Source organism: Lepidochelys kempii, chromosome 10 (genome assembly GCF_965140265.1).
Source record: "Lepidochelys kempii isolate rLepKem1 chromosome 10, rLepKem1.hap2, whole genome shotgun sequence".
Lineage (NCBI taxonomy): Eukaryota > Metazoa > Chordata > Testudines > Cheloniidae > Lepidochelys > Lepidochelys kempii.
In genome coordinates, this window is record NC_133265.1 from 60,813,646 (window position 1) to 61,390,361 (window position 576,716).

At 40.5% G+C, this 576,716-nt stretch overlaps 1 protein-coding gene across 4 annotated transcripts; it reads right to left on the minus strand.

Moving 5' to 3' along the window:
- Window positions 1–22,069: 22,069 nt before the first annotated feature.
- UNC13C (unc-13 homolog C) lies at window positions 22,070–449,870 on the minus strand. Of its 4 annotated transcripts, none has more exons than XM_073303829.1 (33): window positions 449,166–449,870; window positions 430,781–434,004; window positions 389,767–389,789; window positions 389,157–389,221; window positions 342,653–342,731; window positions 323,901–323,972; window positions 315,544–315,763; window positions 301,944–302,171; window positions 297,065–297,206; window positions 267,554–267,723; window positions 265,170–265,285; window positions 262,906–263,069; window positions 248,409–248,559; window positions 242,542–242,610; window positions 241,521–241,610; window positions 238,874–239,002; window positions 212,597–212,730; window positions 186,153–186,238; window positions 153,823–153,949; window positions 151,447–151,543; window positions 150,230–150,373; window positions 147,289–147,366; window positions 139,847–139,924; window positions 139,357–139,386; window positions 118,816–118,904; window positions 115,695–115,844; window positions 106,680–106,803; window positions 103,237–103,293; window positions 97,257–97,337; window positions 83,692–83,839; window positions 58,668–58,760; window positions 57,824–57,983; window positions 22,070–22,511 (listed from the first exon to the last, which is right to left on the minus strand). In XM_073303829.1, the coding sequence occupies exons 2-33, from the start codon at window positions 433,737–433,739 to the stop codon at window positions 22,496–22,498; spliced, it is 6,369 nt and encodes a 2,122-aa protein (XP_073159930.1). In that variant the 5' UTR covers window positions 433,740–434,004; window positions 449,166–449,870; the 3' UTR covers window positions 22,070–22,495. The 4 variants fall into 4 exon arrangements, with proteins under 4 accessions (XP_073159930.1, XP_073159927.1, XP_073159928.1 ...); XM_073303826.1 differs by lacking the exon at window positions 22,070–22,511 and adding an exon at window positions 48,424–51,608; XM_073303828.1 differs by lacking the exon at window positions 22,070–22,511 and adding an exon at window positions 53,098–53,588.
- Window positions 449,871–576,716: the final 126,846 nt, after the last annotated feature.

Consider the following 576,716-nt stretch of genomic DNA (forward strand, 5'->3'; position numbering starts at 1 on the left):
TGAGTTACTACAGCGAATTCTTTCCTGGGTATCTGGCTGGTGAATCTTGCCCATATGCTCAGGGTTCAGCTGATTGCCATATTTGGGGTCAGGAATGAATTTTCTTCCAGGGCAGATTGGAAGAGGCCCTCAGGTTTTTTCGCTTTCCTCTGTAGCATGGGGCATGGGTCACTTGCTGGAGGATTCTCTGCACCTTGAAGTCTTTAAACCATGATTTGAGGACTTCAGTAGCTCAGACATAGGTGAGAGGTTTATTGCAGGAGTGGGTGGGTGAGAGTCTGTGGCCTGCATTGTGCAGGTCAGACTAGATGACCATAATGGTCCCTTCTGACCTTAATATCTATGAATCTTTGCAGGGTACTATACTCACATAATCTTATTTTCATAATTAGGAATCTATTTGTGTAAATGATTTCTTAATGGAAGGATTTAGCCTGAGAAGGAGCCTGTCCTAAATGTTAATGCAGTTCAGATAAGATACAAAAAATGAATTAAGCTTAAAGGATTAAACTGAAGCCAATGAAAGCAAGGAAATGTGGAGCTAAGGTTGCCCAAGTTCATTAATTCACACTGTTATGCTTCAGAATCTCAATTTAGTACGCAAAACAGTATGCTGCAACTGACCTTAAGGTAAGTATAGAGCAAAAGGGGTTCCCATTCTGGGAGGAAATCAGAAGGTCTATCTGATTTGTTTTAGGAACTTCAGGAATGCCAAGTCACCGTAGTATTTAGATAACCACAAAAATGATTTAAGGGCTGGATAAAGTGTCTTACTGTGAGAGACTCGGAGCTCAATCTCTTCAGTTTACTAAAAAGAATATTGGGAGGTGATTTGATTAGTGTCTTCACAGGGAGGAAATACTGGGTACTAACATGGACTCTTTAATCAGGAAAAAAGCAAAACAAAACTAATGGCTGAAGCCAGACCAGTTCAAATTGAAATTAGACACAATATTTAACAGGGGAGGCAGGGTTTAAATTCTCAGAGACTATTTCCAAGAGACCTCCTCCCCATTTGGGACTCTGGGCTTCAGCCCCGAGGTGGGGTGGGGTGCCGTGGTTTGGGGCTTCAGCCCTGCAGAGACGTGCTGGGGCTCCTGTGGGTTTGAAAATATTTACTGGAGATCTGCTTCAGATGGCTCCAACTGAATGTAAGCCCTGAGTCAAGGTTACTAACTATTGGAACAAATGACCAACGGTTCCTTCCCCATTTTGAACTCTAGGGTACAGATGTGGGGACCCGCATGAAAGACCCCCTAAGCTTATTCTTACCAGCTTAGGTTAAAAACTTCCCCAAGGTACAAACTTTGCATTGTCCTTGAACAGTATGCTGCCACCCCCAAATGTTTTAAACAAAGAACAGGGCAAGAGACCACTTAGAGACGTCTTCCCCCAAAATATCCCCCCAAGCCCTACACACCCCCTTTCCTGGGGAGGCTTGAGAATAATATCCTAACCAATTGGTTACAAAATCATCAAAGAGCCAAACCCCTAGATCTTGGAACAATGGAAAAATCAGTCAGGTTCTTAAAAGAAGGGTTTTATTAAAGAAAAAGAAAGGTAAAAATCATCTCTGTAAAATCAGGATGGAAAATACTTTATAGGGTATTCAGATTCAAAACACAGAGGATCCCCCTCTGGGCAAAACCGTAAAGTTACAGAAAACAGGAATAAACCTCCCTCTTAACACAGGGAAAATTCACATAAAACAAAAGATAAACTAAGCCTTGCCTGGCTTACCTATGCTGGTTGCAATATTGGAGACTTGGATTAGGATGAGTTGGAGAAGATGGATTTCTGTCTGCCCTCTCTCAATCCCAAGAGAGAACAACCACGTAAACAAAGAGCACAACAAAAGCCTTCCTCCCCCCCTAAGATTTGAAAGTATCTTGTCCCTTTATTGGTCCTTTGGGTCAGGTGCCAGCCAGGTTAGATGAGCTTCTTAACCCTTTACAGGTAACAAGAGGTTGCCCCTGGCCAGGAGGGATTTTATAGCACTATATACAGAAAGGTGGTTACCCTTCCCTTTATATTTATGACAGAAGTGGTGAATTCTCCATCTCTTGAGGTCTTCACATCAAGGCTGTATGCCATTCTGGAAGATGTGCTATAGCAATGCAAAAATTATTAGGCTCAGTACAGGGGTAACATAGTGAAATTGAACACTCTGTGAAATACAGGTCAGACTAGATGTTCTAATGGTTCCTTCTGGCCTTAGACTGAATGAATCTATGAATAGTGAAGCAAAGCAAAATAAGACAGGATGTTTCAAACATATATGAATCCCTTTTGCATTCCTGGGGCTCAGTTCTCTGTACTTGTGTGTGTTTTATAAATATATATATATAAAATCTATTTAATGTCTGTTGTACGTAGGGTGTCACAGTGGTCAGACTACAGCATGTTTTGAGCTCAAGGACATTCTCCACTTGTAGAATTTTCCACAGCCTGAGACCCATTACTGCAAATGCCCTGCCTCTGGCTCCCAATAGTCTGTCCGGGCATTTTTAGTTTCCATTTCTCTGAGAAGTACATTGGTCTCACAGGATCATGGATGGTGAGGCTAAAAATATAACTGGAAGATTCAATAAACAAGGTACATCTGTTGAAATGTTGTAAAACTGATGTACAGTATTTCTGCTTGCACAGCTCAATATACGAAACTGTTGAAAATCAAATTAATAGGATATTTCAGTGACTAGTTTGCTGACAGGCTACTGCTCGCGTTAATGATAGAATGCTACACTCTATAATGGCAAAACATTGCAGAGTAATACCCTTGTTGTGTACCTTGTGCAATTATTTATGCCAATGCAAATGAGAGTAAAGTGGCTGTAGAACTCTGAGCCAGAACAGGAGCCTTATACACCCTCTTTGCAATGGTGCTAATGACGATCCCAAGTGCAAGGCAAAAGAGTTGGGCCCTGCCTGTGCTTGCAATTCTGGATGCAGTTTGACAGTTTCAGTGGTGTGGTCATCATATATGCTGTATATGATGACAATGCTAATAACTTTATTTTGGACCAAGACAGAGTGTGTATTTCTCCTACACCCCAGTGTGTGTGTGTGACTGAATCCATATTTTTTGGATCAGATCCAATTCTATAGAAATTGCCACCCCACTTCTCCATGGCCCTGATTCTGTGGGTAGACCCCTGTGTGGACTCCTACTGACTTACAGCACTGGGGTCCAAAGAAGCACTTGAGGCATTGAACAAAATACAATGAAACTGGAATCCAGTGTACACTTCTGTAATTAAACACTGCTGTCTGTGCACTTTAGCCAAGAAAGCAAGTGAAGAGGAGGAAAGGGAGTTCTAGGGCCTGTACGTCCAGGGCCGGCTCTAGGTACTAGCTTAGGAAGCTGGTGCCTGGGGCGGCAAAGCAGAAGGGGCGGCACTTCGGCCGTTCTTGGGGCAGCGCTCCTCCCTCGGCAGCACTTTGGCAGCGGCACCTCGGTTTATTCTTTCTTCTTCGGCGGCCGCTTCTTCTTCTTCTTTTTTTTTTTTGCTTCGCTGCTTGGGGCCGCAAAAAAGATAGAGCCGGCCCTCTCATCTGTATCCACCTCTCTTTCCTCTCATTTGCCTCTCTACAGACAGACTGAGAATGTACCCTTGTGGTTCAGAAAACTAGCACCCTGTTCCCTAAATGCTCTGTCTGTCTTTTGTCTCAATTCATAGGAGCTAAATCCAGAGAGAGGGAAACAAAGGAAATGTTTGTGCCAGGAGTGGAGGGTTTAAAGGGAGTACGTCATCTAACTAGAGCTGACAGAAAAAGAAACGGTCTCGGATTACAAGTGTGAATACAAATATTCCATCATCTCTGAGTTTGGGGGAGTTCACAATGGACTTGGAGAATCTGTGATATATTACCAGGCGAGGGCAAGACTACTAGTACTCCAGAATTTCTACTCTTGCAGCCCAAAAGCAGACAATAGTAGCCAGGCATCCTCCTCTTAAGAATTGCATGAACATTGAGGTGGCATATGGTATTGAACCTTTAACAAGGTTTACTGCAGTCATTCATGCTCCTTAGATAATTGATATAGATGCATTCAAAATGAGGCTCTGGGTTGTATGGATTTGCCTATGCAAGTCCTTAGGGCTTTTTTTCTGGTGCAAAGTTGTATGTATTTGTAACTGAACTGAAGCATGGGCTTGCTCTGTTTGCACAGCTGTCAGTGAAAATCTGGCCTTCAATGTGTTTGTTCAATGTGTAACCTCTTAACAATAGCACATATAGGCCTTGTTTACACTAGGAAAAATATATGCAGATTTTTTTTTTTCAGTGGAGCTGATACCATGTTAGCAATAGTAAGAACATTTTGGGAAAAAAAAATTCCTGGCATAGATGGTGTCTTAATTAACATGGTTAAGTACAGTAAATTCAGAATGTCAATTGTCACATGCCATCCTTCTGTTTCTTACTTAAGAGATTGCCAGCATGCATTGGCTCATTATGTATGTTTTTTGGTACAGAAAGTGCTTTGTGCAACTGATCCTAAATCTAAACCCTTATGAAAACATTGGAATGCTGTGTTGTGATTAAAAGAAACCAATGTATGACCAAATAGCAGTTTATCTAATCAGAGGAAATGACAAGTGATTTTCTCAGTGCTCAGATCCAGAAGAAGAATTTCATGGTTAGATGCTGTGGTGATTGATGCCCTAACACCTAAAATAGATGGATATTGTAAGATAAACTTGTTTATCATTGAATATTTTGCAAAGTAAGGTCAGGAAAATAAATAAATTGTTTTCTCTAGTAACATTGTGACAAAATTCCTGCTCTACCTTGGTGGGTCTTGCGCTTATTGGCTGATTTGCTTGCCTTGGACACGAGTAGCCTCCTGCTGGGCAGCCGTGGCTTGTATCATTGCCCGCACTACCTCCTCCATTGTGGTGAAAAAAAAAAAAATAGACCCTCTTCCCCCCCTCCAAACACCCTCCTTCTTCCGCCGCACTGTGGACACCAGATCCCACTTCCGACACCGGTTGTGACAAAGTTCCTGCTCTGCCTTGGTGGGTCTTGCGCTTATTGGTGGATTTGCTCGCCTTGGAGCTTCACGGCAGCCCTCAGCTTGGCCGTTTTTCTGAACCCACAGTCCAGGTCGACTCCTCCTATGTCTGACCAGGAGTTGGGAGGATTTGGGGGGAACCCGGGCCTGCCCTCTACTCCGGGTTCCAGCCCAGGGCCCTGTGGAATGCAGCTGTCTAGAGTGCCTCCTGGAACAGTTGTGTGACAGCTACAACGCCCTGGGCTACTTCCCCATGGCCTCCTCTCAACACCTTCTTTATCCTCACCATAGGACCTTCCTCCTGGTGTCTGATAATGCTTGTACACCTCAGACCTCCAACAGTCTGCGTTCTCACTCTCAGCTCCTAGTGCCTCTTGCTCCCAGCTCCTGACATGCACACCACAAACTGAAGTGAGCTCCTTTTTAAAACCCAGGTGCCCTGATTAGCCTGCCTTAATTGATTCTAGCAGCTTCTTGATTGGCTGCAGGTGTTTTAATCAGCCTGTCTTAATTGTCTCCAGAAGGTTCCTGATTGTTCTGGAACCTTCCCTGTTACCTTACACAGAGAAAAGGGACCTATTTAGCCTGAGGCTAATTTATCTGCCTTCTATTACTCTACTATAGCCATCTGGCCCTACCCTGTCACAATTTGTATTTAGTGAAAAATATAAAATAGGTGTTTTTAGAATGTGTAGTGTATGTTTATATGTGCAGACGTGACTGTGACTTTTGCTTTTAAAGTGTAATCACGTTGACCGTTTGATTTTTGACGTGAGATCCATTAGGTATCACCCAAATTGTTCATGTGAGCACAATACGCTAACAAGCATGTGCTTGGCTCTCAGCATATATTACTACTTATAGTACACACTTCAGTAACGAATATATTTTGTTATGGTGGGAATTATCAAAGAGCACTGTTACACATTACAAGTGTGTATTGTGCATTTACAAGTCCTTTTTCTTAGTGTGCGAACACTGTTCATTCATTGAACAACTGCTGTATTGTTTTGTGGGAGAAGCTGTGGCAAACAGCAAGAGAGTTGCTCCCTGCTTTAATTTCCCTAACTGGAGTCAATTTTGGGAACTGAGTTGTTTCCTGGGAACTGGACATTGTTGTCCTTTTTCTGAAATAGCCCTGGCTGTTGACTTTCAGTTGACTTGCCCATACAAATTGTGGATTAGGTGCATTTGCAACTTTGATTATTTTGGACACAAATTAAGCATGCAATTACCTACACATTTTGTGTGTGCAGTTGCATGCCTAAATTATTTGAAAACCTGGTCCTGAATTTGCATTAAGTGAATGACAGGGCTCACAAGGCATGGCTGAAAGGGAAGCTATGGTGCAGTAGCTCCATGCAATCTGGAATAACAGCTTCTTAAAATGACATCGAAAGTCCTAATTATGGTCAGAGAGATTGTACAGTACCCAGTTATTTGAAAGAGTTTAACCTCATGATTTATAGATAAACCTTTGTTTGTTTGTTTTATCTCCTGTGTGGGAATGCAGTGGTTGACCTCAGAGACCAAAGAGCTCAAAACATCAAACAATTTAAAAAGCCTGTAATCACAGTGAAAGGGATTGTGACAAAGCCAGCAATTGTCATAAGAGATATTTGAGGATGCTCAGCTATAGAATTTAAAAACTACACTGTTGATCTGTCCTGAAACAGAGGGAAAGGAGAACCACAGTTTTAAAGCCAGAACGAAAAGTCTACCAATTGCACTTACTAGTCATATGAGGATCCATACTAGGTAGGATCTGCTGCTTCTACCCACAGCCAAGGTTTAAGAGTGAATTGTTGTCCCTTTCTCCTGGTGTAAATGGGGCAACTTAAGAGGTATCATAAATGCAAATTACGTGTCACTACTAAAGTCAGTGAGAGTTTTGCCATTGACTTCAATGAGCGCTATGCGAGTGAGTATGTGAATGTAAATGGGACATGTAGAGGGCTCGAGATCATGGTTGTAGCATGAGAAGCAACCAATATAAGTGTGAAATAAAGATGCACCTCATTTTCTTACAGTCTTCCGTTGAAATAGGTTGAACTGTACTGCTCTACTTTGGCATTTTAATTTAAGGTGTGGTAACAACCTGCAGTCACCAATTCTAGAGCTCTATGCTCCATGTAAACAGCTGTCTCACCTGCTAAACATAGTAGTTGATCAATTATAGAATAGAAGTAAAAATTATTGGTCCGAGTCCTGTCCCCAAGTACATTCCTTGCAACCTCATTGACTTCATTGGGAGTGTAGATCAGGGCAGGACTTGGCTTACTGCATTTCCTAACATTATCTGCTTAACCCAATCAGGTTTTCTATGATAAAATTCCTCATTTAAGTCCATCTGTTAATTTTCTGAAATAATCTGAGGTATTTTTATAAACTAGTCAGTTGTTTTTGTGATGATTCTATCAGTCTCAAATCCTTCTCTTCCTCTAATATATTCAGTAAATGCTTTTGTTTTAAAGGGCTTTCTTCAAATTATTTCAGTATCAGTTGCATGGTCATAGATTCCAAGGCCAGAAGGGAGCATTGAGAACATCTAGTCTGACCTCCTGAATAACACAGGCCATAGACCTTTGCACCAGATGTTTTGTTTTCCTGATGATCTCCATTGTTATAGCTAGTGTTCCTCTTAGCAGAGGTAATATTTACCCATCCTTAATTTTCTACTATTTATGTATGCAAACTGTGGATGCTTTGTCTCTAGCTCTATTTTATAGACATCTGGGTAATTCCTTTTGGTTTTTCCCCAGGTTGCCCCCTCTGTACTTATTTTTTGTCAGAGTGCTATAGAGGAAGATTTGTTGTCACACTGTCAGCATTTGTCTTTTCATTCTTTTTAGCTTATGTTTCCATTGAGAGTACACAGATTCATTTGGAATGATTGTTTTCTTTTATGGCCTTCATAATTTTCCCTAGTGTTGTGTCTTATTCATTATCTTCACATATATTTGGCTTCTTTGTTTTAGAAGGTATTTTACTTGGTGTCAAGACACTTTGCTGCATATTTTCCTCTGTACCTTTTATTGGTGCACACCTAAATTTCCTGTAAGCTGTGTGGCTGCGCAACAGTCTATCAAGGGCCACAGGGACCCGGACTGGACAGGCGCCTCTCCCCTGGCCCCGGCCTCAGCCTTGGAGCTGCTGCTGCCAGGGAGAGGCACCTCTCCCCCGGCCCCGGACTCGGTGCTGCTGCAGCTGGGGAGAGATGCCTCTCCCCCGGCTCCGGGCTGCTGCAGCGAGAGAGGGCTAGGGGGAATCCTTTCTCCCCCTCACAGCCCTGGGGCAGCCTGCATCCCAAGCCCCTCATCCCTGGCCACACCCCAGAGCTTGCACCCCCAGCTGGAGCCCTCACCCCCGCCCCACCTCAACCCTCTGCCCCAGCCCTGAGCCCTCTTCCACACCATGAACCCCTGATCCCCACCCCAGAGCCCTCACCCCTGCACTCCAACCCTCTGCCCCAACCCTGAGCCCCCTCGCACACTCCGAATCCCTCGGCCCCACCCTCATCACACATCACCTCCATACTGGTGTACATAACAAAATTCATTCCACACATGGAGGTAAAAAATTAGAGGGAACACTGGTGACACTTAGTTACTTCATAGCAGCACACTTAGGCTCTGGTTTTGTACTGTCTGTAGTATATTTTCCCACACAAGGCTAGGGCTTCCTGTCCCTTTGTGTTATTATGGAAACTGCATTAATTTTGGGAGATGAACTTTTATTCATTCCTGCTTTGTGTTTAGTTTTACACCCCAGCATCCTATGTCTTTTCCTGATATTTTTCCTGACCTGGAAGATGCCCTCAAAATTCAAGTGGCTGTTGTTGGTAGCATAGGTAGTGCACAAAGAATGGACCAGCCACTATGCATTTTATAATGCATAATACCTAGCACTTTCATGTAGTGCTTTTCTTCACTAGATCTGCAAATGCTTTACAAAAGAGGTCATTATCCCCATTTTATAGAGGGGAAACAGATACAAAGAGGTGAAGAAATTTGTCTAACGTTATCCAGCAGAGCAGTGGCACATTTTAGGCATCCCAGTCAAGTGTTCTATCCTCTAGACTTCCAGCTTTGCTTCCACTTTATGTACAAGTGATGAAGAAACCCGAAAAACTTCCCTGTGATAAGTATGATAAACCTTTTGTTTATTTCTTAAATGTCGAAATGGCAAACACCTTTATGAAGTGCATACTTGCAAATATGCTAGCTAAATGCAAACCTCCCAATATCATTGCTATGTAAGTAAAATACCAACCTGAAATCTAATAAACTTGCTAAACTAATTACTACTGTAAGAAACCATTGAAGAATAGAATATTTATGTTAATTGGAAATTAATCACTGGCTGTGCTCAAGTAACTCTCGCTATTCAAGAAGACAAGAAAATCATTTTTCCAAAATTATCATGTACAATCCACAATTTAAGCTAAAGGTCTTCTAAGAGTTGTTTAGTTTAAAAGACTGTTTGAAGAACTAAAATTTTTCATGTTAAGAGTAGGAGTGTGTGAATTTTTTGAAAACAGAATTTCACTACATGTTGAATTCTAATATAATTGAAGGGACCAGCTCAGGAAATGGACTGAGTAAAAAGAGAGAATCTCCTTGAAGTGAGAGTTTTGAGAATCTTCTGCCACAAAAACAAAGGAAATTTAACTGTTAAAGAATTACAATCATAATGCATATACACTTTAACAAATTACATTTCATAAGATGAAGAGGCTCCTAAGGTCAACCCATGAAGTTACTAAGCCAAAGAAAGAGAGATACCAACCAAGTTTGAATCTAAACAAACCTGAAAGACATCTGTTTTCCTATAATTTCATGGAAATAGAAAAGGGACGAGTATAAAAAACGGAAGTAAGCACCCCTTACACACTCATCCCTTCTGCCACCCTGCTTAACAGCAAGCACTCATCAACTCATCCTGTCAATCTCTGCAAACAAGCTTCTAAAGGCAGCTAAGAACACAGAAGAACTCAGAAGACTCCAGAAGAAACCAACCCAAGGAAAACCTCCCAAAGATTCAACATGGATTGGTGACAGAAAGTTAACTAAGACACTGCCAACAGATTACATTTAAACTTGTAAAGATTTTATAGGGATATGAAAATGCTGTTGTAACCTAAAATACTAACAGTTTCTCCTTATAAAACACCAAGTAGACCATGTATTCCTGAAGAGGAGACGAGGGCTAAACATTGTTAAAAAGAGAAACAGTAGGATTTAATTGGATTTAAAATGATTAATATTTGTAATTGGTCTGTCTTAAAACAGCTCCTTAAATGGCTTCTTTGAAGTAACTGATTTAAATATTTTATTTGATTTCATAGTGTTTAGTTAAGATTACTCACTGTGCCCAACTATAAATGGCTGGTTATTTATTAATAATCAACAGGATCCACCTGCTCTTAAACAAAATTATTTTGCACATTTATAAACATTCTTAATTAGCTAAATAGCTACTAAAGAATTGATTCACAATAATTTTGGGGAAACAATACCTTTGTCTCAATTTACCAAGAGAAAAGTGCTCCACCAAAGGGGGGTTCACTCTCCAGGGTGTAACCTCTGTTAGAAGCTCTCTACGAAGAGACATACAGAAGAGATGATAATGATGGATGGAACCAGGTTGTCATTTGTGTTTGATTGTTTGTGTTTTGTTTACAGCTTTCTTTTCTTTTCCTTTTAAACAATAAAATAGCCACGATGAGTGATTGTGATTATTTTGCCTGCTCTTGCTGGTGTCTCCTAAGGTATGTAAAAGAACCCCTGTGACCAAACTAGTGGGAGTCTTTTTTTTATTTGATTTCCCCGGATTTGGCAGCCAGAAGAACAATTAGTAAGAGCTAGTTTACCATTTCTTGTTTCTCTGGACTAAATATTTGTAGTAATTTTTAAAATAAAATTACTTGGAGTCCAACAATTTTACATTCGTTATTCAGAGTACTACAGACTGGCTAATAGAGGGATACTGTGGTTCATTCTGTCTTCCTCAATTTTTGCATGTGTAAAACAAGCACAGTAACATTTGCCTACCTGAGAAGGGGATGTGGGCTTTGAAACAGTGTGGGCGCTAAATATTATTACCATTCCTGAAATCGTGACTAGTAAACACTGGCTTACTGAATGTTTAGTCACAAATCTGTTGTTGCTGTCACTCCCAAGAGAAATATAAACTAAAAAACTGGCACCTCAAGTGCTGATGTCAGTGTGGACGCTGATGTTGTTACATCCCTTGAGTCGTGGGAGGATAGTTTGAGTAGCATTCCTGGGATGACACACATACCAATAGTGATGGTCAGATTATATGTAAAGGAACCTACTTGTAGTCTGCAAACTGTCCTTGTGTTCTGAGATACCTGCTTTTATTGTAATCATGTTTGTCTTATCTTTTCTTATAGGGGCTAATCAAAAGCCCATTTAAGTCAATGGATTCTGGATCAGGTCTATAACTGTTGGACAAAATACAGAAGGAAATGGCAAATTTTTAATTTAGCAAAGTTCAAGAGGGAAGTAAATGTTGCATAGGACATATATTCTCTCCCAGCATGGCGTAAATTTCACCCTAATTCCACATAGCTAGAAACAATGTAAAGAAAAAAATCCCAAGTGATTTCTAGCTCAATAAAAATGATCAATAACTCTTCTCTTCTCAGCTATTAAACCACTTTCAGATCCTGATTCTCTGGCAAAGGAAACCTGATTTTATTTTTATTTATTTATTTATATATATAGATATTACAAATGTGCAGAAAAATGTGGTCCAAATATGATTTAAAATTATATCATTTTAAAAGAGGGCAAAGGGGACTTTGACTCACCAGTCTTTGCCTTTATTTTTATGTTCTCTAATTCTTGTTTTAAGGCCTCTGAGTTTCTACCCATGTTCCTGCCTCAAGGACACTGGTTCACAGAGATCATCCCTCTATTGTACAGGTTATAAATCCCATTGTGAGTGTTTTCTTGCCTATAATTGGATGACAAAAGTAATCACATTGAGGAGTGAAATTACATTGGTCACTTATTCCTTTCAATAAGCCTTTTTTTCTTAATGGTCTACATATCGCAGGACATAAATCTGCTCTCACCAGACCGTTTCTAAAAGTAGATGCCTTCTAAAATCCATGTAGGAAATTCTTTCAAGACTGAGTTTAATTCAAGGTCAGTATCATTACTAGTCAAATAGCTGTTATCTGATTATACTTTTTAAAATGTATTTTAAGTACAGACTCGTTTTCAATGCACAAGGCAGAAATTTAACAAGGTTGGTGGGGTTTTTTTTGTTTTTTTAAATTTGTGCTTTAGAAACATTTGATTTTGAGTAACTTCTCTAGATTTCTCCAGAGCTGGTACTGTGTGTGTGTGTGTGTGTGTGTTTAGTTTGTAAAATATTTGAGTCAGGAACCATCTACTATTCTGTGTTTGAACAGTGCCTAGACCAGTGGGACCCTGATCATGATTGGTTCCTAGGTACTACTGTAATGAGCATTATCATTAACGTTTTAATCCCAGATAAATATCCCCCTTCCCCAACACAAAGCCTAAGTGTGGGGTGGGAGCACAGAATCCATCTCACCAACAACATAGGTCTGTGGTGTAACACTTTCACCGCTGCTCGTCTAACCTTGGAACTTGGTGTGATGTTGAACTCCATATGATTTTATGAAAATATGCTAATGAGTGTGAATATAATATAAGTGGAATATGCAAAAGGTCTCTTGTAAGGTATCATTACAAAGCGTCCGATGAAGTGAGCTGTAGCTGTAGCTCACAAAAGCTTATGCTTAAATGAATTTGTTAGTCTCTAAGGTGCCACAAGTACTCCTTTTCTTTTTGCGGATACAGACTAACATGGCTGCTACTCTGAAACAATACAAAGCTTATAATTTACTGAGTGTGGTCATCCTATTTGTATGAATGTATCATTCTTGTATCTGAAACTAGAAATATAAAATATAATGCTGTGGTCTTATTGTAATTATGCAAAGTGTGGGCCATTAGTGGTGGTTTGGAATCTTGATGGCTCCCATCAACTAAGACAATTGGTTGTAAATGGCTCTGTTTACTTGCAAGCCTTCCTGTGAGTCAGGCCAGGAAGAATGAAGACTTGGGGCCTCACAGGACATGTGACCATGTCACCCGGTACTGGAATCCATCTTAAACCTGATGCTTTTCCATTTAGAAGGAGGGGTGGGGACCCAGAGAGATACAAGATTCCCGCCTTGTGCCAAATCTATATAAGAGGGTGAAACAGAACAAAGGAGGCTCCAGTCATGAGAAATCCCCTAGTTACCACCTGAGCTGGAGCTAACAAGAACTGTACCAGATGAAAAGATTGGGCCCAGACTAGGAAGTAGTCTAGTCTGTGAAAGAAGCTTATTGGAACATCTCTGAGAGTGAGATTTACCTGCATTTAGTTCTCTACTGTATTAGGCTTAGACTTGCGTGTTTTTGTTTTATTTTGCTTGGTAATTTACTTTTTTCTGTCTGTTATTACTTGAAATCACTTAAATCTGACTTTTTACACCTAATAAAATAACTTTTGCTTATTAATTAACCCAGATTAAGTAATTCATACCTGAGGGAGCAAACAGCTGTGCATATCTCTCTATCAGTGTTATAGAGGGCAGACAATTTATGAGTTTACCTTGTATAAGCTTTATACAGAGTAAAATGGATTTATTTGGGGTTTGGACCCTATTGGGAGCTGGGTGTCTGGGTGCAGGAGACAGGAGTACCTGCTAAGTGGTTTTCAGTTAAAGCCTGCAGCTTTTGGGGACATGGTTTAGACCTGGGTCTGTGTTTGCAGCAGGCTAGCATGTCTGGCTCAACAAGACAGGGTTCTGAAGTCCCAAGCTGGCAGGGAAAACTGGCTCAGAGGTAGTTTTAGCACATCAGGTGGCAGTCCCAAGGGGGTCTCTGTGACCTAATCCATCACACTTGGATAGGGGTTGCTGCCCCTCCATGCCTTGTATGTGGGTTTCTCACCTTGCTGGAGTACTGAGGACTGGTGCAAAGCCTGGCTGTGGAGGGAATGTGGAGATGGCACCTAGTGGCTTCTCTACCCTTGTCGGCTATAGTGGGCTTTCCATGGAGCACTGGCTCCGTGAATTTAGGATAAACTAAGTTCATCTCAAGCAGGCACAGAACTAGAGAATAGATGTCTGGATCTCTGATGCATGGCTGGTGGAATGGGGAGATTCCAAGCTTCCCAAACATGCCCACTCTTAGACCACAAGCCTCCAAAGTTACCTTTTACTTTTCACTGGTGACAAGACAATGCCCTTGTGCTGAATTTGTTTGGGGATTTTTTGCTGGTCATTGAGCTTATTTCTTGGGTTGTTCTGATTATTCTATACTGTATGTAAAAATCAAATGGTACCCATGTTACCCAAGTACAATAGTATTTTGTAATTCCTAATTAACTGCTGCTCTGAAAGCAGACTTCTAGTTGAAAGCTTGTGGTGGTGGAAGAGAGAATGATAAAAGCCTCTGGAATTTCCTTACTTGCCTTGCTTTAGCTGTGGGAACACAAAGAGACATATTAAGGGCTTGATTTAGCATTAACTGAAAACAGTGGGAGGTTTCCATTAATTTCAGTGAGAGTAGGATCAGGCCTTAAATGCCACATCCTGATGGGTGCTGAACACCGAATCCATCTGACCTCTCAGGAGTTGGGCCAAACATTTTTGTTGTTGTTGTTTGTAGTTCTTCAATTCTCTCCCCCCCGCGCACCGTATTGTTAGCCATTGTATTGACCTATTCTAATTCTCCTCAGTCAATCACATCTTTCTGAGTAGTTTCCCGTTTTGCATGTGATGATTGTTTCAAATATCTCTTAACTGTCAAATTGAGTTTACGTGTGTGTAATTTCCTGGAGTCTGTTTTAAACAAGTAATGCCAGAATCTTTCCAAGTCAACCTTCCTCTTCTGTGTTGTTAAATATCCCTGTTTATGATTTCTAGGTCTCTCTCATGATTTTGGAGGAGTCTTGGCATTCAGTCGGGTTTCAGACATTGCTCTATAATCCATTCTGCTCCTTAATGTTCTACTTACAGAATTAATCCCATAGATTATTTGGCTAACTGTTGCAAATAACTGCATTTGCTGCAATTTCAGGATGTTTATAGTGTGACAGGGTCAGGCCAGATGGCTACAGGAGAGAGATAGAAGGCAGATATATTAGCCCCAGGTTAAGTAAGTCCCTTTTCCCTGGGTAAGGTAACAGGGAAGGTTCCAGGACAATCAGGAACATTTTGGAAACAATTAAGGCAGTCAGGCTGATTAGAACATCTGCAGCCAATCAAGAAGCAGCTAGAATCAATTAACACAGGCAGGCTAATCAGGGCACCTGGGTTTAAAAAGGAGCTCACTTCAGTTTGTGGTGTGCTTGCGAGGAGCTGGGAGCAAGAGGCGCAAGAAGCTGAGAGTGAGAAGACGTACTACTGGAAGACTGAGAAGTACAAGCATTATCAGACATCAGGAGGCAGGTCCTGTGGTGAGAATAAAGAAGGTGTTGGCAGGAGGCCATGGGGAAGTAGCCCAGGGAGTTGTAGCTGTCACGCAGCTGTTACAGGAGCCACTGGGCTGGAACCCAGAGTAGAGGGCGGGCCCGGGTTCCCCCCATCCCTCCAACTCCCTACTTGATACCGGAGGAGTTGAACTGGACTGTGGGTTCCACTAGAGAGGAAGGTCTCTGGCCTGTTTCCCAATCCACTAAGTGGATCAGCAGAGACTGCGGGATTGTTCTTCTTCCTTTCCCCATGCTGGCCAGCGATGAGGCTAATTGAGTGAATAGCAGATTTGAGCCACAAAAGTGGCCAAACTGAGGGCTGCCGTGAACCTCTGAGGTGAGAAAATCCTCCAATAAGCACAGGACCCACCAAGGCAGAGGAGGAACTTTGTCACAATAGATTATTTGAAGGAAAAAGAGACTGTTCATCTGGTAAATTATTCACTACAGATTATTCACTTAGCTCTACTTATAGAAACTTGTGTGACACTGACTTGTGTACATTCAAAGCTATAGCTTTCACCATATCCAGTTGATGGGAATATGAATGGTTATTAAATGTAAACTAATTTTTTGTTCTAATTTCTTCCGCTTGTAGAATATCCCCTCATCAGAAATGAAATTCTCTGCAGCAGAGAGAGAATGCACTGCAATTATATGAGCTATTAAACATTATAGAGCATATTTGGTAGGAGTTAAGCTCACTTTTGCTACTGACTCTAATTCATTTTAGTGGCACCTGTAATATTGAGCCTCCAATGTCAGACTGGTTAGGTGGAGAATGAGACTTTTAAAAACTCAATTTTATATTGGTCCAGTTACCATGGAAGCTGAATGTGACACCGGGGTTTCTATCCACAAATTGCATAGGAAAAGAAGAGTGCCCTTAAGAGTGTATTGATTTAAGATTGTCATCTGGGTACAGATTAGCATGTTGGTGCCAATCACTGCTGTTTGTCCCAGCTCCCCAGCACAATGTTCCACCTGGTTAGTGCTGCTGCATCTTGGATAGACTTGTTATTTAGGGAAATCCTCAGAGTCTGCAAACTGTTCAGCTGCAACCTGTTTCTGGGTTGACCCCATGTGATAAATTACTTACTTTTTTGTCACAATAAACCCAAAGCATACAAAATGCAGGATCCAAATATTCAAATTCAAACACTACTCCAGGACAAAGAGTGGGGAGGCCAACTAAAAATCACCCAGAGGACCAAATTAATCCTTGCTAGAATTCCCCTGAAGTAATTATTGAGAGAAGGAACATTTTGTCTTAACTCGGGGAGTAGAATAGGACAGGACAAGAAAATGAAAGTAGTTCTGCTTGCCAGTGAAATGCAGCACGTAGTGGTAACAGCTGGCTTGTGGCTTCGAGGCCACAGCCCTGAGGAGCTTGCACCAACTCCAAGTAAAATATCTCCCAATTCTGTTCCTATCACGTGCAGGGAGCACAGTCTGATCACAGATTGTTCCCCACAGGCAGTGCATGACCTTGCTGACACATTCTCACCATAGGAAGCAGGAGCAGAGTCCTTGTGCTCCCCAGAGGCTGCTGCTGTGCAAGGGCCCTGTGCAAGTGGTGGGGAGCTTCTTGCTTCTCCCTACATGGCTGTACACGGACTGCTCACAATCTCGACCTAAGGACCTCGTTTATGCTGACAGTACTAGGAGCACCAAATCTTTAATCTGCCTTATTGAACAAGTGATGGCAGTGTTTTTCCAGCAGTGGATGTTGCCATATCTCCACATGGTGAGGGGTGACGGTGGGGAGTTTCATGTATTTTTTAATTATGCTTTTAGAGATTTTCTGTTCACGTGCACTGGCTCACTGGGTTGTCTCACTTGAGAAATCCATTGCTGTTGCAACTGTTCAATAGCTGATTTTTACAAGACACGTGTGCCTGTGTTTTTGCACAACAGGCTCCAAGCCCCTTAGTGTCATTTCTAAAACAAACAGGAAGAAAGAATATATTGATATAAAACGTGTGAGAGTTCACTTGATAAACTGTAATGGCTCTGAAAGATCTGTCACATAATGGGTATAGTGGATAATTTCTTTGGAGAAGGGTGTGAGTGTACAGGGTCAATAGCTACATTACAAGGAACTGAAAAATGTTACAGATTCTTTTCCAAGTTATTTTGTCAGCTATATTTTTTACATTCTCCAAGACTCATTCTAGTGCGGGGAAGGGGTGGCGGGGACTATAGTTCAGGAGACCTGCTTTCTGTTTGTGGTTCTGCCACTGGCTGACTATGTGACCTTGGGCAGGACAAGTCATGTCACCTCTCTGTGCTTCCATTTCACCTCTCACCCTATTTAGACTGTAATCTCTATTGTAGCAGAGACTGTTGCTTATCTACTGCAGCTATCAGTGGTCTCTGGGGCTTATAAATACTCCTGAGATACTACTAAATAAAGTGATGAAAGATGGATTAATTCATGGTGTTATCACTTGGTCCTACCAAAGGGGAGAAGCTTTGAGTTATGGTCAAGGCACCACTAGAAGCTCCCTGATGGAGGCTGCCCCTGTGTTCCCTGGCATTGCTCCTTCCCCAGTTTCTCTGCTACACTGGCCAGTTCTGGGAGACCCAAGGAGAATGTCTTACACCACGCTAACCCACCTGGAGACTTTCTTGTAACTCTCTTTTGGGAGCTTGTGATTTCTCCATTGTTTAAAGCACAATGTCTTCACCAGCTAACTTTATTCTTTTGCATTTGGCAAATGTGTGCATGTTCATTTCAGTCAGTGGACCAGATCCTTGGTCCCCATATGGTTTCTTTGTAAACTGCTCTAACTGGGCAGGCCTGAAGCTGCTCTGGTTTATATCAAAGGCACCTGGCAGCCATAGCTAGAGATTGGGACCTGTGCCAAGCACAGCTTTTGCCATATCTGTTATTCTGGGCCACGATTTTGAGCCCTAAATCAAGTTAATAGTAAGACAGTATTTCAAACATAAATTAAAAAAAAGAAACATAGTTAATCTCTGGGCATTATATATAATAGGATCAAGATTTCTTTAACCTGTGTAAAACAGCACTTTGTAATAGATTATTTTACACATGAAACTTTTTAAAACACTTAATTATTTTTAAGCCATCAGACTGTGTTATTGGCTGAGGATCTGCATGCACTGAGCTGATCTCAGGACCAAGATATAGGGTCAGATTCTCCCGGCTGTAAATTAGCACAGTACCACTGAACATACATATATAATATGGATTAAAAATAGGCTAATTGATAGGTCTCAAAATGTAATTGAAAATGGGGAATTGTCATTGAGCAGATGTGTCCTGTAGGGATAGATTCTTGGCCTTAGCGACTCTCAGAGTTCCCTCCCCACTCTGAACTCTGGGGTACAGATGTAGGGACCCGCATGAAAGACCCCCTAAGCTTATTTCTACCAGCTTAGGTTAAAAACTTCCCCAAGGCACAAATTCTTCCTTGTCCTTGGACAGTACTGTTGCCACCACCAAGTGAGTTAGACAAAGATTCAGAAACAGGACCACTTGAAGTTCCTGTTTCCCCAAAATATGCCCACAAGCCCCTTCACCCCCTTTCCTGGGGAGGCTTGAGAATAATATACCAACCAAATAGGTAAACAAGGTGAGCACAGACCAGACCCTTGGGTTTTTAGGACACTAAAAACTAATCAGGTTCTTAAAAGCAGAACTTTATTGTAAAGAAAAAAGTAAAAGAAACACCTCCGTAAAATCAGGATGGAAGGTAATTTTACAGGGTAATAACATTTAAAACACAGAGGATTCCCCTCTAGGCAAAACTTCAAAGTTAAAAAAACCAGAATAAACCTCCCTCTTAGCATAGGGAAAATTCACAAGCTAAAACAAAAGATAAGCTAATGCATTTCCTTACTATTATTTACAATTTGTAATCTTAGATTCTTATTTCAAGTAGGGTTTTAGGAGATGTGTTTTACCTTCCCTGGTCTCTCTCTGTCCCGGAGAGAACAACAAACAAAGACAGCATAAACAAAACCTCCCCCCACAGATTTGAAAGGATCTTCTTCCCTTATTGGTCCTTTTTGTCAGGTGCCAACCAGATTATTTGAGCTTCTTAACCCCTTACAGGTAAAGGAGGGATTTTATGCTACCCTTAGCTGTATGGTTATGACAGTGACTAACATATTTATTTGGGCATAAGCTTTCTTCAGATGCATCTGATAAAGTGGGTTTTAGCCCATGAAAGCTTATGGCCAAATAAATTTGATAGTCTCTAAGATGCCACAAGTACTCCTCGTTCTTTTTGCTGATACAGACTAACACGGCTACCACTCTGAAACCTGATTCTTGGCCTTATTATTTAACATTTTTATCAATGACTTGGAAGAAAACAAAATCATCACTGATAAAGTTGGCAGATGACACAGAAATTGCGGGAGTAGTAAATAATGAAGAGGACATGTCACTGATGTTGAGTGATCTGGATCAATTGGTAAAATGGGCACAAGCAAACAATACACATTTTAATATGGTTAAATGTAAAGAGAAAAGAAGTAGGTTATGCTTACTGGATGGGGGACTCTTACCTGGGCAGCAGTGACTCTGAAAAAGATTTGGGGAATCATGGTGAATAATCAGCTGAACATAAGCTCCTAATGTGATGCTGTGGCCATAGGAGCGAATGTGATGCTGGGATGCAAATACAGGGGAATCTTGAGTAAGAGTAGAAGAAGTTATTTTACCTTTGTATATGCCACTGGAGTGACTGCTGCTGTAATACAGTATGTGTCCACTTCTGGTGTCCACAATTCAGGAAGAATGTTGATAAGTTGGAGAGGGTTCAGAGAAGAGCCACGAAAATGATTAAAGGATTGGAAAATATGTCTCTCAGTGACAGACTTAAAGAGTTCAATTTATTTATCTTAACAAAGAGAGGATTAAGGGATGACTTAATTACAGTCTATAAGTATCTATATGGGGAACAAATATTTAACAATGGGCTCTTCAGTCTATCAGAGAAAAGTATAACACAATCCAGTGGGTGGAAGTTGAAGCTAGACAAATTTAGAGAGGAAATAAGGTGTAATTTTTAACAGTGAGGGTAATTAATCATTGTAACAAATTACCAAGGGTTCTGGTTGATTCTCTATCACTGACCATTTTTAAATCTAGATTGGATGTTTTTCTAAAAGATCTGCTCTAGGAATCATTTTGGGAAGATCTATGGCCTGTGTTATGTAAGAGGTTAGACTAGTTGGTCCCTTCTGGCCTTGGTATCTATGAACCTATTAACTCAGTGGAGCTATGCAAATTTACGGCATCTGAGAATCTGGCCAATAATCCCTTGAAAAACCTTAAGATTTAACCAGCCCAGTATCAATACTATCCACTACTCTCACTTTGGGATGTCTACAAATTGTGGTTTAAAAGGCTGGGTTTAGGGAATAATTATATGGTCCTGTGAATCACAGTTTTCCCATTTTGGCCAGGAGAATGCTCAAGAGGCACCTGTAATTCAGTTAGAAGTGCCTACTGGAACCAAGTAATTATCATGGTTCACCCATCACAACAGAAACCAGGATGTTAAATGGTGCCAAGTGAAGCTAGAGAGAGTATCCAGAAGAGTTGGCAAGAATTAAGAAAAAGTTTCCAAACTTCAAAAAGTTAGCAATGTTTATTAGTTTTTATTGATTTCTTTCCCCCAGCAAGTAGGTACAAATATTTCTTGGGAGATGAGCAAGTCCAGACATTGCTGCAGACAAGCCTGAAAATGAAATGTCCCAGAAAAGACTTGCAGGATATTATTTTGGGTGGAAGCATTCCTTTATTCATGCAGTAGTTTATTACATAATATGGAATGAGCAAAGACTGAAAGGGTTAATCATATACTAAACACAGTAATTAGCACCTGTGTGAATAACACTGACTTGTACAAACAGGTGAATGCCTTGATATGTAATTTTTATGTACAATATCACAAAAAATATATTGGAGATTCTTCTGCCTTTGAAGGGCACAGCTGACTACATGATTTGGGAGAAGGGGTAGAGAACAGGGAAGTTTAAAGTTAATTTTAAACCTTTTAGCTCTCGCTAGTAACATAGGACTCCCCTCGCCTGGCTCCCATCCCAGCTCTACCATAGCTGTATGGAGCTATGTGCCTGGCTTGCAATCCCACTTTCCCTCCCCAGTCACACTGGGACCCTGCCCCCCCATGCCCTGCCCTGTGGTTTCAATCTGTCATCCCAGCCATATAGGAGAGCGTCAACTGGTTTCCATCCTGTTTTCTCTCTAGGTTCATAGGACCACCTAACACAGTGGCTCTCAACCTTTCCAGAATATGCCTTTCAGAAGTTTGATTTGTCTTGCATACTCCCAAGTTTCACCTCACTTAAAATCTACTTGAGGAAAATCAGACAAAAATACAGAAGTGCCACAGCACACTATTACTGAAAAAGTGCTGACTTTCTTATTTTTATCATGTAATTACAAAATAAATCAATTGGAATATAAATATTGGACTTACATTTCAGTATACCGTATATAGAGTAGTGTGAACCAGTCATCATCTGTATGAAATTTTAGTCTGTACTGACTTCGCTAATGTTTTTTATGATATAAAACCAGGCAAATATCTAGATGAGTTGATGTACCCCCGGAAGACCTCTGCGTACCCTCAGAGGCACGCATATCTCTGGTTGAGAATCACTGACCTAACACACTTGATTGCTGTACTTTTGATCTATGCAGTCACATAGCTGCCTCTCGTCTGCCTCCCCCAGTAAGATTTAAGCTTCTCTCCAGGGAGTCACTTCTTGTCCTCCAGGATATGGAAGCCTAGTGATTTGTGTTGGAAGTCTTGTTAGCTACCAGAGCTCCACCATGTAATCTTCTGTTTTGATGGACTCTACCCAGTCATTCTTTTCATGCTATTGTTATATGCAAATGATGTCCTCAGTTGTCCTTTCCTCAACCCCCAAAAGTGGAAGAAATCATGGCTTTTTCTTCCTCAAAAAAGGCAAAAGTTATAATTGTAAAAGCAAGGGAAAGTCATAGCACACAATATTTCAATCAAATTCATTTTCAATTGAACAAGTGTGAAATATCAGTAATCGTTTAAAAGCATATCATTGGAACAAATACAGCGAAACACACATATATGTATATATATCGGTGTTTTATTGACCAGACTGTGCCATTTAGAAATTCATATTATCAACAACGATCCCTTTAAGAAGCCTTGTGTGTACACCACTCTCCCCTTCTGGACAAATATCCCCTTCCCCTGCGGTATATCTTTCCTCACAGACCAAATGCAGAAATATGTTTATCTCCAGGCATGTAATGGGTGCTCAAGACACAGTGGTTTTTCATTAGCACTTATTTGTTTGGTGGATACTTTAGCAAGCCCCTCTCATTTTTGATGCAACTATCCCATAACTGACATTTGATTTCCTATGTCACTACCTTAGGCTTGGAGGCTTAAAGATCAGCTATCAGACAGTTGCTTTTTGCAGCACAACACTTCCTATGTAAGTGGGAAAATATCATTTAACAGAATGCCTGGAACATCACAGAGTGCAAAGGGACAAAAGTTGGAGCAGCCTCCTCAAGTATCAGAGTAGCTGTGTTAGCATACTGCTTATAACGGTAAGCGAGTATATATTCATATGTTCATATGCTCACTTACCGTTATAGTCTTTAACCATTAGCTATGAGTGATGCATTACTATTCAGACAGATTCAATTTGTTTCTTTATTAGTGTAAGTATATCTTCTCTAGGATGAATCGTACATACTGTTGCTGTCAAGAAACACCCTTTCATGGCTTGGGAAGCCGGCCTGGAAATAACTGATGTTCTCCTCTTCAAGTATCCTCAGTCCAGCAGCAGGATTTAGTGAATGTTCAACAACATTCCATGCAAGTGCCAATGTCTGCCCACTTGAATCCAATTGTAGGATCAGGTTGCTAATGTGTATTCAGAGGGCCTGATTCTATTTTTGTTGATTCAACGGGAGCGGAATTGGGAATGGTGCTATAAAAACAGGACTACACATCAAATTTTCTATAGTATTATTGATGTTTTCCATTGCAGGTACAGGGAATACTGCAAACACCATTGTAGAAGGAAATACTGTGATACTTAATTTAAATTTTGTTATGGCACCCACTGTACATTCACTTCCACTGATAACTTGATGACAAACTGGAGAGCAGTTAAACATAGTGGGATTGATTCTCGCTGCTGTATGCTGCTTTAGCAGTATAAATGGGCCTTAAAGGGTGTGTAAAAATAATGTTTCCATTTTATGGTGCTCAGCTTTGACTTTACACCACTCGAGTGGTGTAAATTGGCCTAATTACAAATGAGAGTCAGGCCCAGTATATTTAGAGAGTTTTGGTGACCTTAAATAAGCCAACCTAAATATAGGACCCAATTCCACACATGCACCACTTTCTGAAGTTCTTCTGATTTTGCAGGCAGCTTTGCAGGTTCCAGGCTATATATTATTGTACCTTACAAGCCCAAAAGTCTGAATATTTTCAGAGTCATCCAAAACTGAGAAAAAGGGGTTACTTGGCCCAGTATGGTTGCACTAAGTGGTTTGCATTGCAAGCAGGAGACTGGCCTTCAGTTTAACCAGGCATTTCATTTAATGAAAAGCTGGATGATCTGGGTTACACTGGACCAACTAAAAACCATGCCAGTTAGCTGTAAGTGTGTGTCATAAAAATAGGTTAATAAGATGCTTTGATGGTCAGATTCTACACCTTATTACCATCAGTACAAAGTTTGCTTCTCCTTTTGTTTTCTATCCAGCAATATCTTTACTGATAGTTTCGGAGCTATTTAATCAAGTATACCCAGCAGAGTAAATGCTGAAATGTTCAACAGCGTGCAAAGGTAGGGAGTATGCTCCCCCTGATTATAAATGATGAGGTTTCTAGAACCTGTCTACGTAGCTAGACTGGGATCCTTGGCAAAGGTAATGATGTCTCCCTTTATTTCCATATTATGGAAGTGTCATCATGATGACTAGACATCTGTCTAGTTATGCAACAATACTTGTGGTCCTAAGTTTTAGTGGTGGCATATGACACTTTCATTTTGTTATAAAATTAAGTAGTTTAGCTCTGTGCTTTAATGTTGTGGGGAATGTGAGGCGGTGGTGATTCTTCTAAACTGCCTTTTATGAAGAATGATATAATGCAGAAATTATGTGAACGGAATAGTCTGTAAAAGTGTTTTGATTACTAGGAGGAACTTGGAGTGCCTTGTCAGATATTAGTAAACATAGCGAACCTGAATACAGAAAGTATAGCACTTAGATTGTAAACACTTCGGGACAGGGACTGTCTGTTTGGTTTGTGTTTATAATGTACCTAGCACAGTGTGGCTAGGGCCTCTAGGTGCTTTCCCACAATACAAATAAATTAAATTAAATAAGAGGCCAAACATTTTACTTGATTTGACCAATTTCTAACTCTTCTTTTGCTGGAATTTTCCGATTAAAAAAAAATTAAAACCAAAATGATTGTCCAAAATTATTCTGTGACTGTTTGTTTAGTCTATGGCTTGTTGTTCAACCTTTGAGCTGTGCTAATTATTCGTGATTGACATAAGTACAATTGAAGTAAAAATTGGTTTAATATTTTCTCATATTTACTTGCATTTGAAATTATTTGCTCAATTCTCTTTCTGAAAAGATTGTTAGGCTTCAGGTCATTTGGAAGGAGTTTTGTTTTGAGTATTTGATAGCTTGTAATGTGGGCTGGGTTTTGATTGGACATGTAGGGGCTAGTCTACAGTGCTGCGCTACATTGACACAGCTGCCCTGGTGAAGATGCACTATGCCGACAGGAGAGCGCTCTCTCTCGTTGGCATAATTACTCCACCTCCATGAGAGGCAGAAGCTATGTCTGCGAGCGAGCGTCTCCCACCGACATAGTGCAGTGAGGACACTGCTTTAAGTTGATGTAACTTATGTCACTCAGGGGGGGTGGCTTTTTCACTCCCCTGAGAGACATAACTAACATCGACTTAAGTGGTAGTGTAGACAAGCCCTCGGTCACATGGTGTTATTTCTACTCTGAGTGGGTAAGTATATCTTTTTGAATCAGGTTTCCAGCATGAATCTGAGCACTTCTCATTTCAAATGTCACTTTCCATGAATGTTCTTTAAAATGTGCTGTTTGCGCATACATTTGTGCCAGGAAACTCACTTGCTATAATGCACATGGAATCTGAACATATATTCACATTTTTTTGCATTATTTACCCAGCTACGTTGTAGGACTGAAGTTGAAGCTACCCACATTAATCAAATGTTCTTTAGTTGAGCACAGTAAATATGACAAAGTCATGTTTTCCACGTCTGTTCATGCTCCTCCCCTTAGGTCCCAACCAGTTTATAAGAAGTGGGTATTCAGTGCAGGGTGGTGTGGTTTGTGGTAAATTGTTACTGCGTTTTGAGTGTCTGTCTGCAAATTTTGTTTCCATAGCAACTAGCATGCACTGCTAGTATGAGAATCTGGTAATAGTCCGGAGAGAAACCAAAAAAATGAATAGTTTATTATTCTTTTCTGTGAACTCCTGATGTAATTTTGTTAATTTAATTACGTTAAAGGCAGAGTCCCTCCAATAACATTTTATTTATGATTTTTAATAAATATCTCCTTTTTTCCTTGACTTTGCTCTTAATGATTAAGCAAAACAATTGACAGCACTCTGAGTACTTTTTCACTGGTTGACTTTTGATTTTAACTACCTGATCATATCCCTTTAAGTTTTGGGAAGACACTGTTCCAGTTTCCACTGTGTGACCTGAGTATTTTTAGCTATTAATATAATCTTTTATAGATTCATAGATATTTAGGTCAGAAGGGACCATTATGATCATCTAGTCTGACCTCCTGCACAATGCAGGCCACAGAATTTCACCCACCACTCCTAAAAAAGACCTCACACCTATATCTGTGCTATTGAAGTCCTCAAATTGTAGTTTGAAGACCTCAAGGAGCAGAGAATCCTCCAGCAAGTGACCCGTGCCCCATGCTACAGAGGAAGGCGAAAAACCTCCAGGGCCTTCCAATCTGCCCTGGAGGAAAATTCCTTCCCGACCCCAAATATGGCGATCAGCTAAACCCTGAGCATATGGGCAAGATTCATCAGCCAGATACTACAGAAAATTCTTTCCCGGGTAACTTGGATCTTACCCCATCTAAAAACCCATCACAGTCCATTGGGCCTATTTACCATGAATATTTAATTACCAAAACCATGTTATCCCATCATACCATCTCCTCCATAAACTTATCGAGTTTAATCTTAAAGCAAGATAGATCTTTTGCCCCCACTACTTCCCTCGGAAGGCTATTCCAAAACTTCACTCCTCTGATGGTTAGAAACCTTCGTCTAATTTCTAATCTAAATTTCCTAGTGGCCAGTTTATATCCATTTGTTCTTGTGTCCACATTGGTATTGAGTTTAAATAATTCCTCTCCCTCTCTGGTATTTATCCCTCTGATATATTTATAGAGAGCAATCATATCTCCCCTCAACCTTCTTTTAGTTAGGCTAAACAAGCCAAGCTCCCTGAGTCTCCTTTCATAAGACAAGTTTTCCATTCCTCGGATCATCCTAGTAGCCCTTCTCTGTACCTGTTCCAGTTTGAATTCATCCTTCTTAAACATGGGAGACCAGAACTGCACACAGTATTCCAGGTGAGGTCTCATCAGTGCCTTATATAACGGTACTAAAACCTCCTTATCCCTACTGGAAATACCTCTCCTGATGCATCCCAAGACGACATTAGCTTTTTTCACAGCCATATCACATTGGCAGCTCATAGTCAACCTATGATCAACCAATACTCCAAGGTCCTTTTCCTCCTCCGTTACTTCTAGTTGATGCGTCCCTAGCTTATAACTAAAATTCTTGTTATTAATCCCTAAATGCATGACCTTACACTTCTCACTATTAAATTTCATCCTATTCCTATTACTCCAGTTTACAAGGTCATCCAGATCCTCCTGTAGGGTATCCCTGTCCTTCTCTAAATTAGCAATACCTCCCAGCTTTGTATCATCTGCAAACTTTATTAGCACACTCCCACTTTTTGTGCCCAGGTCAGTAATAAAAAGATTAAATAAGATTGGTCCCAAAACTGATCCTTGAGGAACTCCACTGGTAACCTCCCTCCAACTTGACAGTTCACCTTTCAGTAGGACCCGTTGTAGTCTCCCCTTTAACCAATTCCCTATCCACCTTTCAATTTTCCTATTGATGCCCATCTTATCCAATTTAAATAATAATTCCCCATGTGGCACAGTATCAAACGCCTTACTAAAATCTAAATAAATTAGATCCACTGCATTTCCTTTATCTAAAAAATCTGTTACTCTCTCAAAGAAGGAAATCAGGTTGGTTTGGCACGATCTACCTTTTGTAAAACCATGTTGTATTTTGTCCCATTTACCATTGACTTCAATGTCCTTAACTACCTTCTCCTTCAAAATTTTTTCCAAGACCTTGCATACTACAGATGTCAAACTAACAGGCCTATAATTACTTGGATCACTTTTTTTCCCTTTCTTAAAAATAGGAACTATGTTAGCAATTCTCCAATCATATGGTACAACCCCTGAATTTACAGATTCATTAAAAATTCTTGCTAATGGGCTTGCAATTTCTTGTGCCAATTCTTTTAATATTCTTGGATGAAGATTATCTGGGCCCCCCGATTTAGCCCCATTAAGCTGTTTGAGTTTCGCTTCTACCTCAGATATGGTGATGTCTACCTCCATATCCTCATTCCCATTTATCATGCTACCATTATCCCTAAGATCCTCTTTAGTCTTATTAAAGACTGAGGCAAAGTATTTGTTTAGATATTGGGCCATGCCTAGATTATCCTTGACCTCCACTCCATCCTCAGTTTTTAGCGGTCCCACTTCTTCTTTCTTTGTTTTTTTCCTATTTATATGACTATAGAACCTTTTACTATTGGTTTTAATTCCCTTTGCAAGGTCCAACTCTACTTGACTTTTAGCCTGTCTCACTTTATCCCTACATATTCTGACCTCAATAAGGTAGCTTTCCTTACTGATCCCTCCCTTCTTCCACTCCCTATATGCTTTCTGCTTTTTCTTAATTACCTCTCTAAGATGCTTGCTCATCCAGCTTGGTCTACAACTCCTGCCTATGAATTTTTTCCCCTTTCTTGGGATGCAGGCTTCCGATAGCTTCTGCAGCTTTAATTTAAAATAATCCCAGGCCTCCTCTACCTTTAAACCCATAAATTCTTCAGTCCAATCCACTTCCCTAACTAATTTCCTTAATTTTTGAAAGTCAGCCCTTTTGAAATCAAAAACCCTAGTTGCAGATTTATTTTTGTTAATCCTTCCATTCAGTTTGAACTGAATTAGCTCATGATCACTTGAGCCAAGATTATCCCCTACAACCATTTCCTCTATGAGATCCTCATTACTCGCCAAGACCAGATCTAAAATGGCATCCCCTCTAGTCGGTTCAGCAACTACTTGTTGAAGGAATCCATCAGCTATCGCATCTAGGAAAATCTGAGCCCTATTATTATTACTAGCACTCATCCTCCAGTCTATATCTGGGAAGTTAAAGTCTCCCATGATCACACAGTTTCCATTAGTATTTACTTTATTAAAAACATTAAAAAGGGCTCTATCCATATCCAAATTAGATCCCGGTGGTCTATAGCACACCCCAAGCACTATCCTAGGGGAGGCTCTAATAGTTTTCTTCCCCAATTTAATTATTGCCCAGACAGACTCAGTCATATCCATTTCATCGCTTCTTATTTCTTTACATTCTATCTCATCATTGATATACAGTGCTACTCCACCACCTTTACCTTTATTTCGGTCTTTCCTAAACAGCACATACCCTTCAATACCTGTAGCCCAGTCATGACTACTATTCCACCAGGTCTCTGTTATACCTATAATATCTGGTTTCACTTCCTGCACCAGTAACTCTAGTTCCTCCATTTTGTTACCTAGGCTCCTTGCATTAGTGTACAAACATCTTAATTTTTGCTGTTTGGCCTCACTCACATTCTGTACCCTATTAGGCACGGTTATTTTACTACCAGTATAACCTATTAGACTTGTATCTACACTGCCCTTCCTCCTACCTACAGCTGTATCCACTCTTACTTCATTTTCTTTCCACTCTATGCTAAATTCTGGCGTGGAGATTACCTGGACATCTCCCAACCATCTCCCCCAAATTCCTAGTTTAAAGCTCTCTTAATCAGTTGTGCCAGCCTCCATCCTAGAAGTCTATTTCCTTCCCTACTCAGATGAAGTCCATCCCGAGAGAACTGTCCTCTATCCATGAATGCCTCCCAATGGCCATACATCCCAAAGCCCTCCTTATAGCACCACTGCCTAAGCCATCTATTGATAGTCATAATCTTGTCACACCTTTGTTGCCCTTCTCTAGGAACAGGCAAAATCCCACTAAAGATCACCTGAGCCTCAATTTCCTTAAGCGTCCTCCCCAGCCTAACATAGTCTCCCTTAATACTTTCCAGTGAGAATCTAGCCGTATCATTTGTTCCCACATGAAGGATAATTAGGGGATTCTTTCCCGCTCCCTTTAGAATCCTTTTTAACCTCAGGTCTACATCCCGTATCTTAGCACCTGGAAGACAGCACACCCTCCTATTTTCTGGATCAGCTCTGGTTACAGGCCTATCTATTCTTCTCAATAAAGAGTCCCCAATCACATAGACCTGCCTTTTCCTAGTGACGGTGCTATTCTCCAGTCTATCCCCTGTTCCCTCTGGCTGCAAGTTTTTTCCATTCCCATTCTCCCTTGTAATCCTTTTTAACCCATCCTGTATCCTCCTGGGGCTCATATTTGGTGTAATCTCCATTAACTCTTCCCCTTTTCCTATAGGACTAACCGCTCTTCTCTTCTTCCTTGCCCTGTCACCTTCAGTGACTACCTGCTGAGCCCCTTCTTCATTTTCCAACTCTGCAAACCTATTCTGAAGCTCTATTTCTCCTTCACTAGCCTGTCTTTTCCTCTGCCTAGTTCTTTTAGTCACATGCTTCCACTGACCACTTTCCTCACCCAGTCTCCCCTCAAAATTCCCTAGTCCTGCTTCCATCTGCAAGTCTGAGCTTTTCCCTTCAGATACCTCATGTCTTTGCTCCATAATCTGCTCAAACCCCTTCCTAAACTCTACCAGACTTTCCACCTGCATCTCCAAACCTCTGATCTTTTCCTCCATCAGCTCTATCAGACGGCATTTCATGCAGACAAAACTCTTACCAGGTGCCCCCTCCAGGATCATGTACATACCACAGCTTCCACATCCAGTCATCTTCATTGTGTCATCTGCTACATGGGTCACTCCCACTGCCACCTCTGAATCTGTCATAGCCTTCCCACCTAAATCCTGTTAATCTGGGAAACACAAACCACACCAAAACACCACCACCCACAGCAAAACCAAACCCCACACAAGCACCACAAGACAAACTCCGCTTTCAAACTCCCACTCAAACTCCCCTGTTTACAGCTCTGTTTGCTAGCTCCTGTGCCGCTGCCTGACTGGCTGCTACCTTTATAGGACCCCTAGTCAGTGAAGCCCCGCCCCCTAATCAGGGCTCAGCTTCTCTCCCAGCACAAAGCCCCTACAAGCCTCTACACATACAAATACTACCAATACAAAGCCAAACAAACACAAATACCTTCTCCTCCAACAGAACTCCCACTCAAACTCCCCTGTTTACAGCTCTGTTTGCTAGCTCCTGTGCTGCTGCAGTCTTCACACTTTTTTCTTGTTAAATTTATGGGTTTATTGAGTAGTTGTACATGAACAATTTCATGCCGTGTCTTTACTGGCCAGTTGAAAATAGTTTGGGGCCTAAACCAAATGGATAATGTGGTTCTGTTGCTATATATATGGAGGGGATTTTGTACCTTTAATTTTATCCCTGCTGTCGCTAATTAGTGCATTTTTCACAGAGAGATGTTCAGAAGTATTTTAAAACACAGGCTACTAAATATCACAGTCTTTACAAGTATTCCTCAAAAGTGTGGTATTAGTATGAGGAACTGTCTGTCTGCATAGCTTATTACTGCTTGCAGGCCTCTCACTTGAATTTTCTCATCTTTTCTGGAATAAATTGCCATTTTTGAGTTATTATTAACTTGTAAGTAAATCAGCATTGGAACAGATGAAACCTTTTGATTCTGGGAGCTTGTGTCGTTTGGAAGTTAGTTTATTTTTTAAAAAACTAGGTAATATTTGAAACAAAAGAATAAACTCTTTGACTGCAGCCCTACTTCATTGAGCAGTCATCTTGTTCAGTGTCCTACCACCAAACAGGGTTGATTCTGGTCAGTATTTAAATGGCAGAGCTTTCTTCTTCCTGCAGAAGAAAAATCTAGGGTATTGCATGACGTGATCTTGGTGATTCAGGTGGCACCCTCTCCTGTGAGTCATTGCTGAACCAGTGCCCTGGCAGAACGTTATGGAGTGCTGTGCTGTCAGAAACTTAGGTCAAGGTCTACTTTAGTCGTGTTTTGCCAGTATAGTTGTGCTGTTATACTGTCCAATCCTAGTGTAGAGGCAGCTGATGCCAGCAAATCTGTGCTTTTGTTGGCCTTGTTTATTTAAGCCCAGCCCCTACAAGTAAAATCACCTATGCCATCAAAAGCACAATTTTGTTGGTATAATTGTGTCTACAGTAGGGGTTTTTGCCAGCATAGCTATTTCAGTCAAGTCACACCTCATCACACCCATGACAAAAGTTGGTAGTGGGAACCTGGCCTTAATCTCTTAGGTGAAACATACATTTTAGGCCCTGATGTTTGCACATTTTAACTATGGGGACTGAATATTTTGTAATTATTATGTATCTTGCAATTTCCTTTTTTCAGTTTTGTTGTGTGCAATGCTTCGTATTCTAGAAAAGGTTTTTCCAGAGAATCTTATAAAGGAAAGGTTTAAAACAAGACACAGTCCAAAAAAACCCCCTGTCATTCAACTAACACACAAACTAGAGGTCACCAAACGAAATTAATAGGCAGCAGGTTTAAAACAAACTACAGGAAATATTTCTTCATGCAATGCACAGTCAACCTGTGGAACTCTTTGCCAGAGGATGTTGTGAAACCAAGACTATAACAGGGTTAAAAAAAGAACTAGATAAATTCATGGAGGATAGATCCATCAATGGCTGTTAGCCAGGATGGACAGGGATGGTGTCCCTAGCCTCTGTTCGCTAGAAGCTGGGAATGAGTGACACAGGGTGGATCACTTGATGATTACCTGGTTCTGTTCATTCTCTCTGGGGCACCTGGCAATGGCCACTGTTGGAAGACAGGCTACTGGGCTAGATGGACCTTCGGTCTGACCCAGTATGGTGGTTCTTATGTTCTTAAGATTCTCTTAGTACTTTTCAAAGGAATGGAAATGTTAGCTCTAGTATCCTTGCCAAATTCTAATTTAGATAATTGTATGTTTGTTTTGACTACCTGAATCCCTCTTCTGCTTTCAGTTGGATGCAGTATTCTTAATTTACTGTCTTGAATGAACTGTTTGCATATTGTTGCTATGTCCTGTTTAAACAACAAATGTGTTCTTCCCCTGAAGTGGCTGCATTTAAAGTAGTGTGGACAGGATTCCTATGTGTTTGTGTTTCTATAGTTTGCAAAACAGTTTGGGATCCTGTGGGGGAATAAAAGTTGATGCATAAATATAACATGTCATTTTAACTTTGTTTGACTATATACTTTTCCATGTAGAATTGTCCAGTATGCACAGTCTAAATCGCATAGTATCTGAACCTGATCCAAAGCCCGTGGGAGCCTTTTCATTGACTTGAGTAGAGTTTGGATTAGGCCCTCCTCTGATCAGGGAAAAAAACCCTCTTTTCCCGCATCTATGTATGCTTGACAGTTCCCTACTAAAATCAGTATAGTAACAAATATCCAACTTAGGGCCCTGTTCTGCTGTCATGCACATGTGACATGTAACTATAATGGTTTGCAATTTAAATGAGAGAAACATACAGACTGAAGCTGCTTCCTTTCACACATACAAATGCACTAGCCTTTCATCAGGATTATAACATGCAAATCAGTCTCATTTACTGATGGGGGGGCAGAATGGGCATCTGAGCAGGGAGCAAGCAAAAGGAATGGAGGGTCCCAAATAGCAAATTGTACAGTTTCTTCTTCCTATTAAAGAGTCAATGTTAAAAATTCAGATGCATGGGTTAGAGCTGTCTGTGGCCAGCTGTGATATTAGTGGAGAGCTTAAGACCACAATAATTATTGTATCTTTGATTAGTCATAACCATCACATCAAACCTCAGTCATGTTCTAGTTTATTACATCTGGTATTAATAAAGGAAGATCTTTTAATACAAGCCTCTTAAGGATTCTGTAATTACGTCAATTAAAAGGCAATGCTAACTTTGTGAAAGAATCATCTCAACTTAAAGGTAGCCAGAGATCTGGAAGGAAACTGCTATGTGAACCAATTTGCCATATGTCGTTGTTATAGGGTGAGCTGACATTTAGACTCCTTTCAGTGTCTCTCAAGTGTACCCCCTCGTGTGATAGCTCACTCTGGAACAGTGACACCATGCTTGGGCCATTCTACAGTCTTAGGCCAGAACTCCATTTATTTTAGTGAGAGTAGACGCATGCACTTAGGTAGGTCCAATTAAGAGAAATAATAATGGACACTAAGATGAAGTCAATTTCCCCCCTTTAATATGCAGAGGATTTATGGTGCCAATCAGTTCCCATTAACACTAATGAAAATTAGCCATGTAAATCTCCTGTTTATTGATTGTTGGGGGAACAAATCCCTACAGTTTTTAAAAGTTCCTTTAAATTATTTTTAATGTTAAGTGTAGAATACAGGCATTGGGTAGAGTTGTGGAACTGATGCTCTCTTTAAATGGAAATCAGAACAGACTGTTCAACGGAAAACAAAAATTATGAATGCACTTAAATATGTATATGGGGAATATGGATACTGATAACACATGTTGTTGTTTCAGAGCAGAGGTGTTTGGATAAACTTTTGATCCTATGTATGAGTAAATGAAATGACTTTTTATTAAAATAAATGGTAAATGAATGGAGATGGGTATTTGAAGGCATTGATTTGTATAAATAAATACATTACATGCTGTGCTAGAAATCTGTTGTTTTGGCTGTACATCAGTTAGGCTGTGAATAGGCTGCTTCCTGTTTTTTGGTGCTCATCTGCACAACAAACCTTTCAGATCACAATTTAGTACAGTATCACTGCTGGAAGTACTAGGGGATTTTCAAGTGAAGTGCTATTGCCTTAAATGTAATTGAAATAGATATTATGTCTAACTTTATTTTTTGGTCATTTTGTTTTAACGAGAATGACACGAAGGAAAGAAAATATTTCTAAAGAGGTGCCGGCTGTGCTCTGGTCATTCCACTGTAGTGAGCGTGGGCCGGTAGTGGCCGTGCATATATGCACTTCATGCAGAACTAAGCCCAGGCTGTAATAATGTTAATTGAAATGGTGATCTCAAGTCAGTTCAGGATATGTTATGTAATGTGGTTAGATGTAACAGAGAAAGCTAATGTGATCATAAGCACCAGCTTGATCCATTAATAAATAGGTTTATAAGAGGCCTCTTGGGTCCAACTTCTCCATAGTGTTATCACCAGCTGCAGGGGTCACTGGCTGCATAGATGATGCACCTTCGGGGGACTGAGCTCACTGCTATCTAGAGAGCCCATTATCCAGGTGACACAGTGGTATGAGTGGGACTGAATATTCCCTAACAGCACACACTGTACGTTAAATCCTTTTGCGAAGGCAGGTGTGAAGGAAACTCTCAACACTATTGTAGTCAGTCGGTCCAGGAGTCTAGTCACGAGTGCATCACATGTCACATGGATTAAATCTACAGTGTCAGATCAGTTTAGGTCTGTTTAATTTGTACACACTTATGTGTCTGAAACAGGCCATGTGGGACTGTGAGGGGAGCAAGCAAACAAGCTGACAGCTGATTACACCAATGGTAATTGGTGCTTTCCAAGATTGGGAAAGCTAAGCACTATAGATAAAATCCAGTAATACGAAGTGCATGGTCTTAAGGGCTAAGAATAAGAACATCAGCTTAAAGCTGGGGGCTCATCCACTGGAAGTGACAGAGGAGATGAAACCTCTGAGCATGTGGGTCAGTCACAGGATGACTGTGAGCCACCAATGGGATGTGTCTGTGAACAAGGCAAATGTGATTCAAGGATGTATCAAATGAGGCATTTCCAGTAGAAAGAGAGAAGTATTAACACCATTGTACAAGACACTGGTAAGCCCATATTTGGAATGCTGTGTATAATTCGGGTCACTGATGATCAAGAAAGATGAATTCAAACTGGAACAGATACAAAGAAGACCTACTAGGGTGACCAGGGGAGCAAGGGCCTATTTTAAGAGAGGAGACTGGAAGAGCTTGACTTGTTTAGTGTAACAAAAAGAAGGCTGAGAGGGGATATTATTGTTCTCTGTAAATACATTGGGAGGGGGTAAGTACCAGGGAGGGTGAAGAGTTATGTAAGCTAAAGGACAAAGTTGGGACAAGAACAAATGGATAAAACTGGCCATGAAGAAATTGAGACTGGAAATTAGAAGACTTCTAACCATCAGAGAGGGGAAGTTCTGGTAGTGTCCCAGTAGGAGTAGTGGGGGCCAAACACTTAGTTTTAAGAGAGAGAGAGCAGGACAGAGGTACAAGTGGGATTGTATGATGGGGTTTCGTATGATAGTAGTGGGTGCAGGGCTCAGCAGCCCTAGGCCTCACTTCCAGTGTGTCATAAATATAAAGGGAAGGGTAACCACCTTTCTGTATACAGTGCTATAAAATCCCTCCTGGCCAGAGGCAACATCCTGTTACCTGTAAAGGGTTAAGAAGCTCAGGTAACCTGGCTGGCACCTGACCCAAAATAACCAATGAGGGGACAAGATACTTTCAAATCTGGAGGGGGGGGAAAAGGCTTTTGTCTGTCTGTGTGATACCTTCGCTGGGAACAGATCAAGGATGCAAGCCCTCCAACTCCTGTAAAGTTAGTAAGGAATCTAGCTAGAAAATGCATTAGGTTTTCTTTGTTTTGGCTTGTGAAATTCGCTGTGCTGGAGGAAATGTGTATTCCTGTTTTTGTGTCTTTCTGTAACTTAAGGTTTTGCCTAGAGGGATTCTCTCTGTTTTGAATCTGACTGCCTGTAAGATTATCTTCCATTCTGATCTTACAGAATTGTTCTCTTATCTTTTTTTGTTCTTCTAATGAAGTTCTGTTTTTTAAGAATCTGATTGGGTTTTTTGGGTCTTAAAAATCCAAGGCTGGTTTGTGCTCATCTTGTTTATTCTCAAGCCTCCCCAGGAAAGGGGGTTTAAGGGCTTAGGGGGATATTTTAGGGAAATAGGAACTTCAAGTGGTCCTTTCCCTGATTGTTTGTTAAATCAGTTGGTGGTGGCAGCGTTTACCTAATCCAAGGGCAAAGAGTTTGTGCTTTGGGGAAGTTTTAACCTAAGGTGGTAGAAATAAGCTTAGGGGGTCTTTCAAGCAGGTCCCCACATCTTTACCCTAGAGTTCAGAGTGGGGAGGGAACCCTGACACAGTTCATGACCAATGTTACAAAAACTTGTGCTTCAGGGTTTCACCTGGCCAATGGCAGTATCAGGAAGGGCTTTTCCTCCCATCACCTTTCCCCAATATATTCTGCTTTTTTTTAATCTCCTTCCTCTGAAGCTCCAGGGCCAAATTCTACATTCGGTTATACAGTTGTAAATCAGAGTCACTTCAGAGCTAATTCCAGGTCAATGGAGTTTCTCTGACTTTGGCATAACCAAGAGTAGAATTTGGGGTTAATCTAGACTTACATATCCAAACTATTTCAGTTCTTGGGTTATGCATATGACAGAATGCAGAGGAAAGTTAGTTGAGAAAGCAAACATCCGCCCATTCCTTAGTACAAGTATGGCCTCTCAGAATCTTTATGGTTCACCACTCATTTGGTAGACAACTGTTTAAGGGCCATAGACGAGGGATGGGCAAACTTTTTGGCTCAAGGGCCACATCTGGGAATAGAAATTGTATTGGGCTATGAATGCTCACAAAATTGGGGTTGGGGTGCGGGCTCCGGGGTGGGGCCAGAAATGAGGAGTTCAGGGTGTGGGAGGGGGATCAGGGCTGGAGAAGGGGGTTGGGGTGCGGGAAGGGGTGCAGGCTGTGGCTGGGGGTGCAGGCTCTGGGGTGGAGCTGGGGATGAGGGGTTTGGGGTGTAGGAGGGTGCTCCTGGCTGGGATCAAGGGGTTTGGAGGGCAGGAGGGGGATCAGGGCTGGGGCAGGGGCCCAGGGGTGCAGGTTCCAGGTGGCGTTTACCTCAAGCGGCTCCTGGAAGCTGTGGCATGTCCCTTCTCCAGCTCCTATGTGAAGGCGTGGCCAGGCGGCTCTGCACGCTACCCTGCCAACGGGCACAACCCCTGCAGCTCCCAATGGAGCACCGGAGGGGGCCATTGGAGCACATAGGAGCTGGAGGGGGGGCCATGCCACGGCTTCCAGGAACCGCGTGGAATGGCCCCCGACCCTGCGCCCCAGCTGGAACACCAGAATGGAACAAGCCCCAGACCCCACTCCCCAGCAGGAGCTCGAGGGCTGGCTTAAAATGGCTGGCGGGCTGTAGTTTGCCCTCCCCTGCCTTTGACAGTTACTCCATAAAGTCCCACTGGAATCAGCTGAATTCACAGAGAAATTAGGTTGTGCAAGGAGTGCTTAAATAGCCTTATATTGAGTTGCCTTGATATGACTCTTACTTTAGATATGTCGTATCAAATAACACGTGTAATAACTAAAGCCTCAAAGCAGTAGAAATATTTTCACACACACACACATTGTGCACTGCATCCTTTAAACCAACAGTACCTATCATTTCATTTTACAAATACTGTCAGCAAATACAGATCCAGAGTGGTCTGCCAGAACTTTAAACATTTTTGAAATTCTTGAAAGCATAGCAGCTGCTACAAGACTAACACTAAATGGTCCTTGGTTTTACATCTCATTCAAATGAAAGCAACTTTTGACAGCATATTGCCGCCTAACACTGTGCCAGGTCACTAGGGCTGGCCGTGCCAGGTCACTAGGGCTGGCCTTACCATGAGGCGAACTGAGGCGGCCGCCTCAGGTGCCAGACTGTGGGGGTAGGGGGGGGCACCACTAGGACCCAGAGTGTAGAAAATTTTCTGCTGCTGGTGCATATGTATTCTCTCTGTTCTAGATGCACAGAGATGGTGGAGTGCTGTGCTGGAGGAAGGAGGGCACAAGAGACATAACAGGCAGGCAGGAGAAAAGGTGAGAGGGAATAACAGAAAGCAGCAGGAGTTGCAAGGAGAGAGAGGAGAAGGAGCTTCTTATGTACCTCTCTAGCACCCCCAGGAGCCTGACTGACTAACACCAGCTTCTCAGGGAGCTTCCTGTTTCCTGCTGCTTCCCTGAACCCACTTGAGGAGAACAGGCAGTCAATGGAAGTAGTAGGAGCCGGTTAGGCCCTTAAGACGCTGACATCTTCCCTTGCTCAGGCCCTGCTACCAGCCTGCTTATTTGTCCCCTTCAGTTGAGTGTTGAGAGTCAATATAGCTGGCACAGAACAGCAGTCATGAGTGAAAGAAGAAAATGCCCCTCTGGGACAGCAGTCGGAAAAAGAAAGAAAGCAAAGGAAGCTTTTATATCTAAGCAGGAAGGAGCTCTCCTGAGATACCTAGACACACATGTTCACAGTGAGCCTTCCGGCCCCAGTGAGGATGTGAGTGGTGAAGAGATGCCTGATCTTCCAGTTAGTCAGAGTGCAGGTGACCTGGCAGCTACTGCAGCATCCATATCTCCATCTCAAATGGATGTAACCATGCACGCTCCTGAAGAAAAGTGTAGATCAGAGAAGAGTGGTGGAGGCGCAAGAAACAGCTGCTGCTGAGTTTAGTTCCTTAAGTCTAGATGATCCAGGACTGTGGACCCACTTGAACAGTAGCCTGAGGGACCTCCTTGTCCTGCATGGGCCACAGCAAGTGAAAAACTTCATGTTCCCCAAAGACAATGAAAATAGAAGTTTCCATCCAACACATTACTGGTGTGAAATCCCCAATGGTGACACAGTGGAGAGGCCGTGCTTATGTACTCAAAAACCCAGAATGCTGCCTACTGTTTTTGTTGCAAACTCTTCCAGTCTAATAGTCTATCCCAGAGGTGAGCAAACTATGGCCTGCGGGCCACATCCGGCCCGCGGGACACTCCTGCCCAGCCCCTGAGCTCCTGCCCCGGGGGGCTCAGCTCTGGCCCCTCCCCTGCTGTTGCCCCTCCCTCGCAGCCTCAGTGTGCTCCGTCGCCGGCGCAATGCTCTGGGTGGCAGAGTTGTGAGCTCCTGGGGCAGCGCAGCTGCAGAACCCAGCCTGACCTGGTGTTCAGTGCTGTGCGGTGGCGGCGACGTGGCCCGGCTCCAGGCAGGTGGCGCGGCTGTAGTGTTGCCAGCCACCGGTGCTCCAGGCAGTGCAGTAAGGAGGCAGGAAGCGGGAAGGGGTGGGAGTTTGGGGTGGTGGTCAGAGGGCAGGGGTGTGGATAGGGGTTGGGGTAGGAACAGGAGGGTTGAATGGGGGCAGGGGTCCCAGTGAGTCAGTCAGGAAGGAGGGAGGGTTGGATGGGGCAGCAGGGGGCAGTCAGGGGCAGGGGTTCTGGGGGCAGTCAGGGGACACGGAGTGGGGTGGTGTCAATGGGGCAGGGGTCCCGGGGGGGCCGATAGGAAGTTGGGGCCGGGCCATGACCCCCCACCCCCCAACTGGCCCTCCATACAATTTCCAAAACCTGATGCGGCCCTCAGGCCAAAAAGTTTGCCCACCCCTATTCTAGCCACATTGGGTCGACAGGAACAAAGGCCTGGAAAAATCTGGCTAGAAATCTGACATGCCATGAGAAGGCAGCAAATCATCAGAGAGCATTCCATAGGTGGAAAGAACTTGAGATGAGACTAAGGTTAAAGGCCACCATAGATGATCAGCATCAAGAGAAGATTGCATCAGAGTCTCTTTACTGGCAAAATGTTCTGAAAAGGCTCATGGTCATTGTGAGAATGCTTGCAACCCAAAACCTAGCACTGCGTGGCACTTCAGATCAGCTTTATGTGCCAAACAATGGAAACTTCCTTAAAATTGTGGAGCTGATGGCTAAGTTTGATGCTGTACTCCAGGAGCATCTAAGAAGAGTCACCACCCAAGAAATGTACACACACCACTACCTTGGAAAAACAATTCAAAATGAGATCATACAGTTACTGGCAACAAAAGTCAAACAGGAGATTGTGGCAGATCTGAAGTCAGCAAAATATTACTCTGTTATTCTGGACTGCACACCTGACATCAGCCATACGGAACAAATGACTTTAATGGTGCGTTTTGTAACAACAACAGAACCCAGTGAAAATGTCCCTGCAATGGTGATTGTCAGAGAGCATTTTCTAGAATTTATTGACAGTGATGATACTACAGGAGCTGGTATGACAAATGTGCTTCTTAAAAAGCTGGAAGATATGGGAATTGCGATAGCTGACGTAAGAGACCAGGGCTACGATAATGGTGCCAACATGAGAGAAAAGAACAGAGGAGTGCAGCCATAGATCCAAGAGTTAAAGCTCGAGCTTTGTTTGTCTCATGCAGTTCTCATTCATTGAACTTGGTGGTCAGCAATGCAGCATCAGCTTCTAGTGAGTGTGCTGAATTTTTTAATGTAATCCAAAGCATCAGTGTATTTTTTTTCTGCATCAACTCATCGATGGCAAATTTTGAAGCAACATCTGGGAACACTGGGAACATCTGACACTGAAACCACTGAGTGCCACACGATGGGAAAGTTGAGTGGAGGTGATAAAGCCTGTCAAACACCAAATTGGGAAGATAGATGATGCCATAGTTGCCATTATGGAGGATAATGCTATGACAGGAACTGTTCATGGGAGAACAGTGGCAGAGGGAAATGGAATCACCAGAAATATACATAACTTAAAATTTCTGTGTGGCTTAGTGTTGTGGCATGACATACTGTTTGAAATAAATGTTGTAAGCAAGAAACTCCAAGGTGTTGACCTTGATATATCTGGAGCAATGGAACAACTGGACAAAGCAAAGTCATACCTACAGTCTTACCGGTCAGATGAGGGATTTCAAAACGTTCTGAAGAGTGCACAGAAGTTGGCAGAGGAACTTCACACTGAAGCTATTTTCCCACCCATTCAAGAATACAAGAGTCAACAAAGAAGACGACATTTTGATTACGAGGCACTGGATAATCCCATAAGCAACCCCAAACAACAATTCAAAGTTGAATTTTTTAACCAGGTTCTAGATTGTGCAATACAATCAGTTGAATGTTTCATGCAACTCAAGGAACACAGCAATATATTTGGGACATTGTATGATATTCCAAAACTCCTCACTGTACTTGAAGACCTACAACAGCAATGCAGGGCACTAGAGACAGTGTTGACACATGATGACATGCGTGATATTGATGCAAGTGATTTAGGTGATGAACTGAAAGCCCTTTCAAGATACATTTCAGCAGGATCAACTCCAAAGGCTGTTCTGGAATATATGTGCACAAATAAGATGACCACCCTCTTTCCAAATGCTTTTGTTGCTCTGCGCATACTTCTAACACTTCCTGTAACAGTTGCCAGTGGAGAACGCAGCTTTTCCAAACTGGAGTTAATAAAAACACATCTATGCTCCACAATGACACAGGAAAGGCTGGTCGGCCTTGGAACCATCTCAGTAGAGCATGAGCTGGCCCAGACTGTGGACCTTCAGGAAACAGTGCAGATCTTTGCAACCAAGAAGGCACGGAAAGCACCACTTTGATTATTGAAACAGATAAAAATGCCAGTGTTTACTATGCAGACAAGAAAAGTTCCATTTGCTGTTCAGGCGTTTGAAAGTTAAGTGTTACTTAAAATTTTTGAACAAAGTATTTTAAGTTGTCAGTTCTCCTTTATTGGGGTAGGTAGCAGAGCAGTACCATGAGAGGAGTAGAACAGGAAGAAGGCAGAATTGAGACCTTTCAAAGTTTTGGCCCAAGTGAGGGGGAATGGGGGCGTCATTTGAGCTCCCCGCCTCAGGTGCCAAAATGTTGTGGGCCAGCCCTGTAGGTCACTGGTACAGTACTAACTCGGGGGAATAATGCCCCTTGGATTAACCATCATGGACCACAACAATAACAATTCTGTCCTTTAGTGAGTTTTCAAATAACTTATTTATGAGATGATAGACTTCTTTACAGCCAAACCTCCTTGGGCTGTCTGTATAGTTTTATCAACTTGCAAATGACTTATTTGAAAACTACTAAAAAGATGAAACCGTTGTGCCTTGGGTTACATAATTTATCTATACCATGGATGTGGAAAAATAAAGTTAAAATATATGGGGAAAGCATGCTCTCTGGTAAATCCCTGCCCTCAATTTCTCACCATCCTACAAAAATCAAGATACTGGTTTCCTTCTATGGGAAGATATTAATCATCTTTGTACACACTGGCCGTCCATCCATCAACAATGACAAGATACAATTTGGCATTTGTTCATCATACTTAAACCTATTTAAAAATGTTTTATTTACAATTCACTGTACCAGCAAATATACTTAATAGACTTGAGCTGTCTCATGAGAGTAAAAGCAATAGTTAATTCAAATTGGAACTAATGGGAGTTCACTCTGGCATCATTAGTACTAATATTTGTTTTTATACTGTTGTCAATTGCTACTCTGAACATTCAGATGGGGGAACTTAATTTTCTATTATCTCCGTTATGAAAAGGCTGCAGAGCTACTACAGAAGTTAGAGCGAAAAGTGCCTGAAGCACAATATTTAGCTGTGGCAGGTGTTCCTTACATTTAGGGGAAAGCCATGGAGGTAGGGGCAAGGTGAATGACTTTCAATTACAGCACAGTCCATGCGTTAATCTCGCCATGAATAGTTACTTCAGTTGATAATTCATCACTCGCCTTTGAGAGCTAAAAATTGAGCTAAGGAGAGACTAGATGAGAGCTGGAGTGGCACACATCTTCCCACTTAAATGCTATGCCCATTACAGTCTAAAAAAGATGACCTCAGTAAATTTGCTGCAATGGAATGACAGGAAATCACAGAACTTGTTAAAATCCTGTCTGAGTCAAGGGTATGACTGAGCCCGAGAGAAAGAAAGTTCAGAAATTTTTCTTAAACTGTGTATCTTGATTTATGTATCACCTTTCTTAGTCAGTCAGTTAGCTCTCTATAGCAGTGAGCAAAGAGACAAAGGTAGATGCCACATATTTCCATAGTAATTCTATTTGGAGTTAATTTTCTCCTGCCTGTATGAAGAGGCCTGAGGGAGGAAACTATTAGTTAGCTGCATGATGAAATGTGTTATTAAACTGGAGTTATTTACTGATCTGCAGCTTAGCATCTACTCCCAGACTGAACTGAAATAGCTAGACCCAGATTCTGTCCTTTGCTACCTGTACAGCCGCACTGAATCATTGGGGCTCCATGAGGGTAACTGAGGAAAGAATGTTATAGAATCATAGAAATGTAGGACTGGAATGGACCTTGAGAGGTCATCTAGTCCAGTCCCCACCACTCAAGGTAGGACTAGTATTATCTAGATCATCCCTGACCGGTGTTTGCGTACCCTGGTCTTACAAATCTCCAATGATGGAGATTCTACAACCTCCCTAGGCAATTTATTCCAGTGCTTAACTACCCCGACAAGAAATTTTTCTTACTGTCCAACCTAAACTGCTCTTGCTGCAATTTAAGCCCATTGCTTCTTGTCCAATCCTCAGAGGTTAACGAGAATATTTTTTCTCCATTCTCCTTGTAAAAACCTTTTATGTACTTGAAAATTATTATCATGTCCCATCTCAGTCTTCTCTTCTCCAGACTAAACAAACCCAATTTTTTTCTATCTATCTTCCCTCGTAGGTCATATTTTCTAGACCTTTAACCATTTTTGTTCCTCTTCTCTGGACTTTATTCAATTTGTCCACCTATTTCCTGAAATGTGGTGCCCAGACCTGGGCACAATACCCCAGTTGAGGCCTAATCAGTGCAGAGTTGAGTGGAAGAATTACTTCTCATGTCTTGTTTACAACACTCCTGCTAATACATCCCAGAATGATGTTTGCTTATTTATTTATTTTTTAATTTATTTTTTAAATTTTTTGCAACAGTGTTACACTGTTGACTCATATTTAGCTTGTGATCCACTATGACCCCCCAGATCCCGTTTTGCAGTACTCCTTCCTAGGCCCTCATTTTGTATGTCTGCAAACTGATTGTTCCTTCCTACATGGAGTACTTTGCATTTGTCCTCATTGAATTTCATCCTGTTTACTTCATTTCTCCAGTTTCTCCAGACCATTTTGAATTTTAATCCTAACCTGCTAAGACCATGCAATCCCCTCCCAGCTTGGAATCATGGGCAAACTTTGTAAGTGTACTCTCTATGCCATTATTTATACCATTGATAAAGATACTGAACAAAACCAGACTCAGAACTGATCCCTGCGGGGCCCCATTTGATACGCCTTTGCAGCTTTACTTTGACCCACTGATAACTACTCTTTGGGAACAGTTTTCCAACCAATTATGCACCCACCTTACAGTAGCTCAATCTAGGTTGTATTTCCCCCAGTTGGTTTATGAGAAGGTCATGCAAGACAGTATCAAAAGCCTTACTAAAGTCAAGATATACCACACCTACCACTTCCCCCCTCCCAATCCACAAGCCTTGTTACCTTGTCAAAGGAAGTTATTAGGTTGGTTTGATTTAATTTGTTCTTGACAAATCCATGCTGACTGTTACTCATCACCTTATTATCTTCTAGGTGTCTTCAAATTGATTGCTTAATTATTTGTTCCATTATCTTTCCATGTACTGAAGTTAAGCTCACAGGGCTGTAAATCCCCAAGTGGTCCTTAGTCTCCTTTTTATAGATTGGCACTATATTTGCCCTTTTCCAGTCCTCTGGAATCCCCCTGCCCTCTTCCATTAGGTTATAAAATGTTTAAATAGCACTGTGTATTTACTCAGTGCTTTACAAACACATTCCCTGCCCCATAAGCTTACAATCTTCTGGTCCATCCTGTAAACTCTTAATCATAAGGGTAGTCTCATTTACCTCAATGGAACTACTTGTGTGAGTAAAGGGTTTGTGAGTTTGTCCTAAATAAAACCAAACCAAACATTCCCAGGGGCACACAGACAACAGTTTGAAAGAGTTAGGGTGTGAGCATAATTGGAAAACAGTAGGCAGGAGGAATTACCACAACGACATGGCTCCAAAATTTCAAATCAAATTAAAATACAAATCAGTGCTCTCAGGCTTTAGCAAGCTTACAGTTTCATGATTTTTTTTCCCCTTTTGGAAGTGCAAAGATGTGGTATTGAATAAACATTTCAGTTTAACTGTATGAGAGTGCTTAATTTATGATCTAATATTAAATTTTGATGGAGTTCAGTTTTGAGACTGAAATAAACAACTCTGTGGACCAAATTTTGCTCTCAGTCTTTGTCTTCAGAGATGTGCAGGTGTGTCTGAGAGCCATGACTGTCCAGCTCTCCAGATTCCTGGTTAGATGGGTGTATCGTATTTTGTGTTTTCTGTCATTTCCCAGATACTCAGCAATTCAGGTAGTTATAGTAGTTCCAACACTATCCCCATTGGAGTACGTATAATTTCACAGAATGCAGTAGATATGTATGTGTGTGGGGGACAGTATGGCTAGAATATGTACTGGTAATGATCATTCACCTGTAATTTTCCAACTTTTTAATCTCCAATGCACTGTCAAATTTATAATTCAATTCAGTTATTCAGTGCATCAGTTCCGGTTCAGCAAATTATGACCTTTACGAGCATTCCCTCTTTAGTTGCTTTACTAAAAGCCCTGCATATGAGGATACAGCATTCATGCATTAGGAGGGATTGTGATGTGTATTTTCAGAGAAGTTGTCTGATTTTCTTTCTATCAGCCTTATAGCTGAACTGTTGCCTTAATATATATAAATATCTTTCTTCTCTAGCTGATCCACAACTGAACAAGATGCTACACAACAACTGACAAAGAGTTTTATGATAGGCGCAGATAACTTACTCCTGACTTGAATGGATACTGTGGGGGAGAGTAGGGGGAAAAGGGAGAAGAGACTATTTTCTGCAGTCTTCATAAAGGATTTATTGATTCTTCTGAGCCTCCAGAAGAATTCTCTGTAACTAAGATTCAACAAAACAGCTCTTAAAGTGTGCTTTTATTGTCTCTGATATTTTTGAAGGGACTTTTAATGCCATTGTGTGTGCTATATAGGAGATTCTAATCTCATAGGTGTAATTTCTGATTTTCACACACAAGACAACAAGATCAGACAACACATGGATATTAATGTCTAGGAGAATTAGAAATAAGTTTTCAGGTAATTTCAGAGTTAAATGCTGACAACTGCGTCTCTTGCTGCTGGCCCTATCCACACATTTATTTTTGATGGAAATTCCATCATCCTAAAAGATTATACTAATAAGCCATAAGATCCATATGGTTCATTTGACAGATCTCTCTGTCAAGAGGCGTGGAAATCAGGGGTTCATAGTCCCACAGAAAGGACTGGCAGTGTAGTACGAGTGCTGCACTGTTAAAGGCGGTGTCATTTAGATGTGATATACTGAGATCCTTTCTGGTGTTTATCCAGGTGGAAGATGACACCCAGGGCACTTTTGAAAAAGCAGAGGTTAACCATGGTGTCTTTGGTCACATTTTCTCTCTCAATAAAATTGTGGTAGATTAGCAATTTCAGAGTCCATAATGGATGCTGGGTTTGGCTACACAGCTGGTTTTGTCAGTATTTAACCTATTGAATTATTACTACCTGTTTTGGCATATGGTAAATATAAAATGGATTTATTAAAACCAACTTCTATTATGTTATGTTTTGGGGCTCTGTTTTCTGTTGGTGAGCTGTATCGCTTTAGAAATATTACTTTATTATGACCTCTCTTGTCCCACTCAGGTAAAGTGTCTGTTCATGTGTTTGTGACCTCTGGACTAGAATATTACACTAACTTGTTCTGTGGTCTCTCCCTGGGGTTACAGTACAAAATGCAGATGCTATAGACATATATGGCAACAGCCATAGCTCATATTCATGCCAAACCACACTTGTCCAAAATTTTTCTTCAGTCTTGAAGGCTTTATGCTTGCATCCTATAAAATTCAATACAAAATTTAAAACCACTCTGTTTAACCCTTGAAGCACTTCTGTAACTCAGTCCAACATGTTTAAATATGCCATTAGCTCCTTAAGTGCTGTCACATTGCAGACCACTGTCAATGTGGATCTCCTGGCTACTCCAGATACATGTCATATGGGTTGAGAAATTTCCATAAAATGGTTATTTCTTGCGGCTTAGAAATTCTTTCCTTTCTTAAATTGGTGGTGGTGGTAATAGGGGGGGTCTCCTGCAAGTTTTAAATTAAATTATATTCAATCGATGCATATTGTAATATCTTAAAAACCAATATGAAATGAATACGGTTTAAATTGTTTTGCATTGGTTCTGCTATCAGTGAGAAATTAAACCAAAGAAACAGTTAATAGAAACCCATTCATCAATGGTGTTTTTTTTCACAAGAGTCAGAAAAATGAACTAATATATAAATGCAAATTAGTTTTTTAAATAATGAAATGTTTACTTTTTGGAAGCCAAATATATCAGTCTTTTAGCTTAGTCAGAATCGATAATTTATGCCACAGAAAATGTTTGACTTCAAGTTATATACACTGAGGAATAGCATTTTATTTTGCAGTTTGATCAATAGTTAAATATCATTTTTATAACAGAGCTCTGTAATGTACGGATAATACATTTTCCACCTCAATCCGTCATAAGACAAACCTTGATACAGTAAGTAAATATTTCTTTGTTAAAAATAAGGAAACATGAAGGTACATCATAAACTCTTCACACTTGTAGTTTACAAAGTTTGTGGTTTTGGTTACTACACTGTCAGATGATTTTTGGTGTGCAAAACTAACAAATTGCTCCTTGCGAGCAGCAGTGATATGTTTTTTGGAAACTTCAATACTTATCCCTTTATAGGTAGTTCTGAATTATAAACATTTACGTTATTTGATAACTTATTAATCCATTATACAGCAAAATGTACAACATTTTACAACATAATATACAACAATCAGAAAAAAATACAACAAACACGCTTTAGGTAAACAAACAGGAAACCCATTTTCCCTGTAGAATCCAGCCTTTCCTGTTTAACTTCAGGAGCCATAGTGGAATGCAGTAAAAAATGTCAGTAGATGAATCGTGTATGGACCTCTGCCTTTTATCTAGAGGTAATGTCTCACTCTCTGATGTTCTCCTTTTCTATCTGAGATTGAGTCTATTCATGTCCTATCATATTAAATCTTGTTGATTGCTAATGGGTTTTGGGAGCACTACTGTAAGGCAATTTGACTTTCACCTTAACTGTATGAATCACTTAAGTGTCAGCCAGGGTTCCCACACTGAGCTATACCTTTTAAAAGAATAGCTATTTAAATACATAGAGAAATATGACTTATTATGTACTTCCAAAGGGCCACATGAATTATACTACAACGGATGTATAATATGAGCTCAATTCACACCTGATGTGTATCTTCGATGAAATTAATAGAGCTACTCCAGGGATCAGTTTGCTCCCAAACATTTAAGTGTAAGTACATTTAAAACACCAGTGAGATTAGTTTTAATGGGAATAGGGCATCCAAACCCCATAGGCAGCTTTGCAAATCTCAGCCAGGGTCTGCAACCTTCATTTAGTAGGCATTAATACTTGAATCCTCAGAAATGTCTGAAGTAGACTTCAATGACCGATCTAATTAAATACATTTGACATTCAATGGCTCCTTTAGCTAAAAGGGTTTCTGGCAAATGGCAAAAAATGGGATTTTTGTAACCAATGAAAACATCTTTCCTAAATAAATATTCTGCAAAGTATAGACACAAACAGGGTAACAGTTGATAAATGGTCAGCTCCTTTCCCCCCTCTCTGTGATCTTAGTTAAGTACAGCAAACTTTCTTGAGAGACTACACAATTTCTCTAAAATTCGAGCTCTGTTTCTTGCCTGAAAGAGTGTTTTCACCAAGAAGATTTAAAAATATTGCAACAATCCATGAAAATCTCTTGAAAGGAAATTCTGGAAAGATTTACCTACATGAGGTCACACATACCTCATCAGTAAACTGGAATCAAGTCCACCAATGTTGTTTCTGCCCCTAAACAATGAAAGTACCAAACCGATAGTTGAAACCAAAGCCAATGGAAAGTGTGTGTGTGTGCGTGAGCCAGAACATTACATTAGATATAGTATGAGTGCATTAAGAGCCTGATTTATTATAATTTTGCATGTATTGTTCACATATGAAACCTTATTTTTACAAGAGATGCAAATGTTTAAGGAATGTTAGAGACACTAGTATCCATACTTTGACATAGTGTAATGCAACACTGCCCCCACTCAATTGGCTCACAGTGCAATTTAGGCCTACAGGCACATAAATAATGTCAATTGCAAAACTAGAAGCAGTTTCTTTCATACTTTATTTTACAATTTCTCACTAAATATTTACAGGACATGGATTTTGCTTCAGTGCAATACATAGTAATGTTGCATAAGTACAAACTGTTGAACTTTTCTAAAACAAAAGAAATAAAGCACTTAACTGATATTACAGCTAAGTATGTAAAGCAACATTTATAACTTTCAGAGTGAAAACGCTAACAGCATCATTACTTTTCATAAATGACTTCTAGAAACAAACCACACAGCAGCTTTACATCTTCCCAACGATTAACTCTTATACAGTACTGCATCATTTAAAAAAATGAATTTTTTGTAAAGCATGTATACTCTGCTGTCTTTTTCTACAGATATCAACTTACCTTTTTATACAAATATGATGTAGCCTTGGCAGTTTTGAAGAACAAAGTTATCTCAAGATATCTAACATCAGTAACAAACTCTGATAAGAGTAGCTTCTTGAGAACTTGCGTTAACAGTATTTCTTCACAGTGATATTTATGAAAGGTTGGAAAAAGGTCAGCATAAAATATTTCCACCCTTTTCAGTTTGTATGCAAAAATCATTACTTTATATCAGTAATTATAAAATTACAAACACTTTCTAGAAGTAACTGCATCTATAGTTATGATAGAAAAAGTTATTGGTAAGATACCTAAAATGAGGTTAGCATAAAATGATTATGAAATTGGATAAAATTCTTTATAATTATAAGGGAAGTAACTCAATCCAGACATGTAGAAGCAACTCACAGTAATTTAACAGAGACAACTAATTAATCAACTCAAAAGAATAACCATTCATTAATAAATGTGAAGGAGTTGCAATGAGATGAACTCAACTTTTTAAAATATAACATTAATAATTTACTCTTAATCTTGATTTTGGCACTTCATTGTAACAATTACTTTTCCAAAGACCAAAATATGTATAAAAGGTGTACAGCGCCTCAACATACCTTGCAAATATAGTACTTAAGTACTGGCAAACACTGAAACAGAGTTAATTAAACATTCCCACTGATTTGCACATGCATGCACTATTCAGACAACAACATTGTATCGATGTTCTTGACGGTGACACCTTTGCATTATTTGTGATTCAGGCAGTTTCTTCAACAGATCTTGTTTCTGATTTAAGTCTCACAAATTCTTTAGCAACTTCATCATTGGTCCTCTGAGAAAGTATTCTAAGGATTGTCAACCCAGTGTCATCCATAAAGATATTTTTCAGCAGAGGATACCAGGATGCGCAGCTACCTTTCTCTGCAGTATTCTGTAGCTGGATAACTGTCATTCCTACAATGCGATCTTCCCTGGCAAAGCAGTAATCTTTCACAGAGAGGTGAAGCTCATAGGCTCTCAGCCCTTCTTCGTTACTCAGAATGCTGTGTGGTTTAAAAGGATGAGTTTTGAAAAAGGATTTTAGTTTAATTCCCCCAAAGGGTTAACATGGCTTAGAAACCTTTTAAAAAAATTAATATTCACTTCAGAGATAGTTCTACATCTGCAAACAGAATATTATTGATATATAAACTGTATATTGATCCTGGAAGGTGCTGAGTGAGCGCCCTCCGTTTCCATTGACTTGAATGGAAGTTGAAAGCATTCAGCAACTTCCTCAACATTTGGCATAATCAGACCCTCTGTTCCCTTTCTCCAGAAATATTGCAGATGATCAATATTTTAATCACAGTTGTTTAAGCATCGATTGACCAATTATGCTTTTTTTACCCCAAACAGAACTATTTAAACTGCTGTAAAACTACAATTCAGAGGAATGCAGAACAGTATCTCACATGTCTTTAAGGCACAACTAACCTTTATTTAGGCTCTTTCCCCTCTGTCCAGCTAAAAACTTTTTTGGAGTTCTAGTATATCTTTGATCTGTTTTCCCTACTCTATTAATTTTGAATTTAATGTTGGGGCAAATGGTTTTTATATGACAATTATAGGGGGCAAATGGTTTTTATATGACAATTATAGGGGAGGCGTTCCACTCCGAGGTGTCTGTTTTCTAAATGTTACTTCTATAGTAATGTGATATATCCTTGATGTATTCAGTATGAAATTGTGTATCAGTATTTGCTATTGAGCTTCTACCCCGATTGAAAATTTTATATATATCTGATTCAGTGTATGGGTGCCAGCTGTTTTCCAGGAGTAAAGAACTGACTAGCAATATTTAACAGTTACATACAAAAAACATGTAAGCCTGATGATGATCTACCTAGGACACTTTTTCAACACAACATAAACAACTGTGATGACCTTTTTCAATCAGAAAATGAAAAATGTTTCTTTAGTCTGAGTCACGTATTCATTTATAAACAAAATAATTCCTACAATTTACTATTCTTGTTATATTACATAATAGCACACTTGTTTCCTTTCTAGGAGCCAAGTTCTGGTCCCTTCCCTTCCACCCCAATAAATGGGCAATGGACAAAGCAGTGGGAATCAGTGAGGTTGGAATGTGTCACAAGCCATGGAGCAGTTTTGGAGCCTTTAGATGTTCCCTCACTATGCCCTTAAAACCTTCCTGTGGACTAGGATCAGGGAAAATCAATAAAGTTCTATGGTGACAAGTGGATCTATCCTCTATGTAGCTCTCTGCGTTCTGGTCCCTGCCCTGGCTTTGCTTCAAGGCCTTCCATGCCCCCCTAGCTGACTGAAGGATTTTGTCTTACAATACTTTTTTGCTATACTTTTACTCACAACTCTGTGAGGTGCAGCCTCTGAATAGAGCAGCTTTCTAACCAAAAAATATTTAGCTTCCAAGAACAGCATTATACCCTCAGAACACATAATTACTGTACTAACAAACCACCTTTTTATTTTAATGGTTGTATTATAATGGCTTTCATTTTTATGATCTAAGCGGAGACTGAATGCTGCATGGAAACCATTGGCAGAGACAAATTATAGCTTAGATATTACAGGCAGTGCCTAGAGCTAGAGTGTCCAGTATTTACGTCAGAATCTCAGATTTCGTTTATAATCGTGAGTTTCTAGTTCTTGTGGCCACAAAGAAAAGGATGAGAATGTGACCTGAGTGTAACAATACTGTGATATCCGCAGACAGTCTGGAACAATAGCTCTGAAAGGGATGAACGGTGTCCCATGCCTCTCTGTGGAGGGCTAGCCCCACAACCTACTGCCTGGGAGTCTTGCCAACACTGCCTCAGCCGAAGAGTTTCTGTGCGTGGCTGACACCACTCACCTGAACAGAGCCACCGTAGCTGTTGGGTTGAGTACTGGGAGCTCTTTCCTAGCACTCATGCCTCTCGAAGAAGAGTGAGTCCCCCACTGCTGCTCTTCGAATGGGGGTGGGAGAGAAGTGACCCCAACCCGCCATCCTTGCCTCTCTAGGAAGAGAGAGGCACCTCAGCGCTGGCACTCCAAATAGGCGTGGGCCCATGCTGGTGAGGGGGACATGCGGGCGGGCTCTGAATTGCCTTAATCCAGCCCTGCTGGTTGTTTTCGGTTTCCACAAGTGTGACAAACCAAGGGTAGGGGGATCAGTTGGCCAATGTTTGCTTGGGACGAACCTAAACCGTCGCAAAACCAGCTGGTTTTGTAATCATTGATCCCACTTCTCCAAACCCAGAACAGGCATTTTCCCTATTTGCACTGTGTGCGCTTGGGGACATCAGTCAAAAAAAAAATAGAGAAGGGGCTGGGTGGCCCAAAAAGGCTTTTGAAGCAGCAAAATGACAGAAAAATGTTTCCGTACTGACTGCTGCTGAATTTGCGTGTGGATAGGCATCCTGCTCTCCTGAAAATGTGTCCCATAGACACATGCTGGGGCAGTGGGCCTGTTGACTGGTCCCTCAAAGAAACAGGAGGGGTGGGGTGGACTAGCTCTCATCTCTGAAAGAAGGGAAGAGGCCAGCTGATTGTACCGCCATAGACAGTAGGAGGGCATGTCACTAGGCCTCACACAGATGTCAACCTAAAGAAAGAAGGGATCCTAGGGTCTGTTGCTGAAGGCGTGAGGGAGCCCCCTGCTTCCTGAGAGTTGAGGGGATTCTTAGACCTGCCTGGGTCTGATCAAAGTCTTCTATGAATTTCAACTTTGCATTGAAACTCAGTGTCAGTTAAGCCTGGTTTCAGGTCTCAATCTGAAAGGTTCACAGCAGCCCTAAGATTATGTGCTGTTTGATCATAATTTCCAGTCAAATGGCTGTATAGTTTGGTTTCCACTGTGTAAAAAACAAAACAAAAACGGGAGGGAGGGCATTTAGCTTGGGAAAGTAATGGCTAAAATGTCATCTATTGCTGTCATCATGATGCTAATTTATTTTTAAGCAGCTTTTCTTTCTGCAGCCTCGATTTGGTTGTCAGGCTTACATTCTGTTTTAGCTACTGTGACTGCAGTAGGTACTTTCCCCAGATAATGAAAAAGAAATTGGTAGGTTTGTAATTCTCATATAAATTTATAATAACAATGCATTTCTAGCACCTTTCATTTAAGGCATTTTACAAGTACTCATTAAGTTCCACAAAAGGCCCTTCAGAGTGTTAAGGGTGAAATTCATGCCGACGTAGGGGTCCAAACAAAGCCCTATGAACCACTTAAGAACTGCGTTGAATGGTGTGCAGCACCTGCAATGGGGTTAATTTCACTCCAAGTGCTGGTGGCTAGTTGCAGTCAAATATAAATATACTTATGGTTGGGCCAAACCAACTGGAGAAACCTGCCAGTTATGACACTGCACTGGCAAGAACAATAATGTGCATTGCTACTGTTCCTATAATACTGTCCTGGATGCTTTTACTGCAGGAAAGCATATCATTAGTATTCACCCTGCAGCACACAATAATCCCCTTGTAGGATAGGCAGAGCTGTAAGCCTCCAGGACTGTATATATGTGGAGCTTTGTTTCATGAAACTCATTGCATATTTTGAGTTATAGCTGCAATATTTCACTCATTCTGAGGCACATAAAACAAGTACACAGGGCAGGTTATCACTGGAGGAAGAAGATTTACATGATTATTTCCTTTGATTTAAAAATGAAACATAGTGCTAGGCAGTCTAGAATCCTCTTGACTCTAATGATATGCTGCTATGCTGTAATCCAAATAGAACATAGTTTAGGCTTTAATCACTCAAAAAACCTGTATTATTCTAACAGTCTAGCATTAAAAAAGATTTAGAAAGAAGGCATAACTTGAAAATGTCTTTCAGCTCCATAAAAAAAAATCCAGCCACCCACCTCTGGAAGAAGTTATTTGGTAAATAATTTTGTGGCATGAAACAGAATGGGAATACTTCTTAACATTGATTTCTGCTTTGCCACTATTTTATTATGAATGGTAGCAGCAGAGATATTAACTATGGGTTGAGCTATTCCATGTTGAAGTCAATGAAAAGGCTCAGTAAGACTTCAGAGGGCATTGGATCAGGCCTACGTTAGACTGGTGAATAGTTCAAAGGTTTTGCATGAATAGATTTTTACTACCAGAAAAATTATTGTAGATCCTTTCAATTTCTTTCATGCTTAAAGTTAACCTGCTGATTGCTATTGGATGTAGGAGACAGAGATGTGGAAAACATAGGCCCCTGTACTGCTCAGTATCCTGTACCTGACAGATCCATTTGTTACACTGCTGTTATTAAAGCAAAAGGCTTGTAAAGCGTGCGATTAAAAAGCAGCCTAAACTCACCTTCTCTAATGTTACTGCAAGTGCTCCCTCTAGTAGTGATGATTTCCTCTTACTTATTATGTAACTAATCTTACAAAGTAAAGACAGATCCAGTGAAGATAGGTATTTGAGGGTGGATGGGTGTCTACCAATTTGGAGATTAAGCTACTTATAATGAATGAAAAACACTAAATATATTGACAGGTTTCAGAGTAACAGCCGTGTTAGTCTGTATTCGCAAAAAGAAAAGGAGTACTTGTGGCACCTTAGAGACTAACCAATTTATTTGAGCATGAGCTTTCGTGAGCTACAGCTCACTTCATCGGATGCATACCGTGGAATATATTGACTACTTGATGCTCATCCAGTCTGGTGCTAATTGTATTTAGTTGTTCCCATCTTACCCAGCTTTAGATCCTTAAGATTGTCCTACTGCATTATGTGATTCTCAGTAGTTGAAACAAACATAGACACTGTGCTTTTAAAAATAAAATTTTAGGAAAATAATTGTTGGCAATTGCCATTAAGGATGTTTCAGTCTTCTAAAGGTATGCCTGTACTTCATGTGTCCCCATAACCCTGGAGTTGTAGGAAAAGGGAACATTTGTTCTGAATACATTTCTCTTGTAAACAGACCACTGCTTTTGTTCACATTTATCTCTGTGCAAACACATCAAATAAATGAGAAGAATAATTTGTCACAAAGGGACACATTATATATCCCTCTTTCTAAAGTGTGGCTTAACCTGTGAGGACACTTGCCAGTTCTAAGATGTTCACCACCATCAGATTGGTAGACTGTTAAGGGATGTCTGAGGAGGTTATAGCGGTAGGAGGAGGGAAGGTTGCTGCCCTTGGAGTTGGGGTCAAGTAGGGATTCTTGCTAACAGAATGAATTCTGACTGGCTTTCCTCAGCCTGCCTTCCTAGCTGATATTTCTAAAATGGCCTTTGAAGCCAGGAACCAGCACTGTTGAAGCAGTGGGGGCACAGGTGTAGTGGAGCCAGAATGCATTCCAGCACTTTTACACCGCATGCTGGAGGTCAAGTTGCATAGAGCACACCATTTTGTACAGCAAAATTGTGTCCTCACAGTGTGACCTTGCACATCTGCATGAGGTCACACCAGTGGGAGCACTCCAGTAGTGTACGGCCCATTCAGGACTATACCACTGAGCTGGGTCAGTGGGAATCACTGGCATAGAGCCTCAAGCAGCTTCATGGTCAGATGTAGGGCTGATGGTCAGCAGAAGCCAAGAAAGTGAAACTCCCAGCACATGGAGGCAGAGTGTGGTCTTTCAGCGCTTGGGAAATGGGCAGGCTATAAGAGAGGTCTTAATCTAGAAAAAGGAGGATGATGTAGAGAGCAGGTAAAAGGAATTTGGATAAGATAAGAAATTTAGATCCCTAAATCAAACAAAAAGGTTCTTTAGCTTCTGGGGATTAAGTAAAAGTGGTTATTAATAGCAATTATCATTTTACATCTTCAGACTTTTACAAACATTTAAGGCCCAGATTTATAGAAATGTATGTACAACTGGCATTAGCAATTTAGGTAACTGCACATGCAAATGACCAATTAGGTATCTAACTTCTCATCTGTGCGTGCAAATGAATGTGCATTTCTAACTAATAATCCCCACAATTTCCAGAATGTCCTTAATTCCAAATCCACTTGTCTTCCATGTTTCAGAAACTGGAACTTCAAAAAGGAGTGTTACAGGCCCAAAACACAAAGATCAAAATTCATCCCTGCGTAAGACAAGGCTATAACCCAGACTTTCGAACAAGCTGTACATCGAAAGAACCCTAGTTTTGAAATCATGTCTATACTTATGGTCTGTGAAATATGCAGTCTTGGACTGTAGCATTTTCAGTTCTCACAGCTTTTGCTGAAAAATTAATTGTAACAATTCATATAAAATGGACAGCTAAAAGAAAAGAAGACTTACAATTGGAATGTTTCATTGTATTTTGGTGACCAGGTGTTGCTCTTTGTCTTGGTGCCATGTTTTCTCCTCTTGTCACTCAGGTTAGGACCCAATATACAGACTTCCACAAATGGCCGGAACATAGCTGTTGTTTGCCAGTTTAGGTTATTAATTGCTACAACTAAAGAGAACAACGGGAATTAGATATGCATTTAGAATCCCAATGCAAAATATTAGTAAATATCCTTGCTTAAATATGTAGTAAGGCTTAGTGTAGCCAATGAGAAGTCACAGGAGGACGACCTGAGATTTTCCTGGTAGAAAACCTACACTCCACAAACCAGCAATAGCTTGTCTGCTTCCCACTGAAGTTCCTGTTTGAACTAGAGTATGTAAAAACATCCAATCTTGATTTTAAAATTATCAGTGATGGAGAATCCACCACAACCCATGGTAAATTGTCCCAGGGGTTAATTACCCTCACTGTTAAAAATGTACAGCATACTTCCATCCTGAATTTGTCTATCTTCTACTTCCAGCCATCAGATCTTGTTAGACTTTTGTGAGAGACCATCATTCAATATTTGTTCCCATTTCCAAATATTTGTTCCCCATATATGAACTTATAAACTGTGATCAAGTCAATTCTTAACCTTCTCTTTGTTAAGTTAAATAAATCGAGCATGTTTTCCAATCTTTTAATCATTCTCATGGCTCTTCTCTGAACCCTCTCCAATTTATTGACATCCTTCTTGAACTGTGGACACAAGACCGGGAAACAGTATTACAGTAGTGGTTGCATCAGTGCCAACTACAGAGGTAAAATAACTACCCTACTACTTAAGAGTCCCTATTTGAAACTTACCTTTTACAGTGACTCTATGTTCTCCAGTTCCAGGATGTGTAAAGACATCCACCTGCACAGAGATCTCACCTACTGCATTATTGGTAGAATGACCTGCAGAAGCAAACAGTAGTTTAATACTGCTGACTCCTCAACAGCTCAGTGGAAAATAGACAGTACACGAATGTTACAACAAGAAGCAGGTGAACAAAGAACTTTATATTAATGTAAGGTGAATAGTATGTTTTCTCATATCTCACCATATTTTCTTTTCTTAACCATCTGGAATATATTTGATGCCTGGATAAGGTGAGGTGATAGCTTTATAAGTGATTTTACCACAGTTGCACCTTGTGACCACAAACATCTGCTTCCCGTGTATATTCTTAGTAGGACTGGGAGAACCTCTCATTAGGAACCTTAAATTCAGCCTGTGATTCAAAAAGTTGGTGCCAACATGAAACTTGGTTGTTTTGCTGAGTTCTGTATGTATATATTTGCAAAACTGCTCGTGTATTATTTAAGGTGCATCTTAATATGAAGTCAAATAAAGACAAATGTCTTTGTCTGTGGGCTGGATTGTAACAATACAATTTGCATAGGAAGGTGCACTGTACAGTTGCACTGCTCTAGGATTACACAAGGGAATGAATTGTGATTTAGGTAGTCATAATGTGACCCTTAGTTAATCTGGGGCAACCATTTACTACACACAGATTTGGTGGGGTTGAGGATGCAGAATTAAGACTCCATCTACTCCTTACTTGACCACCCCATCCCTGTTCAACCATTCCCCTTCCACCTGCATGAGCAGGGAAGCAACAGGCCCCCAGAAAAGCTGCTTTCCCACTGCCTGCGAGCCACAAACACAAGTAATCCATGCAGGGTTTAAGTGGATGCCTTACCCTCCTGCTCGGATTCATTGGGCAAGTGACAATCTTGCCCTAAATTAAAGATCTCAACCAATGTGTTTGCCCTGTTTTTCCTTTCCCCTACCCTAAAATGCTTTTCTAGACTTCTTCATCTCAATGGCTTCCTTGAAATGTGATTCTACAGTGATGCTTATTGGTCGGGTTGGAATAATTCATAGTTACATTCTCTTCTCTGGCTCAGCGTTGCAAGGACAATTAAATACCCTTATCCCATGGGTTACTGCGTCGAAGAACAAGCTTCTTTTCTGACATATTAAGATGTGGGAACTTGCTACTCAATTTACTTGATCGGAAACCTTGAGAAAACAGAACACTCTATTTGCCAGCTGCTAAGTGAGTTGGGCCACAATGCTGTCAAGAGTTCACTTGTTAAAAATCATAATCAGAAATCACAGAGTTTTAATTAAAAAAAACAACAAAAACTGTTTTAATGTCTTAAGCAGTAGAGACATAGCTGCCACTTCTGAATCTCAGGGTGCTCACACAAATGTTGCTTCTAGATATGGTCCAATATCAACCAGATGGTGTAGACCATTTTATGACATGTGTAAATAGGCAATTTGTTACTCAGCGGGTTTTAGTGACAAGAAGTTTAGCTTCAGTGGCAGCCATTACACATTGCAGTGCAGTTTGATAATTCCACAGAGAAATCTTTACTATCTTAAGTACCTAATTAAACTACTGACTTATCTAGTTCACAATAAATGAAAAGTAAATAATGCAAGTTACTTCATCTTTCATCAAGTAGTATTAATAACATGTTAGAGTAGTAATAAAATAGTTCAAGAACAAGTGAATATCCAAACTCAAAAAAATTACTAACCAGTTTCAACAGCTTCCACCACTACTGAGTTTCTCTATCGTATAAAACCAGCCTTTAGCAATAAGAAAGGAAACTGTTATATGCTAGAAGTGATGTATTTCAATCTGATTTTTCCTTCTGAGGGAAACAAAGTGTTCTCTAACCCATTCATCACTGTCCAGCCTTTATTTATTAGCAATGCCACTCAGTTTCTGCTTCCTGGAATAACAATTTTTAGCTGAACACAAAATTGTATGTAAAATATTCTGTCAAGAAAAATAACATTTAAAACACAGCTGCCATGACCACTACTCTTCGAGGACCAGATTCTGCCTATTTGCCTGTTTTGAGTAGTACATGTGTATTCCTCTTTATTTCAGTGGGGCTACTTAAAGACCTTGTCTTAATTATGAAAAAAGGTGCGTTCTTAACTCGTGTACTTAGGCTTTAACTTGACCTGCTAACTTTTGTGGAAACTAAAAACTACCTTAGCTTACTTGAGATAAAATCCTAGTGAAGATAACTTGTTAGCTAACTTGAGCTAAGAACATACCTATTTTTCTGTAGTGAAGACAAGTGCATAAAGTAAAGAACTATTCAAAAGGCAGAATCTGGCTAAGCATTACTATTGTCTAGTTAGTGAAGTTCTTCAGGTCAGAAAAGCTCTTCCACCAACAGAAGTAGGTCCAATTTCCAATTAAAGACATTACCGTACCCACCCGTGGCTCTCACATTTGCAGAAATCAGGAATGTTTGGTGCACAAGTCTCCAAAAAAAAAGGGGGGGGGGAAAGAGGGTTACATTAGCAACAGATATTATTTGCAAGGAAAAATTTGAAGTCTCTGCTAGACCTGATCAAGGTTTTTGCCTCATATAAGAGACAAAATGCATGTGACCCTAGTTCAAATTGGGACAAAATCTGCTCTCGGTTACTGAAGTGGAAACCCACACTAGCTCCATTGAATTTAACTCCAGTGAAGTTCTTCATAATTTACTTCAGCTAACCTGAGAGCAAAATGTGGCTTACAGTTTCTTACGGCTGTCAACCTAAGCAAGATATTCCTATCATGAATTACTCAATAGAGTACTTTTCCCTACAAGCTTTATTTGCCCTGTTTGTGGCCATTAATATAGAAGAACCCTTTAAAGGGTACTGTAAGTTTTGCGTACACCTAGCACATTACCTATAATAGGGTGTGCTGGAGGCATAAAAGAAATCTCATACTATATTTAAAAATGCTCATGATGAGTATGTTCTGATTGTATCGCAACAAATAAAATGTAAAATCAGCGCTCTGGGGCATGGGTAGATTCCACTGGTAGCTAAGCAACTATAAGGCTTTTCAATATGAAGTCCATTAGTATGTTTGTAGCGCTTTTGATGAGATGAATTGCAGTGTTAAAGAAGGGAAAATGCTATCATGCTCTGCAAGGCTATTTGCTGTCAGGAGAACTGATCTATTATATGGCTTAGGGTAAAAGCACCTTCCTCTAGACTAATCTGAATTGCTAAGAGTGTCGTACTGTGGAGGCTGTTTCTGATGTGACCAGTGGAATCTACCCAGGCCCCAGAGCTCTGATTTTACATTTTATTTGTTGAGATACAATCAGAACATTAAAAAGCACCTATCTGTTAAAAATGCAGTCACTCTATTGTAAAGCAACAAAAAATTCTCCACGAAACTGGAAAGGGACAAGGAAAAACTTACGCCCAGCCACAGATGCCAGACTGCTCCATGCACTCATCCCTTCTCAAAAGCCTGGGAAGAGAGATGCATGCTCTGCATGGCAGCAGATATGATGGCCACTTATGGAGAGTACCCTGCCAAGATCTTCCTTTTTTTTTTTTTAAAGTAAGGAATCTCCTGCTTTAGGAGTGTCTGTTGATTACATGTAGACTGTTGCACTGGGATAGAGGCACGGCAATCTCTGAAAGGTCCCACGCCCATCAGAGGTCAAAACTATGTGTTGCATTCCACCCTGAATCCAACTGGCAGCCAGTGGAGATCTCAAAACACTGGTGTCATGTGTTCACAATGAGAAACTCTACTTAACAAACAGGCCATCTCATTCTACTCCACTTTGAGTTTGAGTTGAATTAAGCATTGTAGAGCACACATTGCAATAATTTAATCTTGAGGGGACAACTGCATAGACCGCAGTAATTAGGTCTGCATCTGAAAGAAACAGTTGCAACCTCTTGGCTACGTGCAGATTAAAAAATAGGATTGCTGGTTGTTGCTGTTATATGACCATCTAGCAATGACTTGTATGAATGATGGCTGCACAACAGTGTCTTTTATAGAAGTTGGCAAGGTGACTCCTCTATAAGGGAGTCTCCATCAACAATGGACCCAATTCTTCTCCTGCTGACTTTCCCCAGTCAGGAAGGACATGTGTCCAAAGTGCCATGGGAAGGAGGGAAATGCAATGCAGACTTCCCAGCATCTGTAGTGCTTCAGTGACTGTCACTGGCATAAACTCCACCAGAGGAGACCTAGCACATGTACCCTCCAGAAATCACGCTGCATCCGTAGAAGCAGAGACTTAAGTCCATATTTCCTTAATTTTTTTTCTCCAAAGTAGAAATTTCAATATAATGGGCAAGACCTGTACCAGCCACTGACTGGAAAGCAGCTTGCTTTAACTAGATTGTCCACTACTCAAAACAATATCGCTGATTGATTGACACTATTCAGTGCTATGAAGGCGGCAAATCAATCGTCTCTGCCTCTTGCTTAGCTATGGTAGAAGCGTTTCAATAATCTTTAGGATGGAATTGATCAGATTTTGCACCCTACTTCATCCACCAGCACTCTAGTCATCTTTCCTCTCATTTCAGTTGTGACAGGTCTTTTACAAATCAAGGAGACCTGTCTTGACAAATCTAGGGGCTAGGATATCTAAGGGCACTTCATTGATAGCTGAATATAAAGGATCATTGCCAGTCCTACAAAGTCATTGATAGAGTTGGGGGAACAAGTATTCATCTTCAGAGCCCTCCGGAATGGGTTTCTATTAGGCTCTGGAAGTGGACGCTCAAAACAGATGCCATATTCCTATCTCGGATCATAGGAGCTAATGGTGTAACATTGCTAGTTGCCCCACCTCCCGTCACAATCCGATCACTGGATCAAGAAAGTGGCTAGCTGAGTTGAGCCAGCAACAGCCTGGGTTAGCCCCATAATCCTCGTGGTGGCCATGGAATTCTGAGGTGTCTCAAAAGTCCTCATCACCTCTGTCTAGATGCTTGTTGAAAACTAAAACAGAATTATCCAACTGTTAAGTGCAAAAGATGTTTAAGTCACTTAAATAAGTGCAGACATGTGTATTAGTGCATTTGTATGGAAAAGGGTTCATTGTCTCAACTGAGTTACTTAATGCTGAAAAGCTCAGGTTTGTCACCTCAGGGGAGGTTTGGAAGCTAACAGCTAGGGCTGGATTGAAAAAAGTTTAGACTAGCAGAAATAAAAGGGACTCAGAGAAAATGAGGTAGCATAAATTACACCTGAATGTCAGACAGTTTCATATATTAGAAAATAACTTTTTTCCTAAAATTATTGGATTATTTCAGTTGTGGTAGTATTATGCTGTTTATAGCAGCTTCCCACTTATCTTCACCTATCTCCTCTTAAAATGTCCATGTATGTATGTATTTTATATATGTATGTCATAATGAAATTCAATGTTAGAAGAAAATGGAATTTCACTAATCTCCTGTATTTTTATTTTTGCACATGATAAATGTACATGTTGTCTTGGCTCCCTAGGGGAATACTTTCTGCATGAAGGCGACTGGGAGAGAACACTGAACCACAAAGGCGCAATTCCAGCTGAACACAAGGAGCGAGTTATACAGTATAGTTACCTTGAGAACTGACCGACCAATCAAGAGGACACATCCCTGACTGATCAGCACTACTGTGCACAGTTCTCTTTTATGTGATAAATAGACACATAGCTTGAACTGTCTGGTTCTCCTTGAAAATATCCCAGACTGTGCAAGACAATAATAAGAGCAAAGAGGACAGGTCAGACTGTATATCTCCCACCCATAGAGAGCACTTTAACACAAGTAAATTGGCACAATGGGTTGGCACCATCATAATCTAGAAGCTGTGAAGCAGGAGGAGCAAGTAATACATGGTGCAATATATTTATTTTTAAGAAGTCCTTTTAACACACAATTTCACTGGGGAGGCTGTCATAGATTAAAAAGAAGGGTTTTTAGAGAGGACATTACTCAATGATGCAGAGAGGCGGTTGATCATTTGAAATAGCAGGAGTGGCACATTTGAGAGAGAGCCATTCCCTTTGTGCTCTGGAAGCCTTGCCAGGCAATCTGAGAAATGGGAATAGTAGAATGACAATATTATTAAAATCCAAAAAATGGTGTCACTGAAAAGCTGGCAATGTCATGATACAGAAAGTTGGACAGCATGTTTAAAACATGTTTAAAAAAAAACCAAAAACACCTTCTCTAGTTCTGCGTGTGTGACTTTCAAGTAATTCGGCTTTAACTTTTTTTTTTTAAGATGATGTTTCAACTGCAGAGTCTACTTGTGGCCATGTGCTAAGAGTTGTGCGCTACTTCCCAGTCTCAGACATTGGCAAATATAATAGATATATGCCCCCCTTTTGACACTCTTTGCAGTAATGTATAAGTATATTCTATGCCACTCTAATGGACTACTGTGTACTACAGGTCCAGTATATAGAGGAATGATAGGTTTCAAATATTTCCAGGCAGATGCATGTTAAAAATTTCATTGATATGATTACTTATTTATAATGACATTGCATTTTTATGGAGGTGTATAATTACGGTTTGCAGTAAAAATTTCCAGATACACAGTGGTTACCCTTTAAAACTTGCCAATTTCCATATACATCTAGGTCTTATATTTCTAAAACTCCATGTAGACAAAAGCTCAGTCATCAGTTACATATACACAACGCCTAATCCATGCATTCAAGCTGGTGTTGTGTGTGTGTAAAGAGGTATGGACGTGCAAATCACTAGGGTTTCCAATCATGTAATTTCACACACCTGAGTCTGAAAAATTCCTGCCTAAATAACATTCCCTATTTGGGGTATTTTCAGCATAAACACAAGAAAATTCAGTTCCTGCTGCAATTCCTTAGGTAATCATATCTATTTGGCTAAGGCAAAACTTACAAGCTTTTGAGGGTTATTACGGTATCACTCAATTTATTTATAACGAATTTTTTTACCTTGAAATACATTTTTCAAGACCAATATTGTAGTGGTCCACCTTAGCTTGTTGTCTCTAAAAATCAATATAGCAGTATACAGCAAATTTTTAGCTACTAATAAAAATCCCCAAACTTGGAAATGGAACAGACATGGTCAAATTCTCTATTGGTGTAAATGGGTTAAATTCCATGGAAGTCAGTGGTGGTGCTCCCTTTTACACCGACAGAGAATCTGTCCTTGTCCTCAGCAGTGTAGGTCTTCCTCTCAAAAAGGCATGCATATTTTCATAGCTCTATGCCTATGGCACGATGTTTCAATATGGTCATGTAATCAGTTGTTAAGATATCACTTCACATTATGGAATGCAGACTGTGACCATCCTACGTTTTGGTGGCCAGTCCTCCCCTTTGAAACTGCTTCAAGCTCATTAGTGTCATCATGTTATATTGCTGGTAATTCCAAGGAAAAATTCTTAAACCTTGAGGCTTTCCTCAAATTTCTACATCTCTGGCACTGTGAAAAATGAAAATGAGTAATAAAACTTGAGACTGAAAGAGACTGAGGATGCTGATTCCCTTTGTATTGCATAGGAGTCTGACGTTTTGCATGGGGGGGGGAAATAATGGAACATTTTTATTTTTCTTCTAGTGGAGACTTATCCTTGTCATTTCCTCCACAATAATTACAACCTTAATTAACAGCAGGTGTGATCATCCTAACTTTTGTTTTCTTTTTTTCATTTTTTATCCTGACTTTTTCATTCTGAATCCCAGAAAAAGTTGATGGGTTAATGATTTGTGTCTAATCTACATTATTGGTATGTCTAGACACTATTCTAACCATGTAGATGTGCAGCAACAGCAGGCCTCTTCTTATAGCTGCGCCTTTACAAGGTCAATGACAGAGATATTCCTGTTTTCCGGTTGTCCCTGGGAACCTTGCCACTTTTTCACAAACTTGCACTGCATTGGTAAGATTGCAGGACATGTTTGGAAGATCGTGACCTTTTGTTAAAAACGAATCATAGCAAGTGCCTAGGGTGGGACAAAATTTGCCTGGACCATACCCAAGTTGTAGAATGGCCACTGAGCGGTAGGGATATAATGATGTCCTATATAGAGATTTGTGCAGCACGCTTAAGGAGCACAGAGCTCTTTAATATGCACAATGCCAAATATAAAGGCAGAACTGTCAAAGCATAAAGGTATGACGTTGCTCCAGAAGACATTTATAGGATTCCAACAGGGGCTTTTTTTGGTCTGTTGTGACCTTCATAACAAGTAGGGTTGCCAGAGCCAGCACCCCAAAGCCCCTCCTGCACCCCAACCACCTGCCCCAGCCCTGAGCCCCCTCCCCCACCCAAACTCCCTCCCAGAGCCTGCACTCCAACCCCCTGCCCCAGCCCAGTGAAAGTGAGTGAGTGAGTGAGTGTAGGGGGAGAGCAAAAGATGGAGGGAGGGGGGGCTGGAGTGAGCTGGGGGCAGGACCTCGGAAAAGGGGTGGGGGCAGGGCAAGGGTGTTTGGGTTTGTGCGATTAGCCAGTTGGCAATCCTAAGAACAAGACTCCCCTGGACCATCTTTTTCAAAATAATGTTTCACTATGAAACACAATAACTTTACACGTATCCAAAACTCATGTTAATGACACTTGTGGCACTAATTTACTGCTATGGCTCTATTTAGGTTCATCAAGAAGGGCTGGTGGGCCTCTACACATTCATCAGGAAACCGCTCACTTAGGTTCATTAGATTGACAAATGTACTTACATTCATTGGGGGAAAACCAGTGTTGGTTTGGTGGGGGGTAAGAGCAATAGTAAGATTTGAGGGTGAGGTTGCACCTAAGGCTTGCAAGGAATGAGCCTCATAATGCTCTGGGAAGGGTCCCTGATGAGTCCAGAAAAATCACAGGTGGTTTATGTTGAAGAGGTGGGGAAGGGGATTACCAATTGGTAATTTAAAGCTCACAAAGGGGGTCATTAGAGCCTTCATAGATTTTTAAGACCAGAAAAAAGACCAATTAAATCATCTAGTCTGACTGTATTACATAAGCTATAGCATTTCAACCAGTTACCCCCCACATATTGGGCTCAATAATGTATTTGACTAAAGTTTATCTTGCAGAAGGGCACCCAGTACTAGTATTTCATACAGTCTAATCTGAAACCTGCCAAATGATGGGACTTCCATCCTTCCCCAGGGAGGTTATTCACAGGTCTCACTGTTAGAAAGATACCCCCTACCCCAAATCTACCCTAAATTCTCCTTTTCTTAATTTCATCCTATTATTCCCAGTTACACCCTTCTAATTATGTTAAATAATTTCTTTTCTTCCTTGTTGTTTTCATCCGTAAAATATTTGTAGACTGTTATATTTCTTCCTCAGTCATGCTCAGTCAATACTTAACTCTTTTCTTCTTTCCTTGTAAATTAAGTCCCTGATGCCTCCTGTTTTTATCCCTCTTCACTAAACTCCCTCTAGTTTCTTAATAATTTCTTGGTGATGAGGTGACCAGCCCTGAAGAGAATATTTCAGGTGTGGTCACACCAGAGCTCCCAGTCCATTTCTCCTCTCCCTGAATCTCCATGGTTTGCATGATCATTCATGTGCATTTTTCGATGCTGAATGTCATTTTGTTGTTTTCTGCATTTACAGTTACATGTTAGCATTTAGTTTTAAGAAATTTAGTTCCAAGCAATTAAAAGACATGGCCTTTTTGAACTCAAGTTCAATTCTCTTGAACTTGGGGTCAAGAGAATTTATAAATAAAGAGCTTTCAGAGAAAACAAAACTATTCATGGGTGCGCCCACTCACATCTACAGAACGTATACATATCAATGGAGTGGAGAGCTGACCTGATTTTAGGAAGTTAGGATCCCCTGACCAGCCCACAAAATGTCTGAGAGAGCTACTGCAGTCTGCTCCCAGATATATGTTCTTGTTTGTGCCAGAGAGACTTCTGTACTACACATAATAACTTTATAATCTATTATTTGTTAGGAAGACTGTACAGTGATGGTCAAAGCCCACTGAAAGCTATTAATCTATTGTCAAAAGCCCTGCAATATAATTTACATTTTTTATCAGCCATCATTGAGAGTAGCAGGGTTGGTAAAGCACTCAGTTGAATTTTCTGTTCATCCCATTATTCTTCTGTACATTTATCCACCCACCCACGCTTCATTAAAATTAGCTGTAGGGAAGGATGAATGGACAAAACAGGCCCTAGGACACAGAGGAAAAAAAATGAATTAGATATTATCATAGAATTGTAGGACTGGAAGGGACCTCAAGAGGTCTTCTAGTCCAATTCCTTGCACTCATGGAAGAACTAACTATTCTCTAGACCAGGGATCGGCAACGTTTGGCATGCGGCCCGCCAGGGAAAGCCTTAGAGATTATTGACTTGGCGTATCTGCTGGCTTCCTGTGCTGGGAGCCTTAGGCTACAGCCTGCTGCCAGTCCAGCCCTGCCTGAGGGCTAGAGCCCTAGACTGTTAATTGCTGTCAGCCCTACTGCGGGGCTGCAAGCTAGAGACTATGCAGGGTGCTGCGCCGCCCGGGGGCAGGGACAAAGGCCCCAAATTGTTGTTGTGCATTTGTCTGTCAGACGGGCCCAGAGCTCTAGACTGCTTGACCCCACCAGTGCGACCTGAGGCCGAGGACTAAACCCCAAGACAACGAGGCAGAGTGGCCTCCCTCCCCACTGGAGAGCACGGGAGCACTAGAACTTGGTGGAGAATGCAGGCATCGTGCCCTCCCCTGAGGTAAGGGAATGAACCAATGCCAGTGTGAGACAGACCCACTCCACCCTTCGTCAGTGAGAAGAGGAGGGAGGACAAGAAATTGATTAAATGGCTTGCCAAGAGCCAGCTGCACCAGCAACAACAGCTGCTGCAACATCTCGACAGTCAGCAACAGCAACTGATTCGAGAATTGGGGCCTCAAAACTGGGAGCAGTAACAACAGTGCTTGCAGCAGTGTGCGGCACTTCTGCTGACCCCAGGGGTCTCCAACCCTAGGGGTGCGGCAGGACCTGCTGACCCCCAGTGCCGGTGCGCTTGACAAAGATGGGCCAAAAGGATGACCCTGAAACCTTCCTAATTACATTTGAGAGGGTCACCTAAGTGGTCCCTGGTGCAATGGGCCACTCTATTAGCTCCGTATTTGATGGGCCCAGCCCAGGCCGCCTATAGGGTGCTCACAGTAGGGGAAGCCCAGGACTATGGGTGGTTGAAGGCTACAATCTTTGATGCCCTTGAGATCACACTGCAGAAGTTCTGGGAGAAGAGCTACCCTTACGGGTCCTGACTGACGGCGGTAGCCCAGCAGCTGAAGGAGGCGTGCTGGCAGTAGCTACAGCCCAAACAGCATAGGAGGCCCAAGTCGCTGAACAAGTCATGCTTGAACAGTTCATGCATATCCTTCCAGCCCGTGGAAGAACCCGGGTCCTTCGCCACCAGCCGGTGACCCTTCGTGCGGTCGTGTCCCTTATGGAAGACTTTTTGGCTGCAGAGACTACTGTAGGGCCAGGGACTCGCCCTGTGACCGTGATGACAGTCCACTCCTGGGAAGAGAAGACCCAGGACAAAAGGAGCAAACCCTGACCCGGCCCAAAACACCCTGAGGGATGGGAGGTCGGCAAGCCCCAATGGTTACGCCCTGGCACGGGGACTACCTGAGGACATATCTGGCATGGGGAAGCCCCAGGTTGCAGGCATGCCGCACCCTCGCCCACCTCTACGGACAGGCCCTGACACTCCGAAATCGGCCCTTGCTTCACCTGCAGCCAATTCAGGCATCTTCAATGAGAGTGTCCTGTTTTGGACTGCAGTTTTGGACAGATCTGTTCCAGGGAGGCCAGGGCCTGTAAACAGCCCTTGGGTAAGCTGACAGTCCCCCTTGCCGTGAACGGAGTTCCAGTCTCCACTCTCATTGATTTGAGGTGTGGGCAGACTCTTATCTGCCAGGATCTCGCACTGCCTCCCGATCTGCCACTGGTCAGGATTCAGATCCAGTGCATCCACGGAGATGTGAGGCCTTACCCCAAGGCCCAGGTCATCCTGACCATGAACGGGGAGAGACGGACCATGATGGTTGGGCTAGCACCAAGGCTGGCGTACCCCGTCATCTTGGTTTGTGACTGGAAGGGGTTCACGGAGGTCCTGTGGGCAACAACCGCACGGGGCCCACATTCTGAAATAGCCCTCAAAGGGAAACCCATTGAGGAAGCCAACTGGGTCTCAGAGGACCCTGACAGGGAGGACCGATAGGCCAGTGACCCTAACTCTGACCTCCTGGAGGAAGAAGTGGAGCCCAGACAACCCGATCAGGAAGAGACCCTAAATTAGCGGGCCAACTTCAGCTGGGACCAACAGGAGGATCCCTCCCTCAGTCGGGCCTCGAACAGCTGGCTTGCATTAATGGGACCTGGGCAGAGCCCCACTGGGCAATGGTGTACACCCATTTTGAGTTGACCAGTGATTGCCTTTACTGGATCACCCGTGACCCTCAAACCCATGAAATCTGAGCTCAGCTTCTGGTACTTTGGTGCCACCAATGTTCAGTTTGCATCATGGGCAAGTCTTGCAACTTGCCCAGGATGTCCCAGCGGCTGGACACTTGGGCCCTGAGAAAAGCCTAGCATGAGTTCTGGCCTGATTCTTCTGGCCCAGAGTGCACAGGGAAGTAAAAGACTTTTGTGACTCCTGCCCTGAGTGCCAATGAGCAGCCCCAAAGGGAGTACCAAGGGTGCCCCTCATTCCATTGCCAGTGGTTGGCACTCCATTTGAGAGGATTGCCATGAATCTTGTGGGGGCCGCTGCTGAAGAGTGTCACACGGTTCCAATACATCCTGGTGGTCCTAGATTATGCTATTCAGTTTCCAGAAGCGGTTCCACTTCGAAACATCACCGCCCAGATGATAGCCGCAGAGCTCTTGAAAATCTGTGTCCAGGTAGGCCTTCCCCGGGAAGTCCAAATGGACCAAGGCACCAACTTCACATCGAAGCTCCTTCGCCAAGTCTGTAGCTACTGGGAATAAAAAAGTTGCAGGTCTCCGTTTACCACCCAGAGATGGACAGGCTGGTGGAACACTTTAAGTGGACACTGAAGGAAAGGTTGCGGAAGTTCCTCCCGAAAGAACTTCGCCAGTGGGACCAACTTATCCCACCCCTGTTACTGGCCATCCGGGAAGTCTCCCAGTCTTTGACCAAGTTCTCCCCCTTTGAGCTATTATATGGCCAGCAACTGAGAGGGCTACTAGACCTTATGTGGGAGAACTGGCAGCAAACACTGTCTCCATCACAGGGCCTCCTACAATATCTTCTGGAGCGGTTAACCCAGACGGAGGATCTGGCAAAGGAAAACCTACAGAGTGTGCAGAAGGCGCAAGAGTGAACTATAATAAGGGAGCCCAGGGCAGGACCTTTGCGCCCCGTGAAAGGGTCACCTATGAAATGTTCCAAGATGACCAAACCCCGCCCCCCCGACAGGTCTACCTTGTCAATTTGTTAAAGGCATGGCAGGAGCGTGAGGGGCTGTTAATCACTCCACCCCCACCACCCAGAGCCAGACCTCGGACCCGAACCTCCTAGCCCCACCAACTCAGAGGAGCCACAGCTGATCAAGGAACAACTGAGGCAGTCTAGAAGCCTGTTGGAAGTCCTTCCCTAAAACCTTCATGGCGAGGCCAGGGCAAACCATGCTTGTTCAACATAGGATATTGATGAACCTAGGAGAAGTCATCTGAGAGACCACGAGGCTGTTGCCACGCCACACCCATGAAGTAGTGGAGAAGGAGATCCAGACCATGCTGGAGCTCAGCATAATCGAGAAGTCACAAAGCAACTGGCGCAGCCCCATCGTCCTGGTCCCAAAGCCAGATGGAACTCTTAGGTTCTGCATTGATTTTTGGAGAGTCAAAAACATCTTGAAATTCGATGCATACCCAATGCCATGGATCAATGAGCTACTAGACCACCTAGGTGATGCCCAATACATCAGTACTCTGGCTCTCACAAAGGGGTACCGCCAAATTCCCCTGGACCCGAGTTCCTGGGAGAAGATCGCCTTTGCCACCCAACTGGATTGTACGAATTTACCTGGATGTCTTTTGGTTTCCATGGGCCCTGACTACCTTCCAGCATCTGATGGACTGGGTCCTACAGCCCCACAGTGCCTACACCACAGCTTACCTCGATGACGTGGTGATTTATAGCAGCCACTGGGAAGACCATCTCAACCAGGTGGCTGCCGTCCTCAGAGCCTTACGTGATGTTGGCCTGATTGCTAATCCCAAGAAGTGTAAAATTGGCTGGCAGGAAACCACCTATTTGGGGTACACCCTTGGGCGAGGCCAAGTACAACCCCTGGTAGGGAAGGTCCAGGCACTGCAGGCTACTCAACCCCTACCACAAAGAGGTGCGACAATTTCTTGGGCTAGCAGGCTACTATCGCTGCTTTGTCCCTGACTTTGCCTCAAGTGCAGCACCGCTGACAGAGCTCCTGAAGAAGGACAGCCCCCGACGTGTGTGTTGGACCGATGCATGCAGACAGGTCTTCCAAATCCTCAAAGACCACCTGTGCTGAGAGCCTGTGCTCTTAATCAGGAATTTCTGTTACAGACCGATGCATTGGCGGTGAGTCTGGGAGCTGTCCTCTCCCAGGAGGTAAATGGAGATGAGAACCACATATTATATATCAGCCACAAGTTGTTCCCCCCAAGAACGGAACTATTCGGTTGTCGAGAAGGAAGCTCTGATAGTCAAGTGGACCATGGACGCCCTGAGATACTATCATCTAGGGGCTCCCTTTGTACTGGTGACCGACTAAGCCCCCCTGAAGTGGCTGAAGACTGTTAAGGAAATGAACCCCTGACTAATGTGCTGGTATCTGGCCCTGCAGCCCTACGCCTTCACAGTACGTGACCAAGCAGCTAAAGACCATACCAATGTGGACTTCTTCTCTTGGTTGGGGGAATGGGACGTTGCCATCTCCGGGTCCTTGGAGACGGACTTGAGGGGTGTATGTGTGTGTAGTGTGGCAGAGTGGCCTCCCTCCGGACTGGAGAGTGAAGGAGCACTACACTCGCATTGGTGGGTGGAGCCGAACCCACCCGGTCCCCCTCACCGGAAGTACTAGGGTGGGGGCAGGAAGTATAAAAGGAAGGATCTGCAGCTTAGTTGGGCGAGAGCCAGCAGAGGAGACAGATGCCTCTGCCCTGTGGCAGCACCTGGGAGCTGAACCTGTGCTCAGCTGCACCCTGCCCCCAGAGGAGATGGACCCAGAAGAGGAGTTACAGGGACTACTGTTGGCTGTGTATCCCGAGGAGCCTGAGGATGGGTGCAAACCCTGGGGAGGTAGGAAGTGGCCCGGGGCAGCCAACGACAGGCCGGCTACAGGGCTGACCACGTCTAAGTGGGCGTGTTGTGGCTGGATCCCTGCCAACCCACTGGCAGACCACGCCGCCACTGTTAAGGCCCTGGGCTGGGACACAGCTGCCCTGCCCAAAGGGCTAGAGTTTATTGACTCGGCATATCTGCTGGCTGCCTTTGCTGGGAGGCTTAGGCTACAGCCTGCTGCCAGCCCAGCCCTGGAATAGTATAGCATGTAAAAGCTCCATATTGATGCTAGACATTTTTGAAATATAAAAAAGCTCAACTACATTTTACCATGGTATTTATCTTTGTCATTGTATCTGGTGTATTTTGTTTTCATGGAGGTACATATGCTCTGTTTACCAATTTAAATAAAGAAAAACTCCACTGATTTTTAATGGGGGTGTTCTGGATTTATGCTGCTGTTAACTTAGGGCAGAATTCTCTGAGTGGGGAATAGTGGAAATACTGTGATCAATTTGACAAAGTTTACATTTTAATAGCATCCACTGTAATGTAATTACTGATTATTATGGAAAGGGTCAGAAGACAGAATGAAATGTGCAAAATTGTTATAGAGGTAGTACACTAGATCAATCATAAGCTAGATTTTCAACTGACCTAGCCAATTTGGCCTTTGATTTCAAAGGCTTTATCTTGACTAGGAAAAGTGCTAGAGTTTAGGTTAACTTCAGCTATAACATGCGAGTCAAGCTTGAACCTAAACTCTCTATCTTTTTTCTACTATAGATGCAGGGTAACACCTTCTCGCTTGATTTAGCTGATCAAGTGTGTAGCCTAGGCTCCCACAGAAGCATGTATTAGCTAAGCCCAACCTAAACTTGCCCACTTTTCCTACTCAAGACAAAAGAAAAGGGAACAAAATTGGGACCTTTGTGACTATATGGGGTCTTAATTTCCATAGACTTGCACTTTGGTAAAGGGATTGTAATATACTACAGGATTCTGATTTGCACAAATGGAAATGGTTACACAAGATGCAAGGCTGTGGCCACTCTGGTCTTAAAATCTGGATTTTTAAACTACGTTCAAGATTTTTCAAATGTTAGGTTTTTTTCTAGATGAATTTACACTTCTAAAGAATGCTAAAATCAGCCTGTTTGACAGCACTATTACAGCTGCTAACAGCTTTGAACTCTAATATATGGTGGATTAAAGATAAAGAGAGGCTTGTGTTCCAGAGGAATAATATTCCTATATGCTGCTGTATGGAAATATAAAGTAACTTAAACATTCTCAGGTTAAGCGTTGAATTTCAGCCTGGCACTAAAAGTAAAACTAACTTTCATTATCAGCTTATAATTACTTGTCTGTAAAATTCCAGTGTATTGCTTACTACCAGTGAAAGTGACTTTACATGTCTCAAACAATTGATTACCAGAATTAAATGCAATGGTGTTTTTTGTTTTGTTTTTGCAAAAGAGAATATTGCTCAACTAGTTTCAAATGCGTGGGTTGAAATAAACAGCTTAAATGCTTGTACGTTTTCTACTTGAAATAAAATCCCAGTATTTGTATTGCTGAGTGTCTTAAGAAAAGTACCTTTGCCCCTACCAGCATATAAACATAGGCTGGATATTTTCCTACATATTTTAAAGCAGAAATGACAACTCCAATAGCATTCAGCTTCCAAGCTGGTGGGAAAAGGGGCAAGGCTGGGACAGTACAGCGGCATGGTCAAAAAGAATTTCACTGTCCCCTTGTATGAAACAGAAAAATAGTATTAAAGCTAGTGTTCACGCTGAGTTTGGCATGTCCATTCTGTGTGAACATTTTGATCCTGTCCACTAGTTACAGTATGATATTGCAGCCAGGATTCTTGGCTTAGCATTCACTTACACTGCTGGGCTTGTAGACTTGTTAGCAATATGCCTAGTGAACCAACGAATTGAACTTACAGTATCCACCACCATTTTAGTGGTAAAATTGTAAAACACATAAAATTGGCCTTTGTTTAAAAACACAGCTGGTTTATGCACATCATTCCGTCATTTAATTATTGCTTAAGCACTTGTCTGTTGGGAAAACAATCCTGGTGTGCTGCAGAGCCTTGAAGTAGAAAATCCATCATAAATTTATGGTACAGTTTATTAACTTTATCTATCTTGACTCTGTCATAATTTACTTTTAAAGTGCCTGTACTCAATTACAGTTTTTCCTTGATTGTTATTTCAAATAAATCACAAAACCGATTAGCCTTTACATATTTATTATATAAAAACCTATTAAAATGTTAATGTTGCCTCCCATTAAGTCAAGCACTCAGAAAGTTAGGAACTGCTAGAATTAAGGTTACCTCTGTAACTTTCATTTGGTTTCATTGCACAATCTAGACTGTTAATGGTATACCGAAGAGGGCAAAATTAAGGCTCCAATTCAGGAAATCATCACTATTCAACACTGATACAATAGGCATCAATGAACTGGAATAAATAAATCTTTCTGATGTGGGTATTATGAAATTTAGGCAAAATGTAAATAGAACAAAATTCTGCCTTCAGTTCCTCCAGCATCATTCTAAACTAATTATGGTAAATGGGCAGAATTTCCCCTTAAACTGTTGGCTTCTAAAAAACATGTCTGATTTTTATTCACTTTTAGTTTTGTGATAATTTTTCTCTCTGATGTTACAAAGTGCATATTAAGTGGGCCGTGTTCTAATCTTAGACAAGCAGATACTGCTCCTGCTGAAGTCACAGGATCTGTCCCTAGGGGTAATTAGAGTGAGCCAAATGCCCCTTGCCATGTTTTACCAAAGATTTCCCAGCACCATGACACCTTAAAAATGATATTTAAAGCTGTACGCAGAACGACTAAGTAGGAACATTCTAAAAAACCCGCTTTCAACCAGATTTTGGACTGGTGTGATTTTGTTTTACTGATAATGTTATAGCAGTACAGCCCCGTATCAATACAGTTTTATACAGATGTAAAGATATAGCTTATTTCCCATCCTGTCAGGGAATAAGCTGTACCTGTATAAGCCCTTTCATACTGGTGGATCTATATCCATGCTGTGGGGACTGTACCACAGTCACCGAGCTGGAATAGTTCTAACACTGTAACGTGTGCATGTAGGAACAGTCTAAGCCTTTTAAAATGAAGAAACAGGGAAGAAAAGATAGCTCTGGTCTGGCTGTGTCCAATTGTTTTTTAATTAAAATGACATTTAAACTGATTGTGCCTATGAAACAACAGCTTGTACAGCTTTGAGAGCCCTTCATTTTCCTATTTATCGAAATGGCAAATGAGTACATAGTGCCAGCCTTCTCTGCCCTTGTCTCACTCATTTTGACTCTGCAAGGTCTCTAGAGGAAACTGTAGACGTACTGCACTGTAACTAGAGATGGGGGGAAAAATGCTGGCTGCAGTGTCTAACTCCTTCTCTCTAATGTGTTGAGTTAATCTAACAATGAAATGCCAAAAGCCATTCCCAAGCCTGCACCTTTATTTCTCTCAGTAGAAAGAGGGTTTCACTGCTGTCTGACCTGCTCATTGTAAACAGTGACAGCATCTGACTAACAAACACGCAGTTTGTGTATAAACCAACATTAAAGCAAAAAAAAAAGAGAAGACTAAGGGAAAAATACTCCTTTAACCCAGGCTCTATAAGCAGATCTGGGCATGGGGAGCAGAACACCACTCAACATCGATGAAGAATTTTCCCTGCAGTGCCCCTCTCCATCCATGGAACTTCTGCAGCAGCTGAGAATCTTGGCTCAAAAGCTTTCCTCTCCTGTGTCAGAGAAGGAGAAAGGAACACGGCTTTGGAGACACTCTGGAGATCTGCTACAAGGAGGGGTCTGGAAGTCTGAAGCTGGAAAAAGGGTTGACTAGGCATTGGTGTCAAGGATTAAGAGTTGAACAGAGGGAAGTGAGATCCAGAGTTTAAACAGGGTCTGAAACTTAAATGATCATGGCAAGAGAGGACTTCCACATCTCTAATTTGAACAGTCACCTTCCCTCAAACATGGAGGTAGAACCAGGGATGAGTATTAGCACTATTTGACCTCTCCACTGAATAGCAGTCAGGTGGCACTGCTGTCCCTGAAAGCACGTTTTGCAAGTGATGTGACTGTCTCAGTCATGCTGCCTGGATCACATGGTTATAATGTCACAATCAGGAGTGCAGCTATGTAGTAACGTATTTCTGAGAGTAATAATGAATACAATTATTTTTTATGTTTTCTTGCTCTCTTCAGTTAAGCTTTGGTTCAGGCTCATAAGTTACTTTGCAAATTGTAGCTTGAACAATTTGAAGACCAGGACTCATTTGCTGAAGAAATTGGCAAATCATTACAAATAAGGATCAAGTGAGTGAATTTTATAATCTATTTGCAGACAAGAGCCAAGAGAAAACAGACAAAATGTAAGGTTCTGTTATTGAGACATCCAGTTGCTTCTCATTTCTATCAATATTTAGAATTCACAGGCAGGTCAGGTTTCTCATTGAACATACAGTCAAGGATCGACAACCTATCCTGAAGGACGACCCATCACTCTCACAAATCTTGGGAGACAGGCCAGTCCTTGCCTGCAAACAACCCCCCAACCTGAAGCAAATACTTACCAGCAACCACACAACAGAACCACTAACCCAGGAACCTATCCTTGCAACAAAGCCCGTTGCCAACTGTGCCCACATATCTATTCAGGGGACACCATCACAGGGCCTAATCACATCAGCCACACTATCAGAGGCTCGTTCACCTGCACATCTACCAATGTGATATATGCCATCATGTGCCAGCAATGCCCCTCTGCCACGTACATTGGTCAAACTGGACAGTCTCTACGTAAAAGAATAAATGGACACAAATCAGATGTCAAGAATTTTAACATTCATAAACCAGTCAGAGAACACTTCAATCTCTCTGGTCACTCGATTGCTGACCTAAAAGTGGCTATTCTTCAACAAAAAACTCCAAAACCAGACTCCAACGAGAGACTGCTGAATTGGAATTAATTTGCAAATTGGATACAATTAACTTAGGCTTGAATAGAGACTGGGAGTGATTGAGTCATTACACAAAGTAAAACTATTTCCCCCCCCCCCTTCCTCAGACGTTCTTGTTAACTGCTGGAAATGGCCCACCTTGATTATCACTACAAAAGGTTTTCTCCCCCTCCCCCACTCTCCTGCTGGTAATAGCTCATCTTAAGTGATCACTCTCCTTACAGTGTGCATGATAAACACCAATTTTTTCATGTTCTGTGTGTATATAAATCTCCTCACTGTATTTTCCACTGAATGCATCCGATGAAGTGAACTGTAGCTCACGAAAGCTTATGCTCAAATAAATTGGTTAGTCTCTAAGGTGCCACAAGTACTCCTTTTCTTTTTGCGAATATAGACTAACACGGCTTCTACTCTGAAACCAGTAAAATCATGTTAAGTTTAAGATTTTTTATAAAATCTGTGTATATTTTGCAAATATGAGTAATTTTATAGGTCTTTATGTCTCTATATACTTGAAATTTAATCCTGAAAAATCTATTCTGCATTCTTATTGTGTGTTTGGACAATTTGTAACTTTTAGTATGAAAAAGTTTGCAGAGGTTGATCTGCTCCATTGAAAATGATTTTGCAAAAGATTAGATACAAACAATTTGTTTTTTAATGTGGATTTTTTTTTTACTATATTTGGAACCTACACTCTCACTTTAAGTAAGAATGACCAAGGTAATAAAAATCACTAAAAGGGTAAGTCTCAAATTTTATAAGGGAAAATCAGATTTTATCAGCAAGAGTGAGCTTAAAAAAAATAAATCAATTTCAATTAAAACAACTGATCACTAAATTTACAAGTAGCTGCTCATTCATTTATTAGTAAAGAAAATAATATAGAGCATAAATTACAAAACTGGAGGTTGATATTCTAAAAAGTAGAACCCTATTGCTCATACAATTTGTGTGCACATTTGTCTTTATTTGCACATGTATTATCCTAATTGCTTAGTTATCTAATTATTTCTGAATGCAAATTCCTGCTTTGCATAAACATTCATTATAACTGCATGCCAGCAGCACAGCCACAGTTGGGAGAGACCGGGAATGAGAATAAATGAGTCCTTGCTTTCTTAAGTAAGTGGGACATCAACAGTAAAACGTTAGGAGATATATTACCCTAGCCCTTATCCCCTGGTGGAACTTATGCTAACAAAAGTGTGCAACTACAGGCGAACTAATGTGTGCACAGCAATGCACACAGACCTCAAGCTTCTGTTCATGAAAATCAGGCCCTTCAGGTTTGTGGCTTGAAAACTGTAAATGATATTTATTTAATAACTACAACCTGTGTCATTTTCTCTCTTATGCACATTTTCATTATAACGTAGGGAAAAACAAAGCGTATATTAGAATTAGTAATTACTCATCTTCTGCCTAAATCTATATTGTATTATCTTATGAGAGGGGAAAATATCTTCCTTATATATGAGAGTTTTAAGCATTTTTCTGAGGCATGAATTATTAATGAAGGCCCTTAATGTAATGGAGTAGCTGCTCAAGAAAATCATGCCTTACAATGAATCTTGAGCGCAAGTTGCAAAATTCATGTTGCGTGCCAGGTTTTTAAATTGTAAGTAAAAATTGCACTTCAAAAGTAAAAGTAATTACCTTCCAGGTTAATGTTCAACTAAAACTCTTCTTACCCTCATGAGATGGAGCAAGATAATAATTATAGATCAGCAAATTGTATTTCTGCTCAAAGACAGTAAGTGATGGACAGAGCCATTGTTAAAAGGCCCCTCACATCTGGTGAAATCTAGCACTGATTTTCAGTTTGCAGAAGTAACTCTGTCATATGGAATTTTAATGTATGTTTTATAGCTTTCAGTACAATGGATTGTCAATTCCTAATAGGCGATAGCAGCCTTTGAAAGTAGCAGGAACTCTTGTGGAGCTCTTTCATTGTTTGAAAATGTCCTCTCAAGTACTTGCAAAAAGAACAGGAGTACTAGTGGCACCTTAGAGACTAACCAGTTTTTTGAGCATAAGCTTTCATGAGCTACAGCTCACTTCATCGGATGCTTATGCTCAAATAAATTGGTTAGTCTCTAAGGTGCCACTAGTACTCCTTTTCTTTTTGCGAATACAGACTAACACGCTGCTACTCTGAAACCTCTCAAGTACTTGTTACTCTTCACTGGATAGAACCATACCTTAAACAGAGAGGGAGTGATTTTAATTCACACTAAGGTCACTTTAAACTCCTGTAGCAGTGTAAAACAAAGTGCTAGAGCAGTGTAACCTAGCTCATAACATGCCTAAACTCTTACGCTGTTCTCTGACAGTCAGTATTAGAGATTTGACATGGAGATGTTTAAAAATGATCTGACATGATTTTAGCTTGTCATGGTTAAAAATCATTACAAGGGAAAGAAAAAATGCCTTTCTCTCTGAAAGCCACCCAGCTATTACGGGTGGTGGACGTGGCAGAAAAATCTACATAAAAATGGGGAACCACGTGTAAGCCTTGCCCTGCTCCTGTGTAAGTCAATCATAAATTCCCATTGTTTTCAGTGGGAGCCCATTTGGGCCAAAGACAGAGGCAGGCCCTGCCCACGCTCTTTACCTCTGGATCTGAAATTGCCCAGGTCCAAGGTTTTGGTTGAGGCGTCTTGCAAATGGTGGTAGATCCCTTTCAGTAGACGACTGCTCTTCTCAGGGGAGGCCAGGAACGGGGATAGTAGGGTACTGACTAGTCAGGGCTGAAGCGTGCACTCTATGGAAAAGTCAGCACGTGTGTCAGACTGTGAAATCACTAGGTTATGTGCAAGAGCAACCCTTTGTTATTCTCAGGTTCATAGAAAATAGTATGTAGCAGACCCTATTTGAGAGGCGTTTAATCCTTAGCTCTTAGCGTTGTGAATCTCTATAGCTGCCAAAATAGGATGTATTGGGTCCCTCCCCCCAGTAATAGTATACACAATGGCAGGGGTTCCCAAACTGGGGGTTGGGACCCCTCAGGGGGTCACAAGGTTATTACATGGGGGTCACGAGCTGTCAACCTCCACCCCAAACTCCGCTTTGCCTCCAGCATTTATAATGGTGTTAAATTTAAAACACTTTTTAATATATTTATAAGGGGGGGGTCACACTCAGAGGCTTGCTATGTGAAAAGGGTACACCAGTACAGAAGTTTCAGAACCATTGCACTATGGGCTAAGTTGTGTAGCCTTTACTTCTGCTGGTGAGCATTCAGAGTTTAAGGTCAGAAGGGACCACCAGATGATGTGGTTTAATTTCCTATATATCACAGGCCTCCAGGATCCACACATTAAACCCAGCCACCAAAGTGAAACCAAAGTATTACAGCCCACAGGAGCCTAGACTATTATGTGCCACAGACAGAGACGAGGGAGAACTGAGGTGCACCACTGCCTGAGGCCCCTGCAATGGAAGGGAAATGAAGTGAAATAGATATCCTGGCAACTGACCCTCACACACTCATTGCAGAGGAAGGCAACCCCCCTCCAAAGTCACTGCTGGTCGGACCTGGCAGAAAATTCCTTCCTGACCTCACACAGGGCAATCAGTTAGACCTTGAGCGTGTGAGCAAGAACCAGACAGCCAAGTACCTGCTGCCATCTCAGAGCACTGTCCCTTCCCCATCCTGTGTTCAGTCCCTAGCCATGGCCATCTCTGATGCTTCAGAGGAAAGAGACCATCTCCTCCAGGATACATAATGGGGAATCCCTGCCTCACCCCTACAGGGAGCTGGCTGATGCCCTGAAGCATGAGCTTTCAGGAACATAAAACAAACTGAAAGTGAGTCCCCACCTCCCCCCATCACAAGCAACCCCATCATCCAATTGCACCTACAAGTTTCTCCAGCTCTCTCTGAAAGCTAATTAAGTTGTTTGCTCCCACAACTCTTACTGGGAGGCTGTTCCAAAACCATACCCCTCTGATGACTGGAAACCTTCTTGTAATTTCCCGTGCAGGGTTACAGCATTTCTACCATGTAACTCATAACACCCTCCTCCCTGCAAGGAGAACAGAAGGTGCCTTCTCTTTGGCCAGTTCTTTAGCCACATTACAATTCTTGTAGTGATCCACAGACATCTTTGATGACACTGATTTCAATAGGACTATGCATGTGAGTAAGCACTTACCCACATGAGTCAAGGTTGAATACCTAGCTTTGTCAATGTGTATGCATAACTTTAGGGTCAGAGCTTCAGCTAGTGTAAACGAGTTACCTGCACTGACTTGCTGATGTATACCAGCTGAGGACTTGGCCCATAGTGTAATCTCACTATGCATATTACCAGGTCACAAGATCACAAGTGATCATTACAAGATCGCTTGAGTGTATACAGCTCCTTGTATTGTTTGCCTAGCTAGATATGTATGTACCATAGAATCTATTATCCACCTGGGTTTACTTATTGTTGAGATTGAATTTTTATTACCATTGCATAAACATGGCTTATATTAACATGGGCAGATTCTGCCAGCGTGACTTGCACGGAACAGTGCTTTACTCTGAATAGACAAACTGAAATTAGTTGGACTGTTTGGTGAGTAAGATACTTAACATGAAGTGCCGCCTTAAGACCATAATCATTACAACTTCATAATATGTTTTGACAGTTATAATTAGCATCTATCGATAGCAAAATATGTGTTTAAAATATTAAAATAATCTTTGCTACATTTCCAGCCCCACTGAACAAGTCACTTACTTTGAGAAGTCTGAGTCGCTATAAATTTCTTTATCAAGGCATCAGTAGTTTGCGTATAAAGGCTAAGAGCATATCTCAGAGACTGTAGATCTGGGCTCTTCTCCAAGAAATTCTTTTTCAGCCCATTTCCTCCAGCATGAAAGTATTGCTAAAAAAGAAAAACATAGGTAAGGCATTGAGAGAAGTAAATTATCTGATAAAAGTCTCTAGGTAAGACCTGATGTTTATATAGCAATATCTAAAATAAAACTGCTTAAAATTTACAATTTGTATCTTTGGGGATAGTTGTTATTGTCCACATTACAGTTTTTGTGTGGATTTCCCCCCTCTCAAACAAAACACTTAAGTGTTCTTTTAATCCCTCTTAAAATGTATATAACTCAAAAATAGTTAAATGTGTGGGGTTTTTATGTTCATGTAGTTACACCTCAAAACTAGGGTTTACAGTGCAACTACAGGAACAAATTTCTTTTGACAGCATGTTTGGTGTGGTAGAAATCTGTCCAAGTGTAATACTAAGACACTGTTTGGCAAAAAGGTGTAATTTATGGTGGGAATCCTTGGATTGGATATGGTGACAAATTTAAAGAATAGCTAGAGCTCCAGTGGAGGATTAGGATTGCTTTCTAGTCTTCCAGTCTTATTCTACTCTGTAAAATTGGCATTGTGAGTTTCCATGGTTATTGTCTACAATGTCACAGCAAACCTGGTGTCTGAACTTTGTGACTTTGTCGTCACGCACAACTATTTCAGATTTCAGGACAATTTATACCTTCAAGTCAGCAGTACTGCTATGGGTACCTGCGTGGCCCCACAGTATGCCAACATTTTTATGGCTGATTTAGAACAACGCTTCCTCAGCTCTCGTCCCCTAGTGCCCCTACTCTACTTGTGCTATATTGATGACATCTTCATCATCTGGACCCATGGGAAGGAGGCCCTTGAGGAATTCCACCCGGATTTCAACAATTTCCACCCCACCATCAGCCTCAGCCTGGACCAGTCCACATAAGAGATCCACTTCCTAGACACTACAGTGCAAATAAGTGATGGTCACATAAACACCACCCTATACCAGAAACCTACTGACCGCTATACTTACCTACATGCCTCCAGCTTCCATCCAGATGACATCACACGATCCATTGTCTACCACCAAAACCTCAGATACAACTGCATTTGCTCCAATCCCTCAGACAGAGACAAACACCTACAGGATCTCTATCAAGCATTCTTAAAACTACAATACCCACCTGGGAAAGTGAAAAAACAGATTGGCAGAGCCAGAAAGGTACCCAGAAGTCACCTACTACAGGACAGGCCCAACAAAGAAAGTAAAAGAACACCACTAGCCATCACCTACAAGTCAAATCTCTCCAGCGCATCGTTAAGGATCTACAACCTATCCTGAAGGACGATCCCTCACTCTCACAGACCTTGGGAGACAGGCCTGTCCTTGCTTAGAGACAGCCCCTCAACCTGAAGCAAATACTCGCCAGCAACTACACATTACACAACAAAAACACTAACCCAGGAACCTATCCCTGCAACAAACCCCGTTGCCAACTCTGTCCGCATATCTATTCAAGAGACACCTCCATAGGACCTAACGACATCAGCCACAGCATCAGGGGCTCATTCACCTGCACATGTACCAATGTGATATATGCCATCATGTGCCAGCAATGCCCCTCCGCCATATATATTGGCCAAACAGGACAGTCTCTATGCAAAAGAATAAATGGACTCAAATCAGACATCAAGAATTGTAACGTTCAAAAACCAGTAGGAGAGCACTTCAATCTCCCTGGACGCTCAATAACAGACTTAAAAGTGGCCATTCTCCAACAAAAAAACTTTCAAAAACAGACTTCAATGAGAAACTGCAGAACTGGAATTAATTTGCAAACTTGACACCATCAAATTAGGCCTGAGTAAAGACTGGGAGTGGCTGGGTCACTACAAAAAGTAATGACAGGTTTCAGAGGAACAGCCGTGTTAGTCTGTATTCGCAAAAAGAAAAGGAGTACTTGTGGCACCTTAGAGACTAACCAATTTATTTGAGCATGAGCTTTCGTGAGCTACAGCTCACTTCATCAGATGTTTACCGTGGAAACTGCAGCAGACTTTATATACACACAGAAATCATGAAACAATACCTCCTCCCACCCCACTGTCCTGCTGAAAAAGTAATTTTCCCTCTGTTGATACTCACACCTTCTTGTCAACTGTTGGGAATGGGTCACATCCACCCTCGTTAGCACTCTAAAAAGTAATTTTCCCTCTGTTGATATTCACCCCTTCTTGTCAGCTGTTGGGAATAGGCTACATCTACCCTATCTGAATTGGCCTCATTAGCACTGACTCCCCACTTGGTAAGGTAACTCTGATTTTTTCATACGCACTAATATATATACCTGCCTATGGTATTTTTCACTCCATGCATCTGATGAAGTGGGTTTTAGCCTACAAAAGCTTATGCCCAAATAAATTTGTTAGTCTCTAAGGTGCCACAAGGACTCCTCAATGTTTTTTGTCTCTTAGGGCTAGACTGTGACCAGCCCTAATGTGGCCATGCAGGGAAGTAAAACCCCACCCCTATGTACAGTGTTAGGGCTACCCATTACATCTGGGGTATGGAAAGAGGGGATGGGGGAGGAGGGGATGAGCACAGTAAAAATTCCCCCTAAAGTAGAGTAAGCTGCATCCCAAAAAGGGGAAATAACTTACTGTCACTTCCAGCTCAAAAGACAGGGGCAGAAGATGAACTGTGACGCTGAGTCACAGTTCCTTTCTGATTCTCCTCCTGGGGTGGTGCAGCTTCGTACCACCTCCAAGCAGGGCTGTGCCCAAAGGCTCAATCTTAAATCACTCTGAGTATATATCAAATATACCATTTGCAAGTAAAAAGATTTTCTTTCTTAATTGCCATCCTTGCTTTAATTCCAAAAAGCCTGGGTTTGAAAACTGAAGCAGGATTCTCTCCTCCTTGCACATAACACCAATACTGAAGGCCCTCTGTGATACCTCTGCTAATCAGTCTCATCCCCAGGGGTTCTTCTGATAGCTTCACAAAGGTTGGCGTGGGCGGGCCATAAGGGGACTATAAGGTAAGACATGAATGTTCTAGAGCAGTGACTCTCGATCTTTCCAGACTACTGTACCCCTTTCAGGAGTCTGATTTGTTTTGCGTACCCCCAAGTTTAATCTCACTTGAAAACTACTTGTTTACAAAATCAGACAAAAATACAGAAGTGTCACAACACACTATTACTGCAATATTGCTTGCTTTCTCGTTTATACCAGATAAGAAAATTAATCGGAATATAAATATTGTACGTACATTTCAGTGTATAGTATATAGAGTAGTATAAACAAGCCATTGTATGAAACCTGTTGTGAAACTAGGCAAATACCTAGCTGAGTTAATGTACCCCCTGGTTGAGAACCACTTTTCTAGAGCTGAAGAAGGCCACCAAACAAGGAGCTGTCTCCAAAGTGTAACCCAGGACAATGATTTGCAGAGTAAAGGAAAGTTGGATGATGTTGGAAACCACCCTCAGCCTATGGAGAAGAGATGTAAATGCTGTACAACGTCAACACCAGTTTGCAGAAGCTTTTTGGCTTTCTTCATGTTCTAGGAATCAAGGTCCACATAGATAGTTCTCATGCAACAGTTAATTAGAAGGAAAACAAAGAAGAAATTAGTGTTTAGGAGGATATTGGGGCTACTTGAAGGCAGCTTGAGACACCATATGCACTCTAGGATATAGATCTAGAGTTAGACATCCTTTCTGCACCAGTGTTGGTTGAGGAATACAGCCCATTGCTGTGTTCTAGTTCATATGGCTCAGCAGAACTGTAGTATCTATCTGTGGCAAAATAGATAAGCAAACCGCAGCATGTTGGCTACCAGTTCATCCACACATCTGCTGAGGCTTAAGGTCAATGGAAAAGTTGCTTTATATGTGCTTTGATCATCTATGCTACTTTTTTCAACAGGGCAGTAGTTTCAAGTTAGCATTGCAGGTGAAGTTTGGCAATTATGCAGAAAATTTTCTTTCTGAGACCAAAAAGCAGAGGCTTGCTTGTATTTAGCCATGTTCAAAGGATCAGCATGAAAGGATGCAGCTGGAGCTACATGTATCATTCCATGATGGATGTAGGGGTAAACAGAAGAGTGGAGTGGCTAGGGGCCCTGGCTGGCAATTCTCTCAGATGCTCTCTGGGAATAACAGGCTTGGTTTCCTTGTAGTTTGTTTCATGGAATAGTATGGGACTGTCGACCTTATGAATCTGCTTTAAAAGTCAACCGACACCACGTGTTCCACTAACAGCGGTACACCCATGCTGTACCCAGGAGCAATGTAGTAATGCTACCTCCACTACCCTAATTTTATGAAGAATTCAATGGAAGTGTGTAATCATGTGAATTCCCAATTGTGACAGGGTCGGACCAGATGACTAAAGGAGAGTAACAGAAGGCAGATATATTAGCCCCAGGTTAAGTAGGTCCCTTTTCCCTGGGTAAGGAAACAGGGAAGGTTCCAGAACAATCAGGAACCTTCTGGAGACAATTAAGACAGACAGGCTGATTAAAACACCTGCAGCCAATCAAGAAGCTGCTAGAATCAATTAAGGCAGGCTAATCAGGGCACCTGGGTTTAAAAAGGAGCTCACTTCAGTTTGTGGTGCGTGTGTGAGGAGCTGGGAGCAAGAGGTACTAGGAGCTGAGAGTGAGAATGTGGACTGTTGGAGGACTGATGAGCACAAGCATTATGAGACACCAGGAGGAAGATCCTATGGTGAGAATAAAGAAGTTATTGGGAGGAGGCCATGGGGAAGTAGCACAGGGAGTTGTAGCTGTCGCACAGCTGTTCCAGGAGGCACTCTAGACAGCTGCATTCCACAGGGCCCTGGGCTGGAACCCGGAGTAGAGGGCGGGCCCGGGTTCCCCCCAAACCTCCCAACTCCTGGTCAGACACAGGAGGAGTTGACCTGGACTGTGGGTTCCCGAAAATGGCCAAATTGAGGGCTCCTGTGAAGCTCCGAGGTGAGCAAATTCACCAATAAGCGCAAGACACACCAAGGTAGAGGAGGAACTTTGTCACACAATACATTAATTAGTAGCACACTTCTCAACTTCCTTTGTCTGGGATGTTTTAAAGTGTATGTATGTTTCCATCACACTTTTTAATCAATTTATCAATGAGCCCTAAAAATTGCTAATGATATTTCTTCATACCAAAATCACCCACTCTTCTTATCCTAGGTGCTAAAGCACAGCATTGAAACTTAGTTTAAGTAAAAAGCAAACAAAAGCATTCCTAGAAAGAACCCTACCCCATGTGATTCTGAACATGCATTTTTGCTTGTAAATGTTAGATTTGAATTTAGAAAGCAGACATGCAACAAAATGTAGCGAAGTAGTCAATATATGGGACATCTCTTTTCCTAGACCTTTACAAGAAACGTCACCAATTTTCCCTTTCACAAAGTTTATTAATCACAGAAAGGGGAGCGAGCAAGAAGAGGGCTACAAGAGGTATTATAAAAAACAATTCACAGAGTATTGGAATGGAAATACATATATAGGAAAAGAGAGATCTGTTGTAAAACTGCAGCTAGAGAAAAGTTATTGGGGGTGGTGGGACGGAGAACAAAACTCAGGGGGAAACTGCATCATGGGAGGAAAAGAACATAATAGAAAAGGGATGATAAAGGTAGCACTGGAGACAATCATTTATAACAAGGTTTTAGATGTGTTGGGAAATAGATATACAGTTGTTGCACTTAAAATGGTTCATCTCTTTGGAAAGCAATTCCAGGACAAAGGGCTTTCCTGGCCACCTCTTACCTCAGCTGCAGGAAGCAGTTTGGTGTAGGGGGCCACAACAATGGTTATACTCCCTCTGATGATCCCCTTATGCAGGGCCAGTCCTCCCAGGGCTGGCTATGCTGACTTTAGGGTAGCTTTGTTGTACTGGAGTAGCACAAAACTATCCTATCACAACAAAATAACTGGTCTCTCAACTAATGAAGCCTCGCAGCACCCATCTGTAAAGTGTAAAAAACCTGCTTTACAGAGGCAGTGAGAAGTTACACGATTTGTCCTAGCTCACACAAAAAGCCAGGGCCAGAACTGAGACAATCACTTAGAATTTGACTCCCAGAACTGTTACCTGGCTTTGGGAGGTACAGCAGTTATCTTTTATCTATTGCAGACTTTACAGAAGTCCTATTCTGGGATCTAAACTCCTCCTAAATTGCAGTTACTATTTAGCTTTCCATTTTTATAGGAGACACAGTTGATTTGAAATAGCCTATAAACTGAAGTTTCATATTGACATAGAATGCAGAGTACATTCAGATTAAACCATGATCGCCACTAAATGCCTTCAAACCCGCCCCCGCAACATGAATAAATTTTGTTTGCTAGTGTTTCTGCATTGTAGATTGCCTACATTTTTTATATTGCTTGGGAGGACCAAAAACTAGAGCAGAATAAGGATTAGCAGTGAATAGATTTTCCAACCTGGTTCCACTGGCTTATTGAAACTGATTTTCTTATAATATTCCCAAGGTAGGCTTTTAAAAATGTTTCTCTCTATGCTACATTATTTTTAGAGACAGTAGATGATATGGTGCCAAACCAATCTGCAGCTGGCCATCAGTCTCTTCTAGGGATGAACAGGGCTTCACTGGCTTATATAAATCACAAGCTGTATGTCCAGCAAAGCATTTCCCCTGGATGGCATGAACATCTGGAAATCAAGCCCATCTTTATTTCCATAAGGTAAGTGTTTGGAATGCAAACCTGATTCTCATTGTGTGTGAGGAAGGCACAAATATGGATAATAAAGAACTATACAGTTTATTTGAACCAGGTGAGCCATTTTTCCTAATACTAAACATATCTGTCAAGGTTGCTACAGACAATACACCATATGGAGAGTGATAATATGCTATATTTAAGATGAATGGTCATTTTTCAGTGTGGTGTTCTTCCAAGTGGTAACACAAACATAATATATTAAATGCTAATTGCAGGTTGTTTGGTGAATTCATTTTTTAGCTCTAAAAAGAATCAATAAATGGGAGTGTGAGAATAGTCTGTATAAAAATACCCCAATTGTTTTTAAAGTTATATAAATCCACACATGACTATTATCAACAAAACACAACAAACATGGGCAAACAGAAAAAAAACGACAAATGCCAATGAATTCCTGGACTTCTATGCTAACACCCCCCTCCCCCCAAATTGCATCAGCAATCTCAAGTTCCTCTCACTTGCACTTGTTTGCCTTTCAGTAAGGTATATATTCTCCCATGTCACCTGAAATTCTTCATTTTTGCTATTCATCTTATAAATTAGGTGTCTTAATGAAGCAATTTCTGCCATGTCATGTTTAAAAGTGGGACACAAGAGCTTTTCTATCTTCTAATGACAAATCTCTTGGCACAACCAAGGGCAATTGCATTCCATTTTGGAAAAGACATTGTGATTCTGTTGACAGAAAAATCATGTCCGCAAATACAGTTTTGACTCAGTGGATAACTTAAGGTGCCATGCTATTTCAGTAACATCTGACACATGATCATGCAACAAAACCATTATTTTACTCCAGTTTATGAAATAAGTTCGCAATGATCAGAATACTGGATTAATACTTCCTAACTTTTGATAGCTACTGCAAGTTCCGTTGAATTAGCAGGATACTGAGGCAGAATTCATACAAGGGGAAGAACTTCACATGTTCTGCCAATTTATTATAGGTCCCAGGATCTTTGAAATGTCATTAATGACTTTCATCAAGTGAGATAAGGGTACCACTGGGTTACTTAGCATTAAAATATTATCCCCACAGCCTTTTGTAGTACTCCTCTTGCTACAATGCTAGAACCTTCCAAATATTTTGTGATTGCTTCCACAAGAGGTTCCAAATCCATTATAAACAATATAGATGACAATAGGCAGCACTGTCTGGCACCTCTTCCATGTGCGAAGAGGTGAGACGTTAGTTTGTTAAACAAGATGAATACACTGGTCCTGAATATCTCTTCTTTGTTAAACCATTTAGTATATAAAATAGATGTAGCCATTCCATCCTCCCACAGGTCTTCTCTGCATCCAGAGATTTAGGGGCAGAACCTCAGCTGATGTAAATGGACTTCAGTGGAGCTTGGCAACTTACATCACTGAGAATCTGGCCCATGGTGACAATAGGGAGGAGTGAGTCATGAGTGCTCTGTGCTATATATAATAAAGTCCGAATGTTTCCAGTGACTTCCTTCCTTTCACAAGCCTACCTAGGAGGATTGTATAAAAGTGGCTAATGTCATCCCTGTGCTAAGATCGTGGTACAGCTATTTACTTCTGCATTTAAAAGTGATATAGGTTGTGGTGGATAGTTCAGACACGCTAGTACGTTCCTAGCCCACTAAGAAAATCACAGCTCTGGTGAGATGAGCTGTGCCCCTTTTTCTTAGCTTCTAAGAAAACAAACTTTACTATCAAGGCTCGCAGCTCTCAACCCATCCTCCCCTAGGGATTCAGGTGCATTTCAGTGCTTTACCGTCATTTAAATTTTTCACATTATCCCACTTTATATCTAGTAATATCTGAATACTGGGCTTGGTTAAAGACACACAAGAGAATGATACAGTGGATAAGATTCTATGTTGTGCCTCTTATTACTCGCAGCCCAGGTGGAAAGGTGGTTTGAGTCAGCTTTGTGCCCTCCAAGTCTTTGACTGTTCACAGGGCTGGGGAAATTTAGACTGGACCCGGGGCCTGTCTAAGTTAGGGCTGCCTTCCTGTGCAGAGCCACCAAGAATCTCCATATCATGCTGTTCCCTCTTACCCCCTGGCACACTCCTTACACTGGCGCTTGTGAAGGGGTCCTTAAAGGCAGCCTTACTTCTGTCTTGTGCAGTGCCTGCACCAGAAGCCATGGCACACAGGGGCTAGAGTACGGGGTGGTGGTCTCATCCAATATGTATTAAAGAGGAGGGTGAGTTGTAGCCCATAGGGCTAACCTGCTAGCTTGCTCTATCATATCCTGTCTTTATTTACTGGTTTGAATGATTTTATTCTCTTTGGCTTATATTTTTGTACTGAATAACTTAACTTCAGTAGACATTACTTCATTATATTTGGCTGTAACGCAAGGAACCTACAGGCTTGTAGCCTTAGCTAAAGCAAGTTAGCATGAGTGTTGGCATAGATAAAAGGCTTTCCGGTTACCCTTTAGGGAACTGAATGTGTTTACCAACAATTTTTGGGACCTGCTGGTAACCGCAAGGACAAGGAAGTAACAATTCAGGCCAAAGTAACAGGTTTTGAGAATGAGATAATTGGCATTAATATGAGTGAATATGCTATTGATATGTATGAATACACGAGCCTGTAGAGAAAGTGTATCCTAAGATTCTGTGGGTGAGAAAATTAAATTTGGGCATGGAAGTTTGGGCATGAGATGAATATTCAGGAGATTGCAAGACCTTATAGGAGGGCAAACCCACCATGTTGGGGGAGTGCTCTTTCTAACTAGTTCCCTTTTGTTCTTTTTGTCTAGCTTTTAGCTTAGCTTTTTCAGGGTAACTTAGCCACTCAACATTTGACCCTTCTCTCCATCATCAATCTCGGCAGTGAGGAACCTGGACCATCAGACTCCTTTAGCATGCCAGAGATGAGGCTGGTCTCTCATCACCAGATCCCCAAGGAAGGGTATGAGTATGCTAGTCTAAGTAGCTTTTGTAAGGAATGATACCGCACGTACCCCCTGACCTGCATTATTTCTTTTTGATTTTGTGGTCTGGAGCTTTGATAACTTTTCCCTTTATTTTAATAAAAATCTCTAAGCCTTGGCTTTGTTGTCCACATAACTGTTCTTGCCAGGGGTCCTTGCAAAATATTGAACTCTCTACATTTAATTCTGTGTAGCCTGATTTCAGGACAAGAACCTGATTATCTTCTGGTCAGATCATTGGTGAGCCTGTAATAATATACAACCCTCTAAAAATCAGGTTAACAGAGTCAAGAGTATTGGATATGAATGTGGAAGATCAAATAGGGCATTGGTAAGTTATCTAGATTCTCTTTTTAAAAACTGGAATAGAATAATTAATTTTCATGCAGTAGAGAGAGAATAATTAAACTGCAGCTGTACTCTGAATTGACTTGAAAAGTGGCATCATGGGGTTCAAAGATTATTGTGTCTCAGTCACTCCCAGATCAAATATGCTTAATTTACAAGATGTTTTCTCTAACTGCCAACTCTGAAAACTCAAATGAAAAGTCAAGCTGGCTTCTTTTTGGACTCTGACATCTTCAATAATCAAGATTCTGGCGGGACCACTTAGTTAATAATTATGCCAGTGATACAAGGGTAAGAACACAAACAGGTTCACTGCCTTATAGTTCTGTTAGCTCTGGGAGGGTAATAAAAGGAAGAGTAATACTAGAGGGTCACACACGTCATTGCTTCTGTAGGGTGAGCTCATTGCACACACTAAAAGCACCACATATTCCTCCATTCTCTCTGCATCACCTTCCCACCCCCCGCTATTTCAGACTCCCTACAATCCCCTCACTTGTGCCAGGGTATCCGTGTGCCCCCTCTACCACGTTCCAGGGGCTCTGTTTCTCCCCACTGTTCCCCTCCCTGCTTACCATTGTCTCCCATGTGTGGGGCTCCCCAGACCAGGGGGCTTTTACCTGCTCCCCTGACCATTCTTATTTCATTTCTTTCTATCTGGGAGATAAATCATTCAGTGCCATCATTTTAAACTGTATGAGGATGATAGGCAGACCTGAAATGGGGGTATTGTTATGTTGGAAGGCATTAATAGCTTTCATAACTTTTTTTGATCTACTGACAGTTGCAGAGGTAGCTGAAGCTGCTGGATCTGTTAACCAGATGTTGATGCGCTTTGTGTCCTCCATTTCTACCGTCTATTTTTCTGATTTTCACAAAAATTAATAGGGTTCGGCACCTTGATGCCTAGAACCAGGGCGGGCTTTAGTCCAATTCCGCTGATTCGGGCCCCGCCCCGGCGCCTTTTTAATTTTTACTCACCCGGCGGCGCTCCGGGTCTTCGGTGGCAAGTCCTTCAGTGCTGCCAAAGACCCGGGGCCAGTGAAGGACCCGCCGCCAAAGTGTCGCCGAAGACCAGGAGTGCCACTGAATCAGGCCCCACTCTTCCTAAAGCCGGCCCTGCCTAGACCGTTTCCTTAACGTTCCAATTGATTGGATATGGCATTCAAACATCACCACATTATATACTGACAGACAGAAATACCATCAATTGAGTGTTAGGCCTTGCTTTGCTTGATCAACAAGATTTTTGTCACACAAGTCAGCAAATATACATGCAGAGGTCAGATCTGTTGAGAAAGACACTGCCATTTTACATAGAATAGTCTCTTTTCTGACCACAACCACATTTTAATCCAGCAGTTAACTCAGTTACCTGTTTGTAAAATAAAGATTACGGGTGAAAGTAGGCCAGTACGGGCGGGTATGGCATACCAGTAAGAAGTGGCTGCCGTACCAGCCCGTATGAAGCCAACGTTAAAGAACTACTGCGGCTGCACTTTAATGTAGTTGCCCCTTTTGCCCCCCTGGGCTGCCGACGTTGGGGGGCAAAGGGGCAGCTGCCCCAGGGCTGGCGATTTAAAAGGGCCCGGGGCTCCTGACCACCGCTGCTGCTACCGTGGCAGCAGCTGGAGCCCCGGGCCCTTTAAATCACCGCCACAGCCTTGGGCAGTGCAGGCCAGGCAGCTTGGATGGGCTGGCTGGGGGAGGCTGAACCCCACAGCCCTGCCCCTTCCGCCCATGGCCCCATCTCTTTCGCCTGAGGCCCCTCCCCTTCCTGGGGCCTGAAGCTGGGCCCCTGTACCAGTAAGTGCTTAATGTTACTTTCACCCCTGGATAACAATATTAGTTTCTACTTGGGAGGGGGTTGGGGGTCTTTAATGTTTGTAAAGCATTCTGAGACCCTCTTCTGGAAGGTATACTAAAAGTGCAAAGTACTCTGTCCTTTGCCAGTGAAATAAGTTCTACTTCTGTTAATATTGTGGTTGCTAAAATGGAGGGATTGGATAGAATCATTCTACAGGAAAAATAGCCTTTTTGTGCACAATATTTTGGTTACCATAAAAAACTCCACTTGTAAAGCATTTACTGTAACAGTCAGATTTTGCTAAAATAATTATCTTGTCGATTGTGGTGTTGGAGACACTGGGGCATGGCCACTAGGTAACTCGAGGGGATGGAAGACCACGAGTGTCGATGAAGCCCCCTCGCACTAGGCCCAGGTGTCCTTGGCCCCCCCCCCCCCTGCCTGGAGGCACTCGCAGAGCTCTGCGTACTAGGCCCAAGTGTCCTTGGCCCCCCCACCTGGAGGCACACACAGCACTTATGCTGAGAATCTGCAACAATATGTTGCAGAGTCAGACTGCCTGAAACTAAGCAAGGCCAAACGGGAGATATGGAAGAACAATGCTAAATAAAGCAGCTTTATGTATAGTTTAACAAATGATGCAGAGAACCAGGGAACTAGCTGGGAACTGGATTGGCTGGCTATATGGATACTTGGGGCAGCTTGCTATTGGATAAGTATGCTGGGAAAAAGGATGTATAAAAGCCTGTGTAACTTCCTGCTCTGTTGTGCAGGATTTGAGATTTTATTCTCCTTGTACCTTTTTGCAGCTGCAAATAAACTTTTCTGCTTCTCCACCCCGTTGTGATTATTGGGTGTAGCACACCGGGTAACGAACCAACTCAAGCTGTTGTTCAGCCTCTCGGCACTGGGTGCCGGCAACAGCGGAAACGCACAAAATTAATTGATTCAGTTGTGTTCTTAACAGCTGCCTGACAAATGTGATTGGTTTCACTGAAAAGGGGCCACTGTATAGAATAATTAAAAGGCATCTTTGAAAGAAATCCAATAATGTACAGGTGGCAGTTAATTAGAGGGTGAATACAAAAGTAGAGAGACAAATTTAATTGGACATTTGTGGATAAAATAGTACGTTGTACAACAGAAAAATGCCTTGACTTCCAACAGGCTGTGAAGTGTTTTCCTTTCTCATATACGTTTGCAGGACCGTGGGTAGACTGCGCCAGTGAGGCCCAACCTGGCTTTGAGGAAGATAGACAGGCCATGCTACAGCACACGGAGAGCTCAACCTATTTGACTCATCCAGACTAACTCCAGGCCTCCATGGGAAGATAATAAAGAGCTAAAGCTTGGCTACCACTTTAATGGATGCAGTGCATTCTCTGCCTGCAGTTGGCCAGCTCTGGGTGGGTGGGTGGGGCCTGGGAACCAAAGCTTTGTGTTCAGCCCACCTTGGAGAGCCTAGCACCACCCTGCATGATGTCTGTGCTCCCCAAGCACATTGTGACAGGAGGGCAAGGATCTTTATGACCCTGTCACACCATTGTACACTCACACAGGGCCAGCTAGAATCTAGCTCATACCGCGAACAATTCAATCATATATTTGCTCATTCAGACACACAATATAGGCTCACAGGACATATACAGCTGTACCTTAATTGTAGCTAGTGCTACCTCCATTGTTGCACATTGCCTCAATGTCAAACTTCTAGCTTCCTCTCGAGTGACATGGTCCTGAAAAGCATGGTAATATCGTAGCTGTTATAAGGAAAAGCAAGTCTTGCTGCTTCTCTTGCCTTTTTAAAAAACATCTACATTTGGCAAGGATGCATTCACCCTTCGACTTGTTTTTTAAAATAAATTACAACGCAAAGCTATTCCATTGTTTGTTGAAAATGAGAATTGAAAAGAAAAACTGAAATTTAATGCTAGGGTATCTGTAAAGTGGTTTCCAATTATTTTGAAAAGACAAGTTGTTTCTCTGTTCTGTAAAGGAAATTGATTAAATGTTATAAATGTGATGAATACTCATGGATGCCATTAAAATTCCATGTTTTACTAATGAAATTTGACTGTAAATTGGTGTTTGGCAGAAGCCCAAACTTAAACAAAAGTCTGATTGGAAGGAAAGTTAAGTAAAGGCAAAAAGAGGTTTGTATTCTTGAAAAATATTTTGTGAAATCAACAGCTCATTATTTACTTAGGCTGTATTTTAATTGCTGTATCAGATTGGGCTGTTATTCAAAGAAACACAAATTGCCACATTTCTACAAAACTCAAATGCCAGTATTGGTATTGGCTAGAAACTGACTGGCATAAAAACCAAACTCAGAAGCTTTTTTATCATGTTAGCATTTCATGTCCTACACAGTTGAGAAACAGAAAACTGCTTCTTTCTTAAGCTGTTCAAAACTGGTGTAGAGAGGAAAAACAATCAACCTTTTGGAAACCATTGGCAAAAGTCTGCCCTTTTGCTTTATCCCACATAGAAAGATGTTTTATTTGTACTACAGCTGGCATGGCTGTAAAAGCTCATTGTCATTTTACATGTAATATTCCTGGAGGTAGCTGAATGTGTAAAGAATCAATCATTGGAATTCCTTTGGAAGAGGAAGATTTACCTGCATATTGAGAATACAAAGAATGGGTTCAGTGCTACATTCCTGTTCTTTTATCTCTGCTTTAACTTCTCTGATAAAGATAATGTTTCTGTGCCCAAGAATACCACCATACCATGGCAAGTTGGTACAGAGTGGAGAACATCAATAAAACAAATGTAAAATCATGTAAAAAATGAAGAGTCTAGACGTTTTTAGATATTGTAGGCTAATTTGCTAATGTAATACACTGATTTGGGTGGAATCTGTGGCAGTACAGTAAGGACTAGGTTATGTCTTTTGACTGGGATTTTCCCAACTTGCCAAAATGACTTAGGAATAGAAATCCCTTTGAAAGTGTTCACTGCTAGAGCTGGTTGATTTTTTTTTCATGGAAAATGCCATTATTGTGAAAACTGAAATATTTAATAAAACTATGTTAACAAAATTCCCATGAGAAAAAAATCTATTTCTGAAAATTTTGAAATTTAGTTTTAGATTCTCAATTTAATTTTGAATTTGATCTTTTTTCATTTTTAAATGATATTGTTTATGACATGTCAGTAATCCTAATATACATTACTTTTACTGACATGCCATAACATAACAATACAGTTGAAATAGGCTAATTTTATTTTTAAAATCCGTGGCAATCTGTTTCTTTGCAATGCAACAGGAGACACTTTGATCTAAAAAAGATGTTTCAATCAGTCCTAAAGTAGCAGCTGCCCTTAATCATTTTTAAAATACAGTAAAAATAGAACATCAACTATTATGCACTGCTCCTGCAGACAGATCATGAAATAACATAAGCATTAAAACATATAAAAATGAAAAACCCTATAAAATAAAATTCAAAATTTCAAAATGAGAATTTTCCAAAACATACATTTTTCAGAATTTCCATTTTTCAGGAAATTTTGAAAATATTTATTTTCATTTTCAATCAGAACAAAAACAATTGTCAAAATTTTCCCACAAAAAGGAAATTCAGAGTTTCGACCAGCTCTACTCATGAGTCACTCAGTCCCTTTGTCCCTCAACAAGTACTATGGGGGTGAGGAAGGACAGTGCTGCAGCCTGGCAGCACACACCAGTGAGGCAGGTACAGCTTGCTCCCCCAACGGTCTGTACTGGGACCAGTGGTGTTCAACATATTCATAAATGATCTGGAAAATGGAGAAACAGTGAGGTGGCAAAGTTTGTAGCTGATACAAAATTAATCAAGATAGTTAAGTCCAAATCTGGCTGTGAGGAGTTACAAAGGGATCTCAGAAAACTGGGTCACTGGGCAACAAAATGGCAGATGAAATTCAATGGCGATAAATGCAAAGTGATGCACATTGGAAAACATAATCCCAACTATACATAGGACATGATGGGGGTCTAATCTAGGTGTTATCACTCAAGAAAGAGATCTTGGAATCATTGTGAAAAATTCTCTGAAAAGAGCTGCTCAATATGCAGTGGCTGTCAAAAAAAAGCTGACAGAAAATATCGTAGTACCACTATATAAATCCATGGATGGTTTGCCCACGTCTTGAATACTGTGTGGAACTCTGGTAACACCCTTCTCAAAAAAAGATACATTAGAATTGGAAAAAGTACAAAGAAGAGCAACAAAAATGATGAGGGCTATGGAACAGCTTCCATATGAAGGAATGATTAAAAAGGCTGGGACTGTTCAGCTTAAAAAAAAAGAGACAACTAAGGGGGGCTATGAGAGAGGTCTATAAAATCATGAATAGGGTGGAGAAAGTGAATACGGAAGTGTGATTTACACCCTTCACAGAACACATAAACTCAATGAAATTATTAGGCAGCAGGTTTAAAACAAAGAATGTGCGTTTTCACACAACACACAGTCAACCTGTGGAACTTGTTGCCAGGGGATGTTATGAAGGCCAAAACTATAACTGGGTTCAAACGTATAATTAGCTACATTCATGGAGAATAGCTATTAGCCAAGATGGTCAGGGATGCAATCCTAAGATGTGGGTGTCCCTAAACTTCTGACTGCCAGAAGCTGGGACTGGAGAACAGGACATGAATCTCTCTATAATTACTTTGTTCTGTTCATTCCCTCTGAAGCATCTGGCACTAGCCACTTTTGGAGGATACTGGGCTAGATGGGCCATTGGTTTGACCCAGTATGGCCGTTCTTATATTCTTTGAGTTGGCCAGATTTAGTGGCCAGCATAGAGGTGTATATGGGCCATGATACTGGTATCAAGCACCTTGTATCCATGGGATCACTGTGAGGGAGTAGTGACTGAACTCCCAAGTCATATTCACAGAAGCACAAAAGGTGGGAAAAGGGTTTCTTGTGTCCTTTGCCCCTTGAGCATCCTTGCAGGGAGCAGTGTCACAATTTGACCTTGTGTTTTAAAAAAAAAGGTCAATTTATTTTGCTTTGCATGTTTTTGTTGGGATGAAGCATCGCAGCTGCTGTGACAGCCTCTGTTTAATAACTACTTACAGGGAACTTTTTATTCTGTTTGTACTTGAGCAGGAGTAATAGCAAAGAATGTTGGGTACATTATATATTGTGCAGAGGGTACTATAAATACAAGTGAGACTAAAACTATAGGGTTTGGGACTATTTAGAAAAGCTGGATGAGCACAAGTTCTTGGGGCCAGATGCGCTGCATCCGAGCATGCTAAAGGAGTTGGCGGATGTGATTGCAGAGCCATTGGCCATTATCTTTGAAAACTCGGGGAGGTCCCGGACAACTGGAAAAAGGCTAATGTAGTGCCCATCTTTAAAAAAGGGAAGGAGGAGCATCCGGGGAACTACAAGCCAGTCAGCCTCACTTCAGTCCCTGAAAAAATCATGGAGCAGGTCCTCAAGGAATCAATTCTGAAGCATTTAGAGGAAAGTGATCAGGAACAGTCAGCATGGATTCACCAAGGGCAAGCCTGTTTAATCTAATTGCCTTCTATGATGAGATAACTGGCTCTGTGGATGAGAAGAAAGCAGTGGATGTGTTGTTCCTTGACTTTAGCAAAGCTTTTGACATGGTCTCCCACAATATTCTTGCCAGCAAGTTAAAGAAGTATGGGCTGGATGAATGGACTATAAGGTGGATAGAAAGCTGGCTAGATTGTCGGGCTCAATGGGTAGTGATCAATGGCTTCATGTCTAGTTGGCAGCCGATATCAAGTGAAGTGCCCCAAGGGTCGGTCCTGGGGCCAGTTTTGTTCAATATCTTCATAAATGATCTGGAGGATGGCGTGGATTGCACCCTCAGCAAGTTTGCAGATGACACTCTACTGGGAGGAGCGGTAGATACACTGGAGGGTAGGGATAGGATACAGAGGGCCCTAGACAAATTAGAGGATTGGGCCAAATGATATCTGATGAGGTTCAACAAGGGCAAGTGCAGAGTCCTGGACTTAGGACAGAAGAATCCCATGCACCACTACAAACTAGGGACCGAATGGCTCGGCAGCAGTTCTGCAGAAAAGGGGTTACAGTGGACGAGAAGCTGGATATGAGTCAACAGTTGCCAAGAAGTCCAATGGCATTTTGGGATGTATAAGTAGGGGCATTGCCAGCAGATCGAGGGACGTGATCGTTCCCCTCTATTTGACATTGGTGAGGCTTCATCTGGAGTACTGTGTCCAGTTTTGGGCCCCACGCTACAAGAAGGATGTGGAAAAATTGGAAAGAGTCCAGCGGAGGGCAACAAAAATGATTAGGGGACTGGAACACATGACTTATGAGGAGAGGCTGAGGGAACTGGGATTGTTTAGTCTGCGGAAGAGAAGAATGAGGGGGGATTTGATAGCTGCTTTCAACTACCTGAAAGGGGGTTCCAAAGAGGATGGCTCTAGACTGTTCTCAGTGGTAGCGGATGACAGAACAAGGTGTAATCGTCTCAAGTTGCAGTGGGGGAGGTTTAGGTTGGATATTAGGAGAAACTTTTTCACTAGGAGGGTGGTGAAACACTGGAATGCGTTACCGAGGGAGGTGGTGGAATCTCCTTCCGTAGAAGTTTTTAAGGTCAGGCTTGACAAAGCCCTGGCTGGGATGATTTAGTTGGGGATTGGTCCTGCTTTGAGCAGGGGGTTGGACTAGATGACCTCCTGAGGTCCCTTCCAATCCTGATATTCTATGATTCTATGGTTCATTCCTGTGACACTATTTTCTACGTACGCTGTTATATGTGAGTACAATATTATGTATGTGGTAACACATACACATGTTTTTGTGCACATTTCAGGAGGGTTTATATGCTGATGTCAAAACTGTGCTGATTGTTTACAAATTAATTATTTTTTTTATATTCACTGCCAATCTTTGAGACCCAATCCTTTTTCCATTAGCCAGAGCTGCTTGTCAATACTAGAAATGAACCATGAAGACATAACACCAATTACTGCCGATGGAAGCAGAGTGCTCTAGAATTTTAATGTAGAAGAGAGTAAGCACAGAGCATACCATTATATTCTTTGTAGACAATCAGCTGGACAAATTTACAAGTGGTCATGTACTATTTTTATTTTCCCTGAAGCTGGTCCCAGGAGGAAGCCAGATGTTCTAATGTAATGGTCCACAATTTCTATTCAAGACTAATTCTGCAGCAAACCATGGAGTAGGATAATTTTATGTTAATAATAGACAGTTACAGTGAAGATCTGTGTATGATACACAGGAACATACACTAAGAATTGCCATGCTGGAATAGATCCATGTAGCCCTGTAACTTCAGGCCAATGCTGCACTGACAGAGGCCAATGATAAATGCTTCAGGAGAAGGTTTAAAATACCCATATTACACCTGGTCGCTTGTGCAATATGGAGATCGGAGGAATATTTTCCTGACAGCAACTAGTGATCAGCGCAATGCATATGCAGAAACAGAATGTGAAACCATTACTCATTTTGCCGAGCAGTTACTCACACAAGCTGTCCCTTGATTTCAATGGGCCAGTTATGACAGTAAGCACAAGTGAGGAGAAGAGGGTAAGCACACCGTTTATCCACTCTTTCCTTACAGTAGGACATATGTAGATTTATTTAACCTACTTACCTTCAGCTTCGACAATTGTCCAAGATCTTTAGCGGCACTAAATATCATCTGGGGCCCCTATCAACAAACAAAATTGAAACTGAAGATACAGAATTTTCAACATCACTACAGAGCTTTTGCTTTTTATCTCAACATCATTACTATTGTTAAATAGCTGCCCATTTTTTGAAGAAAAGGCCTTTATCACATTGGTTATCTTCAGTATTCTGCAGATCAAAAGTTAAATAAAACCTTCAATTCCAATTAAGTCATATTTTGATGCAGTTGACAAAGCAAAATATTTGGAAATATATAGGTCAGTGTGGAGGAAAGTGGTCCCAATCCTGCAGAACCTGAGAAACACAACTCCGATTGACTTCTATGAAATATTCACTTGTGTAAAGTCCAAGCATCTCTATATTGAACCAGAAACATTGTGTTGAAATATATTTGAATGGCATATATGTAGACAAAACAATATTTTGTAATAATCAAATCCTGGCAAGATGCAGAAGGTTTATGTTACCCCTTTATGTTAAACAACCATCTGCTTCGAATCCTTCTATAATGCACTGTAAACATTTGTTGCAGCACAATTACCCCAAGAACTGTAATTACCAACGGTTTTTGGCAGCTTAACAAGGAGTGGTTCTAGATGACTGGCTTCCATTAAAGCCAACTGACAGAAATCAGCTAAACTTAAATGGGACAATAGAATGGTTTTTCATCAATCTTTCCAGAAGATCTCAATTTTCAAAACTGGTCTTTGTGTTTCTGTGTATCCCCACTAATGAAATTTTACTTTCAAATCTATAAACTTAGCTTAAATTCTCACTGCTTATTGGCAGCCAGAATGGTAAGAGAAAAATTCTGCATATTGTAAAACAAGTTCTGTTTCAGCGTGTCTGTGCTTGTACCCTCTGGCAAGGGAAGTGGTATTCACATCTCTGTAAAGGGAAGAAACTTCCTTGAAGTATCCTATTGTTGATGGGGGGTGGGGGCGGGGGAGCGATAGCTCAGTGGTTTGAGCATTGGTCTGCTAAACCCAGGGTTGTGAGTTCAATCCTTGAGGGGGCCATTTAGGGATGTGGGGCAAAAATTGAGGATTGGTCCTGCTTTGAGCAGGGGGTTGGACTAGATGACCTCCTGAGGTCCCTTTCAATCCTGATATTCTATGATTTAATTACAAATAAGATTAGCAAAAAATGAAACCAGCCTGTGGCTATGCACCTTATCCATCATACTGTGTATCACTTTAGGGAAGTTACATTTTGGAAGTTAACAGATGGTGAGGCACTGTACACACCTGTTGTGCTGTGATCATATTTAAAAACTGGTCCATTGTTCTTTTGTAACTAATTTTTACCTCCCTTGACCACTACGGATCATATATGTTCTATTTTATCTCTCTGCTTCTATTATGCTCCTGCTAAACAAGGCTTGAAAAATATACTAGACAGCTACTAGTCAGGAGGCAATGTTAAAGGTGCGTGTGAGGGGTATTTCAAACCAATGAGGTTCTGGGGCCCAGCACAATCCAACCCTGCTGTTTAGAAGGACGCTGAAGTTGGACTTCTATCCAGGTCTGTCCCTGTCCATTTTGGCCTCTGGCTAGTTGATGATAAATGAGAAGCCTCCACACTCATCTGGCTCCTGGAAAGGAGAAGGTGCACACTCTCACTGGACCCTAACTGCCATCCAAAAGCCTCATGACAATTGGGTGGGAGATGAGGCAGAAGAGGGTCCTCAGGTTCTATCCCACCTCCTCCCATCCTGGCTTCTGCCTGAACTGGGCAGGTCTTTTCACCAGAGCTTAACCAAATAGCAATGTGACATGACTTTTGTCAGTTTTCCCACTGACTACAGGGTTACAATAAGCAGCTGTAAAATTGACCAGGCTCTTGTTGGCCTCATACAGTCTGTGATTAGACGTGGTCAAGGGTTTTCTGAGGGAACAGAATTTGCCCAAACTGAGATTTTCCAGGGGGTCAGTGGCTCTGGGACAGACCCACGATGTGGACTGCTCTACGGTCCAGTATTATTTAACTGCAGTCTAGTTTAATAATACTTTCACTGCATACGTACAAACCCCTTCTTTTATTTGTCTATAGTATGTCGCAATACTTTACAAAATTTTAATTGTTGCTATTGGAAAGTGATGATTAATTATGTCATCAGTGAGAGATTTGGACTTTGTTATATTTGCTAGCTGTGCAAGAGAAAAGGTTACATTTATTCAAGAGAATTTTTCATTAGGATTTGAGCTCGTCCCTGCTGCATAGTGTTCTAATAGATATAATTTACATTTGAAACCCAATAAATATTATAAATGTCATCTGCAGCTCTGTGATTGCAATTGCTTCAGTTCTTACTTTTGGCTCCCTGGCAGTGTTTTTAGCTGTTTTAATAACAAAACAATATATACAGTAACATCGTCTCTGGACACACTGTAACAATATAATGATTAACTTGTAACAAAAGACAGCAGACTCATTAAATGCAAGATTAACCCCCCTACGCGTACACCCCCCCACCAAACAAAAATAATATTTCTGTATTACACTACCTCTTCTCCCCCCCCAAAAATCTCACAAGTCTGAGGTAATTGTTTTACTGCTTTCTCATAAAGGTATACCCAGAATTTGACAGACCCCCCTACACCAGTACTGTAAGTACAGTATCCCTAGATGGCATCCCCAATTGAGGATCATGTCAGGCTACCCTCACTACTGCTTTAGGTAGCACAACAACCTCCTCCAGCTGTACCATGTTCCCCGCTTCCTGTCATCCTGGTAATGCAACCCCTCCCCTGCCGTCAAAGAGGACCTCTCTATGTCTGGTTAACAAATCTAGAGCCAGACTGTGGCTTTGAGTCATTGGCTGGGAAGTGGCTGCATTTTGGGGTGGTGATGAGGCATCATATAGCAGGAGGCTTTTGGGGAAGGGCATGCAAGGCCTGCTCTCACTCTGCATCCCCATCTCTTAGCCTCCTGGGAAGGCTAGCATCTGTGCTGAAATAGTACAGTGATTGAATGCTCACTGTGGCTGGCTGCTTGTGTTCTCTCTTGTTCTTGCACACCTACAAAGGGCGAGCCATCATCTGGCTGTTAATTTTCACCACAGGCAATAAAGTCATCACAAATAACATTTTAAAACATGCTCTATGAAAGTGATCCTGCCTTTTACATTGCACCCCGCCTTGATGAAATGCACTGCAAGAATGCCCCAATCTAGGATGGGCAGGCAGTTTGCCCAATAGTGAGGACTTGCAAAACAGCTACTGAAGATCTGCTCCAGCTTTTCTGCTGAAAAAGTGCCCAGCAAGCTGCATGTAGTGACCAAGTTCCTCTTTGGGGGGAATTTTCTGGAAGGAAGTTTTAAAAAACTGCTACCAGGCGTCTGATTAAGCAAGGTGATTATTGCAAACGTTTTTAATGTGTGTGAATCATGGCTTTGACACTTACGGTTTGGTCTGTCAATGGTGGAAGCACGATTTGTTTTTCTATTTTGTTCAGGACTGATTTCCACAGCTCTTTCAAAACCCGTTTCAGAACTGTCTTCTCACAGAATTTTGCAGAGAGACTTAAACTGGAATAAAGTAAAACACAGGCTGGTCTCCAAATCTAGCATTAAAACATCAAAGGCTCTGAATTAACATAAATTCAGATTAACTGCTACCTTGTGTTAGAGTTTCTCTGAACCACTACACCAATAATGCCTTTTAGAGATCAGTGTTATTTCACAGCATTCTTCACATGGATTTTTGAACTTTTCAAATCTTGTCTTCTAGATTAGGAACAAACGTTCCATGTAAACATCTAGCAACCCTTTTACCATGCTTCTGCTTAATGTATCCAACAGCACCGTATTTATTGAAAATGAAACATAACGTTTGAACTATAAAGTTATGCTCAAATGATTGGTATAGTTAAAAAAACTTAAAGGGTTTTTGTGAAATTAGTTTCTGCTTAAAAAGAAAAAGCTCCTTTGTCATCCTATATTGCATCTATGCAGTTAAAACTGCTTGTGATATGAGACACAAATGTAGAGCAGATGCCTTGAAACACTTACAGTTATGCATACACATTTCTTTTAAAGTCAATGGGACTACTGAGTAGTAGGAATAGGCTCCGTAATAAGTGTTTGGAGGACCACTTTCCCATCACATGTTTATTCGGATCTAAGAGGGTGTTCATGAAACATGCTATATGTGGAATTAAGCACCTTTTACTGCAGTACACACACGAGAAAATCTTCTGTTTATTCTTTAAAAAAACTGCAATTTGTAAATACGTATCTGGGGAGTCTTATAATATTATGTAAGTTTTGTTCATGTAAATGAGCATATAACAGAGGATGTACAAATCACATCATAGGTATGTATATGTACCGATTAATCTTTCTATTATCTGTTATAAGTATGCATATGAAAAGTGATAGTAACAGAGAAATAATCACAGCAGAAGGCACATACATTTACAAGGCAGGTGATACTCCTTAGAAGCATTTTTATCTCAGTTCCTTGTTTTGTATATATGTTTGTTTGGATTACATTTACATTTAAATATACATCTAAATTTTACAAAAATGGTGTCTCTTTGGCAAGTATTTAAAACCTCTTTTAAAAAATTAAATTTGTATTTGTTTATATTTCAAGAAAGGTGTGTTAGGTACCTTCAATATATATTGATTTGTGGTTTGATTCAATAGAAGAGTGAATCAAATGGGGCATTCCATTCTTACCATTCAAGGACAGATCATGTGTGTTTGTGAAGATTTTTGGCCTTTGTCTTCTTACAGACGTAAAAGAGAATCATGTTCCTCATGTCAAAGGAAGTTAAGACTAAGACGGTCTATGCTTCCAGCAGCTTTACACACAGGACTAGATAGATGGTTAGAAATGAAAGGCTGACATATAGATACAGCTGCTGGAAAGCCTTCTCTCAGGGTTAGGAATCTGGCTTTTGTGTTGCAAAAACAGTCAGCTCCTATGATAGAGTAGAGTAGATTAAGGGAAAAGAATGGGTGCTTTCCACACTGCCAGTTACACTGAGCTGCAGTGCCAACTGACAAAGAGCCAAATAAACAGAGTGTACAGATTTCTCCCAGATTTTCCTCTGTACTCTATGGTGTATTTAATATATTACATGGAACCTACAGAAAGCAAACTAAAAACTCTTTCTATTTCCCTCTCTCCTCTTTGCAGCTCTTTTTTGGGCCCTTTTAGATCATATTCAACTTCTCCAGATGCACTTTCTGCTTCCCTAATATGGGCCTGCAATCTCAGTGGAAAAATAAGTCATTATTTCTTGGACCCTGTCCAAGAAGTAAGCTTCTGGGAAGAAATATTCACCAAAAACTCAATTGGGGTCTATTAGTTTTGGCGTTCTGGGAATCCACTTAAATCACTCACACTCCCCAAGCAGGAAACATGCTCATGTAAATTATATTTTCCAAGTACAAAGCAACAAGCACAAGTAAAAATGTCACAACTTTCTGAAAAGGAACACAGAAAAGCATACAAAAGGGATTGACTTTCAGAAGTGCTGAGATACTGCAATTGACTTTCATGGGATTTGAGAGTGCTCACAGTCTCTGAAAATATAGCCCATAAAATGTGACCTTTAGAAGCAACAGCAGTGTAAAATTATGTCCCAGAGAAAGAAGGAAAAAGGCGGTTACTTCCTGTAACAGGAGGTTCTTTGAGTGTGTGATCCCTATCTATAATCCACTGTGGGTTATGCATATGCCCTGAGCCTGAGAATTTGAAAGTAGTGTTCATTAATTTATGCATGCATCCTGGCTTACCTCGTGTCTCTTACTGAGGGGATAAAGGGCAGAGTGGACTGACTGCCTCTCCAGTTCCTTCTCTACTGCAAATCAGATAAGATCTAAAGCAGAAGGGAAGGAAGGTGGGTATTGGAATACAGACTGATGTCTTCAAAGAAAGAATATAGTCCAAGATGAGAGGAATATCTGTAGTTTCTCAGAGAACGCCTCTTTGATGTGCCCAGGAAGAAAAGTGCTTCCATTTAGCTAGGTACCATCTAGTAGAGTCCTTAGAGAGGATGTCTTGTACGGCTGTGGAGCATGAACGTTCTAAGGATGATGCCCATCCAAATACCAAGCTCTGAGGTGGAGTGGATGCAAATCAGGGTACTTGATCTTGCTGTTGCACAGGGTTAGAGCTTGGGAAATGTTGGGAGGATGATTAGTGGTCAGGATGCCATGTGTAGGAGATTGGGAAACTAAAACTGTCTGGGCCAGAAGGGGGCAATCAGGATGGCCGGTGCTCTGTCCTGACAGATTTTGCATAGAACTTGTGGCAGGAGTGGGAGCAGAGGGAAGGCATAGTTGAGCTGGTCCAACTAAGGAAGAGGCAGAGCATCACCCTGGGAGTGATGACCTAGGGCTCTTTTGGAGCAATATGTAGTTCATTTCTGTTTGCATGAGAAGTGAACAGATCCCTGATTGGGGTTCCCCAGAGACTGAAAATATTGTGCAGTACCCAAGCTCCCACTTGTGGTTGACTGAAAAATGTGTGCTGAGGGAGTCCGCAAGCACATTTTGCTTTCCCAGAAGATAGATGACCGATAGGGTGATTTGATTGTTGATACACCAGTTCCAGAGGCTGACTCCTACACACAAGGAGGCAGATCTCACTCCTCCCTGCTTGTAGGTGTAGAAGACAGTTGTAATGTTGTCTGATGTTATAAGGACACAGTGAGTGTGGATGAATGGAAGAAAGGACTCACATACTTTCCAAACTGCTCATAACTCCAGGATATTGACGTGCATTCTGGACCCTCAAGATATACAGGAACTTTTTGCTGTGTGGCTGTTAATGTGGGCTCCCCAAGCTAATAGGGATGTGTCTGTAATAATGGTCCTGTCCAGAGAGGTGGAGAGAAAAGGAGATGCCCATGCATACCTGACAAGGGTTTGTCCACCATAGCAGGGAAGACACTACCTTGGCCGAAACTGTTACCATGGAGTTCATGGAATGGTGGTTTGGGGAATATACTGACTGCAGTCACATTTAAAGGTTGGCATAGATGCATATGACCTAGGAGAGAGACAGACATATCTTGAAAGGTACTTGAGGGTTGCTTGTGATGCGAGCTATGATATTGTTCATGGTCTGGAATCTGTCCTTGGGCAGGTACACTCTTGCAGTGATAGAATTCAAGGTTGCCCTGATGAAGTCCAGAGATTATGTGGTGCGGGGGGTGAGAACAGATTTTTTGGCATTTACACTGACTCCCACTGAGGAGAGAAGGTGTAGCATTATGGAAGTTGATGCATAGGCATGCTGGCGGGATTTGGCAACAAGGAGCCAGTCATTGAGATAGGAAAAGACAATGAACCCACAACATCTGACATGGGCTGCTACTACTGAGACTATCTTGGTAAGGACTCTCTATTCTGAAGGGGAGTACTCTGTACTGAAAATGTTCGGTGCCTACCATGAATCCGAGGAATCATCTCTGAGTGGGATGAATGTCTATGTCATATTGAGAGCCATGAACCACGTGCCCTTTTCTAAAGACAGGATTATAGTGGCCAGCGTGACCATATGAAAACTGAGTTTGGGAATGAAGTGGTTGAGCTGGCAGAAGTTGGGACTGGTCTCCAACTGCCCTTCTTTTTGAGTAATAGGGGGTAAGCTGAATAAAGCCCTCTCCCTTGGTATTGAGGAAGGATGTGTTCTATCGCTCCTCACTGCAACAAGTAGTTCAACTCTTGTTTGAGAATACTCTTGTGAGAGTGGTCCCTGAAGGAGGATTTTAGAGGAGGTAGGGATGCAAACTGTATCCTATACCCAGAGTGGATGATGTTCAGCACTCACATGTCTGTTGTTATTCCATTCCAAGTGTTGAAAAAGAGTGCTAGACAACCCCCAAAAGGCTGGATGATGAGACCTTTCTCCCCAGCAGATCCAGGCATTTGCCTTATCAGTGGGAGTAGACCGGGGATATTGCTGTCTAGCACTTTCAGAAGTGGTCTGGATCAGCAGTGAGTTGCGGGTGGGGTGAGAAAACAAAAAATTCTGCTTCTTTCGCTGGCACATAATAACCTTCTCTGACCTTTTAGGGGTATGAATGCAGCTGACAGAGGTTTGACGAACTGTCCTAGCTTGCTCCAGTATGACTTCATTAATGGGGAGTGATATTCTCCTGGATTCGGATGTGTGGAGGATATCTAAGAATTTGTTCTGGGAGTCCTGGACTTCTTCAAGAAGAATCTGAAGTTCTCCAGCAACTCTGTGAAAAAGGTCTGAGAACTGCCTGAAGTCATCGGGGTTGTGTGGGGAGAATAGGAGTTACTGCATCCTCTGAAGATGAAGATGGTAGTCTTACTGGTAACAGTGGAACTGCTGGATCCAGAGAGTAATGTTCCTCCTCTTCTTCTATCAGCTCTCATGGCAGATCTGAGCATCCCCTTAGAGAGGAGACAAAGGGTGACTCCCTAGCAATTTGGATCAACTCTGCAGGGGGGTACTGATCCCCCCAGTATGGCCAGTAAGAAGGGGTCTGTAGGTGGTCATGGGGCCCCTATGGCATGGGGTACCAGCAGCTCAGAGTTAGATGAGGCAGAAGTTAGTCCTAAACAGGTGCAGATCTTTTGGGTGGTGGAGGATAGGTAGGATAAGAGAAGAAAGACTTCTCAGGTGGTCCGGAATCTCTGGATGAAGAGAAGGCTGATTCCAACTCCAGTGGTGGTATGCTTGATGTCACTGGAGGGGAGATGTATTCCGCCTATGGGATGGGTGATAAACTCCTTCCAGCAGTCTACTCCCTTGGTGGAGTTTTCTTCCTGGAGAAGGAGGGGATTCCAGATCCAGGAAAGCAAAAATGTCATGTAGGGTGGCAACGGATTCAGACCTCCCCAGTGAGAGGACCATCCACTTGTTTGAGTCACCAAAGCCAACGATGAGGGAGATGCCCGAAGTTAACAGTGATCAGATTTCATTGGTGCCAGTGGATCCTAGGGTTTGGGAGGTGCTGAGGATGATTGTACCAAAGGCATGTGGTCTGGTACTGATGCAGCCCAATACTTATGGGCTTTCTTATAATACCTCTGGTACCTAGGACATACTAAGCCCTCATGGGCCAAGGTGAATGGCTTACTTAGAGATGAATCAGACTTCTCTGAAGTGGATTTAGAGGAAGACTTAGTCACATGCTAATGAGAGTGCTTCCTGACGAGATCCCGCATGTGAGGGGTATATTCTCCCACACCAGAGTCAGAGCTTGCAGGCACACTCCTTGCTGAATTAGGATGATGTATGGGGGAGTGCCCTGGCTTTGGTCCAATTGGGGTCTCATGGTATTCTCCATGAGGTATTTGCAGAGACAAAGTTCCCACCTTTCTCGTGCACAGCTGGGGAATGATTGGCAGATACTGCACCTCGCTGCGTTGTGATCTTCCCCAAAGCAGAACAGGCAGCACTGGTAGTTGTCGCTGACCAAGAAGGATTTCATGTAGAAAGCATAGAGTTTGAAGCCCAGAGTCCTGGGCATAGTCCGGTACCTGAATGGGTTGCATGGTGGAGGGGGTCCCCCCAGGAGAGTAATCTAAACATTGAAGAACTATTTTCAGAGTAACAGCCGTGTTAGTCTGTATTCTCAAAAAGAAAAGGAGTACTTGTGGCACCTTAGAGACTAACCAATTTATTTGAGCATGAGCTTTCGTGAGCTACAGCTCACTTCATCGGATGCATATCGTGGAAACTGCAGCAGACTTTATATACACACAGAGAATATGAAACAATACCTCCTCCCACCCCACTGTCCTGCTGGTAATAGCTTATCTAAGGTGATCATCAAGTTGGGCCATTTCCAGCACAAATCCAGGTTTTCTCACCCTCCACCCCCCCCCACAAATTGTAAGCTATTACCAGCAGGACAGTGGGGTGGGAGGAGGTATTGTTTCATATTCTCTGTGTGTATATAAAGACTGCTGCAGTTTCCACGATATGCATCCGATGAAGTGAGCTGTAGCTCACGAAAGCTCATGCTCAAATAAATTGGTTAGTCTCTAAGGTGCCACAAGTACTCCTTTTCTTTTTACTGAAGAACTATATAATTCTAACTGTTAAAACTGTTTACAAACTAGATAATTCTTATTTTGTAGGACAAAGCCCAAGCTACAGACCCTGAAGGTTCCAACCAGGACTATGTGGTGGTGAGGAGGAACTGGAAGAGATGCTCGATCCACACAACCCTTTATTCCTTCGGTCAGAGACACAAGATGAGCCAGGATGCATGTGTAGACCAGCAGACGCTACTTTCAAAATCTCTGGCTTCCAGGCACATGGTGTGCATGTGTAACCCACAATGGAATACACTGGGGACTATCACTCGAAGAAGAAAGTCAATTATGAATTAGCCTTTGCCTTTGAGCATTACAGTCATAACACCAGAAAACCTTTCCATCCATTGAGCAATATTTCACAATTATTACCCTCAAAGCCAGGCATTAACCATGAGCACATATTAAAGATCAACATGCTGGTTCAGCAAAGTGTCTTGTCTAAACCAGGACACCTCCGATTATATAAAATGCCAGTTTGGTACAAATCCTCACATCAAGAAAAAAAACATGTAAAAGATTCATGTCTTAGGAAAAGACCTGATTGTGAAAAGGAATGTAAGGGGTTGTGTTTCAGAGCAATAGATCTAGGTGGTAAAGTAGGCTATACCCTGTTTTTTCAAAGAAGAACCTCCTCTTGTATTCTTAAAACTTTTGAAATGACAAACACCTTTGTGAAATGCAGACTTTCAACAATGTTAGTTAACTGCAAAGCTCCTAATATAATTCCTAATATCATTGCTATGTAAATGGTAAAATGCTTTATATACCAACCTGAAATCTAAGGACCTTGCTAAACTAATTACTAATACAAAAAGCCATTTCAGTATAGAATATTTCTAATAACGGGGAATTAATTAAATTGGCATGATCAAACAACTCTCTCAACCAATTCAGGAAGAGAAGAATCATCTCTCCAAAAATTGTTATGAAGAATAAACAACTTCTTTAATAACTATTTAGACTAAATACACTAAGAATTCCTGAATCTTGAAAAGATTTTGTTGTTTTGAGAACTAAAAACTTTTAAGTTTAAATTTAAAATTAAGTACACTAAATTTTAACTATAATTAAAAGAAGTGTTCAGAATTTCTGAAATCAGAATTTCATTTCCTGTCAAACACCAATAAAATTTAATGACTATCTCACATAATGGACTAAATAAAAAGAAAGTTAAAACTAACATTAAAAATGATCTGATGCTTTCTCCCCACAAAAACAACAACAAAAACAAAGGCAATTATAGAGTGTTGCATGCTTATTAGGCAGACTGCATGTTCAGGAGCTGAAGGTGTCACCTATGCCAACCCCCCAGGCCATGGAGCCAATGAAAGAATGGGAGCAACCAACTTTGAATCTATGCAAGTCTGAAAGAAGTGTGTTTTCATATAATTCCCCGGAAACAGGAAGGAGAAGGGTATTAAAAAACTCTGAAGTGAGCCCCCCCATTCCACCTCCTTCACCCAGCTGTCCTGCTCAAACAGCATGCCCTCCACAACACATTCTGCCCACCTGTACAAGCAAGCTACTACTGACAGATGAAAAAGAACAGAGAAGACTCAAGAGGAAACCAACACAGGAAAAACCTCCCCAATACTTCAACATGGATTGGTGAGAGAAAGTGAACTAAAACACTACCAAGGGATTAGAGTTAAAAAATCTTGTAATAATTTTGTTGAGTCATGGAAATGCTGTTGTAATTTAGGACAAACAGATTCTCCTGTTAATCACCAAATGGTTAGACCAGGGGTCGGCAACGTTTGGCACACGACCCATCAGGGTAATCCACTGGTGGGCTATGAGACATTTTGTTTATGTCGACCATCTGCAGGCATGACGCCCTGCAGCTCCCAGTGGCTGCGATTCACCGTTCCTGGCCAATGGAAGCTGTGGGAAGCGGCGTGGGCCACAGGGACGTGCTGGCTGCCGCTTCCCGCTGCTCCCATTGGCCAGGAATGGTGAACCGTGGCCACTGGGAGCTGCAGGGGGCTGTGCCTGTGGACGGTCAATGTAAATAAAAATTCTTGCGCCCCACCAGTGAATTACCCTGATAGGCTGCGTGCCAAAGGTTGCTGATCCCTGGGTTAGACTATGTATTCCTGGAAAGGAGATAGGGAGTAAACATTGATAAACAAAGAAAGAGTGGGATTTCAATGGATTAAGGTTCTTAATATTGGTCAATTGTCCTGATTTAAAATAGCTCCTTAAATGGCTTATTATAAGTAACTGATTTCATAAGATTTAGATTGCTTACTTTGCCCAACTATAAACTTTTTAGCTTATCCATGATATGCCAAACAGGACCTAATATTTTTAGTAATTTTTAACATAAAATTCCTTGGCATCCAGCGATTTAAAATTACTCCTTTTTACCCCACACTTACATTTTGTCCAGAAAATCCATGAGAGGTCGCAGCACAATCTCAGCATCGATAGCAGCATTGTTCTTATTGGCTGATACGTTTCCATTTCCTCTCATCTGATTTAGCTCAAAGCTCATCTGTCTCACACACTCCTCAATAACAAGCTGGAAACTAAAGAGAAAAAAAGAGAGCGGAGGAATTATAGGACAGAAGATGACTATTTACGTTCTGCTCCATCAACTTCATCAATGAACACAAAATTATTTGTGAGCAGATATGAAGCCCACATGCTTAAGGCACTGTATGCTTTAGAAATTGAAAATAACCATTTCTAAGGAGTTATAGTCCGTATAAGGCCAAACAATATACTTACCATTGCAGTTTGTGTTTTGCTTTCCTTTTACATTGTCCATATCCCTACAGGAGTCCTAGTAACTATTTTCTGATAGGAATTACACAATAAGAAGGTGAATCAGAGACTTTAACTGAGGTATTAAGATAGATATCAGTGTTAGCCAGCACAATTATTCCTGCTTTTAGTTTTGGTATGAGGGGATTACAGACACAAGTTCTATTTACATGTATTTTTAAAGGGGGTGTTGTCAAATATTCTCTCTTTTTGGTAAATTTTATATTCATTTGGTGTCAATATCCTCCTTGAAGATAGAAAATAACAAGACTTCTACCAATTTGTCCTAGTTGGCTAAACTGGACTTTTTCTTGTCATGAGTCATGTGCCAACACAGCAAAGTTTTGTTTACTATTTTGTAACTAGTTAAGAGAGTAAAAATATTTAGACTGCTTCATAAACCTTTACGCCAGATGCATTTTATGGGAATATTTGGCATTTTAAATTCAAAAGTGGGGACAGATTTTCTATTCTGAAGAACTGACTTCCACACAGCTGAAAAACTAGAGGAGATCAGGGACTGATAGGTCTGTATAAATTAGTTCTGTTTACAAGTGTGGGAGTGGAAGTTGTTCTCAATTCCCGACAAATTGAGTTTACTGATTCAGCTCATTTCTTGTTTTCCTAGAGGTTCAATTCTCTTCTGATATAGCAACATCTGCCTGACAGAAAATCTAGGAGTGACACAGGGGCAGTATGGCCATAGTGAGGACTTCAACTGGTACATTTAAGCAGTGCAAAACTGAGTATTCAGAGTCTGCATCTGAGAAGTAAACGTACCACAAGAGAAGTAAACGTACCACAAGTACCACAGGGGCAATAAATATGATAATCAATTCTAAACCCATTCATAGTCAAGTTGAATAGATAAGCCTGTCGCTAAAGAATCTACAAAAAACAATTAATAAAAGACCAAACAAGCTAAGTGAAAACAGACTGAAAAATCCCAGCTATTGTGCTTCACCACAAAAACCCAACACAAAAACCCACATGAACACATCTGATAGCCAAGAAGACAGAAGGCTTTTCTAGTGACATCTACTCAGAAACCAACTTTGAAATGAATAAAGGGGAGCCCCAAAACCAATGCATGGACAGTTCCAGTTCCTCCTCAGAATTCTTCTGGCTGCCAGTGGTGCTCTCAAAGCCACCTCTTTTCTCATTCAGATTATGCAGGGAGTGGGTGTCCCCTAGCACCCAAACTGCTGCATCTTGTTCAACCACAGTTAGTTGAGGCAATGTTCGCTGCTTGGCGTTATGGATAACTCCATCCTGAGCAAACTGCTGCCACACTTATTAGCTCAGCATGGCCACGTGGGCGGCCTCTAAAAGAATGAGAAGAGACTCAGAGGTGGCAGAAAGCCTCCTAGAGAAGTTTTACTTGGTTTTCTTCAGAGTAAGGCTATGAAGCTATCTGGGTGCCCTTGTGCTGATTTTTGGTTAGAGGGTGTCACAGGCACAAACTGTGGACAAATTTAAGAGAGAAGAAAGCACATGAGAAATGCACAAAGCCAAATTGGGGAAATTTTGACCAACTTTGGCAATGGGAATGAAGGCTGTTGGATGACTTGTGCTAATTCTCCTGGCTTTTCTGCAGAAGAGTGAAAAATATAGGCCCCTATGACCACTCGTTCTTATCTTAACAAAGTGGTAGATATTTTCTTTAAATTAAAAAACTATTTCACCCAGAAGATTATATCAATTTTAGGAAAAGTCAAACATGGGGCTTCATCTAGTTAATGGTGACCTTTTAAGACAGGGAGAGAAGAGACCACAGGGAGCTAGTACAGGTATTATCCACCATTTAATTCTTGGCTGACATTTCCCCTTCTTACTAAGTCACTTAATTTTCCCTATTATTTGGATTGTCTCAGCCTATTAATGATCTAAGGCAGCCATGATTCTCTCTCAATTATATTTATTAAAACCAAGTGCAGCATCCTTTTCCATAGTTAATGAAGCCACACACCGAAAAGGATAACAGTCTACACAGATTGTATGTCTATGGCATTAACTGTTACTGAGCAACTAAAACTTTCACCTACCTCCCACCATTGCAGATTACTGAACAAGAATTCCTGAATTCTTATATTCCTTTCCCGAGCAAAAGCAAAAACAGTCCTATTGTTTTTGCTTCCAATAGCAAGATTCAGCTATGTTGCTGTTATAATGCAAGCCGCATTCTGGCCAGCCACATGCACACTGATTCAAGAGTAAAACTCACTAGCTGATTCCCGCAGAACAGATACTGGCAGAGCAAATGACTCAAGAGGGCTTCACAGTGACCATTTGAAGAAAGGTAAATTCAGACAGGCTACCTGAGTGGGGCAGGCCACTGGACAAAGCTGTCAGTCTCAGGGAATCAAAACACACACAGTAAAAGAGAGGTTGAACATTGTATTAGTTACGAAAAAATTGAACCATTTTTATCTTCCAGATGCAGAAAGTAAAGTTTCCAGCTGTGTTCCTATAACCCATTCATGCCCACACACTAGTTTTAGTGTTATTTGGAGGTGAGAATACTGCTGTATTTTCCCAGACAGACAGAGACACACACATATACATGCAATGGATCTGGCTACATTGGAGCAAGCTGTATGTGAAAAGACAATCACCCAATGTAGTCAATGGATTGGCTCTTTGGCTATGCACATCTGCCTGGTTTGAGGCACAGTGGAGTCTTTTTAATGGTTGCCATCACTGTAGCACAAATTCTTTAAGTACATTTATTACCTTGCGCCATAGGCGATGCTGAGCTCATCCAGTACACTACTGAGTTTCACCTGAAGTTCTTTGAGAACAGCACTAGCGTCAGGATCCAGCTGGAAAGAGATTATGAGTAATGTTATTCTTCTGCATTCTTCTCACATGCAGTCTATTTCTCTGTTACAACTAATGTGTTAGGCATTCCGTACATTCATTGTACTACACTACTAGAAAACAAATATGGAAACACCAACTAGAATAGGAAATGTTCAGTTAGCCTTAATGTCCAATTATTGTAGCACTAACAGTGCAGAATAAATTGTTCAAACGAAATAAGAAAGAATTACCTTACAAGAAAACAAAAGAGTATCATTAATGGGACTGGTATAGAACAGTTTACAAGATTATTAGAATTTCAGAAATCCCCTCAGCAAAGGTGATATATGCTAGCGATAACAAGAGGATCACATATGAAAAGGCCGACGGTGCTTGTTTTAATAACCAATTGTTTTTATATTTTTTGTACATAATACTCTTTTGTAGGTGGCATTTTTAAAATTTACATTGAAGGTGTTTCCACAGTGTGTCCACTAATGCAGCTTGGAGTAGAACATCTGGCAATGAGGACGATGGCTTGAGGACCACCCATGCTGCTTCTATTTACAGGACAAGAGGAGGGGAAATCTATTAACCTTTATTCCTTCATTGTATTCCTTAAAGCCACTAAGACACACATTGGCCCAAAATAGCTTTCTCTCAAGCACAGAGCAATAAAACTCTGTGGGGGAATCAGGAAAAAGTGCTGTTGTATCTTTAATACAGGTTCTTTCTCACCTTAGGGTGAAGTGAGGGAGCAGGAAAGAGAATTAATTGTACATTTACATCTCTTCCCAGGTACAGGGCTAGGAATCCATGCACAGACATTTTACCTGTAATGCATTCTTTTTCAAATCTCTATCAGAAATCATTTTAAATAATACTCTGAGATTAAAGAAAAGAACACCTAGATTTTTGTCTCCTCGAATCTTGAAATTTAGAAGAAAAATAGTTTGTGACCATCATAGGATACGACTGATTAAAAGAATGTCAGCATAGTTCATTTTAATATGAATTAATAACTGACTTCCTCTTCTTTGGTTAGTCTACATTAGAATGTGATTGAATAGTCTTTAGTGATAATTGTCACATATTGCACCCAATCCTGAAGTAATTCCATATGCAGAAGTCCCAATGATTTCATAGGCAATGTTGCATTTGGAGGAAATACATATTCATGCTTGTCTGTATTTGTATTTATTTTTTGTTTTATTTATGAATGGGTTCGTTACTCTAGTTCCTGAGTGCTTCAGAACACCTTTGTAAAATAGGTAAGCATTATTATCTGTATTTTAGAGGTGGGGAACCTATGGTACAGTGCAGTTAGGTGTCTTAACCAAGATCACACAGGACAGCAGTGACAGAGCACAGACAACAACCCAGATTTGCTGACTCCTAGAACTGTGTTAACCAAAAGACTACTCACCCTCTTCTTATAGCGAACGGGTGCTCAAAGCCAATCAATCATGTTATCTCTATATTTATTTTTTACAAGCACAGAAAATCAGAGATAAAAAAAAATTGACAAAAATCTGAGATAGTGAAAGAGTGGGGTTACTATATAGGCCACAGTCCAGCAAAGTCTGCACTTAACTATGAACACCAATAGTCCCACTGAGTAGGGCCTCCGGGGGACTAATGTGCTTAAAGTTAAGAAATACATACACGGTATCAATTTGATAATACAGCCAAGGGAATGTAAACAACAAAGAAGTTTGTGAGCTCAAACCAAAACCCTAGAAGCAAACACCTCTGAAGCTTGGTGAAGTTCAAGTGGACCTAGATCCAAACTTTGCAGTTGGTCTTCCCTCTGTAATAGGCTGAGCCAAAAGTCTGGATGAGGAAACTTGGACTCAAACCTTGTGGCTTGAACCAATCTCAAACTTTTATAATCTGAGAAACTCATCAATGTTGCTCTGATATTTACCACTGGACTGTTCAGAGAGGTCTTTTACCTCTACTCTTCCTGTGGATGATGTTTTTCCCACAGTAAAACACAGTTTTACTGACAGTGCAAACTTCTTCCTTAATAAGTATGGCTGGTAAAAACAAACTAATCTTATTGAATAATTCATACTGGGAATCAATATTAGAGTTGGCTGAGTAATGCAAAGAATTTTCTGTGACTTGTTGCTCAATATATAGAAATGAACTTGATTAAGGCATTGCATCACCTTTGTTTTAACTTTTTACAAACATTTGAGTGATGGATCTATAACCACGGATAAAAGATTTTAAGCACTTGCAACTTGAATATTCACCTGGCCAATGGGAGCTGCGGGAGGCAGCGGCCAGCACGTCACTTCAGCCTGTGCTGCTTCCCACAGCTCCCATTGGCCAGGAAAGGAGAACTGCAGTCACTGGGAGCTGTGGGGGGTGGAGAGGCGGTGCCTGTGGACGGTCAACATAAACAAAATGTCTCTCGGCCTGCCAGTGGATTACCCTGATGGGCCGCGTGCCCAAGGTTGCCAACGCCTGTGACATATAGCAAATATTAAATCTGCATATGCATATAAGCATTCACATTGAATGTGGTATATTTTATATGGAACAGGATATACTAGGTAGGCAGGGTTTTGAAAACCCCTTGCCAGAACCCTGGTATGCAAACAAAAAAGTTAGAAAAACAGCTTATCCCCCTCTTTGCAGCTAAAATCACAAAGCCTAATGAAATTACTTTGAATGAGCGGTTGTTATGATAACCAATAATTACAGACAAATAAATGTAATGTACGTACTAAATTTATCTGGAACAGGACACTGGTTGGCCAAAATGGTTTTGCTGGTGCAACTGCTAACTTTTGACTCTGTACCAATCTTAGACTATTTAAAGAGTGTGTGCAAGTTTTAAAATTCTTAGCAGAAGTTCGTGCTTTCAAAGTGCAAGAAAAAGTTTGTGCAAAAACTTTGCAAAACTGGAGGTCATGGATAGAAAATCCAGCTTTCTGCATACTCACAGGCCATGCTTATCAGTGCAATGCCATTCAAAGGAGTGGAATATGAAGAGTTACACTCCTTGGTTGGATATATGTTATATATCTATAGGCATTTCAATGAGTTCAGGATTATAGGATTACTAAATTTGGAGGTACCATCAAATTATTTTAGTTTAATAACAGTGAATACTCCATGGGACAAAACAATAATCTAGGATGCAGCCAAGATGTGCATTTTTCACTCACTTTATCTCGGGCTCTTTGAATGCCAGTCAGGTCCCCAACATAAATTAGAGCGGCCCTCAGACAGATGGGATGCAAAATGACCCAGCCATGCTGCATTTACCCCAACCATGTCTACTGTTGTGTTCATGGGATTGTTGTGGATGTGGCTGTGGCCGAGCAGCCTCTTTGGGTTTGTCTACACAGCAAAGAAAAACCCGCGGCTGGCCTGTGCCAGCTGATTTGGGCTTGCAGGCCTTGGGCTATTTCATTGCTGTTTAGACTTCCGGACTTGGGCTGGAGCCTGGACTCTAGGACCCTGTGGGATAGGAGGGTCCCAGAGTTTGGGCTCCAGTAGGAGGCGGCAGTCTACACAGCAGTGAAACAGCCCCACAAACTGAGCCCAGTGAGCCCGAGTTAGCTGGCATGGGCCAACCATGGGTTTTTCTTTGCTGTGTAGACAATACCCTATGGCGCCACACTTTCAAAGGCTCCTCCTATGCACAGGGCTGATCCAGTGGCTGGCTAAGATGACTTTCAGGAAGTTTTGTACTGGGGGAGTGGTGTACAGCAGCCCAAGGTATATCAGCACATCAGGTCATTTATCTTTTATGGATATGTCAATCCATTTGTTTGTTAACATGCAAAGCATGTTTGTTAACATGCACAGCATCACTAAAAAACCAAAGTAACTTAAATAACAATGTTCAGTGGAAATGGGAAGCAATTACAGTGCATAACTGTCATTTCCTTAACTGTTCTAAAACACTCAAGTCCACAATGTGACTACATTTTGAGACAGTGGCACAATACTGACAATATAAAATCACAACAATCTTACAAGAGAGTTTTGTACTTATAAAAGGTCTATTATCTTTCCAGTACTTTCAACAAGTAGTACTGATGTGTGGTATATAACATTTGCTGTTTTTTAGGGAAGTTTTTATGTAGAGAATGTCCTCTAGCAAAGCCAGAGTGTTCTGAATTCATGGCATGGACAACCTGCACAGCTCGTGCTGGTTTGGCATTATAGGACACTCTACACAATGTAATAATAATACCTGGTTCACACAGAGCACTTTTCATCAGTCAGTGTCAGAGCACTTCACAAAGCCTGTGTCTCATTCTACAGAAACTGAAACAGAGGCATGGAGAGATGAAGCGACTTAGCCAAGGTAACACTAGTGGAGTGGTAGAACCAGGAATAGAACCCACGTCTGCTTAGTCCTAGTCCAGTGTTCTATACCCTAAACCACACTGTCTCCTAACAGAGCAGTAACCAATCAGGCAACTTCTTTGCTCATACACACTGTTTTGCAGATGATCCCATAAATGCCCAGGCATAGGCACTAAGATACTATAGGGAGCGGTGTGGGATAAGAACACAGACAGAGTTTTATAAAACCCATGCAAGTTTTTCTTGTACTAATGTTACTTGTACTAACATTTTAAGAAGATTGACTCCTACACTTTCAGAGTTGCATAGACTTCAGCTGCTATCAAATGATTGATTTCAAGGGTCAAAGTCATCTCTGGAGTAACTTTGTTCACCCCTGATGTCATCCTCCCTTGAGTTCAACAATCTGAGTGTAAGAAAACAATCAGAACTAAACACTAAAGTGAGGGAAGTGAGTGACTGAATCCTGGGCAGTTCTGAAATTTACAAGTTTGAATGCAGACAGGACTATAACAGCAAAACCTGGTGGATCGAACACCTTTTGATATAGATCATCCACCACATTCAGAGGATATTGGATAAGGAGTGGTGGATATCCAAATATCAGGTATCTGGTGTAGGTTTTTATTCTTTATCAGATGATGAAGTGTGAAGTGTGGTCTGATGTGCTGCTGACAGTTTCATGGAGATGGAAATGAAGTCTAATGATTATCCCCCTTTTAAGGAAAAGAGTAAATTATTGGTAGAACAGACTGTCAGAGAGAGAAACAAAATGACCAGTGAGCCTTAACTTTTCAAATCCATTTAAAAAATGGAACATGAGTGCATGACCCATTCATTCCCCAACTGCTTGGTTCCATTCACAGTCCTATGCAGTGTGTGGGCTGGATCCTGAAAGAAATCTGTAATCTGATTACTTGTTAAGTGTCGTGGCGTCATTACCATACACATTTTGTATCAGCCATGGGAATGGCTGTTAACAGGTTAACTTCAAACACTTTTTTTCTACCAATTCTTAATTTACATAATAGTCCCATCTTGATAAATATTTCTGCCTTGTTAACGCCTTCTTAAATAATAGTTATTTTTTACCCAAAACAGAACACAGTTACTTAAAATTAGTTGGCACATTAATTCAAGATTATTAAATATATCATTAGTGGTTGGACTATTTCTGAATGTTAAATATAGGCAGAATAAATTTGCAGAACAACTAAAAAATTCAAGAAATATTTGTACATCTTTATTTGATTTCAAGATACTACCCGCCTAAAACTGATACAAAATTTTAAAATGTCCAAAGCTTGGAAATGTGTCAAAGAGCCTGTGAATTCTGCATGGCTGCTTTCTACATAATGGGTTAGCTATTCCCATCTGAAATTTAACCTGAACCAACATGTGCTAGTAAGGAGACAACACTGTTAATTGTAAATTTGCTAGAGTTTGCACAGGAAAGTGCAGGATGCAGACAAAAGAAACATCACTGAACTGGTCCTGACTGAAAGAAATCCAGTCAGACTGCTTTAAGCGTGTGGTGGGAGAAAGTTTTTTGCTTTAAATACACTGAGCTTGTTAAGTTAGGAATTAGCTTGCATTTTACCTTTTATTTCTTTGTAACCAATTTTGACCTTTATGCCTCATTACTTATAATCACTTAAAATCTAGATTTCTGTAGTTAATAAACTTGTTTTATCTAAGCCAGTGTCTTTGAATTGAAGTGTTTGGGGAACTCCATTTGAGATAACAAGGTTTGTGCTATACAAGACACAAACTTCTGAAGGAAAGTCTGGGACTGTGATTTTGCTGGTGTTGCTTTGTAGTATAATGCAAGGGTGGTAGGCTGGCTGGCTGAAGCACTCTTGCAGTATATCTGGGGGTAACTGACATGCTGAACACTGTGTGTGAACAGACCAGGAGTGGCTGCTCTCACAGTGGAGCAGTGTAAAAGGCACCCCAGGTTAGAGAACCGAAAGGACATAGCTATTTAATAGCCCAGATTGTACCCTGGATAACGTGACAAGGTGCTAAAACAAACTATCCTACATATGTGGTTTCTTACATCTGCCTATTGTATTGATAAAAAAATTTGTGCTTCTGTTCCCATTCTCCTACCCCTTTTTTCCCACTGTGACAGATTAATCTTGTTTTGATTAGGGAGCATCTTTTATTTTTCAATACCCAGCTCGGTAGGCTAATTTGTATTTCTGCAATACAGATATGTATATTGTTCTGACAATTTTATGTTAATGGCTAGTGGCTGAGTGCCTATTTGTCTTTGTTTATGGAGCTCCCTGCCCTGTCATTCCCAACAGTCCTGCTTTGAATGTGGAGATTGTTGTTTTATTATAGGGTTTTCATTGCACCATTTGACAGGCAAACTGTCAAGGTTGAACACTCTTTCATGATGTAGACTTGAAGAGATTAACAGCTTTCAATTTTGTATAACATTAGTTTTGCTTTAACCAATACAAGGTTTTGTTTTCTGCTGAAAATTGTATCTGTCTTGTTGTGCCTTCCATGAGCTCAATAGGAAACTATTTTAACCTTGCTAGGAAACCACCGACAGTCTTTATTGCTTTGTTTCTTTGTATGTACTAGTTCAATAAGGCAAACTGGCCAGTAGAGTTTGTTCTTGGAATGTCTAGGGGATTCAGAATTCTAATTCGAGGGGAAACGTTTTAGTGACACTTCAAAAAGGAAAAAAGTTGAACATGAATGCACTTTCCTTCCAGAAATTCACTTGACAGGAAAACGTAACATTGAACACGGGCTATGCAGGCGAAGTATTTTATGCTTCACTTCATCACTGAGGGCAAAATCTTGAGTTCTTTATTCATTCCTTACTCCGGGTAAACTCCCTAAACTGAACAAGGACTTGACCTGAAATTCACCCCAAGGCCTAATTTAAGACCTTAATTCAGGATTTAAAGGTGACCTGCAAAGGGTTGTGTGAAAATTGGGCTTGTGCCCTTTCTTACTACTTTATGGTATATAAGGAGAACAGAACTGTTTAAAGTTGTTGGTTTTTTTTAATTGTTTGTGTTTTCTCTTAGAGATAATAGGAATGTCAAATCTGGTCTTCCCTGATTTTGCTAGAGAACCTGTAGGAGGTTTCAGTGATGTCTATAAGCTTAATACCGTTAATTGATGGGCTGAGCATGTGGACTCTCTAATAAACCCTTCCTTTATCCAAAACATTAATTAGTCTTTTAGGCTGAGTAGGTCTTATGAAAAACATTTTAAACAGATACTAAAAATCCTCTCCCCTCTCAATTGCTCAACTTTCTTTCTATTGGCTCTTGCAATGGCACCATTTCATTAGTTCTACAGTCATGAAGAATAATAATCTAATAATGTTCAGTCTTAATGGCATGTTTAGCATGTTTTTAGACATGAGAATGACTTGGCCATTTACAAGATTTGAAATGGACTGGTGACCATTTATCTAATAACCCTTGTGCATGGAAATCAACCTAACTTCTCCTAACATATAGCTATGGATACTAATAATTAGTTGCTTTTCACAATCTAGCTTTGAATGTTTAACAACATTACTGTTTAAATAATCTTTATCCCTAAGGAAAACACTCCAGTAGCAAATTACAGTACTTGAAGAATGTGCAACTAATAATCTACAGTGGAGATGCTCATTGTTGTTATTATTTGTAGTGCAGTACTGCCCAAAGGCCCCATTAATGGAAACTGCTAAGAGCACAGTTCCTAAATGTTATCATCTCAGGAGACAGCATCCATTTAAGCATGCACTTTGTGCATCACCACCATAGTTGTTTCATTTTCCCTCTTACTGGGTATGTCTATATATTCTGTCTCCCAGGAGAATCTCCTTGGCCTATTTCCCGCCACACTTGGATGTAGCTCCACTTCAAAAATCTCAAGCATTCTAAGGGAGAACCATAAAAGTTAGAGGCCACATCAACCATTCCTGCAAGAAACTCATGAAAAAGGGACACAGGAGTCAGGAAAAGCTGTGGGTTTCCCATCACTTAGTTTTCAGAGAATCATTTCCGTCAGGTGAGAAGGTCTTTAAGGGGCACTGACTGGTTACTGGGAGGCCAAACAGGATCTGTAGCAAGACCTGATAACTTTAGAATCAGGGAGGGGCAAAAGAGGAGCTGGTACATCTGTACTAACCCCATCCAGAGGGTCATCTGCATGAGTTAATGCCTCTTTAGGTAATATGGACGCTGTAGGGGTGGGTGCTGTGGATGATCATAGAATCATAGAATATCAGGGTTGGAAGGGACCTCAGGAGGTCATCTAGTCCAACCCCCTGCTCAAAGCAGGACCAATCCCCAATTAAATCATCCCAGCCAGGGCTTTGTCAAGCCTGACCTTAAAAACTTCTAAGGAAGGAGATTCTACCACCTCCCTAGGTAACGCATTCCAGTGTTTCACCACCCTCCTAGTGAAAAAGTTTTTCCTAATATCCAACCTAAACCTCCCCCACTGCAACTTGAGACCATTACTCCTTGTCCTGTCCTCTTCTACCACTGAGAATAGTCTAGAACCATCCTGTCTGGAACCACCTCTCAGGTAGTTGAAAGCAGCTATCAAATCCCCCCTCATTCTTCTCTTCTGCAGACTAAACAATCCCAGTTCCCTCAGCCTCAACTCATAAGTCATGTGTTCCAGACCCCTAATCATTTTTGTTGCCCTTCGCTGGACTCTCTCCAATTTATCCACATCCTTCTTGTAGTGTGGGGCCCAAAACTGGACACAGTACTCCAGATGAGGCCTCACCAACGTCGAATAGAGGGGAACGATCATGTCCCTCGATCTGCTCGCTAAGTCCCTACTTATACATCCCAAAATGCCATTGGCCTTCTTGGCAACAAGGGCACACTGTTGACTCATATCCAGCTTCTCGTCCACTGTCACCCCTAGGTCCTTTTCCGCAGAACTGCTGCCTAGCCATTCGGTCCCTAGTCTGTAGCTGTGCATTGGGTTCTTCCGTCCTAAGTGCAGGACCCTGCACTTATCCTTATTGAACCTCATCAGATTTCTTTTGGCCCAATCCTCCAATTTGTCTAGGTCCCTCTGTATCCTATCCCTGCCCTCCAGCGTATCTACCACTCCTCCCAGTTTAGTATCATCTGCAAATTTGCTGAGAGTGCAATCCACACCATCCTCCAGATCATTTATGAAGACATTGAACAAAACCGGCCCCAGGACCAACCTCTGGGGCACTCCACTTGACACCGGCTGCCAACTAGACACGGAGCCATTGATCACTACCTGTTGAGCCCGACAATCTAGCCAACTTTCTACCCACCTTATAGTGCATTCATCCAGCCCATACTTTAACTTGCTGACAAGAATACTGTGGGAGACCGTGTCAAAAGCTTTGCTAAAGTCAAGAAACAATACATCCACTGCTTTCCCTTCATCCACAGAACCAGTAATCTCATCATAGAAGGCGATTAGATTAGTCAGGCATGACCTTCCCTTGGTGAATCCATGCTGACTGTTCCTGATCACTTTCCTCTCATGTAAGTGCTTCAGGATTGATTTCTTGAGGACCTGCTCCATGATTTTTCCGGGGACTGAGGTGAGGCTGACTGGCCTGTAGTTTCCAGGATCCTCCTTCTTCCCTTTTTTAAAGATTGGCACTACATTAGCCCTTTTCCAGTCATCTGGGACTTCCCCCGTTCGCCATGAGTTTTCAAAGATAATGGCCAATGGCTCTGCAATCACAGCCGCCAATTCCTTTAGCACTCTCGGATGCAACTCGTCCGGCCCCATGGACTTGTGCACGTCCAGCTTTTCTAAATAGTCCCTAACCACCTCTTTCTCCACAGAGGGCTGGCCATCTACTCCCCATGTTGTGATGCCCAGTGCAGCAGTCTGGGAGCTGTCCTTGTTAGTGAAGACAGAGGCAAAAAAAGCATTGAGCACATTAGCTTTTTCCACTTCCTCTGTCACTAGGTTGCCTCCCTCATTCAGTAAGGGGCCCACACTTTCCTTGGCTTTCTTCTTGTTGCCAACATAGCTGAAGAAACCCTTCTTGTTACTCTTGACATCTCTCGCTAGCTGCAACTCCAGGTGCGATTTGGCCTTCCTGATTTCATTCCTACATGCCCGAGCAATATTTTTATACTCTTCCCTGGTCATATGTCCAACCTTCCACTTCTTGTGAGCTTCTTTTTTATGTTTAAGATCCGCTAGGATTTCACCGTTAAGCCAAGCTGGTCGCCTGCCATATTTACTATTCTTTTGACTCATCGGGATGGTTTGTCCCTGTAACCTCAATAGGGATTCCTTGAAATACAGCCAGCTCTCCTGGACTCCTTTCCCCTTCATGTTAGTCCCCTAGGGGATCCTACCCATCCGTTCCCTGAGGGAGTCGAAGTCTGCTTTCCTGAAGTCCAGGGTCCGTATCCTGCTGCTTACCTTTCTTCCCTGTGTCAGGATCCTGAACTCAACCAACACATGGTCACTGCCTCCCAGATTCCCATCCACTTTTGCTTCCCCCACTAATTCTTCCCTGTTTGTGAGCAGCAGGTCAAGAAAAGCTCCCCCCCAGTTGGCTCGTCTAGCACTTGCACCAGGAAATTGTCCCCTACGCTTTCCAAAAACTTCCTGGATTGTCTATGCACCGCTGTATTGCTCTCCCAGCAGATATCAGGAAAATTAAAGTCACCCATGAGAACCAGGGCATGCGATCTAGTAGCTTCTGCGAGTTGCCGGAAGAAAGCCTCATCCACCTCATCCCCCTGGTCCGGAGGTCTACAGCAGACTCCCACCACTACATCACTCTTGTTGCTCACACTTCTAAACTTAATCCAGAGACACTCAGGTTTTTCTGCAGTTTTGTACCAGAGCTCTGAGCAGTCATACTGCTCCCTTACATACAGTGCTACTCCCCCACCTTTTCTGCCCTGCCTGTCCTTCCTGAACAGTTTATAACCATCCATGACAGTACTCCAGTCATGTGAGTTATCCCACCAAGTCTCTGTTATTCCAATCACGTCATAATTCCTTGATGGCTGGTCTCCTGTTCCACTCCCTTCCATATTAGCCCTGCCCCTAAAACAGCTCTAATGGAGGGAATTCTGTGGGGCTCCACAGAGAAGAGAATGATTCCTTGGAGACATGCGCCTTCCCTCTCTCCTCCAGGAGAGATCAGTTGAATCTCAGTTCCTTCTGTTCACAGTCTGGGCCAGAATTAATTATTATTATGGAGTCCATACTAAGTCAACACCCAAACCTTAGTGTGATCTACCACCATCACTCAGGGGTGTGAAAAAAAGATGTGTGCTAGACGGTTATAAATGTCTTCAAAACATATGTTTTTTTAGAACAGAACATATTTTTTAGGTAAACAGTTCTCTTGGGGCAGATCTAACCAGGCAAACTGAACAATGAAAGAATCCTGCTATACTGAAAGTGAAAACCATTTACTGTGCTGGCAAATGTAAACTCAGTTGTGGCTGTTTCTGCCCAAATTGCTGTTCCCGTTCCACCTTGCCCACATGTACTGAGAATGCATCTCAGTGCTTTCTTACAGACCAAAAGCTCTGAGCAGATAATAAACGTGTGACTTTTGAAAAGGTGAATTTGGACACATTCCCAGTACATGCAGTACATCTGCCTGTCTAATTTATGCCTCAGAAGATGAGCCTGAATAAGGCAGCAGTGAAGATGATGATTAAACAACTTGAGAGGAAGTTACTCTCCCCTTCTCTGAAAGAACTGTGGGTAAATTCTGGCCAGCCTTGAAAATACTAAATTAAACCAGTGAGCCAAAAATGCACATCTACATATTCCATTCCACAGCCCATATCAGCACCCAGTGACTCAGAAGACTTATTCTAACTGCTCTCTCTTCCTGCCGTCTTAGCAGATGGTCCCTTGGCAGTGGAACTAGCGTGGTTTCCAGTATATATGAATGGAGCCAGAAGGGCCCATGGTGCTTGCGCCTTCATGGGGAGGAATGCATGGATTCTTTGGTGCTTGCTTTTTTTGGGCAGAGGCCAGCATATTGAACATGGAGCACTTCTTCAGCCATTTCTCCTCTGCCCACCTGCTTATTTATTTGGATTGTTACTGGGCTGAGAACCTTGCCTGGGAAAATCTGTACATGCTTTTCTGCACTGGTGGAGCCACATCAGTGGTAGGAGCAGTGAAGGGCATAGCGTAGACAGGGCATTGCCATTATCAGCACCATGCGACATGGGCTACCACAACTTCTACCATGACTGGTACAGAAACATGTTTATGAAGTTACCCATGGATGGAAGACACATCCTAATAATTTGGCTCCCTTTTTCATATAATTGCAGTTTACATATGAACTAAACTAAGAGCAGTTCCATGAGGCCACTGCTGAACCCACACTTTGTATATCCAGTGGACTCAACTAGCCATTTAATACTAGCCTGACTCTATTACTTGTTCTGCATAAACTGAACGTTTGGGTAGTAAATGCAAACATTCTCCATTCCCAAACCCAGACTCTCTCATTCAGTACAGAAAGACGTACCTGAACACCATTACAGGGGCAGTAGGATAACAAACTTGCTTCACAAATGGGCAGGTTTTTTCCAAGCTATATTTGATAACACTGTGTACAGCTGAGCTGAGCTGAAGCTGTCTGGCAGTTCATTGCATTCATAATGAGCAACAAAAACATCTTGTTTCTCTAACGCAAATACAGCTGACTTATAAAATAAATTGTTAGGCCCCTGAGCTAGGCACCATTATTTGAATCAGCTCTCTCAGATAAAATATTTTTCTTTTCTAAAAGATTGCTTGATTTAAAAGCAATGATGGAAGAAAAACCTATTTTGATCACCTACCAAACGTACTTGTTCCCCTTACTTTGCGCGCACACGAGTATTTAGAGCAGGAATTAGGAACGTTATTAGGTTCTGAGAGTTACCTTGGTAAAGCCATTTTCTTTCTCTGGTAATTAGTGGACCAGCTAGTCTAAGCCCATAGAGACACAACATCATCAGTCAACGTATTAAAATTCTTGCACGGAACAACAACTTCAAAAAGCTTAGTGTTCCACTCTGACTATAATATGGGCCCAACCCTGCATGCCCTCTCTTGTAAGCATAACTCTTATTTACTTTAGTGGGTGCAGTACATGTGGAACATGAGTAATTTGTCACAGGCAGGGAAAAGTATATCATAGTAAGTAGAAGTATAAACAGAAACATTTAGTTCTAGAGTCTTTAATTCCACTTGTCCTGGAAGGAAGTTTTTTTTTTTAAAAAACAAGAAGGCAGTGAACTTTAATGGAATTCATCCCACAAGGCAGTGGTCATTTTAAAGCTGCAGCATTGAGTTTAGTAAATTGAATTTGGGCTGTCTGAATGTTGGCACCATAAAAACATATCCCATTTCAATGTACAATTCTGGATTTATTTCAGTGCATCCATCTCCTCTAGGGATACCATTTTAAAAGCTCCAAATGAAGTGTGAGTAACACGACTCACTTTGTGCAGCTGAAATCTCCTGTGGATATGTCGATCCTGCAATTGGAGGTGTGACTGCAGCTAGTTTAGGCACACTCATGCTAGCTTTAGCTAGCATGGCTGAAAATAGCAGTAAAGATGCAGCAGGGCAGGCTTCCACATGGGCTGTGCAAGCCCACCTGGAACCCAGGGTACACACTCACATCCACAGCCGACAACAGGGTCTGTGCCACATCATCACTCCAATTTTTAGCTATGCTAGTTAGAGTCAAGCTCACAATCATGCCTCCAATTACAGTGTATTCAGGTTGAAATTCACCCCTGTGCAGAGGGCTAGCATATGTGTATAGGCTATCCACTTGGTGCTGAGGGCACTTTTTGGGCCTTGGCATGGACTGGATTTCACACACAATGAACTGAAAATATACCTCAAAGGTAAATCTCCTAAAGGTTGCCCTTACTGAGTATAAGAGGTTTATATAAATAGACATCTCTTCCACAAACTTCCAAAATAGGATTTTTAATGTGTTAAAGAACTTTAGTTCTCTAGCTTATAGAAATTTTAATTTTCTCCTCCTCAGCTGTGGAATCTATTTACAACTCTACAGTAATAAACATTCCTTTAAATGCCCTATGTATTCTAGTTTCTGTACTTAGCAGGTTAATTGGAGCATTACTGAATGCCTCACTCTATTTTGGACTTGCCAATGTGGGAAAAGCCTTTGTGTCCACAGAACTTTCAGTGCTATAGTCTCATTAAGCATTTTCTTTTTGTTTATTACATTTATACTTTACTTCCTTTCTGTGTTTTTCTTTAATGCGGCTCCAACTGCAGAAAATCATACTAGTAACGTGAACAGTAGTGTTTCTTTTTGTTAATATCACTGACAGAAGCGGTTTGGGGTAGCGCAAATCTAAATTTGTTTCTTTCAGAGATTACAGCTCTCACCATTCACTATATTTAACAGGTCCATCCATCTTTATAGTGAGGAAGGAACACATGCTCCATGCCAGTATCACCCAACAATAGCCAAACTAGTCCCCTTCATTCTTCATCCAAATGAGTAATACAACATAAACAGAGAGGAGTACACTATAATTTTTCTATTCTTATCAATTTCTTTTCTCTCTTTGGATGAAATGCACCTATGCACATTCTTAGCCCCCAGCTGTGCAAGGAGAGCCAACCATGCGGGCAGGTGTCTATCTGCATGGTTTTCTTTGCATGTTCAGGTCCCACTTACATCCTCAAAATGGATGTTAAGTGGGACTTAGTGGTGCATGGGGTTTGAGGTGACAAAGGGGTGAGTTCTGGAATACAGAGCAGTGTTTCTGAACTGGTAGGTAATGACCCATGGGGGGTTACAAACTAATCAGGGACTGGGGTTTGCTAGGCATTGGACATTTTATTACAATTTAAAGCAAAGAAAATCTCACTACCCCGGTGCCCTTACCCTTCAAGGTCAAGTACTCTCTATCATCCACTGGAAACACAGACACAAATAAATTATATAGGGTTATTTTTACTCTTATGTTTATAGTTGCACTTTTTTTTTAACTTCAGCTGAGGCAATGCCAACCCAAAAATATGAAAAATACAGACATAGAGTACATCCCTCCATCTTAACACTCACATCTTATATGTGGGAAGTGGGAAACTGAATCTGAATCCCCCTGGACTTTGTGGAAGTTCAGATCAGTGTCCAAACTTCTTAGCAATGAGGGATGTAAGTTGTACAGATAGTAAACAATACATGGCAGATGTTAGTCACTTCACTCAATGTACTACAGGATAAGTACAAGAAAGAATCCGAATAGAACAGAACAGAATGACAAGTCATTATTAATCTTGTTTTGCATTTACTTCAGTGGGAGTTTTCCTGATTAAGCACTGAATAAAAACTGAGTAAGGGATATTTGTCCTATTTTATTTAAATATGTTAAAAATAAAGAATAAATATCACTGTAACACTCAGTGCCGTAACTAGGCATTCTAGTGCCCAGGGCAAGCAAATATATTTGCGCCCCCTAGTTTTTTCTCCCGCCACCATGGCTTTGCGCCCTGGTAACACTATGAACGTATTTTAAGCCATCTTCTCTTGCACATTAAGTTGTATGCAAAATAATACAAGACAAGTATATTTTTAAGGACTGTCATCATGTTTATTTCATTCATGCAGTATCACAGGTAAATCTACACATGTTCCTATAAAAGAGTAACCCCCAGGCAATTCCTTAGCCAAAACTTGGCCCAAACAATTTACTTTTAATAATGAAAACACCACAGTTCTAAGTCGAATGATGATTAATGGTTTACCATTGAATGTGTTATGTTCCTGTCTGATATGTGTTTTGTCTAACAGTCTGTATTTTTCTTTGTGATATAACATTAATGATAACTCATTTTATCCCAAATCAGGGCTTGCAGATCCTTGCTGAGTTTCAAGGAAACAAGATTTAGAAGCAGCACTGTAACTTAAATTGGACTTTTCTGCTCTATTCAAATATTTATCTAGGCTATGAGAGCATTGATACGGCAATTAATTTCTCAGTGTGTCAACCCTCATTTCTCATTTACTATATAACTTAATATTCAAGTAATAGAGATGGGGGTTCATAACTTACACAGACTATTTTCAGTGTTTTATGGTGTTTGAGACTAGTAACGCTATCAGAAACATAGAGGAGTTCTATAGAGAAATAATCTTACTGGTGCAATTCAAACACGAGTAAAATGGATGAATCCTATATAAAGTAGTGTAATAGGAAATAAACATTGTTAGGTGGGCGAGCGTACTTTGTGAGTGCATTTGTTTTCAAGATGAGTAGTACAGGATGACTTAGGAGACCAGTAATAGAATTTTGGAGTCTTTCGGATTTAGGTCACTGGGTCAGAATGGGAACTAGATTGCGATTGTTGTTACAACACTGTAAATCTGCAGTAACTCTAGATTTTAGGCTGCGATCAGAATCTGACGATGGGTTATTAGTTACAGAAAGTCACTGAGGTTCGAAGGCAATTTGGTGCCTGATATGAAATATGCTGTTAGTCTCAGTTCTTAGAGAAGAAATGCCAGACTGGATCAGACCTGAGGTCCATTTAGTCCAGTATTCTGTCTCTGATAGTGGCTAGAACCAGCTATTTCACAGAGTGGCTAGGACCAGGTATTTCACAGGAAGATGTAAGAATCTTACAATACATCTTCCCCACACATTAGGTCTCCTAATCCACTATCGTTAGCAACTGGTTTAGGCCCTGAAACATGAGGTTTAATATCCTGTTAATAATTTTGTTAGCATTAACTATTATAGCTCTGGATATTCTTCTTAGCCATATAAATATCCAATCCCCTTTGGAATCTTGCTAAATTCTTGGCCACAACACCACCAGGAGGCAATGAGCAGCACCGTCTAATTATGCATTATATAAAAATGTATATCCTTTTATTAGTTTGGATTTGCTACCTTTTAATTTCATTGACTGTCCTCTTGCTATTGTGGGAGAACAGAAGTTTCCTATCTACCTTCTCCAGACCATTCATTATTGAATATATTTTTATCATGATTTGTATAGTTTCTACGGTAACAATTTCAGTTTTTCCAACCTCCCTTCATATGCTTCCAATCATTCAGGCACTAATATGCATCCTTACTGGGCATCATGGACACCAGAGATTGAATGGCCATGGTGGTTCTCATCCACAGAGACAGGTTAGAGTCAAGGAATATCGGTGCAGCAGTATGGAGAAATTTATGCTAGTACTGTGGGTGTCCTGGGAATAGAGAACTTTGGAGTCCTGAAAGACTTTCACAAGTATTAAGTTCACTTAAAAATATAGTAAGTGAAATAAAATACTGTTATTTTATATATTATTTATTATTTGTATTACCACAATGCCTAAGAGACCTGGTCATGGATCAGCACCCTATTGTGTTAGGCACCTTGTAAATGGAACAAAATGACAGTTCTGTTCCAGATAGCTTAGAGGATAAGAGACAACAGATTGGCACAGACAGACCAACAGGGAACACATGCTGTACACACCTCTTGCATATCCATCTACTCCTGTAATGCAGTTTTTGATCTTTTTTAAAATCACATGAAACTTTCCGAGAAAAAGATAATATAATTTCTTAGGGAGTTCCCCCCCCCCATTTCAGACATGAGCCAATTTTGGAGGGAAAACAGGATAACTCTTAAGTCATAAAGGAATGAGGTTTAAAAAAATCCAGTTAGAAACATTTCAGCAATTGCTGTCTACAAACATTAATTATCAGGAGAAAAGAATGTAGCTCTCTGCCACTACTTACACTTCTCTACCCTTTTGTCCTCAACAGCTCCTCGTTCCCCTTCCAAATTCTTAGTCCCCTCTTACCAACACAAATCCATTCCACTTTTTCTTGTCCTCCTTCCCCTTCCCTCTGGTGATTTCTGCCCTCCCTTTTTGGACCATCCTTTTCATTTCTTGCAACTTTCCTTGTTACCACCTCCAGCCCTTCCATCCAAACCTGACACTCCATCCTACCCTCTTCCCGCTGGAATTCACACACTATCTCAAAAAAGATCATTGCCATCCACTACCTTTCCATATCTTGCTGTATCTATCTCCTGGCACAATGATTAGGTAAAGGGCTAGCGGGAATAGTTGGGATTGTTTTTTTTTTAAATAAACTGATTGTATGCTTATCTCCTTTATAAGATACTTCTCCCCTGAGATTTTTCTTTGGGGCAAGGACTGTGTCTAATGTCTCATTTGGAAAGCATCTACCCCATTCCGGGGAGCATCCTCATGCAGATGATAATAATGAACATCTGAGTGAACAGTGGATCCTGTGCATCTGATTTTTAATGTCAACACAGAGCTGCACAGTTAACCTATGGCTGCGTAATGAAGCAACAATACACAAATTAAACAATAATAATTCAGATAACACCCAGCAGATTTTTGTTTTCTAGTAAGAATCTGGCTGATACACTTTTAGCACCCTTTATAATGAAGCATTGACAAAAATATTGCAGCTCTTCATTTCCAACTCCTTAAATAGAGAGAAAAATCTCTTAAAATACGTAGAGATATGTAGAATCAGTAACAGCTATGAAATATGTAGAATTAGTAACAGCTATAAAGAGGTTGCTGCTTTAGGAGGAATATTAGAGATGTACTTGAGTGGGAACAGAACATTCACCATCCCTATTTGTTCATGGGAAATCGGAAGAGTTCCACTTTTACACAGCTGAGCTGATTACATTTTACTGCCCATTTAACAAAAAAGATACCAACAATAAATCCACAGTATTTCTATAAATGTTTGATGTGCCTCCCCGTCCTTCAGTTTTAGCCGGTACATCAGCCTACCATTGCTACTGTACATTGACTCTGATTTTATCAGATGCAAAAATTTGCAGAAATGTTTTTGATGCGGGACCCCTCAAAGCGCTAAATGAATGAATGGCAAATAATGTACTTTGGGCCTAATTCTAAAAGGTGATGAGTTTTCTTAATTATCACTGACTTCAGTATCATGGGAGGTACTCTGAAACTGGCAAGATTGGCTCCTTAAAATATTATGATTTATACAGTTCCTAAAGAGATGAAGTATTAATATACAGCTGGAAATTGATAAAAAAAACCCTGCATTTCATTCCAATTACGTATATGTAATTACCAATAACATGATCATTGCTAAGGCAATTGGATTTTGAGTACCTCACTCAAATCTTGAGGTCGTCTTTATTCAAGGAAGAAAACAAGTTTTACAAAGCAACTTCATTTTCACAGAGCAAATCATTATTTGAAGCTTGATTATTCGATCTGTAGCTTGGGATATGTCACATCATATTGTGTTAGTAACATCTTAAACAGATATGAAGCTTTTAAAGATAGCCTGCATGTTGCACAAAAGTTGCACATTTATACTGTAAATCATTTCTTTAGTGTTCTTTAAGAAGAATTAGATTTATGTCTTCAGACCTTTGTTTTAGCTAAAGAAACATATCACAATAAAATTAGAAGTGAAGAGCATTTTAAGGTTCACATTTGTCCGGGGTGGGTGGTGGGCATTGACTTCCCCTTTCATGTTATTCTAGCTAATAAAAATCAGGCTTTAAAATGTTTCTTGTATCAGTGTATAGTGATTCACACTGAACATAACGGTTTGAAAAAGAATACATTAATATCTATTTAATTAGTAACATCAACACTTTCCAGATGGAAGGTCTGTTCTGGGTGGAAGATCTGTAAACCTTACTTGTGTGACTAATCAATTACTTCAAAGGAGCTACTTGACAACCTGTTTCACCAAAGCACCTCTGTATGTGGTTATGTCCCATTAAAGTCAATGGGACTTAAAGACATGCTTAAAATTAAGCACATGCTTTTCTGCGTACGAATGATTGCTGGAATGCTGCTTGAGGGGATTAGAATTACTCATTTGAATGAGATTTGCAAGTTTGGGACTTTAGGTATTGAAAGTGCATTGAAAAGAATATATTTTACAACCTTCTTGTGATTTATGGAATACTTTACACTATTTGCATATTGAAAGATTTAATGCAGAGTGTAAACTGAGTGCCAAAGCATAGTAGTTAGCATTATAGGGAATTATTAAATGCAAACATGGAAATTAGTCGGAAACTGTTCTTAGCCTTAGGAAACATAGTCAGGTATAATAAAAGATGTTTACTATCACAAACCTCATAAGAGAATCGCTCTCCTTCTTTCTTCTGCTCAGTGGATTGCAAGTCAAAGGCATTGGACAAAGACATGACACATTACAGACAAAGCACAAGGCACATTTTCTACAGAATGTTGTAGATGCAAACAAAACAAACTGGTACATAAAAAAACAAAACAAAATATATACCAGTACGAACATTCAAATCAAGCGGGCACTACAGAATGCAATATAAAACATCCAATATTGGTTGAACTTTACAGATCATTAGCATGTTTCTATGAAAATGCATTACTTGTTTCCCCAGACATTCCCAGTGCATTATATAGTTCTCACATGGCATTGCTTTTAAATAAAATATTATATTTTTTCAAACTCTGTAATATGTCTTATTTTTACATTTTGATTTTCTTGGCAAGCAGAAGCAAAGGCTATGGATAGGTTGCGAACATACCGCTAATGATCTCTAAGTAGCTGTGCAGTGAACGCAGGGAATTAAAACCACCTACCTCTTTTCCTCCCATAGACTCAAACATTTTCTCAAGCTGGACTCGCAACTGCTGGATATTGTTCATCAAGATACAGGGCTATAAATAAAGTATAGCATGTGTTGTTATATGAACAAACAGATACAAACAAACTAAAACATAACAGTTGAGAATGGCCAAAAGGAAGAAGTATAAGTAAAGCGATTCAAGATTGCAATATCTGGTTCTTTTTTGCTGGAAATCCATCTTCCTATTCCAGCATAAAACTGATACATTTATGTACTACAATGAAGTTAACATTTGAGATCTCAGCATATGAATAAATCAGGCAATTCTATAACAAACTAAATTATTCCACAGGTGCACAATTTTGCATTCCTTTAAAAATGCTTTAATAATCTAAGCAATATTAGTCGCATAAACATGCCTTCATATTTTATTTTTAAAATACTATTGTTTAAACTTTTCACGTAAGCCATTGTCTTTTTTAAACTGTATGCCAAAGACTGAGGGAATCGCACTGCAAAAGATAGCAACTGCCAGATACAGAGATTAAATTAAACGGATTCTACTATGGAGGCTTTGTAAATTCGTATGGCTTTATTTACTACTTTGTAATATAAAAAAAATCTTGATAATAGAATTCTGTTTTGGCAGGATTACTGTTCCAGTGCATCTGCACATTACATTCAAATCTGCAAGAAATGAATTTCTATAATGCATCTATACTTAAACCTCACAAGAAGATGACGGGTGCTAACAGCAACCCACATACATTTAAAACCCTTTTAGTCTGTGATGCAGCTCACTGTTGGCTGAAACATGGTTTGAGTAGACTAGGGTTCAGAAGAGCATTTAAATAATTCAGCAGCCTACTCTATAAAATCTAAGGGAACTCAGGGTCAGAAAGAAAAAGGAAACTGGAGAATAAAATAGAAGATCCTTATTTAGTATTCTTAACCCTTTCATCACTCAGTCTCAATAAAGTACAGTAAATTTTAGCACACTGTCCTGAGATTCTCATCTCTCTTCCTCCCCCAACAAGTGACTTGACCTCATGTAACTACTGAACCATTCTCCCCATCCCCGCCCACAAGAGGCAGCCACCCTATCCCCTTTATGTCCTGCGCCTTTTTCTATCTGATATTGGTGCTGGATCCTTAAGGATTGGGTCAGAAAGAATGTGAAAGAGGGCACTCAGCACCAGTGAACTGGGGCATCTTGGATTACATTCCAGTGAAAAGACCCCACCCCCAATTAGTTCCCCATGGAAATAAACCTGCAAACCCTTGAAAACAGCCAGTTTCTATCGTGAAAAATGTTTATTACAGCAGTGCCAACCAAGTACGTAGCCCCTTTGTTCTAGGCAGTGCACAAACACAGAGTACTAGAGTCTGTCATATCTTAAGGTTAGGGTACTGCAGTGGTTGATATTTCCATAAAAGCATAAGCAAAGCAACAGTGTTTAAAAGGCTGTTGACATTTCCTGGAAAACTTGAGAAACATTAACATTAGAAACAATTCTGCTTATATATATCCTAGTTCAATGGTTCTTCAGCTGACATCTGTGGAGCACTTGTGTCCAGGGAGCTACATCTGTTTTAATGGGGAAGCATGCCCAATCAAAACAGTGGGTAACTAACTCTGCCATCCAAGAAATTCCAGTTACTTGTGCATCAGTCTTCAAAGGAGCTCCACTGCTCATATTGCTGAATGGGAACTAAAATTTGTGAAAGAACCTTTCATTGTTGGGCGCCCTTTGGTAAATATTTAACCATGATCAAATCTGCAGATTACACTGAAATTCAGGGGATATGGAGGATAGAACCCAAATACAAAATGAGCCAAAGAGAGATTGTATCTGATCTCTTCTATTACAACTAGAATTTAAAGGTAGGAAAGGATTAAAAGCAGTGGGTAAGTGGAAAAGGTTATGGGCAAGGAGGACAGTGAATAATAAGTATAGACAGAGAGCAATAAATACACAAATAAATAACTAAATATGCCTATGAAACAGGTAAATATACATATGAATTATATATCTATACACACATCTGCATTTCTATATAACATTGTACAACAGCTGTGTATGTGTATACATACAAAATTTTAAATAATGAAAATAAAGTTTGATGCTGGATGAGAATATTATAGAATCAATGGGTCTGGGTTCAAAATAATTAGAGAAATAACAGTTTGTCTTACTGCCTCTCTATTATTTCTTTTTCAGCATATTGTGTTTTTAGGATCCATTACTACCAGACATAGTGCTTACTACTGTGAGAACTCCCAGGCCACAAGACTTCAATGGGGAGTATTCATGGTAATACACATTATGGCTAGCAGTAAGTGTTTGCAGGTTCATGTCATTCGTTTATTCACTTTTGGGAGGGACCTACCTTATTGTATGCAAGAAAAGCACCCACTATGTTTTGGGTACTATAAATACATAGCCACAAAGCTCTAAAGTCGCTGCAGGGAAGGTGCGGGGCTGGGACTGAGCCAGGAGGTTGCCCACATCAGAGTCTCTCTCTTTTAAGAGCATATTTGAGAACCACTGGTCATCTTTGTATGTCATTTCTGACATTACCTCCATGAAAAAAGTATACTTGTTACCTACTGCTTAGTTGTATTCATCTTCTTTTTGACACATCATTATTGCTTGTTTTGGAAACAATCTGTGATGTCACTAACAGATGATTATGATTTCTGATGGGGAATACAGCACATGTATTTCTTTTAAACCAGGGGTTCTCAAACTTTTTTCTTCTGAGTCCACTCCAACATGCTATAAAAACTCTACGGCCCACCTGTGCCACAATAACTGGTTTTCTGCATATAAAACCAGGGCCAGCATTAGGGGGTAGCAAACAGGGCAGCTGCCTGGGGCCCCACGCCACAGGGGCTCCTGTGAAGCTACATTGCTCAGGCTTAGGCTTTAGCCCTGGGTGGCAGAGCTCAGGGCCCTCAGCTTCAGCCCCATGCAGTAGGGCTTCAGCTTTCTACCCTGGGACCCTGGATCCCAGCAAAGTTAATGCTGGCCCTGCTTGACGGCCCCCCTGAAACTTCCTCACGGCCCCCGACGGTGCCCCGGACTCCGGGTCGAGAGCCACTGTTCTAAACAACTGCCAGTGCTCTTGACAATAAAGGAAGAGAGAAGATAAATACATTGAACAAGTATCAGGTGAATTGTTCCTAATGAGACAGTTTTCAAAGTTTCCTCTGAGATCATAGTTGCTTATTAAGGGCCTGATCCTGCACCTGTTAATTCACTGGCAAAATTTGCATTGACTTCAATGAGAGTAGATCTGAGGCTCAAAAATGTTCCCAGTTTATTGCATATGTTGAACCTTAGAATTCTATTTATGGCACCTTAGAGGAATCAGACAGCCAAACAGAACAACACACAAAACTGAATACCAAGCACAATGCATAAAACTGAAATATGTTCATAAACAGTGACAGGCTGTGGGGAAATATGATGATACATTTAATAAAGAAGTACACACCATAGAAAATGTACAGCTATGTCTGTTTTTTATTTGAAAAGTTCCTGTAAATTTTATTGAATGGAATTAATAAAATGGTCCTAAAATAAATTTGATAACTTTGCACTTAACACAATCATAAAGCAGTATTTATTTAAATCTCTTCTAGCAAATGAAAAACAGGAGATGGCGTTTTAGTATAACTTGGGATCACCAAATCAAATGAAATCTCATCAATCTAGAAATATGAATTTCAAATAGATGATTTCTAGTAAAAATAAGTTATCTTTCTATAAAGTCATTTGTTGTAATCCTTTATGCCTTTTCTCCGTCACAAAGCCATAATGAGAACAACCTTATCCAAAGCCTTAGCAAAGATTAGCGTTCCAGGGTGACTTCAGAAATCAATCACTTCAATGATGAAAAAAATCCCATTGGAAAGACTAAGAGGCAACACAAACAGTGTGATTTGATGACCTAACATTAGGTATCAGAGTCCTAATTTGAAATGAACTGTAAGTACAATAAGAAAAGGAGTACTTGTGGCACCTTAGAGACTAACCAATTTGTTTGAGCATGAGCTTTCGTGAGCTACAGCTCACTTCATCGGATGCATGCCGTGGAAACTGCAGCAGACTTTATATATATGTATGGGGGTGGTGGGGGGGATGTGAGAAAACCTGGATTTGTGCTGGAAATGGCCCACCTTAATTATGCACATTGTAGGGAGAATGGTCACTTTGGATGAGCTATTACCAGCAGGATAGTGAGTTTGTGTGTGTGGTTTTTGGGAGGGGGGTGAGGGGGTGAGAGAACCTGGATTTGTGCAGGAAATGGCCCAACTTTATTATCATGCACATTGTGTAAAGATTTGTCACTTTGGATGGGCTATCACCAGCAGGAGAGTGAATTTGTGTGGGGGGGTGGAGGGTGAGAAAACCTGGATTTGTTCTGGAAATGGCCCACCTGATGATCACTTTAGATAAGCTATTACCAGCAGGACAGTGGGGTGGGAGGAGGTATTGTTTCAGATTCTCTGTGTATATATAAAGTCTGCTGCAGTTTCCACGGCATGCATCCGATGAAGTGAGCTGTAGCTCACGAAAGCTCATGCTCAAATAAATTGGTTAGTCTCTAAGGTGCCACAAGTACTCCTTTTCTTTTTGCGAATACAGACTAACACGGCTGTTACTCTGAAACCTGTAAGTACAATACTACAAATCTTAATTAACTTGCACACTACATGTAAAGTGCAATTGGCTATGGCAACATATTGGGCCAAACCCATATATAAACAACCGTCTGGAGCAGGTGGGCTGGATTACTGACAGATGCATGAGGGGGAAAAACAGGGGATGCATTCACTCCCACATCATGGGAGATACTCTGCCCCAAGGTATTTTCAGCTCAGTGGCTCCTGTGGGAGGTAGGGAGAATCCATGTAAAGACACACAACATTTGCATGTGTATATCTATATCTACACTGATTGCTTATTTCCGCTACTTATGGCAATAGCTCACAAGATGAAGAACCTTGACTGAACCATGAAAATGACCTGCTGGGCAAACTTATGACAACATGGTATTCTGGTATGTTGTGAACTGACTAGCTGCGTTTCTTGGCTGCCAAGCCTGGCTTGCTGCTTAGTGTCTTCTTTCTGATGTAAGCAAGATTTAAGCATTGCCAGATGCAAAATGTGTGGAAATCTCCTTATGTATGTCTTTTTCAATATGTTTTCGGTAGGGGCTCCAAAGATGAAGATATTTGAAGTAGAAAGGGAGTCTGAAATATGACACATCCATATAAATAAAATTCATTCCCTTGTAGAAATATTAATATAAAACCACTGCCTAAAGTTACAGGTTTCTAAACTCTCTCATTACTCTTAGTTTTATTTACTGACATGATATTAAATGTAATTGCATAGTAAGCAAAGAATATTTAAGTCTTTTTCCACCATACGTATCGCTATGGTTTGGTAGAAAAATTAATATTTCAAATGTTGTCTGTGGTGGTTAGAAGAGGAAGGAACCAAGGACTGTTGCTCTTTAGCTATTAGAGAAACAAGGTGGGTGAGGTAATATCTTTTATTGGACCAACTTCTGTTCGTGAGAGAGACAAGCTTTCAAGCTTACACCAAGCTCTTCTTCAGGTCTGGGAAATGTACACTGCGTACAGCTATTTAGCTATACCATATTTCTGATTTCTTTTGTTGTATATGCTGGTGACCTTTGGATTGTGATAATATCAAGCTCCGGTGACAACGAGGGCATATTATTTCCATTTTTCCATTTATTCATTTCCAATCTCAGTTCCAATCTCACCAACATAGTTCCTCCCCCAGTTCTATGTGTGAAAAAAATAATTTGTGCTCCAGTTTAGTTCTCAACTTTCATAAATCTATAAAAGCGTTCTGAACTTCTGGGTTTTTGAACAACAGCTTTTCATTTTCTCAAAATCTTTTACTTTAGCTTAGTTTAGGATAGTGGGCCCAGTCCTTCCAGAAGCCAAGATTCTCCTCCAAACACCCTTAAGTTGTCTGGACTCTAATGGGAGTTGATGTGCAAAGAACCTCACAGAATGCCCACCCCATTCAGGGACGGTTTGCTGGGATCAGCAACGGGTGAGACCATCCTTCTGTGCTCTGGGAGGATTTTCCTGTATTCTGAGTTTCATGTGGCTGCTCCCTATTTGTTCTTTGCCAGTCCCCTGCAGTACCAAATAGGACAATTTGTATGCTGTGGCTGGTGGCCAATAGCTCTGCTCCCTCTCTAGAAGGGACTGGGAGAGGGTTATTTACTGCAGGACTTTCCTGGTTCTCAGCATCATTTTGCTGAGCTGTCTCTTCCCCCGGCACTGGTTCCTGCACATCCTAGTTTGTTATTGCTATGACCAGGTGTCCTGTGGGCTTTCAATTTCACCTGACCACCTTTTAGGGGTTGAGAAAGGATTCTCCAGGACTACAGACTAGCCATTCAGTCTGGGATTTTCTATCTCCCCAGCACGGCCCAATCTTTTGAGGCTGGAGAACACTGTCCCTTTAACAGCTATGTATTTCTCCCAAACATTGCTGTTGGTCCAGGAACAATTAACATAATCCCATACCTGTGCATAAAGATGTGACAGGTAAAGGCCAGGTCCTGCAAATGACTTTGACTGGTTTGAACCTAAATATACGGACAGAATAAGGTACCTCTTGGGTTGCACATTAGTTACTCAAATGAGGACAAAGTAGTACATAGTTATGATATATGCCAACTCCTGCTGAAGTACTCATTGGGCAAGGCCCAGCAAGGCCTTTCCTGGGTGTATTGGTCTTGATGGCACAATAGTGACACCACACACTGGGTCAGTTTGCTGCAAGGGTGTTCCTTGGTTATGTTAAGTCGTTAATAATATTGTAACGCTTATTTAACTGCACTGTCTGTGTCTTATTTACTGCTGTGTCCATTGGGCTTGTCATGCAAGAATTCTCTGCAGCCAAGACAGCACATTAGTTTACCATTCTTTTTCACTACTGCATGGAGAAGGAGAAGATGGGTGGAGGTGAGGACGTGTCATATTACAGTCATTTATCATTTACTGGGATTTAGGAGAGAACAATATAGGATTCTGTCACACACAAAAACCTCCTTAATTTAGAGCTAAGGTTTTTGGGTGCAAATCTCCATCAACGTAATCACTTCAAATATAGGAAATCACCAGTTTCTTCCACACTTCTCTGTGCATAGTATTTCTCCTTCTAATATTAATTTCCCCTTTCTTCCACCAACCCTCATCAGTTGTTATATTACAATGTAAGTAATCAAGGAAAATAGGTTATCCTCTGGGAAAAAACCTCTCCCTTTTTCCATTCATTTTTTTGCAATAAAAATGATCATATTTCCAGTTAATATAATAAGACCTCTAAGTGCACTTTTTAAAGACAGAAATAATATCAGAAATAATATTAGTATTTTTTAAACTTTACTTACCAAAATTTCTTTATCACAGTATGAACTGAAGTCATTTGAAATAATTGCAGCATACTGAAGAAGCACTTTGTTGATAGTCTGGCGTGGAAAAGGAAATGTTTAATTGAGATACATAATCATGTAACAGTCTCTGAAGAATGGTAAGTAAAAATACAAAATAGTATTCAAGTGAAAGTAGAGGCTTGTTTTCAAAGCAGATAATATTTGTAAATGATAGAAAATTATCCTGGATTAAATTTACAAAATTTTAGTTTGCATTTGCTTAGAAAATTGGAAAGGTCACATTTTAAATCCCTTCACAATGGATAATGTTTCTTTTTTAATGGAATGTAATTTTCTATAACAGAAATACTTTGCATTTAGTTATACTGACATTGAGAAGTAAGAACATTGAGGGGCTCTAGTTTGTGCATTGTGCAACATGTACTAAGCAGAACATTAGTGATGCTCAAAATCCTCTAGGGTGACAACCTACAGATTAAAATGTAATGGAAAAATAAGAACCAAAGGAGCAATGTTTAAATATCAGCAATGTGAACGTAATCCTCAACAATCATGTGAATATGTACTTTGTTTACAGACTGAGAAAAGTGATGAAAGCACAGAATTATGTGTAAATACAAACTATTTCTTAGCCCTTGGCACTGTCATGGAATTTTAAAGCTTGCAAGACTGTGGCAATCCAAGTAGAAAGTTGGCCTTACACAATGTGTAAGCTTATCAAACAGCAGATCAATAAACCTAGAAAAAGCAGGTGGCTGATCCACCCCCAGCTGTTCAAACTTGCCTTCAAATATGATAGAGAAAATTACTTTTGGCCTTTACTTGAAGTATGATATTTCACTTGCACACAGCACCACATTTTCCAGATAGGTTTATTACAACTATAGTTAAGGCTCTATAACAAACCCTGCTTTTCAAGTATATCTACAGTGATCACCCTGTATTAGCAGTATTACCTCTACCTCCTTGTAGTTATTATTCTGGGAGCTAAGGGAAATACTGTAAATACTCAGGTGATATTATTTAATTATCTAAGGCAACTGGCAAGTCTTTAAGGGCGAACCCTGTAAACTCAGCTGTTAAATACCTGCAGAAGGTGAGAACTTGACATGCAAGGTCTCAGCAGTGGAGTCTATTTTCAAAGGAAAAAATGCTTAATCTTTGGCATTCAGAAAAATAAACTTGTTTATGGTCTAAAACTTGAGACTCAGCCATAGAACCCAGAAATAACCTTAGGTTAACAAACAAACAAACAATGGCAGGTGAATAGCACATGACGTAGTTTAACCACTTATGCTATTTTGAGAAACAAAATGAGCAAAATAATAATATCTGGCTCTTGCATAGTGCTTTTCATCAACAGATCTCAAAGTGCTTTACAAAGGAGACAACCATTATTATCCCATTTTAAAGATGGGGAAACTGAGGTACAAAGCGGTGAAATGACTTGCCCAAGGTCACCTAACAATGCAGTGGCAGCTGGATTTAGAATAGCATCTAAGTCTCCTGAATAGCACTTAAGTGTCCTGAATCCTGGTCCAGTTCTCTATCCACTAAGCCATGCTGCCTGCCTCCCCTTCCAAAGCAAAGCCTACAGCTGGGAGCTCTGGGGAGGAAAGACCTATGAGGATTCCCTCCTAGAGTTTCTCCCCCATCATACACTGCAAATAGGTCCCAGGACCCGCTCCCAAGCCCTGTAGATTCTGGAGGATCAGTTAGAAATGAGGGTCTTTGTCATAGCACTGGCTCTGGTCCCTGATGGCCTTGCTACCTGGCAATTCTATGGTATCTCTTTAACAAGTATAGAAGGTCATGTACTCTTCTGTACTGAGCTGATGATTGATGCTGTTGGGGTGGGGTAAGGTGGCTCAAAGTAAACTTTCCTCTCTCCAAACCTGGGGCTCTGGCTTTGGCCCTCCTGTCCCTACACATTCCTATCATGCATTCCCCATTCCTGACATTCCCCTTATATCAGAGGTTGGGGAAGTAAATGGTGTAAAGTCAGCTATGCCTGCTTTATGTCAGCTTAGGACATCCCCATTCTGGGGAATCTTTAGAAGCTCTTTTAGGCTGGTTAGGTCCCTTTAAGCTGCTCTGAAGATTCAAAAAGATCTTAGCAGGGGCCAAGGATCTGGTTCAAAATGTTGGAAGGATACTGTATAGCTAGAAATATTGTACAATAAAGTAAGTTAAGAAATCCTGGCTGATAGACCTTAAGCAGGGAGTATTTCTCACTGGTGAAATCTTAAAATGGAGAAAGAGAGGGCAGCACATAAGATCCCACAGAGAGCAGCACTTTTCAATGTATTCTTTAGCAATCCACAGAAAATGGAAATCGTTGATTTTAAGTGACATCAGAGAATGAGAGATGAACTGGCCGCACTGGGTCTTCAAGAAAAGCTCATAAATTCACCAAGCTTCCAAAACAGCCTAACAGAACAAACTATCCATCAGCAGGACCAACATGCCAATGAGGTGGCAGAGCAAGAAACAAAACAAACAAACTCTGGAGAGGCTTCAACCAACAATGCTTTGGTGCCAAAACTATGCAGAAGTAAGGCTCCAGATTTCTTCCAGTCATCTCAAAGACCTGACAGATCACTATATGTTTCACTGATGAATCCCTCTGAAATCTAAGTAGTGATTCAATGATTAACAAGAACACCAAAGTTGTCAAGACATTTGGTAACATATGCTTATATCTAGTTCTATTATAACTTGAAGTCCAGAGGAGATTAGAGTTCCTCAAACTGGGTGATCAATTAAGAGAAAATAAACTGGTCATTTCCCAAGAATAAAAACAAAATAACTTCTCTAAGGCTCCTGGTCTGCAACAGGGAATATGGGTTCTAAATAACATTAGAATGTTTTTAAGCACAATGACAACAGAACGTCGCTTTCTCTGAAACGTGGTCAAGATGCATTGGTTTTAATCTACCTTCGCAAATCTTCTCATTAAATGAGACAGTGCTTCAGGATTAGGACACTCCAGTTTCCTGATAATCTCGAAGCTTTGATTGAGTTGTGTGAAGACATCTACCACAGAGCAAGAGAAAAGGGCATGATCTGATGTTCGCTGGAACTAGAGGAGAATAAAGAGGGGGAGGGAACAAAAAACCCCATTAAAATGAGTTAACATTTGCAGATCCATGTTCTGACAATACAACAGTATTCACTGAATTTCTAACACTTCTAAAGCCATCCTAGAGCCAGAAAATGAAAATTTAAAAAAAATTGCTTTCACTTTTAAGGGCTGTAACACAGACAGTAATTTGATGTGTTCTTTTGTGCTCTTCTGGGAACAGAATGAAGCTTTACAAACTTCAGCAATAGTCCTGCACTGGGATCTGCTAGTGTAGATACTTATACTTGTATGGAGTCTCATTGGCTTCATTAACACTCCAAAGAATCTGTGCTACAGGGCTGCATTTCAGGACCAGGACATAAATATTTAGCCTTCTTTGGAGCTGTGCCACGAGTACCTGAATCTCTGCACAAAATATGTGGCATGGTATCCTGGTTCCACTGACGTCAACAGGAACACTCCAATTGGCTTCAACAGGGCCAGGATTTTACCCATGGTTTTTTTGGTCTGACAGCAATATAATCTTATGGAGTGTCGCTTGCAGCAAATGAGACTTGAATTTAATAACTTTAGATACTCCCCCTCCTAGCTGGAGAATGCTTTTACTATAGCAATATGGCATTGCTGTAGTGATATTTGTATCCTTGCACTGCATGAATAAACATGCGATAAAGATATTTTCCTATAAAAATATTCATCCAAACGGGTGCTCAGCTGAAAGGTCTGTATAAACCAATGCAGAAACTATAGAAAGGAACCTCTGAAGGCCTGACACCTCACAGATTAAACGTAGCAGCTGCTGGACAGTGCAAAGCAGCACTAAGCACTAGACTAGGGCAAGCAACTAAGTTCTACAACTGCAATTGGAAGTGGCACTTAGGTAGGTAAAAAATCATTCAGGAGTTGGAACCTGGCCGTGAGCATTGAAGGGTAAGTACTGGCCAGTAATGACTCTGCATAACGTGTGATATCTAATAAGGACACAGCATAAGGAGTGCCTATACTGTAGGGATATTGTAATACCAAATCTCTTTCCTGCAGTAATACAATTTTTTATAAAAAGGACTTACTCCATCTTTTTTGTCTCTTTCCAGTGCTCCATGAAGAAACTCCATTGAGACATCTTCATTTTCATCCAACCATTGAATGACAAAAGGCTCAAACCATCTAAAAATTACAACCATTGATGTTCCATGTTTGCCTTAAAATATTCATTTTATTCTGAATATACATAGAGTTATTGCTCTTTTATGACATTAAGGGACTTTAATATTGTGATTACATATAATATCAACCATTTGGATTTTGATCTGACTTCTAAACTGTCCTCATAATTGTTTCATTCATACATTATTGCATATGGTATGCTCTGGATTTGCATGTATAAACTCAGTTTTGGCATCTGCAAAAATGGAGTTTTGAAAGATGTCACACTCAGTATTAGAGTTGCAAATATGATCCTTTTATTTTGGCCAATTTTAATTATCAAATAGCATTACAATTTGTTATTTAACTGCTTTCACATCATAAGCATTAATTCTGCTAAAACATTAATTGCTATAAATGGGAATTGTATGTGCCTTTTGTGGAGAAGGGCTTGCCCCTTAGACAGTAACATTAAAATAAATACCAAATTTGTGTATATCTAGAGAACCAGCATATGGGCTGCATTAGTAGGAGCATTGCCAGCAGATCAAGGGAAGTGATTATTTCCCTCTATTCAGCACTGGTGAGGCCACATCTGGAGTATTGTGTCCAGTTTTGGACCCCCCACTACAGAGAGGATTTGGACAAATTGGAGAGAGTCCAGCGGAGGGCAACGAAAATGATTCAGGGGTTGGGGCACATGACTTACGAGGAGAGGATGAGGGAACTGGGCTTATTTAGTCTGCAGAAGAGAAGACTGAGGGGGGATTTGATAGCTGCTTTCAACTACCTGAAAGGGAGTTCCAAAGAGGATGGATCTAGACTGTTCCCAGGGGTGGCAGATGACAGAACAAGAAGCAATGGTCTCAAGTTGCAGTGGGGGAGGTCTAGGTTGGATATTAGGAAAAACTATTTCACTAGGAGGGTGGTGAAGCACTGGAATGGGTTACCTAGGGAGGTGGTGGAATCTCCATCTTTAGAGGTTTTTAAGGCCTGGCTTGACAAAGCACTGGCTGGGATGATTTAGTTGGGCTTGGTCCTTCTTTGAGCAGGGGATTGGACTAGATGACCTCCTGAGGTCCCTTCCAACCCTAATCTTCTATGATTCTATGAATATGTATATAAACATATGGGGCCCCATAATCCCCTCCCACAGTTGAAAGTATAGAAAGGAATTCTGAGCAAAGACAGCTTTAAAGGTTCTCTCCTAGAGTTCCTTTCTTATCAATTTATTGGGAGTTTCTCAATCCCACAGAATTGGCCATGAGATCTCCCTAGAAACCCTGTGGATCACCATGTAGCTCCTCGGGGAAGTGTAGGAGGCAAACAGTTCTAGCCCTGGGTGAGCCCTTCATCCTGGAAGCATTTTGAATCATACTACTAAGGGAGCTTTCAGGCTGTGGCTGCCCCTAAAGTCCTTGCAATGGGGGCTCTCAATAGCAAAGATAAAGAGGCTGTATTATCTTTTCTAAGGAATCTCTATGGGGCTGGAGGAGGATGATCTATTTCTCCTCTGTTTCCTCCCCAACCAAGCAGGATTGGGGACATCATGCACAGATCAAGGTGCATGTGCGTGTGAGCTTCTATTGTCTGATAATTAGAAAGTGTCTTTTATCAAGAATGATTCCACTGGTTTTTTGTTTTCTTAGCATACGTTTGGATTCTTACTAATAATGGGATGAGCTGGAGGTAGTTTTACTTTGGTAAAACCTCAGCTGTGGTATATTTTATTTGCCGTGTTGGATTTATGGTCTATGGAAACCAATGACAGACCCCAAACTTTCTGAGGCAAGTTATTGGAATTCTAAAAATCAGAAGACATAGGACCAAAAATGTGAAGTAACTGCAGCAAGAGAGAAGAAAAGAGAAGCAGCAGAAGAAAATTAGTCATATGGAATAAAACCTTTCATTGCTCTTATTGCCCATTAGTACTGTATCTTACTCCAGGTTTTGGAAAGAAATGACTATAATGACAAATAGCTAATACTGTTGCCATACCCACATTTTCTGCCATCCTCTGGCCTTAGGATTTTGCCATTTGTGAAACCCTTCTATTAAATACTATTGTTGAATAAACACATTAATCTGAAATGGTTAACAATTTTTAAAATATCTGGTATAACTTATTTTTGGGAATAAAGAATTAAGGGGAAAATGTGTGCAGAGTATAAAGAAAGGGTTATTAGTGCTGCTTAGCTTAAATGCACTCTGCTTTTAGTGTTATAATGGATAAATATTTAAAGAAAATAAAACTTAACAAGCAGAGCACAAACTCAGGGGAAATTCTCCCCACTACTTACAGAGAATACTCGGGCACTGCTTCCTGGAAGGCAGGGAGTTCTCGCACATACTCATTATAAAACCATTTCACTTTGAAGTGCAAATTCATATAATCTGTGCTCTTGCATAACCGCTGCTTTTCATGTTCTATAGAATAGAGAAAATAAAAACATTTCATAAACTTCTGATTGTAAATAACATTCTTGTGTCTCAATGCACTTTCTAACGTTAATAGCACTAGTGAAATAAATTATACAGTACTTGCATCTGAGGGCAAGTGGTCTAATTTCTCAGACAAACTCAGCACCCATAGTTTCAACTGTGGCTTCTCAGCATCCCTGGAAAATGTCAGGCCACAAATTATGTAAAACATTTTGAAGCCCCCCTATTTGTGAAGTAAAGAGAATACTTTCACAGAGTAAGCAGAATGCTGTAGTGTCTTGCAAAAGTGAAGAATGAAGATTCAATAAAAGAAGGAGAATATTCTAATAGTGTATATATCAAACTCTCTTCCCTTATTCTGATTCCTCTTAGAGTGGTATGAAGTGCACTGGAAAAGAAGATAGACAAAATATAAAAATATAGCCATGAGGTAAACAAATGAAAATAATAGCTAGCCATAACTATTGGAAAAGTCTGAAGAAGTGACTACTGTAGCTCTAAACAGATTACACTTATGGTGTGTACTTAAAAAGGAGTACTTGTGGCACCTTAGAGACTAACCGATTTATTTGAGCATAAGCTTTTGAGAGCTACAGCTCACTTCATCAGATGCATTCAGTGGAAAATACAGTGAAGAGATTTATATACACACAGAACATGACAAAATGGGTGTTACCATACTCACTGTAAGGAGAGTGATCACTTAAGATGAGCTATTACCAGCAGGAGAGAGGGGTAGCGGGAAGAAGACGACACCCCCACAACTCTTAATATATTTGATTTTTTTCATCCTCTGCACCACCAATTGAAGAGCCATTTTGATAGTGTTATTATTTAAAGTTTGGTGCCTCCACCTGCCTACATATTCCTATCCAGGGATGTAAGAGAGGGAAGTTTCTCCCAATACACAGAACAGCTAGAAGATGTATTTGACTCTGGTAGCAATTTTTGTCAGTATCTCAGTTGTGCAGAAATTATATTACAGTAGAGGAGTGGAATGGGGACACTGTTGCTTGTAAACTCCATTTACTTACAGCATTTCAATTTCATGAAAAACACAGGTAAAGTTGTGCCTTTCCAGGGATCACCTTACACTGGGCCCAGCAAGCAGGCTTTGCATGTGGCCATTTTCTATTTTTTTAAACCACATTCCAACTCTGTATTCAGATTTTGGAATAAAGGGCCTCTGTCTACAGATATTTTGGAAGTTTCAAAAATTCGGACACCTCCCCCTCCTTCCACCGTTTGAGGTAAATCAAAAAGTTTCACTTAGATTTTGAAGCTTTTTCATTTAAAATTTTTTAAAATAAAATTGAAGGAAAGTTCTAAATGAAAAGTGGTTTCAAACAGAAAATTCCAAATGTTTAGACTGAAACAATTAAGTGAAATGGATGCAAACTTGTGAAATGTTTTGGTTCACCTGAAACTGCATTTTTACTGTAAAAAAAAAAAATTTACCCAGCTCTACTTCCAACACCTGAGAATGTCACTACTTGATAGTTGCAAAAACTGTAATAATCCTAACTTTAGACATATGTAAAAGCTATTTTGAAGGCAATCCACTTTAGTAATAATGCTGATGTGTGGTCCACCTAAACAAGGGAATGCAAGAGAACACCAGGTGTGGGGGGGATGTGAAACTTTTTACTGTGGATGAAGGAACCATGAAATGCATTCCTTCAACTCCCACAAGCTGTGCACTGAAGGACTGTGCCATCAAACAAGGAGTCAGAGAATGAACAATTAGCTTATGGCAACTTCGTATATTGTCAAAATGTTTCCATTCCAAGGAATGGGTAAGAGCTTAAGATCATTACCGATATACTTCATGATGGATTTCATGTAAAATACTGACAAGCTGTAGTTATTAAAGGAAGGACAAGTTCCTTTTTATGAATAAAGCATGTACAAATTTCCTTTAAAAATAAACTCTGCAATTGCATAATATCCAAAGCTAGTACCTGTGTTCTGTTGCCTCAGGCAAACTAGCAAATCTCTGTGCCTACCAGCCCACAGTTTTCTGTCAATCGTATTTTGCTGTCCTAGACTACCACCCATAGCAGAGTGAGCCACTAGCAGTTACAAATCATCTAGTTATCCAGACAGTTCCCTATTTTTGCTCTACTTCTTTGCCACTGCAAAAATGTAGAAAACCTTAGAGTTTGATTTTTTTAAAACAAGCCAGAGAGAGAGAGATTTTTGTGTGTGACTTGACTTCATATTAACGTCCCTCCATACAGTTACCCAGCCAACACTTTAAAGATGAAAATAAAACAAACTAAAAAACGTTTCATTTGATGAATTGCAAAGACAGATTCAAACACAGACTCTTAACTGTTACTATGATTTCAGTGCTTATACTAACCCAACCATGATAAGCAAAATTGATGAGAATGTTAAGTGTTGGTTTCACACAGTCCAGTAGAGTTTAAATGATTCTTTAACATTTATTTAGTAGCCATATCTACTGCATATTTAATTTTGACAACTAAAATTCAAATCTCTCATTAAATTTACAAAATAAAACATTTAATTAGTTCCTTGAACTGCTGCATAATAATTTTGTATACAATTTCATCTCTGGAATGTAAATAAGCCTAACCTTCAGTGCTACGAATATTTTACCACAAGGATAAAAATGCTTCATAAAAATTATGTTGTCTAAAAACTATTTGTGAAGAGAACTCACTCCACCTTTTCTTGTATGTTCCCAAAGTTCCCTGAGGAAACTCACTGACACATCTTTGCACTAAGAAAACAATTTAAAAATGTATCTCAGTTTTTAAAAGGCATCATTGGCTCAATGAACGCTGGAAATGGAACAGCAGAAATCACCAGGAGCTCATCTCGCAATATGCAATAAAACAGTCAAAGGAAAGAAAGTCTTCAGATTCAGCAGGACAGATGCCTAGGGCACTAACAAATTCACGGTCCATTTTCGTCAATTTTACGGTTATAGGAGTTTAAAAATCATAAAATGTCATGATTTCAGCTATTTAAATCTGAAATTTCATGGTGGTGTAATTGTAATCCAAAAAGGATTTGCATGTGTGGGGAGGGGGAGGGGGTCCGCAAGGTTATTGTGGGGCGGGGGTCGTGGTACTGCTGCAGCAGCAGCAGAGCAGAAATACGGGTGGCATGGCATGGCATGGCATTACCACCCTTAGTTCTGCACTGCTGTTGATGGGGTGCTGCCTTTAGAGCTGGGCACCCGGCCAACAGCTGCCACTCTCTGGCCACCCAGCTCTGAAGTCAATGCAGAAGTTAGAGTGGCAATACTGCAATCCCCCTACAATAACCTTGCCACCCCCCTGCAACTCCCTTTTGGGTCAGGACCCCCAATTTGAGAAACATTGGTCCCTGCCCTGAAATCTGTATAGTGTAGGGTAAAAGCAGACAAAGGAGCAGATTTCATGGGGAGAGACCAGGTTTCACAGCCCGTGATGTGTTTTTCATGGCCATGAATTTGGTAGGGCCCTACAGATGCCAAATAAACACACTGGCATACACTGAAGGGAAGTGAGTCCCAGAGATGCCCTGCCTCTCCTTCTCTTGAAATTATACCAACAGATGGTCAGCTGTTCCATACTCACCAATCTTTGGTACTGTGATTAGATACAAACAGAAATGGGTCCAAGTCAAAAAGCATGGACATGGATCCAAACTTCCACAACATTTGTGTGTGTAGGTCCAGGGTGTTAATTGAGCCCATTATAGAGTAATGGCAGTAAAGTTTCAGACTAGGGGTCCAATTCATAAAGGTATTTAGGCATTTCAAATGCAAATAGGTACATAACCTGCTTTGTACACAATACTTAGGCACCTAACTGCCATTGAAACCTATTTTGATCTTTGGTACCTAAATACCTTTGTAAATCTGGTCCTAGATCTAAACTTCAACAAACTTCAAGATCTAGGCTCATTTTTCCATATACAACCAACAGACAGTCCCTTAGGTAGAAAATAAATCTACAGTTATTAAAATACTTTAAAGCTACCTTATGTCTTGAAAAATATACAAAAACTTTATTCAGCTTCATCTGTTCATAAAGGAATAATGCACCAAAAACATTCTTTCCCTGTCAAAATGAATAGATAAGCTTCTAAAATACAATTAAAGTAGTTTTCTTTGCAAATTATTTGATTGGGTCCTATGTGTATAAAAGCGTCCACTGCACCATTTCAATTATAAACAGTTACAGTGGAGAGCCTATTTTTTCATCTCACTACTGTTTGCTCCAATGGTGACTTCTGCTAAGTAACCTAATTAAACTCTCTTCTATTAACTGTACAGTAGCTTGAGTCTCAGGTTCTAAGTTAACATAATAAAAGCAGAAAAAAAACAGGAGAAATGCTGAGCTATTTTACAAATCTATTTTTTGCTAGAAGAAAAAAAACCATCAGAAGAATACAGAGTCCAAATTAAGATGTTTGTTTCTATTTTAGCCCTAGAACCTTGGGCAGTTTCAATAAGTACCATGTGAGATATCAAAAACTGATTGCAAAATGCACACAGTGAATTATTATATGAGAATTATACTGTAATGAATTTCAGTTAATGCCTGAGTACATCTATTGTACCTATCAAAGGACTGAAGATGTAGCTGCTAACACAGAGGCATCACATCACTTTAAGTAGAATACTGCCAGGATTCGATTAAGACAGACTGGAAGTCAGCACAGTCTGTTGGGCCTCTTGTGAATCTGGTCAGGATAGGCAGATAGTTTGGGGGAGGAAGAAGGTAGAAGAGGCCAGGAGACCTTGAGGAGAATTAGGGTCTTTTGCAGGCCTGCTAAAGGAAGGTTGGGTGGGATAAAGGCCTCTCAGTGGCAGTACATCTCATACATTCCAACTCCTTGTCTTTTGTCTTCAATGTCAAGGCCTTTTGTCTCCCACTACTCTGCTTGCCTGTGTATTCTCTCACACTGCCACCTGGGTATGGAAATGAACTCCCTGAGCCCATGTGCCATGCAACTGTGTTTATCCCCCAACCAAAAACTTTCCTGCTGCTCCCTATTTCTCAGACAACTTAATTAAAATAAAAGGGGAACTAGCACCATGTATACATTACACAAGCAATTAATCTCCTGACAGGTATTGTGCTAATTTAATTGTCCCTAATCCTTCTGTTTGCCTATGTTAAGGCTGCAGCATGTCCAATTTAGGGTTGGATTGTCTCTAGTATACAGTGTGTGGGAGAAGGCTTTATGTAGAGTCTAGAGAGCTGCAGAGAGTCCAGAGACAATCACAGACCCTGTGCAAGAGTGCTGAGACTCCCTCTGTGTATGCCAAAGATGAACATTGCCCAAAAGGAGACAGGGAAAGGTGGGGTTATGGCCTCTTTATGCTGTGCCCAGCCTACTTAGCAGGCCTGGTACACAGGTGGAGGCTGTGCCATTCTTAAAGATGATGCAGATTACACCCTATCTCAGGGCAACATGGAGTATATTTTGCATGATACTTCTCTGAGTTCTAATTGTGGTGGAGCACCTCGGCAGAGTCCCCTAAAGATAGGGCTGTGTCCATCTGGCACAATGCAGTTCTTGGATTTACAAACTACTCAGAGCAGGGACCTATCCTCTTTACTTTGTCTGTAAAGGGCCAAGCACACCTACCATCTGACCCTGTAGAAACAAGGGATAGTTATAATAATTGATTATTATGATTTGGCAGTCCAGCTGTTCAGAGACACTTGCATGCTCATCAACGTTTGAATGCTTATACAAAAATATTGGTGCCAATGTAAACTGACCCTCCAAGTCCAGAAATCTAAACCCTACTAGAATTTCACTGGAAAGCTGCCACCATCGTCAGCATAAGTAATGGCGGAAATGTTTGTATAGACACAGCACAGGTGTTTTCCCCACAGTGTCACCTATTCTGATCACAGCAGCTCTGGATGCCAGTGAAATAAAAACATCCATTCTTGTCTACCCTAGTACTCCCACCACTGCTCTCAACTTGTGCAGCAATGGTGAGAAATTTTCCCCAAAGTGCTAGTGAGACAGTCCTTTATGCTTTGTCTTCAACGTAATATTCTGGATGATGGAGCACCTTGTCAGTAGAGTTCTACTGGGCAAAACTAGTCGTCAGCATATTATGGTTGCCTTAATTGCTGACAAAGTTTCTACACTACCAGCAATGTTTAAATCCTTATCAAAGATTCTACACAAACCCCATACTCTATTCCCAAAATACAGGAATACAAAGAGACATTTCTGAACCTAATACCAATGTTCTCATTAAAGTTTTGTGTATTTGATGGCTCATTCACTCAAAACATTACTTAAAGTTTGTAGTGATACACAAGTCATACAGATTTTTGTTCTAGAGTTAGAAATGAGCTTTTTCTAACTCCAGACAATCTTTGTAATACCTTTCATTTATATTTAGTTATTGAAATTCAGACCTAAAATACAGTGCATTAGGAATAGGTACAACAGATCACTTTTGAATAATTGAAATTCTTTTTCTCTATTTTTTAACCTTAGAGGATACATTGTACACCAACATCACAAGATATGACTTGTAGTTAAGTTACATACAGTAGCACATTAACAGTCAGGCAGCCTAAATACTATCACACGTCCAGATATGAAGACACTTCCCAGGGCTTCCCAACATGACTATTTTATGTCAGTGTCCACAGTATATGCTACGATAAAAGTGAGAGACTGAGAGCCGGGGGCCCACAAGCCAGCCATGATGAAGATAGATGTCACAATAGTTGCACAGTATAATTCCTTCCAATATAGCTCAATCCTGCTCTGTAATATCCCCTCGTATAACACTGAGCCAGTCTTGAACTAAACCTGCCAACTGCAGTGTTTTTTATTTGCAGCCATGTTCATCATTAGGAATATCACGTTCATTTAATTTTTGAGTCAAGACAAATGGGGTCTCCAGCAGTGGAAGCCTAATGCTAATCACCTTTTTGTTTTGAAAGTGCTATGAAATGTTCCTAGTAGTACAGTGTATCTACCAAGCAATTTATTTGTTCACCGAGATGTGTAAGGGTGACATGCCCACTCCCATTAGAGCTAATGGCACATTATCCCCAGGTAACTCAATCCCCAGGTAACCCAGCTTTTCAGCTTGCAGGCCAAACACGGTATTTCAAAAAGGTCAAGTGGCCATATACAACATTTTGGGGCAGATTATCTGCCTTATTTTGCTCACATCCCTGCTGGGAATTCTCCTGGAGTGGGGGAGTCCCCACTGGGCATAGTGCTGGTATACCTGGCTCCTATAGCTCACTCCCTGCAGCCATTGGTGCATGCTGACTGGAGAACATTTTGCTCTGATGATCCCAGATTGGAGACCTCAGCCAGCTGGTGCAAATTAGAGCAACACCTAGGCTACCACTACCTAACCTTGTTGTTGTAAACAGCTGAAACATTTTTGCTGAAACATCCAAACAAAATTCAACCAGAGGCAGAGAGCAAGCATGGATAATTTCAGACCAAACAATTAAAGTTAAGCTAAATGACTGAAAACAAGGGCTTACAGTGGAAACTGTTAAGCAACCTAATCCAAACTTTGTTAGCAGGTCCATCTAAAATAAGGCCTTGTGAAAGCCATTTTCGGGGGGCGGGGGGGCAGAGGAGTTCTAAAACAGGCTTTCCTTTGGTTGAAAAACAATGGGATTAAATGATTTGCAATAGTTTGTGATCCCTCAAAGCAATAGTTTGAGAAAAGCCACAAAACCTTGAATTCAGTGAAGGCCATCTATCTCCATTGTGAGATCATTCAAAATATACACAATTAAGGAGAACGTTCAGTGCTCTTTAGATCAGCTCCTCCATTAAAAATTATCTGTCAATTTGTTGATCAGTGTTGTTTACTGTTGATATATGTTCCAGTAAGTTAACCAAGGTATCAGTTTCTTGAAAATATTTAAACTCATATATAGCCTCAAATGTATCTTTTTTTGCGTTCCACCCAATAAAATAGTATGAAATTATATAAGATTGACAATAGGTTAAACTTTTGTTTTGTTTTGTTGGTTTATAGCAAACTGGTATAGCTGATAACATTAAGAGACAACACTGAGTGGCAACAGAAATTCAAGTAACGTGGGACGATGCATTTAAAATCCCGCAGTATTTTCTGCTATTTCGTTGCTCACTGATTTATTTTCTGTGCATTGTTCCACTGCTGATAGCAACAATTCTAAATGGAGCGCGGGGCGCAGGGGTGGGGAGGGAGAAGACCATACAATGTCCTGCAGCACAGCCCTAGCACCACTGGATAAATAAGTCACACTGCTTATGATTGTCTTCTCATTATCAATCCACAAGCAAACAGCCCTAAGAGTGACCTTCTGAGATCACTTGTGTCCTTGCGTAGAAACTCAGTGCTAATGTTGTAATCATGATTCCAGCCCAGACACAGAGTGCTGGAAACCAAAGAGCAGTCACCTGAGTAACAAAAGCTCAAATTGCTACAGTAGCTTTATTAATGTCCTGAACTGTGGCAGTGCTTTTTTAAAAATCCCATCTGCTGAATGGCTCAGTTTTAACTTCGAAGTTTCAGTTTTTCCTTCCCATTTCCACCTAAATATTTTGAAATGTCACATTCTGCCTTCAGATTCTGATTGAGCACTAATGGCTTCAAAGTTAATACAATGCCTCCTTGATATATTTTACAAACTGTGATTTTATGTGACTCAAGGCACAGACACTAATTTTTGACTGAGCTGTCATTGCTATTTATCTTTACAAACTTTGAGTGGCTTTGCAAATAGCACCACAATGAAAATAAAGGGTAGTAGTACAGTAATGCAACACCCACATGCTTGGTGCATACTTATATAATTGGGGTTGTAAATGTGCTCAAGTATCACTATTCTTGTGTGATAATATTCGTACATTCAATCAAGGGAAGGACTGTAATATGAACAATAAAACTACTCTGAGAGTTGTGATTTCTCAAGCAAAACTGAGACACAGATTTAATGGTAAAAACACCAACTGTTTTGAAAATTACAAGTTTGATGAATTTTGCAGCATCTGTTGTACAAGTTTCTTTTTGCAGCTTTTGCAACAGCTGAAACAATGTTTAGACATGGCTGAATATTTATACAAGAGATGCCAGCTGGAGCCAATTTACTTTGGGACTAAAATTATCATGAGCATAAGGAAATAACTAAATCCTTGGGCTCAGCAGTGACGAGCCTTGTCCGGGTGCTAAAAAGTGGAAAAAGGTGCAAGGAGACATCCTCCTTGAGCCCCTGAGTAGGAGCCAGGCACATTCTTACTGGGAATTTCAGGCATTGCTTCCTGCTAGCTACCTGGAGAAGGTCCCAAACCCTCTTCTCTCTGTGTATCAGCTAGCAAGCTTTTGGATGTGAAGGACAGGTACACGAGGAAAGGGTGAAGGGAGTCCCCACTGGGCAAAGAGATGGCATACTTGACTCCTATACCTACCTCCCTGCAGCAATTAGTGCAGGGTGGCTGGAAAACCCTGCACTATGGCTATCCCCAGCTGACATTTTGTCCCTTGGAAACTACCGTCAGATGATACAAATTAGAATCCACCTCTTGGAACCTTCCTCTGCACCCCACCTCTGTTGGAGGCCAAGGCTTAAGCCCCACAATCTAGACTATTAACTATAGGGCATCTGCCAACCTCTAGAGAGTGGCATTATAGATACTATAAGTCAATTTATGGCCATTCCAGTATGAGTGGAAAAGGGAGCACAACAGCGGCTAGTGTGATGGTGAGCAATGTAAGAAACCCTAAGATAGGCAGTGTTCCCATAAGGTGCATGACTAGGTAAAGCTATTCTCCTGCTTGATTCATGCTGGAGGGAGGACACTGCAGGGAGCAGGGGTTGCACCTTTAGCCTGCTGCTCTGTATGCTCCCCTAGCTCCCAGGAGGCATTATGATCTCCATAGCATCATCTCCAAGCATCTCCAAGCATCAGCACTTGGGTGGTGCATGTCCTCCACCTGCCTTTCAGGACTCTGGCCCTGCAGAGGAATAATGGAGACCCTTCAGGATTTTTTTAAACGAATTTCTGTTCTTCGTTAGAAAGAGAATATCTTTGGAGCATTTTTAACATCTTTTCTTGCACTTTTAAGAAAATGGGGCAGGTTCTTCCAATTTCCGTGTCCTTCCTATCCATATTATACCACACCACTTACATCACACTGTATCTCTCATGCTGGAGAGCAGAGATGTCCATCACTGGCACATTTGTGTTTAGTCAGAGACCAGGAAATGCAATCCTTCATGAAACATACAGCAAAATGTCTCCAGAAGTGTACACTGTGCTGAGGAGTTGGAGCAGTGACAGACCAAAAAGCAGACAGTAAATCTTTAAATATTTCATCCGCAATATACCACAGTTATCCTGAAGTTATGGGTAGCTGATAATGTATTTCAGAATTAGCTTATTGAAGGCTTAAGGAAGAATCAGAATTCTTTCTAGGATCACAATGCCTTTTAGAAACTTAAAAAAAAAACCACTCAAAGGTAAAGCTCTACTCTAAGTGCAATAAAACTCCTGCTCTGCCTTGTTCACATTTCAAAGGCCTTCTACAATAAGAGTCAAGGGAAAATCAAATTATTTGTTTCTATCATCTTTTTTCCAAAGTATTCTGCTGAGATGCCCCTTCCACAGGATATTTACCATGAGGTATTTAAATATCGAGAATCTCCCAAGAAGTGGCAGCTCCTCATTTGAACTTCAGCCTAGGCAAACATTCTCCAAGCCCACACACCCAATGTTCATCCAGTTCTAACAGCAACAAATTACATGGTTGAACCTGACAACCTAAACGAATGGTGGAGTGACTGAAAAGGCCACGTTCTCTGAAACTGACCTTACCAATCAAGCAGAAAATGATCCTGCTCCTTGTGGCTTCTGAGCTGTTGTCTGTTCACAGGACATAATGCAGTTGCCAATCTAAGCCTGCACACTGCCATTTTATCACTGTAATAAATTCCCTCTCTACTCCACAGAAAAAAAAACCAAACCATCCAATCCTGATAAAGGCATTTGCCTGATAAAGGCAAAATTAAAGTTGAGCATTTTATCATAATAAATAAATAATAAAATGTGTTATTTTACTCTTCTCTTTGCACTATATACAATTGTGGACGAATTAGGCTAAGCTCTGCCCTGTAAAAGAAGAGGCACAAATCAAACCAGGAACTTTTTTTAGAGCTTTGGTTAACTCTCCCTTTCTGAACTTTGGAGGATGGTATCTCATCACACTATTGATGAGGTCTTCCCTGGTAGTCAGGTCCCAATGTCTACATTCTTCTTCCAGACTCATGACAGTGAACCCAGTACTCATACTTGCTGCTATTAGGATGAGGTCTATGAATACTCCCTGAAAGACACCTTCTCCTATGCAAAACGGAATGGAGACACCCTCCAAGAGGATTCCTATATATTGAAGGATGGGGAAAGCCCTTCCCGAAGCATCCTGTAACCAGACAAGAGAGGGAATCTTTTAAAAAGAAAAGCCACATCAAGTGCACTAATATATTTAAGTCTGTATACTACATGATCTCCCAACCATGGGCATGGTGACATTGTATTTGGCAAATAATCCAACAGGGCAAACTTCATCCCATTCTCCATGGCCATTGAGGAGCCTAGACCAGGCACTTCCACTGCAGAGAGGAGGTAGCAGGATTTGGGGAACACTTGCAGGTGGTCTATGCGTGGACTCTTTGGTTTCCCTGTGTGGTTGGGTTTGATGGGCAGAATAGGAGCATATCAGGAGAGGTGTTGGGGAAGGGCTGGTAGAACTGCTATGTAGCTCCATCAGACAATAGGGGCTCTGAAAAAGGGGGCGGCAGAAAGAGTGGGGATTGCAATAGTGACAGCAAAGCAGCACCATTGCCAATCCGCAGCCGGGGAAGGATTCATTGTCCTCCAGCCACAGCAGAAGAACTGCTGCACCTTGTCTGAAATGCAGATGTAACACAGTTCACAGCATTCTGTATTATGGCATATTGGAGTTTACATAGGTTGTAAGATCTTTGAGGCAGAGGCTGTTTTTTCATTGTGTGTGTACCCTCAGCGCTCAGTTCTCTGATTAGGGACCCTAGCCCCTACAACAATACAAATGATAATGACAATTCTAACAATCAAGTCTACCAGAAGGGCCTGATTTTCAGAGGAACTTAACAGACAAAACTGTAATTGAGATCAATGGGAGCTGTGGATACCCAGCTCCTCTGACAGCTGGGTCTATAGTTTGATTGAAGTTTTGGAAGAAGGTTGGGATGACTTCCATTTGTACTGGGTTTTTAAAAATACACACTTACTTACCCAACCCCACCAAAAACCCCATCCAAAATCCCAAGCAATGGCATGCACAGAACTGATAACAGATAAAGAATACAGAAATATTTTCAAAATGCTTCCTTGGGCTGTTTAATGTGATAATGGGGAAGTCTGAGCTATTGTACAGGCTCCAAACTGCAAGCTGGAAGAAAAGGTTTGCACCATTCTTTTAAGCATAGCGGGATGAAAGGCACAAATTATAGGTGTCTGAACATCCCATTAGTCCTGCGCACAACACTCCCATTGACTTTAGTGTGAGTTGCATGAGCAAGACTGACCGGATAATTGGGCCACAGGATTTTTGAGAACTGTGGGAAGAGCTTTTAGGATTCTTTTGCTGCTTTAAGCACATTCATGACAGAGACATCCCAGATATGGCATGCTATATGTTATATATCAAGTGATAATTTCTCCAGTATTAGCTTGCTGAGGAAAGAGTCTAGGGTTTTTTCAGCAGCCAATAGAGATTGCAATACAACTGTCAGTGTTCTGATCTTAATGAGTTTATATGTTGAAAGTGTTTGGGCTATGACACTGAAATAATGCCTTATTAAGCAGCTCTGTTCAGTGAGACATATGACACAAAGGAAATATTACATGAACTGTTTACTAAACGGGAACAAAACCCTATTTGCTGCAAAATTCAGCTCACCTCTATTTTAACTTTAAGGGAATTGATTTATTTAGAATGGAGTTTTAAACAAATACTAAGTGGCAGCATAGCTTTTGATATGCCTGAGTTGATAAAAATTAGAATATAAACTGAAACTCTGAGACCCTTTGTATAAGTCAGAGATTTAAAACCAAACAAGATTTTATGCAATCAATTTGATATTCTGTTCAGTTTCCCTATTATCTAGGCAAACTGAGACCCAGGATATTTTTCCACAACAGTATTCTAGCCACTGCTTTAGTAGCCAGTCACAAGTTAATTGCACGAAGGATCCCCTAACTGTCTGGTTCAAAAGAATACTTCAAATCTTCTTGAACAAAAAGCACGACAACAGTTATTTTTCTGTATAAATTCCCAAGATGACTAGAGACATTTTTCCTTTAATTCATGTGTATAAACATATATAAATATCAAACAAAAAAATAAAATTTGTCCAATTGCTTGTAACTCCAGCCTTTAAAATGCAAAAATAAAGTTTCAGAGATGAATAACAATGACAAAGCACATGTGATATGTATATCAAATTAATATACTTTGATAACAATCAGCTAGGGGACAAGTATTGATTGGAATGTCCATTGAGTAAATGCTACAGCACTATAGATTTCAGAGTAGCAGCCGTGTTAATCTGTATACGCAAAAAGAAAAGGAGTACTTGTGGCACCTTAGAGATTAACCAGTTTATTTGAGGATAAGCTTTCGTGAGCTACAGCTCACTTCATCGGATGCTTATGCGCAAATAAATTGGTTAGTCTCTAAGGTGCCACAAGTACTCCTTTTCTTTTTGTGAGTACTATAGATGTAGCTTGTCAAAACGGAAATGATCTATCTGGACTAAGGCTGAGCATAAGCTAGTTCAGTTTGGATTAATTGTGGGAAAAATCTGCCATCTAAATTAGGGCTGTCGATTAATCACAGTTAACTCAGGCAATTAACTCAGAAAAATTAATTGCTATTAATCGTATTGTTAAACAATCAAATACCAATTGAAATTTATTAAATATTTTTGGATTTTTATTACATTTTCAAATATATTGATTTCTATTACAACACAGAATACAAAGTGTACAGTGCTCACTTTATATTATTTTTACAAATATTTGCACTGTAAAAAACAAAAGAAATAGTGTTTTTCAATTCACCTCATACAAGTACTGTAGCACAATCTCTTTATCGTTAAAGTATAACTTAAAAATGTAGGTTTTTTTGTTTCATAACTGCACTCAAAAACAAAACAATGTAAAACTTTAGAGGCTACAAGTCCACTCAGTCCTACTTCTTGTTCAGCCAATCGCTAAGACAAACATGTTTGTTTACACTTATGGGAGATACTGCTGCCTGCTTCTTATTTACAATGTCACCTGAAAGTGAGAACAGGCATTCGCATGGCACTTTTGTAGCCGGCGTTGCAAGGTATTTACATGTCAGATATGATAAACATTCGTATGCTCCTTCATGCTTTGGAAACCATTCCAGAGGACATGTGTCCATGCTGATGATGCTCATTTTAAAAAAATAATGCATTAATTAGATTTGTGGCTGAACTCCTTGGGTTGTATGTATCCTGTATTTTTTATTAATTGTATGTATCCTGTTTTGTCTTACCCACATTCTGCCATATATTTCATGTTATGATGACCCAGCACACATTCGTTTTAAGAACACTTTCACTGCAGATTTGAAAAAACGCAAAGAAGGTACCAATGTGAGATTTATAAAAATAGCTACAGCACTCAACCCAAGGTTTAAGAATCTGAAGTGCCTTTCAAAATCTGAGAGGGATGAGGCGTGGAGCATGCTTTCAGAAGTCTTAAAAGAGCAACACTCTGATGCGGAAACTACAGAACCCGAACAACCAAAAAATAAAATCAACCTTCTGCTGGTGGCATCTGACTCAGCTGATGAAAATGAACATGCATCAGTCCACTCTGCTTTTGATCGTTATCGAGCAGAACCCATCATCAGCATGGACGCATGTCCTATGGAATGGTGGTTGAAGATGAAGGGACATATGAATCTTAGAGCATCTGGCACGTAAATATCTTGAGACCCCAGCTAGAAAAGTGCGATGAGAACACCTGTTTTCACTTTCAGCTGACATAGTAAACAAGAAGCAGGCAGCATTATCTCCTGCAAATGTGACCAAACTTGTTTGTCTGAGCAATTGGCCAAAGTAGGACTGAGTGGACTTGTAGGCTCAAAAGTTTTACATTGTTTTATTTTTGAATGCAGCTTTTTTGTACATAATTCTACATTTGTACATTCAACTTTCATGATAAAAAGATTGCTACAGTACTTGTATGAGGTGAATTGAAAAATACTATTTCTTTTGTTTTTTACAGTGCAAATATTTGTAATAAAAATAAATATTAAGTGAGGACTGTATACTTTGTATTCTGTGTTGTAATTGAAATCAATATATTTGAAAATGTAGAAAACATCCAAAAATATTTAAATAAATGGTATTCTATTATTGTTTAGCATCACGATTAATCGCGATTAATTTTTTTAATCACTTGACAGCCCTAATTTAAATTCATGCACTATGCTTAACTATATTGACATTGTTACAGATTTATTTGCACTCAGTTACTTATCCACTCTCAAGGGTATCAACTATACATATTCTGTCACTAAAAATGAAGGGCCTGCTTTTTTCAGAGCATTCTGCCTTATGCCTTGGGCTGTGATCTCATCAGATGATATTAGCTAAGCATGGCTCCGCAGGATCAGTGGTAGAATGGGAGACCCTAAAGAGGTGCTCCAAAGAATGATGCTGATTTAGCAGTTGGTGCTCCTCACCCTGAGTCAGTATGGAAGCAATGTCCCAGCATGGTGTTAAGGGGCAAACTGATCTAGAGCTGTTACTTTTTGCACAAGATATAAAAGCTAAGCTTCTGGGCCATGAAAGATCCTAAGGCATTTTCACTAGAGTAAGGAAGTTGGCTATAGTGCCTTAACCAAATTCCAATTTGGGTAATAACATTATGGCTACAGAATCTAAGCTTTCCCCTGCAGTTTCCATTACTTACAGTACTTTTTCTGAACTTTTCATCCTTACGTGGTGTGAAGTATTGACCTGCATTGTTAAATAACTTGGAATATAGAAAATGCCATACTAGGTCAGACCAGTGATCCATGTAGTCTGGTATCTTGTCTCCAATAATGGCTAGAATCAGCTCCTTCACAGAAAGTCCAAGAAACTCTGTGGTAGACAATTAGGGGATAATCTGCCATCACAGCAAATTTCCATGGGAAAATCACCATGTACCAAACAAGGCCTGAATGCATTTCAGGATTGAATGAAATGAGTCCTGTACACATAGAGGCAAATTCTGACCTTGTATAAATGAGTGCAAATACTGAAATAAAAAGTATTGCATCCCTGAAACCAGGCCTGAATTTAGAGCACAGTATTTGCAAAATGGTTCAAAAGAGTGATGTGCCTTAAGACACCATTAAAAGCAAGATTACATTGTTATAGGATTATAATACTACTAATAAAAGCAATATGGAGCAGAAGATCTTATTGTTACTCAATTAACTGCAGGTGGTTTTTCTTAAAAGATCATTTTCAATAAGAAGTTGATAGATCCTTCCACCTCTGGATGGATAAGGGATATTTCATATATACTGTAGTCCTAAACAGACTAGATGGACTTACAAACTAAAGCACCACAAGCATCCAGGAAAAGTATGTTTTTCTCTCTGTAATTTATAGCCCAAATATTTGAGTCATAGATTATTAAATTCATTGAAGCAATAGTATGTAGTCTACAAGAGTTTACTAATATTATTTATTTGTAATACAGTAGAGCCCATAGGCTCCAGCCAGGGTCTGGAACAATAAAGAAATAATAAAAAGGAGCTTTAAAAAGACAATCTGGACTGCTCGATGGATTAGTCACGGGTTCAAGTCTTGTTCTGGTCACTAGCAACTGAACATTATTAGCAACATCTGAATCTTGTTTAGTGACCTGTAGAAATCTATTGTCAGTCTCAATTCAGTTCCCAGTTTGTGCACAAGTTTCCCTATCACAAAATCCACAGCCACAATTGGCATTAACTGACATGGCTGTTGGCACATTAGCTGGCAAGGAGTATCTGCAGAGAAGCCAAGTACAGAAAAAGTCACACAGACTGAATTATGCTCTCACTCTTGGTCATCCAGGTACATGGAAGGGGAAAACTTGTAGTACTGCAGCTTGTTTGTATCACTTGATTCTATTGTTTGGATGAATAGAGGATTGCAGTCTCCAGGGATATCAATCGAGTTCACACAAAACCACAAAACTCTGCATTTGCCCTCTGGAAGGGGAGCTGAAGTGACTACACAGGAGTGTTCCTGTGCCCCCAGATCAGGGCTCAGTGCCAGCCTCAAACAAACAACAGTGGTGTCTGATACTACGGAGATACTCAGTTAGCAGGGCAATGAGCATTGTATAAATTTGTAGAGAGATATATATAGAGAGAGAGCAGTGGTTCCCAAACTTGGTCCGCCGCTTGTTCAGGGAAAGCCCCTGGTGGGCCAGGCCAGTTTGTTTACCTGCTGCGTCCACAGGTTCGGCCGATCGCAGCTCCCAGTGGCCGCGGTTCGCTGCTCCAGGCCAAAGGGAGCTGCTGGAAGTGGTGGCCAGTACGTCCCTTGGTCCGCGCCACTTCCCGCAGCCCACATTGGCTGGAGCAGCGAACTGTGGCCACTGGGAGCCACGATCGGCCGAACTTGCAGACGCGGCAGGTAAACAAACCGGCTCGGCCCGCCAGGAGCTTTCCCTGAACAAGTGGCGGAACAAGTTTGGGAATCACTGATAGAGAGAGAGAAAGAAAGAGGAAGGGACAACAAGAAGACAAGACAGGACAGATCCAAAATTTGGGACTAAGGAGATCACTTAGCCCCATCCTAATGGCATAGAGTAAAAGCAGAAGGACTTGGCTGCTGCCCAGTGCCCAGGCCCCAGATTGGAAGGCTGCATTTTGCCTTGACAACCACACACCCATCCTTCCCTCTGCCTCTGATAACTCAAGCTTTATGCAGGGGAAGTTTGATCTTTAAAAGAATGTTACTCCTTGACAGAAGTTTTGGAACCCCAGTAACAGTACTATATGTTTTATGGGCCAATCCATATCCACCTGAAGTCAATAGAAAAACTCTGATTGACTGTTAAATTAGTTGGATCAGGCCCTAGAGGAAGCAAAACACAATAAAACAATTCACAGTTGATTTAGTAAGAAAAATATTGCATTCCACAAGACACTTCATCCCAGTGTTTGTACTGTTTTCCTAAAGGCAATAGAAACCAGTGGCTATCATCTAAAATACAGGGCAGGACACAACTAATTAATAATTAAGTACAATTTAAACGTTCTCTTGATAATGTCAAATATTGCCCTTTCTGAGCCAGCCTGTCTCTTCAAGTCAGGATTAAAATTATGAATGTGAAATACTTATTTCTGTCATCACTGCCTTTCTAAGGTTCTAGACACTGCAGCTGAATTTGTAAGTGGGTTTGTAAGTTTCCCAAATACTTCCCAAAAATGTATTCTTCCCATCTTTCACAAGAAAGTTACACTTTGTAATAAAAACAGCAACAAGACTTTGCATTTCTATGGCAGTTTTCATCCAAACATCTTTGAACTCTTCACACATGTTAATGAATTAAGCCTCACAACAGCTGTCAGAACCAATTAAGTATTATGATCCCCATTTTTACAGATGGAGAAACAGAGGCACAGAAAGGTTGAATAACTTAGACTAAAGAAATTTGTATAAGAAACTAGTAAGGAAACTAGTTCTAATGCCCAGTACTGTATCATAATCACAAAAACATCTTTCCTCCCTAAATAGAGACTGAGGGCCAGATCTTTTGGCCTGCTTATGTGGCAAAGATCACTTTAAGGATCCTTCACACTCCCTTGATCCTTGGATATGACAGAAGCTGGTCTAGCCTCTGGCATATTTTAGAGCAGTATACTGTCTTCCAAGGAGGGGATATCTTCTGTTAAATTGGAACTTTAGGGCAGCAGAATACTGATTTTTCATAATATATTTTTCTTAATGCTGCAAGAGACCATATAAAAGGAATATGCAAACATGCTACAAATGATATAATGGCTTTTTTCTACAGAAGTATTTTGCATTTTCCACTGTGCTGTGTTTTTTTTCCTAGTTTTCTTGATACTATGAATTAAAAATAAAGCATTTGAAAAATAACCTCTTTTGCTGCAGATGAACTTTGACATCTTAACAACAATAATGCAATTGTGCTTCTAAAGCCCTTGTACACCCTACTGAAAATGTACCTCACTATCAATCTCATCAGATGGCCTCTTCATCAGGCATCAAATGCTGCCAGTACTGAAAAAAGCATGTCACTGGAAAGGCTGTCTTTAACTGTACATCAGACTGAAACCAACATGCATGGTTGCAAGACAAATACTAACCCAGTTCAGCATGACCTCACCCGGCTATTCAAATAAACAGAAAAAAAACTAAAACAATAAACAGGTCAAAAAGTTCAACTTCAGTATACCTTTTGCTCTTAAACATACATAGCTTTAGAGTGAAACTGTATGTGCTACAAAAGCTAAGCAAGTCAATGATATTCAAATAACATATTTGAACAAACAGTAAAAGACAAAATTCTGCCCTCAGATATGCCTGGTTTTCATTGACTTCAGTATGTGCTTTCAAGGGCAATATGTGTGATGCTCTTTTACTGTTAACAGCATTGTTGAGTTTTGTATGAATTGGCCATGGAAAGAATAAGAACATAGCATATGTTATACTGGAGCAGAACACTGGTCCATCATTTTTGATATCCTGTCTCTGGCAATGCCTGATTCTTTATGGCAAGGCACAAAGCCAAACCTTAGTGCACATAGCCAATTGTGCAATTATATTGTGGAGGAAATTTACTTATTGACATTTGATTATTCCTAACGTAGCTATGGGAAGGTACCTTCAGTGTGTCACTGGTTAAGTTTTAACTAGATAGGCAATTAATGCTAAATTATGAGCACCATGATAATACCCTCTTTCTGGGAATGCTCTTCTAAAGGCCCTTTTATATACACTTGTTACTCCAGAAGAAGTGACACTAGGAAAATGAATTTAGATACAGAGAATTCTGATATGTGTTCAATAGAACTTGGTATCCTACCAAATCATATCAGTAAGATCACTTAAGGCTGAAATCTGGCATCAACTCTAGGCTTATAAGAACTACTCTAAGAATGAGTCATTTAATGTAACTAATCTCTAAAATCTTGAAATGCACTTATTCAGTTTTTATTTTCATGGCAGAGGGATTTTAGGCATTTGAATGGAATTGCTTTTTAAAGTCATCCAACTTGGACTTTAAAACATGTTCAAAATTAATCTTTTAGGTTGAAGACCTGTTTTTACAACCCATGTTTGTTGAATAAAATTGTAGAGCGTATATACATATTTTAAAGATGTGAAACAAAGTCAGATGATCAGACATCAATGTAGAGTGTTTATCTGAACTGATATACTGGCAATTCTTTAAAACCAAACTCCCACTGTGTATATACTATGTATGATAAAATGTCTACACAAATTAACAGCAGCAGACATACGAATCCAAAGGGCATGAGTAGCTGGCTCAAAGCACTTTTTGAAGAGTTTATTGAATAGAAACTTACATGTGTACTGAAGTCATTATTTTGTATCAGAAGTAATGATCACTGTTGATATTTACATGTTATAAAAGGGGTATATGGAATAACCTATAAAAGGTAGCAAAGAACATAGATGTTGAAATGCAGACGAACCAAAAAGAATGAAAGAATTAAAGTGTAATCCATTCTCAATATGCCAGACTACTTTAATGGTTTATTTTAAAATATGCCTTTTCTAACTAATTGTCAACAATTGTTAACATATGTGTAACCTAATTTATTTGTCCTTTTGTATCTTAAAATTTGTTTAAGCAAAGTGACAGTTCTTAATAAGAAACTAAACATGCTGTTAATGCCTTTGAGTAAGTTATTGTTAACAAGTGTACTGGTACGTTGCCTAAGTGAATATGATCACTAATGAGACAGAAAGAAGGTACCATGCACTGACCTTCCCAATGCAGGCCAACAGGAAACCAAAGCCTGACAGAAGTCTTAAGGGAGACCACCGCATGTTCCCAGATACAGCAGAGAGGTCTCTTTTGCCTTTGATCTAATTATCTATGTCAGTGATACTCAGACTGAAGCTTGGAAGCCGCAAGTGGCTCTTTAATATGTCTCCTGCAGCTCATTCCAGCACAATATTACAACACTGTGTGATTCAATTATTAACCAAACTTAGTTTGGTTACCAATCAGAACCAATCAGAATGCTTTTAACCAATCAGAATGCTTTTACTATGTTATTAACAAACTTTAGAATACTTAGTAATTTTGCTGTGAGAATAATATACATATACATAAAATAGTAAATGAAACAATGAATTAACACTACTGGGTAACGTTGATTGCTAATTTGGCTTCTGAACCACTGAGGTCTGAGTATCACTGATCTATGTGGTGACAGAATGTGGAATTACAGCTCCTACCACCACAGGCTGTCAATCTGGACCCATTCTTAGTTTCTGCCAATAACACTTCTCTATTAGAGCCCAACATAGACCTATGAGTCACTTAATCAGAAGTAGCACAGAAGCCTGGGAACAAAGGATCAACAATGTCTGGGTGGACCCAAAAGGGGATGTTATCATTGTACATACTGCTTCTACTGTACCCTGGCAAGGCACTATCTATGTCATGCTAGACATATCATCATCTGCTAGCTGAACTCCAACACATCCAAAATGCTGCTGCTAGAACATCATCCGTTCCTGCCATTTCAGCCACATCATTCCTGTCACTGAACCCCTTTGTAAGTTTGCCTTGTCCTTCCTTTATCTCAAATTTCTCACCCTCGTCTTCAAGCCTCTGCACAACACACCCCCTGCCTCCACAGACCCAATTAAACTCTTCTTATCCCACCCTATACTGTTCTGTATTCACATCTCCTCTCCTGATTCCCTTCTCTTTCTCCTACCCTCAGTTGTGTGTCTTCTTGCCTAGTGAGTGTCCCTCTCTCATTGCTCAAACCCACTTCTTCTGTGAAGCCTTAGTCATGGGCCTTCTTGCAAGTAGGACTCCACACCTTCTTTTGTCTGACCTCTTCTGTGTTATCTTGATGTAAGCTTTTTGGGGCGGGTACCCTGTCTCTCCATGTGCTCTGTAAAGCACACAAAGCTACTATATAGAAATCCACGTAGGGCCTGATTTACAGCCATGCTGGGCGCCCCCCCATTTCATTTGATTTCAATGGAGGTGGTGTGTGATCAGCACCTGTATAAATCAGGTCCATAATAAGCATTGATAGCTGTTATTGTTATGCTGGACATTGGGCGAAACCTGTTGAAGTTGGTGGGATAAAAGTAAAAGCAGCTATCTATGGAGACAAGATCCTGTGGGGAAAATTGTGTGCGACCATGTAATTAAATCTGTATCATAATGCAGGAGCACAAGATGGATAAATTAAGATTGCAAGGGAGCTTTACTCCAATGAAATGTGTAAAATTAGGGCATAATGTTAATGGCATAGTACAGTAATCAAAGATAAAAGGAAAAGCCACAATTCTCTACCAAGTTGAGGTGTCTCATAAAATATGCAGGCGGTCTTGACTGCCCTGTGTTGGAGCATTTGGTCATTAGGAAACGTTTCATAATCTCTTAGAGCAATGTGTTGTAGTTCCTGCTGAATCTCACATTTTTTACTAGACTGATGCACATTTTGCACTAACTAATATAAATCTGTTGCTAGAAGAATGGGTTTCCTTAAAACTATAAATATTAACCTTTTCCAGGGATAGCACAGGTCTTCCACTACATTCCTAGCATGAGAACTTGGGGGTTGGCAACATTTTTGAGAGTAACCCCTTGTTGTCCCTCAGTCCTAACACTCCCTGCAGCTGGGAGCTTCTCTTCTGGGGTCTGAGAGAAAGCAGAAGTCCCAAAAGCCCTCTCCTGACTTCCCAAGATCATTTCCTTGGACCAAAATTTCTGTGGTCTCTGTACCATCAGAATGGGACCAAGACAAGCTGGGCAGACAGAAAATAACAGTCCAAACCTATTCCAAGGCTGAAAATAACAAAGAACTCCAGGCCCTTTTCCTTTCAAGGGTGTTTTGAAAGCCCCTTTCAGGCTGGAACAATGAACTATAGGCTTCCCCCAGAGCATAAAGAAACACATACCAAAAGTTTTCTGACAGCTCAAGTACCCATGGCTGTCTCCCCACTCCCAGCAGCCTATCGGCTGCCTTTCTCTTCCAGTAGACTGCCAATAGACTAACCAGCTAACCAGCTTCAGATGTTTTCCAACCCTGCCCAGCCCAGTCCCCAGTCCCCTTGGAAACAGATGCCATTGTACATCCTGTCACAGGATACATTTACCAGTTAGCAAGTTCGAGTCAGAGAAATCTCTTCTGATGCAAAATGTCCTTTTTCCTGTGCAGAGTTCAACATACCGCAAAGGACGAATGCAAAAAGTGTTCTTACTGTTTTGTTGTTTAAATTAGGTTAAGTCTGAGGATATATGAATATACAATAGAATGTTTTCTCACCAACAGAATGGAAATTTTGAGATAATAAAATCATGACAGGAAGATTTAATCAACTATATTTCTAAAAATTTAGTATTTTTGCACTTCCTGCATTAGCAAAGTGATCATTAGGAAGAAACGCTCATGTTAATTCATGCTGACTGCTACATTAAAATGTAATGTAGCTATGAATCTTTAAGATCAGCTTTTTCAAGAATATTCTAATTTGTTCAATCTCATTTCAGTTCACTGACTGCAGCCGAGGAGGAGTCTAGTTTTGCCTTAAGTTTATTTCAAGTCAGAGAATATTCTCTTCTTTTGTTCTTGCCAGAAAAAATGATGACCAATTACGTTATTTAGAAAAACAGGAAACAAAAGGCTTGTCAAACCAATATAAGTGGTTTCAGAAGTTAGATAATACAGACAGAACTTATTGTAATTGTATTATCTATTGTTTATACTTATAATGGATAAGTATGTGTATTGTGTGTGAGTGTGTGCCATGTATACATTTTTTTTCTGATAGAACTTAAGTCTGTTGCCATTCAGGGCACAGTGTAACACCCAGGTCTTTTCTTGGTCTATTCTTAACGGTATGGGTGAGAAGTTTATGATGATTTTATATTAGAGTCACTTATTTGTTTATTTGTCAATATAATTTCTTCAAATTTTGTAAAAAATATATGTGCACTTTGTATGGGAGGATTTGATAAATGGAGAACACAGGTGCAGAGATATGATATAAAAGATTTATCACACTGAGTTTGGAATAAGTTGATTCCAAATGAGTATTCATCTCCACTCTTTTCCAATGCTGCTGGGGCTTTTTGCCCTTGAGTGTTGTTTTATGGTGTTCAGTTTAATAATGTTTAGACCTTATGGCCACAACGTTTTAAAGGTATGGGATGCAAATTCCACAGGGCTAGATTGAGCCTTTGCCATGTCCCAGGAGTAGTCTCAGGGAAGAATTGCAACTCAGAGATACGTGATAGTGCGTAGCTTTGACATACTCGGGATGCTCCTTCGTTGCCCTTGTGGGAGGTATAATTTGCTACATCCCTTTTTCTTGTGTAGCATACTCCCCTCCCTCCTTGCACCAAGTTATCTCTGCTGGTACACTGGGATGATGGATCCAAGGGTATGCTAATTCCTCTCCCTCTCTACCCACTAGTTGTAGAAGGGGTTAATGGCCAGATGGAGCCTGATCTCCCACACCTTGCCCAAAGTGGTGATCTGGGCAAGGCATGCAGAGGGGAAATGGTTTACTGCTTTATTTCCTGTGTAGCAGCATTAGGGCAAGTGACACTCTTGTCCATAATGAGGCAATTTGCATTTAAAGTAAATGCACAAATGATTTTCCATTAATGCCTGTCTGTGTAAAAGCTAACAATAAAGTTTCATAACAAAATTAATATGCAGTGGTTAAAAAAGAGATTAAATAAGGCTAACACTTTAATAAGCAATGTTGGGGCAATACAGCATTACAATGAATGACAAATTAATCCTTTAAACCTAAATAATGAAATCAGGTGTCTACTGATGTATTTTGTTGTTTCAGGACATCTGGCAGCACCCATATACACAAATAATCAGAAATAAAGCAGCATTAACTTCTTAGGGATGCTGCATTCTAGTGATTTTATGGTACTGATAGTAGTAGATAATGATATGGTACAGCATTCAAAATGAAAGGAAATGTTTTTAAAAGTGATAAATGACATTTGTATCTGACTCTTGTCCCTCCTCTCCGATCCATACAAAACACAGCTGATACAATCATCTTCTTTGCTTGTCATGATGACTGTACCATATCCCCTCTCTAAATCCCCTCTTTCACCATACCAAATTCAAGTGTAATGACCCAATTTTCAAGACTTTTCAGAAATCTATCCCCCCTTCTTATCTATTCTTGTCTCTTATCACACCCCTCCCTGCCCTCTCTACTACCCTCATGACTCCTCTACTAAAGGTGTTTGTCAGAGATGGTCGGAAAAATTCAGCTCAACCATTTTTCGTCAGTATTTGATGATTTGTTGAAAGAAAAATGTTTCATGCAGATGCTTTGATTTCAGCAAAAGTCCGACACAACCCAGACAGGCTTTGAAACCTGCTGGTTTCCTGCCAGTGGGTATGACTGGCTCCTCAGTAGCTTGCTGTTGGACAGTCACAGATTCTGAACGCCAGGGCTTCCAGATTGCTGATGTGGGGCAGCCCTCCATGTGGACTGCCTGGGAATTGGGGCTGCATTCCCTTCTACAGAGAATTTCTAATATTTTTTTTCTGGCTTTTGTTCCAAATCAGAATGAAACCAAATTTTGAAATCCTCTACAAAACCTTTCTGTGCACAGCTCTAGTCTTTGTGCTTTCTCCCATGCTGCCCCTCACATTTGGAATGTCCTCCTTGAACTGCCCTGACCTTCAAATCCCTTCTTTAAATCCAATTGTGCCATGAAGTTGACAAAAATTATTCTGAGAAGCAGTATGAGAAAGGTGACTCTTCCTTATATGCTAGATTAATAGCGAACAAGGCAAACAGCAAATCTACATAAGTATTCGCAAATTGTGGATATCTGATTCTCTTCCTCTACCAAACTTTTCATACAGCTCATCATTTTGGACTGTAAGCTCTTCTGGGCAGATACTGTGTCTACTTCTGTATTTACAAGGCGCTTAGCACAATACTGCCCCAATACTGATTGGGGCTTCTGGGTGTTCCAGAAATATTAAATAATAATAATAATAATAGTAATTTGCAATTTCTCTAACAGACTAAATCATTTTGGATACCAGAACGGGGCTATTTTATTTAAAAGTAAAGGTAAAAGAATGTTTGGAAAATGTGCTTGAGGAGCAGAGCTGGATAAACAGGAGACATATGCATTGAAAATGTTTGCTAAGTTCAACTCTCTCACCATGTTTCGACCACTCTAGTCTTCAGGCAGTCCCTCATCCAGTCAGGGAGCAGAAACCATACCATGTGTGTTAGGTAACAAATCACACAGAGTAAGGGTGAAATTCTGGCCCCATTGAGATCAACGCCAAAATTCCCATTGACACCAGGGGCACAGGATTTCACTATGAATACACAATACTTTGAAAGCAATACTAGGTACAAAAAAATTGCCAAAACCCTATAGGCTCCAATATATTTGTAAAAACTACATGTCAAACAATGATGAATAATCAATACAGTGCTGAAAAACACAAGTGGGTCCACAGATAAAAATCATAGAATCATAGAATATCAGGGTTGGAAGGGACCTCAGGAGGTCATCTAGTCCAACCCCCTGCCAAAGCAGGACCGATCCCCAATTAAATCATCCCAGCCAGGGCTTTGTCAAGCCTGACCTTAAAAACTTCTAAGGAAGAAGATTCCACCACCTCCCTAGGTAACGCATTCCAGTGTTTCACCACCCTCCTAGTGAAAAAGTTTTTCCTAATATCCAACCTAAATCTCCCCCACGGCAACTTGAGACCATTACTCCTTGTTCTGTCATCTGCTACCACTGTGAATGTGTGAAGAAGGGGAAAAAAGGCCAAATCCAATTAATTAAATGTTTAGAAAGAAAAATTCAACCAGTTCTATAAATGAAAAAATTTCAAGGATCCCTACACCACAAAGAGAATTAGAACTGGCGTGGAATTAATTTGTTAATGCTTGCACAGCACTTTTCATATAATACAGGAGCTAAATATTGTTATTAATTTAAAAGGAAAAAAATAGGGTACACTGATTATTTAAATGCGAGATTGTAAAGCAGTCCTGTTTGTGAAGCATGCTGACTTAGTGCATTGTGTATGTGTTTTACTGCAAAGCTGATGTCACTTTTTCCAGTATGTCATGCCACCGCCTCCTATTCTCCCCCCACCCAATCCTTTTTTAAAATTATTATTATTTTGATGGCAGTGTGTGTCTGGACATATATAAAAAGGAAATGACTAGAAAAGAGAAATGTGTCAGGCCAATTTGATTTTTATCAATGCCAGAGATTCACTTGCAAATTATGTGGGATTATTATTATCTCCATCTTAGATGCCAAACCTCCCTCCCCCCCCAAACAAAAAACAAAAACCCCACAACTAAAACCCCAACTTTAGGGCAGAAAGATACGGTTGTGTTGTTGCTTATGGAGATTAATAGTAAATTGGATCACACAAAGGTTGAGCTGCTCTGGGCTCTAAATATGAACAGATGGTAGCCTACATTAATTTGGAAGGAAGGGCTGGCACACCAGAGTGCAATGCGTTTTAATGATGGACTCCATTGAAAATGGAGGGATCAAATGTGACTATACCTAAGGATCTACTCATAATCCCATTGGACTCAAGGCAAAAATCCTATTGGTTTCAATAAGAGCAAGATCAAATCCCCATCTTGTAACATATCCAAGGGAAAAAAGCCATGAGATTAAGAGCTGGAAAATATCAAGGATAGACCTACATCCTGCAGGGTTTGCCTATTAAGAAAGAGTGAACATTATTCCCTTCATGAATGGTTTAAATGTCCAGGTCTCTGCCATGGGATCTTTAATTAGCATAAGTACCCAGAACCCTGACTATCACTCTCCTCTGAAAGACAGTACCTCCAGCAACAAAGGGCACCGTAAAATCTCTGGGGGGTATTGGATCAGGATTGACTTGTGCCACCTAAGGAATCACCATTACCACTTCTTGCAGCACCTTGACGGTCTCTCTTCCAAGTCCCAATCCAGCCCAACCCTGTAAATTGTGAAGCTGACAAGATTACAGCTCAAAATGGCATCACAATAGACAGCTATTTTCACTATATCTATATTTATATATATAAAATCTCACAGTAGACAGTGATTTTCTTTTAGACAGAAAGCTAACATACACAGTATTTTAAATGTTCCAAAATGTTTGCTTCAAATTTGTATGTGTAAGGATTTCTTAAGATGCATGTAACTGGAATAAAACAGATTTCATTCTATTTTCTTCCTGAATCTGCCACGTTTTGCTCCAGTTATCAGTCTTCAATGGCAAATACTAATCCTTTAATACCTCATTGGATTGCTGGGCACAAACAACAAATATCACAGTACAGAAATATGGCATGCTGGCTACGATAAACCAGTGCTCTTTTGAGCATGTTCTACATGGCCACAGATATGACACTTTCTCTTTAGTATTCTCAGTAAAGTGCAACAATGTTTTCTTTGATCTCAGCTTAAAACATTAGTTCTCTTTCAATGCCTTATGAATTCCTTCGACAATTCAGAAGACCTTGTAATAAACTGTTGCTTGAATTCCATGTTTCTGTGCTTTACAACCAGGATACAAACAGCTGGCCTGGCCTAACTTGAAACCGTCCTCAGAGTGATTTGTAAGGTCTAATTAGAAAATAGAGTATGCTGTTGCAAGTTGTTGAATAGCTTTTGTAGTTCATAGGGCCAAAGCACTACTATTTAGTCAATTAATTTGTAATGGTGTGCTTGGGGGTGAATATACAGAGAGTACTATCATTATCTACATGTTAAAGGTTACAAGAGGAAATGGCTTTTGAAAAGACATGTTAATCCATGTGCTAAAGCTGGGACTCACTTTTGTCTAATATCTGTAGCATGTTAATAATATTCCATTATTGTCTTTCCATTCCATGAATCCTGTCTCTGCTTATGCACTCTCCACCACACAGAAACTGTTTTCACAGAGGAACCTCAAAGAACCTCATCTGACCAAATCTCACATCTTCTGCTTTGTCCTCATGTTCCTTAATTGCTCTGAAGTCTTTGATATCACTCATTACTCCCTCCTTCTCCAGTATGATTCCCAGCCCTCCACTGGCCTTCACAACCCTTGCCTCTAGATTTTCTCTGATTGCTCTTACAACAGCTTATCACACCAGGCCTGAACTTCTTGTCCTCTGCTTCAGTATCCTGCACAACTTCTTCCTGTCTGCATCTTAGGCTTCATTTCTTATGTCCTTCCTCATCTCCTTCAATCCACTACTAGTTACATCTTCACAACTGCTTTCATTGCCTTCTCTCAGACTCCTATCTTTTTACCTTCTTTCACTCAGCCTCCTATACAGATCAAGACTATCTGTTCCTAGGGCAACAGGCAGCATTTCCTCTCCACATTCAAATTTTTTCTGACTGATAATGCCCACAAACACGTGCCCATAACAGACAAATGTTTTCTCTATCCAACATGATATAAGAGGGAACACAAAACAATAAAACAACTCTTCCCTCAAAAACCTAGTTAATAGCTTTCTCTGGATCTCTCAGCCTTTTCTGACCTCCTTGTCTGTCTCTCTTTTTAAATCACATTATTACCATGAATATCTGGAGTGTATCATCAAAGGAGCTCTATCCTACAGATTATTACACTGGATCCTCTGGAGTAAATATCATGCAGTTCAATCCTCAAATATTGTTTTTTTTACCCAATAGGCCTACTATGTTTCTAAATAACTGCCTTATACTTATTTTCACTACTCACTGGAACAGCTCTTTAGCTACTACGGGGCCTGATTGAAACAAATGAGAGTTTTGCCTGCAAAAATACTGCAGGATATGGTTTATTATGGTTAGCTATGTTTACTGCTGAACAAATCCACACAACATTATCCTAAACAACTACTTAAAAAAGGGGAACTGGATGTGCATCAGAAGAGCTGCACTGAACATGGGATTTCTTCTCACTGCACTCAGGTTTAACAGGGTAGACAGTACTGATTGATTTATAATTGCTTCCTGTGACAGGCTGTCATTTCTTTTCTTTTTCCTTTTGGGGAGAAAGTTCATAGAATCATAGGACTGGAAGGGACCTCAATAGGTCATCTAGTCCTATCCTTTGCATGGAGGCAGGACTAAATAGTGTCTAGACTAGCGGTTCTCAAATGGGGGTCCACGAGGGTACTCCAAGGGGTCCGCAAGGCATGTCCGGGGCCGCTGGCCCCACTGATCAACTCCTCCCCCTCTCTCTGGGGGCCTCCTGCATGCTGCTGAACAGCTGTTCCACGACATGCAGGAGTCATTGGGAGGGAGGGGGAGGAGTGGGGAAGGGGCGGGCTCGGGGAGGGGGAAGAAAGAGGTGAGGAAGAGGAGGGGCAGGGATGGAGCGAGGGTGGTAAGAGGTGGGGCGGGGTGGGCCCTTGGGGGAATGGGTGGAGTGGGGGTGGGTCCTGGGGCTTAGTGGGGATGGAGCACCTCCAGGGAAAATTAGAAGCTGGCTTGGGGGTCCGAAATTTTTTTAAAATCAAAATACGGGTCCCCCGGCTGCTAAAGTTTGAGAACCCCTGGTCTAGACCATCCCTGACAGGTGTTTGTCTATCTTCTTCTTACAAACCTCCAGTGAAGGAGATTCCACAACTTCCTTAGGTAATTTGTTCCAGTACTTAATTACCAGTTCATCAAGGCTGCACAACAAATGGAGTCAAACAGTTTGTTTCACCAGGTATTATTGAACAGTATAAAAACAATTTTTCCCAATTGAATGTAGTTTTGACAGTCAGCCTTTTAGTACCGTACATCTAGTATGTATTTACCTACAAAGTTACTTTGGAAACCAATTCTTTGTTTCTTATGTAGAGACAAATTCTTTTTCCTTTCTCCCGTTGGTTGAATGGAGTTACCATTTCAATCTCTAACATGCTTAAATGAGGGCTGAAATTTGTAGAGTTCAGCTTGTGAAATAACAACAAGTCTCTGACAGTATGAAACAAATACACTAGAAACTCTGAAAACTACTGCTTACTTCTAGGTCTCTTCTAGCATCCTAATTAGCATAATAAATATATATCCAGGCTACAGGGACTTTTGTGCATAGTTTAGGAATATTGATTGATTTTCTTTTCCTGAGCAGACTGTATATATTTTTGAATTCTCTGCCTTTTCTTTTTTACTTAGTTCCTGTTATAAATATTGTTTTATAGGATTTTAATGCATTATCTTTGTTATAGAAAAAATATTTATGTTGTATTTACTTTTTCCTTGCCTAAACTTTTCCCTTCCTAAAGAATGTAGGGAAAACTATATTTGATTCTATTGCTGAGTTTGTTTGGTTTTACATTGAAGATGGAAATAATGAAATCTTTAAATAATAGAAAATAGGTATTGGTTATTTTAACTCATTTTCTCCATAACTTTATGCTTTAAAAATCTTTTGGGTTAAATTTTTATGGGTATGTTAACATTTTAAAGTAATATTTATAACAAGTCTTTGAATGTTTACAATTCCTTTCATTAAGGATGTTAGACACTAGTGATTTAAGACTTCAAATTTAGATAAGTAGTAGTATTTCCCTTTTACAATGGTGAAGTATTTCCCTTTTACTTGTCAAAGGTCTTTTCCTACCATTCCATCTTTCATGTCATATGCCCTTTCACCCATAATATTTGTTTTGACTCATTCTTCCATTCACAATTCCATGCTTATTTTCTGGCTGCCTTCTACACCTGGGGCTACCACCCTCCTCTTTTACAACCATGTGTCTGAGTCTCCATTTCACTAAACCAGAAAAAATATTATGAAAGTGAAAACTCTTAACACCTACAGACATTTGATGCCAGGTGTGATTTGTGTTGGAAACCAATCTGGGTGAGCTCTCTAGTCTAATGAATAGTTTGCACTAATTACCTTCCAGAGCATACTTCATATCCTGGGCAAACAGAGTCCACATGATTTCAGCACTGACTTTTCCCATGTTCAGCTCTTGAGGGAACCTGAAATCAATCACATTACATCAGTTCACCTGCTGCTAGAAATTAACTTAACTTGTACAGCAGAAATGCAAATATTTTTGTATAAAATCACACTGAAAGCATGCACTGCACTGTATTCTCCATTTTGTACAATTATGTTAACCATGTAGGAAGATTAGCCTTCAGATATGTGCTGCTGTAGAGTAACTGTAATAATGTTAGGGCCCTAATTCAATACTGAAGTATTTTCTGTACCAATTATATAACAATACACATTTATAAAAATGAAGTGAGGTCCATTGGTGTAAATCCCCTGATTTCCAATGAGTTATACCAGGGAGGGGATTGGACCATGGATTGCACTAGTGTTGCTAACTACTTGCAGCACTACTGGCAATCTGAAGACATAGAAGAAACAAGTAAAGTGCAGTAAGATCAGTGAAAAGACTGTACTGTTAGTTAAAGCTTTTACTACTCATCTCATGTTTAATATGCTCTTTGAAAATAGTCTGTTTATACAGTGGTTGCCATTACGAAGTCAATATTTGCATACATTTAAGTGCAAAGTAAGTAAGGAAAAAGAAAGGAAAAACTGTGCTACCTCAGTTACCATTGTGCAGTAGCTGTTGGCAAAATCTGACTTTTTAATGACAGCCACTGTATGTTTTGTACCAGGTTAAAAAAAGGGGTGTGCATGTGTGCGTAGATATGCTGCTCTTGTTCTGAATGTGGAACTCATATCAATATCACAAGGAGTTCAGGGAATGGAGCCAGGGCAATCCATGACCCAAAAATTAGAGATTTGGAAGTCCAGAACATAAACTTGACTTGATAAATAGGACTTTCTGTTAATGCTGAATGTAATGGAGTGTGTAGGTACATATGAGATTCACAGGAACATGCCAACTTTTCACCATAAAAACAACAATTATAGGCCAAATTCTATCACCTTTGTTAGGAACCACATTACACGAGTGATGGCCATAGGTAAACAAGGGGAATTTCTCAACATTTACTGCTACCATTCACTATCCTGAACATTCATTACACAACCTCACTGTACTCACAGAGAGAGAGAGAGCGAGAGCAAGACATACAGTGGTGACTGGCCTATGTAAACAAATTGTTTTCACTCATTTGTAATAGCACTGAGGAGCTGATTTATGGCTTTGCATTATTCTGTCATTCAATAAATTATGTTGCCACAAGAAAATAACCTTGTATATTCTACCAACTTGCTGTGCAGTCTCTACGTTCTGAGGAAGTGAGCTGTAGCTCACGAAAGCTTATGCTCTAATAAATTGGTTAGTCTCTAAGGTTCTTTATCCTGTTTATTAATGTACAATGATTCATACCAATTATAAATATCTTATACTGCAAAACCCATTACCCAGAAACAATGTATTAACAAGATTCATTACATAGGATCATGTTTGAGTAATAAGTAAAAATTATCTTCTGCTGCTAAATGTGCTTACACACATATAAATTACTATGGGTGAAAACTAACCCATTTAAATGGAGGTATTGTATGTTGCATATGATTTAACTCTATATTTTTCAAATACTCAGTTTACAGAGGAATGGATAGTCATTGTAAGAATGCCATTGGTAGACAAGTTCTGTGTAATTTACATTTTCTGAAAAGGGATGCAAAACTCAATCATTTTTCTACTCTCTTTTCCACCAATTATTGCAAAGGAAGTTAAAAACTTGGCTATATATTTTTCATTGTTTACATTTAGATAGACTTGTCAGAATTCATTTTTTAAAAAACAATTTCAATGGATATCAGTGATATTTGTTTTTAAGCATTTTTTCAATTTTGTTATTTATTTAAATTTTCACAGCTGTCGGAAGTTATGGAGATTAGACAATGCGGAGCTGTGAATAATTATTTAATGACAGTGGACACTGAGATTCAAAAAGTTAAAGCTTTATAACCATTAAAACACAAATTGTCAGAATCAGATGCCAAAGTTTTCAATTAGCATTTTTCTTACTTCACTTTTCTGTAAATTTTGGTTATCAATGGCAATATTTTTTCATTGGTGTGAGTGTGTACAGTGAAATTGATGTTTACTCACATTTACTGATAAAAAGCTAATCCTTCCAAATCTACATTCAAGATAAGTAGGTTGGATAAATATAACTGCAGTTAGCTACTGTTTTAATGTGTGTTCACCCCACACTTGCCCTGAAGCGTTTAGTGTAGACTAAGAAGGGGGCCAATTAACTAGACAGGCCACAGCTGAGAGGAATCAGGTGGTTTAAATAATCGTCTGACTGAATAATGAGGGAGCCCAGCTGAGGAAGAACAACTGGGCTATAAAGACAGGAAGTTGGCAGCAGAGATAGGCTGTAGGGAGGTAGTCTGTAGTTATTCAGGTGTGTTTGGGGCTACAAAAGCAAGTAGCCTAAAGTTACTCCCTGGGAGGATGGAGTTTTGAGGCTGGCAAACCCAGAGAACGTGGGAGTCAGAAGATTAGGAAAGTATCAGGGGAAAAGCCAATAAGGTTCAGCATAGACCAGACCTTAGCTGCTGATTAGAGGGTCCCTGAGCTGGAACCCGGAGTATAGGATAGGCCTGTGTTCCCCTACTGGCCATTGGGGAAATGGCACCAGATAGGCAATGTATGTGAAGACTGCCTGACTCCATTCATAAGAAGATCCTTTGATAAGCCAGAAGGGGAGGACATGTGACCTGACCGGAGGGCTAAGGCATAAACACAGAACTCTTGTCTCATTGAGAACCAGAAAGAGAAAGTGAAGCATGCGGTTGGTGAGAGGTGGAAAGAACGTGTCTGACCTGGAATCAGCTAATCCCCAGAGTGACCAGAAGGTGGAGCACTTGGGGTGAGCAGACTCCTGTGACACAACCCAAAAGTGCAGGGTTATAGAAAATCAATCATAAATACTGAATAATAGTTTGGAGGGGGATGGGCCAATCACTAAATAACTATGAAAGGCTGAAACCTAGCATAAATCTAAATTTCTGGAAAGATTTAGCTCAGAAGGAATCTTCCTCCTCACGTTGGTAACACTGGGCATCATACTAGGTAACTTGGGAGAGTGGAAGGCCACGAGTGCCAAGGAAGCCCCCCCCTGCGCTAGGCCCAAACAAACCAAAGCTTCTCCATTCCGTGAACTTTCTGTAATCCTTCCAGACTATGAGGAAGCTAGTATAAAAACAGAGACAGAAAGTTGCAAAAACAGTTTAGAGCAAACAGCCTGCTCTCAGAGACAGCCTTCAGACAGCTCTGGCCAGAGTAAGCGTATAGATAAGAAAGGAATGTTTTGCACTAGCTTTCTCCAACACAGGAACGGATACAACCAAATAAGGCAGGGCTTACATAATGCTAATGAGGAAACATCTAATTGGCCGCTTTGGCTGTATTATTGTACAGGGCAATAGGTAATTGGTTGTATATGCTTCTGTAGCTAAGTTGGGGAAAAAAGGTATAAATTGTATGATGTAATCTGCAGTCGGGGCTGCAGGATTTGAGACAGCTGTGTCTCCCTGGGCCTGTTTGTAGCTGCAAATAAATTCTCTGCTTCTCCACCCCATTGTGATTATTGGGTGACGCACACCAGGCAATGAACCCCTACTGTTGCTTGCCTTGGGCACTCTGTACCGGCAACACCAGCTCTCAGAATTCAGCATGGGCTCTCAGCAGGTCAAACAGTCTCAGCTGGCCAGGCTGTTCTCTTCACATATCAGACCTCTTTGGATCTTCCCATGCCGTTCTTGCTGGGGTGCTCCTGACCCAGTACATAAGATTTAAAGACAAGAGAAATGCCAGACTTGCTATTGGACACAGTGGAATTTCGGCAAAGATAGGCATGGAGGCTTGCAGGGTTATGAGAAGGGTCCTACCAAATTCATGGTCCATTTTGGTCAATTTCTCAGTCACAGGATTTTAAAATCCTATATGTCATGATTTCAGCTCTATAAATCTGAAATTTCATGGTGTTGTAATTGTAGGAGTCCTGACCAAAAAAAGGGGGGGGCAGGGACAGGACAAAGTTATTGTAGGGGAGTTATGGTACGGCTACCCTTACTTCTGTGCTGCTGATGGTGGCACTGTGACAGTACTGCCTTTAGAGCTGGGCAGCTGGAAAGCGGCAGCTGCTGGCTAGGAGCCCAGCTCTGAAGGTAGAGCCACCGCCAGCAGCAGCACAGAAGTAAGGATGTACAGTGTGGTATTTTCACCCTTACTCCTGTGCTGCTGCTGGCAGGGTGCTGCCCTCAGTCTGCAGCCACCACCCTCCAGCTGCCCAGCTCTGAAGGCAGTAGCGCAGACGGAAGGGAGGTGTGGTATGGTATTGCCACCCTTACTTCTGCGCTGTTGCTAGCGGGGTGCTGCCTTTCAGAGCTGGGTGCCTGGCCAACAGCCGCCACTCTCCGACCACCCAGCTCTGCAGGCAGTGCAGAAGTAAGGTTGGAAATCCCACAACCCCCCTAAAATAACCTTGCGGACTCCTGATTTGAGAAACGCTCGTCTGGGAAATCCTGTATGGTATAGGGTAAGAGCACACAAAAGACTAAATGTCATAGTCAATGACATGTTTTTCATGGCCATTAATTTGGTAGGGCCCTAATTATGAGGAATGGGATGGAAAGTGGGGCTCAAAAGGAAGCAGTCATGAGAATAATGGGAAGTTACTCCATCAAGATTCAAAGGCTCAGCCACACAGCTGGTTGTATTCATAGGGGAACAAGATTTAGATGAGATGGGGTAAGGTAAAGATAATACAGTACAAATGAGTAAAGGTCTAAGAGGGTTGAGCAGAGAGAGAGGGTGACAGATCAGTCAAGGATGTGACAGGTTTAAAGTAGAGGAAAGGATGAAGAAAACCTCAGAATGCCTGGATTATGTTTACCGAACATGAAAACTGGGTAAAATTTAATTAAACCACCAAATGTTTAAGTGATTACTATTGCCTAACAAACTCAGGAAAAGCAAAAACACTGTGATTTAAAGCCAACGATCCAGTATCCTGATGTTGTGGGGATTACAATCCTATCATATATGCTGCCATAACTTCAGTTAAATACTGAAAAGTGAGTTAAAGACAAAGGAACAACCTTACATGTTCTTTTGCTTTCCTGGGTTTAAGGCAGAGTTTTGAAGTTATTTTACAACAGCTTTTATGTTTACTTTCTGTATGCAGTATCATTATAGTTGCGATAAAATATTCAGCATTAGCAATATGTACCACACAGTGCACCTGAGATATCATAGTACGTTCTTCCATGTGCTATGGAAAATAATGGTCATATCCCTGATGCTAAAAGTGTGATAAAGGTTGGTAAAGCTAATTCGTTAATGGCAAAGTCTTATAAAGAGAAGAGGGAAAAACCTAACAGAGGTGTTATAATGGCACAATCTTCCTGAAGTTTAACACAATGTGAATGTAAGTATTAATTTTTCTTATTTATGTTGCAAAGGTTTGAAATCCATTTGCAAGGATGGTGTGTGGTATTTATTCTCTCTGTTGATATGCTCACCTATATGTTAAGGCTCTGAGCACATGATTATAATATGAGCTAGTATTTTTTACCATGAAATATCTTCATAGTCTGCCCGGTATTCAGGGGCCAAACTATTCCTTTGGATCCTGCCAATTTGTGCTGGAGGAAATTTGCTCTGGGCCCCAAGGTGGAAAGCTGTCTTGGGGGTGAACAAAGAAAGCAGTAGTTCAAACATCCCACAACCCCTCCTGGGTTTGGAGCTGCCTGATAAAATCCCAAAAGTGGGCAGGGTTTTTGTGCAGAAGGGAGAAGGGCCAGACAGTTTGGGAGATGTATTGACTGATTCAGTGAATCTCCTGGGTATTTTCCACTGGTCAGGTGCTCTTATAGATGGCATTTAAAGCAGGGTTTCTCATGTGGGATGGACTCTTCTCCGTCAGGAATAAAAATCTCCTTGGGCACAGCTGTTCTCACAGGTGGCAGGGTAGTATAATTTACACCCCCTGAATCTAGCTCCATATTTTTAATTCTGCATACACGTGCTCTTCCATCTTGCTGTAGTTTTGCAGAGTTAAGAACATCGGTATTATAATATGCACTAATTGGCTTCAATGGAACCATAATAGTAAAAAAAAAAAATTATGATGTAAATGTAAGTACAGATAATCCCATTGAAATCAATGAGGTTTTGAGCAGCGGTATTCCATTCACACTGCATCGTGTCTTTCATGTAAGATATAATGTGAGTGAAGCTGCTAAAATTTAAATTAAAATTAAAACTCTTACTGACATCTATGGGATTTGAGGCAGAGTATGTAAAAGTTCGTGGAATGTGACGAAATACTGATCCTTAAAAAGCAGCATTAGGAAAAATCTTTTATAGAGAATAGTCACTCTTCAGAATTTCAAAAAACAAGTTGGCAATTTCAGCCAATTTTTAGGAACGTGTGTTGAAATAATTGCTTGACAAGCCTTTAAAAGTTTTTCATTTAAGTGAGACCCCTTAAGATAGGGAGTGAAAAAATAAATTTTTGAGACTCAGAGAACTAATATTAGACGCAAGGAACCTTTTTCCCTAGATAAAATTGTATCTAAATTGAGAACGTATTTCTGAATGTTGAGCCTGTACAAATTATATGGTTGAAATTACTGAATCAATCAAAACAAGGATTAGCATAGAAACAGACCATTAAATAGGTAATAATTAATGTCATTATGGTCAGTATAAATATTTGACTAATGCTAACGGGGGAAGTTTCAGTACCCCAGTCATTTGTGACGTACTTTAAATGAACAATCATGAGACCATAAACTGCAGGCAAGGACTCTCAGTCAGGACAATGGGAAGTACATGAATGTCAATAGTAAACTGAGGCAATGTCTGTGGGGAAAAATTTTCAAATGCAGTCATTGGATCTGAATATCTCCACTTTTAGGAGCCTGAACAGGCATGATTTTCAAAGGGCCTGAGCATCCACAGCTTCCGCTAACTTCCATTCACAAAACCGAGTTTGGATTCCCTAAAATGAAGTTGTCCAATATCAACAAGTGATTTTAAAAATTTAGGCCACAGGCCCAACCCTGCTTCCAATGAAGGCAATGCAAAAAACTCTTACTGAGTTCAGTCAAGCCCTAATATGTTAAGAAACAGGACAAATTACATTATTCTTTAGTGCTGAACTTCGTTAACAAAAAAAAATACCTCTGGGTACCTATTTGACGTTTGGATTCATGTTCTTTGTAGTACTAAGGCAATTTAACATGAAACATAAGCTGTAGACTGTAAACCGTTCAATACATGTTTCTATGGTTGTTTGATATTACCCCTCTGCTGAGCAAACAGTGAACAAATATTTCACTGGCCTCAGGGATTCTGGTTCTTTTCATTCATTCACTTGTGTTGTGTGCAGTAATAGCTGTGGTAGCTTATTTGTTCATATACTGTATATTTCACAGCAAGCTTTCTTGTGGAAGGTGCACTGAAGTATTCTTAAATGGTCAGACAAAACCCAAATATAAACACAAAACCATCAGTATAAACATCCTGCCAAAGCTATCACATACACTGCATTCATGCAACAGAAAACAACTGAAGATACTAACATACTAAACTATTTTGACCTGTTTGACCAGTGGGGAGCCTAATGGAGCGAGTCAAACTTTTTGTTTTGATGGAACAGTTTTCTGTTGGAAAATATAGCTTCACCGAAAATTAAACATTTCGGTAGGACCATGTTAATTCTGGCAAAATTTTGAAGGGCAAAGGCTAAATGATTCATTTAGACTTCCTTGTTTGATTTTTGATTAAGTGGACAGGTTTCATTGTGGTAATGTCAAAACCTTTCATTTTGTCTATCATTTCATTTTGATTTACATTATACTATTTTAACATAGTGTATTCATATTTTATATTGAATTAATATTCTATATTTTACTATTGTCAAAAGGTTTCTATCTTATTCAAACAATGTTTTAACAATATCATAATGAAATTTGACATTTTCAAAATGAAACAATTTAACTTCTCTAAACCAGTGTTGACAAATTGAATTTTTCTTTTTGGAAATTTTGATTTGATTTTATTTATTTTTGCATATTCACTTCCTTAGGAGTATGTAGGGGCTCTGGTAATCCATCAATTCTGGAATAAAATATACTTGCAACTTCATTGGAAGAAAAGGGAGAACTCTGCCACTAGATAACTGGATATTTGTTGGGAGTCCCAGTCTCTCGTGTTGATAGGCCCAGCAGTACTAGTAATGGATGGTTATGATTTTCAGAGATATTCATTAAAATCTATTTTTGTGGGGCTTTTTTGTTCCATTTTGATTTGAATCTTGGTTTTAATGATCCCAACAACTAAAAGTGAAATTCTTTCAGTTACATTTTTGCCTAGTTTAGGTACCAAATTACTAAATCTGGTTCACTTAGGCTGGATTGAAGAAACTTTCCCAAAGGCTCACTGAAAAACCTGCAAACCTTTCAGCCAGTCTGGCTAAGGCTATGTCTACACTAGGGACCCTACAGCAGCACAGATGTACCGTTACTGTTGCACCGCTGTGAGGTCTCCTGTGTAGCCGCTCTATGCTGGCGGGAGAGAGCTCTCCTGCTGGCATAATGAAACCACCCCCAGTCAGAGTGGTAGCTCTGCTGACAAAAGACCGACTCCTGCTGACATAGTGCTGTGCACACCAGCACTTCTGTTGGCAAAACTTATGCCAGTCAGGGGGGTGTTTTTTCAGACCTCTGACAGACAAAAGTTTCACCAACAAACATACTACTGTAGACAGTCTGAAGTTTCATGTACCAATCTAAATGTGAACTAGTCACTGCTGGAATTATCATTGTCCCTTGATAGAGGAAAAACCTTCATCCTTTGTTACATTGGTACAAATGCATGTGGGGTGTATTTCTGATGGAGACACTCATGCTAAGAAGAAGACATCCATGTGACCATTATCTTACAGTATACTAGTACTGTGCTGTTCCTAATGCTTTCCAAGACACAAAATACTTTATAACAAGGAAACCTGAAATGATGTCCTTTTTTAACAGATTGATATAATGTGCATATAAAATGACAGACCCACGCCCCCTTTTATTGTTTGATTTTATGCAGTTGTTCCCTTATATAAATAAATTAGAAAAAGGAAATGGTCATACTAATATTCCATCCATATCTCAATGAATTCTCCATCACAAAGGCACATGAGTCTGAATCACTTTATACCACTGTAGAACTGTTTTTGTTTGTTTTTTCTACACTTTGTTCAAGTAAGGGGCCAGGAGAAAAACTCCATTGGAAGGAATGATTTGGATCTGCTGGATACCAGGGCCATCCCTGTTCAGCCCTGTGTTTTGCACCAGATCCTAGGCCCCTTGGACTCCTAGGCTCTCTGGCAGCATGCCATGCTCCCAGGGAATTTGCTGCTTGCTCCTGATTCAGGGGATCCTATCTAAGGTGGGTTCCACAGCATGGAAAGGGATCCATGGAAAAATTAAAGAATCCTGAGATGGATGGAGCCTCTATGGGCAGGTGGCAGGATGGTGTGTATAGTCAGAGCCGACAGCCCTCTCCACATATGAATCGCCTATCCAGTGGGAAAGAATCACCATCTTCAATCATCAGATATTTCTGCCAGACTATCTTTTTTAGCAGTAACTGCTAAAGTTAACTTTATTATTTATTTGCTACAGAGAATCAATTATTATTTGTTAGTGAATTGTAGTAAAAAAATAACATTACCTTTCAATTCTCAGGTACAGAGTGTACATGCTTCCAAAGAAGAAACCCTAAAGTGCTTGGTTTGGGGATTTAGACTAGATGTTTCCTTTTGGCATCCTTCCCTTTCTGGGATACTTTATATCAGGGATTGGCAACCTTTGGCACGCTGCTGGTGGGCCGGGACAGGTTGTTTACCTGACGTGTCTGCAGGTTCAGCCAATCGCAGCTTCCACGACCACAGTTTGCCGTCCCAGGCCAATGGGGTCTGCGGGAAGCAGTGCGGGCTGAGGGATGTGTTGGTCACTGCTTCCCGCAGCCCCCATTGGCCTGGAACAGCAAACTGCGGATGCTGCAGGTAAACAAATCGTCCTGGCCCGCCAGCAGATTTCCCTGACGGGCTGCATGCCAAAGGTTGCCAATCCCTGCTTCATATACTGGTTGAAAAAATGGAAACTTGCATCTATAGTGGAAAATCTATATTGGAAACTTGCATCAATTTTTCACACCCCTGAGAGAAAGAGAGCTGTGTCATCCCAGCCCCCCCGTGCACACAGTGCTAGGTTGATGGAAGAATTCTGTCGACCTAGCTACTGCCTCTCGGGGAGATGGATTAACTACAACAATGGGAGATCCCCTCGTGTTGCTATAGTGAGTGTCTACACTGAAGTGCTACAGCTGTGGTGCTGTAGCATTTTAAGTTTAGATGTAGCCTTAGTAACTGCTCTGCTTAAAGCTCCATTTTGTTTTCCCTTCTATGCAACTTCTTCCGTTTCCCCTTCTTTTCTCTCTGGGTGAACTGTAATTTATCATCTTTCCCCCCGTAAAGATCAAAGTTGAAGAAGAAGCAAAAATGAAGCACCAAGAAGGATAATAAAGAATTACTCAAAAAGAAAACCCAGTCTAATGAAGAGGTGAAAAAGACTAAAGGAAAAAAAACTGGACAGAGTAAAACTTTGTGAAGCAAATTAATCAAGGAAACCAGGAAACTGAAAGCACCTGCTACACTTAATGTGGTAGCAAATGCTACCCCAGGTTCCAATATAGAAAGACAAAGTTGAAATCTCTCAGCAAAATCAGCTTAAGCCATAAGCAAGACTCATATTGCAAATCCTGTTAATGTGCCATGTTCACCAATCTGATATCATAATTCTGGTTCATTCAATAGCTTCGAGCAAAGCTGTCCTTCAATTTTTCAAATAAGCTGGCAGTCTTTGTAATATGGATCTGTCCTCCACCTGCCACCTTGGATCATCTCCAATAAACAAACAAATCCATTCTCTCTGGTAATGCTGTGAAACAGAATGGTAGCTATAGTGTGGGGGCCTATTTAGAGACCAGTCCTGCTTTAGTGGGAACAGGATTAGGCACTTTTAATTGCTGAGATATATACACTATATTATATTGAAATGGTGCAAAAGCTAAGATGCTGATAATCATTTTGTCTGTTTGATTCAAAAATAAAGTACTTTGTGTTAGACATACAAAAGTCTACACCAAATAGCATTCAGGATTATGCATCCTACTGCTATAGCTGCCTTTAATGAGAGTGACCTATGGTATAAGATAGACTAATGGCCCAAAGGGGGGAAAATATGATTCAACAATCAATTCTGGCAATGAGCTGAAGGCTATGTACAGACAACTGGAATTGCCCATAGGTACAAGAAAATTAAATCAGTTGAAATGTGCACAGATGTCGAGGCCTGCTAGATGCTGCTTGTTGCTCTGGTACTCCAACAGTGGGAGCAATAATCAGCATGAAGTGTTCAAAGAACTGATTACGTAACAAAAAAGAAAAATGCCAAAAGAATAAAATAAAAACATATCAAGAGTAAATATCTAACTTAACTGTACTTCAGAGACATGAAAATAGAATTATCACGCTTTATCAAAGAGACACCTCATTTGCACGTTTGTGCCTGACTGGCAAATCGAAACGGGGTCTTAAAATCTGTATCTACAGGAGTGCTACATTGTCTTGAAATTTGATATGCCTCATGGGGGGGGGGGGTGTATGAGGTTCAGTCAGTGATCCAAATATGGGGCCTTTTGCCCAAGGCATTCCCTAGATACAACCACCCCCAAAACAGCTTTTCTTAAAATTGACGTGTTTTGGCAATGTTTTTCTGCACACAGACAGAGATCAAACCAGGGCTGAGATCATCACACCAGTGTCTCAGACACCGAAGAGTCATCCCAACAGAGTGCACCTTGCCCACTAGCCTTTTGGGGGAAATCCCATTACAACATTATTAGCTCTTTGGCTAATTAGCCAAAGACTTCAGTTCTCCTGTTTGAATCATAGAACATCAGGGTTGGAAGGGACCTCAGGAGGTCATCTAGTCCAACCCACTGCTCAAAGCAGGACCAATCTCCAACTAAATCATCCCAGCCAGGGCTTTGTCAAGCCTGACCTTAAAAATATCTAAGGAAGGAGATTCCACCACCTCCCTCGGTAACGCATTCCAGTGTTTCGCCACCCTCCTAGTGAAAAAGTTTTTCCTAATATCCAACCTAAACCTCCCCCACTGCAACTTGAGACCATTACTCCTTGTTCTGTCATCCGCTACCACTGAGAACAGTCTAGAGCCATCCTCTTTGGAACCCCCTTTCAGGTAGTTGAAAGCAGCTATCAAATCCCCCCTCATTCTTCTCTTCCGCAGACTAAACAATCCCAGCCTCTCCTCATAAGTCATGTGTTCCAGTCCCCTAATCACTTTTGTTGCCCTCCGCTGGACGCTTTCTAATTTTTCTACATCCTTCTTGTAGTGTGGGGCCCAAAACTGGACACAGTACTCCAGATGAGGCCTCACCAATGTCGAATAGAGGGGAACGATCACATCCCTTGATCTCCTGGCAATGCCCCTATATATACCTCCCAAAATGCCATTGGTCTTCTTGGCAACAAGGGCACACTGTTGACTCATATCCAGCTGCTCATCCACTGTAACCTCTAGGTCCTTTTCTGCGGAACTGCTGCCGAGCCATTCGGTCCCTAGTCTGTAGCAGTGCATGGGATTCTTCCGTCCTAAGTGCAGGACTCTGCACTTGTCCTTGTTGAACCTCATCAGATTTCTTTTGGCCCAATCCTCTAATTTGTCTAGGGCCCTCTGTATCCTATCCCTACCCTCCAGCGTATCTACCTCTCCTCCCAGTTTAGTGTCATCTGCAAACTTGCTGAGGGTGCAATCCACACCATCCTCCAGATCATTTATGAAGATATTGACAAAACCGGCCCAAGGACCGACCCTTGGGGCACTCCACTTGATACCGGCTGCCAACTAGACATGGAACCATTGATCATGACCCGTTGAGCCCGACAATCTAGCCAACTTTCTATCCACCTTATAGTCCATTCATCCAGCCCATACTTCTTTAACTTGCTGGCAAGAATACTGTGGGAGACAGTGTCAAAAGCTTTGCTAAAGTCAAGGAACAATACGTCCACTGCTTTCCCCTCATCCACAGAGCCAATTATCTTGTCATAGAAAGCAATTAGATTAGTCAGGCATGACTTGCCCTTGGTGAATCCATGCTGACTGTTCCTGATCACTTTCCTCTCCTCTAAGTGCTTCAGAATTGATTCCTTGAGGACCTGCTCCATGATTTTTCCAGGGACTGAGGTGAGGCTGACTGACCTGTAGTTCCCTGGATCCTCCTCCTTCCCTTTTTTAAATATGGGCACTGCATTAGCCTTTTTTCAGTCGTCCGGGACTTCCCCCATTCACCATGAGTTTTCAAAGATATTGGCCAATGGCTCTGCAATCACATCCGCCAACTCCTTTAGCACTCTCGGATGCAGCGCATCCGGCCCCATGGACTTGTGCATGCCAAACAGATTACACTGCGCATGTAAAGAGAATGTCACTCTAAGGGGGTTGGAAACTAGCTATGACTCACAGGGCCTGAATGGCTCAAGGGGAAATCTTACAGCCATTGAACCTGAGCAACAATGAGGCACTGTGAATTAAATCCCAACTCTAGGCAGAAATCTTAAATAACAATAAAAAAGGAGACCTCTTGCTACAATCTGCCGCTGTCAAAGTTTTGTTTCTTTATGTATTTTGGTGAAATAGAATCTGAATACAGCAGAATAATCAGAAGGCAAGGAAAGTATTTTTTTAAAAGAAAATAAATATTACATATACAAATGCTCACTGGGAGGGGAAGTGATTGCGGTGGAAGAGTAGGTGGCAATAGGGGAAGAGGGGTGTAGCAAGGGAAAGGGCAGTTATGGGGAGCAGGATAAATGGGGATGGGTGGTAGGAGAAGGGCTGAGGGTGTCAAGTGATGGAAGGAGGTGGGGGGGATGTGGAATGGGAGGGGAGAGGTCGGACACGGAGAAGAAGGGAATTAACTCTGTATTTCCTGGCTTTCAGTTGATCTTTGCTGACCTTGATGTTCTCAAAATCTGACACTGTTCTTTCATCTCTCCTGTTTTCAGAAGCAATGACAACTGTTGTATATTTAACCAAAATATTTTACTAGAAATAAATATAAAAGGAAGGTATTATTAAACTATAACAGTGATCCCCATTACAATGTCATATTTCCTGAAGGGTAACACTGGATTTAGATACATAATCTGATCTGTTTAAGAAACAAAATGGAAATCATAGTTGCACATTGGTAATTCAGGGCCCAGTTTTTGTGCAAATCACTTCACATCTCTGTTTTCCCATCTGTAAAATGGGGATAATGATACTTACCTCATTTATAAAGTGCTTTGAGACCTACTGATGACGAGCACCAAATAAAAGCAAGGTATTACTACTATTATTATATTTTCCCTTGAAAGACAGACTTTGATTTGGCTCTTTGTAATTCATTTGTGTTCACTTTTGTCAATATTTGGGAGCGCCTCAGAATCTTAAAGAAATAACATCTCTTGCATTGCTACTGAGTGTCTATTATTTCTAGAATGTATATGATGGATTGTGCATGAGGCTCCTTCCCAACCCCGCAAAGGTTTCCAGTTATAGATATCCAGCGTATCATAGCAAACAAAAAATATCTTTTTAACAAAAACCATCTTTCCTACATCACCAAAAAGTAGAAACCTCATGCAGAGAGTATGTTACACCAGGACTATTGATTAGTTTCCAAATAAAATTTGAAGTATTGGTTTTGACCTAGAAAGATCGAAATGATTTTAGGCCTGGACTATCATGGGGTAACATAATTTTGGCAATTAATCGATCTTTAACTATTCATTGTAAATAGGCCCAATGGCCTGTGATGGGATGTTAGATGGGGTGGGATCTGAGTTACTACAGAGAATTCTTTCCTGGGTATCTGGCTGGTGAATCTTGCCCACATGCTCAGGGTTCAGCTGATCACCATATTTGGGGACGGGAAGGAATTTTCCTCCAGGGCAGAGTGGAAGAGGCCCTGGGGGTTTTTCGCCTTTCTCTGCAGCATGGGGCACGGGTCACTTGCTGGAGGCTTCTTTGCACCTTGAAGTCTTTAAACCATGATTTGAGGACTTCAATAGCTCAGACATAGGTGAGAGGTTTATTGCAGGAGTGGGTGGGTGAGATTCTGTGGCCTGCATTGTGCAGGAGGTCAGACTAGATGATCATAATGGTCCCTTCTGACCTTAATGTCTATGAGTCTATCAGAGAAAACTCCTCTCCTTCTCCAGGTTATACAGCTCCACCTGTAATCAATGCTGGATTCAAGTTAGCATTCCCCTAATACAAAAGAGAATTGGCTGATGACAGGGAGTTCGCTATGGTGGCGGGGGAGGGGAATGGTCCCTGACTCTGGAATTCTCTTCTCTCATTGGTCCAAAAAAGCCTGGGTTTCTTCATTCTCAGCGCATACTACAAAGCTCATCTTCTTTTAAAGGACCTAGAAGGGACTGCATGGGGATATTATAGTTGTTATCTTTGGGCCAGATTTGGCCACCCTTACTCACGCTGAGTATACCTCACTGCACTAGTAGTGCTATTCATTTCAATTAACTATTCACAGAGTAAGGTCCTACTTGGTGCGAGTAAGGGTGGTAGCAGCTGGTCCTTTGCGGAGTTCTTAATTACTGGAGAACTGCTGAGTTTACAGTTGTATAGTGTTTTGAATGCCAATGATGATTTGCTTGGTGAAATTTATTTTGTTGGTAATTTTCATGTTTTGCACAAGTGCCTAAGGTCAAGAAAGGCAATTTTAAAAAACAGGTAAGTAAACCTGTGGACTTCCATATATTAAATAAAAATGAAAATTAAATAACCTGACAGTTTCCTATTCCAATACAGAAACCATTTATGTACTTTGCATACAAACACATGAGAGTTCAGACTGAATGAGCATTTTAAAAGTTTCAAATTACCCATTTCATTTATTTTACAACAGACAAATTTCTCAGAAAAGAGTGATTACTACTAAATAAGATCTTAGTTAATGCCTTAAGTCACTTACCTATTGGCTATATTTAATGCTGGTGTCAGATAGCGCTGTCCCCTCTACACTCCCATGGAATTCCCAAGGAATTTCTACAAACATTTCCCACTATTCCTATCACTGGGTCAGCTTAATTGATGGTAGAAAAGGTGGGAGCTCTAGTACTGACAAAGCTTCAGACAGGCATTTTTTTGCACCATGTCATCTAACCCTGGTCAGAGCAGGTCTACAGGACAGAGTGAAATCCTGGCCTTATTCATGTCAATGGCAAAACTTCCATGGAGTTCAATGGAGCCAGGATTTCACCCATAGTACTTAAAAGTCCTGGCACCTTATTTATATTGTTGCTAGCACTAAAGGAGTCAAACCGATGGCAGCATTGGTGGGAATTTTTAGAGTAGATAAGGCCCATGAGGTGCTGAAAATAGCTGTCTCAGTGGAGTGAAGATCAACTAATTCAATGCCCATTGTAACAAATATCACTAGACACCTCAGCCTGGTCAATATTAGGTGCTGACTCAGTGGATCCCACCCGTATCAGTGATACTATCATTTACAATGTCGGCATGAAGGCAAGCAGGCTGATGTGCTCTGCTTGAAATCCAACATCATACACAGCAGTGCCTTTAGTGACACTGAGACTGCATTTACACAGACACAAAACTGTGGAACTAGAGCAACCAAAAACAACTGGAAAATTATTATCTTTAATGGAATGTCCCATTTAATTTCACTGGCAAGAGTGCCTATGTGAAGAACATGAGAGATATCTGTATTATTTTTATGATTATTATGTCTTCCTCTATTTGTACAGTCTGCCATATGGCATCAGGAGATTTAATTCCAACAGCAGTTCTCGTATGTTCCCAGGAAAGGAGCACAATGATTTCAGATAACCAGCCATCTACCCACACCAATGACATAATGACTGGATTCAGGGTAACAGCCGTGTTAGTCTGTATTCGCAAAAAGAAAAGGAGGACTTGTGGCACCTTAGAGACTAACCAATTTATTTGAGCATGAGCTTTCGTGAGCTGAGCTGTAGCTCACGAAAGCTCATGCTCAAATAGAATGACTGGATTGTTCTCTGGTATGGTCTACCTCCACCCACTGGGATGTTCACCAGATAGATGGGCAACTTGGGGACACAGAGAATAAAGGTGCCTGCCTGGTTTTAAAAAGACACGCTTCCTGAAGTTTAAAGAAGACAAGGGACTGAAAGGCAGTGTCCACAGAGAAACAGACAGACCCCAAAGGGTACCTGGGATAAGTTGGGCCTGCCTAAGCCTAAAGGAAATGTTAAGCTTTCAATAAGACATACATATGCAAGGTTTTTGTTGTTTTAACTCTTTGCTCTGTGAATGTTATGTTTCTATAATAAATAAATAAATACTTCATTGTGAAAAAGCTGTTCTGAGTCACTGCATTTACCTACTGGTCACAACTTCCAAAAGCATGCCTCTTGCAGGTGCTAACCAAGTTGGACCTGCTGAGGAAACACAGTTGTTTAAACAGGATAATGTAGCCTGGGGACCTGGGCTGTGAATGGGAGAATTACAGGATTGCACCCGAAGAGGAGTGAAGGCACTGTAGCCTGTTACTTGAAAGGGGGGCACTTGAAAAAGGCCAGGGTCAAAGGTGCAAGATAACCCTGTAAGCATGAAAGTGTGTTAGGATCAGAGCTCAATGGGGCTTTTCATTTCTGTTTCCAAAATACCACCACTGGATCCCATTCCCAGTGCTTGAAATGTCCCCATTTGATTATTTCCTGTTTTGGGCACCTGCCAGAAGCTGCAAAGCCTAAAAAACGTAACAAGAAAGAAACCAAATGGCTCCTTTAAAAAACCCCTGTGATTGGCAGGCAGCTATGGTTATAGGAAACCCATAGATATGACTACGCCTTTCTCCCTCCACCTGTATCATATGTCTCTGTGTAAAGTACATGGAAGTTTAACAGGTTTCAGAATAGTAGCCGTGTTAGTCTGTATTTGCAAAAAGAAAAGGAGTACTTGTGGCACCTTGTTAGTCTCTAAAGTACTCCTTTTCTTTTTGGAAGTTTAACAGTAGCTGACAATTTTTAAATACACCAGGCAGACCATATTAATCACTACTTGTTAAGTGATCATTCACTTGTCTTGGGAATTTTGTCTGAGTAAGAACTTCATGACTGGGCCCTTGAAAGCTATACATTTTAAATCACATTTTTAAAATGTAAAAACACATGTAAACAAACAACTTTTATTTGGCCCCAGTGCATGCGCAGCAATCAGAAAAAAATCAACTCAGATTTAAAAAAGTGTTTTCTAGTAGGCTGTTTTTCGGTTGAAATACGTTCATTAAATATTTGAAGAAGGAGAGAAGGAAAAAACTGCTAGTAAAAGCTTTGCCACTGTGCCTCCATTATCTAAATGTCCCACTGGGATTGCAAATACTATGATGAAGGTTTTATTTACATAAGCAGCACTACAATGCAATCGTTTCCAGACTGTCTTCCTTTGGCGAAGCTTCTGTATTTAGCATAGTAGGCCACAATCCTGCCAAAATGTTTACATACTTGAGTAATTTTATATATGAGTAGTCCAACTGACTCCAGTGTGACTATTGAAATGCCTAAGGTTACTCATATGCAACACTAACAAATAATCCGTTATTTGTATTATGGTATAGCATAAGGGTGAGATTAGGGGCTCATTGTGATAGGTGCTGTAAAAACACTTAGTAAGAAACAGTCACTGCCCTCCTGAGTTTACAGTCTGAACAGGGAAGACAGATGGTGCCTTGAAAGGCAAACAGAGGAAGACAATGGAAGTCACTTGCCCAAGGTCCCATAGCAAGTCTGTGGCGAAGCCTGGACTAGAAGGCAGGTCTCCTGAATCCTAATTCTGTGTCCTATCCATGGCAGGGTCTGGGATCTAATTTGTACTAATACATACACTAAATAATAACTAAATATTCAGAGAAACATGGGAAGTAAGCAGGAATGGGAAATTCTAGCTGGGTAAATTAGCCTTCACATTTGACCCAGAGTGTATAGTTTCACACACACATTGCATGAATATAGTTTATAGGAGAAAAATCCCACTCAGTGCTTCATATTCTAACATATTTGTTTTAGGGAATACATATTCTGTTGCAATTGCTTATAAATTTAACTACTGTACTTGTGCAAAAATGCACACATCATGATTTTACAAGATATGCAGCAACATGTATCTGTACAGCAGAGGATTGATCTTTTAATGTCTTTCACTATTCAACACTGCAGAATCTTTACAGATTATTTTGCTTTCAGAAATATATTGTACATGTAATATTTTTAATCTGGCCTCTTTATATCCTAATCTTAATACCTGTAAGCAGGGTCTGAACGAATGCTTCTCTGACAGCTAGCTGGGCGGGGGAAGAGACCCTAGTTGTGTTTATGTAAATACAGTTTGCTCCTGCTTTACTTAGATTTGCTAGATATTCAGCTGATGGAGCAATGGTGTGCTCATTTTAATCAATTTGGCTCGTGTTGAGTCAAAAATTGTTAGTACTGAATGCGGGGGTAGTGAAATATGGTTACCAACGATTGTAATTATTGTGGGAATACAGAAAAGAAGGACTGTGCTTAACCTGTGCCAAAGGAGAGAGTCACTTTCAGTCTAAAAAACCTTGGTAAAGCAAGGGCTCGAATGTCCGACCCCTGGGAAAGCAAGAAGAGTAGGGGCAGAAATGCCAGTCAGGAGACTGGCTGCATGCCCTCGAGTCCTCTCTAGGCTGGTTTAACCTGTTCCCCACTACTGTCCAAAGAATAGAGCTAGATAGGCTTCATTAGGAGCCTCTTTTGTTATTTTAATTGCTCTATCAGAGCAGAAACCGGTTGTGATAGGACTGTGTTTCCCACATAGAGCTAAAATTACCACGGGCTAGTCTACGCTGGCAAAGTGCTGCTGTGGTAGCGTTTTTAGGTGGCTTGTGTGGTCGTGGCAGAGCGCTAGGAGAGAGCTCTCCCAGAGCGCTAAAAAAACCCACCTCCATGAGGGCAGTACTTACCAGTGCTGGTGCACTGTCTACAGTGGCACTTTACAGTGCTCATGGAGGTGTTTTTTCACTCCCCTGAGCAAGAAAGTTGCAGCACTGTAAATTGCCAGTGTAGACAAGCCCGAAGAGACTGGCTGGTGGGAGCAGCGAGCAGGCAGCCAACAGGGGCAGCCAGCAGGAGCAGCAGGCAGGCAGCTGGTGGGGCAGTGGCAGCGAGGCGTGACAAGTGAATAAGATGTCTCTCCCCCCGCCAGCTTTACCCCCAACCCAGGATGGGAGGTGAACACTGCAGATACACCTCTGAACTCTAGGTCTGCACTGACGAAGGGCAACAACTGTGAGTGGGGTGCAGAGAAGGGTTGGGCATGTGAAGGGGACTTTTGGGTTGGTGGATTTAAGAACCTGAGGGGAAAAGAACACTGCCCAACCTACTTGGGGTGGGTCTTTTACTCGTGGGTTGTTTATGAACCCTGTTTGTGGTGTTTTCCCAAATTAATGCCAAGTTACTTCCCTCCTTTCATTAAAAGTTTCTTTTCTACACTCAGACTCTGTGCTTGCGAGCAGGGAAGTATTGCTTCTCAGAGGTGCCCAGGGGTGATGTGTAAATTTCCCAGGCTACTGGGTGGGGACTCGAGCTGGATCTGTGTTGGATCAGTGGAAAGGAACCCCCAGCTATTGAATCTGGCCCTGGCTGCTCCTGGCTCCACCTGACAGAAGGGTTACATACCCTAGGCCAGAGGTGGGCAATAATTTTCGCAGGGGGCCATTCTACGAATTTTGGTAAGACGTCACTGGCCGCACATTTCTACTATATTAATGGAGAGAGTGCAGGGTGTGGAAGGGAGTTTTGGTGCAGGAGGGAGCTCCAGGCTGGTGAAGAGTGTTGGGATGCAGGAGAGGGTGAGGGGTGTGGGCTCTCGGAGAGAGTTTGGGTGCAGGAGGGGGTTCTAACCTGGGACAGGGGATTGGGGTGCGGGAGGGGATGCAAGGTGTAGGCTCTGGCCAGGAGGTACTTACCACAGGCGGCTCCTGGCCAGCGGCGCAGCAGGGTTCAGGCAGGCAGGCTGCCTGCATGCTGTGGTCCCATCCTGCTCCCAGAAGCGGCTGCGGATGGCTGCTGCTGGCACAACTCTGCACGCCCCTTGGCAGGAGGGAGGCAGCGGGTCTCTGTGTACTGCCCGCACCCACAAGCACTGCCCCCGCAGCTCGCATTGGCCGGTTCCCGGCGAATGGGAACTGTGAGGACAGTGCTGGGGGCAGGGGCGGCGCACAGAGCCACTTCCCCTCCCTCCCGCCCCCCACCAGGGGCACGCAGAGATATGCCAGCAGCAGCTGCCCACTTCCGGGAGTGGTGTGGAGCCACGGCATGCAAGCAGCCTGCCTGAGTGCCCCGCTGCGCCACCGGAGTCATGGCAGGCCAGACAGAAATGTTAGACGGGCCAGATCCAGCCTGCGGGCCGTATTTGGCCCACCCCCGCCCTAGGCCCTGAAGATGGAAAAGATCTTAGGCTTGCCATATGTCCACTGTAAAAATTGCTACAAGGCACCAAAAATAGCATTTTTATAAATGGAGGCTGATTCTTACAAATTCCTTGGTATACAGAGCTCTCCGTGACATTGTGTTATGCCCAAAATAGTATTTGACAACTATAGGTACAACTTCCAATTGTCATTGTACATTGCTTTGGCATTTCTTATATTTGATATCAAATGTCAGAGAGGGAATAGAAATAGAGAACACAAATATTCTGTTTGTCAGAGTTGCTGAACAACCACCCTTACCGTTAATTTATTAGCATTTTCATCTGCTCAAAGTCACAAATTATGAGGAATGCAAACCAAATTCACGATATACAGAAATACATAGACAACAAACCATACACACATGCAAAAATCAACCAAAACTAAATGTAAACACTTCTAAAACGTAAGTGATATGACATGAGGGTTATTCTGTTTGATGCTGTATGTTCTAACTTAAAATGTGAAAGTTCATAGGTCAAATTAGTTCCTGGTGTAGCTGCATCGAAGTTAGTGGGGTAACAACAGTGAAGAAATTCACTCAATGGATATCTGAGATGATGGAAAACAATAAGATTTATATACACAGAGCTTGATTCTCCTTTCCTTTACACAAGTTCAATGCTAGTGTAACTAAATTGACTTCAGTACAGGTAAGTAAAAGGTGAACAAGATCCATGAGACGCACTGTCTGAAGCTGGTGGACTAAAATTTTTTTGGAACTCTACAAGCAAATAAGACTGCAAGGGTTTCTTTGTGTGACTATTGTTAGGCTGAAAGATTTAAAGACAATCACAGACCTCATTAAATCCAACAGTGTGCCACAGTTTCAGGCTCAACAGAAGGAACAATCAATCCCCTTTATGTAGTAAGAACAGCTGAGGGCTAAGGGGGTGAATGCCCAAGGCACTAGGCCATGTGGAAGGTCAGAGCTAAGCTGTGTGCACTGAGGGGTTTCGCTGGTTGCAAATGCAGGGCCTGAGATATCATTTGTAGGCTGAGTGCACTAGAGGCAGAAAAAGCCTGGAGAAGGATTTGTGAGTGTGACCCTGAGAGGAAGCAGAGAAACAGGGCTTATAGGGTACAGAGCTCACTGGAGTGGCGGATTTGGGGATTTCTGAGCAATGAAACTGCTGGCTGCTGCTTGTTTCTACTGTGTTCAGGAAAACAAGAAACAAACTTACAGCAAGGATATACCAATTCTGGATTGCCGATTTCTCATCCTAATGGAAGCTACCCTGCAAGGCCCTGGATTTTGGCTAACTGCTCAGGCAAAAGGAGAAACAGTATTTTCTTACTGGAGTTTGAACCAGAAGCAGCAAGTGCATCCAAAACCAGGGCCAACCATAACAGTATTCTGTGGCATCCATTGAAGAGCCAGCATGTAAGAGGGCCTACTCCCTATCCATCCCTACCCTCTATTGGGTGAACTGCTCCTGAGAGAAGCATCAGTAGCCTCAATCTGCTCCCACAAGCACAGAGGGTGCCATTCTGATTAGCTCTTAAATAGGCCATATCCTCCCCAACACTGCATAGTTGAGCATGGGCCAGTCGCTTCCAGTTCACTACTATTATATGCCTTTGTAAGTCCCCCATCACTGTAGTATCTAGGTGTCACTGTTTGTTCTGTATCTGCCACCCTTATATGCATTGTGAAGTCTGTGTTCTATCTGCTTGCACATCATTGAATGTACTTTTTATTGCCTATATCTAAATGATTCTGGGATTTGGGTTTTCTGTAATTGTGGGGGCATTGTTCTCTATGTTTCCTGTATCCAAACAGTTTGTGGAATGTGCGTTTGCATCCTTTGTATCCACATATCTACCTTAGCTTTGTGACTGTATTTAGTGCTTCTGGATTACCCAAATAATTTCTAAGTTTCCTTATCAAAACTCCTACTTGGTTCCATACCTAAACCAATTAATTTCTGGTTGTTGTTTCAGTGGTCACCTGTGAAAAATTAGCAATACTTAACACAGAGCAGTAAGCTGAGGAAAATCCCCTCCACCTGCCCCCCCAACACAAACATTTTCCGTATACGGAGAATATGAGATAAGCATGAGAAGTGTTGACATGTTCTGACTTTTTAATGGCTTCCACTCTGCATAACCAAACACCATCAATGAAAAATAATAACCCAGGATCAACTTCTGCAGTCTTTATTGAAGCAAAGTTTATTTAATTTACCTCTAAGCTATTGAAGTAAGAAAGAGTTTGCTTCAAGTAAGGACTAGAAAATCTGGCCCCTAGACAGCAATCCATTTTTCCAGAGGGACAATTCCAGAGGGACAGAGGGACTGTATATTACTTTAGGCATTTTAGTGTTCCACGTAGCAGTCATGAATTTTCACATTTCTCAGGGAGCCAAGGAGACCTCCATGACAGTGCTATATGATTCATTTTGTTTCCTCTTGTTACAATTATTTCTGTCTTTTGGGCCATCATTTTACCAATTTCTCTGTCACTTTCACAGAAATACTACAAAATTTCAGTTCATCCAAAATACTGCTGCCAAAATCATCTTCCTTGCTTGCATGACAGTTTTTAATCCCTAACTCATACAAAGTTATTTGGTGGAACTTGTCAACAGAGAGAAGAATAAATTAGGTTTCACTGTCACTACTTATTCACTTAACACTTATTTTGAATGTTTAAATGTGTCAGGTTTACAGGTCAACTCCCCGGATCCCTCTTATAATAGTAAATTGTGAGTTTTTAAATGCAGCCACTCTATACGCTTTTCCCTCCATTGTTTTGAAGAAAGCAGATCCACAAGTAAAGGGAAAACATAAAAAGCAACACTGTTTTCATAGTGTTTAACACTAATACAGGGCTACATATAAATATTCAAATCTACAAAATGAAAACTGAACCTAAATTGAAAGAACAACAAGAAGAGATCTTACTATAAGAGCCAGAATTTAAGTAAATACAGGAATATCAAACTAAAAATGTATTAACTCTTAATGATAACGATTCCCATAATTGAAATCACAAACTAGATCAGAAATTCCAATCCATTCAGCTCTTTAGTCTCTCAGAAGATTAGCCTGGGATTTTCCCTCAGAAAAAAGTATGGAAAGTATATCCAGTAAGTTTCTCTGGCACTGTTACATGGCTATACAACATTATCTAGCAAATAGCAATTGCAGCATACTGTTTTAATCATGTCACTTCTTCCATAAAACATTAATCCACCAAACAAAGAAATATTATATAATTTCATTTCAAAAGTTAAAAAAAGGAATACCGCTTGGTCTTTCTATTTAAATCATATGACCGCAGGGCCCAGCTCCTTCGTAAATTTTGTATGGCACTAAGCACAAGATTCCTATCCAGATAGTTATTTTTTTTAACTGGGATCCTGGTTCTCAATTAGATATTAGTATTGTAAAGGACTGAACAGATATTCTTCATCCACTATAGCAGAGTCAGCCAGAGAAGAACATCTCATACGAGATTCTACATGCAGAGAACAAAAAGTAGGTATTAATTCCTAGAAACTAGCCCAGTAAAGCCACAAAGTTTTACACAGCATTGAACACTTAAAAGTGCTACAAGAAGTGCATCTTCTGATACTTTTGTACAGTAGAACAGAATTCTTAGATGAACTCTCTCAGCATATACACTGTAAATTGCAAATTGAGTGGAAAGCTCTTATTTAGAGATGGGCCAGAAATTCAAAGTTTGGATAGAACTTGGTTTCCCAAAACTCAGATACATTTCAATCCAGAGTTTTGGTTTGGGACCACTGATCCTTTTCATTAAAACATCCATTTCCCTTTGCTGACAGCTACTGCTATATGAGGTACTGTGCATGACGTTAACTGTACAGACCTGGGAGAATCCTCTATTTACTCGTAAGTTAGTTAAACAAGTATTAAATTAGTCTGGAACCTAACAGAAAAATAATATTTACTATTTAAATCTTGAACATCATGTTTTTCTTCTGACTTGCATTCACTTAAAGAGCATGTTTCTCTTAAATCACATTAGAGGCAGCAAACTGCACGGACTGCCACAGAAGCCCAGGAGAATTCCACTGTGAATCAAGGGCACTATTGAGGCAATCAAGTCATGTCTCATCAATCACACAATTGACTAGCGCTATTCAAAGTGCTCTATCACAATGCTTTCTTGCCCCCCAGAAAATATGTAAAATTAGTACTCCCAAAAGTTGTGGAGAAAAATGTTTGAGAAAAATGAAAATCCTATTACTCTCCATTGTCAGACATGTAAGAACTTGCGACTGGAAAGCTTGGGGTTTATAAATGAAATGACAGGTAACTATGCTGGTTTCTCCTAACCTTCAGCCCTGATTCTACAATCAGATCTATGGAGGCAGGGCCCTGACAATTACAGTGGGGCTCCACGTGGCCATGATGGTCCCTCTCAGCTGGCAGGATCAGAAATTTAAGAGGTTTTTGATGCAAGGATTTTTGGGTTTGAAATATGCTTAAGGAATCAGCTCATGTCTATTTCTATCCATTCCTATTTCTGAGTTGAGGAGGAGGAGATTAGTTGTCATTTGCTTTACTGTTTTTATATTCTGCTTTTGAGGGAAGAGAGCAGTTTTTAAAAAATGTACCAAGTACAGTTTTAAGCTCCTGTCTTTCAGGTTTTGCCACTTAATCAAATCTAATCACATCAAAACTGAAAATGCTGAAGTCCAGTGTATTTCCTTTCATTAAATCCCTGATTTTTCATACAAATTTTCCAAAGGAGGGTACTTACTGGTTCAAGACAGGCGTGTATGCAGTTTTATCCTCATCAATGATGGTAACCATCAGAGTAATGAGCTGGGCCCAAAAATCCAAATTCTTAGTGGTTGGTCCCTGTTCTTCCCGAGGAACTTCCTGCTTCTTACCCTGTTAACAAGATTTAACAAAATGCAGGGAAAATATCTAAATGGTGTGGTTTCAATTATTCATCATTGCTAGAGAGAGAGAGAGAGACGACATATAGTACTCTGCCCCCAATTCAGGAAAGAACACCAACATGTTTCACTTTAAGCATGTGCCCAAATCCCATGAATTTAAACACATTCTTAATTCCTTTGTTGAATAGGAATGGGTTAAAATGCATTTAGTGTTTTACTGAATCACAGCATATATGGAAATACTCATGTACAGAGTAAGTGTTATATCAGATAACTTGAAGCAGCAATGTGGAACATTTCTTGTTTTAAGATTCTGAATTTTTTGCAATAAAATAGATACATATAAAATAAAATTTAAAAAACCAGAAATCTATATATCTTTTTGAAAATGAAATCATCCTTTTTCATGAATAACAAATCTGGCAAATAATAAAGTCCCTCTATATTTCCCCTCATCATAAGCTTATATTTTGACCACTACTGTCTAGCTGGAAGTATCTATCAGGATTTTATTGCTGAAATAACTTTCACAGAGCATGCTGTCCTTTTTTGCCTCACTCAGTTACACTTTCAGAAAAAAACTTTATCTCTGTAGTCTGGATTTAGCAAATTTTAATCTAGTCTCCCAAACAATGGAACATCTCAGCTCTTGGCTTTTCAGACATCGACCTGTACAACAGAGAGGTCACACACCAAAGTCAATAAAAATAAATGTGTTGCATAGAACCAAGTCACAGGAAGTTGCAAAGCTATGAGAAAGATAAAGAGCTGGTGCATGAAGTCATGCCTTCATGAAAACCTATAATGAAAACCTCCACTATCTGTGATGGCACAGTACCTTTCAAATTAACCCCTAAGTGAGACACAATAATTCTGAGCAGGTTCAATGGTCATATTTTAAAGAGCTACTTGTAACTGCCCTGCCTGGATAACCACATGTGGTGGTAGGGATAGCGTCCTTCATTTGCTGGTGTGTGCATATGATATGTGTTTGTGCGCGCATGTCTGCGTGCATGTATATTGCTTGGCTTCCTTGCTTTTTACCTCTCTCTCTCTTCTGTGTCTGGGTGATCTGCATCCCCTTCCTGCAACCCACCCAAAATAATACTCAAAAAAACCTCTTTGTCTACTCAGTCCAAACTCCTAGACAGGTTCACAACCCCCCTTTGTCCTAGGCTAGGGGCTTATCCTTACAGTTATGTTAACTGAAGACTAAGAGTTCACACCTATAAATCTCAATGAAGTGACAACTCAACCCATAACAAGGTTTCACCAAGCTCATATATATATATATAGAGAGAGAGAGAGAGAGAGAGAGTTAATGCTTCAGAGAAAATAATGTTTTTTTGAATGTTTAAATGTACGGTATGTACTTTGTACCTTTTATTTCTTAACCAAACATGATGACATGAAAATAGACATTGTATCTCTTCAAACACACCTAGATTATTCTCATAATAAATTAATTCAATGTTAGCTTAACCCAGAAGTTTATCTATTAATGTAGAGTTGGGAAAGACAGAAATGGAATTTTAACAATGTGCAGTTATAATTATTTTGTGGTGAGCATCATGAAGTATATTAGAAAAGTATCATTAATCGCCTTCTTTTATACACAGCTGAACTTCAAATGTTAGAGCTTCTAAATCTAATGTGATTGAATTAAAGGAAATGCTCAGTAAAATTTACAATGTGTGGTGTGATTTAGAATGATCACTGACAACCTGCAATTGTCCTGCAAACAGAGGGACTTTTAAGAGAGACAAGAGTATTTCAACACTAAAGTCTTTCAGCTCACGTAGATTACACCTTCATAACAATGCCCTGCATTTTCAAAATTAGAGATTTATTTTTAGCACCATTTTCCACACTGGTATAAAATCTTTTACTTATCTTTTACAATACAGAGCCATTTCACATTTAGTAGGGACAGTCCATTAACACATTTCAATAACAATATTTCAGATAAACAATTCACAACAACATGTAGCTGAAACAATCCTTTGGCACAGATGTGAAAATTCTATGCCCCAATACACAAAAAAAAGTGTCTGGTCTCTGTAAAGTAGAAATAGCATAAAGGTTGTTTTCTATGGGCTTCTCTGGCACAGAAATAGATTGAAATTTTAAATTAAATATTACTTTTAGATGTTTAAAATGTATTTAATTACATTCTCATGTTAGCGCACAGAAATTCCCATATACTGAAGTAAAACACCTCCTATAAAGCAAAGGACCAAACAATTACTACTCCATATGCTACAGTCTAGTAAAAATACACCATTTCAATAAATGCTAAATAAAACAAGAACAACAAAACCATTTAGCTCATATTTACATAGCAAAATGTCCATCTTTGTATGAATTATTGACACTCTTATTTAACAAACACTTGTCAGAGACTGTAAGAAACATTTTTAAAGGAGAAAAATGATACTATGATTTAATGCTGCTGTTGGGAATTAAAGTACCATATCAACGATGTCCTTGCTTAACAAGTTTAATTTCTATGCTGCTCTCCTGAAGCCTGTGTTCTGGTGACATAAGCTCAACATTAGCCTGTCATTAACAGTCAAGAAGTACACCCTGTCATTAAGTGGGAAGACAAGTAATGTTTTTCCTTCGATGTGCTCTTAGAAGACATTTGTCTGCTGCAATTTTGCTATTGTCATGACACAGCTAGGGCTGGTGCTGTATCTCCATGTCTATTTAGTTCCTAACAACATGCATTTTTCCCTTTTAGAAAACAACAACAAGTATAATACACTAATGGACTAGTAGTTGTGGGAGATACCTTTTATAACATCAAGATTAGATTTAATTTGTACATAAGCAGAAAGAGTGTTTACATAATTAACATGCAAGGTAATTACTAGAGTATAAACATGGGTAAATAGTATGATCTACTAACTGATAAAGGGAAATCTAAATGGCTAGATTAAAAATAAAGTTGCTGTAACATTCTTACAAATCTCCTTTTGGAGATGCAAACTGCAGACACAAAAGAGAAGCTCCCCTGGGGAAAATGTAAATCTAATATCTGCTGTACCCAACATCAGTTAGGAAACTGTGCAGCATTTGCATTTATAATATCATTGAGATGCTGAAGTAGTATGAGACTGTGTATACGGCCTAATGTTTTAGAGAATGGCATTGTTATTAAGATCCAACTTTTTCTCTTAACAAGTTTGAAAGAAACATCAATCCAAAAATAAATCAAGACGACAACATCAGCGGTCCATAGATACATTGTACACAGTTTAGTGACCCTTTTTAATGAACAGTTTTCTAATTTTGCCTTCCTTTCATTTTGGAGGATACATTATTTATTGAATAAGTTCAAATCAGAGATTACTAAGGCACTAAGCAATAAAGGAAACCTTTTTTGGGTGCTGATCCCAATCCCATAATAAAAGTCTGTCAATTAGCAAAAGTTGCTTTCTTTTGCACCAGTCATAAGGAAACAACAAGATATTAATGGATAACGTCACCGTCAACAATGGTATCTTTGAAGTGCCAAGGTAGTAGAGATACAAATAGGAGGGGGAAGTATCATAAAAAGATGTTACACAGGTCACCACATCAAAAGCTCAATAATCCACGCATCCAAAGCAGACTAGTAGAATCCCTAATAGGCATGTAGTGTCAGAGCCCAAATACAACAAATAGCAGCAGATTTCTCACTGCTGAGGCATAAAATTATGGGATTAGGTGCTGCACCATTATTTGTGCTGATACCCTGTCATGACTCTGCTGAACTTTGAAGACGACGCGGAGTGTGCTACGGTTTTAGAATTATCCTTAATATAAAATGTTAAAAGCAGATATGGGCCCCAACTAGAAGTAAACCTTGGATCTTAGTTTATAACATCACATCTGAAATTAAGCTTCCGTCAGGAATTCAATATTATCAGCACAATAAAATACTAATTTGAACCACACAATGATTGCCTTTTCACTAACTTCTGTTGCACTCAGAAGATGTTAGGTTTGTAATTAGAATCCAGTTTCGGCATTAGTCCAAATTTGTGACAGTGAAAGCAACCTAATAATGATTTCCATAATAAATTGTTAATAAATCCCACTTATCCATCTATATCAGTGGTTCATAAACTGAGGTTCATTGACTACTTGTGGACTGCAGAGCTTTTGTAAATTTTGTAAGCATAGAGAGATGAATTACACAAATTTTCTTATATTACATTAAAGCTAATGCTTAAGCAGTCACAGGGATATGAAATAAGAAATGGGAAGGAGGTGATCATCACAATTGTCAATGGGATGTGAGGTGGCTCATGAGATGAAAAACTCTATCAAGATGAATTACTAAATGAGGAGATTCCTGCACTATATCATATAATCTTGTGGGTGCAATTCGATTGACTACGATTTCAGTGTGAAAGCTGGATTTCAAAGGATTTCAAAGTCATATTCTCCTTACTCATTCAGAAGTTTTATATCATCATCATATAACTCCAGTACAATACAACACAGACACACTGAAGTGATGGCACTAGACAGTCTTGTCTCATATTTCACCAGTTTTATGCCTGAGTATCTAGAGAAAGGCACAAAGCAGTCTAGCAAATTCAGTTTCTTAATTAGATAAGGAACACATTATTAACTTATATACACAGGCCCCAAAATTCCAAACGTTCTCTCAATCAACAGTCTCTTTAGTCTTATAGACACACCATTGATTTACACTTAAGCCTGTGCCCAGAATGTTTCCTCAAGGGATCATAAATCTGATCTGTAGGCATTAAAATTTATGGTGCATTCTTTAAATATGTCTTTTTATTTACTCCTGTGCAATTACTTACAGTTACTGGGTTGCACATACAATGGTGGCCTTATTGATAACTCTCTCTAACTACATAAAAAAGCTAAGCTATAGTATAATAAGAATAAGTAAGAGTTTATGAAAAGTTATTTGCAACATATTAAAAAGGGGTGAAATCCTGGCTCCACTGAAATCAATGGCAAGATTGCCATCAACTTCAAGGTGCTAGGATTTCACATGTTTTTGGAGAAGAAAATCATATTACATACCATGACTAATATAACCCCTTATTAAGGACCTCACCCTTGCAATCAATACCAGGTATAGTGCTAGAGCTTGTTGAATTTGTTTGTACTTTGATCAAAAAATCTCCCCCCTATAATTTTTCATTCATTCTTTCTTTTTTTGACCAGCTCAAGCATTTATTGCTTAGTTATACATTTTATTGGAGGACTAGTAATTTCTCTGGAAAAACATAATTTTAAACAGCTTTTCTAAAGGAAATTATCTGTGAGCACAAATCATGTTGTTCAATCAGAAGTTATGGGCTTGATGCACAGTTATTGGGTGAAATTGTATGGCCTGTGTTACATGAGAAGTCAGGTGAGGTGATCATAATGGTCTCTTTCTGGTTTTGATCTTTATGAATCTATTAACTTTTGTACCATTGTAATCTGAAAGACAGCAGGTACACACCATAATGAGGAAGAACATTTTTTCACATAACAAGTGTAGCAAAATACACCTCTTGTAGTCACACAAAAAATTTTCAATTCAACACAGAGCTTTTTTGATATTGGCTATTAGCCAAATTTCCAAGGGACCAAAATGTGATGGATCATGTAAACAACGTGGCACATGGACTGCTATTTTGTGGAGGCTTTTAAAAATTATATTTGTAAAATAAACAAACACCAAAACACAAGGCCATTTTCTGTGATTTAAGAAAAAAAATAAAAGACTAAACGCTTTACAAGCAAACACATTTTTTAATTAAGGGAACTGGCTGAAGGCTGGAAAAGTTATCTCAGCCATAATGAGAAGCAATATTAAAATCTACAACTAATACCATGAGACAATTCTGAAAGGGTTGATGTATGGAAATGCTGAGTTTTCAACTTCTCTTATCAATGACTTTACCGTTTTATTGGACAAAATGTCTGCTACACCACAAGTAAAATAATAATAGTCAAAATTCTGGTTCCCTTTAAGTTAACAAATATATTTAATGTAGGCTAACCTGTAATATTTAAGTACTTCCCTACATTGTGGCAGTTTGGTGTTGCACTGCCCCCACAAAGAACACCAGGTGGTAGACATTCTGTTGTGGGGTAAGGTTAATGCCCATGATCAATTCACAATTTTCAGATGATTGTAACTTTGGTAAATACAAACTCACGATTTTCAAGAACTAGTCCCCAGTAAGGACTATGTTCATGGGAAGTTTCAAACTTCAGCGGTTTTTGCTGGCTGTAGACCCATTCCTTACACAGTGTGGTCAAACGTAAAACAGCCAAATAGATTGTGTTCAAACTGTCCACAGAAACACACCTCCAGGCAGAGACCAGGCCTGGGAAATTTCAGCCCCAAAGTGGTAGAGTGGGAAACTCATACTCAAACTCATACTCAAGTTGTTGAGCAGTGAGTTATCCGAGTGGTTCCACTGATGTCAATAGTAAGATATACTAAGAGTATATCTTAGTAAGATTACCATATGTCCAGGTTTTCCCAGACATGACCTCTTTTTTGATCCTCCATTAGGGTGGATTTTTCAAATAAGAGGAAATGTCCGGGAATTTTGTGGAACAGACATTTCAGCTCAGAAAGAGCTGTTGCTGTGCCCTGATCGGTCTCCACCCTTCATCCACAGCTGCCAGATCCCACCCACCCTGGCCTGGCCTTGCCGGTAAGCAGAGCCACCAAGCGCCTCTCATACAGGCTGCCTGCCCTGCTGAGGGGCCACAGAGGCCGGCTGGGAAGAGTGACAGGGCCAGACCCTGGCGAGAGGCCCAGAGGGAGGCACTGACCGACAGGACAGCGCTGCATCCTGGGCCTGTGCCAGCCACCCTGACAGGGAGCGTGACACTGCCCCCCCACCCGGCGAGAGTGAAGCTGCAGGTATCCCCTCCAGCATCCACCCCAAAACTTCGTCTTAGTACACACACATACACACACCTCTCCAGAATCCCCAAAATTCCCCCTAGCAGTGCCAGCACCCCCAAACTGTACCCTCCCCGAGTTCCCTCTCCCCTTTCTCCACCCTGGCAATGTCCTCCATTTGGGAACTTGAATATGGTAACCCTAAATTACATGGGACTGACAGATCACCAATGGGAGTAAGGGCTGCACAGTTAGGTCCTGAATGTTTAAAAAGCTTATAAACCCTGTGAAAACAAGAGACTAGAATAGAAGCTGATTTGCAGCCTTAATGATGATAATGTGTCTACAACTATGGTGACCAGCTGTCTCATAAAATAAAACTTAGCACTTAAATAATGCTTTGTATTTTCAAACATTAACTACTTTTGTCAGGGCTAACATAACATTTCTGGGTGTGCAAAACTAAGAGGTTGGTTTGAGTCCAGTTGGAAATTTTGTGCTAAAGCAACAATCTAAAGGCTGAAGTTGGAACCAAGTTCGCTATCATATTTGAATAATCCGGAACATATTTCTTTGTAATTACTGCAAAGAGAAATGTATCTGTTGTTCATTTTTCACTTAAGAATATTTAACTTAAATAAATGCTTATTAATAGCCTACATATTTAAAATCCAATTCCTTCCTGCCTGTAAATAGTCCACAGATTAGATAGAAAATTCCACTGAGTCTCCAAAGAATTTTTCCACTGGAGTTGGGAGAAGGGGAAGATAGAGTCTGTCACCTTTGACTCCATTAAAGAAACAGGGGTTCAGCTCCAGAACCCATGAATTTCCTGAATTTGGGATGGACCTTGGGGATCTGCAGTGATCAGGGACACTGAGGTGGAACCTCAGTATTGGCTCTTCAGAATAGACAGAAAGAACACATGACCCAACCATTTCTCCCTCCTTTATTTTATTTTTGCTTGTTCAGCAAGTTTCAGTCCTTCCCAACATGCATCCAGAACAAAATAGATTCCATTGAAACAGTCAGCACCCTAGCCAAGAACTGAATCCTCCCTTGTCCAGGTACTTCAGCAGATATATTGGGGCTAATAACACCTGCTTCATTTTTCATAAAAGGTTGTTACAAGGAGGAGGGAGAAAAAGCATAGGACAAGAAGTAATGGGCTTAAATTGCAGCAAGCATAGTTTAGGTTGGACATTAGGAAAAACTTCATAACTGTCAGGGTAGTTAAGCACTGGAATAAATTGCCTAGGGAGGTTGTGGAATCTCCATCATCGGAGATTTTAAAGAGGAGGTTAGAGAAACACCTGTCAGGGATGGTCTAGATAATAGCTAGTCCTGCCATGAGTACAGGGGACTGGATTAGATGACCTCTTGAGGTCCCTTCTAGTTCTACGATTCTATGAATCATGTTTGAAAATAAAACCAAATAGTGACACCTGGTGCATTTTTCCTTACTACAAACTGAAAAATATGAGCTGGTGAGCTCACTACATTCACCAAAAAGAGCAACATGTAGGAACAAACAATTAGGGCTAGATTATCACATCCTCACTTACAGAGAGCGATACCTAAACTCCACAAGCACGCCCACCAACTTCAGTGAAACTACTCATGGGAGAAAAGGCAACACAATTTGTTATTTCTAAATCAAAACAATGAAGTTAGTTCTAACTTCACCCTCCTAAATCTCTCTCATGATTGTACTGGTCCACTGAAGCAAAATTAAAATACAACTCTAAGCTACCATATGAGAGTCTTGAAAATAGAGGTAAATAGAGGAAAATAGAGGAAAATGAGCTTTTCCCATGTGCTCTGCAGCCAGAATCTACCGAATACCATTTACAGAGAGGGACATGTTGTTGCTGACATCATTATAAACAGAAGTAAACAAAAAAGGAATAATTTTGGCTCTCATTCCACTAGAAACAGATGGGTGAAAAAAAATCAACATTTGACAAGAGACGAAGAAAATAATTGGTTAAAAAAAGAAATTTCTAAGTTTCAAAGAGGGCCTTAAAGTAATGGAGACTATATATGTAAAGACCATAAAGAAAAAACAGTTTTCATTACATAATCTCCCTTTACCGGTCCACCTCTTCCTTTGCTCCCTCTCCTGTGGGAGCATTGGCCTGCTTCATTAGACCCCAAGTTCTCAGGGAGGTTGCTCCAGAAATGCCTGAAGTGTGTGTATGGGAAAATCTATTCTAGGCCTGGTGTATGGTACCAGAAGCCATTCATTACTAGAAGAACCAGGAAGACAATAATTACAAGACTGGAAGAGCACCACATATACAGAACATCTGAACGAGTCTCCACTAGATTACAAGGACCATTGTATTGGTGGGTCAAAATGGGGCCTTTGGATTGAGTGGAATTAAACTGCTTTAAATAGATTTTAAAGAAGATTCCTCTATCTTTTTATCTGGAACATGTTCAGAGTGAGAAGAGAAAATACACTCTGCTGCATCCCATGAATCCACTAATGGCAGCAAAGGAGGCACAACCAGGCACTATGCTGATGTGCCAGCTGCCACTGTGGTGTAGGCTGGCCCCCATCGCCCCAAATGAACAAGTCAAACACTAGCTATGCCTATGTAAAGGGAATGGGGTGGAGGAAAGAGGAAGCACCCTTAGCTCTCAAATCCCCCTCCCTCCCACCTATTATAAGCCTCACATTGCTCACCATCGTATCAAATCCCCAGCCCAGAAATTGGGGTAGGCATAGGTCTGCTCTTAAAGTTTCTTTACTACCCTGCATTGTCTTTGAGAACACACAAGTAAAACTGTAATAATGCCCTGGTCTCTGTGAGGCATATACCTAAACTGAAAGTCTTCTACAATAATAAATAAAACAAAGGTTCACAATAACACCAGGGTACTATTTTTTTTTTTTTATAGCATAGGGACAGTAATGTTGCTCCTGCTTTGGAAATCCACACCATATGAAATTTCAAATTGTTTTTAAATTGTCAGTCATTGCGGGCCCACTACTTTTCAGTGCAGCAGACATCATGCTTTGGCTTGAAAGGTACTGAAGATACGCTATAGAGCAGTTTATTAAATGATTATATGATGTAGTTTAAATGTTATTATTTGTTAGTGGTTAACATGAAGTTTACTTTCTAAAGAAGGAACAACAAAGATTTAGATCAATCACACCTAACTACACCAAAATAAATGAGATCATTTTCTGGTCCAAAAGGCAGAAGGACATTTCTCCTTAGCATCATCTGACAAACCTCGTTTGCTTCCTAAGGACATTAGTCAACATCGTACGCAAGTCTTATCACTCAGGCAGCGATGGTAGTTCTAGCAGTTAGCAGACCCTCTAGATGCCAAGTCACGAAGCAGCACTCTTTGTTCTGAAACTTCGAGTACTGCATTTGTGTAAATGCATGTAATCACAGTGCTTTTACAATCATGGTAATGACATACACAAATTACTTGTTCATATCTGTTTATGCTATTTGGTAAATTTGGGCCGGTGTGTCCAACAAAGCTAGCCAGAAATATAATTTTGACACAGGGATGAAGGGGAGATGCAACGGGGTAGCATGAAGTTCACTTTTAGATGCAAAAACTTGCTTATACTAGTGACATTGAAAAATTCTGAGAAACTTAATTGAAAGTGTGTTTATTGTTAAACAGGATGGTGGCTATTATGCAATATGGAAGATCAGAGAAAATATCTATTGTTGTTTGTGACTATTCAGATGGCCTTTGGGTTTGAATTAAAATATATGCAAATCCTGGAGGCTTCAAAATAAAACAACTAGGCTCTGACCCTGCAAGAAACTCTATGCAGCCAGACCCCTGTACCATTGGAGGCCCCAATAACAGAGGATAGAGCCCCACTGAAATTCATGGGGCTCTGTGTAGCTGCAGGGCTCTGTTGTGTAGGGTTTTTTCATTCAACCAACAGTCAGCTGAAACACCACCTCGTGACCAATCACACATTACAAATAATCAAAGTAGGCAGTTTGTGAACACCCTGTAGTCTGAAAATCATTTGTCTGAACTATATCATCATCATGGCAAATCCCAAAGGTTCATAGGCTTCATGCAGACCAAGCACCATCCAGACTGATCTCTAATTAGGTCCTTAAGGCGGTCTGGCTGCAGGTTTAGTTTGTGGCATCACTGCGCTTATCATACCACTGAAGCTTTTGGCAACCATGTGATACAAAGCGTGTTTACCAAAGAAAGCTGATACATGGCTGGCAAATTCATTGGCCTTCCATCCTGATGGACGGAAAGTTGCCGAAACTGAACCAGTGCCAATGGAGGCCATTTGTGTGTTTCACTATGAATATCTTCATCGCTGATCCTGTTCTGCTACCTAATACACAAAGACAACATGAATCAAAGACACCATTCTGCTGCACTCACATTTCAACGCTGTACCATAGACTTGGTATGCCCATGGTTATACAGATCTGCAGCTTTGTAGCAAGCTTGATGTCATCCCCACAGAGGCTGCAGATGGGCCCGAAACACGGCAGCAGCTACTGCTACAAGAGTGTGCATATCTTTTGAGCAATATTGGCATTGTCTGAAGTATATGGCAAATTTGTAAAAACACTGAATACATTTCATAGTGAATGAGGCTGGATTGTGAATGATATGCAAGCCCTCAAAATGGCAGCATTTGCCTGATTTTTGGTTGTGTGTGCAATCAGCAATATTTAAGGGCTGGGCAAAAGGTCAGGTTATGCTTATTTTGCTCATACTAGTTTATCCATCCCTCACACCCTAGTGATAGCAATACTGTTGGAGTTCATGGTTCCTAACTTCAATGTTGAAGTTTTACAACTTGTGCTATTTTCTCCTCTACCTGATCCCTACTACCAGTGGATGATGAGCTGTCCTCTTTACCTTCAAACCAGTCAGCTTGGACATGCTTCTAACAGGCAATTTTATGTGTAAGAATCTGTGTGCAGTGTTTTAGTTCAGTTTCTCCCTGGGAGAGAAGTTTCTGTGCTGAAAAGCACAGCAAGAACATATTCCTCTGATGCCTTAATGCACTTTATCAAAGATTTCCCCGTTATTGTGGCTAGCATGCTGCCTATCGAACATACTGCAATAACACACTGAAAGGCTTTAAAGTGCCCCTTTATTCACCATATTTTAGCAATTGTTGGTAACCTTTTTAGAGCATCTAATACTATACGAAAATGTGGTAAAGTTTCTCATTTGCAAAGACTATTTGGTATTGCGCATACATTGGCATTTTTCTGACAATAATTCTGAAGTACAGAATTCTGAGGAGATAACTCATATGTTATTCTGTAACTTTATTCCAGGTCTCATTTTCTGGAAGTTAATTTGTAGTTTTCTATTGTACATACCCTCTTTAAATACAAATAGCAGTTGTGTTATATATTGGAAACTGATCACCAAACTCTTCTGATTTCTACTTTACTGAAAAATTGGATAAAGTTTTCAAAAGCACCTAAGTGACTTAGGCCCCTAAGTCCCATTTTCAAAAGTGACAGGCATTTAGGAGACTAAGACTTATTGAAAGTCCAGGTGACTTAGGTGCCTAAATCACAAAAGGTATATATACACTGCAATTGGAGGTGTGATTGCCTCATGGCTTGGCATGCCTGTACTAGCTTTAATCTACCGAGTATGGCTAAAAATAGGAATGAAGATGTAACAACATGGGAGTCAACATGGGGTGATCACTGCGGGCCCTGTATGTGTACTTGTGTTCCTAGCCCATGCTGAACCTGTGCCACGACATCTTCCCCACTAATTTAGTTGTGCTAGCTAGATTAAAACTAGCACACATATGCCAAACCGTATTGCAGTTGTAACCCACACACCTCCTGGGTGTGGTGTTCTGTCCCATCTAGTGGCACCAAGACCACTTACAGAGAGATTAATGAATCTGCTCTACTGCTTTAGCTAACAGCCATATGGATTTTAGCTCATGCAGTAGAGTAGTGGTGGGCACCCTGCAGCCTGTGGGCCACATAAGGCCCATCAGGGTAATCCGCTGGCAGGCCGCCTGATAGTTTGTTTACATTTGCGTGACCGCGGTTCACCATTCCCGGCCAATGGGAACTGCAGGAAGTGGGGTGGGCCACAGGGACGTGCTGGCTGCCACTTCCCGCAGCTCCCATTCGCCCGGAATGGCAAACTGCGGCCACTGGGAGCTGCGGGCAGCCATGCAAATGTAAACAAACTGTCTGGCGGCCTGCCAGTGGATTACCCTGATGGGCTGTGTGTGGCCTGCGGGCCGCAGGTTGCCCACCACTGAATTAGAGGCTCATGTACTAAGTTCCAGAGGCCCCATGTGCAATCCCACCCGCCGCCGACCCGGGTCTGTCAGCGTTACAGTTACACCTGAAGGTCCCTTTGAACATTTTACTCAATAGTAACATATTGACTGCTGTTTCAAATGAACACCTTATTTGTATGGGTTTGCTGGAATATATTTATAAAATCAACACAAACTGAATAACTAACAAAGAACATGCCTCCAAAAAGTACACAGATCAGATGTCAGATACAGAGTATGCCAACACCTTTCTGCAGCATTCTGGTACTAAGGGATATTAAATCCTTTGTATTGATCCAAGAGCCACTTGGAGAACAGGGGCAAGCTGATTTGCTTTATACCCTTCTCACCAGGTGGAAGAGACTGCAAAAAGAATGACTGAAGTGACTGCAGAGTTTGTGAGAAACAGCCAATTCTTTTGTTTGCTCAAGAAAAATATAATAGACACAGTGACATATTTATACACTGCCTATAAATGCTTTATAAACTACTTTTCTATCCACTTCAGTGTAAGGTAGCCAGCTTTTCCAGTCACTGCCCAGTGTTCATTAGAAAGTGCATGTGTTGCAGATGCTCCATGAGGAGTTGAATACACTGCTGCTTGCTCGTAGTGGCTTTTCCTCACCAGAGTATTTCCTCCAGAATAATGAGGCCAATAGGATATCAGCCAGTGAAGATGGTGAATATGTCTGTGTGCCATGATTTACATATCACAGTCATCATTTGGTTGTTAGCAGCTGCATACATTATTCCTTATTTTCTGGCATAAAACAGTCATATGGTATGGTGGCATGCTGTTAGCAGTCGCCATGTTGCACCCCAGAAATGATTGCCATTCACTGGTAAGACTTCACTCCAGCACATTCCCTTTCTAACAACCACCTGTCAATAAGTGGAAAATCTGGCTCTCCTATGTGGTGGCAGATAGAAGGAAAAGTGAGGAGGGACAACTGAAATAATTACAAGGTTTTTGTGAATTTTGTTACCATTTGTTTCAGACAGCTTACAAGTCCTCAAAATTCAGCTTTCTATGAATTCAGCTTTCTATGAGGTCTTCTATCAAGGACCACACATCCAATTGCATCTCAGACAGTGTCATTTATTTTTCACTTAAAATTCAGAGAATTGCAAAATTTCATACATTCAGTATTTCTCACGAAATACCATGGGAGATATCTTCAGTGAATTCTAGCTTGTGGAGAGTGGTCAGTGAGGGCATAAAGCAACCCTAGATAGTTCTCACTCTCTCTCACACACACACACCAGATAAAGCAGGATATACAGCTAGGGATGTATGCCCTCTGGTTCTGTATGCAGAAGCAGCACAGGGATCAGTACTGGCATTCATGATCCATCACACACCCTGTGGTTCAGCCATAAGACCATGAGCCATCAGCAGTCCAAAAGAGGCAAGCAAACAGGTGGTCGTCCACATAAGAGCCATCTTTCATTGCTTGTGGCTAATCTGTCTCAGCTCTGGCTCTTCATAGAGGGACATGGGCCTATCTCACAACTGTGCAGCCAGAGGTTGATGCACGCACCTCCTGAGCTGCATCACTTGTAGTGGGCTCCTCCTTTTTTCCCTATTATTGTTTATGCAACTGCATGCACCATTTCCTCTCCTCTCCCTTAGAGTTCATGGGGAAGTAGCATGTGCTCAGGAGAGAAGCGGGTCAAATATGTCTGTGACCTAAGAGTGGAATTCGGGAGCAATCAGAGCAAGGGAAGCAAGCATGAGGCCAAGGGTATATTGGTTGTTATTGCTTATTCTTATGATTATGGCAGCACATAAGACAATTGACTGCCTCTCGGGATTCCATAGAGCACCCACAGCATTACTGTGGTCAGTGACTTGTATGCTTACACTGTGTACAGAAATAAAATAAGAATGCAAAGCTCAACGTTATCATACTAGTAGACGAACTACAGAGAAGGGCCCACATTAAGCCAGGCTCACCATTTCAACACCAGTGCTCAGGAAAACCACAGAAAGTGCACCATTTGGATGCCTTCTGAACCATCTCCCTACTAAATCAAGTCTCCTGAAAATAACTCTTCCACCTGTGATGTAATAGAGGCTTTTAGTGCCAGTTATTAAAATTATGTTCAATTATGTTAAATATTTTCAATTTAGCTATTTTCAAAATTTGCTTGCTGCAATTATTCCCTAAACTTTGCTTAACATTTATTCTTGCTCATAACTGCATAATTCTCAGCCTGTTTGTTTTGATAACATTACTGCCAGCAAACTCATCCACTGGAATATCTGCAGAAAACGAACATAAGGAGGAGTGTAACACAGCCAAGCCAAAGTTAATTCAATTTTCTGAGTGAATATTCGTTGAATTTTTTATTTCAGGTACTCTCTTTGCTCACTTTGGAATACAGTGGTTTAAAATAATTGTGTAAGACAGTGGTGCCCAACCTTATTACAGAGAAAGGCCACATATATCACAACCTTGTCTACATAGACCAGAGTCTATATATTTTAATAAGATTGACAGTCACCTGTATTGATGTATATGTTAAGTTTAGCTTGTTTTGTATGTAGTTAATTAGGTTGTTTCTATGTACAGTATTGCCTAGTTACACACTTGTGTAAACTCAAATGATTTAAACATGATGACAAAATGCTAACGAATCGGCCTTTAGTATATTATGTTGAAGTAGGTCATTGGCCTTATGAAATGCTCTGGTGGGCCACGTATGGACGCAGGCTGTAGGTTGGGCAACCCTGGTGTAAGAGATTATGTTTAATGACAACTTGCCTACCCTGATGCCCTAAAAAAAGAAACTTAGATAAAGGTGTCACTCTAAACTAATTTCTCATTCTTTAGAAAAACTGAAAAACTGTAACATTCCTATTTCTTTGGAAGCACCTGCTAAACCAGAGAGAGTGTCTATTTTTCAAAGTCACACAAAGGAAAGTGAATGAGATTTTTAGACACATGTAGCTTTAAATGGTACCATAATACTAAGTGATAATAAGACTAATAAAATGGATTTCGGTTCATATTCCACTTTAACTATTTTACTTAAATGGCAGGAATATAGTGGTAAAATCTACTTATTTACACTGGCTTAGTGCAGTGGCAGGGCTGGTTGAACAGACCAGATTGCAACTGCAGCAGAGTAAATGTTAACAATGAAATGTGACTGTCATATGGCAAAAAGCTATGACCCTCAGCAGCTGTTACTTCTACTAACTCACATTGTCACGTATAGAGCACTTTAATCTGTTGCAGAATAAATGCATGTATAAGCGCTTAGTCAAAGCCTGCTTCATGATTAATGTATTGGGTACAAGATGCCAGGGAAAGTGTGCAACCTTTTAACTAAAGACATAAGTGTTTGACAAAATTAATCTGGTAATCAAATGTACATTTTATATAACACTTATAAACCAAATGAGATCTTAATAAAAACACTCAGAGAATATAGATGTGATTTTAAAAATAAAGGGCAACAACAAATTTAAAATAAGACTACATTTTAAAACTAGATGCCTGGTAGCACACAAATCAAGCCAAGGGTATGTCAAGGATCAGCTATGTGGGGTTTGAGAGATTTAATGAACAAGAAAGGGGCGGGGGAGGAGGAGAGTGGAAGGCTCCATACACGGATCCACTTTCTCAAAGTTAAACCAAATAATTACAGCTGTAGATCATGCTTAGTTACCATTTGCTATTAATTTCAGAAGTGTCAGAATATCTTCTCCCACCCTCTCCGGCAGATTTTTTCTACAAGCCCACTATTTCCCCTCCCACCTCTTGTTCTTTTGAAGAAAATAAAATAAATAGAACTGCATCCAAGCAGGGGAAAAAAAGCAAGTAATTCCATCGTAAAACTAATTTCTGAGGATTATTCATCAGCATCCAGTACAATGGTTATAAGATAAAGGAGAAAAACAAAAACAAGAGAATTGAGCAGAGGAGGTATAATGCTGCAGTATGAAGGGGAACAAAGAACCATTTCTTAATCATGCAATGTATTTTCTAAACTCTTGTAGGTCCATGGATCTCCTTAGAAACTCATCCAAAGTCATGCAAAAGGCAGCTTCAACTGGAGATGAATCTGCAGAGGTTCAAATACCTATCACATACTGTGGCTGTCTGATTTTTTTAATCAAACTTTTGAAAGAATCTCCAGTGCATGTTGGACTAGAGGAAAAAGACTAAATCTTTCTTCTCCACAGGAACACTCTGATGTCAATGGAAGTTACTGAAGGAGAGAATAGGGATCCAAGATTCACTATTTTGGTTAACCACCCCACTTCCTATATTTAAATTATACACTACCTTTATCCCCATGATAATAAATGAAAGGTGACTGGACTTAGATGGGCATAACTCATATCACAGTGCACTAAAGTCCTCTGCTTCTCATTTTATAGTAATTTGTGCAAAAGTTCTGATCCTTTTTGTTTAGTGGAGCTGCAGGAATATCAGTACTCTACAGAGCTGGTCAGGAATTTCTTGACAGAAGTTTTTCCATCAGAAAATGCTGATTCATCGAAATTGAAACTTTTAGTGGAAATGTATTGTTTTGGCTTTGATTAAACTTTCATCAGAAAGCTTACTGTGGTGCAGGATGGAATTTCTGATCAAAATGAGAGACAGAGAGAGATAGACTCACCCTAGAATAGCCAAGAGTTTGAATCAGGCAGAGCAGGGACTAGAGGCTGGGTTTCCCATATCCCAGATGAGTACCCTAACCATTGTGATATTTTGGGGTCTCTCTCTCTTTCTTTCTCTGTGAAAACTTTTTAAAATGTTTAATTTTTGTTGCAATGTGGAATGAAAAAATTTGAAACCTTGAATTCTCATTTAATGTCCAGCCCACTGCTCTGGGGTGTCAGGGTATGACACTACCGGGTTATACTATTACATGCTCATTGCCTGTAGCGGGTGTGTCTATGCTAAATGTTTCTTTTGTTGTGGTTCTTGATTTTTTTTTCTTGACCTAGAGCAAAAACCTCTTTGAGTGGCCTGGGCTCCTCAGCTTCTAGCAATTCCTCCAGTTCCTCCCCACCTGGCAGGACATAGTGTGGGTGACAGTATATGAAGGCAGAACGTGATCCACTCCTGTGATCCTCAGCCAGTGCCACAGTCTCTGTAGGCTGCTGTAGCAAACATAATTTAAAGCCATTATTTGGCTTCTCTGCGTTATTCAGGGGGTCATTTCTGCCTGCAGACAGCTCCAGGACTGCGGTAGAATAGTCATATGGCAAAAAGCTATGATGCTCAGCAACTGTTCCTCCTACTAACTCAGACTGTTACACACTGTGCAATTTAATCTGGTGCAGAATAAATACACAGACAAGCACTCAGTCAAAGACTGATTCATTATTAATTTACGAGTTCCAGAAGCCAGGGAATAGTTTACAGGAACCTTTCCCGTCCCATCTCAGATCCTGCATATTTGCAACATGACCATGCCCTAGGATCTGGCCCCACATAACCCTTTTTGTGAAATGTCCAGTAGTTTCAGTGTTTTTAAAACCTTCTCTTTTGTATTTTGTACATTATTTCAATCTCAAAGAAACAAAGAAAGAAAAGACTAGGCATCTGAGTAGAGTTTTGTACATTAGAACAACACAATGTATTAGAAATGAATATTCTTTATGGTTTGCAAATTATACTTAAATTATCTGCATGTTTTATCCAGTGGTCTCACGGTACTGAAATGAGGATCAATTCCAGCTACCTTAATAGAAATTCAAATAATTTAAGAACTTTTTTGCTACCCTGTGGTAGAAATCAATAACAAGCAATGACAAATCAGTTTAAAACTTTTTAATGAAATCTGGGTTAATGCCACTGCCGCATACAGTCATTGTTCCAAAATTCACAGAAGACGACGACATGATCTCCACAACGGAAGCAGACATCGTGGCTAATATCAAGCAGATTGCCTCAATGAATCATATTGCTGGAAAACCACTATTGTGCTGCTCCTGGAAACACATGTGCCTATATTTTAAGCACATGGGAAGTTCCATTGACTTTAAGAGTTCTCTATCCATCTCTTGCTCTAAATCACTAGAACCCACTTTTTCCTGTACATAGTGCTCCGTATATTATTTTCAGCTTGAGACAATGCTAATCCATTCAGTGACTCATCTTCTGTCCCAAATGATATTGCCATGACTTCTGAGCAGTCAGGAGAAATTTGGAGTTCAAGGATTGATTGTTTCCTTGCTGGAAGAGCAACTTAGTGGAGAAATACTCAGTATATTTTCCTTAGTAATTTACAACTAGCCTCCTACAACTCCTATTGTTGATTCAGCAGAGATGGATACTGAACAGCAAAAACTTCAGCAAAGTTTACATCTTACAGAAATCTAAGGAGCAGCCATGTTCAAATGTTCAGCCATACAGTACTTTCTTCCAAAAAGCACTGTTCCAAGTGCCATGAGATTTTAAGTATTTTAGCACCTTCCCAAATACATTAAAATCCTTCGTAAAGATCATAGGCTTGGCCTGTGTCACTATCCCCATCCCCTGACAAATACATCAATCAAAGGCTCCAACCTAACCATTCCACCACGCCTTTCAGGGCCACAATTCTGGGGCACTGACTAGGCCAAAGGGAGCTGTCTACACTGAATTTATTTCACCTATAGGGAATCTCAACCCTTTAGACTGTATATGCAAGTACAGCTGGTTGGGAAACAGGAAAAAATAAAGGTAAACTATGAAAATAACAGATTCAGCTTGAAGAGATTAAATCTGAGAGGTCCTTATCTTTCCATAGAGATACAAAGACAAATTTTCAGAAGTATTCAAGTCCCATTTTCAAAAGTGACCAAGGCCCACATTTTTAAAGGTATGTAGGCATTGCAGTGCTCTGTGTACAATGCTTAACTGAATTAGGAGCCTAATATAATTTTCAAAAGGGATTCAGGCACTTATTCTAAATCCTATTGACTGTCAATTGGATTTTGGCTCCAATATTCTCAGAACATAAGAATGGCCACACTGAGTCAGACCAATAGTCCATCTAGCCCAGTATCCGATCTTCTGGCCAATGCCAGGTACTTCAGAAGGAATGAACAGTACAGTCAACTGAGTGATCCATCTCCTGTCATCCACTCCCAGCTTCTGGCAATCAGAGGCTAGGGACACCCAGAGCATGGGGTTGCATCCCTGCTTATATTGGCTAATAGCCATTTATGGACCTAGTTATCTAGTTCTTTTTTGAACCCTGTTATAGTTTTGGCCTTCACTACATCCCTGGCAATGAGTTCCACTGGTTGACTATGCATTGTACTTCCTTTTGTTTGTTTTAAACCTGCTGCCTATTATTTTCATTGGGTAACCCCTGGTTCCTGAGTTATGAGAAGGAATAAAGAACACTTCCTTATTCACTCTCTCCACACCAGTCATGATTTTATAGACCTCTATCATATCTCCTCTTAATTGTCTCTTTCCCAAGATGAAAAGTCCTCGTCTTTTAAATCTCTCCTCATACAAAAGCTGTTCCACACCATTAATCATTTTTGTTGCCATTTTCTGTACCTTTTCTAATTCCAATATATCTTTTTTGAGAGTGGTGACCAGAATGGCACGCAGCATTCAACGTGCGTGTGTGATGGGCTCCCCCCGGGGTACCACCTGGAACTGGGGTCCACTGAGCTTCCTTGACCCACCAGCCTCGGCTCCCTTTACACTGTCCTGCTGTGACAGACCCTCAAGCTCCCTCCAACACACATAAGGGTTGGGACACACCCAGCTGCAGCTACATACAGACGCTGACATCAGCTCTGCATGGGAAGGCTTCACCTAAGAAACTGCCCAGCTACTCAAGTGCACACCCCCCCTCTGGAGGGTAAATCCAAAATTATACCATTTTGAGCTGCACAGGGAACTGTACAGCGTAAGTTCATGAAATTCGCCCCCTCCCTCGATGTGGAGAGGAATATACATAGCTTTCTGCCCCAAGTTATGACTCCCACACACGCACTGGTTTTAGACAAAGCAAAAATAAATTTATTAACTACAAAAGATAGATTTTAAGTGATGATAAGGGATTGCTAACAGATCAAAACAGGTTACCTAGCAAATAAACCAAAAATCAATCTAAGTTTAATATACTAAAGAGATTGGATTTGAATAGTACATTCTCACCATAAATGAAAAGGAGTACTTGTGGCACCTTAGAGACTAACCAATTTATTAGAGCATAAGCTTTTGTGAGCTACAGCTCACTTCCTCAGATGCATATCGTGGAAACTGCAGCAGGCTTTATATATACACAGAGAATATGAAACAATACCTCCTCCCACCCCACTGTCCTGCTGGTAATAGCTTATCTAAAGTGATCAACAGGATGGGCTATCACCAGCAGGAGAGTGAATTTGTGTGGGGGGGTGGAGGGTGAGAAAACCTGGATTTGTGCTGGAAATGGCCCACCTGATGATCACTTTAGATAAGCTATTACCAGCAGGACAGTGGGGTGGGAGGAGGTATTGTTTCATATTCTCTGTGTATATATAAAGCCTGCTGCAGTTTCCACGATATGCATCTGAGGAAGTGAGCTGTAGCTCACGAAAGCTTATGCTCTAATAAATTGGTTAGTCTCTAAGGTGCCACAAGTACTCCTTTTCTTTTTGCGAATACAGACTAACACGGCTGTTACTCTGAAACCTGTCACCATAAATGATGATTTAAGCTGGTTGCAGAGATTCTTAAGGGGCCAGCTGCCCTTGCTTGCAACCCCAGGTATTCCTTTCGCAGGCTAGAAACCCCTCTAGCCTGGGTCCAGCACTTCCCCCCCACTTCAGCCTTGCTCCTCAGGTGTTTTCAAGAGTCTCCTTTGGGCAGGGAGTCAGTGAAGAACCTCGATGATGTCACTCCGCTGCCTTAAATAGCTTTTGAAAATGGTGGGAACCCTTTGTCTCCAAGCTTGGTTCCCACGTCTTTCAGTGGATAAACACTGGTATTCCAAGATGGAGTCCAGTACCAGGTGATCTGGTCACATGCCCCTGTAGTGTTGTTATAACCGCCATGACTCGGAGGCTCTTTGTAGTGTCCTCAGGAAGGCTCCCCAATGGGAGATTATCTTCTTCTAAAACCTATTGTTCTCCCTAATGGCCCTTCCCAGCCAGCCATCTAGACTGACAGTTTTTTGCCTAGTGGGTGTTCCCCAGGTGTAAACACATTTATAGTAGATACATAGATAATATTCCTAACTTCAGATACCAAAATGATATATGCAAACAAGTAGGATAATCATATTCAGTAATTCATAACCTTTTCAACGATCTCACATGCCTTATCTTTCAAAAAATACATCATCATTATGCCATACTCATATCATAATAATATTATGATGAAGAATATGGGGTGTAGTGTCACAGTGTGGGCATACCATGGATTTATGTAGTGACATTATAATATTTTCTGTCTTTATTATCTATCCTTTTCCTAATGGTTTCTAATATTTTGTTAGCTTTTTTGACTGCCACTGAACATTAAGCGGACATTTTCAGAGAACTATCCAAGAATGACTCCAAGATCTCTTTCTTGAGCTAATGTAGACCCCATCATTTTGTTGGGATTAAGTCTTCCAATGTGCATTACTTTGCATTTATCAAGATTGAATTTCATCTGCCATTTTGCTGTCCAGGCATCTAGTTTTGTGAGATATCTTTGTAACTCTTCACAGTCTGCTTTGGACTTAACTATCTTGAGTAGTTTTGTATCACTGGCAAATTTTGCCACCTCTCTGTTTACCCCTTTTTCCAGTTCATTTGTGAAAATGTTGAACAGCACTGGTCCCCGTACAGATTCCTGGGGGACACCACTGTTTACTTCTCTCCATTCTGAAAACTGCCCACTTATTCCTACTCTTTGTTTTCTGTCGTTTAACTTAGAGAGCTTTTCATTGGAATAGTAAAATTATTTTTTCTAGTAGTCCAGTAGTAAAATGACTGTTTCTTAAGAAACAGCGATATATTATGCACAGATGGTTTAACACAGAGAAACAGTTTTAATACTGCAGTAAAAAGCTCTCTCTGAGAACATTCTTTTCTTCCTGCAGGCCCCGATTTAGGAAATCATCTCTCCAATTCAATGGGACTTAAACATGCACTTGAAATTAAGCCTGTGCCTAACTACCTGCCTGAGTTGGGGCCTTAACCCTATGGTCCACGGAGGCAGAGTGGGCTACTGGAAGCCTCCCTCTCAAAACCACTGATGCAGCAGAGCCTGCTGCAATGCACCATGTCTTATCACATGCATCTTCTTTTCATAGGAGTATTTAAATAATGCTGTAACAGACACTTTAATATTTGAATGAGACTTGATTTAGATTTTCATACTTTATTTATAGAAAGCAAACAAAACAGGTATTATGAAACTATATCTTCATGGTAAGTGAAAATGAAGATTCAGTGCTGTATCCTTAACACTTCTTGGTGTGTTATCACAGGGCTCTGAGAAATGTGTGGGTGTTACAATATCAAGACAGGAGTCGCTTCCATCAAAACCTTTCTCCGCCTTTTTTTCAGCACAATATAAAAAACAGTCCTTGGCTCTAGTGTAAAAGGAAACATTCTCAGTATTGACAAAATAGTCAATAACTCCTCAAAGGTGAACAAATAAAAAATGTGAAGTATTTCTTTCACTATATACACCCTTTATGTATTTGGAGGCTTAAAGTTACTGAATCTTGTGTTTTCTCAGACAGACCTTAATGCGGTTCAATGCACTCCATTGATTTTTGGAGAGGAAATGTTTTGCTCAAGGGTACTATTGAAAGGTTATCTCACCCAAGGTTTGATATCTAGAGATAAATTTGTTTGCTCATAAAACAGGACTCAAACAACATAACCAGTCCTTTCTCATTTCAGAACAACATGGACTCAATGCATTGCTCTCCTTGAACTCAGATGGATTCATGTCAGAATTCATGTATTTGGGTCTGACTGCAGTTTCCTTTTGGATAATAATTTGCTGTGTCTAATCGCATATAATATGCATGTTCTTATATGGGATACACTCTACAACATATATGTGTTTTCCTAACTGGATAGTTTACTCTTTCCAAAGTGGGAATAGTCACTGAAATATCATTTACAGTCAAACATTCACAACAGGGCAAAGGCATCGTACAAATTATACACAGGGAAAGCAATGGTGTTCTATAAAGGCATGGGTGTTTTTGTAGGTCAGAGGTGTGAACTTAATCATTTTAACATTTATCAAATGGACTGAGCACTTTACAGAAAAAAGTGACATTTACAAGGGCTTGTGGTGGTATTTGGAAGATGACAAAGGCTATATTATTTTGTGTCGATTTCTAAGATTTGACAGACCCTTATTCAAAAATTTTCTAGCAGTAATCCTTTTTTAATAACAGTTCCAAACTTCCCTTCTCCTAAGGTAAATACAAAAAAAGTGGTCCCCAAGCATGTATCTTAGTTGTTCAAATATAAATCTAAGGCACAAGACAGACAGCATGCCACTCTTAGCAAATGGTGTAACACTGTTTCCCAATAGCCAGTTTAGTGAAAAACAAATCTCTGGATGAAGCCATTACATTGTTTGAAGAAATATGGGATTTTTTTCATTTTCCAGTTTCAGACCTCAGACAGTAATCAAATCTAATTTCCTCTTCCATAAAGTCATGGACATTTTTCCTTTCTTGCCCCATGCAAGGAAATAGATGTTTGGATTGACATTTTCACATTCATTTTGATACTCATATCGTTAATTATTTTAGTGTTTCATAACCCATCTGTGAGTTTATTATACCTTGCTTCCTCCCTTATTACTCCATCCCCTACAGATATAACAGAATTAGGCAGGGTCCTTATATGTAATGGGACTATTTGAATGTATTGGACAAGTGTTTTCTTTTTGTTCTGTATTTCATAGAATCATAGAATATCAGGGTTGGAAGGGACCCCAGAAGGTCATCTAGTCCAACCCCCTGCTCAAAGCAGGACCAATTCCCAGTTAAATCATCCCAGCCAGGGCTTTGTCAAGCCTGACCTTAAAAACCTCTAAGGAAGGAGATTCTACCACCTCCCTAGGTAACGCATTCCAGTGCTTCACCACCCTCTTAGTGAAAAAGTTTTTCCTAATATCCAATCTAAACCTCCCCCACTGCAACTTGAGACCATTACTCCTCGTTCTGTCATCTGCTACCATTGAGAACAGTCTAGAGCCATCCTCTTTGGAACCCCCTTTCAGGTAGTTGAAAGCAGCTATCAAATCCCCCCTCATTCTTCTCTTCTGCAGGCTAAACAATCCCAGCTCCCTCAGCCTCTCCTCATAACTCATGTGTTCCAGTCCCCTAATCATTTTTGTTGCCCTTCGCTGGACTCTCTCCAATTTATCCACATCCTTCTTGAAGTGTGGGGCCCAAAACTGGACACAGTACTCCAGATGAGGCCTCACCAATGTCGAATAGAGGGGAACGATCACGTCCCTCGATCTGCTCGCTATGCCCCTACTTATACATCTCAAAATGCCATTGGCCTTCTTGGCAACAAGGGCACACTGCTGACTCATATCCAGCTTCTTGTCCACTGTCACCCCTAGGTCCTTTTCCGCAGAACTGCTGCCTAGCCATTCGGTCCCTAGTCTGTAGCTGTGCATTGGGTTCTTCCGTCCTAAGTGCAGGACCCTGCACTTATCCTTATTGAACCTCATCAGATTTCTTTTGGCCCAATCCTCCAATTTGTCTAGGTCCTTCTGTATCCTATCCCTCCCCTCCAGCGTATCTACCACTCCTCCCAGTTTAGTATCATCCGCAAATTTGCTGAGAGTGCAATCCACACCATCCTCCAGATCATTTATGAAGATATTGAACAAAACCGGCCCCAGGACCGACCCTTGGGGCACTCCACTTGATACCACTGATTTATTGTATTATTACCTGCCTTATATAAACCAACAAAAAAGAATGAACAAAGGGATCAAGAAATTCTAAGGTTGGTCTTACCTGATCCATTAGCTGGGAATAGAGTTCATAGCAGTTGTCAAAAATATACTTGTAGGTAGAGTCTAAGCAAGCTCTGACACAATCTTTAACCACCATACTGGCTCGAGGTGGACTCTGCAATTCCAGGACCTTATAAAATATTTCATAAAATCAGAAAATAAGAGAATTTCAGAAACAGCTGGACTAGAAAAATGTGTATATTATGTGTAGTGAGTTATCTGTCCAATGAGCATTGGGAGCAATGAAATATAATAAAGATCAATACAATATGAAAATTACATAGATTTATGCATGGTGGCCTCAGTCCAGAGAAGCACTGAAACACATGCTTAACTTTAAGCATAGGAGTAGTCCCACACTGAAGCTTACTTCAATAGAATTATTCACACGAGGAAACTACAACACATGCTTAAGTGATTGCACGATCTTGCCTTTAGGCCTTTATTCAGGAAAGCAGCTAAGCACATCTTTAAATGTTTTCCCAAATAGGAATGATCTTTTGAATCAGTGTCTTAGTGCACAAACAGCTACATATTTTTTAAAGCATTGATTTCTATAAACATTTAACCTACCCATTAAAATACATATACTTAAGCTGAGTTTCACCTCAATAGTCCATCTTTTTGTTCTGTGTTTGTACAAACCCAGTACAGTTCTAGTCCATTACTGAAGCTCATGAAAGTGTTACTGAAATATTATTCTTGCTACTAATAGGATGTATTTGTTAACACACTATTAGATTAACAAAAATTGAAAATTTTGATTTGCGTTTCTATATCTAGAGCCAGATGAGGCAATTTCAGAGGGGTAGGTGTAGGTATCAGCAAAAACAATGAGGAGTCCTTGTGGCACCTTTGGAGATGAACAAATGTATTTGGGCATAAGCTTTTGTGGGCTATAACCCACTTCATCAGATGCATGGAGTGAAAAATACAGTAAGCAGGTATAAATATACATCACATTAAAAGATGGGAGTTGCCGTACCAAGTTGTGGGAGTCAGAGCTAACGAGGCTAATTAGGGTGGATGTGACCCATTTCCAACAGTTGACAAGAAGGGATGAATATCAACAGAGGGAAAATTATTTTTTGTAGTGACCCAGCCACTCCCAGTCTTTATTCAGGCCTAATTTGATGATGTCATGTTTGCAATGTGTATCTTTTCCTTATCATGTGGAAATCTTGCTCACTTTATTCATGATCACCTTGACGTTGACTACTTGTATATCTATGTTAAGTAGGTTTTGGCCTAATGTCATTAGCCTCATTTTGATGTTTGAAATAATACTAGGACACAGTTTCCAATAGGAAACATTATTCGTCCTGATAATACCTGAAGCGTCTCAGCTGCTTTTGTTTGATTTTCAGTTTATTCTGTTCACTAAACCTAGCCCTAATCTTACTCCAGCAGAGAATCTTTATACTTAATTTTAACTGAGTTTAAACAAATGTTAGCGATTGGGTTTTTTTTAGCTTTCTCCAGTAGAATGATTTTTATTTTATTGGCTTCTTGTTAATGAACAATGATAAAAAGTCAACAGAACACTGACTTGACAGACCAGGTGAGTAATATTTGCAGCTGTGTGCTCTTAAAGGTAAAGCATTAATTCAGGTGTAACTTCTGCATCAGAAAAGCAATTTCTGGAGTCCTGACACCAGTGAAAGGGTCTCTTTGCAAAGCAGTTGTTCATAGCATTGAAGAGATGAAAACAATATCAAAAGTCACCGGATAGTAGAGGATATCTTTGCCTGGCTTTGGAGGCAAGAAAACTACATTGAGCCTGTCCTCTGCCAAGCTTAGAAAGATGACAGGAGCAAAGCTAGTTTCAGTGGTGGCAAAGGAGCAAAACTGAACAAGAGATTCTTTTTTTAAATACAGCTGTTACATACAGTACAACCTCAGAATTACGAACTGACCGGTCAACCACACACCTCATTTGGAACCAGAAGTATGCAATCAGGCAGCAGAGACAAAATAAACAAACAAATACTGTATGGTACAGTACTGTGTTAAATATAAATGACTACAAAATAAAGGGAAAGTTTAAAAAAATTTGCCAAGGTAAGAAAACTGTTTTTGTGCTTGTTTCATGTAATTAAGATGGTTAAAAGCAGTGTTTTTCTTTGGCACAGTAAAGTTTCAAAGCTGTATTAAGTCATGTTCAGTTGTAAACTTTTGAAAGAACAACCATAATGTTTTGTTCAGAGTTATGAAAATTTCAGAGTTCTGAACAACTTCCATTCGTGTTTGTAACTCTGAGGTTCAACTGTATATTCTAAGGAGGTGCAGTTCAATAACTTATCTTCAGTTAAACCTGAGAAAGATAAATATAGTTTGCGGCATTCTACATTCTCCCCCTTTTACATTCTTTCAGTATAAGATTTCCATTTAGCTAGATCTTCAGAAAGCTTAGGGATTTAATTTAAAACTAAAGCAGCTGAAATATATTTAGAGACTATCACCAGTGATGTTCTGTATCTTAAATCGAGTCTCAGGGCAGAATTCATCAAGCTAAGATATCAAGAGCACACCCTAATCATTGAGGTTTGATAGTTGTGATCCAGAGCACCAAATACAGTGTGGCTTTCCTAGAAAATAAATGTGCATTGTGTTTCTCTGATGCCAGTAACAGAGATAAAGTGTGGTACCTTCATTCGAAAAAAAGTAATGCTGGTTAGCAGGTCTACTGTTGATTTCAGGTCTTGAAGCCTTTCAGAATTGCTGGCAGGAAAGTTATCCTAGTTAATTGGGGAAAAGGAAATAAGCATAAGGTTTAGGGCAAGACCCTTAAAATGTTAAGAAAAAAACTCACAAGAAAACAAAGAAAGCGATAAACACAGTGTGTGGGATTATCAACTGCGCTCGGGGGTCCATCTACATTCCCTTTGAAGTCAATGGTAAAATGCCTAGTGACATCAGTGGGAGCAGAGTTAGGCCCAAACTGACCATTCTTGGAAGTCTTAGGGTCTGTGATAACAACATGCAAGTTTTAAAATATTGCATTGCCATTTCTAAAAATCTCATAGAAACAACATTGCAATGAGAAGGTTAAAGAAACGCTGTTTGTGATTTAAAGGAAACCCTTTTATTTGTTCTCCATCGCGTATCAGTTAGTTCCAGAAATAAAGTTAGTAGTTTCATAATAAGCTTAATGAATTGGAATTTATGTGAAATACTAAGAATTCCCTAGATTAGCAGGCAGATTGATAGCCAGGAAACATTTTTGGTGGTCCTTTAATGGCCTCATACTATCAAAGGACTAGTCAACTATCCCTATAATCTGATAGGGAGTAGATATTCTTCAACACTGAAGGAACCCACAGAGAGACACACACGCTGAATGAAACTTTTGATTTTCTAAACTCTAAAAAACTGCCCCACCAATTGTAATACCACACAATGACCCTCTTTTCTTAGCTCTGATAATCTCAAGAAGGAACAGAACAACTTGCTCAACCCAGAAAATATGGTTTTGTTAAAACACTAATGTCCTAAAATTTGAATTCTAATTCAAGGATTGGTAATACAGTGTGAGCACCTTGATTCTTTCAAACTTCATGTCAGACGAGATATTAATATCTAAAACTGATATACACAGATAAAGTGCACTGATATATTTATACTAAACAATGTATGATTTGGTCCCTTGGTAGGATCTGTTGTACATACCCTGTATTTAGATAGGTCAATCCTCAGTGAATTGTGCAATTGATCCAGCAGTTTTATGAACTTTTCCCTCTGTACAAAGAAGACATGAACATTTGCACATGAGAAACAATGCGGTGCCAAGTTTCTGTAGTTATGAGTTTAAATCTATAGCCCACACATTTATCACAAAGCATACAATCTGCTGTCTTCCATTCTGGATCTGTTTGAAAAGTGTGCAGTTTTCAATTTATTTGTATAAAAGCATTGGTCTGACATAACAGTAAGTATATCAGAAACCATAAATGTGTTATGCCTTCTGCCATATTTCATGATTAATCTAATATAGCACAAATTTCTGGCATTCATTCACCATCATGCAGCCTTAAAATGGATTAGTGAAGTGCAGCAGCCTTTCCCCTAAACTGTTTTCCTTTATCTTAATAACTGATGTGTTGTTGAGTAAATAACTAAAACAAAAATACCCAGGGAAACGGAAAAAACATTGTCAGAAGACTCTGAACAACAACAGTATCAACTCAAATTAAAGTTCAAAGGTTTTCAGTGATGGGTGTGTGGCTTGTCAGAAAAGACCAGCTTGTTCTGTGTCTGTATTCAGCTCCTTACAAAACACTGCTTGCCTCTTTTAAAACTGTAAAACATTATTTTTTTTCACAAGGGAGTTTTAGCAAGATGTAAACATACAGAATGGGGGAGGAGGTTGGGGACTCCTCTGATTGGTACAGCAGGGAGCCAGTGCTCCCCATTCTCATAGCCCACCTTAACCCCCTTACGATGGTGGTGGATAGTTAAAGTCCAAGTCATGGGTTGGCTGGGGGACCTGAATGGAAACAAAGGGGGGCTAGTGGAATCCCTGGAGAACTGATTTGAATAAACATGGATTTGCCTGCACTGTACACTTTATCTGCCGGGTAGTCCCAGACATCTATATAATAAAATTGCGGCCTGATTAAAATCCACAACAAGTGTCTCCTGTCCTCCTTGCGGTGTACCCAGACAATGACCTATTAGAGATGGTGGCCTTGTGAAACCTATCTGAGCAATAGCTTTTCCCTTTGAAAATGAAGATTGACTTATGATTTTAGTGTATAAAGGCCCAAGGGTAAAATTTTAGTGCAATGCATACAACTGAGCAGTGTGAGTCTCAGGACTGTTAATGAGAGTTGTATGCCTTTCATGCTTTATGTTGAAACACTTATGCTTCTTATCCAACTGCAAAGAAACATGAAGTTACACCATCAGAATATGTAAAGGCTACAGACTATTGGAAGTAGCAAGATCCGATATCCATAAACGTATATTCTGACCTCTATCACACTTCTGAACTATGCAATGATGTGACCATGGTATAACTTGCACGCTTTCTCTCATATACCAAGGGAGTACTAACCTACACATAAAGCCTTTAATCTGGCATAGTTCCATTAAGTGTTCAACACAAGGGGATGTTTTTGCCTTGTTATAAATCTCCACTGAAATACTCAGACAAATCCATCCCAGATGTAGGCTTGAGGACTTGAATTTGGGATGTTCTTTTTGATTAATGGTGTGCAGCTAGCCACTATCATGCAACCTGACCCAAAGGGCTTCAGAAATGAGAAAAATAATCTTATATTTTGCCTATAAGTCAATTGTTTGAAAACAGAGCCCAGAACCTCTATTAGGGATGTTTTAATACTGTCCTTCTACCCATCTGTTGAACTACGAATTGGATTGGTATTTGTGTCAAAGGTAAATTGGCATGAACATCAGAGAGAGGACTTAATCTGCCCCTCCAAGCTGAGGATAAAAAAAAAGTTCTGATCACTAGCAAAATGGAAATAAAGAGGAGAAAATCCAGGGTGAAAAAAAAACAGCAAAACTTTACATTTCAAAAGCTGGCTCAAACACAAAACATCTGATACTGAAATAGTAGAGTGCCATTTCAACAAAAGTATAAGAGCCAGAATGATTTAATAACAAATAGGGCTGTCGATTAATCACAGTTAATTCATGCAATTAACTCAAAAATATTAATTGCAATTAATCACAGTTTTAATCGTGCTGTTTAACAACAGAATATCAATTGAAATTTATTAAATATTTTTGGATGTTTTTCTACATTTTCAAATATACTGATTTCAATTACAACACAGAATACAAAGTATACACAGCTCACTTTATATTATTTTTGATTACAAATATTTGCACTGTAAAATGATAAACAAAAGAAATAGTTTTTTTCAGTCCACCTCATACTACTACTGTAGTGCAATCTCTTTATTGTGAAAGTGCAATTTACAAATGTAGATTTTTTTTGGTTACGTAACTTCACTCAGAACCAAAACAATGCAAAACTTTAGAGCCTACAAATCCACTCAGTCCTTTTTCTCGTTCAGCCAATCACTAAGACAAACAAGTTTGTTTACATTTACAGGAAATAATGCTGCCCACTTCCTATTTATAAAGTCACCAGAAAGTGAGAACAGGCATTCACATGGGACTTTTGCAGCCGGCATTGCAAGGTATTTACATGCCAGATATGCTAAACATTCGTAGGCCCCTTCATGCTTCAGCCACCATTCCAGAGGACATGCTTCCATGCTGATGATGCTTGTTAAAAAAATAATGCATTAATTAAATTTGTGATTTAACTCCTCGGGGGGGGGGGGGGAATTGTATGTCTCTGGCTCTATTTTACCCACATTCTGCCATACGTTTCATGTTATAGCCGTCTCAGATGATGACCCAGCACATGTTGTTTATTTTAAGAACACTTTCACTGCAGATTTCACAAAATGCAAATAAAGTAACAATGTGAGATTTCTAAAGATAGCTACAGCCCTTGACCCAACTGTGGAAAACATCCTAAAATATTTAAATACATTGTATTCTATTATTGTTTAACAATGTGATTAATTGCAATTAATTCTTTTAATCACACAATTAATTGTGATTAATTTCTTTAATCGCTTGACAGTCCTAATAACAAATCATCGATGTACTTTTAAAATTAGCAGCTGAATAAACACATCTAAGTTTCATCGCTACAATATTTGGTAATATAGTAATTAAATAATAGTAGTAATGTATAGTCAGATAGTACTTTTCATCTGTATATCTTACAGATGTTCACAACAACAGGTATCACTATTTCCCTTTTATAGAGGGGAAAACTGAGGTGCATTGAGTTTGAATCCCAGTCCTGGGAGACACTTCCACCAAACTGAGGATCTGATCCTACAAACCTTTATTATTGGCTACAATGCTTGCTATCACAAGTAGCTCCATTAACCTCAACATATTTTAAAACAACAACAACGAATGGAAATGTAATACAGTATTTGTTCAATATTTATTTAATGGATGCAACAATTAAGATGATTATTTTTTGGAAATATGATTTAAAATAAAATTATAAGATGATCTGAGTAAATTGCCAAAGGGAGTTAGAAAATGTCTTAATGTTAGGAACTACTCTAGTAGGACATGGGGTTAATAATCAGCCACTTGCAGTGGTAAACACTTGCAGCATCAGGCCGTTGGAATGGCTCCACGATTCAGCCATTCATTCTTCCACAAGATCACAATAAAAATGAGTTTGACAGACACTAGTTCTGCTTCATAAAGGTGCTGGTTTGCATTTCATCCACAAATATTTAGTTTCAGTTATGGATTTAAACATGCAAGGCCCTTCATGGAAAAAATATGTAATAATGCTGTATATAATACAGTTCTGAATATAAATTTGATTTACTGCATACTGTGGAAAAATGCCCGGAATGAATTTTCTTTACAAAAAATTTGTTTCAGGCACAGATGGAATTATTTTCTTGGCCATTGTCTGAAAATTGTGTCCTCTGTTGTAAAAAAAAAACAAAACAAACCACCAGAATTATTTTTTGGGGTTTAGTAGCCAAATTTTATTATTTGGTAATAATGCACTTGAAAATCATGCAGAAATGGAAATATTTTCATTACACTTAGTTTTGGAGACGGGCCTTAGTGCTCCTGACAGCGCTTCATGCAGCTGCAATTTGTACTTCATTAATATTAATTGTGTTTGATATTTGATTAAATCCCAAATTTATTAAAATAGATATTAATAAATAATATTTTAGAAATCATTAGTGTGTGTTTGCATTTGGTAATGAAACAGAGGATCATTCCTTAAAAATAGCTGACATACAAATAATAGCAATGCAAACTGAAAAAAATGAAGAATTAATATATTAATTCTTCAGGGCCAAATTGTGTTTATGCCCCATCTCTATCTACCCACATCAAGAGTGCCAGTATGGGAGTGAAAGCAGGCTCCCCAGACCGGCTCCTCTCCTTTCCTTCCCCAACCTCCCCAGTGCAGCTAGGGGAGGGGAAGTGGAGGTTGGAGAAATGAGCAGATCCTTAGTTCTACCACCTCCAAAGCACTGGGCAGTACACATTATGCCAGGTATTGACAAAGCACAGTTTACTCCCTCCCTGGAGGTGCTGGGGAACCAGGAGAGTCATGATCTCCCTCCCTTTGCCACTTCCTAAGGGTAGGTATTACATCATCTCATTATCTTGCCCTTAGTACACAGCACACTAATTCCATACTGAGTTTTCAACAACTGAAAATGACCCTTGATAAGCCAGTTTTCTTGTCTTGTATAGTGAATGACCCTATATAAAATCATTCTACCAGGACTCTAATTTTAAGAGCCATCCCAATGATACCAAACAGAAATATCATGTTTAACTTCACTTTCCCTATACAGGATTGGCACACTTTGATCATGTGTGTTTTCTAATAGTCATGTCATGATGCCATGCACTTCTACAAAAAAGAAAGAGTTCAGTACCAAACCTGAAACAGTAGGTGTAATCTTTAGTTTCTTAGATGAAAGATTTATTGCAAGCACTTTCCCTAATGATGGAGACAAAGGAAAAACACCTATTCTGAGTTCCTATTATATAAGTAGAATTATTCCTGTAACTAGTTAGAGGGAATATCTTAGTTGGTGTTTCCACTATTGATAGTAACACTCTCACCTGAAAAGATGCTGAATCTTCATTATAATGTTTCTCTATTACTGACTTATGCAAAATTGTAAAAAAGACACATTTTTTGAAGATAGTCACTACAAATATCCTTAAGCTAATGGTTCTGAAGGTTCTATTCTGATTATTTCGGGCCAGATCCATTGGGTCCACATACGTACACTGAAGCCAATATCCCATCTGAAGAACTGGCCTATCGATTTAATATAGAGTTGTGATGAGTTTGTAAACTTCTACCTTAAATCAAAACAAAATCCTTCTGATGTGAATTTCATTGAAAAATGTCACAAATAATGTGCATGCCAATCTTTATGTATGTAAGAGTTTAAAAAAAGATGTGACCAAAGTACGCAGTATGCTAATGTTAACTTATCAAAGAGACCCAGGGCAAAATTTTCAAAAGCATCTAAGTCTCTTTTTCAGAAGTAACTAAGGGTACAACTACACTTGGAGTTGTGCAGACATAATCAGACTAGCTTTTATTGAGCCAGAGCACTAAAAAATTGTAATGTAGCCAAGGCAGCATGGTCAGAAGCAAGTAATGGCACAGATTAGCGGCTCAAGTACAAACGCACCCGGACGCCATGCGTACGTGCTTGCGGTAGCTAGTCCATGCTGCTGCCCATGCTACTGCGGCCACACCATTATTTTTAGCATGCTAGCGCAATGCGAGCTAGTGCTGTGTTTACATGAGCTGGGAATCACAACCCTAGCTCCAAGTGTAGATACAGCCTCAGACATTTTTGAAAATATTATCATCCCTAATATCATAGGTTCCATACTACATCAACTCTTAGAAAGTAGATACTGGGAATTCTATCATATTGCCAGGATAACAAAATGATACTTACACCAAAGTTGGTAGCAGCAAAACGATCGGAGGCAGACACATGAGTTGTAGCTGTAGTGTGAGCATAAAAAGCATTTATGTTGGCCAACAAGGTACTCATCACCGCTGGAACTCCAGAACACATGTATTTAGAAGACAGACATGAAAAGTGTCTAAAATTCAAACAGAGATTACCATTAAAGTATTAGAAGTATGCTATACAGATATATTCCAAGTGTTCTCTGGATAGCTTCTGCTTTCATTTCCACTGGTGTAAATTAAGTAACATCATTGACTCCAAATGGCGGCTCTTGGGACTTACACTGGCATACATGAGATCAGAATCTAGCTCTGATCTATACCACTGCTATGGGTTGTACACTGGTGATTCAAAACTGAATACAACTAGAAGTGTTAACTGATTGTATCAATTCCAAAATAAAATGTGATTATATATAGTTATTATATTTGGCTGTATTAAAAGAAAAATGTTTATCAAATACAAAATTTATCACAGAAGGCTACAGTGGGTCTACACCACCCAGGTTAGTTTCGGTTTGGAAGAGTTTGGGCGGTAGGAATAAAGAGGATGACATTTTGCTAAAGTATTACTGAGGCTTATTTTTTAGGCTATTTTATTACTGAGAAGTGGGACTTCCAAAAGTCATGGAGACTAGAAATCTTTCCATCTTGCTTTACACTCAAAAGAAAGAGCATCAATCTTACACTCAAAGAACATCAATACTGGCAGTGCACCAGGCAATAAAATATTGAACATCTGACTTGCACTCAGATGAGAGTGCAAAACCCAGAATAAATGGTCTTCTTCTAGAATCATTATCAATTGCTAATCATTCTGTTACATAGGACAACTACATATAATTAGATGAAATTCTGACTACTGATAAACTAATGAGAACACAATGTCAGCTGTAAGGTCACAGAGCATTTAAAAAAACATAGTACTGTATAAGTCATAAAGAAGTAATAATACACAAGGTAAAAAATGACGAGGAGTTCAATTTCAACACTTCTCCTAAATTTAAAACAAAGTTGATGTTATTGTTGGTACACACTTTTTCTGTTTCATTTGAATAAAAAAAATGAAAAAGACTTTGAAAATATGAAATACCATAGATTGTACAGAAAAAAGAATGTAATACAAGCACCAAATGCTTAATTCTGTATAGGTCAACTTAAGCCAAATATACTAACTCATGCCATTGCTAATGTCATTTTCCACTTACGCTGCTTGTCCATATCTCCTCCCTCACTTTAATCCTGTCACTGGATTCTTGTCTATAAAACACATTAAATCAAACTCCTGCTACATTCCCACAACTCCCCACTTAATTTCACACAGCCTACATCACTGCTTTTATATCTTCCAACTCTCCTATTCACCCCCTGTGGTGCTCCCAGTCCCTTCTCTGAACTGCTCCCTCCATCTGCTTTTTTTTCCCCACTGAATGCATCCGATGAAGTGAGCTGTAGCTCACGAAAGCTTATGCTCAAATAAATTGGTTAGTCTCTAAGGTGCCACAAGTACTCCTTTTCTTTTTGCGAATACAAACTAACACGGCTGCTACTCTGAAATCCATCTGCTTGTCACTGACTGTCATGTCCTGATCAGTCCCAAAAGCTGCAGCTGCTCAAACCCCCTGCTGGAGAGACAAAAATGACTCTTTCAGGGTCCACAATACCATTCCTGGCTTCATGCCTTCAACAACACAGATTCTTATGATCTCTTGGAACAGTCTGTCTCTTCATGTCAGCCAAGCACCATCTCTCCCTGTCTTAAAAGCTACTTTCTCCAGACATAGGTATAATATCAGGCGGGATGCCAAGAGAAGAAAATAGGGCTCTCTTGCACCCCCCCTTCCTTCCCAGCTCTCAGACTGGTGTGGAGAGGTCCTCAGCACCAGGGCCAAAAGTGCTGCTGTCAGCTGCAGCAGGCAGCCAGCCCTCAAGCCCCCTCCTGTATGAGAACAGCTCTCAGAAATAAAAACTCCACTCAACATCTCTATGTTCAGCCAGCAGGGGGAACGAGAAGAGCCTAGAGGAGAGCTTCCTTTTCTTCCTGCCCAACAAGCTGCTCCACCATACCTGCATCATGTTTGGTGGGGGTGGAGTAGAAAGGGAGAAGACACACAGCTGTCCCACTTCCTTCTCAGGGTGGGGGGGGGGGGAGGGGAGGAAGGAAAATAAGCTCTCTCTGTGATGGAGAAGAGACTCCCTCATTGGGGACACAAAAGAGCCCCTGGAATGGTGCGTGTAGAGGATGAGACACAGGGAGCCTGTGGTATGGAGGGCACTTGGGGGACTATAGGAAGGGGTCAGAAGGAAGACAGAGTGCAGTGATTGAATGAATGCCTGTGATTGAAGGATCCAATGGGGACAGGAGGGTGGAGCAGAAAGCAAGCAGCCTTCCGGGAGGTGTTTACAAGGGTGCCATCATGTTGCCAAAAACTCTTATGAGTTGATGCCAGTCTCTCAACACAAGGTATTTTCCTTGGAGCCCCAACTTCTGGAGTGATGTGATTACATGACAATCTTAGCTTTCATTCAGAAAAGCTAACTTTCTAGCCCTCGTGGCTGTTGAGAAAAGCTCAAAAATATGAACCCAAGGGACTCAAAAATCAGGAGGCAAATATAAAAAACACAAAATTGAGTATTTTTAAATTTTCATTATTTTTAAGCTAATCTCATGATTTTTGTGGGCCTGAGGCATGATTACTGAATGCTTGGTTTGGAACTGGTGTTACTCAGTTTTTACCCAGGAAAACTCAAACCTCAGGGATTGGGCCTTTGTAAATTCTTTGAGAATGCTATATAAATTATTATTAATAATTAAAACAAAAATGCCTGCCAAACTCCTGTGAGGAAGACCTCAGTGGTGTGGCATTAAGAGGCATGTTGGTGACACATCAGTTTAAACCTGCACCAATCACTATCTGCTTCATGAACACATCAGGGAATAAGAGAAGATAGAAACCTGCAGAACCAACAAGGCAGACACTTGGTTGAGGAGACTGTTCCCATTACCATTACCATCTTTTGCTACCTCCACATTACAAGCCTCAGGCATCAAGAGTCAGGAATCCAGGATCAGGAGTCAGACTTAAGTGTATCTGATCTCTGATACTGGACCTCTTTTACATAACTCCTGAGATGTTCTAAAATGGACACTATGTGTAACACCAACAGACCCCGGTCATGGACAGGCGGGATCGAACCTGAGACCTCTGGAGCTTAGTGCATGAGCCTCTAGCGCATGATCTAAAAGCCAACGGGCTGTTAGCCAAGGCTGTAGAGCAAACTCATTAATCTCTCTAAGTGGTCTCGGTGCCACTAGATGGGACAGAACGCCACACCCAGGAGATGTGTGGGTTACACATGCATCTCTAGACACAGCTCTTCCCCAATAGCCTTACCCAGTCAGGAAGGATATTAGTGAGTGCTACAGACATTTGAGCTTGAATCAGTGACTTGTATCCTATTGATTTCAGGGCAAAATCATCACAACCTGAGTCAGAATAAATTCCAGTGTATTCCCAAATGCTCCAACCACCAGTAAATGCTCCAACTATATGGCTTGTCCTTATTTTAGTTTAAAACATTTTAAGTTTTTTTCTAAAAGAATATAACACAAAAGACGTAATCAACTGACCCTTGTAATTGAAATGCAATCGGCTGGAAAAAATGATTATACTGCAATTTTCTAACGCTCTACAGCAACTCATTCAAGACAAGTGACTTCATAGTTTTGTTTTAAAATCACGACTTCCAAGAAATAAACAAGTCATTAATTTGTGCAGCCACAAAAATCTTCAAAAATACCTAACCTTCTATTTAGTTTTTGTTATTTTAAAATATGCTGTGCCATTCTTAATAGCTGAGAACACAGAGGATTCAGGCACAGTGCAGGGTTAGTGCGCTCTGGGATGAATCCATCCCCCATTCCCAACCGTGAGCCAGGCTGTGGGGCTGGAACAGTTGGTGAAGCCTCCTGCGGCAGATGCTATGGGACTCATGTTTAGAGCTGAGCAAATAACTGATTTTTCAGGTCGCTGGCAGTTCAAATAAAAAAATGAATTTGGTCAAACCAAAACTGACATTTTTCAGGATTTTTGGTGAAGCAAGAAAGTCAGAAAATTTTTGTTTAGATTTTGGGCATTTTTAACTTTTAATAAAAGTAAAAGAAATGAAGGGCTAGATATTTACAAGTGCCCTTGTGAATCTAGACCCCATTGTTTTTTTTCTTGGCTGACATTATTCCGTGAATGTGTCCAATTTGTTACTAGTTGTCCCAAAACTGCATTTTTGATGAAAAATTTCACCCACTCTACTCAGATTCAAGTGATTCTGGGGTCTCCTCCCTTGCCCAGCCCCACTGTGTCCTTCCATGTTTGACTGTGCAAAGTTGGGGTAAAGACCCTTTCCCAGGGCTCCTCCACTACTAAGAGCCTGAGTATTACACTTTCACTTTGAGTAGCACTTACTCATATCAGTAGAAACATTGATTTCAACTGGACTACTCCTGTGATTCAGTGCTACTCAGAGTTGAGTAAAGGTTCCAGAATTGGGTTCTTTGCTATCATCAGCTGGTTTCAACCATTCTGAATCACAAAGTACTTTAAAATGATGACAATCTATCCGGTAAATACATTCTAATGTTTAATCAATTAGAGATTTATTTTTCACTTTTAAATCCCCTTTATAATAAAAGGGAAGCTAAAGAATTATGCCAATTGAAAGTCAATGGGATTTAGGTTCCTTCATTACCTAAATCCCTTTTTAAAAGGTGTTGGAATGCTGAGTAGATCAATGCCTATATACCTTTAAAAATCTGGGTCTAACACTTGAAAACCTGAATTAAACTGGTCATCATCATATTGATCGTACCTCTCTAAGGCCTAAGCTCAAGTATTTTGTATGCAGTATTTATACTATTTTTGTATGACTATCTGAGAAAGTTCATGTAATATTCCTCATACAAGTAGGCTAAAAAACTCCAACTCTATTTACTAATCAGAATGGGTTTCTTGGCATTAGGAGTCCAAAAGAATGAAAATGGGTTTAAGCAGTAAAAAAGAAGGAAATGGAACACATGCATCAACTAAAGTATTTATGAAACAAATCCTGGAACGTGTTCCAAAAATGCCGATGTGCAAATATAACTAGTTCATTAGCAGGTTACCTTATGGACTTTTATTTTAATGCTGTAGGTATTACAACCTGGCACTAATCTTAACAACATTACGGCAATGGTATTTACATGAAGTCACACTTCTTAAAGATTTATCTTCACTTTTCAAAAATAAAAAATAAAAAGTGTGTTAAAAAAATAAAGTGCAGCAGGTCTTTGAACAATATCAGCAATGCATTAGGCACAAGCACTGCACACAGCAGTTTGTCTTTCTCCAGCTATTGTTTTACTGAACAAACATTTTGCTAGTGCAAGGAATTTTTGCAGAACTGACAAACTTGGTATGTTTTCTTACATACCAAGACAGAAAAAAAGAGAGCAATTATAAAATATAAAATATAAAAAATGGAAATATGAATGCATGTTTTGTCTATGTTCCAGGCCATTAAAAATAAGTGGCTGTTCATCTTCATAAAAAAATCTTTCAATATTCCAACAGTACAGAGTCAACATCGTCTTTCAAAAACAAATGCAATAATTAAAAATATGTATTTTTTTAAATCTATCCTTGGAGGTGCATTTTTGGCTCTCTCTGACACTGGAGAGAGCCTACATTTGCTCAAGGAGCAGAATTTTCCCCAATGTCATCCTTTGATTTAATTACCTGGGATACTACAAAATGATTGACAGTGGGGGCGTAGTAGCTATCTCGAATGAGTTACTGCATTTGCCTTTCATTTCTAGAGACCTTGATTCAAAGCAGAGCTGAACAAACGTATCCAACTATTTTTACATATGAACCTTTTCATAATTTTGTTTCAAGCTGTTGCACAATTAAAATTTCTGTCAAATTGCTAGATTCACATCAGTAACAGGGTGAATGAGAAATTTCTCATGATTTTGATGGGAAGTAACATTTAACTGATTTTTTTTCTTTTAAATTTTGCATATGCAGTTGGAAATAGGCAGATTTTTGAGAGAAAATGGGCTAAGAATAAAATTTCACTTTTGTGAGAGAAACTGAGCCATTAAAAAATTTTTTGGAAACCTTCATTTTCCAAGTTTTTGAAATTTGTTTCAGTTTCTTTGCTCACTTCTAATTAACCTCTAGCTTAGGGTCACAAATGCAAATGACATTTATCATCTCATTCTGCATCCCATTTTTCCACAACAAAAGACCCACTCTAGTTTAGATTGAGATTATGTGATCAGCCCTGAGAAAGGGCGATGCATTACTCCACTTCCTGGAGCAGCCTGGGCTAGAGATTGTGACTCAATCACACTCTCTGTTCTGGCTCCCCAAGGAGAGAGTAAATTGCACCAGAAGTAGGTTCCATGCAGTTCTTTGGCACAGTTATTCTGGCCAGTGCATTGGGGGTAGTGTGAAGGTCCTGTCCCACCTCCACCATATTCAGCCCACCTGCACAGAAGGGGTTTCATTGTGGCTCTGAGGGGCCTGCTTCCCCTTCCACACTGTTACCCACAATGTAGGTAACACAGGCAGGGTATTGAGGGAGTGTCAAAAAAGCCAGGCCATAATTTGGCACTTAAACATTAAATATAAATGGTGGTGCCTGCTCAAGAAATGCCCAGGATGTTGAAGGTCCATATCAGGAAGATTGGTTTAAATCAGTTCATTCAGTTCTTCATTTTCAAGAGCAATATATTCATTCACCAACGTTAAAAAGGAAGAAATTGCAATAAGGAGTTCAAGACTTAGAAATCATAATACTTTTATTATAATGAAAATGTTACTCTCACTCTAAAACGGCTGTTCATTTAACAATACATGGAAAAAGACTTTAGAAATAAGAGTCCAAAGTGCTAAGAGTCTGGTTTTTGGAATGGAATAAATTTAAATTGTTCTTAGCACTTCATAGACTGTAAATTGCAAAATTTGCTGCAATTCTCCATGGGCAATTGTTTAGCAGAGTTACTTTTAACCTACAATTCACTGTCATAATATTTTATCGAATATCTATGGCTTTTTGTTATTCTCTCCTGTCATATTGTTTTGATTTTCTGACACAGATTAACTCCATCCTAGATGTTTAAATCACATGCCATTGTAAACTTTAGGTACATCTAGCTGTGTGCTTTGCTCAGCGGGAGTTGATAATAAATTTGCATAAATATACTATACTATGTAAAGTAAAAAAAAAAAATCTAAAAAGAGATCTTCGACAGTCATATCTTTTGGAAGTCAGAACACATTAATCAAATTATAAAACTATAAAATCTGGTTATTAAAAATTTTATAGGAGGAAAGAGATTATCAGACAAGACAAGTTCTGGTTACTACTAGACATACCGATCCAACTCCTCTCATTTAGAGACCATTGATACAATTCCATATACTTCACCAGAGATGTACTAATGTAAAAGAACTAGGACTTGAGCCTGCAAACACTTATGTATATAATGTTATTCCCCTGAATTCAGTGGGACTGCTTGTAAGTATGAAGTTGAAGGGTCAGTGCCATTCAAGAGCCTCAGTCCTTGATTCTGGCTAAGCAGTACATTGTGTGAATCTGAGAGGGGGCAAGGAGGACAAAGGTTGCTTTACTTTGCCTTTCAGCCCCCTAGTTCCTAAAACCAGCTTTGAGCTGATTAAGCTGCTAGTGAAAGTTAGAGAAACCTCAGTGCTGCTCTAAGTTACAGCAGCTGGCAATGTTCCTCAAAATGCCCATTCTGACAGCTGTGGACTGCCAGAAAGCAGTAGTGCTCTAGTCACGCTCCTTCCCCGGGCAAGCTACACATGATTTAGGCCAATTTGATGGCCCCCTTTACACAGTTGGAGTAAGGAGGACATAGAGAGAACTAGGATCTGGCCCAAGGTGTGGATCTCAGCCCTTTAAGTCCTTAGATCTGGAACTCTCACTGAAGTGGACTGTTTCTAGGCGTATGGATTAATCACACAAATTAAGCTTTGTAAACTTAGTCCTAGGTTATTTAAGGTCAGCCATAAGATAAATTTCCTTTTATTAACCAGGTTAAATTGGTGTTTTGCTTTGGGAGGCCATTTTCAGCCATTTTGCCCAGTGCATCAAGTGGCCAAAGCACAGGGGGGAATGGTATAGGCTAGACGAATGCCTTCGGATGTATTTCACAAATTACACTGTATAAGGATAGACCGTATTATCAGATAACACAAATCAAAATGCAAATATCTCAGTTATTTTTTAGAATGAAACTACAGACTTTAGAAATGCTTACATTTGTCCACAGCACGGTTAAAAGGCACTGGATTATTAACATCAAGCACTTTGGCTTCAATTTTGCAATAAAATTAGCTTGGTGTCAAAACAATTTTAAAAAGCTAAATGCAGTTTCCTTACTGTACCACCATAGTTGAAATTTAAGTATGTAGCATTTAAATTGCTGTTAATGAGGGATCTTAGTGGCATATTTTCAGTAGCAGATCTGCAATAATAGTCTTATATTGCAGGGTTTTAGAAAATTAATAGAAGGAAACTCATTTGAAAATATAAAATTTCTTCTATTGCCTTTTTAAGTGTTATTAGATGACATTTTTCTTTTTCACAAAAAACTGCAAGACAAATGGGTGACTAAGTATACTAGCACTGTAACACATATGACTTGAGAGGTGGAGCCAAAGCACCCAAAGGAGATGGGGAATAAAGGTCACGGTCTACTCTCTTGATCTTACATTCCACAGAAGAAACCTCATGCTGGTCCAAGGAATGAGGAAATGCAGTTTGTAGCTTCCTGATCCAGAAGCTGCTAGGGTCCAGCTTACTCCTGGCGTTGGTTAGGACAGCCCAACACTCGGCTGCCATGGTAGCTATGGTCCTGTGAGCACCTGAGGAATAGCTGGAGCATAGGAATGACTGGCTATTCCTCCTCCCTGTTCCCAACATGACCCTCTTCACCACCCTGGCCTACTCTGGGAACACCCCCCCCCCCCACACACACACGGTAAATCACCTGTTCTAGAGATTCTGAGTCTGTCAAAGAGACTCCCTACATCAGGGGTATTTCCAGAGTGTGGCTTGCAGTCTGCTTTTAGCTATTTTTCTTGGTGTATCTTTGTGGCCAAAGCACAGGGGTGAATTCCCCCTAAAGCCACGGAAAGAAGAGCCTTCGAACTAAGGATCTGACCCTACTTCCTTTGAAGTGAATAGCAACATTTCTGTTGACTTGGATCAGGCAGCAAGCTAAGAAAACTCTCAGTTGCTTGGTGGGTGGCATGGTGCTACTGCATCTGTAGCCAAAACCTGGGGCCTGATTTTCAGAGGTGATGACATCCCACTGACCTCATTTGGAGTATGGCTGCTCAGAATCACTAAAAACCAGGCCCATTGTCTGTATGTGTTGCCAATGGGCAGAGGCAGATTACCGTTTTGTGGGGCCGTGGGCTAGAGCAAGTGGTGGCCCCTCCCCACCCATTCCATCTGCAGTCATCTCCACCTTCTTCCCCACATGCTCCTGCTGGGCCATGGAGGCTTGCACTGCTCCGCCGGCCCGGCCCTCCTACGGGGGAAGCCCTCACACCCTGACCCACTCCCCTACAGAAGCACTGGGAAGGTGGAGTGGAGTAAAGGGGTGCCCACTTTTCTGGGGCCCCCGGGCACGTGTCCCATTGGCCTAGTGGTTAATCCACCACTGCCAATGGGCAACAAGACCAACTAATATCTAACTAATACCACTAAACTAGCACAGAGAAGCAGGCAGACACTGCAGGGATTCCATCTTGCTGGCATAGTCAATAAGAAGGAACTGAGGGATGATGGGACCCACTCTGCCCTTTATGCCCTCTGATAGGAGCGTGCCAGGCTATCTGGGCTATGTCTGCACTACATACCACTGGTGTCATCGTGCAGCATATGTCTAGCTACATGCTGCAGGTGAAAAGGAGGCTGGTTCCACACTGGGATGCATAGCTACACTTGCCAATGAAAGGCTCTGGCAGAAGGGATGCAGCTGGGAAACACTTCAGCAGCGCCTCACTCTGTTTGAGCCTTTCCCTGTTGCCTCCACCTACCATCAAAGCCAGAGTCTTTCCTGTGGAAAGAAAGGGCCCGAGCAGCAGGGAACTGCCAAAATCCTTCCCCACTCTGGATCCTTTTCCCCTGCCAGAGAGCAGCAGAGGAGGATTCCAGGGGCAGGGAGGTGGCAGAGCCTTTCCCTGTTGCCTCCCCCGACAGAGCTTTTCCCCATTGCAGGAGTCTTTACTTGCAAATTCAATAAAGACATTTTTCAGTGAAAGGTTTCTAACTGATGCACATTGATCCCGCAGTGAAATAACCACTCAAGCCCAAGGGGTAGTTAGAAGGGAACTTTGTGACAGAGAATCAGACCTGTTTTTTTCTGAGAAAGGTTCTAGCAGTGGGGAGGCAGTAAGACCTACACTGCTAATAAGAGCAGTGTAGACAGGGAGGCACAACTTTGGTGACTAGAGAACATGTAGGGTATGTATTCATCTACATACCCACACCCTTCAGACAAGACTTTTTTTGCCTAAACTGTGCCTCACCAGCTTCACTGCTAGCCTATTTATGCCTGTGCTAGGGGGACTTTGCAGGTATGTTCTCTATATTCTGCACGCTTCTTTTAGTGGTGTGGGCATACCCCTAGCCTGCAGATGCAGCCCCAACCGACCCTATAGGCCAAAAGAATCTGATCTTGCACACACGGACTGCATGCACACCCAAAAGGAGTAGAATCCATGGGTACAATCACTCAAAGAATCAGTAGCTCAATACAGGAAGGCATGGTTATGGTGAAGGAAGAGTAGCTGGAGGAGCTGCAGAGCTGCAGCTCTGGAGACAGGAGTGTATGACTGACATACAGAACAGCTATTGCACCAGCAATGGCTTTGCAATCCCACTGCCCCATCCCCAGCCATTGTACCTCAGATAGGGTTGCCAACTTTCTAATCGCACAAAACCAAACACCCTAGCCCCATGCCTTCCCCGAGGCTCTGCCCCTGCTCACTACATTCCCCTCCTTTGGTGGCTCGCTGTCCCCCACCCTCACTCACTTTCATTGGGCTGGGGCAGAGGGTTGGGGTGCAGGAGGGGGTGAGGGCTCTGGGGTGGGGCTGGGGTGCAGGAGGGGGCTCCAGGCTGGGCGGGCGGGGCTGAGGGATTCGGAGTGTGGGAGAGGGCTGTGGGAGGGGGTGAAGGCTCGGGGCTGTGGGTGCGGGCTCTGGGGTGGGGCCAGGGATGAGGAGGGGGCTCTGGGTTTGAGGAGGGCTCGGGCTTATCTCGATCAGCTCCCGGTCAGCAGTGCAATAGGGCTAAGGCAGGCTCCCTGCCTGTCCTTGCACCACGCTGTGCCCTGGAAGCGGCTAGCAGCAGGTCCAGCTCCTAGTTGGGGAGCGGGGTGGGAGGGGGAAGATGGACAGGAGGTTCTGCGTGCTTCTTTTTCCCACAGGCACAGCTCCCCAGCTCCCATTAGCCGCAATTCCCTGCCTTAGCCCTGCAGCACTGCTGATCAGACTTTTAACAGCGTGGTCAGCAGTGCTGACCGGAGCCACCAGGGTCCCTTTTCTACCTGGCATTATGGTCAAAAACCAGACACCTGGAAGCCCTAACCTCAGACCTTTCCTGGAAGGATCAGGTCTAAGGATGAAAGGGTGTCTGTGGCCACTTAACCTCTCTGAAGAGAGCAACAAAGGTATTAATCAGTACCAGCTGTTGTGCTTTTTGTGAATTTTACCAAAAGAGACTAAATGGACAGAGTCTGCAAACCAGAGCTTGGAGTGTCAAATGCTTACAAAGTGTTCCTCTGAGCCAAGTAATTACATTCAAATTCTCTTTCTGTTGTATACAAGAAAACTGCTTTTCTTTTAGACTGAAGATATATTTACCACATGAGATCTGCTCTTTATTCTGATTTCTCAATTCTCCAAAGCAAGAAACTGCAAAATTTCTCTTGGTTGTTAAAGATACTCCACAAAAAAGAAAAGGAGTACTTGTGACACCTTAGAGACTAACCAAGTACTCCTTTTCTTTTTGCGAATACAGACTAACACGGCTGTTACTCTGAATCCACAAAAAAGATGTCTTTTCATAAACACAAGCAAAGCCAATTGATGATCACCCCCAAAGAAAACTCCCTGCAGTAGAACTGCAGTATTTTTACCAAGATGCTTTCTTGAGCAGTGCACATACTCTTAAGAGTTGCCCATTAGATTTGGCTGAATAATTCACTACACAAAATTTACTTGATAAATTATCTGTATGAGCCATTCATTGTGAGCACACAAAATTTAAAACGTGATAGGTCATGATAGGCTTCCTTTCCCCGACTGGGTGATCATAATTCTTAGTCCCCAGTTTCTGGTGAAATTACTTGTGATTATGAATCTGAAATTCACATTCTGCAATATTCTACAACGTTTGCTTTACAATTTCTAGTTTGGAATTCCTGATAAAATCAGTTCATAGAATATTTGTAGATGGCAAAACACAAAAAGGGGACAAACCAATCTAGGCCAATTCATAAAAAATAAAGTGAATGAAGAGTCTTAGAAAATGTGTTGCAGTGTTTGCTCGGTTCTGTTTCTCTTCCTTTTTTATTTCTATGGTGAAAATCAGCCTGTTGTTACATTATTTACCAATTGAAAATTGCGGTTTCCTCTTTAAATGAAAACATCTTTCTATTTTTACTACTACTAAATGAAAACCTTAATCCAAAAGAACCAAACATACAACCCTAGCTTACATCACATTTGAAATCCAGAAAGAGTTAGATTTAAACAGTACTCTCAAACTTTCCAATAGATTTTTCATCTAGTCATCATGAACTAAAATACAAAAAAATTCAATAAAGACATTTTTCAGTGAAAGGTCTCTGACTAATGGACATTTATCCCCCAGTGAAATAACCAGTCAAACCCAAGGGGTAGTTAGAAGGGAACTTTGTGACAGAGAATCAGACCTGTTTTTTTCTGAGAAAGGCATCCCATCCCCAGGCCTTAACTCTCAAGAGATTATCATGGAGCAGAACCAGTATTGTTTTTGTTTTCATCAAGGAAGTGAAGGCAGTAGGAACCATACACAGCATTGTTTTATACTATAAAATAAAAGTCATTTCTCTGTAAATGACTTGATCCTAAATCATTTATGGGAACATCGTACAATAGAAATAAATCTAGCTATTATAAATTATAATAGTACATTAAGTAATAATTCACCTCTTTAAGCAAGATGTAATGATGTACAAAGCTAATAGAAAGATAAAGGAGAGAGGGTAAATGAATCTAGTGGTTAGAGCAGGGAACTGGGAATCAGAGGTTTAGGTTCTATGTATGCACACTCTGTGCATGAGTTTCCCTACATGTAGCATGGATATAATAATATCAGAGGGGAAATGTAAGGTTTAACTAATTCATTTGTCCAGTGTGGTTTGAGATCCTTGGAGGAACTGCACTAAACAAGTGCATTTAAATACAAAAATGCCCTTCTACCTTGCAGATAGAGATCCAGTACAATATTTAAAAAAAGCTGCAGTAAATAAAAGAAATAACCATTGCAATAGATGGTGCCATTAAATCCTGTGATGAAAAACTTTGGGGTTTATGTGCCTTAGCATTAGAGAAGACAATTTGTTTTTAAAATATACTATCAAGAAATGGTGGAAACAAGATACATGCCCTGAATAATAATAATTAAAAAAAATCTATAACAGCAACTTTTGTAATGTCAGTGAATTTAATAATATTCATCTGGATTTCCATGAGCATGGTTGAAAGCAGAATTTGGTCCTTTTATACTGACGGATTTTCCACTGGGCAAATATACCGTAGATAATGGAGAATTATTCTCCTTTAAGCTCCAGACACAAAGCCCCTTAAATAAGAGGTCCTGTTCTAAAGTGACCAGAGCATATTTCAATTTAGATTATCTAGTGCAGACTACAAATCACCTACACGTTTTAGAAGTTGTGGTCAGCATACCCTATATATATATATATAATTGTGAAAATGTACTGTTGTATTATTGACATCACCATTAAGTTTTCTGTACTTCTGGGACTGATGTTTTATCACTACACCTACTGATTTACTGATTAATCCAAAAATAATTTGGTTTGAGCCAAAGCCAAATGATGAAAATGAAAGTCTTTCCACTGACCTCAATGGGCTCTGGATCTGGCCCACAGAGATTATGACGGTGTATTGGTAAGTATACTCTGTGGATAAAAATAATAGCTAATAACACTTTTACATTTATACTGCTAACTGTGAAGTACTTCACTCTGAGTATTCTTTGAGAAATAGATTTAAGTGACAGACGTTTTTGATCAGGATTGCATGTGAAATGAAGAAACAAGAACGAAGGTTTTGAATTCTTCACTCCCCTCTGATAGATTTTTTAAAAATTAGAAATGGTATACTTACGTCATAGCTTGATAAATATATTCAATTCCATAACGCATTGCAAATTCATCTACAATTTCTTGTGCAGCAGCATCAAAGTACACCTTCCAGGCTTCATCTCCTTTCACTTCAGGGATTTTTACAACACCATTAGATTTAACTTCAGTCAAGTAATGGAACAGGTTCTAAAGGTAAGAGTTTTTTTCAAATTAATAGGAAATTTCAATATCTATGTGGCATTATGTAAGAATATTCTATATTATAAAAAAAATGAGTGTATTCATTAATTTCAACTGTTTGCCTCTGCAATTACTAATACCAAACTAACCATCATTTGGAGAGGAAAGACTGAAGCTTTAAAAATACTTTTTTGAATGGAGCTCTGCCAATGCAGGCTAGTGATTCAACAACCTGATCTGTCTCCTTGACATAAGGTCATTTCAGTTAACCATTGCCGACAGAGACAATTCTACTGCTATACAAAATAGTGCAGGAACTTTCTCTTTTGTCTTATGTGCCCATGTTAATGAATTATATCATTATGTTATAATGCTCACTGAACTGTCCAGCAGCTTGAACTGATTTTTAACCAATGAATTTCAAGTTTCATGATTTAAAAATCCTGAGTTATAGGCAATTTGTAAAGAATACCTCAGCAATTACTCAAAGAACAAAGAGACATAGCAAAGATCAGGGTTTAGCAACCTTCACAGCAAGAGCTGGCATTTAATTTGCATTCAGTGACAGAATTTGTTCTTCTTTGATTGCCCTCCTTGCTTAGCTACAAACAAATCCAAAAAACAGGACTGTCGAATTCAGTTTCCTGGATATTTTCAATGACAAAAGACGACCAACAATTTTACCTTTACACAACCATTTCTCTTTAGCCCATGAGCATGTAGAAGGTGATCCTGCACTATTGATGTTAATGGAGTTCCGCCATTCACTTCAAAGTGAAGCTGATCTGAGCCCTATACAACTTAGATACACACACTTGCATGAAAACAGGTGCTCAATGCAACTATACCTTAGAGACAATTTTGTAGATACCCTTTAGAGCTTTAGTACTGTACCTTTCATAGCACACCCTTACAAAGTCTATCTATTTTCTTGTGCTTTGGGGATAAAAATTAAATGGTGGGCCAGTTTGATGCAAACAGGATTTAACAGATACAGAGATGTTATCAAGTAGCTGCTGCTTTTATTTGTGATGAATTTTCTTTTAATTTATGTCAAAGGCTGCCTACTCTTGGTGCTGCTTGTTTCTCACCATCTTTCCCAGGAATTCTTCTGCCTGTCCTCATATGATTACATTTCTGGGACATTGCAGAACTATTGCACGGATATTAATGCTCATCTGCCCATGCTGCTGTACACTGTAAGGCACCCTTCAATGAATCAAAGGACGGGACAGACATAAATAACACAGATATTGTTCTCTGTTTACACAGAGAATGAAGAATCGTCCTCACTCTTCCACCCCCTATTTTTCATATTATCTATTCCCAATCACATCAAAGTCCTCATCAGGATCTAAAATTAGAAATACGCCACCCAAGTCAGTAGTTCAAATCTGAAAACAATACGGCATGAACGGGAGGAAAAAAAAGTCTAATATTTTATGGGATGTTTTCCTAATTCCATGTAAAACTCTGACAACACAATTTGATCCTGGACTTCTATTGTAGAGAAAGTCCAAATTAAACTAACCGGAAATCTGACTGAGAAAGAACTGACCAGTCAGGCCCCAGGAGGATAAATACTGCTCCCTATGGATTGCTATGGCCTGTGTGTCAACTATCCTAAACATTATATCACTGATTTCTCATGTCTCCCATGGATGATGTGGGAGCATATGTATTCTGGAGGGGTTTTTTTTGTGTGTGTGTGAGAGTGATAATTTAAAAATAAATAAATACAATCCTAGTATTCTTGATGACATTAACAAGCATGTGACTGGCATTTAAAATGTTGAGGGTAGAGAACTACAGAAGCAAAGCTTAGGAAGTCATGTGGCTATTTCACTTCTTTCTACTTTCTAACCATTTGGCAAGACCAATCTGCTGATGTAGTAGCATATCAGTCTCTCCTCCTTGGATACAGTGACTTTGAATTTGGTCATGAGATTCAATCACTAATACATATTTCAAGCATTTGAACTAAAACACCTGTTGCAGTGAAACTAAATGCATCACTGTTCTAGTCTTCATAGCCCTATATTCTCTATTTATCTAATTTCTATGGAGCAAAATGATCTTGTACATGAACAAACTCCGGCAACATACCTCATGTAAATATGTGTATTGCACATGGTATGGAGCAACTTTCTCCTCTCCTTTTATTTCAACGTTGATTTTCAACCTAATGGCACCAGAGACAGCTGATTTATCTGTTCGTTTTTCTGAAGAAACAGAAAAATAATTGTTAATTATTACCAAGAATACATTTTTGTCAAAACAGAGAAAAAATAACTGCAGTTCTAAAAATTGCTTTGGTCCAAATAATGTTTTCTATGCCCCCAAAGTCCAGCTGTTGAGCACAACATGTATTGATTTTCATACTTAGGAATTTCTAACATAATGTCATTCTTGATATCTTTGTAAACATGAGCTCCCATATGGTCCAGGCTATGGAGCAGAATATTTTGCTGTGAAGTAAGAAACCTCCCATAATTTGTCCCTCAAACAAACTCAAAATAGGTTGTACACAAACTTGTGTACTACTTTCTTTTGAAGGAAATTTTATTATTATTGGTGCTTCCCCATGGGCATCTCCATCTTCAACATCCTCAAAGACATCCATGCCTGACGGGAAACTCCAAGTTCTGTGCATAGGTGTGATTCCTGAACGGGGGCTGAATCATACTGAAGAAAACATCTGGAGAACTTTGCATGAAGCCATCTATATTAGTCTATCTAGTTACTACTGCTCCTTGTGCGGACAGCTGTTCTTTGATTTCACCTATTATTATTCCAGCCCACTCCAGCAGTGTAATCTGACTGAACAAGCATTAAGACTTTTTTTTAAAAATAAATCTTCTGTACAGTGCTGTGAAATGAATCATGAATGAAGGGAATGGTATAAAGAGTAAGAATCTGGCATTCTTACTAATCCAATGCATTTCTTTTTTGAATCTTCCCCCCGCCCTGAAAAAGTGATGTGCGTGCACGTGGACTAAAATGACATATACCATCCTCCTTTTTAAGATATTACAATTAACAAGAGCCATCTATAAAGTTAATTGTAGAAGATAATTAAAAGCTTTGCAGTCTATGCTTTTTCTTTCTTCTCCAGTTATACAGTAAAGGTTATACAGTAAAGGTGTGTATTTTCAACATTAAATTGCTTCCAACCAAATCAGTTAAGCAACAATTTTTGAGGCATCAGTTTTATTAATTGAAAGACATTAAGGAAGTCTTTCAGGATGACAATGACTTGTTTAACTTATTAAAAACTACTCTGCATACAAATATAAAATAACACATGGCTAAAAGTTTTGTTTAATTTTCTGCAAAGAATCAAACATTTTTCTTTACATGTCTGTATATTTCAATGGACAATGAAACTTGAAGGAGAACAGTGGAGAAATAAAGGTATTACATTGCGCGATGAAGATCTTTGCCCAGAAAACACGTGTTCCAACTTTGGCAAACTCCCTGTTACATAATTTACCTTTTGCAAAGCAGGCAATCTAGATAAAACATTGTTATCATATTTACATTATCAAACAAATAGAGGAGGTACAACCATAGTGGATACAAACTTGCTTTCAGAAAAAAAACAATATTGCATGCTTATCTTTAAGTTAGCTAAAATCTACTTGCAAACATTAATTATTTGAACAAATACAAATTGGCACATTGTATGTAATCATGGGCCTAATTCTCATCTCTGATACATGGGTATAAATTAGAAAAGAGCTCAATGATAACAGAATAGGACAAGTGAAATGTCAAAGGAGAATTATGCCCAGGACTTTACATAAACATATATTAAATGATAACATGGTTATTATTTGATATTCAGTAAGCAAATGCTTCTATATGTTTTTCTGTGGCTCTTTGTAGATTCATTTCATGTACAATGAGGTGTGAATAAAGTGATCTGAAGTATTTATTTACACTATCCTGATAGCTGATTCTCATTTTGAATTAAATAAAAAATTTGTCTTTTGGAGTAGGCATTGCTTTAATTGGACTGCTATTCAATCTTTAAATAAAGTTTTATTTCTCTTAAGTGTGACTCAAAAGTGAGATCTAATTCCACCTTGACCTGAACCTGGAATCCAAAACTGAGTATAATTAAGATGGAGGTTGGCGGAAGCCCCCGGGTAGATATTGATGAACATGGAATTACCCACACTGTACACTTTTATCTGCCGCGTAGTCCCAGGCATCTAATAGTAAAGTTGCAACCTGATTAAAATCATATCAGTGTCTCCTGTCCTTCTTTTGGTGTAGCCGGACAATTATTTCTCTAAAATACTCAAAAGTGAGATCTAATTTCACCCTTTTAAACCTGGAATTCAAAACGGAGTATAATTTTATATATTAAGGGGAGTATTATTTTCATACAACAAATAACAAACAAAATGACAAAGTTCACAACAGTATACATGTTGAGATTTTGCCTAAACTAATTTTAAGTAGTAATAGAAAATGATTAATACCTAAGTTGTACCATACATCCATTTCTCCGCTTAGTGTTCTCACTTCAATTATTGTTTGCCCCAGAAAGTCATCGGATTCCTTTTTGAAATGTTGCTTTACTCTAGATTTAATATCATCATCTTCATCCCAGACTCTTACTTTTATTCTGTCTGTGGAGTTATGGCATTCACTGTAAAACAACACACAACAAGATACAGGCCATGATATACATTTTCCCAAACAGACTTGTGAATTACTCATTATTATTTATTAGTTATATTATTGTAGTGTCTAGGGACCCCAGTCATTGATCAATACTCCATTGTGCTAGGTACTGTTGAAACACAGAACAAAAAAGACAATCCCTGCTCCAAACTGCTCACAATATAAAACAAGAGACAACAGATGGTAGGGAAGCAATTAAAAAGGCAGGGAAAACAAACAGCAGTAGCCTTCAAAACACACCTACTTTTTTGAGGTATGCCTTACTTTCTTCCATGGACACCTCACCACTGGTGAATATCCCTCTCTATGGGAAAAAGTCCAGGGCAGCTGCCGCCAGGGAAGACATTGGCAGAGGGGCTCCATTAGACCCACTTAGCCAAAGTGAAGGGCCAGAAGAACCATAGGGGCCTGGAACTGTTGTGGATGCACAAAGTTTCCATGTGGATGTACATGGCCTCTCACGGACCTTCTGGGCACTGCAGAGATTCTGAGGAATCTGAGGGATATGGGGGAGGGGCAGGAGAGGAGGGAGGTGCCCCACAGTATATTACGTGAGAAAGGAGAGGCAGACTTCATACTGTCCTGATGCAATGACAGGACAGAAAACTCAAGAGAGGGAACTTTGCAGAGATTTCCTCCCATCAGCTCCTATAATAAAGCCCATCAAGTTTACAGTTACTTATTTCTCTAACCACTAGCCAACTGTTGCTCAGTCTTGGCTTTTTAATGTCATCAGTAGGAATCCTCAGGTATAGAAGTCTGCAGAACCATGATCAAGCTGCAGTGTCAGGTTATAGGCAAGCTCACTTTTAGGACACTCTAGCTAGACTGATGCTTGCTTTCCATTATTTGTAGAAGCAACTACGTTATTTCAGAGCTAAATCATTCCGTAATTCTACAAAATAGTTTTAAAATGTTACCTTAGTTTTAGTTAACCTGCAAAAAGGGTCTTAATTCAATAATAAGCCTGTATCTTTAGCATGGTCTGCTGGAGTAGGCATGAGAATGGCTGCAGATTTGTAGTTTGAGTTCCAATCCCAGCTCTACCATTAATTGACAGTGTGTCTCAGTTTCTCCAGTATTAATATGTGTGACGTTCCCCTGGTGTTATCTGGACTGGTGATCTGCTAGGTCACTCCAATCCTCGACTCTGGGAACCAGCCTTACCCTGCTCTGCTGTGAGAACCCCCACTCCCGGGATGTTCCTGCACAGCCTCTGGCATGTAAGCTGCTCCCAGCTATGTTAGTGGGCACTTTTGGCCACCTGCTGCTTTGATTGTGAAACTGAATGACACTAGCCAATATCTCCGGTCCCAGACACAACCCTGGGAACCTCCATCTTGCAGTGTCCAGTTATGCCTTGAGCTTGTCAATTTAACAGACATTGATATGCACCAGGTTTGTTATCCCAAGGGGAGTCTCTGACATGCTTCAAATCAAACGCACTGCTTCAGGTAGAATAAACAAATTTATTAACTACAAAGACAGATTTTAAGTGATTATAAGTCAAAACACAAAAAGTCAGATTTGGTCAAATGAAATAAGAGCAAAACGTATTCTAAGCTGATCGTAACACTTTCAGTGCCCTTACAAACTTAGATGCTTCTCACCACAGGCAGGCAGGTTGCCCTTCAGCCAGGCTCTTCCCTTTGATCAGAGCTTCAGTCGCTTGGTGGTGATGTCTGTAGATGGAGGTGGAAGAGAGGAAGACCATGGCAAACGTCTCTCCCTTTTATCATGTTCTTTCTTCCCTCCTGGCTTTGCCCCCTCTCCTTCAGGGTCAGGTGAGCATTACCTCATCGTAGTCCCTGACTGACCAAGGGAATGGAGGTGACTCACTCAAGAGTCCAACAGATCCTTTGTTGCTGCCTAGGCCAGTGTCCTGTGAGGCTGGACTAGGTCTGTCCCATACATGCCCTGATGAGATGTGAACTGCCCCCCTGTTCCTGGAGAGATTTGCCTGGGGTTGTTTTAAGCCATGAGGACACATTTTCAGTCTCATAACTATATACATGAAATTACAACCTATAACATTACTATAACAACAATTATTATAACATTACTATAACAACAATCCTCAGTGCATCATGAGCCTTCCGAAGACACCCAACATGACAAACTTTGCATTGGACACCACACATTGATTTTATAAGGATGAATATGGGGGTGCAGGGTGTTCCCCTGAGATATAGAGCATATGAGTACTTGCCTTCCAACTGGCATTTGACAAGGGTGTAAGGTGTTCCCCCGAGGTACAGAGTGTCACACCTCCCCACTTAGGTTACTGCAAGAGGATTAGTCACTCACCAGCTTGCAGGCCGTTTGTGTTATAGTTCTCTTGGCACCCAGCCATCAAGGCCATGAGGTGGCGTGCCTCAGTTTCCCCATTCACACACAGCAAACCAGGTTTGTTATGGTTTCTCTGGTGTGGTCAGCTTTAAATCGGTTTACTGGTATTAACTGAGAACTAGTGTTACCATAAGGTTTAACATCAGTAACAAAATTCTTATCCCAAAATTTAACATTAATACCAAATTTCTTTGATCACAGATGGGTGTTTACAAGTATCTTTATTAAACCAAACCCTCCGTTCAGTTAGTTTAGTTTGAGGTTAGTTTGTTCATTACCCCTGGTATCCTTTGACTCTCTCCACGTAATCAGTCACTGGCTTTTCTTTCCCTCCAGTGTTCCCCTCTGTGTGGGCTCTTAATTTAATCATGTTTCTGGAATTTTGGTATCTCAGGGTCTGGCAAGATAAGGGTCCAGGGGGATCCTGCACATTGGCTGGTCCTTTGGGGAGCGGTCTCCCAACCCCAGGACTGTATATATACAGAAAAAAACAGTTCCCTTTTGGGGGTTACTCGGTGTTTCCCCCTCTCAGTACTGACTCCTTCCTTGCCCCCCAGAGGGCTGTGATCAGTGCTCTCTGGGCTAGGCGTGTTTACCCTTTGATCATATTCACCTTTTCCCAGCAGTTTTCCCATAACTGCTCTCTGTGTCTCACCAGCCTGGGGGAAAACCCAATCAGTTGGGTCGTCTGTATTCTGACACCTGGCAATTTCCTGGTCCCAACTCCTCTGTTATCACAGGCATTGGAGCTGCATCAGTTAAATTTTGCAATCAGGGTAGGAACATTAAATCCCTGATGATAAGAGGGTATTACACACAGCCTTTCAAAGGTAGTCAGATATTCAGCAATAATCCTCCTCATTGTGTGCAGGACATAAGTGTTCCCACTTGTGCATTTTTGGAGTGATGAGAGTCTTTGGGGTCTGGGGCCTTTGGTTCTGCTTCTTTAGCAAGTCCGGCTGGTATTTTCTCTCTCTCTCTTTTTCTTCCATAGCCCTTCTGTATACAGCCTCCTCTTCTTTGAGCCTCGTTTCTGCCTGCTACATTTGAAACTCGTGGTACTTTTCCTTCTCTGCCACTTCCAGCTGGGCCAGTTCTAGTTTTGTAGCTGCCTCACTGGTAGTCATCTTCCTGCTTTCTTGGGCTTATTTCCCTCACCCGAAATAAACAAAGAGAAAATAACAAAACTCCTGTGACCACCTCCTGTGACTGTTCCTAGCCACTGCACTTAAGACTCACTTAAAATCACAAATATCACTGCTTAAAGTGTGAACTCCACTTGGAGTAACAAGCTGCACATACACCCTGCTCCGCTGTGCCACTGTGACATTCCTCACCCCATTTCCCCCCATTTCCCCCAGATTCTGCTCCCTCCTGTTCCTATCAGTGAAGTATCCAGCCTAGCAATGCATTTTAATTAATAAGGCTAATAAAGCATTTCAGCTAACATCTGCATGTGAAAGCCAGCATGATCAGTGGTTTACATCTGACCGATATACCCAAAATATCATCACTCCTCTTGTAGCTGCATTCAAGGATTAATTTAATTGGGGTAAGAAAAGGAAGATAAAACATTGTGTGGTTATTTTAGTGCTTGATCTGTGTGGCTCAGTAGTTAAAATGTCTATTTGTCTAAACAGTGAATGTAAAAAGCCTGAAGAATATTTCCTCGTTGGTTGCTCTAAGGAACTACATCATAACTGGTGTGATAAGAGAAGTGCTTCTGAGGAAGTGAGCTGTAGCTCACGAAAGCTTATGCTCTAATAAATTGGTTAGTCTCTAAGGTGCCACAAGTACTCCTTTTCTTTTTGCGAATACAGACTAACACAGCTGTTACTCTGAAACCTGTCAAATTATATGGTAGCTTGTGGTAAATCTAAGTCAATGAATAAACAAAACCAGTTTACTCTAGATTGTATTTCAGTATGCATTAATTATCTGCTCTCTTTTTCTGAAGAAAGCCAACATAGTTCCTTGAGCATGGCCATCCAACTAATTAGACCATGCAATTTAAAATCATAGGGCCCAATCCTGAGGGTAACCATTAAGATGTGTTAGCCTCAGCATGACTTTTCATGTGAGAAAAGTGACTTATATGTGTAAGAGTCTGCAGGACTGGATCCTGGTGAAGTAACTAAACTGTGAGTTAAGGCATTCTCCAACTTTAAGTCCTACAATAAGGTAGCTTGCAATGGCAAATGAAAGATCTTTCCTTCTCTCTCTGCATTTTTCAAGGACTCCATTTTTTGCTTGGTGTCAAGAGTTTGGTATTGAATTAAGAAAGTATTACAGTTCTATATACTTTGGTTTGATACTCATAGAGATGGATTAAATACCCCAGGAAGATCACGTGAGCTGGTGTAAAGGCTCATACACCTCCATGCCGCGGCTGGTGTAGCAGGGGAAAGGTGGCATGCCAGAGGAAAGGGAACATGACCGTGACATTCCAATGTGACACCGATCCTCATGTAGTTTTGGATCCCTTGGAGCTTTTTGCAGCTAGCATAACTAAGAACAACACTGAGGGTGCTCTTGAAGCTGGGGGACCAGCCTTGAACTCAGCTTCAGGGGAGTGCAACTATGATCTATCCACTGGGTGCAATTTTGGTGGGACACGAGGATCAGGTCCCTGTTTATTTGACCTCCCACTTGGTAAGACAACTCCCATCCTTTCATGTGCTGTGTATTTATACCCGCTACTGTATTCTCCACTCCATGCATCTGATGAAGTGGGTTCTAGCCCACAAAAGCTTATGCTCAAATAAATTTGTTAGTCTCTAAGGTGCCACAAGGACTCCTCGTTGTTTTTAGTGTAAGCAAAGACTTTTTGGACTAAAGTTTGGGGCTTATATTTGTCTAACACTTTTTTTCATTCTTGAAGGTTAATAACTTCACAAGATTTGGGAGGAACCAAAGCATAATTCTCATTGGAAGTTAAGGTAAATACTGATTAAACCACAATTTATCAATGTGCACCTCCTAGTAAAGGCTGAGTCAGGTGGAGGCACTTATTCTAGATGTGTTCCTGGCACGTTATCTCATGTATCTCTTTCAAAGGGGCTTAGAACTAAACTTACATGAGAAAATTTCCTGACTCCATGAAACGTATCTTTTTCTCTTCTGGACCTTAGTTTAGTGTGTTGTGACGAGACATATTACTATCTAGGCATTTGTACCATCACCATGTCTGAGCCCTTAGCCCCAGATCCAGCCCCTCCTCCACATGGGTGCGGGCTCCCCAGGCACCAGAACCAGTGTGGTTCTGCAGAGGAAGGAGGGACAGGATCCCAGGAAGCTGAATAGTATGTGCACAGCTCCATGAAGAGGCAGTAAAATTATGGGGAAATTTACCACTGAGATTCTGGAGGCTGTGCCACGGCATGAATCCTCTCAACCTTCTTATGCCATGGACTGCATATGCCATTGTAGTCACTGATTGTTGTAACTTACATATGACACTTTGAGTCCTTGTGTGTGGGGGGTAAGAGGATTCCCCCTCCTGCTTACCTCACTTACCTGTCCAGTGCCCAGCCTATCCTGACTCTGAGGATAAAATTTGCCCCTTACAGAAGTGTTCTCCCTCCAGCCACTCTCTAATAAGAAAAGATGAACGTGGGGCAAAGTACAGTGTGAGGAGGCTAAGAAGTTATTTGCTTTTTATTGCACAAAGGTTCTGGGAACATCTACGTTCCAAAGCTGAAAAGGTTGCAATATATTCAGATACTAAATGCTACATGCAAGTTTTCATAGTTTTTCAATAGGATAGGAGGTACTGCACTCTCACACTTACGAAGTGCTATACAGACATGAATTCATAATGGTCACATCACCCCTTTTTTGTGAGTTCAAAGTGAAGATCTGGATTAACAACCTTTATAATAAATAAACATACTTCTGTAATATTTATGTAAACTTAATGTAACCTACACTGCCTCAACTCTATTGTATTTCCTTATATTGTATATCCAACATGCTCTCTTCCAACAACCCTCCAACGTCTCCAAGCTCACCATCAGAAACAAGCTCCCCACAGACCAAGTCACACCAAATCAAATCAGCACCAGGAGTTGCCAAAATCTGAAGACATACCTCCACCACTGGGATGATCAACATCCCCCACAACACACCTTTCAGGATCCACGGGTCCAACACCTGCCTCTCACAACATGTGGTATATCTCATCCAGTGCACTAAATGTCCCAACAACAACTGTGTGGGTGAAAAGAGAAAAGCACTATGCATTTGAATGAACTCATACAGAAAAATGACAAAAGATAAAAACATTATCACCTGTGGATGCACACTTTTCAGAAATCAATCCCTATATCTGACCTCTCAGTTCTCACCCTCAAAGGAAACCTGCACAACACCTTCAAAAGACGAGCCTGGAAGCTTAAATTCATAACTTTGCTTGACGCTAAAAGTCACGGACTGAATAGACACATTGGATTTGTGATTTATTGCAACTATCTATAACCCACTAACGCCCAATCCAAGCGAGCATTCCTACTTCCTCCTTTCCCTCCTATGACTGGAAAGGTGTGAACTAGCCACTTCACTTGAAATGTGTGTTAACTTCTTATGCTAAACAATCTGTTCCACCTTGTATTTAGCTGTGACCCTCTGAGTACATTTCCCAAACATGAAAAAGAGCTCTGTATAAGCTGAAAATTTTCTCTCAGCAACAGAAGTTGGTCCAATAAAAGATATTACCTCACCCACCTTGTCTCTCTCTTTTAATATTTAAATCAGAAAATAACTCGTATTTTGTGCAATTCTATCTATCATTAATTTTAAGACATTGGTAACTAAACCAAGAGCTGGATGAGGAAAATGAATTTGGCTGAGAATACAACTAAATACTGTTGTATAGCAATTAATATATCTGCGTTGAGCAGAACAGCAGTTTAATCACAGAAACATATTCTCCTTATTGTGTTTAGGAAGAGCTCTCTTCTTATCAGCAGAGGAGTTGCTTACTCTGAAACTTTAAAGCATCAATTTTATATTGCTAAAAGGAAATCAATTTTCTTGAAACATCTAAATTTTCTTGTTATTTCACATAGAAGTGAACTAGCACTGTATGCTGGCAAAATTCTGGAAATAATCAATAGATTAATATAGGCTAGGAATGGGGTAAGTCTACAGATGGTGATTTAGACTGATACTTAAAATGTCTGTTAAATTTCCAATACCCCCCACTCCCCGAGACTTGGTAACATCCTTACCAGCCAACTTCCACTTATGCAAATTGTAACAGCTGCCTTGGAAACCACAAAAGCTTTTCCAGTGGTTTATTCATTTAATTTAAATACAAACGCAATGAAATTATGAGCAAATTAATGTTGTTCCTCAAATACAACAGTGATTAAACTCAAAAGCTACAAGAACCTAAGCTCTGGGGGATTCAACTTATTGCCTGAAACACTGTAATAAGACACACATGCATTCACAATATGTATAAAGTGAATTTGTGGTAGTTACAAAAGGGCATTATGTTTTTTGTTGAGGAGAAGGCCTCGTGGAAGAAGGCTTTGCAGTCCCAACACCAATTAAAAGAGCTATGCAGTCTGTAGAAATGTGGGAGGCAGCCAGACAAAGGACAGACTAGATTACGACAAAAATACTCCCTTGCTCCCCAGCTCCTCTCAACTTGGGGAGTTAAGGCTGCTTTGTGCTACACAGCCTTTGTCATAAATATAAAGGGAAGGGTAAACCCCTTTGAAATCTCTCCTGGCCAGGGGAAAGCTCCTCTCACCTGTAAAGGGTTAAGAAGCTAAAGATAACCTCGCTGGCACCTGACCAAAATGACCAATGAGGAGACAAGATACTTTCAAAAGAGGAGGGAGGGAAACAAAGGGTCTCTGTGTGTCTATATGCTTTTTCTGCCGGGGATAGACCAGGAATGGAGTCTTAGAACTTTTAGTAAGTAATCTAGCTAGGTATGTGTTAGATTATGATTTCTTTAAATGGCTGAGAAAAGAATTGTCCTGAATAGAATAACTATTTCTGTCTGTGTATCTTTTTTGTAAAAGGTTTTGCCTAGAGGGGTTCTCTATGTTTTGAATCTAATTACCCTGTAAGGTATCTACCATCCTGATTTTACAGAGGTGATTTCTATTTACTTCTATTTCTATTAAAAGTCTTCTTGTAAGAAAACTGAATGCTTTTTCATTGTTCTAGATCCAAGGGTTTGGGTCTGTGGTCACCTATGCAAATTGGTGAGGCTTTTTATCCAACATTTCCCAGGAAAGGGGGGGTGCAAGTGTTGGGAGGATTGTTCATTGTTCTTAAGATCCAACGGTCTGGGTCTGTAGTCACCTAGGCAAATTGGTAAGGCTTTTTACCAAACCTTGTCCAGGAAGTGGGGTGCAACGTTTTGGGAAGTATTTTGGGGGGAAAGACGTTTCCAAACAGCTCTTCCCCAGTAACTAGTATTTGTTTGGTGGTGGTAGCGGCCAATCCAAGGACAAAGGGTGGAATATTTTGTACCTTGGGGAAGTTTTGACCTAAGCTGGTAAAGATAAGCTTAGGAGGTTTTTCATACAGGTCCCCACATCTGTACTCTAGCGTTCAGAGTGGGGAAGGAACCTTGACAGCCTTAAATCCTGCTGAAGTCAATTATAGATTCCTCTTGCATAGAAGAATCCTCGGATGACACAGGGCTTCTGTTATAGCTCCTATGCCATCTGTTAGGGGGCTTATTCCTTCACCCACTTACTTCCCCGGTCCTTCTCGCATTAACAGAGAGCAACAATACCCGAAGTCCAAAGGTGCAAACAATTCGATGTTTATTGGGGTGAACTTCCAGCAAGCATAATTCCAGTTTCCTTCCTTAGTGTCCCCCTTCCCAGCTCTGACACCACAGAGCCTTACACCTGTGTCCCTGTTCCCATTCCTGCCCTTAGCCGAACATAATTCCAATTTCCCCACCCCCATTCCCTGTTCCCATTTCCCACTTTAGCAAAACATGATTCCAATTTCTCCATCTCCCCCACCCACCCACTTCCTGATTGACTGCAGACTATATAGTAAAACTTGAGTTCTGCTTAGCTATACCTTAACCAATCATTTTCCTGAAATTTAACTAACCAATCCTAACATATTGTAACATGATTATGTAACCAAGTATATCTCACCACCTTAATTAGTTTACACCCAGCAAAATTAATTATACAGCAGAAAGGAACAATCACAGAACCAGACAGAGATTACACAGACAAACAATAGCAAAGTGGGAACTATAATGACAAAACAATACAGAAGTGAGGATTTCACATCCCAGCTATTGATAAGTGAGTTCTTGCCAGACAGGATGCTATCAAACTAAGTTTCCTTTTACATTTTCTAGACACTTCCCTTTCTCTGGAGGTGACAGGCACTATCAGGATAGGATTGTATTCCTAACAGCCCAATAGCACCTTATTTTAATGTGCCTAGTTTGGAATGTGAGGATGTGACCAGTTGCTTCCCAGCTTATGGCTGCCTCTGTTGCTTAGCCAAAAGATCTTAGCCTAAGCACAGGGCCTCAGACGGTCACAGTAAGAGAAGGACCTTACACTGGCAGACAGTGATTTTGATTCTCTCTTTTATACCTCTATAACTAGCTAAGTGATAAGAATACACCTAAATTCTTAGAGTATAGGCCTTTACAGACAGGTCTCAATATTTATATCCTAACACCATCCCCTTCTTAGTGTATGGCTTAAGGGAGGAAGTGGGTGGAGAAGCGCCCCTGTACAGAGCCAGTCCCTAGCTGCCTGAATGGTCCCTGTGGGCTGCTGGCAAACAATGTCAAATAGAGAAAACTTCAGTCTATTGTCTTAATTACAGGGGACCAGGCTGGTGCCTAACGATCTCAAAGGTAGCTCAAAGTTTTCTTTGCCCTTCCACTTGAGCTGATCACAACTTGACCAATGCAGAGACTCTGGGCCTTAGGTAACACAGTGACAGGTGTCTTAGAAATATCTATAATAGATAAAATAAGTGTGCTAGTTTATCAATTTGTAATATAAGCTGCATGGGAAAATCCTAGAGTAGCTGGAAACAAACTAAGTCATTATCCCTCAACCACTAAGCAAAAGGGTGAACCTGCAAACCTTCTTATATTCCAGAATGATTCTAGACATGTGCCTGAAAAGATAATGTGCTCAGCCAATGTCAAATCGCCTTTCAGCATACTGTATTTGAATCACAAGAAGCAGGAGTTGAATTGGGGTGTCAAGTAGTAGTACCATTTCAAAATCAAGCCCGAATGAGACACAGCACCCAGCAGTTTGCACATATGTTCAAACTAGGCTCATGCATACTCTGCTGTCCCTGGGTGGAGCCTGGATGCCCTCCAGAGTTCCACTAGACTCCTCAGGCTTAGCTTCCTCTTGCTAGGGCTTGAATGCCCACCAGGGCTCTGCTGGTCTCCTTGGCCGTGTCCCCCTGTCAAAGGAGTTCAGAAGCCCAGTTGATGTGATGTCTCTCTGTGATGGAATACACCCCTATTTTAATAATCTTTGTAGAAACTATGCCTTGTATGCCATTTGAAAACTAATAACTCTCTGGTCAATAATATCATGGTGAAATGTAAACAACATTATATGTGAAGTTATGAACATAAGCTGAAATCATGACTGAAGTGTGTTTACTATACAGGTCTGGGGAGTGGCTAAACCTATTTCTCAAAGACAAAGGATAAATTGACGCCTGGCTGATGGACCATCACTTGACAAGGAAAGGGGACAGATCTGCATCTTAGCAAACAATGTAGCAAATTTTTCCCCTACCAGACTCCATGTCTTCTTGCTCTCAGCTGCAAAGAACTTTATGTAGGGATCACTCTCAAGAAGATGCATTTCAAAGGGTGACTTAACTATAAATAAAAGAAAAGGAGTACTTGTGGCACCTTAGAGACTAAGAAATTTATCTGAGCATAAGCTTTCGTGAGCTACAGCTCACTTCATCGGATGCAAGTACTCCTTTTCTTTTTGCGGATACAGACTAACACGGCTGCTACTCCGAAACCTGAACTATAAATGTGAGGGGCAAAACCACCCCATGTTATCTCTCTCCCTGTCCATCACCCTCTTTGCACCTAACACAACAGATGAAACAGCTGTTGGACTTTGGGGGAGGATTCCTGACCTGAAGATTTTGATCAGTAATGCTGTTGGAAGGATGTGGTAAAAGACTTTACCTTAAATCAAGTATAGTTTTTTTAATTAGGCACTAGGAAGCATTTTATCTTTATTTTTCTTGTACACCATTTCTGACTTTTATGCCTCATTACTTGTACTCACTTTACATCCTATCTTCTTTTGTTAATAAATATGTTTTACTGTTTAAGCCAATCCAGTGTGTTTAAGTTAAATTGTCTGGGTAACTCCATAACTCCAGGTGTCAAGTCGTTGTGCATTGTTTCCTTTGAGGGACAATGGACTTGATATCTCTGGACTGTCCAGAAGAGGGCTGAACAGTACAGATCATACATTTTTGGGGGGGAAATCCTGGACTGGGTGTGTGTTGCGGTCGCTCTACAGAAGTAATCAAGGTAGATGAGAGCCCGAGTGTTTTTGCACTGTAAAAAAACAAAAGAAATAGTATCTCATCTCATACAAATACTGTAATGCAATCTCTTTATCATGAAAGCAGAACTTACAAATGTAGAATTATGTAAAAAACCCCACAACTCCTTTTATATATATAAAATAAAATATATAAAATAAAAATATATATAAAAATGTTAGAGCCTGCAAGTCCTGCCTCTTGTTCAGCCAATCGCTCAGATAAACAAGTTTGTTTACATTTGCAGGAGATAATGCTGCCCGCTTCTTGTTTATAATGTCACCTGAAAGTAAGAACAGGTGTTTGCATGGCACTGTTGTAGCTGGAGCTGCAAGATATTTACGTGCCAGATATGTTAAAGATTCACATGTCCCTTCATGCTTCAACCACCATTCCAGGGGACATGGGTCCCATGCTGATGACGAGTTCTGCTTGTAACAATCCAAAGCAGTGTGGACCAATGCATGTTCATTTTCAGCATCTGAGTCAGATGCAACCAGCGGAAGCCTGATTTTTCTTTTTTGGTGGTTTGGGTTCTGTAGTTTCTGCATCCAAGTATTGCTCTTTTAAGACTTCTCAAAGCATGCTCTACCCCTTGTCCCTCTCAGATTTTGGAAGGCACTTCAGATTCTTAAACCTTGGGTCAAGTACTGTATCTTTAGAAATCTCACATTGGTACCTTCTTTGCGTTTTGTCAAATCTGCAGTGAAAGTGTTCTTAAAATGAACAACATGCGTTGGGTCATCATCCGAGACTGCTATAACATGGAATATATGGCAGAATGCGGGTAAAACAGAGCAGGAGGCATACAATTCTCCCTCAAGGAGTTCAGTCACAAATTTAATTAACATTTTTTTAACGAACGTCATCAGCATGGAAGCATGTCCTCTGGAATGGCGGCCAAAGCATGAAGGGCCATATGAATCTTTAGCATATCTGGCATGAAAAGTGCCATGCAAATGCCTGTTCCCACTTTCTGGTGACATTGTAAATAAGAAGAGGGCAGAATTATCTCCTGTAAATGCAAAAAAACTTGTTTGTCTTAGCGATTGGCTGAACAAGAAGTAGGACTGAGTGGACTTATAGGCTCTGAAGTTGTACTTTTTTTTGTTTTTGAGTGCAGTTATATAACAAAAAAAGTACATTTGTAAGTTGCATTTTCACGACAAAGAGATTGCACAGTACTTGTATGAGGTTAATTGAAAAAAACTATTTCTTTTATCATTTTTAGAGTGGAAATATTTTTAATAAAAATAATATACACTTTGATTTCAATTACAACACAGAATACGATATATATGAAAATGTAGAAAAATATCCAAAAATATTTAATAAATTTCAGTTCGTATTCTATTGTTTAACAGCGTGATTAAAATTGCGATTAGTCACGATTAATTTTTTTGAGTTAAATGCGTGAGTTAACTGCAAATTATCCATAGCCCTCTTTTAATTATGAAGCAGATATAGCATTAATTTAAAAAAAAAAAACATAAGAAGAAACCCATTTTCAACTGTTTAAAAATCATTAAGTGGAGGTTAAATTTAGACATTACATAATGCATTTAATAATTATTATTTTAATATCTCATTTAGCTGGGATTTGAAAATATTTCAGAAAAAATAGGTAATAAAATTTGAAGCACTGGCTGGATCTTTTGCTGTTTCTTATAGTACTGTTTCTGTTAATGGAATTTCTGGGGAAAGCCATAACTCTGAGAATCTAAATGGCTTAATTATCATTGTCTTCAATAGTTCTGTCTTTTCCTCATTCTCTAATTTGTTTAACCGTTTTTGTTAAAAAAAGCTAGTCTCCAAACCAGTTCAGTATAGTTTTGATTTTGTCCTTCCCTTCTCAGATAATGGGTCTCATCAAAAATCCACTGAAGTCAAGTCACTGATGGCTTTGGATCAGACCCAGCATTTTCTTTACCACAATTTCTGCAGTAGAACTCAGATTCTGCTGTTATTTGCTTTGACCAAGATGTCTTATTTTTACAAAACTAATACTCTGGGGATGTAATTCTTAACTTTTGAAATAAATGCTTAATCAAAATGCTGTTATTCTAAAATAAATAATGATAGAACTAGAATTCAGCTGAACTTTAGATTTATATCTACCTTGATGATGATCAAGCAACAAGACAGAGGGCCGGGCTACTAGCATATTATAGGTAAGACCGATTGCCCCTTTCCCAAGAACTGGATCTCAGATATCTAGAATCATTTTAGTTCATTCTATTTCACAGTCTACGTTAGTGGCTTTATATAGATATTGAACAGGATAGGAAGTGGACAGATGAGGTGAGGGCTCTGGAGATGGTGGTGTATGTCTCCATTATGACTCTCTGGGAGTGGCCTGAGAGAAATGGATGAAACCATCTCAGAGCAGTTCTGTTAACTCCTGCCACTTTTCTGATACCAGACAAGAGAAGTCCATAGTCATTGTAGTGTGCATGTTTTTCCCTGCTAGCAGGAATAAGAAAATAGAGCTAGCAGCTGAGAGCCTATATTGTTAATATTGTTCTACTGATCAGTGCAGCAACAAACATAGACTCTAGTTAGGAAAACAAACATAACATATTAAAAATGTCCTTCAAACAGTTAAACCCTTCAAGATTTCTCCCTGACTAAACATTCCTGTCTTTCATGTATAATAGAGCCTACAGTGTCATTACAAGGCAGATCCACCTATTAATCCTGGAGGAAAAGTAATAAGAACACAACAACATCTTACCCAACATAAATATTAGGTGTAAAAATAGTTATTCATTATAAAGGTATGTGGAATGATCTAACAACATAGAAACAACTGTATAAGACAAAATGGAATGTCTAGCACTGTGATGCCAGTTCTATTCAGCTTTTTGAGAGAGTCAGCAGGAAGAACTGTCACTTTAACTTTACAGTGAACCCCAACCTCATTCAGTTCCTTCAGTAATGTATCTAGCATTGAAAAGATAAAATAATAGAATATGCCTGCATATATTAGTGGGTCATATCTTTGAAGAGACCTGATAGAGGACTTATTGAGAAGCAAGATTCAAAGCAGACGAACCACAAACTGTAAAGCTACCTTAAACCAAATTTGAAAGTCTTCTGTTGAATTATCATCACTGCTTGTTTGGGGGGTTTTCCTATTGATTCTTTGTCAGCAGATGGCTTCCCAAATCACAGTCTTAAAATACACATCAATTTTCATTATGCATCCACGGTTTGACAGATATAAAAATAAAAAATTGAATGTCTTCCTGAGTGAAAGATTTTTCTAAGTATTCAGTTTCTTCTCCCATACTTGCACAGCAGAGATTATATCCAGAAAAGAGACCTTGCTATTTCTGAAAAGAATGTGCAGTTGAACTCAAACAGCTCATATGGATGGTAATGATCTCTGGAAGTCTGAACGCTTATTTATTACTGCTAATTTCACTGAGCTGAATGCTATCTTGATTGATACAGGAATGTCTTTTTCATCTACCCCGGGGCATTGAGAAGCAATCTCTGGTTATAGATAATTCCCAATGTGGTAATATTCCGAGAATGAATTTGGCTCTCAAAATCTTCCAGCACTTATCTCACACAGTAGCATTTTAGACAAGATTTCTAGTACAAAAACCTCTTGTTCCAAAGTCGGTTCATTCAATTCTTTGTACTGGGGCCATCCATTCTTCTCTCTTTAATTTCTGTTCATCCTTTCAAGTAATTAAACTGAGATCCATTTATCTTCTCTAGCAGTGGAGGAATGGTTGACATTTTGTTGTTTGGGTAAGTTATTAGATCAAGTATTTCTCTGACAGCCCCCTTGGAGTTCAAGGTCAAGGGAGTGAATTGGACTACATTGAACACAGCAGATGTAACAGGGTATTTTGAATACAGTATCAATTTTTTCAAGGCTGTTCTTCCTCAAAAGCACCTTTACTAAAGTATCTAAATAATAAGTCTTGGCATTTAAGCATCATAGCACTTAATTTCCAAATGCTTTCCAGGAATATTAATGAATTTATCCTCACAGCACTCCTATGAGTTGCGTAAGAAGTATTATCTTCATTTCACCTACTCAAGCCATCAGTGTCAAAGCTGTAATTAGAACTCTTGACTCCCCGTCCCATGTTCATTCCTCAAGCAAAGCAAAGGAAAGCATAGCACAGCACACCACACCGCCTCTCTGTACCCAGGAAGCCCTTACAACAGGGACAAAAAAATCTATTGGGTAGACAGGGCAGCAAATGCCAATCGGATCGTCATCAGCAGTGTAAACAAAAAAGGCTGTAGCTCTGAGGGAGCGCTATATTGCAACTCTTTTACCAAATCTGCCAGTCTCTGCCATGCCTGGAAGTCCATTTTCTGCCAATCCTGCCTCCTTACTGGTCATCTTAGGTGCATCTACTTCTGGTTGGTCCAGAGACAGAAACTTTTCACCCCTCCGCTTCATAAAAGCATCCCATTAGTCCATTAAGCCCTAATCCTTAAATCTACACCTGTCATAAAGATGACCAGCTCAGATCCTCAGCAGATGTAAATCAGAATAGCTCCATTGACTCAATGATGTCACCTTTACAATTTCCTCTTACGTGCAGTTTGGGTGATTCTCTTAAATATAATACTTCATAATCTTGGTTAGTATAATAAATAAGAACAACAACAACTAGAAGAAAAACATTCATTCAGATTGACATAATTCACACATCATTCATCTCTTTGTTTACATATTATGTGATATGTACCTTTGTAATGAATATTTTACAGTTATAATATAGCTTGCAAAGAACTCTTATATCAACACTGAATTTTTCCCACCATCCATGTATAGAATAGGGAAGGTGGCTGCAGGTTAATTGGAGCACCTGGAGTCAATTAAGCCCCTGTTAGGAACCTAATAAAACCCCCTGCTTCAGGCAGACAGAGGAAGAGGAGGAAGGAGAGAGGACTGGAACTTGGAGGTGTGCTGTGAGACTTGGAAAATCAGGGAACTGAAATAAGGGGGACCTGCACAGTAGGGGAGGATGACTCCCTTCCCCAGCATCTAAGGACTGCAGGTACCGCCCCCCAAGGGGGAAGAGGGTAAGAACCCGCAGGGGTTGAGAGGGGCTGGGGCTCAGAGTGAGGAGCAAATCCAGAACCCTCCCCCGCTTCCCTCCTTTACCTCCTTCCTGGGCCCCATGCCCCAAGAACAGGGGCAAGGGGTGGCATCTTAGCTCCCCGCCAAGAAAAGCGCAGGACCCACCAGGCTAACATTGGCCATCTTGTCACACATGTAATAATTTATTGTAAGTGTGAGCAAACGAAATGCATGAAGGCATGCAAGCACATAACAACCCTCTCACCAGACTGTTCTGGGTTTAAACAATATTGGCACTAATCACTATTTAGATATCTGTTCAGATCAGTATTTTATTGGGAATTTTTTTGTGTGTGTGGCTTCCCTAGAAGTGATATTGTATCAGGCCACGAAGGAAGCTATAGAAAGGCGACTTCCTCATTACCTAGAACAAACTGTCCTCACTGAATTATTGTGACCACCAGAGCTCGATGGCTATATTTCACTAGAACAATAGAATTATCAACCACAGAAGTGAGATTCATGGCAGCTGGAGCCAGAGCTTTCTTGGAAGCTGGCCCATGATGGTGGAACTCGCTGCCAGATCATCTTAGAATCACCACAAATCTCAATATCTTCAATACAAAAATGTAAAACACATTGCTTTGACCTAGCTTTCCTCAAATAACCATTTGCTCAAAAAAGAGTTTACGGTTCTGTATAAAAACCCAGACAAACAGTGCACACTTAAAGGGGGATAAACAGGACTGTTATATTGAACAGTCTCCCAAAAGCAAAATACACATTTTTTCCATCATCAGATTACTATCAGTTCTCTCATATTAATTGTCAATGCCTGCCATGATCAGTGAGGATAAAGTACTAAGTGTTTTTCCTTTGTACGAAAACTATAGTTTTGTTAGGTGCATTGAAGCTGAAAGGTGAACTTCACATTCTCTCTGAATCACAACTGTGACAGCAACAGATGTCTGTATGCCCTTAAAGCACACTTTTTTTCAGAGATCAGCCGAATTTCAGGTGCATTTTCATGCACAGAAACATTGATTTTACACCGACTTATGCTGACAAGCCAAACAATACAAGCTAAACCCAGCAGCATCGTTTTAAGTTTGACTCATAAAAAAACCCACTAGTATCATTCAGAAAGGTAGATTTTTGTAGGAAAATGAAGCGATCTACCCCTCTAGAATCACGTTAGCTCTCTTTTACTCTTGCTTGCACACATGCGCACACTTTATCATAGTGGTTACTTCAATTTAAATATGTATACACTGGTATACAAAAGAGAATAATTTATTTATATTACAGTAGCTCTCAGAGCCTCCAGCTGAGAATGTACTGTCTAGCATAATAGGGGCCCCAAACATATATGAAGGTAGTTCCTAGTCTGAAGAGCTAACAGTCTAAGGGGAAGGTGTCCAGTTCCCCTTGTAAATAGTCCCCTGAAGAGGTGAGGCAGAGAAAGGAAGCACCATCACCACCACCATTTTACAGATGGGTAACTGAGGCACAGAGGGACTAAGTGACATGCCCAAGGTCACATATGAAGTTTGTGGCAGAACCAGGAACTAAATCCAGATCTCCCAAGTCTCAATCTAATGCCTTACCTGCAAGACCATCCTGAATTACTTTTGATGTCTACTTATTATTAGTGAAAGTAGACTTTTAAACAGAAATCATCATCAGATTGCTAAATGTAAACTTTAATACTAAGCATGCAAGCGGTCCCAATTATGTCAGGGGGATTACGCATGCTGAAAGTTAAAATATGTGCAGCACTTTGCTGAATTGGGACCTAAGAAATTAGTTTAAAAAAAAAAGGGTAGCACTGGCATATAAACCAGATGATACAGTAAATTCAAAGAAAGGTTTTGCAAAGCCAAGTCCAAGCAAAATGATCAAGAATATTTCCTCAGCAAATCTCTACCTCCTCCCTACATACATGCATAGAGTAACTGGAGAAAAACATTTTAAAAATCAGATGGTGAGGAAAAAATCCTACCCATAGGCAATTAAAAAGTATAGAGAAAAAGCAAATTTTTTGGCTTTAAACCAGAAGTTTAATTTTCCAACTACATAGTTTGCTTCAAAGCATGTTACTAATAACAATCAATTCAGAGTAAAAATAAACAAAGAAAAGCACGCAGTGTCTAGACTTGTTACAAGCAGAATTTTAACGAGTAGTACACTGTGGACACAACCTGAAGGAATTACAGAAGATCCCATCTGCAGTGGCAAGATCAGAAAGAAAAAGTACCAATGGAAGCCAACACAAGGTGTTGTCAGTCGAGTTCTACAAATGCCAGTAGAAGAAAAATGGTATTTTCTGTCTCTCTCCTTTTGTCCTTCAATTTGTTGGGTCTAAAGCATTTCCCTTTGATCATATCAGAAAATCAGATTCTAACCCCTCCTTGAATTGAAAGACTTCAGAGTGAAAATGTAACAGCAGACTGAAGTCTAGCATGAGCGCAAGAGGTACTATTTAGATTCCAAGCATGGTGGAAAACACATGTTCATAGAAAAAGAAGATAACTGAGTCTTGAATCAAAGCCACAGTTATGGGCAAATGATGAAATAGGGTCAACATGTGCTATCAGTTTGAGTGGGGCTCATTATCCAGGATATCACTGAGTGACCAATAGAAGGGGAACTCTTGTTGTACCTATGAACTGCTGCAGAGATTCTCAAACTGGGGGGGGGGGGGGGGAGGAGGGGACGACGACGCGGGAGCATGGAATGTATTCTGGGTGGGCAAGAGAACTTTTAAGGAAAAAAAATGTACTGAGCACGTTCACAGCTGGGTGGCTGAGAACAGCGGCTGTTGGACAGGCCCCCAGATCTGAAAGCAGCACCGCCGCCAGCAGCAGAGAAGTAAGGTTGGAAATACCATACCAGGCCACCCTTACTTTTGCACTGCTGGTGGTGGTGGTGCTGCCTTCAGGGCTGGGAGCCCAGCCAACAGCCACCGCTCTCCGCTCTACCTTCAGAGCTGGGTGCCCAGAGAGCAGTGGCTGCTGGCCAGGCACCGGGAGTGGGGGCTGGAGTGTAAACTACTACAGACAAAAAGAAGGCGGCATAATCAAATATGTTTGAGAACCACTGAACTACAGAACAATAACGTTCAAACAATGCACATTTCAGGCAGCATGCTCAGCAATGAGATGAAAGCCTCAACATCAACTGACAGTCAGCTCTACCAAACAGAGTCACGACTGATTAAGAAGCAAAATGAATGACATAATCCCTTTCTTCCCTGTTGGAAGGCAAACGTGGGTCACATTTGATCTGCTTTAGCTAGATGATGTGATCTCTCATGAATGGGTTTCGTAGGCACCTAAAGCCACCTCTCGTTTTATACACAATATTAGATCAGTGCACACACCTTAAAGGAAGGCAATTAGGTCTGGGTACACTGATTTTCAGTTTACCAACAATGGTCTTAGATCTGCATATACACTAGGGATGTTTCAATTCTAAACAGTATATTCAACAAATATTACCTTTATTCATGTAATAATTTGACGTAGTGAGGTGTGGAGTTATTGGAACCGTGGTGATGTGTAAAAATAGTTTAGTGTCTGGGTCCTACCTGGGATTAGAATTACCATACATCATTTATTTCCCCATTTTTGGAATTAAATTTTAGAGTAAATGGAATGAGATTTGAACTCCAACACTGGTTCAGTTAAAAGCTTCTTGCTGATTTGAGACCAGCCCCCTAGATAAAGATAAGCAGGATAAAGAGTCTTATTCAGCTGAAATGCAGAACATACCACTAAGTGCAGTACTTTGCACTCCTTGAGAACTCTACCTCCTAGTTTACAACATTCTTTAAAAATAGATTTAACTATTTTGTAGTCTTCTGAAAGTGCTTTAAATGTAAGGCATTTCTTTGTCAGCATCAGCTATCTACAAAGATTACTGTTCAACTAAGAAATATGAACAGAGCTCTCTACATTCATACATACTTTACAAGCATAGTGTTGGCTGACGATCCAATAAAACTCATCCATTTAAATATTTTAACAGAAATTATATTCCAAATATCAGATCCTGAGCTAGTATAAATTGACATAGTTCCACTGAAGTCAATATAAATATAATGATTTACATTAGCTGAAGATCTTGCCAGAAATTTTCAACTAGTTCCAATCAGCAGCTATGTTTTTGGGCAATGCAAGAGTCAAAGTCCACTTTTTCACTTGGAACTACAGCGACCAGTATAAACCACTAGATGCCAAGTGATGGATTGTGGTGGAGTTTATTGGAATTTCCAAAGCGAAAAACTGTTTTTCTTTTGTTGTGTGTCATATGCACCTCAAACTATATTTACAGAACAGAACACTACTGTTTCTTTACTAGTTTATTCTTCCCTAATTCTGTTAGGGAAAAAACCGGTATTTACATTAATTGTGCTGTTATGTGGCAAGCAACACATTAGAGTACTTAATAAATGATACTTATCACTCACATGATTTGGAAAGAGGATAAAATTTGGATAGTCACATTTTTCCTTTTATGAATATTTATCTAATTATTTCTCTACCACCATGATGCACCAAATATATTCCACTATCTAAACATTTTGTGCTTTCAAGTGTTATGCCATTTCAATTAACCAAAACTGATTTATATGAAAGACGGGGACATATTTCCACAGGCAGATAAAAATCCCATGTGCTACTTGGCTGTATGAATGGCTTATGTGGGGAAGCACTAGAAGCATTAACATATATAAACAGACATTTCCCTTCAACTGGCACACTACTGTTGAATTTTGTACACACTCTTAGAAATAAAGCATAGGATTATTTAAATATTGAGCTGGGTCAAAGAAAAAGTTTTGTATAGCATAAAACAAATCCATGCTTGTAATCTTAGAATTAAACCTCCTAAAACTTCAGGCCTTTGTGCTAAAATTTAAATCTTGGATGGCAAGTATAGATGATATACATGTAGAGATTAAATCATACAATTCTTATATGATTAATTCTTAACCAGTTCATAAGGAGATAAGAATTACCATACCAGATCAGACCTACGGTCCATCTAGCATCATGTTTCTGATGATAGCTGGTAGCAGATGTTTCAGAGGAAGGTGCTAAAAAACCTGAAGACATGTATGGGATAACCTGCCTATAAGGCATGTTTCTTCCTCACCCCCTCAGTTAGAGGCTACCTTATACCCTGAAGCATGATAGTTAATAACCCTATTTTAAAAAAATAATCCTTATTAGTGTAACTCTGGATCATTTTTATTTATGAGAAATATTTTATTCCTCCTGAAAAGGGTATGTTGTACAAAGGGACAGCCATTATATTATTATATCAGCAATAGGGAAAATAATGGGCCTAAGGCACATAAAGTTGCCAAAGGAACATGAACTATCTATTCAACTCTTTTGGATTTTGCAGCAAAAGTCCTCTTCAAACAGGGCTGACCATTTCAATAATCTGTTTTAATTCCTTTCTTTTTTTTTTTGGTGTTTATTTGTTTCTTCTCTTTTACAGCCATCACATGCATAGTAAGCAGAGGCGGATTAGGGGTTTGTGGGGCCTGGACCAGAGCAAGTGGGGGCGCCTCCCCACCTTGTCTGCCTGCAGTCCCCCCAACCCCTCCACCGTGCTCCTGCTGGGGAGTGGGGTTGGGTCACGGGAGCTTGCCCCACTCCCCAGCAGGAGTGCTGGGCAGGCAGAGCAGGTCAGGGTATGGGGGCACCCATTTTTCCAGGGGCCCCCTAATTGACTGGGGTCCATGGGCACAGGTCCCATTGGAGCAGTGGCTAATCTGCCACTGATGGTAAGCACTGTTTCCCCTACATAGCAAACAGCAGAACTGAGTGACTGTGTATTTTATTTTATAAAAATAAAAGGTGTGTTTAAAGTTCTTGTTTGCCTTCTTTCTCAATTTGGTGAAGTCCTCCTTATGGACTGTTTGGATGTGGAATAAAGCATAGAAAAACAATGTGCCTTTTCTTTGTTAACATATTCTATTCAAAAGCACCATCATACATGTCTATTATCCTTTTCAAAGGCTGCCATTGATTTTGATCCTTTCTCTGTAATATGTGTTAAATATATCAACAAAAACTGGAAGGCATGCTAATAGTACTTGCAAGATCTGTTTGCAAATTGAGCTTAAAAACTGATTTCTTCAGTTGAACCTGACATAACCCCTGTCCCCGCTCCAAAAAAACCCCACAGACCAACCAACCAACACTCCCTTTCCCCCATGTTAAAATAATGTTAAGGTTGCAAAATCAAGTACTCAAAAGTTAGGAAATACAAAGTTGCCCATGTAAGGTTAATTTAGCCCCCTTGTGCATTATGATAATTTTTGATTATAAAATCACATGCTATTTTTTCACAGGACCCCAAATCCTCTGGGATTTTTATGTTTGTATCTTTTCAGGCATTAAGTTTTGGGGTCAAATCACGTAGTGTGGGATTTTCAGACACAAATGGCAGTTACTTGCCTCACTCCCAGTAATTTTCAATGTCATTTGTGCCTTTGAAAATCTACCCTGCAATGCTCATCATCTTTATCTGACTGTGATATATTCAGTCACATTGATGACCTACATTCTTTATCTAGTCATTTAAGTTGGTGATGAATGGGGGTGGGAGGGACTGGAAAGGAGGCTCTCTGATGAGATGTTCATTTCCTAAACATGGATGCCTACAATGAGTAAGCCTCACGTGGGGCCACAGATCACTTTTTTAGTGGACAAATCAACGTGCATGAGCCCCAGCATCAGAGTCAAGCATGACAGTAGTAGAACAGCACTTAGTTTAGCAGCTGCCAGAAATTTTGGCTGAATCAGCTCTGAATCTGAAAATCTTAAACATATAAGAGCTGGCCAGGTTCACTTTAAAAAAAAAAAAATCAAACAGCTTGCCCAATTCCCGTTTGGAGACTGCCATTCTATCTATCTCCATGAATTGGTCATTGGTCCTACCCTACAAGCAGAATGATTTGGCATGAAGGGGTGATTCCTTTTACTCATATTTTTCTCATTGTTATCTGCTAATATGTACAGCAGTGAGGATTTTCTGGGACAATCTGGTTTATGAGCCCAAGAATGGCAGCTTTATTTCCATATACCCCTTAGCAGCATTAAATCCTCTGAACAAATGTTTATTGGAGCTCCCTTCCTGGTCTGTGGTGACAAATATTTGTAGCAAATCTTCAAGAACACCAGAGACCTGCCAAGTTCTAGTGATGTGCCCAGGATACTCATATTGGCCAGGTAGCAATCATGATCTTCAAAAAGCCTCATTGTTGGCTTAATTTGGGTTAATTAACATTTGGATAAATTAGAGGGAATAGCAGATATCTAATGAAGCTATTTATTGATACCATACTGTTGCCTAGTGACAGCCAAAATAGGCATAATGAGGAGTATAAAATAAGCAACTGGCTGTGATGGTGCACCCCATAAGGCTTTATGGAAATATGCTTATGAATTTCTATATGACATAACTAGAATATATTTTATGCTATATATGCCATGTAACATATCTCTGTAAAAGTTATGATCTACTGAACCTATTAATCCTATTTGTATGCATGTATCATTTTTGTATTCAAAGTTATGAATATTGGCTGTGTATGGGCTTGATTCTTAAATAGCCTTTCTAAAGCATTTAGTCAGCTTCTTGAGAAAGGAATGTGCAAATTAAGAACCCAATCAAGCAGCATTTAATGAACAATGGATGTTGGAAGGTCCCAAACCACATAAGAAGTCTTCCTGGAGACATTCAAGATACCATGTGGGCAATGGCTGCTGCCTGTAAAAACTGAGTCATGCATAGACATGTGACTTGCCCATAAGACTCCAAAACTCCATCTTGTAGCTGGACTTTGCATAGGAGAGAGGTCTCCACCCACATAAGAATGTCTATTTAAGTCCGTGGGAGATCCCTCCATTTTGTCTTCAGCTGGCTAAGGAGATTTGGGGAGGGGGGGGGGGGGGGAGAGGCTAAGGATACCTGAAAGAAACTGGAACAAAGGACAGTAACTACAGGGGGTGTGACATTGCTGGCAGTCTGTAAAAGGAAGTTTACTGGAATTCCTCTAAGGGGGAGGTTTTATCTGTATTCAGTTTTCTTAGACATAGACTTGTGTGTTCTATTTTATTTTGCTTGGTAATTCACTTTGTTCTGTCTGTTACTACTTGGAACCACTTAAATCCTACTTTCTGTATTTAATAAAATCACTTTTTACTTATTAATTAACCCAAAGTATGTATTAATACCTGGGGCGGGGGGGAGAGACAAACAGCTGTGCATATCTCTCTATCAGTGTTATAGAAGGGGAACAATTTATGAGTTTACCCTGTACATGCTTTATACAGGGTAAAACGGATTTATTTGGGGTTTAGACCCCACTGGGAGTTAGGCATCAGAGTGTCAAAGACAGGAACACTTCCTAAGTTGCCTTCAGTTAGTCTGCAGCTTTGGGGCACATGTTTCAGACCCTGGGTATGTGTTGGAGCAGACTGGAGTGAGTGTCTGGCTCAGCAAGACAGGGTGCTGGAGTCCCAAGCTGGCAGGGAAAGCTGGGCAGAAGTAGTCTTGACACATCAGTTGGCACCCTCAAGAGGGTTTCTGTGATCCAACCCATCACATCACACTGACTATATAAAAGTGTCTTTCAAATGCACACACTACAAGTCGTCCTATTCAGCTTGAGCTTTGGAAAATCCACAAGGCAATCTGCAGTAGCATGGCTGATGTACAGTTAGGTTGTGAAAAGGCATATTTCAACAAACTGAATGAAGTATGGAGAGCAGACAGTAAAAAAGAGGGAACAAAGGAATTTTCACTCCAAGGATGGAGGTAGAGATTTGAATAAAGTAAACAGACTCCAACTTTGGCCCAAAGCTTAAACCTACACAGACAAACTTGTTTACAGTGATTAGAGCTGGGTGAAAAATGCAAGCCTTAATTCCAAGTTTTAAATGAATTCATTCTAGCTCTGCTCAGACCTTTTTTGTGTCCTTTTCCCATGAACATATGAACAATTTACTTTAGTGATGGGCATCCATAGAATATTCATGCCAAATTGTTTATCTGATAATCCAAATAGGAATAAAGACGATACTGTGACATATCTGACCAATCACAAGCAAGCAACAAAAGTCCTGTCTTAGAATATTCACAATCAATCCATGAAGTAAAAAATTAACAATATTTGTTGAATAAATACAAATATTGATCTGCTTGTGGCTATTCTGTGGAGCAGAAAATAAGGCTACATTTCTTGAATAAATTGTCTACTGTGAATTACTCAATTCTAGTATTTTAATTTATGGGAGAAATTGGTATAAAGTTAATAGCTAGAATATTGTAATGAGGGCATAAACAAGTAAGGGGTGCCTAGCCATGACAGGGAGAATACTGTAGTTAGTTCTTACAAGTAGAGAAGTGGATTCTAGTCAAGGAAGACAGAGGAGAGGGGCTCTGGCAGCTTGTGTGCACAGGAATTTGGCTCCTTATCATTTCTTGGGTAGTCTTTAGTCTCCTGAAACTTTACACCTTAGAGAAAATAAAGCTTCTCTTTTATATGGACACATGGTACCCATATTATCCACCTCACATAGGAAAGTTATTCCTGGATAAAAAAAAAGAATAGTGCCAATATTTTACATATAAAAGGGAATATCCAGTAGAGATTATTTTTCTCTAGAATGGGGGGGGGGGGGGCAAGAGGAAGGGCAGAGATTAAACACTGCTATAATACAGTGTCAAGTATTTGCAATATCCTGAGTGGTTTGCAGAATTCTGTGGTGTTACTGATAAATGTTCTGAGGTTCTCTCATAATAAAGAAGATAATGTGTATCACCACTGTACATGGAGGTTCACCAGATAATATTATACTTGTTATTGTCATGTTTTGAATGACATTCTTAACAGAGGTAATGGACAGATATAACTCAAAACTGGATCTTTAAATTATTATAATTTGCTTCAATTTGGATGTATTTTCTGCAGAAATGCTAATATTATGTGGTTATATAAAGTGTTAGTAAATTATGAAAATATGGAAAGAGTAACAAATGTCACAAGAGCAAATACTATCTTAATATTTTTCATATACATGTAACAAAAATCTGCTAATATCAAATAATAACGTAACACCAGGCCTGACTAGAATATATTAAAACTATCATAAAAACAAAACCTTGCCTGAAATAAATTTCTCTTTCAGTTATATTTTCTAAAGTAAGTCAGAGATTTGATTTACTTTTCAGAATCCTCAATTGCCTTTGACAATAATAATTAAGTACATTGTATCATACTGTGGCATATAGCAATCCTGCTGAAAAATGGAAAGATACGGATATACTCCTTACTAGACACTAACAGGTAATACATTGTACTGAGTGGTCCTATACTCAGACTGATGTCATTGCCAGAAAACTGCAGCATCCAGCACAGCTGGCTTAACTGGCTGGTGAAAGATTCCCCCCAATGTGAGGGAGTCCTTGGGATATGTAACAAAGCTATAGTGGTTACAGCCCACCTCTTCTCCTGACCCCCAGTGGGGGTGGCATAGCCAAGGAAAGGAGGTATGGCCATGACATCTCAAACCCTGGCGATACCTAGCTGCAGGAAACACCGGTTGGGTTTGGGGCAGTCAGGCTTAAGTTAGAGTAGCCCTGAGGCTGCTCTAACTCATGCTGGAAACTCACCAATTCTCTGGGTGAACCTAGGATTACAGGATGGAAGGCCATAAAGGTAGTGTAAAACCAGGCACAGGTTATACACAGCCAAAGTTTGAGGTCTAATATTGAACTATAAATAAACTTTTGAATACTAAACAAAAATCAGACTAGTTTGCACTGTGTTAATGAAAGATAAGCCAAGAAGAGATTTCTCTCTCTGAAGTCTGTGAAACACATGGAAATAGCTCAGGAAAAATTAAAAACCACAGACAAAGTATATGAACACAGGCAGATTTTAGAAATTGATTTGCAAGGAAAGGAAGTTTTGAAATTAGGTAATAAGCAGTTCTAGTCAAAGGGGCTTTTTCTATGCACAGTAAAACTTTTTTCCTGATAGGGTTTGATTCTGGTATTTTATTATTTATTAACAATATTTTTATTATAACATATTAGTCTAATGCCTGCTGCCTTACCCAAACACACACACACACACAAACACTGGCCGTTACAGGAATATACTTTCCATATACATCATATTGATGAATGAGGTGACACCAACAAATATAAAGGCAATGTAACATTATATATATAGTTATCTAAACAACATTTAAACACATTTCATTAGAGTATCATTATTAAAAAGGAATTTGTTTTAATGGATTTTCCCAGCTTAGCTCTTCTTTATCTGTATATCCAGAGCACAAACCAAGAAACTTCTGTGCTGATATACTAAGTATAATGCATAGTAATATTTTCAAACCATCCCAAACTGCACATAGATTCTTGTCTTCACACACTAAAATCCATTCCCTTATCAGCTACCTACAATATCTGGGTCCAGTATTGAAATGTTACTACCTAATTTAGGGCAGCCATTTCTACATTTAAGAGTTCCAGTTGGTAATAGAACAGGTACATGGATACCTAAGCACTCATTTAGACTGGATCCCTTAGCTTAAGTACTTCAAGTTTGAAATTGGTCTCTTTAGTTGTTTGTGACAAAGTACACATGTGATGATGACCCTTCCCTGCAAGCCAGTGCGAAGACAGTTTCCCATCAGCTGCCAGGGGAATGCCCAGTATAAGCATATGATAATGTTTTCCTTGGCAAGACCAAGTTTTTCAGACACACCTCATGACCTCCTTTTGGGTCCCTTGTTCCTTATGTTGAATTGATTCTCACTCAGCAAGGCATTAAAGTCAAGACTTTCAAAGGCAAAAATAGTGGTCAGGCTCCTAACTCCTATTGACTAGCACTGAGAGTTAGGCACCTACCTGCCACCTGTGCCTTCGAAAAATCTACTCCTAAATGTCATTCTTTCAAAAATGAGGTCTCTTTTGCTGTACATTGCACAGGAAAATAGGTGTTTAAAAGAAAATTAAGAAGAATTTACTATCACAATGGCTATAATTATTTTAATTAATTTGCCCCAGTTCAATAAACAAAATTGATCAGTTCACCATTAGACTTGACTTTGGGTTGCTCATCCCCACATGAGGGAGTCATAACATAACCAAGATTTCAGTATCTATGTTGTCATTCCAACCAAAGATTTGCTAATTAATGCATTATAGAAGTGTGTGATGGGTACAACAAATCTTGACAGACGAAATAATCTCACTCAATAGCATGTCACAAAGTTAGCCAAAAAACTGTTGCATCTTTTATACTCACAAATAAAATTTTTCATCCCATACTGGATTCAAGTTTCCAAAGATAGTTTTAGTTCTCCGTTTGGTTTTGCCAACTTGTACTGTAACGTATGGATCACTTGAGCCTGTTTTATCCTTAGCTTGTAAACCCTGAGCACAAACCACTGCAACAAAAATGAAACAAACAGGTTTTACCCTGAAGCTTTCATTGCTAAGGACCACATGCAACCTCCCCCCCGGCCCCAAAAAAAACCAACCAAACAAAAAAAACACACAGTATAGGGAGTCTTGAAAAGAAAGGCTAATAGGAAACAAAGGAGTGCTGAAGAGAATATCATTTTAACTTCTGTTAGCTGGGGACTTGATGCAGAAATTATTGGGTGTGTTCCATGGCCTCTGTTATGCAGAAGGTTAAACTAGATGATGATAATGACCCCCTTTGCCCATAAAAACTATGAATCTAGCTAATGTGCAATAATCTAAAGATTAACTGCAGAGTTTATCTACTATACAGTGTGTATGATACAAGCCATGTATTTTCTGCAACACTGCACTGTAAGCAATGTAATGTTACAGTCTAATTCAAGTTCAAGTCTTATGATTCCCTGCACAGTAGGAAAAGCTTTCAAAGCTAAGAAAGGAGTTTTGCTTGTAATGGCAGAACTTTTGTCATGAGTTTTGGAACTAAACATGGATATCCTTAATGAGCACTTCACCCTATCGGTCCTCCTTGGCATACTTGGGACTAAAATAGTGTAATACTATATACAATACTCAGCCAGTCAAAAGCCTTCAGTCACAATGGAGAGACTGCATTCAAGGAAATTAACTGCAACTGTCATTAGCCATGTATGTTGTAGCCATATTAGTCCCAGGATATTAGAGTGACAAGGTGGATGAGGTAATCTTTTATTGGATCAACTTTTGTTGGTGGAAAAGACAAGTTTCAAACTACACAGTATTCTGCTTCTGTGTACTCAAAAGCTTGTCTTTCACCAACAGAAGATATTACCTCACCCACCTTGTCTCTCCATGAGCTGTGTAAACATTTCAGAGTTTATGATGGCTAATGTATATAGACTCTGCAGTAAATATAAATACATATCACTCGCTTTTCCCTCATAATTCATAAACACTGGAAACCTCTCATTTGAATGCAAAATTGTCAAAAAACAGAATAACCTGCAGCTGAAAAACTTGTCATGGCTGCTAACATCAGTAGAGATTTGTTTTATTATTTTGACCACTTTGTTTAAAATATCTTGATGGTACCATTTGGTTAACATATCCTGCTGTCAATCCCATGGGATAATGAAGCTCACTGTGTACTCAGAAAAGTGACTGTATAAAAATGGCACTTTCTGAGCCAGCAGATCTGCTCCCTGTGTGTGTTCAGAGTCAAATCTGATGACTTATGAAAAAAAGTAAGTTTTCATTACTGTCAGCCCTGTAGAACACCACAGCTCTGGGGATTCAACTGCATTTGCTTCTGCTAGGCACTTCACTGTTAGCAGAAAGGGCACTTTTCAAAGTCACAAATGGCAAGCGGGCACCCAACTCCCACTGACTGTCAAAGAAGTCACATGCCAGGGTGCCCTTGGAAAATCTCCCCTGGAATGAACTAAATTCCAGTTGCAAGGTCACCTTCATCTGAAGAAGTAGGGTTTTTACCCACAAAAGCTTATGCCCAAATAAATCTGTTAATTTTTAAGGTGCCACAAGACTCCTCATTGTTTTTGTGGATACAGACTAACACTGCTACCCCTCTGATACAGGGTCACCTGTGTAACCCACTTCTGTCCTCAGTTAGACCTGTGCAATCACACTGAACATAAGAGACTTGCACAGGTAAACCTAAGAGCATAAACTGAGGGTAATGGGGCTACACAGCAGTCACTGAGGGGAGGATTTGGACTGCGTATCAGAGGGGAGCCTTTGTTTCTGGTGATGATTCATGAGCCACAAAGAACTCTCTTGGATTCTCAAATCAGGTTCATTGTTTAGGGCTGGCAGGTAGGGAAAACAACAGCATTCATCTTCTTACTTGCAAATTGAGTAAATTTGAAGAGGGAATAACTGAGGCATAATAAAGGTGGATTTACACAATGCACCATTTTACAAAGTAATTTTGCCAAGTAGAATCATACTTTAAAGGGCAAATGCTGCTGGCATTCTCTGTAGCATGGTATGAGACCAAACAATGGAAAATCCAGAGCAGACATGATACACAGCTTACTTGAGGTGCTGCTATGCTGCTGCTGATCAGAAGCCAGAGAAGATTCTGAAATACCTCAACAAGCCTGCCTGTTGTGGGTGCATTGGAGCATGGCTAGGGGAAAACAGTTCAAAAGAAGAATATAGGGCAAGACTCCATTCTTATGGAAGGGAGAGAAGACAATGCCAGGTTGTTGAACCTGGGAAAGAGGTATCCAGAGTTTTGTGGCTTGGGACTGAAGCTAAATAATTTCCTTGCAAAGAGGTACACAGTGAATTACACTGTAGTAACACTGAGTAATGAAACACAAACTCCCAGGTGGGGGTACATGTCTACCCTTCCTATTCCAAATTATTAGAAGCACTTGAGTCTGCCCTCTGCACTTTGCAGGAGCGGAAAGGTGGCTATTCTATTTCCAAACCAATTAACCTATTTTGTTTCAGTTTCTCCATCTGAAAATGGGGATAAGAAGTTTCTCTCACCACACAGAGTGGTAGGGCTAAATCCATTAATGCTGTAAGCTCTTTGAGATCCTGAGATGGAAGGTGCTATACAAGTGTAAGACATTGTTATGGGTTTGTAGGATGCCTAGCAGGATGTAGTGCATGTCCATGAGTGAGAATCTTAGGTTCCACAACAAAAACAATAAGAAAACAACAATATCATGAGAATAATGCTGTTACCCTTCCACAAACATTTGTATAATGTGAGTCTCTGTATAGTGGATGTGCAAAGCCACAGCTGTATACACAGAGGGCTGTGCTGCAGTTCCAGCGACCCAGCAGAAGCAAGATATCTAAAAAAGGTTTGTTGTCCACTTTTCTGGCTCAGTAAGTCTCCTCCTGCATTTCTGCCTAGCTTCTACTTTCTCCTCCCAGCCTGGACCACTTAACCTCTGTCTCTCCTCATCCCATTATTCTCCTGGCTGCCTTTAACCACCCTGGTCTGCTCCCCAGTATCTGGGGCCTGATTCCCAGCTCTCTGAAGTCAGAATCTTTCTACTGATTGCAATGGGCTCTGGATCAGGCCCCAGGTCAGGATGCATCCTGTCCTCTCCAGGCAGATATGACTAGAGCTTTGCTGTCTTCAGGCAGGTCTCTCGGGCTCCATTCACACAAGTTCCAAACAAGGAAAGGAACCATCAAGAAAAGATGCCTCTCTTTTCCTTTGGGGGGTTCTAGTTCTGTGACCTGGTGTGTCAATTAGGGAACATTCATCTAATGGCCCTGATTCTACACCATTAAAGTTCATAGGAGTTTTGCCACTGACATCAATGAGAGTAGGATCAAGCCCTTAATGGCTAAACTAGTTTTGTACCATCTGGTGCAGCTATTTTTGTATCTATCATATCATCCTACACTGTGGGTAAAGTATGAATGGATTCACTTATTTCCTCAGTAGCACATTAAGATAATTTCACATCTCTATGCTGGCTGTGCAGTTCCACTTAATTCACAGGCATAAACAGTAATAAGGACAGTGCTGTAAGACACAGGAATATGCATGTGTTTGGATCTTTGATCCACTGAAAAAATACAATATGTGCTCAGAATACTATTGAAGGTATATTGCGAACTACATTAGAAAAACCCACCATATTGCGTGTAAAGAACATCGATCACATGGGACTAAATTAAGCACAGAAGTCTGCAAGTTGATCAATGGGTAAAAAAAAAAAAAAATTATACCTGTTCACTAACACATGCATTAATGCTTAACAGAAAGCAAAACTTGTTTTCTTTTATTGTATTCACAAGTGAGTGGTGAAAGCTGGAAGGGGTTTTAAAGCTTATCTTCTGATCCCCTATGACAGTACATCAAAATCTTGGAGAAGAAGGCAATGCATAATTCACTTTTAAAATCAGAAAATGGATTAGTTTTAATGACATTAAAGTTAAATTAAATTAATGTTCAATCTAATCAAATTCAAGGGCATTTAATGTTTCACATCACTAATTTTTAATTCTTTACACTTGTAGTGAAGTTATTTCATGCAGTAGTACCATATGCAAGGTGGTCAGTTTGTGCAACCACCTATATTTAAGTTTCCTGTGCTGACATTTGAATTCAGAAACTAAAAGATATAAGCAATAAATTCCTGAGCTTTAACACAAAATGGGAATCTTTGTGAGAAGCTGGCCAAATTCAAAGGTGAAGAACAGTTAACAGTTTTGAGCAGATGTGTTAGATAAATATCGTTTAACTGGAACACAATCTTACTCAAACAAAAAATGGATGGGGACTCTCATACCAAAGGAGTTGGAATTGTTAGTTTCTTCGCATTTCAGTCATTAAAAACACATCTAGGAGATCAACTATAACCCTTGAAATTGATCAATACTAGCAAAATCTCAAGCACAGGAGGTGCTGATAGGAGGCAGAACAGATGAAAAAAGAACAGTTAGTTATCTTCCCATCCTAAAATAGAAGGAGTTATTTATGTCTGAAGGAAATATACATTTATTTTACTGACACCGTCTATTCAGAGTAAAGGATTTGCCATGACTATCACTCAAGCTTCCAGTTAAGAGGTTATTGAACCAATCATTTATAGATACCCTGAGATAAAATTTAACACGGAATTTCATCTTGGAGTCTATGAACACTAACTTGTAGCAATAGGACTGGGGATGAAAGAGCTTCTTTCAACTAGAGAACTTTTCAATATGAAAAAAAAATCTCTCACCTCTGATGGTTATTTTTGCTGACCACTTGGATGTCCCATCCAACACACTCTGTTTTGCTGCCTTTGTGTATTGCACAAAATCTTCTTTGGAAATCTGGAACATTTCCTGGATCACTTCAAATACCTCTGGTCTATTTCTCTCCCTAATCTTCATTCTTTCCTTCATAGCAGTAATAATATTCTGGGTCTTATCTTCTGCACCATGTTTAGAACTCTTCTCTACAGCTCCTGAGTTTTAAAATAAATGAAGTGATCGATGTATTCAAAGAAACATTGGAGCAAGTGACTTATCACATCATCATGTTTGGTTTTCACTTCTATAACCTCTAGCCAATATTAGGTACAATGCTGGAGTACAGCTCTTCCAAATATTATAAACTAGAAACCAAGGTGCCATCCCACAACAGAAAAAGCATTTGGGAACTGCTGTGCCATCCACTGGGATGTAATTCTCTATACTGAAGGTTAGGATTGTAATTTTACCTGAGATTATACTGCTAGTATTGCAAAATATGAAATACTCATGTGATGAATGAGTCTTAAGTGGCCTCTATAATTGAGAAAGAATGTATGTCAAATGACTCTGTGGTAGGGAAGTTGTCTGTCTATATTGAGTTTTCAGGATCTGACCCTGTCCGAAAAACATTGCTCTTTCGGATACTTCCTTTCTGAGCACTTAATATAACAACATTTATATTTCCTTTTTTTGTATAGTTTCCTTAGCGAATGAGTAAAATTCTACTTGCTAGGTAAACTGATAAAAGAAGCTAGAAGGAATTCCATGCTGAATGGGAAACCCTGATTTTCAAGGCACAGACTATTTGGTGTATTACAGTTGCCAAATATTATAGCATTGCATGACAATTATAAATTTAAGACAGTCACTGTTTCCCATTACAAACCCCTTTTATCAGAGAGCTGATAACTTGACCAAGAAATATGAACTGTTTCAGATGCTTTCAGGACAACTCAGGAGGTAAATCCCAGAGTTTGCAGGTACTGTATACACTGGAGTAAATTTCTCCTCATCCCCTCATGGCAGAGCATTTCCACAAGACCATATCCAAAAGCCACATAAGTCAGGCATCATAGGCAAAATCCATTCCACCAACACAGAGCCTAAGTGCTTAGACCCTCAGGGCTGCTCTAACTCCCCCTCCCAAGAACTAGCACAGGAAGCCCAAACTAGGATCACTGGAGGGCAGCACACTCTGGTCACATCTCCTTCCAACTAAGTAGGTCACTGGAAAGCTCAGTACTCCATGAGCAGAAGCGGGGCGAGCTGGTTTCATGTTAACTCTCCTGCTGGCTCTAAGCCAGCTTTCCATCCCCTTGGGCCTCTGAAATAGTGGCCAATATCCGGCCCTTGTTGATTAAATTCTGGTTGCAATTGGGTAGATAACTCAGGGTATGTACCAATGGGACAATTTAGAGACATTTTGCAAAGAATGCTGCTCTAGGAGAGCAGAGGGAAAGATGGTTTGGGGGTAAAGAAGGGGTACAGAACCTTGAATTTTTTAATAAAAAACAAATCAAAGGATTGTTATTAACCATCACACTCAGAAACAAGGGGACTCTACATTATTCTGTTCTCAGCTGTCACAGTAACCAGGTGCCAGCTTCAAAACAGAGATGTGCGATCTTCCCCCAGGATGGGATAGCAAACTGAAGACATGTCAGTACATGCATATGTCAAAATAGGAGAAAGTTCTTTATTAAGAGTAGTGAAGGGGAAAGATAGATAAGAAACATATTGCTTTGTTTCAACTGTCTGTAACTCCTGGATGGAAACCTAATGATGGACCATAGGTGTCATGGGGCCAGTTCTGGGAAAGAGCCCACCTGTGCCCTGTTTAGCTATCACATAGTACTCGTCCATAACTAGCACAGAAATGTAACATTACACTAAGCTTTGTTTACATTGCTACTAGTAAACATCAATGTCAAGAAAAGTTAAAGGAAGAAAGCTGAACACTAAAGCTGAATTGAGGCACAGTTCTCTGAGAGGGTGGCATGGAGCTGCTCCTTCCAACAGGAGCCCCTAGAGACATTCCATCTCAGGGAGGAGACAGGCTATGTCCTCAAGCTCCCCAGCACGCAGGGACAGAGCTCCCAATGCCATACCCCTTTGGAGGGTGCAGCATAACTCCTCCAGTTCTGCTAGCCAATGTAGAGGGGTGAGCATGGTTCTACCTCTTCGCTGTCTCCTTGCTCATGTCTTGCACTCCACTATAGTATAGGGACATGGATGGGCCCTACTGAGGCAGAGAACTAAAAAGGACTCCTTGCATCTTCCACTGCCTTCCTGTTTTGGGCTCCTGGGGAGCAGCAGGGCACAATGTGACCCAAAGTGCTTAAACCAGAGCCTAAGGAAGTTCCTTTCTCTAACACAACTCCCATTACTGTTCATTTCCCAAACTGTAGGTGGGTGGCAGAAAAGACCAAAGGATAGTGCCTATTCGATTGCAAAAACAACGAGAAGTCCTTGTGGCACCTTACAGACTAACAAATTTATTTGGGCATAAGCTTTCATGGGCTATAATCCACTTCATCAAATGCATGGAGTGAAAAATACAGTTCATGAAAAAAGGAGAGTTGCCTTTCCAAGTTGGGGGGAGGGGGGAGCAGTGCTAATGAGGCCAATTCAATCAGGGTGGATGTGGTCCATTCCCAACAGTTGACAAGATGGTGTGAAACCTACCCATGTGATTGTAATTTATATACAGCATATGTGTAGGGCAGGGCTCGCGCTATTCTACAATCAGTGAAAGTGGCCGAGGAAGGAAACGGAATATTAGGAGGAGCAAAGCTTTCAGCATCTCTTTGTTCAGGTGACTTGGTTAGCAGGCAGGGACATTTGCTGGTTTGCTTACAGCAGCAAAACCACTAGAGCTGCCCCAGTACATAAAAGAGACACGTGCCAAAAGAGAGTCACAAGGCTGGGGAAGGCATCATTAAAAGTTCTTCACAGCTGAAGGCTGAACTTGTAATTCATGAATGGAGAATTTACAGGGCTTTCAAGATATTTATTTTTCTAAATATATTCACTGATCACTGTGGCACTTCAGAGCTAACTATGCTGTTGTAAAGTCCTCTCCTTTCTGTCTAATGAAAGCATTGTTGAGAGGCAGCCCCATCACTGCATATTGTACTTGAGTAACATAGTGTTTTAGGTGTCCGATAACGAATTGGTTTATTTCTCGGCTCAGAGTAGGGTGCGAGGTTGAGGACGAGGAAGGAAACATAGCTCTGAGGAGAGCATGCGAAAGTGGGGCGTGGCAGAACACCACCAGAAACAGGTGGTCAATGCTATGTTAAAAATGATAGCAGCAGAGAAGGGAGGTAGCTGGGATCACTGAACAAGATATACCACAGGTGTGCATGCCATATGGAGACTGTCAAGAACAGCAAGATGACAGAGCAATACAAAGAAGATTTTCTAACCAATGAAACAGTGATGTGATAGACATCACTTTTTTCACGACAGGTCCTGTGGGAATAGATGCTACTGATTGTTGATTCATACTATTGAAATCTGTGGACCAATTCTGCAGTTACTCATTCCTTATTAAGTAAAGACTAGCTTTGATTCCAGTGGGAGATTTGCCTGAGTTAGAATGATAGTGCAGAAATACATAGCCAGGGTCCAATTCTGACATCTATCCCAGTCTACATTTATTTAAAATGTTGCTTTCTGCACTCTCCACCTGAGATGCTTTTTTTTTTCCTTCTTCTTCTTCTCATGAGGGTCCCAAGAGGGAGTAACTTATATAACCTTACAACAGCTGACTTCAGTACAACACAGGCAGTATAATGGAGAACACTCAGTCTAACGCTGCTGGCAACAGCGAGTTGCTATTTCAGTTCATTTATACTGACATGGCTGCTTAAAATAAAGGATTAAAAGTTTATCAAAACCAGAAAATGTGGGTGCCTATTTAATGAAGCAAGTAATTTATTCAGGCTTTTTATAGCCACAATCCACAAACCTCTCCTCCATAGCCAGTTTTAGCTCTAGGCACTTTGAAATTCATACGCTGGCTGGAGCAAAAGGAATGGTTGCAGTCTGCATTGGATAAAGGAAAACAATGAATATGAGGGAGCCAAGTTATGAGCACATTTATAAAACGTAGCAAAATAAGTGTATTTTGTACAGAGATCTATCATACAGCTGTGTGCACTTCTCTTAAAAGCCACCTAATCCCGGCTCTATGCCAGCTGGGGAGACCTGTCCATTTCCCATGCTGCAAGATTGAGTGCATTACTAAAAGTATACTGGAAGCCCTTACAATTGTGCCATTTTTGCCTGAGTTAAATAGATGAGGTTATGTTAGAATACACTATACAACATAATTAGTATAAGAAAAAACTTCTAGAACATTGCAAATAAAGATGTCACATTATTTAGTTACCTAGGGCAATAGGATAGTTTGTAAGAATAATCACTGTGTGCAAATATTGTTAGAAATATATTCCACATAACAAACAGTCAGATTGTTGGCCTTGATAAGGCAGCTTTTTATGTTCAATGCTTTGTAGCTGGGTTTGTTTGTTTTTTCTATTACTGATCTTTGGTGATCAGGTCTTCTGGCATCTAAACTGGCCTTCTGCCTTAAGGAACTCTTTCAGTATTTACTATAGATGAGGGCAGCAGAATCATCAGGACTATTAGCAGCTGTAGAGCACTTTTACATTTCCAAGCACTGTGCGAACATTATCTAATTAGCCTTCCTCACACAATTCCTGTGGGGGTACATGGAGGTACTGAAGGTATTATTATTCCCTTTTTACACTGGGTGAAACTAAAACACAGTGAGGTTAAGTGACTTGCTCTGCAATTAGAATTTGAGAGTTCCAGCTCTGTGCTTAATCTGCTGGAGTATAATCCCTTTTCCGTGATGCCATCAGGCACTACTATTTTGCTTTGATGGCATTTTTCTTTAAAGCTCTCTCAGGTTGTCATGACTCAAGAAGAGGCTCTCTGTCCGACAGCACTGAAAGGGTCTTCTATCAGCATGCGGACTTCATTGGAAGCTTATAGAATCTTTTGAGCCAATCATCTTTTTTTTATTATTATTATTTATATTGTGCCTGAACAATGCTAGGCACTTTACAGAGCAGCAAAGACACAGATATTTATGGCCATATGGGAGGCATGGCTTGATCCACTGCACAAGATTGGAAAGGCAATGGATGAGGCAAGAGTGGAATGCTGGAGGCGGAATTCCATGGGGTATATAACACAGTAGCATAATCTTCTATGGCTTCTGTATCTTGAGAATCCCTGAGAATCTCTGTGCCTGGTACTGACAAACAGGTAGTTTTTGAACGATGAAGACAAATTCCAGTGAGCAAAGATTTCAAACTGAAAAAGGAGACATGCACACAAAGGTTAAGTGCCAATACAAAACAAATACCAGCTGGAGAGACCTCAAGCGATTTCCAGTTGTATGGAGAGGTGAAAGATGACTGTTGAAATGCTTCAACAATGTGATAAATACAGTAACTTTGACCTTACATGCCTTTTTGCTAGACATCAGAAAAGCAACATGCTTCATTTTCCATCATTGCCTTTCATTAATAAGTACAGACTGAGGAAATTATGCTGTAATAATAAATCATGGATACATTCAATGTGGCAGTAGTGGGTCACTATCAAAATTCATGCTTATTTTCCAGGCAATACAGATAAAATTGGAAATATGCATTAACTAATACAAGATACAATTGCCAAACTGTATGGCATAATTTAATGAAACTATTCTTATATCCTGTAATACGGCCAATCCATCAACAGCCTTGTCTGTGCATTATTGATTAGAGTCATTTAGACAATACAGTGGCCTATATTGTACAATAAAATTAACAAAGCCCTCTTACCCAAGGACTGATCCAAACAACTTAGCGAAGATTTCTGACTTAATACCATACCTACTTCTGAAAGCAGCATCTTGGTGAAAATGAGCGGCTTAATAAATAGAGCACTGATTTTATTGTTTAACCTCAGTCTAGGACCATCTTGGAATACTGACCCAATTGAGCTTGTTATCTGAACTCATTTCTAGCGGACAGCAATCTGCACTTAAAACCAAATTGTAGCTGCTCGAAAGACAATCCATCATAGCAATCACCAGATTGCTAGCCAGACAGATTGTCTGGTGGGGTGTTAAAGAGAGACAATGGGCCAGATTTCCAGATTATGTACATGGCTGTGGCTCCACCGAGGTCAAAAAAGGAAAGGCCAGAGCCTTGGCTGATTTAATACTGCTAATTGCAGCCCTCTCTCTCTCACACACACCCAAGGGCAAAAAACAGCATGGAATTCAGAAAGATATTTAAAATTTTCTTTGCTGGCTGATTCCATGTCAGTGATGAAACTTTAAAATTTCTTTTCAATAAAAGACATTGTGTAAGGACCTAATTTTCAAACACAGGTGGCATAGTAGAATCCAAAGCCTGCATTTGAGTACTCAGATCTACACGTGGGCAGCCAAAATTGATATTTGGCCACTTAAAGCACCCAAAAGTGTGATCTGGGGGCCCAAAAATATTAAAGACTGGATCCCTTAAGTGGATTTAAGTTTTATATCTATAGCTTAAATTGTAGATGTTTGCTTGATCAAAACGGCCTGTGCCTCACCTCAGAGAGGAAGCAGAGAAACCAAAGGGGAACACCCTTTATCTCAGATGCGTGGGCCCATGTTAGGTTTGTAACTTTGCCAAGTGCTCAGATAGCCTGGTGATATGTGTGGCATAAGTATCAACTGAACATTAGGTCCCAGGATGATGCAGTGGCAAAACAAAAGCAACAACAACACCCCTCACTAACATGGTCCTTGGATGTGTCAAGAAGGAGTGAGTAGGTGTCATTACCTCTCTATACATATATGGCACTGGTGAGACCTGCGTTGGAATACCATGTCCAGCTCTCGCATCCACACGTTTAAAAAGATGTTGGAAAACTGGAGAGGGTTTAGCAAAGAGCCCAAAGAATGACTTGCAGTCTGAAAAACATGCCTTCCAATAACAATGGGAGACTAAAGGAGCTCACTCTAATTAGCTATTAAAAAGGTTAAGAGGCATCTTGATCAGGGTTCACAATTACCTACACAGGGAGAAGATTTCTGATAGTAGAGGGCTCTTTAATCTAGCAGACAAAGGCATAAGAGAAAATGGCTGGAAATTGAACTCAGTAAAGCTTAGATAGTGATGGCAATTAACTACTGGAACAGCATACCAACTCTCCATTGAAAATCAATGATATTTGCGCTCTTAAGTCACTTAGGTGCACTTGGAAATGCTACACTGTATGGCCCGTATTGTATCTCATGGGAGATGGTGCCTTCTGACCTTAAAATCTATTAAATAGAAGGACAGATATACAGATTGACAGTGTACGTAAAAAAACAAGTCCATTATTATTATATCTACAATCTAATTCTAGCAGTTTGTACCATGTGTAAATGTTAAAAACAAGTATACCAAATGTTTGTGCATATGTAGTTGTGGTGTTAACATTTGTTAGAGCAATTATACCTAAAAGTCAAGCCAAAAAATATTTTTGAACCTTTAAATTCAAAATTTATTTCAAACTGTAAACAATTATTAAACGAAGAAACAAAGTATTAGATTTCAGTGGATCCACACTAGGGATGTGTTTGGCCTACTAGCAACTACAAGTAACAGTCCAGATTCAGGGGTGAGGTCTGAAGTGGTGTATGTTGATAAATGAGTGTAAAATAGCAGAACTGGATCTAAAGGATGTATGCACAGAGGTACTTCAATAGCGGTATCTACTAGGTAAAACTACAAGCAGCTGGGTATAAGAAAGTGTAAGTTTAAGTAGGAGCACCCCCCCACCCCTCCTCGCACACACACGTACACAGGGCTCAATACTGCCAGATACTGATAACTCAGGCCATGTGTGGCAAAATACCTTGTTTGTCTCAGTAGGGTCAGTCCTTTTTAGCCTTGGAGACTCAGGATTGGGGCAAGGCAAATCCTTACAGGTGGCATGGGGTCCTGCTACTCATCTCCTCAGTCAGTCCCTTGTGCTTGTTTTCCTTCCCTTCTGGGGAGCAAGTGTAGCCTCCCTACTGGGAAGGTCTGGTGTCTTGCTGCAAACAGCCTATTAGCAGCTTCCCCACACCTCTCACTCTCCCCCTCCTACTACCCAGGGGAGGGTTTAAAAAGGTCCCAAGTAGTTGGAGTCAGCTGAACCTAATTGGTTCCCTAGCAACCCCTTTTCCAGCTGAACCCTATTGCCCCCTGGTTCTCTCTCCTCAGTGGATAGGGAGGGGCCTTTTAATCCCCTGGGACTAATTACAACACCCCTTTTGTAGTTATTTGTCCTGGGTTTAATACACATGATACAGAAAAAGCATTTAAACATATGCTTAACTTCAAGCACACAAATAGCCTAATTGACTTCAATTTCCTACCATGTATAGTGACAGGAAATTTGTTTAGTTCTTAAGTAGCGTCTCAAGGAAAAGTCTCTGTGCCTCTCTCCTTACCGAGTTCTCTCTGTGGTACTGTGGATCAAGTGGGTAAAAACTGCAGGAGGATGATTACCCTCAATATCTGGGGACAATAGCTGGGTCACTATTACAAGATGATCCTAGATCCCTCTTTACACCCTCTGAATTTAATCTGCCTGCAATTGGGAAGAAAGGGCTTCTTTGAACTATGACTCTCTCAAACAGCAGAAAGTCACTTCTCACAGCTTCTCCAAGGCACCTCAGCCAGCCCCCAATTGCCAGTGTACTGATTTCTATATGCCTGGGAACAAATGAACTCAAGCATTGCTCGCTCCATTAGAAATGGACCCAAAAGACAGAAAGTTCAAGTCTGAATTCACTCAAGATTAGGGATGTCTGGATTTGAGTTATCACTGTATAATATTAATATTATTCTATGTAGTGCTGTAGAATAGGTGAACATGCCAAAGAAATTAAGCTTGTCATATCAAGCTTCCAGGCCAAAACTGAGTCCTCGCAGTATAATTCAGAACAGGTACAGAATGTCCAGAGTGGTCATGACTGCTGGGTGCTTTATGGAAGAAGACAGATTATTAGACAACGTTTGGTAAGAGGAGGAAGGAACCTGACTAACAATAACAGACATTCTTCCAAGCAAAAGGGGATGTCATGAAAGCCACAAAGTCAAGAGTACAGTGCATGCAGCCATTTGATCTATAATGCCCTCTGTAATATTTCACTTCCACTAATGTTAAATGGAAGTGTTCTGAATATGCATTCTCTCAGATAAAGGAGTGAACCTTTTGCTCTGCAATGATATTTTTTTCTTATATAAGCTAAAAATGCTTCTAAACAATTAGATCATATTGCCCTTGCCTTCCTAGATCTGCATGTAGAAGAGTTCCCCCTCCCAACGCAAAAAAAGGGTACAGCCATCCAGCGGTGAGTGACATCCCTTCCTCCTGGACCAGGAGTACGACTCTACCCAAGGTCCAAGATCCATGCACAGTATTTGTAGGAGACGGATATTGTTCCCACTGCTTTTTTTGTGCAGCCCTCTCAGTGCCACAGAAGAGGGTGGGAATTGTAGAAGCAGCAGTAGGCGGGAAAAGCGCTGGCCGCACAGCTCCGAACTAGGTGGTACAAGATTCCCTGAAGCAGATGTAGATGGGACAGGCCTCTATTAGACCTGCTGAGATCCATATGGAGCTCCCAAGATCTGCAAGTTCTGGTTCTAGTACCCTGCCCATTCTGTCAGGAGGGGAACCCCACACCCCTGATCAAACAATCTAGGGAAAATTCCATGATGGGCACTTTGTGGAGTTTGCCTATTGCTGGCCCTCTCCTTTGGGCTTTTCTGTGGGAGGGTGCGATCTGGATCCAATACTAATAAAAATGGAAAAAGAGGCAAGCTAAAATGTTAAGTATGGCAGCTCACTGTTGCTTTGTTCTTGCACTGAGGGTGATAACCAGTTAGTCAACAAATTACTTGCACATATTCAGTTGCCAGCAGCACTACAACCTGAAAGCAACTTTATTTCATTTTTATTCTTGAAAGTATAAGCCAAGTGATTCCCAAAAGACCTACTACGCCAAATCACTACACAGAACTGAAAGAGATCAATGGTCTGATACATAACGAATTATTTTTTTAGATGGAGTCTTAAAATGTTGCTGGAATCAAATATGTCAGTTGGTCAAATGAGAGTAGACAGAATCTGACACTTGCTCTATATTATACACTCCTCTTACTTGGGGCATGTACTGCCCAGGAAACAGAAGTTCTGAACACATGTTAAAAGACTTATTTGTTAGCATCCTGTTTACATTAAACATGGCTGAAACTTGAAACCATGCCAGCAGCAAGCCTAGTCTACACCATAATGCATAGTTTTAGAACATCACTTTCAGCACAAATGAACAAACCTTCTTTTCATACTGTTTAATTAAAGTATACTAGCAATTCAGGTGTCAAACAAGGTTGCTACTAGCTCAGTTTCAACCATAATGTGGAACCAAGGTTAGACACTGTTTGATTTGCAAATTCTCCATTGCACTATGGCCTCTTTGAGTCTGTGCATCTGGTCAGCTGGCAATTCCCCCTGCATAGTGGGAATCCTTGGGTGTCATAAAGCTGGAAAATGGCTCTATGCCATCCAGCATCATAATCCATGGCATAAAGAGTATGGCTGGGAGAGAGAGGGTGTGGCTGGAACATCAATATACTCTGGCTATACCTAGCTGCTACAATGGTCCCTCAAGGACATGATGGCTACTGCATAAGATAGAGCAACCCTAGGCTGCTATAACATATACTGGGGGCCAAAAAAGTCTCTTTTCAGCCTCAGAATTGACAAGTCATAAAGGTGGCAGGTCCTGATTCCCTACTGCCTTGCATTGCACAGAATGCACAGTGGGTATAAAACACTACCAACTTTAGTATGATCTAAAAATGTTCCCAAGTTAGTTTTTGGGAGCGATACTCAGGGTGGCCAGAGTCAATTGGCTTTGCCTGCCCACTTCCTGGATCCCAATAAGGCCAGAGTCAATTGGGCCATAAAGGGGACAACAGATGATAGCAAAGTTCACTCCGGGGATGAAGGAAGGTTAGTCACTAGGCACAGAGGCATAAGGTATAGTCCCCTACTATGCTTGTAAATATGGAGTGCATCTACCTGATATGGGCTCAGCAGCTTTTCTATCAGCTATCTGAAGATGGCTTATCACTTGGCAGGGGATTATCCAAATTAATTTTTAGTATTCTTGATGGCAGGAATCCAATATGGTAACAGTGCATTAGTGCAAGACCTTTGATTCATCCCAATCCCAAACACAGGGCTGGGAGTTACTAAAACCAGAATCTGCAAGGAGGATTGTAACAAGGGTGTTGAGCTTTAAATGCCAGTATAATATCCCTTTGTGTTATTAATGAGTTTCATCCCAGTAAAACAAGGTAAATTACTAAGAGGTTGATTGGATTGAGGGAGAAAAGAAAGAAAATTCCTCATTGTATGCAGCACTTCCTTATCTCTTAAATACTGCTGATAACACTCTTTTGCCTTATTTTAGAGGGGAAAAAACAGTACTGAAACCATTAGATTACAAGTTATTTCCATAAACAGATCATTATAAATAAATATTTGTTTCAAAAATGAATGTATTTGTTGCAGGAGTTGCTATGATGATTAGCATTTTGTAATTAATAGAGGCAACAATGCCACATAGTAGACAAAAGGGAAAGGGGGTTGAAAAGTACTTGTGTACTATCATCCTGTCTAATATTTTCCCCTTAAATAGATGCAGTATTTTCTTTTGAAGAGATACTTTTTACTCGATTATTTTGTTTTTGCTGCTTCTTTTTTGGGTTCTTTCCCCTGAGACACTGCGGCAGAGAGTTAAACACTATTTCAAAGAAGTTTGCAATTTTTAATTGCACTCTGTACTTTTGCAGATACATTTGACGGAAAATTCACCTAACTGGTATGTAATGTTTATTGTATCAGGCCACATGTATTCATTAACATTCCTTTATTACAACCACTCCTAATAGCAGATTTCTCAATGGGAGAACTCCATCATTTTTGCAGCTGGTACATTCATATTTATTTATTACTGTTGGGGTACAATTGAAAGCAACAAAATATGAAGGCCCTAAAATTGAGAGACCCCCCCCCCCCCAAATGCATTCACAGGAAAATTTCAAGTGAAGTTTTTTAGTAGTGATTCACAAATAAAACTGGACTTTGAATGAAAGAAACATGTATGAAATGTTGACATTAAAGAATCATATTTTCCACACCTCCACCCCCTTTCTAATAGATTAAGGGTAGCACTGAATGACGTATACTGATTTATAACATTAAAATAAAAAATGAAAAATTGTTAATGGTAAGATTAAGAAATTTGATAGCTATATTTTTAATTATTTGTAATTATGTATAGTAAATGAGCACAGATGAGGTAACACTTAGGCCAAGTCCTTTCTGGCATAAGTGTGGTTTTCCGAGTTCTTCTTTTACATAGCATTGCTAATCTTCTCAAAAAATGTTATTGCTGACAGAGCAAAGGTAATATGTCATGCTGAAAGATGTAAGTAAAAGATACACAAACATGTAATGATAAATACCCACCTCCCTTTTCTGGGAAAAGCCAGGGCAGGGTGACACAAAAACATGACCCAGAAACTGCAGAGCCATAAGGAAAAATGCAGAAGTTGGGTAACTGAAGCTTGCGCACGTGTAATGCACGGGTTAATGTGCTAAAAGCCAATTAGATAAAGATTAAGTAATCTGTAATGTAGAAATGTAGAAAAGACCTAAGTGAACCTGGGCCTTTAACTGGAGAAACACCAGATCAGAAACTGAAGAATGGGATGGAAAGACCAGACCTAGGGTTCTGAGAAGATGATGACTATCATGGAAGATGGAAGAACTTGCGCCTGCCCCCGAATGTAGTAACAGGGGACCACTTACCAAATCTGTCTTGTCTGTTAGTATCTGTCTGGCATAAATGTACCTGCAGACACTATAAATGACAATAATTCTCTCTGAAATTGTATAGATAAAGGCGAAAATTTATTAATCCTAAATTGGGTGGGTTTGTGACTCAGTTCCCCAATTTTTAATCCCAATGACTATGATTAACATATTTTCACTGTGGCTACTCAGGGAGAATTTTAATGAGGGAATGCGACTGCAGATTACTGTGGCTGTAATCACTAGCAGCAGCATTTTCATTTTTATCTTTGTTCTGACGTTTTCCTATATTTTGAATGAAACAAAATGAACAGGGCATCATGTCACATAATTTCTATTAGTTTTGGTGAGATTGTTTGCAAGAGAAAGTCGACAATATATTGGTGTCCTAAGCCGTTATTTGTAAGTGAACGGCACAGGATCAGCAGAAGCAATTGACTAAACTATTCAAATGACCAAACCAAATTAACAACAGGTGCTTCCTAGATGGCTGGCCAGATCCTCAGCTAATGTAAATCAGCATAGTTCCACTGACTTCACCAACTGAGGATCTGACCCTTCACTTCAGTGGGCATCTGTTAACATATATAGTATGTCAAAAGGCGTGAAGCATGGTAAAAAAATCAGCTGTCACCAAATACTCACTCTGCAAACAGTCAGCATTTAGGAGGTCTTGGCACTTCTCATGACATTTGACACCACATTCAGTGCATCTCATGCCTTGCCTGGCTATGCCCCAAAGGAGACCTTCACATTCGTAACAGTATGTGGGAGTTGTAGCTGTCCACACTTCGAAGTTATGAGGAGTGGTTGATGACATTGGATAGATTAAAGCCTGCAATGTCTTTCTGAAAACATGCATTTTCTGTTGGGTGGAATGGGGGGAAAAAATCAATAAAAGTCATCTTAGATTTCAATGTTTTTTCACGAGTGAACTACAGTTAAAATGTATTTTATGAACATCACAACTTTAAAAATATCAGATTATAAATCACATTACACATTCCTCAGCAAAATACTCATTTACTCAAGTCATCTTGTACTTTAAAGAGCAGGTTGCCTGGATGACCTAGTTTAACTGATTACATCAACAGCAGCATTAAGATGTATTTGATCAGTCAATTATATTTTCAACACAGAGTCCAGTATAATTCATTTTTTCATATTGATGGCAGAAATGCAAAAATTCATTAGCATTACATTTGCAGATCCATTTTTAAAGCAATTACCTTAAATATAGGTATTTATATGCTTTATATATATAAATATGAATATTTATATGCTTCCTACAGGAAATTGTCTGACTATATACACTGCATGGAATGTATCTCTATTATGTAGAAAGTGCCTTCTCTTAAATCTCATTTCTGTATTGTCTCCCCATAGGGTTGAAGTGGGCAACTTTCATGAGTTCCATTTTTGGTGGTTTTCCCATAGTACTGAATCTAATACTTTTTGGTTTTGAGTCAAGACTCTCTTTTTCTCAGAAGTAGGAGTGGGTCCAAATCAAACCCCAGAACTGAGCACTCAGATTTTGAGCAGCTTTGGATCAGGATCCAAATTTTGCTGCTCATGACCACCTCTAGACAAAAATGATCAACTATACACTAATTAGCACTGCAAACAAGCTGAATTGCAGCTCATTAGCGCCAAAAGCCAGTTGAACACTGATAAACTAGCCCTTGTAGGTTTGCATATAAAACAAGGGCATAAAACCCTATAGGTTCCCATATAAAACATCCCCTACTATTAAGTTTACTCAGCTTTGTGTGTTAACAGCTGCTCTGCTAGGTATTGAGTGCTCCCAAGCCCCAATGATTTCAATGGAAGTAGAGGCAATTCAGCAGCTTTCAGGTGATCCTCAGCACTGTACAGAATGAGGCCCCAACTTTGTTTCTCTGATTAAATGCAGATGGCTGACAGCATCATATTAAGAATTATAGTCTTGTCTGCTTCTAAATAAGTGAAATAAATCTATTGTGAAGGAAGAGCAGTCATCTGGAAGACAGCACAGGGGAAAGCTGGATATTTCGAAGACTTGGTAAACACAGGCAAATGAGGCACCAAGTTATCTTGTTGGTTTGCTTATGAAAAATAGAGAGAGAGAGAGAGAGCGCTGAGGTTGTGGAAGTGGGACAAGATAGGAATCTATGGCTGGAAGGAAGGGGAAACAGCCATTTTAATATTAAACCTATGTATTAAATGTGGCTCAAAGAAGAGATCAGGAGGATTGGAACTGAAGCTTTTTTCATTTCACCATATGAATTTAAGTTTTTGTTGATGCTTTCACATCTTTAATGCTACTTACTGCCATCTGCGCTCTGATAAGTGTACTCTGTAAGTGAGGGGTATTAACATTTAGAATGAGGCAAGAAGGGAAGATATTTTTGTTTATGTGGCTGGATATATATTTTCCCCATAACACCTGGGAATATTTTGACAATAATAAACAGTCCCACATTTTCTGGAGCACATATCTAGACTGCTAGCCTAGTATCACTACTACACAATCAGTGCCATCACGTGACAACTCTCTACTACAGCAGAAAAACCATCACCAGGTGGGGGCCAGTTAATATTCATGAGCTGACTAAGTCATAAGCTTAGCCATATGTTTTCTAGTTCTCTCTCTCTCTGTGTATATATACACATACACATATAATCCCCACCCATGATTATTGGCTGATGAAGTCTCCCCCACAACCCAGTGAATCTTACAGCAGGGTTATAATTCTGTATTAAATTCTTTGGGTCAGATCCTCAGCTGGCATTAATCAGCCTAGCTTCATTGACATCAATGTAGCTGTGCCGACTTATAGCAGCTATGGCGGCAAGGTTAATTACAAAACCAAACACCTAATTACTTGAACAGAATAATGAGCTATGTCAGAAAAACTGCAAGAATCTCCCTTGCCCCCTCTTCATGTCTCTCTGTTTGTTCCCTACTCTCCAATGCACCATGTGCAAGCTTCTCATCATCATTACTGATGCTCTCCAACATAGAGCCTTACTCTGCCTTTCAAAAATCTAATTTTATGTTGTGACGTTGAGCTCCCATTTTCGCTCTGCCAGTGAAACCAGCCTTGATTGCCCACTTTTCCCCATAAACACCTTTGTGCTTCCTCTCTTATGCTTGGTCAAAACTTCCCATCCACATTTGAAAAGACATCACCTATCTTATAAAAATCTCTTAAAAACCTATGTGGTGGCTACAAGTCACTGGAGTCTGGTATTGGTAGGGCAGGCAAGCAGCTGTGTCCATTGAGACTGTTGCTTTGACTAATTTATATAACTTTGATCTCCTCTTCCCTCCCCTTCTTTCTTGCCACATATTGTCTAAAGTCTTGACAGAAAGTTTTCTGGATCCAGGACTGTTTTTGTGATAGTTGTTTGTACATCGTCAAATAGGATGGGGCCCTAGTCCCTGTAAGTGGATCTTGAATTGTTACCATGGTAGAAATATCAGTAATAATAAATGGTGCTGATTAGCTGAGACTATGGAAACTTAAGTAAGCTTAAATTTAAGTAACCAAAAGTTGCTTGTTACATCCTCATGGTAATTGGTACACTGTGCAGCCTATTTGGGCAGAAATTCTGCTCTAGTTCACACCTATATGATCCAAGTAACTTTGAGACTCTTAGAAGACTATGGAGTCTGAACTATAGTAACTGAAGACTGAAAACAATTTGAGCGAATAGCTGTGACTGAAAACAATGGGATGATGCCCTGATGAGACAGTGCAACACAGCCAGGGAAGTGGCTCTACATAATTTTTCTACACCTCCCATACCAGGAGCTACCTGGGTCAGGTCTTCTCCCAGCTGGTAATTCTTTTAAAGCTTCTCTAACTTGCACTGGCAGATAGATAACAACTAGGAGCTCCTCTGCTAGCCATGATCTCAGTCTAACGCACAATATGTTCCATTCCTTCCCCAATTCCCAGAATGCCCCCTTCACAGCTTACCAGGTACAGAGGTTAAAAAGAAAACCTCAAAAGCATCTCAAACTGAATATATACCATATGTTGATTAATCAGAGTTCACAGAAAAAACTGTGTCTTTGAAGATTCCTTTGCAGACTTATTGCTATAATACATATTATCTGATTAGTCACATCAGTGAAAATCCTGCCATGTTTTTCATCCTATTCAATTCCATTGATTTCAACAGGGTATATTTCATTTCTAAGATTTGGACCATTACATTGTATAAAGAAATCAAAATAAACTGTAGTAGTCCCTGAAAGAAACACATTTTATATAATCCTTTTGCTTTGTGGTAAATAGCACAGAAGCCCAAAAATACATGTTTTGTTTTTTTGTTATTTAGCACCAGGCTATTATGGGAAATTCAAAGATAAAAAAATGTTTTGTCTGAATAACTGGTTTACAAGTTGTGTCTTTGAAATAAAAACTTACTCATATTTGTTAAAGGACAGTATAATATTACTAGGGTTGTTGATTAATCACAGTTAACTCACAAGAACTCAAAAAACTTAATCACAATTTTAAAAATTAATCGTGATCAATCACAGTTTTAATTGCACTGCTAAACAATAGAATACCAATTGAAATTTACTAAATATTTTTGGGGTTTTCTACATTTTCAAATATATTGATTTCAATTACAACACAGAATACAAATTGCTCACTTTATATTATTTTTGATTCCAAATATTTGCACTGTGAAAGTGATAAAAGAAATAGTATTTTTCAATTCACCTCATACACGTACTGTAATACCATCTCTTTATTGTGAAAGTGCAACTTACAAATGTAGCATTATGTACAAAAAATAACTGCACTCAAAAATAAAACAATGTAAAACTTTACAGCCTACAAGTCCACTCAGTCCTACTTCTTGTTCAGCTAATCACTCAGACAAACAAGCTTGTTTACATTTATAGGAGATAATACTTCCCAACTCTTGTTTATCTGAATATGTAGGAAACAGCCAAAAATATTTAAATAAATGGTATTCTATTGTTTAACAGTGCAATTAATTGTGTGATTAAATGCAATTAATGTTTTAAATTACAATTAATTTTTTAATCGCTTGACAGCCCAATATTACAAATGATATTTATGTATATATGTTTGGTAAGAACAGTCTTTTGCTAACCAACAACAAGAATTCAATGGATTCTGTGCTATTTAACATGTAGCAAAAGGATAATTTTATATATCTTATTATCCAGTACTCAGAATGCTTTCATTCGTAATCGTATTCTGTCCTGATCTATTGTGTATATTTATAGCACACCATTCACAGCAATATCTAGGCACTGTTAATGCACAGCAAAATCCTCCAATACTGAAAAATTATCCATTTATTCTCCTTAGACAATTGGAGATAATTTCACTCAAGCACTGTGTCACATGCTTTTTGAACTTTTGATTCCTTTTAAGAAAAGGACAAAAAACAAATAATTATGCTTCCAGTATTTTGAGCACCAGTGACATACCACAAACCTACAGTGTTATGGCTCTGATTCAGCAAAACAGTTAAATTTATGCTTTAACTTTAAGCACATAATTAAGTCTCAGTGACGTTAACAACATTAAGCACATGCTTAAGTACTCTGCTGAATCAGGGCTTTAGACTACACGTATTAACTACGTATCATAATGATGTCCCACTGTAGCATGTGTATGGAGCAGCGAACCTTACACAGTCTATTCCAAGAGTTTAATTTATGGGAGGTAGGTGGCAATTTATTCTGGGCAGAAATCATCAGCTGAAAGTTGACATCTGGCTTGATCCAGAAAATTCCGTTGTCCAGCCAGCCCAGTATCCTGCCTCAAACAGTGATCATTACCTGACACCCCAGAAATAGCTGTAAAACACTCTATAATGGGATAACCTGCCCATAAGGAAAGCTATTTCCTAACTCCTGTCAACTAATGGACGTCTCATTCACTAAAGATTGAGGGTTTACATCCATTACCTTTCAGCCTGTCCATAATTGGATGTTCCTACTATTCATGTAAATGTCTGTTCCTTGTTTCAATCCTGCTGAGCTCTTGGTCTCAATGATAACTTGTGGCAGTGAGTTCCACTGGTTACTTATGCATTCGGTAGAAAAGTATATCCTTTTATCAAGTTTTAAATTTGTTGCCTTTCAATTTTATTGTATGTCCCCTATATGTGCCCAGTTTGCCTTTTCTATACCATTCTTTATATAACTGTCATATAACAGGCTCCCCCTATTCCTCTCCTTTCTAAATCTATCAGACTTAATCTTTTCATCTCTCACCATGCAGATGTCTTCCTATGCTTGTAATCATGTTTGTTGTCTGTTTTCAGACTTCTATTTCTGGTACACGTTGTTTGATATGGGCTGACTTGAACTGAAAACAGTTATCAAGCTCAAGGCATATAACAAACTTATAATATATGCAGTATTATTTTCCATCCTATTCTTTATGCATCCTAACACTGTATTAACTTTCCCGACTGCCGACACATATGGAGCAGACATTTTCATTGAAAGGACCCCTGCTTTTTTCCCCAAGTGATTACAGTTAATTCAGAATCGAACAGTGTGGTTAAAATGAGTCCTTCCAGTCTGCATTATCATTCATTTGTCAACAATAAATATGTCAGCTCTACAACTTGCTCCCTCTTACAGTTCTCAGAAAAACAAAACAAAACGCAGTGCAAATGAATTTGTTGAATCTGCCTGCCTCTATCTCCCCCTCCCCCCCCGCTTTTTTTTTTTGCTGATTTGAGTCAGTGGCTGAATGGATACTGATTGTCGCAGGAGTTGGTAATGATTAGAAATTGTCTTTTCGTGGGCATCTGTTAGTAATACATATGGATTGCTTTTAAATTTTGTAAATGTGGCCAGCTATTTTCATAATCATATGAAATAAATAACAGAAAAACATGTGTATTTTGTACTAGCTGTGTGATGTATTTTGGTTTATGTAAATTATATTTTTCTGTGCCTGTCGGTTTTTTTACGATTCCATACTTTGTTTTTGCCCTATCAACCTTTGTTGCTATTTTGAGACTGCAGCACAAGGTAACTGCTGCTTTTATTGAAAAGGATAATTTTAAACACTAGTTGTTTTCCACTTCAGTATTCTATTTTTGAACACTACCAGCTTATTCCTTTATGATTACCCATGGCACCACACCATCTCCAGTCAAATTACGGGGCCTCCTTTGAAGGTCTTCAATATCAAGATGTAGCCCACTAGCAACCTCTCCACTTTTCTACCTGCAGCATGTCCACTGTGGAGCCTAACTACATTATAAGAAAATGCAATGTGTTTCATTTTCTCAAAGGAGAATAAATCAAAGAAGAATATGTTTGGACTGGTAACTGGGGGGGAGTCACATGAGTGCCCTTTATCCCTCAAATTAGTGCTTCTGTTTAATCATGCTAGGTTTAGCCAGGCAAAATTACTCGCATTACACTTCAAATCTCCATGGAGAGAATGACATCTATTGTGTTCTTGACTAAAACAACCCTCTTTTGCAAAATACTGGTGGGAAATGGTTATGGCCAGATTATCAGAATGTGATTGTCACTGTAAGTTTATGTGGGAAATAATTATTCTAGTCCACCATATACCACTACACTTCTTATTATTGGTGATTATTTTTATTGTAACCAAAAGGCTGCTAGATGCCTATCAGTAGTGAAAAATTACACGTGGTCCTTGCAATCTAATCCAATGGGTAAACTATGACATAACAAAGTGTAACAGGCATGGAAAGGCAGTAGGCACTTGTCAAAATCCTGTTTATAGCACTGTTAAACATCTTTAAAAGGACAGTTTCCCATAAACAGAATGCACATAAAATAAATGTTTTATAAAATAAAAATGTCTCTCATGACCCATTTCAAGTGAGAGTCATGACAGACCAAATTAAATCAACCCAGGCTTTTCCCCCCCACTGCTCTAAATCTGCAAAAATATACATACGGGTTAAATGCCAGACTGGAATGATTCAGAAAGACAGACCAAACAAAAACTCTTAGAGATAATAATCTCTTACATTTATGACAGGTTTCAGAGTAGCAGCCCTGTTAGTCTGTATTCTCAAAAAGAAAAGGAGTACTTGTGGCACCTTAGAGACTAAAACACATTTACTTGAGCATAAGCTTTCACGAAAGCTTATGTTCAAATAAATTTGTTAGTCTCTAAGGTGCCACAAGTCCTCCTTTTCTTACATTTATGTAACACCTTTTATCCTGTAAGAACAAGCCAGGCTGCTTAACTAGCCAGGTTGCATAGCAGAGGGGGAAGGGAAAATTTAGAAGTTTAGAATCAATCTCTGCTCTTATGAAAAAGAATAAAAGATCAATATTGTCCTGTCATATCAGACAGGACCTTGGGTTTGTTTTTTTTTTTAATTGTCTCATCTAAAAGTCCCCACATAGTAAATGGCACGAAATCAGTTTATTCTATCCTGGAATGACAAAGGACTGAATGACTTCTGAAGAGGTTTGAACCAATTGTTCAAGGAATCCAGGTTTTCCATACCAGATGCTTAGACCAATATATTAAGAAGCAATATATTAGACCAAACTACATATTACGAAGTCTAAAATAACGGGCCATTTATTATTTTAAGATAAATATACGATCCTAAGAGCCTAATTTAGCATTTCTTATTTATTTTGCTCTAATGAAGGCAAAAAGCCCTGGGTTTGTATGAGACAAACAGTACATTTAGATGTCCCTTACTTTTGAGATTTGCTGGCTGTTTTTTTCTTAGACTGTAAAATTTGCTTTTGGGACCATGTCTTTCTATATGTTTGTAAAGCACATAGCAACACAGGGCACTTGTATAGGGAAGAACATCTTGGTGCTTCCAGAAAATATATAAATAAATAAACAGCAATACTATCAAAATGCCCAGTCAAGACGAAACAAAATTTTCAACATCATTATCTTTTGCATAACATTAATAATAGATGTTCAAATAGCTCTATCAAAGTTTCTTCATTATTTAAATGAACACAACTTCCACTGTAAAGCACTTACCATTTCTTCATTGTTTATGGAAGTCCGGATAACCATGGCCAGGGATATACCAGACTTTCGGGCAGCAAGTGTCTGTTTAAAGTGAACACAAAAAAAGTTATCAAATACACCTGTAATACTAACTATAGAATTTAATGGAAAAAAGAGGGGTTGATAATGTTATTCTATGTGAGTTTAAGCAAAATTGTAACAAAGTGATGAATAAATTTCAGTTATTGTTTACTGCACAGAACTTTTAATGTTACAGTACATAATGGAAGCACACTTTCCAACAATCATTATTGTTTCTATTGGCAGTGCCTAGCCGAACTGCCACTCCTAATATAAAACCTGTTATTCAGGGTTTTACGGCTCAGTTTTTTTAACCCACAGGCTGTCTCTATTTTTCCGCTTTGCCAAGCAAATTCATATGCTACAAGGACAGGCATCCTGCACTAATGTGGTAGCAGGACACGTCTGCAGCAATTTGGAGATTATTTTGCACTGGGCTTAGAATTCAAGTTGCCAGCCTGAATCATTCTTTTTTTAAGTCACTGACCATTTTTAACATTTGTGTGTGTGTGAGAAATATTTCCCTTTCCCAAAAGATGCTGCAGAAAACTTTATGACAGAAAAAGAAAATAAGTCTTTATCAAAGAAGCCAACAATATTCACTCAGCATTCTGAAAGGGTCAGGGTAGAGTGAAAATGCTCTTCAGCTAGGAAAGGATTAACTCTATCTCCCTTCTTCCTCTCTCTTTGGCCAGCTATTCAGAATAGAGGCTATAAGAATGGCTGCTGGGTTCTGAAGACTGGGATGAAACCCGGGTAGGGGGAGTGTCTGGTGTCATGTTTGGTTTGATTTATGGTAACTTATCTGGAGTTATGGTAGGGATCCATTCTGCATCACACTGAGCACTTCCGTGAGTGCATTCCAATGGGTAAAATGGGCATTAAGGGTGCTCAGCACCTGGCAGTAGTAAGCCAGTAAAGATTTGCACTTAAGACCTTGCTGATTGCTGATGTGGCTTACTTCTACCCATCAGCTCCAAAACGGCACATGCAAAAGCAGGTAAAACAAACAAACAAACAAAATCTTTTATATAAAAAACAAGGTGGCTACATGCTATCCCAGTGCCTGGGTGCATTCTTTATTGCTATTGTGATCACCTAAAATGGGTCCTTAACAATTAACCACAGAAATAAGCCTTGTGAGGTATTAGGCAGCACACACAGCCTCCACAAATACTGCCGGCACTATTGTGTAGTAGAACTGTATCAGTCCTAGAGCCAGAAGGCCCCTTTCATTCTTGGGGGAATATACAGGATTTATTCCACTACACAAAATCCCAGCAGTAATACCCTTGCATCACTGTAAAATATTGTTACCACGGAAGCTGAGCTAAAGCATTCCCTTCCCAGTCAAAGTAAATCATTCCAGGAGTGTCTGAAGGCTTCTATCACTTCGCTTCTCTTACCCAGCCTCTGCCTTGTCATGCACCTCTTTTCTTGTGGGCTAGTGTGTTAAGGATGAACAATTAGAGCCCTCAGAGCCCTCACAGACCCTCAAGTCTATTGCCCTGATTGGGATGTTCACGTTGCTGCCTGCTCGGTCTCTATAATTCATTTTTGCAGAAATTCCAGGAAATATTTTTCCCTCTGAGCTCCTTAATTTAAACCATTGTGCCTACTACACTATATGTTTTGGTGACCACATATTGGACCACAAGCACACCAATTTACACCAGCTGAGGAGCTGGCCCATGAAGTTTTGGCTGGAGTGAAAACTTGAGATTCTTTCCAGTTTAATTTTGAACTTAGAGATAATTTGAAATGGATTTTTGTACATTAAGACTGTTCATTTTAACTTTTTAAATGTTTACTTTCTCCTGCTGGTCTAGTCATCCAATTTTCAACAAGTTTCCCTCGATAATAATTAAACTTGCAGAGAGATATAAAAATATTAATCTTGTGAAACTAATTATGGTGTAAGAAAAAGACCTTGGCATGGAAATATTTGATTTGCTTCATCACTATCCTATTACAGTTAACAGATGAGCCAAGCAATCTTTTTTATTTCTTAAACTCTCAGCAATTTACCTAACCTGTGAGATTCATTCAATTAATTTTCTTAGCTAGTCATTAATAACTAAATAATTCGGTCTGCCTGTCTGTTGCCATCTCTCTCTTTTATTTCTATAAATAGGGCACATTGAAAATGTGTGTGCTGGTGAAGCTGATAAAATAGAATGTTTATGATAGGGACGATTTAAATATCTCCCAGGTTTTGCTTTTCAAACTTACTGTGACAACGCTTCATACTGTGGGCTGACAAATCAGAGAAGAGAAAGAGTAGCCAAAATTTGTTATGAAGCTATGTGTGGGCAGGCAACAACTTCCACTGGTAGCCAATGGAGCTCCAGAGTATAAAGGACTCAGACAGGAATTAGCAGGCTAAATACACGTATTTTGTTGGTTTGCTAGCAGGATTTCTTTTTTTAAAGCCCGGAGAGTGGTCAGTTACGCTAAGTTGCTTGCAGAAAGTTCCCTTCATAGTTGTGACCGCTAACCTTTAAGTCTCGTCTGCTTACAAAACAAGACACTGCTTTTCATTTCACAATATGTGGTGCTACTCATTTTGGGCTAGACAGTGACTTGGATTATGCATTAGTGCAGGAGTGTAAGGAGAGTAAGAACCTCAGCTGTGAGCATGTAGGGCAGCGAGTGGATGGAATGTTTACTATGACCTGCAACAATGCACCAGCCAGTGCAGATGAGCCAGTATAGGGAGTGGTGTTATTTGCTATTAGAGAAAAAAAGGGAAGCAAGGAGGGAATTTGCTTTAATGGGGTATCTGTGAGGCACAAACTCTCCCAGGCCTACTCCAGGAGTTGCACAGTTAACCTATTATCCCTTGCTCAGAACTGTGCCTCAAGTCATAATGGAGGTTGGGGTCCAACCAAATTAATTGCTGACACCTCTAGTGGCCAGTGTGGATAAAAGGCCTTGCAGGGGTAACAGATTTATGAGTTATATCGTAGAAACCCTGTAACTCTGTGCTGAAAATTAGGTTTCCAACCATCAGGGGGTGAGGTTCTGGAACAGCTGTTGCGGCCAAACAACTTAATTTGTTTTATGAAAGAGCTGGACGAATGTATAAGTACAAGTGTATGATGGGAGCAGGGTCAATAGCCCTGGGGCTCACTTGTGGTTTATGTCTTATGTTCCTGAAAGCATGTTTCAGGACTGCAGCCAGCCCACTACAGGGGTCAGGAAGGAATTTGCCCTCCTGCCTCAAGTATTCTGAGGGGATTTCGTCTTCTTCCTCGGAAGCACCAGAGATTGCCATGGCTGGAAATGGGACACTGGACAGTGAGAGACAGCCCTCTGAGGTGGCGCTGGGAGCTTGTCTGGCTGGTTTTTGCTCATGTGCTCAGGGTCTGACTGATTGCTGCATGTGGGGATGGGAAGGAACTTTCCCCCAAGTCAGATCAACAGTGACCTGGATGTTTTTTCACCTCCCTGTGCCGCATGTGAGTCATTTGCCAGGATTATTTGGGTGTATCTGACTTAATCCATTTCCTGACATTGCAGGGGCCTTGAGCATTTGTGCACTTCTGTCCCTCCTATTCTCCGCCTCTGGCACATAATAGTCTAAGTTTTCTGTGGGCTGTAATACTTTGATCTAATTTCAGTTGTTGGATTTAGTGTGTGGGTGGTAAGTAGAGTAGATGGGAGATCACAGATCTAGTGGTCCCTTTAACTCTATGACTCTGTGACCCACTTAGATGCGTCAGAGGGACCCAGGGCAGAGAGAGTGCCCTTCCCCAATGTTAAGTTAATAACAGCCTGCTTTAAACCATTCCTCTGTCTGTCCTCGTTTTCCTGCATATCCTGATCAAGAGGGATTTGTGAGAAAGGAGCAAAAGTGAAGAGTCCTAATGAACAGAGCTTAGCAAGATTTCAGTGAGCAAAGTTATTATAGGGATTAATTTTATTTATGAAGCACTGTCAGAATATGTTGTGCTGTACTAAAGGAGCATTCAACAAGTAGACAGGCCTGCTATGAAGAACTTACAGTCTCAGGATGTGTCTATACAGCAAGACAAACTCTGTGGTAACAAGTCTCAGAGCCTGGGTCAACTGACTTGGGCTCACGGGGCTCCTGCTATAGGGCTAAAAATAGCAGTGTAGACATTCAGGCTTGGGCTGGGTTTCAGAACCTGGGCTCCAGCCTGAGCCTGAATGTCTACACTGCTATTTTTAGCCCTGCAGTGCAGCCCAAATCACCTGACCCAGTCTCTGAGACTCACTGCTGTGGGTCTTTCTTTCTGGTGTAGACATACTATAAAAAGCACAAAAAGTCATTAATATCCTACAATAGAGAACAAATATAGAATAGAGTAGAAACCTTGAAGATGGAATGATTCATGGAGCAGGTGGCCTTTTAGGATATTTTTTGAAAGGAGGCAGTGAGAGTCCTGGCCAGACCCTAGGAGGTGGGAACCATGTGGCCAGACATGAAAGAATCAGCAATGAGTATGTTTTTCTTTTTTTAGCAGCTGGAGCCTCAAAAAGAGGGGGAGCAAATGGGAAGAACTTCATAAGAAGAGGAGTGAGCAGTGGGAGCATCAATAGGGATAGGAGGTAGAAAAAAAAAACTAGTTTTCCTCTAAAAGTTATTAGACTTGCTCCATGGAAGGAGTATGTCCTCTGTTAAGACCAGGATACTGATCCAACATACAGAGCAGCAGGAATTCTGGACTGGCCAAAGGAGACAAAGGGCATATTCAGGAGAAAAAGCATGTGTGGAATGCAGAGGGGGGGATGGAGGAGAAGATGGGGTCAGAGAGAGAGTTATAGAGAGCTCTGCAATTGAGTAGACAGGGAATGAAGGGCGGCAGGAGTGGGGAGGGGCTGGAGGGGTTGGGGGGGTTGGGGTGGGGACCAGTGCTGAAATCAAGAAGTGAGGAATAGGCCAAGACAACACATTACCAGAGCATGGACTATCATCTTGGCAGAAGGAATGGAAAGGAAGGGATGAATAATGGAAATGCTGTGGAGAAAGACACAGCAGGATTTGGCAATGGCCTGGATATAAGAGAAGTAGGAAAGAAAAGGATATGCTATACATCATGAACAACAGTTAGGATATAAACTGATAGAAAAAATGTTTTGAAAGCATGAAATGGCCAAGAGTCCTCATACTGAGAAATTTTAATGGCCTATATATGGAAAGAAAAACTAGAAGGAGGTAATAAAGAATTGGTTTGATCTCTATATGCGCATCAACTAACATAGCTGATATCAGACCTGAAGCCAAATTAAGAGGCACATCCAAATAAGTGGGTCTAATATACACCTTTTGTCTAGCACCCTTGGTATGTAAGTTAGATCACCAGACTCTCGTACACTCACGTCCAAATACCAACTTGCATCTTACCATTACCATCTGTGAATTTGGTCCACTCAGGGTACAGGAATCTATGCAGGTGTTATTTGCATGCTAAATTCTGAGAGAGAAGGGCATAGAAGAAAAAGCAACTAGCAGAAGGTGTATGAAAGTATTAGTTAAAGTAGGACACCATCTATTTTAACTTGTGCTTTTTTTTATACCTTCTCTCAGCTCCTTGGTATGTAAGTTACAACAACCTAGTCTTATACTCACTTGCGCATTCCCCGTTATCCCCACCCCCAGACTAATGAGCAACTTATACATCACCTCTGATTTTGGCCTCAGGTCTTAAATAATAAAAACAATTATACAAGATGTTATAATAGCAGAAACTCTGAAAAGTAGTGATGGGAAGCATGTTGGGATTAGAATTAAACAACAATTAAAATGTTCAATGAAAAGTCATGGGGGTGACTAAAGCTGCCTGTTGTGATGACATAAAGGAAAGAGGTCTGTTGGACAACTAAGACAGCAGTGAAGTTTAAAGACACTTGCAACCTCCTGGAACACATGGGTTGGTGGAGAAGAGAGCTGAAGTGCAGCCAGGACCCCCATTTTCCCATTGCCTGCTGGACCTTTGCAATCATGCCTCCTCTGAGAGCACCATCACTATCTAGGGGCAGATGGGCCCTGCCGCCCCACCCGTCCTCTAGCCAGGAAGATGCCAGTAACTTATTCTAGCAGCCTCTGGACAGCGGTGATACCTCAGACTCCCTCTCCTTCAATTGGTACAGATATTCTTTCCCCTCTATTGATTGGCTGTGTTTCCTCCTCACAAATCTTTTGCTGTCAATCGCAATCTCACTGATCTCCATATTCCTCCTCACCCTTTCTGCCTGCTTCTTTTCTCTTCTATGCCCCCTACCTCACAATGTCTGCAATGTTGTTTTAGGTGTTTCTTATTAATTAATCCCCTCCTGCCTTTCCTTTTTGCCCCACACCTGGCCCATTATACATTTCATGTAGGTATGTAAATAAATCTCAAAATAAATACCCACCCCTAACAAACAAAACAAACACAAACACAACACAACCATGGAATTTATATGAGGTTTGCCAATCACTCGGCTTGCACGGTGCATCCCTTTCCATCCACCTTTTGTCTGTTTAGGACTCAGTTCTGCAACTGATAGCATGTGGGTGTCCTGGAATGCCAATGTAGAGCTCCATTGAAGTCAATGAGGCCTCACACATAGGCAGATGATATTAGTTGCAGGACTGGAGCCTCCGATTGTAAACTGTTTGGGGGAGGGACTAAAAATAATAGAGTCAAAGTATTTAACAAAAAAGGTAACAAGAGTAAATGGAATTAAAATAATTATCTGTGATCACTGGGAAGTTATTGAAATACATAAAAAGCAAGTATGCCTACAACAGGACAGCTGTGGCCTTGAGGGGCAGGAGAAAATGGCAGTGCCTGGGGCCTAAATGGATATTCCCACTATAAGCGGAAGGCAGCTTTCAAAGAACTTAGATATATTTTCTTGGAGAGCAATGTGAGACGTTCAGAGGCTTTGCCATTGCAACAGAGCAGATAATTAGGCAATTAAAAATATTAAAAGTTGACAGTGCACTAGGCCCACAAGAATTATACTACAGAAATGTGAAATTAACAACAAGGGTAGTGGGAAGGTCCTTAGCAAAGGTTCTGAAGCATTCACCTAAAGACAAGATGAAATACCAGAACATTTGCAGGTACCTAGTAGACAGGCCTTGCCATAATTAAGCAAGGAACAAGAAAAAGATTCACAACATTGTAGATTGGTGTATAAACCCACATGTACACATACTCATGAGAGAGAGAGATAGTTCCTCCCCCATGGATCCAAGCTTTCCCTCATCAGTTAAAAAAACCCCTTATCTCATTCTTCCCTCCATTTCCTCTTAGCTCTCAGGCCCTCTGCTTCCTTCTTTTTCCAGATATTATAACCTCTCCCCACTGTGATAGATGCTCTGAAGTCTCCCTCCCAGTAGCTAAAGTAACTGGCTCGGTGTGTGTGTAAAATGAGTATAATTTGCACTAATTCAGCATTCTGCTGGGCCAAATTCAACTCAGCTATAAGGGATTGGGAAGAAAGCAAATGGGAATAGTTTCCTCTCATACCAGGGCTTAATTTGACCCATGAAAGTACTGGGCATGATGTGGGTCAATGTTAAAGTAGAGAAGCATGTTTTATCTGACACCTACCAGCTAATTACTTTTCCTGCTATATTTCAGAGTAGCAACCGTGTTAGTTTGTATCCACAAAAAGAAAAGGAGTACTTGTGGCACCTTAGAGACTAACAAATTTATTTGAGCATAAGCTTTGGTGAGCTACAGCTCACTTCATCGGATGCATGCAGTGGAAAATACAGTGGGGAGATTTATATACATGGAGAACATGAAACAATGGGTGTTACCATACACACTGTAACAAGAGTGATCAGGTAAGGTGAGCTATTACCAGCAGGAAAGCGGGTGGAGGGGGAGACCTTTTGTAGTGATAATCAAGGTGGGCTATTTCCAGCAGTTGACAAGAACGTCTGAGGAACAGCGGGGGGGAGGGAGGCGTATAAACATGGGGAAATAGTTTTACTTTGTGTAATGACCCATCCACTCCCAGTCTCTATTCAAGCCTAAATTAATTGTATCCAGTCTGCAAATTAATTCCAATTCAGCAGTCTCTCGCTGGAGTCTGTTTTTGAAGTTTTTTTGTTGAAGAATTGCCACTTTTAGGTCTGTAATCGAGTGCCCAAAGAAATTGAAGTGTTCTCCAACTGGTTTTTGAATGTTATAATTCTTGACATCTGATTTGTGTCCATTTATTCTTTTACGTAGAGACTGTCCAGTTTGACCAATGTACATAGCAGAGGGGTATTGCTGGCACATGATGGCGTATATCACATTGGTAGATGTGCAGGTGAACAAGCCTCTGATAGTGTGGCTGATGTGATTAGGCCCTATGATGGTGTCCCCGAATAGATATGTGGACACAGTTGGCAATGGGCTTTATTTCAAGGATAGGTTCCTGGGTTAGTGGTTTTGTTGTGTGGTGCGTGGTTGCTGGTATTTGCTTCAGGTTGGGGGGCTGTCTGTAAGCAAGGACTGGCCTGTCTTCCAAGATCTGTGAGAGTGATGGGTCGTCCTTCAGGAAAGGTTGTAGATCCTTGATGATGCATTGGAGAGGTTTTAGTTGGGGGCTGAAGGTGATGGCTAGTGGCGTTCTGTTATTTTCTTTGTTGGGCTTGTCCTGTAGTAGGTAACTTCTGGGTACTTTTCTGGCTCTGTCAATCTGTTTCTTCACTTCAGCAGGTGGGTACTGTATTGTAAGAACGCTTGATAGAGATCTTGTAGGTGTTTGTCTCTGTCTGAGGGGTAGGAGCAAATGTGGTTGTATCGTAGAGCTTGGCTATAGACAATGGATCGTGTGGTGTGGTCTGGATGAAAGCTGGAGGCATGTAGGTAAGCACAGTGATATATTACCCCTCCCACTCTGAATATATAAAGTACACTTGCTTCTCAGACCCAACGGATTGTCAAATCAGTGTGAGTTACATCGCTTTGGCCCTGACCTAATTACTCATACCTGATGTTTTACTTACTTGACCATTTAAGTTGCAAGTGATTTTGGCCAAGCTACTTCCCTCATCAACTTTAATGGATGTCATGCTTTCAGATATGGTATTACCACCATCCCCTTTCTTTCTGAACTCAATGTACAGTAACTTAGTAAGTGTTCCTATTAGCCAAAATTCATAGAATCGTAGGACTAGAGGGGACCTTGAGAGGTCATCTAGACCAGCCCCCTTCACTCATGGCAAGGCTAAGTATTATCTAGACCATCCCTGACAGGTGTTTGCCTAACCTGCGCTTTAAAAAATCTCCAATGATGGAGATTTCACTATCTCCATAGGCAATTTATTCCAGTGCTTAACCACTCTGACAGTTAGGAAGATTTTTCCGAATGTCCAATCTAAACCTCCATTGCTTCAATTTAAACCCTTTGTTTCTTGTATTATCCTCAGAGGTTAAGAAAACAATTCTTCTCTCTCCTCCTAGTCAGAAACTTTTAATGTACTTGAAAACTGTTGTCATATCGCTTCTCATTCTTCTCTTTTCCAGACTAAACAAGCCCATTTTTTTCCATCTTTCCTCATAGGTCATGTTTTCTCGACATTTAATCATTTTTGTTGCTCTTCTCTGGAGTTTCTCCAATTTGTCCACATCTTTTCCTGAAATGTGGTGCCCAGAACTGGACACAATAATCCAGCTGAGGTCTAATCAGCACAGAGTAGAGCGGAAGAATTACTTCTCATGTCTTGCTTATAACACTCCTGCTAATATGTCCTAGAATGATGTTTGCTTTTTTTTGCAACAGTGTTACACTGTTGACTCTTATTTAGCTTGTGGTCCACTATGATCCCCAGGTCCCTTTCTGCTGTACACCTTCCTAGGCCGGCATTTCCCATTGTGTATGTGTGCAATTGATTGTTCCTTCCTAAATGGAGTACTTTGTATTTGTCCTTATTAAATTTCATCCTAGTTACTTCAGACCATTTCTCCAGTTTGTCCAGATCATTCTTTGAATTATAATCCTATCCTCCAAAGCACTTGCAACCCCTCCCAACTTGGTATCACCCGCAAACTTTATAAGTGTACTCTCTATGCCATTATCTAAATCACTGGATAAAGATATTGAACAGAACCGACCCAGAACTGATCCCTGCGGGACCCCACTCATTATACCCTTCCAGCATGATTGTGAACCACTGATAACTAATCTCTGAGAATGGTTTTCCAACCACTTATGCACCCACTTTATAGTAACTCCATCGATGTTGCATTTCCCTAGTTTGTTTATTATTCTCAGCTATTGTCAAATATTAATGTGTTACTCGATTTAACATGGGATTCAATTACAATCTGTATGTGAACATTTCCACATTTGATTCTGCCATGAAATTTCTAGCTTCAGAGAGAAGTCTTGGGTAAAATCTTCATGATTTGGTCCCATATGTAGTAAAATAATACACAGAGATACCATTGCCCAAAAGTATCACAGACCAATGAGAGAAGATAGGCAACCAACACACTACCTTACTAAATAACTTTACTATAATACTTGTATCACTCTTAACATATGTCCCAATATCATAAAGGAGGATTTGGTCCATCTGAAGTTTAAAGTGCAGATAAACAAGAATATTATGTAATAACATGTGGTGTGGTGGAAGTAGCTCCAAAACAGCTTGGAAAGATGCAATTATTGTCAGAAAATAAAATACATCTGGCTTGCCTTGTGAATAAAGCTTTAGACTATTAAAACTGAAAAGAGAAAATTCAAAGCTAGAAAAATGTGAGTAGCTGTTCAGCAATCAGCAAACCATATTTTATTAGGTAATTTAAAGGTTTCTTCAGGGCACTCACGCCGAGGGGAAAGTGACCAAAAGTAGGTTCTCCACAGGCTAGTTTTCATCATTTAATAGCTAACTAGTTTCAAAACAGGTTCTGTTTCAACTATTAAAAGGTAATTTATGTACTTCTTTGGAGATCTGAATTATATTCTTTGCAATGTTTCAGAGTAACAGCCGTGTTAGTCTGTATTCGCAAAAAGAAAAGGAGTACTTGTGGCACCTTAGAGACTAACCAATTTATTTGAGCATAAGCTTTCGTGAGCTACAGCTCACTTCATCGGATGCATACCGTGGAAACTGCAGCAGACTTTATATATACACAGAGAATATGAAACAATACCTCCTCCCACCCCACTGTCCTGCTGGTAATAGCTTATCTAAAGTGATCATCAGGTGGGCCATTTCCAGCATAAATCCAGGTTTTCTCACCCTCCACCCCCCCACACAAATTCACTCTCCTGCTGGTGATAGCCCATCCAAAGTGACAACTCTTTACACAATGTGCATGACAATCAAGTTGGGCTATTTCCTGCACAAATCCAGGTTTTCTCACATCCCCCCACCCCCATACACACACAAACTCACTCTCCTGCTGGTAATAGCTCATCCAAACTGACCACTCTCCAAGTTTAAATCCAAGTTAAACCAGAACATCTGGGGGGGGGTAGGAAAAAACAAGAGGACACAGGCTACCTTGCATAATGACTTAGCCACTCCCAGTCTCTATTTAAGCCTAAATTAATAGTATCCAATTTGCAAATGAATTCCAATTCAGCAGTTTCTCGCTGGAGTCTGGATTTGAAGTTTTTTTGTTTTAAGATCGCGACCTTCATGTCTGTGATTGCGTGACCAGAGAGATTGAAGTGTTCTCCGACTGGTTTATGAATGTTATAATTCTTGACATCTGATTTGTGTCCATTTATTCTTTTACGTAGAGACTGTCCAGTTTGACCAATGTACATGGCAGAGGGGCATTGCTGGCACATGATGGCATATATCACATTGGTGGATGCGCAGGTGAACGAGCCTCTGATAGTGTGGCTGATGTTATTAGGCCCTGTGATGGTGTCCCCTGAATAGATATGTGGGCACAGTTGGCAATGGGCTTTGTTGCAAGGATAAGTTCCTGGGTTAGTGGTTTGCAATATATATGTGCGTGTGTGTGTGTGCGTGCTCTACGGCACAGGGAAAAAGCACCTGAAAAAACAAACTGGCACCCAAATTTACTTAACTCCTTCCTACGATTTTTCTATTAAAAAAAAAAAAGTTGATGCCTGATCTTGAAGCATTTGACAGGGCTTTGGTATTAAACCCAGAAACCAGGGTGAGAACGAAAATGGCAACTCAGCTTTAATGAAAGCATTACTACTCAGAGCCACTGTAATAAAGTTCATTCTCCCTTGCCATCTGTTTCTGCAGCACAGACATCCGAGTGTGACCTTTTCATCATCAGAGGTCATCTTGAATATTAAGGTAGGTCCAACAAGGGAATGAAAGCAAGAAAAGGAAGTTTTTACCAATACCTCCACCACCATGTACTCACAACTAATTCTTAAGTTCTGCAATACACAGGTATGAAATGAACTAATTTAATCACAATCATTGTTTTTTCCACTTTATCTCAAATTTTATTTTTTCAATAAAGCAGATATAAGAAGTATATGATTTTCTTTAAATATTTAACAAGCTAATATGAAGAGGATTTCCTAAATTACTTTATGAATAATTAAGGAATACTCTCGGAAAGTGAAATAATCGCACTCCAAGGTAATATGGAAACAGGGCCAGACCTTAGGTTTTGTACACTAGTGTTATTCCACTGGAGTCAAAGTCACTATGTCAGTATGAGCTGAGATCTGGCCCACTTGGTTTGATAAGTGTCTTAAATCTTGATATATCTATCCTACTATCATTGCTGTTTTGCTGCTACAAATGTGGGGTTTTTTTATGGGAGAGAAATTTATATAAAAAAAGGTGACAATGGACTATTGTTTCAGTCAAGTCCTGTGGTTTATGCTGATTTATCAATACACCTGGAATTCTCCCTAAGAAATCAGAACCGTCCCACAGTATAAAGAATTAATAATTTTATATCAAAAAAGTTTCACCCAACATTCTGGTATCATACTCATGCTACGTCAACGCTTAACCAAGTGACCTTAAGTATATGAAGGGAGACACCCAAATAGCAAGAAACAAGGAAGAAATTAAATTCACATATGTATGAAATTTACACTGTATAATCTTCTTTAAGTCAATGTAACCAGCAATGACTCCCAAATTTCTCAAAAGATCACTCAAATCATCACCTGCATGAACAGACAACAGAGAAACGTAAAGGGTCACAAGATTGGGTGGGGGAAACTTCAGTCCTGAAAGACTTCCAGCTCTTTCCCACCATGTGCAAGGTCCAGCTGTGCCATCCTGAGTCTCATTTACCTCTGGCAGTTGGCTCTTTTAGCCACTGGTCACCGGACACTGGTCACAAGTTATAACCAGTCAGTAATCATAACAGCGTTATAGGAACATCGAACAGGTAAAATTCCTTCCTTATCCCTAAAAAGAGTAATTGGTCAGACCTGTAGTATCATAAGCAACACAACTCCTCATTTACAACTAAGGAGAGGGAGGCCAGGGTAAGAGGTTTAGAAAAGCCTGGGTTTAGTTTAAATAGTGAGGGGAGGGCAAACAGCACCCAATCAGCTGGCTTCATTCCCCATTGCCTAGCCAATAGTTAAGCAGAGAATCAAAGACGGTGTTGGGGGGGGGGGGAAAGGGGGAGCCTCCTCCCTACTACATTTATGTTTTGTATTCCCTGCTGTCCAGTCAAAGGGCCTCCCTCATTAAAGGTTATAAGAGGATATTATGCCACAGTCTGAGAAGGGAGACAGGGTGTGTAAGAGACTGTTATAGTTATCTCTATTTTAAAAATACTTAAGAGCATTCAGATAATATGGTGATTAGGGGCTAGTTGATACTTATATATACAGATGGTATTCAATCTACGTCTACCAGCCTATCTTGGCAACTAATCTGGACTTTTTTTTTCCCACCAAAGGGCTTCATGCTTTGTGTGAAAGATTCATGCTAACAGACCAAAAATAAACACAAGGCTGCAAAGTAATTCATGGAAAGTGAGTCTAACCCATCATAAGCTGTAAAAGCTCATCTCAGTTTTGAAGAGTAAAAATGGAAACTAAAACCCTGTGAGAGATTTGTTATATAGTTTCAGGTCCTGATTCACATTTATCCCAAGGCCCCTTTATACTGCTGTGTAAAGGAGCTTCTAACTGTAAATGAGAGCAAAGACCTCAGATTCCAAGAGTTTATATCAGTTATATTTTCTAGTTAAGTGATGTCAATGAAAAGGTATATTACCTCAGTGATCGCAAAGGAAGGATCAAATATATAAAAAATGATTGAAGCCCCTGGATAAGAATGTTGGTTTTTACACTGTGATACTTTATAGAGAAATAAAATGACATTTATATACAGGATATTGCTAAAGTAAAGTAAATTTCCATTTTTCTGAATTTCTACAAAATGATTTACAATACAATATTACATACACACACACACACTCTCTGTTAAAAGAACATTATCAAGTTTGCAAAGTGAAACACTCAAATATCAGGAAATGCCAGAATTAAGACTACCTGCTCTTGGTTCCAGGGCCAGTCCAGGGCCCAGACCACGGCAACCCAGAGCTACAATTTAAAGGAAAGTCCTATTCAGTCCCAAGCTGGAGCATGCCCAGTTGAAACAGAATTTTGGGGGAATTTAGCTGTGAAGCTCTAGCAAGTCTCTAATGAGCATGTGCAATCTGGAATTTTTTAAAATCTTATAAACTTGACCACATTTGGGGACGGGTTTGCTCAGGGACTACAAAAACCATATCACTGGCATAAAAGCCATCCTCCTGCCAAAGTGCAATTCCTTGCTTCAAAGTTTGGAGACTTCTCAAAAAAAAAAAAAGTCGCCAGAATTTTGTAACCTGGGCAAAATAACATTTTTTCCTAGCCTTGTTTTTGTAAGCGACTGAATGAATTTGGCTGAATTTTTTCAAAAATATACAGCCTGAGGTAGACACCCAGCATGGAAAATTTCAGCCCAAATAGCTAAAAGTTGATAAAGTTACGAGCAACTGAAAAACAGGGTTTTAATAATGGGAAGTGTTGCGCGGCCGAAAACAAGCCATTTGAGATTGATTACTCAGGCAGAATTCTCTTATTACATCTTACTTGCTGTTCATTCTAAGCCAACACTGTGTTTTCCAGTGGGGACAAAAGAGAAGGTGCAGAGACTGGGAAAGCAGATGGGGAGATTCCCCAGAAATAGGGCCTGGAAAAAACAGATTTTCTACATGATGTAATATCAAATACGCAGCATAGCTCTTGCTACACTGCACAGAAAGTTGATTTATTTTGGAAAAACAAGTTTTTTCCAAATTGTCCAAATAATTCAAAATCAATTTAAATCAACGTCAATTTCAAGGTGCTGAACATACTCAACTTCCATTAAAGATCCTATATACCACATGAGAAGGTGCTCTGTGCCTGGCAGGATTGGGCCTTAAGTTATCTGCTTGTTTCCATTTGTAACTGGAAGCTTTTTAATTTAAACACTTTTTAAAAAGGATACGTACATATTTTAATTTCTAGTAATTTTAAAATTATTATTCAACAGATGGCTACTTTCATAAACCATATCCTCATTTAGGATTAACATCTTGCTCATAAAGCAGCATTTCTAATTTGCAATTAAAGGTCAGCATGAAATGTGACAATTGTGAAATCCTTTAGACTATGACATTTCAGAACATTCACTGGTATAAAAGCACTTACCATAGCCTTACAAATCCAGTGGTGATATGGAAGAAATTAGAGAGAGTATTAATAATTAGGGAGATTTACTATCTGAAAGCTGTCAAACAACGATATGTACATTGATCAGTGTCAAAGCAGCTGAGCAGCAAGCATTTCTAGCATTATTATTTCCACATTTCTGAAGGATTCACAGATAATCATATTGACACATGTAAAAATACTTAATGGCATTCTTTCATTCCCCATCTGATATTCCATAATTCATTTTTTCCTGTTTGTAGGCACATGAGTGACATTTATGCATACAGTTATTTACAATAGTAATAAAAAAAGACAGGTATTAGTTTAACCACCACATTACTAAGGGATACAGTCATTTCTGAGCTGGCAGTGATAACTTTCACTAGGAAAATATTTTTAAAGAGCTCTGCAGCTATCATCTAATGTTCAATTAAAAAAAGATGAATCCGGTTTTTGGTGACATAGTAGAAGCACCATGTTTTTGGTAGAGCTTAGTTATTTTCAACTGTCTCTGTATTTTCAAACAGCATGTTCATTCTGAAGCTGATTCTCCAGGATACTGGGTTTCTCTGACAGAGATGAGCATATTACTGTCACTTTATCATTGATCTGAAAAAGTTCACTTTTTCCCCCTGTGAATTTCAATCATTAAATTTTCCTGATTTCAATACATCACATTTCTGATTTACTGAAATGTTTCATGAATTTCTTTAGTAAACAATTCATGGTTTGTGGTGCTAACCAATACATATGTTAGGCATAGGGTGCACCATATATTCAGCATGTGGGCAATGATGTTAACACTTTTGCTCACTTATACCAAGAGATAGATATCCCAGTCTACAAAGCTAAACATAGCTTTTGGCGTTAGCGAATATGAGACTTGTAAAAGACAAGATACATGATCTGCCCTTGGTACAAGCTTAGGAGATGCCTTCTCAATGATTAGTACCTAGAAAACTGTGTCCAAAACAAAAGATAAGTGGAGTACCCCATGGTATAAGAGAAACAAATTGGAATTGGGGGTTGAATCTTCAATGGCATATAAAGGGGTTTATAATTGTCAAAAAACCCTATTATAAAAATACAGGTGATCTTGAGGGTGTATCTTGGAAGCAGACCTGTGGAAGGTGAATATGCTGCAAGATAAGAATTGCTTCCCAAAAGGAGGGTACGTTTGTCTACTTTTTGTATTGCACTGCTTTGTTTTTAAGCAATAAATTTGGCTACGCTTGGTTATTTGGTCTCTTAAATATTTTTAATAATGAACCATAAGTGTTGTTAATCAATTGACTATATATTTTAATCAACAGTGGATTGTCCACGATATGTCATTATCATTATTCCTCATTAAAAGGTACATAATTCTGCTTTAAAAGAAACCATTCTTGTGACATCTGAGATAGTGCAGTTATTTCCCAGTACAGAAAATAACTGTGGTATCTGAAGTAATACAATGTGGTAACTTGGTTAAGGTTAACCTTTTAATAACTACTGTTAAACCCATTTATTTCAGCAGATGCCACTCATTTATGAAACTTGAGGAATTGTTCATGAGGCTCTTCAAGGAAACTTGAATAGCAATTAATATTGTTCAGAGCTGAAAGATTTCTACTTAACCTCGACTAAACTCGCCATAAATCAGAGGTCACAGAATTAAAATTCTTTTCCCCTTGCTGTCATGATTTTTTGCCTAGATTACTATTGCTAAGTAATAAGGGTTGCTAAGGTAACAGATCCCATCATGTTATAATAAAACTATAGATAAATCTTTAAATCATTTTAAATATAGGATTTTAAAACATGTCTGTTTTTCCTCTTTCACTTGCACAATAAGTCAAACAAATCAGTATCCCAAGCACTGAATAATAGCTGTGTTCATTAGCTATTTTGGCATTATGTTGAATAGTTTATTACCCATATGGTACACACAGATGCACGCTCAGGTATTATCTGATTCTATTAATAATTTCAGCTCAAATCAAATGTAGATATTAAGTGAAATATAATCATATTTAGTAACTCATAATTACCAGATCTTACTTTGGTCTAGATCATGGGTAGGCAAACGTTTTGGCCCAAGAGCCAAATAGAAATTATATGGCGGGCCATGAATGCCCATAAAATTGGGGTTGGGGTGCAGGAGGGGGTGAGGGCTCGGGTGGGGCCAGAAATGAGGAGTTCAGGGTGTGGCAGGAGGCTCCAGGCTGGGGCGGGGGAGGGCTCCGGCTGGGGGTGCAGGCTCTGGGGTGGGGCTGGGAATGAGGAGTTTGGGGTGTAGGAGGGTGCTCCGGGCTGGGACCAAGGAGTTCAGAGGGCAGGAGGGGGATCAGGGCTGGGGCAGGGGGTTGGGGTGCACGGGGGTGGGGTAAGGGCTCCGACTGGGGGTGCAGGCTCTGGGGTGGGACTGGGGATGAGGAATTTGGGGTGCAGGAGGGTGCTCTGGGCTGGGATCAAGGGGTTTGTAGGGCAGGAGGGGGATCAGGGATGGGGCACAGGGGGAGGCTCAGGGGTGCAGGCTCCAGGTGGCGCTTACTTCAAGTGTCTCCTGGAAGCAACAGCATGTATCCCCTCCGGCTCCAATGCGGAGGTGCAGCCAAGCAGCTCTGCGCACTGCCCCGTCCAGAGGCACCACCCCCACAGCTCCCATTGGCTGCGGTTTCAATAGGAGCTGAGGGGGTGATGCTTGGGGTGGGGGCAGCGTGCAGAGAGGAGCCCCCTGGCTGCCCCTACATGTAGGAGCTGGAGGAAGGACATGCCGCTGCTTCCGGGAACCACATGGAGTGGCCCCCAACCCTGCTCTCTGGCTGGAGCACCGGAGCACCGAAGTGGGGCATGCCCCAGTCCCCGCTCCCCAGCAGCAGCTCGAGGGCAGGATTAAAATGGCTGGCGGGCTGGATCTGGCCCCCGGGCCATAGTTTGCCCACCCCTGGTCTAGATCCATCTTCCTAAACCCTATTTTCCATATAACAGTTGCAGGGTACACAGTTAATCACAAACACAGTAGCCATTACATGAAAGAGCTAGAGATAATTTTCCAATGAATCAATAGTTTTTTGGTATCAGAGGTTACTCACCACATCTCGAACGATGGGAAAACTTTTCTTTCTACGCAGGTCTGGCATGCTGTCAATTCCATACAGTCCACGGCCAGGCCTTAAGGGAACATAAAGGGGGTGGGGGGGAAGGCTTGAGTTTAGGAGTTTGCATCTTTAAGGACATTGTTTGTTTACCGTATTCCCTGCTACAATATGACTAATCTGTACATATGTACCACCGACAGACCTCTGACACTTAATGCATGCGCCTCTACCGCATGAGCTAAAAGCCAACTGACTGTTAGCTAAGGCTGTAGAGCAGACTCATTTGCTCTCTCTCTCTCTCTAAGTGGTCTCGGTGCCACTAGATGGGACAGAACACCACACCCAGGAGGTGTGTGGGTTACACATAGTTAAAAGCAAAATTAACATTCTAATGGTTGACAGCAGCAGTAATTTTTCAGATTTATGAAAAGTAAGTTTTAGTGAACAGAGGCATGGACTGAGAGTCAGGACTCTTGATCTCTTCCTAGCTCTCCCCTTGAGAAGCTGGATACATTAAGCAAAACAAACAATTAACTTCTGTGCCCCATTTTACCCAGTTGTATAGCGAGTATCGTAATAGTTCACCACAACACAGAGTCTGGTAAGGCTTAATCAATTATAGTTGTAAACATTTGGGGCTTTGAGATCCCACATACCAAACGGTATTGAAATGCAGGCTGTTGTCATTCAGACAGTACAACTATATAAAGAATTCTGAGTATATGCAATAAAATCTTTTGATGTGTTAGAATGGGACTGCAGAAAACACAATATCTAATGCAGTAAATAATTCTGACTGTAACTTTTTAATATTGATTTATTGGCCATATCATTAGTATTTGGAGTGTTTTCTTATGCTCAGTTTGATATCTCTATTCACGCAAACATTTAAACCTTGTATATACACATGTATATCAGAATGTACCTTAAAAAAATTACAGGAAAAGCCCATGGCCACTTCATACATGCAGTACAAAACTGGTGTGGGTAGATTGCATAAGACAAAGGGGGATGTTTTGACCACAGGATGTGCTTAGATTGAAGGACAACAGATACACAAAAATGAACTGCCAAAGGGCAATTCGAGAAAAACAGGAAAGTCGCAAAAGATCCTATGCAAAGCAAAGGGTAAAAGTGGTCTGGTTAAGCATGCTTTATTAGTGCATGATCAGTTGCAACAAACCAACTACAAAAGAGAAATAACAACATGAAAATAGCGAGGACAGCAAAAGTTACGCCAACTGAAGTTTATGCATGTATATGGAGAATTGCACAAGATATGTAATATTCATAATTCTTAATGGTGATTGGAAGAGAATTAATGAAAATGTAATTTGAATGTGTACAAAATGTGGTAAATTGTAAGGGGTAATCAAACTACCATAGGAGAAATCAATCATGACCTGCCTACGTGCCAGGAGAAAGTCACTATCTTTTTTGGTATGTCTGTTATTCCTTACTTTAATAGTAATTGTAATCACAAGGCAAGCTTTTGGTTCAAATAAAAGGTTAGAAATTAATAAACCAGGACCAAGTGTGTGGCATTCTCACCCAACAAAGCCACAATCAGGCCCTCTGTAAAACAGGGCGGATTTGTAACCAACACTGAAATGAAGTGTAAGTCAAAAGAATGGGCAGGTGCACATGAATGACAAATTAATTCTGTGCTGTTTCTATGAATAGCAAATTAATTTGAAATTATTGGAAACTTAAAATAAAGTGGGTCTATTATCTTGTGTGACAGGATTCCTTTGTTCAGAAACCTCATCAAGGTGAATGGGCTTGGCCACCAATAATTTTTGTTATGAAAATAATAAGTTGCACTAGACTGGGGGATGGGAACTGTCCTTTCCTGGTAAAGTCTAATTTTTCACCTGAACTTGAATAAAAGATCTAAGAATGGTAACAGACATTTATGCCTTTAGACTAATCATTAACCCAAGCCCTATTCAACTTCTTTCCTTTTAACTGGTCTCAAAATATGCCAGATTAGTATACTGCACTTCTACAATTCAGAACATATCATGCAATGCCTAGATAATACTAAAAATCAAATAACATGATTCCCTAACTGATCTGGCCATGGGTGGATTTATTTTTTTGTGCTTAGTTTTATTAATGTACAGTGAATTTCCAACTATAGATACGGATATGGAATATTCAAGATTTCCATGTCCTGCTAGCACAAGCCCCACTGCTTCTGAAACCATGTATCCTACTATGAGAAAGAGCTTCTTCAGCTTCTTCTACCTAGTACCTACTACTTACCTACCTTCTTCTACTAAGTACTGTTCGAAGGATTTTCTGGGGGGAAAAATAAGTTCAGCTGGACTTTTGGATGAATAGGAGAAATGCATCCTACTTAACCTGTGTCAAATGGTTTAACCCATTGAGATCTTGCCTGGTACACAATAAGGAATCTTACACGTTTAGACAGACTGTTGTGTCACATGAAATATGCCAGTGGGCCATACTCATGAACTTTAGCTATATAACAAATATCCCTGGAGTGCACTGACTGGATTAATAATGTTAATGTTATACACAAATATGTATTGTGACAAAGCCCTGAGCCTGTATTGGTGGGTCCCGCACTTCTGGGAAGTTTCAGTGGCCTCAGAAACTCAATAAGGCCCCAATGTGACCTCCCTTTCTCAGTGCAGTGGCAAGAGTGACAGCCTATAGAGTTACTTTCATCACCAGCCAGTGTGGGAGATGGGAAGGGGGAATACCCCACAGTCTCTGTTGCTCCATAGCTCGGTAGGCGCACTTTGACCTCCTGCCTGGACTGAGTCCTGACTCCCTTCTCCAGGGGATCTCTGTAGAGCATGGGGGGGGGGGAACCTGGGCCCGCCTTTTATTCCAAGTTCCAGCCCAGGGACCCTTATGTTAGCAGATGTTGGTGGCTTTCCCTTCACCACTGACACCTCTTTGATTCCCTGGGCCACTTCCCCCATGGTCCCCTTTTCCTAGCTTCACCCTTATCTCAGGATTCAGCAATGCTTCCTCTCCTCCAGCTCCTTTCACCTCAGCCTCCTAGAGGGCACTGGAAGGAGAGCTTTTAAACAGTATAAGTGGGACCTTGATTGGTTCCAGCTGTCCTCATTAGCCTAATCACCTTAACTGGTTAATTGGCATCAGGTGTCTTAATTGGCCTGGAGTCACCTTTGTTTGGCTATCCAGGGAACAAGGGTCTGCTCATTCTGAAGGCTGATGTATCTGCCTTCCAGCACTCTCTTATATTCTTCTGGTCTGACTCTGTCACAGTATATAAGGTGCTGACAAGAACAGAACCACTGCTTCATTTGTGCAAGCATGGAGACTACTTTATTAGCTCTTCATCCTTCAGCACATGACCATCATTTGAGCTCTCTGTTCTTCTGTAACTGTGCATCTTCCCTCAGCAGTCACATGGATAGCTTCTGTATAACTTTAGGAATGCATGTGCACAACTACTTATCTCTTTCTTCTGCCTGGAGTTGTAAAACTCAGCAAGGAGGAGGGTAACAGTGATAAGATCACATGGCTTACATAGGTTTACCATTTGAGTGGCTTCTTGGATCATAATCACACACGCTTATTTTCAAATTGTCCCTTAAAAAATCCCTATCAAGACATATGCTTCTATGCTCCCTTAATATTTCCCTCTTCTGCCTCTGGAGAAGATGACCTCACTGTCTATTAGTTTATGGATTAATGTCAGACTTCCCCCTTCCACACAAACTATCCCCAGTTGCCCCTCTCCCTACCATTGTCCACACCTTTAAAAAATATAAATTAGCCATTCAACTCCATTGGCAGTTGGCCGGCCCCCTCTGCATAACTCCCTCTCCCCAGGGCTGTCTGCTCCACACAGAGCTTCGAGGGCTCAGGGACAGAAGGGCACTTCCATACACACTGCTGCTGTCCAGAGCTCAGGCAGGGGTCCCTGCATGTGTCAGTTTCAAGAGAGCAGAAGGCCTATTGTTCAGTAATTCAGCATACATTCCAGTGTTCTGCTGGGACCTTTCCATTACCTAATCCCTTTTCTCCACACCTTCCCCCACTCCAGTCACTCTCCCAACTCCACCAAACAGTCATAGAGTCAAGAACTTCTGAGAGAGACTAAAGCAGCTAGGGCCACATGTGCTAAAATCCAGGCTCTATGGGGAAGCGACCAGGGAAGCTAAGCTAGATCCCATTGATTCCCCGTTCCCCTGTGTGAATTCTAAGGAGAACTCACCAGAGCTGTCAGATAATAAAGCTCAAAAGTCAGATGGTTGTTGTACAGCTGGATCTGTTGACACAGAGGAAAATCCCATAGGGGACAAAGATAATCTCCCCTCCCACCTAGTAGTACATAAAGACATTTTGAGCATCATTCTTTACAAGGTAACAGACATTCAGCTCTTAGGTAACAGGCTAAGGGCCAGGCGATACAATCATTTCACCCCCTTAAATCTGAATAATTCCATTGACTTCAGTGAAGACTATTTGGATTTGCACTGGTATAAATGAGATTAGTATCTGACTCTAAAAATCTAAGTATCTAATCCAAAGCATAATGAAATCTATGAGAATCTTTTCCTAGACTTCAGCAGGTTTGGGATCAGATCCTAACAGTAGCTCATCCAGCTCTAACTACTTTAATATTCCAAACTGTAAATAATTTTTGTTTTCTAGGGAAAAACCCCCTAAAGATATCTGACTGCAAGTTCTATTTTCTTCTTCAACTCTTTCATATGGCTCTAAAAAGTGACATGATGAAAGCCTAGTGCAAACCCCTCATAATTTATGGATATTGATGCTTCTTAGAGGCTCTGATTATTAATAGTTTCTTTCCTTTTCTACTCCTTTTTTCCCCCAACTATTTTTTTAAAAAGATGATGCTTCCCCTTTGCTTGAAATTGAAAGGGAAGACAAAATAGACAAGGCTTTCAAGATAACTGGAGAGTGAATCTGATTTTCAGGCATAAGACTCTTTAGGTCTCCTCTAGCATTGATATTCATCAGGCAAATCCTCTTTGACAATGAAACTTCACTCCTTTCTTGCAAGGAAGACTATGAAACTATGAAAGTATATGTGATATGGTTTGGTTCATAACACAGTTCTGAAATGAAGGCGAAGTCAGGCTGTTTCTTTTACAATTTCCTTATTTAGAACTGTACACAAACCAAATCTGTAGGACTTGGCAGTCTGACCTTGCAGGGGCTGGAGTGCCGCCTCAATCCCTCAGTGTTTAATGCCACTCAGCAACTCACAAGAGGCCCCTGATACCTTGCAAGATTGAACCACAGAATAAACTGACAGGTATCATTCAAGCTTTTCAAAATGCTGTTTTCTCAGGAGAAAGCTTCATAAAGGTCTGTGAACTCCGGGAGTTTCGTGAACCAAGAATGCTGGCAGGGTTTCCTCCTGTGTGCTGCCTTTAAGCTCTGAGGTTTATTATTTAGCTCAATGGACAAGGTTTTGCAGGAAGTTTCCATCACTCCTACATTATTAAATCAGCAGTACACAATGGATGTGTGGCAAATGCTCTGATTATATAATCATTTCACATCCTAGATGATATCACAGGTTAATTAGTGTTTTAAGGGATGTGACCTGCTTCTTCCTGTAAGTTAACAGTTAATGAAGCAGAAACTTGGAGAAATGATCCAGAATCTTTATGCATCCAGAAAAGAAATTAGAATTGCTTAGCTAAAAGACAAGTTTTAGCTTACAGTGTGATCACGTTAGCTTATTGCCAAACCAATATTCTGCAAATGCTTAAATGTAGTTTTGGGGGTTTAGAAAACAGTTTGACATTTCACTTTTAATATATACTGATCAAACTCAACTGCAAGTATATTCAACAAAAATAACTAAATAGGATTTTTGGAGGGGCATTCCCTATTTATCCTTCCAGATTAAACATGCCTACTTTTCCATATCAGTAACTTCAAATTCAATATGGGACCTCAAAATCAAAATCCATCAACAATAATAAAGAGTGTAGCTCAATGATTTTGTTGATTCATGAACCAGAACAGAATCCAGCACACTGTGCTCCTGTTGTGTACTGATAGCACAATACAGAAGTACTTGTTTTTGCACCAAAGTAACCAAACATGACTTCAGGGTACCTATGGTACTGATAAAAAGAAAAGAAATACTTGTGGCACCTTAGAGACTAACCAATTTATTTGAGCATAAGCTTTCGTGAGCTACAGCTCACTTCATCGGATGCATTGAGCTGTAGCTCACGAAAGCTTATGCTCAAATAAATTGGTTAGTCTCTAAGGTGCCACAAGTACTCCTTTTCTTTTTGCGAATACAGACTAACACGGCTGTTACTCTGAAACCTATGGTACTGATAGTTGAACTAGGCGGAGATAGTTTTGCCGTTACTTTTCTGATTATCTTCCAAGGTAAATCATGGTTACAATTTCCAATTCTAGTGGCAAGAAATGAACTTCAGATACACTGTTTCATCTCTCTCTGGTGTATTAATGTGACTGTCCAGTTTCTAAGTTGTTCAAGTACAGAAAAAGCTGCAAAGAGGAGTCAGCCAGAGACTCCACCAGTAGGGGCTGAAGCAGCCAAAGCAGGGAACTTTGCTCCTTTGGAGAACTTTCTATACTTTGACTGAATTTTCTATGCCCTGTGCTGATTGGGTGTTTTCTTCAAATCTCCCCCTCCCACACAGTCTCTTCATGTCACTGTAACTCCTCTTACCCCTTCTCCCCATCCCCCTCACCTGCCCTTTTTCTCCCATTGCTTTAGCTTATCCCCTCCTAAGTCCCCACATATATATAAACCAATTTTGGAACTAACATGACACTGCTGCCATCACATATGTTACTGTACTTGTGTGTTATACCCCTTCCCCCACCCAGTATCTGTCAGGTCTATTTAGAGTGTAAACTCTTCAGAGGCCAGGAACCATCTTTTGTTCTGTGTTTGTACAGCACTCAGCATAAGGGTGTCCTGGTCCATGACTAGGGCCCTTAGGTGCTACGGTAAAAACGAAAAACAACCGTGGGTAAACACTGCCTTTAACAGCTTTAAGCTTGACCTAATTGTGATTACCCACACAGATGTTGGCCCATGGAAACCTGATGGCCTACTGGGTTTCGCAGCCACAAATGCAAGTTGTGATTGTGAGAGATATTGTGCTGTCTCCTCTCCAGCCATACTTGTTTAGCTACATCACATTATCCCTTTTCTCAAACACCAGAGATTGCATGGAGTATGAACGGGGAATCCCAAAGCACCACAATGTAAGGACTTGTTCTTCCCTAGCCAACAGAATGCCAGAAAGCTGAAAGGAGTCTGCATGCTCCCAAGATATTTAAAGGGAAAAAAACCAAAGTTGTGATAAAGAGGGAGAGAGAAGCATTTCTCACAGAGTTCCAGTGACTGTAGAGAAAATGTCACCACAACACCAAGCTGTCTTTCCCCCTGTAAAACCATGATACATCTGAGGAGATTTAATGCAGCCAGGAGGAAAAATCCTGGAAGTCAAGAATGGAAATAAGAACATCAGCAGCCTCATATATGGAGTCTCAAATTGAGGCTGTGTTTAGCTCTGCTCTTTTCTTTTCCAGCTTCTGTGGCAGGCCAACCTTTCTCTCTGAATAGGTCAGCCAGCTGTGGAGGGTGTTTTCAGGTCAATAGGACCTAGGTAGCAATAACAGTAAGCAATAAGGCTCTTTTAGAGAGACCTTCCAGGTACCTAAATAAGCGAGGCCAGGACTACATACAATGATTTGCACATGCAAGATTATTAAAACCAGAAAGTGTTTACTGCTCTCTTGTCATTTGGGTAACTGTTATTTGTATTGTCAAATTCATTTCTCATATTACAATTTGGATGAATTGGAAATTGTTTTGCTCTTGCTATAATTATGTTTACAATTTTGTTGTTTTTCTATTCATAAACTCTAGGCTTTGAGCATAACAGCCGGCCACGCCTCCTGGCAAGATGGCTATCTAACTGCCTCTTCTAAATTACCTCTTTCCCCATTTATCACACTTGCATGGCTTCTGACACTTTCATGGGACCTGTAAAGTACAGGAATGTATCAGAGTGCATCACACCAGTTAAAATAAAATGTTAACGCCTGACTCAGGTAAAAGCAAGCCTAAACACATAATTGTAAATGGACTAAAAGTAGTCTATGGTGGTCACTATGGTTTTGATCATTTGCTTTAGCTAAATAGACAAGTTTACCTTAATATTTGTGGCATTACTTGAACTTCCCTATACGTACAGAAGTAAAGTTATCCAAGAGATAATCTAAACAACATAATCATTTTTAAGGATGCTTGCAACATGATCCTTATCCATCAGAGAAAAATGAGACAATAGATGAAAGATCTTGCCGTTAGCAAGAATAGACCAAACAATTTAACACTGAGATATTAAGGAAACTTCAAAAGTCACTTGGACATAGGATAAAGCATACTCCTTAAAGCCCTGCAGGGAAAAAAAAAGATTCTGAAAACAAGAGGAAGCGATGTTACAATTCTTTTGAAAACTGGTCATCTTTATACCTCTTGCTCTCTCGGATGACTAAATGCTACTTAACAATGCATTCTACTAAACTTCACAATACAGAAATGAAACTGATTGTATCAGACTTCTAAACATTGCAATATCAACCCAGGAAACGCTGTCATATTATATTCTAATATTGAACATCTGGACTTGGTCTCCTGGAGCAAACAAACCCCTTTGGGAAAATAGGGCCCCACACTTAGGATGTTACCATATGTAACCACAATGGTACTTCCATGGAAGATAATCCCCGAAGATGTAATTATTATGTAAATATACATTGGGCGTAAAATTCCCTTTGGGACGCTGGGTGTATGATGAGTTAACCATTTTATAGAATATAACCCTACCGGTGATGTGGATGCCAAGTTGGAAGAATCCAAATTTAAAGTGGCCACAGCCTGGAGCCAAGAATATTCCCGGCAAGCAAATGTATGGGAGCCATTGTGGGTGCAGCCAGCACTTTTTAATGTGTCCTTTCACTCTTTTACAGGGGTGGTACGCCGCAAGGAGTGGTGAGTGGACCAAATTCCTCCTAATTGTAGTATGTTCATAAAAGTATTGAAACAACAATTCAAAGGGTGGGTGAGGGGACACACCTGGAATCGTTGTCGGAAAAGGGGATTGTGGGCAGCGGGGAACACTATGCTGGATACGTGGAATCTGGGGGATGAGTGGGTAACCAAACAATTAGTAAGCCAAAACATAAGATTTCAACAACAAATTAATGAATTAATAGCACACCAACTATCAGCAGTTGCCATAGGGTGGAGGACAGCAGTAGAGGTAAACTTGCAGTTAACTCATTGGGCAGGAGATCTGGTGACATGGTGGGGGATGGCTTCAGAAGATTAACATGGGGAGAAGTGTGTTTAGGTATTCAAAATGCTCAGTTAATAATGTTAATGGATATTATGAGAGATGCTTGGTCAGAACAATGGCCTTCAGTGTTAAATGGGGAGGCTAGCCCAAATTTATCCACAATTGCAAACACATACCATCTACCTGAAAAATAACAGCCCCAACCTGTGGGGACAGTTCTTGTGTAATTGTTACTAGGATACCATGGGAAGGAAATGCAAATAAGGTGGTCCCCTTGAACACTATGGGAGTAACTAGGGAAGGAGGAGTGCATTGGGAGCTACTAGGAAATAGGTGGTAGGAGGGATGGAATGGGGTAAATTGGACTGTCATCACATTAAGCAGTTGAATATCCAGAGGAGGAATATGGATGTGCCTCTCTCCTCTGACTATGGAGGAGCAGGATCAATGGCCTGTTGCAAAGGGGGGGCATTTAGGGGTAATATACATGGGGTATGGTGTATTCTGTGGGAATGTATGCAATCCTGCAATATAACACTAGGAGGCAAAATCCTTCCAGTGTATGACCAAATTATGAACTTCTATACACTGCTACCTGGACTATGGTGCATCAATGGACCAGTGGATTTAATCGTTGTAAACAATCGAACCAGCACCTACTACCCCATGCCATACCAAGTAGTTGAATTGGTTTGGACAATACCAAATTTCACCATGGATATTCAATGGAGACACAGTATGGACAAAAGTACACAAAGATTACAAGAGCAACTTGCTCCAAGTGCCAACAGTTGGACACACTTACAATATACACTACAGGATGGCATTGACAAAATGTTAACCCTATCAAAGGAGGAGAAGCAGTGTTTTTGGTGGTGGCTAGGATGTTGGACCATACTGCAGTGGTCAGGACTCTCAGTGTTGCCGTGGATTATCATAGCAGCTGGTGTATTATTAACTGTATTTGTGTTACATTGCATATGGAAACAATCAAGGGGGGCATAACCCTCTAGAGAACATCCACTAATTATAATCTATAAGTAATGTAGTAAGCCCTTTCCCCCACAGTGTACTAGGCCCACTATAATGGGAAGTCTGGAACACTAATTGGAAAAGATGTGGTATGCCTGTAGCAGAGAAGGTACAGGGCACGGTACTACGCAAGGGGCAGTGGGACAGATGGAATATTGACACCTTCCACCTTGATGCCTGGCCCTATCAGAAAGTGTCTCACCATATGTCCTATGCTTTTCCAGGGATACCTAGGCAGGAGGATCACCCAAACCCCTACCCCCAAAAGGGGTAGAGTGTAAGGATATAGATATTCAGGCCTGTCTGTAAAGGCCTATACTTTAAGAATTTTGGTATATGTTTATCATTTAGCTAGTTATAGAGGTATAAAAGAAAGAATCAAAATCACTGTCTGCCTGTGTAAGGGCCTTCTCACACTGTGACAGTCTGAGGCCCTGTTCTTAAGCTAAGGCCTTTGGCTAAGTAGCGGGAGCAGCCATAAACTGGGAAGCATATGATCACATCCTCACATTCCAAACTAGTCATATTGAAATAAGGCAATCTGGGGCTGTTCGAAAAGTGATCCAATCTATCACCTCCAGAGAAAGGGAAGAGCCTAGAAGATGTAAAAGGAAATTTAGTTTGATAGTTTTCTGTTTGGTAAGAACTCACTTATCAATAGACACAGCTGGGAAACCCTTATGTCTTTATAGATGCAGTTGTGAAATCCTCACTTCTGTATTGTTTTGTCATTATAGTTCCCACTTTGCTATTGTTTATTTGCATGGTCTCTGTCTAGTTCTGTGATTGTTTCTGTCTGCGGTATAATTAATTTTGCTATATGTAAGTTAATTAGGGTAGTGGGATATAATTGGTTAGCTAATCATGTTACAATATGTTAGGATTGGTTAGGTAAATTTCAGTAGAACAATTAGTTAAGGTATAGCTAAGAATATTACTATATACATTAGGGGCAAACAGGAAGTAAGTTTGGATTCGAAAATAAGGAAAAAGGAACTTGGAGTTAAGCTTGCTGGAAGTTCACCCCAATAACCATCTAATTGTTTGCACCTTCGGACTTCGGGTAGTGTTGCTTTCTGTTCATGCGAGAAGGACCGGGGAAGTGAGAGGGTGAAAGAATAAACCCTCTAACAGTTTAACTGTTACTTGCTTCTAACTGCCTCCCAACCCCATTTCCATCTTTTTTGCTTCACTTATCTTGCTGTATATTGTCATAAATCAAGACTGTAAGCTCCTTAAGGCAGGGAAAATTTTTTCATGTCTACAGATGACTAGTGCAATATCTGATAGGGGCCTCTAAGCCCATCGGAACACACATAAATAATAAAATAATAATACAAACTTTATTCACACACTTGCAACAGTTAACATAAGTCATTCAGAAACATGATGATATTTACATATTTTCAAAGAAGAAGAATCGCTCTCTCATAATTTTGTCCAGACTTGTGATGTACCTAGGTTTTAAGATCTGGCTATTGCCGTACTTCTCCATTCTTGTTTCTATTATAAAATGTATGTGTATTGTGTCACAAAGATCCAATATTTCTAAGACCTCTAGAGAGTTCCATTAAACATTTCTGATTTAATACACTATTTATTCTAGACCAGCGGTTCTCAAGCTTTCTTGCACCATGACTCCCTTTTTACAACAAATATTACTACTCAACCGCCAGAGCGGGGACTAAAGACTGAGCCCGCCCAAGCTCTGCCACCCTGGGCAGGAGGGCCAAAGCTGAAACCCAAGGGCTTCTGTCCTGGACGCAGAGCATGTAACCTTAGCCCTGGGCGATGGGGCTTGGGCTTCAGACTTGCTAGGGCCCAGGGCCAATGCCAGCCTTGGCAACCCCATTAAAATGGGGTCCCAACCCACAGTTTGAGAACCCTTGTTCTAGACAGAACCTGTTGTTTTTAATATTTCACTACATAGGACTACAGTTTATGGCAGACTTTGTGAAAATGAACTAGTTGATTGTATGGTTATATTTCTACAATATAATGAACCTTGATGATTTATAGTCCATGCTGTGAATAACTGGCAGCCCTTTAGTGTTTAAATGATGCCATTTAATATGCTAATTGGTAAATGTCACCTTTTAAAGAATGTTGACATTCATTCTTCTTCCACAGGATGATAGAACCTAAGTGATAGTTTGTTAATGGAGCCCTAACTAAACACATTTTAAAGAGAACTTTTTACCTTTACTAAAATAAGAATTAAAGCTGTGATTTACAAGGGAATCACGAAGGTCACACATTAAGTGGAAGGGGAAATATTTGTAATATTCCAGATTTCTCTGAATTTCCTTTTCACTTCCTAGTATCAAGTGGAAATGAATCACTGTTCATTCAGTGGCACTTATCCAAAGCAAGCAAAAATATACATGCTTCTTGTATTCTCCTCCACTCCCCCATATCCCCCCAAAAAACCCTGCTTATTTTCTTCCTTCTCAGAAAAACAAACCTGTTCTTGACCCTTTGTTTTGCAAAGGTCCTGAAAGCTTTCTTGGCTTATGTTTCGCATAGTAGCTCCACTTATTTTTAATCCTTTTTACAAGTAGCAAATGTGAAGATGGAAAAAAGAAATAAAACAAGCTACAGTCCTAGATTTGGGAATGGCCAATTCTGATCCAAAGTACTCCTAAACAAATATGGCCAAATCCTCAATTTGTCTCTTCATTAATAAAAGGGTTCAAAGTCTCCAGAGACAAGTCAGAAGATACAGCTTCAAATCATAAAGACTAAAGATTCCAGAGCTTAATTGAAATGCTCAGGGGGTGGTAATGACATTTGTGAGAGGCATTCACATAGGTTCTAACTGTATTAAACCTGGGCGGGAAAAACACCAGAGGTCTTTTTTATTATTTGGACCCGGGGTTGCCAACCTGTGGCTCCGGAGCCACATGCGGCTCTTCAGAAGTTAATATTCGCCAACTTTCCAATGTGTCAGGGGGGTGCTCACTGCTCAATCCCGGGCTCTGCCACAGGCCCCGGCCCCACTCCATCCCTTCCTGCCCCCTCCCCTGATCCTGCCATGCCCTCGCTTCTGCCCCCCTTCCCCGAGAGCCTCCTGCACACCATGAAACAGCTGATCGGGAGGTGTGGGGAGGGAGGGGGAGGTGCTGATCGGCAGGGCTGCTGGTGGGCAGGAGGCCCTGGGAGCGGGATGGGGGGAGCTGATCGGGGGCTGCTGACATATTATTGTGGCTCTTTGGCAATGTACATTGGTAAATTTTGGCTCCTTCAAATTTTACTCACACATATAAAAATTTTTTTACTCACACACATAAATAATAAAATAATAATACAAACTTTACTCACACACTTGCAACAGTTAACATGAGTCATTCAGAAACATGATGAGAGAGCTATCCTTCTCAGGCTCAGGTTGGCCACCCCTGATTTGGACTAAAACACCCAGTTCATCCAGACAGGAAAGGACCAGCAATGGAATATCAAACAAGCACTGAACAAACTACAGCTAGATTTTTAAAATAGTGCTTAGCCCACACTAAGGGGTGGTACAGTCACTTCTCAGCATGGAGGAGTCTATAAACTGCTAAGCAGGACAAGCATGCGTACTCCAGTTCTGATGCCCAGTCGGCAGGGTAGCAGAACCCATCGCTCTGCCCACTACATGCTTCTTGTGAGGAGCACCTGAGAACCAGCCATTGACTCGCTCGAGAAGAGGGGCTGCAGTTTTGGTCAGCCTTTATGTAAGCCATATGGGAGTTAGCCACTATCTAGTCTGGAGTCAGCAATGTACTGTAATTATTTTTGAACACTGCTGTGTCTTTCCAGTTGGACACAGAGTAAATAGTTCATTTCAAAGCAAAAGCTGCATCTTAACAGCACGGTGTCTCTGCCTTATTAACCAATGAAATAATGACAAAGCATGTAGTATATAATTCCTGATTCTTGTGTGGGAAGAGTATGTATTTCCATAGTTACTGGGGAGAAAGTAAAGGTAAATTGTTCCTGTTGGCTTTGTCTAGTTTTGGCATCAGAAATGCCATCTTCCACCTCGAGTCTACTATGATACTTTGCCCCTTTTTTTGGATGAGGATTTGATGCACGTTCCTATCACATTACATCTGGAACATTGTAACTCACTGTACCTGGACTTGGAGGTGGAAGCAATACAAAAGCTCCAGTCTGTGCAAAGCACAAGTGACTGTCATCAAATCCATCCCGCTTGTGCGCCCAACCCATCAGTGGCTCCCAGGCTGGTTTCAATGGCACCAGGAACTATTGTGCATGTGGTTTTCCATTTTTCAAGGAGAACATATGCCCCTCAAACCTTAATATTTCACCTATAGGCCCAGTTTCTATGACTGGTACTTTGGGGCCAGACTGTTGCAGTTAAGTTTTGCCCTGCCCTGGGGCAGCGTGAAGCTTCAGTGGCAGCACCAGAAGACACTGGGGTTCACAAACCACTTTGCCTCACAGAGCTCCCCACCACATAGGGGAGAACACCTGCTGAGCCATTCCTTTGGAGGGAGCAACAGGGAATCCCCTCCATGCAGGGCCGGATAAAGGTTCTGAGGGACCAAAGGCTAATGGGAGGGAAGAGCGTAAGTATGAATTATATAAGTCATCAATCATTTATCTACATACATATTTACATATTATTTTTATGTAAAATTAACAATTTTATTCTACTCTCACTACACTCAATTCTTCAAACAATTCCCCCCCTTCCCCCCGCCCAGCTTTAGCTGTGGCAAAGTCATGAATGATGTCATCGTACCTCAAAGACCTGACGATTTCATTCTCAGTGCTCAAGAGGGACAAAGCACTGAGATGCTCTTGAGTCATGGTGGATCGGAGGACATTTTAAACTCTTGTTAGGAGAGAGAAGGAATGTTCTCCACTATAATTAGTGATCATTAGTGACAAATACAGCTGTAAGGCAGTTTCAACTTTGGTAAACATTCTATCACCTTGAATTCAATGATAACTGGGTACATCCAAATAGATTTACTTTTGTCATCTTTTCTCTATATATCTGAGAGTGATGTGCATTGAACAAATTGAAGAAATTCTTTAGTAAAATCTACTGGGAGATCATCTGGGAACTTCTGACACTGTTGTTTGATACCTTCACTGACTTCGGAACTTGAAATGTTAGGCGAAAAATTTGACAGTACACTAAAGGTTTTGTCAATATTTTTGTAAGCCTCGATCCGATGTTCTAATGAACTCTTCAGTTTGCCGATGATTGTGATGAAGGTATTAACTCTGAAGACCTCCTTGTCACTGAATGAGTGGGCAGGTGCATCGTTGCAGGTCTTCTGTCTTTTGTGGCATTTGGCTGACTTACACTCATGGTTAGCAGTCCTTGCAGCCTCCTGAATTTTATACTCATCAAAACTATCCTGTATTTGTTGAAGAACAGTTCCAAGACTCCTCATTAGGTTTACAGCAGTGGAAAGGTCAATTTGAGCACTTTGCAAGCTTAGACTGCATCTGCTGAATGGCTGAAGTATATCATTCCAGACCTCACACAAAATATCAGTTTCTGAAGTGTGCATTGCATCACTCAGGATCTTGGCATCTTTTCTTGTTGCTAATTTTTGAGATTCATCATCTTTAATGCTCTCTAGTGCTTCAAGAATGTTGGGGTATCCCAGAACAACTGCATTTACAGCTTCAGTGTTGGTACTCCACCATGTCCTTGAGTGTGATTTGGGCACTGGGCATCTCTTTGGTAGTGAATCTCTAAGAATCATCCAAGACAGTTGATGCAGAGAAAAAATTGTACAATTCTTGGACAAATCGAAAAAAAGAAACTGCTTCAACACAACAATCCCTGGCAGACTGGCCAACAAGAGAGTGTGCAGCGCATAGTGTGTAACCAACCAAAGCATTGGGCTCTTATCTTTGCCTGCATCCCTGAACATTTGCCACTCATATGCCACTCAGCTTTGGCCATGAAAAAAAAGGCTAATGTCAATCCCATTTTCGGTGAGGAAATCGAGTAGGTACGAGGCAAGTTTCTCCCCTGTGTGGCTGGTGATGTTTATGAAGGTCATGAAATGCTCAACTGGTCTACTGGGTAGCACATAACGCAAGATGACAGTCAGCTGATCAACATGTGACACATCCGGTGCCGAGTCGACGTACACTGAAAAATATCCCACATCTTTGATCTCATCTACAATGGCTGGTAGCGTGTTCTTTGCCAGCAGTGCAATGAATTCATCACAAATAGTCTTTGATAGATTTGACATATGGCCTTCTCCACGATTTGTGTGTTCACTGATGTGCTGAGCTAAGAAAGGGTCAAACTTAGTGATTAGCTCTAGAATGCCAAGGTAAATGCCATTGTGTTTTGATCCAACAGTCTCATCTGAGCCACAGAATGGCAGACCACACTCAGCAAGAAAAACTATAGTTTCAACTACGCATCTGAGAACATTCTTCCAATAAGCACGAGCTTCCAAAAACTGTTTTTTCATTTGGGTATCAATTCTGCCACTAACTTTCTTTCAGGCATGGTAGCTGCTAACTGAAAATGTATGCTGCTCACTCATTGCATGATTGGTAATGTATGCAATATTCTTCCGATCACTGAAGCCTTTACAGAACATTCCCCACTTTTTGGTATCAGAAAACAGGTGGCAATAGAAACAACACGCTTTCTTCTTAGAAGGCAAATAGATAAACTATTCTCACTTGCCTAAAGTAGGGCGTAAAATTAGGAGGGCTTAAGGCTATATAGCCTTATTAGCGTTTGGGTTAATCCAGCCCTGCCTCCATGGTCAGCCACTCCTGCTTGCCAGTGTTCATTGGGGTTGGTGAAGGCCCCCACATCTTTCCTGCAACTCTTTTGGAGCAGTTTGCAGTATATGGGCCACTAGTAGGGAATTGTCACTGTTCTTTCCTACAGCAACAGGCATCAGTGATTGATTCTGTAACCTTCCCTTCCCATGTGTACTCATGCAATGGCTACAACAACACTGCAAATGGCAAATCATAGTCTGTTCTATGTTGAATACCAGGCTTTCTACGGTGACAATGCTATTAAGGTGTAGTTCTGTTTATTAATTATATCGCAGTACTCTGATATTTATGGTTAGTTCATATTTATGGTTGGACTGGGAGGGTAGTGGGGGGGGGGAAGAGTTGTTCACCTGAATGCCTTAACCCTTGTCAATATAGAATAGAAGGTAGTAAAACTTTCCTGTCCAGTTGGTGGAGAATAACTTCACTTTCGTGATAACAAGAATGAGGATAATGAGAATGAGGGGGAAATGCAGGCAAACCAATATTTTATTTTTTGTGATGTGAATACTATAGAAATCTCACTGCACTAACTCACAAACTGCAAACCACTCACAAAGAGCAGAATGCCTCAAATGGGGCTTTTTCATGTTTCAGAATGACTTGCTTTGAAGATCATGTCCATTATGTTGTTAGCCACTGAAGTCGTGTCTTGAAATACCTTGCATGATCCATTGTACATATGTACATAAAAGTTTATTAAAAGGAGGAAGGAAAAAATTGTTCTCCTTAACCTCTCAGGACAGGACAAGAAGCAATGGGCTTAAATTGCAGCAAAGGCAGTTTAGATTGGACATTAGGAAAAATTTCCTGCCGTGGCAGTTAAGCACTGGAATAAATTGCCTGGGGAAGTTGTGGAATATCCATCATTGGAGATTTTTAAGAGCAGGTTAGACAAATACCTATCAGAGATGATCTAGATAATATTTAGTATGGCCAGGAGTATAGGGGACTGGACTAGATGAACTCTTGAGGTCCCTACCAGCGTTACGATTCTATGACTGGGGAGAGGTGAGATAACAGGAAGCCATTTACTGCTCAGATAAATAACTGTTGAGATTTATATTCTAGGACAAAGAAGAAGACAACAGAAGAAGACAAAATTTGTAACTTCAACTTGTTGAGCTGGACGTAGATCAAGAGAGGTGTTTAGATATAGTATTTAAATCCACATCCTTCTGTTTGCATGTGCAAATGGACGCACATCCAGTTTCACAGGCATAAATTTCTACATCCAGACAGTAAGCATGTACTAATATACTTTTCAACCATACAAATAAAAATTTGCCTTAAATGGGGTTTGTCTATTTCTTATAAATGGGGTGAGCGAGGTCACACCAGGCGGGATGGAGCAGTGCATTCTTCAAAATGGCGTTCCCCATATGACACTGGACAAAAATCATGTCTGGTTTTGTCTCTGGACTGGACGGGGGAAAAGCCACCCAAGAAAAGGACTGTTCAGTTTTAAACCAGGTGAATGGCCTGCCTACCAGGGACTACCTTTACATTCCAGAATTGAAGTTCAAAATGCCTTTCTTTCTTTTTAAAAGCCTTCAGAAAGCTCCAGTTCACCTCACAGATCTTCTCCCACTCCCTTCTCACTAGCTCTGTCTATTCCTCTAGCTTTGGCTTTCTTCAAGCCCCTTCCTGCTATCTTTCTTGTGTTGGCATAAGAATCTTCATCTTTGCAACATCTGCCACCTAGAGCAAACTCCCTCAACAATTCTGCATTGCTTTTTTCAAATCTCATCTGAAAACATAGTTTCTCCCTTGTTCCTTTCCTTCTGTTGTGACTTATCATTAAACTCTGTATTCATTATTATAATATTATTTATATTAATTTTTCAAAATATGGACCTTATCCTAAATCCACTGGAATCAGTGGAAACGTTGCCAGTGGTTTTGGGCAAAACCTTATATTTATAGACATTGACTGATTGGCTTCATTTATATTTTGTATGAAAGACACTATAGAGAATAAAGTTTCACTGTATTTTATTCTATAACATAGATCCCCTTTAAAAGAAGAACTACTCTATTTCTATATGTAAATAGGAACACGGTAAGGGGAATCGGACACTAATCCTGCTCACATTTCCAGGTTCTTTAGCTTTCCTGCCAGTTCTTTCTTTCTTATGGTGTATTTTCTAAAACTTTTGCTCAAATACAGCCGCATAATGCCAAAAAATATGGGCAGGCCTGCAAGAAGGCGCTGTATGTCTGGTGATATCACCTGGTTATTGTTTAGACTAACAATGCAGCATTTAGTAGCCACTCATGTAGCCCCAAGTGCTGCTATTAATGGGAGGTTTGTCTGAATCTGAACCCAAGGGAAAAATCAGGCTGGATTCTCCTCTTACTTACACCAGTTTTATACTTATGCAACTGCACTTATATTCATGGAGTTACTCCTGATTTACACCACTGAGAGAGGAGAATCAGCCCCCTCAGCACAGAGTCCAGTCACTTCAATGGGCATTGCATACAGAGGTAAATTGCTAATGGTATCGCAGAATCTAGTTTACTGTTCTTAATATCTGCATGCTCATTCTCATTTTTCTGTAAAAAAATATTTATTCATTTACTGTACGTATTTGCACACAGAGCATGGATTTGGGTGTTATATAATTACAGAACCCACACATTTCTGTTATCAGTGGAACTCTTGAAGCAAAGTCCTGTTAAATATGATTTCTAGCACAGTATAGATTCACCAATATCAGCCCTTTGACAGTAAACATAGGCCAGGTCATCATGACATCATTATCAACAACCATCACTGTTAAACAGCATCAATATGGCTGATGTAGTTATACCCTTATAAGATTCTTGAAAATGAAACAATGCATAATGGACATATTTGCTATGTTCTAGCATGTACTTTCTCCACCCATGAATCTTTTTTCACATAAAGGTTTTTAGTTTAATTTTCAACTTTTTCCCCCCTACCCCGGGCATAAGTTCTTTGGAAAGAGCCACAATGGTATTTTAGCGCAGATTTCCACTAGAGTGATATTTAACTTGTTTCCGGATCAAAGTAATGATGAAAATGTGATGAGCTCTGATAGTTTTATGTTTTTAAATCACTTTGTATTGCACATACTATTTAAGATTATGGGAATATTTCATTTTTTAAAGTGCTTGCTTGGAATTATAGTATTTATGGTTATAGGCATGTCTTTTGTGGAGTAATTTTATTTATTGAGTTCAACAGAATGTTATAAATATAGCACATAAAAAGTATTGAGCAGCTTTAGTGTTCCATACTGGAGCACTCCTAAAAATCCAGCTACCCCTCCCCGACTCCAGAAGAAAAACACAGATATTCTCTGATGAAAAAAATTTATATTTTCATATAGGTAGTCAAAAAATCTCTCAACCAACATTAATCAGAAGATTTGGGATAGATTTCTTTGGTGGGGGAACGCGGGGGGAGACAGAGATGGACAACAATTCTTAATGGATAGAAAACTAGAAGTTTCATCCCCATCATTTTTTATTTAACTGCAAGAAGATCATTTCCTGAATATGTACCCAAAACAGACACTCAGTTCATGACTACTGCAGTCCTGGCACACAGAAAACTCCATTAATTTTAACAGAATTTACAGATGCCACAATTTACTTCATCCGGGCAGTGAGGGAAGCGGGGGGAAGAGGGTTACAATATGTTCAGCAATACTGAAACATAATGCAAAGGCACACTGTAACTAATGATTTGGCCCTTGGAAACATAAAACAGAATGGAATAATGCAAGTTAATTACTGGGACTACAAAGTCTGACAGGGCCACCTTAAAAATATCCCTAGAAGCATTAATCCAACCCCATGTGGCAATAAATTAATTTATGCCATAGGTACAAAGTGGAAATAAAAAACACGTTTATGAGCTGCAACATTGTATATGAAAGCTGGGAGGAAAAAAAAAACATAGCACTATAACAAAGATTATGGGACTGGATTTACAGCTTTCCTGGTCCTCTGTATATTAAAATGCCACCAAAGAGTTACCAAGCACTTCCCCTGCAAATCAAATCTGGATTGAAGGAGCCTTAATAAGAAGTAAAAATATCACATTAAGACACTGGAAAAATGAGTCAAGTTGCTCAGCTGCAGAACAGACATTATTCTACCTAATTCAACACTCTGTGAGAAGCAGCAATGCAAGTTTCAGGATAGGATAGGATGGGCTATATTGAGGAAATATATTAATTCAAATTATGTAAAGTGAGTGAGTAAGAGAGAGAAGAGTGATACATGTAAAAAGACTTGGTTTATTCTGGAAATTAATTTTAAGAATACAAGTGTGAAACAGTGTTGGGAAATTTAATGTATATAGTTTGTTTTCCATTTGTATTGTTATATATACTCATACGTATCCATATAATATTATGGGATTAGATAGGTGAATTTGTGATGTAGTAGAGTATGTTAATACATACCCAATTCCAGTTTGAATTAGCTCAGGAGGGCATGATGCAAAGGTGGGTTTGAGTTCCATTGATGCTAGGACCAGAGAATGCTGGACTATGTTCCAAGGAATAGGCCAGACCTGTGTCAGTCATGGACGCTCTAAATCAGTGTTTCTGGCATGCAGCCACCAGGGGCTTTTCTTGCGGCCACAGCCTCATGGGCAGTGATTGGGGGGCAAAGCAGCCGCCCCTCCCACTCCCTTTTGCTTCTGGATGTGCCTCATTGGTGTTGGTTGCTGTGGCTGCCAGCAGGGGTTGGGCCCTGCCCCCCTCTGGACAAACCTGGGGTACGACACAGGAAGAGCAGGCAGCCTGTGAGTTCCCCACCTTCCCTTCCCTGGCAGTCTCCAGCCACAGGGCTTCAGGCTCTGTCCCTGGGCCCTGGGGCTTCAGGCTCTGTTCCTGTTCCCTGGCTGCAGGGCCCCATCCCCTGGCCGTGAGGCTTTGGGCTATGGCTTCAAGCTCCTTCCTGGGCCCCTGGGCTTCAAGCTCTGGCTCCCTGCTGCCTCCCCCACCCCTCATTGCCCTTGGCCCCTGTTGCCTCTCCATCCAGCTCCCCATCCAGGGCTTAATTTGTCCACGGGCTTGCTGGGGCTGAGTAAGTCTGCTGTGAAAAGTGATAGTTCTATGTTTGTTAATATCACTTTTCACAGCAGACTTAGTAGCTAGCTAGGAGGCTGTGAAATATAGTAACAAACATACAAATATAACTTTTCACAGCAGCAAACTTACACAAATTACAATGATTTTGATGTGCATATTTATTTGTTTTTCCTAAACTTAAGTATTTTAGGAAAAATTGTCAGAGCAGCTACCACCGCACTTTGAGGCCACCAAAATTGTGCCAGCTGCTTAATGGGCCTTCGGGGCCATTTCAGCAGCTGGGGACCACCCAGGTTTAAGAAAATTCTGGCCACACCCCTTTTCCTGTCATGCCCTCTGCACTGCTACCAGGAGTGAAGCTGATTTTTAGGTAGTTTGGGGGCAAAGCTGTACCAAAGCACCAGAGTTTCAGATCCCTGGTTTTTTATTTAAAGTCTCTATAGTTTTCTTTTAAAAGAATCTGAAATGCTATATGCTAATTTTTAAACAAATTTTTTTTTTTTTACAGCAAAGTTGTTATTCTCAGGAAATCTAGGTCTTGACTCTTCTCTCACTTACACCAGTGTAAATCAGGAGTAACCCCTCTGAAATCAATGGACTCACACTGCTGTAAAACTAGTATAAAAGGGAAATCTGACTTTGATGTTTATAGGTGGGGTAACCATCCTTGCCTTGGCCATTGCTTCCTTAGTAGGGTTCTTACAATATAATCGTAACATCAAAGGTTTCTTTTGAAACCCTGATGCTACCCTTGACAAATCTGTAAATGGGCTGCCTCAGTACTACCATAAAGATATTAATGAAACAGGATCAAATTGGTAAAATGGCAAATGATTTGCATAAGGTTTATAAGAATGTATGAGTTAGAGACAGAAACAGCTGCGAGAGCAGGATGGAGACCTCTGACATAATATATGCCAGACCATAACCAGATTCTACACTCAATTTATCTTAATAAATATGGTTTTCTATGGTGCTCATCATCAGACTATCTGAGCATCTAATCATAACATTATCAGTATCTTGGAACAGCAAGGGATAATGTTAATTAAAAACAATTTGGCAACATCTTCATTCCAAATGAAGAAGAGCCCACAATGTCTTCAAAACCCCAATTCTTTAATGCATCCAATTGTCACATAGCAGTGCCCATCTCTAACCACACTCAACTGTAACCTAACTAGAAGGATAGGAGAAACCTTTTTAATTTTATACGTATGTATTTTATATATTTGTAAAAACACTAGAAACAACAATTTGGAGATTCAGGTATAACTTTTTTGATTCAGGTCATTTGAGTCTGTTTATACTGCTCATTCTCAATCAGTTTTTTTCAGGATACATAAATCAGAAGTTTAACCCCACCCCATGTAGCAATAAACTATAAAAATGAAACAACAGATTATCCATCTATAAAAAAGATTTAGGTGTTTTCCTCAAGTTAGAAGTTCCTGTTGAAGCACATTCAAAATATAAATTCTTTTATACATTCTAGTAAAAACATAGCATTTATTTTAGTCAACAGATCACTATCAACTCATGAAATTAAACACTGTCAAGGATATTGGGCCTGATTCTTAAAGTTACTTAGGTGTCTAAAGATACATATAGGAAACCTATTGGTATTTTCAAAAGCACCTAGGTGCCTAACTTTCAGTGAAACTCCCACTCTATTTAAAAATCTGGACCTTAGATCTTTTTGTTGTGCTGCTCTTGTCATCCTGAACTCAAATGATGGCTTATGTAACTCAAAGGTACTGAAAGTCAGGGAAAGCTGTTGGGTGCTAAATACTTTTGAAAATTAGGCTACTTATCTAAATATAGAATTTGGAGCTTAATATTGGGCACTCAATTTTGAAAATCTTGGTCACTCTTTATTACCACTTTCCATATGAATTCTGCTTATTTAGGGACAAATATTAATCTCAGCAAAGAGCCTAAATAACCAGGATATACTCTGGGGATTCCTGGACAATTTCTTTCCCAACGCACAGAGCTCTCTTTGTCTCCTGTGTCTGCTCCCATCAAAGTTAACTGGAATTCTAACAACTTCAACAGACTCAAGATTAGGCCCAATGAATGACACATGAAATTGTGATTGGGGTTCTGGGGAATCTCAAGGTTTCTACAGCTATTGGGATAACTGCAATAATTAAAATCTCCAACACAGCTTCACATTAAAATAATGCTGGCTGCTGGAAATGAATGGGTCAAAAGTAGGAAATAAGCAGAGAAGTCAGCAATGGCGTGGGTGGATATGAAATCAGGGAGGTGGGGGAGAAAGATTGAAGACAAGGAAGGTAATTTTTAATTGCATTGGAAGTGGCTGATAAGCAGGTCAAGGTCATATATTATAAAGGCTCAGATGATCTAACTTTCCGGACCAAATAAGGAGTCTAGTGACATTATTCTGGATCCCTTAGGTTTCAAGTAAGGAGTTTTAGAAAGCTATGCAAGAGGGAAGTGTAATAAAGAAAGCTATCTTCGGGGTTTATACTGCTGCCCATCACCATAGTGACAGGTTTCAGAGTGGTATCCATGTTAGTCTGTATCAGCAGAGTAATAATGAGATCCCTAGTAGAAACTGTACGTTTGTCACAGCTATGACTTCCAAGACAAAAACAAGCAACTTGTTGAGTCTTTTCCTAAAAAGAAATGGTCTTTGTCACTCTGGCCAATCCACTTATAAGCAAGAATCCTCCATGGAATTTTAAAATTTTGGCCCTATGTATGTTCAGAGCAGTAAGTTTGAGGCTTTTTTTTTTTACTTGTTTTAAAATATTAGATAAATATTAATTGATTTTTAAGAATTCTTCATACAAAATAAAGACTATATTTAAACAACATATCAATTAAAATAATGTGTGTCATGACTTTGTCTTTTAACTACAATAACCATGACTTTCCACATTCTCTGCCAGGACAAATAACCAGCCTGAGCAATAATCTTCGAGAGAAGTGATTAAGAGTCAAATCCTGTCCCATTTAAATCAGTCACAAAATTGCTTTCAATGGGACCAAGATGTGGCCTATTGGTAAGAAGAAGAAACTAAGCAAAGGCAGGGTAAAGATAAGGTAATACCTCTGATAAGCACTTGGCAGAGTAAAGGCTCAAGTCAGCAACCCTTATTCTCATGGTTATTCATGATTTATGAGCAGTCCCATTAACATGAATGGGACCGCTTATTTGGGTAAGGAGTACTCATGCTAGTAAGGTCTACTTATTTAAGTTCGGGTTGCAGGGTCTATTGCATTTATTATTCTGTTTGATGTTGTTTAGGTTCTTACACCACACCCTTTACTGTAACTTCTAAGCACCTATCACCAGGGATTAGAGCTTTTGGTGGTGTGGGAGAAAAGAACAAGCTCAGATTCGAGGATGGTTAAATTTTCTTCCTTTGTGAGTTAAGGTTGCATTAAGGAGACTGATGACGGAATCAAAGATTGAGGTGAGAAAAAGACTACTTGCCTTTGAAAGATTCAATGGAAAGAAATGATAGTTTACTAGAGTGTTCTGGCAGGTATAAAAAACACAGTAGAATTGGACAATTCATTATGTGACCTGAATGCTGTAATTCATAGTTGCTTGTTGTTTATTCCATACATCACAGCCTTTATTTCCTCTTTAACACATTGCTTTTGCAATGCTTTTCATCAAGGGCATCCATAAGATTCCTACACTGCCTTCAAGTCAGCAGATCTGTTATATACTTGTGAATTCCTCTGTGTATATCTGCACACTACTCTAAGCTCCTTAGAACAGGAGCCATTTCACCTATTTAAGTTTGTGAAGCACCACAGACACTGCTGACAATAAACAACAGTCAAAGCTATGCCATTTGTTCCAAGACATCTAAAGGTTTGATTGTATTTTCATTAATAACCACTATTTTTATAGTATTGTGACTGACATCTACTCTAATACATAAAGGTTGAGATCAATGAATAACAAAGGAAGATACTGTCAAGTTGACTGTTTAATTATGAATAAATTAGTAATATAATAAATAAAAAATGCTGCATATTTATCTACTATATTCAACTAGGTTAAATGGATAATTAGTACCAGATTCTGCTGTTCTTTCTTTCGTTGACTAGCACTTCATTCCAGTGGAACAACTTGCAGAGTAAGGGATTGTAACAATATGAACTGGCCCTTTAAGAGGGGTGAGGATCAGCTTCACCTGTGCCAGGTATAGTCTGCCTTTGCAGATAAAGGGAATGAGTCCAGAGGTCACATGATGAGGGGGCATATCATGTGTTTCAGAACTAGACCTGCTGGCAGACACAAATGGCAGCCTGAGTTCAGTGAGACGAAAACTCAAAGAAACAGGAGATCTGTGTGAGCTGGTATATGGAGCGATTCCCCAGTCAGAAAACCTATTGAGTGCAAAAAGAAAAGGAGTACTAGTGGCACCTTAGAGACTAACCAATTTATTTGAGCATAAGCTTTTGTGAGCTACAGCTCACTTCATCGGATGCATCATTGAGTGCAAGCCTTCTGCGAACAGGAGCCAGCTAGGAAGGCTCAAGGGAGAGCAAACCTTCTGGTAGAAAGGCCCTGCACAGATCGGGTCAAGAAGTTTGCAACGGTTGTAAGCCAGATAGAAAAACTGGGTAGAAGCTCTGTGATGTTTTGAACTTTACATTAATAAACAAAAAGGAGTACTTGTGGCACCTTAGAGACAAACGAATTTATCTGAGCATAAACCAGGATCCCCAAAAGCATAGAGTTGATTGAGAAAACATCCAGCGTGTGGTTTTCTTAACTAGAGAAGAAGGAAAACGGAGGTAACAGCAGGACTGGAACCCACAGCGTGTAAGCCCTGCTACACTACCCAACAAGAGGAACAGTGACAGAATTTGGCCTTTAATCATACTTAAATGTTCCTGTTGCAGTTCACGTTTATACTAGCAATTTTTGCCCTTCAGTGATTTCTAACCTAATATATTAGATTTTTTTAAAGTGTGGCTTGGTCCAATCTCACTTACTGAGAGAATGGTGTAGGAGGAAGTAGGAGGTTAGATTTTTTTTCTTAGTTATTAATACACTCTGCGTGGGAAATTCTATGAAAAGAAACTTCCACTCATCTAAGCTTTATTCCTTGTTATATGAGGACCCATCCCATTAATGATAGATACTATTATAAAGTGTAATACAAATATTTACTATCTAAAATGATTTTCCAGTTTAACATCTAATAAAACAGCTTTGCATGGAAGAAAATATAACATTGATGAAATCAAGAATAAGGGGAAATAATAAGTGATGAAATGTTGGTAAAGAGAATGGAAACTAAATACAAACTTTTCAGGCTGTTCCATTGTACACACTTTGGGGAAGTAAGGATTTCGGATATTGATATCTCCAATGATCCAAGAACCTTTATCTAATGAGATTTAACTTTCTCACCAATACTCTGAAAATCCTACCTATGCTGTATAACATGAAATCTACAAAACACTAAAAAAAAAAAAAATCTCTGAATGCGCAGTAAGTTTTGTTAGAGCAGACCCTGACCAAGGGTGATGGGACAATGTGTACAGTGGGGGTGCTGTGAGCCATTGAACCAAACTGTAAACCCTGTATATAATGTAAACCACTTCAAGCCAGGGGGTGCAGCAGCACCCCCCGCACCCATAGTTCCAGCACCTATGACCCTGACATTATAAAAGATAGTGATTTTGATAAGTCTCTGTTAACAAGTTCTCTGATTCTGTCAATATTAGCTGTATAAGAAGTTGCCACTTCCTCTACTAATTTGCTCAGAAGTCTCAAATGGCTCTAAAAGGAATGTGTATTTTATCAATTTAAAATCCTGCTACTAAAAATCAGTTCAATTCTTTAAACAAATCAAGGTAATTCTGGGGACCGGATTTTCAGCATGGGCGCAACCTGTCCTGTAATTGTGTAGGTTCAATTTTGCACCCACAAATTAGGTAGATTTGAAAGTTCTACCATTTGTGCCCACAATTTGGTGAGCATCTGTTTGACCCACACAGCCCCTTTACTGGGACAAGCAATGAATAGAAGCTGCACAGAATCTCTGAATGCTGTGAATTTAATTGTTTCTTTTTGAAGTTATCATTATTTCCAGTGCACCACAAGAAAGAGCTCTTGATCTCTTCTCAGAGTGCTTTTTCCTAACTCAGCTGTAACGTGATGTGGAACATTTCTCTCAGTGATATTTTTCTTTAGTGGTAATATTGCCCTCAGTGACACATAGTTCATTCCTGGGGCAGGGGTGATTTAAACTTTCACAATTTTGTACAGTGAATTAACCACCCTTGGTTGGGGAAGAGTTAGATTTGACAGAGGAAGATATTAAAATTTTCTACATTTCTGTCAAAAAGAATCTTTTGCTTCTTGACTTGACAAGAACAATCATGTGTTTTTCTCATCTGATCCCCAGAGCCCTGGTTTGTTTTCTATGACCCAAGGTACCAGTATTATATTTGTGGCTTTAGAAACATTGTCACTTCCTTTTAGTTATTTAATGTTACAGGCATAGGTCTGTTTTTCAAGATTCAGTTTTTGTCATCTTCCTAGAAAATTTAACTTTTTAAGAAATGCTCAGAAAACACATTATTGGGCATCCTGAAGACAACATATTAAAACTATAAACTCTTTGGGGAGGAAAAGCCATTTTGTCTGTTTTAGTAAAGCACTGCATATATTTACAGTGCGATCTAAATATTTATTATTGGTGATTATAATGATAATCTGTTAAGCCTTTGCACAGTGTTGCAGCGTTGACTTGCAATGGTAAATGGAAGTTACCTGAAAGAACCACTTTTTTGTCTGTGGTCACAGAATCATAGAATATCAGGGTTGGAAGGGACCTCAGGAGGTCATCTAGTCCAACCCCCTGCTCAAAGCAGGACCAATCCCCAACTAAATCATCCGGTCCAATCACTGCAGCATTTTAATCAAAGATACGGCTATTCTTTTCCACTCAGCCATGCTTAAATAAGAAAACAAACTGGCTCACTTTATACAGTTATACCTCTTCTAATGGCGCCACAAGACACTATATTCAAACATGTTGTACTGTAATAAAGAAATATAAAATTACCATGACAACCTTTGCCTATGTTCATCTCATAAGAGTTTTCCACCCAGATATCCTTTAAAAATCAGAACTCCACCTTTATTAAACAGAATACAGGGCAGGAGAATTATCTCTTTATCTAGAGCAATAGCCTTGACAGGGAGTCCCAACAAGGAATAAAAACTTTATCAGCTTCATGACCTTGACAGCAGATGGACTCACAAGTGGCAAGAACATCCTCTTTTTTCGCCAGATGGGAGCACCTGTTCTGGCTTATGGGAGCTGGACCTACTTTATTTGCTAAGGAGAGCCACCCTGTGACACCTTGTTTTTTAAAAAAATGGCCTTCATCTCCCTCTCTGAGCTTTGTAAACTTGGGAGGATTTCAAAGCCAATTTACCAGTTTTATACAACAGCAACCTAGAGGGAAAATATACCTACTGTAAGAGGTTAGAAAATGAGGGACTTCATGAAAGGACTGTTGGTATATTGGGGAAAATATCAGTTAGCTTATGTATTTTATTTAAACATTTTTCAAAATATTCTGAGCTCTTGAGATACCGGGTAAAGTTGAGGCACTTCCCAGTAAATAATTACATTATCAAAATAATGGTTTATTTTATTACCACAATGAATAAAGGGAACACAATTATTTTAATAAATGTTATTTCTCTAAGCTCCATCTAAAAGGTTCAAGTTGCATAGCACCTATGCACTATTTATATATTAGACTACTACAAGAGAAAAGAAGCAGATTCAATTAGTGTGATTGCCACAACAAAACTAGCAAGATTTTCTGTTTTTGCAAATAACTTGTCTTAGAAGAATCACTACTGACTACAGCATTGTGTTTCCACAAACAACTTGCTACAAAATTAATATGATGAGAGAAGTTCCCAGTTTTCAAACAAATTACACTTGTGAGGAATTTGGGATTTCAGTCAGAAAATAAATTGCTGAAGCACTGTAGAGATTGCTGCACAGCTGAAGTTGTATGTTTAATCTGCAACATCAGAAAACCTTTCCTGCTATGCTTCAGTGACATAAGGCCATGTCAAAAAGTTCCTACCCATCACTAGTTTCTCATTTTCCTTTAGTACTGACAGGAAAATAATTCTAAACTACTTATTTCTTAAATGAATGCTAAAAGTCTAAGTTACAGGATCTGACTAGGTCTTTAAATTGAGGAAGAAATGCAATTTCAAAAGCAACATGTTCTGCCTTTATTTATTCAGTGAGTCTGAATTGTTTTGTGAATTGTTTTGTGGCCAACTACCCTCATGCCACAAAACAATTCTTCTCCCTCACACCTATTGAAGAATATAGTTAAACATTGGGAATCTAGGCCTTATCTAAATTGGGATATGTCTCAATTTCAGCCACTGCTGGCCAGCCACAAGTGTAGTTGCTTTGGTGCCCTCTTAGTGTAAACAGCATAATATGTTGTAAAGTGCAATTTGTATGCTGGCACAATTTACCATGGTTTCAGGTAGAGTTCTAGGGGTTTTCATTGCTGCAGCTCCAAAAATGACTAGTCTTCAATGGCTGTAATCAGGGCAAATCCCCAGTGTAGACAAGATCTAACTCTTAAAGGCTTTGAGGCTACCATTATCTCATCTATCTACTATATATCTAAGCATACTGCATTACTTAAAAGGACGTGAAATGAAGCGAAGATGATGACTTTTCTGAATGACTCAATGGAACCCTAAAGCCTGGTTAAATGTGCCTATGCCTGAAGTGGAAGTAACAAGGAAAATCTAGAAACCTCAGTTTATAAACAGGTGGAAGCTAACCCATGATCGCCTTAGTCATACTTGATCAGATGAAGTATTCAGAATGCAAAACCATGCAATTCTTAAAAGCTACTTGCAGGCTTTCAGATCTAAAACCTCAATTTCTTGCCTGAAAAATTCCAAAACTGAATTGGACAAGAACTCTGCTATCTGGATTGAAAACTGGATGAAAGACAATAAAAAAGGTAAATGATGAATGGAAATATATCAAGTTGGATCTAGGAGTATGGCCATACTTACTATTAATGCCAGTCCTAGAAGCGGGAGTAAAATTCACATAAATAAAAATCTTTAACGAAACTGGAGAGGTTCCTAATATCAGAAATATACATGACTTTGGGTCCAAAATTTGTAGTTCAAAATGTCCCTAGAATGGCCAAACCAAAGACCCAAGTGGATTTCAGAGGAGATTTACAAAAATGATCAAGAGCAGGAACAGAGAATGTATAGCCTGGGTAAGACATGACATTGTAAAGGAGCTGTAAGTGAGGGGATAGAACAATAATCCACAACTATGAGGATGTATAAGAATTATTTAGGGATGATATGAAGGGTTATAAAAAAATAGGAGGAAATTAAGAGATCCATGAAGGTTGTGAAATTCATTGAGTTCCATTAGACTGTGGAATGGCTCCCAAGGGAACTCATAGAAAACTCATTGCTTGTGACATTTATAACATTTATAACAAGACTACATTAAAACACTAGAAAGGGTACTGTAGGGACAAACCTGCATTTGCAGGGAGATGATCTGGATGTCCTAACAGGTCTTTTCCAAAGCTTATCCTATGATTTTTCAATTTACCTATTAGGTGAAACCTACAAAGAAAAGTTAACAAGCTCGTTTTATGGTGTGCACTCAACATCAGAGCACCCTTTGCTTCATGGGATTTTATCTCCAGGGCCCACGTAGGCCACCTGTTGCCGTGCACAATTCAGCGCCTCTGGCTAAGTTGAGATCCCTTTCAGGGTAGCAGAAGCTGAAATTAATATCCAAAGTCTCTCAACAAATCAGCCCTTCCTCTGGATTCTGTCTTCAATCTTCCTTCTTAGCTAGACTTAAGTCTTCTCTCCCAGCTTTGATACTGAGCATTGGTCTGCCAGGGTGCCTTCCTGACGTACCTGTTCTCCCAAAGACTTTACCTCAGGCTGCTTCACAGGAATCCCTCTACGGGCTCCAGCTGGGCGGTGCTTACCTCAGGCGGCTCCCAGTCGGCGGTGCAGCAGGGCTAAGGCAGACTCCCTGCCTGCTGGGACTCCGCACTGCTCCCAGAAGCAGCCGCCATATCCGGCCCCTAGGCAGAGGGGCCTGGGGGCTCTGCGCAGTTCATGCTGCCTGCTCCCACATGCGCTGCCCCCGCAGCTCCCATTGGCCATGGTTCCTGGCCAATGGGAACTGTGGAGCTGGGGGTGGGGGAAGCACATGGAGTTTCCCTGATCGCCCCAGCTCCTAGGGACTTGCTACTTTTAACAGCCTGGCAATCCTAGCTTACCCACACAGCAGGGCAAGCTGGCAGCCCCACAGTCGGGGGGGTGGGGACGGTGCTGAGGCTTGGGGCTTCCAGCCCGCGGCATGGAGACTTGCCATGGGCCGGATTAAATGAAGCAGCAGGCCGGATCTGGCCATAGGTTCCTCACCCCTGAGTTAGACCCTGACCATGCAGGCAAGACCTGCCAGGTAGATACCTGAGAAAGAATTCTCTGTAGTAACTCGGAGAGCTACCCATCTAGTGTCCTGTCTTTGGCCATTGGGGATTTTTGCTACTGGCAGTTGCCAGTGGGCCACATGCCATTCTAGGCAATCTTGTCATACCATCCCCTCCATAAGCTTATCAAGCTCAGTCTTGAAGCCAGTTAGTTTTTTTTGCCCCCACTGCTCCCCTTGGAAGGCAGTTCCAGAACTTCACTCCTCTGATTGTCAGAAACCTTCGCCAAATTTCAAGCCTAAACTTGTTGATGGCCAGTTTATATCAAACTAGGAACACGTTGGTGCTTAATTTAAATAACTCCTCTCCCTCCCTGATATTTATCCCTCTGATGTATTTATAGAGAGCAATCATATCTCCCCTCAGCCTTCTTTGGTTAGGCTAAACAAGCCAAATTCTGAGTTTCCTTTCATAAGGTATGTTTTCCATTCCTTGGATCCTCCTAGTAGCCCTTCTCCACATCTGTTCCAGTTTGAATTAATCTTTCTTAAACACAGGACACCAGAATTGCACACAGTATTGAATAACATATGTCTATCTATTTCAGATCAGTTTAATTTGTCGTCAAATTTATTTTTCCAGCTAGACAGCCAGATCAAGTTACACATTCTGATTCCTCTTGATTCCCTAGATCAGAAACTCCACCACTGAGATCAATGTCAGGATTAGCATTAGATGACATGAGCACATTAGCATCATCAAGCAGCATCACGAGAGTGGCAAGAATCTGACTCCTCCATGGCAATGGATGAAGTCTGCTGCTGAAGAACTCAGAAGGTTAGGCTACATGGGAGTTGAGATCTTCAAAGAATAAAATTACATTCAATAAAACCAGTCTCCTACTAAAGGCAATTTTTTCATTTCAGTCCAGTTCTCAAAGGTTAATCTACAGTGCAACTGAATTCCTCAACACTTACTTTCATTGTTAAGTGTACAATGTAAACATTCCTATCAGATAGGCACAGAAACATCTCAATTCTTATCATGCCATTTTTGTACACTGCTACAGCTACACTGCTCTATAGAAAGGATTTATATTTCAATTTATTAAAAGTTTCCATTGGCAGAAGTAATTCTTTGTCAGGGAATATGAAAAACCTTGTTACATGTATAACAGCTCTCCACAGAATACTTTCCATTAATACTACAAAATTTTAGATTAAGTGAGATCCCTCTAAATCCAATACTTATACTTTCCTGTTTAAATCTCCCTTCCTCTCAGAGACTCTAAAGTACTTTTTGTTTTTGATATTAATACTATTTGTTAAAGCTAAATGCTTTGGTAGCAAAGTTCTCCATATGTTTTACTCATCACTTACAACAGCAAGGACTTGTTTGAAATGAGGTACAGAAGTTGTAACAGTGGCTAATGAGGTAATTATCTGTAATATTTTTATGAACGCTGTGTCTGACTTAGCAAACCTATCTGTATTACTATACCTTGAGGATAAAAGAGAATGAGGCATGACTGGTGTGTGGTCTGGTGTGAGACCAGATACGTTAACATGGACTGAACAGAATCAACACATATGAATGGAGGATCGGGAAGAGACAATGGGAGCCCCATTGACTGAACATTAACACATAATGACTAGGAAGCCAAAGTCAGCTGAACAGAACATGTTTGTAGTGCGGAACAAAAGGATGAGGTATCAGCTGGCTGTGTTAAGAGCTGGTCACGCAGGAGCACTTGGGAGACAAACAAGATCAGAGAGAGTGAAGATGGACCTCAGAGAATCATGGCCTGATGAAGCCACTGCTTCTACTAATATGGACTGTGTCTTATGTTTGGCTTTTCCATGCTAACCCAACGACATTCTCAAGCTGTATTCCAAGTGACTAATAAATGCCACCGTTGCTTTAAAAAGGCTGTCCTGCTTCACTGTAAATACTTACCAGGTTACACTGCTCCCCAAGATGGTAAAGTGTCTGCATGACTTTGAACTAAGTGGATTTGATGTAGGAGTCCACGGTGGGAAATGGGGAGTGCTGAAGCCCAGTCCCAGAGTTACTGTGGCTGTGTGGCCTGCCCTTGAAGTGTGGATCATTGAGGTCTTGCACACTAAAGAGGTTATTCCCAGCAGAATGCTTAAAGACCAGGGACGTAGCACTGACCCGGTCAATCTGAGACAGTACAAAGAACAGAATTTGGCCTGATGAATATAATTATCTCTTATATTTGATAATCTAAAAGAATTAGACATATGAGGTATGCAAAAAGAAGTTTGCCATCAAACTACCATTGAGATATTTGAATATAAGGATTTTGAATTAGGTTGGTTTGGTTAAATGGTTATAAACCTATATACATATACCAACAAGTACAAGTGTGAGAATATACTGGAAGGGGAAAAAAGAATTGAGGAAATATGGATAATGACCAAGCAGGTAGGGCTAGCATTTTGACTGTCTTAAGAATACGCTAATGATACTAGGGATACATAAAGCAGTTCATTTTTACCCATTATTAGAAATAAATTTGAAGCAGTCAAGAGGACATGAAATGTTTAGATCTGTATTTTTGGAATTCTGGATTCTGGCAGGGCTTAGAATCAGAACTGCAAAATAATGTGAAAACGGCGATGAGGATACTTTTAAAAAAAGGAGAGGGTTATACTCTATTGTCACAGACTTGAAAACACTAGGCAAGAGAAATGATTTGGGGGTTAGTGGAGAAATATACTGATTAACTTTATTATAAAGATAATAGTATACAACATGGGTAGGCAACCTATGGCACGCGGGCCAAAGGCTGCACGCGAGCTGATTTTCAGTGGCACTCACACTGCCCGGGTCCTAGCCACCGGTCGGGGGGCTCTGCATTTTAATTTAATTTTAAATGAAGCTTCTTAAACATTTTAAAACCCTTATTTACTTTACATACAACAATAGCTTAGTTATATATTATAGACTTATAGAAAGAGGCCTACTAAAAACGTTAAAATGTATTACTGGCACGTGAAACCTTAAATTAGAGTGAATAAATGAAGACTCGGCACACCCCTTCTGAAAGGTTGCTGACCCCTGGTATACAATATAAATGCAGCACGTATGGCAAGAGACAAGCAAAAGTGATATACATGCTGTTTTATCTCACTCAAAAAATAAATAAATAGAGAAATTTAGAAATCATGAAGAGAAGGAATTCCACAGAAATACGAATACAATAGTTGGAAGGGAACAGAATGGAAGGATGTTAGCAGAATATCTGAGTCAGTGCCAAATACAAGAAGGGGGAGGTATGCAGTTGTATCAAATAAAGAATGAGCAATTTACATAGGCAAAAATCGGAGCAATTAGAAGCATTTGCACAAGGAATTAGACAAAGAATAAGAATGTGAGAGACAATTGCTTATTAAAGTGAGAAGACATAGTAAATGTTGATTTTTTTTAACTTTAATTAGTGTCCTAAAATCTCTTCTGTTGCGTATCTGCATTAAGCATCCCTACAGTTTAACATGCATTCCCAATTACAACATTTCAAATCCACTTCTAATTGTACAGTGATTACTAAGGATACATTTTCATGGATCATCTTATAAATGACAAAACAACATGAGACCAAAAAGGCAAGATGTTATCAGCAATTTTCATCATAAAGGGAACCCTGCCTGGTAAGAATCCTAAGTAGGCTGACAAAAAAGTCTGTTTTCCTTGATAGAAATTAATGAGTTCCTTATAGCAAAACTCAAGTAGGGGTGAGTGAATTATCTGAAGCAGTGTCTTTACCAGCAGACTACTCAGACATGTGGTTTAATGCCTATCGATATTGAAATATTGCCTATAATGTGGTAGTAGCAGAAAAATTATGTGCTTGCCCCCTCTTCCCTATTAGCTAATGCAGAGTTTGAAGCACTTTTGGTTAATCATTTTCTTAGAGGTCTTGATTTAATTAAACATAGATATGTGTGAAGCAGTTCTGAAGAAATGACTCCATTTGAACCTTCTCCCATTCCTTCAAACACCAAACTTCTTTCAGGTTTGAATTTCTTCATATAAAGACTCCCTGTCTCTTCAACACAATGTGGATGTGGCTCTCTCATTCCCCATAACCCATGGATCTCTACCCACCAACCTTCCTACAGATCCAGTGTTCTCAACAATACTCCATTAGGTCTCAGAATACTCCCATGAATTCTCTACACCTCCTCCCTGAGAGTCTCACAAACCTTTGTACATCCTTACATACTCTAGGAGACACAAGACAGCCACAGTCCTCCTCCTGGAGGTTCGTGAGCCAGGAGGAGAGAGGAGCCTATTGGAGATTCATGGGGAAAATAGAGAGGATGGGAACCTATTGGAATGTTGCAGTGAATAAAGAAGAGACAAGGGAGATTATTTGAAGACATGGGTTGCAGGGAGGAAAGGGAAGGATCACAGGGGGCAAATTCAGAGCTCTTAGAGTTTTGAATAGCTCATTGATTGCATGGATTTCCAATTTATCCAAAGAGCCCTGGGTGCAATTCAAGGTAATGGGTTTGATCTACACTGCTCTTTATGATTTGTTTTCTGGAAATCTTAGAAATAGTCCCATTACCTAACACAATATTTAAGATCAGTTTGAATGCTTGAGCTGAGACGTTACTAGATGTGTATGTCTGGAACTGGGGCAATGGCATTCTCAAGGGAGGTACTTGACTGGAGTTTCCCTCATCATCCCACAGACCCTGAATTTCAAGGAACATTTCAATGAACAGTCTACAGCCCATCCCAAGTGTGCTCACGATGGTTGCCAAGGGAGCCACTTACACTCCCAGACACACCCACGGAGGAGGTAGTCATAGTTAGGATCAAGGTACTAGGAAGTGCAAAGGAGTTGATCTTCCAGTGCTGCCAACCTGAGACCAGGGTTGTAAGTGGTTCCACTCACCACCTCAGCATCCCCTGGCATCTGGTCATGACTGGAAGAGTATTCACATCCAAGCTGAACTCCTTTTTGGCCCTTTGATGGCCTGTTTTAGTCCATGACTTAGCCCTCTGGCTAAGATGCATCTTCTCTGGACTCCTTCTGGTGTAACAATATCCCTACCAGAGATCCATGCATCCCTTCTTGGGCTACTCCTCAACTCATTCTCTTGGCTCAGCCCTCATCCTCATCTGGGCTTAATAGTTTTTGTGTTAGGGCTTTTATGCCCCTCCCTTGGGGGAACCAAGAGCCACCCTCTGCTCTGAGCTCCAGCCCAGGAACCTTGTGTTGAACAGCTGGGTCTGATCCTTCAGATGTGCTACTATTTCTCTGGGCCTCTTACTACCTCCAAGCCCCTTGCGCTGTTTCCCAGTAGCCTGTGGTTAATACAGCCTCTCCCTCTAGTTTCCAGGCTTCTCCCTAGGCCCTCCAAGCTCCTTGCTCCTCCCCTGGAATGCTGAACTCCAGGACTGTCTCACAGTGCCCTGCCCCTTTTCCAGGGCCCAACAGAGGAACTAACTCCATCCCTGTGGCCCTTTTCTGCCTGCCTTCACCAGGCCCCTCCTAGAGAGTAGGAACTCCCTGCCTCTTCTCTCCTGAGTCTCTTCCACTCATTGAATTCTCTTCCTTCTCTATGTAGTTCTCTCTGACCCTTCCATGGCTGGGATCACTCATTTTAAATGAGTTCAGATGAGGATCAGCTGGGGTAAATTACTAGATCACAGCCAAGGCTGAGCCCAACTCCATTAAAGGACCAGCCAGCATGTGAAGGACACTGCTGGGCAAGGCAAGTGTTGGGCCATGATCTGCGCTTTGCACCACCCATGCGCCAGGTATATCACTTTCTATACGTGTTCAACAATGCTCCCCTAGTGACACCAAAGATCTTATACTTTGCAAAGAGACAATGCCTTAAGTTTAGTGTGAGGACTATCAGACTAAACTTTTATCACATCCTCACTTTTTTATCACTTTTATCACTACCATTTATCACATCCTCACATTCTGCCTGACAGGTTGGGTAGAACAGAGTGGGTCAGTCTTTTATAGGAGAGCTCTTTTCACATTACTCTGTGAAATCCGCTTAGATCCACTGTTATGCACATTTGTAAACGCCTGTTGTTCATGCCCGTGGAAGCAGTATGTCAAATAAAGAGACAAAACAAACAATCTAGAAAAGTTATAAAAAGCAGCTACCAAGTTTTTTAAGACAGTAGAAGGGGTAGAAAACACGGAGGAAAATGACAGCAAAATGTGAAAAGTAACAACATAAAAAGGTAGGGGTGTGTGTGTGTGTGTGTGGCAGTGATAGAGGAAGAAAGAGGGGAACAAAGGAAAAAAAGAAGCAGAAGCCTGAAGAACATAGATTTTAAACCCAGGGTTCCTTCAAAGGGAGGGTCTCTAGAGACGGCGTAAATCTGAAGCATGGGACTCAACTGGCTGCTCAAATATTTCTCATAATGTAATGATAAATACTAAGATGTGCTTCTGACTTGAGGAGAAGCAGGTTGCTAGGGTTGGACAGCGATTGATTGCACTGTCAAGGAAAAGCTTAAATGTCACGATATATTTATTTTTATTTATATTACAATGCTATTTGCATTGATAACACTGCTAGAAGTATCAAATGCCTGTCAAAAAGGCAAAGGACAGGCAGTTTCAGAGATTAAGAGGCACAGCTGAGACATGGTGGAAAGTATTTTTTCAGGGTTAGTGCAAAGCAATGGCTCTGCTAGCAAATGTTACAGCCACTGTATTTTTATTTAATAAAAAGGGAGGGTCCCTTTTCGACTGGGTGTTCCAGTTGAAACCGGACACCTGGCAACCCTAACAAAGAAACAGTGTTTGGATTCAGATCAGATTTATCTAGGCTATAGTGCTATATTTGGTTCAGAGTTTTGATTCAGAGTCAATGGCAGTGAGCTGTTGTCATGAGATTTCATCTCAAAATGTCTGAAATCATGCAAGATCAACTGCAGTACTGCATTACAACCTCAGGAGAACAACCAATCTGGAGAAGTTCTAGCAATATCCACACCTGAAAAGAGGCTCCTTCTGGTTTTGCATCTGATTGAAAGAGAAGGGTGAGTTTGTATCTGGGGTTTCAAATTTAAATACCCTGAAGTTTGGGACAGTTTCAAATCATGTTTCAGTTTTGTCTCCTCTAAGGTAAAAAAGAAGAATTTCACCTGCAGATAGTAATTTATCAGCACAGAAAGTTTGCAATCTAGAGGAATGTTATATAAAAGGATAATGCAATGAGAGCAAGAGCTAGGAGAAAGATATGAATTTTAAATGACTAACAAAATTTTGAGCCGGGTCTGCAATATAGCACATTTCATTGCTGCAAAAAAAATCAAAGTTTAAGTTGTGACTTGGGCTGGATTTACTGCCTGACTTAACTGATGAGTTTCATCACTTCATACTGCGATTAAAAATATTTGATATCACATTTTTCTTATAAAAATTTATCTATTGAAGGCACTTGGCTCTATTAATTCATATCTACATGCAGTGATGGCACTCAGCCTTCAGACTTATGCCTAACAACTATTTCATGCCTTTTCCTGTCTCATTACTGAAATATTTCCATCCTGAAGAGTATGAATTAAGAAATATGACTCTCATCAGCATAAATCCTCATGCACTGAGACAAGGATACACCTAACACTTGTAAAGAACAGACTTTAAAGATCACCCTAACATCTATCATCATATTTTTAATCCTGGGATAGCTCTGTTGAAAACTGCCTTTAACAGTTAATATATACTGAACTAGATTGCACATGATGCACTTTTCGTTCAGAAAAACAAGAAAATACTGAATTAAATAGCTAAATCATCAGTGCCAACATACAGAATGCAGTTGCCAAGTCTAACAAAGAAGCATCAATATTTGTGTGTGTGACCATGGACCATTAAACACTATGTTCATCAGAGGACCTGTGCATATGACATAAGAACATAAAAATGGCCATACTGGTTGAGGCCAGTGGTCCATCTGGCCCAGTATGCGGTCTTCATCAGTGGTCAATGCCAGATGCTTCAGAGGGAATAAATAGAACAGGGCAATTATCAAGTGATCTATCCCTTGTCTTCCAGTCCTAGCATCAGTCACAGGTGTAGGGACACCGAGAGCATGGGATTGCATCCCTGATCATGCATCCCTGACATAGAAAGAACAGCACTCAATCTTCTGGTCCAAAAAAATAAAGGTTTTGAATATCTGAGACAGAATAGAAACTTCAAGTGATATTCTTTATCTGTTTCATAGTTTAATAGAATTTAAGGCCAGAAGGGGCCATTAGATCATCTAGTCTGATCTTCTTTATAGCACAGGCTGTGTTAGTTCACTTGGTATAGATGCTTGATTCTATGGATTTTTCCATGCCTTCCAATATTTCTATTGGAGCTGTTACCACAATGGAAATCAAATAAGTTAAAGATTCACTGTATTCAAGATGTCATCTAAGAAAAGGTAAATGTATAAACGTCTGTGCATTGCTCCATCTGTGCACCATCACCAAACTCCAAAATGGATTAGGCCAAACTGTAAAATGATCATTCTCTGACATCCTTGCCATCAGGCACCCAGGTGAAACCAAAGACAGCATCTCTCCAGAAAAGAATCAAACAGAAACTACACTCGATATGCATGAACAATTTAAACAAAAAATCCAGCAGATGCTCCTTTTATCCGCTATCCCCAAATGTAATTTACACAAGTACCGATTCAGGAAGGATGTTCTTTGTGAATTAGCATTTCAACATCAGCAAAATATCTTCCAAAAAAGTAAATTTAAGAAGTATTTGAGGAGATATTACTGAAAAGTATGATCAGTGAAGAAATGTCACAGGCCTATGGGTAGGTAAGGGGGCAAACAGCAAAATAGTCACCCCCCCCTTCCCATGGGCTGGCAAATAACTTTCTGCTTTGTTGTACATGAAATTCAGAGCAAGTACCCACAGCATCTCTAACACAAACAAATTCCCATGCTCCATACATAGAAGCATATACAAATAAAGAATAAACAACTTTATGGACACAGGGGATACATATACTCAATTAAAATAATGAAAATAAATCTCTGCAGTGCAGGATGCTAGCAGAATTTTAAAAACATATAATAGGATATTCTTTTGGCCCAAATGAGCAATAGAAATAAAAGAACAACACACATCCTTCATATGCAAGGAACAAGGGAAACATTCACATTAGAATAATACCACAAACCTTGAGAAAGACCAAAACCTAAGAACTCCCACAGTATTTCCACATTGCTTTGTAAATGAGAGCTTGGGAAATACTTCAGGAAAGTATTCAAACACATCATTTCAAACCAAAACATTTGACAGTATTCACAACCACTTACATTTGTTTTCTGTGAACATTCAGTACAATAGGTAGGTTGTTCCGAAGGATATTTGTGAAAAGCAAAAGTCTTGAATATTTGTGTGACTGTGATTGTGCAAGTATGTGTGTTTGCATCTCCACCTTAAAATCTCCAATTTCCCATTCTGTTCATAAAAGTTTCAGCCATCCAATCAAGGAGCAGAAACAATACCATGTGAGCTATATAATCACTCATATACCACAACAAACAGCAAATAGCTGAAGACCAAATAGTTCATGAACATCCCTTAGGATGAAGTACATTTGTATATGTTTGTCCAACACTTCTGAATCATTAACACATTTGTTAAATCAATGTCAGATAAAAAATTCACAAACCCCAAAGAACGGCTACATTCATGGAATAAATTATTTGCTATGAATAGTTCTTCCATCTGCACTGATAAGTGAAAGTATGATTCCAATTGATGGGTGCAGAGGTGAATATTTAAGAGGAGGGGAACATGCAAAACAAAAAAGCCAGCACTGCTTCTCAAAATTAACACTTTAGTATCAGGAACTGTGAATTTCCAAAGTTGTTAAGACTTATTTATTAATCCATATAATACTTATCCATTAGCTGAAGCATACAAATGGTTAATAGATGACTCTTCAGAAGTGATGAACGCTATGGAGATGAACTACATAGACTAGATTCAAAGGAGGTCAACAGTGGGAAAAGATGATCACTTTTAAAGTTAAAGTTAATAAAAGAAGTGCCGTACATCAGCATAATCCAAATCTTCTGGGCATGCTTTGCAGTTAAGTGGCACCTGAATGATTCATAGCACTATTCAAAATGGTGAAAGACCTACTTCATAACCAAAGGAAGTTATACTGTATCAGTAAACAAAAAAATTGCCTTCCAACAAGTAATGAAGGTGCATAAGATAAAGGAGCCAGGGAAAAAATATACAAAGTATGCAATTTAGGCACAGATCCTACAAACCCTCATATGTATCTTTAATCTTGTACATAAGCAATTCCATTGGCTTCAGTGGGACCACTCACATGCAGAAAACTAAGCCCATGTGTGTCTGCAGGATCAGTGCCAAAGAAGAGAAAATGAAGAGAATTAGAAACTAACTTCAGTTTTATTAAAGTATATTTTATAAATATATTAGTTATGTACTTGTAACATTTCAGATATGATATTAATATGGATGAGAAATAAGGGGCTACAAACACAGAAGTTTCTGAACTGCAAATCCTAAGAAACTGTACTTGTTTCAGAGAGATGCTAACTACACATTTAGTTATAAGTACGGTAACATATCTATTGATTAAAATTACTTATTTTGGGATCCCAGCCACATCTCATCAGCATTATTTATTATATTTGGCATTGAGTATACTAATAATGACCAAGAAAATGTTTGGGAAATTCACTAACAATTTCACTGCTCAGGCATTAATCATGATTATCCATTTCATGTCCTAAGAATAAACAAAGTAACACTGATGATAAACAATGCTGAAATCTTTGTGTGGCTGATTTTCACTTATTCTAAGGTCAACCAACTATCATGTGATACTCCAGCAAAACCCTGTCCATTATTGTTCAATTAATTACAACTTCAGAAAGCAAAGTAAACTCAAAACCTCTAAATGGGTGGGGTGTGTGCATGCAGGTATGTCACATGCCCGCTTCTGTGTTCTGATGTACACAATGACACAAGTTACTACAATCCTACTCTTTTCTTTTTATTCTAACCTCTTGATGACAGCACATCTACTCAATGAAGGGTCTACTACAAGAGTTACATTAACACAGGCATACTGGTGAATAATTCCATTTATGGTGAATATTTTCATGGATAATTAATTCATTATGGAATAATCATTAGGATAAATATTTAGGTCACTGATATGTCAACAGGAAAAAAGTTGTTTCAGATAATACTGTTCCCATTCAGAAAAAGCAATCAGTATACTTTCAGATATGGTAAACGTGAGGGAGGTTTTGTGCATATCGAAGTCAGGATGAGGCAACTGGAACAAACAAACAAACATCACAACACTGAAGTATAGGCCCAGATACTAGACAAAGTATTATTTTAGTCATCAAACAATCCAGTCCAGATCTGCTCACACCACCCACCAAAAACCAAGATATATATGATATGAAAGAAATTGGTAGAATTTGACCACGCACACACACACACATCTAGAAAACGATGGGAGTTTTCTCAATCTGTTTAAGTATGAATTTTTTCCAGATGGAACTGCAAAACTAATATCAGCCAAAACTCAAAATATATGATCACTCTTCCAGTTTTATTTCTGAGTGGTACCGCAGTGAGCATCAATAAGCTCCAACAGTACAAACAGATCAAGGCCCTACTATAGTCCCATTAACACAGGTAAAATTGGATACAGCCTAAAAGAAAACAGAATCCAGATGGTGAATCCAGAAGGCTGTCCAACACTCAAAATACTGCTGAGAATAAAGAAACAAATGAATTAAATATCTCTAAAAGTCCAGTATAGCAAACGTTTATGAGCCTCGTGTTTATTGAAAGTCTGGTGCCATATGATTTGTTTGGTCAATAGTTTTGTGGCCTCTGCAATAGAAATCTTTCCTCTGAAACAATTCATTTTTATAAGATTTTAGTATCTTGGCATTTTTGTCAACTACTGTAAATACATCAGTCCTCTGCTGCGAAATAATGAAGCTGAAAATTGTGCAATAATTGCACAGACTGATTTTTTCAACATTGTCCACACAAAAATTGAGCATCTCCAAATTCTTACATGTTGGGAACTTCCAAGATACTTTGACTCCCCACGCACACCAGGCCTAAGTTCTTTGAGCACTGCCAACAAGTCGGCTAAATCTTCTGGCTAGTGACCTATCGGATGATTTGTCAACCTACTGAGCTCTGGAACTGGAGATGGTATCTAGAAGCAGGGTCATTGTGGACAGAGATCTGGGTGTGCTAAGCTAGTCTCCACCTTCGAGGTACCCTGGGGTCTTCCATAGCCAATGTTGTGCGAGGCCACTGGACTGAGACAGACTTTGTATCAAAAGCAAAAGTCTCATCAGTTAAGTACTGCTTCTAGCTTCTTCAGAATTTCAGAGAGAGGGGAGGAGCCAGTGCAGGAGAGCACTGGAAAGCCCTATCTGAGAAGCAGGATGTTTTGGCATGATAGATTAGATTAGATTAGATAAAATAGATAGAATGATGCTGATTAGGAGATACGGTCCTGACAAAATCTTAGCTCTTACCTGTTATCAATCAACTTAAATATATCATAATTTCCTTCGAATAAACTAAATTAATTGTCCTCGATATTTCTCTCTCTTAAAATTATTTGTATTTTTAAACATTCACTACTATTTTTTGTTGTCTTGGTGGAATTATTACCACCCCAAAAGAAAAAACTTCTAAAGCATGATAAAGGAATTACCGAACCCACTCAAAGTTAGATGATGCTCATTTATCTGTACAGAATTGTCTAGCAACAATAATAAAGTAAACTAAATAAAATGAATTACTGTAGTTAAGTATTACTGTAATTATTTCTTTTACAGCATTCTGAGAAATACATTAAACAAATGAACTGAAGTTCAATTATTCCCGTGTATCCAGAAAAGAGGGCAGAGGAAATTGAGGTGAAAAATAATGGTCTCTAGGCTACCTTATATAGTATATAGTTTAACTCACAGAAGACCAAAGGGAAACATTTAAAGTAAATTAGCTAATTTTTGTCTCAGTACCTTAAATCTGAAGCAGAATGTTACCATGGAAAACTCTTCCTGCCCACACTAGCAGGAGAACAATGTATAATTCTTGATAGTTTGAAGTGTATAGCTGATATACAGCATCCATATGCTTTCGCAGTGAAATTACCTTTTTTAAAGAAAAGGTATGCAACTCAAAGTGAAGAATGGGATTCAGAACAGAAGGAAAAGGAGAAGGAAGTCCTTAGACTGGAATTTCAGATGACTCCAGCAAGAATAAAATAGCCTTAAATGTATAAGCTGCTATATTCATTTTCTTCAGCAACAAGACAACACACTTTTCCTGTCATTTTCTTGATCTCGAATATTAGAAGCATATTGCAAAGCCAGTCAGTTTCCTAAAATGCAGATTTAAGACTGAAATATACTCTATGGCTTTGTAAAGAACATTTGATATATAAAGATTTAAAATAACAGATTTTTTTTATTCTTGGTGAACTTGTCCAGCTGAACATTTCATCAATTTCTTTTGGTCTTGGAGGACTTATGGAAAAAGATATAGGACAGTGAAATCTGTTAGTTCATATTCTTGTTACAATGCAAAAAGTTCAATTTTCTCAGAACATTTGAACACAATTATAAACTTCAAAGAGTGATATTAAGAATAATATTAAGAAACAGAGTTGCATATACAACAAAGTGCATGGTCATAACTGTACTTACCCACCAAATGCCTGGATTGCATAAAACTTGGAAGCATCCAAAGAACTTCCACTTACTATTCGAGCCTTTAATGAAGAATAAAGAAAAGCTTAATTACTCAATTTCTGCCAAGAGATTTTGGATAGAATTTAACTGTATCGTACATATAACACCTAATATGAAAAATGTCAAGCAGGGTCAGCTCCAGGCCAAAGCTACATTAATTTTTGCTTTGAAATACATGTGATTAGCATTCAGCATTTAGTGAAAAACACTGGTAAAACCCCGGAGAAGAGATCAGATATTGCCTCCCAAATATCGCTGCCCTTTAAATCCCAGAGTATGTGCAGTGTAGATGATAACTAGTCAGAGGCAAAAATCCAGACACCATGTTTGACAGTAGCAGACCCCTGTATTGGCAACTATGATTTTATAAGATAAGCACAACAGTGAGGCTATCCTGTTTATAAATGCAACACATTTGGAATACACTCAAAGGAGAACAAAAGAATGGAAAGCTGGGAAACATGCACATTTCACAACTAAAATGAAGGAACCAAACAGATCAAATAAGTCACAAACAAACATCAACAAAATACACAACCCCTTAAGGAAATATGTGATTTTAAACCTTTTCATCCACAGAACTGCTATCTGAAAGAGAACCAGGAAGAGGGGGAATAAAGGTTAGATAAAACAGTCTCCAAGAAAATGTGTAAAGTTATGAAAAAAATCTTACAATTCTAGCTTGCTAAAGTAGAAATGAAAGGAACAACAGAAGCTGAGTAACATATATGTTTAGTTTTCTTTAATGTGATTGCTATGACCGTATACTTTGACAAGTTCAAAGATGTTTTAATATATAATGAACCACAGCTACTCACACAAGACTTTTTAGTCGTTAAAGATGTTTATGGTTATTTTATAAACTAGCACTTAATGATGTTCAAATCTAATGTCCAGCTCTGATACATTTACTAATACTAATGAATGCAAAGGTATTTTATTAAGGTAGGACAGAATGTTCATAAAAAGTGGTGATTTTGGATGTAGACTAAGGCTTTGTTCGCAAAGAAAAATAAAATTGCTCTTCAGTCATTTAATGGATATATTAAAATTATTATATTCTAACTATTCTGTTCTACCATGCAGACACAGGAAACTAAAAAAGGAATGCCAATAATCACTATCATAATTTAATTGTGTGCTTTTTAAATGTATTATATATTATACAATCAGTTTCATAGTCATACAGTACTTTTCATGTCCACTATCAGATATAAAAATTTACGATGGAAAATGTATGTTTATTTCATTTTTTCAAATATTTAAAATGCTTATCGTTTCCTTGTACTAAATTATGTATATCACATCTTTCCATCAATAAGTTTCTCTTTCACACGCACAAAGTTTGTATTATGTATTTTGTAGATATAAATTTGCATTGTTATAATTGTCACCTTCACAAACTTTGCATTGTTTTTTGCAAGGAGTATGCACGTTTTATACATGCTCTCTAAATCATTTGGATTTTTTTCTATAGGATAAGCACTGCTCAGCATACTTTCACTACAAAACTATCCCTCACATTTTAGACATATTCTATGTTTCAAAGCCAATATAGCTTCTATACAGTAGATCAAACTCAAATACATATAATGCGGATGTACTAGCACAGACAGTGTGGTAGCCACAGGAAGGTGCAATTAATCCCCATCCTGAAAACATGCCCATGCTTTGTTTTAAGTCCATTGGTTTAAATGGAACAACTAATGTGCTTAAAATTAAGCATGTGCTTAGGTACGTGCATGATGGAGGCCAAAGGCAGCCATGTCCGTCTAGTTGTTTAGATAGTCTAACCTGTCTGATTATGTTTGATTTTAACATTAAAATATGTTTGAGCCTGGTTAGTAGAGAGATGTGCCTGAGCCAAACCTGAATTCTCAGGAAGCTCAAGTCCAGATCCAAGGTTTGCAGCTCTGACCCATCTCTTGTTAGTAATTAGAGTCCACAGAACAAGGCTCTCTGGCACCTTACTACAGCTCCTATTTCCGCTCTCTCACATATTACAAGCAATCCTATCATAAAGCATGTGTACAAAGGGGGGGAATAGTAAAGGTTGCCATGGCACTCACCTCCAAATTTCTTGACTTTTGTACAGAAACAATGTACTTGCATGATCAATCAAATACACAAGACATCACTAAACAAGTGAAGAATATTAGCCACACGTAGCGGAGGTCTCAGGACGTCCACCCATCACAATGGTTTCCTTTATAACTACACGCTTGACTACAAACATACACAAGAAGTGTGTCTGAACCAAAGTTGACTCCTTATGCCAACTGTGAAAATGGCCATTTAACTCAACAATATGAACTGCCCTGCCGCTTCTCTCACTTCACATGCTCAGGTTTTTCAGAAGCACTGAGTTTTATTAGAAATTTCTTCTTGGATTACCATTTTAGTCCCAAAGTTATCTCACTCACCCAGATCATCGATAGAAATTAACTCTCTTTGTTGTATTAATGAGATATTTGTATTTGTGAAAGATGTTTGATTGGCAGGCTGGGCATAGCTGACCTATCTTTTTCCATGTAGCTAGCAGTGCAGGAGGGGCTAGCAATGCAAAGTGCTTCACATTCCTCCCACTGATGAGACTCAACCTTAGATTTGAAGGTTAACCTTTGTGGGTGAGAGGGTGATAGTTCAGTGTTCGGCTTCTCTGGGGTTTGTTTGTTTTTTTTCCCCTAAAAAGTGTGCTAATTAATAGCAAGCATGGTGTGTGTGTTGTGATAGACACACTTATCCACCAGCAACTGTACTGAGACCACAGTTTGCTAGAGCTGTAGCCCACTGAATGTCTATCAGATAGTAAGTTTTCATCATTACCCATTAGGGCTAGACTTGCACTACTGACCTATTGTAAGGGTAATGAGCTATGGAGTTTATTACCATTCTCTGAGGTATCCTGTCCTGCTGCATAGAAATGTTTGGATTTGGGCTCTAGAAGGGAAACTAAATCAATTTATTTACAGACAACTTTTCTTTAACATCCTCCCAAGCAACAGTGGTTTGTAAAGCAGAGCATACTAGCAAGTAAGCGGAGTCTATTTTAGGATATAACTGAAAGCTCCCTTCAGGGCCAATTATATTGGACTTCCCAGCAAGCCAGATGGGAAAACGAAAACAAGAAATGTGTTCTTTTAACTCAAGGCTAAATTTAAAAGCCCCCCAACAAAAAAGCTAATTCTTTTTAATTATAACAATAAGGTATCAGATCACTGGAAGCAGGAACTGTTCAGATAGCACACAATTACATTTTGTCCCAGTGGACAAAATCCTTATTTCTATTCAGAAACCAATTTTCACAGGACACACTTGGTTTTCCCTGTTATCATCTTCAGAGCTATTTCCTGACACTGTAACCAATCTTTACTTTCTTAGGATAGAAGCTAAAGCATTTAATAGGATTATCATAACATCTTATTTATACCAGCCCTCCAATTTCTGTAGTATGCCCAATATTAAGAAGCAATTCTTATCCAATAGTCTAATTTAAATGGCTGATCTCAATGGCTAGGTTTCATTACTCATTCCCAATTCTGACAAGAGGGAAGCAGGGGGAGAAGTTAATAGATTATAAAAGCCAGAAGGGACAACTGTGATCTTCTAGTCTAGATTTTTTTAAAAATTACACACACACACCCCCATGGTTGTTGTGCACTTCAGGTTCATTAAGATTTTGACCACTGATTCGAAGGGGGGCAGGATGGAGACCCAAAGTTATAATTCTGTTGCAATCCATTTGCTACTAGAAATCAGGACCAGATCCTGCATTCCCTATGTATCTGAAACTCTCAGTAAAATCACTGCGAGCTTAAGTGCACAAGGAATGCAGAACTGATCCCCTAACTAATGCAAGTAATATTCTGCCTCAGTTCCTGGTTGCAGAAATCCATTGTGTAAATCAAATAAGAAGTATCTCAGTTTGAAGCAGATTTTAAATACATTATAATTTTTAAAAGTGCCAATAATATACAGATTTCAAACTTAACCATGAGACATATATTTACATGAAACCATTTAAATGGCTTTTGTAATTAATTTGTTTTCTTCTTTTCATACAATATATTAAGCAGGATTATTTGTAATACGTATGGTTTTGCAAAAATTTTGAATTTAGATAGCAAAGTGATCATTTTTAGCACCAGCAAATAGGTTCTTAAGTGATACTTATAGGATTGTATTATTTCTAAAAAAACCCACCATATTTTAAGTATCCACATTTATTCATCTCATAATTTTATGCAACAAAGAAAATGTCAGAAGGATAATTTGAAACAAATGATATATTTAGCATTTTATTTACAGACCACCTTCGACTCAGGTAAATTGTACTTTTGAGCAGATGAAAGACATTTAATTTTAAGGAACACAAGGAAATTAAAAGAAAAGAAAATCTGATTAATAGAAAATATAAGTAATTTATTCTTTGCAGTAATGTGATTTGACTTCAGTGGCATGGGCAGGGTTTAATTAGCTCCTGGGCAGCTGCCTGAATAGATTTCATGGCATATGTTTAAGGTGCAAGTGTTTATGGCAGGCCTTGGGAGAAATCACTTGAGCACTAAAGAGTCAAAACCACCTCAACTTATTTGGGGCAAGCAGTATATCTTTAGATTCATTATTTAAAAAAAATATCTGTAGATAATGTGCAACCAGTTATCCTTGGACCTAGTAGATTAGAAAAACAAAAAAATTGTGGGCCTAATCATCAACTGGTGTAACCTGCTATAACTCCCTGCAACTCAATGGAGCTATGCCTTTTTACATCAGACGACAATCTGGCCTATCAAATAATATGCATTTAAAAAAAGAAAATAATTGGGCCCAATTCAATTTGCACTTGGCTGCAATAGTGCTATAATTAAGTAGGGGTTGATGTGTTCAAGATAAAGCTCAGAGATAATTTAAGTGTAAATAGAACAGAGGTAAATGGGGGGCATATCCTCCCACTGAGTGCAATATGTTTGCATGTAACTCGAAAGCAACATTCTCAAGAAAACCTGGAACACAAAAGCTCTTGGTCTCAGATGCCTGCAGTATGTTAAGATTGAGAACCAAAGTCAAACTTGCCAATAATTTGATTCTGACATGGACTTATGTTCAGTGATAAAACTCCATGCATTAGAGCTGCTCATGGGCACAGAAGGGAGGAGAAAGGGTCTTGGAAATACACTGTATTTAGCTGTTTTCCCATGTAAACAATAATGTTGTCTCAATAACTAAACCAAGGAAAAGATACCATCTGCCAAATAAACATACACTGAATATGCTTGATGAAATTCTTTGGTCCTAAAAATATTTTGTCCAGTGACTGGCTCCTGTGCAGATGGACAAGGGGTACGGGTGGTCCCCTGAGCACAAGAACTGCTCTGGGCTGGCACTGCCAACCCAAACCAATTTTGGAGAAAGTTCATAGACCTCCACCCTTTGTACTGGTCAGCAGAGCTCTTAGGGTAGGTCTACACATATGGTGGTGTGTTGAGAATGCACACCCAGTTAGCACAGTTTGCAGAACCATTGGCCATTATCTTTGAAAACTTGTGGCGAACGGGGGAAGTCCTGGATGACTGGAAAAAGGCTAATGTAGTGCCAATCTTTAAAAAAGGGAAGAAGGAGGATCCTGGGAGCTACAGGCCAGTCAGCCTCACTTCAGTCCCCGGAAAAATCATGGAGCAGGTCCTCAAAGAATCAATCCTGAAGCACTTAGAGGAGAGGAAAGTGATCAGGGACAGTCAGCATGGATTCACCAAGGGAAGGTCATGCCTGACTAATCTAATCGCCTTCTATGATGAGATTACTGGTTCTGTGGATGAAGGGAAAACAGTGGATGTATTATTTCTTGACTATAGCAAAGCTTTTGACACGGTCTCCCACAGTATTCTTGTCAGCAAGTTAAAGAAGTACGGGCTCGATGAATGCACTATAAGGTGGGTAGAAAGTTGGCTAGATTGTCGGGCTCAACGGGTAGTGATCAATGGCTCCATGTCTAGCTGGCAGCCGGTGTCAAGTGGAGTGCCCCAGGGGTCAGTCCTGGGGCCGGTTTTGTTCAATATCTTCATAAATGATCTGGAGGATGGTGTGGATTGCACTCTCAGCAAATTTGCAGATGATACTAAACTGGGAGGAGTGGTAGATACGCTGGAGGGCAGGGATAGGATACAGAGGGACCTAGACAAATTGGAGGATTGGGCCAAAAGAAATCTGATGAGGTTCAATAAGGATAAGTGCAGGGTCCTGCACTTAGGACGGAAGAACCCAATGCACAGCTACAGACTAGGGACCGAATGGCTAGGCAGCAGTTCTGCGGAAAAGGACCTAGGGGTGACAGTGGATGAGAAGCTCGATATGAGTCAGCAGTGTGCCCTTGTTGCCAAGAAGGCCAATGGCATTTTGGGATGTATAAGTAGGGGCATAGCGAGCAGATCGAGGGACATGATCGTCCCCCTCTATTCGACATTGGTGAGGCCTCATCTGGAGTACTGTGTCCAGTTTTGGGCCCCACACTACAAGAAGATGTGGATAAATTGGAAAGAGTCCAGCGAAGGGCAACAAAAATGATTAGGGGTCTGGAACGCATGACTTATGAGGAGAGGCTGAGGGAACTGGGATTGTTTAGTCTGCAGAAGAGAAGAATGAGGGGGGATTTGATAGCTGCTTTCAACTACCTGAGAGGTGGTTCCAGAGAGGATGGTTCTAGACTATTCTCAGTGGTGTAAGAGGACAGGACAAGGAGTAATGGTCTCAAGTTGCAGTGGGGGAGGTTTAGGTTGGATATTAGGAAAAACTTTTTCACTAGGAGAGTGGTGAAACACTGGAATGCGTTGCCTAGGGAGGTGGTGGAATCTCCTTCTTTAGAAGTTTTTAAGGTCAGGCTTGACAAAGCCCTGGCTGGGATGATTTAATTGGGGATTGGTCCTGCTTTTGAGCAGGGGGTTGGACTAGATGACCTCCTGAGGTCCCTTCCAACCCTGATATTCTATGATTCTATGACCTTGCAAGCACTGGACTTGTCTTTGAGCACGTGAGAGACATAAGGTGTGTAGCAGCAGGAATCCAGGATTTCCCCCAAAGTGACTAAAAATTTATATAACACAATGTATGAAGTGACTGATTTGCACATGAGAAGGGGAAAATAAAGCTTTTGTATCCTTTATAGCAGGGGTTCTCAACCTTTTTCTTTCTGAGGCCCCCCTCCCCCAATATGCTATAAAAACTCCACGGCCCACCTGTGCCACGACAACTGTTTTCCTGCATATAAAACCAAGGACCAGCATTAGGAGGTAGCAAGCAGGGCAACTGCCTGGGGCCCCACACCACAGGGGACCCCATGAAGCTAAATTGCTCAGGCTTCAGCTTTAGCCCCTAGTGGCAGGGCTCAGAACCCCTGGCTTCAGCCCTATGCATTGGGGCTTTCGCGTTCTGCTCTGGGCCCCAACAAGTCTAATGCCAGCCCTGCTTGGTGAACCCTCTGAAACCTGCTCATGGCCCCCCAAAGTGTCCCAGACCCCTCGTTGAGAACCACTGCTTTACAGATAAGTCTCTATGAATTTACAGGCTGAAACTAAAAGCTGTCTAGAGACATTACTCTAAAAACCTACAGAATTTAATAGAGTGGTTTCCTTTCATAGATTTTTGTAGAGCCATCCTACAGAATTCTATATTCTTCTGCTATATAAATCTCTGTGGATATAATTCTCGGCTAGGTTACATGGGTCAGATTGTAACCTATGCCTCTTAGGGTAGGTCTACACATATGGTGGTGTGTTGAGAATGCACACCCAGTTAGCACAGTTATAAATAGCAGTGTAGACAGTGAAGCACGGATTACACGAGTGCCCTATCCTGACCCCTGAGGTACATACCTCACACAGTCCTCTACGCCCCCAAGCAGTGCCTCCCACATCTACACTGCTAGTCTTAGCAGTGTGGGGTCTCTCTGCCTTACCCTGGCCAGAGACTTTTCCCCCACCGCAGTGAAAGACTCCGACAAGGGTAGGCAGTGGTGAAAGGCTTTGGCAGCAGAGGTGGAGCAGGAAGTGGAAGAGGCTGGACCACCACAGCCCAGGTGTCCGGCAACGGGTCAGTGGCGACTGCGCCAGAGGAGGCTTGGCCTAAGTTATGGCTCCCATATAGGCTACAGTGCTGTCCAGAATATCTGCAGGACTGTGTACTGTTGCCTTGCCCTCAACATGCCCCTAGTGGCCCCAATACACAGCCAATGCTAGGGCTTGTGAAGGGGTTCTCCAGAGGCTGCCCTGTGACTGTCTTCCACAGCACCTGCACTGGAAGAATTCTCCCTTCTCTTTCTTGCAGATATAGGGTTTCGGGCCCCCTTTATGTGGCATAAAGGGTCTGGACTGGAGGTGAGGCACATCATTCTGTATTCCATTCTATGGAACTTTCCCATAAGGTAGGGAGTCTGGAGTATCCTCCAGGGCATATTTTTTTTTAATCTATACAAAAGTTCAAAAGGTCTTCTCTCTCAAAGTATTTTTATGAGCCAGATATAAAAGTTTCCCTGGCAGGCATGACTTGGCAGAGAAGGGGATGAGCCATTCCTGAAATTCACTTTGCTTGCCTTTAAATTCAAACAGTGTTCATATTAGATAGGTATTATAAGCAAGGAGCCAAAATCGGACATGGGGCTGTATCACACATGGCTGGGCCTTAAGAAACTGAACAAATCCTCAACCCGATGTTTAACCTAATACAGGCAGAAAGCAAAGATGTCCCTGGAAGGAAAACAAGTCATACTATTTCAAATGATAGGCTTGTCAACACGGAGAGTTAGTGCGTGCTATGCTGGGATGTAAATCTACCGCACAGTAGTTTTCCATGCACAAACTGGCCACATGGACCCCTCTACCACACACTAAAATTTCCCTACGGTGCACTTTGAACTGCTCTGATCTGAAACAGAAATAGATAAAAGTTCACTAGAGAACTTTTAGTGTGTGGTAGCAGGGTCCACATGACCAAATAACATGCAGCACGCTTGTGCACGGTCGATTTAAACCTCAGCTTGCCATGCACTAACTCTCCATCTAGACAAGCCCACAGTGTCCACCCTGCAGATATATCAGAGAAGAAGAAAATATTTGAGGACCCAGACTAATGAAGTAGATAGAAACCAAGATAACTACAGAATCTGGAGTACTTCTACACCAGGAGAAAACCAATCATATAACTACGTTATCAGAACATACGGTGTAGTTCTTTGTTTTCCCTGTGCCCAGCCAAAGCTGGGACTTAGATGAAAGTGACCTGGCTGAACCTTAATCCAGATAAAACAGATGATGCTAGTTGGTTAACAGAAGGATCTTGTGGGCATAGCAGGGATGGTTTTTGGCATCTGAAGTGAGGGGATTTGTTAAACCTTCATCTAATAGGTTCACTGTTTGGGCATGCTTTCAGCTCCCTGGCTGATCCAAAATGCCATGAATGGCCACAAGTACCTCTGCCATAGGTCTCATATGGCAACTGTGATTTTGGATCTGGAGCTTGGCACAGTTCTTCATGCCTTTGTGACTTCCAAATTGGATTTCTGCAATGCTTTCTACATAGGAGGAACACTGATGATTGCTCAGAGTTTACAGCCAGTCCAGAATGTGGCTTCCCATCTGCTTGCTAGTGTTTATTTCAGGGAACATATAAACCAGTACCCTGACAACTTCTGAGTTGAGTTCAAGGTGCTGAATTGGATCTATAAACTAGTCTACAACTCCCGCTTTCCCAGCAAGCCTCAGTGTCAGCTGAAATCAGCCAGGGTTCTTGAATTAACAGTCCCTGGACTGAATGTCCAGAGACTCGAGTCAGAGCATTCTCAGCAGAGGATCCCACGCTGCAATTTGCATATTCCACTGGCCCAGTGGAATCTGAGTTTGTTGACCATTACAACCCACACCTTTTCTCTGGCCTTTGCCTGAAAGGAGTTATTTTTCTTTTATTGTACTTAATATTTTGGGAACTCATGAGCGGGGCGGAGTATTTTAAAAAGCTTTTAAAGTTACATACTATGTATGCCCAGAGATATTGTATCAAGTACACTTTATATATTTAAAATTAATACACAAAGTTTATGTTTCTGATTCACCACTGTTTTATTCCAATTTTACACTGATGTAATTCATTGATTTCATAAAACTAATGGTGAATCAGGCCCTAAGCATACACCAGCAGCTATTTAGCATAACTATCATAACCTGGGCATTGCCCACATTTGTCCATGCTTTGGACTGTCATTGTATCTCTTGAAATAATTTTCCTATTTCTTTTCAATTGTTTGCTGCCTAGAAGACTCCTCACTGGAGAAGTGTCTACCTGTACAATTAATGCCAATTCCACTTCTTTATTTATCAAATTATGCTTGCAGTACAGATGGCTAGCTTGACTCTTTCTAACCCACTGCATGTGTTGGGATTCACAGTATACTCTCTGTGATAGAGCTATTGCATGATTGTCACTAAACATTGCATAAACACTAATCTGTTAATTATTTCCTTGCACAAAGGAACCCACTGGAGGGGAAAATCTCCTCCAGATAATCCACAGATCTAATCTCAGAGTATGTCTACTTGGCACTATAAACCCAAGGTTCCAACTCAGGCTGAAGCCTAACCCCTCACTTCTATCTACACACAAATTGGGTTAACTAAGCACTTGGATCCAGTGTTCCAGAACCACATGGGGGTGCAGGGTTCACGGCAGAGTCAAGCCAGGATCCAGGGTTCAAGCTCTGTTGGTTTGCAAAGTAGACACAACCTCACTCGACCTTGTACTCTGGGAGTCCACCAAAAGTATCCCATAAGTCTACAGACCAACTTCTGTTGTCCTCTGGACAGTTAAGTTTTTCTACATTGCACCACAAACAAAGAGGTAGGGGAGCCACATTTTGGGGAAAGTGATAGAAAGTCTGGGATATGGATGGTGAATGGACTCAGGCCCGAATAATACAGTGTAGATGCTGGAAGCCTCAGGCTGGGACTCAGAGTTCAACAATTCCTCACCTGGGGTTATAAATGAGTGTTAACACTCAAACTCTAGGCTAACAAACCCAGGGTCTTCGAATTCAAGTTCTACTAACCATGGGCTGACATTGCAGTGTAGACATATCCTGAGATTCAGCCAAAATATTCCCTTATGGGGAGAGGTCTAAAGTCCTGCAGCAGAGGCAGATTGACTGGCCTGTTTATCCCATGGAGCCTGATGATCCATAGCACATCTTTCAGTTTCTCCACTCAGTGAACCAGTGCCAAGGTATTATCCGGTCTCCCTTCCCCTTCCAGCTCTATTGGAAGCAGCTCTGCTGTGCAATATCCCATTTGCCAAGAGTGAGTACAGAGTGAGTACAGAGTGAAAGCTAATGCTGATAAGCATTAACTTTCATGTGGCTATCCATGTGGCCATCTGCTTGATTCGGACAGAAGTTTGCCATTAAGTACCGGTGCTCCCTGACCATGTCGCCTGAATACCTGTCGAGCCTGGACTGCCTGGAGTTGATGTGGATGAGTTTGCATTGGCTCACAGGAGGAAGAGAAACATGCTGTTGTCATTCTGCTTCCCACTTGCACCTCTGTTTCATAGGCTCAGGAAAATGTATGCCCTTTTTTTACTTGGTACTCCCTCCCACCCCACACATACTTAAAACACTACAGTGACACAGCTGAAGTGCTTCAGTGTAGGCACTACTGATGCCGACGGGAGGTATTCTGCCATTGGCGTAGGTAATTCACCCCCCCCCCCGAAGAGGAGGTAACTAGGTCAACGGAAGAATTCTTTCATTGATTTAGAGCTTGTTTATACTTGAAACACCATAGTGGCACAGCTGCAGCACTGTGGTGTAGACATTACCTACACCGACAGGAGGGACTCTCCCATCAATGTAGGTAATCCACCTCCCCGAGAGGTGGTAGCTAGGTCGAGAGAAGAATTCTTCCATCAATCTAGCACTGTCTACATGAGGATTTATGTTGGCTTAACTATACTGCACTGTGAATTTTTCACATCCCTGAGGGACGTCGTTAAACCAACCTTATTTTCTAGTGTAGACCAGGCTCAGAAGAGGCAGAGGAGAAGAGGCTGAGGTCTAGATTAGAGTAAGTTTTAAAGGTGTGATGATAGATCACGTTATTGAGCTAGACCTAATGAACACTTTCTAAAGCATTCATCAAGGCAAAACAGTTCTACTTTGGCAAGTGTTAAAATGCTTGAATTAAAGCCTAAAGGGAAGCAGTAGGCCTTGCCTTGACATAAATTTTAGAAGGCGTTAATTAGATTGAGCTTGGTAACTGGGCCTAATATCACACCTTTACAAGGCTGTGGATGGTCAGGAGAAAAGGACTTAATTGACCCTTAAATTTAAATATTTCAATTGAATGTTCTGATATTTTACAGGGAGGAACTAGACAGATCAGAGTTACATTTCAAACTGTTAAACAATGTTAATGTGATTTAAACATTTACATAACAACAAATCTGTTTTTAATACTGGTACTTCTTCCATGAGGAATCCATGGATAGTCTTTATTCCCTTTCATCTGTAAGGGATCATCACGCAACACCTGGCATTCTAGGCCAGAGCTCTTGTACTTTAAAAAAATATTCTATTACTAAAAATGTATGGTCCCTGCAGTCATCTCACTTATTTCAGTCTCAAAGAAACAAACGTTCTGTGACTCAGGTGCACTTTGTTACTTACAGCTGAATGGGGAACACTCAAGGCATAGAGAGTGATGCAGTTTAACAGTACAAGATAGTTTTAATACTATTTTAACACTAGATTGCCTGGGTCATCGTGGCTCTGAAATGGAAATGGTCCTTGAAATTCAGCCACACAATCCTCAATATTGCAGACTTTATCATCTAGGCATTTTACCAAGCAAGAACATTCACAATCCCTAAGAAAAAGCTTAATAGTTAACCACAAAGATGTCCAGTGGAGTGTGAGTATAGATGTGCTTTTGCTTCTAAGAGGTTATCAAATTATTTGCTTATGGCCTGGTAGCCTGCCAAAATGTAGGACCCACATAACGAGGAATGCCTTTATGCAGTTGTTCCAGCTATATGTATAACTGTAAATAGCAACACTTTAGACCAGGGATTCTCATACTTTTTCTTTCTGAGGTCCCTCCAACATGCTATAAAAACTCCACAGCCCACCTGTGCCACAACAACTGGTTTTCTGCATGTAAAAGCCAGAGCTGGCATTAAGGGATAGCAAGCCAGCCAATTGCCTGGGTCCCATGCCACAGGGGGCCCCGTGAAGTTAAGTTGCTCAGGGCCCTGGGCTTCAGCCCCATGCGGTAGGGCTTTAGCTTAGTACCCTGGGCCCCAGAGAGCCTGCTTGACGGGCCCCCTGAAATCTGCTCCCCAGGTGGCCCTGGATCCCTGGTTGAGAACCACTGTAAAGTTTAGACAGATGTTAGAAATATGTATAATAAGCACACACATTTTGAACATTGCAATTCAGCAGCCATAGAGAGGAAATGAATACCCCATATCATTTCTTTGCTTCTTTCATTAAGGGTATGTCTATACTACCCACTGGATTGGCGGGCAGTGATCGACCCCCGAGAGCTCTCCTGTCGACTCCTGTACTCCACCGCCGTGAGAGGTGCAGGCAGAGTCGATGGGGGAACAGCAGCAGTCGACTCACCACAGTGAGTAGATCTAAGTACGGCAACTTCAGTGACGTTATTCACATAGCTGAAGTTGCGTAACTTAGATCAAATCCCCCCACCACAGTGCAGACCAGGCCTCACAATGAATGTATAGCTACAAAAAGTGTATAGTAAAAATAAGTGGTTTATTTGTGAATTTTTCAGCTAGGAGATCCATTCTCCCCTTGATGCCTAAATTATTCCCTTTACAATTGTGGACTGGCTAGCTCAGCCAGTTACAGCCTGGTGATAATAGTATTCAAGTCATGGGTTTGATCCCAGGCAGAGCACTTGGGGTCAGATTTACAAAGGCCTTTACGAGCATAAAGCTGCAATGAGGTGCTTAGTGGGTTTTTAAAAGTGCCTAAGCAGGTTAGGTTTGATATTGAAATCAATGGCACTTGGGCACCTATATGCATCTTTATACATCTTAACTATCTTAGCAAATCTGGCCATTGCTGATTGACTTTTCACAGCCCCGACTAGTAAGCTTTCGGGCAAAATTCCCTGGCCAGTGTTATGAAGCACATCAGACCTGATGAGCAAAATAGTCTTGTCAGACTTTAAAATCTATGAAAATTAAGTGCAAAATTATTCCAACATTTTTGGGCTCTAAAGCATTATCCATGTTATTGAGGGACAATTTACTCCTACATTTCACAGCATATGGGGAATCTGACACACATGGGAGCTTCATGACATTGGGTAAAATTTTCTAAAATGCATAAATGACCCTAAGGCAATAGGGGTTCAGATTCGAAGTGCACAAGTCACTTCTGAAATGGAATTAGATGTTTTTGAAAATGTTACCCTTTGCCCCCATGCATCACAGTAAGCTCTTATGAGTAAATTTACATTAATCTTAGCAGAATATTATCTTGACCAAAATCTCCTTCTACTTAAACCAGAAACTTTTTAAATGAAACCTAAACCATTTATCTAACTTTAGGCCTTGTTACAAACCTGAGCCAGGCTGGCTGTCTTTCTGGTGGACCCAAACTCAGTGTCATGCACAACTAAGACATTGTAATATTTGAACTAGAAGTTAGGGAAACTGGGTTGTTTCAACCCCAACCAAAGTAGAAGTTAGTTATGATATTGACCTAATACTTTAGTGTCATAGGTATACAGATATATATAATACCTTATCGGTGTCAGCCAATATTCGCTTTGAGTTTGTTGAAGCTGATATTCAAAGCAAAACTCGGGGAAGCAAACACACAGATGTTTTCATGGTCTCCAGTGAACAGAAACTGCTGAACTGCCTACAACTCTAATTTTAAGTGATAGAATTAATTTGGATATCAGCTACCCAGACTGCTCAACTCAAATGAAATCAAATCAAGAAAAATATTAACGTCACTGCTGGCAGTTAATTACAGCAATATCTAAAGCTCAGGAAATCTGCTGGGTTTTGGTCATTCATTTTAATTAGCAGAAGTTGGTTATTTAAACTTTGCTCTGTAAATTTTATCAAAATGATGCCAAAGTGTAAATCGTGAAAACTATTAAGTCGGGGCGCTGTTCTGATGGCTGTTCTGATGGCCCATAGACCTCACAGCCTAAGAAATAATGGATAAAATCCTGAGCTCAGATACTGTACATGAGCAGACATGGGCTAAACTCCATGGAAATGCACTTTTCATCAGGTGTCCTGACACAAAGACAGACTATGCTGGGGTAATTTGCATGCAATGTGTACTATAAAAGAGATCTCTGTGATGGATCCCTGCAAAGCACTTGAGAAGCAAGATAGGTAGCTGTGTCAGAAAGATGGCCAGTAAGTTTGTGCACAGCACAGATTCACATGGCTCCGATCCAGTGTCTACTGCTCCCTACATATTCAGCAATACCCAGACATGGTCGAGCAGCATGAATGCCCCGACGTTTGCTGTCACTTTGAGGCTTAGGATTCTACATTCAGTCCCCTTAAAATTTCATAGGAGCACAGCCTTTTACATGGGCCATTCTCCCATGACTGGGACCTATATCACTGAAAGGTCTGTGGCTAATGTCTGGCTGTGAAAGGAAAACATGGCAAACAAGTGACTATTTTGAAAAAGAAAGCAATTGAATGAAAGCTGCTACCCTGAGGAAATAAAGTGTAATGTGGGCTAGATCATGCCATTAGCAAGTGGGCCACAGCAGGAGTAGTTCATGGGTGCCGCCCTGGTTGTACTGAAATAGAAGTAACTTCTGACACCTCTTTATGGGGTGCAACATAACCCCTCCCTATGGTCATCCAGCTGGTTTATGCATATGGGGCAGAGCCAGTCTGCATGCCCTTGAGCTACAATAAGGATAGTCTTAATGCAGGATGTGTAGTGTGAGGTGGGGGGAATACACTCTCCTACACAAAAGTCCTACGTAGCAGGCAAGAACTATCTTATTAAACAACTAATGACAGAAGAACAAGACAGAACAAATGCCCATCTAGCTAACTAAAAGGTGAGGGTGCTGTAATTCGTGCAGACAATACAGTATCTCAGGTCTGTATGGTTATTATTCATGACTTCACAAATTTTTATCACCATGAAACTCCAAGGATTAAACAAAAAGAAAAGGAGTACTTGTGGCACCTTAGAGATTAACAAATTTATTTGAGCATAAGCTTTCGTGAGCTACAGCTCACTTCATCAGATGCATTCAGTGGAAAATACAGTGGGGACATTTATATACACAGAGAACATGAAACAGTGGGTGTTACCATACACACTTGTAAGGATAGTGATCACTTAAGATGGGTTTCAGAGTAACAGCCGAGTCAGTCTGTATTCGCAAAAAGAAAAGGAGTACTTGTGGCATCTTAGAGACTAACCAATTTATTTGAGCATAAGCTTTCGTGAGCTACAGCTCACTTCATCGGATACATAAAGTGGAAAATACAGTGAGGATGTTTTTATACATACAGACCATGAAAAAATGGGTGTTTATCATTACAAAAGATTTTCTCTCCCCCCACCCCACTCTCTTGCTGGTAATAGCTTATCTAAAGTGATCACTCTCCTTACAATGTGTATGATAATCAAGGTGGGCCATTTACAGCACAAATCCAGGGTTTAACAAGAACATCTGAGGAACAGTGGGGGGGGGAGGGGGGAGGAATAAACAAGGGGAAATAGGTCACTTTTTATAATGACTCAACCACTCCCAATCTCTATTCAAGCCTAAGTTAATTGTATCCAATTTGCAAATTAATTCCAATTCAGCAGTCTCTCGTTGGAGTCTGTTTCTGAAGTTTTTCTGTTGTAATATCACAACTTTCATGTCTGTAATCACGTGATAGTGTGGCTGATGTTATTAGGCCCTGTAATGGTGTCCCCTGAATAGGTATGTGGGCACAGTTGGCAACAGGCTTAGTTGCAAGGATAGGTTCCTGGGTTAGTGGTTCTGTTGTGTGGTATGTGGTTGCTGGTGAGTATTTGCTTCAGGTTGGGGGGCTGTCTGTAGGCAAGGACTGGCCTGTCTCCCAAGATTTGAGAGAGTGATGGGTCATCCTTCAGGATAGGATGTAGATCCTTGATAATGCGTTGGAGGGGTTTTAGCTGGGGGCTGAAGGTGACGGCTAGTGGCGTTCTGTTATTTTCTTTGTTAGGCGTGTCCTGTAGAAGGTGACTTCTGGGTACTCTTCTGGCTCTGTCAATCTGTTTCTTCACTTCAGCAGGTGGGTATTGTAGTTGTAAGAATGCTTGATAGAGATCTTGTAGGTGTTTGTCTCTGTCTGAGGGGTTGGAGCAAATGCGGTTGTATCGTAGAACTTGGCTGTAGATAATGGATCGTGTGGTGTGGTCAGGGTGAAAGCTGGAGGCATGTAGGTAGGAATAGAGGTCAGTAGGTTTCCAGTATAGGGTGGTGTTTATGTGACCATCACTTATTAGCACTGTAGTGTCCAGGAAGTGGATCTCTTGTGTGGACTGGTCCAGGCTGAGGTTGATGGTGGAATGGAAATTGTTGAAATCATGGTGGAATTCCTCAAGGGCTTCTTTTCCATGGGTCCAGATGATGAAGATGTCATCAATATAGCACAAGTAGAGTAGAGGCATTAGGGGACGAGAGCTGAGGAAGCGTTGTTCTAAGTCAGCCATAAAAATGTTGGCATACTGTGGGGCCATGCGGGTACCCATAGCAGTGCCACTGATTTGAAGGTATACATTGTCCCCAAATGTGAAATAGTTATGGGTGAGGACAAAGTCACAAAGTTCAGCCACCAGGTTAGCAGTGACATTATCGGGGATAGTGTTCCTGACGGCTTGTAGTCCATCTTTGTGTGGAATGTTGGTGTAGAAGGTTTCTACATCCATAGTGACCAGGATGGTGTTTTCAGGAAAATCACTGATGGATTGTAGTTTCCTCAGGAAGACAGTGGTGTCTCGAAGGTAGCTGGGACTGCTGGTAGCGTAGGGCCTAAGGAGGGAGTCTACATAGCCAGACAATCCTGCTGTCAGGGTGCCAATGCCTGAGATGATGGGGCGCCCAGGATTTCCAGGTTTATGGATCTTGGGTAGTAGATAGAATATCCCAGGTCGGGGTTCCAGGGGTGTGTCTGTGCGGATTTGATCTTGTGCTTTTTCAGGGAGTTTCTTGAGCAAATGCTGTAGTTTCTTTTGGTAACCCTCAGTGGGATGAGAGGGTAATGGCTTGTAGAAAGTGGTGTTGGAGAGCTGCCAAGCAGCCTCTTGTTCATATTCCGACCTATTCATGATGATAACAGCACCACCTTTGTCAGCCTTTTGGATTATGATGTCAGAGTTGTTTCTGAGGCTGTGGATGGCATTGTGTTCTGCACGGCTGAGGTTGTGGGACAAGTGATGCTGCTTTTCCACAATTTCAGCTCGTGCACGTCGGCAGAAGCACTCTGTGATCACTCTCCTTACAGTGTGTATGATAACACCCATTGTTTCATGTTCTCTGTGTATATAAATGTCCCCACTGTATTTTCCACTGAATGCATCCGATTAAGTGAGCTGTAGCTCACGAAAGCTTATGCTCAAATAAATTTGTTAGTCTCTAAGGTGCCACAAGTACTCCTTTTCTTTTTGCGAATACAGACTAACACGGCTGCTACTCTGAAACCAAGGATTAAACAGTGAAGCAGGTCTGTCTGGCTCAGAAGGTGTTCCTGTTCTAATTACATTTAATGTATTTTGACAATCAAAGCTAAATGCTTTACATCTGAATCAATGTACAGCAAATCCAGCTGAATAATCTGAATGACCAACTACACTCAATATTTCTTATTAACAGAATGCCAGCCCTTGTTGTTTAGGAGGGATTTCAACATAGGTTCTTTCAAGGTTACGTAAATACTATTTCATTGTGAAAGCTGAAGCTCAAAACAGCTACCAGTAACTGACTCCAGAGATCATAAGAGACTAGCACACCTAACACTATAAAAGTATTATAAATAATTTTATCATTTAAATCCCACTAGAGACACAATAAGACTGCCAAATTTTTATGATAAACACAAACTGCACGAACACACTGTCAATAGTTTCTTAAACATGAATGCCGGTATTAATTGCAAAACAACAGTGTTCCTCAGAACAAAAAGAATCGAATCCTCACCCTAAGAGCCAGCTCCTTGCCAATAGGGTTCCTCAGCAGGGCGAGGCTGTAAAGCAGTAGCTTTATGAACCATGTTCCCTTCAGAAGCCAGTGCCTATGCTGCTGGCCAGACCTTCAGGAGTTAATGGTGCTAGGACAGAGCAGGTAAATCTAGGTTCACCATGGAGGAGACTCTACAGTGGCATCCTGCAAAGCACTCAAGAGGCAGGAAAGGTGGATGTGCCAGAAAGTGGGCCATTAAGTTTGTATGTAACACAGATCCACAGCTTAGTGCAGGCACATACAACAAGGGTGGCCAAGAAATTAGAGCATGTGGGTTAAATGGACAGAAGGGGGCTTTTAGACACACAGAATGCAATTATCCAAAAAGGAATTTGGCCAGGACACTGAGGTTAAAACTTCTGTTGCTGTGTAAAATGCCACAGGAGAGGATCTCGATTGTATGTTAAAAACATGGCACTTCCAGCACCCTTGTAGCTATAGGGGAGATATCAAAGCCAAGTACTGAGCAGGAATAACCCGGTTTTGTTAATGAGATCTGACAAGATCACAGCTAGAAGTGATATAGCCAATCCAGCTATGTGAAGTGAGAGAGAGCTTTGAAAAATTAGATTTTCACGATGATGGCTGTACTTCAAGAGATTCAGAGATCAGGTTCATATAAACATCCAACATTATGGGTACTTATCCAACCCATCTAAGCTTGTGTTGGCAAAACTGGAGAGGAAATTTTGCTTTCTCCTTAGCTCTCTCAAAGCATTTCTTGCTTTGGCTGGAAATAGCTCTAGAACTTTCTAGTGACCAGGGATCAAACAGAGGGAGAAAACATGGCAGTTCTCAGTTCAACTTTTGCCCACAACCTAAGTTCCATTCACTTGCTATGCCAAAATAAGATGCCACTTAGAGCAAATGATGCAAATCTTCTTAATACAATAGTTCTTTTTCTTTCTAGCTGCTTTGCTCAGCAGCTGAATAGTTAGTAATGTAGCTATTTAAACAGTCATCATCCTAAAGGCTTAGGCACACCACACTATTGAAATTAAGGACAGTTTGCACATCTCAGATTTATTGTTATGAGCTGTCTGCAGTCTCAGACAGATATCAGTGCATTGGTTTAAATCTGTTCACATTTAGAAAGTTATCTTCAAAACCAAGAAAGCTTTTGAGACTATGCGCTTTTTTTAAAAAAATGGAATCTTAGACTCTGGAGCAAGATGGAGTCACCATGGGAAAGTGCAGGCTTCCTGAGCTGCTGTAAGCCAGACCCATCCGGCTGCTGGTATTGAGCATCCTCGTCTGCTCCTACCTAAAACTAGGAAAAGCAGAGGCGAATGAAAATGTGCGGGGAGGGGAGAAGGGAATTATTGCTTTGATTATTTTTTCCGATGAAGTTAGCATCTGTGAAAAGTACCAGATGACTGGCCCCCTTTATCCACAGAAATAGTACAACCTGCACAATGGCCTTTCAGAGTGCCTCAATCCTGATAGGCATGAACACTTCTACAGACTAGTTTGGTCTGCTTGTCATCTAGGAGCTAGCTCCTGTGCTGAGCCCCACCTGGATGGCAAGTAGCCTGAACTCTGGAAGGGTTTTATAATATATATATATATATGATATAAACTGGGAATTGGACTGAGATCAAACCTACTTCACATTTGGTTGCCATTAGAGAATGACAATGTTCTTTCACATAGGATAGACTTGAACCAATGACCATGAGAGACCACTGACTGGGGCATTGATACCAAGATGATAGGTACTTCATAGATTACATGGGTAGATGACTGATGGACAAGGCTCTGTATTCCAAGGCAAATCCTCTATGCCACCCGTCTCTTTCAGTGACGAACAATTTTTAAAAACGTATCCAAACCATTATGAATTTTTAAAAAATTCTGGCTCAACTGGAATTTTGGATAAACGTATGAGATAGTTCTTTTTAGTTTGCCTCTCCCTAGATTACACATTTTGTGTAAATTCCTCCTTGATGCAACTCCACTGAAGCCAATCGAGTTACTACAGGGAGGGATTTGATATTTATGTGCAAAAATATTTTAAAAGCAGAATTAAAACTTGCATATAGTTTTGTCACCAAATTCTGCATGATGCCTACATTTTAGTCAAAGTAAAATTATTCTTCCCGCCACAACTAAAAGTGGTTGATACAGGTTTTGGTCATGCAGCTGTTTCCCCAGAGAGGTGGCACACTGACCCATCTCATCACTCACAATGATTCATTTCACTTAGTATTATCAAGAAGGAATAAATGATAAATCTTCAACCTGAAGCAGATACAAAAGAGTCACATCCTTCTTTCCTAGATGAGGCAGTAAAACAAAACAGTACCATCACAAATGACATATGTAGGTGTACACACACACACACACACACACACACAGAGCTTCATAGGGAATGTTTTAATAATCCAGATTATTTTTAAATAAAAATATGGAAATTTGTGACAGTCCTAAGTGCATTAAACACATAATTTCTTCTATAAACCAATGTAAGTATTCGACAACAAATGCCATATCTTGGATACCGTAAGCAATGTCTTAACATGCTTCGACGGTGAATTTGTGCAGAGATATTCCTATATAGCTCTGAGTATTCTAGGCCCAGAAATTCCATATCTATGCCTTTGGTGCAAATAAGTGTCCATCTCTCTATTCCCCTCCGCTTCCTATCTACATACATATGTCAAGCAGTCGGGGCAATATTTTTTTCCCTTTACACTCCTGTCAGACTGCCTGGTAATCTCAAACTCCATTATATTTAATTAGGTAATTAGTAAGGAGGGAGCATTTTAAAGTGATTCACAGGTATTGCTGTTACAATGTTTCTCTTGTCCAAGTCTGCATAATTATAATATGATTTAATTAAAACAGAAAGGATAGAAGAATACTAAGTCACTGACTAAAGCAGGGGACACACAAACAAACAGGAATCACATGTCATTCTGTAAATAAAAGATCCTTCAGAGAAAATGAGTTTAAGTTAATGATGCTACAATCGAAAAGCTTTAGGAAACATGTCACAGCATTAAGAAATGATAATCAAGGTTTCCTGCAAAATAGCAGCAGCATAATTACAATTAAAAATGATGCTTGCTGACCCACTTTGCCTACTAGCAACACACTGCAGAATTAAGGCATCCTGGAAAGAAGCTGTTCACATGTGTGTAAAAATATCAATTGTGGTGCAAATGATAGAAACAAAAATAAATAGTCTGCATCCCTTGTTTAAAGATGTGCAACACATAAACTCATGGTAGAAAGACTCAGTATTATATAGACTGTATTTTGGCATATTCCTGATTAGCTGTGAAATCCTTTTCCTGCAATCCATCTGCTCCTTTCCACCTCGTTCTCAAGCTAGTGCCTGGAAAGAGATCATGCACATAGCCAGTTACTGCATTCCTTGTGCACCCACAATGGGAGTTAGGTGCCTAAATACCTTTGTGAATCCCATCCACACAGACTTCAATGGGTGTTCTGAGTGCATTATTGAGAAACCCAGGATTGGGCGTGCAGGCAAAAGCAACCTTATCAAAGGGCTTTGTAACATTCACTCTGCCAGATGGTACCAGTGAGATGGTCCAAATAAAACAGCCCTGCCTAAACTCAACTATGGATTATATTATGAGAGAATATTAATCCCAGACTCACATATGGCAATCAGTTGTACCCTGTGCAAGGATCAGTTTGGCTGTAAAAAACATCGCTAAATAAACTTCACAATGAAAATTTATTAAAAGAACTTAATCGCGGTCCAAAGTCTATTTGAAAACTGAGCACATCGGAGACCTGCTGTGGAGGACAACGATCTCTTTTCGCTGTTAGCAAATGAACATTCCGCCCCACTGCTTTCTAATAATAATATCACCACTTGGAATTCACGGCGTACAAGATACAGCGTGGCCAACCGAGTGCTACTCTCCCACCCTCAAACAACAAGCTTGGAAGAGGGGAGGAGTGCTGGAAAGGCACATACCTCCAGAGTTGAAGGTAAGCCAGCCGAGAAGGGGCTACTGAAGTGGAAGAGGGAGGTTTGCTCTCATGGTTTATGGTATTATCAGAAATGTTGATGGGATTATAGCCCCATATGTCACCATCAGAGATACTTCAGCCAAACAATGATGACAGGTTTCAGAGTAGCAGCCATGTTAGTCTGTATCCGTAAAAAGAAAAGGAGTACTTGTGGCACCTTCTAATAAATTTGTTAGTCTCTAAGTCTCAAGTACTCCTTTTCTTTTCAGCCAAAAAGTCTGGAAAACTTCCACCATCAAGCAAACAGATGCTTCAAATCTTTCAGCACTGTTTATTTCCCAATGCTTGTGGGCAGCATATAATTCTATCTCACAGTATGAACCAATACCAGAATTGCACAGTGATTTAAGGATTCCTCAGTTTCTCTCTCTCCATATACTATTTTTGGACATGATAATTCTACAAGGGGGGTTGCAAGAACTACTAACTGACACCAATCATTATGTCGTTCCTTAGCACAAACAGCTTTGGAGATGGGACTTGCAGGAATGATATCACAGCACAGCTGTTCAAAAGTGGCATAACTTGTGGGTGTTTGAAGGTATCTATGGTCATGAGCACTGGATAGTTTGATTTTAACAATTCCCTAATTACAATAGTATATAATTGCTAAGCAGGGGAAATAAAGTGGTAACAAGTAAGTCCAAATAAAGGCAACAAATTAAGGAAATAGAGTGCCTGTCCAAAACAATAATACAATTAAGCCATGCAGAAATAATAGATGTTGTACCCAGAAGCTAAAATTATAACTACAGTGCAGAATATTAATGCAGATAAGCCTAAAGGATGTTCTATTGCCTAGAGCAGACTCTCGGAAGATATACTGTAGTGCTTGAAAGCTAATATTAAAGCTAGTACATCACAAGAGATGAGTGATGCTTGTCTGATACAGAGAAGGTCAAACTTAAATAAAGCTTTGTTGACAGGAGAAATGGAAAAATTGCTGCTAGCAATTCACAAGCAATGAGGTAGAAAAATTAGTAGCACACACACACTGAGGCCATACTAGAAGGTTGCAGGGCTATAAATGAAAGCAGAATTTTGTCTTTTGACGGACATTTGATGTTTTATATCAAAATAAAGAAGGAACATTTTTGCCTATGGGATTTAAGAGCACAAGTTCTATTGACTTGCAATGGTTCTTGTGCTCCTAAATACTTCAAAGTGCTTTTCAAAATCTCCCTCAAAAGGAATTATTAGGAAAATGTCTACTATGAAACCTTCTTCACTGCCAAACTTGGGCACAACACTCGTGTGTCTCCAATTCTAGTGATCTGTAAAATAATCCAGTCTTCCTCAGGAAAACTTTTCTTTTGTCTTTTGGGGCTTTGCTGGCTAAGTAGCTCTTGGTCAGGCAGAATGATGCAGAATAGTTATCTGTACATTGCACATTTTAAGAATTATTTATTCATGTCTCAAAGGGCTGTGAAATGATAAAGGTGCACAGTGGCCACACAGGTACAGGAAAAGGGGGATTATTGTGTGTCTCCCTTGGAAGGGCATGGGAATATGGGGAGGAGAACAAGGTGGTGGGAACGTAGGGCACCCTCAACCTGCTGTATTCTAGAGAGGCCCAGCAGCGGGTAGTACTGACCAGGGAGCTAGTATGGCCTGGCAGGTTGGATGTGAGCTGATACACAAATCCCTCTGAATATTCTCTGCTACTAAAGTTTCTGTGGAGCCCAACTGCAAGCAAAACCTTCCCTTTCTGGCATAACACCTAGAAGTGGGTGGCAGCAGAAACACTACTAGGGTTGAATCCATCTCAGACTGCAGTAAGCTTTTCTGGTGTGGGAAGTGAAATCTGTATTTCCCTGCACCAGTCAGGCTGAATTCTGCCTTATGCCCACATTCTGTCCTCTCACAAGGGGAGAAAAAGATTTTTGCACACAGAACATGCAGTATTGGTAAACAGTTCTTCCCATTCTCTCAGACAGAGGGGATCATCACACAGTGAAACAACAGAAGCACTGGGCTCCATCTTCCAGAAGTAGCGCTACTGAAGTCAAGGGAGTGACACTGATGTAAATCAATGGAAGGAGGTGAATTGGTGTCATAAGTATTTGTAGAGAAAATACATGGTGAAATGGCTGCAGACTTGGTAAACCTAGGGTACATAAAAATCAAATGGATTACCAGGGCATGTCTGAGGTACAAAACATTTTATTCCATCTGGAATCTGTGGCAGCATGTGCTTCTGAAAAAGGCAGGGGTGTGTTTTATTACAGAGATTTGTAAATAACAGCTGCCATGCCTTATTTCCTTTTCAGTGTGAGAGCCAGCCAGAAAGTGATCAATGCTTGAAGCGGTTTTGTGGGCAGTTTAAACTAAGAAGTCCAATTCATTACAATTCAAATATCTTTATTGAGCAAAATCACAGGCATTTGAGCATTTAGATCACAACCATTCAAACATATTGCTCACATTGTTTCAGGGATAGTGATAGTGTTTCAGGGAAACTCCTGAAAGGCCTTATTATTTATGTCAGGGCTTGTCCATATGGAGACAGTGTGCAGGAAGCCAGGGAGTAAATCGACAGCACAATAGGCCTGCTGTGCTCTAAGTCACCATGCAGACCCTATCAGCGCACACTACATTTTGTACTACCCTTCGACTTACCTGCACTGTAGAACTTTTAGTGCACGGTAGCGGGGTCCATGCAGTGATTTAGCATACAGCAAGCTATTGTGCTGTAGATTTACACCCAGGATTGCTGTGCACTAAGTTTCCATGTAGACAAGTCCTTTGGCTAAAGGCTAACAAGGTCCAATCGTTTTCTTTTCAAGCAAATTAGAAAAATAGCCCCAAGCCCCTGTCATTGTTGACATGTTTGATGTTTGAGAAAATCTAAACTCGGAGTCATTAACTAACAAATAGGAAATTAGACTGATAATTCAAGAACTACTGCTCCCAACGATGTAATGTTGAAGCTGCTTTTGTTTTAAGTATTACTACAGTACTTGCAGATCCCCAAGATCCAAGTCTAGCTCTTTTTAACATTTTTGCATTGAATCTATTTATTTATTGACTCTATTCATGAGCCAGCTATCAATAATCATTTATTATTCAAACAGTCATTTATGAGTTAGGAATTATGCAGTGAAATCACCCCAAAACTTGAAAATTAGCATTAAAAATCCAACACAAAATATAGCCACTCTGAGCAAAGGATGAATTTGTACAGAAGGGGCTAGCAGACTTTGTCCAGCTATACCAGGACAGGAGACACTGTATATGGTTTAATTCGGCTGCAACTTTATTAGATGTCTGGGATAAACTGGTAGATAAAAGTGTAAATGCAGGTAACTCCATGATTTCAATGTCAGCACCCCCTTCTTCCATCCTGGTCCCTAGCCAACCCACTGATGGGACCTTATCATCCCCCACCTCGAATGAGGGTTAAGGTGGGCTATACAGAAGGGGGGTTGGCTCCCTGCCGTGCCAGTCATAGGAGCCCCTGTTCCACTCCTTTAACAAGCATGTCCTTTAAGTCCTTTACCAAGACATTTATTTGATCACTGTATCTCCTCCCTATGGAATACCTGCACTGGACATCCGCCCCACACTTATATAATGAGTTGTGACATCATAGTCTAACTCTCTTCCCTATGAATCCTAACAATGACTGACACACACACACACACACACCTGCCATGGGGAAGGTGAAAAAACCCCTCTCCACCTTGGCCAATCTAGTGAGGGAAAAATTCCTTCCCAGACCCCTGAGAAAGAAGCGGCCTGTGCAATGACCACAGCGGGTCTGGATGAAATTTGGTATTTTGCCACTTCCAAGTGTGGGCAGGTGGATGCTACTCCACCTGGTCCAGCGGAAAAGGAAGCTTCTCCCATTGGACTTACCCTTTATCAACTCCTTGCCCTTCTGGTCCCAGGAGGATGAGTCAGTGTCTTATGCTGACCTGCTCTGCTTTTGCAGCAGCATCTGTGACTCTTGCCTCCCGCCCCCTTAAAGCAATATACCTCTTCCCCTAGCAAGCCAGGCAATGGCCTCCTCCCTTAAGGTGCGACGTGGTCATTGTCAAGTATTTAATGAGCAGCCTCATGCCTGTTCACTGAAATACTATGCCCTTTTATTTTAGCCACATCCTCTGCACTACACAATAGAAAATGATGTCATGTATGTTCCCTACAGCTCTGTTTTCCTTTCTAATAATGTGATCTTATGGATTGTAAATGGGAGCCTGTAATTCCTGAGCTCTACATCTGACTTTGTCTGCGGCTCTGTTTGTCCTTGTCTGTTTGTGAAATGCTTTGAAGAGGTCTGGAGTAACTCCATTGAAATCAGCGACTCTAGTTTTAGATCAGTGTAACTGACAGCAGTATGTGGCCCATAAAGCTCTATACAAGAGTTAAACGTTATTAGATCTAGATGTTTGCTATCAGTTTGCCACTACATTACACCAACTACAATGCTGGTATTTAAACAGTATGATGAGTTGCAAGTTATATTTTACTCTGTGCATGATCAATAATATTCAAACGTTATTAACATTCAACTCTAATTGAAACAATTGTATATCACTATGATTTGGTTGCAAAAATGAGGGGCCAGAATTATTTCTTCATATTTAAATTGTTAATCCACATTAACCAATACCTAGTACTGTACTTTAATATGTAAACATATTTCTTGTTTGCTTAAACATGATGCTCTTTATGTCATTAATAGCAGAATAAATATGTTTTAACTTTGTGTCTAAGATACCTAACAACTGGATCATTAGACATTGCATTAGTTTCGGTTGTAGTTAAAATGTGTAATTTTGCCATAAAAGAAGAAAACAACATTGTCCAGCGTTAGAGATAGTCCCTGTACTAAATGTAATCTCTCTGTCTCTCTCTGACTCCCTCTCAATACCTGTAATGGAATGGTAATTCCTCCCTCTTCCCGCCCCCATGAAAACATTTTAATGCCAGCTACAATGTAACGACTAGATCCTGCCAATGAATCTCTATGGGTGCAAGTTTGGACCATTTTCAAACCTAATTGTCTTCAATGGGGCTCTGTGCAGCAGCAGGGATGCACCTCCCTGGATCTGGCCCTAAGATGGTAAAACATGTTGCAGAGACTAATTCATCATGGAATAGAAACAGTGAAAATGAACAACCAAAACCTTTGCCCATTATCTGAATTGAATCAAACCTTTCCTGAGGTAAAAATGTACATACACATATCCTAAAATCTTGGGTTTACTTGCAAGCACATATCACATTTTTATATTATTTCTGATACAATCAGAATTCTAAACCCACTTGCTCTTGTTTGATTTTCAGATCTGTTTCTACACTTAAGCTGTCATGATAAACATATATGAATAAAACCTATACACCTTTTGAAGTTTACATAACCAAGAGCTCAGAGCAGAGTCTACTAACACTCCTAGGTTCATGATGGTAGTTGAAGGGTTAATATGTTTAATATCAATGAGAATTTTAAAAATGGGGTACACACTTCAGTAAGTGGTACAACGCACAATTCAACATTTCTGTTTCAACACTGTTACAATTTAAAGTATGGTTCTCTGCTGAAAAGTGATTTGGTAGAAGTGGCATATGTATTGTCTCAGTGTCTCCATAATAAACATGTCCATTTTACAAATAAAAAGTATGTTTTCCCCCACCCAACTGCAGTGCAGACAACTGCAGTCTGGGATACAATGTAAAGCTGTGTTCATTTAGGCTCATGCATCACAACTGGTAATATAGATTCTGCAGAAAAAAAAATGCCCTCAGTTACACCTTTTTAACTCCACTGAACTCAGTCAAGGTTCGTGGGTGGTAAAAGGATAGGATTGGATCTGCATTAATAATTCTATTGTTGACACATGAGCTGAAATTTAAATCCAACTGCTCATTCTCTCAAAACTAGGAAGATTTACAGGAGTTTCAGTAACTGAGAGGTTTTCTTCCAGGCTATTTACCACAGTCAGTAACTCAAATTCCCTTGTTCAGAAGGCTCCCTAAGACTTAGAAACAACTTACCTGCTTCAAAACACCTGTGTTGCACAACAGCAGGTCTACACCTGCATTTGATTATCCATTCAAAACTTCAGCATCCATACCAATTACAATAATACTAACTCCAACTCCACTAGTATATGCTACAGTCTGATCTGCTAAACACTGCTCATAGAGAACATCAATGGACACTCATAATCCAAAGTAACTCTAGGAAGAGCAATTAAAAATAGAGTTGATCAATTGGAGTTTCACCAGAGTCAGCACCAAATTGAGACTTTAGGACCAAACTGCAGATAGAATTACAGGAACTCAATAGGTAGGGGAACTTTCAGAAATAAAAACCAACATATTTCAGGGGAAATTCAGCAGCTGTGAACAGAAGACAAACGATCTCAGAAACAAACAAACAGGCAATTACAGTTAGCATTGTTAGGTTAATAACAAACAGCTTCAGAGCTATCTCAGGAACATTAAGTACAAGAAGTTCTGGAGTTAAAACCACACAAGTAAAAGGCCATACAGCAGCAGGCAACCACATACTATACTGAGTGTCGTGACTTAGAAGAAGAGAAAGGGCGAGGAAAGAATCTGGACGGGAAACAACCCGCCATTACAATGCAACAGAAGAGTGGCAAAGCCATCAATGGGATGGTGGAAGAGATGAGGTTGCCGAGAAGAAGCAGTGGCAGTCCCATGCTATTTTTTTTTTAAATATTCAGGAGCCACTTCCCCAGTCATTTATGAGTAGCGAGACAGATGGTTGTCAGGAAGGGTAAAGTCATTATCCTCCCAACTCAAGTTCATGGCATCTGACTAGCAGCTGTAGCTGTAAGTATACAAATACGTACAAAACAACTAACATCTATTTTTTGTATTCTTCTGACTGTGCATTGTTTCTGTCTGCACCACACTATGGTAGACTTCTGTGATGTGATTCCTCTGTCAGGGGTACTGAAGAGTCTCACTATTGTGCTGTTCCCCATTTAGATTTCTAGTATGAAATGATGCCTACTCAGATACTATATCTCCTGCTCATACTATACTTTACAGGCTTGTTTATTAAGAAGTTATGTTCCTTAGTCTATATTCACCTAAAGAAAATATATCACATACTACTGAATATTCACAGTATGAAGCCCTTGTATATTTTATTATACATCATATTAATTCCTGTTAATTATTTTTTCCTAAAAAATGCACTATGTGTAAAAAAAAGATACAGCCAACAAGATGGCACTGGTGGGAGCAAATCCATTGCCATCCTTGAATAAAGGTACTTCCCTGCACACACACAACCTCCCCCAACTCTTGTCCCATAGGTACCTCTATAAGCCAAGTCAAAAACCATGCACTGTTTGGTTGAACTGTGCTCATTAGAAGTTATCAGAGACAGTACACGCAAGGAATAATTGGGTGTAACATTTGTGCGATGTGTTGAGTGAATGTGAGCTATTAGTTGGCAGAATGCCATCATGCTAAAAGGTGTGTTTTAGGGGCACTGTAGAGCATGCCTCCTTAAGGGGGTGCATATAAAATCAATCTGACTGCCGAATAATCTATATAGAAGTGACGTAATCACTATATAATGTAAGGCATGAAGATATTTTTCATATCTCAGTTCTCACACACACAGAGATGACAGTTCTTCATACTGCAGTACAAGGACTTTTACGCAGGTGTGTTAAGAGAAAGCTGAAACCTTGCTTGTCCTTCCACCCTCTTTCACTGTTTTTAAAGCAAGTGTTTAGCATTTTGGAGGTTTGCTTATTTTTATAATAAAAGGTCATGCCAGCCAACCTGCCCGTTGAAGCTCCCAATCAGCACTTCCAGAATCAACACTACCTAGAGGTCTCTTGAGAAGCATTAATTCCTTTCCCTCCTTCTTGTGCTAAACGAGCCAAGAAAAGTAGTGAGTTATGGTTGCAGAAATAGGATACAATACGATTGCCAAAGTCAGCAGGTGAGGGATTAAAACATATATTACACAGAATGAATGTATACTTCTGTGTCCCCCTCTAGGGAATTTAGGCTCACTCACATGAAAGATTAGCATACTGGAAGGCTTCAACTGTAGAAGCATTATAAAGGGAAAATGCAGCAGTCTCCTGCTTGCAGGTGAAAGCAAGATCTTTTCAGGGAAAGCATTGCACCTATATACCTCCCTTTGGCAACAGATCTACTTTCACATTAGCTTCTAGGGGGAAGTGGGGATGGAAAAGAAACCACAAAAATACTAGTAAGCATTTATGCAACACTTCACAATTTCAGTTATCTGTAAGATGCTAAGTAATTAATCCTAGTACCCTTGTAGTAGTAGTATCCTCATTTTACAGAATGGGGAAAGGAGGCACCGAACGGGTAAGGCCAACATTTTCAAAAGGGGCCTTTGATCCTTTATACCTTAATTTTTGGATGCCCAACTTTAGATATCTAATTTTCAAAGACAGAGCTCACTTTAAACTTAAGGGGAGCTAGAGGTTCTCAGCAACTCTTGAAAATGGGACCCACACTTAGAAGTCACTTTTTAAAATATGGTCCAAAGTGATTTGCTGAGGCAACACAGCTGGTAACTGGCAGAGGCCAGAATATAATTCAGAAGTTTCTGGATCCTGGTCATGTCCTCTAAACACTATAGCATGGTGCCATGAAAGAGAGGAAATAAGAGGTTTCATATTTTTATACTTTATGGTTAATTCTCCCTTTTTCTCTCTATACTTTTATCTTGTTTTTCAGAACTCTTACACAGTTTGGTATAGAGATGAGCTTGCACCAGAGCACAAGGGGTGAAATCCTGTCCCTGTGAAAGTCACTGGGAACTTTGCCAATTGACTTTATTGGAGCCAGGATTTCATCGTAGATCAAAACACCCTCCCTAAATGTGGAAAGATCAGTTCTGGATGCAAGCTTTAGGACTTGGAACCAGCCCTAGTTTGAACATGAAACTATCCCTCAAGAATTGTTTTAACTTTGGCCAAACCTTATTGGTGCAGTCTCTCTGAATGTGTAACAGGGGCACTGTTCTCTACATACTATACAGTAGGTCAGATATGGAAGAGGAAATTGTAATTTATTAGATAATAGTAAAAAATAATCCCTCTCACCTAGAAAGCTCCCTCTCTCCATTTTGCAAATCAAACTATGCACTTTTTAATTTGCATAAGACAAAAAATAAAGATAGAGGGAAAATTCAAGATGTTCAATTGGAAAAAGTGGAAATGGTGTTAAGATCATTAAGTTATAAAGAATCGTGGACACTTTAAGTTACAGTTACATTTTCCTCCAAGGAGGGGGAAGATTGGCACAGCGAGGCTTCCTGAGCCAAAATGTGGTTACTAGCAGGAGAGCATAAAGCCCCAGTCATTCCCCTGGTTCCAGAGTGCAATCAGAAATTGCACCATCAGCATCGATAGCTGCACCAAGGGAATGGCCCAGCCAGGGACTGTAAAGTCTCTGGACCTCTGACACACCATTGGAAGCTGGCATAGTGTAGTTTGGTCTTGGTCAGTGGGTAGGCCCATAGCTGTTTGTTCACACCACAAAAGGACCAGGGCCAAGGGTATGACTAGGTCTCCAGACCTCAGAGACCCCCAGCACTACATAGGGCAGAAGACCCCAACTGTGCTGCCTCTTGTGGGCCAGCTCCTCTAGAGAGACATTGCTAGCTATCAGATCAGGCAGCAACTTGGTCAGGAGGCAGACGTGGGAGTCTCTGACATCGGGAGTAATGCAGAAAGATAGGGGCTTCTGCTAGTCCCCCACATTGAGTTTGTAGTTCTCACAGGAGTTCTGCACAAACAAGTTAGCTAATGAATAGTCTACAGATTTTGGGGCCAAAGTCCATAATCTTTATTCAAGTTTTGCCTGAGTAAGGACCTAGGGTTTGGCGCTTGGAGTACATAGATATGTTCTTTTATCAAAGGGCCTACTTCTTTAGCTTCACTATGTGCAGAAGTCCCATTGAAATCAATGAAAATTCGGTCAATAGACAATCTACAAAACTTGGCCCAAAGAACATATGGCACTCAAAAGGCAGTGTGAATGAAGCACAAGCATCAAACAGAGAATTCTACTGAGCCTAGCAATGGTTTGTAATATTCGGCTTCTTTCAAAATATCACAGAAAGAAAGAATAGGGACCATCTATACTATGAGTTATTTACCAATTTATATTTTTCCGGTCATTAAAATGTTTCATGTTTGGGTCTTTATTTTCTTGGTGGATTAAACATGCTCTGTATAATTCTAGTAATTCAGATAATTTAATTTCCACACCAAGAAATAGCTGTGTGGATCCCTTTTATCCCGAAGTCATTACATTAAAATTATGCAGTATTTTTCATTTCTAAAATACAGGGATCTAAGGAAAATGCTTAAATATTTTGGAACTAAAAACAGAAACTGCCTTTTATCTTGGAGATAAAATATTAATTTGTGCTCATTTCCACAGAAGAGCACAGTGCAATTTATAAATATGTCCTTGAAACTGACATTCATGCACAGGTGTTCTTTCAGCTCTGGTAAATATATTTTTAAATGTTTCTACTGAAAGGCCACAGAACTTTGCAGGAATACTCTTTAAAAAAAATCTATATTCCTCATTTCAAAGTATTTTAAATGCCAATAACTTGATGAATACTGTCATTGTTGTAAAGACTGGGGTGAACAGAATTTGGTTGAATTATGCTTCTGTTATAAAAATGCAAACTAATATAAAATCTGAGATAATTTTAATAGACTTTGCTAAACAAACAGGACATACATACTGCCTTCCAACTGAATGGAGACAAATCTCTTCCACTTCATTTTATATCACCATGTGTACATTGAACAGGAAAATAAATCTAAACTCAATTGAATTATCAGATTATTAGATTTATGTTCAACATTGCACTAGATCCTTGCCCTCGTGTCCGGTCGAACCAGCTAATCAGGGATTTCCCTGCTCTATACATCCCCAACATTGTGGGTCTATTGAACGGTGGCTGGAGGTGGTGGCATTGCAGGAGAACTGCTGCATTCTGCTCATCCCTGGTGCTGAGATAACCATTGCAGGAAGATACAAGTTAGTACAGTCTTGAGGCTGCTCTGACATGCTCTGGGAACCAAACTGGCCACCAGTTTGCCCCAAGATCAAAGGAGTAGAGAGATATCAGGATAGCACAAAGCCACCTTTTACCCCTTCTCATTTTGGTTCCTGCCCTGAGTTCAGCTAGACTTGAGGATCAGTCCCACAGAAAATCTAAAATTTTAAAATTTACAGTTTCTCTCTACATTCACACAAAACTCAACCATCAGAGAGCCACTTCTTTCAGAAGGAACTCTAGGAGTTGACCCTCTTAAAATGATCCATTATTGGCTCTTTATTACACTGTCTCTCTGTCTCCCTCAAGCACCTGAGACAACTTCAAACTTAAAATTCTAAGATTATTTTTAAAAATTCAGAATTCGCACATGACACTCAGGATATTTTACAAGTGTCCACCCTGCGGTTAAAGGGGGTATCTTTTTTTATATGAAATGGTGGAAGAGAAGTTTCCAGAAATGTTCACTGACTTTTAGCACATAGGTTTCCTTTTTAGGAGCAATCACAACTGGCCTATCAGAAAGAGGAGAAAATGTGACAAGGTGGACACATGTTTGCATAACTGTTTCTCGGCCACAACGTGTTAACCTCCTCCACCAGGAAGCACTTGCTTGATCTTCTCCTTCAGTTTCAGCAGCCCTAGCACAGCAACTACTTAGACTTCAGGGCTGATCCCCACATTAAAAGTTTTACCAGTATAACCATGTTGGGTAGGGGGTGTGATTTATTTGCTGATATAACTTTGTCTACACAATACTACATCATTATAAAGGTGTTTTATGCTGGTATAGTGTATTTGGATTCCCAAAAGTTATATCAGTATAACCGTTTCCACACTTGGTGCATGTGTTGGCGTATGTGTGAGCATCACGTTACCTTTGCCAGCATAGTTAAAGGACCAAACTTAAGTATAGACAATCTTAATTCCATAGGGTTTGTTCAGAATACCAAAGGATAATATCAGACTGTCACCATGTCTTCCATCACTCCAGGCCAAAATCCATTAGGTATATGGTACAATACAAGTAAAACCTTGTTCCAGTGAACATTTTACTTTCAGATTTTGAGGCACGACAGATAAAATTTTCTTGCTCAGTATCATTAACAACTTCTGTTTTCTAAAGTCTTTCCTCTGTCCAGGCTATTCTTTCAGAATAACACAAAGACAGCATACAACCTATTCAGTTAGTAACAGTGGATTTTTTTTTTACTGAGAGTCTTCCTGAGATTGGAGAGATGAAAATTGCCAATAGGCTCTGTGCAGAAAAAAACATCTCAAAGAGGATTTTTTAAAAAACAAACGTCATTACATCATTATGAGTGAACCTCACCCCAGTGTCAGGGCCAGCTCAAGATCTATGTATAGCTTTAGTTCCCCTTAAGCCTTCAAAACAGACCCGAAGTGGTGCATAGTACTTGTGCTAGCCCTCTGCCCAGGGGTGCATTTCACCCCAAAGCCATCCATGGCAGGTCAAAACTTATATCATTTTAAAGCCACAGAAATGTCAGCCAGAAAACTTGGGATTCCTTAAGCATAACTGTGATAATTTTATGACGCAAGCCAAGGGCTAGGTAGAATTAAGTTAAAGAGAAATGCTGTTTTTTATTTTTTAGCAGCAACGTTCTTGCATAAAGTAAAGGTGGCAATGCCAGCCCTGAGCCTCTATATTTCCAGACATGAAATTCCCAAATGGATGCCAGTTGAATTTTTGATCATGGGGATGGCTGAGTCATTAAAAAAGACAAACTATTCTCAACAGGGTTTGTTAGCCTCCAGCGTCCCTAGGAGAGTTGGCATCTCAGGCAAGGAAATAATGGCTTCTATCTCTCAGGTTAGCAAAAGACATGCAAAACAGCACAATCCACAGCCACTCACTATTAAAAAGCATTATTATTTCCTCACTGTTACTGCACTGTGGTATCTCAGATACTAGAGTATTTGGCAGGGGTTCTCAAACTTCATTGCACTGCAACCGCCTTCTGATAACAAAAATGACACACATGACCCCAGGGGGGGATTGAAGCCTGAGCCCACCCAAGCCCCACCACCCCAGGCATGGGGGCCAAAGCCAAAACCTGAGCCTCATCACCCAGGGCTGAAGCCCTTGGGCTTTGGCCCCAGGCAGTGGGGCTTGAGCTTTGGCTTCAGACCTGGGGTTCAGGTTTGGCCTTCGGCCCTGGGGCTCGGGCTTGGCCCTGGGCCCCAGCAAGTCTAATGCAAGACCTGGTGACCCCATTACAATGGGGTCATGACCCACTTTGGGGTCCCAACCCATAGTTTGAGAACAGCTGTCCTATTGTAAGCGTAGGGAGAATTACTGTGTTATCTCATGCCAGCATGAGGTAATTGTATGGAAACATTTGCCTTTTAATGGAACCTACTTTTCCCCTCTCCTCACAGCAGCACCAGAAACCCAACAGAGTGGAAAAGCCACTCCACCCAGCCTTACAGGGCTTCAAAGATCATGGTACAGTTCCCATAAATCCTCTAGTTCCTTACGTAGGAAGGGTCTGACTGACTAAGCCCCCAATAGGTGGAAAAAATCATTACATAAATTTGAATAGCCAAACCCAGAGCCTAGTTCCCAGTCTGAGTAGATGGGCCTGGCACTAAGTAGATGCATCACAGGGACAGGAATCCTTCCTCACGCCTGTGGAGCACATTCCTAGCTTCTTGGCAGAGGTGATTCCAGCCCAATGAACTCACACACACTTCTTCTCCAGTGCCGAATTGGAGGACCCACACAATAGCAGGTCCCCTGGCCTGACCATGCCCAGCCCACTCTCATCTTTGATGGGGTTCCCCCCACACCCAGTCTTCCCCTTTTGTGCAGTAGAAACACACTGGTTATGTTGCCTTTCTGACTTAGTGGAACTTTGCTACGCTGATCCTTCATGTTCCACCCCTCACATGGCCCCTGCACCAGAAGCTGCCTCTACCAGATTTGCATTTGTTGGATCTCTGGGATCTGATCCCCAAAGTGTTAGCTCCAGAGGGGAGAGGACTGGTACTGGCCAGAGAGCCCCTCTCTGAGAGAGCTTCAGAAAACAGAAGAGAGGAAGGAAAAGGGGAATAGTTAGGGAACATGTAGTTAGGAGCAGAAAGGGAGCCTGGGGAGAGGAAACAGTATAGGCCCCCCAAATCTGACAAGATTATTACAAATATTAACAGGTTAGGAGAAAGGAAATAGCAGCAAATCAAAGAGCTAAAATAATTCTTGATTATGAAATATTGTCTGAAGTAGACTATTAGGCATTATTTTCCTGATACTGCTCTTGGTACCCATCTATTCTTACACAGCATACACATCTTGAGTTTGGATGGTTTCACAAACAGTGCTGTAGTTTGTGGTACAAAACATCCTAAAATGAGCTTATAAAACTTTTAAATCTTATGATTATCTCTGTGTTATTCACTTTCCCTCTCATACATACATCTGATTACTCTCACTGCAGCAGGTCAACAGGAACTTGTGGAAATAAATAATAATCTGCAGTGAGCCCACTGTATGTGTTATCTCTCTTGCTATAAAGAGAGAATGAGACCATCAAATGGGAACACTATAGAGGAATTCTTATTTATATCCAAAGATCCCTGGTGACCTTTAGCTCATGAGTTACTGGAGTGAAACAACAGAATGTACTTATTTATCTGAGCTTTGCTGTTTGGAGTAATTTGGAGTAATGATACTATTATATTATCTAGTAGTATCTCTGGCTGAGCAACATGCCATCCATCAATCCGTATGGCCATTAAGAAGAGATTGAGAGAATCTTTAAATGGTGTGCTTTATGCGCTGGTGATATAGTAAGGATTCTTTCAAACAGCTGAACTGAGACCAACACTCTTTTATCCATTAATAAGAAATCACAAGCTGATATAAATCACAGTTACAGGGGAAAATAATCAACAAGCTATTCGCAGAAGTAATGCAGCCCTAAATTATTCACGTTTCTTTAAAAAATATGACTGGTTACTGCAAATATAAATGTAATGCCCCAAACTATCCTGCTTAATTAGCTAATTGAATTTTAATGCTCTTTGGCCAGGCAAGCGTCAGCCTCTAAAAAACAAAAGTGGTTTGAAAATTGGCAGCCTGGCAAAGCGCTATAAAGCTTAATATGCTTCTTTGTTTCCTATACTTATTTTAAAATACTTCAATACTTCCATGTAATTTAAACACAAATTGGAGTTCAATGTTTTCTTTCTTTGGGAAAATGGTATTAAAAAGACATCATTCTTCAGATACAGATACAAAGTGCTCTAATAATGCCTTTCCCTTATCTGGGAATAAAATCTTACTGTACCACCATCTTCCTGCTCATTGAAAAATAATGAAAGAAAGAGATTTGGCTGAAACAGTACAGTATGTCACTCAGCAAATAGAAAACACAGAGAAGGAAATTTTAACATAAGTTTGAAAATAAAAAGATCCCAACTGTTACATATATATTGCAAGTTTAAAATCAGGGCTCCTGCAATACTACTGGGTATTCTAGAAACATGTAAATTCAGGGTATATTGTAAGCATGTAGATCCAAGTGAAGCAGCCCATTTAACATAAAATATTACATCAACCATTAAAACCAAGCACAATGGGCAGTTAGGTTTTGTTAGAAAATATGGCCCGGTGCAATAAAGGGCAGGAATTGAGAATTCCTACATCCTAACCACTAACAATGACCAATTATGGGTGCAATCCATGTCCTCCCTTTGTGGGTGGGGAAAGGACAAAACAGTGGAACCATTCAGACATTATTGAACAACAGACATCATGATGCAGAGCCAATCTCTGAGGGGGCTCACTCTGTGCTCACAGGGGTCGTGGACAGGCCAGGGGAGTAGCCTCAATGTCACCAGCTGGTCTGCCAACTACACAGATCTTCTGGTTCCCATGCACTTTCCTCGTGGTGCATGGAATAGACCTGGCCAAAACTACAGCCCAGGGCCTCATATGCCATAACTATGTGAGTGCTCTGTGCCCCACAGTCCTCTATCCAGGGAATAGGATTCGGTGCCCCCATCCCCACACACTGGTGAATAGCCAGGCGAATAGCCAGGTACACAGAACAAAAATTCCATCTCTGTGAGATTTTAACATACCGTCAGTAATGGTTCAAGAATTTACAATAGAAATACCAGATTTCTGATTAAGAGGAAGCCTTCAGTAGATTTATTCTATTTAAATGCCTTCAGTGGACATCCTTTCACTTGCAGGAGTGAGCGAGGGATCACTTTTTCTGCATTTCAGAAAGCTGATCATAGGAGATAAAACACATATCTAACTTTTCATTTGTTTGGGACTATATTCTAAGACCTGGGCTCTGTCTACTAGCAGTGGTCTTTAATATGGGTTTCACTCTATTATATTCTCTATATATAGCTTCCTTAACAATTGCTTTTCTAACCTTTTTCCTGTCCCTATTCAATAATATTTTCTAAGCATCCTGATTAACGACTTTTACTGTCTTTAAGTTTTGGTTGGTAGTAATGAGCCTGGAGAGAAACGAAAATATATGTCAAACTGCTGACCCATTTTCCATAAATACAGAATCTGGTTTCTAGCATAGTATTGAAGAAATGTCTGAAAAATGCCAACCTATGAGAAGTGTTATTATTTAAATCCAACATGAAGTCTAGTTGAATGGTACTTATTTGGCTATGCAACATATTTTCAATTTGACTGCACATTTATTATAAAAATAGTTTTCTAAGTACAAAAGAACTTCATAACATTCAAAGCTTCTGAGGCACTAATTACTACAAAATAAATTTCTTTAGCTGAAGGCACAATTCTTCATCTTTCAAGTGAAAATATCAGATTATATTTTTTCATAGCAACTATTAGCAACTGAGCAAAGATTCAGTTAAGGTGACAATTACCATCTGCTAGTCATAGTAATTATGTAGTCCTAATTAATTGTGAATGTCCAAGTACATGAATAGATTCAAAATATGAAATATTAAGAATGGACTCTCTTCTGTGGATTACTACAGTAATTATAATCATATACCCATTGAAAGGATATTTGAGTATGGAGCCATTAATAAGGAAAATAAAGGTAGTGGACCATATTGTGTCTGCATGTGCAATCTCTGACATAAGCATGATACAAGCCCCATATTTTTCATTTAGAATCATAGAATCATAGAATATCAGGGTTGGAAGGGACCCCAGAAGGTCATCTAGTCCAACCCCCTGCTCGAAGCAGGACCAATTCCCAGTTAAATCATCCCAGCCAGGGCTTTGTCAAGCCTGACCTTAAAAACCTCAAAGGAAGGAGATTCTACCACCTCCCTAGGTAACGCATTCCAGTGTTTCACCACCCTCTTGGTGAAAAAGTTTTTCCTAATATCCAATCTAAACCTCCCCCACTGCAACTTGAGACCATTACTCCTCGTTCTGTCATCTGCTACCATTGAGAACAGTCTAGAGCCATCCTCTTTGGAACCCCCTTTCAGGTAGTTGAAAGCAGCTATCAAATCCCCCCTCATTCTTCTCTTCTGCAGGCTAAACAATCCCAGCTCCCTCAGCCTCTCTTTACACTGAAGATATCACATATACCTTTTCCCCCTTTTAATTATTATCTCAGGACAAACTTCAATGGGCTTGTATTAATTTAACTAAGAACAGAATTCAGACCAATGATTTATATACTAATTAAGGTAGCATAGAAAGTTATGTTGCTCAGAGATCTAACCTACATGGTCATCAAGATGAGCATAAAACCAATCATCTATATGAAAGGTGGCTGGAAAAATACTGTCATATTAGAACACTTTGGGTTGTTCCTAGCTATTCCACTTATAAAGTTGTGTGAAAATGTATTAATTAAAACCAGACTACATAGTCAATTTAACTGAGAGTTTAACCTAATGAAACAATGCTGATTTTTCATCCACTATTCATTTACAATACAAAATTTAAATTGTTTTTAAATCATCTGTGTGGCATATTAAAGCTAACAAAAGCATATTCAAATCAGACTTCCAGAATATAGTCTAAGAATACACTGAATTCAACTGCAAAACTCCCGTTGACTTCAGTAGGGCCAGGATTTCACCCCAAGACTGAAAATATGAATTTTATTAAAGAGTCTAATAACTGTTCCTCCTGAAGTCAATGGGCATTCTGTCATTGAATTCTATGGGAGAAGGATTGGGCCCTATATAGAAAATAAGGGTAATCTTTAATTATGACAGCAAAGTTTGTTTACTAGACAATATTTAATCAGTACCTCCAGCAAGGATCTTCTCTTCCAACTCACTCATTTGCTTCTTGTAGGCTTTTAAAGCAGCGTCTTTAAATGATGGGCGTAGTCTCTTTTTCTTTGCAATTTCAATAGGCATCACTGGGATATTTTGATTTTCATCTCCCCTGACTTCTGTTTCAGCAGCTATATCTTCTGCAGGTTCCAACCCATCTTCGATGGTCAGTTTGTCAAACTGCTGGTCATATTCATCTTCTTGTAGTGTTGCGTATGGCGTTTCATATGAAAACTGTTCAAGTTCATACTCCTGTACCTGTTGATCAGTTCCATTGGTGTTAGTTCTATTTTCTAGTTTAGCAAGAACTTGTTCCATTACTTCTACGTAATCTGTCTCATTCTCACCACCTGGCTCACTTAAATCTTCCTCATCCTCAGCTTTGTAATAACAAGGCTCTGTATAAACATCAGAATCAAGGGTTGTGCTTGATTCATTAGCAGTAGACTGGGATAAAGTCCTAAATCTCCCCATAAAAGATGACCCACTATCATCATATCCACTTAAACTTTGTGTGCTTTTGTTCCAGACCACTTCCAGGGCTGATTTAGCACGCTGAAGTGTAGATCCAAATTTAGGAAAGCTGAATGTCTTGTCAGAAAGGTCTATACTTAGTCGACTATGCCATGATTTAGGAGGTGCTTCCTCCGATTCATCACTTGGTAGTTCACTTTGACTTCTATACATCATGGGCAATCTGTTTTGATTTTGATAAAGGGAATTAGAATTTGTTTCCTGATAATCATCATATTGGCTGATCCACTGACTTTGTGTTTCACTGTCAAGGCCGGGACATGATGGGGAATTACCACCAAGGGTAAAGTCATAGCTTTCAGCATCATCCTGGAGGTCAGAACTTTGGCACTTTCCAAAATCTATCTGTTGGTCTGAAGGGCTGCTCATATCATAAGCAAAAGCTTCTTGTGTGGATGAATCTAGGCCCAAGTCTGTGCCTTGATCCAACTGATTCCAGTCTTTCCATGGTGAAAGATCATCATGTAAGGTGAATTGAGAATCACTATAATGGCTTCTGTCTCCAGATACACACATTACTCCATTGCTTACACCACTGTCAACTGTTTCAGTGTTTTCAGCTTCATTTTGCTCTGGATAAAGCTGCATATCTTGGTTAAAAGTCTGATCTTGAGAGCTACCATACCAGTTGCACGTTTCATCTTGCCTTCTCTGCCAAAGCTCTCGATCTGAGGAAGACAATAGTGAGCTGCCATTCGTTCTACTAAAATACTGATTCTCAGAAAAATCCTCAGAGTAAGACTGACACAATTTTGAAAAATCTGACTCAGAACGGCTAAGTTTGGGAGTTGTAAAATCATTCTGTGAATGCCATACAGGTGGCATATCTGAATAGTAGGTCTTTGATTGCTGATCCACATTGTCAAATTCTGGTGACTGTTCACCATAATTTGTTTTATTTGGAAAGGTGCTGCCACCAACAGTCCTACTAGGGATTCTGGTATTTGGAGACTCCACACTTCCCTTTGTAGTGCTCGCTTTTATCTGAAATGCTGATTTTGATATCTTTGCATAACTATTCCTATTTATATCCGATTCCGGCTCTTTATCACTGTCATCAGGTGATACCCAGTCATGTTTCTTAGTTTTGGGCTCTGGTTTCATATCCATACTTTCATATGTCTGAGAGGAAGGCAGTCCTCTCTCTTTTCTCTCCCTCATGTCATGGGAAAGGATATCTGTAGAAATTCCAATGCCGGTTCCTTTAAGTTTATAAGATTTTTTTAAAATTAAATCTCTCTGTTGTGCTGTTTCAAAGTATACAAGTATGGGTCTAGGCTTTGCATTGGGACAGTCTCTTTGTTGCCCTAATCTATGGGCCAATTCAATTTTAATCATGTTTTGTGCCTCTGAGAACCCCATTCTGTCTATTAAAATTCTGTAAACCACATTTTCAATATTTTCAAACCTGTCTTCAGGCACATTTAAAAACCTAAGACTTGCTTTGTTTCCTGGGTGGCCTATTTGTTTAATGTAGTCGTGAATGTCTCGAGTTTCCCTTCGGGACTGCACAAATCCAGTTCGCAACTGTTCAATTTCACTTTGTACAACTTCTACGCTACTAGAAATTTCATCAATGGATTGTTTCAGAGCATTTACGTGTCCTCTTAATTCAGAAAGTTCTGTTTCAATTTGACTGATTCCCTGAAGTTCTTTAAAGATCATTTCCATAACATCATGCGTTTGACTAATACACCCAGTTGAACTAAAACCTGGTTCAAGGGCATTGGATTTCTGGTGACGACCAGTTCTGTCTAATGACTTGCTTCTTAGGCCCCATGTTTTCTTCCATGTGCTCAGCTCTGAGTCCGATGAGACACACTCTTGGCTCTTTTTCCATTTCCTTAGTTTTCGTAAAGCTCCTAGCTTTAGGGTATGCAAAGTACGTTCACCATCAGAGCTCCCATCTGATGGAGCAAGGCTGCTCAAACTCTTTCTGTTGCGTCTCACAGGCATTGTATGTGATAAATACTCCTTTTTCCTGCTGCTACCCTTTACTTCACTTAATGACTCAGAATATGAACTATCATTTGAAGAGATATCTTGAAATAATTCCTCATTATTATTGTTTGTTACAAAAATACTCTTTTGTAGTCCATTGGCAATAGCAACTCTGTAACTGAATGTTGGAGAAAGTGAAAATTCTTTATTACCTTCCTCTTCTTCAGCTGACAAGTTGCGAGCAGATGAACACTTTGCAATCTTTTTAACGGTGCTTTTCAAAGTATTTGAAAACTTTGGATTCTTTGTCTGTCCGACTTGGGTTAAGTCTTGTTCCTTTTTGCTTTGACAACTCTCTTTCTTTTTTGTACTATTTCCCAATTTCTTTGTAAACATTCCTTTGTAAATCTTATATATGTAAGTTGAGATCAGGCTCTTTAAAAGGGCAGAAACCATGGAGAGCAATTTATATTAACCTTTCCCCACAAAAACTGCAATTTAGGATCCAGAAAAATATTTGTATCTCCAACAGAATCATTAGTGAGTGTACATTTTATCAGCTGCGACTGTAGACAGGCAGGATGTACTCAACATGTAAACTACCAATGTTTTTGTATCATTTGACAGGAAAAAGCACTTGTGTTCATCAGAAACCAAATCCTGAAGGAAGCCTGAATGTGCTGTAAAATCCTGCTCTGTTCCCCATGGCTTCTGGCAGTGTCTAAAAAGGAGGGAATAGTGTTACTATGGCTTTCAAAACAGAATTTATCACTTAATCCATTACATGGCAACACTAAACATTTTTTGAAATCCATGTGACATTTGGCAGTAAGAGAAACCAGCTGGACCGTGTCCATTTTAAAATACAATCAAACTTAATATATTTAATTGTAGTGCCAGCAATGCCATATTAAACAGCATTCTTGCTGTGTGGATCTACAGATTTTTAATGACAATTATTAAATAGTAGGTTCAAGATTATTAAACGATATCTTCACTGCTATATTTCTCATTGGAAAAGTGAGAATATTGCAATACTTTAAATGCTTCATCCTTAGCATTCCATTGGTATGATATCAGTTAATCTGATTAGTTTTCATTTTCAGAAATACAGTAAGACACTTAGAGGGACCAATGTGCCGATATAAATATTCTACAAAGTGTAGAATATACATCAGAATGTTGAATTGTAGATCAATTAAAAGAAACTATTTCAAACTTTCAATTTTAGAATAAATGCCCATTCAAACCAGATTTCAGTGTTTCTCAACCTTTTTGATATCAGGGACCAGCCTGCTGCCTTCCTAAATTTTCTCAGGGAGATCTCAGAGCCGACTGAGAAACACTGAGATATGTCATGCATTACAATTTGTATCACGTATTAATATATATATCTGTTTAATGTCTCAATATTTTGGCTTTTTAAATGCCTGATCCAACTCCTATTGAAGTCAATGGAACCTTTCAGTTAGCTTCCTTGGGAGCTGGATCAGGACCTAAATGCAATTACCAACAACAAAATGCTTGTATTTATTGAATTTTATTTAGGGTTTTTAAGTTAATTAGTCATCCCTATGTGTCAAAAATATTTCTTTAAGGGGCTCAGTGTTTACTTTAGAAGACTGAATTCACTTTACTCATCAAATTGCATAGTTGCCTGATCAGGAGAACCTCCATTGGAGAAGAATGGAGTTATACCACTGCAAATAGCCTCTTCGCTTTGATTAGACTGGCTTAGTTAGAGAACTCTTTAATCAGTAAGTTCAAGTAAGAAATGTTGAGCAAGTGTCATTTGCACAGTTGTTGCCTATATTTTCCATAAGGCAAAGGGCTAGACTGTGCCATTTAGCCACAAACCTTAATACAGGGCAATGCGGCATTACACTGCTCCCTAGGGAGCAATGACGGCTATTCTTCCTTGGGGAAATAGGAGTTCCAAGAGCATTCTATGTTTGCAGAGGCAGTGTACCCATTGCCATAGCCCTCTGGAAGATGCAGCTTACTCAGCTTCACTGGATCAGTGCACAGTAGTGTCAAAGCCCTGTCATTGTCGTCTCCCCACCCACTGTGGGGTGTCGAGGGTCCAATAGGAATGGGAAAGCTCTGGAGCTCCCTGGACAGCAGGGGCACAATTCTGCTTGGCCCATAAATAAGTCACACAAGGAGGAATAAGGGTGAAAGCCCTTTATCCCTCTACAATACCACTGTACAGCCATGTAAGGGCTATCCAGAATCTGCCCCGTCAAAATGTGGTTTACATTCAAACAGGAGTTTTTAAGGAAAGATATTCTTTCCTTGGATCAGAAGCTTCAGAAGACACTGGGCTAAACATACCTGGTATAAATGGGTAAAATTCATTGACATCAATGTGGGCTGTAACTGCTTACTCCAGGGCTCCATTTGGTGTACACTGTTAAAACTATTCTAATTGTCTAACGAGTAATACTACAATGGCAATTAACAGACAATTAAGGTAAAGTTGGCAAACTGGATACATTGCATTGATGGTGAGCACTTTTGGCTGTTGCCAGCTTTTGTGTAGTCTGATGGTAGTTAGAAATCTCCCCCCGCCCCTACCCCCGTCGCCAACTTCATCATCAAAATGTGTCTAAAAGAAGAATTACACAGAACTCTTGCTACATCCACCAAGTTTTTGATTTTACAAATATTGGGCTTCTTTCCCCAAAACACTTACAAGTGGGTTTAAATATGTTCAGCTGAAGTTAGTGGAAATATTCCTGTAAATAAAGTTACCCATGTGTATGTGTTTGGAGAATCAGACCAACAGGAGGTAGACCTGTACTTAGCCAAGGATTCAATTTTATTTTTAAAAAGTCATTATTTCTTAGTTTATAGCCAGTAATTTATAGGTGGTAAACTGAAATCCATTCATATACCTTAGGGACACTGATTGCCAGTTTTGTGAGATACTTAAAATTGCAGAGGAAAAATAATGTAGAGACATTTTTGTTTGCAGAGGAAGTAGAAATACTTCCAGAAGGGCCATCAAAGAGGATTCAGGGGAGAATTTTCATCCTTTTCCAATTGGTGGACTGGGAATTGCTATGGGACTTTAAAAAATGTTGCTATTACTCTTGTTGGGCTTTAATGGGTAAAAATACTGAAAACACATAGAACTGTTACATTTCAACATTTATAGTTCTATTATTTATATGCCTGATTTGGCAAGGCTAACTTACCCGAGTAGGGTCATTGAAGCCAATAGGACTACTCACATTAGTAACACCTTGTAGTCTTGGAGTCATATTTTGTAGATAAAAGAATAAGCAATATTTATACACAAACTTGGGTTGGGTTAGCCCTGAATTGATTCTTGAAAATTAGATGAAATAATTTTTGGTCCTGTCTGCATTCCCTCTGAATACTCTGGACAGTTTAATTAAGTCATCTGTTTAATGTGCAGCAGCAATCAAAAAAGTGATTAAGGACCAAACCCTCCCCTGGCTAGTGCAGTAAGAGGGAACAAAAATGCTGTTTAGTTCTTTCTCTAGGCCAGGGAAGGATTCTATCAGGCAGACTAGGATCACATGCTGGGGAAGTACTTCACAGCTTCTCTGACTGTGGCATGCACACTTGGCTGGTTGGAAGACTAGACAATCCTCCTAGCTCTCAGATCTTTAGAGCGTAGTGTGCAGGTAGTGCTGGATCTGGATTCTCCTGTGCCCTATGGAAGTGTCCTCTCTGCCTCTGCTCAGCAGAAGAGTCTTTCTGTATCATCTTCCGTCCCTCACTCCTACCTACCCTAGTGCAGCAGAGGACAGGATGTACCCACAAGCCTAAGATTTTAAGCTGTCTGATTTTATCATTCTTAGTACAGCCAGCCTAAAGAGTAATATGGAAAATGTCAGATCATCACCATGAAAATTGATGGAACAGTCTTATCCAAAATATTGTCTTATGTTTAAGACACAGAAGAATTAGACTAGGTTCAGAAAAGGGCTGCAAGTGTGGGGCCAAAGATGCCATTTGATTTACTAGTGTGGTGCCACGGGGCTACAAATGAGAGCCATTTGGTCTAAAAGGGAGAAGAGCAAGAGGAAATACGATAGAAGTATAAAATATTCAATGGTATATAAGAGCTTCTATTCCATAATACAAGAATAGGAGTCAATACATTTTAAACTGTTATAAAGAAGTACTCTTTGTATACAGGTATCACTCACCTCTGAAACACATTGCACAATACAATACTCAAAAAAAGGAGTAAGACCCCTATATGAACAAAAATAGCCCATGCTGTTAGGGTAAAAATTAGCTACTAGGACAATCAATCCTCAGACTTCAGGGCTGAAGCTGATCACCAGCTGGGGTTAGGAAGACATTTTCTCTAAATTGTATTGTACACAATCAGGTGCACTTTTCTTTGTCCCTCTTCCCTTCATCTGAAGGTTTCAGCATTAGCTACTGACAGAGACGGGGGGATAGTTAGAATGGAAAGGATAGAACACCTCTGGATTTTTGACTTGTTTGTTCCTGGGGCACCCATTCCTGTATTTTCTAATATCATCAACACACAGTGTGTTACTAGCCTCTGAATGCATGCGTTTTTAAATTGACAGTTTGAGATAATTTCATTTCAATTTCTAAATCTTTCTGAAGATTTAGAAAAAAATCCTTTGGCACAAAAAGGAGGTAAGAAAGCTTGTACACATACAGTGCATATGAATGGTTACCACCTGCCCCATGACTGTGTGCAAGGGGAGAGGAGAAGAGGAGTCTAGGGAATCTCATCGTTCTGTGCAAGCAGCAGGGCACTGCAGAGAGCACAATGCAGTCCATGCACCTTAGGGCTTGGTTTTCTAGTTAGGGGATATGCCCCATCTACTGTCCAACCAGCTACTGCTTGTGTTGCAGTCATGAGCACACTAGCTAGTAGTATACACTGAAGCAGCAAACTGCCCTGCATGGTGCCCAGGCCTGACTAACAGAACTCTGGCTGGCAGCAGCCCTGGAGCAGAAGATGCACAGCAGCCTTGTTTCCTCTCCCAGCTACAGCCATGTCAGGATTTGGCCCAAGTGCAGATAGATTAGGAATCGACAACACTCATCTTCCTCCTCAGTGGCAGCTGCATGTTATTTTACACAAGATGGCATCTTTCTAAAATATGGGCCAGATTTTCAATTGGTGTAAATGAGTGTAGCTATGTTGACTTTTTATTCTCCTAGGCTCTGAACCAAGGGTATTAAAAGTGGGCAATCCTTGGAAGCTACAGGATGCTCAATGAGAACGCGTGCACTTCTCGAGGAGTGCAAATGGCAACAGCTGGAATATCACAAAGTTCTCCTTAAAGCAAAGGCAGTCTAATTCTCACATGTCACTACCAGAGGAAGGAATCATCCTGAAGCCCTTCTTAACAGACGTGTTTGTAAAGGTAGGGAGATCAATTAATAACCTCTTAGCTTCTTCAGTGGATGTTTATAATCATTTTATGAACAAGCCCTCAGAGCTGATTGTGAACTGACTGACTCCTCTGCATACTCCACTCATGGCGTTTTTAGTCTTCTCCTTTAACCAACGATCTTTAATCAGATGTGAGTGTCAGAGATCTATGATGGAATATAGGGTTAACACCAACATATGCATTACATCCAATTCCTATTTGGCTACTAAGGGCACTTTTACCAGCTCAGGCTACAAAACTTCAAGGAATAATGAATCTATCATTGGAATCTGGAATATTATCATCCATTTTAAAACAAGCTTTAGTAACTCCTTCCTTGACAGCCAACGATATGTCTAACTTCCATCCAATGCTTAATTTATGCTTTTTATCAAAGATCCTTGAGAACTTTGTTTATACAGAATTGCAAACTCGTCTAGCTCAAGTTGATTTATTTCACGTCAGGTTGTAGAAAACACCCAAGCAATTTAAAAGCTGCATTGTTAGATGTACAGAGATTTGCTAATTGGAGCTGACATAGGTTCTCTCACATTAGTTTCTTTGGATCTCAGCAGCATTTATCATATACTTACAGGTTAGGGTGGCCAGACAGCAAGTGTGAAAAATCAGGACGGGGGTGGGAGGTAATAGGAGCCTATATAAGAAAAAGCCCCAAATGTCGGGACTGTCCCTATAAAATCAGGACATCTGGTCACCTATTACAGGTTATTGTTCCAGTATCAAGCACTGCTTTTGTTTAAATCATGTTTATCCACATAGAATGGTGATGGTTTCTTTGGGTCTGATCCATTTCATTTTTTTTTTTTTGCAGAGATCGAGTTCATATCTCTTATTTTTTAATCAGTAAGCTATTGCTAGGTTCAGTCAGAAGGATGTAGGTAGGGCAGCACACTTTGGGGGAAGGATATAGGAATAAATGAGTTCTCAGTGATCAGAGTTCTCATTCACTGATCTGTCTGTCCAGATTTGAGTCTTCCATTGAAACATCATGCCAAGTTGGTGTAAAATAAAATAAAAAGATGGTTTACAAGACACTAAGTTATACATCTCACCATGGTATGAAATTGGATCCAAATAAATATTAGTTGGCTTTAACTATTTTAAGTCAAATGCACAGCCCAAGTATTGGGTTTTGTGCTGGGAAGTTTGGGATGGCCAAGGAAAGGGGAGGAGAAAAATCTGTTATATTCTCCTCTGCAGAAGTGAAGGAGAGGGAACCAAAACAGGAGAACCCTATGCAGCCTCTCCCACTGCCCCAGTTAGAGTAACCCAGGCTGAATGTGGCCCTAGTGTTATACTAACACTGCACTTATTGGTGAATAGGTAGCTTGTATATGTCACTAGACTAGAATATGGTTGTATCACTGGCAAAGTATTGCCAAGCTGAGAATGTTCCACCAGAAGGGCTTGGTATAGCAGGCAAATGTCTTGGTTTTCCAAGGCTTAACTGTTTTAATTCCTTCACTATTTCATGACATTCTGAATCCTATTATTTTCAAACTACATCAGCTCATATCCTTACAGGCAGCTACTGTGCTAACACATTGCTACCAGCTTCACATTATGTGCCTATAAAAGTTTGTATTAAGATGCTATTTTTATATGTATATAGTACAATAACAAAACTTTCATTAATTTCAGTGGAAGCAGAATCAGACCTATAATAGTTATGGCTCAAAGTACCTATGCAGTCTTTTGTAGTTATAGGTTTACATGTCAGCTTCTCATAAAACCAAAAAGTGGTTTGATATTTAATTTCCCCTTGTTACAAAACTGAGACCAGGGGAACTTGAAGTTTTTGCAATTATGCTTTTTGTCAAACTTAATTTCTTATAGCATTAAAAATGCACAGTCCATTTAGATATTTAAAACTAAGGGGTAGATCATTGCTGTCCATTTCTTGAGCCTGCAGTGAAAATAAAGGGAATGAGAAGCACCTTCCTCCATGCAATGGCCAAGTTGGGGAAGCACATTGCTCCCAAAGGACTGAGGGGCATGGAATAGGCAGATCCATGGCGCTGCTCTCCCTTTCAATCTGCCACACAGTCATTCCTCCCTCCTCCCCACCTTAAAACGAGAGGTAGCAGTTTGTGGGCTACAGACACCAGGAAGCTATAGGAGAGGCAGAATGCCCATAGTGTTCCCCAAAGCAATGCAGCTCTGCACCACTGCCAACATAGGACTGTGCCCTAAAGGCATGATGAAACCCTAAATCTTTATTATTTTGCACTTACATAAACACCTTCTATTTGAGATGCTCAGAGCACTTCACAGATAGATTCACTATACTTCCCAGCAGCCCTGTGTGGGGCTAGGATAGAATCACACCCAATTCACACAGCTTAATAAATAGACTGTAATTTTAACAAAGAGAAGGTTATGGGGTGACTTGATTACTATCTACACAGGGAGCAAATATTAAATAATGGACACTTCAGTGTAACATTGAGTGTCATTAACCATTGGCCCAATTTCCCAAGGGTCGTGGTGGATTCTCCATCGCTGAGAATTTTTAAATCAAGATACCAAAACAGAGTCAAAGATCCGCTCTAGGAATTATTGTGGGGAAGTTCTATGGCCTGGATTGTCTGGGTGGCCAGACTAGCCCCTTCTGGCCTTGGAATCTATAAGCTGTGGACACTAAAGCACAGAGAGGGGAGTGACTGCCACTAGAGTACACTGCCTCCATCAACTAAAGTCTGGTCTATAACTCAGTTTTACTAGCCTAGCTATGTCCATTAGGGGTGTGATTTTTTTAAACTAATATAGCTAGGCTGGTAAACCTCCTAGTGTAGACAGGTTTCAGAGTAGCAGCCGTGTTAGTCTGTATTCGCAAAAAGAAAAGGAGGACTTGTGGCACCTTAGAGACTAACCCATTTATTTGAGCATGAGCTTTCGTGAGCTACAGCTCATGCTCTGATAAATTGGTTAGTCTCTAAGGTGCCACAAGTCCTCCTTTTCTTTCTAGTGTAGACAGTTAGGACAGTAAAATATGCTTTTATTAGTCTATCATATGCTGGTCAGGGGAACCAGCAAAAGATACATTGGTATAACTGTTTCCATACTAGCTGGTTTTGCTAGTTTCACTACACTGGTATAATTTAATTAACAAAACTCTCTGTGGACAAGGCCTCATTCAAATGAATTTGATTTGAAGAAATACTTTGCTGCTGCTTTTTACTGTTCTTAAATAATGATAATTATGTGTTGCATTATGAAGTGCTCCATGACCTGCTTGTAAAGATTGTTACATAAATGCATTTTAGTGTAATATTGCATAAACTGTATAGTTGACCTTGCTACAGACTCTGGCAAAGAAAGACAGAACTACACTAGAGTGGCTCTTTTTCTCTGTTGGACAACTATCTGCCTGGGGATTTTCCTGTGTGGGGAACTGCAGGGCTCTGTCACCCTTTCTGCTCAATTCACACAGGAGGCCATTAGTGGGGATAGAGAGATTCTTTGGCTTCCAGTGCTATCATCATGACTATGACATTGAACTCTAGTCACAGCTTTACCGAACCCAGATGTTACAGATCTTGTGCAGCTCTCTCAGTGCAGGTCTACACTACCACTTAAGGGCATGGCTACACTTGCAGATGTAGAGCGCTGGGAGTTAAACCAGCCTTCGGAGACCGCAGCAGGGAAAACACTGCCATGTGTTTACACTGTCAGCTGCAAGTGCACTGGCATGGCCTCGTTAGCAGTGCTTGCAACACCACAAAGAGCAGTGAATTGTGGTAGCTATCCCAGTGTGCAAGTGGCTGCAATGTGCTTTTCAAATGGGGGTGGGGGATGTGGAGTGTGACAGGGAGCGTGTTGTGTATATGTGGGGGGAGAGACAGTGTGTTAGCATGCTGTCTTGTAAGTTCAGACAGCAGAAGACCCTCCTCCCCCACCACACACACTCACAACAGCAGCATTCCACACTAATGGCTTGCTTTGTCCCGGAGCAGATAAGCATGCCAGCTGTCAGCAACGGAGCTTTGAAAGGGCATATCCGCATTCCTGCGGCCGATTTCAAAACAATGAGAAGAGTGGCCACTTGGCTTCAGGGGATTATGGGACATTTCCAGGGGCCAATCACAGCACAGTAATGCAACACCTCGTTCACACCGATGCTGGGCATTTCAGTTGGGGCGCAGCAAGTTTTCTGCTTCTTGTGGAGGTGGATTACAGAGCGCTCTAGCTGCAGAGTCCAGGCGTTCTACGTAACTTGCCAGCATGGACACATCGGGAGTTAGGGCCCCTGGGGCTGCTTTAAGGCACTCTAACTTGCAAGTGTAGCCAAGCCCTAAGTAGATCTAATTTACGTAGCTCAGGGGTATGAAAAAGCTCCCCCACCAAGCGACACAAGTTTCGCGCTGTCCACACTGGCGCTGTGTTGGCAGGAGACGCTCTTGCGATGACACAGCGTACGCTTCTCGCAGAGATGGAGTAATTATGCTGATGGGAAAGCATTTTCCTGTCGACGTAAGTGTCTTCACCAGACGCGCTACAGCGGCACAACTGCATTGGTGCAGCTGTGCTGATGTAGCACAATAGTGTAAACTTGCCCACAGTATCAAGACAAGAATGAGGCTTGAATGAGAGCTGGCAGGTTGCAGCTCAGTAGGGATGGAACAGAAATGATGCTAGACACATCTGAATCTTCAACTGAAGGAGCATACTATCCTTTTATTACTAACATTTGCCAACTAGAGGTGCTTACTTTTCTTTATGCTCATATAGCAGTAGCAGCCATGAGTGCCTTTTCCCCATCTGCATTTGCCTAGGAAGCTGTGGCCACTATCCATAAAGATCACATGGAAACTTCAGCCATAATGCAGAATGGGGCTGTCCACTTATTCAGCAGTCCTTCTCATATGCAGCATATTACCAGCACATCAGTGCACTACTGCATGAACTCGCTTCCAACTCATTCAATTCAAGCTGCTTATTTTTAACCTATAAAGCCCTTCATGGTTTGCATCCTGTGTGTCTTAAAGAGACGGTCTCTCTGCTAATGTTCTAAAGTTTGATGATAGGTGGCAGAACAAGCAAAACAGATAAGTGTCAAAATGGCTGACCTAGTTAACTAAAAGACAGATTAGATCAAAGAAGGAAAAGAATCAGATGACTGTCACCTAACTTATGCTGTACCATCTATTTGACTGTATGCTTTTCAAGTAGGTTATGCAAACTAATTGACAGAGCACACAGCAGAGCTATATTGCAAGACACTTAGCAACTTGGCATTTATATACTTTATAAGCTATGGGCTAGATTTTGAACTCAGTTACACTAAAGTAACCCAATAACGGATAATAAAGTGGAGTGACTAAAGTACTGACGTAACTCTATTGACTTTAACTTTATTTACACCAGTGTGGCTTCGATCAGAATTTGGCCATATAATATATCACTGAACACTGTGGATTAGTGACTACATCAAGTGGTTCTGAGAGTCAATAGCTGTTTCATTTGAACTACTTAACAGTATATAGTAATATATTTTTCAAACTATCTACAGAGAGGCCTTCTATAATTATAATTTCCCAGCAATCTGAGTAATTATTTGGAACTGGGAATAAAATTTCATTTTCGGTTTGGAGGGCTGGTATATTTTCATGATAGGTTGCTGTAAAGATAATATCTGAGTTTTATAAACATTTTCTTTTGCAATACTCTTCAGTTGTGCAGCACTACTCTATTTTTCCTACTTTTTTGTGTTACTTCACTACAGTATGTGTATTTGTCAATGAACACAAGTTATACAACCCCCCTAATTATGATTGTAGTAAGTGGTCCACAAATGTGGATGAATAACCAAGACTAAATTGTTAAGGATGCAGGCATATCTCCTGTATTTTTCTCCACAGAAATAATTGTCCAATATGGAAAAACTAGAAAAATCATAGTTAGTCCTCAGAGCACTGGAGCAGTGATCTTAACTAAGGCTACAGATCAGAATACATGCCTTAAGGGATATGATGGAACTATATTTAAATTTCTTCCTTATGTATAAGATACCTTATAGTAGGTTTCTAATTTTAATAATATCCATTTTGCCTTACTCATTACTAAGCGGCTTAATATACTCCATCCGAATATTGTAAACGTACACAAGATTTTTAAATGAACAGGAGTTGGTTGGCATATAGCTTCAGTGTTATGTGATGGTTGACCATATTACTGTATTAAACTAGCTTAAAAAATTCCTATTTGTGTCTGACTGGGCCTCATCACATTTCAGTTATCCCTAACATAAACCTAAACAGCAGGGGGAAAAAAGTCAAACAATCACCATGCACAATGGTGAAGGAAAAACTAATATCAGCCGTAAAGTATGTTTGGTCTTTTATTATTATGCATTATTATACATACACCTATTTTAGATAACATTCACGTCTTATCAAAAGCTAGTAAGATTTAGCATGGATCTTTTTAAAAAAAGACTATTCCTATGTAAAATCCCACGCATTAGAAATATTTAGAGAAAAGAAAGTTTCTACTTAAAGAAAAAATCATTATAAGCTATATTAATAACTATACGTAATAACTTAGTATAATTCAAATTAAAGTTTACCACTTTGCTGTAGGTAGTGGATTTTTAATGTATAGACTAAATTGTGAGTGTATAAAATTCTTCATTGTTTTGTGCAATGTTACAATAAAAGAATACACATTTATTTGTATTCTTATTGATCAAATTAATAGACTATCAACACATCATCATATTTATGGCCGAATCTTGACAATTCTTATTTTAGCAAACTCCCATTGTCTTCTGTAGGAGTTCTCTCACATAAGGAATTCAGTACCAGGCCCATAATACGTAAGTAATAAATTGACATTAAATTGCATATAGCCCATATTTAGAGAGGAAAGCTATGTAATAAACTGAAAGCACATCTAAAAATATTTCATTTATCATGGACTTCTCACTGCCTTACTTCCATTCTGACCACTAAACTATATCTCTGAGACTTATTCCAACACTCCAAACCCTTGAGCAGGTTTAAATAGCAGCTATTTTTTCACATTACGCAACAACCAATAATCCCCATTCTTTTCCCCTAAATGCATTCTTTTCCCCTAAGTTTCAGCCTCAGAATTACCTTGGCCCAAGCCTCAGGATAGGCAATATTCAGACCTGGACCAGCGACAGATCTAAGATTGGATATCCTATGAAAAAATTCATTTTAGGTAATTTGTAGAGGTTTTAAGATATATTTGTTATATTCACACTCTCTCCCTTTTATCCCGTGACTGTGAAACAGACTAAGGGAACCTGTTTACAGGTGGAGTGATACAAAAATAGTCCATATATGTTAAATATTCCCTAAACACTTCTAAAATAGTAGTTCTGTTAAACGTGTGGAACATATAGAATACAAGATGCTGTGGGGTTGGTATTATGGCTCTTAATTAAGTTGGCCTGTAACATTCACTTGGAGCATTGCCCCTTGAGAAAATGCCACGATCACACTCTAACTCATGCCGAGAGAACAGTTATGTTACAACACAGCATCATGTGTTCTGCATACATACATACACATACTCTAGAAGCCAAATCTAAGCCTTGCTAAGCATCTGCAACTCTCCTAGATGTCAATGAGAATTGGAGGTGTTAAGCACACATCAGGATTTGGCCCCATAACAGGGTGGTTTTCCACTTTACAGGCCAGAGTCCTGGGGCCACTCAGCCCTGCTCAATTATCAGACCCAGCTGGAAAGGGAGTATGTGATTATAAGAGCCAGCAAGTGGTTTGGTCAAGGGGAGACTGCAGAGGGAAGCTGCAGGAAGGGAGAGTCTCCTGCATTGGTCCCTGAGTGAGGAAGACTCCAAGTGGCAGGACCTGGGAGTTGTGTCTGGGCAGGAAGCCCCAGTTGGATGTATTTGTTTTCCTTTTGTGAGTCTGTAGTTATTTGGAGAACAAATGGAGCCCAGAACCAAGAGCTAAACACTAATATGTTGTAGCTGATAATTCCCCAGACCAGTGAGGAAGCCAGCTTTATCACAGCTCCAAAATTAAAAACAAAAACATTTTCCCCACATTCCTGTAATAATTCACAAAATACCTACAGTATTATTTTGAAATTACAGTAAACTTACTTTTGATTCCATTTACTGGAGAGTTAAACCAATCAATAGCCTTATACACATTTACTTTAATTTTCTATCCAAAAATAATCATGTTACTTCAGAACCCCACCTTTAATGAATTCTGTGGGGAATATGGTAGAGTCTTTAAAAAATGTGATTAGGTGCCAAAGAATTTTTATGCTTCAGAGAGATTTGTTATAGTTCAAAAATATCCAGTTTGCCATAGTGCTCGCAAGAGGCAAAGTAAAGTACGTCATAGCCTTATATCCAGGACTACTTTATAAATACAAACTTTTAAGAACAGATTTAAAATATATTTCACTTAAATCAACCAAGTTCCTTGCAATATTCAGAGTTCATCGACACTTTTGTTAATTATAAATGATGTTTTAAAGTCGCAGTCATTCCCTTCTCCTTGTTTCTGCTCCAAAAGTCCCAGCATTACATATGTGATGTCACAGCATTTTCACAGCAAGACCCCAATGATATCAGCAAAGCATTATGACTTAACTGCAGGATCAGAGACATAGTCAAGAAGAAAACACATACATGGGTACATATACCTCCAGCTATGAGCAAAAAGAAAATAGAAAATTAAATGGTTTGCTGTGCAAGGTTTTTTTTTAAACTCAGGTTTGCGTCGATATGAAATCTCTGCAAGTGAAGGTTAACGACATTGGTTTTCATGACATGCTTTTCAGTGTAAAACAAGCAGTATGAAGAGGTTGCACATTTTATCTAGGCTAACTATAATACACGTTCCTTACAACTTTTAGACAGAGTGGTATTTTTTTCTAGACATATTTACTTGTATATGGACTGTTTACATTGCAAGAATCAGAACTAATTTTAGAACTTTCATATTTATCAGTATTCTTAACTTCTATTACTCAGATACTGTACCATTTAGTAAATAAAAGGCATAACATACTAAAAAGGGTGACTATATTTAGTTTATATCAGCACTGACAGCAAAATTCAGAATACAAACATCTGCCATTCATATTCATCATTCATTCTGAATTATGGTTAAACTTTATAATTAGGATAGGGGTTTTACACGTTACCACACAGTCAAATACTATTTGCCAAAAAAAGCTTTCGAGGCACAAGAACTACTGAAATCTAAGAGGTAATGTCATTATTAAGAATCTGAAACTGACATTAACCCTTTGTATCACAAAGTGTTATGAAGAAATGTTACTTTAAAAATTGCCAGGAGGCAAATTAAGCAGCCGACTGAATGTTTTGAAAGATGTCAGAGCTGAAAAAGCAAATGGACATTACTGTTCTATGAGGTTTAAATGCTTGTGTTTCAGATATATTTTACCAGACATGCCCATCAAAAGCAAGTATTAGTCCCCTCATTTTAAAGACACATGGATTTGCATTTGGTCTGAACTCCAAATAATATATTCAGTCTCATCAGTGGGAAAAAAAATTATTGTTCACCCAAAAGTAACATGGGAGCTCAGTCTAAATACTTCAAAGAAAGTAGAAGGAAGGGTCAATGAACACTCTAGCATCTAGCTGAGCTTCAAATAACTTTCTCTTCCCTTATACAAAATAAAAAACAGGCACCCTTTTACAGTAAAAACACTAAGTAAGTGCAAATCTCTGGAAATTGAAGGTGGTAAATACTATACCATCTTATTGTTTAAAGATGCCTTCTTACTGAATCTGCAGTGACATCCGCAAGGGTATGAAATGGTTACTCTTTGTTAGGCTATGGGGTTTGGGGGAAGAAGATAGCATTCTTATACATATGAGCATAGTTGTGAAACAGAATCAAGCTTACATTCTAAGCAAAGCTGTCCCTTCAGAGCAAAGCTGCAGGGTGTTCATCTTGAAAGATTAATCAAGACCCAGAAATGCATAAGCATCTGTAAAGCTCGATTTATTGCTAATCCTATCATGAACTAGAAAAAGTATTGAACAATACAATCAAAACATACCACATCTTGGCTATTGATTCAGATCTCTCAGTCATCCCATTTTGTTTTTTAAATTGTTTGTCAACATTGTCTTTAAAATGCTCTAACTCTGTTTAAAATTAAATCAGAGTTAAAGAACTGAGGCGCCTCCTGAACATCTATTTTCTGTCAAAGGTATTTCACTGATCTTGCCGCGTGAACTTAGCACCATCATAACATTGCAAGTGAAAGCATTTTAATAAAGTGTTGACTCAAAGTCTGCAAGCTTTGATAGCATCACCAACATTTTAGCATTAGAAAAAAAAGCCATTACCAATCAATGCATTACATTAGCTAGAACAGTGGGAGGTACACTGAGAATGAAAATGAGGAGGAGAAACAAAGGAAATACATAAAATATATGCTTACTGAGTGCTATAGTAGAAAGAGTACATACCTGGATTAAATTCTTCTTAAAAATAAAAAAAATACATAATAGCTCTATAATATTTTCCTTTTATGCAGAAATACTTTACATAACCCCATTCCTATTCTCCAATTCTTCATTCAGCCATAAAATGGTACAACACAACATGAAGCTGCTTCACAGTGATTCAAGTCAAGTGCAATCAGGCATGCTGTTAGTCTGCAATGGAATCTGTTCTTTTAAATTCCATCGTGTTCCCTAGACAGCATTAAATGTATTTTTTTTCTATTACAACTTAGCTATTAGCATAAAACTGATTTTGCTCTTCTTAGCTGTTATTTCCCTCTGCATCTCAATTCTATTTCAGCAAAATGGGAGTCAGTTTCCCTATTCCTGTTCAAATACATCATCAACAATTGAGAATAGTAAGCATCCTGGTGTTTTATGTGCCGGTAACTTCACCCATCGCTGTTTTCTCCTGCCACTGCTTCTGAATGCAGTATTCACTGCAATAGCCACAGCCCTCCTGTGTGGAAGGCAGCTCTTCTGCTTCACAGATTGAGTAAAATAGGCTTAGTGAGAGTCCTCGCTCACAGAAACAACACTTGTGATGCTCCCTGAAAGCTAGCAGGTGCATCACTGTCCATAACACTGATAACACTGTAAGATGCTGCCTCTTGCTTGGAGAAGAAATCTGGTTGCTAGGGCCATGTCCCATCTAACCTTTCATTTATCAGTCTAACGTGACTTGGAGTAATGATTGTATACACATTTCTTCCAGCAGGGCTTTCATTAGCAGGTGGTTGTTGCTGGTAATGAAACTGAAGAATGATTTAATAATGATCATTCTGTATTTATTTAATAGCACTCCCAGATAATGATAAACGCCCCATTGTGCACAGTATTTGCATACTTGAACGTTTCATATGTTATCAGTTAATAGACAGAGGAACTCAAGTTTTGTTTACTGGCGACTGGGCAATCAGAATTGATTGACTGTATATTAACAAACCTTCAGAACAAAATTTTGTGTGTGTACTTTAAAATGTCAATTGATTTACCAGTGTGTGTGTGTGCGTGTGTGAGAGAGATTTTATATATACACAAGGGTCACAAAACATGTTCAGTGTATACACATCCAGTGCAGTTTTACACTTCACAAGTATACCAACACATTCAGTAAAATCTTATATACAAACACATTTGAGACCAAAAAAATCACACATCTGTTATATATATTAAAGATTTTACAGAGCTACATATAAGTATGTAGTATATGCACATAAACTCCTTTTACTGTCACCTTACCTATAGTTCTTACTAACTGCAAAATCTATAGCACTTAAATGCTAAAAGAAACCTAGATTTTCATACTGGTACATTTCATATAAACTTGTTCACATATATGAACTTTCTAATTGCTGGTAATACCTGAAGCACTTACAACTAAATGACCTGGTTACCTATTTCTTAAAGAATGACTAATATATAATTAAAATTTATTTAAGCTTTATGAGTAGTAAATTTTACTTTCTGCAATCATAGTATTGTCATTACTAAACAATGAGATTTTCAGAAAACAATGGGTTTTTTTTTGTGTGTATGGAGAATACTGATTGACTAAAATGAAATGAGATACTTCTAGCATAATGCAACTATATTTAGGATAATAAAGTTATTTTTCAGAGGTTTTCTGTCTATTGGCATTATTTTGACAAACAATATTATAAAGCATAATCTTTAAAAGTCTGTCTTCTTGTAATTTCTGCTGCCTATAAACATTGCATATTTACATCATAATTATATGTATCATTCTGAACCAGATTAATGCACCTTTTGTCATACAAATCCTGCTGATGGCACGTTAGCCTATGACGTAAGGACTTTGGGTTAAAAACAAAGTATTTCATGTAAATCTATATACAGCAGTTCTTCAAATCTTGAACATTTTTGCCACCAGCAAAGAAGAAAACAACATTAGTTATTTATACAATAAATAATGCTTTAGGAAGGCAAGGGGAAATACTCACCACTAGTATGAAAGACTAATCATGCAAACCCTTAATTATATAAGTTATCCCAATTATGTAAGTAGCCCCACTGAAGACCCCTTACAGTCAGTAAGACTGCTCTTGCAAAGATTTGAAGAATCAGGCAATAAGGAAGCACCTAATCCAGACATCAAACATCCACTGAAGTCAGGTCCTCAGATAATTACAACACATACAACTCTATTTCAGGCTTGAGATTAGGACATTGCCAAAGAGATCGCGCTGGGAGACTAAGTCAAAGTAGTAAGTTTTAGGGAAGGATTTGAAAGAGGAAAGGAATGTGCTTAATGCACATGTAGACCCCCACCTCATATATTATGAAACTTGGTATGCAAACAATATTGCTTGCAGTGATCATTTCATTTTCTAGATAGATTAATCCTGCTTTCCATAAACCAGCTCTTAAGTGTTTACCCCTTGCTTATAGTAATCAGACTTACATCTGCTGATTGGTTCAGATTGGAAATAATTTACTTTGAACTCTCGAAGTCAGAAGAGAATTTTGCACTTTTGAGTGCCTTTCAGCTGATGCTAAAACACCAAACAAACAAACAAAAAAAACTTACAGCATGTAGACTTGCCAATTCAAGGCAATTATAATTTATTGATCTGCCTTGGAATTAAAATGTCATAGAGAACTTGTTTTATTCAGCAAGATGTTGATTTTGCTTCTAACAATCCTGCCTGAGTCAAAGAGTTTTACAGATGTTCATATAGTGATTATTTGGAACAAGAAAGTCCCAGATTGATCCTCACAACAGAAGTGTGTTGTATTTCTATTCACAGGATTTTAAATGTCCCTTGCATTGGAATGACATGCACAATTCTATATAGTAAAATCTCACCAGAGTGTCACCCAACATGTACTCTGTGCTATGAAATGTTTCTGGTAAGCCTATGAATGGAGGGATTGTGTAATAGGTCTTTGTACCCATGGAGGTGGTCTTCATGTCACCCCTGAATAGGCTAGCACAGAAGGGCAGTTTGGAGATTGGCCCTGAAGAGACCAGAGGATGAACAATTATACGTACCAAACAACCTGGAAACCCACGCTTTCCAGCCAATTGCTGCCTAGAGAGGGTGACTCAGTAGCCCTGAAGTCTCCTTCTAGATTAGAGGGAGGGTTTTCATGTTTTCAAGCAGGGAGTTCCTGAGAGAAAGTTCCATTAGATTGACTTTATGCAGAGGGAGGGAATTTCACATTGCATAATCCTTCTACCTTAACAGTTATGTTAGTATAGCAGCTGGTATGGAGTAGTTTACACACAAAGTCTCCTCCAACAGAAAAAACAAAACATGCAACCAGAAGAACGTGTAGAAAGGAAATTCTTCCTATTTCGCTGTTCTGAATCAGAGGACCAGGCCTTGCATACTAACAGTCACAATACAAAAAAAAAAAAATCATCTTCTAGGGGCTCTCATAATAAAGCAAAGAGTGATAAAGAAATAACCTGCCTTTGAAAACGTAATCCTTACATGGGCCAAGCAAGGTGAAAAGATATCCTTGTCCCTCCAACCTCACTAGCATAAAAGCCCATTGGAATCTGGTGATACAGTAACTCCTCGCTTAACATAGTCCCAGTTAACGTTGTTTCATTGTTACGTTGCTGATCAATCAGAGAACATGCTCGGTTAAAGTTGTGCAATGCTCCCTTATAACATTGTTTGGCAGCTGCCTGCTTTATCCACTGCTTGCAGAAAGAGCAGCCCGTTGGAGCTAGCTGGTGGGGGCTTGGAACCAGGGTGGACCGGCAGCCTCCCTATCAGCTCCCCTAAGTTCCTTGTGCAGCAACTGCCCAGCAGGCTATGAATTGCAGGGCAGTTCAGGTGTCCCTCCGCCCACTGCCCTGTGCTGCTCCTGCCCTCTGCCTTGGAGCTGCTCCCGGGAGCCTCCTGCTTGATGCGCGCGGGGGGGTGGGGGGAAGAGGAGGGCTAATGTCAGGGTGTCTCCCTCCCCCCCATCTCCACAGAGCAGGGTGGGGACACAGACGGGCTCAGGACCGAGGGAGCTTGCTGACAGCAGCTGCGGTCTCAACTTGCTGATCTACTTAAAAAGGCAGTTTACTTAGAGTGTGATCAGTATTTAAAGGGGCAATGCGCGTGGGAGAAATTGGATTCGCTAAACATCATTTCACTTAAAGTAGCATTTTTCAGGAACATAACTACAACGTTAAGCAAGGAGTTACTGTATATGACTGTCTGTGTAGTCACTGTCATGGTTGTCACATGAGAGAAGCATTTAATGATAGACTTTAGTAAATCATACCCAGCTGCCCTCATTTGGCAAAAGATACCAATAGGGATGAAAAAACCTTAGCAGCCATGAAAGGGAGTGATTGTGGCTGACTTTGACATTCTATATTGTAAATGATATTTCATAGATTCTACTGCCAGAAAGGACCACTGGGTTCATTTAGTCTTACTGCCCTTCTGGCCACAGCATTGCACTAGGAGCTCATGTTCAGCTGATTACTCACCATGACTCTAAGGGTTTTTTTTAGAGTGACTGTTTCCAGGAATAGAGTCCCCTATTCTCAAAGTATGGCCTTCATTTTGTGTTCCTAGATCTATACATTTAGAGTTAGCTGCATTAAATACATATGCTTACTAAATCATCCAGACTGCTCTGCATCAGTGACCTGTCTGCATCCTTACTTAGGGTATATCTACACTTACCAACGCTGCAGTGATCGATGCACCGGGGGTCAATTTAGCGGGTCTAGTAAAGACCCGTTAAATCGACTGCAGATCACTCTCCCATCAACTCCGGTACTCCACCGGAATAAGAAGCATAAGGTAAGTTGACGGGAGACCTTCTCCCATTGACCCAGTGCGGTGTAGATCCCGCAGTAAGTCGACCCAAGCTACATCGACTCCAGCTACATTATTCATGTAGCTGGAGTTGCGTAACTTAAGCCGACTTACCCCCATGGTGTAGACCAGGCCCTACTTCACCATTCTTTGTGTTACCTGCATCTTTTATGAGTGACGGTTTTATGTTTTCTTCCAGGTCACTGATAAAAAATACTTGAGAACCTGTGTTTGTGTAAGGTAAAAAAAGAACTAATTATATCTCACAATGCAAGACACACTGGCAACATTATCATGTGTGTTTGATAGTAATGTAACTACTCAAATAATTAGGTACCTTCCCCCATATCATCTTGCTCCCACAAGAAAAAAAGACACCAAAGAACATTCTAAATTTAATGTCTAATGACTGTGTGAAGTACCAATTTAATGATCCTGAAAAATTAGGTCTTCTGGTTATCCACCACAAAGGGATAGCATGGAAAGCAGTACTGAAAACTTTCATACACAGCTCTGCCTGCGAGTTCTCTGTTCTGGAGGTCACCTCTGTCAGGAGGGAGCTAGTTCAGTCCTCTGGCTCTGTCCCTATATTCGAACAATGGTGCCAATTTGTGTTAGCTGTGATGTGGACAACTGTCGAACTGGAAATAGACAAACCACTAACTTATTTTCTCATCAGCCATTGAACTGTCATTAAACAGCAACTACTTTCAGTCATTGCCAGCCTGTACCTGACTCAAATTAATAACCTAGGTGAAAACTCTACATGCCACGATCTGAGGTAACAAGTTCCCCAACATAAACTTTAAAATGTAAAGTCATATTCATTATACGCCTCTTGAGTGAGAGAGATTGCCTCCCTGGTTGACTATTACTGGCTGCATGTCTTCTCAATGAAAAAAGCAGCTTTTTTGGGGGGTGGGGGGGAGAACCTGAAACTGCAGTTGGAACACACTGAAAACTCCCCACTGACTTCAGTGGAGTTCCACATACAGAACTACTGTAGCACTCAGGTGTCCATGTAATAATGCCTTTCACTAACAGTCTATAGATTCAATAGGCTAAACCCAGAAGCTCTTTCTTAGGCAAAACTCATTTTTCTCCCCAACTAAGGCTTTCTAGATTAAACTCAATGTTTCAGAAGAGATACCATTTTTTTTAACCACGCTCCAGTTTCTTGTAGGATGATATACTCTGAAGAGTGAAAAATATCAGTTTGTACTAGTTATGGGATTATTCACTTGATTCTCAAGAATACAGAATCAGGCCCTCTGTAACCAAATTTACAATGATGCATTTGAGTATAGACAAGACAAACTCCCTGTACAACAAGAGTTAATATTTATATACAAAGTGATATTATAAGGGCTGTGCCTAATATTCCATTGTAAATACAGGTATTTCTCAATTGTATGTTATTTATAGGAAAATCTCTGACAAAAATATATCGGTTAAATGTAAGGATTTATGTGCACAATATCTTTGTATGTACTTCTTCGGAAAAATTTCATATTATTTGTTTTAAAAATAACTTGGAATATCAAACCTATCAAATGAATGAACTTGCGCTGCAGTAATTTGTCAGTGTTATCCAGTGACAGAGAAATTCTTGTGTTTAAATAATCTATCCAAATCATGTCTTATAACAATTGCATCTCCATTACACAATACTTACACTGTACTGACTTCACCATAGCTGGAGAACTGGTAGCTTAAAAATAATTTGCTTTTTCGTCAGTATATTTCATCCTGGAAGGCTACAAAACTGACAAAAATGAAGCCTTATCTCTCTCTCCACCTGCTTTGGAGCAATCTTCCTTTCCCTCCATGAAGGAAGGCTAGCTCTGTCACCACAATTAAGATAAGAGTTGATTCTTAACTCTAAAAGACAACATTCCAACCTAATCAATGTCATTAACTTCACAAATGTAAGGTTAACTGTGTTCTGGGGGTGGGAATGGAGGAGAACACTTATACAATTTATATAATTTCTCCATTGAAATATTTTAGCTGTTTTTAGCATCACCAGATACACAAGCATGACATTTAATCCTACTGGGGATTTTAGTAGTAAGGAGCTGGGGACATACGGTATGTGTTTATAAGGTTTTGTTTCAGTGAAAAAGGAAAGTGTAGCCATTGCGCTCTTACTGCATCCCCTGCTGGCCACTTTATGGACTGACATTGACTTCTTGTACGTTTATTTTGCTTTGCTTTACAGCTTGGAGTAATTTACAGAAATGATTGCATAAGTATATTAATAATATACTAATGATCTCAAACAAAAATGAAGTTACACAATCTGAAATATTAACACTGATTTGTTAGAAGTGATCACATTTCTTTTTCTGAACTAATCGTGCTTAATTCATGCGGTGCTCAGCTTTTTGTAATGTCAATACATTGTAATGTCTGCTACAATACTTTAAAAGCTTCCACGGTGAGGTGCGGAGCATTGAGCCATACGGGGAACAATCATACCCTCAATAGCATCAGAGAAGGGATTTTTAAAATTTTTTTTTTTAAACAGAAGCCTTTATAGTAAAAAAAAATTTGTTTGATTATTCAAGAATGGGAGACATTATCTTGACACTTGTGTGTGACTTTTGCTGATGCACAGTTCTAATCTGCTTTTTCATTTTGGCTTTGGTGAAACTGATGATTCCTGAGTTTTGGAGGTGATAACTTTTTTTGTTTCCCTGACAAACATCATCAAAATGTCTGTAACCCACAAGGTGGGACCAACTTCTGTTGGCGAAAAAGACAAGCTCTCCAACTGCACAGAGCTCTTCTTACATAATTATTACCTTCTGCAAATACCAAGCATCTCAGAGTCAGTTTCACACACATAATTCAAGCACACACACAGGAGATGAATAAATGGAGTCTCTTACTTCTGAAACAGCATACAGACGCCATGGACTTCATGCTCTCAATCATTTTCTTGCTCTATGTTTTTTCTTTGTTGCATTTCTCCATTCTGTACAAACTAATCACTCTCATATTACATTAACTCAGAGAGACTGTTCAACGTTCTATCAAAGAACATTTCTTTAATTAGAGCTGCATTACTTTTTCTCATGTCCACTCACTTTTAGAGATTCCGACTCCCTTCCCTGGGGCCACACGCATTAAGCAAACAAGAACTCTTGATAATCTGGTCCTCCTTCCTACAATTACTTACTTTTTCCTTCATGTCTTTTGGAAGCAGCAGCCTGAATGCTTTACATGGAAATGAGCAAACAGGCCAGAACTGTTCCTTCATTTTAGTGAATTTGCTCTGTGTTACGGTGCCTTTAAGAGTCCTGCTGTAATAATGATATCTATTGTGCTAACTGGCTTCTCACTGGTGCCACTCTTAATTTAGGGTTCTCAAAACAATTTTTTTGGTGGCCGCAGAGTGCAGCACCAACTCTTGCTGGTCACTTTGACAAACCTTCTCTCTGTCCCTGCCTCCCACAGTCCTTCAGTGAGAGCCAAGCACACCAGCCCCGCATGTCTTCAGAGGTGCTGCCTGGAGCCCCCAAAGAGGCTGCGCACTACAAGGCACCAATCCCTGCTGGCAGCACCAGTGCAAACACCAAGGCAGCACATCTCGCTGCCCTTGGTAACAGCTATTCAGAAGCAACAGCTGGGTGCTGCAGGGAGGAGCTGTTGCTTTCCAGGAGGGGAAATGGATTATAAGGGGAGGGGCCTGTCCAGAGGGCTGAGACTCAAGCTATTCGGGGGGCACCCAAACATTTTAATTGTGCCCACCACTATCAATGTATACAGTTTGTCAGGGCGACGCCATCCCATGCCACTCCCCCAATCTCCACCCATGCTTTGGAGGCTGTTGTAGCTGCAAAAAAAATCTGCTGGTGGCTGCATGTGAGAAATGCTCTAGCAGCAGGCTGGTTGACCTGAAAGCAACCCTTATGGACATATTAGAAGAGTACTGAAATGAACAACAGGGCCATTGTTTGTAGATAGTTAGCAAAGCCAAGGTACTAGAATCCTTGACATGTAGGCCTGTATCGTTAGAGTCAAGAAGAGACACGAAGTGTATTTGTCTTAGTATCTATGTATTTGTCTGAGCCCACCTTCACTGAGCCTTTCCTGGGTGGGGTGGGACCATGGGGCCTGAAACAGGGAGCTTTGAAGGGCCAGGTACACCCTGTCACAGTTATACAAGTCCCTGCTTTTTTTAAACTCCAGTACAGTATTTGATCTAACCTCTTGAAGCATTGAATTCCACAGGTCTACGATATTGTATGCACTATTTTTTCCGTTTATCTGCCTAAAATTATGTGCTATTAATTTCACTGCATGAACACTTGTTCTTTATTTTACATACACTTATGGGAGTTAAATCATTAATGTTTGCAAACCATTTTGAGATTATTGGCAGGAAGACTCCACAAAGTAGTATTGTATAACAGGCCATGGTGAAAAGCAGAGAAGTCAATTTTCACTCTTCCACCCTTATTTCTGACAGGTTTCAGAGTAGCAACTGTGTTAGTCTGTATTTGCAAAAAGAAAAGGAGTACTAGTGGCACCTTAGAGATGAAGTGATGAAGTGAGCTGTAGCTGACGAAAGCTTATGCTCAAATAAATTGGTTAGTCTCTAAGGTGCCACTAGTACTCCTTTCCTTGTTTCTGAATAGTTCAGTCACATTCCCTCTTTTTGGCAGGCACAATAAACACGAGCAATATGCAAGTGTGTAGTACCTCTGTATTCTTCTCCTCTTTGGACTTTTTCAGTCTCAGCTCTGTGTGTGCACTATGGCCCCTGTTCTGGGAAGCATCCTGGGTACAGGACAACCCTTAAGCACTAGGTCCCATCAATGATATGTAAGCACATGCTAAAAATTAAGAATGTGCTTGAGTGCTGTCCTGAGCAAGAATGGTTTTAAGCATGCACTTGAGCACTATCCTAGATTGGGGCCTAAAACAGATTCAGCAGTTGTGATATTGTCTAATTAAAATATAATCATGTACCACAGTTGCTACCACAGTTATATTGCTACCACAGTTATATAATTGCAACCAATCTTATACAAAAAGTATAATACAAAGAAAAGGAGTATTTGTGGCACCTTAGAGACTAAAATTTATTTGAGCATAAGCTTTCGTGAGCTTACAGCTCACTTCAGTGGATTCATCGAATGAAGTGAGCTGTAGCTCAGGAAAGCTTATGGTCAAATAAATGTGTTAGTCTCTAAGGTGCCACAAGTACTCCTTTTCTTTTTGCAGATACAGACTAACATGGCTGCTACACTGAAACCTATAATACAAAGCTAACCTTTAAAGTCATGTTAGAAAGCATGCAAATAGTAATGAGGTCCATTCAACGTTAGATTGGCTAGAACTTTGAAATGCAAACCTATATTGTTAGAAGTTAGAAGTGATACCAATTGTCTGTGTGTTCTGATAAACATTAGCCATGTAAACAGAGAGTTCCTATCTGTCACTATAACTATTAATTCAGAGATCAAAAGGGAATATTCATGTTTAGATGAATCCTGGGTGAAATAATGTCATTGTCTGTATGTCTCTTTGAAGTTTGTGATAGACTACCTAATGGATAAATTAGTTACCCGTGAGGTTTAGAAAACTGAAGATTACATCAAAAGCTTATTGTTTACCCAGGACTGTATGGTCAAGTGGATGCTAGAAAACTGTATAAAAGACCCTTGGGTCCCAATCCTTTTTATCTCAGATCTGCTCAAGCTTCATCAGCAGAAGTTTGAGATCCCAGTTAATCTGGAACACCCTGAATTTGGTATTGGACATTGGACTATAACATATGGCCTAAATTCTAAAAGAACTCTTTGCAACTACAAAGCTCACCATCTCTGCTATGAATCTGAACCTCAAGAATTGAGCTCATGTATATTGATAGATAGCTCTTTTAACCATACTCTCTCTCTTCTTTTTTAATAAATTTTAGTTTAGTTGATAAGAATTGGCTGTAAGCGTATATTTGGGGTAAGAGCTGGAATATTCATTAATCTGGGAGGTAATGTGTCCGATCCTTCAGGATTGGTAGAACCTTTTCTTTTATATGAAGAAATAAGATTTGCATTAATCCTCATCATATCTGACTTGGGTAACTCGGTGGAGGCTTGAGGCTGGGTTACTTTGAGGGAACTGTGTTTTGGGCTTCTGAGTAACCAGTAAGGTAGAACAGAAACTGTTTAGTGCTGGCTTGATAAATCTAAGTATTGGAATATCCACCAGTTTTGGGGATTACCTGCCCCATTCTTTGCAGTTCACCCTAATTGAGTGACCTCACCTGACTCCCCTGGGATCCTGGTCCCAGCAGTAAAAGAATTAAGAAAAAGTAATTAAAGCTTAAGAGTTACGCTGTCAGCGGATGTAGACAGTGTAGGGCAGCATTTAGAAAGGATAGATGGATGAAACAAACAGAGAGGAGGCATCAGTCTGAAGAGGGATAAGGATGGGGAAAAAAGTGGGTAGGATCAGGGGAGGTCATTGGGGAAGGAGCGGGACATACCGGGCCACAAAGAAGGTGGAGCTGGCATTCTGAGGCCTAGATAAATGTATCACTAAAGTTCCTTTAAAAGGTTACTGTGACGCTATTGCCAAGGCAGAGGAGTGTATAATCTACCACGAGTACAGTGGCAACTTCATTTGAAGTGCCCTACTGGGTTTATGTAAATCAAGATGAAACCAGTTTCAATGTTTTCTTGTTAAAGTTCTGGTGACTACATCAACCACTCACACTGCTTTCATGAGTTATGACCTCACCGGAACCCAATAATGGTATCACAGCCTCATAATTCAGTGAGCTGTTATTCTCTATATAGATATGTACAAAAGTCCATTAAACATGTTTACTAGATACTGCAAATCCATGGAGGTGCTTGAGGGAGAAGAGTGGGGGTGGTGATCAAAGCAAACATCATTGGCAGAGGAAAGACATGATTTTAGGGCTTGCTAAACTAGCAGATCTGATTAATAGAGTTGGGCTAAATGATGAATATCTGGTAGGCAAAGTCACTGAGCTTGCGTTTAACGTGGTAGAGAAGGGGATGCTAGCAAAGGGATGCAAACAAAAGGATGACGTGGTCAGAGCAATGAGCCATGAAGATTATATGGGCAGCAGCTTTTAAATAGACTTGAGAGGGGCAAAAAGACTGGTGTGAAGGCCAGAAGGGAGGAGAGTAGTCGAAGCATATGTGAGGGCCTGAACAAAAGCCTTAGCAGTCTGTACAGACAGAGAAAATCCAAATTTTTAAAATTGTTTATAGATAGGAGCAGCAAGACTTGAATACAGATTGAATGGGAGAGTTGAGAGAGAGGGCTAATGCGGAGATGGCACACAGATTACAGGCCTGAGCAACTAGGAGGATGGTGGTATTGTCCCTGGTGATGGAGAAATTGAGGAGGGGGTGGAGAAATCAAATGTTTGGTTTGGGTCATATTGAGCTTAAGGTATTGGATAGTCATTCAAGATGAGATGTCAGAAACACAGGCGAAGATGTGGGATTGATTGAAGGAAGACAGGTCTTTAGTGGAGAGGCAAAGTTGTGGGTCATTGGCAGAAAGATAGTATTTGAAGACATACTTTTTGTTAAGAACACCCAAAGGCAGTGTACACAGAGAAAAGAGCAGGGAGCCAAAAAAAAAGCCTTGTGAGATCTCATTTAGAGAGAGAAAGAAAAAGAAAATTCTCCCGCACTACTCCCTCCGCCCCCACAAAGGACTGAAGAATCAATCAGAAGAGAAGTAGGAAAGTATGGTGCTGAAACATCCTATAAAGGACAAGATTTTAAGAAGTGGAAAGTGGTCTCTGGTATCAAAGGCAGTTAAGAGATCAAGGAGGACGAAGATGGAGCAGAGGCAACAGAATCAGGATAGGAAGAGCTCTTAAGATTTTGGTGAGAGCAGTTTTAGTAAAGTAAAGAGGGCTGAAATTAGATTGGAGTAAATCAAGGATACTATTGGAGGAGAGAAACTCAAGGTAGCAGTTATTCAATACATTTGGAAGTAAAAGGAGAAAGAAAACGGGATGCTAACTGGAGAGGTAGGTGTAATGAAATGTGATTTCTGTTAATTGATTCATACATTCTAAGGCCAGAAAGGACCATTGTGATCATGTAGGCTGACCTCCTGCATAACACAGATCATCAAACGTCCCCCAAAATAATTCATACAGCAGATCTTTTAGAAAAACATCCCATCTCAATTTAAAAATTCTGAGTGGAGGAGAATCCACCAAGACCCTTGGTAAATTGTTCCAATGGTTAATTACTCTCACTGTTGAATATTTACACCTTATTTCTAGCTTCCATTTTCAGCCATTGGATCATGTTATACCTCTCTGTGATAGACTGAAGAATCCATTATTAAATATGTATATTAAATATGTATATATTATTAAATATTTTTTCCCACATTTACAAACTGTATTCAAGTCACCTCTTAACCTTCTCTTTGTTAAGATAAATAGATTGAGCACTTTGAGTCTATCACTATAAGGTATGTTTTTAAATCCTTTAATCATTCTTGAGGTTCTTGTCTGAAATCTCTCTAATTTATCAATATCCTTCTTGAACTGTGGGCAACAAAACTGGACCCAGCATTCCAGCAGCAGTTGCACCAGTAAAATAACCTCTCTACTCCTCCTTGAGATTCCCGTTTACATATCCCAGGATTGCATTAGCTCTTTTGGCCAGCGTCAGATTGGAAGTTTCAGTTGCTTATTTACCATGATGCTCAAATAATTTTTGGAGTCACTGCTTCCCAGGATAAAGTCCCACATCTTGTAAGGATGGTCTACATTCTTTGTTCCTAGATGTATAAATTTAGCCATATTTAAATGCATATTGTTTGCTTACACCCAGTTTACTGCGCAATCCAGATTACTTTGAATCAGTGACCTGTCGTCTTCATTATTTACCACTTCCCAATTTTTGCATCATCTGCAAACTTCATCGGTAAACATTTAATGTTTCTTCCAGGTCATTGATAAAAATGTTAAATAGCTTGAGGCCAAAAACCAGTCCTTGTGGGATGCCATTGGAAGCACATCTGCTCCATGACAATTCCCCACTTACAGTTACATTTTGAGACCTATTGTATAGTCAGTTTTATATCAATTTAATGAGTGTCATGTTAATGTTTTATTCTTCTAGTTTTTTTAATTAAAAAGTTTTGTGGAACCAAGTCAAACTCCTTACAGAAGTCTAAGTATATTACATCAACACTATTAGCTTTATCAACCAAACTTGTAATTTCATTAAAAAAAAAAAGAGAGAGATACAGTTAGTCTGAAAGGATCTATTTTCCATAAACCTATTCTGATTTATATTAGTTACATTACCCTCCTGTAATTCTTGATTAATCAAGTCCCATATCAGCCACTCCATTATCTTGCTTGGGATTGGTGTCAGCCTGACAGACCCATAAATACTTGGGTCATCCCATTTACACTTTTCAAAAATTGTCACAACATTAACTTTCTTCCAGGCTTCTGGAGCTTCCCCAGTGCTCCAAGATTTATTTAAAATCAACATTAATGGTCCAGCCAGCTCCTCAGCCAGCTGTTACACAACTCTTGGATACAAGTTATCTGGACCTGCTGATTTAAAAACATCTAACTTTAGTAACATCCTCCAGAGATAGTAGTGGAATGGAAAGAGTATGGTCATCACCATATGAGACTATATCATCTGTTTACTCCCCACCCCCAAATGCAGAACACAAATATTTATTGAACACTTATGCCTTTTCTGCATTATTATTGACAATTCTGTCACTTTCATTTAGTAATGGACCAATACCATTGCGAGGATTCTTTTTTTTTTTTTACCAAATATACTTCTATATATACCTAATATAATAAAACTTCCTCCAATTGTCCTTAACTCTGCCAGCCATAGATTTTTTCTTGTGCTCCTTTGCTTCCCTTATCAATTTTCTACTATTCCTAATTTTGATTTACATTCATTACTATCAAGTTCCCTTTCCCCCCCCTCCATTTCTCTCTCTCTCTCTCTAAAATATTTTATTATAATTTTTTTATAGCTGCTTTTACTTACACTCTTAACCAGGTCATTTTTTAACCAACACAGTTTACTTCCTCAGTTGTGAGATTAGAGCTTTTGGACCACTTAGTAAGGTGTTCTTAAATGATTCCCAATTATCATTCACATTTTTCTGATTAAATTCTTTCTCCCAGCTGATCTGGCTCATAGTTGTCTTCAGCTTTGTAAAATTGGCCCTATTAAAGCACCAAGAATATATATTGTTGGTCTGGACTTTATTCTGCTTACATATAACTGCAGTCAAGTCATGATCACTTGCACTTAAGCTACAGTTAACTTTTAGTTCTGTGATCAGTTCCTCTAACTGTTAAGACAAGGTCTAATAAAGTATTGTCTTGTATGACCTACAACAATTTGAGTAAAGAAACTGTGATCTATCATGTTTCAAAATTCCAAGGATGTTTTAATACCAGCAACAGGAAACCTCCAGCATGTGTCACTCAAATTCAATTCCCCCACGATGACACAGCTTTTTTCCCCTACACGTTAGATAGGTGCATAAGGAGATGGCCATCCTGTTCCCTGGTATGATTTGGTGATTATAGTAGACACCAACTAATATTCCATCTTATGCTTTATCTATGTCAAGATGGAAGACACTATGGACTCATCTAGATGAACAGTTAGTGCATGGCAAGCTGGGGAGCAAATCTACAGCGCACTAGCATGCTGCACACAAGTGTTCATATGAACCCTGCTCCTGCGCACTGAACGCTCCCGAATGCACTTTGTTCTACACTGTTTGGAAATGGGAGCAGGTCAACGCGCATTAAAAAACTTTGTGCGTGTGGCAGATTTATACCTCGGCTTGCTGTGCCCTAAGGGTTCTTCTATACAAACCCTAGGTGTGCTTGTAGTGTGAGAGAAAGAAGCCCGAGGAGAGAGATCACTTGAGGAGAAGGATGAGACTGGGGGGAAGGGAAATAAGGAGGCAGAATGGAATGAGGTCACTGGGGCAGGATTGGGGGTGAGGAAGAATATACAAAAATAGAGGAGAAGAATGTGGTAGGAGGAGTGCTGGAACGGTGTGACCAGAGTAGGTTACACTGGATCTTGTTGACCTAAAAACATCAGGTAGATCCTGTCCTGAGAGGAAAGTGGAGCAGGAGGCAGAGGAACTATTTAAGGGACTATTCAAAGGAATATTCCAGCTCAGGCACACACTTCCAGTTCTCTGAACTCTGCTTGGTTCAAATGGAGGTATTCTTCTAGATCTGGGTCTATGCAGAGATAGTATGTGTGTGTTCTGAATTAGCTTCACTCCTTCAATTCTCTGGACTCTGTTATGCTCTGTATAGAAATATTGTTTAATTCTAAGGAAGCAAGGCATAACATGATTATTTTGCAAAACCCAGCCCAGGACTGTGATTCCTTTGATAGCTGCATTAGGTCACCATGCTTTGTTTTTCATTTTGGAGGGGAAAAAATCAATAATTAATAATAGCAACAACCAAAAATTAAATAAAAAGAACAATGGCAAAAATAACTAGTAAAAAATAACAGAAAAATGTATTAATCACATATATTTGAGAAACTTCACCACCATCGTTCAAAATATGTTAATATATAGCATTTGGCCAGTTACAGAGCTTGTTTGAATCATTTTTTGTGATATCTATGAACAAACTATTTGAAGAAAAACAGTGACCTTTGACAGGTTTCAGAGTAACAGCCGTGTTAGTCTGTATTCGCAAAAAGAAAAGGAGGACTTGTGGCACCTTAGAGACTAACCAATTTATTAGAGCATAAGCTTTCGTGAGCTACAGCTCACTTCTTCAGATGCATATCGTGGAAACTGCAGCAGGCTTTATATATACACAGAGAATATGAAACAATACCTATTCCCACCCCACTGTCCTGCTGGTAATAGCTTATCTAAAGTGATTTCCAGCACAAATCCAGGTTTTCTCACCCTCCACCCCCCCACACAAATTCACTCTCCTGCTGGTGATAGCCCATCCAAAGTGATAACTCTTTACACAATGTGCATGACAATTAAGCTGGGCTATTTCCTGCATAAATCCAGGTTCTCACATCCCCCCCACCCCCATACACACACAAACTCACTCTCCTGCTGGTAATAGCTCATCCAAACTGACCACTCTTCAAGTTAAAATCCAAGTTAAACCAGAACATCTGGGGGGGGGGGGGTAGGAAAAAACAAGAGGAAACAGGCTACCTTGCATAATGACTTAGCCACTCCAAGTCTCTATTTAAGCCTAAATTAATAGTATCCAATTTGCAAATGAATTCCAATTCAGCAGTTTCTCGCTGGAGTCTGGATTTGAAGTTTTTTTGTTTTAAGATAGCGACCTTCATGTCTGTGATCGCGTGACCAGAGAGATTGAAGTGTTCTCCGACTGGTTTATGAATGTTATAATTCTTGACATCTGATTTGTGTCCATTTATTCTTTTACGTAGAGACTGTCCAGTTTGACCAATGTACATGGCAGAGGGGCATTGCTGGCACATGATGGCATATATCACATTGGTGGATGTGCAGGTGAACGAGCCTCTGATAGTGTGGCTGATGTTATTAGGCCCTGTAATGGTGTCCCCTGAATAGATATGTGGGCACAGTTGGCAACGGGCTTTGTTGCAAGGATAAGTTCCTGGGTTAGTGGTTCTGTTGTGTGGTATGTGGTTGTTGGTGAGTATTTGCTTCAGGTTGCGGGGCTGTCTGTAGGCAAGGACTGGCCTGTCTCCCAAGATTTGTGAGAGTGTTGGGTCATCCTTTAGGATAGGTTGTAGATCCTTAATAATGCGTTGGAGGGGTTTTAGTTGGGGGCTGAAGGTGACGGCTAGTGGCGTTCTGTTATTTTCTTTGTTAGGCCTGTCCTGTAGTAGGTAACTTCTGGGAACTCTTCTGGCTCTATCAATCTGTTTCTTTACTTCTGCAGGTGGGTATTGTAGTTGTAAGAAAGCTTGACAGAGATCTTGTAGGTGTTTGTCTCTGTCTGAGGGGTTGGAGCAAATGCGGTTGTATCGCAGAGCTTGGCTGTAGACGATGGATCGTGTGGTGTGGTCAGGGTGAAAGCTGGAGGCATGCAGGTAGGAATAGCGGTCAGTAGGTTTCCGGTATAGGGTGGTGTTTATGTGACCATTGTTTATTAGCACTGTAGTGTCCAGGAAGTGGATCTCTTGTGTGGACTGGACCAGGCTGAGGTAACGTTGAGTAACGTTCACTGAATATTGTTTCTTCAGCTGTCATGGCAAGTTTCTTCTGTTTGATAATTTAGCGAGCCGAAAATATAATTAAATCATTTCTACTGAGGTCAGTAATCTATTCTGCTGAAACATACTGTGAAGAAAGTCAAAAAGCATTTCTGAAAAGATACAACAGCATCCTTTTGGATAGTTTGAATGTTTTCATAAAAATGCCTTTGAAAGCATAAGGAAACAGGTATCCAAAACCTGCAAATAGAGATTTTGAAAGCATTTCCTAATATTTCAGTATGTCAATAAAGACTATTGCATAAGTTCTCCACAAACATAATAGTGTTGCCATTCAGCCAAATAGAACACTTCAGGTTACTCTCAAAGAGGTGCGAGATAATTCTGTTCAGAAATTACATAAACAAACATACAGGTCATATGCAAGAGGAAAACACAGATAGTTTTCAAAATGAATCTTCTGGAGCAGCTCTCTTTTCAGTAAAATATATTTGCAGAGTGTGGATTTTACTCCTTTAATCTTTCTTTAGAGCCGTGTTACTACTGCTGAAGAAATCAGTACTGCTATGAATATATTGCAATTTTAGAAGAGAATGCACTATATGCTATGCAGATTGCTGACTCACAATCTACTGGAATCTCCCCTCAGCCCACACACATTCAACACAACCCACAGAAAATTGAAATGTTCTGTACTGGGCTGTATATCATACAACACATTCTCTACTAGATTGTGACCTATTCCCTTGCATTCTGTTAATTGTTGTCAGTTCTCACACATATCTACAGAATACGTGTAGTTCAGATGATGTGCGAATGATTAGAGTTTCCAAAACTGTGCAAACACAAGAAGCGGGCACACATTATATATGGGCATATGCAACTCTCAGCCACTACACTTTTCCTAGCAATGGCTATGCACAGAATGGAAACACGCCTCTGTTTATGACTTTAGTTTAGTTTAGGTAGTTCCATGGAAGTTAGAAGAACTTGGCAGTTATCAAAAATGGAGTGATAATTGTAGTGCTCTCCCTCCTCACATTTTTATATCATATTAAGTTTTAATCCAACATTATTTCTTTACTGAGTTGATAGAGTTTGATTTCACTGTACTTGACATTTCTGATGAATTAATACCCAGTATGCAGGTTAGCTAACTGTATTTCAGTTACATTCTTCTCTTATAATAACCATTAGAATAATAAGATCTCAATTTGTTGAACATTCCTAACCCTTTAATCTTGAAAAGGGAGTAATACACAATGGAACATCTTACTGTATGTAACAATGGAGCATTCAATTATGAATATACCTAGGGGAGAGGTCAGGTTTGCAGGCTTTATTAACAGTAAACAATTCAAATGTTTTGAATTTTGAAAAAAACAAAACAAAACAAAAGAACAACCACCAACCAGAAAAACCCAACCATGTTTTGCAGTCAAATGGTATGATTCTTGCAGGTAGCTTTCTAACTGAGACACAGATTCTCACATTCAAACTTTGGCCATGAGAAACCCACTCCGCTTCCCAGCCCTGTAACTGTCAGCCTGAACACTCACAAGACACCCTATAATTCAACTATAAATATGCTTGGGGAGACATATAATTCAATAACACACTGACTCGTGCACAAACTGGCAATAAAACAGGCAATAAATCATTCAAGAAAGTCCAAACACACCACACAAATCTCTATAACAGCGTTACTGTAAATAAAAATAAGAACAGAAAAAAGAAGGATGCAGAATCTGTCTCTCAACTTTAAATCTATAAAAGAGAAGAATTAAGGCCGCATTGCAGGAACAAGGTCCTCCGATGACTATTTTATCTATATTGGATTAAAAAATTAAAGCTACATATGTGAATATCAGTTTATTGCATCCCAGTTTAGGACCATCAACTTCTTCAGTAAACTCTTCCAAGCTTAGTTTTATGTTCATTAAAAGGTGACTCTAGACATGCAGCAATTTAGATGCCTGCAGAATGACCACCCTGCACCTTTAAGCAGGGGGTATTTGGCTGGTTGGCCGAATGAAGGGAACTGTGCTTTATGGCTGGCGGGGTGCGGGGGAGGTAGATAAAAACTGCTGCAAAAGGGTCCATGTGGCCACTGACTCATCGCCTGGGAATGAGGGGCAGCCTTGTGCTTTAACCCTTCCTTTTGCAGGGAGCAGGCTGAGGCAGCATTTGTTCTACAAAACATTTTGAAAGCATGCCTGAACGTACAGATGATGGAAAAAACAACTGCTGTGGTTAAATGGTTAAAAGCCAGCCCTCCCGCCATTATTATAGCCCTCCTCTGAGGGGGGAAGGGGGATGAATGGTGAGGTCCTTGCAATAGATTTTCTGGAGGTATCTGGATGGAAAAAGAGGGGGAGCTGGTAGAAGCCCCAGGGTAAAAACAGATTAAACCGGGGTTACCTGCACTGTACACTGTTTGTATGCTGGGTAGTCCCAGACATCTAATAATAAAGTTGCGGGCAGATTAAACCCATATCAATTGTCCCAGTCTTTCTTTTGGTATAGACAGACAAAGCATTTTCACCAAACAAAAGGGAAAGTAATCCTTCCTGTGACGGGTTGGATCACAGAAACCCTCTTGGGAACTACCAACTGAGACTACCTCTAAGCAGGGCCAGCCCACAACATTTTGGCACCTGAGATGGGGAGCTCAAATGATGCCCCCATATCCTCTCATTTGGGCCAAAACTTTGAAAGGTCTCAATTCTGCCTTCTTCCTGTTCTACTCCTCTCAAGGTACTGCTCTGCTACCTACCCCAATAAAGGAGAACTGACAACTTAAAATGCCTTGTTCAAAAATATTAAGTAACACTTAACTTTCAGGTTTCAGAGTAACAGCCGTGTTAGTCTGTATTCGCAAAAAGAAAAGGAGTACTTGTGGCACCTTAGAGACTAACCAATTTATCTGAGCAAGAGCTTTCGTGAGCTACAGCTCACTTCATCGGATGCATACCGTGGAAACTGCAGCAGACTTTATATATACACAGAGAATATGAAACAATACCTCTCCCACCCCACTGTCCTGCTGGTAATAGCTTATCTAAAGTGATCATCAGTTTGGGCCATTTCCAGCACAAATCCAGGTTTTCTCACCCTCCACCCCCCCACACAAATTCACTCTCCTGCTGGTGATAGCCCATCCAAAGTGACAACTTTTTACACAATGTGCACAAATGCAGGGGGTGAGAGAACCTGGATTTGTGCAGGAAATGGCCCAACTTGATTATCATGCACATTGTGTAAAAAGTTGTCACTTTGGATGGGCTATCACCAGCAGGAGAGTGAATTTGTGTGGGGGGGTGGAAGGTGAGAAAACCTGGATTTGTGCTGGAAATGGCCCAACCTGATGATCACTTTAGATAAGCTATTACCAGCAGGACAGTGGGGTGGGAGGAGGTATTGTTTCCTATTCTCTGTGTATATATAAAGTCTGCTGCAGTTTCCACGGTATGCATCCGATGAAGTGAGCTGTAGCTCACGAAAGCTCATGCTCAAATAAATTGGTTAGTCTCTAAGGTGCCACAAGTACTCCTTTTCTTTTTACTTAACTTTCAAACGCCTGAACAGCAAATGGAACTTTTTTTGTCTGCATCGTAAACACCGGCATTTTTATCTGTTTCAATAATCAAAGTGGTGCTTTCCATGCCTTCCTGGTTGCAAAGATTTGAACTGCTTCCTGAAGGTCCACAGTCTGGGCCAGCTCATGCTCTATTGAGATGGTTGCAAGGCCGACCATCCTCTCCTGTGTCATTGTGGAGCGTAGATGTGTTTTTATGAACTTCAGCTTGGAGAAGCTGCGTTCTCCACTGGCAACTGTTACAGGAAGTGTTAGAAGTATGTGCAGAGCGACAAAAGCATTTGGAAAAAGAGGATGGTCATCTTATTTGTGCACATATATTCCAGAACAGCTTTTGGAGTTGATCCTGCTGAAATGTATCTTGAAAGGGCTTTCAGTTCATCACCTAAATCACTCGCATCAATATCGCGCATGTCATCATGTGTCAATGCTGTCTCTAGTGCCCTGCATTGCTGGTGTAGGTCTTCTTCAGGTATAGTGAGGAGTTTTGGAATATCATACAACATCCCAAATATACTGCTGTGTTCCTTGAGCTGCATGAAATGTTCTTCAACTGATTGTGCAATACAATCTAGCACCTGGTTAAAAAATTCAACTTTGAATTGTCGTTTGGGGTCACTTATGGGATTATTCTGTGCCTTGTAATCAAAATGTCTTCTTCTTCTGTGATTCTTGTATTCTTGAATGGGTGGGAAAATAGCTGCAGCGTGAAGTTCCTCTGCCAACTTCTGTGCACTCTTCAGAACGTTTTGAAATCCCTCATCTGACTAGTAAGATGGTAAGACTTTGCTTTGTCCAGTTGTTCTATTGCTCCAGATATATCAAGGTCAACACCTTGGAGTCTCTTGCTTACAACATTTATTTCAAACAGAATGTCATGTCACAACACTAAGCAACACAGAAATTTGAAGTTATATATGTTTCTGGTGATTCCATTTCCCTCTGCCACTGTTCTCCCACGAACAGTTCCTTTCATAGCATTATCCTCCATAATGGCAACTATGGCATCAACTGTCTTCCCAATTTGGTGTTTGATAAGCTTTGTCGCCCCTATTCGACTTTCCCATTGTGTACCACTCAGTGGTTTCGGTGTCAGAAAGGATGTTCCCAGATGTTGCTTCAACATTTGCCAGCAATGAGTTGATGCAGAGAAAAATACATAGATGCTTTGAATTACATTAAAAAATTCAGCAGCCTCACTAGAAGGTGATGCTGCATCACTAACCACCAAGTTCAATGAATGAGAACGCCATGAGAAACAAAGCTCGAGGGTTTAACTCTCAGATCCGTGTCTGCACTCCTCTGTTCTTTCCTCTCATGTTGGCACCATTATCGTAGCCCTGACCTCTCATGTCAGCTATCGCAATTCCTGTATCTTCCAGCTTTTTAAGAAGCACATTTGTCATACCAGCTCCTGTAGTATCATCAATGTCAATAAATTCTAGAAAATGCTCTCTGACAGTCACCATTGCAGGGACATTTTCACTGGGTTCTGTTGTTGTTACAAAACGCACCATTAAAATCATTTGTTCCGTATGGTGTCAGGTGTGCAGTCCAGAATAACAGAGTAATATCTTGCTGACTTCAGATCTGCCACAATCTTCTGTTTGACTTTTGTTTCCAGGAACTGTATGGTCTCATTTTGAATTGTTTTTTCCAAGGTAGTGGTGCGTGTACATTTCTTGGGTGGTGACTCTTCTTAGATGCTCCTGGAGTACAGCATCAAACTCAGCCACCAGCCCCACAATTTTAAGGAAGTTTCCATTGTTTGGCACATAAAGCTGATCTGAAGTGCCACGCAGTGCTAGGTTTTGGGTTGCAAGCATTCTCACAATGACAATGAGCCTTTTCAGAACATTTTGCCAGTAAAGAGACTGATACAATCTTCTCTTGATGCTGATCATTTATGGTGGCCTTTAACCTTAGTCTCATCTCAAGCTCTTTCCACCTATGGAATGCTCTCTGGTGATTTGCTGCCTTCTCATGGCATGCCAGATTTCTATCCAGATTTTTCCAGTCCTTTGTTCCTGTTGAACCCAATGTGGCTGCAACATTAGACTGGAAGAGTCTGCAACAAAAACAGTATGCAGCATTCTGGGTTTTTGAGGACATAAGCCATGGCCTCTCCACTATGTCACCATTGGGGATTTCAAGCCAGTAATGTGTTGGATGGAAACTTCTATTTTCATTTTCTTTGAGGAACATGAAGTTTTTCACTTGCTGTGGTCCATGCAGTACAAGGAAATCCCTCAGGCTACTGCTCAAGTGGATCCACAGTCCTGGATCATCTAGACTTAAGGAACTAAACTCAGCAGCAGCTGTTTCTTGCGCCTCCACCACACTCTTCTCTGACCTCCAAAAGGCTCACCATGAACATTTGTTTCTATGTATCTCAGGAGAGCTCCTTCCTACTTAGATAGATAACCTTCCTTTGCTTTCTTTCTTTTTCTGAATGCCGCCCCAGAGGGGCGTTTTCTTCTTTCACTCATGACTGCTGTTCTGTGCCAGCTATAGTGGCTCTCAACACTCAGTCGAAGGGACAAATAAGCAGACTGGCAGGAGGGCCTGAGCGAGGGAAGATACCAGTGTCTTAAGGGCCTAACTGGCTCCTACTACTTCAGTTGACTACCTTTTACCCTCAAGTAGGTTGAGGGAAGCAGCAGGAAACAGGAAGCTCCCTGAGAAGTCCAGGCTCCTGGGGGTGCTAGAGAGGTACAAAAGAGGCTCCTCCTCGTCTCTCTCCCTGCAGCTCCTGCTGCTTTCTGTTATTCCCTCTCACCTTTTCTCCTGCCTGCCTGCCATGTCTTTTGTGCCCTCCTTCCTCCAACACAGCACTCCACCATCTTCTGTGCATCTAGAGCAGAGAGAATACATATGCACCAGCAGCAGACAATTTTCTACGCTCCGGGTCCTACTGGCGCCCCTCCATAGTCTGGCACCTGAGGCGGCCGCCTCAGTTCGCCTCATGGTAAGGCCAAACCTGCCTCTAAGCCCATTTTCCCTGGCAGCTTGGGACTTCAGAACCCTGCCTGGTTGTGCCAGACATGCTAGCCTGCTACAAACACAGACCCAGGTCTGAACCATGTCCCCCACAAGCTGCAGGCTTAACTGAAAACAGGTTCAGAAGTGTTCCTGTCTCCAACACTCGGGTACCCATCTCCCAATGGGGTCCAAACCTCAAATAAATCCGTTTTACCCTGTATAAAGCTTATATGGAGTAAACTCATAAATTGTTTGTGCTCTATAACACTGATAGAGAGATATGCACAGCTGTTCCCCCCTTCCCCAGGTATTAATACATACTCTGGATTAATTAATAAGTAAAAAGAGATTTTATTAAATACAAAAATTGGTATTTAAGTGGTTCCAAGTAATAACAGGCAGAACAAAGTGAATTACCAAGCAAAATAAAATAAAACACGCAAGTCTATGCCTAATACAGTAAGAAAGTGATTACAGATGAAATCTCACCCTCAGAGATGTTCCAATATGCTTCTTTTACAGACTAGCATCCTTCTAGTCTGGGTCCAGCGATCACTCACACCCCTGTGGTTACTGTCCTTTGTTCTGGTTTCTCTCAGGTATCCTTTGGGAATAGAGAGGCTACCTCTTGAGCCAGCTGAGAACAAAATGGAGGGGTACCCAGGACTTTATATAGTTTTTCTTTTGTGAGTGGAAACCTCTCCCTGCCCCTGTGTAGGATCCCAGCTACAAGATGGAGTCTTGGAGTCACATGGGCAAGTCACAAGTCCATGCATGACTTAGTTCTCTACAGGGATGTTCCCAGGAAAGCTCAGATGTGGACTGGCATCTATCAAGGTCCATTGTTCACCAAGTACTTCCATTTACTTGAATAACATCTTCACACTGATCAAATCTGCCTTAGATGCTTTCTACAGCAAACAGTTTAAATACAAGCATAAAGCCAACACTCATAACTTCAGATATAAAAATGATACATGCATACAAATAGGATAAATATATGCAGTAGAACATAACCTTTGCAAAGATATGTTACATGGCATATGTAGCATAAAACATATTCCAGTTATGTCATATTTACATTCATAAGCATATTTCTATAAAGCATTATGGGGTGCAACATCACACTTCTCATTTCACAAATCCGTTGTCTACAACTGCCAGAACACCCAGGAACTGATGTTCCCCAGTGCCTTGCTGTGTATGAATACAGTTTTGTATCTTCAGTCACCTCAGCTATATCTAAATTTTCTCATCAACCCTCACCTCCGGCACCATAGTGAAAAAAGCTGGCTTTCCTATTATGAAGCTTAAGAGGGAACATTCAGGTTTCTACTGTACTTCAATGTCAATCATCATTTTTGGTAATGGTTTTTGAAGCAGTGCTTGCAAGCAGACAGCCATTTTTTGATAGTCACCTACTCAGTTTATTTTCCCAGGCTTTCAAATCTCTGGATGTGAGAGATCTAGCTATGTCCTCCCTCCTGGCCTCCCAGATTCCTCAAATGATATTATAAGAAGCTCACACAAGGCTCCTCCTGAGGAAATGCTCTCACCAACTTATCAAGGACTTGATTAATTTAACTTTGATTTATAAACATTAAAAACCCAGTTAATGATACCAATAAAGGAAGACTTTAAAAAGAACATAAAAACATTTTTTTTAATTCTTCTAAAAGATACATAAAGTCCATTAAAACATCAAGGAGTCTGGTGGCAACTTAAAGACTAACAGATTTATTTGGGCATAAGCTTTTGTGGGTAAAAACCCCACTTCTTCAGATGCATGGAGGCATGGGCTTTTGAAGAAGTGGGATTTTTACCCACAAAAGCTTATGCCCAAATAAATCTGTTAGTCTTTAAAGTGCCACCAGACTCTTCGTTGTTTTTGGGGATACAGACTAACACAGCTACCCATCTGATAAAGTCCACTGGGGTTAAAGGCATATCCCCATTTTTCCATAAGGAGTCAGACTGATTTTTATCAAATATTAGCAAACATGCTTTTCATTAAGAATCTCAGTCATGCTTTAACTAAGGGTTTTATTACATGTTTTAGAAAACATGAAATGTTTGTCCCGAAGGAGAGCTAGGCATTTCCTTATCATTCCAGGTGATAATAGCCACTGAACAGAGGCCTAGGGCAGAATGATCTGGTCAGGATGGAGGAAAGGATATGGAAGAATTTATTTTTAAAATAAAATTTAATTATAACTAATCTGGGCTGGTTGATTTACTAATGGCCCAAAATCTGTAGTAACTTCCGCACAAGTAATTATGGGGCCAGATTCTCACTGATCCCATTCCCTTCAGATCTCATTTACTTGAACAGAGTCACCCTGATTTACAGCAGTTGAGAATCTGGCTCACTATCTCTACTCCTTCTCAAACAAACAATCAAGACCAGATTAACTACTGAACACAAGAGATGATCATGCAGTTCCTCCTCTTAATGCTTTAGGGGTAACAATAGGCCCTGTTTTGCCATCAATTTTTAACCAGAGTTTCCTATTGAATTAAAGAAAGAGTTCTGCTTAAAATCAGAACTCTCTCATAGCACCAGCTAAGGTTCTAAACCATTAAAGGACTCCCGTAAAAATGATTTAGCAAGCCTATTCTGATATATCATTTAATATTTCTACCGCTCCCCTTCCTGATCTCCAGGATCATTTAAAAATGACATAATTTGAGCTGTTGAAAGGCAGTTGGGAAAAATGAGGATACATTTGTCCTTTCGGCATAAATATTAGCATACGTAAATTGACTATCCTTGCAGCTCAACCTGTCGGAGCAGAAAAGCACCTCTCTGAAAACCAGGCCACTTTTATTTAATTTAATTTTGGATTTAAATTCCTTAATTTAGGCACCCACATTTGAGAATTTTGGCTAATGTTTTCAATTGGGCTGCAATACAAAGATGTCTGTTACCATATCTCTAACTTTCATTTGATAATAGATTTAGAAAATTTAAAAAAAATCAAAAATATTTTTACTCTCAAAATAACTAGCAATATTGGATTGATAGCAGTTTTCTTTTTTTCAATAAAATTCAAGTTTTAATAGGGTGACAAGGTGCCTTTATATTAAGAACTCAACTTAAACAATATACATCTACATCACAGGACAATCATACTGGCAATTTACTAATTTCAAACTCATTTTTTCCCTTTAATAAAAGCTCTAGCCCAATAACAAGGTGGTAAACCTTTTCTAAAGGCATTAGGGAAAAGCACCCTTTAGCTATTTCATAGTCCTTTAAATCCTTAACTATTTATGCTCCCATTTAATTTTTGATCCTTAAGCTACATTCTCCAGAAATAAGAGATGTAACCTGTCTGCTGATAGTCTTTAGGCCCAATCAATATTCTCCTGGTAGCTTGAACGTTTTCATTGATTCTTAGACTGACACAGGATTTGCAGCATCCACTACCAATGATTCATCTGAAAAATAAATAGCTATTTATTCCTACTTGGAAACCTGCATTTGCATTCAAACTGTAAACTTGGGCACGCTAACAATGTTAAGAATCTATTTAGCCTTGATGTGTGTGAGAATTATGTTTCATATAATTTCTGTAGGCTTATTTAAGCCATTCAAGAGGAAAACTTGCATTAAATTCCATATCCTTTTGGCTACTAAATACAGTCTGGTTTTCACTTTTTAACCCTTGTAATTCTAACTGCCATCATTGAACAAATTCACTCTCAGTGTTCATTCATCTAGTTTTGTTTCTGAACGAGACAGCAAATCAATATTATAGACAAAACTAAAGCTTCAGAGAATTTTTCCTCTAAGTCTGTCTGCTGCGTCCATCCTAATGTTGACCTGGGAACTTATGGAAGAGCAGCAGAGAAAATAAGCAAATACTAAGTTCTCCGGTTTCAGAGTAACAGCTGTGTTAGTCAGTATTCGCAAAAAGAAAAGGAGTACTTGTGGCACCTTAGAGACTAACCAATTTATTTGAGCATAAGTTTTCGTGAGCTACAGCTCACTTCATCGGAAGTTCTCCATCACTGTAATATTGGAGGACCTAATTTTGGATTTAACCTTACAAACATTCCTGTCGTCTTATTATTCCCCTTTTACAGTTGAGGAACTGAGGCACCTAAAGATGAGGCGATTAGATCCAAGGTGATCTAGGATGTCTGTGGCCTGATGTCATTGGTAACTCCTTGCTGCAATATTATCAGTGTCCTGCATAATGTTTCCATTGGAGCTCAAATTGCCATGTTCTGCATTTTATAATGACCTTATCGATCATAAAGAAGTGGCAGTTTTGTATTCAAGTGATTATATATCAGCAACAAAAATAGGGACCTTCCAGTGCGTAATAGTATTAGTAGCTAATAATGCAGTCAAAATGATATGTATACAGTGAGGAAGGAGGGGATGAGGGAGGAACCATTTGACTCTACTCACAAATAATCTTTATTTTAAAAGGAGAAAAATTCCTTGAACATATATTTACATAATAATTGCCCAGGCTTTTGGGAGTTCATTTCAAACCTGATTATGGGGATTAAAGGAAATTGCTTGTTAAAGTTGCTAGTGGAGCTGTGCAAAAGAATCCCCATCAATACTGAAATCCGGGCAAAAAGCTTAGCCTGGGGTTTCAGTTTCAATGGAAAAGTGAAAGCTCTCTGTGGTTTTGAAGAACATAGAGTTCTGTACCTGATTCTTGCCCATCTGAGGGCACCCTTTCCATCATAGTTTCCTTCCTCCAGCAGGCACTTTGCATTTAAAAAAACAAAACAAAAACATTTTATGGCCTGTCCATGGGGCTAGGGATCTTTAACTCTCCTACTCAGCTCCAGAAGTTTATATTGACCAGCTGGTCCATTCCCTCCGCAATCTTCAAAGGAGGGTATTTTGGGGGGTGAGGAGGGAATAGAAGGGGGCTTTTATTTATTAATATTTCTGGTCATTTACAACAAAACATTACATTTACTGTGAGATTACACAAATACATACCTTATTATAATATTTAAAAGCAGATTGTAAAGTAAGTGTGACTTGTTATGTCATTATCCTTTCACCTATTCTCAGATTAATTCAACCAAATCATAACTTGATATATGTATATTTAACCATTTATAGTAACATTTTAAAACCTTTATTGGGATGCTGACTGTTTTCCTGAGGGAGGAGGGAAAATCTTAGAGGATAGGAAATATAGAAAAATAGAGGGGGGAGAGGGCATATAATTCAATTGTTGCCCTCTGTGTATGCCCTTCTTGACTGTTATTGTTCCTATAAAAATAAGATTATGTCCATATCAAATCACTTCAATGATTTTAGTATTCCCGTTGAATTGTTTTCCTGTGCAAGGTGTATATTACTTTTATCCGTTTTTTTGAGAATTTGCCTGGCACTGTTCTCACAATATATTAAGTCATCCCTTATTATTCTACTAATAGTTTATTACAGTGACCTACTACTGTTCAAATTCTTTTTTAATTATTATTTATTTCAGAATGGAGTTCCAAAATATTTCTACCCTCCAGCATTCTCATATCATGTGTATGAGAGAGGGTCCTCGGTCTCTGTATTTATTGTACAGAGATGGAGAAACATTCTAAGAACTAGAGTGTGCAATTTCATTCGTGCCTGGTCAGTATTGGAGCTAATATTTATAGTCTGTATGATCTCATTGGATTCATTTTCTGTTATTTCATATTTACAGTTTGTAATCTAATCTAATCTAATAGCATTATTCAGTTTGTCTTTTAAAAATAGCCATGAATTTAAAAGCTCTAGACATAACCTAAATCTCTGAAACTTGGAGCCCTTGGTATGAAATCATCTAAAGCGGTTAATTTTGAGGGTTCCTTTCTTCTCAGATAGTATTTTTTTTAATAAAACAACCAGTTTAAGCTCATTTTGCACTTAGTCGTCTCTCTCTTTTTCTTTTACTATACTGCCTACATGTGTTTGTTTTAAGGGTTGTCCATCCCTGAAGAAATCCCTTGGCTTATAATGGTGATATTTGCCCCAATGTCTAAATACTTTAGTGTGAAAGCACTATTATTGTTAATATTACTGAGATCTGCTCTTTCTATTTGGTCAAATGTCTCACATATGCCCAATTAATAACTGTTCTTTTAAGTAACAAGTGATGTTTCATGGGTGCCAGCATTTTGGAACTTGGGTTTAAGCACATAATTATATAATGAGATCATGTTTGCTAGTTTCTGTTCTCTCTCTATCCACGATGGACTCTCTCCATTAGAGATCAGCTGCAGCACTACTATGATTTGTTTCAGAGTAGCAGCCGTGCTAGTCTGTATTCGCAAAAAGAAAAAGAGTACTTGTGGCACCTTAGAGACTAACCAATTTATTTGAGCATAAGCTTTCGTGAGCTCACAAAAGCTTATGCTCAAATAAATTGGTTAGTCTCTAAGGTGCCACAAGTACTCCTTTTCTTTTTACTATGATTTGTGCCACCCTAGAGTATTTCTTGCAATGTGGCAGTGCCCAGGCCTCCCACCTCCAATGGACATCCCAGCCATTCCATTTTGATATTCTTGGTTTCCAATTTGAGCATAGAATTTTTGAATAACTTTTTAGAACTAGTCATCTTTTAAATACCTTTGGAGCTGAGGCATACTATCTCTGATTGAGAGTAACTCACTCTGTACCCACTTCCTGATGAAAGTTTCAATTATTTCTTCTAATACTGACAAACTTTTAATTTTATTTTGTATGAAACACATAAGACCATCAGCATATAATGAAACTGTTCTTTATTACCAATACACTTATTTCCTGAATTTCTGATCTTTTGTGCAAATGGTTTCATAAATAAATCACATAACAAGGGTGATAAGTAACATACTTATTTTGTTCCTCTCTATAATGGTATTGGCTCAGTTTTTGCAACATTTCCACAAATACATGCTTTAGGATTTGTATAGATTATTTTGAACTGCTTCTGAAATTGTCTCCCTGAACCATGTTTCTCCAATATTCTGAATGAAAATGGGTATTCTCCAAGTCAAATACATTGTAACTATAGATGCAGAGAAGGCAAGCACTTTATTAGTGCTGTATCACACTTTTTGCTTCGTTTTTGGTGCACCAGTTTAGGCATTATTGTCAGTATCGGAGTCAGAATCTTACTGTTTATATTTATTAATAAGATAGGTTTGTAACATGCTGGATCCAGTAAGTCCTTATTGGGTTAAGGTATCAAAACTATATTTGCCTGTTAGAAGGTACCCAGAAGACTGAAATGCACTCTAACGAGGGAATTACCTGTGTTTAAAACATTTTATAGGATTCATAGGTGAATCCATCTGGTCCAGGACGCTTTCCTGATTCTAAATGATGAACTAACTATCTGTTCCAGTGTTATCGGACCATCTAGCACCTGTCTTTCATTGTGAGAGAGTCTGGGTAGTTTAAGATCCTGCAGTATACTCGCTCCCAATATTTTCCACAGATACGTGTCTGTTTGTATCTATCTCCTGGAGAAATATTCCACTGGTATTTTGTTAACCCATTTGTTTTATTTGGAGTGCTCCATTTTTGTCCAAAAGGTATGGTATCGCTGTTCTGATCCTTCTGTTTAGAAATCAATCTGGCTAGTACTCTGCCCGACTTGTTCCCCCATTTGTAGAACCTTAATATGCAAACAGGAGAGCTGTCTGGTTTTTTAAATGAGCAGTACTTCCAAAGCTATTTTCACATTCTTAATCTCTGTGAGCAAGTCTGTTAGTAGTCATATAAAATATTGCTTCTGCAAATCATAAATTTGTTCCTCTAAGTCAGTCTGCTTTGCCTATGATTTTTTTTCCTATATCTGTCATGAGACATTATGTCCCCTTGGCCTCCCAGCTAGTTCCCAGGGATATATCCTGTAAAGGATTGTCCTTAATATAATTATCAATATGGTTTTCCACTTTATTCATGAATTCTTTGTCTTTTAGTAATATATTACTAATTCTCCAGCTTCTTTCTCTTAGTCCTGAATTGGATTTTATTTTTAAGAAAACAGGTGCACGGTCAGAGATCTGTATCATTCCAATTCTAACATTAAGGATTTCAGGTCCGAGACATTTTGATATCAGAATTAATTCTATTTTACTAGGTGTTTTGGCAGTTTCAGAGAAAAAAGTGACATCCTCCCCTGCAAAAATATCCCCCAAAATAGCCATCATGTCCTGCTCTTTACATGCTGATTCCAGTATTTGAGCTTTCTGAGTGTGAGCTTCTTGCCCAGTTGGTTAGAATCTCTGGTGAAGAGCTTTGTGCAGTTCTACACAGCTGCTCCTGCTTTTAGCTGAACACCATTTTCAGCATAGTCAGGTACAATTCAAGCTCTCTCAAGAATTAGCAGAGATTTATTCTTTGTGCCAGTTTATCCCTTAGGGTTTCCTAGGCAAAGACTACCACTTGTGTCATATCAAGCATACTGATTTTGTGATGTGGACTAAATGATGATTGGGATTTAAAGAGAGATCACAACCAATTTAAAAGGAAGCCAATTTAAAAGAAAATTCCTAAAGGTGACAGTTCCAGAAATTTACTTTAAAATAAAGCCATTGCTTTCTAGACCATTTCACTTAACTTTGTTTCTAACCCAAAGGGGACTTACACTTATTGCAAGACACTTTAAAAACATGCTTTGACTTAAGATCTATCTTCTATGACAGATTGTTTGCCAGGTTAATTTAGGGCTATATTAAATGGTTACTGTGAAACCCTTGGATTCTGTAATCACTGGGCATTTCTTCTGAGTTCATCAGAGCACAGCCCTGCAAGCAACACACCATACTCAAAAGGACCCCTAAGTCTATGTTCCCTTTGAACCAAGAACCCAACACCTTTCCTTCACCACCTCCCTTTTAGAGGCTGAAGGTTGTTTCCTCTTTCTGGAATGACCTGCATGAACTTCTCAAACAGCAACCTAAAACTTAAGTAGTGTAGTTACAAATAAGAACACAGAGAGATGATCAAATTAATGCTGAATAAATGACTTACTGGTCAGAAACTTCATTAGCGCTCATCTCAATGGGTTTACCTTAACTTTAATTACTGTGAATTAAAAAAAGACATCATATTGCTGGTGGGTCCCTCTTTCTCCATTCATTAATGGAGCCACTAGCAATATAATGTCTTTTTAATTCACTGTAACTGAAGCTAAGGTGAACCCACTGACCCACTGTGTTGCATAAGCGTAACAAAGAAGAATTTACCTTAACTTGCTGAAAAGTAGCTCCAGGAAGACATGCTTTAGCCAAATAAAAGTTATGACATACATGCACAAGATATTGGGCTCAATTCAGAGGTGACAGGGTGTAATTTAATGGCCTGTGATGTACAGAAGGTCAGACTACATGATCTAATGGACCCTCTGGCCTTAAACTATGAATCTATGAAAACAGTATTAGATCAGAGCGTGAAAAATAAGAGACTGTGTTTTGTTGCTTTCATACTGCACACTAGCTGAGGCCTGGCCTGACAGGAGAAGTTAACACCTGGAGGATAGAATTGGGGAGGTAAACAGATCATTAGCACAAATGTTTTATTTTCAGCCTAAGTCAGATAAGTAAATAGGACAGCAGGCTAAAATAGACAGATTGTCTGAGCCAGCTGAGATAAGAAGGAGAACACCCAGGGGACCACTTACTAACAATGGACAAGGTAATTTAGGAAAGTAGAGATGATGTAAAGATCAGGTTTTACATGAATAGCACATGGACAGAGCATGCTGTACAGGAATTGGTTCCTGAAAAGTAACCAAGCCAATCATGAAGAACAACATGAAATGTAATGTATATAAAGGAAGGGGATTTCCACTCCCTATGCTTGAGTCTGATCAAATCAGTGTAGCTTTGCTATATGCTAGATAGAGGAACCTGAGTGACAAAATCTGGAGTCAAACTGAGTTTTTTTATTCCAGAGAACTGGATTAAGTGTTCTCCCAGAACTGGACAAGGTGTTCTGGACAAGCAGAGTGGAAAAGGTCTCGGAGGGAATCCCAACACACACTAAAGTATTCCTCCAAATCTGCTGCAGATGCACATATATTCTATAACTGAATTTTACTGGCTATCTGAACTTCATGAAAAATATCAAAAGGATGAATTATTAAAATAAACTGGTTTATAGTCAACAATAATACCAAGTTACGGTTCATGTGTGGAGTCTGCTACTCTCAAGAGACTACAATGCAAGTGTGGAAATCAAAGTACTATAGCAATAGCATTCTTCATTTCCCTTCACCAGGTAGACAAAGTAACAACATGGAATCGGTTCTAAATATATTACAGGAAACAAAACATTGGAAGGGCTCAGTTCTAGAGGCACTTACATCATTACTGTAGTCTCTTCACTACAGATGTAGAACACCTTGTCAATATTATTATTTGTATTGCAGTAGTGTTTAGAGGCCCAGGTACTGCACCAACACACAGAATAAGATTGCTAACTCAGCAGGGTACAGTTAGCAATCTAATTGGAGACGGGACACAAGTGAGATGGGGAAAATGACTGTGATGGAAATATGGTCACATGTTGTTAGAGATGACTTGCACAAATGCATGATTTCTAAAGGGAATATGTTTTCAAATGTTAAAATAAAGTCAGCTATCATCAACTGATTCACAGCAAAACCATTGTTGATTGGCTGATTTCTTGTGGGCACTGCAGCAAAGGTGGGTCTAGAAGAGGGGTTGGAAGGAGGAGAGGGCTTTATGGATTACTTCAGGGAGCATGTTCCAGGTATAAAGAGGATTGCAGAAGACAACATAGACCATTGTGGAGGAAGCTGATAAACAGGCAAATGCTAGCTTTATTGGCAGAACAGAGAGGCAGGGAGGATAAATGGCAACAGGCAAGAGAGGGGGAAAAAAAGGGAAGGGCCTTGATGCAGAGTAAATGACCCAAGTAACTTGTGCTGTGGAGCAGCATATCTGGTCTTCCATGAAGCCTAAGCCCTGGTCTACACTAGGACTTTAGGTCGAATTTAGCAGCGTTAAATCGATGTAAACCTGCACCCGTCCACACGATGAAGCCCTTTATTTCGACTTAAAGGGCTCTTAAAAATTGATTTCCTTACTCCACCCCTGACAAGTGGATTAGCGCTTATATCGGCCTTACCGGGTCGAATTTGGGGTACTGTGGACACAAATCGACGGTATTGGCCTCTGGGAGCTATCCCAGAGTGCTCCATTGTGACTGCTCTGGACAGCACTCTCAACTCAGATGCATGATTGTCTGCCATTGCTCTGATGCAGGGAGGGGCGACTGACGACATGGCTTACAGGGTTGGCTTACAGGGAGTTAAAATCAAGAAAGGGGGTGGCTTTACATCAAGGAGTATTTCAGGCAGGACTTCACGGAGGGTTCCAATAAGAAATGGTGCACCTAAGTTATTGTTCTTATTGGAACAAGCAGGTTGGTCTGGCCTCTGATTGATACATGGCTAGATTTACCTTGCTGCACCTTCTCTGTGAGTGACTGCAGTGTGATCTAGAGGAATGAGTCCCCTAGACGGAGGGTGGGTTGCAAAAGAGTACAAAACATATCTGGTCTATTTCTTGTTTTGATACACTCCATCTATCTTTTACATCTTTGGCTGGCAGCACATGGTGCAGAAGGACTGCATGCCATCCACATCTCATGGCTGCTCGGAAGAAGATGGTACAAGAGGACTGCTAGCAATCCGTATCGCCTGCCTGCTCACCATAAGATGGTTCAATAGGACTGACTGCAGGACTAAAGAGAATGACCTGATCAAGTCACTCCAAATTTAGTCCCTGCGCCCATGTCTGCCCAGGCGCTCCTGATCGACCTCACAGAGGCGACCAGGAGCACCTCGGACATGATGACGACGGCTACAAGTCCTACTGTACCGTCTGCTGCCACAAGGCAAGGGGTTGCTGCTTCTGTGTAGCAATGCAGTACCACGTCTGCCAGCTCCCAGGAGACATACGGTGACAGTGAGCTGAGCGGGCTCCATGCTTGCCGTGGTATGGCGACTGCACAGGTAACTCAGGAAAAAAGGCGCAAAACGATTGTCTGCCCTTTCTTTTACGGAGGGAGGGAGGGAAGGGGGGCCTGACGACATGTACCCAGAACCACCCACAACAATGTTTTAGCCCCATCAGGCATTGGGATCTCAACCCAGAATTCCAATGGGCAGCGGAGACTGCGGGAACTGTGGGATAGCTACCCACAGTGCAACACTCCGGAAGTCGACACTTGCCTCGGTACTGTGGAAGCACTCTGCCGAGTTAATGCACTTAATGCACTTAGAGCATTTTCTGTGGGGACACACACACTTGAATATATAAAACCGATTTCTAAAAAACCGACTTCTATAAATTCGACCTAATTTCGTAGTTTAGACATACCCTAAGTACATAGAACGCATAAACTCTGCATGGACCTAGTCCCACAGCCCATTGAAATCAATGAATCTTTCCATTTACTTTAGTGAGCTTTGGATCAGGACTTATATGATCTCAGATCCAAGATAATCATTGACTAAAGTTCTACATGAGTTAACCGAAATATTTATAGCTTTGGTATCACCTTAATTAAAAGTATGACCAAAATATCGTGGGTCACAAACTAGTTTTTTCCCCAAAAAAACAGTATATTAGCAATGCACTGCATGAGATACTAATAAAATACAACATTTCTTATTGAAAGCCTAAAAGTTTTAATGTTTCACTTTTACATAATATAGAAAAAAAACACTTTAAAGGTCCTGAAATTAAAATTCTAAGTGTGCTAGACAACTGCAATCTAGCTCAATGGACAAATGTCAATGGCCATGTTGTTTCATTGATGGGAATTTGCAGGGAAAATATAAAAATCTTATGAATCATTTAGTTAAAATTGATAATCTTCTTAGATTTTGTGTGGTTATCAATAGCAATATATCACAGGAAATTTAGCATCCTATTTCATTGGTTATTGCAGTCTATTCTATCTGTACTGTGTACTTCAGGTGAAATGTCACCTTGGAGCGGAGAGAAGCCTAGCAAAGCAATCAATCAGTCTTTCTAAGAAACTATCAATACCAGCAGGTTAGATAACTGCACAAAAATTATATGTTGTATGCACACACATGAGCGCACACATACACGCATTCTTGAAAAAAAAAAACACACCCAGAAGCTGAGATGGCCTTTTCTAAGCAGAGTACAAAGCTACTAAAGAATATATTTGCCTGGCCTTCACTTCTAGTTTCTGAAAGCAGCTGGTGCTCTGAGCAGTGCAGCAACAGTGGGCCAGATCCTGGTCTCCGTTTCATCAGTTTAAATATGGAGTAACTACACTAACTTCAATAAAACTACTCAGGATTTACACAAGCGTCACTGAGATCAGAAGCTGGCTCTGTGTTCACTCCTTGGAGGAAAGCGAGTGCCTTCACTTCAGTCACAGAGGTACCCCCAGTCAATCATAGAAAAGCACTGATGAGCTCAGGAGTCCAGTCCAGTCCCGCTTAGCTGATGCGGAACCCCAAGAGTGGTGTGATTTAAGATAAAAAAGAAAGAGGGGGGTGGAGGAGCAGTGAGGTCTTAAAAAGAGGATAGCTATTACTATAGATAAAGCATAGCTATTTTAGCACTTGGCCTTTTGTCACAGGCCTTCTGCCACTGCTTTGATTTCAAATATAAAAAGTTCCTTAGAAGTACTAGATTTATGTAAAATGGGCTCAGTCTCACAAGGTGGTGAGCACTTTGGCCCTAGCCCAGCAAAGCTCTTAGACACGTGCTTAATTTTGAGCAGGTGAGAAATTTCACTGACTTCAATTAAATAGGATAGTTATTAGGCCAACATTGCAGAGCTGTTAAGGACAGAGACATCTTCAAAGGATTAACTGAAAAAACAGTCAGAAAACATGCAAATGTGGCCTCTTTTTGTAACTAGAGAACTGAGACTGAAGATCTCAAATGATGTAAAAATATTGTGTGTAAAATCATCTCACTACGTGAAAACCACATTCTAAATTAACGAGGAGGAAAAATGGAAAAAGGACACATTTAAATACTGAATCTTTAATTTCTTCAAGGTCCAACTGCAAATAAATATTTAATGAGAGATCAAATTGTACATTTAATTTTGCTTTGTAAGAAATTATGTGGAATGTTCATATGCCCAGGGGAATACAGAAACAAAGTTCAAAAAATGCTGAAATGTAATGAACTTTGCCGTTTACACCTATTGTACATTGGAGGGGGTGGTATATATTTGACTATACTCCAATGGCCAAGTTTTCACTTGAGTTCAAACTAACCTCCAATATTGCACTCACAAAACAATGCACACATTTTTTACCTTTCAGGGCACAAACTACACAATTTGTCCAACAAAATGTCCATTTTCAGTTGTGTAGATGGCAAAGTATGGCATGCACAGTATCAAAGATCACACCTGAACATCAGGTCATAAATGTGTCAGATCTATCATTTTAGTATGCCCCTCCCCCTTTCTCCAAGGCATTCTGGCACCCTCAAAAGCCATATTTCCATGGGGTCCCCACTGACAACTGACGCAAACTTATCTTAAGGAGTGGGTGTAACTAAGATGTCTGGAATTACCTGATGCTATAGCTTCACAAAGATTTTTTAATGGAATAACAAGATTTAAGCTTATGATATTCCCTTAACTTTTAATGATTACAAGTCTTCCACCTCTTTACAACACATGCTGCAGACAAGACTTTGGCTTAATCTCTTTGTTTATCCACCTTACCCTTAAATTCCTCAAAGATTGTCAGTCACCAACATCACAATCTCCATCTGATCCAGGATTAACCACTGAGCATCCTTTCATGATTTTTATACATGGAGAGAGATCTTGACTACACCGCTACAGAAAACAATTCAGTGACACAATGACAACTTGGTATCATGTTCCCATTCATATTAATGCGCTTCATATTACCATAATCTAATTTAGACCTCAAACTGACTGAAGCAGTGGATAGTGGGAATTGGAGCAGTTTTTATGTAGTATCTCAAATAAGTGAAAAGAAAACTGTTTAATGATGCACATAACTGAAGTGAGCATCACTGACTCATCAAGTGAAGACTAGTGAAAAGGGAAAAACATTTTGCTTGAGAAAGGACTGAAGTGTTGTTGTGACTGTTGTTGCTGTATTTGCAGTTGTTGCTCTATTTTCTACTTATGGGACAAAGCTGGTCCCATTGATGTCTTTGAGAATTTCGTCTTTGATGTCAATGGAATAAAGTTTTGGCCATATGCATCTTCTCAGCCATACCTGCCTATTACCAAGTTACCACAGTTGGTGATGGATTTAGGTGTAGACATGGAGAAGGCTTCACTCTGCCACCTGCCAGTCAGAGCACTCTCCCCAGTTCTGTTTGATTCTAGCCTCAGCACATATTGAACTCCCTAGCTGTGCTCCTTCTTTTCCTGCTTTCAACACCATCTCCTGTATTCCCAGTCAGGGAGAGGCATCATAAAGGGCACCAAGACCTGAAAACAGGTAAGAGGATTTCACTCCAAACCTGAGCAGGTCAAAGGAAGGAAGGAAGGAGACAAGGTGGGTTGTTAGCATATGAGAGTGTGTGAAACCTGTCCATAGGAGGGGGACAGGGCCCAATAGGAGTTTATGTATTTCACAAAGGTCTAGCATAGCGGTGGAAGAGCAAACTATATTATATTCTGATGTATCAGAGTCATTCCTGTGCTGTCAAACGTTGCTTAGGGCACAAACAAGGCTCTGCCTATCCTGGGCAGCTTTTTGTATGCCCGCTACATTAACTCTACCAGATTTTACTTCTTTCAGCTGGCCCCATGCAAGTGTACCTCCAGCTGCCCACTGGCATGCCTTCATGGCAGATGTTCTGGCTTCATTCTTAAACACATCCCAAATGTTTCTACCTTCTTTACTGGGGAATTTTGGAGAGAAGGGACTGTTGAACATGCTGATGAATCTCTGCATTGGTTATAAATACTGATATTATATAAATACATATGTTATTAATCTGATTTATGGATCAGATTAATTGCCAGCTAAATTCTGATTCCAGAATCTCTATCACTGATGTAAGTGGGGTTATAACATTCACAGTAGAAATAACACAGCTTGATTTTCAGATATCAGAATGAGCCCCCTATATGTTAGCAGCTGGACAAATCTTGTTTTGACTTGTGTGCTAAGGAACTATGGAAGTCTGGCGGAAGCAATGATCGTGATGGACAAAAGTTCATTTTTATGTTTACTTTTCTAGAAGGTAGCACCTTAACATTTACCCTGTCATTAATCGAAGGTGAATTTATTAAATGGAATCGAATGGTACGTTTCTTCTAGCATTATTTTTACTTTTTAATTTTACTTTTCAAAAGAGACTTTGGATTTTTGAAATCATACCAGTCAAAGAATTAAGTTTTTGCATGGACTCTACTGGCTTCACTTTCCTTCTGGGTACTATTCCCTTGATATCACAAGAATAAAGATACTTATCTCCCTTGTAAGTGTGGTATCCTAGTGTAATGGGTATGAAGAACACAATATTTACAGCAAATTGCACTTTATTGTGTTATAGTTTTAAAATATCTTACTTATGTGATTGCCCCATAGCCCCTTTATCAGAAGAGAAAGCCTTTAACCCTCCCTTATTTCCATCCCTACACATAGTACATTACACAGTGTTTACCGTGGTAAGGAGCCAAGAGGTGGATCTCTACTTACATCTAATATTTCTGCAGATACATATTAAATTATTGACACCAGGAGTCAAATTCTCCACCACAGAGCCCAAGTGATGCGACTCATTCTCTTACATGAGCCATGAAATGGAAGCATCTATAAAGGTGATACGTTGCCATTCAACCTTTCTATTTATTTACATGGCTTCTGCAGAAGAATTGCTCCTCTAACACGACACACACATTTCAGTGTAACTCAGTGCAATATACTCCCAGGTTAGTAAGTTCTATATTGTGCCATTTGGGCAAAGTCCCACACTGGGGATAGTAGGCAGCTGCACAATACCCATGGAGGGAGATTCCACATGCGCAGTCACGGAGCATACTGTATGACAGACCTTTGTGAAGTGCAGCTTACTCATACATGGCTACAGGTGGAGTCAGAGGTTGGCTCCATGGCTCTGCCTACCATTCCCTTTTCTCTCTGGATCAATCTGCACCCTAAAGGGAGCAGTGCCTGCACTCTCCAGAATGCAGAGTGTGCAAATTTATGAGGCCCTTGTACAAGCCAGCCAAGGGTAGGAAGGCTGCATATGCCATTCTTCACTGTGTACTTATACAATCTGTATTTTAACACCAGGCACAACTCCATTCCCTCATCTAGTTTTCTCTAGAATGTTATTCACAGTATGTGGACAGTGTACAGTAGCAGTTTAAGAAACACACAGAGGAAGATTTATAAAGAAACTTAAGGGAGTTATGTTTACAGCTCTTATTGAAGGTCAGTGTGATTGGGCACCTAATTGCCTTGGGCATCTTTGAAAATGCCAGCCTAAAAGAATTTCTAGAAAATATACTCTACTTAAATGTTACTTAGTCAGGTCAGATGCTTTATTGGGACATCTCCCAGGGTACTGGTTAATCTGTAGATGATGAAGTAGTGGGTGGGTGCACTTCTGAGGGGCTGTCAGGGCATATAAGGTATCGTTCACCTTGTAACCATGGCTGGATGGTGGAAATAGGGGATCCAGTCTAAAGTGGGGTGAACTTCAGAGTACAATTAGGTGCCTGTCACTTGAAAGAGGAGAGAGACAGGAGAGAGACTGGGAGGCATGGGGGGGAAGAGATCACAGGTGAAGTTCACCCCAAAGTGACAGTCGCTGTTTTCTAACCTTTCCCAAAGCTTTTCTTTTGCCCAGTCTCACTATTACCTCTCACCGCCCTCCCCACTTGTGATTTTATTTAAAATGTTTCTTAACAGATGTAGTCTCCTGTAGGACCAGCTGTCATATAATCTTACAACGGCAGACTTTAGTATGATGCAAACAATATGATGCCCTAATTCTGCACCTGGATCTTCTAGTGCAATCCCAATGCAGAAGTAAGACTTATGGTCAGACCTTCACTCTAAAATAGTAAGCAACACTGAGAAGTTTCAGTTGTAATTTACAATGCCAAGACAACAAAAGTTTATGAAAGCCAGGAAATGTTGGTTCCAGTTTAAAAAAAACAAACAAAAACAGGTAGTTTACTCCATTTATTTGTATTGCAAAGACAGAAACTTACCTTTCCTAGCCAGTAATGACTTTAAGCAAGAATGGTCAGGAACGGGCATACCATATATAAGACTGACAAGATGGGTAAGATAGTCCAATAAAAGATACTAACTTCTGTTGGTGAGAAAGACAAGCTTTCAAGCTTACACAAAGCTCTACTTCAGGTCTGCAACAACACTGCAGATATAAGGCTGGTCATGCATTTCCAGCTCCAGAGCTGGGATGTCCAAACACAGCTCGAAGTGCACATGGCCTACCTATGAAATACTAATTCCAGAAGTTGGGAGAAGCTAAGGTCAGGCTCCAACAACCAACCATTTGTGTAATCATTAAACAAATGACAATGCATGACCCACAAAATAAAGATGGAATATATCCATTACTTAGGTCAACGATTCTCGGAGGCACTTCGGCGGCACGGTGTCCTGCGGGCACACACAACTGCCCCGGCGGGCACCACTGCACCCATGGGCACCACGTTGAGGACCCCTGACTTAGGTAATTTTTATACAGAAATCCTTTATAAAACCTGCAGTCTGTTAAACATTATAAAGAAATGAATCAAAGGCAATTTCAGCAGCCATTTTGCTGTACAATTAAATTAAAATTGACAGGGGATTAACTGCACAACATAGATTCTGTTTCGGAGCAGGATGTGTAATAGGAATATTACAGAAAAATGACTACAATGTTGTGTGTAAATTTGCCTAATGTACAAAAAAGCAGCCACAATTTTCTGCAGATACTAAAGGAAGTTTGACAGATTTCAATTAAGGAGATAAAAAAATAAAACTGTACATTCTCACAAGAAAAATGCATTGTGAGTGACTTATTAAATACTAGAGTTAGATAAGTCCTCTGGGAAGTTTAATACATTTATCATTGTTTGCCAGTCTTTCACTTTCACTTCACAATTTTGACTTGCATCTGAGAAATTACATCAGCAACTGTGCATTAAAAAAAGTGAAGAAATTAAGCATTGTGTTCGTGTGTGCATCTGGGCACGACAGAGTTTTAGATCATTTGACATCAGTTTGAAGTTCTAGCTGCTGGGGTTCAGTTGTGCAGCAGGGACCTACGACTGGGATGTGAACTGTAATGTCTCAAATGTAGCAAATTTAGGAAAATTCAAAGAGGAAGATTCTGTGATGTGTCTTAGAGACCCCAGCCTTGGCATGCCCTCCTGCCTACACTGTGCTCTCTACCCAAGGACTTGCAAAGAACCAGGGTCCCTTGTGTCAAGGCAGGGGTGGGCAAACTTTTTGGCCCGAGGGCCACATTGGGGTTGCAAAACTATATGGACGGCCAGCTCAGGAAGGCTGTGCCTCCCCAAACAGCCTGGCCCCCTCCCCCATCCGCCCCCTTACTGGCCCCCTCAGAATCCCCGACCCATCCAACCCCACCTGCTCCTCGTCCCCTGACCACCCCCTCCCGGGAACCCCTGCCCCAACCTCCCGCCCGGGATTCCACCCCCTATCCCTGCCCCCTGACTGCCCCCCCCCAGAACCCTGACCCATCCAACCCCCCCTACTGCCTGTCCCCTGACTACCCCCTTACCATGCCAGAGCCAGCCACGCTGCTGCTCTCCCCGGCAGGAGCGGCGGGCCAGAGCGCTGGCGGTGCAGCACACTGAGGCTGCGGGGGAGGGGCTGGCAGCTAGCCTCCCCAGCCGGGAGTTCAGGGGCCAGGCAGGACGGTCTCACGGGCCAGATGTGGCCCGCGGGCTGTAGTTTGACCACCTCTGTGCCAAGGGAAGTGTAAAAAGGGAGTCTCCTTAGCTGGGCTGGGAACCCTCACCATGCCCAGTTTCTACCATGGGGTTGGCCTAGTAGAAGCCACAGCCTCTTAGTCCTGGTAGCAACCTCACCCTTGTGGGCCTGCCTAACTTTTACTGGTGGGGGAAAAGGAAAAGTTCAGGCCAACACAAAACTAGTCCCTCCTGAGGTCAACAACAAGGCAAAACAAAACAAAAAACAAACAAACAAGACAAACAAACTCACTCTGAGGCACCACCTTACTTCAGGGGTGCCTGGGTAGCAGCTTTATTGGCATCCCTATGGCTGGGTAACCACATTAGTCCCTTCCTACCAGGCTTACCCCTGAGGTTTGCTGGACTCCTCCCAGAGCTGGGAGGTTTCTGGAGTAAGGGGCCTCCTGCCATTCCAGGGGCTATTCTATTTCCTCCCTTCTCAGGGCTTCCCCCTTATGTAATGCAGCTTCCTCCTTTTAAAGCCCAGCTCCCTACCATGCATGATTGATAGTGCTGGAGGGGGAGGTCTACTTTAGCACACACAAACTCTCCCAAGCCCTTTCTTTGTCAGCGTGGGGTTAACATACCCCAGCACAGGAGTTCGCTCTGATGAGATGTAAGGCTTTTAGACCCACTTTACACTGTTCCAGCCTTTTAACCTTATGCCCTGTATGCTGGGTATTACTCCAAACATCAACCCCATTCTCTCTATTAATGATATTTTAACCACTATTCCCCTCTCCACCTCACCCCAAGAAAAGTTGAATGAGACTGAAGACAAAGAAAATTTTTAAACTTATAATGAGACACCCACAAATCATTTTATAATGGTTAGTGCAGCTGGTGTTCTGTGACCTCTGCATACTACTCTAATCACCAGTGTGTTTCACTCTTGCCCCATGCCTCCACCATCTGTCTGTTGTGTTATCTGTTGTCTTGTCTTATATTTAGCCTCAATATTCTTTTTGTTATATATGGGCACAGTGCCTAGGCACTCAGACACCAGGTTGATGGGCACCCATGCTACCACTATACAAATAATCAGTAACAAAGAAAAGTGAACAAATGGAAAGGTAATATCAATAAATCAGAGTTTTCAAAACTTATCTTTCTGAAAGGACCATTCTTTTTCAGCAAGAACAATTCTGAATAGAACTAGATGGAAATTTTTTTTAAAAAAAAAACATTTTTAAATCAGAATTTGCTGCTTCATTAAAATCAAAATGTTCCATGGCACTGTGTTGATTTTGACAAAATTCTGTCAGAAACCAGGCAGGTGTCTGATGAGACTGTATCAACACAAGGATTCCCAGAGCTGGAAGGACGACGGAAATTCCATTTTATGTAGCATTTCAAAAGTTTTAGTTATCGTTCTGAACTGGAATAAAACCAATTTCTGAATACTCAAAATCCTCCACTAAATGAAATTATTGTTCTCTGCCCAACTTTAGTTCCAAAGCACCTGAATGGATATCAGTTACCTATGTTTAGAACATCTCCCATTTTCAAACAAAATTTAGGGAAATATTTTGGCCCAAATCTAGAAATCAAGCATTGAGATCATTTTCTTGCTTTTCTGAAAACACCATTTTTCCCCTTTTATTTTCTTTTTCAAAAGGTGTTGCTGGGCTTGGAGCATCAACTCACAATGAAGAAAGTGCCCAAATATCAAAAGTCTCTTAGTAATTTATCAGAGCTTGTTTCATCGAGATGACTAGCAATGTGTTTTTTAATGGAGACCTCCAGAGCCCTTTATCGCTTCTCTCTGAAGGAGTTTTCATCTGATTCCCCCTGCCCCCCCGTTTTTTCCCCCCTTTTCTTCTCTGGGGAGAGAAGTGGCAAGATCAAGGGAACTCACCGCAGTAGAAAAATCATTTGATTGCAACATATGATTCAGAGAAAGGGCTCAAATTCCAGTCCCTTCTGCACTAACACTAGAACTGTAAATACTTCTGCAAGAAGTACTTACCAGGGTGTTCTTTTTTGTTATGTCTATGTTATATCTGGAAAAAAAATACAATTATCTCCTTTACTAGTCTTAAGATGGGAAAAGTCTCAAAAGTACTAGATAAAATAGGAAATCCAACAATGCATGGCAACAAACTGGTTCAAAAAGGTATACCAAACATATACCATGTATGCTCTAATGGTATTTTAGTGCCCTGTTTATTTGAAGTAAGTTCTAATAATCAGACAAACTGGAATTCAAAACCCAACACAGTGATATAAATGTTGGAGGTGGTTTATACTTGTACTTTTTAATTTTTAAACTGATCTGTGTGATCTCTGCAATGCACTTTTAAGCCAGTGTATATTTATCTTACAGTCTTACTAAGAGTTCAAATAACAGAACTACTTAGGAGCTGAAGTTCAATTTTCCAAAATGCTTAAGGCCCAGATTTTTTGAAAGTATTTAAACTTTGCTCTAATGAACAATGACACTTAGGCGTTTAACTGATTTAGGGGCCAAAATCCTAATGAAAGTCACTGGGACTTAGGCTCCTATGTACGTAAGTCACTTTTGAAAATGAGACGTAGGCGTTGCAAGGCTGAGTGGGACAATACAAAAATATCTTTAAAAATCTGGGCTTTAGGCATTTGGGAGTTTAAGTCTCATTGAAGGTCAATGTGACTTCAGTTAACTCACTTCTGAAAATTTTAACTCAGTTCGTTTTCACAATATAGTGGTGATTCATAAATTATTGCCTTTATATTCCCTCTAGGGGAAATGAGTGAAACCTCACGATTTCCTTCTGTTTCCTTTTACTGGAGGGGGAGGAGGGGGAAGGGAATGCATTAACAAAAGAAATGGCAAGTACAAGTTACAAAGACATTAAACTGTACAGAAAGAGCATATGAGGGAATAATGAAAACTAGAGTAAATACCATAACAGCAGAAATGGCTCAGGAAAACTCCCAGAGGGTTGGCTGTATATTCAGCCATATCTCTGTGCTGAAATCACACTGGTCTGACCATTATCATGTGCTTTTCACCATCAAGGTTACTCCCCCCCCCCCCCCAGCACTAAAGAATTATCATCACTGGTGCTTTATTATATTTGGTTTCCTTTTCCAGACAGGGACTTGATCAACTCCCAGAAAGCCAAATCATCATCATTGAGAAGAAGCTTTCTCTCTCTTGATTTGCAGATCCTTCATTATATGCTGGCTGTTTCTAGGGCCTGAAGTTCACTATGGCTTAATGGCCTTTGAAATTTGAAGCTGCTGAGTCATAGATTGGCAGGGAGATGGAAAGGGAGTAGTCCAATCATCTTCTATACAAGGATTTTATGCAGGCATACAAAACACCTATGACTGAGGCCAAACATACACCGAAAAAAAATATCAAGCTGAATTCAGATGGTTTCATCCATGCAGCTATGGTGGTGGTGGGAAACAATAGTCACCTGATCTGAACCGATTAGTGGAGGGGTTTAGAAGTCTCAAATAGAAATCACACCCTCACCCCAATGCAGGCAGCTCCATGAGGGAGGGCAATTTGGGCTCCGTAGGAGCCCTGCTGGTGGAAACTGCCTGAGAGAGAGAGAGAGAGAGTGACTCTCAGATGACTTGGCCTTGCCTTGCCAACATTTAGAGGTGGCTCCAGACCCCATGGCAGAGTCAGGATAATGGGTAGTTAGCTCAGTCACACTCCTGCACCAGGCAGACTTAACGCCTTCAGGGGCTCAGAACCTCAATAGCACTGGCTTATGCTTGCACAAACCAGGGAGAGTATCTGGCTCTTCCAGGCAAAACGAAGTCTACTTAGTCCAGGTTGTCTCCCCTTTTAATAGTTCACTTGAATTATGATTGCTGGGATGCACTTGCTATGTTTGTGGACTGAGATGCACCAAGCTGGTCTTGCTGTGCCTTGTAAATTGAAACCCTCAAGTGCCTGTCAGACTGGCTTCTGAATGTTTGTGGATTTCTGGGTTCCTTGTGACTCACCTCCTGCAGCTAGGACTCCTGTCCACACTAAGTGCTATTGTCATAACCACTGTGAGTATGTTTACACTGCAATTAAACACCCATGGCTGGCCCAAGTCAACTGATTCAGACTCATGGAGCTCAGGCTAAGGGGCTGTTTAATTACAGTGTAGATATTCAGGCTCAGGCTGGAGCTTGGACTCTAGGACACCACGAAGGAGGAGAACCCCTGAGCTCAAGCTCCGGCCTGAGCTTGAATATCTACACCACAATTAAACAGCCCGTTAGCTCAAGCCCTGTGAGCCTGGGCCAGCCGCAGGTTTTTAAATTGCGATGTTGACATACCCTGTATTACTATTATCCATATGCATTTCCAAGCTCTTGCTTTGAGAGGGTAGATGCAGAGGTCCACCTCCCTCCTCAATGCATTTCCTGACGCTCTTGAGCTTTCCAGTCACCCACTCATTTCTCTCCTTCCATTTTTAGAGAAGGTAAGATTTTTTAGCACCAGCTACACATCAGTGCCAATGGTATTCTGGGTAGGTTCCAGTCTGGGCTCAAGTCAGGTTAAGAATAGCCAGAGAAAAGGACCGTTTTCTCAGCAGCTCACTCTCTGCTGTGGTAACTTCATGCCAAAGGACAGAATAACCATGAAACTTATCTTCAGAACAACCAACAAGACTCATTTCTTTGCATTAGCATTCCAATAAATAATAATAAACCCTGCCTACGTGTGCCTAGAAAAGAAAAAAGAAAAAAAAAGACAGCCAAGCCCCAGAGGACAATTTTAGAAACTCTACACAGACTGCTCATTTATGACCTTGATTCAGCTAAAACCTTATGCACATGATCTGTCCCATTAAAATCAATAAGACTAACATGTTTAAAGTTGAGCATGTACCTAAGTGCTTTGCTGACATGGGGACATCATGCTTTGTGGAAGATGTTCAGATGTCCCAGCAACTAGTGTGATATTAATGCTTAGAAGATACACACAAACACTGCCATGTAGTAGCCAAGCTAGAGATGTACCTTTCCAGGCACTATTCCTTCATAAATACATAAACAGACAAACCATTTTCAATCTGATCCTTGCAGCTGAAAGCCAGCTGAATAACACAAGTGTGGGGAAAATGCATTAGCCCCAGTGAGCTAAAGAGCTCTTTGGGACAGATATCCTGTTAGAATATTGCCTTTCTGCACCCTATCAGAATCACCAGCTACTCAGAAATTCCCTTGGTGGCACAGAGCTGATGTAGCAGCTTTAAACCCTCTATACTTTGCAATCCTTGATTGTCAAGGTTCCTCCCCCACTCTGAACGCTAGGGTACAGATGTGGGGACCTGCATGAAAACCTCCTAAGCTTATCTTTACCAGCTTAGGTCAAAACTTCCCCAAGGTACAAAATATTCCACCCTTTGTCCTTGGATTGGCCGCTACCACCACCAAACAAATACTGGTTACTGGGGAAGAGCTGTTTGGAAACGTCTTTCCCCCCAAATACTTCCCAAAACCTTGCACCCCACTTCCTGGACAAGGTTTGGTAAAAAGCCTCACCAATTTGCATAGGTGACCACAGACCCAAACCCTTGGATCTGAGAACAATGAAAAAGCATTCAGTTTTCTTACAAGAAGACTTTTAATAGAAATAGGAGTAAATAGAAGTAAAGAAATCCCTTCTGTAAAATCAGGATGGTAGATACCTTACAGGGTAATTAGATTCAAAACATAGAGAATCCCTCTAGGCAAAACCTTAAGTTACAAAAAAAGATACACAGACAGAAATAGTTATTCTATTCAGCACAATTCTTTTCTCAGCCATTTAAAGAAATCATAATCTAACACATACCTAGCTAGATTACTTACTAAAAGTTCTAAGACTCCATTCCTGGTCTATCTCCGACAAAAGCAGCATATAGACAGACACACAGACCCTTTGTTTCTCTCCCTCCTCCCAGCTTTTGAAAGTATCTTGTCTCCTCATTGGTCATTTTGGTCAGGTGCCAGCGAGGTTACCTTTAGCTTCTTAACCCTTTACAGGTGAGAGAAGTTTTTCTCTGGCCAGGAGGGATTTTAAAGGGGTTTACCCTTCCCTTTATATTTATGACACTGATAGTGTGGGATTTCCTGGGGGAAAAGGCACAGTACCAGATACCTCTGAGCTCCGGCTCTGGCTGTTTGATGGAACAGCCTTTGGCTAACTCAGAATTGGGATGCCACAAATGATGACATAAAGCTGGTAAAAATGGCATAAAATGTTACACTTGAATGCTCTATGGCTAGTTTATGGAATTTGAAATTTATTTCAGTACAGAACCATGTAAATCTGGGACCAGATTCTGGTCTCATGGGCACTAGAGTAAATCCAGGATACCTACACTGAAGTCAGTGGAAGGAGTTCCTGGACTGGCCTTTGAATTTCTTGAGGGATACAGCAGCCATTTAATTATTCTTCCCTAGCTCCAAACAGTCAATAACTTTCCATGCAGAGAACATACTTTCCCACTTCAATACATTAGTTCTGTGCTTTGCATTCACATTTGCTAAATATTACAAGTGAGTTTATTACATAGTATTTAACTGAGGCCACATTTCTGCAATAGAAAACTTCCTAATCACAGGTTTACACAACAACCAGGAATTGCATGAAGCAGTCACTGCTTACTTGGAGGAGAAACCAGCCTGTAGATGACAATATGACTAATAATGGTCTGAAACTACATTTTTGTTTCATGTTGAAGGATTAGTAGCATTCTTACCGTAAATATAAACTCAGTTATACCATGAAGATTTCATAATGTTAACCCTTAGCACGTTGGCACCTTCAAGACCGCCTGCCAAAAAAATGATCAGAAGAAGATATAGATGGACACACTCCCCAGCCACAGTTTGCAATGGACTAAAGTTTCACAGTTGAACATTACAAAAAGAGAAAGGTTTTCAGTGTTGTTCTATAGTAAATTCGATAGGAGATTCTCTCTCCTAAACATCTAATGCATCTCTGTGTTTTATATTTTCTCTTTCCTTAAACACATTCCCGAGTTAATTAAAAGCTGTCCTGAATATGAAAGGAAGAAAGCTCCTAACAGGGAAAAACAAAATATTAAAAAGATGACACAAAACAGTTTAAAAATCAATGTCTATCCCAACAAACTTTTTAAAGTGTCTGCATTTTTTCCATTGTGTGTTAACATTTTTTAGCAAGTTTAACATGATTAAGAGAAACGCAGAAAATCCTCTTTGCAAGTCACAAAGAAATGAATTCTGAAGTTAACTACACAAATTGTGTCACATGAACATAAGAATGCAAAGCAAAACGTATTAGGATTTGAACAACAGTCTTAATTATAAAGCTGATTTCAACACTGACAACTTTGTCAAAACACAGCTCTGGATTCTGCAATGGCTTAGAAATACCTTTTCAAGCAAATATAATCTTACAAAAGATACACAGACTGTTGTATAAAACAGACATGAAAAAGGCACAAGTATCTGCTATTCACACACTTGTTTCCCTATTCTGAAGCGACACCATGATACAAGTGGCATTTTGTTCTCTTCTTCTGGGCTAAGAGCACTCAGGAAAAACAACAACATAAATAAGGATTCTGGGTGAGATTTTACCAGAGCTTGCTCTCAAATGTCTACACACAATTAAGCAGTAATAGGCCCCAAAAGTGATTCACACCCATAGATTAACTGTCAAGTATCATGAATCAGTGATCTTTAATGGCAGAAATTAAAGTCTTCAACACGGCAGAAAGCTGAGGCTCTGACTTCATCACCCTGCCAAGCATTTTCCCTACGTCTCCCGAGAAGAGAGAATAATCATATATCTGGCAGCCAACACTGTAATGAGCTCATTTTTTTAGAACCCAGTTGGCTTTTAAGAACATAAGAACGGCCATACTGGGTCAGACCAATGGTCCATCCAGCCCTTCTGACAGTGGCTGGTGCCAGATATTAAAAAGAGAGTGAACAGAACAGGGCAATTTATCAAGTGATCCGTCCGATCATCCAGCCCCAGCTGCTGGCAATCTGAAGTTTATGAGCACCCAGCTGTGTCTTTGACCATCTTGGCTAATAGCTATTGATGGACCTATCCTCTAGGAAATTATTTAAATCTTGCTTGAACCCAGTTATACGTTTGGCCTTCACAACACCCCCTGGAATCAAGTTCCACTGGTTTACTATGTGTTGTATGAAGTAGTACTGCCTTATGCTTGTTTTAAACCTGCTGCCTATTAATTCCATTGAGTAACCCCTGTTTCGTGTTTTATGTGAAGGGGTAAATAACTTCTCCACACCATTCATGATTTTATAGACCTCCATCCTATTTCCCCCCTTAGTTGTCTCTTTTCCAAAATGAACAGTTCCAGTCTTTTTAATCTCTCTTCCTATGGAAGCTGTTCCATACCCCTAATCATTTTGCTGCCCTTCTATGTATATTTTCTAATTCGAACATATCTTTTTTGAGATGGGGTGACCAGAACTTCATGTAGTATTCAAGGTGTGGGTGTACCATGCATTTATATAGAGGCAATATATTATTTTCTGTCTTATTCTTTATCCCTTTCCTAATCATTCCTCACATTTAGTTCATTTTTTTGACTGCTGCTGCATATGGAGTCCATGTTTTCAGAGAACTACCCACAGGGACTCCAAAATCTCTTTCTTGAGTGGTGACAGGTAATTTATACCCCATCATTTTTGTATGTACAGTTGGGATTATTCATAAAGTTTTTTTAATTTAGAAGAGTATTTCACAAGACGGCAAACCAGCAGTTCACAATTACAAAGTTTCTTCCTCCTCTTATAAATATAGCGCATTGCTTCCTGCAGTGCTGTGGGACAAAGTCTGCTCTTACTTACTGTGTGTGAGGTAGCACCAACCACAGAGAATTTCTTTTTCGGAGTAGCAATGGGACCTGGGATCGTCACTAGATAATCAATAGATGCTGATTGTCTGATGCCTCTTCTTTCACAGTAAGCAATGAATCCAACAGGTACCCAGCTTTATATGCAGGTTGAGGCTATTTCTTGGTTGCTGAATATTGTATAAATCAGGGGTGGCCAACCTGTGGCTCCAGAGCCACATGTGGCTCTTCAGAAGTTACTATGCAGCTCCTTGTATAGGCACCGACTCCGGGGCTGGAGCTACAGACACCAACTTTCCAATGTGCCGTAGGGCGCTCACTGCTCAACCCTTGGCTCTGCCCCTACTCCACCCCTTCCGGCCCGCTTCCGAGCCTGCAGTACCCTCGCTTCTCTCCTCCTCCCCCCAGAGCCTCCTGCACACCACGAAACAGCTGATTGGGAGGTGCGGGGAGGGAGGGGAGATCTTTATACATCTTGCTGGCAGCAGATGATACAGTATGACTGCTAGCCATTGTCATCTCCTGGGTGCTCAGCAGAAGACAGTGCAGTGGAGGAGCTGATGTGGGGCTGCTGACATATTACTGTGGCTCTTTGGCAATGTACATTGGTAAATTCTGGCTCCTTCTCAGGCTCAGGTTGGCCACCCCTGGTATAAGTGATCAGACAGTGGAAGGCACATAGCAGCAGATCCTGCCCCTATCTTTGTGGTTGTGCAACTGGCACTGGTGTGTTCCCACTGCATAAAAGGTTGGAGGCAGAAAGGAAGACAAGATAAAGGAAAGCAGACAACCCTTGCATGATATAAAACCCAGCTCCACAGGGGCTATCCATATCATCACCCCAAAGATGGTAGGCATACAGATGCTACTCCCACAGCTCCTCTAGTCTTCCTTGGCCTCAAGGGCAGATTCCTATCAGGCAGTCTCTCATCCCGAGACAAGATAATTGAGCTAGGCCCTGGCAACGGAATTTATCCTTTAAGCAAACTCTCCAAACAAGGTAAAATATGTACTGAGGGCCAGACCCTGTGATAACCTTACTCACTTTGGCAGTCCCATTGACATCAGCAAGGCTTCTTGTGGAGTAAGGAGCAGCAGACGCACATTCTGACTCTCAAACATGAGCTCAGCAGATAGCCACCTAAAACTGGCTAAATGGTTGTTTGGAGCAACACAGCTCAAATCCATTCTTGGAGAATAGAGATCAATGGTGGTTGTGTTGCCAACGAAAGCAGTGAAAAACCACATAATAGGCTAAACAATCTCTCATTTAGGCATGAGAACCTCAAAGTTTTAACCAGCTATGGCCATCTACAATACAAAAAGGGCTCCTGACTCCTGGAGTCAAGTGATTACAAGAGAATCTCAGCTTTCAGGAAGGAAAAAAAAAGGGAGTATGTTTCTAGACCTCATGATTGAGCATTTCTCCACACTACATCACTACCTGAGTCTACTGTAAAGACTCAACAGCCAACCCCCTCCCCCACAAGTCTATTATTCTTTTTTAAAGAGTTATGATTTTAAACCAGTCTCATAATTTGAGGCCCGACTCATGATTTTTGAGCACAACTGTAACTGAAGGAACCATCTCTACAGATGAGCAGGTAGTTAACTTTCAGTTCTATGCATACCACATTCAGTAGCACTGCTGAGTGTACCAAGAGGTGCTAATCGTGATAGGTGAAGAACCTGATGTGGACCTGAATTCTAGGAACTGAATTAATACCATCACCTTTCTCCAGCTGGACCACCCTTTTCAACTATCAGATAACAACAACAGATAGCGCTACTGAGTAATTTGTGGCAGATATGAACTGCTGCCCCAGAAATGACGAGCTTTGTGTCCTGGGGCCCAATCATCCGAGGCAACCAAGTCACATTACAGAGAACGCAACTCAGAAATGGGCAATGACAAAGCACTTAAAGCAACTGAACTCTGTAAATAAATGATATTGTTTGTGCAAATTCTAATTGCCATAACCAGCAGCAAAATGCATTTTCAATTGATGACATTTTCAATACAGCTGTATTGAGTATTTGCTGGATAGAACATCTCCTGGAACAATTTATTTTAAACATTAAAATGAAATACATCATACTGTTTGCAATCTCTTTATTTGTTCTGCTACCGCTTTCTGAAGAGAGTTTATGTTTCTGACAATATGAATTGCAGCTAAAATGCCCTATACTACAATTAACATGGCAAAAGATAATCTTCAGAACCCTAAAAAATTATCCAACAAAATAAGCCATTAGATTATCTTGAAGAAAATAGCTTCTCAAGAGACAGTGAGAAGTGTTCCTGTGAATCAAAGGCATCTGAACAAAACTTCTCCAGGGCCAGATCTTCAGCTAGTGTAATGGAGCTGCACTCATTTACAACAGCTGTGGATCTGAAGCTCATATTTTCCTTCGTAGGAAAACTAAGTTACAGCAGCACATTATATAGCTAGTAATTATAAGAAGTGCCTACCTTCTGAATAGCTCTGGTCCATCTTGCTTTTGCCAAACTACTTATGTAAACTTGATCTTTATTGCTAGGAAAAAGAGGAAAAAAACAATTGATAATGAACATATATAAATATCAGAATATGATCAAAGAATATTAGCTATATAATGTAATTTAGGCAGGTCCAAAACCAGCTCTGATAAAGCATACATTGGAACAACAATCATGAGGCTTCTGTGATCAGAATGAACAAGAACTGGCATCTGTTTTGTATTTTTAGTTTTACTATAGGATACAATATATTCAATTGTCACAGGCTGTTACTGTACTTTATGAAGTATTAGTTTTGTACAAAAAATTCTCTGGCAATCATGGTAACAGGTGTAATAGCTTGAGAATGAAAAAGCTGGTCCAGAAATGCAGGCAGAATCATCAAACTACCTTGGTGTGAAGAATGTAATTGTTTTAGCTGCGTCCTTATCAGCTGAGACACAGCTGGTGTAACCTCCACAGTATCATAGCCAGGCAATGCATGATGAAACATGGAGAAAGAGCCTGGTCACAAGTGGTACAGAACACTAACCCCCAGTATACAAGACAATTCTTTTTTCCCCATGTAAAATGGCATCTTGTTTCAAGAGGGAGATCAATGGCAATTATGATCAATAATAAAAACAATTTTACCATGTCTCCTTTTTTCCCCAAGTTTCCCTCTGTGTCTCTGTATTTTTCTTAATCATGTCTCTCAAAGCCATGCTTCTCTCAAAGCCATGTTAAACTTTACCTGACTCCAGCCTTTCGTCTCTATTCTGTTACTTTCTCTCATGAGATTTTCTACATTTTCTGTTTAGTTGCTTATTTTATTTTTCCTTTTTCTCCCCCAGCATCTTCTTTTATTATCAAAATTTTTAATTGATTTCTATGTTTCTGTTAAAGGTAATTGAAACTGTTTACAGTACCAGTTACTTTGCATTTCCTTCCCCACTTACTTACCTTCTCTGAACTCTGTTCCTTCTCTTTGTCCTCCCTCAAATCCTCAAGGAAATAACTCTCTCCCACTCTCACCTTCCACCAAACCTCTCTTCTCAAGCCCAAACTCTCCTTCTGCCTGGAAGAACTCTGTTTTCCTCCCCCCACTCACCTCCACTCCCACCAAAGGTTCCCACCACACATTTACTTTTGCCCTACAATTTGTCCAGTCCCCTTTTCAATTTTTCCCTTCACCTTAAAGAATATGTCTCAAGCAGGCTAGAAAATTGCTGGTGCTCTGAAATTAGCTTGTTTAATAATCTTGGGGGGAGAGGGGAAAGAAGGCACAGTGGATGTTCTCTTTTCCAGGGCCACAGAGTATTCCCTTACACACTGGTACTCCAATACACAAAAATGCAGGCAGAGATTCCTCTAGGTCAGAGGTGGGCAAACTATGGCCCGCGGGACCATCCAGCCTGGTCCCCGAGCTCCTGGCCCGGGAGGCTCACCCCCGGCCCTTCCCCCACTATCCCCCTTCCCTGCAGCCTCAGCTCACTGCGCCGCCAGCACAATGCTCAAGGCGGCGGAGCAGTGGGCTCCTAGGGCAGCGCAGCTGCAGAGCCCGGCCTGACCCGGTGCAGCCACGCCGCCAGCCACCGGTGCTCCAGGCAATGCGGTAAGGAGGAAGGCAGCGGAGGGGGGAGGGTTAGATAGAGGGCAGGGGTGGTGGTCAGGGGGCGGGGGTGTGGATAGGGGTCAGGGCAGTCTGTGGTCGGGGAACAGGGTGTTGAATGGGGGCATGGGTCCTTGGGGGGCAGTCAGGAAGGAGACGGGGGTTGGATGGGGCAGCGGAGGGCAGTCAGAGGACAGAGAGAAGGGATGGTTGGATGTAGCAGGGGTCCCAGGAGGGCAGTCAGAAAGGAGAGGTGGGGGTTGGATGGGGCAGCGGGGGGGGGGGTCAGGGGACAGAAAGTGGGGGGGTGGATGGAGCAGGGGTCCCCAGGGGGGGCCATCAGGAAACAGGGGGGTTGGATAGGGCAGGAGTCCCAGGGGGGCTGTCAGGGGGCGAGAAGCACGGGGCGTCAGATAGGGGGCAGGGGCCGGGCCATGCCTGGCTGTTTGGGGAGACACTGCCTCCCCTAACCAGCCCTCCATACAATTTCAGAAACCTGATGTGGCCCTCAGGCCAAAAAGTTTGCCCGCCCCTGCTCTAGGTCATAAGATAGCCCCAAATCCTGAAGGCTGAGAAGTCTGACAACTGGGAAAGACTAGCAAAAGAAGGGGGCTGCTTCACTGCCCTCCACCTGTGATAGACCAACAAGAACACATTAAATTATGATTCTACCTTAACAAGTCTGATGAACGGAACATTGAGAGATAAGACTTGAGTTCTGTGACTGGTTCTGCCACTGACCTTCCATATGACCTTGAGCACAGAGTCAGCAGATCTGCTCCCACTGTATATGCAGAGTTATACTTAGTGACAAAAGCAAGTTCTGTCTTATGTATTGCAGAACTAACATAGCTAAAAGGGAACAAGCTGCACCCTATTCCTTCTTCTGAATCACCAGCAGCATTGTTAACTAATTACCAAAAAGTTACCCCTGTGCAATCTCCCTGAAGGCAACAGAGTGACCTAGGTGTCATGAGTGGCCTATTTTGTTTACTTAATACTAAGGGTCCAATTTGGCATCCAGAACCTTTCATTACATCACAGTGAAAAACCACAGCTTGACCCAATCTCAGAAAAATCAGATTTCATTAGGAAAACCTACAGGAATCAGAGCTGTGCTATCAGGCCTGTTAGGTGATTATGTACACACACACAAAGTGCCTACACTTATAATCTTGGGTGAAGTTTTAATGCTTCCCAATGAGAGCTGACTGCCTAACCCCCTTAACTTTCAATGGCAGTAAGGCACCTACCTAACTGCTGTAGACTATTAAAATTCCTAGCCTTTGTCAATTGCCTTTGCCAACGACAAAGCATCATCTGAGCTTCTGCAGCATTACTCAGTTTCTGTAATAAGTATAAGGAATACAGCCAATACAAAAAGTAACATATAGTTAACTTTACAGCTTTGCCTAAGATAAGAGCGATTGCTATTCTGTTTGTGTGCATGATCTTTTTATTTTAAGTATCAGTACAAGTTCCTCCTCAGACTTTGTTTAAAAATCAAAATCACTTCAAGGCTATAAGAGCACAAAAAAGCTTCTAAAACATCAAATTTGTAGTTTGTCCTTTATGGACAAGCCTTTTTGTTCCTATTGTTAAGGCCTTGGTCTCCAATCCTGCAAAGACTTACATATGTACCCCACTTTAAGCATGTTGAATTCAGTCACAAAGTTAAGTCCAGGCATAAGTATCTGCAAGATCAAGATACCAAATTTTCAGCTCAGAGCAGATTTCTACAGCCAAATTGCAAACCACTGAAAAACAGGGGAAGTATGAAAATGCTAACAAGAGTCTTATGGGTAGCCTACAGCCTAGTGTTAGTCCATTACAATTTAATGTCCAACTACCAAAGTTAAACACTTCAACATTTTACAAAAAAACAAAAAAAATTAACACAATGTTATGACACAATGTATGTGCTAGAAGAAAAAGGGAGAAAAAAGTAATTTCAGAGAAAAGGGTCCTGTTATGTCTACCTGGAGAGACACAATAGTTATTCGAAGTATGATTTCTTTGGCAATTTAATGGTAACATGAGGAGCAAAACACATACAACTTACTATAAGAAATAGTCAGATGGGAGCCCTGTTCTCAGAGATGCTATGTACTCAGCAGCTTCTGTTGAAGTGACTCGGAGCTGCCAGGTGTTCAGAATCTGAAAATTGAACCCCCGCTGCCTTGCATCTTGTGTAGTGCATCACACCTGTGCAAAGTGGGTGTAAAATGATACCAAATCCAAACTGTCACAGCAATGACAGGAAAAAAGGCAGGCAAAGTATTAATCCATGGGCAACTGCAGTTCTGAGATAGCTCTAATACATCCAAATAGAAGAATAAGTTGCAAAGTTATGCTCTTTAAAGGGAAAAAATTAAACTACTCTTATACCTGTAGGGTTCTAAATTAATGCTATCAACCCAAGAAAGTTACCTGGCTTAGCTATCACTGCAGTTCAATTAAAACCTCTGTTCAGTGCACAGCTGTGGTAAAAAATGGGTAGAGTGTCAGATGTTAGAATGGTTTCAGAGTAGCAGCCATGTTAGTCTGTATTCGCTAAAAGAAAAGGGAGTAGTACTTGTGGCACCTTAGAGACTTAGAAATTTATTTGAGCATAAGCTTTTGTGAGCTACAGCTCACTTCATCGGATGCATTCAGTGGAAAATACAGTGGGGAGATTTATATACATAGAGAACATGAAACAACGGGTGTTAGCATACACACTGTGACGAGAGTGATCACTTAAGGTGAGCTATTACTAGCAGGAAAGCGAGGGTGGGGGAGGGACCTTTTGTAGTGATAATCAAGGTGGGCCATTTTTAGCAGTTGACAAGAATGTCTGAGGAACAGTGGGGGGTGGAGGGGGGAAATAAACATGGGGAAATAGTTTTACTTTGTGTAATGACACATCCACTCCCAGTCTCTATTCAAACCTAAGTTAATTGTATCCAGTTTGAAAATTAATTCCAATTCAGCAGTCTCTCCTTGGAGTCTGTTTCTGAAGTTTTTTTTGTTGAAGAATTGCAACTTTGAGGTCTGTAATCGAGTGACCAAAGAGATTGAAGTGTTCTCCGACTGGTTTATGAATGTTATAATTCTTGACATCTGATTTGTGTCCATTTATTCTTTTACATACAGACTGTCCAGTTTGACCAATGTATATGGCAGAGGGGCATTGCTGGCACATGATGGCATATATCACATTGGTAGATGTGCAGGTGAACGAGCCTTTGATAGTGTGGCTGATGTGATTAGGCCCTATAATGGTGTCCCCTGAATAGAGATGTGGACACAGTTGGCAACGGGCTTTGGATGGAGAAGAACACTAAAACTATCAGAATGCCTTTTTCTCAATCAATGGTGTGGGCTCACCAGGAGTGCAGGATATTGCAGAAGTGGAAGGTGCTCAGAGAACACCAAGGAGAAAGATCAAAGGCATGGGAAAGCTCTCAGATGAAGAGAGACTGAAAAGATTGGAGTTCTTACCTTAGAGGACATGTTTACACTAATACATCCTGCATAGCAAGCTTGGATGTAAATCTACAGCCCTGTACAGCAGTATGTATTAGGGAACTTTTAGTGCGCAGCAGCAGGATCCACATGGACAGTTAGTGCATGGCATGCTGGAACACTGTAGATGTACATGCCAGAGTGGCATGCACATTGTTTATGTAGAAATGCCCCTAGAATGGAGATAAATAAGATGAGAGAAATATGTAACAAAGAATGGGCTAGACAAGGTCGATCTGTTCTCCCTATCTCATAATACAATAGGAAGAGGACATTCAATTAAATTAAAAATAGGATATTTAAAACTGATAAAAGGAAATACTTTTGGCATAACATGTAAAAACTGTGGAACTCATTGCCACAGGAACTTGTTGAGGCCAAGCACTTAACAAGAATGAAAAAAGGATTGGATATTTTTATGGATAACCAAGAATATCCAGATTTATCATAATTAATGACAATAAACATTCTGGAAGTGATATTAAACCTTGTGTTTAAGCCAATTGCTAATTGTTACAGGTCAGGATGAGACCCATGTGGACAGCAGACTATTCCACAGCTACCTACTGCAGGGTTCTTACACCATCTTCTGAAGCATCTAGGTTTGGCCACTGATTTGGTTAGGATACTGGAGTAGGAAGTCTGCTGGTCTGATCCAGAATGGCAATTCCTATGTTCCTATGACACTTACAGAGGATTCAATTAAAAGCTCAACATTTACCACCCCGAGTACTCTATGTACAGTAAAGATTTCTGCCTCTGCTTACATGTTATTGCTTTGCTATTTCTATTGCACCAACAGACTACTACATGCTTTACAGAACAGTAGGAAGATGTGCACAATCCCTGAACCTATATTGAAGGAGTGACACGCAGCAGGGTTGGTAACAGACTTTATTTCCTGGTCCCATTCACCTGACATAGGTCAGCGTTACAAAAAGTTCTATATCCCTGTAAAATGGCAGGGGTTGGTATAAGGACTTTATAAGCTACAAAAGCAAGTAGGAGGAGGAATGGGAAGCAACACGAGGTCATGAGGTTGAACATCAGAGTGATTTTTGTTTGGCTTTTTAATTATGATTATTAAGTCCTAATATCTTTAGACGTTTACAGAAAGGTAGTCTGGTTTGTCAGCACTTCATAGAGTTTCCAGACAATACTTAGAATAGCAGATAGTAATGAGCTACTGTAGCATGGAAAATGTTCACTCTTTAAATGGTTCCCACTGTATCCTGAAGAACAAGGGAGACAATTAAAAAACAAAAACTATATCAACAAGGAAACATCTGCAGGCGGCAACATGTGAGAGCATTAGACTGCATGGCCTATGTCTGCATGAGCCAAAGTGGCAGAAATCATGTGCAATCAAAGGACTGTTGTTTTTAATGCAGGTTAGAAAATAGATCTAGTGTTGGAATCTCTTTAAAGTCTGGTGGTTATTACTCTGTGTACAGCGCTCAGAGTAAGCACAGCACTTTACAAAACACTGCAAAAGACCAGCTCCGGGCCTGAGGAGCTTGCAGTCTGAGTCAGAATAATATGGTACACAAGTCAACAAGGCACGGATGTCATGACTGTGTGTAGATCAGCCTAGAAATGCTTTATAGCAGGAGTGAGTTTTAAGGAGAGATTCGAAGGAGACCACTGGGAGGCTGTTACAACCATAAGGGATGATACGCAAAAATGTGGGAAAAGGCTGAGAATGGGGGAAGGAGCCTTGAGCCATCTATTTTGAAGTTCCTCAAAGAGTTCTAATGGCGCAACACCAGATTCCCTTTGACAGAGGAAAATCCTTAAGTGGCGTACCGCTGGCATAGACACCTACTCCAAGTTATAAAGCAAGACAGCTTTGGACTCCAGCAGCCCAGCATGGGTGGAACAGAAAAAGTGGTTTAGAACCATCTGTCACTTCTCCTCGGTTGTGTCAGGTGTAAAACTCAGCACAACTGAGGACTCAGCCCAACCATTTAAGGAGGGAAGATATGGCCAGAGGGAGTATAGGATGAAATGTGAGCAGAGTTGAGAAGAGCTTTGATAGTTCCAGATGAGCGTTGAAGGGAGCACTCAGAAGGAACGATATGGAATGACGAAGTGTATAGGATGACATGAGGACACAAGGGGATGTTGTAAAGAATCTGAAGGTGAAATCAAAAAACATGAACTGCCAATAGAAGGAGAAAATAAATCATTTTGCCCATACATTTAAATCAGTCTGGACCCAAAATCCAATTAAGTGACAAACACCATCCAGAAAGGCAACAAGGCTTACAGTTATCTAAAGACAATATAATACAACCCAAAATTTCCATCTGATTCTAGCATCACTTAGGTTAAGGGGATTAAGATGTTAGCACCAAACATGAATATTTCTTTGATTTAAAAAAAAAAAAAAATTAGCACCTAGCCTAAAAACGCAGTGCTTCTCTGTGAAGCAAACCAAAAATCAAACAGTAATGGTAATGAAAAGAGACAGACAATTTGAAGAAATCAAATACACAGCATATCTTTATGGACACGCTACCAACTGAAAAATCCAGCTTTCAAAGCAGATCTGGGTCTCAAGCTGATAAGCAGTGAGATCTGTATTTATGGTGGTTCCATTTTTAGACCTGGCCTAAACAGAAAACAATTGAGTTCAACTGTATTGAAACTTTGGTTGTGGTCCAATAGGGTTATAACACATTTGGTCCAGCCTGTGTGAACGGGGCAAAATTCAGCTATAAACAGGTTTCAAATGAGTATTTCAGCTAAGTAAAGTATGTCGAAACAGATATATATTTGATCAAACTCTATCATGCTGTAATGGACCTGTTGTCTTCATACAAGCAAAACTACTACAAAATGATTCAGCATTTGTGGCTATAGACAAAAAGAAAACTGTTTCTTTAAGTAAATGAGAATGAATGATTTCTAAGTCATAGATCCTTCCCACTCAGCTACTAGACAAGATGCACCTCATCCCAGTGGAAATCACAGGTTGAAAACAAGGTCCTAACCAAATCCAAACGATTAAAGTGACATACTAAAAACATGTTATAGAAGAAATCAGAAATATAAACTTAATTGAATGTGTGAGATGGTGACATTTAGAGGCTGTAGGGTTACAGCTACAGTACTGGAACAGCTGAGACCCACAAAGCCTGAATTAGGCACCTAGGCTCCCTATAGGATGCATGGGGACAGATAAGTGCCTAAGAATGGGATCCATAAAAGTGAGCAAGCTAGGTAAGGAGCTGTCTAAGTTAGCCAATAGGAGATGCTGACAAGAAGAGTGTGTGCTAAGTTATTTAGGTACCTAACTCCAACTCTGCTTGCAAGCTATAGCCAGGAATCCCTCTAGAGACAAGCTGCTTAGGCATCTAAGCTGTTCTTGCCAGAAACACTGCTGCCGGAGGAGGAAGAGGTGGTGCTGCCATTAGTGCCTACTTTGTAATTTTTAGCCCAATGCTTAGAATACTCACACAGGATGAATGAAACCCAAGTTTAATTTCTACTTTCTCCACTTTACAGGAATTCCCTGATCACTGGCCTATGGGATATTCTGATGTGGAACTTCCGGGGTCTCTCCTGCTGAAGCTGTACCACTTTAGATAAACAATTAAAGAGTCACTGACCAAAGAAATAGCATGAGAATGACTCTGGGAGGTGGCAGTTCTAGGGTCCAGTCCTCCTGCTCCAGTGACTTTTAAAATCCCCAGATGTAGGTGTCTAAGCCCTTTTGTGGATCTGGGCCTTAACCTCTCTGCTCTGCAGTTTATCCATCTGTAAGATGCAGATAATGACACTTGGCCATTTCACAGGAGTGCAGCAAGTCCAAATTTATTAATGTTTGCAAAGCAATTTGAATTCTCTGATGACTGCCTGTAAAGAAATGCAACATATTATTGTAACCATTGCTGTGTTCAGATGCTTTAATACAGAGATAGAAAAATAATATCAAAGGCAGAGTATTCTATTCAGGTGCTGTGTTGGTTAATGACAGATGTTTATCTTTTTGCTATACACAAACTGCTGACACTTCTGCAAATGTTATCCCTAACACAATTTTATACACTGAAAAGCAACTTATGAGCTCAAAAATATTGTAGGTTTCTTTACTATTATTCTGAACACTTTGGATGCAATGTGGAATTACATAATAGTATATTTATCCCTGCAACTCCTTCCTTGGGTATGCATTGTACAAGATGTGTGCTATGTAGTTACTAAGGGTTTTTTTGTAAATAGTCAATGGAAAGTTGTTTCTGACCATCTTTGTCCCGAATTCTTCAATGAAATCTGCAAGGGTTGCAGGATAGAGGGCCTTAGTGATTATTGAATGTGTATGTTTGCTGTAAAATCAGTGAGAAATTATGTAAATATGGCTCATGTACGGATATGATCAATAGTTAATATTGGATAGTCATGCAATGAATGGATAACATACAGCACATGCTGGAGTCATGTGATAGTAGAAATACATATACTGTATATAAAGAGTCTACACCAGCTAGTCAAGTTAGCAAGTCTAATGGGTTTCTCTGTATATCAACAAAGCAAACAGCAAGTGGCAGGTGATTGTCATTTGCGGGCTACCAAATGACTTATTATATGACATTTACTTTTGCAAACCTGCTTGAAGTTAAAAAAAATAAAATGTGACAATTCACAGCTGTGTTCCCTAAAACCAAGGAAAGCAGCCTCTGAAAAAAGTTGAATCTCTGCTATATGAAATGCAGGTATGGAGGGATACAGCTGTCATGAAAAAAAAATCTGCACCTTACATGAATAAGTAATTTAAACAATCAAAGGGAGAACCATGACTAGTAAATAGTGTAGTTCATCGGAAAGGTTCAGCAAAGTATTTATGCAAGTTTGAGTGCAGGAAATCTTTGGGAGAGGGTTTGTTACTTAGATTTGAAATAACATTATCTGTAAGAGGAGGATGTGAATATGCAGCAGCAACACTGCTACCAAGAGATTTTTATCTGGCCTGTGTGTCTACGGCCTAACCAATGAAGCATGTGGTCTTTGTCTATTTAAACAAGTTCATATTTACACATAGCTGTTACCCCTTTTAGCCTGAGCAGTTTACCAACATTCACAATCTTGTGGGTTGTTTCCATTAGGAGGAGAAATTGGTGATGGAGGATTGTATCAAAGAAATACCAGTTTATTTGCAAAAAAAATAGACAAAGCCTTGTTTTCCTGAACATAGTGAGAATCAAACAACAGGAAGCAGTTTCTTTGTTCACAGTTCCAGGTCTCTTTACAATCAGTGCTTTGCCCGAAAAGTTTATTCTTTCTCTCCATATTTTCTCTCAGGGCCACATTCCCAGTACTCCCCTTTCTTTCTTCTCGGCTTTCCTGTTGCATGTTGCTATCTGTCCTTCGGCTGCCTCTGCTCACAGAAACCTCCAAACAATATCCAGCAAAACCCATCAACACACCAGCTCAGTTTCTGATTGGCCTTGCTGGTGGTGGGCCTGTGTTTTGGGTGGTTGATCCCATTGTTTCAGCCATCTTACTCCAAAAAGGAGCTTACCTGCTTCATATATTTATCTGGAATGAAGGCTGGCAGTCGCACAGACCAGCTTCAATGAGGTTTCACTCAACCTTCATCATAACACAGCAAATCTTGAGGGAAGTCTCCTATTTCCAATAAGAGCTTGTATGTTCAGAAATGTTTAGGATCAAGTTGGATTCATACCAAACATTTGATGACAGTTATCATTATACATCCCTAAAATCCTCATTTTGTGTGAATTTAGGAACTGGATGAATGATCAGGCTATTGTGTTGTTTACCCTATACTTGGGACATGCCAAGGTGGGAATGTCACAAAGCATGAGCTAAATAAAATCATACTGGATAAGCAGATGTGTCTTAGTGTAGTTTGGAACTCATACAGAGGTGAGTTCCATTTAACAGCATTATAATCAGGGCCCTCTGAGAATTTCGGCACTTTTCCCATTGAAACTAATGTTCCAAAGTTATGAGCTGAAATATCGTGCAAAATGAGTGTTTTCTTGCATTCACCCAGTTACGCTGTTGCCGACAGAGTAGAACTCTGTGCGTTACAAACCTTTGAGGTAAGAAATTGAGTTTATGCATTCCTGAGAGGCATGGACTGTAAAAGCGTTGCTGACATTGAGCTTTATCTGAAAGTCTCCCACTGTTGTACCACTGGTCCAGCTCCACCAGTGCTAGCAACAGTGGGAGTTGTCATGGAGACCAACTTCAGGTGTTCTTACCATTGTTATTTAGATCTGTTCTGCAAAACAGTGGTAAAAATTCCAGTAGCTGCTCATTTCCCCTATGTTCAAAAATGGTATAGACACACAGCCAGAGAAATATTATTCTGATGTTTCATTCAGATATTTTATCACATCTGTGAAAAATGTGTGGGTTCCACCTATGAAATGCAAATTTAGTTCAATGTTGTTGTTGCCTGTGCAGAGGTTGACAATGAAAATGTAATACGGTTCCTCTCATTCTTATGGATATCTATAGATGATGATTCTAAAAATTCATGTCAATGCTATTGCGTAGAACAACAAATTTCATGGATTGCTACTGGCCTAGGTAGACTGAATTTATTAATTCAATTAAGGGCTTTTTTTTTTTTTTTCCCCCACACACACATTTTGGGCCTGACCCTGGACTCCTACATTGATTGAGTTGGACTAAGCACCTGTACAGGGGGGATAAGGACTCTCTTTACATCTCTGTGCAGTGGTTCCAGGCATACAGGAATAAGCACCTGCTGCTCCCTGCAGCTAGGCGCAAGTGGATGGGGAGTAGGAATGGGTAGAGCTTTGTCTCTGTGCACCTTTCCCCCTTTCCGTAATGCACTGGTCAGCGCAGTTTAGCCAATTTGACAGGTGTCCTTTTTTGCTGTTGATATAGACCATCAGCAAAGTACTATCTCCCCGGGCCAAGAGGAAAGCAAGGAGAGAACTGTGACTGTGACATATGCATTATTTCTTGCTCTGGGCTGTGCCTAAAATCACAGTCTAGCCTGTGGGTAAAACCCTCATTTAACTTAGGTCAGTGAGTTATGCGACTGAGACTTCTGCCTGAGGAAGGATTGGATGGAATGTTGTTCTGCTTATATCATCAGACTGAACTTAATAACTACAGAGAACATACCTCAGGGAAATACATCTACTCACCTTGTCTGTTTGCTTTTTAGAAAGACCCCTGGAAGTGAAGGTGTTAAATTAACTAGCTGTTTGAACTGAACACAGAGGGCTAGATTGTCCGCTTAAGGCAAAGCCCCATGTTGAAGGGATTGGAATTATCCTATGGTACTTCACAATCCCACCCTGAATTCCCTGGGGTGTAAAATGGCTATGCAGGCTGCTCCATCTTTTAGGATATTGAAGTTTGCTCCCTACCAGTATGGCTGACCTGATTGGTGGGCTGGTGCAGAGGAGGAACCCTCTCTTTGGAGTGCTGTATATCACCTGGAGCATCCAAGAAGGGCAATCTTTTAGATTCCCTAAGCCCAAGGACTGAAACTCTGACTGGCTCTTCTGCAGTATCTGAGAGGGAGAAAGGAGGATATTTTTACCAAACCCCCACACTCCTGTGAACACATATAAGGGTCTTTCACAATCTGGCTTATTGAAAGCTAAAGGCTTTGATAATAAGACAGGAAAAATATGGAGCATGGAGCTTTATGACATTTTTAATTAACAAATTTGTTTTCCTTCTTAATTAAGTTGGCTAAATACATTAAAATTAGTCCAATATTTCAGCAGTGATTTGCATTTTCAAAGCATTTGTGCAAAATTAAATGTCATTAAGGACTTTGTTGCAAAGCTGTTAATTATATAGCAACCAAAGCATGGCTGTATGCAGACAAACAGTGGTGTCCTTCAATGCTTATCTGTTTGCTATACACAGCCCTGAACATCTGCATTGATTTCTGGCATTAACCATGAATAGTTAATCTCATCCGTTTTGAATATAAATGGAAATAAATCATGCAAATAGAGCACACTTATCCCAATTCTACTGTTTTTCTCACAAAGCAGAAACTCACTCTTTCTATTACTATACATTCTTTTATACAAAATATACCGGGTAGGTTGTTTTTTTTTCCATCTAGAATTATTATAATTATTTATAACAAAATATTTTGATAGGATATTAAAACCTTGTGCTTCAGGGCTTAAGGCAATCTCTAACTATTAGACATGAGGAGGAGATCTATGCAGGGATCAGATTATCCCATATTTACCTACGGCAGATTTTTTTTTTTTTTTAAAAACACAAGTTCCTCTGAAGCATCTGCTACTGGCCACTGTTGGAGACTATGATACTGGACTTGATGGAGCTTGGGGTCTGATCCAGTCTGGCAATTCCTCTGTTCCTATAATATTTCTCAGTGATTTGGTTTCTTTCCTTATTATAGGAAAAATAAACCTTTTGGTTCAGTTCATGGTCAGGTTTCCTATTAAACTATAAACTGAGTTTGAGCAGCAGAACATATCAAGGAGGAAAATATTGCTGTTGCATTTTTCAGAAATCAAGACCTTTTCATAAACATTAATAAAATAGATGGATAAACTGGGGTTCTGAAACATGCATATTTTAATCCTAGGGATGAACGAACTGGTTCAGATGAATAAAATGATGAATGGAGATTTGATAAAATTCATATAGCTTCTGCTTACAGTTGCCTTTATTTTTCACTGACATGGTATCTACATTCAGCTTTTTCTGAATATCATCCATCACTAGTGTATGAGCGACAGTGATGGAGGATAAGTATGAGCTGATGGTGTAAATGATGGGAGCACTTGTGTAGAACAGCTACTGGAATTTTTACCACAGTTTTGCAGAATGGGTCTAAATAACAATGGTAAGAACACCTGCAGTTAGTCTCCATGACAACTCCCACTGTTGCTAGCACTGGTGGAGCTGGACCAGTGATACAACAGTGGGAGACTTTCAGATAAAGCTCAATGTCAGCAACGCTTTTACAGTCCATGCCTCTCTGTAGTTTCTTCCTAGAGGTGTTGAAATTATTTCCAACTCAACTAGAAACAAAAAGTAAATCTAATGAGACATTCCCCCCCCACCCCGTTCTGTGACAGGTTCCATCCAACTTATGGACATAAGAGTTGAATAAGCATCCAAATTTTTGAATGTTCATTCAAATAGAACTTGCAAATTATGTGCCAAATCCTAAAGTTATTACTTAGTTTCTACTCCATCTTCATTTACTTTCAATGGCAGTTTTGTCCGAACAGGAACTGAATAAAAATTTCAGGATTTGGTCCCTTATCTGGTTTGCTCACACGGGTTAACTATGTAACCATGACTTGTTAACCATACAACGTACCCCTTATGTTCACAAGCTCATTAAAGGGCTGAAAAAATATTAGACAAAGCACCTTTGGGACACTTTCATCTATTATGATGTTCAATATAGACTGTAGAAATCTGTTGGATCTTTCAATTTGTAGATAAATGCATAAAAGCTGATGGTTTTCTGTTGGAGTCTGGCTTCTTCTGCTGACCTATTGCAACTGGAACATTTTCTTTTTGCTATTATCTATCTTTAAATGGGTTGGTTGAATGGAGTCAATGTATTGAAAATATTGTTTTTAAAAAAGAGTGAACTCAGGCATCTTGTATTCTTAGGGACAAATCAAGATCAGGTAGAAGTCAGTGGTACTGCCCCCATTTACACCAAACTTGAATTTGGCCCATCGTGCTTTAAAAAAGCACTGGATTGAATTTTGGGGTCAAATCCTGGCCCCACTGAAGTCAATGGGGAGTTTTGCCATTGGCTTCAGTGGAGTCAGGATTTCACCCCGGTGCAGTACAGCTTTAGTTAGCAAAGTACTAAAAATCTGGGACACCTGAGTGGACCAGGAAGTGGGCCAGGAGACAGCTGGATTAAGTAGAGGCTTGACAATCAACTGGTCAGCTACCATCAGTGGTAAAGGGTGGGAAACTGCACCAGAGCACTTCTTTTTAGGATCATAATCAGTTTGAAAAAGAAATTATACTGATGGGTGAGAAGGAGTCCAGGATTGTTTCTTACTGAGAAATGGCTCATCAAAAGGGGTGAGTTGGAGGAGGGGTGGGGAAACTTTTGAAATATTTTCAAATTTTCCCTCCCAACAGATCCAGACCTTTGAAATTTATTTTTCATGCTTTAGGTAAATATTTTTCATGGCAAAAAATAGGCAGAGGGATATAATGCAAGTTATCATTTAAACTCTCTTGTTGGCTCTATTGTGAAATAGCTGAAGTTATATTAGCTTTACATGTTGTGACAAACTGTACAACCTCTAGGGCACAAATCTGCATTATGACTGAAATATTGTATTTCTCTCACTATCAAACCAGAGTGCTAAAAGAATGTTCTTTTATAGAGTTCTAATGGTTGGCAAAAAGAGCAAAACACATTACACAGAAGTTTGAAGTTACCACTGAAATCTACACTGGATTCATATGAAGACCAGCTAGATTGATATGCAATTACAGCTAGAATGTGCACAGAGGTGTGATGTTGTTTCTGGGTTAACTGCAAAATTTCCCAGAGGAATAAATTTCCTACAAAAATAGACTCTGACATCCTTTAAATTCTTTCAGAAGTTTGGCCTTCAGAAAGTCTAGATATGTTCTGGCCTGGGGATTTTTTGTTGATAAGTGTCTTGTCTTAATTACTGAAATACACTTTTTCCAAAAGGCATTGTTTTATATCTCAAAGGCAGGTGGGCAACTTGATTAGTATGTGCTGGGAGAGAACGTTCAGCTAAACAAGACATCTGACCTTCTCCTACTTAACTACTATACTATAAAGCGTTGATCGCTTAAAGACACACAAATATCCCAGGTTTGGGATAGTTAAACACCAGTTCCTATCATTCAGAAAGTCATGAACTGGGCCTTCCCTGCCCCGCAACACCCCCTCCACCCCCACAAATTAAGCAGTTTGGAATCTGTTGCTGGTAATCCTGATGTAATAGCTCATATTTCCTTTTGATACAGCATGCCCTACAACAAAGACTGCTTCTTATTTAATTTTGTTTGTCACAGATAGGAAATAAGCAAATCACAAAATTTTACAAGCACAATATAACTTCCAAGCTTGTCTGTTGGACGTGGAGAATGCCACAGTCAATCTTGATAACTGGGCAATCATAACGTAAGCCGCATTATCTTTTCAATGCTGCTGTATTATATTCAATCTCTCACCAGTCCCAGTTATATAATACAGAAGGATGCATAATTAGAGTGGACAGATTGGCAGGACCCAAGACAACTGGGGCGATTGGAAGCTCAAAAACACATGTAGGTGTCAATAAGACAACAGCAAGCTATTTGGGCTGTCCAGTAAGGTATCAGCTTCTAATCAATCTTGAATCCCACTTCGTCATCACACAGATCACCTTGTGGTATCTACAGGGAGAAAACAAGGACTAACTGACACTTAAGGAAGTTTTATGATGCACTCAAGATCATGCCGATATTAAGCACTGTACTTGGCACACTGTTTCCAGCTATTTAAACACCTTCTAGTCATTTTGTCATTAAAAATTGTTGCATTCCTAAGACTTACTCACCTGGTCAATAATATTAGGAATCAATTTTACACAATATGCTTTTAAACAAATGTAGAGGGTTGTTTTTTTTTCATGTATGTAACTGTTTCCTTAAAACTCCCCACTACACTGTCACATCTCCATGGTCATAATCACATGATATAATTTTTTAATTGTGATTTATAAATACCACAGTTGCATATGCATAACACATTTAAACATCATTAGAAAAATAAACTTTGATTCTGATATTTTTAATTTTGGGATGGTGGAGGGGTTGATATGAACCTGTCCCCCTGGTTTTAGAAGGTCAGATCCAAAAACAGAAGGATCCTATTTTCCAGTTCCAATGCAAACATAGCAAAGGTATCCAAGAACAATCTCACAAACCATCCATCATTCAAGAGATGTCATGTGAGACTTTTACCCTTTGAGAGTGAAGTCTCATGGGAACTGCTCAGAAGGGTGTCATTTAGGTAAATCCAAATCTTAGAACTGACTTGGTTTAAAACCTAATTAAATATTCCAGACTCATCTTAAAGTGCATCTCTAAACGAATCCAGTTTATTTTGTGATTCTAAAACCAAATGGTATCTATACTGTTGTAATTATTCACCTCATAGTCTATTTTCTTGAATAATTGCGATGTTTCAGGGTTATTCTTGTAGGTGTTAGATATATTATGTTACTTATATTATTTATCAACAACAATAAGGACAATTTACATTTATGTAACCAATATCTTAAAGGGTGGCTTTGGTACTTAACTACTACTAATCTACCTCTTACTCAAATATGAAAATACAAGACTAACTGCCTGCCCTCCTCTCCCCTTCCCTTCCAACACTGCCCGCCCCCCAAAACAAAAGGTGTAAAGGAGCCTTGGAGCCCATTTATCTTCAGGAACCCTTAAAAGATTTAAACAAAATATATTGGATGCTCTTGCTCTTTGGCACAAAGAGACCACATAGGCCTTTACTGAAAGCACATTCTTCCCTACTCCACACCAACCTCTCAATAAAGTAAAAGAAAATCACAAAATATGGGGGACACCTGCCCATCACAATAATCAGTTCTTATGCTCTGGAAAGAACATATCATTACATTGTGGCTATACTGTGGGACTGCAATGGGCCCTGCAGAGTTCCACGGTTAAGCTCCATTCAGTCTAATTAGATGTTCATCACAATAACACAATCATTACTTTGAAATTTCAAGCATTCAGAAGCGTTCTAATGCAGTGTCCCCTTTCAAAAGGTGTTAAGTAAGCTTGTGTTGGCACAGCCAGCCATTCTTTATTCTAGTTCATTGTCATTACTGAAAAGTGCTAGATACCAAAATTATTAGTCTTGGTTTTATTTTTCAATGTTTTAAGCATAAAACATAAAACAGATCCTTAAATCTGCTTTAGTAACTTCAATTATCCTTTCTCCAAGCAATTTAAACTCAGCTTCATTTCCAAATACAGATTTCGGGGATGATAATTATGTTTGAGTATAAAGGCGGGATATAGATCAGCATCAAAAAGATTTTTCTTACAATGTAGATATATAATGTTTAATAACATGAATTGTGTACCGCAGTTAGTTGGCCTAATAACAAGGCATTATTTCCACAACTCAAAATAATTCATGCTAATGGTATCAGGTTATCTGATAATTACATCATTTGTATGTTATCACTGCAACTAAACTTTTGGCTTTAATTCTTTGCAGCCAGTAAAGGGATGAATGATGTTAAGAACAGACTCTCCAGCTGCTCACTTTTACTTTCTGCTGATTCTTATTATAAATATTCCTTTCACGGTTATCTGTAATTTAAAAACAAGTCACACAAAAACTAGGTCATCATGCTGGAAGATGAAGTAGACTGTGGATAACTGGTATCTATGATCACCCTCAAATAGTGTGACATACTGTGGGAGCAGGTTATGCTTGGGACTCTAAAACAAGTCTGGCTTGTTTTTCCTCTCACTTACCCTGGTTTAGATCAAGAACAACTCCACTGAAGTCAATAGCATGAAACACAGATTCCAAAGATTCTGCTTTCCAAAAGCAAGCAGAAAGCGGATTATATAATTATCACAGAAACACCAAAAGGTGATGCTTGGACATCACTAAGGTATTATTTAGGTACTTTTACCTTGTTGCTTTCTGACTTTGTAGGGAATGGATATTTGCCTCAGGTCACATCTACACTACAGTGGTGCAGCTATGGTGCTGAGCTGTACCATAGATGCTCCCTACATCCATGGAAGGGATTGTCTGTCTGTGTAGGTAATCCATCTCTCCGAGAGGCAGTAGCTAGGTCAATGGAATAATTCTTCTGTCAACCTAGCTGTGTCTATAGATCAACTCAACTACATTGCACAGGGTGTGAAATGCTTCAGTATTGCACAGCAGTTGCATTATCCTTATTTCAGTGGCAATGTCTTTTTTATAGATATATAAGAAAACAAAGCTGGCATCAATAATGCAGAGTCTTACTGAAGATGTCAATGACTGACATCACATAGAGCTGTCAACCTAGAGGTGGTCCCTGTTGGTCAGACAAAAATACATTTGCAGGTGGTTTTTCCATCACTGGACATTTTAAAATCAAGCTAAGTTTTTTTTCCAAAAACTATACTGTACTTTCAAACAGGAATTAATTCAGGGAAGTCTATGGCCCATGTTACACATGAGCCAGGCCAGATGATCACACGGGGCCCTTCCAGCCTTATAATGTATTAGCCTTTTCTGCAGCTAAATAAAGGATTTCAGCTTCTAAGGCTGTCAATCCAAACCATTTGCAACCTAATTGAAATTGTATAGAAACCTATGTTGATATGCTTTTATTTTGCTACTGTATCTTGAACTACAAACAGTCACTTAAGTACTAGTGCTGCTAATTCCACTAGAATTTAGGAGTGTGATTTCAAAAAGCACTCAGCACTGACCAAACTCTGCAGTCAGTGAGAACAGGGTTAGGCTAGTGCTGGGAGTTTCTGAAAATCTTGTCATAAATGTATAGACTAAACATTATTAATATTCTCTCCTCATGATCTGCTGTACTACACAAAGAGCTCAGAGAAAGGCTCTGTCGAAGCAAAGTGAAAATATAATGAAAAGGGTCCTGTCATAAATATAAAGGGAAGGGTAACCACCTTTCTGTATACAGTGCTATAAAATCCCTCCTGGCCAGAGGCAAAACCCTTTCACCTGTAAAGGGTTAAGAAGCTAAGGTATCCTAGCTGGCACCTGACCCAAATGACCAATGAGAGGACAAGATACTTTCAAATCTGGAGGAGGGGCAGGAACAAAGGGTTCGTCTGTCTGTATGATGCTTTTGCTGGGAACAGATCAGGAATGCAGCCTTACAACTGTAAGTTAGTAAGTAATCTTGCTAGAATGTGTTAGATGTTCTTTTGTTTAATAGCTTGTAAAATAAGACGTGCTGGAGGGAATGTGAATTCCTGTTTTTGTAACTTAAGGTTTTGCCTAGAGGGATACTTTATGTTTTGAATCTGATTACCCTGTAAGGTATTTACCATCCTGATTTTACAGAGGTGATTCTTTTACCTTTTCTTTAATTAAAATTCTTCTTTTAAGAACCAGATTGATTTTTCATTGTTCTTAAGGTCCAAGGGTTCGGGTCTGTGTTCACCTGTACAAATTGGTGAGGATTCTTATCAAGCCTTCCCCAGGAAAGGGAGAGTAGGGTTTGGGGGGATATTTTGGGGGACGACATCTCCAAGTGGGCTCTTTCCCTGGTATTTGTGTAAGACTATTTGTGGTGGCAGCATATGGTTCAAGGACAAGGCAAAGTTTGTATCTTGTGGAAGTTTTTAACCTAAGCTGGTAAGAATAAGCTTAGGGGGTCTTTCATGCAGATCCCCACATCTGTATCCTAGAGTTCAGAGTGGGGAAGGAACCTTGACAGGTCCTTTGGGGAACGTCTCAGTTTTCTCTGAAACTTACAAAGCAGCACATTGGGAACATCCAGAGGTTTCCATTTTAGTCGCAATAGAGGATGACTTTTTAAGCTTCATGTGTGCCGCATTAGAGTCAGTCCAACAGCTGAATGTTTCCATGGCAATAGAAGTCTATTATCTGTTCAACCCAAACACAGCATGTATGATCCCCAGAGGAAAAGAGCTATAAAAGGTGTAGTGCTATTTACTGTTACTATTTATTTAAATATCTGAAAAGATCCTCCTTTGCCTTTTCACATGTTCAATAATGGTGTTTGGTTTAAAATTCAGTAACATTTCATCAAGTAAGCAGATGCTGGTGAATCTGTCATATTAGTCTCAAATAAATTAAATGAGAAACTAAACAGAACTTATTTCTACAGGTAGAAAAATTCTAATTTCCTGTAACAATCTGGGAATTATGGGTTTAAAAAGCAACTATGAAACAAACTATCTGCCAAATGGAGCCTTAGCTGATGACTCTTAATTAAGTGAGCTCCCACATTATTATTAAAAACAATTTATTTTGCACTGTATATTTATATAGCACTTTGCCAACTCAGCAAGACAGGTTTCCTTCCAAAGAGATTGCAGTCTAAGGGCCACATTTGATGATTCGATGGGGGGACTGTACAGAAAACGTCACTGCCTCTTGCATTGCTTATGTTACAGGCCAGCCACAATTGTAGCCATTCCACTTAGTGGAGTGCAGGGGCTGCTCCTTCCATGAGTCCCCAGGACACACATTGCCCCAAAGGCATTAGGGCAGAGATGGGTCCACCGCCCCACTGGGTGAAGCCTACACATGATTGAGCCTGCACATTCCCCCTCAGCACCAGATCACTCAGAGAGGGATTGTGTTTGCCTGAGGCAGAATTTCTCCCTGATCTCCTCAGGGGACAACACAGTTCCACACTGCTCCCAGTGCAGACACCATTGGACAAAACGCACATAGGCAAGACAAGACATGGTGAACCAGTCCAGATAAGGGAGATGGAGGAGGAAGCCAGATGTACTGCAGATAGACTTTTCTCCATAGATTAGAAGGTTTTTGGGGGGTGGGGACTAAGTTAGCCCCAAATCATCTCTCATTTAACTTGATCATTTGGACAGATAACCCCTTTCCAACATAGCTGATTTTTAAAGATTATTGTTATTATTTTGGTGAAATTCTTACTCCAGTCTTAACCACTCCTCCATTTTTGTCTTTGTACCATTTGCATATGTTAAAACAGGAATAACTTAGATCAGGCTCCATTCCACTTTTTCCTCACTCCTTCGCAGATCCTGCACTGAATGCAGCTTGGTCAGACTGAGAAAGGCAAATCCTGCAGCCCTTAACCAGGAAATCTCCTTTTTAAAATCAATTGGTAGAAGTTTTGACTGAATATGGCCAGAGAAAGGACTGCAACATCTGACCACAGTATTTCCTTGAGGCCTGGTTGTATGGCCATGCTGTGGCTTTAAGGGGTGTAACCTGCTCTTCTCCTCCTCCCCTTACATAGCCTACCTAAACGTTGAGTTTGGGTACATGAGGTAAGAAGGTGCTGCTCATTGTCTTCTCCCTCCCTTATTCCCTAAGCAGGTGGGCATGAAAAAGTGGGGAGTTAACATTGCTTTGGTTCTGCCTCCCCAGTAGGTCAGCTTGCACAGCTGGACAAGCATAGGGTAGCAGGGGGGAGATATGTAGCAATCTTCTACGGATTACAAGAAGATTTAGACTACTTCCTCTTGGAGTCTCAGGGAGTAGCTCTCTCATGTGCCCCTTAAATAGAGCCGATTACAATTGCTCAAATTAACTCTCAATATTTTCAGGGAAATATCACAAGCTCTCTAAGAGATGTTAACAGTCTTGCTTTCTTTCTAATTTCTTGAGTGATTACAGTGATCTACCACCATATTCTCTTTGTCTCAAATGGGAGTTCAGTGTCAAAATGACAGACTTTAGGGTTTTTTTTGTTTGTTTGTTTTAAAAGAAGAGTAGAATCATAGAATATCAGGGTTGGAAGGGACCTCAGGAGGTCATCTAGTCCAACCCCCTGCTCAAAGCAGGACCAATCCCCAATTTTTCCCACAGATCCCTAAATGGCCCCGTCAAGGATTGAAATCACAACCCTAGGTTTAGCAGGCCAATGCTCAAACCACTGAGCTATCCCTTCCCCCAATAGTAGTAGTGCAAAGGAAAGGTAGGAAGAATAGTAAGAGACCAGTATGGCTGCATCAGGAACTTTTTAATGACCTGAAAATCAAAAAGAAATACTACAAAAAGTGGAAGAATTCCCTAGGATGAGTACAAAACAATAGCACAAGCATGTAAGCACAAAATCAGGAATTCTAAGGCACAAAAGAGTTATAGCTAGAAAGGGACATAAAAGGCTAAAACAAGAGGCTCTGTAAATACATTAGCCGCATGAGAAAGATGAAGGAAAGTGTAGGTCCACTACTTAGTGAGGAAGGAGAGTTAACAACAGACAACTGGAAGAAGGTTGTGGTGTTTAATGACTATTTTGCTTCGGTCTTCACTGAAAAAGTTAATTGCAACCAGATGCTTAACACAGTTAACAGGGAGGAAGGGCACTAGCCAGAATAGGTAAAGACAAGGTGAAAGAATATTTAGATAAGCTGTATTTATTCAAGTTGGCAGGGCCTGACAAAATTCACCCTAGGATACTTAAGGAACTAGCTGATGCAATCTCAGGTCTCGAAGATAATCATTATTGGTTCTAACGGAGGATGGGTGAGGTCACAAAGGATTGGGAAAGGGCACACATAGCACCTCTTTTTAAAAAGGGGACTAAAGAGGACCCAGAGGATTATAGAACAGTCAGCCTAACTTTGAGACTTGGAAAGACTTGGGAAAAATAAATAAACAATTTGTACGCATCTAGAGGGTGATAGGGTGCTGAGTAATAGCCAACAAAGATTTATCCAGAACAAATCATGCCAAACCAATCTAATTTCCTTCTTTGACAGGGTTACTGGCCTAATCAATGTGGGGAAAGCAGTAGATGTGATTTATCTTGATAGTAAATCTTTTGACATATGACAGTCCCACATGACATTCTCATAAAGGAACTAAGAAAATGTGGTTTAGATGATATTACTATTAAGTAGGTGCACAACTGGTTGAAAAATATACTGAAAGTTATCAATGGTTTGCTGTCAAACTGGGAGGATGTATCTAAAGGGGTCCTGCAGGGGATCTCTCCCAAATCTGGCACTATTCACTATTTTCATTAATGACTTGGATAATGAAATGGAGAGCACGGTTATAAAATTAGCAGGTAACACCACGTTGGGAGAGGTTATTATCACTTTGGAGGACAGGATTAGAATTCAAAATGACCTTGACAAGTTGCAGAATTGGTCTGAAATCAGCAAGATGAAATTTAATAAAAGACAAGTACAACGTATCTCTCTTAAGAAGGAAAAATTAAATATACAAATACAAAATGTGTACAGGTAATGCTGAAAAGGATCTGGGAGTCATAGTGGATCACAAAGTGAATATGAGTCAACAATGTGATGCAGCTGTGAAAAAGGTGAATATAATTCTGGGACATTAACAAGAGTGTCATAGCTAAGATACAGAAGCTAATTGTTCTGCTCTTCTGAACATTGGTGAGGCCTCAAGATGGAGTATTAGTTTTGGTCCAGTTTTGCATGACACACTCTAAGAAAGATTTGAACAAATTGGAGAGAGTCTGGAGAAGAGCAACAACAAAAAAATGAGAAGCAATTTAGAAAACCTGACCTATGAGAAAAAGGTTAAAAAACTTGGCATGTTTAGTCTTCAGAAAAGACGACTGAAGGAAGTCTTGATAACACTCTTCAAATATATGTTAAGGACTGTTACAAAAAGAGGACAGTGATCAATTGCCCCCCACATCCACTGAATGTAAGCTTAATTGTAGAAAGGAAGACTTGGTTTAGATATTAGGAAAAAATTTCAAACTATAAGGAGAGGTAAGCAGTGGAATAGGCTGAGGTTGTTGAAACCCCTGTCATTTGAGGTTTTTAAAAATCGGTTAGACAATGAAGGTGCTGCCTCAGTGAGGGTGGTGGGGGGAAGGTAGGAGGGGTGGATTAGATGAACTCTCAAGGTCCCTTCCAGCCCTATATTTCTGTGATTCTATATCAAGAAATTCAATTCCAAGGACAATGCACAAGGTCAATATGTGGAGTTAATACACATCAACATTAGAACTTCTGCACAAAAAGCTAATGTCAATAAGCAATCACTTAACTGATTGGAAAGAAAAAAAACAACACAGCGTTATAGACTGAATTGTTTTCAGGTGACTGCAAACAGCTAGAAGCTATCAGTTTGGATCCAAGTAAAGATGACCCGCGCTGATCATTATTTGAGAGTGGTAAAATGATTTCCATGCGTGCATGCGAGACCAAAGATCTAGGAAGCCCTTCTCTCCCCCACCCCAAACTCCTGACCATAATTCCTTCTCTATTCTTATGCAGCTCACTTGCTTCTGCCCTTCTTCAGGGCCCACTGTTGCTAGTTTATTCTAGTCACAGACCACTAAGTTCACAAGTTCAATAACGGCCCTAATAGTTTTTTTCCCTGCCTCTTAACATACAATCAATACTGCATTGAGGTCTATGACAGAACATCATCCACCCTTATTCAAGATTATGTTCTACGTCTTCTAAGTAACTTGATGTCTTATCTTGCTGCCTTTAACAGTCCATGTAACCTTCCTCATATATGTACTGCAGCTCTAGCCACTGCAATACTCTTGAAAAATTCTTTAGAAGGATTTCTTTTCTCCACTAGTCTCTGAAAGTACTGCTCTGATTTCAGTCAGGAGCAGCAGTTCTAAGTTACAGAAGTTCAGAAGGCAAAACCCAATCGAGTAAATCAAGGGAGCAGAACTGAACTAGGGAGTGGCAAAAGAGCAGAAAGGACCACCAATGAGCAGAGCCAGTCTGATCACCAGATGAGATTCAAGCCCATGGAATAATTGAAAGAAGTCTCAGTGCTATTCAAGGGAGCTTAATTTTATATGCAATCTAGTAAGGCCCTATTATTACAATTCTGGCTAATAAAAATATCTACTTTGCTGTAACAGAGGTGGACTGTGTCACTTATTAACATTTTTTTAAAAAACTGTCTAAGGACAATAAAGTAAAAACAATATAGTTGGTGGTAAAGAACGAACGTGTCTAGACTTTTTTGAAAGTGAATGGTATACAAGGCTAAATCGAGATTTACCTGAAGCAGATTAGCTTTCCTATCCACACGGCTTCCAGTAGTTCAAAGCAGCAAACACAGCTGTTCCAAACTGCTAAAAGGAACTATGTTAAATATTTGAAAGCGATTCACATCATTGGGGAAGTCATTCATTTTGACATTTGTTGTAAACAGCCACTTTAGCTTGCCTCTGGAACAGGTGTTACATAAGGCAGAATGGCATCTGGTTAAAAAAAACCAAAACATCTCTAACTCCAGTAGAAAAGCAATCAAAGCTGCAGCCATCTCTTATCAACACACTGTTTTTCTCCTTTTGAAATATTCTGGCCACCGTATACTTTTGTGTGTTCCCACTCCAGGATTATTTTTCTACAAATGCTAGTGTCTGAAAAATATATCAGTATCTATTACCACCAAAAATACACATACTGGATGCTTAGAGTATCCTAGTTTCATCACAATACTCTGAGATATACTGATGTATGGGCTAGATCCTCAGCTGGTATAGATCAGCATAGCTCTATTGATTTCTAGGAAACTATGCAGATTTACACCAGCTGAGGTTCTGGCCCTATTACTACATACAACTGCTCTTATTAAAACTAATCCAGATTGGGATTCTGCAGCATTGGATGCTGTACAAATGTGAAGGTAAACATGGTCTCTGTCTCAAAGGACTTATGGTTCTGTTATTTATACAAATGCAGCAAAAGCAATCAACTTTAATGAAGAGCCCATATTTTTCTTCACTAAACTGCTAAATAAAACATCCAATACTCAAATGTCAACTACAGTTTTTACATCCCAGGTACTGGCATTATTTTAAAAGTGAGACAGAGACCATGTTTACCTTCACATTTGTACAGCATCTAGCACCGCGGCATCCCAGTCTGGATCAGAGGCTCTCTGTGCTGCTTGTACACTACTTGAATTTAGTAAATATAAATATCACAAATCTTTGGCTGGATTCAAGTTGTGAAAGAGGGGGACTGGAGGGTGGGGGGGTGGTATTTTTAAAGGTGGCAATTTTATCCACAGAGGTTCAAAATGACAAACAGAATAAATTAAATACTTATCTTCTGAAAAGAAATTTAAAAACCAATCCTCATGCATACTGATGGATATGATGGAACTCCCATGGATATGTCTAATTTACATGCTGCCCCCAGGCAACATTCCTTTACAGCTTAAAACAAATATATTAAAGCCAGCTCCCAGAAAATAAACGCTAATATTTTCAGACCTGGGTGCCTAAAGTTAAGCTCCATGAGGCCCCCTACAAGTGATCCAAGGAAAGCCAGGTAAGAGCTAGGGATCAGGAGGGTGCCCAACCCCTTAGGGGATGTCTAAACTGTATCTGGAAGCAAGCCTCCTAGCCCGGATTGACAGACTAGTGCTAGTGTTGCTTGCACTCCCATGCTAAAAATAGCTGTGTCGACATTTCTTTGATCATAGAATATCAGAGTTGGAAGGGACCTCAGGAGATCATCTACTCCAACCCCCTGCTCAAAGCAGGACCAATCCCCAAACATACATATATAGCTCAGGCTCTAAGTCAGTGGCCTTAGAGAACGACATGACATGTTATAGCTAAAAGGCGTGTGCGCGCACGCGTGTGCGTCTGTGTTTAAGTAGTTCCCTCCCACAGCCCATCCACAGGGATAGCTGCATCTGAGGTGTAGGAAGAGATTTCCATTGCTTTTCTGTCTGTCTATCCACTGTTGAGGTATCTGAGCAGAGGTGATCATGCACAAAGATCCTCAGACAAAACAGGAAATCTATGAAATGATGAATTCCAAAAGGTGAATTTAGATCTTAACAAAATGTATCAACCCTCCCCCACCAAGCTTTACGTCTAAAGAGGATAGACTTTTTAAGCATCCATTTGACTCTCAGTTTGATCTAAGGATTAAGAAGCTAGTTAGAACCAATTTATCACATTGTTGCTTTCTTTTCAGTTTTAGGTTCTTTGCAACAATCTTGTTAATTATTTTAATGAACATCAGTTTAATGAAAGCAATTATATAACAGTCAACATTGACAATCATTGGACATAGTGAGGTCCCATTTTTGGGCTAGTCTGCTCATTATAACAATCAGCAATTACAGCCACATGAGCATTAAACTGGAGGAAACAACATCAAAAAGTCAAAACTATAATAGAATCGGCCTATGCAAACCTAGTGGATTGTGAATGTTACCTGTATATCTCTGCTATGATTTGGTAAGGACTGCTGTACATAAAATACAAAGAAAAGTTTAACTAGTAATGGCAGCTGTTACAGTACTGTCTGTGTACCATGACATCAGTGGCGCTACGCACATACTTAAAGTTAAGCACAGGTTAAGTAGCTTGCTGAATTGAGGCTTGTGTGCGTAAATTAGACTTATCCAGTCATATGACTGATTTGCACATCTAGACTTAAAGACATGTCAAAATACAAATTAATATACAGTCCTTATAATATCACCTTAGATTACTACTTAGAAGGAATTAATTCATGCTGGCAGGGTTTTTTTGGTTGTGTCTGTTTGCTTTCATTTCACTCAGTTTAGAAAGTGAAACTAGACTAATCAATTTGTTTCTGTCTGCTTCAGTTTCTGTTTGTCATGCACCAGCTTACTACTTTGTGTATGGATTCTCAGCCCTGCTGTGAAACATTCACATCAGCTGAGAAGTATTTTAATTGTATATATTTTTAAAAAATATAATGAACATTTTTCTATATAAGGTACAATTTTCAAAAGCACCTAAGTCCCTTTTGAGATGTGGGAGACTGCTGGTTCAAGTCCAACCTTTGCCTCATAAGAATTAGGTATCTGAACAGAGAGCTGCCACCTCTCAAGTGAGAGCCCTCAGCACCGGACTATAGAGTGAGATTCACTCTCTCTGGCCCAAATAATATGTAATTAAAGTGGAACAACTTCAGTGGGAGAGATTGAGGGAGACTCTCATCAGAATTCTCCATAGCTCAGTGGTTACATTTAACTGAGAGGTGGCAGATCCCTGTTCAAATCCCTTCGCATTACCTGGCAGAGATGGAACTGGTTCTGCGGGTCTTTCACATCCTGGGTGAGTATCCTAGCCACTAGGGCAGTGGTTTTCAAACTTCTTAGGCCATGTACCCCTTTCCAAATAATGTCATCTACCATGTACCCTGATCTGAGATATGGTCATAATATACCTATCAGTAAATTGCCGCGTCTTAATAAATAAAATGCATTGTCTGCCATTACAGGATTTTTCTCACATTCCCCCTGACAAGAACTTGTGTACTCCTAGGGGTACATGTATCCCAGTTTGAAAACCATTGTGAGGGAGCTCCTCCCTATGCCCCAGCTGTTTTGTGGAGTGGCAGCCTCTGAGCATCCCTGCTGACTTGGGCCCCACAGGCAAGTTGGGTGGAGGTGCACCTATCTTTCCCCAATTCATGGATTGCTCTGGAGCTTAGGCAGGAGACAGGCATCTGGGCACCTAGAGTGGGGCTGCAGCGCACACCCTGAGAGGCAGAAATATAGTCTTATAGGGGACTACTGCAAAAACATAGGCACTAGGTGAGTTTAAGCACTTACAAAAATAGGTGGCAACCAAGTGGGGGTTTTGCGGATTGCAATGGTGCCAACAAACAGGACTTTGGGTATGATCCTCAACCTTTTTCATTTGCGAACCCTTAAAATTTTTCAAATGGTGGTGTGGACCCCTTTGGAAATCTTAGACATGGTCTTCAGATCCCCAGGGGTCCTCGGTTGAAAACCACCATCTTAGGGTATATCTACAGCTCAGTCTGGGGGTATGATTCCCAGCTTGAGGACACATACCTGTGCTAGTCTGATCAAACTAGTGTGCTAAAAATAGAGTGTAGCTGCAGCCCCATGAAGAGCTAGCGGCCCCAGTGCATGTGTAACCCACACACCTCCTGGGTGTGGTGCCACAAGGACTCCTCGTTGTTTTTACCCCTTTACAAGGGCTTTGGAAGTAGCCAGATAAGTAGCATAGCTGGGGGGGAGCAGGGCAGCATCCGCTCCCCCATGGAGCACAAGTGGCGCCTTGTCAATGTCTTGGCTCCTTTTAAATTTTCCCCTGTTGAGGGAATGGGGGAGCGATCCCCAAAACAAGGCGCCACCCGCTGGGGTGCTTTTACTCACCCCGAGGCGCTCCAAGTCTTAGGCGGCACCTCGGCGGTAGGACCTTCACTCGCTCTGGGTCTTCGGCAGCCCTCAGCAGCGGGACCTTCAGTGTCGCCGAAGACACCCGGAGCGAGTGAGTAAAAGCACCGCAGCGGGTGGCGCCTTTTCTTTTTGGATCGCTCCCCCAGTTCCCTCCACCTGGCCACGCGGCTGAGCCAGATCAGCCCTAAAAGTGGCCAGGGAGGCATGGCCAAGGCAATCAGGGTTTAGTTCATCTATTACTTACCCTCAAGAGCTGCAAAAATTACAGCGCTACAATATTTAAAGGAGCAAATTTGATTTCAATGTAAATACCCATATCTAGTAAGTGAGAGCAACTCAGTAGCAACCTCTGCACTTCCCTGAGCACAGCAGCTATGACTGTAATCAACCTTTACGTTGGTCTTGCAATGATGGGGTGGAGGCTCCTTATTCCTTTCTCTTACCGCATGCCATATAAGGGATGGTCAGAGACTAGCCCTGAGTTATGAATAGGGCCCTACCAAATTCATGGACGTATCATGGACCATGAAATAAGCCCTCTCCTGTGAAATCTAGCTATTGGGGTTGGGGGCGGGAGGCGGAGGGGCAGCCCTGGAGCTTCGGGCAGCCGGAGGCAGTGGGTCTGATCTCCCCTGAGAACAGGCATGCAGGGGAAGAACAAGTCCTGTCCCTCCCCATCCCGGCTGGAACTAGAAGCCTGGAGCCCTCAGCACTCCCAGCAGCACAGGGTTGGTCAGACCCACCTCCCGCTCCAGGAACCTCCTCCAGCTGCAGGAAGCTCCATGGCTGCTGACTTCAGAGCCCAGCTCTGGCAGTGTAGAAGTGAGGAAGGCAATCCTGCAACTGCCCTACAACAGACTTGCCCCCCCCACTCCCTTTTGGGTTAGGACTCCCATGGTTACAACACATCATTGTAACACAAGAACTAGAGGTCACCAAATGAAATTAATAGGCGCAGGTTTAAAACAAACAAAAGGAAGTATTTCTCCATACAACACACAGTCAACCTGTGGAACTCTCTGCCAGAGGATGTTGTGAAGGCCAAGACTACAACAGGGCTCAAAAAAGAACTAGTTACATTCATGGAGGATAGGTCCATCAATGGCTATTAGCCAGGATGGGCATGGGTGGTGTCCCTAGCCTCTGTTCACCAGAAGTTGGGAATGGGCAACAGGGGATGAATCACTTTGTCATTACCTGTTCTGTTCATTCCCTCTAAAGCACCTGGCATTGGTCACTGTCAGAAGACAGGATACTGGGCTAGATGGACCTTTGATCTGACCCAGTATGGCCGTTCTTATGTAACGCCATGAAATTTCAGATGTAAACATCTGAAAATATGAAACTGACTTATTTTTCAGATACTATGGCTGTGAAATTGACCAGAATGGACTGTGAATTTGGTAGGGCCCTAGTTATGAAAAGAGCCTGTATAAAAGTGAAAAACATACAACACAAGGCATACAAATTCCTGACCCTGCCTCAAACTTCAGACTATACCCCCGTCCATCAAAGGGAAATGTGTGACAGGAACAGTGAATTTTGCAAATATTTGCTTTATGTCTATATGTTATATAAACTTCTGTACTGTATAAGGTAACAGTTAATAGTCAGAGCAATAAGATACTAAATTGCAAAGCCCAGAGCAGCATAAAATTGAAAAGCACTAATGGAACAGTCCTGGGTTTATTTTCCTCTATATTTTCAAAAGTCAAGAATCCTACTTTATGTAAGTGTTGCAGATAATAGAAATGCACAAATTAGTTCAAGCTGGTTTCTAGGAACAGAAATTGATTTTAAAGTTGTCTGTAATGCAACTGTGCTTGACACTCACAGGGCGTTAATTAGATGACGGAATTTATTTTAATATGTTAATACATACAGATTTGTGCTTCCAGCATATTTTACCTATGATTTGCTGATCCTTGACCAAAATCTGTGTTGCAACACATATGTCACAAAAAGCCCTGCTAAATGTTATTTTTCCTGCTACTTTAACTTTGGTGCCTTGTGAGTTGAACCCACATGACCAGAGTCTGGTAGAAAGGGGCAGGTTCTCTTCTGCTCTGTTTATCATATACCGGTGGGGAGGAGGAAGACACTAGGGATCCAGTTTTGGCTCCTTGATTCTCAGGGCCATCCCTGACCATGCTTAGAGCTGCTTCCAGGCACTTCCAAATTCTACCTCTGGCATAAGGTCCTTAATAAATCTTATACCAACAGAGAATTGCCTTGCTGAGAAGAGCTCAAATACACCTACTCCCTCCCTTGATTTCCTCTCCTTCCTGAAAGTGTGATACCAGGACTGACTGAGGCATGGATGCACCAGCAAAGAGTTTTTTCTTTTGACAGGGGAATTTCCTGCTGGACATTTGCAGCTCATCTAACTGGCACAGAGCTGACATCCATCTTCAGACTCTGGCCTATGTGCTAATTTTGGTAGGGTTTTTTTAGAAATATATATCTTTAACTTCTGTATTTTCACAGACTGCACCCCCACTGCAGACCACTGAGGACCCGCTGTCTATGGTGTGCATATTAAGAAATCAGGATGTTGCCAAAGTATAGTATTGCTTTAGGGCTGTCAATTAATCACAGTTAACTCACGTGATTAACTCAAAAAATTAATTGCAATTAATCACAATTTTAATTGCACTGTTAAACAATAGAATACCAATTGAAGTTTATTAGATATTTTGGATGTTTCTCTACATTTTCATGTATATTGTATTTTGTATTTAAAATCAAAGTGTATATTTTTATTACAAATATTTAAAATGATGTAGTATTTTTCAATTCACTTCACACAAGTACTGTAGTGTAATCTCTTTGCTGTGAAAGTGGAACTTACAAATGTACATTTTGTTTTGTTACATAACTGCACTCAAAAACAAAACAATGTAAAACTTCAGAGCCTACAAGTCCACTCAGTCCTACTTCTTGTTCAGCCAATCGCTAAGACAAACAAGTTTGTTTACATTTACAGGAGTTAATGCTGCCCTCTTCTTATTTACAATGTCACATGAAAGTGAGAACAGGCATGACACTTTTGTAGCTGGCATTGCAAAGTATTTACATGTCAGATATGCTAAACATTCATATGCCCCTTCATGCTGTGGCCACCATTCCAGAGGACATGCTTCCATGCTGATGACACTCATTAAAAAAATAATGTGTTAATTAAATTTGTGACTGAACTCCTTGGGTGAAAATTATATGGCCTCTGCTCTGTTTTACCTGCATTCTGCCATATATTTCATGTTATAGGAGTCTCAGAGGATAACCCAGCACATGTTGTTCATTTTAAGAATACTTTCACTGCACATTTCACAAAATGCAAATAAAGTACCAATGTGAGATTTCTAAAGATAGCTACAGCACTTGACCCAAGGTTAAAGAATCTGAAGTGCCTTCCAAAATCTGAGAGGGACATGGTGTGGAGCATGCTTTCAGAAGTCTTAAAAGAGCAACACTCCAATGCGGAAACTACAGAACCTGAACCACCAAAAAAGAAAAATCAACCTTCTGCTGGTGGCATCTGACTCAGATGATGAAAATGAACATGCATTGGTCCACACTGCTTTGGATTGTTACAAGCAGAACTCATCATCAGCATGGACCCTTGTCCCCTGGAATGGTGGTTGAAGCATGAAGGGACATGTGACTCTTTAGCACATCTGGCAAGTAAATATCTTGCAGCTCCAGCTACAACAGTGCCATGCAAACACCTGTTCTTACTTTTAGGTGACATTGTAAACAAGAAGCGGGCAGCATTATCTCCTGCAAATGTAAACAAACTTGTTTGTCTGAGCGATTGGCTGAACAAGAAGCAGGACTGAGTGGCTCTAAAAGATTACCTTGTTTTATTTTTGAATGCAGTTTTTTTGTAAATAATTCTACAATTTTAAGTTCAACTTTCATGATAAAAAGATTGCACTACAGTACTTTTATTAGGTGAATTGAAAAATTCTATATCTTTTGTTTTCTTACAGTACAAATACTTGTAATCAAAATAAATATAAAGTGAGAACTGTACACTTTGTATTGATTTCAACTACAACACAGAATACATTTGAAAATGTAGAAAATATTTAAATAAATAGTATTCTATTATTGTTTAACAATGCAATTAATCATGCGATTAATTTTTTTTAACTGCTTGACAGTCCTAATTGCTTTAGGGAGCCACTTCTGTTCCGTACTGTAGATCTCCTGACCTTCCTACTGATAGATTATAGGGATCTGCTATTCTCTCTTTCACCCTAATGATGGAAACATAAGGTCTTACATAAATTGCAGACACATCCTTGATCATATCATACACACACTAAATGCTATCCAGTGACAATAAATGCCACTCTACATGTTTGATTTTACTAAGTACAATACCTTAGTTCTTTCTCTTGCATGCTGAGAGCACTTTTCATGGGTGACAGGCTGCTACATGTGTCCAGAGGTGAATGACATGCACCTTGGAGAGAAGCCCTCCTGTAATGGCTTCTGCGATCCAAATCTTGATAGTTGGGGGAAAAAATAGATTAGAAATAGCCAAAAGGCATGAAATCAGTTTCATAGAAAAGAAACTGTTTCTTACAGTAATTGAAAATACCAATGTTGGGAAGTGATCATCTAACTTCATGGCATCAAAGGTTTTGTGAACTTAAACAATAGCTTTAATGTAAATAAGCAAGGTTGGACATTAATTGATTCTTAGTTAGTTCTATAATTAAATTACATTACTTTCAAGATCATCAGAATCACAGCATCAAGATCACATTCTGATTTTCTGTATCCTTCAAATATAAGTGAGAGATGTTTGGGGCACTATCTTTAGCATATTCACAAACTAAGGAACAATTTATGTTTCTCAGTTAAGGAACAAACTACCGATTCAAGATGGAGGAAGCTGAGTCTCAGTTTTCCAATCAAATTTGAAAAGGTATTTAATTGATGATGTCTTAATTATGTTTGTGTTTAAAGCGTGAGTGCTATGTGAAGTTTAATTCCACCTCCTATAGGACCACATTGTCACTTTCCTGGTAGGACAGTGACATGTCATTTGTACACCACAAAGTACAGATTCTGATACCCTTATTCATGTTGTTAAGCAATATATTTTTAATCCACAAGTAGTCCCACTGATTCACTATAAGTAAGGGTGTCATAATCCAGCCCTAAGTGAACAGAACTTTTCTTCTATTGTTTAGAAGAGTTCATGTGACCCCCCTCCTTATCTTTTCCTTTCCTCCACAAACATCGTTCTGATCAGTTGTTGGGGTTGGGGGGGAGAAGGGTGTTTAATTTTCCTTCAAAAGTATTCACTTTGGGAGAATGCCAAATTGTCTGGTTGGCTGCCAGAGAAGGAAATTAGGTCTTATATTTTACTTTGAATAAAAGCAATAAAACAAAGACAGCGCTTTGGAGACAATGGGATCTTGTTCATTTCCTATTCCATTAGCAATACTCCCTTATAAGCTGTTCAAATTCAGGTGAATTTGCCTTGATCATGTCCTACTGTTTTCACTTTCTGGAGCAGCTGTGGTAACTTTCCCCCACCCTTGCAGTGCATACAATCCCTGGCCCATAATGATACAAAAATCATTCACACACTTAATATAATATAGTCTTCCAAAGACATTGCAGAAAGTTGCCCTGTCACAGGACTATTCCTACATTGTTCAAAAATGATCAGTAGAAAACATGTTAACTGTTGATTTTTCTCTTGAAATGAGCAATAGAATATTTCCTTGAAAAGTTTCAGAGTGGTAGCCGTGTTAGTTTTTATCAGCAAAAAACAACGAGGAGTCCTTGTGACACCTTAGAGACTAACAAATTTATTTGGGCATAAGCTTTTGTGGGCTAAAGCCCACTTCATCAGATGCATGGAGTGGAACATACAATAAGCAGTGATTTCTTATAAACACATATACACACACACACACACACACACAGCACATGAAAAGTTGGGAGTTGCCTTACCAAGTTGGGGGTCAGTGCTAATGAGGCCAATTCAGTTAAGGTGGAAGTGGGCTATTCTCAACAGTTGACAAGAAGGGGTGAATATCAAGAGAGGAAAAATTACTTTTGTCGTGCTAACGAGGCCAATGCAATCAAGGTGTGTTTGTTGTCCTTTCTTACCATAGAAGTACAGCACAAGGCTGATTGCAGTCCAATGTCACTCCTACACTTTAAAAAAGTGTAAATATTTATGTACAATCAGGAAACCACTAAAAGAAGTGTTCAAGTATGTAAAAGTCAGTCTACCACCTGTAAAATGTAACACTGCTAAAAGTATGACTTTGGCTCTCAGTGTTAGAATGACACTAATCTTTTTAACATAACTTTTTTTTTGCCCCTGAGCAAGTTTACTGTTTGCAAAATGTACTATATTGACTGATCTGAAGATGGAACTGTAACAGGTTGCCCCCCTTCAAGTTGCCACCTGATGCGCTGAGATACCACTGAGCCCGCCTGTTCTGCCAGCCAAGGCACCCTTTTTACCGGTCTTGCTGAGCCAGGCTCTTAAACCTCCTCCAGTACGCACACAGGCCAGGCCATACACAACTGCAGAAGGACACAGACACTGAGATCATCTCTGGGAAGCCTCAGTTTAAGGGACTTTCCCCAGCACTCAGGTGTCCAGCTCCCTTGGAGTGCAGACCCAAAGATATATTGTTTTGAGAAATCTATACAACGTGAGCTCATAAATTCACCCCCTCCCTCAATGTGGAGGAAGATATGCGCAACTTATTGTCCCTCCCCCATTAGAAATTACAGAAACTGAGTTTAACAATAAACAAAACAAATTTTATTAACTGCAAAAGGCAGATTAAAGGAGTTAAAGCAGTAGCAAACAGAACAAAGCAGATTACTGAGCAAATAAAACACAACACACAAACTAAACTTGATTCACTAAAGAAACAGGTTACAAAATGTAATTTCTCACCCTAAATGTTGAATTTAGGCAGGATGCAGAGTTTCTGTAGCTCAGGGTTCCAGTTATTTTTCTTACAAACTGGACCCCTGTCTCAGTCTGGACTCACCCCTGCCTTTCCCTTTAGGTTGGTTTCTTTGTCCCTTCAGGTACTTTCAGCAGTCTTTCTTCTTGGGTAGCCAATGGAAGAGAGACTCATCTGTCTTCCTCCCCACTCTTAAATAAGATTTAAATAAAGACTTGAAACTTGATTCCACTTTCCTTTTAGTAGAAAGTTACAAGAAGTCCAAGATAATGTTTAGTATCACGTGACAAGACTAGGGTGGCCAACTTTCTAATCGCACAAAACTGAACACCCTAGCCCCCTCTTCCCCATGGCCCCACCCCTTCCCTGAGGCCCCACTCACTACATTCCCCCTTCCTCAGTGGCTCACTCTCCCCCACCCTCACTCACTTTCACTGGGCTGGGACAGGGGAGCGGGAGGGGGTGAGGGTTCCGGCTCTGGGTGTGGGCTCTGGGGATGGGGGATTTGGGATTCAGGAGGGGGCTCCAGGCTGGGACCGAAGGATTCAGAATATGGGAGGGGGCTATGGGTTGACGCAGGGGATTGGGGTGTGGGAGGGGATATGAGCTCTGGGTTGGAGGTGCTGGCTCTGGGGTGGGGCTAGGGATGAAGGGTTTGGGGTGCAGGAGGGGGTTCCAGGCTGGGGGGGTGGGGCTGAGGGGTTCAGGGTGCAGGAGGAGTCTCTGGGCTGGGGCACAGGGTGGAGGTGCAGGGGATGAGGGCTCTGGGGTGGGGCCGGGGTGAGAGCTTTGGGGTCCAGGAGGAGGCTCCAGACTTGGTGGGGGCTCTGGGCTGTAGCAGGGGGTTGGGGTGAATGAGGGGGTACAGGCTCTGGGCTGGCGTTGTGAGCTCTGGGGTGCAGGAGGGGGCTTTGGGGAGCTCAGGGTTGGGGCAAGGGCTTCGGGTTGGGGTGGGGGCTTGCCTTGGGTGGCTCCCAGTCAGTGGTGCAGCAGGGCTAAAGCAGGCTGCCTCCTGTCCTAACACTGCATTGTGCGGGCCCCGGAAGCAGCCAGGAGGTCTGGCAGTAGAAGGCAGGGGGAGGGGGAGGAGGGAAGGCCGCTCGACGAGCTGTTCTCGCCTGCAGGCACCGCCCCCGTGCTGTGCACTGGGAACCAGCCCATGGATTGTGGAGCCAGTGCTCAGGGCAGCACATGGAGCGTGTGAGCCCCCAGCCTAGGAGCTGGACCTGCTGGCCGCTTCCAGGGCACAGCACGGTGCCAGGACAGGTAGGGACTACCCAGCCTTAGCGCCGCAGCACCACCAACTGGACCTTTACTGGCCCTGTCAACGGTGCGGACCAGAGCCGCCAGGGTCCCTTTTCAACCAGATGTTCTGGTCGAAAACCGGACACCTGGTCACCCTAGACAAGACTAGCTGATCTAGTAGTGTCACAGTTATGTCTCAAGATGCCCCCCAGGAGGGAGAGAGATTAGTATCTTCAGTCTTGTTGTTTCTTCCTAATGGACCATCAAATCTGATAACCTGTTGTCTGGTGGGTGTCTTCCCAACACACACCCAGTTTAATGGTTACATAGTCCATATTCCTAATTTTAGATACAGAAATGATACATGCATACAGATTGGATAATCACATTCAGTAAATCATAACCTTTCCAATGATATCTTACATGAGCCATCTTGAGAATATCTCAATTATGTCATATCCATATAATAAGCATATTTTCATAAAGAATGTCACAGGAACTCCTGGGGTGAAATCCTGGCCCCAATAAAGTCAGTGGAAAATCTCTCTCTGACTTCAATATGGCCAGGTTATCAGACCTGGATTTTTATCTACAGGAGATATAAAGCATGGGCAGTTTAAATGCTAGTTTCTCCATGCTGCTGTACTAAGATCTATGACAATATGCCTTAACAATGACCTGGGGAGAGCCCTTTTTAAAAAAAAAAAATCTGATTCTTTGCATTCACTAGTTGTTGGATCAGAGATTATACAGTTAAAGCTAGATCTGTGCCAACTGGTGACATGCAGAGGGGATACCCAGAAATACTGGAGAGGTATCATATGAACACTGGATCATTGAAGTTTCCCTGGGTATGTAATCCCAATTCCCACAGACTCCAATAAGAATTGGTTTCTGTGCCACCACTTGTTCTCCACTATAGCCACTGTCATCTTTTGTTAACCTTCTTCTGTGACAAGACCTTGTACCCTATAGCATTCATCCTTAGCCCCGGCCTGTGACTGACATCCATGGAACCATGTGTCTGTTTGTCCTGAATCCCAAGATACTCCAGGAACTGTATGTTTGTGCGTGTGTTTTCTTCAGCTTTCTCCCTGTACAGAAACCTAATCAGAATTTTTTTTCTTGGAAGGGAAGTCAATTTCTTTCTTCCCTAAAATCAGAATTATTGCTACCATGATCCTGGAGACATCCGTGGGAGCACATGTAAATCAAATGGTAATTATCAAGGTTGGGATGAGAAATAAAAGGTGGTCATCCATCTGCAAAACAGTAAATTTGTCTGAAATGGTAAAATAGGAATACTTTGAAGACAAGTTTCCATTAGAAACTTAGACATTTCAGACAAGGCCCTGCTCCACTTGTCCGTGGTTCTCTGAGGCTAGAAATAGGAGGGAGCCTAGCTTGTAACACTCTGATCTGAAGTAGATGGTGGATGAGAGTGGAAATCAGACAAAGTTGGTCCTGCAATACTTGCATAGCTTGGTAACATAACCCCTCTGGAGAATGTCCAGTGACCTCATTTGAGCAAACCTAAATGTAGTCCTTTTGCTCCCAAACTGAAAGAGCCTGGCCCCAGTCAGGGGTCCAACTCCAGAAAGGGCTGGCTGGGAGACCTGAAGAGAGCTCTGTGGCAAGAGATGGCAGCACTAATCCTAGCTTGAAAAAGAGGTATTTTCTCCTATTGCACTTTATGGACTGCTTCAATTTGCCACATCACCTGTATTCCTGTCTGTAATATCCGGCAAGACTCAGCATTGTACATCAATTTTTCTGATTACTCTGAATACCCCCAGCTTTCCATAATGTTTCCCATTAAGATAGCTGGGAACTGATCTGTCTGAGGGTCTGATATCAAAGGCCAAAGCCCCATATAAGTGCATGGAACAGATTTGAACTTCACTCCCAACACACCAGGTCAGTTTCATGACTAAAGCAAACAGTGGCTGTTCTGTTTTTAATCTTTGGTTTCACTTTTCCTATATTAAGTCTGGCAATTCAGACCTTTGCTCTCTGTGGTTCTTGCAATGGTCTGTCTGTTCAGTCTTCTCCCCTCCTTTGAGCACATTCTCCTCCTCCTTCCCTCCCTTTCCGTCTTCCTTGATTTTTCCTCTCTCTCTCAAGATGATCTCTCTGCCCCCTCCCCTCCCCCTTGCTCTCTTCATCCCTAGCTCAATTTCACTTTCCCTCTCCTATAATCTACCTTCCCATGTAAATCATTTGAGACTAAGCCACGCTTTTCCCACACCACTCTGATCAGCATTCTGCTTCCTACTCTGCCTGTGACAGTAGAAGCAATTAGGTCACCAATCAGAGGCTTCTGGAATTGCAGCAGCAGAGTTAGTGATAAAGGAACAGGGAACAGAGCTCCTATGCTATGGGCAGTTGCACAGGCAGGATGATGAGATGGCAGCAATCCAGAGCAGTGGTCTGACTTATTATGCCTCAAACAAAGCGCAGAAGCACTACTACAGCAGCACAAGCATTCCCACCCCTCCCCTTTGAAAGTTTTCCAGATGTCATAACCACTCTATATAGTGAATTTAGTCTTTTCAGTTCATCTGTACTGCGCCAAAGCTCTGTCCTTGCCTCCGTGGGTCCCATGTTTCCTGGCAGATTTCACTAGCCTCACTGTGACCCTCCACATAACCCTTCTCTCTCTCTAGAGACAACGGTCACAGTCTACTGAGCCATTTTCATCATAAGCCAGCAAGGGAGGTGAGGAGAAGCTATCCTTCCTTGCACAGTCTCTGTTGTCTCCCAGTCTCAGTGATTAATCAGGGGGCAAAGGTGGTGGGGGGGGAAAGAGAGCCCAGGCCCACCCTCTACTCTGGGCTCCAGCCCAGGGACCCTAATAGTATCAGCTATGGTAGCTGACCTTTCAGAAACATGACATGTACAATTCCCTGGGCTACTTCCCCCACAGCAACCCTCATTTCCTCAAGCTCCACTTCACCCTTACCTCAGGGCCTCCTTCCTTGAGCCTGATATGGTGTGTACTAGTAAGTCTCTCCAACAGCACAACTTCCTCCCACAGCTCCTGACATGCACACCCACCTGAGTAACTGGGAGGCTTTTAACTAGTTTCAGCCAGCCCCTGACTGGCTTCAGGTGTCCCCAATCAGCCTAGCATTCTCCCTGCCTTCTGGAAAGTTCTTAATTGGCCCCAGGTGTCTTAATTGACCTGGGGCAGTTGTCATTTCACTTATCCTGGTACCAGGGATTTGTTTAGCCTGGAGCTAACATATCTATCTCCCACTACTTTTCTGTAGCCATCTGGCCTTGCCCCGTCTCAGTACTTATGAACATTTTAATGCCTGCTTCAGGGAAAATCATGGCATTTGAATTGCATATGTATATTTTTACATTCATTAGAACTTGCTACTGAAATATCTGTTCTGGCTGTTAATGAGAGGCGCCAGACTGTCAGGGTCCCCTGTGACTGCCACATTTTAAAAAATGGGCTGTGGACACTTGAGGAAAGTGGTCAGTTCATGAAACATCAGCTGAAAGGTGTTGAGGGGTGTGAACTACTTGCACAAAGGCTTTCTAAATGGGTTGGAAGAAATTTCTCCCACTTGCTTTCCAATGCTTCATGTGTATTGTGAGAAGGAGCTAAGTGTGGTATGGAAGTGATGGGAGTGTCACAGTGGCATATGTTTAAACAATTTTTTTTAAAGAGATGATAGTGGGAGCCTTCCACACTCCAGGGACACAGAAGAAAGGAATAAGCAGAAATGTGGTTAACAGTCATGGGTGTCAGCTTCATTCTCACGTAATAAGAACTTGTTCAGTGCTGTGTTTCCCCAAAGCAGAATGTAAAGAGGCTCTGGACTTAACTCTTATTTGCACCAGGGCAGCTTTACTTCACTCTGGCAGTGCAAAGGGTCCTTAAAATAATTTACATCTACTTTAAGGCCCCTTTACACTGCCAGAGTGTGTACAGTGATCTTTGTGTAAATAGGAATCAGGACCTCCATACTTAAATTCATGGTTGGTGGTATTTGGAATCACACATGTCATCTCAGTGTGAAAGCAATATTTATTCTGTTTAGATTGGAAACTCTTTAAAGCAGGGACCTTGTTTCATACATCTCTAAAGATCTATGTGCCCTTTTGTTGCTATATAAAATCAAGTTCATTTATTAAAAGCATGCATCCAAGTTCCTAGGCACTTATAAAAATGTGAAATGGTAAATATTCTTACTACAAAAATCTCTACTACCTACACCACTTCGCAGCCCTGTCAAAAAGCACACTAAGCCCTTAAAACACATGTAAACAAACATAAATAACATTGAACAAAACATTAGGGTATTGCTTCCATAATGGATCAGGCAGTCCAATTGTGCAATGTACTTGGCAGTTTAAGTGTGTTTTCAACTATATAACTAAATGCTGCTTTATGAGACGAAGAGCATGCTTCATTACACAGTGCCTCTTTAATGAATGCATTTCATTATGTAGTGTATATAATTTTATTATTTGATAAATGTGAACAAAGATGATTTATGCCTCCCACAAACCCTTTTAGAAAAGACAGAGCACGTTTATCTATTTTTCATTTCAAGATTAGTTTCTTCTCTCACAAGAACACACAACTTCACAAGCCCAAATAAATTGCTATGTTTTAATCATAATGTCAAATTATCCATTTCTAATAACCTTTTAAAAACCGACTCAGTAATATTATGATGTTCCTAATTTTACTGAAGTCTTCATAGATAGTCTAGCATACCGTTTTTTTGTCACTGTGTATTTGCATGCAGAACTTCAGAAGTATGAGATATTTTCAGTAGCCTATGTGACATGAATGCAGGGCTCAGTGGATAAGTGACAATGTCACAAAAGCAGTAGCACAAATGGCAATAACACTCTTGGAAGCAATCACAGCAGGCTCCCAAAAGAATGAACTGGTATAGAGACAGAACTGTGACCTGACCTCTACAGCTGGTTCTTCTAGTTCTAGGTTATGACAGATTGGTAGGCCAGCCTGGGGAACCCTTGCATTTCTACTGCATGAGTTATACCTGTCTGTAAATAAACAGACTTCTGTCTTTGGGATTGGTACCTGTCAATCTGGCACCTTTTATGAATCAATGAAAAATACTCTGTCTTTCTCGGATCCTCAATTACTGTAAATCATCATAATGCCGGGGCCACAACTGAGGATATGGAACCAAATGTTCAACAAAGGGGCTGAAAAGCAGGCATAAGATCAACAGAGTCAAAAGGTGATGCACCAAATGTACTGCAGAAAAAACAAAGTGAAGCAATAGATGGGGCATTTGAGCTTTGAAAGCTCAGTGTTTTATGCCCATTTTCCCCTGCCTATGTAGAAATACAATGTTACAGTGACCTCTGCAGGATTTCTACAAGCATTTCACTATGTAGAATGCTTTCTCTACAGTTTCAAATATGGTCTCTTAAAAAGTTAACTTGCTTTATCTTTCCTAAAAAGAAAAGGAGTACTTGTGGCACCTTAGAGACTAACCAATTTATTTGAGCATGAGCTTTCGTGAGCTGTCTGTAGGCAAGGACTGGCCTGTCTCGCAATCTGACAGCCCCGCAACCTGAAGCAAATACTCACCAACAACCACATACCACACAACAGAACCACTAACCCAGGAACTTATCCTTGCAACAAAGCCCGTTGCCAATTGTGCCCACATATCTATTCAGGGGACACCATCACAGGGCCTAATAACATCAGCCACACTATCAGAGGCTCGTATACCTGCACATCCACCAATGTGATATATGCCATCATGTGCCAGCAATGCCCCTCTGCCATGTACATTGGTCAAACTGGACAGTCTCTACGTAAAAGAATAAATGGACACAAATCAGATGTCAAGAATTATAACATTCATAAACCAGTCGGAGAACACTTCAATCTCTCTGGTCACGCAATCACAGACATGAAGGTCGCTATCTTAAAACAAAAAAACTTCAAATCCAGACTCCAGCGAGAAACTGCTGAATTGGAATTCATTTGCAAATTGGATACTATTAATTTAGGCTTAAATAGAGACTGGGAGTGGCTAAGTCATTATGCAAGGTAGCCTATTTCCTCTTGTTTTTTCCTACCCCCCCCCCCCCGATGTTCTGGTTTAACTTGGATTTAAACTTGGAGAGTGGTCAGTTTGGATGAGCTATTACCAGCAGGAGAGTGAGTTTGTGTGTGTATGGGGGTGGGGGGGATGTGAGAAAACCTGGATTTGTGCTGGAAATGGCCCACCTTAATTATGCACATTGTAGGGAGAATGGTCACTTTGGATGAGCTATTACCAGCAGGATAGTGAGTTTGTGTGTGTGGTTTTTGGGAGGGGGGTGAAGGGGTGAGAGAACCTGGATTTGTGCAGGAAATGGCCCAACTTTATTATCATGCACATTGTGTAACGAGTTGTCACTTTGGATGGGCTATCACCGGCAGGAGAGTGAATTTGTGTGGTGGGGGTGGAGGGTGAGAAAACCTGGATTTGTGCTGGAAATGGCCCACCTGATGATCACTTTAGATAAGCTATTACCAGCTGTACAATGGGGTGGGAGGAGGTATTTTTCCATATTCTCTGTGTATATATAAAGTCTGCTGCAGTTTCCACGGCATACATCTGATGAAGTGAGCTGTAGCTCACGAAAGCTTATGCTCAAATAAATTGGTTAGTCTCTAAGGTGCCACAAGTACTCCTTTTCTTTTTGCGAATACAGACTAACACGGCTGTTACTCTGAAATTTATCTTTCCTGCTTCTTAATTTCTGCCCATCTGTTCTTCTGGAATCAAAACCTCAGGCTATGAAAAATTAATTCGTAATTGGCTGAGCCAAAAAGAGATAAAAATAGTACCTCTAAACCAACAGTTGTGGCAAATTCTCTTAATGCACTTGAGTTAGGCCTCAATCCAGCAAACTACTTAAGCACATGCTTAAATGCTTTCCTGATTTAGGGTCATAATGAGGGATGTAGGTGTGGCACTGAAAAACATATAACTTTTTCGTAGTGGATGTTGTGGCACAAAATTCCAAGGACCTGGAGTCTATTTAGCCCACCCCAGACTGGAGTGTCCCTCTTTATAATGTGCCCCCTCTGCTTCTTTTATAGTTAGAGGCTCAATTTCCCTGCTAAAGTCAGTGTAGTCATTCCACTGAACTCAATTGGAACTAGATCAGGTCAGTGGCAAGGAATATTCTAGAGAGAACTACACCTAAATAGCAAAAATAAAAAATTACTGTACATGTAGTTTCCTATTTGTTTGAGGCTTCATTACAACATACAAAAGGGAGAGTGTTATCCTTAGAAGGGAAAATTTACCAGTGCTATTTTCTTGGCTATTAGAAAAAATAAATGTAGTCCTCATGAGAGTAATGGGAGCACTATTGCCCCAATAATCTATTTTTTCCTCTCAGCAAAAGAATTCCCTCCAATGTTGACCTTGTGGGTAAAGTTTCATCTTACTCACAGTTTTCTACCTCATCTCCAAGCCTCTGGTTGGATAAGGTTCAGGGCAAAATTCAGTCTTCCAATATTATAAGCTTTTAAACACTCTTCTTCTGCATATCAATTTATTTTACATTTCACCTACAGTAGATTTCCTGTTACTCTTGTATCCACATCAGCATTTCTGTCTTTTAATATAATTCATTTAAAAAAAACCCCACAACATTTTACTCCTGAAGTTTTATTTCATTTTTTATTGTAAATTTGATTTATAATGGAAAATTTAGCAAAGTGTTACAATTCGACTGGTGATCATTTTTAAAAGTTATTTCTTTGTCCATATTACTTCTAAAGCCTTATATTATTAAAAACTAGCAGCCAAGATTTCCAGAAGTGTTCAGTGATTCTGGGTGTCCAACTTGAGACACCTGAAAGGGACCTGATTTTCAGAGCGTACTGAAAATCCATGCTTTAAAGAAGTGTAGATGTTCTCTCCATTATATTACTTGGGACCCATCCTAAATTCCCTCTAAGCTGCGCAGCCGCCTATTAAGCCTGCACAGGGGCTCAGGGCTGCGCTGGGGAGAGGTGCCCCTCCCTGCCTGCCCCAGCACAGACCTGCCCCGGCCGGGAGAGAGGACCTTCTCCCTCAGCCCAACCCGACCCAGGCCCGCCGGAGCTGCCCGGGACAGGGGCCCCTCCCTTGGCCCAGCACAGCATAGCCCCGCCACAGCTGCCTCAATGAGGCACTTCTCCCCCGGCCCCAAGCTGCTGCGGTGAGAGAAGTCTGTGGGGGGTGGGGAGGGGTCCTCTCTCCCCACTGCAGCCCGGGGCAGCCTGCACCCCCATCCCTGGCCAAACCCCTGAGCCCACATCCCCAGCCCCACCCCAGAGCCCACATCCCCTGCACCCCAACCCTCTACCCCAGCCCTGAGCCCCCTCCCACACCCTGAACCCCTCATCCCTAGCCCCACCCCAGAGTCTGCACTCCCAGCCAGAGCCCTCAACCCCCCACACCCCAACCCTCTGCCCCTGCTTGAGCTCCCGCTACACTCCAAACCCCTCAGCCCACCCCCCACACATCACCTCCATATTGGTGTCACATAAAATTCATTCCACACATGGACATAAAAAATTAGAGCGAACACTGACCCATCTCCTTTGTACCTTAACTACTAGGTGTGTGCACAGGAATTTAAATTTGACCGCTTTTGGAGGGATATGTTAAAGACACATAAATGAAAGGTTCACGACGCCTCCCCACCCCCTGATTTCTCGGGATGCGTCTGTCAGGGATGCCCAGCAGCGAGGAGACAGCGGCTCCCTTGGGCAGCAGCACTCCCTGTGTCCCTGCAGTCGGGGGGGGGGGGGGGAGGGGGGAAAGCAGCAGGGTGGCTGGCTGCTGCCTAAGCTCTTCCTCCCCGGCCCCCTACAGCTGCTGCTTCTCCTTCCCTGCTGTTGGAGTGCCAGAGTTTCTGTCTGCTTTGCAGACCCCGCCCCAAGGTGAGTCAAGGGGTGAAGGCAGAGGCAACCCGTTGGACTCCAGCAACAGGGAAGAAGAAGCAGCTGGCTGAAGCTATGGGGTGGGGGGAGAAACTCAGGCAACAGCCAGATGCCCTGCTGCTTCCTCCCTCCTCGGGCTGTGGGGAGATAGATTTTTTGGGAGATGCCCCTGCTTGCCCGCCCTTGTTAACTACAGAATTGTCCTATTGATGTCAGGGGAGCACTCAGAGAGCAAAGTCGAATTCATCATTGGTAGTAAAGGTGGCAGAATAGGGATATTCTTTTTGAAGTTTAACAGCCAAATTTTTCTAGTCATTGTCCAAGTAGGAGGTGCAGAGCGCACCACTCAAGGTGGAACATCTGGAGGGAGTATGCCACATTGACACACGTTCCTTCCTTGATTTCCACAGTCCACATGGGGGCACACAAAGCTGTGTTATCCAGTAAGCTTGCTTCCCACACGCTGTGCCTCATGCAGAACTATGGCAGACAGTAGACACGAGGTCCCTGGTGTAGTCATTGCCAAACCTGGACAGTTAGCAAGCAGGGAGGTAGGTATTTAAATCCAACCAGATAACTCTTTTAATGGCTTTTATTTAAAAATCATGAAACAGCACAGACATCAGCAGTTTGAGACTCTTATTTTTATGCAAACAAACAGGCCATTATACTTTGGGGCTGATCTTCCTTATAGTGTTCCTTTCACTACTACTATTATCAGGTGACTATAGTGATGGGCAGCCCTATAAAAGCCTAGAGACAGTGTGATATTTGATAGGGAACTGCATGAACTTAAATGAGTGGGTATCTTCCATCTCATACTGTTCATTTTTTACTTGGTTATTCATGTGTAACTTACCATTCAGTATTGCAAAGTTTACATCCAGTAAAATCTCATGTCGAGTTGGTGTTTTTGTGCCACAGATTTCACTTCCATTTTTTATGACTTCAGAATGTAGTATCCACCATGCACCCGAACCTTCCTACAAAGGATATACTGAACTTTACCTGGTTAGGATTTATGTTAACCACCATTATCATTCTGCTGCAGAGGACCTATTCAAAGCCCGCTGAAATCAACAGGAGCCTTTCCATTGACTTCAATAGGCTTTGGATCTGACAGCTGGCAATTAATATTTTTGGCCTGATTCTTCAAACTTTTACTCATGTAAATTATCCTTATGTGGACTATTCACATGAGCAAGTATTTGCAGGATTAGGCTTTCTGTTTGATTATACATCAGTTCAAGGGTAGGTGAAAGAAACATGAGCATTGAAAGTTACAGCTCTCATTCTGAAGGCCCCAGCATAAGCACTACTGACAATTTCCCCTGTCTACGCCAAGCAGCAAGTATGTTCTAGAAAGCTGAAGTGATTAATGTACAGTAAATATAATAGGAACCTATCCCCTCCCAGTCCTCCAAAAATAAAAAGCAAGCTGCTTATGCAGCCGCTGTTCTTTAGAATTTACACAGCCTTCGTTGGTAATACCATGCAGAGGCTACTTCTGCTTCAGAGAGGACACTGAGCCCTGGTAGTAGCAGCTGAATGTCAATTTAGATAATATATGGTGTGGTAGAATCAGCTTCTACAGCACTCTTATGTAGCCTGCCATGGGATCACTCATTCCCACCTCAGTTTCCCTCCAGGTCCTCAGTCTTCCTTGGTTTGGTATGAGACCCTGGTCAGTTCTAGTTCCAAGAGAGCATCATATAGTCTAGTCCTTAGCTAGCTATAGCCCTTTTACACAGGGTCTGTCTTCTCAAGTTAATATGCATCAGTATTCCCTGTATCTCAGCATCCACTGTCAGGGTCTTGATATCAAAATCAAACAATAGTCCCAAAGGAAACATAAAAAAGCATCTTCCCTCATGGGCTACCCTTCCACCCCACTTTCTCATCTAGTGCTCACCCTCGGGACTGACTTTGTCCTTGGAAAGCTATCATCTACCCAAACTTCTGACCCTCTAGGCCTCCTCCCTGGAGTCCTTTGTTCACTCTGGTTCTCCACAGACTGGGCTCTTATTCCCCTCTTCTACCAGCCCATTTGCCTGGGGGGTTGGCTTTCTCCAGGGTCTGCCACCAGATCCTCCTCCTCTCCTGCCACTTTCTCCCTTCAGGATCAGCCTTAAAAGAGCCTCGCTCTTGTAGATCTTCTCCCTAACTAACCACAGCCTTTTATGGAAATCATCTGACTCCATCCCAGGTAGGGCTGATAATTGGACCAAGCCATCTGATCCCCAGCACATCAGGATCAGTTGTGGGAGTAGCTGTCCACCACAGGCAAAGTTGAACCTGGCTCTCCTTAAAGGGCCAGCCCGTGACACATGGACACTTAAGACCTACTTCCTCTGCCCTACAAAGAAATGGTGACTGGGGAGAAGGGGAGGAACAGAAGCAGCCAACGCGGGGACTGCTACACCATAGGGAGAAGAAATAAAATGAGGCCCAGCTGGGGCCAGCCCACCTCCCAGCACACTTCTGGACCCAGAACTGTGCAGGGGAGACCACAAACTCTGGGGTCCTGAAGACCCAGGTGGTGCCTTGCCTCCCCACACCACGTGGCCAGGGTGGAAACTGCAGAGGATTCAGTCACAGCCTCAAGCCAGTAGGAACAGAAGCCACCAAAGCAGGGACCTTTTTCTCCTCTGGACATTCCAGTCAAAACTGAAGAAAGTTCTGACTTTCTCTGCCCTGTGCTGATTTGTTTGTTCCAACCCTCCCTCTCTGATGCGTCTCTTCACCTAAGCTTCACTCCACATATACCTCTCTTCTCCCCTCCCCTAACCGCCTCACCCTGCTTCCCTTCCCAGTTAGCAGATCCCACCTAACTAACCCCTCCCCCACAAAAAATATCATGGGACTAACATAATGTTTGTTGTCATATAGTTTGCTGGGCTGGAGTCTCATACCCCTCCCATAACCCTGCATTTTTCTTGTCTATTTAGATTGTAAGCTCTTCAGGGCAGGGACTGTCTGCTACTCCCTATATGTACGGTGCCTAGCACGTTCTAGGTTATCCCTACCATAACTAACAAACAAATAAAAATTAACAACAACAGCTGCCTTTCTATTGCAGTTCCCAATCACCATTCCTTGAGAAGAGGGAGAGAAGGTACAAGGGTTGGGACATAAATTGCTGTTGATATTTTTTAAAGTGTCCGTGGAGCGGGTTTGGACCCAACCTCTATACTGTTGGGGCAGCAGAGAGTGTTTCTGTAGCTCCCATGGGTTGTGCAGAGCAAGACAGATTGTGCAGCATTTGACATAGGCGCCTTCCCTTCCCGCTCCCACCCCCAGGCAGTTCCACAATGCTCTGCCATGCAGCTTCAGGATTCCTAGCCTCTCCAGCAGTATGACCTGCTTCCTGAATAAGCTGGCCTGTTGGAAAGCCAGACTGCTTGACTTGTCTCTTTCTTGATGCCACCCACAGCGTATTCCACAGCACTCTGCCATGCAGCTTCAGAGTTCCTATTCTCTGCAGTAGTCTGAACTGCTTTCTGAGTAAGACAACCCACCATGAACCCAGCCCACTCAGCTCCAAGGTCCTACATAAGTATGTACCCAGCACAACTGTTCTTGAGTGGAGCCCATCTCCTCAGTCTTCCCCTTTCCGTCCCTCCCCCAAAATCTCTTCTCTATTCCGTCCTTCCTCCTATAACTTTTCCTCCATTTTCACTCCTTTCCCAATGTCAGGAGATAGGTAGAAATACTAAAGAGAAGGAGCAGTTAACACATCCTCCTGGCCATGGCTTTAAGCAGTTTTTCCCTTTCCTTTTTATAAACCTAAGTCTAGGCACAATTAACCACAGATACCACAGCTATGGTCTGGCTTAAGGATTGGCTGTAATAGCAGCCATTGCAGCAGAGTTGATAAATGCACTCAGAGAAGGCATGCTGCACAGATCCATAATCGTTTTGGATCTAGTTTTTAGAAAGGCCCTCATAAATCAAGAAATCCCTCTTAGCTGTGGGCCTCACAGGATGCAAGTTTCTGCTCTATGAGACGGCCCTTAGTTTTAAGAGGGCCCTCTCTAAGGCCTCTTCTGACCATGCTGCCAGCTGGTTTATCACGTATTTTTAACAGCAATTAAAAATGGAACAAAATAACATTTTTCACCTACCTTTAATCCAGAGATCATAACACTCTTGATTATTAAAGACTTGCAATTCCCCTGAGAGGTAGGTAGCTTGTATTGTGCCCATTTTATAGGTGTGTAAAGTGACTTGCCCAAGGTCACAGTGAATTAGTGGAAGAGCCAGGCTGAGAATCCTGACTCCAAGTCTCCCTGCTCTAATCACATAAACCACACTGCCTCTGCATTTCTCATAATTAGTGAACACAGGTGAATTTTAACCCACTGACTGAATTACACCTGATTCAGTACTTGAAACGCTTCTGCAGAGAATAACAGCTTATGCATATCAACTATTACTTTGAGAGTTGCATATGCACTGTGCCTCAGTTTTATGGCCTGAAGCAACTGAGATGTCACTTATGATTAATCATAAGTGTAATTACAGTAGGTGAGAGACTGAAAATAAGTTTTTAATCAGATTGTACACAAAACATTTTTGCACAGCAAGTCAACTTACATCTGTTGCATATTCCACAGTTGTTAGGGGAATCCATAAAGTACCTAAAAGTTTGTCCCATATCAAGCCTTTCTTCCACAGCTCCACCATGAAGCCCTTTTCAACATCACTGATTTCACTGCAAATAAACAAAACAAACAAATAAACAAACCAACCAGATACTGTGATTTGGGACAGCAAACCTGAAAATCTGAAAATGCAATCTTAATGATAGTTTTACTACTACTCCACTAGAATACTCTGAACCACTGCTTTCTAACCACACAATTATCATCATTAATATACAATAGAACCTTACTTTTACAAACACTAATCTTACAAATGACCTGTTATATGAATGCTTCCTCCTGACCAAAATAAAATAAAATCACAAACAAAAGCAATGTCAGTAAAGAGCAAGTCGACATCGCTTCACATTCTGATAACTTCAATTAGAAATTGTTTCGCAGCGCTTCGAACGGAAAGAAAAAAACAGTGCAGTATACCATACTGCAACCTATGCCCTGGATCTACTGTACTTCTGAAATGTTCAATTTTGTGAACTTTTTGATTTTATTAACAATCTCCAATTAGATAATAAAATATGGGTTCTACTGTGAAATATGAAGTAACTGGCATGGTTATGAACATAAAGCTCCAAGATCCAAGTCAATAATACACTTGAGTACTAACTTTCAGGATCTTGACTGATTTCACAGCTCCATACTTTGTGTATCAGAAAGTCTGTCAGGAGTGGGGCAGCAGACTGGTACCAGCAGCCAATATTCCTGCTTCGCTGGAAGACCTAGAGCCATCTGACATAGCCCAGGAAAAAAAGCAGAAGATGCACTGATTCAGACCAGTGTTGCTGCTCTGACCTTCCAATGGATTTTGAAGCTGCTCTCCTCAGGAAGAATCCCAGGACCAGTGTGCTAGAGTGAATCACACACCCAACCTCTAGTGCAGCTGCTCACATAGGTACAGGACTTACCCTGTGTATCCAGCCCTTAGTTAGTTAGTTGGCTGTCCAAACAGTAGTTAAAATATATTTTAATAATCTAAGGAAATACCTGCTCAATGACACCCTTGTACAGTAACCTAATTCTAAGCCTCCTCACAACCCATATTCTAGTTATTTACTATTTTTAAATATTGGTAGGTAACAGCACTGTAGTGCTTCACAAAAAACTAACTCTTCAACTTGATAGCATCCCTGAGACATAGCTAGAGAAACAGATTGAAAGGGCCAAGCTGGGCTCTCACCCAAGTTGAAAGAGCTATTTGTAAACAAATCTGTGATTAGAAACTAACAGTTCCTAGGTTACCGAGGAGTGAATCTGAAAACATTACCCTTTAGTTATAAGAGGCGTCTGGTTGGAGCCAAATTGTCCCATTATCATTGGGGTGAGGAGGATGATCATTTAGGTTAGCCCCATCTGTGACTTTTTGGGGTGTACTTGACAAGACATTGGCAACAGTTTCCTTACTACAGGACCATACATACATGAATAATTAATCAGTCCAGGTATTTAGTAATCACAAAACACAAAGATAAAAAATAAATAAAAAACTTTCTGAAATGCAGAAGTGATCATGGCAGAGATTTTGCATGGCTGCTGGTAAAACTACACCTGCATCATGGTGTCAGAAAGTGATCTGGCCTTTAAGGATTATGGCCTTAGTCCCACCTGTGCTCAGATATTTGACTCCCAGGACATGGGTTTGAGGCCAGGACTAAGAACTGCCATACTTGGTCGACCAAAGGTCCATCTAGCCTATTGTGATGCATAACTAGAAAATAAAATAAATAAATAACCCTCAAAAGACATGCAGGGAGATAATGTTTGTGTTTTTGTATATTTACATACGTAAGAGTAGGGTCAACAGTGTAATCAACAGTCCCAGTCCATGCTATATTCTGATATCATTTAAATGAATTGTAAACATGGGATATCTTGGTATTCATCTCTCTTTGAAATGTAGTGTGAACGGTGGAGGAACAAGCAAATGGCCTTATGTTAATTCGATAACTAAGTACCGGTGATGGACCTCCTTCAAAGTCATCCTAATTACCTTTTGTTCCCTGAGGAACTCCCACCTGTCAAAAAGACATGAAATTGTATAAAAGACCCTTGCGTCCTGATTCTGTCATCTCAGATCTGCTTCATCTTCATTAGGGGAAGTTTGAGTCATAAGACTGAGATCCCAGTTATGCTGGTACAGCCTGAATATGCTATTTGGACATTGGACTATAAACTATGAATTACTTCTGAAATAACTCTTTGCAACTACAAAGCTCACCATCTCTGCTATGAATCTGCAATTCAATGAATTGAACTCATGTCTGTATGTACATTGATCTTTTAACCATACTCTCTCTCTTTTGTTTTTAATAAATTTTAGTTTTGTTAATGAGCATTGGCTGTAGCGTGTATTTGGGTAAGATCTGAAACATTCATTAACCTGGGAGGTAATGCGTCCGATCCTTTGGGATTGGTAGAACCTTTTCTTTTATATGATGAAATAAGATTTACAGAAATTCTTATCATATTTGACATGGGTACCTGGATGGAGGCCTGAGGCTAGATAACTTTAAGGGAACTGTGTTGTTTGGACTTCTGAGTACCCAGTAAGGTAATAAAGAAGCTGTTTTATGCTGGCTTGGTAAATCTAAGTACAGTATTGGAATATCCACCAGCTTTTTTGGGTTCGGCTGCCCCATTCTTTGCAGTTCACTCTAACTGAGTGACCACAGCTGGCTCCCACTAGGACCCCGATCACACCTAGTATCCGGTCTTCCGACAGTGGCCAATGCCAGGTGCCCCAGAGGGAATGAACAGAACAGGTAATCATCAAGTGATCAATCCCTTGTTGCCCTTTCTCATCTTCTGTCAAACAGAAGCTAAAGACACCATCCTGGCTAATAGGCATTGATGGACCTATCCTCCATGAACTTATCTAGTTCTTTTTTAACCCTGTTAGCATCTTGGTCTTCACAACATCCTCTGGCAAGCAGTTCCACAGGTTGACTGTGTGTTGTGTGAAAAAAATACTTCCTTTCGTTTGTTTTAAACCTGCTGCCTATTAATTTCATTTGATAACCCCTAATTCTTGTGTTATGAGACATAACCTGGGGGTCACCTGCTTCCTAGATGAAAGGCAAACACACAGTAACAATTTAGATCAGATGAAAGGACTGGCTGGCATTACCTGCAGTGAAGGGCAGATTTAAGAAGGAAAAGGCTCGAGGAGACACCAGAACCCCAGTTTGGAAAAGAAATGTTGAGTCCACCAAGTGGTGAAGAAACTGTAGAGTTGTGGAAAGACTTGTTTTGACTTACGCTAGCATTTGAACTGTAATTTTTTTTTTAAGTACATCAGCCCCCACCATCCAAAAAGGGTATTATGACTTACAAGCATCTGGGTGTTTGAGAACCCCAAGAGGGGAAAGTGAGGCAGTGTCAAAGGCTGATAACACTGTAATGGCAAGCACTCACCCCTGGAGCACCCTTGGGTGGCCCAGTGTGAACCCATAGTTGTGTCATTGCCTCAGTTTCACCTTATGTGCTATTAGTAAGTTCAGTGAGGCTCTTATATAGTGACTAGTGCCCCTTCAGAGATCTAGTTTATTAATAAAAGGCTGAACGCAGTATACAGAGAAGCCTTCACTCCAGCATTGTAGTAGAGGGGTGTTTCTTAGTTAGTCTGCCCCCCCACATAACTCCCTCTTTCTTCTCACTCCAGGCTCTTCACTAGTAAGGCCCTCTCAACCCAGAACCCTTTTCTGGGGTTAGGCCTCCTACCATCACCTGGGGAAGGGTTCTTTCTCTGGACCAGCACATAGTTCCCCAATTACCTGAACACTTTGCTTCTGTCTGATAAGATCCTTTTGCTAGGACCAGGCCTTCCTAGGGCTTTGCCACTCTTAGAACCAGATATCTTCCATAACATCTTTCCTTGGTCCCCTGTTCTGGTAAGCTTGCTAACCAGCTTCCCCCAAAAGTCCCTCGCCTCAGGAACTACCTCTGTGTGTTGTAGCTTCCTGACTAAGGAGCCCTCATAACCCTTTATTAAGTCCAGGTGTGTCTTTACTAGTTAACTGCCACTCAGTCACCTAGGTCATTAACTACTCACAGGTGTGACAGGCTCTCCTAAGGAGAATCCAGGTAGGCTGGGTGCTTTACACCCTCAGGGGCCACCTATTCTGTGACACACCAACTCTGTTTTTTTTAGCAGGGGAGGGCTAAGCACCAATACCAACTCCAGAAATTAAAAGATAATGACTCAGACTGCAAAACCCAGAAGATCTTTTTAAAGACTAGACATGGTTTTAGTCTCTCTTTTGATGTTTAAACTTCTCCCTCCCCCACCCAAATCATGTTTGGCAGTTATGGCCCAATATCCATGAAATCATGAGAGTTTCCAACGCCAGCTTGGGTGATTACCCCCATTCTATCAGGCTGCAGAGAGCAGCATCTGTAGATGATTAACATGGGTATTGGGGAATGCTGCCCCTTTTCCTCTCAGACACTTGGGAGTAAGGGGGACCAGCCCCAGTATATACTGACCCTCTCACTTGCTTTCACTGAATAAAGTAAAAGCTAGGATAGGTTTTCTAAACTGTCATACCTGGCTAGAGGTGATAGACTGTTGTAGCAGAAGCAATGGAAGGATTCCCCTTGACTTCAGTGGGCTTTGGATTAGCCCCCCCGCCCTTTTTTTTCTACCTGTGGATCGTATGTCTATTTTATTATTTGTTATTTTAAAGACAGAAATGTTTGTACCAAATCTTTATCATTCTCTTCTGCCTTGGGAATTCATAACTACATTTAGGTATGGTTTGTCTCTTATACAAAATCAATACAATAAAGCCCCAGACAGAAATAAAAGTTATTTCATGATGGCACATCTTGCCATCTTGTATATTTAGACCACAAACAGCTATGAACTATTTCCTTAAGTGTTAGTAATAACAAACAATGTAACTATGCTGCTGGTATGAGTGATGATACTTTTATTCCTAATGTTTATCTGACACATTAAATCAAACAGGAATAAATCCTGAGATTAAACAATAAATTATTTCAGTTAATCACAGTGAAATACTGTGAATTCACATTTACCTGTAAAAAGGAAAAACTACTGAAGCAACAAAGGGTGGTTCCCCTGATTTGTGTATTAAATATGAACAAAATATAACTGATGCATGCTGCATTGCACAAGCAGTTTACATACTGTATGCATTTGGGTTGCCTGGGGAGTCATGGCCTGATTTTTTGCTGCCTTGTCACTAACACCTGTCCAAAATGGATGTGAAATATTTCTGTTCCGATTCTCACTTTACACAGGTGCGAAGAGCTACCCCATGGCAAAATCCTGCCTTTCAATTTCCTCAGTGCTATGATGATATTAATGTTACATTGGAAATCAAAAGGCAGAGCCATATGCTGAAGGCTTAAACTGCTGTGTACATTAAAAGAAGCAAACTTGTTGACTTCTTGGGATACATCTGAAGAGAAAGAGCACTTAAAGAAATGGACTAGAACATGACTCTGTATAAATGTATTTGTAAATGTCTATTTATAGGGCATTTTAAAAGGCTACTCCCTTGTATGCTTCAGTGAGCAGCAGATGGAGCCACAGCAGGCTCAGAAAAGATTTTCTCTAACTTTTAGGTAATGAGCTTTAATTATCACAGGGCAAACAGTTTATTTTCTTTGCTGCTAGAAAGGTGGTTTTGTATCCTTCTGTCAGATTTAAACTGCAACCTAAATAACACATTTCCTTATGCCTAGCGCAATTTTCCAGAGATGCTTCCTACTAAATGGTTAATTTACCACTGCAATTGTAATTTCTTTGCCATGTGACAAAGACACAATGTGACTGAAAGCAAAAGGTTTTTACTGCAGAGAACACAAATTCACTAAGAACGGTTTCAGAGTAGCAGCCGTGTTAGTCTGTATCCGCAAAAAGAAAAGGAGTACTTGTGGCACCTTAGACACTAACAAATTTATTTGAGCATAAGCTTTCGTGAGCTACAGCTCACTGCATCCGATGAAGTGAGCTGTAGCTCACGAAAGCTTATGCTCAAATAAATTTGTTAGTTTCGAAGGTGCCACAAGTACCCCTTTCCTTTTCACTACGAACTGAATTTTCAACAACTGTTACAGGAAAGTTAGAAGACTCGGGTCATAAACAACAGCTCTCCTCCTGTATAAATATCAGAGAGACATATTTTTTAAGACAGCTTCTGCATTAAGGGTAATGGAGAGGGGCCAATGCTGAAATTCTTCCTCATACACAAAAAGAAAAGGAGTACTTGTGGCACCTTAGAGACTAACCAATTTATTTGAGCATAAGCTTTCGTGAGCTACAGCTCACTTCATCGGATGCATACTGTGGAAAAGTATGTAAAAAAGCTGTAGCTCACGAAAGCTTATGCTCAAATAAATTGGTTAGTCTCTAAGGTGCCACAAGTACTCCTTTTCTTTTTGCGAATACAGACTAACACGGCTGTTACTCTGATTCCTCATACACAATACCTACTTTCTCATGCAAAAAGGCATAGTACACTGGTAGTACTAGTAGTAATAGTAAAACTAGTATGTCTAGATTAGTAAATATCATAAAAATCTTCTAACACAGTATTATATACCACGGAAAGTACTGCACCGAGACATGACAACTTTACTACAATTTGCAGACAGAAAGCCTGATCCTGGTTTACAGTAAGACAACTCTAGCAGTACAAAGGAGACTTAAAGAGGGTGGAAATGTACCTTGCACACATTTAAAGACCCTTTTTCACTGGCAGAGTGGTGAAAAGTGGACTTGGTATGAATGAGAATCAGGCCCAGAAACTTTAAGATTCTTAAACTGAAACAATGATCTTAGGCTATTGTTATTATTTTAAAAACAAGTCAAATGTGTGAAATCCTGAAAATGCTAAATTACATTAAAAGTTCAAAGATGAAAAGGTTTTGGGAAGGGGGAGGAGCTGAAGGGAGTATATGATGATGGGATCATGGGGTTTATTTCTTGGAGACTTAGCAGGAAAAGACAGAAAGGAGATAAACTTTCCAGAGCTGGCTGGAAAATGATTGGGGCGGTGGTTTCCACTGAGAATATCAACTTTTTGTCAAAAAACTGAGAATCTGAAGACTTTTTTTTTTTTTTGGTAACTGAATCCAAAACATTTTGGCCAAAAACCAAAAGAAATTTTGGTTAAAACCAAAAATATTTTTGGTTTTTAGATTTTTTTTAAAAAATCTATCATTTTGGAGGAAAGCAAATACTTTTACCAAAAATTTCTTTGCGTCAATTTTCTATCTGAAAAATTAACACTGAAAATTTTCCACTAATCCTAGTTGCTAGGAGTAAAACTGATATTGCTCTGATGAGAGGAGAAGGCAGCAAGATGTGATAGTAGATATGAGAATATGACCGGACGTCAACAGAAGCAAGGATGCAGAGGAAAAAGTGGAGATGGGGAACATAAGGGAGTTACGCGCCCAAACCACACAGGAATTCAGTGGGAGCCAGATATCTAACTTCCTTAGGCTCCTTTGAAAATCCCAGTTGAGAACAGATCTGTAAAATGAGCTGAGGTGAGGCAGAATATGTGCCTGTGCCCATCTAGCTGTGGGGAGCCAATAAAGCTCTTGAATAAAACAGGAGTGATGAGATGGTGGGGTGGAAAGAGAAAAAGGTGGCTCAAGCAAGGGAGATGGCAGTGGGCAGGATTTGGAGAGAGACATAAGGAACAATATACTGGGTCTAATAGGTCAGCAATTAAAAGAATCTCAATGATCAGTTAAAATAATATGTTGGGCATATCTAACTGGCAAGCAGGGGGATGGAATGGAAAATAAAAAATTGTGTCTACTTGAATCCTGTCTACCATCTTAGAGCTCCCTATTCACTGGGGCTAAAATAAGCTTAATGAAACTGGATCACAAAGGCTTCTTCTCCCCTTGATCTGCATTCTGGCAGACCAGCTCAGACCACTTACTTTGCCTGGATCCTGAGGCCAGGGGCTAGCCCATGTTCTCCCTGAGCTAGATTTCCCCTTCCCTGGAGCTGCTGGCTGTGTTTGGTCATAGAGTTCATTATCAATTTTCAGTTGTATCAACATAGCCATGACACAATGCAAACTAATTGACAAGAAATCTCTGTTACTTACAACATAAAGTCTTGTTCCCAGCAAGGTTCGCTTCCTTTTCTGTTTATTGTGGTGCTTTTTAGATTTTGGATTTTTAAAACAACATAGGTATTAAATGTGTCTGAAACAGAAACAACAAACAAATTAACTACCTTTCATTATTTTGTGCTAGGAGCTGGGGGCATTGACTTAGGCTTGTGGAGTTCACACTATGGGGCTAAGAATAGCAGTGTAGCCTTTCCATCTTGGCTGGAGCCTGGGCTCTGAGACCCACCCCCCTCGCCGGGTTTCAGAGCCAAGGCACCAGCCTAAGTGCAAACATCTATGCTGCTATGTTTAGCTCTGTAGTGAGGGTCCCCAAGACCGAGTCAGTTGATCAAAGCTCTGAGACTCACAGCCACAGTTTTTGTTTGTTTGGGGTTTTTTTACAGTGTAAACATACCCTTAAACTCCCAGTACCTTGGAGTTAACTCTAACTACGATACAACCCACACAGAGATGCCTCTCAGTTCTGTGGCTTAGCTATGAAACCCCCATTAATTCTGAATATGGCTCTCTGTGTAGCAAAATAAGTTAAAACAAAACATTCCTAAAGCAGCTAGAGGTATGAATTGTGTCTGGTGTCCACTGTATAAAATGTGAATAAGTTGTTTTTCTAGCAGGAGCATATTCGATAGGAAGTAGTTAGTTCTCTAATAGTTAGGTGTGGACAAAAGTGGTGCATTATTTACAGAAAGAGACGCCTTCCTTGTTTAGGTGGCAGTAGTTACAAAACATCATGAGAAAAGCCCAGCTCCTCAAAGGTATTTAGGTGCCTAGCTCCCATTGAAATCAATGGGTAAATAAGTTGTACATGCATTTTTGTAAGTCCAAAAATGGAGGCCATGTCTGAAAACCTGCCCCACATTATGCATATTAGAGTAAATGTAACGTCAAGATATTTCCAAATCACGTTGAGTTACATTATATGACTGTCTACATTGCAATGAACGGAATGAAATCACAGAAGTACAAAAATAGGCACCAATGTAAATCTAAATGTGGTAGCAAAGTTGTCCCTTCCAATAAATAGTAAGATGCTTATGGCTCAGTCCTCAGTTGCATCACAGCAGAATTTGATGCTGCTGTTGTGAGGGGATGCAAAGGTGGCTGTAAACCATCTTTCAATGTCCTCGATCTTGGGGCGGGATAAAGATCAAACTGGTCTCTGGCACAAAGTAGAGCAGCCAATTCCTGGTTTGGTTCAGTACCATCACTAACTTCTACAGCCTTCATTTAAAGATCTGCATTTAATTAACCTGCATTATTAAAGTTTTCAGAGAGGTTGATAACCATAACAGCTAGTGCATGATAATATTTCATTAAGGCACACTGGCATTTTAAACCAGTGTGGATTTGTGAGGTGGAGTCCAAAATGCAGGCTACACCCTGTAGGCTACTCTGTGATGCCACTTGACCAATAGGCCAGGTCTGTCAAAAGGGGAGCTCTTACGGGACAACAAATTAATTGGAACAAATTAGTGTGAGTAAACTAAGTCATCATTCACCAAGTCATCTATTTATTTTCTTTGTCAATGTACCAAGCGTCTCAAATATCATGTCATTGCTCTCAGACTGAACAAACTATTAACAAAGTCAATATAGGTTTAGAAATCTGTTTGTGGATTAAAAGCTTTCAATATATGATTCATTTATTATGCAGGGTAACTCTCTGAATACGCCAAATAACCTGACAGAGAATGAAAATTGCAAATTTTCTGTATCTTTGCTGTATGTCATCTTTATTTTATGTTTTGATTTTTTTATAGTTTTTGGGCTTGTGCATCAGACTGTATGAGCATTGGGAAGGGATCCACATCAATCATAAATTAGTTGCCTAATTCTAGTGATTTTGAACACCACCATCAAAAATCTAATCTTCTATCTCCAAAAACAAATATCAAAAACATAAATACCCTTCATCCGATATTAAAGCTAACATCTTTTCAAATATTCAGTGCAATTTGAAAATGCAGCCAGAATGGATGAGAAACAGAGCAATTAGACAGGCAGATTAACCTTTAAAAACATGTATTTAAGAATCTCTATTCAATCCACCTTTAACTCCAAGCTTTCATCCACGTTTGACAGATTCACTCCCCTCTCACACTGAAGTCTCTCTCACCAGTATTCAAACTTGGCTCACATTTCTGTTGCTTCCCCAGCACCTTTTCCCACATAGCTGAGTACCTCTGAAGAAAATCTTGACTTGCTGAACTATCATTTTTTCTTCTCTTACTACAGCTCTGTTATCTACCATGTTCAAGCAGCTGCTTCTCTTTGATTGACTCCTATGCTTAAGACCTCAGTGTCTCTTCTCTGCATTTGAATGTCCCCAGAGTGCTTCTCCCCCATCTCTCTCTCCCTCCCTGAAATCTCACGAGCTACTTTTGGAAAAGAGAGAGAAGGTGAGTGAGGTAATATCTTTTATTGGACCAACTTAAGAAAACTTAAGAAAAAGAGACATTTGTAATACATCCTTCACCACATGCCTCCGTGCACACACAGAGACAGACACAAAACCCTTAAATTATAACAATGCAGATTCTGAGCCACATTCACTGATAAACCCTGGTGGTGAAAAGCAGCTGTAAATTCCAGTTAACTAGCTACTTGAAGATTGGAATCTTTCGTAGCCCAAATCTGCCATAGCATTTTCTATGTCACTTCCCTTTCTGTCCAATTCAGGGTCCACAGTTGGGGGAAATGGAGCACTATTGGGTCATCCCTTTGCCTAGCTCATCCCTGACTATTGTAATGGCCCAGTGGAGCTATGGCCAGCCAACACAAGACAGAATAGCCTTACAGCTGTTCTACCTCACATGAAGAAGAGGACTGGCAGGAGTGGAACAGTGGGAACATACGGGTGGCTTAAGACCACCTCTACCTCCCACATATAGGCACCTCTTCTGCAGTTCCTCAAGAATGGGAACTCTGGCCCTTTATCTCTGAATATATCTTTCAGTCTGCATCACTGTTAGCTTTGATAATAGCTAGTGCTAAATAACATTCAAAGGTCAATTTAAATGTTTTATTTAATTTATCAAGCAGTGCTATAAATGTAAGCATCTATTGTAAATTAGAGCACAGATGAAACATAACATTTGCTGGATCTTGTGCAATCATTTTACGTGACAATATTATGCATAATGACAGCGAAAAGAAATGTCACCATGTTCTACGCTTCACAAATGCAGATGTAACTAATAATGACTGTGCTTCTCAATGAGTTAAATGAGAATCATATTCTGAGACAGTGGCTTAAATGTGGTAGTTCAAATGACCTCAAAATTCACCTCTCTTTAATCCAAGTAATCTAAAACAATCTGCACGGGTTACCACAGGGCAGCATTAGTCAGTCAGCCATATTTTAGTACACCCTCCCCTCCCCCGCTTTCCTGCTGGTAATAGCTCACTTTAAGTGATCACTCTCATTACAGTGTGTATGGTAGTGCCCATTGGTTCATGTTCTCTATGTATATAAATCTCCCCACTGTATTTTCCGCTGAATGCATCCGATGAAGTGAGCTGTAGCTCACGAAAGCTTATGCTCAGATAAATTTGTTAGTCTCTAAGGTGCCACAAGTACTCCTTTTCTTATTGTTTCCTAACAATGTCCTGGAGTGCCCCAAGTTAAAGGTAATGTATTATTTTATTTTATTGTTATGCCAAATCTTGAAGTCCTTACTCAGGTTTTAATCTGCATTTGTCTACACAGATCACTGAAATGTTTGCGTCTGCCTGAGTCTGGTCTTGCCTCTCTAGCCATTGTCCAGCCCTTGACCCTAGAGGCTGACTGAAAACAATCCCAGGCATCCACATTTTGCTCAAGGTCATGGGTTAGTGCTCCCATCTGAACCAGCCAGCTACAGATCTATGGGGCTTCTGCTCCCATCCATACTTCTTTATTGTCCTCAATGGACACATTCAGGCACAGTCCCTGCCCACCTTTGGTGAAGCTGCAAACTCTGCACTACCAATATCTCCCGCTTCCCCCATCACAATGGTTTCACTTGTCTCAGGACCTTCTGTCTGCTTTTTTCCCATGCAAATGTACACTTCAAGCATTAGTATAGTAGAAAATAACATTAGTAAATGTTATGTCACATTATGGACCTTAATCTTGTTTGGAAAGTGCTGTGATTCATTTATCTCCTTGTAAATAGTAGAAAAATTTGCATAGCAAACTTGCATGTCCTTATTTCTTTTGCCCTGGATAGATTGAGGACCTACCGCTATTTCTAGCTTAAACAGATTTACTTTAGCACAATGCATATTTGCTCTTAAAAGAAAAAAAAAAGGTGTTTGTCTAAATTTAGAGTATGGGAAGGCAAACTTACCAGCAGGGCCATTCAACCGTCCTTTTTTCACTATTAAAAATAAAAAGAGAAATACATGTAACTATATTAATTCCTATAATACTTTTAGAAGATTCTTAGCTGCAAATATTCTTTTAAAAACTGTCATAAATATAAAGGGAAGGGTAAACCCCTTTGAAATCCCTCCTGGCCAGGGGAAAGCTCCTCTCACCTGTAAAGGGTTAAGAAGCTAAAGGTAACCTTGCTGGCACCTGACCAAAATGACCAATGAGGAGACAAGATACTTTCAAAAGCTGGGAGGAGGGAGAGAAACAAAGGGTCTGTGTCTGTCTGTAGTCGTCTTGGCCAGGGACAGAACAGGAATGGAGTCTTAGAACTTTTAGTAAGTAATCTAGCTAGGTATGTGTTAGATTATGATTTCTTTAAATGGCTGAGAAAAGAATTGTGCTGAATAGAATAACTATTTCTGTCTGTGTATCTTTTTTGTAACTTAAGGTTTTGCCTAGAGGGGTTCTCTATGTTTTTGAATCTAATTACCCTGTAAGATATCTACCATCCTGATTTTACAGGGGGGATTTCTTTATTTCTATTTACTTCTATTTTTTATTAAAAGTCTTCTTGTAAAACACTGAATGCTTTTTCATTGTTTTCAGATCCAAGGGTTTGGGTCTGTGGTCACCTATGCAAATTGGTGAGGCTTTTTACCAAACCTTGTCCAGAAAGTGGGGTGCAAGGTTTTGGGAAGTATTTTGGGGGGAAGGACGCGTCCAAACAGCTCTTCCCCAGTAACCAGTATTAGTTTGGTGGTGGTAGCGGCCAGTCCAAGGATAACGGGGGTAATATTTTGTACCTTGGGGAAGTTTTGACCTAAGCTGGTAAAGATAAGCTTAGGAGGTTTTTCATGCAGGTCCCCACAGCTGTACCCTAGAGTTCAGAGTGGGGGAGGAACCTTGACATGGTGGCACAGTGGTGGGATTAACCTGAAATCATTTTGAGATCCAGTTGAGATTTTTTGAACTAGAAATACAGATTTTAAAAAGGAATTTTTAGGAAGTCCAGAAAGCAGCTTTGAAACTGAAAGCAGCTTGGTTTCTCTCTGCTTTGTGGCCAAGCAGAGACAAAAGGGGATTATCTTGTGAATTGCAGGTTTTCTTTGCCTGGAGGCAGGGTACTTAACTCCTGCAGGGAAATTCACAGTCTTCCAACCCAGAGGTTTTTTTTTTCTTTTCTTCCTAAAAGTAAATAGGGGGTGTGTGCTCTACCCATTTGCCTGGAGACAAAAGTGGCAGGGTTTTTTTTAGGATTTTGATTTTTTTTTTTGTTTTACAAGGAGCACAGGTTTGAAAAGAAATTTTTTTTTCTTTGGGCTGGGTAAGCAGGTTTCCAAGTAGTTGGAGGTTTTTTGCTTTAATTTGGGCCCAGAGCAGAGACAAGGGAATTGTCTTTTTCTGTAGGCTGACAATCACTATCAGAGAATAGGTATTCTATTCCAGCACAGCAAAATTTTACAGCCAAGTTTTGTTTGTTTATTTCTAAACCTCGGGTGTAAAGTTAGTTAAAAACAGAGAGGTTAGAATGGCCAAATCCTCGGCTCGACTACAGCTGGAATTAGCCAAATTTCAGGCTGAGGAAAAACAAAGGGAACATGAAAGACAGATAGAACTCATGCGGCTGGAGAAGGAAGTACAGGAGGCTGCCCACAAGAGGGAAATGGAGGCAAGGAAGCATGTGGAGGAGATGGAGAGGATAAAGGCCCAGCAGAATATACCAACAAACCCTAGCAATCCTTCTCCAGGTACCACTTCCCATCCCAGAAAGTTCCCCACCTACAAGGCAGGTGATGATACTGAGGCCTTCTTAGAAAACTTCGAAAGGGCCTGCCTTGGGTACAACATCTCTACTGACCAATACATGGTAGAGCTGAGGCCGCAGCTCAGTGGACCCTTAGCTGAGGTGGCAGCTGAAATGCCTAAAGAACATATGAACAAGTATGAACTGTTTAAATCCAAGGCGAGAGTCAGAATGGGGATAACACCCGAGCGGTCTCGTCAGAGGTTCCGAGCCCTAAGGTGGAAACCAGACATGTCATTTACCCGACATGCCTACCACATTGTGAAACATTGGGATGCCTGGATATCAGGAGCAAGTGTTGAATCTCCAGTAAATTTGCCCTTCCTAATGCAAATGGAACAATTCTTAGAGGGTGTTCCTGAGGAAATAGAAAGATACATCCTAGATGGGAAACCCAAAACTGTAATCGAGGCAGGAGAGATTGGAGCCAGATGGGTGGAGGTGGCAGAGAAGAAGAAAACTGGTCGCAGTTGGAGCGGAGACCAGAAGGGACCACCCCAGACCACACCCTATTACCGGGGGCCGCCCAAAGCCCCACCTACCTCCCAAAGAACCCTCCAGACCCCTTATCGTCCCACCACCCCGTTCTCCAGCAACCCACCTCGCCCCGGTGACCCGTCAGCTGGACGATGTTTTAAATGTAACGAGCTGGGGCATGTAAAGGCCAACTGCCCCAAGAACCCCAACAGATTACAGTTCATTGCACCGGAATCACACCAGAGGTCCACAGGCCCAGATACCTCCCAGATACCCTTGGAGCGGAGGGAAACTGTGAGTGTGGGCGGGAAGAAGGTCACCACGTGGAGGGACACCGGAGCACAAGTGTCAGCTATCCATGCTTCCTTAGTGGACCCCAATTTAATCAACCCAGAGATCCAAGTGACGATTCAACCCTTCAAGTCCAACTCTTTCAATTTGCCTACAGCCAAGTTGCCTATCCAGTACAAGGGCTGGTCAGGAATGTGGACTTTTGCAGTCTATGATGATTATCCCATCCCCATGCTGTTGGGGGAAGACTTGGCCAATCACGTGAAGAAGGCCAAGAGGGTGGGAACGGTCACCCGCAGCCAGGCTAAACAAGCCGTGAGGCCTAGCTCTGTTCCGGAAACTTCTATCAGGGCCCGGTCAGAGGTGATGGACCCGGACCCCAGGCCAATGTCTGCAACAGCAGTAGTGGATCCAGTCCCAGAGACCCAGACGGAACCAGTCCCAGAACCGGAACCAGCCAAACAACCAACACCAGACCCCGTGCCAGCACTGAATCCAGTACTTGCAAACCTCAACACCAGAGGGCCCCACCGAACCTGAACTGGCAGCAGCCGATAACCCTACACAAGAGGCTCAGCCGGAGCCTGAATCCCAACATAGTGCACCAGCGGAGAGCGGTTCACAGTCAACAGAAACAGCTCCATCCCCTATATCGCTTCCAGAGGGACCAAACCTATGTCCCCAATCCAATGAGGAACTGATGTCTCCAGCATCAAGGGAACAGTTCCAGACCGAACAGGAAGCAGATGAAAGCCTCCAGAGAGCGTGGACGGCGGCACGGAGCAACCCACCGCCTCTCAGCTCTTCTAATCGATCCAGGTTTGTTGTAGAAAGAGGACTTTTATACAAGGAAACTCTTTCTGGGGGACACCAGGAAGACTGGCATCCTCAGAGACAGTTGGTAGTTCCAACTAAATACCGGGCCAAGCTCTTGAGCTTAGCCCATGATCACCCTAGTGGCCATGCTGGGGTGAACAGGACCAAAGACCGTTTGGGGGGGTCATTCCACTGGGAGGGAATGGGCAAGGATGTTTCTACCTATGTCCAGTCTTGTGAGGTGTGCCAAAGAGTGGGAAAACCCCAAGACCAGGTCAAAGCTCCTCTCCAGCCACTCCCCATCATTGAAGTTCCATTTCAGCGAGTAGCTGTGGATATTCTGGGTCCTTTTCCGAAAAAGACACCCAGAGGAAAGCAGTACATACTGACTTTCATGGATTTTGCCACCCGATGGCCAGAAGCAGTAGCTCTAAGCAACACCAGGGCTAAAAGTGTGTGCCAGGCACTAGCAGACATTTTTGCCAGGGTAGGTTGGCCCTCCGACATCCTCACAGATGCAGGGACTAATTTCCTGGCAGGAACTATGAAAAACCTTTGGGAAGCTCATGGGGTAAATCACTTGGTTGCCACTCCTTACCATCATCAAACAAATGGCATGGTGGAGAAGTTTAATGGAACTTTGGGGGCCATGATACGTAAATTCGTAAATGAGCACTCCAATGATTGGGACCTAGTATTGCAGCAGTTGCTCTTTGCCTACAGAGCTGTACCACATCCCAGTTTAGGGTTTTCCCCATTTGAACTTGTATATGGCCGTGAGGTTAAGGGGCCATTGCAGTTGGTGAAGCAGCAATGGGAGGGATTTACACCTTCTCCAGGAACTAACATTCTGGACTTTGTAACCAACCTACAAAACACCCTCCGAACCTCTTTAGCCCTTGCTAGAGAAAACTTACAGGATGCTCAAAAAGAGCAAAAAGCCTGGTATGATAAACATGCCAGAGAGCGTTCCTTCAAAGTAGGAGACCAGGTCATGGTCTTAAAGGCGCTCCAGGCCCGTAAAATGGAAGCATTGTGGGAAGGGCCATTCGTGGCCCAGGAGCGCCTGGGAGCTGTTAATTATCTCATAGCATTCCCCACCTCCAACCGAAAGCCTAAAGTGTATCATATTAATTCTCTAAAGCCCTTTTATTCCAGAGAATTAAAGGTTTGTCAGTTTACAGCCCAGGGAGGAGACGACGCTGAGTGGCCTGAAGGTGTCTATTACGAAGGGAAATGTGCTGGTGGTTTGGAAGAGGTGAACCTCTCCATGACCCTTGGGCGTATGCAGCGACAGCAGATCCAGGAGCTGTGCACTAGCTACGCGCCAACGTTCTCAGCCACCCCAGGACTGACTGAACGGGCATACCACTCCATTGACACAGGTAATGCTCACCCAATTAGGGTCCACCCTTACCGGGTGTCTCCTCAAGCTAAAACTGCTATAGAACGGGAGATCCAGGATATGTTACAGATGGGTGTAATCCGCCCCTCTGAAAGTGCATGGGCATCTCCAGTGGTTCTAGTTCCCAAACCAGATGGGGAAATACGTTTTTGCGTGGACTACCGTAAGCTAAATGCTGTAACTCGCCCAGACAACTATCCAATGCCACGCACTGATGAACTATTAGAGAAACTGGGACGGGCCCAGTTCATCTCTACCTTGGACTTAACCAAGGGGTACTGGCAGGTACCGCTAGATGAATCTGCCAAGGAAAGGTCAGCCTTCATCACCCATCTCGGGCTGTATGAATTTAATGTACTCCCTTTCAGGCTGCGAAATGCACCCGCCACTTTCCAAAGACTTGTAGATGGTCTCCTAGCGGGATTAGGAGAATATGCAGTCGCCTACCTTGACGATGTGGCCATATTTTCGGATTCCTGGGCAGACCACCTGGAACATCTACAAAAAGTCCTTGAGCGCATAAGGGAGGCAGGACTAACTGTTAAGGCTAAGAAGTGTCAAATAGGCCTAAACAGAGTGACTTACCTTGGACACCAGGTGGGTCAAGGAACTATCAGCCCCCTACAGGCCAAAGTGGATGCTATCCAAAAGTGGCCTGTCCCAAAGTCAAAGAAACAGGTTCAATCCTTCTTAGGCTTGGCCGGTTATTACAGACGATTTGTACCACACTACAGCCAAATCGCTGCCCCACTGACAGACCTAACCAAAAAGAAACAGCCAAATGCTGTTCAGTGGACCGGAAAGTGTCAGAAGGCCTTTAACAAGCTTAAAGCGACACTCATGTCTGACCCTGTACTAAGGGCCCCAGACTTTGACAAACCGTTCCTAGTAACCACAGATGCATCCGAGCGTGGTGTGGGAGCAGTTTTAATGCAGAAAGGACCTGATCAAGAATTCCACCCTGTAGTGTTTCTCAGCAAAAAACTGTCTGAGAGGGAAAGCAACTGGTCAGTCACTGAAAAAGAATGTTATGCCATTGTCTACGCTCTGGAAAAGCTACGCCCATATGTTTGGGGACGGCGTTTCCACCTGCAAACCGACCAGGCTGCACTAAAGTGGCTTCACACCGTCAAAGAAACTAACAAAAAACTTCTTCGGTGGAGTTTAGCTCTCCAAGATTTTGATTTTGACATCCAACACATCTCAGGAGCTTCTAACAAAGTGGCTGATGCACTCTCCCGTGAAAGTTTCCCAGAATCAACTGGTTAAAATCGTCCTTGAGATGTGGAAAATATTGTTAGTCTTTATGTACTTGGTAGTATATTTAGAGATGCATGTGTCGTATTAACTCTGTTTTCCTAGAGCTCCAGGAAGAAATCCCAGCCAGTGTTTCACCCTAGCTGAGATTTGGGGGGCGTGTCATAAATATAAAGGGAAGGGTAAACCCCTTTGAAATCCCTCCTGGCCAGGGGAAAGCTCCTCTCACCTGTAAAGGGTTAAGAAGCTAAAGGTAACCTCGCTGGCACCTGACCAAAATGACCAATGAGGAGACAAGATACTTTCAAAAGCTGGGAGGAGGGAGAGAAACAAAGGGTCTGTGTCTGTCTGTAGTCGTCTTGGCCGGGGACAGAACAGGAATGGAGTCTTAGAACTTTTAGTAAGTAATCTAGCTAGGTATGTGTTAGATTATGATTTCTTTAAATGGCTGAGAAAAGAATTGTGCTGAATAGAATAACTATTTCTGTCTGTGTATCTTTTTTGTAACTTAAGGTTTTGCCTAGAGGGGTTCTCTATGTTTTTGAATCTAATTACCCTGTAAGATATCTACCATCCTGATTTTACAGGGGGGATTTCTTTATTTCTATTTACTTCTATTTTTTATTAAAAGTCTTCTTGTAAAACACTGAATGCTTTTTCATTGTTTTCAGATCCAAGGGTTTGGGTCTGTGGTCACCTATGCAAATTGGTAAGGCTTTTTACCAAACCTTGTCCAGGAAGTGGGGTGCAAGGTTTTGGGAAGTATTTTGGGGGGAAGGACGCGTCCAAACAGCTCTTCCCCAGTAACCAGTATTAGTTTGGTGGTGGTAGCGGCCAGTCCAAGGATAACGGGGGTAATATTTTGTACCTTGGGGAAGTTTTGACCTAAGCTGGTAAAGATAAGCTTAGGAGGTTTTTCATGCAGGTCCCCACATCTGTACCCTAGAGTTCAGAGTGGGGGAGGAACCTTGACAAAAACTAAGAAATTTCAGTCTTTTAAAAAATTATTCATCATTTAAAGATACAAATGAGGTGTATATCAAAGTCGTATCTGTATTAATATATCATAAGAGAAAATTACATAATCAGAGCAATCTTATATTACAATATTGTCCACATTTTTGTCAAGAGGATAAGATCTCTAAATATCTTGAGGAATGAGAAAAAAATTGTCTTAAGTAAATACCTGGTATATAAATACAATATAACAAGCATTGATTTAATGACATAATAAACCATACTAAACAACTGACTTTAGTAATAATTTATTTCAAACACCACCGGCCTTTGAAAGATCCATGCACCTTACTGGCTCCAGAGCTAAAATTTTAACTGGAAGTTATGAAATGC

Coding starts and splice junctions, on each gene's coding strand:
- UNC13C (XM_073303826.1), bottom strand. CDS start 433,739: ATGGTTTCTGCCCTTTTAAAGAGCCTGATCTCAACTTACATATATAAG. Junction 151,544..153,822: donor GCAGTGCCCGAGTATTCTCT/GTAAGTAGTGGG, acceptor TGTAATTTTTAG/ATGGTTTGAGCCTTTTGTCA. Junction 58,761..83,691: donor AGCGACTCAGACTTCTCAAA/GTAAGTGACTTG, acceptor TTGCTTCTGCAG/GTCATTCTACCAATAATGCA.